Source organism: Danio rerio, chromosome 16 (assembly GCF_049306965.1).
Source record: "Danio rerio strain Tuebingen ecotype United States chromosome 16, GRCz12tu, whole genome shotgun sequence".
NCBI lineage: Eukaryota > Metazoa > Chordata > Actinopteri > Cypriniformes > Danionidae > Danio > Danio rerio.
This window is the reverse complement of record NC_133191.1, coordinates 40,494,082-41,070,797: the sequence shown is the minus strand read 5'-3', so window position 1 is coordinate 41,070,797 and position 576,716 is coordinate 40,494,082. Positions and strand designations below refer to the sequence as shown.

The window sequence follows — 576,716 nt, the reverse complement described above, 5'->3', positions numbered from 1 at the left end:
AATAAATGATAAAAGTCACTGTTTTTTAACTGAGTAAATGAATATTCTATTCTACTATATATCTTAATTCATAATCCTTCAAAATCACTTCTAAATTGTTTTTTTATTATTATTATTAATGCTAAAAAAAGATTAAATTAAATTAAATTAGTTTAATATTTTTTCAAAAAGTGACTGATTTTTGTTCTTGATATATAAACTAAAACACTTTTGATGTGTTTTGGCCTTACATCTAAACAGCAGTGATTCCAGTTGTATTTCCATTTGAACAAATAGCATGCACATTGAAGTAATTAAACCATGAAGAAAGAGGTGACAAACTATTTTCCGCAGAGAATGGCTGCCAGCCTCTCTGTAGCTTGCTGAGTGAAAGCGTGCTATTCATTCATTCATTCATTTATTTTCCTTCGGCTTGGTCCCTTTATTCATCAGGGGTCGCCACAGTGGAATGATCCACCAACTTATCCAGCATATGTTTTATCCAGCGAATGACCTTCCAGCTGCAACCCAGTACTGGGAAACACCCATACATTCACACAAAAGCTATGGCTAGGTCCATATGGAATCTGCATGCACTGAATTCAGCAGATTTCCACAGATTTTCGCCTATTTTAAGCCCAAAATTGATTCTTTTTATTTACTTGTGGAAATATGTAAATTTATATTTATTCATTTTTAAAATTAATTTCAGCATAATTATTGACTAATATGAAATGTTTATATGATTCATTTACAATTTAGTTTAAGACTTGCTTTGTTTACCCAATAAAGTGGATCTAATTGGATTTGCATTGTAAACATTAAAAGTTAAAAAGGTATTACTTTTTAATTCATTTATTAAGGTTTTAGTTATGATACTCCCAAAATCTTTCCGCATAAATCCACAGATTTTTACCAAAATTCTGTGCAAAAATAGCAAAAAAATCTCCGCAGATTCCATCTGGCCCTAGCTATGGCTAATTTAGTAAATCTAAGTCACCTATACTGCATGTCTTGGGGTAAACCGGAGCACTCAGAGGAAACCCACACAAACAGGCAGAGTCCACGAACATGGACTCAAACAAGCGACATTCTTGCTGTGAGCATCAGTGCTAACCACTGAGCTACACAAAGTAAACTATATATGTTTTTTTTTTTTTTTTTTTTTTTTTTAATCAGGGCAGTAAATATTAGAAACGGGCAACAACTGACACATTTGTATAACATTCCAGCAAGACCCATTATCACCACCGCAGTAGAAAATTAAACAGCATCCATGCTGACTAGGCACGGGACGATAATCGTTTTCATGGTATACTAGAAAAGTCAAGGATTTAAAACCACCAAAACTTTCTGATATACCATTCCTAAGGTACGTTAATCAAAGAGAACAGTTTGATCCAATAGTGCCATCACCTCTACATTAACTACAAAACAATATATTGTGAAAACAACGATGCCATGTGCATGCATAATATGCCTTCATTATATATGCATGTACTTGACAACCAAACTAAAGTCAGAATACAGGTCAAAACTATGTTTGTACTGCTCAAGATTTAGTTTAAAAAAGCAAAGGAAAAACATTTCAGTTTTTAGTGTGCTGCTATTGTGTAAACAAACCCTACTTTTTCAATATTAGATTACTTTTATTACCTGTAGAAGATTAGAATTGCTTAAATTAAAGCAAACTATGATTATGTTTACATCAGTAATCGAATTATTTGCCTTAATCTAAATAGGACAAAAATATGATTTAAGGTGCTTATATGAGTTGCTTTTTAAAAGTTTCTTTCATGAACCTGTTTTACATGATATAGCACATAATTTTTCACTGCACTTTGGCACTTTCACTTTCATTTAGGAACATTGCATGCATGCCCCCATGACAAACGAGATATTGGATGCGAGTATGAACTGCTGGACGAGTGTAGTTTTAATGGATTTTGATACCCCACAGCATACAGGAAAAAAAATCCTCCACATTAAACTATCCTGGCACAAAATGTGCCGAAAATCCTACATGACGGTAATAGTTTGATACAGTGTTTACATGTCTGTACAGCACTTCAATAATGCGACTGAAATCTGCATACTCCACATGTCTTAATTTAATTTCTGTTTAGTTCGATTATGACCTTAATCGGATTAAATTAATCAAAAATTGCTGTTTACATGGTAGACTCTTAATCAGAGTATTGTCTAAATAATATTAAAATCAGATTATTGGTATCCATGTAAACGTACTTTGTGGTATCGAGGTCTAAACTTTCACACTAAACCACCCCCATAGTATATGCCAAAGTATATACTGTATGACACAAGGACTAAAAAAAAGATAGTTGCCCTCTTTATGAGTCCATTATGTCCACATCTGGACAGACTAAACAATCAATACTTTCAAAAGAGAGATCAAACTCCCATAAAGAGCAAGAACAAACACTGAGTGAGAAACCTGTTGTGTGTCCCATATGTTAAAGAGTAAAAGGAAAGGGGGATCAAATAGCATGCACACTGAAGTAATTAAACCGTGAAGAGAGTTGACAAAATGAGAAAATCAAAGGCATGCAGAGGCCATGACATATCACCAAAACAAACCTTCAACTTCACGTTTATTTCATGCTAGTGTCCCGCGTTATGCTCTCAGAAGTCACGATTGACACAAATATTAGAAGGACATCATATCATATCTTATTTTAGCACTCCATTGATCTGAGGAACTGGATAAATGAGACAAAACTATTTAGGGTAATGTTTGTTTAAACAGCGTAGGATGTTACAAGCATAATGTCAGAATGTATTATTACATGGCTCTCTGCAATTGTTGTTTGGTTAATTACAACATTCTAATTAATTAATTATGTAATGTAATGTTTACCATCTAGTATATCTATGATGTGAATTGGGCTGTTATATAAGAATGAAGAGCTTTATTATGTGAAAACAACCACCTAAAAGTAATTATACTGCTTATTAAAGGACTGATTGTCACAAAAATAAACAATTATTAAATGACTACTAGTCACAAAAATAAACAATCAGATACTAACCATTGATCTGAGCAACAATAATTTATCAACTCTTTTTGATTTACGAACAGTTGGATGCAGCCTACATTAACCTATATACTGTTCAGTCACAAGATGGCGCCAAATAGTTAAGAATGGCTCAACAAAAGATAAGCCTTTAAATTTGCATTTAAATCCTGTTTTTTTATGATCCTGTGTTGTTATGTTCAATACTTGTTATCTCGGAATATCGTGAATGAATGAAGTACTGCAGGGAGTCGTGTATTATTGTCCAATAGCGACCACTGAAAGTAAAAACATAGGCTCATCTGGGTATTAGGAATCATCTTGACTGTTAGTAAATATATTTATATGCTTATCTATCATGCCACTGTACTTGAAATTGAGATGACATCTTGCTTCCACTTCGGGCTGTCGATATCAGGCTTCATTCTGCGAGAACAACCGGCTGGAGGTACATTATCCCTTACTTTTTGGCTTAAAGTCATATATTGATTTTGGATTCATCCACCATCAGAAATCACTGACACATGGCAAATAAACAATGGCACAAACATGCAATAAGGAAAGGTCATATCATGCTACAGTACTTTCATACTTATATAAACAACAAAGGCACAGTGAATACCCGGTAAAGGTGATGTCATAACATTAGCAAATCTCTGCTAACTAAGTCTGACTTTACAACCAGTTAACCTTCATTATGGTGCAATCTGAACCTTGACAAGGATTGTATTTCCCACTGGCAAACATTCAGATGCTGACAGACAACCATGTGGCAATGAGCAACACATTGTATATGGTAAACACATGGCTTTGAGGCTCTCTTCCAATTCCTTTGATTAATTTTACATACTGACCTTGTCTATGACACAGCTGCATATGTTCCATACCATGTAAACAATCCGCAGTGCCATGTTTTTTTTAATGATCAAACACAAAGAAAGCATACGAATATGATCACATCTAACTGGATCTCCAGATGTGTAATTTTGTTGGCTTATAAAAATCCCATATATGTTGGCCTACACACAACAACTAACACCTTACCATATGAACACCTTAGTAAGTAACCAATTAGGATTATTCTAGTCACCACAAAGAATATACCAAGTCTTCAACACACAGCATCAACCAATAGAAATAAAATTACCACAAATGGGATTTGGGTAAGAAAGTATGCACAATCATTCACAAGACTACATTTCATCAAATGTATAAAATAATTCACAAGGAAATATAATACGTAATGTCTTACTAGTAAATACAAACTGCTGTAGCATTTTAACTGGAATTGTTAGTAGAACTGAATCTACTCTATAATTGGAATATATTCATTTTAAGTAAAACAAGCTTGCCATACAACTTGAACCAGAAGTTAATAGTGCTGTCTAGTATTGTGATGTACACTCACCGGCCACTTTATTAGGTACACCTAATAAACTTTATTATGTCCAGCTGCTTGTTAACATAAATTTCTAATCAGAAACTGAGCATCTGAGCAACGTGTCAACGCCACAGCCTACCTGAGTAATGTTGCTGACCATGTCCATCCATTTATGACCAGTGTGCCCATCTTCTGATGGCTACTTCCAGTAGGATAATGCACCATGTCATAAAGCGCAAATCATCTCAGACTGGTTTCTTGAACATGACAATGAGTTCACTGTACTCAAATGGCTTCCCCAGTCACCAGATCTCAATCCAATAGAGCACCTTTGGCATGTGACATTCGCATCATGGATGTGTAGCTGACAAAATCTGCAGCAACTGCATGATGCGGTCATGTCAATATGGACCAAAATCTCTGAGGAATACTGGTAGTATCTTGTTGAATCTATGCCACGAAGGATTAAGGCAGATCTGAAGGCAAAAAGGGGGTACAACTCTGTACTAGTAAGGTGTACCTAATAAAGTGGCCGGAACTTGTTTTTAAAATTGAAGACAAACACCTTTTTTTCTCTAAATTAACTTAATTCAAATAGCACTTTTAGGTATGATAACAAAAAAACATAGTGTAGTTTTGATTCTGTGATTTTAAACTGTCTCCTTCCTTGATGATTTTCCCCCCAAATTCTAAATCTCTTTCAGAATTATTTTGCATACAGCTTAATCACTGTAACAAAGAACAACATGTCTTGTACAGTAAGTAAGAGCTTCAGTTCTGTGCTTTATGAACTGTTGCAGCAATGCTTAATTTCCCCTCATTTCCAGAGCAGTGCTCTATCTGATTGGCGACTGCATGCAAACCTTCAGGACTGAAGGAAATTCCTGCTAATGGAGTATCTTAGAACATTCCTCAACAAAGCAAACACATCATATTCAAGCCCCAAGAATAGATCAGGACAATAAGAACTTACAGTATAACTCAAAATTTGTATGCATACATAATCCTAAAATGATAAGAAAGTTTATCACACAGAGATTTTGCCTACTTTTTCAGCAGCTTCCAGTTGTATATTTCCAGTGAAATGTCTCCTTAAGGATTTCAAAAAATTCAGACTTTGAAAAGTTTGATTTGATGAACGTATGAAGGATGACTAACTTATTTTATGCTAGTTTGGTATTTCTTTAGGAGCATTCAAAATGTCCACATACAATAATATAATGAAATATCTGAATTTATATGTGACTTGAAAAAAACTAATTTACTACTAAATTAAATTATCTGCATCCAAAAGTTATTAATTAAAAAAAACAACCATTGCCAATTGACCTGTTAAAATCATTATTAAAAAGTAGTGGTTGTTTTTATCAACATAAACCATTACTCTTAAAAATTAATACAAACACATTGTGACTTTTTTACTAAACAATGAGCTGACCAAAAACCGTTTCCAAATAATTACTTTCCCCACAACTAATGACTCCTCTAAGCATCAAACACACACACACACCCACCCACGACATCAGGGTAACTGTTACATTTAGGCTATACAAATATATCTCCAAAACACAATAGGAATGCAGTGTAATGCCTCTCAGTGAAATAATGAAGCTGTGTACTTACTGCACATCTGCCGGAGCGCGAGCCCACAGACCCTCTGCAGAGTCTGCACGAGCGCATCTGTGCAATGATGTGACCGCTCCTCAGAACCCTTCCCCCCTCTTTAAAGATTGCAAGACTCGAAAACAAAACTGTGCAAAAATAAATAACGCTTTAATATTCACATCATTTATTGACCAAACATGTAATATAAGAAAATAAATATTTAAAAAAACACCATAATAAATATAGTCAAAGTAAAATATAATAATGATAATGACATGAAAATCCAATAAGTGTAACGACTGTTTATACAAAAAAATAATAAAAATTCCTTTATTTAGAATATTTAGAACACAAATCGTTGGATAGATTTACTTTAACACACTGCAGCTCTAAAATCGTTATTATTAATTATAATTTTGAATTTCTATCCTTAAAAAAAAACATTAGCCTTTAGCTGACTTCTGCGTCAAGCGCAAGCGTGTGGTCCTAGTGATTGGTTGGCTTGGTAGCTGTGACGAGTGTGTGGGCACTGGGCCGCGGGCGATGCTGAGAGCTGCAAGTCGATGGAGCGAGTGCTTACAAGTGTCGAGTCCCACGAAGGAACTCCAGGTGGAAACTTTGGTTTTGTGTTTACCTGGTGATTGAAGGTGTTGCACGTCCATCGGTTCCCGCATCTGAATAAGCACGTTTTACAGGAAGGTAGGATTTAGAAAAAACTAATAGGTTATATGCCGAAGCATGCTAATAGGACTTTTAATTTGCCAGTAATCTGAGTTAAGCACTTCCGGCGAACTGTATGCCAATGCGCGTTTGAGGGCTGTTTCTTTAAAAATCACCGACCTCCACTAGCTGAGTGATATCCGATATAAAGTGGGTCTTAGATTGTACAAGAAGCACTGCATTAAATTACATTTTCCCTTGTCATGTCTATATGTTGTTTATGATATGAGCATTTATTTTACCCCGGTATATTCAATGGAGCTTTTGCCCTAGCCTGCCAATTCTGACGGGCTCGTGCGAGTAAACGGCTTTTTGCCTCGTTTAACTTGAGCAACTAAATGAATGTCAAAGTTTATTTAACTGAATGTATTTTATAAAATACATTTTATAATGTAACTGAATGTATGTATTAAATGGTAAAAAGTACACAATGACTGGTCACCGAAAGTTTATCAGTATGGGAAAAACACTTGCTCGGCATATAAGTTACCCTATTACCTGCAAAGAAACTTGGCACTCTGGAAGATAAAAACCTTCTGCCAGCTAGCGTTTAGGAAGTGTTATTACAGAGGAACACAAACAACGCAAAAGTATAAATGCACGACGAACACTCGAAGCAGAAGTATAAACCAGTTTAAGGCTTAATCCATGTGTTCCAAAACAATTATGCATCTTTTGTGCATTTTATTCTGATTCTTCTCCATTTTTGACTCTTCTGTAAAATGATTTAATCTTTTTCAAGTTTTTCAAAATGATATTTTTACAGAGCACAGTGTTTCCTATTTTATTTTTTCTTCTGGAGAAAGAATTTTTTTATTTTAGTTTCACTGAAATAAATAAATAAATGTCAAAATTTATATGGTCAATATTATTAGCTCTGTTAAGAAATTATTTAGTTTGTGATTGGCTACAGAACAAACTGCCATTGTCCCTAATTAGCTTTACTTGTTCATTTAACATAATTAACTTGCACTTAAATTGCACTTTAAGCTAAATACTAATATCTTGCATAACAACTAGAAAAAACAAATTATATACTGTCATCTTGGCAAAACCAATGACTTGTAATGACTTTTTGAAAAAGTCATCACAAATTTTATTACTGCTTATTATTGGCAGCTGTTACAGTTGTTTGGTGACGAGATCTGTTCTCTAGGTTATCGTCTCATTTCAAAATGCTCAGTTCGGATTGTGTGGACTTCGAAGGACCTTTATAGTCTGCATCCTTTGGAGGATGCAGCCTCTGAAATGAGACAGCTAATCAGTCATTAAAACAATTATGTTTAAAAATGCATTCAAAATCTGTTGGGAAATATTTAGGAAAAAAATTGTAATTTCACTGAACGACAAAGGTTGTGTTTTCGTATATGAGCAATTCCAGCGTTATGGATGTAGCATTTGCAGTAAAATCTCAAAACATAAGTTCACAGAGAAGGTATACGTTAAAATTATATTAAACTATATGTTTATATTTTCCAAAACACCTAATCGTAGAGTTATGGGAGCAGAAAAATATCAGTCTGAAAGTGTTTTTTTTTTTTTAAATAAGGGAAATAAACATGCATTATGGATGTGACGAAAAAAGTCTATAAGTTTACAGTATACAACACACTTTGTACAAATTCTTTGAATTAAACTGCACAGCCCAAAAGAAACAATGCTAATCAAAAGAATAAGAGTTGCTCTCTATAGAACAAACATGATTGATTTTTTATTTTATTTCAGATTGTTACATTTATGAAGAAAATGCTTTGTTATGGATGTGCCAGATGTAAAATTGGCACTTGTGTGATTTTGGTAAATCAAATATAGTTTAAAAACATTAACAGATACATTTTTGAGTATTTTTAAAGCACTGTAAAATACTTGCTCACACAAAAAACCTAGAAACCGTTTTGATATTTTAGTGAAAACTTTATTTTTGTCATGGCAAGGTTAACCTTTGCATGGAATTGCTCATATTTACTAAAATATACTTGTTAGTATGGTGGCAAAATGTGGCAAAAGTCTTGCATGTTACATTTTCCCACAATATTAATCACACATAAGGATTTAATATAATGTCTGGTGACTCAATAATGAACTGGTGGTCTTGTCATCAGGGACCACATTTTAGTTAAATGAGAACACAGACTTTTCCTCTTAAACCCCTCCGACTTAAGCCATATATCTTGGGAAAATGCCAGACAGCAACACATGCCTTCACCTTAAGATGTGCTGGCTTTAGTCAAACCCTGCCCTGGAGGTTATCTTAGAGACTGTAGAGTCAAAACAGTCACATGCAAAGGTCAATAAAAAAGGATGGATTATCATGGAATAAATTATGGTTGTTGTATAAAGAAGCCCACTCATGTGAATATAGTACATTTTCACTGATTTTAAAGGGTAATTTAGGCTATTGCAGGAGCAGTTGAAGAAGTCATGCAAAGATAGTTGACAAACACAAAAATGTTTGCGTTTTACCATAACGCATCAATTCCCTGTGTTAAAAAAGGTTTCTTATGTCAGAACATGAGCTCTTTCTGTAAAATGAGAACAGGCATCTCCTACACATAGTCCAAATACCATAAGTGTTTGCTGTTTTAGACCGCAAATATTGGAAAGAACTAGCAAAAAAATAGAAATATGAGAAGTAATGTTATAAAATAAGTACACAATCTCACTGCATTTCATTTAAGGGGGGCTATTGTGCAAAAATCACTTTTATAAGGGTTCTAAACACTGTTGTGTGGCAAAATTCTGTGAATATAACCAGTACTACTTATGGTAAAAAAATTTATAAAATTTATTTTTCCTAATCACACCTCATTATAACAGTCTGCAGAAAGACTTTAATTGACATTCTCCCCTTGGACATGTCATCAGAAGGGGAAAGTCCCGCTCATTACTGACAATCTCTCCCTCATTAGCATAGGACATTAAAGTTGTTTTAAAAGTCTGCAACTATGCTGACATATAGGCATTTGTAGCTCCGCACTCTTTTGAAATAAGCACAATCTCATTTGAATTTAAAGCGACAGTCACCAAAATGGCACAATTAGAATAAAAGCCTAAAACCCCAAAAAGCCACATACATACTCTACGATCATCAGAGACTTTTTTAGACCTTGTAAAAAGGGGTATAATAGGTCCCCTTTAAATATTTTATGTTGGGGGCTATTCATATGAAAGTTATGTTTAGGGCCAGGGTTAGTGACAGGACTTCTTGCTTAATTGTCCTTTTTTTTGTATAATGTGATTTTAATACAAATTAGCCACAAATTAACCAAAACCTAAAACAATTATGCTTAAAGGGTCATGACACCCCCTACTTTCGGTTCAGGTCTACCTCAGAATTTTTTTTTCAAAAGATGCATCATAATGGGCGTGGAGCTCTGCGAGCAACGGGCATGAGTGGGCGTGGCCAGCAGGGTGAAGGAGGGGAGCGAACAACTGTTGTCAGTCGGCTCACAAAATGAGACTCAAACCGTGAGGAGACGCATGACTTTATAGTTTACAGAGTTAAAATGCAAAGAAATATACAGTAATTTAGTGCCCTGCTACGTTTGTTATTCGTAATTTCATATACAGATAACCACAATTTATATCATTATAAAGATAATCGTGTTTATATAAACACTATAAATCATAGGTCTGAATGCTGACTTAGTGCAGCAGGTCTCTTGCCCTGTCTATGTTAACCATGAGCCCTGTTGGTAATGTAGAGGATTTAGGCAAACACTGCAGCACAGTGATGTGTCTAAATGTGAATGAACTCCTGATAAAAGACAACGTCCACCATTCTCTAATTCTCGTACTGCTCTCCCGACAAAGTGCTTGCTGCACACAAACAGCTTTGCTGTATCGGCCCTGACAGCATCGCGGGCAAAAACATACACCGTGGATCATGGAAGCAAACACATACAACCCTTCATGAACATCTGCCGTGTTGCCGTGGGTTCGTGTCTCACAGGTCTGCCTTGGCTTTGGAAAGCACGTGCAGTCATGAATAATTAAGAAGCCGGCTCTTCTCATAGGATAAGAAAACTCCGCTATGAATATTAATGAGAAACTGACGCGTCATCTTTGCACTTACAGTTTTGCGTTATATCGCCAATTTTGATCCCGCCCCATAAATCATTCTAAACCCGGAAGCTAAAATTATCTGACAAAAGCTCAAACTGATCCAGTTTTTCCTACAATTAAAGGTGACAGGTGCTAACATTGTCTTAACTGATGCTGAACACACAAAAATGTTAAAATCTCAACAACAAAAAAAGTACTCGAGGGTTTCGTGAACCTTTAAGAAGCATGTTTTGTTGACAAAAACAAACTCAACTAATTAGGATTATTTGTATATGGTTTTGACCATTGACATTTTTAATGAAAGTGTTTGTGTTTAAATACACAAACACTTGTTGACTGACTTCTCAACATTTAGGTTCTGTAAAATATCACACTGTCAAGCAAAGCTAAACAAAATGGAGAAATCATGTAAATTGGCCAAAGCATATTGATCAGATCTGTTTCAGCTGATATTGTCTGAGGTTTAGAAGCTATGGTCATTTTGCCATTATAAAGGCATTATGAGGCCAAAGGCAAATATAGTGCAAACATTACTTGAAGGTAAAACCTAAAAGGGAACTGAAACATCTTATTACAACTTTAAAAAGAAAAGTGTAAAACAATACCATTAATCCTGGGAAAGTGATGTCATTTGCTGCATTTGTATTCAGTTATATACTTACATATTATATAAGTATAAAATTCCCAGGTGTTTATTGAAAGAACTGCTGTTCCAGGACCACAAAAGAATGTTTCTGGGATGTGTCTCCATATGAATCCATTCCAGTCAGAGGGTTGAGATGACAAGCACGTGTTTCTCCATGGGTTTTGAGGAAATTCGTAGGAATTCTAATTCGCCTAAAATTCTATGAAACTAGAAGAAAGAACTGTTTCATTGCAATGATTGAATAATCTTGGACAATAAATGTTAAGCCTGAAACATGTAGAAATCACAGTCACTTTTAAAAATGTATTTCTTTATTGACATGCATATAGTTTCCTTATGAACTATACAAGTGGAAAAACACTCTTATCAGTAATACTGTAACCACGGGGAGTGACACATACAACTGAGGTAAAATCCAAAAGCAGGTTTATTCATAGTCAGGTAAGCAGTGGTAAATACAGGGGCAAACAGATGTATGAGGGCAATCCAGAGTCGAAGTCAAAATAACAGATGGTCAGAGGCAGGCAGCAAACAAGGACAAAAGGATAAGCTAGGCTAAAGATCAAAAACACAGCAAAGGCAGACAAACGAATAGGCGTTGTAAGGTTGTGCTGTTTATGTAGTGCAGTAATCAGTCTAGAAGCGGCATCAGCTGTGGGAGTCTAATCAGTGGAGACTTGGAGCAGATGTGTGTGTGTGTGTGTGTGTGTGTGTGTGTGTGTGTGGCATGACTGAATATGTAGTCCATTTAGAAGCAGATTTGTAGTCCTATGTGTGTGTGAGTGTTTACCTCTGGTGGTTAGATCGCTGGTGATCGTAACAAATTCTCTAAAATTAAGAGGAGAAATGAAGCTTTGTGGAACCAAAAATGGTTGAAATGTTTGTGTAATGAGTTATTTGCAGTTGAATTAGTAAAACATGGTACTATAACTGCCCATAGTCTTTTTCTCAGTACAAACTATAAACAAAGTATACATTAAATGCACTTTAACGGGGTTGGTCCAGAGTGTATTTTTAATGCTTGGTTATGTTTATGGAGTGCAAAGCAATGTGTGCTCATGCTTCATTTGTAGAAAATCACGTTGTTTTTCATATTTGATTATATTCAGCTACTCTATTAAACATGAAAATGACTGTCATATATCCTAGTTCCTCTGAAGACCTGCCCTCAAGAGGCTCTGATTGGTCAGCTAACATAATGTTCTGGGATTTGCAGATCAGCTCCACATCACCAGAAAGCATCTCTGTTATAACATTATAGCCCCTTTGGCCACACCTCTTTGCTGTGTGGGGTGTATGTGCGTAACCTAAAGGGTTTATGACATCATTTACCCGGATGTATCTTTTTGCAGTCCCCAAACTTTTTTGTTTATGTTCACACATCTATTACACATCAACGGAAGTTTAAAATATGATATTGTAGTGGACCACCCCTTTAAATTGCATTTTGTAACATTTACACTCCTTCTCAGAGAAATTCATGGTTTATCAAACATTCAGGAGTCATGTTAGGATCAGCTGTAGGACATTTTTACAAAGTCAGTTATGTATAAATTCCTAGGAAAAAAAAAAAAAAAAAAAAAAAATATATATATATATATATATATATATATATATATATATATATATATATATCTATATATATATATATATATATATATATATATACTATATTTTTTCTGAGTCAGAAATAGACTTTGTTTCCACAGTAGAATCCTCACGTTTAGTTCACTTAACACTCACTCTGTATGTGAATAGATAAGACATACTGTTAAAAAAGTGGTGTATTAAAAGCATTAATTTTTGTGGTTTACCATGTATTTAAAATTGATTCCTAGTAAACATACATGTATTCATACGTTTGAATACATAATGCATTTCCTGAGATTCAAACTATAAGCTTGGAGTTGCAAAAATGCTACATTTATAAATGTATGCGCATCTAAATCCAATCTGGTAATCATGTGATTTACAATTTACCTGCATCATGTTGTTCCCTTTCCCTTTCTTAGCTTCATTTATTATTATTCAGAAACTCACACAAATCTTTTGGTTACTGGTTAATGTCCACTTAGGGGTCAAAAAGGCTTGCTTTACATTATGTATGCTGTCTGTGTATTATCTCTTCTCGTTAAAATGTATCCTTGTTCATGTGCAAGTCATACAACTTAAATTAAAATTGCAAAATCCTGTGGGTGTGCACCTGGCCCTTCCATACCACAATGTAAATTTACTGCAATATAAAAATGTTTGAAACAAATGCGAAATAAACAGCACCAAACCACTATCTAATCATTCCCATATGAACACTTATTTACATAGACCCCAACTTCATTGTAAAATGTGTGTTGCAAGTACGCTCTCTAATTAGTCTGATTAGTTTCAGACCAGTTAAACTCTCAGTTCAGTTCTCTCAGCAGTGCAAGTCTCATGTAAAGCCCAAAATCAAGCAATTTTTAGTCAGCTCTTGAAACATCTGTCAATCGGTCAAGACAAGCTATACATGAGGCTTCGATGTTCGTATTTATTTATCGTTAGTGTGTTTCTCTTATTATAGATTTGACTATTTCTAATTACTCTAATTTTAATGTAATTTGTGATACAAAAATGTAACATAATTACAATATATAATGGGCGACACGGTGGCCTGGTGGTTAGCACTGTCACCTCACAGCATGAAGGTTGTTGGTTCGAGTCCCGGCTGGGACAGTTAACATTTCTGTGTAGAGTTCGAATGTTCTCCCCGTGTTGGTGTGGGTTTACTCCGGGTGCTCCGGTTTCCCCCACAATTCAAAGACATGCGTTATAGGTGAGTTAAATAAACTAAACTGGCTGTAGTGTATGAATGAGTGTGTATGGGTGTTTCCCAGTGCTGTGTTGCATCAAAAAGGGCATCTGCTGTGTAAACATATTCTGAATGAATGAAATTTAATAAGATTTTTCCATAATTAATTTGGGTTTCTCCCAGTACTTTAGCTTTTCTTGCTTTTCAGGTCAGTGCAGTTCCATTTTTATTGTATTATGGGGAAAATCCAGAATTAATTAATTATTGCATAAAATGCATTTTACAATGACGTTGTTTCTTTAGCTATTATAGTTTCCATGTATTCGTTTATTTTTGCACCTCTAAAAAGATCAATAAATCATTGGCAAACCATACCCATTAACAGCCCCTTACCAATAGGGTCTGTCAAAATATAACTAAAATCTTTATAAACATGAACATAAAAAAACTGTTGTTTAAAGGTTTGCCAATTGGAAGAGTATTTTTTAGTCCTGAAAGGAACTGGAAGATGAATTAAAAAAAAAAAAGTACAAAAACTGCAAAAAAAAAATTCAGTCCTGAAAGCAACTGGAAGATGCATTAAAATAAAAAGACCAACAATTGGAAGGACCAAAATAAAAATAAATAAGTAGGTAGCTGTAATTTGAAGTGGGTCACTGACAAAGGAAGTGCGGGGCCAAACGCAGGTTTATTAAACAGAGATGGTCAGGCTAGCAATGGTCAACATAGGGGCAAACAGATATACACAGGAAATCAAGATTCATAAACAGGCGGATGGTCGAAAAGGTAGGCAGCAGACAACGTAAAACAAACAAAATAAAGCAAGATTCAAAAGACGGAAGGCAAAGCAAAGAAAATGCATCATAATGTCACTAAACTGTAAAACAAGACTCAGCAATGAGTGTCTCAAAGTGAGCAATATATTTGTATATTATCAGTACTTGAGCAGCATCAGCTATGTGAGTGTAATCAATGGAGACTTGGAGCAGGTGTGTGTGTTTGTTGCATAACTGGAACGTGTAGTCCATTCTTGTAGCAGATTTGTAGTCCGTTAGCTATCTTGCCTCAAAGCAAGAAGGTTGCTGGTTCGAGCCTCAGCTGGGTCAGTTGGCGTTTCTGTGTAGAGTTGGCATGTTCCCCCTGTAATCGCGTGGGTTTCCTCTGGGTGCTCTGGTTTCCCCCACAAATCCAAAGACATGCGGTATAGGTGAATTGGGTAGACTAAATTGCCGGTAGTGTATGTGTGTAAATGAGAGTGTATGGGTGTTTCCCAGTGATGAGTTGCAGCTGGAAGGGCATCCACTGCATAAAACACATGCTGGATAAGTTGGCCCATGATCAATAAAGGGACTAAGCTGAAAAGAAAACGAAAATAAAATAAAAATATTTTCCTCCACAGACCAAAAACATGCGGTATAGATTAATTAAATAAATGAAGTTGGCCGTAGTGTATGAATGAAGAGTGTGTGGGTGTTTCCCAGCACTGACGGTTATAGCATTATACCCCTGTACACAAATAACAACAAATATTTTTGCTGCTTGTTCAAACTACTTATCTAAAATGCATTGAAACAACACAATTTTTCAGTTTTTTTGGGGAACAACTTAACTGTTTTATGTTCAGTCCACTAAAACATGTAAAAACAACTAAGTTCACTTAATTGATTTGTGTTGGGACAACATAAAGGAATTGTATGGAACCCAGCATTTTTTACTCTTCTAAAGGGCGTACATTTATTAATGTAATTCATTTTGTATGGCTGTAACAGACTTGAAGTATAACAGGGGATTTCCTGTAATCTAAAAATAATAAAAAAACAAAACTTGTAGATCTCACAGAGACAAAAGCATTTGAGGAAGAAAGTCCTGGAAAAATGTTTCTAATTTAAAAGTAAATGCCTCTTAAGTTCCCACCATCAAAAACAACGACGTCTTGGACAAATGTGTTTAGTATCACTCTTTACACAGCTCATAAACACATCAATCAAATGAAATGGCTTGTGTCTTGTAGAGAAGAGTTTCTCGTTCAATCTTGCGGGCTGGAAAGAGCTATTAAGATGTCATTATAATTACATTTTATGTAGTGTTATACTCTGCACAGTGCTCATCTCTCCTACAGTGAGGATTTTATTTGTCTGTCCTCTCTATTTTATTTGTCTCTGTCCAACCCCTTGTCAGAGATGCTTTGTTGTTCATGATTTGTCTTTATTTCTCAGCCACCGCTTGCCTTGCAATTACTGGAAATGTAGTCCTGAACTCTCTTATCAAAATGAAACGTCCTCAACCCAGATGAGGCCCAAACTTTGGCTCAAATCTCATAAAAGTCAGCCCATAAAATGATAGATTATCCTCAAGCCCGTTTAACGACCACATTCTCCAAATGTGTGTGATTGGGGAACCGCGTTGTTAATCAGTGTATGTCTGGAATTGTGAGTCTGGCCAAATGTTTTTTGGCAGATGAAGGATAACTATTCTTTCATACATCCTTGGCCTAGAATGTGCTGTTATTTACAGTACAACACATATCACAGCAGCAATATTCATGTCCACTTGGCATAAAATAAAATAATACAGAGTGGGCTTTCCTTTTTGTATATAAGCTGGTCCTATAATACTATAAACAATTCTGTCATCATGGCCCATCTGTGAATGCTTTCTCCCAGATGTTATTAGCTGGGATGTTGTAATGCTAACATGGTGAATTTCTCGGTGGAAATAACACAAATAGAAATTTGATATATGGAAATATTCAAAGTACATATGACACAAGTTATATTTGTAAGTCACATAAATAAAATATGTCATATATGCAACACTGTTGTCAATTTTTGTAAATTGCACAGTATTTAACTGTGATATGAACTGTATTTTACTGTAGGACAGTTATTCAGTATGTCACGGTATTTTTGTAAAAAATACTGTATATTTTACAATAAAGATATACATACATTTTTGGAAATACACTGTAAAAAATATTATCAGTTAGTCATGACAGCATGTTTTAGTTCATTGTAACTTATTAACTAAGTTCATCGTGTTCTAACTTAATTTTATAAGTTACACAAGCTGTTTTAAGTCAGTTTAGCATAATATAATGTTATAATAATAATAATGTTAATTTGATTCAGCTTAAAAATTTAAGCCAGCCAGCATTTTTTACAGTGGACATAAACATCAAGATAGATGATGCTGTAAATGTAAATGCAGTATTTTTGCTGTAATTGTTATACAGTAAGTTGCTGGCAAGTCGCTGTATTCTACAGAAAACCGTTAGCAGTGTATATCTTTTTAAAAAAGTTAACAATGGTCATTTGCATATATGTTGTTGCAACTATTGGAATTACAAATATGTTTTTAAATATGTGGAGACGCAGTGGCGCAGTAAGTAGGGCTGTCGCCTCACAGGAAGAAGGTTGCTGGTTCGAGCCTCAGCAGGGTCAGTTGGCGTTTCTTTGTGGAGTTTGCATGTTCTCCCTGAGTTTGCGTGGGTTTCCTCCGGGTGCTCCGGTTTCCCCCACAATCCAAAGACCTGTGGTACAGGTGAATTGGGTAGGCTAAATTGTCTGTAGTGTACGAGTGTGTGTGAATGAGTGCTTGTGGATGTTTTCCAGAGATGGGTTGCGGCTGGAAGGGCATCCGCTGCGTAAAAACGTGCTGGATAAGTTGGCGGTTCATTCCACTGTGGCGACCCCAGATTAATAAAGGGACTAAGCCGACAAGAAAATGAATTAATGAATTAATAACTATTATAAGACAAATTTAGACAATAAATTTTTGCTCTTTTAAATGATTATTTCTGAAGCTTAGTTGAGTTTGATTCACATCACTGGTTGTCATTTGTTTTTGCTTTAAACCTGGATTGTATTCAATCCCAAAAAGATCTGTGCAAAAGTAAACAGTTATTTTATGTGGATGATTTCCACCAGGCTTTTTTTTATAGTCTGAATGTTTAGTTTATAACTTATGCTTCTGTATTTTATTTTCTCTTTTCAGTGGTCTAATTATTTTGGCTGCTAATAATTCACTACACAAAAGTATAGGCACTTACATAATAAGCAAAGTAAATAACATCTACTTTCACATTTACATTGCCATTTAGTATACACTTTTGTTCAAAGCTACTTACAAATAGGGGGAATCTCATCATAAAGAGGCAATAAACTCACACAAATTGCTGCTGATAAAGATTCTGACATAGTTAGAAAAATAAAAGCAATGGAAGGAATAAGGAAGAGGTAAGAAGCCCCCCCTTTTTAAACATTTTATTTTAAGACAAGCATATATATTAAACAGGGCCTGGATGTTAATATTTTTATGTTTTGAGTATGTGTATTTATGTGTGTGTGTTTTGCAACTGGATCCACTCACTCCTCTACAATGTGAAAAGTGCGTTCTCCTCCCTTTTTGAAGCATTCAAGCCTATTTATTTTGCTCTCCTGCACTTCAGTAATTCATATTGACTTTCCCACATAGCAAAACATCTCTGGCCCAGCTCTGGCCCACACAACCAACTTTTACTTGGCCCACATGCCGCAGTGAATTACGGTACATGACTGGACCAAGTCTGGCTTCCAGACAAATGCCAAACATGGACCATATCTGGGCCAAGTCTCACCCAAGTTAATAACCCAAAACTGGGCCAGATATGTTGGTGTGTCACGACTGCAATGAAATTGATAAACCCATCAATCGTTGCGCTTTAGGCATGCTATGGGTGTGCTTTTTCTCGTGACCTGATTATTTTATTATATAATTTTTTTTTTTTTAAATATGACTCAAGATAGGCCAAACTTACAGTAAATGGCCCACAAACACAATTATTAACATCTGGGCCACTACATTTTACATCTGCCCCAAGTATTGTGTTCTGCCTTAAAGACGTTGCCACCTTTTCCAAACCAGGGTCATGTTTTGCCCACATGCTGTGTGCCAGTTTTATGCCAAATCTGGGCCAGAATTCTTTGCTATACCTGGGTTACTTAATTTTTCACAGCAAGTTTTTCAAAGCAGTTTCACAGAAAATGCATGAGTGATACATTGTCTTTAAATCATTAGGATCTGAAAGGGATAGTTCACTCTAAAAATGTGAATTTAGTCACCGTATCCTCTCCCTCAAGTGGTTCTAAACCTTTATGAGTTTCTTTTGTCTTTAAACAAACAAAATATATATACACATATATACACATATACACACACACACACACACACACACACACACACACACACACACACACACACACACATATATATATATATATATATATATATATATATATATATATATATATATATATATTGTGAAGAAAGTTAAAAATGTGTAACCATTGCCTTCCATAAAGGAAAAACAAATAAAGAAATAAATAATTACAGGTTTCCAACATTTTTCAAAATATCTTCTTTGTGTTCAACCCATAAAGATTTGAAACAAGTAAAGGGTACGCAAATTATGACAGAATTTTCCTTTTTGGGTGAACTATCACTTTAAATCAGAAAATGAGAAGCCAATCAAAGCTATCAACAACACAGTTCTTGATAGTCGATGAAGCAGATACTCATCTGCAACATATAACAGTACAGTTTTATTATAAATTACTGTAAGTAAAGTAGCTTAAAAGATGATCTTAAGTAGGGAATGTATTTAATATTTATTTAGTTCCAAATGTAAATGGTTACAATACAAACATACTGCAAGTTTCATAAATCAGTAATTTTTCTTGACATAACCTATGCATGCATCATCATAATGTGTTCATCTATTTTTGAGTGCTTGCTATAAAGAAAGGAGTTGATATTGTTTGATGAATATCAAATCACACAAGTGCTATTTAGACACCTTGAAACTGAAAATGAAAATAGTATATTGTAAAATATTGGACATTTTGGAGGGGAAAAAAAACTATCAAAATATAAGGTAACGACTTATAGAGGAAACAATGCTTTGGTTTGTTGTGCTATAATTAGTCCCGAGTTCTTTCTGTATGCTTAGTTGTGTTTCATTATTTACATTTTGCATAGTTTTTTTTACCAGACTGTTAATCTGGCATTTTAGAAACCATGTTCTGGTGCTTTGAATGATGTTGGAAACTAATTAGGGTGTACGGTACATTCACAAACCACTACCGGTCAAGTCATAGACTGACCTGGATTATTGCCTTTAAACACAACAGTGGATGAATACCACTCTTAATGTAATAATAACAGCATATGTTCAATTCTTAGACAAAGCAAGAACTGAGAATTTATAAACTGAATATCAAAAACATCCACCAAATGGGGCGGCACGGTCAAGGTCACTGGTTCGAGTCTTGGCTGGGCCAGTTGACATTTCTGTGCGGAGTCATGGGCTTTAGGTGAATTGAATAAACTAAACTGGCCGTAGTGTACGAGTGTGTGTAAGAGTGTACTGTATGGGAGTTTCCCAGTACTGGGTTGCATCTGGAAGGACATCTGCAGTCTAAAACATATGCTGGAATAGTTGGCCATTCATTCTGCTGTGGCGACTCCTGAAATAGAGACTATGCCATAGGAAAATGAATAAATCTGCTATGTAAAAGAAGGAAAAATGTTTTCAAACTTGCCTGTTTCAAGATAAAGTCAGAAAGCACCATGCGGGAGACAATATAAATATTGAAATGAATGTTTCTAGTCAGTTGAGTCTTATTTCAGTTGCTTCTGGGTATGTGCCATCGTTCTTGTGCCCTTGGGAGGTCAAAGGAATTTGAACTGATTTACTTAATTCACAAAACTAAGACTCCTTGTTTAAAAACATATCTGAATAGAAAAGAAGTGAGCAGGTGTGCTTGCTGTGATTCTTTCGAATTCTGGTAAAGCAACACCTGGTCCTCCCAAAGTAAGTTTTAGTTAGATAAAGGTTAAATAAATGGCTTTAACACAGAACTGGCTTTAATAAGTTATTGAATATTATGCATTTGAAAATATGTTTCAAATAATGTTGGTGAAATAATTTTTTTTTTATGCTTCACAAAATACAAAAAATGCACTTCAGATGTCTCAATTTGTCAGAGTCAAACAAAAATGTAAAAAATAAAAGTTAAATTCTATAATTCTCGGTTAAACTTTACATTTTAAATTTTTGAGGCTGACGATTAATTTAAAACTAATTTGAAACTGACTTAATTTGCACTGATATGTTAACATTGTCCCCTCACAGCAAGAAGGTTGCTGATTCGAGCCCTGGCTGCGTCAGTTGGCGTGTCTGTGTGAAGATTGCATGTTCTTCTTGTGTTTACGTGGGTTTCCGTGCTCCTGTTTCCCTCAGTCCAAAGACATGCGCTATAGGTTACGGGTATTTCTCAGTACTGGGATCCAGCTGGAAGGGCATCAGCTGCATAAAACATATGCCAGATAAGTTGGTGGTTCATTACGCTGTGGCGACTCCTAACAAATAAAGGGACTAAGCCGAAGGAAAATGAATGAATGAATGTTATGAAATACAGTTGTACAATAACATGAGGGCCATTAAATGATGACCTAATTTGTTATCAGTTTTCACAGTTCCTCACTTAACGTTAAAAAAGATATTTTTTCCCAACAAGCTTTTTCTGCCACAAGCACTTGGCTACAGCTAAACATGTCCAAATGTCCCAATTTCCTCATTTAAACTCAACATGGAGGGACATGAAATGTGATGTTTTGATGGAGAGCTGCAATACAGAGTTAAAAGAATTAACTGTAAACATTTGCTTTTGGGAGCAAATGTTGCTTTGTATTTGTTACTAAACTTAAAGCCTTCTCCTAAACTTTTCCTTAAGGGCGAGGAAAAGTTTAAGCCTGTTAGATTACAATTACTTAATTACAGCAATCGCCCACTGCGGAAATGAAATTCCATTGTTTACAGTTCAGCCTTAAAGATAAACAGGGAGGAAACTCTGAGGACATTTGCATTTCTATTTTACAGTGAATAAACTAAAGACTTTTAGCAGGTTTTAATAAAAAGGATTATCTCAAAACCTTACTCACTTGCTCAAAATACTCCACACTTGAAACTTAAACTCATAATGAAATCGGAATAGCTTTAAAAGGAGTAATGAATGTTCTCTGATTGCAGGAGTTGTTGATGTTGGCTTCGGCTTTTGGATACTGCAGAGAGATTTGGTCAGTTTGGCTGATAAAATACCCAATCAAAACTGATGCCTGTGCCTTTTTTTAACTTGAACTTGAACTCAATGCATTTTTCTCACACAGTTTACTGAACCAGATTTCTGACATAAGAAAACATCTTTTTTTATTCTCTTTCTTCTTTCTCATGGAGCAGGGGTGCCCAAACTTTGTCATATGAAGGGCAAAAAACAAATATCATTGAGACCTGTGGGCTGAAGATAAATATACCAAACTATTTTACATTAAAGTTGCCGTGGCTAATTTCCTAATTACTTTCAGAATATTTATAAATAAATATTGCAAAAAAGACATAAACAATCACATTTATCACACAGTGCATACACCAAGCAGAATCTGCTTTTGCATTGGTTTGCTCACAAAAGTCTCTGCATTGTCCTTTATGGGTTGGATCACAGTGTGGACATTTTTTACTAAATTTGAATAATTTACACCATTTAAATTGAAACATTTAATTTCAGTCATTTTCAATTAAAACAATGTTGTACCTAACAATAAAATGAACAAATAAAAGGTTACATTAAATTTGAAAATGAAAATCTCTAAACCATCCCATCATTCTCCCTCTCTTCTCAGAGGGGATGGTGGGCCAAATCAAAGGTTACCATGGGCCGACTTATGCCCACGGGCCCTTGTTTGGGCACCTCTGGGATAAAATTATTAGCCCCTTTCGATAGTCTACAGAACAAACCATCGTTATACAATAACTCACCTAATTACCCTAACCTGCCTAGTTAACCTTATTATTAACCTAGCTAATCTGTACAAAAGTTCTTGAAAAATATCAAGTAAAATATTATTGACTGTCATCATGACAAAGATAAAATAAATCAGTTATTAGAAATAGGTTTCTAAAACTATTATGCTTAGAAATGTGCTGAAACAATATTCCCTCCATTAAACAGAAATTTGGGAAAAAAAATTAACAGGGGCGCTAATAAGTCAGGGGGGCTAATGATTCTTCAACTGTGTGTGTGTGTATATATATATATATATATATATACATAAATATATATATATATATATATACATATATATATATATATATATATATATATGTATATATATATGTATATATATATATATATATATATATATATATATATATATGTGTATGTATGTATGTATGTATGTGTGTGTGTGTGTGTGTGTGTGTATGTATGTATGTATCTATGTATGTATGTATGTATGTATGTATATATAAATATATATATATATATATATATATATATATATATATATATATATATATATATATATATATATATATATATATATATTTATATATATATATATATTAATATATATATATATATTCTAATTTCTTTTCTACAACTATCTTTGTCTGGAAGAAACCTCCCTCCTCCACTTCTTCCACTTTTATCCAGAATGGGCTGCACGGTGGCCCAGCGACTACTGTTGCCTCAGAGCAAGTATACCAATGGCGTTGGGTCCTCACTGAGCCATCTGGTATTTCTGTGCGAAGTTTCCATGTTCTCCCTGTGTCCGCGTGGGTTTCCCCCGGGTTCCCCGGTTTCCTCCCACCGTCCAAATATGCTCTGTATTATAGATATAATAAGACTAAATCTTTTTTCTAATGTCTTCTTACTCTCGGGAGGTTCACCTTTGCCTCAGCAGTGGAGGAGTTTGAGATCAACCTGAGCTCAATTTCCCCTTGCTCTGCGAAAGGGGGGAGCCCGGGGCTAGCACTGTGACTAAAATCAATGGGGGAGAGAACTTCTCTGTTGCTGCACCTAGGTTATGGAATGCTCTCCCTTATTCTGTAAAAAATGCTTCCACCTATAGCTACTTTTAAGAAGATGCTTAAAACTCAACTTTTTAAGACTGCATTTTTAGATTCTTGATTATTCTGTGTGTATATTTTAGAACTTTTTGTGTTTTATTGTATTTTATATATTGTATTTTATTGCATGTTTGATTTCTCTGTTGTAGCGCTTTGGGTCTTAGAAAAGTGCATTATAAATAAAATGTATTATTATTATCATTATTATTATTATTGAGGGGTTTGGTGTTGGCTGACAAGACTTCTAGAGAATCTTTTACAGTAATCATCATCATAAATGAGTTTTCCCTTTTGAACAACAGTTCTATTAATAAACAGTTCTATATAAACAGTTTTATTAAACAGTTAAAGATCATTTAAAATTAGGTTAGTTGCATAACTCCATTATAAACAGATTATACATTTCAGTTAAAAAATGTTATTGAAAAAGATATATATCCTACAAAGTTACAATCGAATGTTATATTTTTTAATGTTTGTCATGTTTTTTATTTTATATTTTTCTCTGTGTATATGCACAAATAAATTACCATGAAGCAGAGGATGGGGGGATAAGGGGTGTGCGTGGGTGTATCCTTCCCGATACCGGTAGAGTTGCTGGAGCATCATATGGAAAATATCCAGGATAGAGGGGAGGGGCGCACTGATGATTTGCAGCTGTGTTCACTATGGACTCTTGCAGGTGCAACACTGCAAAGAAGAGTAAGACAACTATTAGAGTGAAAGAATTAACAAACATCAGACCTTAGAAATGGTTTACACAGAAATGGTTTACACAGAAATGGCGGCACGTTTGAATCCGAGCTGGGCCAGTTGGCATTTCTGTGTAGAGTTTTCATGTTCTCCCCGTGTTCGCATGGGTTTTCTGTGGGTACTTCGAATTTGCCCACAGTCCAAAGACATGCAGTATAGGTGAATTGAATAAACAGAATTGTCCGTGGCGAGCCAGTGGCGCAGTAGGTAGTGCTGTCGCCTCACAGCAAGAAGGTCGCTGGGTTGCTGGTTCGAACCTCGGCTCAGTTGGCTTTTCTGTGTGGAGTTTGCATGTTCTCCCTGCCTTCACGTGGGTTTCCTCCGGGTGCTCCGGTTTCCCCCACAGTCCAAAGACATGCGGTACAGGTGAATTGGGTATTGGCTGTGTGTGTGTGTGTGTCTGGATGTTTCCCAGAGATGGGTTGCGGCTGGAAGGGCATCTGCTGCGTAAAAACTTGCTGGATAAGTTGGCAGTTCATTCCGCTGTGGGGACCCCGCCTTAATAAAGGGACTAAGCCGACAAGAAAATGAATGAATGAATTGTCTGTGGTGTGTGTGTGGATGCGAGAGTATATGGGTGTTTTCCAGTACTGTGTTGCAGCTGGAAGGGCAACATATGCCAAAATAGTTGGCGGTTCATTCCGCTGAGGTGACCTCTGAAATAGAGACTAAGCCAAAGGAAAATGAATAAAAAAAGAGGGTTAAGAGCAAAACTAAAAAGGCGATTGGTTGGCTATACTTTAAAAAGTGAGTAAATCCTTTGCTTATAAAGTGATCAGTGGACTTTAATTTAATTTTTCATTTACTTTACTTTGAAATAATTAACTATTTGCATAAATTAAAAAATTAAGTCAACTTAACAGTTCCAAGTTATACAACAGGTTTAACGTTTTGAGGCCACAGGTTTGCTTATTTTTTTTAAATGAAATAAGAAATAGAGAAGTAGAAATAAACATGTAAAAATATTTTGGTATTTTGTGATTCACATGGTTTTAATTACGCTTATGAAATGCATTACCATCAAGACCTTGATCTCTTGAAATAATATAATAAATAAGATATAAAAAAAAGCGATGTCGCCTCACAGCAGGTCGCTGGTTTGAGCCTCAGCTGGGTCAGTTGGCATTTTTGTGTAGAGTTTGCATGTTCTCCATGTGTTTGCATTGGTTTCCTCTGGTTTCCCCCACAAGTCCAAAGACATGCGCAGGGTGAATTGGTTAAGCTAAATAGTCTGTAGTGTATGTGCGTGAATGGGTGTGTATGGGTGTTTCCCAGTGATGGGTTGCAGACGGTAGGGCATCCGCTGCATAAAACATATGCTGGATTATTTGGTAGTTCATTCCACTGTGGCAACCCCTAATTTATTAAGCGACTAAGCCAAAAAGAAAATGAATGAATGATTGTACTCTCAGTTTATTACAAGGTTTTTGTACCGCAATATACAGTACAACACACACTCAGACAGTTTATAATTATAAACTATTAAAATTGTTCATAAACATTACTTTTTCAAACGCTTTAAGGTTAACAGTTGTTGAAATACAGATCAAGGTCCCGTAGTGCAATTCAAATACATAAAAAGAGGGAAAAATGAAAAATGTGAATCACAAAATATGAAAAACTGCTAATTTACCGATATTTTTACAGTGTAATTTATTCCTGTGCTGAATTTGATGCTCGAAAAACAGTTTTAAAATGATTGTTGTAAATGTTAAAAACTATTATTAATTTGGTAAAAACACACACACAAAAATACTAGCAATTACTGTAAAAAATACTTTCTTTTCCAAACGATGAATTTAAATAACTAAATAAAAGCATTCAATTTAAATTCATTTTATTTTTTTTACAACCATGTACAAATTTGTCACTTCTTATCACTTCCATGCTTCCTTGCCAAATCAGTGTTGATCTTATTCAGAAATAGACTCTGCCTATTCAGCTTTCCATTTTTGTGTTTGAACTGATTTCCACTTTTAAATGCATGATGTGTTCTGTGAGTGTTTTAGCCTGTTTGGAGGCCACCCAGACTGTGGATGCTAACAGAAATGATCCAAGATGTCCACCATATGGCTGTGACCTGTTCTAGATTAGAGCTCTCGCTGCAGATTTCCCATTTTCCCCAGTCTCTGCCGATAGCGCTTTTCTGTTTTTACTCAGTCAGTGTCACCAAAGGGATTTTCAACAAGCTAAAATTTATGTGGTGCTCAAAGGAACTCAAGTAATGTGATCACAAAATTAATTATAACTTCTTTTTTTGTGCACATTTTAAAAGCACATTCCTGGTTGGGTTGTAAAAAGCAAGTCAGATTTCATAAACCATCCATCTTTCGCCTAATTTTGTTTGCTTCTTTGAGTTTTTGTCGAGTTTACTTTGAGTTTACCAGAAAAAATAGAAAGGAACTGAATGTTTTGACGTATTTAAAACATGCCAAGTCATTGTTGTAACTTTTATGTCAAAGGAAAATGTACACAAACCATTTTTTCTCAGTGACATGTTTACAGTCTGAGGACAGACACTTTTTACTGTGTAGATTTAATGCACTGTAGAATTTAATGGCCAGTTGTAATGGTCCTCTGGTGTCTTATGCTAAACAGGATATCAGGAGATTAAAGATTAGCTTTGAAGTGTCTGTCTGGAAATGTAATATTGTTCCCTGAGAGAAAATCTCACTCACTCAAATCAGCATTTTGAGATAATCTTTTTTTTCCGTCTTAATAGTTATCTGGCAGAATATTTTGGATTACTTTAATGGTTAGTTTTCTCACCGGAGCAAAAAAAGTCTTGTTTTTTCTCCCTCGTATAATCATGAAAGACACATTTATAAACAGATGAATGAATACAGACTTGATTAACATCTTTGAAACACTAGGGGTCACAGTTTACCAGTCTAACACGACCTATAAAAGAGCGTTTTATAGTGAGCAGCAGGTTTATATCAAAAGCTCCAGGTTAAATTTATATGCTTCAGATGTGTTTGTTTATGTGCATACTAAGGATGTGGTCTCAGATGGAAAAGATCAACACAGTAAAGAACAGGTGTAAAAGGGACTTCTGAGGTTTTTTTTAACCCTTTAATGCTCCTTCAAGAAAACCCTTTTTGGATTGCATTTCTTAACTCTTAATGACACTAGTTAACACACTCAATGCATTTTTTTTTCAACACATCCCATCATTTCTAAAATATCAACCTCTACCCAAATCTACCAAAAAGCACCAGAATTAATACATATACCACACTGCAAAACCCAGTCAACTTTATCAAATGAAACGAGTGTAGTTAACTCAAAATTTACTGATAGTTAATTCTGCTAATTTAAAAAGAGTTTTAAACTCAGCGTTGAAGGTAATGGGTTAATTAAATTAATGGGTTAATTAAATTAAATCAACCTCATTACTTCAGCTTAAATGGAGTAAGTTTACAGTACTCATATAGATTAGTTTTTTTAACTTAAATGGTTTGTAGCAACTAGTTTTCTCAAACAGTTTGAGTTGACAACTCGTTTTACAGAACTCGGTTGGTTTGAGTTCTTGTCATTTATCGAGTTTTACTGTGCTCAAATTACTTTATTTATTAAAAATGGTTAATAAATAAATAAACCATTTATTAAATGGTTTGTTGCAATCGGTTTTCTCAAATGGTTTGAGTTAGCTTAAATTTTTGGGTTTTACAGTGTATAAAAAATCAGAAAATCAAAAATGTAAGACCAATTTATTTAAAACCATAATCACAATAAAACATTTTGAACAGTAAATCATTTTTATTTATTGAAGTAGGCCATAAAATATTTCAGATTCTTATTTAAAATGTTTTTGTGTGTTTTCTTTTTTCTTTTACAATAAAACCAAGCTCAAGTGCAACCGGGTTTTGTCTGTTTGATTATTTTATTATTATTATTATTATTATCATTATTATTTTGTATACCAACAATGATGTTGTGTAGTGTAAATCATTCTTTTAAATTACTTTAACAGTCAACCATTTTTAATCAACCATTTTTAGAGCAGGCAGTTAAAGGGTTAACAATATCATTTGCCCTTTTTTTTTAATGACATATTAACTAACTAATGACATCAACCCAAGACTAATTAATAGAGGTTTTCCTATTGTGTTTTATAATGGTGCACTCTAAAAACAAATGTTGCTGCCTTCATTTTTTATTTTTTTTAATCAAATTAAGTTTTCTAGTCATCTCTACTTATATTAATTAAACTGACTAAAAATACTAAGCTAAACTTTGCATGACTTGTTGAAAAAAATTATGAAATCTTATTAACTAATCTTATTAAATGAGTTGAAGCAAAATAAAAAAAAAGATTGTTGTCTTGACTTTCTGTCATTAATTGTTTACAGTGTGTTTGTAAAATAAATGAGTAAAGTCTGTGGTAAACATAGCTTGACTTGAACTGCACAGACTCACACCCTAAACTGACCATCTGACCACACACACATATGCATGCAGGCTGTAAAATTGTGTAGGCCTATATAATTAAAAAAAACATTATAAATATTATTATGATACAAATTACATTCAGTCAAAATAGTACTGCAGTCAACATTTCTAGTATTTTACAGAAATATTGTTCAAATAATATATTGTTAATAAATAGTAAAACAAATACCAGTAAAATACTATATGCACATGTGCATATTTGGAAGATTTCTTTATTTTAAACAGGCAGTTTTTTTAGTTTCAGACCAACTTTAGCTGAAACACATTAAATGGATTGAGGTAAAGTTGTTTTTTTACTCGCACATTCGTTCAGTGACAACTTGTGAAATGCTCCCTATATTGTTTACCATCATTTGATTTCAGACCGAACATTCAAAGTATTAAATAGAATTAAAACATTCAAACACTCAAGAATCATTTTAAGATAGCATGAGTTTTAGTTAGTAAAAAAGTCATTCATTCATTTTCTTTTCGGCTTAGTCTCTTTGTTAATCCGGGGTCGCCACAGCGGAATGAACCGTCAACTTATCCAGCGCGTTTTTTTACGCAACGGACGCAACCCATCCCTGGGAAACATCCACACACACTCATTCACACTCATACACTATGGACAATTTAGCCTACCCAATTTACCTGTATCGCATGTCTTTAGACTGTGGGGGAAACCAAAGCACCTGGAGAAAACCCACATGACTGCTGGGAGAACATGCAAACCCCGCACAGAAGCGCCAACTGACTCAGCTGAGGCTCGAACCAGTGACCTTCTTGCTGTTAGGCGACAGCACTACCTACTGCGCCACTGCGTCACCCTAGTAAAAGAAAAAAGTATTTATTTAAATATAACAATTTGTTTATTTTAAAAACAGAATTTCTTATAGATCAAACCCCATAATCATATTAAAATTATTTAGATTTCATGTAGATGATGTTCTAAACTTAGTTAAATAGTGTACATACAAAAGAGTAACTGATGACAAAGCTTTTAATTCCACAGTGATAGTAGCAATGGGCATAGCAGCAAAAAAATAAATAAATAAAAAAAATTAGATATACATGCCAGATGAGACAAAAGTGTTTACCTTAAGCGAAAGGCGGTAGCTTGCCACCAAGACAGTTTAGTGTGGGTCTGAATTAAAATCTGGAACAAAGACAAAATGGATTAAAACTTTATTTTTTATATCAATGCAAAAAAGGCATTCATACTCACAAGAGTTGAATAAACTCAGAATGCTAAAACTCAATTCTTGAGGAAATAGTTTACAAATTTCTTTTAGAAAGAAGTTTATTTTTTCATATTTATCTTAACTATGTTTAATATTAAATTTAAATAGATATCACTATTCTCCCACCATGAGTCCCACCAAAAACACAACTCAACAATTAACATAAACATTAACATAAATAATCATGCAGTTTAATAGTTTCTCCTGAAAATTGCTGCAGTCTATTAAAACAATAGAACAGTCTACGAATTGATTGAACAGGGTTTAATGACTAGCTAAATAAATAAACGTTTCCTTGAATGAATCTGAATTTAAATCCATTGTTTTTTTTTTTTACCTCGAATCACGTTGTAATTCATTCATAGTTAAAGCATCACACTCAAAAAGGTCATTTATTCTGTTGTGATCGTTTCTGTATGAAGCAGCAGTGATATCTAAACAATAAACATAGCTTTATGGTTCATTATTTTGAGTAGTTTGTGATGCGGTGACGATGGGCTCTCTCTAGCAGTTTGCTGACTTTTCTCTTTTGTCGCTGAGAAATGTTCACGTGTGCTTATCGGGATTCGGGACCATTGCAAGGTTACAGCTGCGTTGCAGTTCAGCGAGAAATTTGCAGCTTCTTCACCAACCAGTTCCGGACAAAGTACATTACCAGTTCAGCGTTCGGGTGGGGTAAGGTGCTCAAACTTCACGCAAAGCCCGCTCTGACGCACCTCTATAGCGGGCAATGGCCGGCGAAACTAACCGCGCTCGCCTCAGACGCAGCACGGGCACTCACGAACCGGGCAGCTGGCACATTACAGAGGGCCCTAGTGTGACTACACCCTGGATGACGCGACAATAACTTAGGGTTTACTCGAGTGATGTTGTGGACTAAAATCATGTACGGTTAACGTTAAATAGATCCACTTGTTAGACCTTGACAATAATGTAATAACGTAGGCTACATGCGGGTCACAGAATTGCCGAACGTGATTCGCGCGTGGGCCGCCTGTTGAATAAAGCTAACCTTGGATTATAAACTCTATGATTTATGAGATGATACTATGAAGACAAATGATACGAATACAAATGCAAACCTTTATTTCGCCTGAAATGCCGAAGACGGTCTGCTCGAAATGCGCCTTCCTCCTCCTGCCGTGATCCAAAAATGCCCGCGAAAGATGACCCAGCAGGTGGGTTGTTTTGACTCAGCTTCACTGAAGTACGGTGGGAGATGTGCAGCTTTGATTACTAGGGTTGGGCATCTAAGCTATAATGCCGATCCGATACGCATCTCGATACAAAGAATACGATCCGATTAGCGATACATTTATGACATATTGCGATGCAACACGATACGATTTACACCCATATCACGATACGATGCGATAATTCAGCACTAACTAATTAGATCAAGTTTAAGAGATGATGTAAGAAAGGATGCTGTGCCATTGAATGAGTTTGATTATTTATTAACCAAGTAAAACCAAGACTTTTTTACAAACTGGCTTTTCTCTCAGAGCCAGAGTGTCAGTTTACAGTAGAGGGCCATTTTAGAACCTATAGCACATATTTAAGTATTTTCAAGATAAACAGAATGTATAAGTGCAATATATATTATAAATGTATATATTTGCACTCTTTCAACATAAAGGTTTACCATTGCACAACAAGAATTGTGATTTAACTTTTCAACTATGAAAACAAGTTTTACAAAGATATTTTGTGCCACTGAATATTCAAAACTTAAGGTCCTGAACTAGCAGTGTTATGCTGCTTTGAAGCATCGCTGTCACTGTAAACAACACGCTAATAAAAATATAAATAAATAAAAATGAACAGGAGGTGTTTAAAACCTTCGTTCTCCGTGACACTAGGCTGAATATCTTTGCAGATGAACAATGCAATAGCATTCGTTATTGGCCTAGAGTGAGCAGAACTGTTGCGCATGGAGAAAACTTTCAATGCTTTTCTCACCACTTTTGGAGCTGGTAGCTACAGTTGAAGCAGAGCAGGAAGCCGGGGATGCAGGAACACTGGAAGATGCTTCCACAACACCGAGGCGCCGCTTCAAGTGAGATATCAGATTAGTCGTCGTACTGCCCGTGTATTTTACAGATGCGAGGCACATTTTGCAAATTGCATCTGTCCTGTCAAGTCGTCCATCCTTTTTGCAGAATCCATAATTTTGCCATACTTTAGATTTAAAACTCAGTGAGGAAAAAATGTTTGTTTTGCTTCTCGCGCTTTCTGAGGGCGCACCACTAGCTTCATCCGCACACCTGATACACTGAGTAGTAGTGTAAGTGTACACATCCGCAAGCCCTTTGCTAATGCATACTTTATGTAGGTCGATTAAATTATGCGCCAAAAACAGGTTGACAACACTTGTTAATAAAAAAAAAATACATTCTATATTAAAAATATAAGTTGTATCTTGGAAAAAACGATGCATCTCGCAAAAATCGATGCATCTCGATTTGCTTCCAAAATTTCATTCATCCTCTGCTGCTCTACCGATGCACTCGCATCGTGCACGCGCATGACCGCGTATCGATTCATATCGGTTAATCTTCCCATCCCTATTGATTACAGGTATACAAAAGGTGGTAGTAAGAAATTTTAAAATTCGGTCTGACCAAGGGCTGCTATGGGCATAAATCTCATTTTAATAATATGAAAATGCAAGGAATCTGCGTTTAAGTTACACTATTTTCATAGCTTTTAAACAAATTAGTATTATAGCTGTCAGTATTACGTTATGTCTATAAATGTTTGGAGAATTATATATATATATATATATATATATATATATATATATATATATATATATATATATATATATGTATATATATATATATATATATATATATATATACATATATATATATTATAAGAAGATTTGTAATATTCCCAAGGACAGACTGCGGAACATGTGTGAGGCTGGGGAAGGCTTGGCTTCCCCTGGTCAGAGACCACGGAGATAGCAGCAAAGGAAAAACTGCACTGAAAACAAGACAACTTCCGCATTGAAGAATAAAGTCACTACATGTATAAGTATACCGATACCCCAACACATAATTCAAAGCACAAAAAGCCGGAATATCAAGCAAGACAAAAAGTAACGGATCTAAGAAACTGTAAGAGGGTGGATTAATCGTTTGCATGCCTGGGTCTCTGTTCATGGTCCTCGGGGCGTGGTCAAAGCATACCGGCCGGATCGTCTGTCAATCAAACGGCCAACGGAGGTTGACTTTGGGCGAGTTGTATCAGTCCACGGCCCTTTATGTGTCCCCCAGGCCCGCCTTGCACTCCCACGTCCTAGTACAAGGTATTGTTTGGCGTTTTCGACATGATTTCCAAACAGAAGGCGGAAAAAGACAGGTCTACGCAGCAATCCCCTTGATTGGTCGTTCGTTGCCGCAATGCATTGTGGGAAGCACACTTCGCCCTTTAAAACGGCTACAAATGCAATAAAATTAAGATTTAAACAAGCAAAAATGACAGCACATTGCTCGAAGAGCTGGGTGGCGTCTACCTTTGCAGTCTAGGCGACGGTTGAAAATGTGGCCCACCGTTGATGAGAAACAGCGCTTCTACCGCAAGTATAAATGCAAGTAGGTGTGAGTGCTCGATTACGGACCCCGGGCTCGGCTGCGGCTGTTCAAATTCAAGCTCTTCCAAAGTGACCCAAAACACGTGATATCAATTGGCAATCAAGATTCGGCCCAAGTTTCGGACCCAAATGCAGCCGGTGGGGCTCGGGGCCACTTTTGATTTCTTTTAACATTTGTACCCAGGGCCGGCGCGTCCATAGAGGCGACCTAGGCGGCCGCCTAGGGCGGCAGAATAGAGAGGGCGGCGTCTATTACACCTTCCTTATGCCTAGTTCACACTAGAGGATTTTAAGCCTGATTTGAGCCCGATTTGGAAGTTAACGAGCTCGCCGACATATTGGGCTGTGATCGGGAAGAAATCTGCTGGTGCTCGACGCTCGCCGCTCTTTATGTGTGAACTAATGAACAGCGCATCAACGAGGCTCGCTGACGCGTCGCCGACACCTCGCAGATGGAAATCCAACATTCAGCAGTCGGATGGGGCCAAGATGGCGTCGTAGCAAGTTGCTTTTGCTGTAGCTCTTAAAGTTTGCTCAGACCCGGGAATAAGTTCATGTTCAGGAACTAACTCAAATATGTTGCAAAAGTTATGAGCTAAAAAGCTATGGTTCTATTAGTTTATTTTCTTTTTTAGTTTTATGTTTGCTGAGTTTGAAAGACGAGTGCTTTTGATAGCTATATTTGCTAACTTAAACGTGTTGCTAAAACTGCTGCAAAGACTGTGGACGAAGAAGAAACCGTAGTAGCAATACACAGCTATGCAAGGAGAAATCTAATTTCTGAAATGGATATACAGCCTGGGCAATTTGTGTCTTTACCTGAAACACCCGAACCAAATCCTGCCAAAAAAAGTAAACCAAGCTCTGACAGTCCTTCGGTGAGTGATGCAACGCTAATGAGATTCTTGCAGAGGATGGAAGCCATGCACTAAGAGACTTTGCGCCGAATTCATGGGGTTGAAAAAACGGTACTTGAAAACTCAAATTCTATTAAACAGATAATCAACTCCCTCGAGTTCCAAGGTGAAGAAGTAAAGTGCCTGAACGAAAAATCCAAAGTTCAAACTTCGTGAGAGGTGTAATTATTTGGACGCATACAAGAGAAGATGGAATTTACGTGTTGCTGGCGTTCCAGAAAAAACAGGGGAGAATGTAAAACAGATGATCATCGACCTCTTTAAGCAGGTTTCACCAAACATCGCAGCAGAGCTGCCCGTCGGAGTAGACATCGCGCACCGCTTGGGACTGAGATCTGCTTCAGAAAAATCCCCTCGCCGCATCATAGTCCTGTTTTCATCGCGATCACAACGGGACAGAGTTTGGAATGATGCCAAAACGTCAAACTATCTCAAGGAAAAGAAAATTAAGATCTTTGAGGATCTTTCACAGCAAGATAAGGATGCAAGATCTCTCCTGTGGCCGATGGTAGAGAAAGCAAGACAAGAGGGGAAGAGAGCTGGCTTTCACGGTCCTTTTGCTGTGATTGAGGGTAAAAGACTGACCGCTAAAGATGTAGCAGCTAACATTTAAAGCATGGTACTTGCTTAAAAAGCAACCTTTTCTGTTAGCAATTAGCCTCATAAATGTAAAGAGTGAATCTAAATCTAGTAATATTATTATTTTAATTATTATTTATTTTATTTTATTATATACATATGTTTATTAAGAAGTGTTAAACTTATTGCACAAAAATGAATCTAAACTATTGGATAACTTTTTGTTTTTTATTTTTTATAATTTTTTTATTTTTTATTTATTTTTTATTATTATTCAAATGTTTTGTTTTATTAATATTTTTATTATAATATATAATAATTCTTTACTAGACTTCTAGGAAATTTAACCACAATAACAATGTTAGTTATTTACTGAACTTGTACAGAAGTTATTTTTTTACTTGTAGATTATTCCCGGGTGGGTATTTGTCGTTGATTGCCTGTCTTTGATATAAGTAATATAAACAAGTACATTTTCTTTACTTCACAGGTTCTTTTTTATTTTAGTTAGTTTTCCTGGTGTTCCTGTTTAAATGTCATTGTCATTAATATCCTTTAACGCCAGGGGTCTCAGGGATAGTGTCAAAAGGAAAGCACTTTTTTTGTTCGCTAAAAAGCACAATTCAGATTTTTGTTTGATTCAAGAATGCCATTCTACTAATGATGATTACAGGTGGTGGAAATCTCAGTAATGATATTTGAAATGATATTTGGTGTTCACATGGCACAGAACACTCGGCTGGTGTAAGCATCTTCAGAAATAAATATGGAGGGGAGATATTAGGGTCAGATTCAGATAGCTTGGTTCACTTTCTTGTATTAGTGATTTCACTTAACCAACAAACTGTAATTCTTGGGAATATATATGGATACAATACTTCAACAGATAATAAAATTCTTTTTGATAAATTAGATGAAAAGCTTACATATTGGTCTGTGAGGGACCGAGCCAGCACATACAGTAAGGGGCATACAAAAAAGAAGATTTTCAAAAATAATTATTTTTAATAAAGTCAAAAAGGTTCACAAAAAGTTCAAAAATAAATTAATGAAATAATGAAATCAATTGAAAGAACAATAAATAGGGATGGCTGACGTGAAACTGATGTTTTGACACAGTGTCGAGATCCCGAAGCGCAAGTGTTTCGAATCACTGCACCGAAGCATGATCCGAAGCACCCAAGTCACGTGACTAAAGTGTTTCGAAACACCTAGTCACGTGACTAAAGCGATTCAAAGCATCGATCAGCTTAGAAACGTTTCGAGACCTGGTGAATCCTAATTTGACTGCCAAGGTCTCCAAATTATCTCTGTCTCAAATGGCTTAGAGCACTGTGGGTTTGCTTATTGATTCTATGCTTAGCATGATGTTTTGGGTTCGAATCCCGACTTCGAAATCATGGTTTTTTTGTGTAGCCTAAATAGGATACAGCTACAGTTACGCCATCAATTTAGCATCATTTTTGTAACACTGTAAAACAATAATAAATATTTTTACAGTATGGTTGGGTTTAGGGTTTGGGTAGACATTAATAAAATACAATAAATGGGAAATTTAATGAATAATATAAATAATTCTTGATAACTTCAGGCCACCGTTTTTGATCTAGCAACAACCCTGTTTTAAGACAAAAACAAGACATATTTATTCACAAATTGTTTATTCGGATATCAGACCAATGTTGAAACAAAAAGATACAAGAGCAAAGCATTACCAACTGGTATTAAAGCATTTTAAAACAACTGGCTTCGAAACCTAGTACTCCTGCATGGATGTCTAACACCTTAACCACTGTACTATGTCACTTGAAGAATTCCACTTTCACAAAGTGGGGTTTAATCCCTCAATTTGTTCAATCGTTCTTTGCTGAAGCTGTTTCAGTGCAATATATATAAAAAATGACCACTAGATGTCATTGTAGAGTGAGGTTTCGAAACGTTTCGAAGCTTCGACACATTTGCTTCGACTGTTTCAGTGTTTCACGAAGCCTCGCTTTGCCCACCACTAACAATAAACTAAACAAGGAAAACAAACTTGGGTTCAAACCAAACAAATCATGTCTAAACCAAAAACAGAACTCCCTGAAATGACAAGACAGACCACATTTATAGCACAGGGACTAGTCAACATTAAACAAGGGGGAGACAAAAACATACAATTTACAAATACAATAAACTAAGCCAAACATCTAAATACAAATCTAAATATAAGTTAAATAAATTATAAATAAGGCAAAACTAAATATAAATCTGAATAAACAAACATTGCAAATCATTATTAAACCTAAACTAAACATGAGCTCTCCCTCCAAGCCATTAAGCCAATGGTATCGGCAGGCGGAACCAAAAGACAGCATCTTGCGGCACGTCGGACCTTTACTTGGGCGGACCACACCAGGAAACTCTGTTCCTCGTCGGCACTGCAGCCCGGTAACTTAAACTCAAAAGAAAACCAAAATAACAAAACATACAGTACAGATAACTGATTTTGTGTGCACCCAAAATTGTAATAAATGTACTGTGAATAATAAAGAAAGGTAATGAGAAACTGAAAGTGTATGTGTCTTATTTAAATCAGATATGAATGAAACGAAATGTATAAACACAATAACTGAAATTGTGACCAATAAATAATCTTAAATGAATATGTATAACGTGTGTGTGTGTGTGTGTATGTTTGTGTATGTATGGTTGCGTGCATGCCTCACTCTCAATGTGTGGCCACCACACTGGCCATCACATGGTCAAACAAATTCCCTAAAGCATTTATCATTTTAGGTGGAGATTTTATTGTATTTATTAACAATTTATTAGACAGATATCCCTCAAAAAGCGCAGCTTGTTCAAGTCCAACTCTATTAGACCTACGAGACAAATTTGAGTTGGTAGACATTTGGCGAGAGAGATTTCCTAATAATGTGGAGTATACCTGGTCCAACAAAAGTGGCTCAAGTCAATCCCGAATTGATTTTTGGCTAATCTCAAAAGATATGGCTAAGTTTGATCTACATACTAGCATTCAATGTACACCTTTGACTGATCACAAAACTATCTTACTCAATACACCATTAATGGCAGATTACAAAATGGATCATAAGAGAGCCTCTTTGTGGAAATTGAACAGCTTGATATTAGAATCAGATGATGTAAAGGATAAAATTAAAGAGTTAATTGCTAAATATTGGAAAACAGCCACAACTCAAAATTCATTTTGTTCACATTGGGAGCTTCTTAAGTTTGAAATTGGTGTTTATTTAAGAAAAGTTGGAGCCGATTTAGCTAAAAAAAGAAAGATTCTTGAAGACAGCCTGATCAGTAGTTTATCTAAAACTTCTAATTTCGATGTCATGTCGTTAGAAGAAAAATCTGAAATGGTAGCTTTACAAACAAAATTAGATGATTTATACTTATCAAAGGCTAGGGGTGCTTATATAAGATCTAGAAAAAAATGGCTTGAAGAGGGAGAACTTAATTCTGCATATTTTTTTAAACTGGAAAAGCGAAATTATTCCCTTTCAACAATTGAACAACTACGTATTAATGGAAATATTGTTAAAGATCCTAAGGAAATAGCTGAATTTAGTGCTAGCTTTTATACAAATCTTTATAAATCAAGATGCTCAGAAGACCTTTTCCTCATTTATGGACTCAATTAACTATTTAAAGCTTATATCTGACTGTGAATTTTGTGATGGCAATATAACTTCGGAAGAAATACAAAGTGCAATTAAGAGTTTAAAAAATAATAAAGCCCCTGGGTGTGATGGATTTATAGCAGAGCTGTATAAATTGTTTGCTGATGATCTTACTCCATTTTTATCAAATGTTTTAAAAGAAAGTATTGAAAAAGAAACTTTATCTCCTACGTTGACACAAGGTGTCATCACACTAATTCCTAAACCTAAGAAAGATCTTAACAATTTGGACAATTGGCGACCCATCACACTCCTTAACAATGATTATAAGATTTTTGCCACAATATTTGCCAAAAGAATTAAAAATTGTTTAGATGCTATTATAGATGAGACTCAATCAGGATTTATGAGGGGGCGACACATAATGAATAACATCAGGCTAGTTTTAGATTTATTGGACTATAATGAGTTGGTGGAACATAATAGCTTTATTCTTTTCCTAGATTTTTATAAAGCTTTTGATACAATTGAACACAATTTTATTTTTAAATCAGCAGAAAAATTTGGTTTTGGTAATTTTTTTTTGTAAAGCAATAAAAACACTTTATTACAATTGTAGTAGTACAATTAAATTAAAATATGGCACTTCTCCCAGATTTTATTTATCACGAGGTATAAGACAAGGGTGTCCATTGTCTCCTTATTTATTTTTATTAGTTTCCCAAATATTCGCTTCCTTTATATCTAATAGTGGTCTTAATGGTATTCGTATAGCTGACAAACAAATTCTCATCAGTCAATTGGCTGATGATACCACGCTTTTTCTGCAAGATGTTAATCAAATTGCTGTAGCCCTTAAATATATCCAGATATTCTCTAAAGCATCAGGCCTATCCTTGAACCTTTCAAAATGCGAGTTAATGTCCATCAAAGAATGTAATCTATCTGAAATTTGTAATATTAAAATCAGAAATCAGATATCTTATTTAGGTATTATAATAACAAAAAATGAATTAGAAAGAGGCTCTTTAAATTTTAATCCAATAATTGAAACAACAAAGAAAAAACTTAATATGTGGCTCCAACGTGATCTGTCCTTAAAGGGTAGAATTTTACTATCTAAAGCTGAAGGTTTATCAAGGTTAACATACGCTGCTCTCTCCTTAAATGTTGATTCAGCCACTCTTAAAAAAATTGATACTATGCTCCTTAACTTTGTTTGGAAGAATAAAACTCATTTTATTAGGAAATCTGTACTCTGGAATACTGTAGAGAAAGGAGGCTTAAACTGTCTTGATTTCACAACATTAAACAATACCTTTAAAATAAATTATATAAAGAGCTGTCTCAATAACCCATTGTCTATATGGAATCTTATCCCTAATGTAATTTTTTCCAAATTAGGTGGATTCAAATTTTTATTAATCTGTAATTATAATATTTTGAAAATCCCCATAAAATTGTCTTATTTTCATAGGCAAATGTTATTAACTTGGTCCCTCATATTTAAACACAATTTTACACCTCATTCATATATAATTTGGAATAACAAGAACATCTTGTATAAAAACAACTCTATATTCTTCAATAACTGGTTTAAAAATGATATAATTTATGTGTCTCAACTTTTCAACGATAGGGGTTTACTTTGTAACTACTCTGAATTTTTAGTTAAGCACGGAATTCCCGTAAGCCCAAAAGACTTCACTATTGTTGCTGATGGTATTCCACAAGGTGTTTTTATGCTTTTTAAAGGACTTTCATTTCCAATTACTTTTCATTCAGCGGACCTTTGGAAAACATTTATTGGTAAAAACTGCCTTTCTTTATCTAAATCAAAATGCAATAAGAAAATAAGAGCCCTGTTTCAGGAAGATTTTGTTACTTTGCCTTATGTAATGTCATATTGGATTGGTTTTGTGAATGTTATTTCCTGGAAGAAAGTTTGGACATTACCCCACAAATTTTTTATAACAAACAAAATAAGAGAAGTTACCTTTAAACTGATTCATAGATGCTATCCAGACAAGTGTAATCATAAAAGACTTAAGAATGATATTAACACCAACTTTTCATTTTGCTTAGTGAATCCTGAGACGTCTGTTCATTTATTTTGGACTTGCCCTCATTTAATGACATTTTGGTGTGATGTTCTTGATTTTATAAAAGTTTATGTGAAGGCAGATTTTGAATTTACATATAAGAATGTTATATTTGGTTTTCATGATTGTGAAAAGGAAAATAATACCTATTTCATGAACCTTGTTTTTTTGTTGGCCAAATTTCATATTCACAAGAGCAAGTTTTGCAAGTGTAAACCTTTTTCCCTAAATTTAAAATTGAAATGAAAATGTATTTTGAGTGTATTGAAGGATCAACCAACTTAAAAGCAATACGAACGCGGACTTTGATTAAGGACTTGGCACTTATCTTGGACTAAATGACTAAAAACCCCTGGATTGTTGCTGTTTGATTCATGACATTTGTTGTTATTGTTTTTCAAGCATTCAATAAAAATAAATAAATAAATAAAAATAAAAGAAATCCAACATTCAGCACGCTAAATATTCCAGAGCAGTCGGCCGACTCGACCCCACGTGTGGTCAGATGTAGTAACGAGCTGCAGCCAATGAGAGAGCATATCAGCATGAGCTGAATGCCTGTGTGTTCAGGAGCTCAGCAGAAACATCTGTGATTGGTCAGAACGGACATCGGTGCACTCGCTTCATTCTGCGTTAGCACAGACATGAGAGTAGGCTATATTAACAGTGGAACTAGAATTCTGTAACTATTAGAATTACCATACTGCTCATTCTGACCGTTCTCATATAAAACGCCATATTGTCACAACATATTTACATTCAAAGCTATTATTGAGATATTAAAATTAAGCTTTGAATGTTTGGCATCATATTTAATGACACCATTACCCTAAAAGTATAATATTTTTTGGTAATACAGCCTATAAATATGTAGTTAAGATACTAAAACACTTAAAGGCTTGGCTTTCATTTTCACTTTCAAACAGGAGCTATTTAACAGCACAGAATATGCTGTTTTGAAAGATATCTGAAGTAAATTGATGTTTTTGCCATCAGAAAGTTTTATGTAAGCAGGAATTTGCCAGGCAAGAAAATGCACACACATTTAAAGTCACAGCGAAAAGTATCAGACATGCATGCAGTCATTTTGACCAATATGGTAATTTAAGGCAGAAATGCTCCGTACTATGACAGCGGGGCATTAAATAAATGCATATTTTCCGTGGAGCTGGCGATTTGAGAAAGTCTGCGATTTTATTTGACAGAAGAAAAAAAAAACATGATTGGCGAAAAAAAAACAGCTTATGCCGGTTATTAAAAAGAATCAGTCAGTGTTTTCGTTTTGTAATATAAATTAATTATTGAAGTGAAAATAATTTAGGGCAGTCCTATTTATTTTATTCATTTTATTTAGTTCTTCTCTTATTCTGTTCTTCTGTGCTAAACACTGCAAGTGCGTAAAGATGCTCTGTTGTTTTGTTCTATTATTAATATGCTAGCACAGTGGTTCTCAAACATTTTTCATCAAGTACCACCTCGGAAAAAAATTGTCTTTGCAAGTACCACCATAATGAGTTTTGAAATACAGTAGCGTATTAGGTCTAGTAAAGCAGCTTAAGCTCTGTACAGTTTAAAAAAGAAATAACTCCTGGTTTGTTAGCACCTGGATATGTTGCCTAGACCTCATAAATATAGGCTTTATGTCATCATATTCGTATATAAATAATTTTTGATAATTTCTTTAAATATATGTAGCATGTACATATTACATATTTGATTCATCCGCGTACCACTAGAAGGAAGCCTGCGTACCACTAGTGGTACACGTACCACAGTTTGAGCAACACTGTGCTAGCATATAAAAATAAATTAGTATTTTAAAATGCATTATTTAATGTGTCAGACACAAAATAGACACGTCAATTTGTTTAATATAAAATTAATTGTAATCTGACCAGTTAACCGTTAATAACCGATTAATGAGCGACGGTTGTCGGTTAGCAAAATTAACCGAAATGAGCATCCCTAATTAATACATTATAATTTTGGAACAAATACAGAAATACAAAATAACAGGGCATGGAACTTTAATCATACCTCTGAATGGGGGAAATTTTCTTGCACATTTAACTGCTGTCTTCCAAGTCCAGCCATAGTGAGATGTAATTCTGCCTCTCCTTTTGGTGTTTTTTCATGCTGTTTGTCCAGCAGGTAAAAATACATTAATAAGCTTTTACATTTCCACTTATATGGTGCAAAACAGCTTTTCCCTCTACGCTCCTCTCGGAAAAACCCAGGAAATGACCTACAAATATTTTCTCATTAGTGTAGGAACAATTTCTATTAGAGAAAAAAACACATTAGATTCTTCTACACATACAGTCATCCACTGAAACTCACACCTCATTTCTTGCTGAACTGACTGGCTCTGAAAACTTGATGTTGTCCTCTCTCTCTGTGTTGAACTAATCTCTCTTAGTTGGTTTGTGTTCTCTGGTGATCTTAGGGTGTTGGTGAGCCTCGACACCAGGCTTTGAGCAGCAGATATTATTTCACCAAATGGAACCTGATAAACATTAACATAAAATTAAGCTGTAAGTCATGCAGAATTATGATTGACAATGGTTAAAGAGGGTAGACAGACAGACAGACAGACAGACAGACAGATAGATAGATAGATAGATAGATAGATAGATAGATAGATAGAAAGATAGACAGACAGAACGATGGATGGATGGACAGATTTTATTTAGGTTTTAATGCCATATCAGCAGCATTGGCTATATTCATGGCAAAAAACATGTACAAAATATACAATTTATAATCATATCATATCAGTTAGCATATCAGTTAGCATGATGACGCTCATTGCAGTTAGTAAACAATCTTAGCAAACATACATTTTAAAATAACAACAAAAAACATACAAGTAGCAAGCAACAACACTGAAAACAGTCATATACAATCTTTTAGTTAGATTAAAGATAAATATTGTAAAACACCTTTTCAAACAGCTCACTTCAAATATTTCCAGAATAAAAACATTCTCCAATATCATTTAAAAACACAATGTGTATTTTTACATGATATTAGAGAACGTTTTTATTCGGGAAATATTTTAAACATATTAAAATGTTTTATCGGTAAAATATTTTTACACAAGTCACCAATAGGTATTTCTTCCCCTTTTCATAAATATGCGAGTGTAAGCCATGAGTGTCTGATGCTACATCTTGTATGAACAACCTGGTCATGTCTATTTTCAAAATGGTAATTATTCCTTTCATTAATTAATGGATTAACTTCATACCATGTGTTTTTCCTACATTCATCCCATTCCATCTGCCATTTCTCATTAACATACAGATTTAAAACAGGTTTAACATCAGACACAGGAAGTTTACGTTCTGTTATCTCCGACTTCTATCTTCCTTTATCATGCTTTATCTGCACGCTCATTTCCAACTAATCCCATATGACCAGCCTGGTATCCAGCAGAAAATAATATCAAAGTCTTTAGTCTTTAAAAGGTCCACTTTTTCTATTATGCTAAAAATCTTAGTATGATCAGTTTTCATAGATTCAAGTGCTTGTAAGCAGGACATAATCTGAGCTAATTAAAAACAGACAGACAGATAGATATTGGGCATTTTTCTAATACTAAGAAACGAGTCTTATGTTGAGCAGGTAGATTTGAGGAAATAGTCACTATATGAGACAAAATATACTTTTTTGGCTATTTGCTCAAATTATTTAAGTTAGGTTACTCTACTTTAGATATGAATTCTCTTCATAAAGACTTTGTAAATTGCTATAAATATATAAAAACGTCATTTCTGCTTAGTAATGTGGATTGCTTACTTAAAGATAATATAAAAACGTATATCTGAACATATAATCTTCTCTCATAAATCAATGAGGAGCTTAATTATTCAGCTTTCAGATGAAATACCAGTGTTTAAATGACTGCCCCTCATGATTTACGCCCATGGGTCCGGGTCACTTATTTAACCAATTGCTAATCTGCACAGACTTTATTACATTATTCAATATATTTTCCCACTCATTCGGTGATAATAAGATAAATTAACGTAGATCTCAAGTTTTTTAAACAATTGATGGATTTGATTCAGTGTCATAAAAATAAGCAAAAACCCTCAAATATTTAACTTGCCTTTTGCTGATATCTTCTTTATAATAGATCAATAATCTATCTGGCTTTCAAAAACACTTAATCAACAGATGCCATGTTATAGTTAAACACCGTTAAGTGATTCACTGAGAAGTTCTGCGCTCGCTGCCTGTCAAGTTCACTTACGTTATGCTAACTTAGCTTGCTATCCTCGGCCCGATCTTAATTTTGATTCTGTAAAATGTCTAAGAAACACAGCGAAAATGGACCTCATTAAGTCTCAACCTTTATTACAGCTCATGGAGGACATTTCTCAAAGAGGGATTAACAAAAGTCTTACCTGAGACGGTGTGTGGGAGCTGCCCAGACATTTTGTTCCGCGGGCTTCCTTCAGTCAGGATTCAGGATCTCATCACGCAAGCGCACTGTTGTGATCGATTACTCTGGCTCGTTTATTAATGCCTGCGACTGCGGTGATGTATTTTGACAGTGGACTGTCGCTGTTTGATTCGTACTCTTCGTGTCCGTGGTGAAACTATTTCGTGTCTGTAAAGTAACGTTACAAGTTATGTTTCGTTTTCCTTTGCGGTTTCATAATTGCAGATGCGTGAATTTTATAATTATAACAGAAATTTTATTCCATAGGTTAGCAACTTCACGTACTGCCGCCAAGACATCCTCGTTTCCATGACAACTAACATTAGACTCCGGAGCTTTCGATTTCTTAGCAGCAGACTTCTGGACAAGAGTCAAAGCATCGTGATTACGTATTGCATTGTAAATTCAGTGCAGAGCTAAAGGCCGATGCAGAGTCCTCAAATTAATCAGCCGTGTTGGACCCGTCAAATATCAATCATGCCAGGCCTTGCGTGATTAACTTTATTCTTCCCTCTTTTCCCCATGCAGAGATGGCAAAAGAGTTGTATAAGGTCCACGCGTATTTTATAATGTTATCACGAGCCCTAAACAGTAGGTTAATATGCCACTTCACCTTTTACACCCTGAAGAATAAACGCGAACACCTGTACCTACATGACCCCCATCCAGACGCATGTATTGAGGAACTCTTCATTTGATACTTAGACAAGGCAAAAACTCAGATAATTAACTGCAGTAAACTCATTTATACGCCCTAGAGAGCGTTATTTACTGCTAATAAATGGAAAAAAGTATGTTTCATGTTCCCGGTCCTTCCGGACAAAGAAGGCCGCCATGTAGACAGAGGATAGGGCCTTCTCCTGGTTCTGGTAGATTTGAATGTATTTTTAATGTTTGATTGATGTTGTTTAACCCTTGTGTTGCTGTTTCATACACACTGGGGTCATTTGGCCTCAACTTTCTCTCAGTTTCAGCGAATGGAGTGATTTTTTTAGTGACAAACTATTTTGACATATTTTGGAAAAAGGCTTTTGAATTAAAAAAAAGTTTCAAAAAACTTAATTCGGGGCAAATTGGCTTTGTTTATGTTGTTGGCTGTTACGGGTTAAATTGCTTTATTTTTATACTGTCTGTTCAGGCATAACTGGAAGCTGTCTCAAATGAACATGCTGTTTTTATCTTTCAGTGGAAGTAAAATATAACCTGAAAGAAAATATTGGAGCTGGCTGCTACGGCAATGTCTATCGTGGTATCAGAATAGTGGACGGCAAACAGGTAAGTCTATTCACCCTAGTCCAGTTTAGAGGACATCAACTTTGGAGAAATCATGTTTGATTGCTCACTCATGTTTAATTTTACTTTTCATCCACAGTTTATCATCAAGTCGACTTTTTCAGAAGTTGACAGCAATGTGGTAAGTCTGAAAACATCGTGCGTGATTCATATTTGAAGCATCACAAAATACATTTAATAGATGAGTCTGTCTGCGGCTGTGGTTATACAAATATCTACTGATCATTTTGTGATTCACTGCTGTTTTCTGTTTATTTATGGTTATGATGGGAATTAATATGTGCTCTGCCGAGTTTTGATGCAGAAAATTTAACTCTGCAGTTTAACAGTGACTTTATATACATATAACAGAAAAAAGTAGTCACATGCCAATATTCAATAATTCAGTATATCATAATAATGAACATGCACAATAATGAATAATTATTATTTACACTTTTAGAGTGTCTTTTAAGATTATTTTATTCTGCAACATGTTGAACCCTTATTAAGCCATTTATTTTCAAACATGATGCTTTTCTCATGTTAATCTGGGCTACGACTTTGGGAATTCAGAGACTGTTTGTCTTTTGTTCGTTAACTCTGTACAGTAAAGTCCTCTCGTTAACATCAGTTAATTTATCTAAAGTAGTTTAGTTTATACTTTATTATAGTGTTACCTATTATTGTACTTTATAATCTTTTTACATGTATTTAATAAGCAATACACTAGGTATTGTTGTAATCATACCTGATAAAGTAATCTGTTTCACAGCTCAGCTTAATATCTTGATAATATCAAAGCTTCCGCAATTCATCACATTAAAATCTAATACCGTCAGAAGCCGAATTACCAGATTTTTACATCACAATTGACAAAACCAGTACAGATAATAAACATCAAGCTCCCATAATGCATTTCAAAAGCATAAATAAACACACAGAAAAAAAACATGAATCACAAAATACGGAAAGCTGCTGATTTACAGATTTTCTTTTACAGTTATATTGAAAAACAGGATTACATGTTGTTGATATGCTAATGCTAATGTGCACTTTATCTTCAGCCTGGATATCCGTTACCCATACCAATCGAAGTGGCCATGATGACAATTGCGAGAGATCCCCCAAGCCCGCTGCTCATCAAGCTCCAGGAATGGTTTTTAGTTAAAGTGGAGAAATTGCCAAGAGGAGTAGGTGTATTTATACAGCACATTTCATGCACAATGCGCTGCAGGAGGGTTTGTCTCGTTTCTTATTGTCGTTTTAATTTTGTAAATTCAAATTCCTAAATCAAGAAGCATTTCTGGACATGTAAATAACTTTGTCTTGTTTTCAGAAAAGCTTGTGGGTTAATGATATGCCGGTGCGGTAAGCAAAATAAACTAATTTCTACTTTAAAATCTATCCTGAATGTAACTGGAAGCCAGTGTAAAGACTAGGCATGGGCCAATAACTGTTTTTAAGGTATGGAAAAGTCGAGGTTTTAAAACTGCCAAATTTTCTGTAATACTGTTGTGTGAGATATATTATTTACAGTTTTTTTAGGACAACGGTATCTCCAGCAGAATAAATATCCAAAAATGCTATTTTAAATAGTAAAGAAATCAGTGTTTTTGAAACAAATGAGGGCCGCAGAAGTCAATTAATCTTTTGAATTATTTAGCCTGACATGTTTACTGCCAAAAAAATATTATAAATCTATTACAAAATAAAATATATTGTTTTCAGAGGGGAACAAGTTTGTCTTTTACCCAGACATTCAAAAAGACTACATATTAGAGCAGTAATCACAATACCGTGAAATTTTGATCCAAGGTTATCATACCGCCACAATCTAATACCGGCCCATGCCTAGTAAAGACTGACCTGAGGACTGCTGTCGTGTGCTTTATTTTAACTCATTGCATCTGCTTACAGAAAGTGTGTAAGACAATAATGTTGGTGATGGAGTATCTCGGCCCGTGCAGAACACTGGAGGATTTCCTGCAGAAGCACCAACACCTGGAGGAGAGAGTCGCACATACGCTTATCCTGCAGATTGTCAAAGCAGCGCAGGAGTGCTTGAGGCGGAAAATTTGTCATCATGATATTCATGATTGTAATATCCTCGTCATCGACCCGCCTCTGCAAATCAAGCTAATTGATTTTGGCTGTGGGATGCACATCTGTCATGGTAAGTCAGATTATTTCAGGAGGAAGTCGAAAACATTCAATTAGTCTCTGAGACTCAGTTGAATGGGGCTTTACCTGAACTGCTTCCTCAACACTAAACCTCTCTTTCTGACAGATCCAAAGAAATACCCACCAGACACAAGGATATCTCCAAAGAAGGCGGTTAAAAACACAGTGAAGCAGCTGTTTGACATCATGCGGGAAATAGAAAAACAATGTTCCAGCATACCTGAAGGCAGGGCCGGATTAACCAATGGGCCTTATGGGCACAGGCCCAGGGGCCCGTGCGCACTTGGGGCCCCTGCGAGGGGGGAGAAAAAAAGACAATTTCGGAGTGTCTTTTTAGGCTAATTGCAAATAGCGCATCTAGTTGGACCAAGCTATTCAGGGTTTACGCCCATCAATGCCTGATTGATAGAGACAAGATGAGTAAAGAGCTGTGTGGTAATTCAGCAGCAGTGGCGCACCTTGTAAGGCGCACAGCATTATCTTTTGACGCGATTAATCATAACATCGGTTCGAATCCACCATCAGCTGAACTCGTGCTCCTTTTTTTCCCTCCCCATTACATATCAGATTGGAAATATATTTATTTTTAACAGGAAAGAAACATTTTTTTTAAATCATGCAAATGCGATATAAAGTCACAAGTGTCTCGTGGGTATTTAATAATGTTTAGCCTTATTATAGGCACCTGCCGCGCCTCCCTCTCTTCAAAAACTATATTGCTCAGACAACTGTATTTCCTCTGAGCAAAAAAAATCGCGATCACATATTAATATTAATATTATATTTAAATTGCCATTCTTTCTTTAACTAAACAGAATGCTGTAATTGGTTAAGCGCGGAAACGTCAGTTTTGTAATAACCCGCACTAAACTGAGCGGACTTTAGTGTAACGTTATATCTGTCATAGATCAAAAATGAGTGGACAAGTGGATTTAGCAAACGTGAGAGAAAGAGGACAGGAGGCATCTTTATTGAGGCATTTTCCATACACACCATCTTTAAACAGACCCGTGATCAGGAGAAAGAGGGTACAGAAGAAGACGGTATGGTAACTTTAAATGAGAAGCTAGCATTAACCAGGCGGAGGAGGCTAACGGCAGCGCAGCGCGGACTGGATTCATCGTGTGAGAGACAGACAGAAAAGGAGAGAGAGAGGGAGAGAGAGAGAAAGGCCCTGAAGAGGAGAGAGACGGGAGAGAAGAGGTATAGTGTCTGTGATTTCGGATACTTTTAGGTTTATAATCAAGTCTTCGTCACGAGAAGAGTAGAGAAAATACAGGGAGAGGAGGAGAGAGACAGTAAATCAGTGTTTGTATTATGAAAGACTCAGATTCATAGAACTCAGATTTATAAAACTGGATTGGAGAAGCATTGTGCGTTATATGCCATGGCAATAATATGCTTTATAAGTTTGTAAAAGCAATACATTAAAATACCCTTAAAAAAAAAATATATATATATATATATATATAGTTTTATTAGTATTTTTATTTAATGCTTTGAAAAATCATTTAAATCTTTGTAGACTATAAATGCATATGTACTATATATCATTTATTTAAATATGTGGGCAACAAATTATAGATTCATTTTATTAAAAAAATTATTATATTATTCTTATTTTTTTATTCAACTATAGGGGTGCGGCCAGGTAGGGGGCCTTACAAGATAATGTGCCCAGGGGCCCCTGAGTTCTTAATCCGGGCCTGCCTGAAGGTAAGAAGATGACTGGGACTGACACTGTTCATCCCTCCTGTTGACTTATGGGTCAGAATTGACCCTGGCCACATTTTACCAGCAGAAAAACCCAAAACAATGTTTTTCTTTATCTTGAGGTTTGGTGACGGTTTCTAAAATGAGGCCAACATTAGGAAAATATATATTATATTTTCATGAAGACTGAACATTAGGGCACAACAGGAGTCATTCATGTCAATATTGAGCTGTGTGTGTGTGTGTGTCCACCATTAACTAACTTTCTCTTTTAAAATGTTACAGAATTCATGGCATTTATGAATACCTGCATTACCCTTGGGGATGATGATCAGAGACTGCAAACAGTGCAGCAGATTCTGGATCAGCCATGGCTAAGAAACCAATAAAAATAAAGACTGTTCTAGATATGTGTAGTTTATGCTTTCCACCCTGAAAGAGGACCTGTTTTAGAGGAGATTTTGGAGCACAAGGGATTCAGCATGACACAGAGGCTTTCAGCAGCAGGAAATGGTTTCATTCTTCCATGTTTCATGTTTGTCATTTGTTGTTTTCCGCTTCTGCTTCCCAAATTCCTGCGAGGGTTGCAGTCAGAGCTGCATGTAAATGAGGGCCAGTTAAAGCCGCCATTAGAGTGACGTCAGCTTTCCTCCTCACCTGATTGGTTGGAGGGAGGAGGTGTCAATCTAGAGCTAATAGACCAATGGGGAGGCTTCAGCCGGCCCTCATTTGCATGCAGCTCTGACTGTGACACTTGCAGGAGGAAGTGCAGAATGTGGGAAGCAGAAGTTATGAATAGCTTTGAGAATGGGGGTCTTAATATGCTGGATTTCCGTACATTTAATAATACTGTCAAAATTAAATGGGACAAAAAAATATTCTCTAAAATCCAACATCAATCTGGAACTTTATTCCAAACTACATATTTTCTTAATTTGGATGGCTTAATTGTTATTACTCTGTAACTATAATGCTGATAAAATACCAGCTAAATTATCTCAATTTCATAAACAAAACTTCTTAATCGATTCAATACTCCCATCCCCCCTAAAGAATTTGCTGTCGTATTTGATGCCATACCATCTGGAGTTATTAGGTTAGTCCAAGGCATTCTCTATCCTTCTACTTCCCCCCTTGAGACGCTTCTACTACAAAGGTAGGAAAATATAGTTTCTCTGCAACTTCTTCGAACAAATCAGTACATTTACATTTAGCAGACTTACACATGAGGACGAAAAAAGAAATTTACACAGCTATAAGAGCAACAATGAATAAGTGCTTTAGGCAAGTTTCAGGTGTGTAAAGTGTACGAAGCAAAACATTAGTAAATTATTTATTTTTTTGTAATACAGTTAGCGGTGGAGCCACAGAGGCAATTGCAGATTAGGAAGAGAAGTGGAGACTAAATAGTTGAGTTTTTAGTGGTTTCTTGAAGACAGCGAGTGACTGTGCTGTTCTGATGCAGTTAGGGAGTTCATTCCACCAACTGGGCAGATTGAGCGCGAGAGTTCGGGAAAGTGATTTCTTCCCTCTTTGGGATGGAACCACGAGGCGACGTTCATTCACAGAACGCAAGTTTCTGGAGGGCACATAGATCTGCAGAAGTGAGAGCAGATAAGAAGGAGCGAAGCTAGAATTCGCTTTGTAAGCAAACATCAGAGCTTTGAATTTGATGCGAGCAGCAACTGGCAGCCAGTGCAAACGGATGAGCAGCGGAGTGACATGTGCTCTTTTAGGTTCATTAAAGACCACTCGTGCTGCTGCGTTCTGAAGCAGCTGAAGAGGCTTGATAGAGTTAGCTGGAAGCCCGGCTAGTAGAGAGTTGCAGTAGTCCAGTCTGGAGAGAACAAGAGCTTGAACAAGGAGTTGAGCTGCATGTTCAGATAGGAAGGGTCGGACCTTTCTGATGTTGTAGAGTGCGAATCTGCAAGATCGAGCAGTTCTAGAGATGTGGTCAGAGAAGTTTAGTTGGTCATCAATCGTTACTCCAAGGCTTTTCACTGTTTTGGAAACAGTAATGGTTGCCCCATCCACCTGCATTGAAAAGTTCTGATGTTATTTCCTAATGGAACTGTATCAGTTCCAAATGTGACTTTTTTTATTTTACTGGAATTCTTTTGTTTCAGATATTGATTGAAGAAATCAAATATGGCTCATCCCAAATAGCTACTTAATTACAAATAAGATAATAGAAGTTTCATTTAGAACTATTCACCATACACACTCGGTCAATACTCTCTTAGTAAGATATAAAAAAAGATATTGATATTAATTGTTAATTTTGTAAGCAACACAAAAAAATAAGTGCCTAGTTCACTTATTTTGGCAATGCAGTTTTTCTAATTTGCTTTGAAACGATTTTTCTTTTTCTTATTAAGAATGTTGATAAAGATTTTTCCTTACTATGGGAAAATGTTTTGTTAATAATAAAACGGATGCTATACATAAAAAAATATTTTTTTTTCTTAATCTTCTTATGTTATTAACAAAATTGTATATACATAAATGTACATTTTCAAACCAAAAACCCTTTTTTATATCTTGCTCACTGAAATGCAGCATTACTTTAAAACAATTTCTAACTCTTTTACAAAAAAAATGCTTTAAAAACAACTGAAATGTGTCAATTATATAATCTTTTTCTTTAATATGTGATGTATATACCCCTACTGTTAATTTTTTTTGTTGTTTTCTTTTTTAAAAATGTTTTCTTTTTGTCTTTCCATTTTCTTTTTAATGTACTGTGATTGTATATTTTTACTTTTCTCATAATTTAAAAAAAAAAATGTGGAAGCGGAAAACAGCATCATGTCAGAAAACAATGGAAGTATGAATTCCTGATGATCTGATTTGGTCACTGACCACATGTGTGCTGCTCTTCTATCATTTCTGTGAAACTGAGACTGTACGCAGAGCGGCCTGCGAACCCCATGGAGTGTGTTGAAGCTGTTTTCTGCTGATCAAACTGTAAACTATTGTCTTCAATAAACTGTATCTCTGACTCCTGCTCTTTGTTCATCACACCGGCTCCTTGCATTAACACAAGTCAAATCCTTCAGCGTAGTGATACGGCACTGTAATGCACTCAAAACATGCCTGAACTACTTTATCTGTGTGTTGATCTGACAATAAGTGTGAACACAACACAAAACAACACAGAGATCTGTTTTACAGACTGCAGACTCAATTTAGCCTTTATAGAACAATATTGATGTGTCATGTAATGTTTAAAGCACATTGCCCTGCCATTTGTGTGACTATAATGTGAAATATAAGAGTGTGTTCACTGATATGAGTAATCCTACTATAATATCTACTGAACTAGCACCAGGGCTCTTTCAGTGTCTGACCAGCAAATGTTGAGCTTTAGCCAAAGAACAATGGTTAGAATGAAAAAGTCTTCATTTCACAACAGTTTTTAACAACACTCAGAAAAGTTTTGTGGAAAACTAATGGAAACACACTTACGCCCTATTCACACGGGGCGTCAGCGTCAACGCTTCCCATTCACTTTGAATAGGTGACGTCAGGCGTTGCCGAACTGCATTGTGGACCCGTCGGCGCCGCTTCAGAAGCGTTCCTCGCTGCAGAAGTTGGGACCAGCTCAACTTTTCAAGCGCCAACGGAAGCGTCAGCCAATCAGATCGCTGTATGCAAATACACCAGCTCAGACAGTGGCCTATTGCTGACTGAATTTCATTGGCTGACGCTTCTATGACTATCGTTTCAGCTCCAACTTCAGACACGCCCTCTGTCAAGCGTTGACGCTGAAGCCCCGTGTGAATAGGGCGTTATGCTTCAGTTTGTGCTAGTGTTACATCTACACAGCACAGTACACTCAAATATAAGCTAATAAGTAAAGTGAGCCAGCTAGTGTTCACTGAGTTAAAGAGACCCCTGGTGAAAATAAGTACATTGCAAGTATACTAACCAAAAGTTAACTTAATTTAAATATATTAAAAGTATTATTACCATACTTTTATATATGAAGAGTTCAGATGCAAAAACCTCTAAGCGCCATCTGAAATGTTCTTCTAAAACGACCATTTTTGTCAGCCTCCTATGTTTATGTTCAGTTATTTCACTTAAAAGGCAATGTAAAAAATTATTCGTCACTATAAAAGTCAACTTACTGAGCCTACACACAGGAGTCGGAGAAAAATGTATTTATTTAGCATTTGATGTTAATATATTTAAGTATTATTTTAACTATGCATTGAACAATGAACTTATGTAAGAATGTGTCAAAGCACACTTTTAAAGCACAGTGTTAAATAAACAGTGTAAGTTTTAATTCATGCAATTCAGTTCATTACTGCCTTTAAAAAGTAATAAATGCATTAAAAGCCCATTTAAAGCATTTGTTACTGTATAAGAGATGTTGTTGATGCTGACAATAAATATCTATATTTAATATAAATATATATATATACTCAATTCTTCTTTATTTCTCTAGCGCTTTTACAATTTAAATTGTGTCAAAGCAGCTTCACATAGAAGATTATAGTGTTTGAAACAGTGTCAGTTCAATTTTCAGAGTTTAAGTTCAGTTCAGTGTGGTTTAATAATCATTACTGAGAGTCCAAACACTGAAGAGCAAATCCATCGATGCGCAGCTCTACAGATCCTGAACCATGCAAGCCAGTGGCGACAGCGGCAGGGAAAACCCTTCACCAATTGGGGAAAGGTCAGAATAAAAAAAACCTTAAGAGAAACGTGGCTCAGTTGGGCACAACCATTTCTCCACTGGCCAAACGTCTTGTGCAGAGCTGCAGTCAAGGCTCTGGAGAAGCTGGACCTCAGCGAAGACTCGTCTGTCCCTGGAGCGTCGCAGAAATCAGTCTCATGCTCTCCACTTCTCCATGATCACCACAGCAGTTGCTCAGGAAACGGCCTGGTCCAGGATTATGGAAACCTTGGGATCATCTTGTCGCTGGTCTTGGATCGAATCAGTGGCGCTTCATGGTCTAAGGGTCTCGGGATGAGTATACCCAGGTGGAAATAGAGAATAAAGAGAATAATTAGCGTAGCTGCTGTTCATAGTGTTTATAAACGCGATGCAGAAACCTGTGTGGAAACCTACTAAGTGATGCATTGAGTGTATGCTTTGCTAAACAGATAGGTATTTAATCTAGTTTTGAACTGAGAGAGTGTGTCTGAGCCTCAGACATTATCAGGAAGGCTATTCCAGAGTTTAGGAGCCATAAAGGAGAAGGCTCGACCTCCTTTACTCGACTTTGCTATTCTAGGTACTACCAGAAGCCCTGACTTTTGAGATCTTAAAGAGCGAGTTGGATTGTAGCGAGACAGAAGGTTGTTTAGATAAAAAGGAGCTAGATTATTTAGAGCTTTATAGGTGAGAAGTAATAGTTTAAATTCAATATGAAACTTAACAGGTAGCCAGGGTAAGGAGGATAACCTTGAGGTGATAGGGGATCATATATTCTAGACCTGGTAAGAACTCTAGCTGCTGCATTTTGTACTAGCTGAAGTTTATTAATAGAGGATGCTGGGCAGCCAGCAAACAGAGCATTACAGTAATCCAGCCTAAAATTATATATATATTTATATGGTTAATTTAGTTTTTTTAATCTGGAAATTAAACTTTGCAACATAAAGGGCGTATATTTATGCCCATCTGACATATTTTTGACTCAAACTATAACAGGAGCAAATAATTTAATTGGTTTTAAATCCAATAAAACATCACAAACTGGAACAAAAATAATTCATTCATAAAAACAAAGACTGCTATTGAAAAAAAAACTGCTTAAACCAGCCTAGGCTGGTTGGCTAGTTTTAGCTAGTCAACAAGGCTGGTTTTAGAGGGGTTTTGGTTGTGTTGGGGTACTCGAGTCCAGTTTTGATTGGACTCGGACATAACCTGGCCAATCAGAGTCGTCAGAAAAGAATCGCCGTTTCAGAAAAGAAGCCGATGGGCAGATTTTGATTAAAGATCCACAAAACAAACTTTTCAGTGGATTCATTTGCACAGATTAACTTGTTTATTTTAGGACTAGCCATATGCTAGCAACATAAACATTGAACATTTTGATTTAATGCAGACTTTAAACGAAATATTCACCCAGATATGATACTTCTGTCGTCATTTACTCAATCTTCACTTGCTTCAAAACATGTTAGAGTTTCTTTTTTCTGTTAAACACATTAAGGCTAAACATTGCTAGACAGACTGCTAGACAATGACTTCCATAGTATTTTTTCCTGCCGATTTCTAGCATTATTCAGAATACATATTTTTGTTTAACAGAGGTAATAAATGTATAAATGTTCAATAAATAAATGGTGACAAAAGTTTTCTCTTGCTAGGAACTATCCCTTTAAGTGTCGTGCGCGCGGGACTTTTATTGTGAAGGCGCAGCGCTGCTGTGTTTCCGTGTTTAGTCAGCGTCGATCATCTGACGGCTTTAGTTCCTTTAAACGGAGTTTTGGAGTATTTTTTGGGAGTATTTAATCTGTTGAAGGGAGAGTTTAGGGTCCAGACATAAAGTCAACAGTGTTCTGCTGTTTAAAGCGTACAATTCTTCACATTATGGGGCAGTTTCTTGTGTTTTGGTCGACCTTCCTGCTGATGTGCGTCGCGTTCAGTTTTTCTGAATCAGAATCAACAACAACACAACAACCTACAACTGCTCCACCTGTGCGCAAACGTACGTTTTTATCTGCATCTGCTTCCTTTATTTTCATCCCATATTTCTATTTCATTGAGGTAAAGTTGGTGTTATAGCCGCAAATTCGTTCATTGCCAACTTGTGACTCGCTCCCTATGTTGTTTACCATGATACGTTACTTTGAATATTCGATCAAAATCACATACAAGTATGACTTGAAAACAACATTAGCTCTGTTTATTTGACTGTGAACAATGTTGTACTTTGATAGTCATTGACTGATAATATGATTTCTCTATTTAGAATTAGCAAAGAATACTTTTCTGAAATTAAATTAAGGAGAAAATCTGAATGTGTTAATATAAAACTAACAATCTGCAATCTAAAAGTGCTCGTAATGCACATACATATTAATAAATAGAGTATTATACATGTTTCTATTATTGTTCTTATTGTATGTGTATTTCTGTTATAACTTACATAATGTAAATATGTTCTTAATGTTAATGTTCTAATTTAACTTTTACATATTAAAATATATCTAACTTTCAAAGTCAAATTTGAGGGGCAGTAGTGTTTAGTCTTCAATATAAAATGCAAAAACTGTGTGTCTGTCTGTGTGTGTTTAAGTAATGTCACAGAAATATAAGCTCCATATTTTGGGAATTTTGGAAATTAAATTGTTTTGAAGGCCCTTGTTTTGTATTTTTAATTATATATTTCATTCTATCGTATATTTCTTCATCATATTTTCATTTTAAACTCATATAATCATATACAGTACGCCCTATTTGAAAATTAATATTTTTCAGGGAGTAAAGGTCATATTTTGATTGATATAAAGTTGGTTTTATATTCACACATTCAGACTTTCTGCTTAATATAATTTCAGAAAAGTATTATTTACATGTCCTTAATAGTAAAATCATATTAGCAGCCAATGACTATCAAAATAAAGCATTATTTACAGTGAATTAAATAGTGCTAATGTTGTTTAAAGTCATGCTTGCATGCGATTTCATATCCAGTATTTAAAATATAGCGCAGTAAACAATATCTAGACTGTCTCACAAATTGTCACTGAATGAATGTGCCAATAAAAGACTATTTCACCTCAATTTCTTACTGTATGTTTGTATTTCTTTAATATATTTTTTAGTTTTTTAAATATATCTAACTTTTAAAGTTGTCATATATTTGAATGCCAGTATTGTTAGTCTTCACTATAAAAACACTAAAATGATGTGTGTGTTGAAATAATATCACAGAAATATAAGTTGCATATTTTGGGAACTTTGAAAATTTGTTTTTTTGAAGGCCAATTTTTACTATTTGGGGTAAAGTTGGTTTTTATATTTGCACATTCAGACATTTATCCTTCTTAATAAGATTACAGAAAAGTAATGTTTGCAAATTGTAAGTAGTGAAATCATATTAGCAGCCAATGACTATTAAAATACAGTGCTAATGTTGCTTTCAAGTCATACATACATGTGATTTCAGATCCAATATTCAGTATAGCGCTGTCAACAATATTTGGACCGTCTCACAAGTTATCACTGAAAGAATGTGAGAATATAAAAGCAATGCCCTCAATATATACTTGGTTATTTTAATGAACACCCCAGTTTGAAAATGAATATTTTTATCCATTTCTCAGTGAATATAGGTCTTATAATTTTGTGCATTTGAACAAAACCGATTTATTATTTATTAAAATATTTTTGTAGTCATCAAACATCTTTAGAAATGTTTACATCTTTAGTTTTTTTGTCAGATTAGCTCTAGTTTTAGCTTCATTACTGCCTGATCTAATGTATGTGCACACAAATAATATTATAAAGCATTCATTTTCTTTTTGGCCCAGTCTCTTCATTAATCAGGGGTCGCCAGAGTGGAATGAATCACCAACTTATCCAGCATATGTTTTATGCAGCGCATACCGTTCACTGAATGCGTGTTTGTGTCTCTTTCTTAATGTTTTATGTATTGTGAGCATCAGGGTTATTAAAGTAAACTGAAACCATTTTGTTACTTGAAATAAATTAAACATTAACTGAAAAGTGTATATCAATATATAAACCTTTAACTTGCTTTATTGCCAAGGAATTTTTCCATTTGACAAGCTCTTAGTGAGTGCGCGTAACCGTCGTAAACTATTGATTTTCAAGACAGCCTCGCTGCAGTCAATCACCAGCATTTGATCCGGTCACGTTAAGGATGCCGCAGATTTTCTAGCTCACTGATGTTGACAAGATTATACCCTTGAGTATCGAAATTTGGTACCGAACGAAAAATAATTTTTCGATACTCGATAGTAGCAAGACGATTCGGTCGGTGCTTAAAAAGTATGAAATTCGATACCTGTTATGTAGGTGATATTGCCATTGTCCCCAGTGCCATTAGGTGGCACCCACATGTTACTGCTTATGTTTGTGTGCTCTTGTAAATAAAATAGTGAAGAAGTTAAGTACTCCCGTTGTAGCTGTGTTATTTAGCATAGTGCATTCAAGAGTGTATTTTAAATGTTATGATAGTGAGAACATAACATATTTGGCGACGAGGTGGATTAATTTATCCATGGACCTACCACAGTGAATCGTGAGTAGATAGGCGCACCTGAACTTTATTTTCTCTGCGTAGCAAAAGTGAGCTAGATTAGCTAGAATGGCTGCTACTACAGGCCATATGGAAGCTTTTGAGGAAAGCGTGGAACCATGGACCACCTATATTGAGCGATTTGAGCACTTTGTAGTAGCAAACAGCATTAATGCTGACAAAAAAGTGCCTGTGCTGCTCAGCGTGATCGGAGGGAAAACATACGGATTGCTCCGAAGTCTGATCGCGCCGGACAAGCAGGGAGAGAAAAGTTTTAAAGAGATCACAGACACGCTACAGCAGCATTTTTCTCCGAAGCCCCTGATCATCGCGGAGCGCTTTCGATTTCACAGGCGGAATCAGGAGGAGAGCGAGACGGTGACACAGTATGTTGCAGTGCTGAGAGGATTGTCTGAGCACTGTGAATTCGGGGGTCATCTGGATGATGCACTATGTGACAGATTCGTGTGTGGTTTGAAGAGTGAAGCCACGCAAAAGCGCTTGTTGACTGAAACTACACTGACGTTTCATAGAGCGGTAGAACTGGCGGTGTCCATGGAAACAGCGTCACGCGAAGCGCATCAACTCAGTGGATCACTGACGGTAAACGCACTGTCTTTTACAAAGATTAAGACTGTAAACAAATGTAAACGATGTGGAAAGAATAACCATAGTGATGAAGATTGTTGGTTTAAGGACAAAACTTGTAACACGTGTGGGAAAAAAAGGCCATATCAGTCACGTTTGTAGAAAGAGTAGCGATGATAGAAAAACAACCAAACTACAACTAAGCAAGAACGTCCTCTGCAGCGCCTGCAATGGTCAGGGTGGAAAAACGGGCGCTGTGCAGAAGTGCAGCACATGTCGGGGCCGTGGCATGAGGATCATGATCAGACAGCTGGCTCCTGGCATGGTCCAGCAGATGCAGTCCGTCTGCACCGACTGCAATGGAGAGGGTAAGGTGATTCACGAGAAAGACCGCTGTAAAGAGTGTGACGGTCGTAAAGTGTGTAAAGAGGTGAAGGTCTTGGAGGTGCACGTGGATAAAAGAATGAAACATGGACAGAAGATCACGTTCAGCGGAGAAGCAGACCAGTCGCCCAATACAGAGCCTGGAGACATTATATTGATGCTGATGCAGTATCTAGCGGTGATGATACAGACAATGATTTAGCTCTGTATAAACTGTCGCAGCCAGGAGAAAAGTCCAGTATCATGGTGAAACCAGAAGTTGAAGGACTGCCACTTGAAATGGAACTGGACACAGGCGCAGCAGTCTCTTTAATTTCAACAGAGACTTATAATAAAATATAAAATACTGAAACATCTGCCCTTATGCTCAACTGACATTGTTCTTCGAACATACACAGGACAAGCATTACGCCCTGAAGGTGTAATTGACGTTCATGTAAAAATGGGGAAACAGACAGCTGTTCTTCCATTGTATGTGGTGCAGGGAGATTATCCACCACTTTATGGCAGAGAATGGCTGCATCGGATTAAACTTAACTGGAAAGAAATAAGAACAGTCAAACTTAAGACACTAGATGGTGTTCTGCAAAAACATACCGCTGTTTTCTCCAAACAATTAGGGGAAATGAAGAAAATAAAAGCTAAAATATCACTGAAACCTGAACATAAACCAAAGTTTTGTCAGCCCAGAGTAGTCCCATATGCCCTGCGTCCAAAAGTTGAAAAGGAGTTGAACCGTCTCACTGAAATGGGAGTTTTGACACCGGTGCAGTATAGTGAATGGGCTACTCCAATAGTTCCAGTGGTGAAGAAAAATGGAGCAGTGCGCATCTGTGGGGATTTTAAAGTGACAATAAACCCTGTACTTCACACTGAACACTATCCGTTACCACGCATCGAGGACCTTTTTGCTTCATTAGCAGGAGGACAATGTTTCAGTAAACTAGACTTGTCCCATGCTTACCTCCAAATGAAGGTGGAGGAGGAGTCCTCAAAGTTCCTCACAATTTCCACACAGAAAGGGCTATTCCAATATTCTCGTCTTCCTTTTGGGATTGCCTCCGCGCCAGCAATATTCCAAAGAGCTATGGATCAAGTATTATTAGGCCTTCCTAATGTCCATTGCTATCTGGATGACATTCTTGTTACTGGGCGTACGGAAGCTGAACACTTGGAAAACTTGGATGGAGTTCTTGGACGCCTGGAGGAGTTTGGCTTGCATGTGGAAAAAGGAAAATGTGACTTTTTCAAGGACTCACTGGAATATTTGGGTCACATAATTGACGCTGAAGGTTTGCACAAGTCGCCTGAAAAAGTGAGCGCAATTGTCAATGCCCCACCCCCATCAAACGTCACACAGCTGAGGTCATTCCTTGGTTTGTTAAATTATTATGGGAGGTTCATACCCAATTTGGCGACTATAGCGAATCCTTTGAATTCTCTGCTGTGCAAGGGAAAGCGCTGGCTGTGGTCGGCTGAGTGCAATGCTGCATTCAAAATGGCAAAGGAACAATTAGTATCACAAAATGTCTTGACACACTACGACCCACAGAACCCAATTCGACTTGCGTGTGATGCATCACCATATGGCATTGGTGCTGTCATCTCACACATGTTACCCAGTGGTGAGGAAAAGCCTATAGCTTTTGCATCGCGCACGCTTAGCAAGGCAGAACAGAATTACGCGCAGATCGAGCGCGAGGCTCTGGCAATTGTGTTTGGAGTTCGGAAATTCCATTAGTATCTCTACGGACGAAAATTCACACTCTTCACAGATCACCGCCCCCTTACTACAATCTTAGGGCCACAAAATGGAATTCCATCAATGGCGGCGGCACGTATGCAAAGGTGGGCATTGCTTTTGTCTGCACACAACTACACTATTGAGTACAAAAGAGCCGAACATCACGGAAATGCTGATGGTCTTTCCCGTCTGCCATTGCACGTAGAACATAGAGAAAAGAACGATGCTGTAGAGCTGTTCTACCTCGGACAGATGGAAAAACTCCCTGTTAGTGCCACTGATATTAGAAGAGAGACTATGAGCGACTTTATTTTGGCTACAGTGGTCGAAATGGTTCTACAAGGAACTCAAGCTATCAGCCTGACAGATAATAATGAACTCTCACCTTTCATCTCCAAACGCAGTGAGCTGTCTGTTCAACATGGATGTTTGATGAGGGGTATGAGAGTTGTGGTTCCACACAAACTACAGAAAAGAGTGCTGGAAGAACTGCACACTGGACATCCAGGAATTGTCAGAATGAAAGCCATTGCTTGTAGCTATGTGTGGTGGCCGCGTCTGGATGCTGACATTGAGTTGCAAGTGAAAATGTGTCAGTCATGCCAACAAATACAGAAAATGCCATCACAAGCACCTTTCCATCCATGGGAATGGCCAAGTAAACCATGGGAGCGCATACATGTAGATTTTGCTGGGCCATGTGAGGGTCACATGTATCTAGTCGTGGTCGATGCGCATTCAAAGTGGCCTGAGGTGCAAGTCATGACATCAATGACAGCAGAGAAAACCATTGATGTTTTGAGGAACATGTTCAGTCATTATGGTCTGCCTGAAGTCATTGTGAGTGATAATGGACCACAATTTGTCTCTCAGGAGTTTGCGAGTTTCCTGAAAACCAATCACGTGAAGCATATTCGTTCCGCTCCTTATCACCCATCAACAAATGGGCAGGCTGAGAGGTTTGTTCAGTCACTAAAACAAGCACTGAAAGTTTCTAAGGGATCTTCTACTCTACAAAAAAGGCTGGAAACATTCCTGCTGACATACCGCAACACACCACACCCAACGACAAAAGAGTCCCCTTCCTAGTTGTTTATGGGACGCCAGTTGCGCACACGTCTTGATGCCCTAAAACCCAGTGTGACAGCAGCAGTGCGGCTCTCCCAAGTATCTCAAATTCTCCGCAGAGAAGGTCGTTTGAGACCAAGACAGTTTGGAGTAGGTGATGCTGTGCTTGCTCGTGATTACAGGGGAAGAGAGAAATGGACATCAGGAGTGGTGACGGCTCAAAGTGGTCCAGTATCCTATACTGTGGATGTGGGTACTTCTGAGGAATGGAGGCGTCAAGCTGATCAACTTTTGTCCATTCCAAAATAAACAGCTGAAAAGCTTTCAACAGACTTGCCTGATAACAAGAATGTGTCTGCCCCTGTACAGACCTCTGCAGATGCCACTTCTTCTGCATCACTAACAAGGGAACAAGATGTTAACAATGACATATCAGAAGAGTGTCAGACACAACATGACATTACACCAACACAGATTAGACGTTATCCAGCAAGAGTGATTAAACCACCCAACCGTCTGACATTATAAGAAAACAGAAGCTGCTGAATTAAGCTATAATTAGTTATGTTAGTGAGCCTGTTCTGATCTGGGGCAGAATAATCCCCGAACTGGCTCGAGGCAAGAGGCAGTCTACCCTCTACCTCTAGAGTAAAATAGATAAAGGTATTATAGTTGTGTTTTTGAAAAATGTTTTTGAGTTGTTTCTGTTTAAGAGGGGAGGAAATGTTATGTAGGTGATATTGCCATTGTCCCCAGTGCCATTAGGTGGCACCCACACGTTACTGCTTATGTTTGTGTGCTCTTGTAAATAAAATAGTGAAGAAGATAAGTACTCCCGTTGTAGCTGTGTTATTTAGCAACATAGTGCATTCAAGAGTGTATTTTAAATGTTATGATAGTGAGAACATAACAATACCCAGCCCTTATTGCAAGGTATTCACACACAAAGTAGGCCTACCTAAAACTTTGAATTAGAAAAAGCTTAATAATACATTGGACAGATCCTCAACGCACTGATTTCTCCTCTTTGTGCTGCTCAGTTTTGAAAGTGTCCGATTGAGTTTCTTCTTCTGAGGGGAATACTTTAAGTGCTGCCAATAGTTAGTAAAGCCTGGCTTATTGTGGTCAAAGTAGTTGATTATATTAATAAAAGTGAAACTGACAGGCGCAGTATGGATTGTCATTCACTGAACTTGTCATTAACTAAACATGATGTAGCCTAATATAGGCTATTCTGAAACTGTGAATATTTTGCTGTCATTTTAATTATATTAAGACTTTATTCAACAGACCAGTTTGTGTTTTGGCGCTAAAGCATATAAGTGGACCTTGTTTTAAACTTTCTCCGTCTCACTCAAAAAAGGAAACATAAGCTGGACCACAACATATATCAATGTCATAATGAATGCTCAAATAATGTAGCCTATAGTTTATAGCAAGCATCATGTTTAGTTAGATTGTGTGTTTGTCAAAAACAGTCAGCCTATAGGTCTGTTATTTTTACTAAAGAAGATTTATCATTTGAGTTTATCACCAGAGCTATAGAAACTGTATTATGCTTAGAAAAAAAAACAGCACAGTATCAGGTCTGTATTAATCAATGCTCAGAATTTTTGGTATCGAGATCGGATCGGTTCCAAAAAAAATGGTATCGGTGCATCCCTAAAAAAAAATAAAGGTACACAAACTGCCATGATGTTTCAAGGGGTTAAAAGAGAACATGGTTGTATTTTTGAGTGCAATATGTGCACTTTAGGTTTTGGTTTTAAGATACTAATGTGGAGCTTTACATACAACGGAAGGGCGCATGCGCACGCACCGACCAGCAGTGAGAGTTTGGCATGGGACTAGTGCTTGTGTTTTGTTTTTTAACACTTTGTTTTTAACAATTTAGACTTTATGTGTCCGCTCTTCTCTTTTTAATTGTTTATGGGATAGTATTTTAATATATTCGTGTGCAATCTATCTACAATGGAGATTTTATTTCTCACGTTGTTATGGGAACCGGTTTATCTTCTGCTTGCTGGTGAATATGCTCACGGAGTTGTTAATCATGGAAGGATACAGTATACCAGGAGCACGCTGTTGCAATTAAACCCTTTAAGGGTAGAGACAATTTCAGACATTTATTTACCAAATGTGGTACGGAAAGTGTCCGATGGAACGCGGGAAACAAAGCCGAAGGCCAAGATGAGGAAGCGAGGTAAGCGAGGGGGCGTTAGGCAACGCTTAAGAAAACAACAGGTGACTCGCACCCCGCTCCCCTCCGTGATCATGGGAAATGTTCGGTCCTTAAGGAATAAGTTGGATGAGCTTGCAGGTAACGTTCGGTTCCAAAAAGACTTTAAGGATTGTTGTGTTCTGGCCTTTACTGAGACGTGGTTAACAGAGAATGACCAGGATTTTGACCTATCCATCGATGGCTTCGGAACACCGTTTCGCTTGGATCAACAGACCGAGGTAACACGGAAATCTCAGGGCGGCGGTGTATGCCTTTATGTCAACAAAAGATACTGCATGGCTGTAACGGTAAGGGAACGCATCTGCACACCAGACGTTGAACTTTTATCCGTGTCGCTACGGCCTATCTATGTCCCTCGTGAATTCCCACAACTCTTCGTTACCATAGTGTATATTCATCCAAAAGCAAATGCGATGTCTGCCTGTGGCACTATTTTTAATGTAGTGCAGAGACTGCAGATGATATCACCTGACGCACCAAACTTTGTTTTGGGTGATTTTAATCATGTCTCTTTAAATAAGACACTTACAACTTTTTATCAATACGTGTCCTGTCCGACCAGGCGGGACAGGTGTTTGGACCTTTGTTATGGATCTGTAAAGGACGCATATAAATCACTGCCACTACCACCACTCGGCTCAGCCGATCATAATTGTGTTCATCTAATCCCCACATATAAAACTGTTTTAAAAAGGCAGAAAACACAGACAATGGATGTCATGGACTGGTCTGATGAATCCGCGCTCTGTTTGCAGGAGTGCTATGACTGTACAGATTGGGAGATGTTTAAACAGTCCTGTGGTGATAATTTTGATATGTTTGTCGATACTGTATGCTCCTATGTGGCTTTTTGCAGAGACATGATTATTCCATGTGGGCGGGTAAAAATTTACTCTAACAACAAACCGTGGGTTACAAAATCAGTCAAATCCTGCATACAGAAAAAGAAATTGTTTTTTAAACAAGGATCTAATTCTGATTTGTATTTGGCAAATAAAGAGCTTAAAAGAGAGATTCTCCTAGCTAAACAAAATTAGAAAACTGAACTAGAAAACAAGATGGCAACAAATAAGCTTGGTTCAGCCTGGGATAGTTTGAAAACTATAACAGGCCTCCATAATCTAAAGAGTAGTAACCAGATTAATTTAGTGGGCTATAGCACTGATTTTGAGTTAGCCAATGCTCTTAACCATTTTTATAATCGTTTAAATCATTTGGATTTTACTAGTGAAATTGAGGAATTAAATAGTAAACTTACAGGTGGACAGCAATTTAATATAAAACAAACAGCTGTGCATAAGGCTTTCCTCTCAGTAAGAGTGAACAAGAGCTGTGGACCAGACAATATTTGTGGTCGCACACTTAAAATCTGTGCAAGAGAATTGAGTCCAATTTTTGAATACATTTTTAATAGATCTTTACTAGAACAGCAGGTACCTAAGGTTTGGAAGGATGCTGTGGTAGTCCCTGTACCCAAATCCAAATCACCCCAAACTTTTAATGAATTCAGACCTATAGCTTTAACATCAATTGTGATGAAAATTTTTGAGAAGTTTGTGAGGTCTGAAATGCTGAGAAGAACAGAGTACGCACTTGATCCAATGCAGTTTGCTTATAGGCCTCATCGGGGAGTAGAGGACGCCACAGTTACTTTGTTTAACCTACTTTTTAAACATTTAGAAAAAAATGGTTCCCATGCCAGACTTCTGTTTGTCGACTTTTCTTCTGCTTTTAACACAATTCAACCTCACATTTTAACTAGATTCTTAAAGTTTGAGAACAAACTTTGAGGCTGGCTTGTGAAAGCCTGACGGTAATAGTTTATTTAGTTTAAACAGTTTTAAAAAGTATGAAAAGATAGATAGATAGATAGATAGATAGATAGATAGATAGATAGATAGATAGATAGATAGATAGATAGATAGATAGATAGATAGATAGATTAGCATGTTATTAGCATGATTTTAACGTGAAATAGCATGTTGTCAGCATGATTCTAGCATGAATTAGCATGTTACTAGCATGATTTTAGCATGAATTAGCATGTTGTTAGCATGATTTTAGCATGAATTAGCATGTTAGCATGATTCTAGCGAGAATTAGCATGTTGTTAGCATGATTCTAACATGAATTAGCATGTTACTAGCATGATTCTAGCATGAATTAGCATGTTGTTAGCATGATTCTAACATGAGTTAGCATGTTACTAGCATGATTCTAGCATGAATTAGCATGTTGTTCCCATGATTCTAGCATGAATTAGCATGTGACTAGCATGATTCTAGCATGAATTAGCATGTTGTTAGCATAATTCTAGTATGAATTAGCATGTGACTGGCATGATTCTATCATGGATTAGCATGTGACTAGCATGATTCTAGCATGAATTAGCATGTAACTAGCATGATTCTAGCATGAATTAGCATGTGACTAGCATGATTCCAGCATGAATTAGCGTGTTGTTAGCATGATTTATAGATAGATAGAGGTAGATAGATAGATAGATAGATAGATAGATAGATAGATAGATAGATAGATAGATAGATAGATAGATAGATAGATTGATAGATAGATAGAGGTAGGTAGATAGATAGATAGATAGATAGATAGATAGATAGATAGATAGATAGATAGATAGATAGATAGATAGATAGATAGATAGATAGATAGATAGATAGAAAGAGGTAGATAGATAGATAGATAGATAGATAGATAGATAGATAGATAGATAGATAGATAGATAGATAGATAGAGGTAGGTAGGTAGATAGATAGAGGTACGTAGATAGATAGATAGATAGATAGATAGATAGATAGATAGATAGATAGATAGATAGATAGATAGATAGATAGATAGATAGATAGATAGATAGATAGAGGTAGGTAGATAGATAGAGGTACGTAGATAGATAGATAGATAGATAGATAGATAGATAGATAGATAGATAGATAGATAGATAGATAGATAGATAGATAGATAGATAGATATAGACAGATGGTGTGCGAGCCTGATTCAAACAAGCCAACCCCCGCCTCTCTAAGATGTTCTGATGCTGAGATATAGCTGCTATTATATCGTTGCTAGGTTAGTCTGTTTTGTTGCTATGGAGTTGATTGACAGCTTAGACTGATGATGTATCAAAGCTTCTTGCCAGTATGAACAGTTAAAAACAACCCCCATGTCTCTATCACACTGCAGCATGACAATATCAGTCTGAACCTCTTTAATGGCAGTCTATGGGACAGTTGCTAGGGTGCAGTATCTGGTTGTTAGGGTGTGGCTAGAAAGTTAAAAGGACATCAGTGATTGGCTGCTGGCTAGACTGAGTTAAATGAGCTCAATCATTAGTCTGTAGGACAGTCTGATGCAGAGTTATGAGCTCACAAAGTTTGATCCCATGCAAAGTCAATGAGAGTATTTTGCAATGGAAGTCTATGGGACGGTTTCTAGGGTCCAAAAGTGGTTGCTAGGGCGTGGCCAGAAAGTTTAAAGGTGGTCAGTCATTGGCAGTTTGATAGTCTGAGTTAAATGAGCCCAGTTAGAAGTCTGTGTGACATTCTGATGCGGAGTTATGAGGTCACAAAGTTTGATCCAATGTTACGTCTATGGGATTTTTCCGACGGTCCCGGGACGTTTTTCGGAAAACCGAAAGTCGGATCAGTCGGAAAGGATATAGCAACTCGAGTCAGAATAGTTCGGAGGTCTGACCCGAGTTTGATGGTCATAGCTTGAAAGGCCTAGGACGAGATAGAGTTTAATTTTTAGTCTCAGAAGAAGAATAATAAAATTAATAATAAGTTTAATAGGATAACAGTAGTCTGGCTTGCTACACAAGCCAGCCTAATTAAGAGATTGCTGGAACAGTTTGACCTCAGTAATAACTTGGTGGGCTGGATCCTTAATTTTTTAACTAATCGAACACAAAGTGTTAGAGTGAATGGATGTCTATCTGATAAAGTTTGCTCTTCAACCGGGTCCCCACAAGGATGTGTTCTTTCACCTTTGTTATACATCCTTTACACCAGGGTTTTTCAAAGTCTAAGACAGTGGGCCTCCCTTTTGACACAACTTATCCATTGGCGCCCCCCTCCTCCCAAACACGCGCGCGCGCACACACACACACACACACACACATATACATATATATATATATATATATATATATATATATATATATATATATATATATATATATATATATAAAGACACAGACAGATGCCAGACTGTTAACTCACTTTTATCATCATTTGCATGAAAGTGCAATTATTTACAGAGTAATAAGTATTTTAATATAACGTTTTTAAAACTAGGATGATGGTTCAATATGAATAGAACAGATCCAAGAACTGTCCATCCCAGTCAAAACAGTCGAAGTTTAGTGGGTCTCATGCTGTCATTAGCCAAAATATTTTGACAAACCACACATAAAGGTCGTGGTTGATCAGCTGGTCCTGTCCACGTAAATCATAAACTCAAATACTGATCATCATATCGTTGTCTTTTGGGTTTAAGCCCTGAACTTGAAGGCTTTTGTGGCGAGGGGGCGTGGCCGAGCGCCGTGGAAACGGAGTGAGGCCACCGCGTAAGCACCTGCCTCAGATCCCACGGAAGGAGCTCTGGATCATAAAAGGAGGAACAAGGGCAGAGGAAGCCGAGAGAGGATCGGACCCGGACATATTTTACTTTTGCTTTCAGTTTGACGGCAGTCTCCGTGAGGATCTGCCGTCCGCTTGTTTTGGTTAAGACTGAGCTGCCGTCACTGTCATTAATAAATCACTTTAAAACTGCTTCGGTTCTCCGCCTCCTTCCCGGCGGCCAAAGGGCCGTGAACTTCATTACAGCTTTGAATCGGGGTGGGTCTCATAAACCGACCCATTGTATTAGCAGGCATATAATAAACGTTTAAATATAATAAAAAAATACATACAACAATTAAACTTTATTATTATATTTTTATTATATTATATTTTTTTCCGCGCCTCCCCTGACATGCTCTGGCGCCCCCCAGGGGAGGCGCGCCTCACACTTTGAAAACCCCTGCTTTACACAAACATGTGTCAGAGCAGGTGGGAAAATAGAACGATTATCAAGTATGCAGATGACACTGTCATTGTCAGTCAACTCCATGATGATGAAACAGGTCATGGTCCAGTACTCACTGACTTTGTCAGATGGTGTGAGGAGTCATATCTTCAGTTAAATGTTTTAAAGACAAAAGATATGATCGTGGATTTTAGGAAGGCTGCTCACTCACAGGTGAGCACTTCCATTAAAAATCAGACTGTGGAAAGTGTGCAATCATAAATACCTTGGCATAATTATTGACTCTAAACTTTCCTTTGATGAGAACTGTGCAGCAGTGTGTAAAAAAGGGCACCAGCGACTATTTTGCTTGAGAAAGTTAAATTATTTCCATATTGATAAACAGATGATGAATCTATTTTATCACGCCTTTCTTGAATCCGTTTTATCCTTTGCTCTGGTGTCATGGTTTGGAAATCTTTCTGGCAAGAATAAAAATTCACTAAATCAAATAGTTAAGTGGTCCAGTAAGCTGGCCGGGGTGTCACTAGCCAATCTAGAAGCTGTGTACACTAGGCAGCTAAAGAGAATTACAAATTCAATTTTAAATGACACTGCTCATCCCCTACATTCAGAGTTTCAGCTCCTTCCCTCCGGTCGTAGGTTTCTAGTATTAAGCTGTAAAACGAAACGTTACAAAAATAGTTTTATACCAGCAGCCATTAGACATTTAAATAAGACTTAAGCAGAGATGTTTCAGTGACCTGTATATTTTAAATCATTTTAAATATTTACTTTGGGGAGGGGGGTGGACACTTAAAGTGATTATTTATTTATTCTTTATGTTTATGTTTTATGTCCTAATGCGCATTTGTTGTTGTTACTGTGTGAGTTGCTTTGTGTGGCACTGTTGTAAGATGAGGACTCTTGACTGCAAATCAAATCTACCTTCGGGTATAAATAAAGTAACCTAACCTAACCTAAACACAAACTTTAAAAAGCCCCAGCTTTAGCACAATTACTAAGAGTGTATTAGCATTTCATCATCATCATCATCAAAAAAAGAAGAAAAAAGAACATACCTGAAGACTTGCGTAACAAACATCCACCACAGATGTTGGCCAGTTTTAGAAACAATTTCACAAGTATATCTGAAAGCTTGAACAGTTCAATTATATTAATACTAGGGATGCTCAATATAATCGATTAACCGTTAACCAAAAGGGTGCGTTTGTAACCGATTAATGCTATCAGTTAAACAATGAAACATATTATTTGATATATTTTTAGTTTGGCAGCATAAGGGGCCGATTGAATGCGCCTTTGCGTTAAGAGGGGCATCTTTTGCTCGCGGCTCATCCCAGAGCAGCAGTTTGTGTTGTCAAGACAACTACAGAGAACTTTTAAAGAGCATGGTTTCCGCTACATTCATTCTTCCATGGCGGGGACCAAAATGCATCCCGCCACGGCTACATTATCCATTCAAAACATTCAGTTATTGTTGTTGTTTTTAATAGCGGATTATAATCGCATCAAAATGTATTAAGAGGTAAGTGGATTATTACGCAAACTTTTCTGTAACCGTATAGTCTGTTTAACCCTTTGGCGTTACGTGCTGACTGAATGACAGGTGCGCGATGCGTGAGGCCAGAAAACACGACGAAGCTTTCAGTTAAGATGAACACAGTTTCTATAGTTATACTTTATTTAAAGATAAAGGAATATGGCTCTGCATATAATCACTCTATCTTGCTAGAGTTTATAGCCGTTTCGCTTTACTTCAGGACGCATTGTTGCCGCTCTGAAGGTCTAATCGCTGTTTTAAGTTATCCAGAGCTGGATGAATATACAAATCTTGAATATCAATTTATTATATATTATTAAATATTACAATTGTAACAACACAGACACAATCGATACCCAGCTGATTCAGTCGTTTCATGAGAAGAAGCGCGGTCCTCTCTTCTTTTTTCCTTGTCAACATAAAGGCAGTGAGGTGCGCCTCGTTTTCGGCCCCTTGTTTAACTGCAAGGCATACTTAACTTGCGGGACGACAACGTATAACCCGTGCCTACAGACACATTTGGCAAAGAAGCAAAATGGAAGAAGAATATTGCTGTTTAACAGACGTGTTGATGCCAAACTAGCGCTGATGTTGACCTGGATCTGCATCATAAACACAACAAATAGGCTTTACCTTTTATTTTACAGCTTATAAAGCATGTATGCACAATAATGTAACATCATATTTAAACAACAAAACTGTTTACAAAAAGTCAACCTATGCGCGCGTGTTGTTGTCTTTTCATCACGCAGCGCGCGCACTTAAACCGCGCGAGAGAGAGAGGAAACCATATCAGGACATATTCTTTAAAATAATGATTTCTATTAAAATGTAAAAAGGTTTTGTGATTATAATAATGACAGCGGGGCATTAAATAAATGCATATTTTCCGTGGAGCTGGCGATTTGAGAAAGTCTGCGATTTTATTTGACAGAAAAAAAAAACATGATTGGCGAAAAAAAAACAGCCTATGCCGGTTATTAAAAAGAATCAGTCAGTATTTTCGTTTTGTAATATAAATTAATTATTGAAGTGAAAATAATTTAGGGCAGTCCAATTTATTTTATTCATTTTATTTAGTTCTTCTCTTATTCTGTTCTTCTGTGCTAAACACTGCAAGTGCATAAAGATGCTCTGTTGTTTTGTTCTATTATTAATATGATAGCAGCTAGCATATAAAAATAAATTAGTATTTTAAAATGCATTATTTAATGTGTCAGACACAAAATAGACACGTCAATTTGTTTAATATAAAATTAATTGTAATCTGACCAGTTAACCGTTAACAACCTATTAATGAGCGACGGTTGTCGGTTAGCAAAATTAACCGAAATGAGCATCCCTAATTAATACATTATAATTTTGGAACAAATACAGAAATACAAAATAACAGGGCATGGAACTTTAATCATACCTCTGAATGGGGGAAATTTTCTTGCACATTTAACTGCTGTCTTTCAAGTCCAGCCATAGTGAGATGTACTTCTGCCTCTCCTTTTGGTGTTTTTTCATGCTGTTTGTCCAGCAGGTAAAAATACATTAATAAGCTTTTACATTTCCACTTATATGGTGCAAAACAGCTTTTCCCTCTACGCTCCTCTCGGAAAAACCCAGGAAATGACCTACAAATATTTTCTCATTAGTGTAGGAACAATTTCTATTAGAGAAAAAAACACATTAGATTCTTCTACACATACAGTCATCCACTGAATCTCACACCTCATTTCTTGCTGAACTGACTGGCTCTGAAAACTTGATGTTGTCCTCTCTCTCTGTGTTGAACTAATCTCTCTTAGTTGGTTTGTGTTCTCTGGTGATCTTAGGGTGTTGGTGAGCCTCGACACCAGGCTTTGAGCAGCAGATATTATTTCACCAAATGGAACCTGATAAACATTAACCTAAAATTAAGCTGTAAGTCATGCAGAATTATGATTGACAATGGTTAAAGAGGGTAGACAGACAGACAGACAGACAGACAGACAGACAGACAGATAGATAGATAGATAGATAGATAGATAGATAGATAGATAGATAGATAGATAGATAGATAGATAGATAGATAGATAGATAGATAGATAGATAGATAGATAGATAGATAGACAGACAGAACGATGGTTGGATGGATGGATGGATGGACAGATTTTATTTAGGTTTTAATGCCATATCAGCAGCATTGGCTATATTCATGGCAAAAAACATGTACTAAATATACAATTTATAATCATATCATATCAGTTAGCATATCAGTTAGCATGATGATGCTCATTTCAGTTAGTAAACAATCTTAGCAAACATACATTTTAAAATAACAACAAAAAACATACAAGTAGCAAGCAACAACACTGAAAACAGTCATATACAATCTTTTAGTTAGATTAAAGATAAATATTGTAAAACACCTTTTTAAACAGCTCACTTCAAATATTTCCAGAATAAAAACATTCTCCAATATAATTTAAAAACACAATGTGTATTTTTACATGATATTAGAGAACGTTTTTATTCGGGAAATATTTTAAACATATTAAAATGTTTTATCGGTAAAATATTTTTACACAAGTCACCAATAGGTATTTCTTCCCCTTTTCATAAATATGCGAGTGTAAGCCATGAGTGTCTGATGCTACATCTTGTATGAACAACCTGGTCATGTCTATTTTCAAAATGGTAATTATTCCTTTCATTAATTAATGGATTCACTTCATACCATGTGTTTTTCCTACATTCATCCCATTCCATCTGCCATTTCTCATTAACATACAGATTTAAAACAGGTTTAACATCAGACACAGGAAGTTTACGTTCTGTTATCTCCAACTTCTATCTTCCTTTATCATGCTTTATCTGCACGCACATTTCCAACTAATCCCATATGACCAGCCTGGTATCCAGCAGAAAATAATATCAAAGTCTTTAGTCTTTAAAAGGTCCACTTTTTCTATTATGCTAAAAATCTTAGTATGATCAGTTTTCATAGATTTAAGTGCTTGTAAGCAGGACATAATCTGAGCTAACTAAAAACAGACAGACAGATAGATATTGGGCATTTTTCTAATACTAAGAAACGAGTCTTATGTTGAGCAGGTAGATTTGAGGAAATAGTCACTATATGAGACAAAATATACTTTTTTGGCTATTTGCTCAAATTATTTAAGTTAGGTTACTCTACTTTAGATAAGAAATCTCTTTATAAAGACTTTGTAAATTGCTATAAATATATAAAAACGTCATTTCTGCTTAGTAATGTGGATTGCTAACTTAAAGATAATATAAAAACGTATATCTGAACATATAATCTTCTCTCATAAATCAATGAGGAGCTTAATTATTCAGCTTTCAGATGAAATACGAGTGTTTAAATGACTGCCCCTCATGATTTACGCCCATGGGTCCGGGTCACTTATTTAACCAATTGCTAATCTGCACAGACTTTATTACATTATTCAATATATTTTCCCACTCATTCGGTGATAATAAGATAAATTAACGTAGATCTCAAGTTTTTTAAACAATTGAAGGATTTGATTCAGTGTCATAAAAATAAGCAAAAACCCTCAAATATTTAACTTGCCTTTTGCTGATATCTTCTTTATAATAGATCAATAATCTATCTGGCTTTCAAAAACACTTAATCAACAGATGCCATGTTATAGTTAAACACCGTTAAGAGATTCACTGAGAAGTTCTGCGCTCGCTGCCTGTCAAGTTCACTTACGTTATGCTAACTTAGCTTGCTATCCTCGGCCCGATCTTAATTTTGATTCTGTAAAATGTCTAAGAAACACAGCGAAAATGGACCTCATTGAGTCTCAACCTTTATTACAGCTCATGGAGGACATTTCTCAAAGAGGGATTAACAAAAGTCTTACCTGAGACGGTGTGTGGGAGCTGCCCAGACATTTTGTTCGGCGGGCTTCCTTCAGTCAGGATTCAGGATCTCATCACGCAAGCGCACTGGTGTGATCGATGACTCTGGCTCGTTAATTAATGCCTGTGACCGCGGTGATGTATTTTGACAGTGGACTGTCGCTGTTTGATTCGTACTCTTCGTGTCCGTGGTGAAACTATTTTGTGTCTGTAAAGTAACGTTACAAGTTATGTTTCGTTTTCCTTTGCGGTTTCATAATTGCAGATGCGTGAATTTTATAATTATAACAGAAATTTTATTCCATAGGTTAGCAACTTCACGTACTGCCGCCAAGACATCCTCGTTTCCATGACAACTAACATTAGACTCCGGAGCTTTCGATTTCTTAGCAGCAGACTTCTGGACAAGAGTCAAAGCATCGTGATTCCGTATTACATTGTAAATTCAGTGCAGAGCTAAAGGCCGATACAGAGTCCTCAAATTAATCAGCCGTGTTGGACCAGTCAAATATCAATCATGCCAGGCCTTGCGTGATTAACTTTATTCTTCCCTCTTTTCCCCATGCAGAGATGGCAAAAGAGTTGTATAAGGTCCACGCGTATTTTATAATGTTATCACGAGCCCTAAACAGTAGGTTAATATGCCACTTCACCTTTTACACCCTGAAGAATAAACGCGAACACCTGTACCTACATGACCCCCATCCCATCTTTGGTCTGGCCCTACGCTACGTCATAAATCGAACGCGTTCTGCACCGCGAGTGTCAGAATCCACCAGACGCCTGACAGAACAGACGTGTATTGAGGAACTCTTCATTTGATACTCAGACAAGGCGAAAACTCAGATAATTAACTGCAGTAAACTCATTTATACACCCTAGAGAGCGTTATTTACTGCTAATAAATGGAAAAAAGTATGTTTCATGTTCCCGGTCCTTCCGGACAAAGAAGGCCGCCATGTAGACAGAGGATAGGGCCTTCTCCTGGTTCTGGTAGATTTGAATGTATTTTTAATGTTTGATTGATGTTGTTTAACCCTTGTGTTGCTGTTTCATACACACTGGGGTCATTTGGCCTCAACTTTCTCTCAGTTTCAGCAAATGGAGTGATTTTTTTAGTGACAAACTATTTTGACATATTTTGGGAAAAGGCTTTTGAATTAAAAAAAAGTTTCAAAAAACTTAATTCGGGGCAAATTGGCTTTGTTTATGTTGTTGGCTGTTACGGGTTAAATTGCTTTATGTTTATACTGTCTGTTCAGGCATAACTAGAAGCTGTCTCAAATGAACATGCTGTTTTTATCTTTCAGTGGAAGTAAAATATGACCTGAAAGAAAATATTGGAGCTGGCTGCTACGGCAATGTCTATCGTGGTATCAGAAAAGTGGACGGCAAACAGGTAAGTCTATTCACCCTAGTCCAGTTTAGAGGACATCAACTTTGGAGAAATCATGTTTGATTGCTCACTCATGTTTAATTCTGCTTTTCATCCACAGTTTATCATCAAGTCGACTTTTTCAGAAGTTGACAGCAATGTGGTAAGTCTGAAAACATCATGCGTGATTCATATTTGAAGCATCACAAAATACATTTAATAGATGAGTCTGTCTGCGGCTGTGGTTATACAAATATCTACTGATCATTTTGTGATTCACTGCTGTTTTCTGTTTATTTATGGTTATGATGGGAATTAAAATGTGCTCTGCCGAGTTTTGATGCAGAAAATTTAACTCTGCAGTTTAACAGTGACTTTATATACATATAACAGAAAAAGTAGTCACATGCCAATATTCAATAATTCAGTATATCATAATAATGAACATGTAAAATAATGAATAATTCTTATTTACACTTTTAGAGTGTCTTTTAAGATTATTTTATTCTGCAACATGTTGAACCCTTATTAAGCCATTTATTTTCAAACATGATGCTTTTCTCATGTTAATCTGGGCTACGACTTTGGGAATTCAGAGACTGTTTGTCTTTTGTTCGTTAACTCTGTACAGTAAAGTCCTCTCGTTAACATCAGTTAATTTATCTAAAGTAGTTTAGTTTATACTTTATTATAGTGTTACCTATTATTGTACTTTATAATCTTTTTACATGTATTTAATAAGGAATACACTAGGTATTGTTGTAATCATACCTGATAAAGTAATCTGTTTCACAGCTCAGCTTAATATCTTGATAATATCAAAGCTTCCGCAATTCATCACATTAAAATCTAATACCGTCAGAAGCCGAATTACCAGATTTTTACATCACAATTGACAAAACCAGTACAGATAATAAACATCAAGCTCCCATAATGCATTTCAAAAGCATAAATAAACACACAGAAAAAAACATGAATCACAAAATACGGAAAGCTGCTGATTTACAGATTTTCTTTTACAGTTATATTGAAAAACAGGATTACATGCTGTTGATATGCTAATGCTAATGTGCACTTTATCTTCAGCCTGGATATCCGTTACCCATACCAATCGAAGTGGCCATGATGACAATTGCGAGAGATCCCCCCAGCCCGCTGCTCATCAAGCTCCAGGAATGGTTTTTACTTAAAGTGGAGAAATTGCCAAGAGGAGTAGGTGTATTTATACAGCACATTTCATGCACAATGCGCTGCAGGAGGGTTTGTCTCGTTTCTAATTGTCGTTTTAATTTTGTAAATTCAAATTCCTAAATCAAGAAGCATTTCTGGACATGTAAATAACTTTGTCTTGTTTTCAGAAAAGCTTGTGGGTTAATGATATGCCGGTGCGGTAAGCAAAATAAACTCATTTCTACTTTAAAATCTATCCTGAATGTAACTGGAAGCCAGTGTAAAGACTAGGCATGGGCCAATAACTGTTTTTAAGGTATGGAAAAGTCGAGGTTTTAAAACTGCCAAATTTTCTGTAATACCGTTGTGTGAGATATATTATTTACAGTTTTTTTAGGACAACAGTATCTCCAGCAGAATAAATATCCAAAAATGCTGTTTTAAATAGTAAAGAAATCAGTGTTTTTGAAACAAATGAGGGCCGCAGAAGTCAATTAATCTTTTGAATTATTTAGCCTGACATGTTTACTGCCAAAAAAATATTATAAATCTATTACAAAATAAAATATATTGTTTTCAGAGGGGAACAAGTTTGTCTTTTACCCAGACATTCAAAAAGACTACATATTAGAGCAGTAATCACAATACCGTGAAATTTTGATCCAAGGTTATCATACCGCCACAATCTAATACCGGCCCATGCCTAGTAAAGACTGACCTGAGGACTGCTGTCGTGTGCTTTATTTTAACTCATTGCATCTGCTTACAGAAAGTGTGTAAGACAATAATGTTGGTGATGGAGTATCTTGGCCCGTGCAGAACACTGGAGGATTTCCTGCAGAAGCACCAACACCTGGAGGAGAGAGTCGCGCGTACGCTTATCCTGCAGATTGTCAAAGCAGCGCAGGAGTGCTTGAGGCGGAAAATTTGTCATCATGATATTCATGATTGTAATATCCTCGTCATCGACCCGCCTCTGCAAATCAAGCTAATTGATTTTGGCTGTGGGATGCACATCTGTCATGGTAAGTCAGATTATTTCAGGAGGAAGCCGAAAACATTCAATTAGTCTCTGAGACTCAGTTGAATGGGGCTTTAGCTGAACTGCTTGCTCAACACTAAACCTCTCTTTCTGACAGATCCAAAGAAATACCCACCAGACACAAGGATATCTCCAAAGAAGGCGGTTAAAAACACAGTGAAGCAGCTGTTTGACATCATGCGGGAAATAGAAAAACAATGTTCCAGCATACCTGAAGGTAAGAAGATGACTGGGACTGACACTGTTCATCCCTCCTGTTGACTTATGGGTCAGAATTGACCCTGGCCACATTTTACCAGCAGAAAAACCCAAAACAATGTTTTTCTTTATCTTGAGGTTTGGTGACGGTTTCTAAAATGAGGCCAACATTAGGAAAATAAATATTATATTTTCATGAAGACTGAACATTAGGGCACAACAGGAGTCATTCAGGTCAATATTGAGCTGTGTGTGTGTGTGTGTCCACCATTAACTAACTTTCTCTTTTAAAATGTTACAGAATTCATGGCATTTATGAATACCTGCATTACCCTTGGGGATGATGATCAGAGACTGCAAACAGTGCAGCAGATTCTGGATCAGCCATGGCTAAGAAACCAATAAAAATAAAGACTGTTCTAGATATGTGTAGTTTATGCTTTTCACCCTGAAAGAGGATCTGTTTTAGAGGAGATTTTGGAGCACAAGGGGTTCAGCATGACACAGAGGCTTTCAGCAGCAGGAAATGGTTTCATTCTTCCATGTTTGATGTTTGTCATTTGTTGTTTTCCGCTTCTGCTTCCCAAATTCCTGCGAGGGTTGCAGTCAGAGCTGCATGTAAATGAGGGCCAGTTGAAGCCGCCATTAGAGTGACGTCAGCTTTCCTCCTCACCTGATTGGTTGGAGGGAGGAGGTGTCAATCTAGAGCTAATAGACCAAAGGGGAGGCTTCAGCCGGCCCTCATTTGCATGCAGCTCTGACTGCGACACTTGCAGGAGGAAGTGCAGAATGTGGGAAGCAGAAGTTATGAAGAGCTTTGAGAATGGTGGTCTTAATATGCTGGATTTCCGTACATTTAATAATACTGTCAAAATTAAATGGGACAAAAAAATATTCTCTAAAATCCAACATCAATCTGGAACTTTATTCCAAATTACATATTTTCTTAATTTGGAGGGCTTAATTGTTATTACTCTGTAACTATAATGCTGATAAAATACCAGCTAAATTATCTCAATTTCATAAACAAAATTTCTTAATCGATTCAATACTCCCATCCCCCCTAAAGAATTTGCTGTCGTATTTGATGCCATACCATCTGGAGTTATTAGGTTAGTCCAAGGCATTCTCTATCCTTCTACTTCCCCCCTTGAGACGCTTCTACTACAAAGGTAGGAAAATATAGTTTCTCTGCAACTTCTTCAAACAAATCAGTACATTTACATTTAGCAGACTTACACATGAGGACGAAAAAAGAAATTTACACAACTATAAGAGCAACAATGAATAAGTGCTTTAAGCAAGTTTCAGGTGTGTAAAGTGTACGAAGCAAAACATTAGTAAATTATTTCTTTATTTTTTTGTAATACAGTTAGCGGTGGAGCCACAGAGGCAATTGCAGATTAGGAAGAGAAGTGGAGACTAAATAGTTGAGTTTTTAGTGGTTTCTTGAAGACAGCGAGTGAATCTGCTGTTCTGATGCAGTTAGGGAGTTCATTCCACCAACTGGGCAGATTGAGCGCGAGAGTTCGGGAAAGTGATTTCTTCCCTCTTTGGGATGGAACCACGAGGCGACGTTCATTCACAGAACGCAAGTTTCTGGAGGGCACATAGATCTGCAGAAGTGAGAGCAGATAAGAGGGAGCGAAGCTAGAATTCGCTTTGTAAGCAAACATCAGAGCTTTGAATTTGATGCGAGCAGCAACTGGCAGCCAGTGCAAACGGATGAGCAGCGGAGTGACATGTGCTCTTTTAGGTTCATTAAAGACCACTCGTGCTGCTGCGTTCTGAAGCAGCTGAAGAGGCTTGATAGAGTTAGCTGGAAGCCCGGCTAGTAGAGAGTTGCAGTAGTCCAGTCTGGAGAGAACAAGAGCTTGAACAAGGAGTTGAGCTGCATGTTCATATAGGAAGGGTCGGACCTTTCTGATGTTGTAGAGTGCGAATCTGCAAGATCGAGCAGTTCTAGAGATGTGGTCAGAGAAGTTTAGTTGGTCATCAATCGTTACTCCAAGGCTTTTCACTGTTTTGGAAACAGTAATGGTTGCCCCATCCATTTGCATTGAAAAGTTCTGATGTTATTTCCTAATGGAACTGTATCAGTTCCAAATGTGACTTTTTTTATTTTATTGGAATTCTTTTGTTTCAGATATTGATTGAAGAAATCGAATATGGCTCATCCCAAATAGCTACTTAATTACAAATAAGATAATAGAAGTTTCATTTAGAACTATTCACCATACACACTCGGTCAATACTCTCTTAGTAAGATATAAAAAAGATATTGATATTAATTGTTCATTTTGTAAGCAACACAAAAAAATAAGTGCCTAGTTCACTTATTTTGGCAATGCAGTTTTTCTAATTTGCTTTGAAACGATTTTTCTTTTTCTTATTAAGAATGTTGATAAAGATTTTTCCTTACTATGGGAAAATGTTTTGTTAATAATAAAACGGATGCTATACATAAAAAATATATTTTTTTCTTAATCTTCTTATGTTATTAACAAAATAGTATATACATAAATGTACATTTTCAAACCAAAAACCCTTTTTTATATCTTGCTCACTGAAATGCAGCATTACTTTAAAACAATTTCTAACTCTTTTACAAAAAAATGCTTTAAAAACAACTGAAATGTGTCAATTATATAATCTTTTTCTTTAATATGTGATGTATATACCCCTACTGTTAATTTTTTTTGTTGTTTTCTTTTTTTTAAATGTTTTCTTTTTGTCTTTCCATTTTCTTTATAATGTACTGTGATTGTATATTTTTACTCGTCTCATAATTTAAAAAAAAATGTGCAAGCCGAAAACAGCATCATGTCAGAAAACAATGTAAGTATGAATTCCTGATGATCTGATTTGGTCACTGACCACATGTGTGCTGCTCTTCTATCATTTCTGTGAAACTGAGACTGTACGCAGAGCGGCCTGCGAACCCCATGGAGTGTGTTGAAGCTGTTTTCTGCTGATCAAACTGTAAACTATTGTCTTCAATAAACTGTATCTCTGACTCCTGCTCTTTGTTCATCACACCGGCTCCTTGCATTAACACAAGTCAAATCCTTCAGCGTAGTGATACGGCACTGTAATGCACTCAAAACATGCCTGAACTACTTTATCTGTGTGTTGATCTGACAATAAGTGTGAACACAACACAAAACAACACAGAGAAGATCTGTTTTACAGACTGCAGACTCAATTTAGCCTTTATAGAACAATATTGATGTGTCATGTAATGTTTAAAGCACATTGCCCTGCCATTTGTGTGACTATAATGTGAAATATAAGAGTGTGTTCACTGATATGAGTAATCCTACTATAATATCTACTGAACTAGCACCAGGGCTCTTTCAGTGTCTGACCAGCAAATGTTGAGCTTTAGCCAAAGAACAATGGTTAGAATGGAAATGTCTTCATTTCACAACAGTTTTTAACAACACTCAGAAAAGTTTTGTGGAAAACTAATGGAAACACACTTATGCTTCAGTTTGTGCTAGTGTTACATCTACACAGCACAGTACACTCAAATATAAGCTAATAAGTAAAGTGAGCCAGCTAGTGTTCACTGAGTTAGAGACCCCTGGTGAAAATAAGTACATTGCAAGTATACTAACCAAAAGTTAACTTAATTTAAACATATTAAAAGTATTATTACCATACTTTTATATATGAAGAGTTCAGATGCAAAAACCTCTCAGCGCCATCTGAAATGTTCTTCTAAAACGACCATTTTTGTCAGCCTCCTATGTTTATGTTCAGTTATTTCACTTTAAAGGCAATGTAAAAAATTATTCGTCACTATAAAAGTCAACGTACTGAGCCTACACACAGGAGTCGGAGAAAAATGTATTTATTTAGCATTTGATGTTAATATATTTAAGTATTATTTTAACTATGCATTGAACAATGAACTTATGTAAGACTGTGTCAAAGCACACTTTTAAAGCACAGTGTTAAATAAACAGTGTAAGTTTTCATTCATGCAATTCAGTTCATTACTGCCTTTAAAAAGTAATAAATGCATTAAAAGCCCATTTAAAGCATTTGTTACTGTATAAGAGATGTTGTTGATGCTGACAATAAATATCTATATTTAATAGAAATATATATATATATATATATATATATATATATATATATATATATATATATATATATATATATATATATATAYATATATATATATATATATATATATATATATATACTCAATTCGTCTTTATTTCTCTAGCGCTTTTACAATTTAAATTGTGTCAAAGCAGCTTCACATAGAAGATTATAGTGTTTGAAACAGTGTCAGTTCAATTTTCAGAGTTTAAGTTCAGTTCAGTGTGGTTTAATAATCATTACTGAGAGTCCAAACACTGAAGAGCAAATCCATCGATGCGCAGCTCTACAGATCCTGAACCATGCAAGCCAGTGGCGACAGCGGCAGGGAAAACCCTTCACCAATTGGGGAAAGGTGAGAATAAGAAAAACGTGGCTCAGTTGGGCACAACCATTTCTCCACTGGCCAAACGTCTTGTGCAGAGCTGCAGCCAAGGCTCTGGAGAAGCTGGACCTCAGCGAAGACTCGTCTGTCCCTGGAGCGTCGCAGAAATCAGTCTCATGCTCTCCACTCCTCTATGATCACCACAGCAGCTGCTCAGGAAACGGCCTGGTCCAGGATTATGGAAACCTTGGGATCATCTTGTCGCTGGTCTTGGATCGAATCAGTGGCGCTTCATAGTCTAAGGGTCTCGGGATGAGTATACCCAGGTGGAAATAGAGAATAAAGAGAATAATTAGCGTAGCTGCTGTTCATAGTGTTTATAAACGAGATGCAGAAACCTGTGTGGAAACCTACTAAGTGATGCCTTGAGTGTATGCTTTGCTAAACAGATAGGTATTTAATCTAGTTTTGAACTGAGAGAGTGTGTCTGAGCCTCAGACATTATCAGGAAGGCTATTCCAGAGTTTAGGAGCCATAAAGGAGAAGGCTCGACCTCCTTTACTCGACTTTGCTGTTCTAGGTACTACCAGAAGCCCTGACTTTTGAGATCTTAAAGAGCGAGTTGGATTGTAGCGAGACAGAAGGTTGTTTAGATAAAAAGGAGCTAGATTATTTAGAGCTTTATAGGTAAGAAGTAATAGTTTAAATTCAATATGAAACTTAACAGGCAGCCAGGGTAAGGAGGATAACTTTGGGGTGATAGGGGATCATATTTTCTAGACCTGGTAAGAACTCTAGCTGCTGCATTTTGTACTAGCTGAAGTTTATTAATAGAGGATGCTGGGCAGCCAGCAAACAGAGCATTACAGTAATCCAGCCTAAAATTATATATATATATATATATATATATATATATATATATATATATATATATATATATATATATATATATATACATATATTATTGCATTACAGACATCCTGCAAAAATAACTTGAAAGAAAATCATCCAGATTTTTAAACTTTTATTTTTGGGTGCACCATTATTTTATGTATAAGGTTAACATGAATGTTTTTTTTTATTTTTGCTTAGCCAGGTCGTAAACCGCAATAAAGTTAGTTTGACGTTTGACATTCATTAGACATTCATTTATATGGTTAATTTAGTTTTTTAATCTGGAAATTAAACTTTGCAACATAAAGGGCGTATATTTATGCCCATCTGACATATTTTTGACTCAAACTATAACAGGAGCAAATAATTTAATTGGTTTTAAATCCAGTAAAACATCACAAACTGGAACAAAAATAATTCATTCATGAAAACAAAGACTGCTACTGAAAAAAAAAACTGCTTAAACCAGCCTAGGCTGGTTGGCTAGTTTTAGCTAGTCAACCAGGCTGGTTTTAGAGGGGTTTTGGTTGTGTTGGGGTACTCGAACTCGGACTCGAGTCCAGTTTTGATTGGACTCGGACATAACCTGGCCAATCAGAGTCGTCAGAAAAGAATCGCTGTTTCAGAAAAGAAGCCGATGGGCAGATTTTGATTAAAGATCCACAAAACAAACTTTTCAGTGGATTCATTTGCACAGATTAACTTGTTTATTTTAAGACTAGCCATATGCTAGCAACATAAACATTGAACATTTTGATTTAATGCAGACTTTAAACGAAATATTCACCCAGATATGATACTTCTGTCGTCATTTACTCAATCTTCACTTGCTTCAAAACATCTTTGAGTTTCTTTTTTCTGTTAAACACATTAAGGCTAAACATTGCTAGACAGACTGCTAGACAATGACTTCCATAGTATTTTTTCCTGCCGATTTCTAGCATTATTCAGAATACATATTTTTGTTTAACAGAGGTAATAAATGTATAAATGTTCAATAAATAAATGGTGACAAAAGTTTTCTCTTGCTAGGAACTATCCCTTTAAGTGTCGTGCGCACGGGACTTTTATTGTGAAGGCGCAGCGCTGCTGTGTTTCCGTGTTTAGTCAGCGTCGATCATCTGACGGCTTTAGTTCCTTTAAACGGAGTTTTGGAGTATTTTTTGGGAGTATTTAATCTGTTGAAGGGAGAGTTTAGGGTCCAGACATAAAGTCAACAGTGTTCTGCTGTTTAAAGCGTACAATTCTTCACATTATGGGGCAGTTTCTTGTGTTTTGGTCGACCTTCCTGCTGATGTGCGCGCGTTCAGTTTTTCTGAATCAGAATCAACAACAACACAACAACCTACAACTGCTCCACCTGTGTGCAAACGTACGTTTTCATCTGCATCTGCTTCCTTTATTTTCATCCCATATTTCTATTTCATTGAGGTAAAGTTGGTGTTATAGCCGCAAATTCGTTCATTGCCAACTTGTGACTCGCTCCCTATGTTGTTTACCATGATACGTTACTTTGAATATTCGGTCAAAATCACATACAAGTATGACTTGAAAACAACATTAGCTCTGTTTATTTGACTGTGAACAATGTTGTACTTTGATAGTCATTGACTGATAATATGATTTCTTGCTTTCTTTAATTATAAATTTCATTCTATCGTATATTTCTTTATCATATTTTCATTTTAAACTCATATAATCATATACAGTACGCCCCATTTGAAAATTAATATTTTTCAGGGAGTAAAGGTCATATTTTGATTGATATAAAGTTGGTTTTATATTCACACATTCAGACTTTCTGCTTAATATAATTTCAGAAAAGTATTATTTACATGTCCTTAATAGTGAAATCATATTAGCAGCCAATGACTATCAAAATATAGCATTATTTACAGTGAATTAAATAGTGCTAATGTTGTTTTAAGTCATGCTTGCATGCGATTTCATATCCAGTGTTTAAAATATAGCACAGTAAACAATATCTAGACTGTCTCACAAATTGTCACTGAATGAATGTGCCAATAAAAGACTATTTCACCTCAATTTCTTACTGTATGTTTGTATTTCTTTAATATATTTTTTAGTTTTTTAAATATATCTAACTTTTAAAGTTGTCATATATTTGAATGCCAGTATTGTTAGTCTTCACTATAAAAACACAAAAATTATGTGTGTGTTGAAATAATATCACAGAAATATAAGTTGCATATTTTGGGAACTTTGAAAATTTGTTTTTTTTGAAGGCCAATTTTTACTATTTGGGGTAAAGTTGGTTTTTATATTTGCACATTCAGACATTTATTCTTCTTAATAAGATTACAGAAAAGTAATGTTTGCAAATTGTAAGTAGTGAAATCATATTAGCAGCCAATGACTATTAAAATACAGTGCTAATGTTGCTTTCAAGTCATACATACATGTGATTTCAGATCCAATATTCAGTATAGCGCTGTCAACAATATTTGGACCGTCTCACAAGTTATCACTGAAAGAAGTAAAGTAAAGAACTTTATTGTCATTGTAGTTGTACAACGAAATTTGTTTGGTAACTCACAGAGACCAGCAGCAACATAAAAAGAGAGAAAAACAAACAATAGACATAATACTAAAATATAAGAGGCAAGATAAAGTATACTAAATGTAATAAGTCACATAAAAACCAACAATAGACATAATACTAAAAATATAAGATGTAAGATAAAAATATACTAAATGTAATAGTCACAGTATTTACATTATGGCAAATGAGTGCAAACATGAATATCCATAAAGTGTCTTTGTGCATTAGCAGCAGAACATCAGAAAGGTAGGGAGTGAGGGAGGGGGGGGTGATTGTTAATGTGTACAGAGAGGAGGGGTGGCACAGGCTACAGCTCTGGGGAAGAAGCTGCTCTTTAGCCTGTTTGTGCGAGTCTTAATTGCTTTATATCTTTTCCCTGATGGGAGTAGTGCAAAAAGTTTGTGTCCTGGATGAGTAGGGTCCTTAATGATGTTGCTAGCTCTCCTCTGTAGGCGGCTAGCGTGGACTGTATCGAGGGTTGGGAGTTTAATTCCTATGATCCTTTGTGCAGTCTTAACAGTCCGGGATAGAGCTCTCCGGTTTTCCGCAGTGCAGCTTGTGTACCACACTGTGATGCAGTGACAGAGGATGCTCTCTGAAAGAATGAAAGAATGTGAGAATATAAAAGCAATGCCCTCAATATATTTACTCGGTTATTTTAATGAACACCCCAGTTTGAAAATGAATATTTTTATCCATTTCTCAGTGAATATAGGTCTTATATTTTTGTGCATTTGAACAAAACCGATTTATTATTTATTAAAATATTTTTGTAGTCATCAAACATCTTTAGAAATGTTTACATCTTTAGTTTTTTTGTCAGATTAGCTCTAGTTTTAGCTTCATTACTGCCTGATCTAATGTATGTGCACACAAATAATATTATAAAGCATTCATTTTCTTTTTGGCCCAGTCTCTTCATTAATCAGGGGTCGCCAGAGTGGAATGAATCACCAACTTATCCAGCATATGTTTTATGCAGCGCATACCGTTCACTGAATGCGTGTTTGTGTCTCTTTCTTAATGTTTTATGTATTGTGAGCATCAGGGTTATTAAAGTAAACTGAAACCATTTTGTTACTTGAAATAAATTAAACATTAACTGAAAAGTGTATATCAATATATAAACCTTTAACTTGCTTTATTGCCAAGGAATTTTTTCATTTGACAAGCTCTTAGTGAGTGCGCGTAACCGTCGTAAACTATTGATTTTCAAGACAGCCTCGCTGCAGTCAATCACCAGCATTTGATCCAGTCACGTTAAGGATGCCGCAGATTTTCTAGCTCACTGACGTTGACAAGATTATACCCTTGAGTATCGAAATTTGTTACCGAACGAAAAAGAATTTTTCGATACTCGATAGTAGCAAGACGATTCGGTCGGTGCTTAAAAAGTATGAAATTCGATAACCAGCCCTAATTGCAAGGTATTCACACACAAAGTAGGCCTACCTGAAACTTTGAATTAGAAAAAGCTTAATAATACATTGGACAGATCCTCAACGCACTGATTTCTCCTCTTTGTGCTGCTCAGTTTTGAAAGTGTCCGATTGAGTTTCTTCTTCTGAGGGGAATACTTTAAGTGCTGCCAATAGTTAGTAAAGCCTGGCTTATTGTGGTCAAAGTAGTTGATTATATTAATAAAAGTGAAACTGACAGGCGCAGTATGGATTGTCATTCACTGAACTTGTCATTAACTAAACATGATGTAGCCTAATATAGGCTATTCTGAAACTGTGAATATTTTGCTGTCATTTTAATTATAGTAAGACTTTATTCAACAGACCAGTTTGTGTTTTGGCGCTGATGCATATAAGTGGACCTTGTTTTAAACTTTCTCCGTCTCACTCAAAAAAGGAAACATAAGCTGGACCACAACATATATCAATGTCATAATGAATGCTCAAATAATGTAGCCTATAGTTTATAGCAAGCATCATGTTTAGTTAGATTGTGTTTGTCATATACAGTCAGCCTATAGGTCTGTTATTTTTACTAAAGAAGATTTATTATTTGAGTTTATCACCAGAGCTATAGAAACAATAGGTTACTGTCGTAACCCCGGTTCTCTGAAACATCGAGTGGAGAGATCCACCTATGGGAAGGCATCCGTGCCTGACCTCTGCAGAAGCATCCAATTGCACCAAGTCTGGCTTGACAGACAGAAGCGCGTGCCCAATGGCAGGTAAAGAACCGCCCCTTTACCTGTGCGCATAAATCATTCTGCACGCACTGCTATTCCTCAGTGAGCATATTCGCTTCTCGTGTAGCAAGCGGGGCAAACTTGGTGGATCTCTCCACTCAATGTTTCAGAGAACCGGGGTTACGACAGTAACCTATTGTTCTCTTTCATCATCTCGTGTTCGAGATCCACCTATGGGAGATATGGACAGCTCCCCGGTTGCCCAATACACTCACAGCGAGGCCCACCAAGCCAGCGGACGGTCTCCTGAAAGGCGGTGCATGACACGTCACAAAGCATGTGGTAACATGCGTTTAAGGACACCTGAAAACACAATATGCTAGAGCATATATATATATATATATATATATATATATATATATATATATTTACAATATATGTATTTGTACATATAAAATGTATATAATTTGTGTCAGGTGAGGGTATGATAACACTAGGGACAAATATAAGCCAAGTGAGACCAACTAGGCTCAAAAAGTTGTAGAAAGCATACGGCACAGGGCTACGAAGAGCCCACACCTAAGACAGAATGAGCTACCGGAGTCTGAGTAACATCAAGACGGTAGTATCTGACAAATGTATGTGGAGAGGCCCAGCTTGCAGCGGCACAAATGTCCTGCAAGGAAACCCCTCTAAATAGAGCCCAAGAAGCAGCCATGCCTCTAGTGGAATGTGCTCTGAGGCCCCCTGGAGGCCGCACTCCCTTAGATTCATATGCCAGAGAGATGGCTTCCACAAGCCAATGAGAGAGGCGTTGTTTAGAAATGGGATTCCCCCTGTTTGGGGGGGCCCAAGAAATGAAGAGTTGATCACTTCTTCTAAAAGAGCTGGTCCTGTTGATATAGACCCGCAGAGCTCAAACAGGACATAAAGCATTAAGCCTCTGATCCTCCGTGGAGGAGAATGGAGGAGGGTGAAAAGCGGAAAGCTCTACCCCCTCACAAGAAAAATTAGGGAAGCATTTTGGCATAAAGGCCGGGTTAGGCCTGAGAGAAACTTTTTCTCCACTGAGGGAGAATTTAATGCACGAGGGGTGAACAGAGAGTGCATGTAGATCACTGACACGTTTAGCTGAAGCCAAGGCCAGCAGCAGAGCTGTCTTGAAAGACAGATGCTTCAGAGAAATAGCCTCTAGGGTCTCAAAAGGATGGTGAGTCAAAGCATCCAGCACCATGGAGAGGTCCCACTCAGGAACAACTCTTCTAGTGACTGGAAGGGAACGACGGGCACCCTTCATAAATCTACGAATAAGAGGGTGTTGCCCAGCCGTGCTGCCATCAAACCCTACATGACATGCAGTGATGGCTGCTAGATAGACCTTGATTGTAGAAAATGATTTTCCACAGTCCATAAGGCCTTGCAGAAAGCCCAAAATATCAGCGACTGAGCACTGATATGAAATCAGTCTGCGCTCCCCACACCATTCCTCAAACACGCGCCACTTGCAGTCATAAAGGGACCGTGTGGAGGAGGCACTAGCGTTCTGAATAGTTGCAATAACACGTGGAGAAAGCCCCAGTGTATTTAGGTTTGCCCTTTCACGGGCCAAGCCCAGAGAGCCACCCTGTCTGGACGAGGGTGGTAGATTTCCCCATTCGCTTGGGACAGGAGGTCCGTACGTAATGGGAGGGGCCATGGCTGTGCATGTAGAAGAGGGATTATCTCTGCCAGCCATGGAGCCCTGGGCCACCTCGGTGCTATCAGGATCAGTCTCAAGCCTTGTTCCTTCACCCTGAATAGGGTTGGGGTTATTAGGCAAAGAGGAGGGAACGCATAGAGCAGCACATTGGGCCATGGATGAGCCAGTGCGTCCACGCCGAGGGGGGCATCCATGTCCTGTAGCGAGAAGAACATAGGACAATGGGCGTTTTCGCGCGAGGCGAAGAGATCGACGTCTGTCTGGCCGAATCTCTTCCAAAGCAGGCCCACTATTTGAGGATGGAGACGCCACTCCCCGTAGAGTGGGTTCCCCCTTGACAAAAGGTCTGCACCCCTGTTCAGAACGCCTGGGACATGGGTCGCCCGTAACGACAGAAAATGTTGCCTGCTCCATACTAAAAGCTGGTGAGCTAAGGCGTGGAGCTTGGAGGATCGCATCCCCCCTTGGCGGTTGATATGTGCTACAGCTGTAGTGTTGTCGCACCGCACTAGCACATGATGCCCCTGCAGGCGGGGCAGAAAATGTTTTAGAGCTTTCCACACAGTGGGAAGCTCCAAATAATTTATGTGGGCTGAGTGAAGTGTGTGGGACCACACGCCGTTCACTATCCTGCCCTCCTGTGTGGCACCCCACCCTGTCAGCGAGGCATCTGTCGTTACCACTTTGCGCATCATGACAGCCCCGAGGGGGCTCCCATGAGCATAAAACTCTGCGTTCCTCCAGTGGCGCAGCGCTGTTGTGCACGAGCGCGAGACTGTGACATACAGGGAGAGATCGCATAACGGGCTGAGATGAAGAGATAAAACCCACTTCATGAACGCCCTCATTCTCAAAAGGCCTAGTGGCAGGACATGAATAGCCGAGGCCATGAGACCTTGTAGTCTGAGACATGTACGATACTGTACCCTTGCTCCTTCCCTGAATTGTGAGAGACAATTCAGAAGAGAGAGAATGCGCTCTTGCGACAGGCGCGCGCGCATCGTAATTGAATTCAGCTCCAGTCCCAGAAAAGTCACATTTTGGGATGGAGTGAAACTGCTTTTGCTCACATTCACCCGGAAACCGAGTGCTTTGATGTGAGTGAGCACACGGAAAGTATTTTGAATTACTTTCTCTCGCGAATCGGCTATGATCAGCCAATCGTCTATGTATGTCAGGATCTTGAGATCAGCTGTTCTCAGCGGCGCAAACCCTGCCTCCGCACACAGACAGAACGTCCTACGGAAGACGAACGGAAGAACTGTGAACTCGTAGCAAACGCCCTGGTAAGCGAAACAGAGAAATTTCATGTGCGGAGGATAGATGCTTATGTGGAAGAAAGCATCTTTCAGATCGATCGATGTGAACCAATCGTTCTGATTTACTGAGCATAAGAGAGAACCGTGTGTTAACATTCTGAAGCTGTATTTCCTCAAATGTTTGTTCAACACTCTGAGATCCAAAATAGGACGAAGAGAGCCGTCTTTCTTTGGAACTAGGAAATAACGAGAGTAAAACCCCTGCCCGATCAGGTGCGGGGGTACCACTCGAACCGCCCCCTTCTGCAGGAGAGAGGAGATTTCGTCTTTCAGAATGTGAGCAGAGCTCTCTTCTGTTTGAGAAGAGAGAACTCCGTTGAAACGCGGGGGTCTTTTGGCAAACTGAAGCCTGTATCCCCTGGTTATTGTGTGAATTACCCATTCGGGTGCTGACACAGACTGCCAGGCTGTTACCTGATTCGCAAGTGACCCCACACACACCGGAGAAGTGCTTACCGCAAATTCGGCCGGTTTGTTCATTTCTGGTGCAAGTGGACAAACTAGGGGTGACATGCAGGGGTTCACAGAAATGTGTTCTTTTGGGAACGATTTCATTTGATTCGTTTGTTTTGAGGTGTATTTTGTGTTTGGGAACACATGTGCCGAAGCCTTTATTTGAGTGAGGGGAACAAAGTTTGAACGGTGTGGTGACACTGCTTGAACACTTTTCCTCACAACAGACCCCTTGAACCTGGGGCGAGAACACACAACGTCCACTGAACACATGGGGTGGACGACCTCCTTTTGAGCTATTCTCCGTCTTTTGGACAGAAGCTCTGGGGCAGGAAAATAGTCTGTAGGGCTTGTGGCCCGTGAACACAGACTCGGCGCCCCCATTGGCTGAACATCAGGCCGGCCGCTTGCGTTTCGGATCCGAGGGGGTTTGGGCAGGGGGTTTTCCCGCGGCAGCGGGCGTTGTTCTTCCCCAAGGTTTTGCGGAAGGATGGTTGCCCTGTCGCGGAGGGGGTCTGGTGCGAGGTTTATCCTTGCCCTGATGGAAATTCCGCACTGTGGCAGGGGAAATAGGGGCGCGCGCTGGGGGCACCTGGCGTGGAGCCGCTTTCCTAGGAAGACATAATTTGAAGGCTTCATCCTCCTTTTTGTCGTCGCAGCGTTGTTGCATTAATGCAACAGCGGGGCCAAAGAGAGCCTGTCCGGGCTCAACCGGGGCGCCCGCAATCCGCCTCTTTTCACTGTCAGGGAGGCCCGACAGATTCAACCAGAGCGCCCGCTCTCCTACCACCGAAAGCGCCATGGAACGCCCGCAGGCTTAGACGGTCTGACGTGCGTTACGGAGAACGAGGTCGTTAACTGTGAGAATCTCCTTCCACAGTGATGGGGAAGGGGTTCCCTTGTCCAGTTGCTGTCCCAAGTCATCCAACAGCTCCGCCTGGTAAGCGGAGAGGAGCGAGGAGACATTAAGAGCCCTCACAGTTACGGCTGAGGACCTATAGGCAGCCTGGTGAACAGAGGCAGAAAAGCGGTCCATTTTGTTTGGCAGGACCGGTTTCGGGGGGGCGAGTAGCCCGCCCTGAATGGGGCTGAGGTGTCGAGCGATTGATGGCTCGATAACGGGTGGGTCACCCATGCCGATCGATGCCATATCCTTTACCTCCAGACCCGCGAGACCTTGTTTAAGGTTGAGCGGGTCGCCCCAGTAGTGCTTCATGTGCTTCGCACACGCTGGGAGGACGGGAAAAAGTTGTTTCCTCGGGCCTGGTGGAAGCCCCAGCAACTTTCCATCATAAATGTCCCTCTCCTGGTCGGTGGCACTCTGTGGAGCTGGCCATTCGATGTTGAGGCGAGCGGCCGCTCGCTCACACACATCTAGGAGGATGGACTGGGGTACGGTCGCGGGAGTGTGAATCTGGGGAGCGCCAGAGGGCGGGATGGCCTCCTCGTCCTCTGAAACACCCAGAAGACCCGCGTCGTCATCGTCGCCAGAACCGGCCGGTTCATCAGCGAATGGCGGAACACCCGCGAAGATGTCCTCTTTGGGGAACGCAGGATTGGGCTGGTCAGCCCAGTCGAGAGACATAGCGCCCCGGGAGTCCCCTGGCTGCGCGCTGTCGTCACCATGTCCCCCATCCGAATCGGAAAATTCAACACATTGAGTCGCTACAACTTTCATACGACCCCGCAGAAGCTTTTTCGGTAATTTAAGACAATGGCTGCAATTCTCCGGGGTTTCCAACGCCTCTTGAGCGTGCTTGAGGCCCAAGCAGACAACACAGAAGGGGTGTGGGTCCTTTGCAGCAATAAGCGCGCCACACGCGGCCGGGCAGGCCCGTGATGAGTGCTCGGGAGATGCGGCAGATTTAGAAAGTGACATATCCGAGGCGGGCATATGTGCACTTTAGGTTTTGGTTTTAAGATACTAATGTGGAGCTTTACATACAACGGAAGGGCGCATGCGCACACAGCGACCAGCAGTGAGAGTTTGGCATGGGACTAGTGCTTGTGTTTTGTTTTTTAACACTTTGTTTTTAACAATTTAGACTATGTGTCCGCTCTTCTCTTTTTAATTGTTTATGGGATAGTATTTTAATATATTCGTGTGCAATCTATCTACAATGGAGATTTTATTTCTCACGTTGTTATGGGTACCGGTTTATCTTCTGCTTGCTGGTGAATATGCTCACGGAGTTGTTAATCATGGAAGGATACAGTATACCAGGAGCACGCTGTTGCAATTAAACCCTTTAAGGGTAGAGACAATTTCAGACATTTATTTACCAAATGTGGTACGGAAAGTGTCCGATGGAACGCGGGAAACAAAGCCGAAGGCCAAGATGAGGAAGCGAGGTAAGCGAGGGGGCGTTAGGCAACGCTTAAGGATACAACAGGTGACTCGCACCCTGCTCCCCTCTGTGATCATGGGAAATGTTCGGTCCTTAGGGAATAAGTTGGATGAGCTTGCAGGTAACGTTCGAGGTTACTAAAGTAACCCTTCGTTCCCCGAGGAGGGGAACGGAAGCACTATAAGTGGATTTGATTGTTAAAATCCACGCATTGGGAGGTTCGTTTCAGAAGCTACTCGTCTGAAAGAGTATTGAACGGGCCAATTAAGAATGAATTGGCAGCGCAAGCCTGCGCAGGTGAGCGGCATAAGCAATCAACTGAGTATATAAGCTCACCTGGCGCCAGCAGACGCTATCCTTTTTAAGCTGAAGAGACTTTTAACAGCTAAGGGACAGTCATTATGGCGACGGAGTATAGTGCTTCCGTTCCCCTCCTCGGGGAACGAAGGGTTACTTTAGTAACCTCGAACGTTCCCCTTCGGGGGGAACTCCAGCACTATAAGTGGATTTGATTGTTAAAATCCACGCATTGGGAGCCCATTGAAAGCGCCATAATGACTGCACCTTACCAACACCCACCATGAGAGAGCGGTCAGGCAAGCGTGACGCACCCAGATCATGAGAGGCGTGGTCCTCCAATGTGCCCTTGGCCCTAACTTATCCCACTTCAAAAAGAAGTTTTACGGAATAGGTATCTTTTTCGGGAGTCGCTAGCGTCTAGATAATTCTAGGAATATACGACAGTACGTTGGGAAGCGTGCCATCCCAGTAGGGAGGACGCTGCGGAGACCATCCGCACCCAATAGGGGGAACAAATGGAATACATATGGACTAACCCTGAAAGGGGGAGTGCACATAAAAGGTGGTTAGCAGATAGGGAAAGCACGGGTCCGCCCAGGGGGGGAACTTAACCGTGGCGGAAAAAGCATATGGGGATCACCAGCGGGGATCGGCCACAGCAGGCACCTATACCCAAAACGCGGGCTGACCAGCGGGCAGACCTACTACGTAATGGGCCAGCAAGTGATTCCTCCGCTGAGTCAGTGCTGGGGGCCTCGGAGGAATCTGCAGGGCTCACCAAATGGGGAACTTTACTGACAGACAGGAGGGTGCACATCTCTCCGTGTTAGGGAAAAAAGGCACCGCAAGCGTGTACAACACCTACCGAGTTGTTTCCTCAATCACCAAAGTTACCTAACACCCTTGAGGAAACCGGCTCCACTCGCAGATTATAAATCTTGCAAATGTGTTGGGTGTCGCCCAGCCCGCAGCTCTACAAATGTCTGTTAAAGAAGCGCCACGCGCACACGCCCAAGAGGATGCAACGCTCCGAGTGGAGTGCGCATGCACCCCTGGGGGGCGCGGCTGGCCTCTGCTCAAATAAGCACATGAAATGGCCTCCACAATCCAGTGGGATAAACGTTGTTTAGACACGGCACTTCCCTGCTGCCGTCCGCCATAACAGACAAAGAGCTGCTCAGAAGATCTAAAGTTCTGAGTACGGTCCACATTAATGCGCAGAGCGCGAACTGGACAAAGTAAGGACAGGGCTGGGTCTGCCTCCTCCGGGGGCAGCGCTTGAAGGGTTACTACCTGATCTCTAAAAGGAGTGGTAGGAACTTTGGGCACATAACCCGGGCGGGGTCTCAGAATAACGTGAGAAAATCCCGGCCCGAATTCCAGGCACGAGTCACTGACCGAAAATGCCTCCAGGTCCCCGACCCTCTTAATGGAGGCCAACGCGACCAGCAGAGCTGTCTTCAGGGACAGAAATCTTAAAGATACTGTATCGAGTGGCTCGAAGGGATCAAATCGCAGGCTCGTGAGAACGAGGGCAAGATCCCAAGAGGGCGTGAGAGGGGGGCGAGTTGGATTAATTCGCCTAGCGCCTCTGAGGAACCGGATGATGAGGTTATGCTTTCCCATGGTGCCGCCAGCCACCACGTCATGGTGAGCGGAGATGGCAGCAACGTAAACCTTGAGAGTGGAGGGCGACAGCCTGCTGTCCAGCTTCTCTTGAAGGAAAGAGAGCACAACACTGATCTGGCAAGATCGGGGGTCTTCTCTGCGAGAGACACACCACTCAGTGAATAGACTCCACTTCAGGGCGTAGGCGCGCCTCGTGGAGGGGGCTCTCTCAAAGGGATCTGCCAAGGGAGGGCCGTCGCGAGGAGGGAGAGCTCTGATATCCAGGTTCGGTTGGGCCAGAGGGGCGCAACTAACAAAACCTGCTCCTCGTCCTCCCTGACCTTGCACATTAACTGCGCGATCAGGCTCACTGGGGGAAACGCATACTTGCGTACGCCCCGAGGCCAGCTGTGGGCCAGTGCATCCGTGCCGAGAGAGCCCTCGGTCAGGGAATAAAACAACTGGCAATGAGCGTTCTCGGGGGAAGCAAACAGATCGATCTGGGCCTCCCCGAATCGCGCCCATATCAGCTGAACAGACTCGGGGTGGAGTCTCCATTCTCCAGAGTGAATCTGCTGCCGTGAGAGCACATCGGCTGCACGGTTGAGCATACCTGGGATGTGAATGGCGCGCAGCGACTTCAGCCGCGGGTGACTCCAGAGGAGCAGACGGCGGGCGAGCTGAGACATGCGGCGAGAGCGCATACCCCCCATGCGGTTGAAATACGCTGCCGCCGCCGTACTGTCCGTCCTGACCAGCACGTGTTGCTGCCCCAGCGCCGGAGAAAAACGCCGGAGAGCAAGGAACACTGCCAACAGCTCTAGGCGATTGATGTGCTAATGCAGCTGGGCACCTACCCACAGGCCCGCAGCTGCATGCCCGCGACACACGGCTCCCCAAATTGTGCTGGAAGCATCTGTCGAAACAACAACATGACTGGACGCCTGTCCCAGAGGCACACCGGCCTGCAGGAACGAGGGGTCGTTCCAACGGCTGAGGGTGCGGCGACACAGCGCAGTAACAGAGACTCGGTGTGTGCCCTGTTGGAGTTTTTTGATGTCATTAACCATTTCCCTGCGTGTTCAATGAGAGTCAGGAGAGGTTTTCTTCAATGCAAAAGTATTAGCCATTTAATGAATACAATTGAATAATTCAATAGATACAGAGCTCCGGGTTGGAGGTGTCCCTCACGTATGTTCAGGCCATCTTCAACAACAACTCTTTCCTTCCAACCACTTTTATATACATGTGTAAACAACTGGTGTTCTAGGAATTGGCTGGGTGTGGTCCTTTACGTTCTGTATTATCTGGCCTTGGCACCACAGACCCTGGCCCCTCTTGACGTACATACATGAACATGACACAGCTAAATTACATACATAAACATGACACAACTATATAACATACATTGGCATAACACAGCTACATTCATAGAAAGAAATGAAAGAGCTACAATTAATAAGTAATAAATTTCCAAAATTACAAAATCCCTCTTTTGAGCTCCTCTAAAGGAGCTCACAACCACAGATAACCAAAATCTAAACGTAAAGAAAAAAAATAAAAATCAATTAACATTATTACAAATATTTGCCGAATACAATCCTTTACCCATTTTTCCAAAATGGTTGCTTACACCTTGTTGTTTACATTGTACTCTTTCATTATATTAGAAAATGCCCATAAACCCTTTTAACTCAATTCCCTATCTGTTGGATTCACTCAACAATCTGTTCACCCCTAGTTCTCTTCTTGAGTGGTGGAGTCTCTCTACTCCATGGCTTCATTCTAATCATTTCTTATCATAAAAATTATGCCCACTATATTCAGGCTTGTTTTGCCAAACACTTCCATTAACTTCCAATTATTTCACAATTTCATTTTCCTACCTTCTGCACTTTATCATAAGAGGTATGATTATTTATTTATATTATTCAGTTATTATTAGTTATCAATATAATTCAAATTAAAATTTTCAAACTTTAGAAATTTGATTACAATCAAAAAGGGAATCCAAACCCGTAAAAAATATGCTCCAATGAAAAATTCAAAAGTACCATTATATCATTGAGATCTAAGGTCCAAACTTTTAACAATGAAATTAAAAACTGTAGCATTATGGTTAGAATCAAGACATTGATTAACATGAAAATCAAAACCTCAAACGTTCTGGTCAAATTGTCATCTGTTGGTAAATCAGTGACTATTTCTTTAGTGATCAAACAGAACACTGTTCTTTGTCCCTCTTTTGTGATAGCACACTTCCTCGTTGTCATCCGTAGGCCTGCACTACTATCAGGTTGCTCCCATGTATTGAGGTTACTGCGTGTTTAGCTCCTACCCTAATACATGCTTGCACTCCCTATTTAGTCAGACGTCCCCTCTTGGCATGAGGGCAGCGGGTCAATCATTTGTTTATGTTGTTCTTTGCTACGCACTCCCCCTCTCGGCCTTGATTTTACTCATGGCCGCCATTTGTACTCCTCAGCTGCCAGTTTGGTGAATCTGTTTAAAACATAAACACTCCATTACTATCATGTATCACCTTTAACCTGTAACCTCAGTCTGTGTGATGTTCTCTGTCACTCTTTATAGACCAAACCACCTTGGCTCCTCCCACTTTCACTTGAATACCTTCAGCAACACCTATTCAGATGTAGGGACCACTTTTTCTTAGGCCCCCTCCAGGCATTTCACAAAAATCTGTTCAGAAAAATCTGAGAGTAAAGCTGTTAATTTGTCATAATATGGCTTGTTCATCAGCGGTGCACTGTCAGTGCACGTCAAGGCTGCTCCTGGTTCTGGATACTGATGACCTGTCAACAATGCAAAAGGAGTAAAACCCATTGTTCTATTCAGTGATGATTTAATATCCATACATTCAATTCTAAGGCCTACCTAATTTAATTTGGTCTTCGCAGGTTTTTGTTTTCAAATTTTAAATAAGTCTCTCAACTTTTCCCTGAGATTGTGGGTGGTACACAGTCCCAAATAAATGTTTTAGGCCTAATGCTTGCTCCACTGATTTCAGATGTGTGCTAACTGTCCTGACTCCATTTTCTCAGCTATTACCACCTCAAAGTATTTCTCTGTCTTCTTATCGACTGCATAGACTACTTTCAATTCTACTTCAGAATCCCTATAACAATACTCATCCGTTTGCAAGTTTCTACCTCACCTGTCAATGCTACTGCTCTTAAATCTGGTCTCAGCTTACTATCCCCCAAGATTAACTCTTCGCAATTGTGTGTCTCTCTCTCTCAACCATATAGTCAGCCATGTTGATGCCTTCATGTGTGAAAATTAGGTTTGTTGGTGCACTCAACCTTTTTAACAATCTATTCTGTCTTAGCGATTACATTGTTACTGCAAAAGAATTTACGTATGCCATCTCTGAGTGTGATGTCTATATTTTGACTTCATGTCCCATGATCAGATGTGCTGTTTTCTGAATTATCTTTTCTAACTTTGCTGCAAATCTTGTAGATGGAAGCTGGCATTGTTCTGCCTTGTGCATTAAAAAGCTAAGATGCATCAAAACCATCTTTTCCCTTTTTTTACTGAAACAATACTTTTCCACTGTCTTTTCTGTTTCTGACACATCTTAATAGAAAGGAAGCCTATAATCAAGATTAGCCAAATCAACTGCACTGGCTGCTGAACTGCTTCTCTGTTTCTGTTGTCCAATCTAGTGTAGCATTCAACTGTCCAGCTCCCTTTTCCTACACTAGTTGTCTTAATGGTGTTGTTCTATCAATGAATTGTGGTATGAGGTGTCTACTGAACCCAGCCAGGCCCAAAAATGACAGCATATCTTTTATAGTCATCATTTTTTGTTCTTCAAAATAACTGATCGGTGGTTTGGCGATATTCCCATGCTCAGTCCAGACACTACTCGTCCCATCAATGTGACCTGTGGCCTACACAATTGTAATTTTGATTTACTTACTTTGAAATATTTATAATTACTCCTGCTTAGTCACATTCAAACTGGTATCATCTGTTTTTGCAGCTAGTAAATTGTCATCCAAATATTGGATCAACACCACTCTCTCTGGCAAAGGTCAATCGCTCAGTAGAGCTCTCAGGGTGTGATTGAACTACCCTGGAGACAATATGAAACTTAGAGGTACCCTTGTGTACCTGTATTGCTGCCCCCTAAAGGTAAATGAAAATATGTCCCTCAATTTTGGTGCCAGTGGTAAACAGAAAAATGAATTAGCTAAATCTATACAGGTGAACCACTCATGTTCTGGACTCAATGCTTATAGTGCAGTGTATGGATTTCGGCATTGGCAATGTGGCTGTCTGCACTATAGTGTTAACCTTTTTTTCCATGAGCCATCCTGTAGTTTCCTGTATTTTGTTTTTCTACAGATAAATTTGGAGTAAAATTCTGTCGTGAGTTTGATGGCTCTAACACACCTACTGTTATCAATTCTTCTATTGTGTCTGCAATGACTGTCTCACCTTGTGGCTTGTAAGAATAGTGTGGCTGTCCAATCAGCCTATTTTCAGTCAATTCAATTGTCTGACGCCAAGGAACAAAAATCCACATCTGTTGGTCCCGTGGACCATAATTGGCTTGGTAAACGGTTTAACATTGGTACTGTCAGCTCATGATCTGTTCTGTCCCTTTCCATGCCACCTCGTGACCAATACGTGTTTCATGATCATGCTATCTACTGTAGACGTATCAATTAGATATGTTTTATCTGATGGTGGAAAAAATACGTTTGGTAATTTGGTGGCAACCTAATCTGTCAATTTAGACAATCCTTTTATCATTGGCCCTAAATCCTTAGCTTGGTGCTCTGGATGTATGGTCAATTTGACATGTGGTTCTGCTTCTGGACCCATCATATACTACTATCTATGTTCTTTAGCCAAGTAAATTGCCCCTACTACTCCTTTTTTTTTTTTTTTAACCCAAATTCCCTTTCACCCAATTTGCCAATCATAGTCTTCCAGTTTGGTTTCTGTCATAGAATAAAGTCATGTGTGTTAGGTCGCTGAAAGGCATGTATGGTGCAATAAGGGTTACCCAAGATTTCCATAAGGCATAGAGCGAGAGCTGGCCCTCTCCTTGTGGGGTATCTGGTTACAGTTTGCTCCAGTATTTGTCAGCTTCCTCAGGTTCTTATGCAGATGACAGTAGCCACTGTCCTTCCATGCCAGGTGTGTTTAATGAACAGTTCTTGGTGAGGCCTGTGGGAAATCTTACAATGACACCATCAGCACAGCACAGAATTGATGCACCCACTTTTATCCACAAGTCTCTGCCCGATAAGTCCATAGGGCTCTGTCTGATAACAGAAATCTGTGTTTCAGTTGTTGTCCAGCCACAGACACTGATATAGACTCAGTTAAAGGCAGTCTTTCACATTCACATTTCTCAGAGAAAACCATCACCTCCACAGTTTTTTTTTTTTTTTTTTTTTTTTGTGAAATTAAGTCCTGGTCGACTTTGGTGACCAACATTGAGTATGTGGCCCGAGTGTCAACCAAAAAGTTCAGATGGTGTTCGTTAAAATCCATCGATAGCAGTGGCTCCTCCCTAGCCCTGCTTCTGTCTCTGTGTGTGATGCCATGAAGCCTCGGCCTCCTTGCATACCCCCTCTGTGGGCTTGTTGGTTCTGGCTTTGGGGACAGTTAGTTGAAATGTGTTCCCCTTGATTGCACGTGTAGCATCTTTGACAGTCACATGCTTGATGGTTGGGTAACCCACACAAGAAGTAACCCTCTCAACGCTCCCGCCCCCTGTCAGCCCTGGGACCCCATTGAACTCTCATGTCTCCCCTACTCTGTCCTCTAAATTAATGTTGGCATTAAGGTATTGGGTTGTACACGGGTGCCATGTAGGGTTGTTCAGGCTTAAGTGACAGAACCAATTGTTGACTTTTTTTAGTTCTGACCATTGACATCCTATCTAGCTTTGTTCATAATTTTAATAATAGTTTTTTCTTCCTTGATTTCAGACTCTCGTCAGCTTTGTCTTTAGCCCTGTTCATACGATGTGTCAAATGTCTCTCCCAGGTGGCAGGAGCACTTCCTGGTATATCTGGCTTTTCTTTAAGAGCTGCTTTGACGCAGCTTTCCGTACTCTCAGCCATGACTGCTCTAAACACCCCTTTATGTATGGGGTTAGCAAGAGGATGTGTCCCAGTTTGGGCTTCCCACTCCTGTTTGCACTACATCACATAAGCTGCCGGTATTTCATTTGCCTTAGGGGTAAATTTTATATTACGTATGGCCTCAGCTGGTGCTGAAAACTTTCTTCTAATCACTGCTCCTCAAGCAGTTGGTACGTTTGCCAAAAGGAGTGCTTGATGAAAATCTATTAGTGTCAGCTTGCTGTTCAATTTGTCTCAGTTCCCCATTAGAAATTATTTGCCCCAATATATATCTTAAGTCCCTCACTGCCAATCTGTGGTAGGCATGGGCAGGGCCGGAGTGGGACTCTTTTTCAGCCCTGGAGTTTCAAGCCTCATACCGGCCCACCTCAGTTCACCACTGACTATATTAAAATAAGGTTATTTCCAATTCAGTTTCTAATTACACTATCACGTCTTTTTTTGAGAAAACAGCTCTTTTAGAACTTCAAATGTTCAACAACCCTTACAGTATTATGTCTTAACAATAAAAATGAAAAAAAAAAAAATTGTTACTCAGACAAGGACCGAACCCAGGTTGGCCGCGTTATTATCTAATCGTACTAACCACTGTACCACAACAGCTGTACGGTGAACGGTGACTTATCTAGTTATATGATCATTAACCTGCAGGCTGCATCCTGCTCACGAGGCTACGAGGAAATAGATAAAAAAAAGAGCAGAGCTGCGGTAAAATAATGAATAAGAAGGCTGTGGTCAAGTAAATAAATAAATTATTTTTAAAAAGTGTGACTGCTGAGAGCAACAGATTCTGGAACTAGGGACACCGGCCCTCGCGGCCAAAAAACGGACCGGCCCACCGGGAATTCTCCCGGTCCTCCCGATTAGCCAATCCGGGCCTGGGCATGGGCCAGTATGAGATTCTGACGGTATGATAACCTTGGACAAAAATATCACAGTTTCACAGTATTGTGCTCACTGCCCCAAAATATATTCCCCTTGTCTGGGTAAAAAAACAAAAGATTTATGCTATTTTGGAGCAGTAAACATGTCAGGCTATGTAATTTAAATGCATCATTGACTTTGCTGTCTTCATTAGTTTCAAAAACACTAATTTATTTTAAATTTAAAACAGTATCTTTGGATATATTTTCTGCAGGAGGTACTAAAAATGAAAAAAAAATGTAAATAAAAAGATCTTACTCGTACCTGAGAAACGATATTACCAAAATTTTTGGCGGTGTTTAAAACCTTGACTTTTCCAAACCGTGGTATACCTTGAAAAAGCCTAATCTGTGGCCTTGGGTTAGCGAGATTACTCTAGCAAGCCAATTGTCTCCCCCTTTGGTATCATGTGGTAATTATTTCCATAATAGCATGCATATCAGTGAAGCACCATGGCTGGTATTTGTCTCTACTATTTTTCACTATTAGAGCATATAGGGAAATTCTAGTGTCGTTCAGTGACCCCTCTTCCTGTTTGTCTTCCTCTGTTACTCCATCAATGTCTTCTACTTTAAGCCTTAGTTTCTTCACATTAGATCTTGTATTATCACTTACTAATTCTTGTGTTAATGCTTCCCTTACTTTCTGCATTGATTCTTGTGCTGAACCCAACTTCTGATTCATCCACTGTTTCTGACTGTCTGTCACCCTATAGTCTTGTATAGGAGCAGAAGGAGTGGCTTTTATCATAGGGTACACACCCCCCACACTGCCTTCAGTGCCTTTCTTTTTCTTCTCACTCTTGCTCTGACTGTCTAAGTGCTCACTTCTCTTTTTCTGCTCTTTTCTTGGGCGTGACCCTCATCTGCTAAAGCAAGATTGTGGCACAATGAGAAGTTTTTAGTCATTCTTTCTTCAGTTTTATTTATTTATTTATTTCAAATTATTTTAATTAATTTATTAATTTATTTATATATTTTTTCTGGCACCCCAATAGCCCTGAAGTTATTTTGCATATGTTCTTTAAGTTGTTTATGAGACTGGACTTTATTTCTCAGAACTTTAGCCAATTTCACTCTTGGATCACCTTCCCAGCCATTTGCACATTTTACATTATACTGACTTTCTCTAATTTCTTTTTAGTTCATGCTTTTTATTTATCTCTGTCCCACTCATTAATTGATTAATTACATTATCTCACTGCACTTTTAATTTTGTTCAAAACAAAGTCTCATCCTCCTCAAACACTTTGTCAAATTCTCTCTTCCAAGTTTACTTGCAATAATTTATACATACACTAATAAGTTATTTATCTATTTAAACTCTTTGCTGTTTAATGGCTTATTTTTCTTTAGCTCCAAGTTATTTTCTTCATTCTTTCCCCATTTCTTTTCATCTATTCTAAAAGTTATTTACTAACTGGTCTTTACATTGTAATGTAATTTTTTCTATATCATTTTCTATTATACATGTATATTTTAATCAATGTACTAACTTATCTATTGTTTAATCATATTTATTTATTTGGTTAATTTATTTCTTTATTAGTATCTTCATTTATATGGCTTCACATTCCATTTCAACTAATATTACTAGATTGAGTATATCTTACTCTCACTTTTGGCATTTCTTTATTTCACTTATCTTATTACAATGCTTTACAATATTTATTTATTTATTTAATAACCTATATTGTACCCATTATTATTATTATTATTATTATCTGATCTAATAGTTTGATATTCTCTTTTATGCTATTCTGCCTCTGTTTGCCATTGCACAGACTCTATTCTGTAAATAGAAAGATTCTTACCCCCACCTTAGGCAGACTTTTTTATTTTATTTTTTATTTTTATGTTTTTTTTTTTTTTAGTCAATAATTGATTCACTTTGCCCCACTGTAATTATAAATTTGTTTCTTTCTCTTTTTTTTTCATACTCCGCACAATCTTGATCAAATTCACCCACCATTTTAGTCTTATTAGGCTTTCAAAAATACTGAAATCTCAGTTTTAAATGGCATTTAATCCAATATAAAAATGTGATTTTATAACCTACTAAATATGCATATGATTACTTATTTAAGCTGTTACTTACAAAAATGATCGACCAAACATTCAGCATTCACACAAAATAAAAATGCGCGCCCTCCAGACTTCTCAGTTCTCGTTCCTCTATTTACATTCGCCTTCACGCAATTGACTTATTCCATGTATTTTCATACACAGTCACAATCTCATCAGCGAACTAACTTTCCCCTACTTTTTTTACAATCTTTCCCTAATCCTATCTTCGACACTTGGACCTACTAAAATGTCGGGATCTGCCCCCAGAAAAGTTCGAAAACCACCTCTTCCTGGTTTTTCGGGATTCCACTCCTTTTTATAGTCCAATATTAACCGGCCAGTCGTCACTTTTACCGGGGCACAGTCAACACAAGTTTCCGCTCATATAACTATTTACTTAAATATTATTCCATCATGTTTCATCCCTCTTAACTTAGTGAATTTCATGGCGGGCCTACTATATGTTCTTTTCCATGCCGTAGTTACTGTCTGCTCTACACAAAGTCTTCCTCTTACACAAAAGCTGCGTCCCAAATGGCACACTATACACTATGCACTCATGCACTATGTACTTATGCACTTACACACTCAACAGGATAGTATATGTATGTAGTGTTGTCCCAAATGGCACACTAATGTTTTTTTACTAAGCGGAAATTCAAACCGTTTCCCTGATGACGTTTGACTGTTGCCAAATCAGTGAAATAAACGACTGAATTATCAAGTAATACCTGCCGTGAGTATTGCCGCATTTACCATCGGGAGGCGCTATAATCACTCTCATAGGAGAATTTTGCTTTCACCATCCAAAATAAATAAAGTTATTCAACATGTGCGTCCGATAGCTCCGCCTCTTCCGCTACGTAAGCAAACCTGCGGTCGTTGAGTGCGTGAAGTGTCCATCATTACACACTTCATTTTAGCGGCTGAATGAGTGCATCATCCGGGTAATTAAAGTGCACTGATTATTTTGAGAGTTTTCAATGTGAACACACTACTTACACTATTTATACTACGAAATGGCGTAAAATAGTGCATAAGTATGCGATTTGGGACGCAGCTAAAGTCTTCCTCTCTACACAAAGTCTTCCTCTTTCAACAGTCTGACAACAATAATTCTGCTCAACACTTAATACATTTATACATTTAAAAATCATCGAATTATTCAAATGTTGGATATTTTAACTACATCAATCCTACATATCACATGACATCAATCAATTTAGTTGTAGCCAATAGCAGAAATTCGAATAAAAACAGGTTTTCTGCTTACCTTATGCTTTGGCATGCCTTGATGTCAATGCAACACGACAGATCAATGTTCTCTCCCACTCCACGTCGGAGGTCACCAATTGTTGGAGTTTTTTGATGTCATTAACCATTTCCCTGCGTGTTCAATGAGAGTCAGGAGAGGTTTTCTTCAATGCAAAAGTATTAGCCATTTAATGAATACAATTGAATAATTCAATAGATACAGAGCTCCGGGTTGGAGGTGTCCCTCACGTATGTTCAGGCCATCTTCAACAACAACTCTTTCCTTCCAACCACTTTTATATACATGTGTAAACAACTGGTGTTCTAGGAATTGGCCGGGTGTGGTCCTTTACGTTCTGTATTATCTGGCCTTGGCACCACAGACCCTGGCCCCTCTTGACGTACATACATGAACATGACACAGCTAAATTACATACATAAACATGACACAACTATATAACATACATTGGCATAACACAGCTACATTCATAGAAAGAAATGAAAGAGCTACAATTAATAAGTAATAAATTTCTAACAGCCCGCATGCCATGCGCGTCTCGGAACTCGATCTTGAAGCCAGTGCTGAAGTGGTCTCATATGGAGCAATCCGAGCGGCGTGACAGCCGCAGCGGAAGCCATATGCCCCAGGAGCCACTGAAAATATTTCAGTGGGACCACTAACTTGCTGTCGAGCTCCCTCAGACAGCAGCAGCAGCAGGCGAGCGCGCTCTCCGGAGAGGCGCGCTACCAGGGTGACCGAGTCCAGCTCCATCCCGAGAAAAGAGATCCTCTGCACCGGGGCGAGTTTGCTCTTTTCCCAGTTGACCTGCAACCCCAATAGGCGGTGATGCCAGAGCACCTCGTCTCTGTGTGCAGTCAATTGCTCCCGAGAGTGGGCTAAAATCAGCCAGTCGTCGAGATAATTGAGTACGCGGATGCCCGCAAGCCGCAGAGGCGCTAGGGCACCCTCCGCGAGTTTGGTGAAGACCCACGGAGACAGAGAGAGCCCGAAGGGGAGGACCTTGTACTGCCATGCTCGACCTTCGAACGCAAACCGCAGAAACTGACGGTGGCGTGGAAGAATGGAGACATGAAAATACACGTCCTTCAGGTCTATGGCTGCAAACCAATCCTGAGGACGAACGCATCGGAGGATGCGCCTCTGCGTAAGCATTCTGAACGACAGCTTGTGAAGGCAGCGATTCAAAACGCGCAGATCTAGGATTGGCCGTGACCCACCACTCTTTTTGGGTACGATGAAGTACGGGCAGTAAAACCCGCTCTCCATCTCGGCTGGAGGTACCGGCTCGATTGCACCCTTCGCCATGAGGGCAGCAATCTCCTCTCGCAAGACAGGGGCGGACAGGGGATTGACCCTGGTGAAATACACGCACGTAAACCTGGGAGGCCGTTTGGAGAACTGTAGTTCGTAGCCGAGTCTGATCGTGCGTATGAGCCACCGTGAGGGGCTGGCCCGCGCTAACCAGGCAGGCAGAGCCCTCGCTAATGACGTCATCGCAGCAATCGTTGACGTACCCGCGGAGGGGCAGCGAGGAGCAGGTGTGCTGATCCGGGGAGCGCGAGGGTCCCACAGAAGAGCTGGAGGAGAGCGTTTCGCTCTGGCTCCGCACCCTGACTCCTGAGAGGGGGCTTGGGGGCTGGGAGAAGGGACCGTTCCCCCAGCGCCCGAGAGCCGCTGGCGGAGCATGCAAGCCCTGCGAGCTGAGAGGCAGCGCGTCCCAGACTGGCGGGGCTTGAGCTGTCACATCCGGGGAAGGGAGAAAATGCTCTTTGATCGAAACTTTGGTGGCACTGAAAAGTACCGTTGGATTTTGGGCCCCGCCCTCCAGCGGGGAAAGAGCAAGTCTCCTCTTCTCCGGATGGCCTGTCTCAGGGACGCTTCGCGGTCCGTTTACCGGACTTAGCGGCGCCCTGGGCAGGAGGGGCTACCGGCTTTCGGCGTGCTCGACGCGCTCGCTTCCCCGGAGGCGGGGGCGGGGCATCGGCCGTTGGCGGGCGCCCTCGGCGAGGAGCAGCGGAGGTGGATGGCTCGGCCGGGGATGGAGCGGGCTTACGGCCCCGCCGATAGAAGACTTTGCCCATCGCATCCGACTGCTCGCTCACCGCCTTGAACTCCTGGGTGAATTCACCGACGGTGTCGCCGAACAGGCCAGCCTGGGATATGGGCGCGTCAAGAAAGCGAACTTTGTCGACATCGCGCATATCTGCCAGGTTTAGCCAGAGGTGGCGTTCCTGGACCACAAGTGTGGACATCGTCCTCCCCAGTGCGCAGGCAGCGGACTTAGTGGTCCGGAGAGCATAGTCGGTCGCCGTACGCAGCTCGTGTAACAAGCCTGGGTTAGACCCACCCTCGTGCAGCTCGGCCAGCGCCTGCGCTTGGTAGCGCTGGTAGGTGGCAATCGCATGCAAGGCGGAAGCTGCCTGGCCCGCAGCCTTGTAAGCTCTAGCTCTGAAGGAGGAAGAAAACTTACAGGCTTTGGACGGGAGACGGGGCGGACCACGCAAAGCGGGGGCGCCACGCGGTAAAAGATTGACCGCAAGGCAGAGAAAGGTGCCCTCCAGGACTGCGTGAGCCTACTGTGCACTTCCGGGAAGAAGGGGACGAGAGGCTTCGAAGGCTTCGCCTTCTGATCCTCTACGTAACACCCATCTAGTCGGTCCGGCCGCGGGGCTGGGGGATAAACCATCTCCAACCCGACGGCCGAAGCAGCCCGGGAAAGCACGGCCAACATGTCCGCTTCAGGATCCGTTTTGACGGCGCTCGCTTGCCCAGAGGGGGCGAGCGAGTCCGGATCATCGTCGGACAATGAAAGCCCACCCTCCGATGCCGCGGAGGACATCTGATCTCCGGTGTCAGCGAGCGTGAGAGCTACCATCTGATTAGACGGATCACTCCCAGTACCCGAAGCTTGGATGGAGCGATTGGAGGAGCGAGAGGTCCGCGAGCCCGTGGGCGGCGGATTGTCTCTCGCTGAAGCCCTCAGATCTGCCCGAGCGCCCGCTGCAGAGCAGGAGGCAACTGGGGTGGCTCGCTCTCTTACGAAAGCTAACCGCGATCTCAACTGCGCAACGGTCATGGCATCGCAGTGACGACATGAACCGCCCCTGAGCACCACATTAACATGCTGGACCCCCAAACATGTAATGCAGTGATCGTGTCCATCATCCGGAGCCAGGAAACCCCCGCAACCAGAAACGCACAGTCGGAGCGCCATCCTGAAAAGGACGTGCTGCACGACTGTGTTGCTCTTTTAGGATTTGCAACAATACGCACCGCTCTTGGAGGACCGGACCCAAAGGGACGCCAGGCAAGGGAGATACCCAGCTCGACCGTCTGCCGCTGCGTGGACTCGCTCTGGACCGGGATGCAATCGTTCTCTCGAAATGGCTGTAGATCAGCAGGAGGAACCCTCATAAGCTCGATCAGAAAAGGCTCTGAAGCGAAAAGGATAGCGTCTGCTGGCGCCAGGTGAGCTTATATACTCAGTTGATTGCTTATGCCGCTCACCTGCGCAGGCTTGCGCTGCCAATTCATTCTTAATTGGCCCGTTCAATACTCTTTCAGACGAGTAGCTTCTGAACCGAACCTCCCAATGCGTGGATTTTAACAATCAAATCCACTTATAGTGCTGGAGTTCCCCCCGAAGGGGAACGTTCGGTTCCAGAAAGACTTTAAGGATTGTTGTGTTCTGGCCTTTACTGAGACGTGGTTAACAGAGAATGACCAGGATTTTGACCTGTCCATCGATGGCTTCGGAACACCGTTTCGCTTGGATCGACAGACCGAGGTAACACGGAAATCTCAGGGCGGCGGTGTATGCCTTTATGTCAACAAAAGATACTGCACGGCTGTAATGGTAAGGGAACGCATCTGCACACCAGACGTTGAACTTTTATCCGTGTCGCTACGGCCTTTCTATCTCCCTCGTGAATTCCCACAACTCTTCGTTACCATAGTGTATATTCATCCAAAAGCAAATGCGATGTCTGCCTGTGGCACTATTTTTAATGTAGTGCAGAGACTGCAGATGATATCACCTGACGCACCAAACTTTTTTTTGGGTAATTTTAATCATGTCTCTTTAAATAAGACACTTACAACTTTTTATCAATACGTGTCCTGTCCGACCAGGCGGGACAGGTGTTTGGACCTTTGTTATGGATCTTTAAAGGACGCATATAAATCACTGCCACTACCACCACTCGGCTCAGCCGATCATAATTGTGTTCATCTAATCCCCACATATAAAACTGTTTTAAAAAGGCAGAAAACACAGACAATGGATGTCATGGACTGGTCTGATGAATCCGCGCTCTGTTTGCAGGAGTGCTATGACTGTACAGATTGGGAGATGTTTAAACAGTCCAGTGGTGATAATTTTGATATGTTTGTCGATACTGTATGCTCCTATGTGGCTTTTTGCAGAGACATGATTATTCCATGTAGGCGGGTAAAAATTTACTCTAACAACAAACCGTGGGTTACAAAATCAGTCAAATCCTGCATACAGAAAAAGAAATTGTTTTTTAAACAAGGATCTAATTCTGATTTGTATTTGGCAAATAAAGAGCTTAAAAGAGAGATTCTCCTAGCTAAACAAAATTAGAAAACTGAATTAGAAAACAAGATGGCAACAAATAAGCTTGGTTCAGCCTGGGATAGTTTGAAAACTATAACAGGCCTCCATAATCTAAAGAGTAGTAACCAGATTAATTTAGTGGGCTATAGCACTGATTTTGAGTTAGCCAATGCTCTTAACCATTTTTATAATCGTTTTAATCATTTGGATTTTACTAGTGAAATTGAGGAATTAAATAGTAAACTTACAGGTGGACAGCATTTTATTATACAACAAACAGCTTTGCATAAGGCTTTCCTCTCAGTAAGAGTGAACAAGAGCTGTGGACCAGACAATATTTGTGGTCGCACACTTAAAATCTGTGCAAGAGAATTGAGTCCAATTTTTGAATACATTTTCAATAGATCTTTAGTAGAACAGCAGGTACCTAAGGTTTGGAAGGATGCTGTGGTAGTCCCTGTACCCAAATCCAAATCACCCCAAACTTTTAATGAATTCAGACCTATAGCTTTAACATCAATTGTGATGAAAATTTTTGAGAAGTTTGTGAGGTCTGAAATGCTGAGAAGAACAGAGTACGCACTTGATCCAATGCAGTTTGCCTATAGGCCTCATCGGGGAGTAGAGGACGCCACAGTTACTTTGTTTAACCTACTTTTTAAACATTTAGAAAAAAATGGTTCCCATGCCAGACTTCTGTTTGTCGACTTTTCTTCTGCCTTTAACACAATTCAACCTCACATTTTATTTAAGAGATTGCTGGAACAGTTTGACCTCAGTAATAACTTGGTGGGCTGGATCCTTAATTTTTTAACTAATCGAACACAAAGTGTTAGAGTGAATGGATGTCTATCTGATAAAGTTTGCTCTTCAACCGGGTCCCCACAAGGATGTGTTCTTTCACCTTTGTTATACATCCTTTACACAAACATGTGTCAGAGCAGGTGGGAAAATTGAACGATTATCAAGTATGCAGATGACACTGTCATTGTCAGTCAACTCCATGATGATGAAACAGGTCATGGTCCAGTACTCACTGACTATGTCAGATGGTGTGAGGAGTCATATCTCTTTAGTTAAATGTTTTAAAGACAAAAGATATGATCGTGGATTTTAGGAAGGCTGCTCACTCACAGGTGAGCACTTCCATTAAAAATCAGACTGTGGAAAGTGTGCAATCATATAAATACCTTGGCACAATTATTGACTCTAAACTTTCCTTTGATGAGAACTGTGCAGCAGTGTGTAAAAAGGGGCACCAGCGACTATTTTGCTTGAGAAAGTTTAATTATTTCCATATTGATAAACAGATGATGAATCTATTTTATCACGCCTTTCTTGAATCCGTTTTATCCTTTGCTCTGGTGTCATGGTTTGGAAATCTTTCAGTCAAGAATAAAGATTCACTAAATCAAATAGTTAAGTGGTCCAGTAAGCTGGCCGGGGTGTCACTAGCCAATCTAGAAGCTGTGTACACTAGGCAGCTAAAAAGAATTACAAATTCAATTTTAAATGACACTGCTCATCCCCTACATTCAGAGTTTCAGCTCCTTCCCTCCGGTCGTATGTTTCTAGTATTAGGCTGTAAAACGAAACGTTACAAAAATAGTTTTATACCAGCAGCCATTAGACATTTTAATAAGACTTAAGCAGAGATGTTTCAGTGACCTGTATATTTTAAATCATTTAAAAAATTTACTTGGGGGAAGACACTTAAAGTGATTATTTATTTATTCTTTATGTTTATGTTTTATGTCCTAATGCGCATTTGTTGTTGTTACTGTGTGAGTTGCTTTGTGTGGCACTGTTGTAAGATGAGGACTCTTGACTGCAAATCAAATCTACCTTCGGGTATAAATAAAGTAACCTAACCTAACCTAAACACAAACTTTGAAAAGCCCCAGCTTTAGCACAATTACTAAGAGTGTATTAGCATTTCATCATCATCATCATCAAAAAAAGAAGAAAAAAGAACATACCTGAAGACTTGCGTAACAAACATCCACCACAGATGTTGGCCAGTTTTAGAAACAATTTCACAAGTATATCTGAAAGCTTGAACAGTTCAATTATATTAATACTAGGGATGCTCAATATAATCGATTAACCGTTAACCAAAAGGGTGCGTTTGTAACCGATTAATGCTATCAGTTAAACAATGAAACATATTATTTGATATATTTTTAGTTTGGCTGCATAAGGGGCCGATTGAATGCGCCTTTGCGTTAAGAGGGGCATCTTTTGCTCGCGGCTCATCCCAGAGCAGCAGTTTGTGTTGTCAAGACAACTACAGAGAACTTTTAAAGAGCATGGTTTCCGCTACATTCATTCTTCCATGGCGGGGACCAAAATGCATCCCGCCACGGCTACATTAACCATTCAAAACATTCAGTTATTGTTGTTGTTTTTAATAGCGGATTATAATCGCATCAAAATGTATTAAAAGGTAAGTGGATTATAACGCAAACTTTTCTGTAACCGTATAGTCTGTTCAACCCTTTGGCGTTATGTGCTGACTGAATGACAGGTGCGCGATGCGTGAGGCCAGAAAACACGACGAAGCTTTCAGTTAAGATGAACACAGTTTCTATAGTTATACTTTATTTAAAGATAAAGGAATATGGCTCTGCATATAATCACTCTATCTTGCTAGAGTTTATAGCCGTTTCGCTTTACTTCAGGACGCATTATTGCCGCTCTGAAGGTCTAATCGCTGTTTTAAGTTATCCAGAGCTGGATGAATATACAAATCTCGAATATCAATTTATTATGTATTATTAAATATTACAATTGTAACAACACAGACACAACCGATACCCAGCTGATTCAGTCGTTTCATGAGAAGAAGCGCGGTCCTCTCTTCTTTTTTCCTTGTCAACATAAAGGCAGTGAGGTGCGCCTCGTTTTCGGCCCCTTGTTTAACTGCAAGGCATACTTAACTTGCGGGACGACAACGTATAACCCGTGCCTACAGACACATTTGCCAAAGAAGCAAAATGGAAGAAGAAAATTGCTGTTTAACAGACGTGTTGATGCCAAACTAGCGCTGATGTTGACCTGGATCTGCATCATAAACACAACAAATAGGCTTTACCTTTTATTTTACAGCTTATAAAGCATGTATGCACAATAATGTAACATCATATTTAAACAACAAAACTGTTTACCAAAAGTCAACCTATGCGCGCGTGTTGTTGTCTTTTCATCACGCAGCGCGCGCACTTGAACCGCGCGAGAGAGAGAGGAAACCATATCAGGACATATTCTTTAAAATAATGATTTCTATTAAAATGTAAAAAGGTTTTGTGATTATAATAATGACAGCGGGGCATTAAATAAATGCATATTTTCCGTGGAGCTGGCGATTTGAGAAAGTCTGCGATTTTATTTGACAGGAAAAAAAAAAAACATGATTGGCGAAAAAAAAACAGCCTATGCCGGTTATTAAAAAGAATCAGTCAGTGTTTTCGTTTTGTAATATAAATTAATTATTGAAGTGAAAATAATTTAGGGCAGTCCTATTTATTTTATTCATTTTATTTAGTTCTTCTCTTATTCTGTTCTTCTGTGCTAAACACTGCAAGTGCGTAAAGATGCTCTGTTGTTTTGTTCTATTATTAATATGCTAGCACAGTGGTTCTCAAACATTTTTCATCAAGTACCACCTCGAAAAAAATTTGTCTTTGCAAGTACCACCATAATGAGCAGTTTTGAAATACAGTAGCGTATTAGGTCTAGTAAAAACAGCTTAAGCTCTGTACAGTTTAAAAAAGAAATAACTCCTGGTTTGTTGGCACCTGGAAATGTTGCCTAGACCTCATAAATATAGGCTTTATGTCATCATATTCGTATATAAATCATTTTTGATAATTTCTTTAAATATATGTATCATGTACATATTACATATTTGATTAATCTGCGTACCACTAGAAGGAAGCCTGCGTACCACTAGTGGTACACGTACCACAGTTTGAGAACCACTGTGCTAGTGTAACAGGTTACACTATCAAATCAATCTGGACATCAGAAGCCTAGGATTCGACTACTGGAGGTAATGAGCAATTGCTGAAAAATGACAGAAACCACTATATAGGTAAGTATTTGAAATGTTTATAGATATATTTTTCTGCAGATCTTTCCCCAAAATAAAATTAACAAAATACAATAAAACAATTAAAACACAATAAAACAAAATAAACTTCAATTGAAATTACATTGAAAATGTAAAGAAAACCACTTGTTCAGAATCAACAAACTCAGTATTTCTCATTGCACTTCAAAAGGGAAATAGTTTGATTTCCAAGTGTCCGTGCGCTGGTATTAGTCTTTTTTCTTAATCAGTTCTCAGGGAAAAAAACACGAAGTCTCTATCCTGAAACGGAAAAAAACAGTCTTTTACCTTGAGCTGGAAAAATAAAAAAGTATTAAAGTACTCTCCTGGTACAGTAAGGTGAATTTCCAATTTCCTTTTCTAGTGTCCGAATAGGTTGGCTCGCCATCAATGTGAATCAAAACCACCAAAGAAAAAAACCTGACCTGTACAAAAGGCCAAAAGCATGACTATATTTAGTCAATGATATCATTATATTAGGTAAGTATTTCCACATACAAGCAAATAACATAATAATCATTACAATTAATCTGTATCTCTTTTTTTTAGGCATGTATACAAGGCGATATGCATGTGAACATACACGTGAAGGGAAATAATAACACGTGGAGACAACTAAATACAGTATATATCACACAACAGCAAAATAAACTCTTGTTTTTCTACAAACTGTGTTTGTTCGTCATTTAACATTAAATTCAGAGTGTTTACAAAGTAATTAAACTCACCATGTCCATATATTCACTCCTCAACAACACAATGATGCAATTTTCCCATCAATCGTCACAGGAACAATTTAACGACTGAATCCTCTTCAAATACTTCTCTGTGAAAGCTTTTTGTAAGTTTCTCAAACTAGTTTCAAAGTTATAATCTGATTTCACAGTTTAAATCATCAAATCTAGCGATCCCACGCTCTCTTCCTCCACAGTCTGGCGGTCTCTTCCCACCGCGTCAGCAAGCGCAAATCCCTCCCACACATCACTGATTGGCTAAACCAATAACATGTGAATATTTCACATTATTATTTTTAAACAATTTATTTCTTATTAAGAATATTTTAGAATAATGAATCCACAGTTATATGTTGTTTTATCCCCTGATCATTTATATTATTTTATAAATGTACAAATATAACCCTTCAGTAATCTGGGTTACATCCTCCCTAACTCAACTGTGCACCTCTCGTGACAGTTTAGAATAACTTAACATATTATACATCCTGTATGTTGGATTTCCCAGGTAAATCATTCAGACTTTCACTATTATCCAATGCATTAAGCAAAACAGTGTTTAAGCCTTGGAAAAAGGAATGCACTACGTGCATTAAAGGGTTTCCAAGCTGTGGATAGGTAAGCATTTTAGGACCCTTTCTTTGTCTAGTTGATCGTCTGGGAAGGTCTTCTAAAAGATCATTCCCCTCCTCGTCAGAGGTCTGGGTCTGTCCACTACATTCCTCTTGAGAATTTTCTTGATCATTAACTGACTTTGCATCAGGAATTGGACTTGACTCAGTGATCTCCGAGACATCAGGTAAGGAGTCTGTTGGAACACCAACAGGTAAGTGTTCTCTTATATTTTCAGTAGGTGGAGCTTGCTCTGGAACATCCGCAGGTAAGTCACTACTTTGATCACTCTGAGCTACTTTGTCCGCTGAACGTGAATGAATAACCTCAGGGTTATGAGGGACCTCATCAGAGACATTCGGCCCAAGCACTTGGTGAACCGTAGTAAATCTTGTCTCATCAATTGGATAAGCTCCACACATTATTTCAGGAATGTCATTATCCATCTTAAGAACAGAAACTGAACTGTCAAGGATCTGTGAATCAGGATTCTTCTGAGTATTATGTCTTAGATTAGGTTTACTCACAACTGGATCTGGGATCTTGGAAGCAGGTAAGAATCCACAGGGAAGCAAAAGATCTCTATGGAGAGTACGAAGTGGACCATCTTTTGTTTCTGGCCGGACAGTGTAAACTGGTAAGTTAGCAGCTTGTTTCACAACAACATAGATTTCAGATTCCCATCGGTCAGCTAGCTTATGCTTTCCACGGATGCGTACATTCCTTACTAGAACACGATCTCCGACTTCCAAAGAAGAATTAGTTACATGTTTATCATACCGGATTTTGTTCTTTTCAGCAATCCTCCTTGCATTTTGTGAAGCAACCTCATAACTTTCCTTTAGATGAGATTTAAGACTTTGAACATACTGTGAATGAGACACTTGTTTACAGTCTTTACATGGCAATCCAAAAGCAAGATCAAGCGGCAACCGTGGTTGACGGCCAAACATCAACTCATATGGAGAAAATCCTGTAGACTCGTGTTTAGTACAATTATATGCATGTACCAAGGGTTTGACAAAATCCTTCCAATGACTTTTGTTCTTTTCTTCCAACGTTCCGAGCATATTTAACAAAGTCCAGTTAAACCGTTCCACAGGATTTCCTCGAGGATGATATGGTGTTGTTCTAATCTTTTGGATTCCCGCAATTGCACAAAGTTCCTTGATGGTATGAGATTCGAAATCTGGTCCTTGGTCACTATGTAACCGCTCAGGGAAACCATAATGCACAATGAACTGATCCCATAGGCACTTTGCAACAGTTCTTGCTTTCTGATTCGGCGTTGGTATGGCCACTGCATACTTCGTAAAGAAATCGGTAATAACCAAGATATCACGAGTATTGCTCTTATCTGGTTCAAGAGAAAGAAAATCCATGCAAACAAGTTGTAAGGGTCTTGTGGCTTGAATGTTTACTAAGGGCGCACTTTTCTGCGGCAAGGATTTCCTACGTACGCAACGACTACAAGTCTTAATTTTGTGCTCCACTTCAGTTCCCATCCTTGGCCAATAGAACCTAGAACGGACCAAATCTAGCGTCCTTTCTGTTCCCATATGACCCATTTGATCATGTAGTCTGTTCAAAGCAAAACTTCTAAGATCCTCTGGCAAAACCAGTTGGAAATTGACAGAGTCTCCTTCTCGTCGCCGTCTGTACAGAACTCCATCTATCAACTCAAGACGGTCCCATTCTCGTAAGTAAAATGGAAGATCTGGATATTCTAGTCGTAATGCAGGAGGTTTTTCACCAGATTCCATGCACATCACTACTTCACGGATGACAGGATCACATCTCTGCCGTTCAGCCAAGTCTTCCTTCATAAGGAGAGGTAAAGCAGCTAATCCGTTTAGACTATCCTCTTGTTCGAAACATTCTGGCACAGCATCAGGATGGATTGCCAAAGATTCAACTAGAGTGACACCAGAATAATCACTTTGTTGGACAGAATGCTTCTCACAAATAGCTCGGATTATATCTCTATCAGTATTCTGTGGATTCTCAGTATCCATGGTATGATACTCCACGAACTTATTGATCCTTTCAATAAGTTGATTGCCGATAACTGGTCTTCTGGCAATGATTCATGTGGTCGCCTAGACAAACTGTCTGCATCAACATTTTGTTTACCAGCCCGGTACTGCAGCCGAAACGAGAATGTTGAAAGTGCAGCAAGCCACCGGTAGCTGGTAGCATCCAATTTAGCTGTCGTCAGAAGGTATGTCAATGGATTGCTATCTGTTATGACAGTAAATGTGCCGCCATAAAGATAATCATGAAATTTCTCAGTTACAGCCCATTTAAGGGCAAGGAACTCGAGTTTATGGGCCGGGTATCGGGCCTCGCTATACGACAAGCCTCTACTAGCAAATGCAATAACACGTTGCTTCCCATTTTGCTCTTGATATAATGCAGCTCCCAATCCTGTGGTGCTAGCATCGGTGTGAACAACATAAGGAAGTTTGGGGTCCGCAAATCCCAAGACGGGAGCAGTAGAAAGCTTTTCAATTAGGATTTCAAATGCTCTCTGGCCAGTAGCTGTCCAACGTCCGCAAAAGCCTCTTTTGGATCATGGTATTGATATTCCTTTTCAGCTTTCTTACAACTCTTCCTTAAGGGTGGATAACCAGAAGTCGGTTCATTTAAGGGCTTTGCTATTTGTGAGTAGTCTTTAATAAACCTACGGTAGTATCCTGAAAAGCCTAAAAATGACCTTTACTCCTGGTCTTTATAGCCTCAATCTTTTCAGGGTCTGTTGCCACGCCTTGCTTGGATACTACATGACCCAAGTATCTAACAGAGGTCTGGAAAAAACTGCACTTTTCTGGTGAAAGTTTTAGCCCATACTCCTTCAGACGAGCAAGAACTTGTAGCAAACGTCTCTCATGTTCCTCAAGGGATGCAGAAAAGACAATCAAATCATCCAAAAACACTAGCACTTCTTTCAGGTTAATGTCACCCATACACTTTTCCATTAGCCTTTGGAAAGTGCTTGGGGCGTTGGTTACCCCCTGGGGCATACGATTAAATTCCCAAAACCCCAGGGGACACACAAAGGCCGTTTTCGGTTTGTCTTCCTCTGCAACTTCAATCTGATAGTAGCCAGATTTTAAGTCTAGTACAGTGAACCACTTGGATCCATTTAAAGCTGAAAATGTCTCATCAAGGTTCGGCAAAGCATATGCGTCCTTGATTGTTTGAAGATTTAACTTCCGATAATCGATGCAGTGTTGTTCATCTCCATTTTTCTTTCTGACTACAACAATTGGCGAAGAAAAAGGGGATTCTGACTCGCGTATGACTCCACTTAAAAGAAGTTCCTGAAGGTGTTTTCTTACAGCCCCAATATCACGTGGATGAATTGGTCTAGTGTGGTGTTTGAACGGGGATTCATCATGTAATTTGATGCAATGTTTCATTTTTTGTGTATGTCCAAAATCCAGATCATGTTGAGCAAAGACTTCTGGCATCTCACGAAGTTTCTTTGTGATTCGATCCTTCCATTCCTGTGATAATGGAGAATCACCAAAATTTAAAATGAACTTTTCTTCTTTGATTACTTTGGGCTCATCACTTTGGAATCCCTGTTTAGGTATAGCGTTGTCAGAAGAAAGCACTGACTCCAAAGCATGGATCTCTGCAATGACACACCTCTGTGGGATAGTGATATTGTGATCAGTCTCATTTGTGAGAACCACAGGAAGATGGCTATATCGTCTAGAAGGGAGAGTAAGTAAGCAATTTTTCACCACAATTCCACCGGGTAAGAAAGATATGGAGGGGTGTTCCACAACAATCCATTTATCAGTTGGAAAGCCATGCATATGGGCAATGCCCTCTAAAACGACAGTTTGGCCAGCCGCCATGACTTCTGGTACCTTACTCCTCAATCTTATTTGACCAAGAGCACCAGCATTATGTTTGTGCCGCAATCTGATGGTATTCAGGACAGTTCTGTAGCCAAACAAGGAAGGCTGGAAGGTCATAGAACTCGTTTTCAAGTGTTCGTCATAAAGGGTGTCCAAAGTATTTGTCCCTATAATAATTAAAGGCATGGTGCAAGACTCTGGCTCTGGAACCACCAAAGCGACAGTAGGTAATTCAACACTTGTCCCAATAAACTCTGCAGGAAAAGTTATATTCAGTTCTATGTACCCAATGTAGGGCACAGAAAGGCCATTCGCACCTTCAACATCCAACAAATCAGAAATGGAGTTGATGGGGGTTTCTGAAAGGTGTTGGTCATAAAAGGATAAGGGAATAGTTGTAACTTAGGAGCCTGTGTCGATCAAACAGTTACATTTCTGCCCTAAAATAGTGACTTGTGCGATGCATCTTTCACCAACCAACCCTCTGGGTAATTTGCCATCTTTTATTTTCGAACTATGGCTTTGCATAGAAGCTTTAGTTTTAGGGGGACACTTTAATGTTTCAGTCCCTGGCTGTCCCGCAACAGGAACTGGCTCTGGTTTAAAGCAGCCTTTGCCATTTTGTTTTGAGATTCCCACTGGGACTGTTTCTCCCTCAGAAGTTTACGCTTTTCAGCCACAAGTGCTGGGTTGGGCTCTAAATCACAGGAGGAGGCAATGTGGCCATCTTCCCCACATTGAAAACAGTACCATGGCCTGGGTTTGTCAGTTTGTTTATAATGCATAGGCATTGTAGATTCAACACTTGGCTTGGTTGATTTTTTGTCTTTGAAAGAAGCTTTCCGATCTACGGTTTGTGATGCCAGTTTCTTTGGGGCCTCAGATTTAGTAGCGAGTTTAGCTAATTGGCTCTGTAGAGTGGCTATCTGTTTTTTAAGCTCTTTAGCTTCTGTTGCTAATGACAACACATTGCAATCTGTACTTTGCTTAGGTTCATCGCATACCCAGATCCTTTGGGTGTTCATCAGTGCACGCTGCTTGGAACTACCTAGATGTTGCTTCATACGAATGGTTTTTGCAGTATGTTTATCTTCCTCGGTTCGTAACATCAATAATAGCTGCGCAAAAGTAGGAGGATCATCTCGTTTTTGTGCCAATCGCAGGTCAGCTATTAAACCATCATCCCAGCAGCCCCGACAAAATTGTTTCAAAAGGTGTCGGTCTGCTTCACTGGCCAACACACCACCACGCTTGATGGCTATGTTCAAGGCTGCCTGAAGCCTATACAGGTAGGCCGAAGGTTTTTCTCCTGCATCCTGCAATGTATTCATGAATTTAGCGAAAAGTTCATCACCATCTTCGACTGTACCAAAGGCAGAATCTAGCAACTGCAGGTAAGCTGATGGAGCAGCGTCAGCGCTCAGTTGTTTAATGACATCAGCAGCTGGGGGCAAAAGGCTATCTAGAATCTTTCTTGAACCATGAAGATCAGATATTGCAGGATCCTTCAAAACGAGATCGACACTAGAACGCCATGTGTCATAATCTGTCTCATTAGCAGGGCGAGGTTTCCTACCAGAAAACAGTCTGAGTCGCATGGGTATGTGTGCCTGGGCAACACCTTCTCCACTCCTCACCACATGTTCAACAACCAACCTCTGTACTTCTGGTGGGTTAAGTATTGTGGGGGAAGTAAGAACTGAGGAATCAGCGACATGAGCAGCAGTTTGATGCATTTCCTGGTTTCCTTCGTTGCTAGGCTGAGCCATAACTGGAGATGTTTTGCCACTAATTTGCTCTTGACCAGATGGTGTAATAGGGGGTTTGTCAGGAGCTTCAGATACAGAGCTTGCAGGAAGAACTACAGCACTCATTTCTGTTAGCATTTCACTCAACATTGCTTCAAAATTTGCCCCACTAAGTTTTGCGATTTCTTTCAATCCCTTTAGGTATGATTTGGTAGCACTACCCCCTAACTGTTGAGTGTACACACTGGATAAGGATCTCACTAAGTAAGTGATATTTGGATCACTAGTCAACTGGTAAGTATACGGCAACAGGGGCTCTAAAGACTGTAAAGCACTGCCACTTTCAAATTCAATAATCACATCCTGATTAAACTCAGATTCAGGGTCTTGAATTTTAACCGATCTAACAATAGAACCGTGTTTTTGCAAGATTTTCAGAAATTCTTCATCATCTGCTGTCTCAGTTTCCCCACTAATTATAATAGCATTTGGGATTTTGATACCTTCTTGCATAACTACATCCATTTTAACAGTGAAATGATTATTCCAAACACCAATAGTATTTTAATCACCTGTCAGTTCTCAGCAATACAGCACCACCTCCTGGCTGGCTCGCCAATTTTATGTAACAGGTTACACTATCAAATCAATCTGGACATCAGAAGCCTCGGATTCGACTACTGGAGGTAATGAGCAATTGCTGAAAAATGACAGAAACTACGATATAGGTAAGTATTTGAAATGTTTATAGATATATTTTTCTGCAGATCTTTCCCCAAAATAAAATTAACAAAATACAATAAAACAATTAAAACACAATAAAACAAACGTTCGAGGTTACTAAAGTAACCCTTCGTTCCCCGAGGAGGGGAACGGAAGCACTATAAGTGGATTTGATTGTAAAATCCACGCATTGGGGAGGTTCGGTTCAGAAGCTACTCGTCTGAAAGAGTATTGAACGGGCCAATTAAGAATGAATTGGCAGCGCAAGCCTGCGCAGGTGAGCGGCATAAGCAATCAACTGAGTATATAAGCTCACCTGGCGCCAGCAGACGCTATCCTTTTTAAGCTGAAGAGACTTTCAACAGCTAAGGGACAGTCATTATGGCGACGGAGTATAGTGCTTCCGTTCCCCTCCTCGGGGAACGAAGGGTTACTTTAGTAACCTCGAACGTTCCCCTTCGGGGGGAACTTCAGCACTATAAGTGGATTTGATTGTAAAATCCACGCATTGGGAGCCCATTGAAAGCGCCATAATGACTGCACCTTACCAACACCCCCGATGAGGAGATAGTCAAGCAAGCGTGACGCACCCACATCATGGGGGGCGCGGTCCTCCAACGTGTCCCTGGCCCTAATTTACCTACTTCAACAGAAGTTTTACGGATTTATATATATTTTTTGGGAAGTCGTGAACATCTAGATAATTCTAGGAAAATACGACAGTACGTTGGGAAGCGTGCAATCCCGATAGGGAGGACGCTGCGGAGGCCATCCGTTACCCAAGGGGGGATAGATGGCAGAATTTACATATGGACTAGCCCTAAAAAGGGGGAGTACGCATAGCAAAAGAGTGGTTAGCGGGGAGGGAAGACACGGGTCCGCCCAGGGGGGGGACTTAACCGTGGCGGGATAAGCATATGGGATCGCCTAGTGGGGATCGCGCATAGCAGGCACCTTTACCCAAAACGCGGGCTGACCAGCGGGCAGACCTACAACGTAGTGGGGCAGCAAGTGACTCCTCCGCTGAGTCAGTGCTGGGGGCCACGGAGGAATCTGCAGGGCTCACCTGACGGGGAACTTTACTGACAGATAAAAAGGCGCACGTATCTCCGTGTTAGGGAAAATGGCGCAGCAAGCGTGTTTCAACACCCTACCGAATTGTTTCCTCAATCACCAAGGGTTACCTAATACCCTTGAGGAAACCGGCTCCACTCGCAGATTGTAAAACCTTGCAAATGTGTTGGGTGTCACCCAGCCCGCAGCTCTACAGAAGTCTGTTAGAGGGGCGCCGCGTGCGCGCGCTCGAGAGGATGCGAAGCTCCGAGTGGAGTGCGCACGCGCTCTCGGGGGACGCGGCTCATCTCGGCTCTGATAGTGAAAGAAAGGCATCCACAATCTAGTGGGAACTTATTTCGGTACGGCACTTCCCTGCTGCCGACCGCTATAACAGACGAAGAGCTGCTCAGATGATCTAAACTCTGAGTGCGGTCCGGATAATACGCAAAACGCGAACTGGACAATAAGAAGGGCTGGGTCTGCCTCCTCCGAGGGCAGCGCTTGCAGGCTCACTACCTCGTATTAAAACGGAGTGGTAGGAACCTTGGGCACATATCGCGGGCGGGGTCTCAGGACGTGAGAGAAGCCAGCCCAATTACAGGCACTAGTCACTGACCGAAAAATGCCTCCGGGTCCCCGACCCTCTAATCGATATCAACGCGACCAGCAGAGCTGTCTTCAGGGACAGAAAGATACTGAGTCGAGGATCGAAGGGATCTGACGCGGCTTGTGTAGCGAGGGCGAGATCCTAAGAGGGCATGAGAGGGGGCGGGGTGGATTAATTCGCTTAGCGCCCCTGAGGAACCGGATGATGAGGTTATGCGTTCCCACGGTGCTGCCAGCCACCGCGTTATGAGAGCGGAGATGGCAGCCACGTAACCTTGAGTGTGGAGGGCGACAGCCTGCTCTCCAACTTCTCTCGGCGTAAAGAAAGCACAACGCTGATCTGGCAAATTACGGGGGTCTTCTCAGCGAGAGACACACCATTCAGTGAATAGACTCCACGTCAGGGCATAGGTGCACTCGGGGAGGGGGCTCTAGCCCGAGTGACGGTATTAGCCACCGCAATCGGAGGTTACCTAAGTCTTCCTCGCGTCTAAAATCTCTTCAAAGATCGGCGAGGGTGCCAGGTGGTGCCCTGTCCCTGAGAGAGTAGGTGCTCTCTCGAAGGGACTGCCAGGGGAGGGCTATCGCGAGGGAGAGCTCTAACATCCAGGTCCGGTTGAGCCAGAGGGGCGCAACCAGCAACCTGTTTCTCGTCCTCCCTGACCTTGCACAGTAACTGCGCGAGCAGGCTCACTGGGGGAAACGCGTATTTGCGCGTGCCCCGAGGCCAGCTGTAAGCCAGTGCATCCGTGCCGAGAGCACTCGGTCAGGGAAAGAACAACTGGCAATGAGCGATCTCGGGGGAAGCAACAGATCGATCTGGGCTTCCCCGAATCGCGCCCATATCAGCTGAACAGACTCGGGGTGGAGTCTCCATTCTCCAGGACGCAAGGCTGCCGTGAGAGCGCATCGGCTGCACGGTTGAGCTTGCCTGAATATGAATGGCGTGCAGCGATTTCAGCCGCGGATGACTCCAGAGGAGCAGACGGCGGGCGAGCTGAGACATGCGGCGAGAGCGCATACCCCCTATACGGCTGATATACGCCACCGCCGCCGTACTGTCCGTCCTGACCAGCACGTGTTGCCGCTCCAGCACCGGAAAAAAACGGTGGAGGGCGAGGAACACTGCCAACAGCTCCAGGCGATATGCCAATGCAACTGGGTACCTTTCCACAGGTCCGCAGCCGCATGCCCGCAACGCACAGCCCCCCAGCCCGTGTTGGAAGTGTCTGCTGAAACGACAACAAGACTGGACGCCTGTTCTAGAGACACCCAGGCCTGTAGGAACGAGGGGTCGCTCCAAGGGCTGAGGGCGCGGCGACACAGCGCAGTAACAGAGACTCGGTGTGCGCGCGCATGCCATGCGCGTCTGGGGACTCGATCGTGAAGCCAGTGCTGAAGTGGTAGAATAATCCGAGCGGCATGAAGCGGCTGCGGATGCCATATGCCCCAGGAGCCTCTGAAATAGTTTCAGTGGGACCACTATTTTACTGTCGAGCTCTCTCAGACAGTACAGCATCAGCTGAGCGCGCTCTCCGGAGAGGCGCGCTGCCATGGTGACCGAGTCCAGCTCCAGCCCGAGAGAAGAGATCCTCTGCACGGGGGCGAGTTTGCTCTTTTCTCGGTTGACCTGAAACCCCCACAGGTGGAAGTGCCAGAGCACTTTGTCTCTGTGCATAATCAACTGCTCCGAGAGAGGGCAAAAATCAGCCAGTCGTAAAGAATTGAGCATGCAGATGCCCGCGAGCCGAAGGGGCGCTGAGGCACCCTCCGCGGGCTTGGTGAGGACCCGCGGAGACAGAGAGAGCCCGAAGGGGAGGGATTTGTATTGCCAAGCTCGACCTTCAAACGCAACCGCAGAAACTGTCGGTGGCGAGGAAGAGTGGAGACATGGAAATACGCGTCCATCAGGTCTAATGCTGCAGACCAACCCAGAGGACGAACGCACCGGAGGATGCGCTTCTGCGTGAGCATTCCGAACGGCAGCTTGTGCAGGCAGCGGTTCAAAACGCGCAGATCTAGGATTGGCCGTGACCCACCGCTCTTTTTGGGCACGATGAAGCGTGGGCTGTAAAACCCGCTCTCCATCTCGGCTGGAGGGAGCGGCTCGATTGCATCCTTCGCCAGGAGGACAGCAATCTCCTCTCGCAAGACAGGGGCGGACAGGGGGCTGACCCTGGTGAATACACACCCGTGACTTGGGGGGCCGTTTCGCGAACTGAATCGCATAGCCGAGTCTGATTGTGCGTATAAGCCACCGCGAAGAGCTGGCCCGCGCTAACCAGGCAGGCAGAGCTCTCGCTAATGGACTCATCGCTACAATCGCTGACGTACCAGCAGTGGGGCAGCGCGGAGTGGGTGTGCTGATCCGGGAAGCTCGCGGGTCCCACGGAAAAGCTGGAGGTGAGATATTTGCTCTCACTCCAAACCCGAGCTCCGGAGGGGAGGCTCGAGGGGTGGGAGAAAGGAGACCGTCCTCCCAGCGCTCGTGAGCCACTGGCGAAACGCACCGAATCTGCAAGCTAGAAAGCATAGCGTCCCAGACTGGCAGATTTCGGGCTGTCACATCTGGGGAAGTGAAAAGTGCCCTTTCATAATGTTTTCATGGCAGTAAAAAGTGCCGTTGGAAATAGGGCCCCGCCCTCCAGCGGGGAAAGAGCAAGTTCCCTCTTCTCCAGATGGCCTGTCCCAGGGGCGCTTCGCGGTCCGTTGCCGGACTTAGCGGCGTTCTGGGCAGGGGGGCTGCCTGCTTCCGAGGTGCCCGACGCGCTCGCTTCGCCGGAGGCGTGTGCGGGGGCGGAGCAGCTCTCGTAGGCGGGCGCCTTCGGCGAGGAGCAGGTATGAATGGCACGGCGGGCGGAGCGGGCTACGGACCGCCGATAAGACATCACCCACCAACTGCTCTCTCACCGCCTTGAATTCCTGGGTGAATTCACAGACAGTGTCGCCGAACCTGGCTGGGGATATGGGGAAGTCAAGAAAGCGGACTTTGTCAACTTTGCGCATATCAGCCAGGGGTGGCGCTCCTGGACCACTAATGTGGACATCGTCCTCCCCAACGCACACGCAGCGGACTCAGTAGTCCGAAGAGCTAAGTCGGCGGCGGTGCGAAGCTCGTAAGCCTGGGTTGGACCCACCCTCGTGCAGCTCGGCCAGCGCCTGCGCTTGGTAGCGCTGGTAGGTGGCTATCGCATGCAAGGCGGAAGCAGCCTGGCCCGCAGCTATGTAAGCTCTAGCTCCGAGGGAGGTAGATAACTTACAGGCTTTGGATGGGAGACGAGGCGGACCCCGCCAAGAAGAGGCGCCGCGCGGATTTACCGCCATCGCGCACTCAACCTGAGGAATCGCCACATACTCCCTGGCTGTTTCACCGTCAAGAGTGGTTAGGGTGGAGGAACACGCAGCACGAGCAGAAAAAAGTGCTTTACAAGACCGCGTGAGCCTACTGTGCACCTCCGGGAAGAAGGGAACGCCCCTCTAGTCGGTCCGGCCGCGGAGCTGGGGGATAAACCATCTCCAACCCACGGCCGAAGCAGCCCGGGAAAGCACGGCTAACATGTCCGTTTCAGGATCCGTAGTGACAGCGCTCACCAGCCCGAAGGGGGCGAGTGGGTCTGGATCATCATCGGACAATGAAAGCCCACCCTCCGATGCCGCGGTGGACATCTGGTCTCCGGTGTCATCGGGCGTAAGGGCTACCATCTGCTTCCCCCGCCCGAAGCTTGGATGGAGCGCTTAGAGGAGCGGGAGGTCCGCGGGCCCGTGGGTGACGGATTATCTCTCGCTGAAACCCTCAGATCTGCCCGAGTGCCCGCTGCAGAGCAGGGGACAACTGGGGTGGTTCGCCGTTTTGCAAAGGCTAACCGCGATCTTGCGCAACAGTCATGGCATCGCAATGACGACATGAACTGCCCGCAAGCAGCGCATTAACATGCTGGACCCCCAGACATGTAACGCAGTGCCCGCGCCCATCATCCGAGGACAGGAAACCACCGCATCCAGAAACGCACAGTCGGAGCGCCGTCCTGAAAAGGACGTGCTGCACGACTATGTTGCTCTTTCTGTGAAGTTTGCAACTTTATACGCACCGCTCTGGAGGACCGGACCCAAAGAACGCCAGGCAAGGGAGAAACCCAGCTCGACTGTCTGCCACTGCGTGTACACACTCTGGACCGGGAGAATGCTCTCGTTCGCTCAGAATCGCTGGTCACAGCAGGAGGAACCCTCATCGACTCGATCAGAAAGTCTCTGAAGCAAAAAGGATAGCGTCTGCTGGCGCCAGGTGAGCTTATATACTCAGTTGATTGCTTATGCCGCTCACCTGCGCAGGCTTGCGCTGCCAATTCATTCTTAATTGGCCCGTTCAATACTCTTTCAGACGAGTAGCTTCTGAACCGAACCTCCCCAATGCGTGGATTTTACAATCAAATCCACTTATAGTGCTGAAGTTCCCCCCGAAGGGGAAATAAAGTTCAATTGAAATTACATTGAAAATGTAAAGAAAACCACTTGTTCAGAATCAACAAACTCAGTATTTCTCATTGCACTTCAAAAGGGAAATAGTTTGATTTCCAAGTGTCCGTGCGCTGGTATTAGTCTTTTTTCTTAATCAGTTCTCAGGGAAAAAAACACGAACAGTCTCTATTCAGAAACGGAAAAAAACACTCTTTTACCTTGAGCTGGAAAAATAAAAAAGTATTAAAGTACTCTCCTGGTTCAGTAGGGTGAATTTCCAATTTTCTTTTCTAGTGTCCGAATAGGTTGGCTCGCCATCAATGTGAATCAGTCTTCAATCAAAACCACCAAAGAAAAAAACCTGACCTGTACAAAAGGCCAAAAGCATGACTACATTTAGTCAATGATATCATTATATCAGGTAAGTATTTCCACATACAAGCAAATAACATAATAATCATTACAATTAACCTGTATCTCTTTTTTTTAGGCATGTATACAAGGCGATATGCATGTGAACATACACGTGAAGGGAAATAATAACACGTGGAGACAACTAAATACAGTATATATCACACAACAGCAAAATAAACTCTTGTTTTTTCTACAAACTGTGTTTGTTCGTCATTTAACATTAAATTCAGAGTGTTTACAAAGTAATTAAACTCACCATGTCCATATAGTCACTCCTCAACAACACAATGATGCAATTTTCCCATCGATCGTCACAGGAACAATTTAACGACTGAATCCTCTTCAAATACTTCTCTATGAAAGCTTTTTGTAAGTTTCTCAAACTAGTTTCAAAGTTATAATCTGATTTCACAGTTTAAATCATCAAATCTAGCGATCTCACTCTCTCTTCCTCCACAGTCTGGCGGTCTCTTCCCACTGCGTCAGCAAGCGCAAATCCCTCCCACACATCACTGATTGGCTAAACCAATAACATGTGAATATTTCACATTATTATTTTTAAACAATTTATTTCTTATTAAGAACATTTTAGAACAATAAATCCACAGTTATATGTTGTTTTATCCCCTGATCATTTATATTATTTTATAAATGTACAAATATAACCCTTCAGTAATCTGGGTTACACTAGCATATAAAAATAAATTAGTATTTTAAAATGCATTATTTAATGTGTCAGACACAAAATAGACACGTCAATTTGTTTAATATAAAATTAATTGTAATCTGACCAGTTAACCGTTAATAACCGATTAATGAGCGACGGTTGTCGGTTAGCAAAATTAACCGAAACGAGCATCCCTAATTAATACATTAAAATTTTGGAACAAATACAGAAATACAAAATAACAGGGCATGGAACTTTAATCATACCTCTGAATGGGGGAAATTTTCTTGCACATTTAACTGCTGTCTTTCAAGTCCAGCCATAGTGAGATGTACTTCTGCCTCTCCTTTTGGTGTTTTTTCATGCTGTTTGTCCAGCAGGTAAAAATACATTAATAAGCTTTTACATTGCCCCTTATATGGTGCAAAACAGCTTTTCCCTCTACGCTCCTCTCGGAAAAACCCAGGAAATGACCTACAAATATTTCTCATTAGTGTAGGAACAATTTCTGTTAGAGAAAAAAACACATTAGATTCTTCTACACATACAGTCATCCACTGAATCTCACACCTCATTTCTTGCTGAACTGACTGGCTCTGAAAACTTGATGTTGTCCTCTCTCTCTGTGTTGAACTAATCTCTCTTAGTTGGTTTGTGTTCTCTGGTGATCTTAGGGTGTTGGTGAGCCTCGACACCAGGCTTTGAGCAGCAGATATTATTTCACCAAATGGAACCTGATAAACATTAACATAAAATTAAGCTGTAAGTCATGCAGAATTATGATTGACAATGGTTAAAGAGGGTAGACAGACAGACAGACAGACAGACAGACAGATAGATAGATAGATAGATAGATAGATAGATAGATAGATAGACAGACAGAACGATGGATGGATGGATGGACAGATTTTATTTAGGTTTTAATGCCATATCAGCAGCATTGGCTATATTCATGGCAAAAAAACATGTACTAAATATACAATTTATAATCATATCATATCAGTTAGCATGATGATGCTCATTTCAGTTAGTAAACAATCTTAGCAAACATACATTTTAAAATAACAACAAAAAACATACAAGTAGCAAACAACAACACTGAAAACAGTCATATACAATCTTTTAGTTAGATTAAAGATAAATATTGTAAAACACCTTTTCAAACAGCTCACTTCAAATATTTCCAGAATAAAAACATTCTCCAATATAATTTAAAAACACAATGTGTATTTTTACATGATATTAGAGAACGTTTTTATTCGGGAAATATTTTAAACATATTAAAATGTTTTATCGGTAAAATATTTTTACACAAGTCACCAATAGGTATTTCTTCCCCTTTTCATAAATATGCGAGTGTAAGCCATGAGTGTCTGATGCTACATCTTGTATGAACAACCTGGTCATGTCTATTTTCAAAATGGTAATTATTCCTTTCATTAATTAATGGATTCACTTCATACCATGTGTTTTTCCTACATTCATCCCATTCCATCTGCCATTTCTCATTAACATACAGATTTAAAACAGGTTTAACATCAGACACAGGAAGTTTACGTTCTGTTATCTCCGACTTCTATCTTCCTTTATCATGCTTTATCTGCACGCTCATTTCCAACTAATCCCATATGACCAGCCTGGTATCCAGCAGAAAATAATATCAAAGTCTTTAGTCTTTAAAAGGTCCACTTTTTCTATTATGCTAAAAATCTTGGTATGTTCAGTTTTCATAGATTCAAGTGCTTGTAAGCAGGACATAATCTGAGCTAATTAAAAACAGACAGACAGATAGATATTGGGCATTTTTCTAATACTAAGAAACGAGTCTTATGTTGAGCAGGTAGATTTGAGGAAATAGTCACTATATGAGACAAAATATACTTTTTTGGCTATTTGCTTAAATTATTTAAGTTAGGTTAGTCTACTTTAGATAAGAAATCTCTTTATAAAGACTTTGTAAATTGCTATAAATATATAAAAACGTCATTTCTGCTTAGTAATGTGGATTGCTAACTTAAAGATAATATAAAAACGTATATCTGAACATATAATCTTCTCTCATAAATCAATGAGGAGCTTAATTATTCAGCTTTCAGATGAAATACCAGTGTTTAAATGACTGCCCCTCATGATTTACGCCCATGGGTCCGGGTCACTTATTTAACCAATTGCTAATCTGCACAGACTCTATTACATTATTCAATATATTTTCCCACTCATTCGGTGATAATAAGATTAATTAACGTAGATCTCAAGTTTTTTAAACAATTGATGGATTTGATTCAGTGTCATAAAAATAAGCAAAAACCCTCAAATATTTAACTTGCCTTTTGCTGATATCTTCTTTATAATAGATCAATAATCTATCTGGCTTTCAAAAACACTTAATCAACAGATGCCATGTTATAGTTAAACACCGTTAAGTGATTCACTGAGAAGTTCTGCGCTCGCTGCCTGTCAAGTTCACTTACGTTATGCTAACTTAGCTTGCTATCCTCGGCCCGATCTTAATTTTGATTCTGTAAAATGTCTAAGAAACACAGCGAAAATGGACCTCATTAAGTCTCAACCTTTATTACAGCTCATGGAGGACATTTCTCAAAGAGGGATTAACAAAAGTCTTACCTGAGACGGTGTGTTGGAGCTGCCCAGACATTTTGTTCGGCGGGCTTCCTTCAGTCAGGATTCAGGATCTCATCACGCAAGCGCACTGGTGTGTTCGATGACTCTGGCTCGTTTATTAATGCCTGTGACCGCGGTGATGTATTTTGACAGTGGACTGTCGCTGTTTGATTCGTACTCTTCGTGTCCGTGGTGAAACTATTTTGTGTCTGTAAAGTAACGTTACAAGTTATGTTTCGTTTTCCTTTGCTGTTTCATAATTGCAGATGCGTGAATTTTATAATTATAACAGAAATTTTATTCCATAGGTTAGCAACTTCACGTACTGCCGCCAAGACATCCTCGTTTCCATGACAACTAACATTAGACTCCGGAGCTTTCGATTTCCTAGCAGCAGACTTCTGGACAAAAGCCAAAGCATCGTGATTCCGTATTACATTGTAAATTCAGTGCAGAGCTAAAGGCCGATGCAGAGTCCTCAAATTAATCAGCCGTGTTGGACCAGTCAAATATCAATCATGCCAGGCCTTGCGTGATTAACTTTATTCTTCCCTCTTTTCCCCATGCAGAGATGGCAAAAGAGTTGTATAAGGTCCACGCGTATTTTATAATGTTATCACGAGCCCTAAACAGTAGGTTAATATGCCACTTCACCTTTTACACCCTGAAGAATAAACGCGAACACCTGTACCTACAGGACCCCCATCCCATCTTTGGTCTGGCCCTACGCTACGTCATAAATCGAACGCGTTCTGCACCGCGAGTGTCAGAATCCACCAGACGCCTGACAGAACAGACGTGTATTGAGGAACTCTTCATTTGATACTCAGACAAGGCGAAAACTCAGATAATTAACTGCAGTAAACTCATTTATACGCCCTAGAGAGCGTTATTTACTGCTAATAAATGGAATAAAGTATGTTTCATGTTCCCGGTCCTTCCGGACAAAGAAGGCCGCCATGTAGACAGAGGATAGGGCCTTCTCCTGGTTCTGGTAGATTTGAATGTATTTTTAATGTTTGATTGATGTTGTTTAACCCTTGTGTTGCTGTTTCATACACACTGGGGTCATTTGGCCTCAACTTTCTCTCAGTTTCAGCAAATGGAGTGATTTTTTTAGTGACAAACTATTTTGACATATTTTGGGAAAAGGCTTTTGAATTAAAAAAAAAGTTTCAAAAAACTTAATTCGGGGCAAATTGGCTTTGTTTATGTTGTTGGCTGTTACGGGTTAAATTGCTTTATTTTTATACTGTCTGTTCAGGCATAACTGGAAGCTGTCTCAAATGAACATGCTGTTTTCATCTTTCAGTGGAAGTAAAATATGACCTGAAAGAAAATATTGGAGCTGGCTGCTACGGCAATGTCTATCGTGGTATCAGAAAAGTGGACGGCAAACAGGTAAGTCTATTCACCCTAGTCCAGTTTAGAGGACATCAACTTTGGAGAAATCATGTTTGATTGCTCACTCATGTTTAATTCTACTTTTCATCCACAGTTTATCATCAAGTCGACTTTTTCAGAAGTTGACAGCAATGTGGTAAGTCTGAAAACATCATGCGTGATTCATATTTGAAGCATCACAAAATACATTTAATAGATGAGTCTGTCTGCGGCTGTGGTTATACAAATATCTACTGATCATTTTGTGATTCACTGCTGTTTTCTGTTTATTTATGGCTATGATGGGAATTAATATGTGCTCTGCCGAGTTTTGATGCAGAAAATTTAACTCTGCAGTTTAACAGTGACTTTATATACATATAACAGAAAAAAGTAGTCACATGCCAATATTCAATAATTCAGTATATCATAATAATGAACATGCACAATAATGAATAATTATTATTTACACTTTTAGAGTGTCTTTTAAGGTTATTTTATTCTGCAACATGTTGAACCCTTATTAAGCCATTTATTTTCAAACATGATGCTTTTCTCATGTTAATCTGGGCTACGACTTTGGGAATTCAGAGACTGTTTGTCTTTTGTTCGTAAACTCTGTACAGTAAAGTCCTCTCGTTAACATCCGTTAATTTATCTAAAGTAGTTTAGTTTATACTTTATTATAGTGTTACCTATTATTGTACTTTATAATCTTTTTACATGTATTTAATAAGGAATACACTAGGTATTGTTGTAATCATACCTGATAAAGTAATCTGTTTCACAGCTCAGCTTAATATCTTGATAATATCAAAGCTTCCGCAATTCACCACATTAAAATCTAATACCGTCAGAAGCCGAATTACCAGATTTTTACATCACAATTGACAAAACCAGTACAGATAATAAACATCAAGCTCCCATAATGCATTTCAAAAGCATAAATAAACACACAGAAAAAAACATGAATCACAAAATACGGAAAGCTGCTGATTTACAGATTTTCTTTTACAGTTATATTGAAAAACAGGATTACATGTTGTTGATATGCTAATGCTAATGTGCACTTTATCTTCAGCCTGGATATCCGTTACCCATACCAATCGAAGTGGCCATGATGACAATTGCGAGAGATCCCCCCAGCCCGCTGCTCATCAAGCTCCAGGAATGGTTTTTAGTTAAAGTGGAGAAATTGCCAAGAGGAGTAGGTGTATTTATACAGCACATTTCATGCACAATGCGCTGCAGGAGGGTTTGTCTCGTTTCTTATTGTCGTTTTAATTTTGTAAATTCAAATTCCTAAATCAAGAAGCATTTCTGGACATGTAAATAACTTTGTCTTGTTTTCAGAAAAGCTTGTGGGTTAATGATATGCCGGTGCGGTAAGCAAAATAAACTCATTTCTACTTTAAAATCTATCCTGAATGTAACTGGAAGCCAGTGTAAAGACTAGGCATGGGCCAATAACTGTTTTTAAGGTATGGAAAAGTCGAGGTTTTAAAACTGCCAACGTTTCTGTAATACCGTTGTGTGAGATATATTATTTACAGTTTTTTTTTTAGGACAATGGTATCTCCAGCAGAATAAATATCCAAAAATGCTGTTTTAAATAGTAAAGAAATCAGTGTTTTTGAAACAAACGAGGGCCGCAGAAGTCAATTAATCTTTTGAATTATTTAGCCTGACATGTTTACTGCCAAAAAAATATTATAAATCTATTACAAAATAAAATATATTGTTTTCAGAGGGGAACAAGTTTGTCTTTTACCCAGACATTCAAAAAGACTACATATTAGAGCAGTAATCACAATACCGTGAAATTTTGATCCAAGGTTATCATACCGCCACAATCTAATACCGGCCCATGCCTAGTAAAGACTGACCTGAGGACTGCTGTCGTGTGCTTTATTTTAACTCATTGCATCTGCTTACAGAAAGTGTGTAAGACAATAATGTTGGTGATGGAGTATCTCGGCCCGTGCAGAACACTGGAGGATTTCCTGCAGAAGCACCAACACCTGGAGGAGAAAGTCGCGCGTACGCTTATCCTGCAGATTGTCAAAGCAGCGCAGGAGTGCTTGAGGCGGAAAATTTGTCATCATGATATTCATAACTAAATAACATAATAATCATTACAATTAACCTGTATCTCTTTTTTTTAGGCATGTATACAAGGCGATATGCATGTGAACATACACGTGAAGGGAAATAATAACACGTGGAGACAACTAAATACAGTATATATCACACAACAGCAAAATAAACTCTTGTTTTTTCTACAAACTGTGTTTGTTCGTCATTTAACATTAAATTCAGAGTGTTTACAAAGTAATTAAACTCACCATGTCCATATAGTCACTCCTCAACAACACAATGATGCAATTTTCCCATCGATCGTCACAGGAACAATTTAACGACTGAATCCTCTTCAAATACTTCTCTATGAAAGCTTTTTGTAAGTTTCTCAAACTAGTTTCAAAGTTATAATCTGATTTCACAGTTTAAATCATCAAATCTAGCGATCTCACTCTCTCTTCCTCCACAGTCTGGCGGTCTCTTCCCACTGCGTCAGCAAGCGCAAATCCCTCCCACACATCACCGATTGGCTAAACCAATAACATGTGAATATTTCACATTATTATTTTTAAACAATTTATTTCTTATTAAGAACATTTTAGAACAATGAATCCACAGTTATATGTTGTTTTATCCCCTGATCATTTATATTATTTTATAAATGTACAAATATAACCCTTCAGTAATCTGGGTTACACTAGCATATAAAAATAAATTAGTATTTTAAAATGCATTATTTAATGTGTCAGACACAAAATAGACACGTCAATTTGTTTAATATAAAATTAATTGTAATCTGACCAGTTAACCGTTAATAACCGATTAATGAGCGACGGTTGTCGGTTAGCAAAATTAACCGAAACGAGCATCCCTAATTAATACATTAAAATTTTGGAACAAATACAGAAATACAAAATAACAGGGCATGGAACTTTAATCATACCTCTGAATGGGGGAAATTTTCTTGCACATTTAACTGCTGTCTTTCAAGTCCAGCCATAGTGAGATGTACTTCTGCCTCTCCTTTTGGTGTTTTTTCATGCTGTTTGTCCAGCAGGTAAAAATACATTAATAAGCTTTTACATTTCCACTTATATGGTGCAAAACAGCTTTTCCCTCTACGCTCCTCTCGGAAAAACCCAGGAAATGACCTACAAATATTTTCTCATTAGTGTAGGAACAATTTCTATTAGAGAAAAAAACACATTAGATTCTTCTACACATACAGTCATCCACTGAATCTCACACCTCATTTCTTGCTGAACTGACTGGCTCTGAAAACTTGATGTTGTCCTCTCTCTCTGTGTTGAACTAATCTCTCTTAGTTGGTTTGTGTTCTCTGGTGATCTTAGGGTGTTGGTGAGCCTCGACACCAGGCTTTGAGCAGCAGATATTATTTCACCAAATGGAACCTGATAAACATTAACATAAAATTAAGCTGTAAGTCATGCAGAATTATGATTGACAATGGTTAAAGAGGGTAGACCAATGACTGTAAAAAATATGGACGACGCGACAGCCCTTTTTCCCATTGAACGCCTTGAGGGCAAAACGCTTGCTTGACGGGCACCAACTGTCGCAAAAGACTGCTGAAATTGGAGCCAGACATGCGCAGAAGGACTGTCTGATGGAGCCAGAGGAGGAGCCGCGAAAATGAGCAGAGTCGAGCTTCCAATCAAACGCTTTATGTAAAATCAACTACGCCCCCCGAACTTCTCAGCATGCGTTTGCTGTCATATCAACACAAATGGATGTAATAACGTTAACAAATATGAGGGTTTTATATATTCAATCGCGCCAGCTCCAGGCCGCAGCGCATAACTTACTCGCGGCGTCGCGGGCTGATTCCGGCTCGCATGCGGCAGCGCCTGCTCGCTCGGCCGCCGCATCTGGCTCGAATGACTCGGGCTGGAATTGGGTAGTGAGTCCAGGCATCCGGAGTAGGTCCAGCAGAGGTAACATTAGTCAGTCTGAGCTCTAAGAGATAAGTCTCCGGCAGGCGAGAATCTAGCCGGAACTGTGTTTTGCTATCTGGGTGGCTAGGCGTGTATCAGCAAACTAATAAAGCCCGAAAAAAGCCCTGAACTTAGCGAATAAACAGTATTCCACCAGGATCATGTATGTCAGAAACTATAGTTTACTGCTGAACTCATTTTGTCATGGTAAAATAACACAGAAATCGAATAATAACATTTCAGTCTACTTCAGTCTCCTGCCGAAGCTCAGACGCCGCGCTTTGAGAAACTGTCAATCACAGCTGTCAATCACGATGACACGCCCAGCATTAAATTACTGCTAAAAACAAACTGTTTACAAAAATGAAGATCTGCACCTATTTCAGCACAATAACCAGTGCCTTAATCGACCAGAACTATCTTTCGGGACATTTTATTGCAAGTGTAATATTTTTTTTTTATTTGGGCTCAAGTCTCCTTCATTAACACGGAGGAGGCGGGCTTTATGACTTGTACTGCAGCCAGCCCCCAGGGGGCGATCTAACGGCCGAAACCTTCACTCAAACGTAGGCTTGCGGCACACTTGGGGTAGACAGACAGACAGACAGACAGACAGATAGATAGATAGATAGATAGATAGATAGATAGATAGATAGATAGACAGACAGAACGATGGTTGGATGGATGGACAGATTTTATTTAGGTTTTAATGCCATATCAGCAGCATTGGCTATATTCATGGCAAAAAACATGTACTAAATATACAATTTATAATCATATCATATCAGTTAGCATATCAGTTAGCATGATGATGCTCATTTCAGTTAGTAAACAATCTTAGCAAACATACATTTTAAAATAACAACAAAAAACATACAAGTAGCAAGCAACAACACTGAAAACAGTCATATACAATCTTTTAGTTAGATTAAAGATAAATATTGTAAAACACCTTTTCAAACAGCTCACTTCAAATATTTCCAGAATAAAAACATTCTCCAATATCATTTAAAAACACAATGTGTATTTTTACATGATATTAGAGAACGTTTTTATTCGGGAAATATTTTAAACATATTAAAATGTTTTATCGGTAAAATATTTTTACACAAGTCACCAATAGGTATTTCTTCCCCTTTTCATAAATATGCGAGTGTAAGCCATGAGTGTCTGATGCTACATCTTGTATGAACAACCTGGTCATGTCTATTTTCAAAATGGCAATTATTCCTTTCATTAATTAATGGATTCACTTCATACCATGTGTTTTTCCTACATTCATCCCATTCCATCTGCCATTTCTCATTAACATACAGATTTAAAACAGGTTTAACATCAGACACAGGAAGTTTACGTTCTGTTATCTCCGACTTCTATCTTCCTTTATCATGCTTTATCTGCACGCTCATTTCCAACTAATCCCATATGACCAGCCTGGTAATCCAGCAGAAAATAATATCAAAGTCTTTAGTCTTTAAAAGGTCCACTTTTTCTATTATGCTAAAAATCTTAGTATGTTCAGTTTTCATAGATTCAAGTGCTTGTAAGCAGGACATAATCTGAGCTAATTAAAAACAGACAGACAGATAGATATTGGGCATTTTTCTAATACTAAGAAACGAGTCTTATGTTGAGCAGGTAGATTTGAGGAAATAGTCACTATATGAGACAAAATATACTTTTTTGGCTATTTGCTTAAATTATTTAAGTTAGGTTAGTCTACTTTAGATAAGAAATCTCTTTATAAAGACTTTGTAAATTGCTATAAATATATAAAAACGTCATTTCTGCTTAGTAATGTGGATTGCTAACTTAAAGATAATATAAAAACGTATATCTGAACATATAATCTTCTCTCATAAATCAATGAGGAGCTTAATTATTCAGCTTTCAGATGAAATACCAGTGTTTAAATGACTGCCCCTCATGATTTACGCCCATGGGTCCGGGTCACTTATTTAACCAATTGCTAATCTGCACAGACTCTATTACATTATTCAATATATTTTCCCACTCATTCGGTGATAATAAGATTAATTAACGTAGATCTCAAGTTTTTTAAACAATTGATGGATTTGATTCAGTGTCATAAAAATAAGCAAAAACCCTCAAATATTTAACTTGCCTTTTGCTGATATCTTCTTTATAATAGATCAATAATCTATCTGGCTTTCAAAAACACTTAATCAACAGATGCCATGTTATAGTTAAACACCGTTAAGTGATTCACTGAGAAGTTCTGCGCTCGCTGCCTGTCAAGTTCACTTACGTTATGCTAACTTAGCTTGCTATCCTCGGCCCGATCTTAATTTTGATTCTGTAAAATGTCTAAGAAACACAGCGAAAATGGACCTCATTAAGTCTCAACCTTTATTACAGCTCATGGAGGACATTTCTCAAAGAGGGATTAACAAAAGTCTTACCTGAGACGGTGTGTTGGAGCTGCCCAGACATTTTGTTCGGCGGGCTTCCTTCAGTCAGGATTCAGGATCTCATCACGCAAGCGCACTGGTGTGTTCGATGACTCTGGCTCGTTTATTAATGCCTGTGACCGCGGTGATGTATTTTGACAGTGGACTGTCGCTGTTTGATTCGTACTCTTCGTGTCCGTGGTGAAACTATTTTGTGTCTGTAAAGTAACGTTACAAGTTATGTTTCGTTTTCCTTTGCTGTTTCATAATTGCAGATGCGTGAATTTTATAATTATAACAGAAATTTTATTCCATAGGTTAGCAACTTCACGTACTGCCGCCAAGACATCCTCGTTTCCATGACAACTAACATTAGACTCCGGAGCTTTCGATTTCCTAGCAGCAGACTTCTGGACAAAAGCCAAAGCATCGTGATTCCGTATTACATTGTAAATTCAGTGCAGAGCTAAAGGCCGATGCAGAGTCCTCAAATTAATCAGCCGTGTTGGACCAGTCAAATATCAATCATGCCAGGCCTTGCGTGATTAACTTTATTCTTCCCTCTTTTCCCCATGCAGAGATGGCAAAAGAGTTGTATAAGGTCCACGCGTATTTTATAATGTTATCACGAGCCCTAAACAGTAGGTTAATATGCCACTTCACCTTTTACACCCTGAAGAATAAACGCGAACACCTGTACCTACAGGACCCCCATCCCATCTTTGGTCTGGCCCTACGCTACGTCATAAATCGAACGCGTTCTGCACCGCGAGTGTCAGAATCCACCAGACGCCTGACAGAACAGACGTGTATTGAGGAACTCTTCATTTGATACTCAGACAAGGCGAAAACTCAGATAATTAACTGCAGTAAACTCATTTATACGCCCTAGAGAGCGTTATTTACTGCTAATAAATGGAATAAAGTATGTTTCATGTTCCCGGTCCTTCCGGACAAAGAAGGCCGCCATGTAGACAGAGGATAGGGCCTTCTCCTGGTTCTGGTAGATTTGAATGTATTTTTAATGTTTGATTGATGTTGTTTAACCCTTGTGTTGCTGTTTCATACACACTGGGGTCATTTGGCCTCAACTTTCTCTCAGTTTCAGCAAATGGAGTGATTTTTTTAGTGACAAACTATTTTGACATATTTTGGGAAAAGGCTTTTGAATTAAAAAAAAAGTTTCAAAAAACTTAATTCGGGGCAAATTGGCTTTGTTTATGTTGTTGGCTGTTACGGGTTAAATTGCTTTATTTTTATACTGTCTGTTCAGGCATAACTGGAAGCTGTCTCAAATGAACATGCTGTTTTCATCTTTCAGTGGAAGTAAAATATGACCTGAAAGAAAATATTGGAGCTGGCTGCTACGGCAATGTCTATCGTGGTATCAGAAAAGTGGACGGCAAACAGGTAAGTCTATTCACCCTAGTCCAGTTTAGAGGACATCAACTTTGGAGAAATCATGTTTGATTGCTCACTCATGTTTAATTCTACTTTTCATCCACAGTTTATCATCAAGTCGACTTTTTCAGAAGTTGACAGCAATGTGGTAAGTCTGAAAACATCATGCGTGATTCATATTTGAAGCATCACAAAATACATTTAATAGATGAGTCTGTCTGCGGCTGTGGTTATACAAATATCTACTGATCATTTTGTGATTCACTGCTGTTTTCTGTTTATTTATGGCTATGATGGGAATTAATATGTGCTCTGCCGAGTTTTGATGCAGAAAATTTAACTCTGCCGTTTAACAGTGACTTTATATACATATAACAGAAAAAAGTAGTCACATGCCAATATTCAATAATTCAGTATATCATAATAATGAACATGCACAATAATGAATAATTATTATTTACACTTTTAGAGTGTCTTTTAAGGTTATTTTATTCTGCAACATGTTGAACCCTTATTAAGCCATTTATTTTCAAACATGATGCTTTTCTCATGTTAATCTGGGCTACGACTTTGGGAATTCAGAGACTGTTTGTCTTTTGTTCGTTAACTCTGTACAGTAAAGTCCTCTCGTTAACATCCGTTAATTTATCTAAAGTAGTTTAGTTTATACTTTATTATAGTGTTACCTATTATTGTACTTTATAATCTTTTTACATGTATTTAATAAGGAATACACTAGGTATTGTTGTAATCATACCTGATAAAGTAATCTGTTTCACAGCTCAGCTTAATATCTTGATAATATCAAAGCTTCCGCAATTCACCACATTAAAATCTAATACCGTCAGAAGCCGAATTACCAGATTTTTACATCACAATTGACAAAACCAGTACAGATAATAAACATCAAGCTCCCATAATGCATTTCAAAAGCATAAATAAACACACAGAAAAAAACATGAATCACAAAATACGGAAAGCTGCTGATTTACAGATTTTCTTTTACAGTTATATTGAAAAACAGGATTACATGTTGTTGATATGCTAATGCTAATGTGCACTTTATCTTCAGCCTGGATATCCGTTACCCATACCAATCGAAGTGGCCATGATGACAATTGCGAGAGATCCCCCCAGCCCGCTGCTCATCAAGCTCCAGGAATGGTTTTTAGTTAAAGTGGAGAAATTGCCAAGAGGAGTAGGTGTATTTATACAGCACATTTCATGCACAATGCGCTGCAGGAGGGTTTGTCTCGTTTCTTATTGTCGTTTTAATTTTGTAAATTCAAATTCCTAAATCAAGAAGCATTTCTGGACATGTAAATAACTTTGTCTTGTTTTCAGAAAAGCTTGTGGGTTAATGATATGCCGGTGCGGTAAGCAAAATAAACTCATTTCTACTTTAAAATCTATCCTGAATGTAACTGGAAGCCAGTGTAAAGACTAGGCAAGGGCCAATAACTGTTTTTAAGGTATGGAAAAGTCGAGGTTTTAAAACTGCCAACGTTTCTGTAATACCGTTGTGTGAGATATATTATTTACAGTTTTTTTTTTAGGACAATGGTATCTCCAGCAGAATAAATATCCAAAAATGCTGTTTTAAATAGTAAAGAAATCAGTGTTTTTGAAACAAACGAGGGCCGCAGAAGTCAATTAATCTTTTGAATTATTTAGCCTGACATGTTTACTGCCAAAAAAATATTATAAATCTATTACAAAATAAAATATATTGTTTTCAGAGGGGAACAAGTTTGTCTTTTACCCAGACATTCAAAAAGACTACATATTAGAGCAGTAATCACAATACCGTGAAATTTTGATCCAAGGTTATCATACCGCCACAATCTAATACCGGCCCATGCCTAGTAAAGACTGACCTGAGGACTGCTGTCGTGTGCTTTATTTTAACTCATTGCATCTGCTTACAGAAAGTGTGTAAGACAATAATGTTGGTGATGGAGTATCTCGGCCCGTGCAGAACACTGGAGGATTTCCTGCAGAAGCACCAACACCTGGAGGAGAAAGTCGCGCGTACGCTTATCCTGCAGATTGTCAAAGCAGCGCAGGAGTGCTTGAGGCGGAAAATTTGTCATCATGATATTCATAACTAAATAACATAATAATCATTACAATTAACCTGTATCTCTTTTTTTTAGGCATGTATACAAGGCGATATGCATGTGAACATACACGTGAAGGGAAATAATAACACGTGGAGACAACTAAATACAGTATATATCACACAACAGCAAAATAAACTCTTGTTTTTTCTACAAACTGTGTTTGTTCGTCATTTAACATTAAATTCAGAGTGTTTACAAAGTAATTAAACTCACCATGTCCATATAGTCACTCCTCAACAACACAATGATGCAATTTTCCCATCGATCGTCACAGGAACAATTTAACGACTGAATCCTCTTCAAATACTTCTCTATGAAAGCTTTTTGTAAGTTTCTCAAACTAGTTTCAAAGTTATAATCTGATTTCACAGTTTAAATCATCAAATCTAGCGATCTCACTCTCTCTTCCTCCACAGTCTGGCGGTCTCTTCCCACTGCGTCAGCAAGCGCAAATCCCTCCCACACATCACCGATTGGCTAAACCAATAACATGTGAATATTTCACATTATTATTTTTAAACAATTTATTTCTTATTAAGAACATTTTAGAACAATGAATCCACAGTTATATGTTGTTTTATCCCCTGATCATTTATATTATTTTATAAATGTACAAATATAACCCTTCAGTAATCTGGGTTACACTAGCATATAAAAATAAATTAGTATTTTAAAATGCATTATTTAATGTGTCAGACACAAAATAGACACGTCAATTTGTTTAATATAAAATTAATTGTAATCTGACCAGTTAACCGTTAATAACCGATTAATGAGCGACGGTTGTCGGTTAGCAAAATTAACCGAAACGAGCATCCCTAATTAATACATTAAAATTTTGGAACAAATACAGAAATACAAAATAACAGGGCATGGAACTTTAATCATACCTCTGAATGGGGGAAATTTTCTTGCACATTTAACTGCTGTCTTTCAAGTCCAGCCATAGTGAGATGTACTTCTGCCTCTCCTTTTGGTGTTTTTTCATGCTGTTTGTCCAGCAGGTAAAAATACATTAATAAGCTTTTACATTTCCACTTATATGGTGCAAAACAGCTTTTCCCTCTACGCTCCTCTCGGAAAAACCCAGGAAATGACCTACAAATATTTTCTCATTAGTGTAGGAACAATTTCTATTAGAGAAAAAAACACATTAGATTCTTCTACACATACAGTCATCCACTGAATCTCACACCTCATTTCTTGCTGAACTGACTGGCTCTGAAAACTTGATGTTGTCCTCTCTCTCTGTGTTGAACTAATCTCTCTTAGTTGGTTTGTGTTCTCTGGTGATCTTAGGGTGTTGGTGAGCCTCGACACCAGGCTTTGAGCAGCAGATATTATTTCACCAAATGGAACCTGATAAACATTAACATAAAATTAAGCTGTAAGTCATGCAGAATTATGATTGACAATGGTTAAAGAGGGTAGACCAATGACTGTAAAAAATATGGACGACGCGACAGCCCTTTTTCCCATTGAACGCCTTGAGGGCAAAACGCTTGCTTGACAGGCACCAACTGTCGCAAAAGACTGCTGAAATTGGAGCCAGACATGCGCAGAAGGACTGTCTGATGGAGCCAGAGGAGGAGCCGCGAAAATGAGCAGAGTCGAGCTTCCAATCAAACGCTTTATGTAAAATCAACTACGCCCCCCGAACTTCTCAGCATGCGTTTGCTGTCATATCAACACAAATGGATGTAATAACGTTAACAAATATGAGGGTTTTATATATTCAATCGCGCCAGCTCCAGGCCGCAGCGCATAACTTACTCGCGGCGTCGCGGGCTGATTCCGGCTCGCATGCGGCAGCGCCTGCTCGCTCGGCCGCCGCATCTGGCTCGAATGACTCGGGCTGGAATTGGGTAGTGAGTCCAGGCATCCGGAGTAGGTCCAGCAGAGGTAACATTAGTCAGTCTGAGCTCTAAGAGATAAGTCTCCGGCAGGCGAGAATCTAGCCGGAACTGTGTTTTGCTATCTGGGTGGCTAGGCGTGTATCAGCAAACTAATAAAGCCCGAAAAAAGCCCTGAACTTAGCGAATAAACAGTATTCCACCAGGATCATGTATGTCAGAAACTATAGTTTACTGCTGAACTCATTTTGTCATGGTAAAATAACACAGAAATCGAATAATAACATTTCAGTCTACTTCAGTCTCCTGCCGAAGCTCAGACGCCGCGCTTTGAGAAACTGTCAATCACAGCTGTCAATCACGATGACACGCCCAGCATTAAATTACTGCTAAAAACAAACTGTTTACAAAAATGAAGATCTGCACCTATTTCAGCACAATAACCAGTGCCTTAATCGACCAGAACTATCTTTCGGGACATTTTATTGCAAGTGTAATATTTTTTTTTTATTTGGGCTCAAGTCTCCTTCATTAACACGGAGGAGGCGGGCTTTATGACTTGTACTGCAGCCAGCCCCCAGGGGGCGATCTAACGGCCGAAACCTTCACTCAAACGTAGGCTTGCGGCACACTTGGGGTAGACAGACAGACAGACAGACAGACAGACAGACAGATAGATAGATAGATAGATAGATAGATAGATAGACAGACAGAACGATGGTTGGATGGATGGATGGATGGACAGATTTTATTTAGGTTTTAATGCCATATCAGCAGCATTGGCTATATTCATGGCAAAAAACATGTACTAAATATACAATTTATAATCATATCATATCAGTTAGCATATCAGTTAGCATGATGATGCTCATTTCAGTTAGTAAACAATCTTAGCAAACATACATTTTAAAATAACAACAAAAAACATACAAGTAGCAAGCAACAACACTGAAAACAGTCATATACAATCTTTTAGTTAGATTAAAGATAAATATTGTAAAACACCTTTTCAAACAGCTCACTTCAAATATTTCCAGAATAAAAACATTCTCCAATATCATTTAAAAACACAATGTGTATTTTTACATGATATTAGAGAACGTTTTTATTCGGGAAATATTTTAAACATATTAAAATGTTTTATCGGTAAAATATTTTTACACAAGTCACCAATAGGTATTTCTTCCCCTTTTCATAAATATGCGAGTGTAAGCCATGAGTGTCTGATGCTACATCTTGTATGAACAACCTGGTCATGTCTATTTTCAAAATGGCAATTATTCCTTTCATTAATTAATGGATTCACTTCATACCATGTGTTTTTCCTACATTCATCCCATTCCATCTGCCATTTCTCATTAACATACAGATTTAAAACAGGTTTAACATCAGACACAGGAAGTTTACGTTCTGTTATCTCCGACTTCTATCTTCCTTTATCATGCTTTATCTGCACGCTCATTTCCAACTAATCCCATATGACCAGCCTGGTATCCAGCAGAAAATAATATCAAAGTCTTTAGTCTTTAAAAGGTCCACTTTTTCTATTATGCTAAAAATCTTAGTATGTTCAGTTTTCATAGATTCAAGTGCTTGTAAGCAGGACATAATCTGAGCTAATTAAAAACAGACAGACAGATAGATATTGGGCATTTTTCTAATACTAAGAAACGAGTCTTATGTTGAGCAGGTAGATTTGAGGAAATAGTCACTATATGAGACAAAATATACTTTTTTGGCTATTTGCTTAAATTATTTAAGTTAGGTTACTCTACTTTAGATAAGAAATCTCTTTATAAAGACTTTGTAAATTGCTATAAATATATAAAAACGTCATTTCTGCTTAGTAATGTGGATTGCTAACTTAAAGATAATATAAAAACGTATATCTGAACATATAATCTTCTCTCATAAATCAATGAGGAGCTTAATTATTCAGCTTTCAGATGAAATACCAGTGTTTAAATGACTGCCCCTCATGATTTACGCCCATGGGTCCGGGTCACTTATTTAACCAATTGCTAATCTGCACAGACTCTATTACATTATTCAATATATTTTCCCACTCATTCGGTGATAATAAGATTAATTAACGTAGATCTCAAGTTTTTTAAACAATTGATGGATTTGATTCAGTGTCATAAAAATAAGCAAAAACCCTCAAATATTTAACTTGCCTTTTGCTGATATCTTCTTTATAATAGATCAATAATCTATCTGGCTTTCAAAAACACTTAATCAACAGATGCCATGTTATAGTTAAACACCGTTAAGTGATTCACTGAGAAGTTCTGCGCTCGCTGCCTGTCAAGTTCACTTACGTTATGCTAACTTAGCTTGCTATCCTCGGCCCGATCTTAATTTTGATTCTGTAAAATGTCTAAGAAACACAGCGAAAATGGACCTCATTAAGTCTCAACCTTTATTACAGCTCATGGAGGACATTTCTCAAAGAGGGATTAACAAAAGTCTTACCTGAGACGGTGTGTTGGAGCTGCCCAGACATTTTGTTCGGCGGGCTTCCTTCAGTCAGGATTCAGGATCTCATCACGCAAGCGCACTGGTGTGTTCGATGACTCTGGCTCGTTTATTAATGCCTGTGACCGCGGTGATGTATTTTGACAGTGGACTGTCGCTGTTTGATTCGTACTCTTCGTGTCCGTGGTGAAACTATTTTGTGTCTGTAAAGTAACGTTACAAGTTATGTTTCGTTTTCCTTTGCTGTTTCATAATTGCAGATGCGTGAATTTTATAATTATAACAGAAATTTTATTCCATAGGTTAGCAACTTCACGTACTGCCGCCAAGACATCCTCGTTTCCATGACAACTAACATTAGACTCCGGAGCTTTCGATTTCCTAGCAGCAGACTTCTGGACAAAAGCCAAAGCATCGTGATTCCGTATTACATTGTAAATTCAGTGCAGAGCTAAAGGCCGATGCAGAGTCCTCAAATTAATCAGCCGTGTTGGACCAGTCAAATATCAATCATGCCAGGCCTTGCGTGATTAACTTTATTCTTCCCTCTTTTCCCCATGCAGAGATGGCAAAAGAGTTGTATAAGGTCCACGCGTATTTTATAATGTTATCACGAGCCCTAAACAGTAGGTTAATATGCCACTTCACCTTTTACACCCTGAAGAATAAACGCGAACACCTGTACCTACAGGACCCCCATCCCATCTTTGGTCTGGCCCTACGCTACGTCATAAATCGAACGCGTTCTGCACCGCGAGTGTCAGAATCCACCAGACGCCTGACAGAACAGACGTGTATTGAGGAACTCTTCATTTGATACTCAGACAAGGCGAAAACTCAGATAATTAACTGCAGTAAACTCATTTATACGCCCTAGAGAGCGTTATTTACTGCTAATAAATGGAATAAAGTATGTTTCATGTTCCCGGTCCTTCCGGACAAAGAAGGCCGCCATGTAGACAGAGGATAGGGCCTTCTCCTGGTTCTGGTAGATTTGAATGTATTTTTAATGTTTGATTGATGTTGTTTAACCCTTGTGTTGCTGTTTCATACACACTGGGGTCATTTGGCCTCAACTTTCTCTCAGTTTCAGCAAATGGAGTGATTTTTTTAGTGACAAACTATTTTGACATATTTTGGGAAAAGGCTTTTGAATTAAAAAAAAAGTTTCAAAAAACTTAATTCGGGGCAAATTGGCTTTGTTTATGTTGTTGGCTGTTACGGGTTAAATTGCTTTATTTTTATACTGTCTGTTCAGGCATAACTGGAAGCTGTCTCAAATGAACATGCTGTTTTCATCTTTCAGTGGAAGTAAAATATGACCTGAAAGAAAATATTGGAGCTGGCTGCTACGGCAATGTCTATCGTGGTATCAGAAAAGTGGACGGCAAACAGGTAAGTCTATTCACCCTAGTCCAGTTTAGAGGACATCAACTTTGGAGAAATCATGTTTGATTGCTCACTCATGTTTAATTCTACTTTTCATCCACAGTTTATCATCAAGTCGACTTTTTCAGAAGTTGACAGCAATGTGGTAAGTCTGAAAACATCATGCGTGATTCATATTTGAAGCATCACAAAATACATTTAATAGATGAGTCTGTCTGCGGCTGTGGTTATACAAATATCTACTGATCATTTTGTGATTCACTGCTGTTTTCTGTTTATTTATGGCTATGATGGGAATTAATATGTGCTCTGCCGAGTTTTGATGCAGAAAATTTAACTCTGCAGTTTAACAGTGACTTTATATACATATAACAGAAAAAAGTAGTCACATGCCAATATTCAATAATTCAGTATATCATAATAATGAACATGCACAATAATGAATAATTATTATTTACACTTTTAGAGTGTCTTTTAAGATTATTTTATTCTGCAACATGTTGAACCCTTATTAAGCCATTTATTTTCAAACATGATGCTTTTCTCATGTTAATCTGGGCTACGACTTTGGGAATTCAGAGACTGTTTGTCTTTTGTTCGTTAACTCTGTACAGTAAAGTCCTCTCGTTAACATCCGTTAATTTATCTAAAGTAGTTTAGTTTATACTTTATTATAGTGTTACCTATTATTGTACTTTATAATCTTTTTACATGTATTTAATAAGGAATACACTAGGTATTGTTGTAATCATACCTGATAAAGTAATCTGTTTCACAGCTCAGCTTAATATCTTGATAATATCAAAGCTTCCGCAATTCACCACATTAAAATCTAATACCGTCAGAAGCCGAATTACCAGATTTTTACATCACAATTGACAAAACCAGTACAGATAATAAACATCAAGCTCCCATAATGCATTTCAAAAGCATAAATAAACACACAGAAAAAAACATGAATCACAAAATACGGAAAGCTGCTGATTTACAGATTTTCTTTTACAGTTATATTGAAAAACAGGATTACATGTTGTTGATATGCTAATGCTAATGTGCACTTTATCTTCAGCCTGGATATCCGTTACCCATACCAATCGAAGTGGCCATGATGACAATTGCGAGAGATCCCCCCAGCCCGCTGCTCATCAAGCTCCAGGAATGGTTTTTAGTTAAAGTGGAGAAATTGCCAAGAGGAGTAGGTGTATTTATACAGCACATTTCATGCACAATGCGCTGCAGGAGGGTTTGTCTCGTTTCTTATTGTCGTTTTAATTTTGTAAATTCAAATTCCTAAATCAAGAAGCATTTCTGGACATGTAAATAACTTTGTCTTGTTTTCAGAAAAGCTTGTGGGTTAATGATATGCCGGTGCGGTAAGCAAAATAAACTCATTTCTACTTTAAAATCTATCCTGAATGTAACTGGAAGCCAGTGTAAAGACTAGGCATGGGCCAATAACTGTTTTTAAGGTATGGAAAAGTCGAGGTTTTAAAACTGCCAACGTTTCTGTAATACCGTTGTGTGAGATATATTATTTACAGTTTTTTTTTTAGGACAATGGTATCTCCAGCAGAATAAATATCCAAAAATGCTGTTTTAAATAGTAAAGAAATCAGTGTTTTTGAAACAAACGAGGGCCGCAGAAGTCAATTAATCTTTTGAATTATTTAGCCTGACATGTTTACTGCCAAAAAAATATTATAAATCTATTACAAAATAAAATATATTGTTTTCAGAGGGGAACAAGTTTGTCTTTTACCCAGACATTCAAAAAGACTACATATTAGAGCAGTAATCACAATACCGTGAAATTTTGATCCAAGGTTATCATACCGCCACAATCTAATACCGGCCCATGCCTAGTAAAGACTGACCTGAGGACTGCTGTCGTGTGCTTTATTTTAACTCATTGCATCTGCTTACAGAAAGTGTGTAAGACAATAATGTTGGTGATGGAGTATCTCGGCCCGTGCAGAACACTGGAGGATTTCCTGCAGAAGCACCAACACCTGGAGGAGAAAGTCGCGCGTACGCTTATCCTGCAGATTGTCAAAGCAGCGCAGGAGTGCTTGAGGCGGAAAATTTGTCATCATGATATTCATAACTAAATAACATAATAATCATTACAATTAACCTGTATCTCTTTTTTTAGGCATGTATACAAGGCGATATGCATGTGAACATACACGTGAAGGGAAATAATAACACGTGGAGACAACTAAATACAGTATATATCACACAACAGCAAAATAAACTCTTGTTTTTTCTACAAACTGTGTTTGTTCGTCATTTAACATTAAATTCAGAGTGTTTACAAAGTAATTAAACTCACCATGTCCATATAGTCACTCCTCAACAACACAATGATGCAATTTTCCCATCGATCGTCACAGGAACAATTTAACGACTGAATCCTCTTCAAATACTTCTCTATGAAAGCTTTTTGTAAGTTTCTCAAACTAGTTTCAAAGTTATAATCTGATTTCACAGTTTAAATCATCAAATCTAGCGATCTCACTCTCTCTTCCTCCACAGTCTGGCGGTCTCTTCCCACTGCGTCAGCAAGCGCAAATCCCTCCCACACATCACTGATTGGCTAAACCAATAACATGTGAATATTTCACATTATTATTTTTAAACAATTTATTTCTTATTAAGAACATTTTAGAACAATAAATCCACAGTTATATGTTGTTTTATCCCCTGATCATTTATATTATTTTATAAATGTACAAATATAACCCTTCAGTAATCTGGGTTACACTAGCATATAAAAATAAATTAGTATTTTAAAATGCATTATTTAATGTGTCAGACACAAAATAGACACGTCAATTTGTTTAATATAAAATTAATTGTAATCTGACCAGTTAACCGTTAATAACCGATTAATGAGCGACGGTTGTCGGTTAGCAAAATTAACCGAAACGAGCATCCCTAATTAATACATTAAAATTTTGGAACAAATACAGAAATACAAAATAACAGGGCATGGAACTTTAATCATACCTCTGAATGGGGGAAATTTTCTTGCACATTTAACTGCTGTCTTTCAAGTCCAGCCATAGTGAGATGTACTTCTGCCTCTCCTTTTGGTGTTTTTTCATGCTGTTTGTCCAGCAGGTAAAAATACATTAATAAGCTTTTACATTGCCCCTTATATGGTGCAAAACAGCTTTTCCCTCTACGCTCCTCTCGGAAAAACCCAGGAAATGACCTACAAATATTTCTCATTAGTGTAGGAACAATTTCTGTTAGAGAAAAAAACACATTAGATTCTTCTACACATACAGTCATCCACTGAATCTCACACCTCATTTCTTGCTGAACTGACTGGCTCTGAAAACTTGATGTTGTCCTCTCTCTCTGTGTTGAACTAATCTCTCTTAGTTGGTTTGTGTTCTCTGGTGATCTTAGGGTGTTGGTGAGCCTCGACACCAGGCTTTGAGCAGCAGATATTATTTCACCAAATGGAACCTGATAAACATTAACATAAAATTAAGCTGTAAGTCATGCAGAATTATGATTGACAATGGTTAAAGAGGGTAGACAGACAGACAGACAGACAGACAGACAGACAGATAGATAGATAGATAGATAGATAGATAGATAGATAGACAGACAGAACGATGGATGGATGGATGGACAGATTTTATTTAGGTTTTAATGCCATATCAGCAGCATTGGCTATATTCATGGCAAAAAACATGTACTAAATATACAATTTATAATCATATCATATCAGTTAGCATGATGATGCTCATTTCAGTTAGTAAACAATCTTAGCAAACATACATTTTAAAATAACAACAAAAAACATACAAGTAGCAAACAACAACACTGAAAACAGTCATATACAATCTTTTAGTTAGATTAAAGATAAATATTGTAAAACACCTTTTCAAACAGCTCACTTCAAATATTTCCAGAATAAAAACATTCTCCAATATCATTTAAAAACACAATGTGTATTTTTACATGATATTAGAGAACGTTTTTATTCGGGAAATATTTTAAACATATTAAAATGTTTTATCGGTAAAATATTTTTACACAAGTCACCAATAGGTATTTCTTCCCCTTTTCATAAATATGCGAGTGTAAGCCATGAGTGTCTGATGCTACATCTTGTATGAACAACCTGGTCATGTCTATTTTCAAAATGGCAATTATTCCTTTCATTAATTAATGGATTCACTTCATACCATGTGTTTTTCCTACATTCATCCCATTCCATCTGCCATTTCTCATTAACATACAGATTTAAAACAGGTTTAACATCAGACACAGGAAGTTTACGTTCTGTTATCTCCGACTTCTATCTTCCTTTATCATGCTTTATCTGCACGCTCATTTCCAACTAATCCCATATGACCAGCCTGGTAATCCAGCAGAAAATAATATCAAAGTCTTTAGTCTTTAAAAGGTCCACTTTTTCTATTATGCTAAAAATCTTAGTATGTTCAGTTTTCATAGATTCAAGTGCTTGTAAGCAGGACATAATCTGAGCTAATTAAAAACAGACAGACAGATAGATATTGGGCATTTTTCTAATACTAAGAAACGAGTCTTATGTTGAGCAGGTAGATTTGAGGAAATAGTCACTATATGAGACAAAATATACTTTTTTGGCTATTTGCTTAAATTATTTAAGTTAGGTTAGTCTACTTTAGATAAGAAATCTCTTTATAAAGACTTTGTAAATTGCTATAAATATATAAAAACGTCATTTCTGCTTAGTAATGTGGATTGCTAACTTAAAGATAATATAAAAACGTATATCTGAACATATAATCTTCTCTCATAAATCAATGAGGAGCTTAATTATTCAGCTTTCAGATGAAATACCAGTGTTTAAATGACTGCCCCTCATGATTTACGCCCATGGGTCCGGGTCACTTATTTAACCAATTGCTAATCTGCACAGACTCTATTACATTATTCAATATATTTTCCCACTCATTCGGTGATAATAAGATTAATTAACGTAGATCTCAAGTTTTTTAAACAATTGATGGATTTGATTCAGTGTCATAAAAATAAGCAAAAACCCTCAAATATTTAACTTGCCTTTTGCTGATATCTTCTTTATAATAGATCAATAATCTATCTGGCTTTCAAAAACACTTAATCAACAGATGCCATGTTATAGTTAAACACCGTTAAGTGATTCACTGAGAAGTTCTGCGCTCGCTGCCTGTCAAGTTCACTTACGTTATGCTAACTTAGCTTGCTATCCTCGGCCCGATCTTAATTTTGATTCTGTAAAATGTCTAAGAAACACAGCGAAAATGGACCTCATTAAGTCTCAACCTTTATTACAGCTCATGGAGGACATTTCTCAAAGAGGGATTAACAAAAGTCTTACCTGAGACGGTGTGTTGGAGCTGCCCAGACATTTTGTTCGGCGGGCTTCCTTCAGTCAGGATTCAGGATCTCATCACGCAAGCGCACTGGTGTGTTCGATGACTCTGGCTCGTTTATTAATGCCTGTGACCGCGGTGATGTATTTTGACAGTGGACTGTCGCTGTTTGATTCGTACTCTTCGTGTCCGTGGTGAAACTATTTTGTGTCTGTAAAGTAACGTTACAAGTTATGTTTCGTTTTCCTTTGCTGTTTCATAATTGCAGATGCGTGAATTTTATAATTATAACAGAAATTTTATTCCATAGGTTAGCAACTTCACGTACTGCCGCCAAGACATCCTCGTTTCCATGACAACTAACATTAGACTCCGGAGCTTTCGATTTCCTAGCAGCAGACTTCTGGACAAAAGCCAAAGCATCGTGATTCCGTATTACATTGTAAATTCAGTGCAGAGCTAAAGGCCGATGCAGAGTCCTCAAATTAATCAGCCGTGTTGGACCAGTCAAATATCAATCATGCCAGGCCTTGCGTGATTAACTTTATTCTTCCCTCTTTTCCCCATGCAGAGATGGCAAAAGAGTTGTATAAGGTCCACGCGTATTTTATAATGTTATCACGAGCCCTAAACAGTAGGTTAATATGCCACTTCACCTTTTACACCCTGAAGAATAAACGCGAACACCTGTACCTACATGACCCCCATCCCATCTTTGGTCTGGCCCTACGCTACGTCATAAATCGAACGCGTTCTGCACCGCGAGTGTCAGAATCCACCAGACGCCTGACAGAACAGACGTGTATTGAGGAACTCTTCATTTGATACTCAGACAAGGCGAAAACTCAGATAATTAACTGCAGTAAACTCATTTATACGCCCTAGAGAGCGTTATTTACTGCTAATAAATGGAATAAAGTATGTTTCATGTTCCCGGTCCTTCCGGACAAAGAAGGCCGCCATGTAGACAGAGGATAGGGCCTTCTCCTGGTTCTGGTAGATTTGAATGTATTTTTAATGTTTGATTGATGTTGTTTAACCCTTGTGTTGCTGTTTCATACACACTGGGGTCATTTGGCCTCAACTTTCTCTCAGTTTCAGCAAATGGAGTGATTTTTTTAGTGACAAACTATTTTGACATATTTTGGGAAAAGGCTTTTGAATTAAAAAAAAAGTTTCAAAAAACTTAATTCGGGGCAAATTGGCTTTGTTTATGTTGTTGGCTGTTACGGGTTAAATTGCTTTATTTTTATACTGTCTGTTCAGGCATAACTGGAAGCTGTCTCAAATGAACATGCTGTTTTCATCTTTCAGTGGAAGTAAAATATGACCTGAAAGAAAATATTGGAGCTGGCTGCTACGGCAATGTCTATCGTGGTATCAGAAAAGTGGACGGCAAACAGGTAAGTCTATTCACCCTAGTCCAGTTTAGAGGACATCAACTTTGGAGAAATCATGTTTGATTGCTCACTCATGTTTAATTCTACTTTTCATCCACAGTTTATCATCAAGTCGACTTTTTCAGAAGTTGACAGCAATGTGGTAAGTCTGAAAACATCATGCGTGATTCATATTTGAAGCATCACAAAATACATTTAATAGATGAGTCTGTCTGCGGCTGTGGTTATACAAATATCTACTGATCATTTTGTGATTCACTGCTGTTTTCTGTTTATTTATGGCTATGATGGGAATTAATATGTGCTCTGCCGAGTTTTGATGCAGAAAATTTAACTCTGCCGTTTAACAGTGACTTTATATACATATAACAGAAAAAAGTAGTCACATGCCAATATTCAATAATTCAGTATATCATAATAATGAACATGCACAATAATGAATAATTATTATTTACACTTTTAGAGTGTCTTTTAAGATTATTTTATTCTGCAACATGTTGAACCCTTATTAAGCCATTTATTTTCAAACATGATGCTTTTCTCATGTTAATCTGGGCTACGACTTTGGGAATTCAGAGACTGTTTGTCTTTTGTTCGTTAACTCTGTACAGTAAAGTCCTCTCGTTAACATCCGTTAATTTATCTAAAGTAGTTTAGTTTATACTTTATTATAGTGTTACCTATTATTGTACTTTATAATCTTTTTACATGTATTTAATAAGGAATACACTAGGTATTGTTGTAATCATACCTGATAAAGTAATCTGTTTCACAGCTCAGCTTAATATCTTGATAATATCAAAGCTTCCGCAATTCACCACATTAAAATCTAATACCGTCAGAAGCCGAATTACCAGATTTTTACATCACAATTGACAAAACCAGTACAGATAATAAACATCAAGCTCCCATAATGCATTTCAAAAGCATAAATAAACACACAGAAAAAAACATGAATCACAAAATACGGAAAGCTGCTGATTTACAGATTTTCTTTTACAGTTATATTGAAAAACAGGATTACATGTTGTTGATATGCTAATGCTAATGTGCACTTTATCTTCAGCCTGGATATCCGTTACCCATACCAATCGAAGTGGCCATGATGACAATTGCGAGAGATCCCCCCAGCCCGCTGCTCATCAAGCTCCAGGAATGGTTTTTAGTTAAAGTGGAGAAATTGCCAAGAGGAGTAGGTGTATTTATACAGCACATTTCATGCACAATGCGCTGCAGGAGGGTTTGTCTCGTTTCTTATTGTCGTTTTAATTTTGTAAATTCAAATTCCTAAATCAAGAAGCATTTCTGGACATGTAAATAACTTTGTCTTGTTTTCAGAAAAGCTTGTGGGTTAATGATATGCCGGTGCGGTAAGCAAAATAAACTCATTTCTACTTTAAAATCTATCCTGAATGTAACTGGAAGCCAGTGTAAAGACTAGGCATGGGCCAATAACTGTTTTTAAGGTATGGAAAAGTCGAGGTTTTAAAACTGCCAACGTTTCTGTAATACCGTTGTGTGAGATATATTATTTACAGTTTTTTTTTTAGGACAATGGTATCTCCAGCAGAATAAATATCCAAAAATGCTGTTTTAAATAGTAAAGAAATCAGTGTTTTTGAAACAAACGAGGGCCGCAGAAGTCAATTAATCTTTTGAATTATTTAGCCTGACATGTTTACTGCCAAAAAAATATTATAAATCTATTACAAAATAAAATATATTGTTTTCAGAGGGGAACAAGTTTGTCTTTTACCCAGACATTCAAAAAGACTACATATTAGAGCAGTAATCACAATACCGTGAAATTTTGATCCAAGGTTATCATACCGCCACAATCTAATACCGGCCCATGCCTAGTAAAGACTGACCTGAGGACTGCTGTCGTGTGCTTTATTTTAACTCATTGCATCTGCTTACAGAAAGTGTGTAAGACAATAATGTTGGTGATGGAGTATCTCGGCCCGTGCAGAACACTGGAGGATTTCCTGCAGAAGCACCAACACCTGGAGGAGAAAGTCGCGCGTACGCTTATCCTGCAGATTGTCAAAGCAGCGCAGGAGTGCTTGAGGCGGAAAATTTGTCATCATGATATTCATAACTAAATAACATAATAATCATTACAATTAACCTGTATCTCTTTTTTTTAGGCATGTATACAAGGCGATATGCATGTGAACATACACGTGAAGGGAAATAATAACACGTGGAGACAACTAAATACAGTATATATCACACAACAGCAAAATAAACTCTTGTTTTTTCTACAAACTGTGTTTGTTCGTCATTTAACATTAAATTCAGAGTGTTTACAAAGTAATTAAACTCACCATGTCCATATAGTCACTCCTCAACAACACAATGATGCAATTTTCCCATCGATCGTCACAGGAACAATTTAACGACTGAATCCTCTTCAAATACTTCTCTATGAAAGCTTTTTGTAAGTTTCTCAAACTAGTTTCAAAGTTATAATCTGATTTCACAGTTTAAATCATCAAATCTAGCGATCTCACTCTCTCTTCCTCCACAGTCTGGCGGTCTCTTCCCACTGCGTCAGCAAGCGCAAATCCCTCCCACACATCACCGATTGGCTAAACCAATAACATGTGAATATTTCACATTATTATTTTTAAACAATTTATTTCTTATTAAGAACATTTTAGAACAATGAATCCACAGTTATATGTTGTTTTATCCCCTGATCATTTATATTATTTTATAAATGTACAAATATAACCCTTCAGTAATCTGGGTTACACTAGCATATAAAAATAAATTAGTATTTTAAAATGCATTATTTAATGTGTCAGACACAAAATAGACACGTCAATTTGTTTAATATAAAATTAATTGTAATCTGACCAGTTAACCGTTAATAACCGATTAATGAGCGACGGTTGTCGGTTAGCAAAATTAACCGAAACGAGCATCCCTAATTAATACATTAAAATTTTGGAACAAATACAGAAATACAAAATAACAGGGCATGGAACTTTAATCATACCTCTGAATGGGGGAAATTTTCTTGCACATTTAACTGCTGTCTTTCAAGTCCAGCCATAGTGAGATGTACTTCTGCCTCTCCTTTTGGTGTTTTTTCATGCTGTTTGTCCAGCAGGTAAAAATACATTAATAAGCTTTTACATTTCCACTTATATGGTGCAAAACAGCTTTTCCCTCTACGCTCCTCTCGGAAAAACCCAGGAAATGACCTACAAATATTTTCTCATTAGTGTAGGAACAATTTCTATTAGAGAAAAAAACACATTAGATTCTTCTACACATACAGTCATCCACTGAATCTCACACCTCATTTCTTGCTGAACTGACTGGCTCTGAAAACTTGATGTTGTCCTCTCTCTCTGTGTTGAACTAATCTCTCTTAGTTGGTTTGTGTTCTCTGGTGATCTTAGGGTGTTGGTGAGCCTCGACACCAGGCTTTGAGCAGCAGATATTATTTCACCAAATGGAACCTGATAAACATTAACATAAAATTAAGCTGTAAGTCATGCAGAATTATGATTGACAATGGTTAAAGAGGGTAGACCAATGACTGTAAAAAATATGGACGACGCGACAGCCCTTTTTCCCATTGAACGCCTTGAGGGCAAAACGCTTGCTTGACGGGCACCAACTGTCGCAAAAGACTGCTGAAATTGGAGCCAGACATGCGCAGAAGGACTGTCTGATGGAGCCAGAGGAGGAGCCGCGAAAATGAGCAGAGTCGAGCTTCCAATCAAACGCTTTATGTAAAATCAACTACGCCCCCCGAACTTCTCAGCATGCGTTTGCTGTCATATCAACACAAATGGATGTAATAACGTTAACAAATATGAGGGTTTTATATATTCAATCGCGCCAGCTCCAGGCCGCAGCGCATAACTTACTCGCGGCGTCGCGGGCTGATTCCGGCTCGCATGCGGCAGCGCCTGCTCGCTCGGCCGCCGCATCTGGCTCGAATGACTCGGGCTGGAATTGGGTAGTGAGTCCAGGCATCCGGAGTAGGTCCAGCAGAGGTAACATTAGTCAGTCTGAGCTCTAAGAGATAAGTCTCCGGCAGGCGAGAATCTAGCCGGAACTGTGTTTTGCTATCTGGGTGGCTAGGCGTGTATCAGCAAACTAATAAAGCCCGAAAAAAGCCCTGAACTTAGCGAATAAACAGTATTCCACCAGGATCATGTATGTCAGAAACTATAGTTTACTGCTGAACTCATTTTGTCATGGTAAAATAACACAGAAATCGAATAATAACATTTCAGTCTACTTCAGTCTCCTGCCGAAGCTCAGACGCCGCGCTTTGAGAAACTGTCAATCACAGCTGTCAATCACGATGACACGCCCAGCATTAAATTACTGCTAAAAACAAACTGTTTACAAAAATGAAGATCTGCACCTATTTCAGCACAATAACCAGTGCCTTAATCGACCAGAACTATCTTTCGGGACATTTTATTGCAAGTGTAATATTTTTTTTTTATTTGGGCTCAAGTCTCCTTCATTAACACGGAGGAGGCGGGCTTTATGACTTGTACTGCAGCCAGCCCCCAGGGGGCGATCTAACGGCCGAAACCTTCACTCAAACGTAGGCTTGCGGCACACTTGGGGTAGACAGACAGACAGACAGACAGACAGACAGACAGATAGATAGATAGATAGATAGATAGATAGATAGATAGATAGATAGACAGACAGAACGATGGTTGGATGGATGGATGGATGGACAGATTTTATTTAGGTTTTAATGCCATATCAGCAGCATTGGCTATATTCATGGCAAAAAACATGTACTAAATATACAATTTATAATCATATCATATCAGTTAGCATATCAGTTAGCATGATGATGCTCATTTCAGTTAGTAAACAATCTTAGCAAACATACATTTTAAAATAACAACAAAAAACATACAAGTAGCAAGCAACAACACTGAAAACAGTCATATACAATCTTTTAGTTAGATTAAAGATAAATATTGTAAAACACCTTTTCAAACAGCTCACTTCAAATATTTCCAGAATAAAAACATTCTCCAATATCATTTAAAAACACAATGTGTATTTTTACATGATATTAGAGAACGTTTTTATTCGGGAAATATTTTAAACATATTAAAATGTTTTATCGGTAAAATATTTTTACACAAGTCACCAATAGGTATTTCTTCCCCTTTTCATAAATATGCGAGTGTAAGCCATGAGTGTCTGATGCTACATCTTGTATGAACAACCTGGTCATGTCTATTTTCAAAATGGCAATTATTCCTTTCATTAATTAATGGATTCACTTCATACCATGTGTTTTTCCTACATTCATCCCATTCCATCTGCCATTTCTCATTAACATACAGATTTAAAACAGGTTTAACATCAGACACAGGAAGTTTACGTTCTGTTATCTCCGACTTCTATCTTCCTTTATCATGCTTTATCTGCACGCTCATTTCCAACTAATCCCATATGACCAGCCTGGTATCCAGCAGAAAATAATATCAAAGTCTTTAGTCTTTAAAAGGTCCACTTTTTCTATTATGCTAAAAATCTTAGTATGTTCAGTTTTCATAGATTCAAGTGCTTGTAAGCAGGACATAATCTGAGCTAATTAAAAACAGACAGACAGATAGATATTGGGCATTTTTCTAATACTAAGAAACGAGTCTTATGTTGAGCAGGTAGATTTGAGGAAATAGTCACTATATGAGACAAAATATACTTTTTTGGCTATTTGCTTAAATTATTTAAGTTAGGTTACTCTACTTTAGATAAGAAATCTCTTTATAAAGACTTTGTAAATTGCTATAAATATATAAAAACGTCATTTCTGCTTAGTAATGTGGATTGCTAACTTAAAGATAATATAAAAACGTATATCTGAACATATAATCTTCTCTCATAAATCAATGAGGAGCTTAATTATTCAGCTTTCAGATGAAATACCAGTGTTTAAATGACTGCCCCTCATGATTTACGCCCATGGGTCCGGGTCACTTATTTAACCAATTGCTAATCTGCACAGACTCTATTACATTATTCAATATATTTTCCCACTCATTCGGTGATAATAAGATTAATTAACGTAGATCTCAAGTTTTTTAAACAATTGATGGATTTGATTCAGTGTCATAAAAATAAGCAAAAACCCTCAAATATTTAACTTGCCTTTTGCTGATATCTTCTTTATAATAGATCAATAATCTATCTGGCTTTCAAAAACACTTAATCAACAGATGCCATGTTATAGTTAAACACCGTTAAGTGATTCACTGAGAAGTTCTGCGCTCGCTGCCTGTCAAGTTCACTTACGTTATGCTAACTTAGCTTGCTATCCTCGGCCCGATCTTAATTTTGATTCTGTAAAATGTCTAAGAAACACAGCGAAAATGGACCTCATTAAGTCTCAACCTTTATTACAGCTCATGGAGGACATTTCTCAAAGAGGGATTAACAAAAGTCTTACCTGAGACGGTGTGTTGGAGCTGCCCAGACATTTTGTTCGGCGGGCTTCCTTCAGTCAGGATTCAGGATCTCATCACGCAAGCGCACTGGTGTGTTCGATGACTCTGGCTCGTTTATTAATGCCTGTGACCGCGGTGATGTATTTTGACAGTGGACTGTCGCTGTTTGATTCGTACTCTTCGTGTCCGTGGTGAAACTATTTTGTGTCTGTAAAGTAACGTTACAAGTTATGTTTCGTTTTCCTTTGCTGTTTCATAATTGCAGATGCGTGAATTTTATAATTATAACAGAAATTTTATTCCATAGGTTAGCAACTTCACGTACTGCCGCCAAGACATCCTCGTTTCCATGACAACTAACATTAGACTCCGGAGCTTTCGATTTCCTAGCAGCAGACTTCTGGACAAAAGCCAAAGCATCGTGATTCCGTATTACATTGTAAATTCAGTGCAGAGCTAAAGGCCGATGCAGAGTCCTCAAATTAATCAGCCGTGTTGGACCAGTCAAATATCAATCATGCCAGGCCTTGCGTGATTAACTTTATTCTTCCCTCTTTTCCCCATGCAGAGATGGCAAAAGAGTTGTATAAGGTCCACGCGTATTTTATAATGTTATCACGAGCCCTAAACAGTAGGTTAATATGCCACTTCACCTTTTACACCCTGAAGAATAAACGCGAACACCTGTACCTACAGGACCCCCATCCCATCTTTGGTCTGGCCCTACGCTACGTCATAAATCGAACGCGTTCTGCACCGCGAGTGTCAGAATCCACCAGACGCCTGACAGAACAGACGTGTATTGAGGAACTCTTCATTTGATACTCAGACAAGGCGAAAACTCAGATAATTAACTGCAGTAAACTCATTTATACGCCCTAGAGAGCGTTATTTACTGCTAATAAATGGAATAAAGTATGTTTCATGTTCCCGGTCCTTCCGGACAAAGAAGGCCGCCATGTAGACAGAGGATAGGGCCTTCTCCTGGTTCTGGTAGATTTGAATGTATTTTTAATGTTTGATTGATGTTGTTTAACCCTTGTGTTGCTGTTTCATACACACTGGGGTCATTTGGCCTCAACTTTCTCTCAGTTTCAGCAAATGGAGTGATTTTTTTAGTGACAAACTATTTTGACATATTTTGGGAAAAGGCTTTTGAATTAAAAAAAAAGTTTCAAAAAACTTAATTCGGGGCAAATTGGCTTTGTTTATGTTGTTGGCTGTTACGGGTTAAATTGCTTTATTTTTATACTGTCTGTTCAGGCATAACTGGAAGCTGTCTCAAATGAACATGCTGTTTTCATCTTTCAGTGGAAGTAAAATATGACCTGAAAGAAAATATTGGAGCTGGCTGCTACGGCAATGTCTATCGTGGTATCAGAAAAGTGGACGGCAAACAGGTAAGTCTATTCACCCTAGTCCAGTTTAGAGGACATCAACTTTGGAGAAATCATGTTTGATTGCTCACTCATGTTTAATTCTACTTTTCATCCACAGTTTATCATCAAGTCGACTTTTTCAGAAGTTGACAGCAATGTGGTAAGTCTGAAAACATCATGCGTGATTCATATTTGAAGCATCACAAAATACATTTAATAGATGAGTCTGTCTGCGGCTGTGGTTATACAAATATCTACTGATCATTTTGTGATTCACTGCTGTTTTCTGTTTATTTATGGCTATGATGGGAATTAATATGTGCTCTGCCGAGTTTTGATGCAGAAAATTTAACTCTGCCGTTTAACAGTGACTTTATATACATATAACAGAAAAAAGTAGTCACATGCCAATATTCAATAATTCAGTATATCATAATAATGAACATGCACAATAATGAATAATTATTATTTACACTTTTAGAGTGTCTTTTAAGATTATTTTATTCTGCAACATGTTGAACCCTTATTAAGCCATTTATTTTCAAACATGATGCTTTTCTCATGTTAATCTGGGCTACGACTTTGGGAATTCAGAGACTGTTTGTCTTTTGTTCGTTAACTCTGTACAGTAAAGTCCTCTCGTTAACATCCGTTAATTTATCTAAAGTAGTTTAGTTTATACTTTATTATAGTGTTACCTATTATTGTACTTTATAATCTTTTTACATGTATTTAATAAGGAATACACTAGGTATTGTTGTAATCATACCTGATAAAGTAATCTGTTTCACAGCTCAGCTTAATATCTTGATAATATCAAAGCTTCCGCAATTCACCACATTAAAATCTAATACCGTCAGAAGCCGAATTACCAGATTTTTACATCACAATTGACAAAACCAGTACAGATAATAAACATCAAGCTCCCATAATGCATTTCAAAAGCATAAATAAACACACAGAAAAAAACATGAATCACAAAATACGGAAAGCTGCTGATTTACAGATTTTCTTTTACAGTTATATTGAAAAACAGGATTACATGTTGTTGATATGCTAATGCTAATGTGCACTTTATCTTCAGCCTGGATATCCGTTACCCATACCAATCGAAGTGGCCATGATGACAATTGCGAGAGATCCCCCCAGCCCGCTGCTCATCAAGCTCCAGGAATGGTTTTTAGTTAAAGTGGAGAAATTGCCAAGAGGAGTAGGTGTATTTATACAGCACATTTCATGCACAATGCGCTGCAGGAGGGTTTGTCTCGTTTCTTATTGTCGTTTTAATTTTGTAAATTCAAATTCCTAAATCAAGAAGCATTTCTGGACATGTAAATAACTTTGTCTTGTTTTCAGAAAAGCTTGTGGGTTAATGATATGCCGGTGCGGTAAGCAAAATAAACTCATTTCTACTTTAAAATCTATCCTGAATGTAACTGGAAGCCAGTGTAAAGACTAGGCAAGGGCCAATAACTGTTTTTAAGGTATGGAAAAGTCGAGGTTTTAAAACTGCCAACGTTTCTGTAATACCGTTGTGTGAGATATATTATTTACAGTTTTTTTTTTAGGACAATGGTATCTCCAGCAGAATAAATATCCAAAAATGCTGTTTTAAATAGTAAAGAAATCAGTGTTTTTGAAACAAACGAGGGCCGCAGAAGTCAATTAATCTTTTGAATTATTTAGCCTGACATGTTTACTGCCAAAAAAATATTATAAATCTATTACAAAATAAAATATATTGTTTTCAGAGGGGAACAAGTTTGTCTTTTACCCAGACATTCAAAAAGACTACATATTAGAGCAGTAATCACAATACCGTGAAATTTTGATCCAAGGTTATCATACCGCCACAATCTAATACCGGCCCATGCCTAGTAAAGACTGACCTGAGGACTGCTGTCGTGTGCTTTATTTTAACTCATTGCATCTGCTTACAGAAAGTGTGTAAGACAATAATGTTGGTGATGGAGTATCTCGGCCCGTGCAGAACACTGGAGGATTTCCTGCAGAAGCACCAACACCTGGAGGAGAAAGTCGCGCGTACGCTTATCCTGCAGATTGTCAAAGCAGCGCAGGAGTGCTTGAGGCGGAAAATTTGTCATCATGATATTCATAACTAAATAACATAATAATCATTACAATTAACCTGTATCTCTTTTTTTTAGGCATGTATACAAGGCGATATGCATGTGAACATACACGTGAAGGGAAATAATAACACGTGGAGACAACTAAATACAGTATATATCACACAACAGCAAAATAAACTCTTGTTTTTTCTACAAACTGTGTTTGTTCGTCATTTAACATTAAATTCAGAGTGTTTACAAAGTAATTAAACTCACCATGTCCATATAGTCACTCCTCAACAACACAATGATGCAATTTTCCCATCGATCGTCACAGGAACAATTTAACGACTGAATCCTCTTCAAATACTTCTCTATGAAAGCTTTTTGTAAGTTTCTCAAACTAGTTTCAAAGTTATAATCTGATTTCACAGTTTAAATCATCAAATCTAGCGATCTCACTCTCTCTTCCTCCACAGTCTGGCGGTCTCTTCCCACTGCGTCAGCAAGCGCAAATCCCTCCCACACATCACCGATTGGCTAAACCAATAACATGTGAATATTTCACATTATTATTTTTAAACAATTTATTTCTTATTAAGAACATTTTAGAACAATGAATCCACAGTTATATGTTGTTTTATCCCCTGATCATTTATATTATTTTATAAATGTACAAATATAACCCTTCAGTAATCTGGGTTACACTAGCATATAAAAATAAATTAGTATTTTAAAATGCATTATTTAATGTGTCAGACACAAAATAGACACGTCAATTTGTTTAATATAAAATTAATTGTAATCTGACCAGTTAACCGTTAATAACCGATTAATGAGCGACGGTTGTCGGTTAGCAAAATTAACCGAAACGAGCATCCCTAATTAATACATTAAAATTTTGGAACAAATACAGAAATACAAAATAACAGGGCATGGAACTTTAATCATACCTCTGAATGGGGGAAATTTTCTTGCACATTTAACTGCTGTCTTTCAAGTCCAGCCATAGTGAGATGTACTTCTGCCTCTCCTTTTGGTGTTTTTTCATGCTGTTTGTCCAGCAGGTAAAAATACATTAATAAGCTTTTACATTTCCACTTATATGGTGCAAAACAGCTTTTCCCTCTACGCTCCTCTCGGAAAAACCCAGGAAATGACCTACAAATATTTTCTCATTAGTGTAGGAACAATTTCTATTAGAGAAAAAAACACATTAGATTCTTCTACACATACAGTCATCCACTGAATCTCACACCTCATTTCTTGCTGAACTGACTGGCTCTGAAAACTTGATGTTGTCCTCTCTCTCTGTGTTGAACTAATCTCTCTTAGTTGGTTTGTGTTCTCTGGTGATCTTAGGGTGTTGGTGAGCCTCGACACCAGGCTTTGAGCAGCAGATATTATTTCACCAAATGGAACCTGATAAACATTAACATAAAATTAAGCTGTAAGTCATGCAGAATTATGATTGACAATGGTTAAAGAGGGTAGACCAATGACTGTAAAAAATATGGACGACGCGACAGCCCTTTTTCCCATTGAACGGCTTGAGGGCAAAACGCTTGCTTGACGGGCACCAACTGTCGCAAAAGACTGCTGAAATTGGAGCCAGACATGCGCAGAAGGACTGTCTGATGGAGCCAGAGGAGGAGCCGCGAGGAGGAGCTTCCAATCAAACGCTTTATGTAAAATCAACTACGCCCCCCGAACTTCTCAGCATGCGTTTGCTGTCATATCAACACAAATGGATGTAATAACGTTAACAAATATGAGGGTTTTATATATTCAATCGCGCCAGCTCCAGGCCGCAGCGCATAACTTACTCGCGGCGTCGCGGGCTGATTCCGGCTCGCATGCGGCAGCGCCTGCTCGCTCGGCCGCCGCATCTGGCTCGAATGACTCGGGCTGGAATTGGGTAGTGAGTCCAGGCATCCGGAGTAGGTCCAGCAGAGGTAACATTAGTCAGTCTGAGCTCTAAGAGATAAGTCTCCGGCAGGCGAGAATCTAGCCGGAACTGTGTTTTGCTATCTGGGTGGCTAGGCGTGTATCAGCAAACTAATAAAGCCCGAAAAAAGCCCTGAACTTAGCGAATAAACAGTATTCCACCAGGATCATGTATGTCAGAAACTATAGTTTACTGCTGAACTCATTTTGTCATGGTAAAATAACACAGAAATCGAATAATAACATTTCAGTCTACTTCAGTCTCCTGCCGAAGCTCAGACGCCGCGCTTTGAGAAACTGTCAATCACAGCTGTCAATCACGATGACACGCCCAGCATTAAATTACTGCTAAAAACAAACTGTTTACAAAAATGAAGATCTGCACCTATTTCAGCACAATAACCAGTGCCTTAATCGACCAGAACTATCTTTCGGGACATTTTATTGCAAGTGTATTATTTTTTTTTTATTTGGGCTCAAGTCTCCTTCATTAACACGGAGGAGGCGGGCTTTATGACTTGTACTGCAGCCAGCCCCCAGGGGGCGATCTAACGGCCGAAACCTTCACTCAAACGTAGGCTTGCGGCACACTTGGGGTAGACAGACAGACAGACAGACAGATAGATAGATAGATAGATAGATAGATAGATAGATAGACAGACAGAACGATGGTTGGATGGATGGATGGATGGACAGATTTTATTTAGGTTTTAATGCCATATCAGCAGCATTGGCTATATTCATGGCAAAAAACATGTACTAAATATACAATTTATAATCATATCATATCAGTTAGCATATCAGTTAGCATGATGATGCTCATTTCAGTTAGTAAACAATCTTAGCAAACATACATTTTAAAATAACAACAAAAAACATACAAGTAGCAAGCAACAACACTGAAAACAGTCATATACAATCTTTTAGTTAGATTAAAGATAAATATTGTAAAACACCTTTTCAAACAGCTCACTTCAAATATTTCCAGAATAAAAACATTCTCCAATATCATTTAAAAACACAATGTGTATTTTTACATGATATTAGAGAACGTTTTTATTCGGGAAATATTTTAAACATATTAAAATGTTTTATCGGTAAAATATTTTTACACAAGTCACCAATAGGTATTTCTTCCCCTTTTCATAAATATGCGAGTGTAAGCCATGAGTGTCTGATGCTACATCTTGTATGAACAACCTGGTCATGTCTATTTTCAAAATGGCAATTATTCCTTTCATTAATTAATGGATTCACTTCATACCATGTGTTTTTCCTACATTCATCCCATTCCATCTGCCATTTCTCATTAACATACAGATTTAAAACAGGTTTAACATCAGACACAGGAAGTTTACGTTCTGTTATCTCCGACTTCTATCTTCCTTTATCATGCTTTATCTGCACGCTCATTTCCAACTAATCCCATATGACCAGCCTGGTATCCAGCAGAAAATAATATCAAAGTCTTTAGTCTTTAAAAGGTCCACTTTTTCTATTATGCTAAAAATCTTAGTATGTTCAGTTTTCATAGATTCAAGTGCTTGTAAGCAGGACATAATCTGAGCTAATTAAAAACAGACAGACAGATAGATATTGGGCATTTTTCTAATACTAAGAAACGAGTCTTATGTTGAGCAGGTAGATTTGAGGAAATAGTCACTATATGAGACAAAATATACTTTTTTGGCTATTTGCTTAAATTATTTAAGTTAGGTTACTCTACTTTAGATAAGAAATCTCTTTATAAAGACTTTGTAAATTGCTATAAATATATAAAAACGTCATTTCTGCTTAGTAATGTGGATTGCTAACTTAAAGATAATATAAAAACGTATATCTGAACATATAATCTTCTCTCATAAATCAATGAGGAGCTTAATTATTCAGCTTTCAGATGAAATACCAGTGTTTAAATGACTGCCCCTCATGATTTACGCCCATGGGTCCGGGTCACTTATTTAACCAATTGCTAATCTGCACAGACTCTATTACATTATTCAATATATTTTCCCACTCATTCGGTGATAATAAGATTAATTAACGTAGATCTCAAGTTTTTTAAACAATTGATGGATTTGATTCAGTGTCATAAAAATAAGCAAAAACCCTCAAATATTTAACTTGCCTTTTGCTGATATCTTCTTTATAATAGATCAATAATCTATCTGGCTTTCAAAAACACTTAATCAACAGATGCCATGTTATAGTTAAACACCGTTAAGTGATTCACTGAGAAGTTCTGCGCTCGCTGCCTGTCAAGTTCACTTACGTTATGCTAACTTAGCTTGCTATCCTCGGCCCGATCTTAATTTTGATTCTGTAAAATGTCTAAGAAACACAGCGAAAATGGACCTCATTAAGTCTCAACCTTTATTACAGCTCATGGAGGACATTTCTCAAAGAGGGATTAACAAAAGTCTTACCTGAGACGGTGTGTTGGAGCTGCCCAGACATTTTGTTCGGCGGGCTTCCTTCAGTCAGGATTCAGGATCTCATCACGCAAGCGCACTGGTGTGTTCGATGACTCTGGCTCGTTTATTAATGCCTGTGACCGCGGTGATGTATTTTGACAGTGGACTGTCGCTGTTTGATTCGTACTCTTCGTGTCCGTGGTGAAACTATTTTGTGTCTGTAAAGTAACGTTACAAGTTATGTTTCGTTTTCCTTTGCTGTTTCATAATTGCAGATGCGTGAATTTTATAATTATAACAGAAATTTTATTCCATAGGTTAGCAACTTCACGTACTGCCGCCAAGACATCCTCGTTTCCATGACAACTAACATTAGACTCCGGAGCTTTCGATTTCCTAGCAGCAGACTTCTGGACAAAAGCCAAAGCATCGTGATTCCGTATTACATTGTAAATTCAGTGCAGAGCTAAAGGCCGATGCAGAGTCCTCAAATTAATCAGCCGTGTTGGACCAGTCAAATATCAATCATGCCAGGCCTTGCGTGATTAACTTTATTCTTCCCTCTTTTCCCCATGCAGAGATGGCAAAAGAGTTGTATAAGGTCCACGCGTATTTTATAATGTTATCACGAGCCCTAAACAGTAGGTTAATATGCCACTTCACCTTTTACACCCTGAAGAATAAACGCGAACACCTGTACCTACATGACCCCCATCCCATCTTTGGTCTGGCCCTACGCTACGTCATAAATCGAACGCGTTCTGCACCGCGAGTGTCAGAATCCACCAGACGCCTGACAGAACAGACGTGTATTGAGGAACTCTTCATTTGATACTCAGACAAGGCGAAAACTCAGATAATTAACTGCAGTAAACTCATTTATACACCCTAGAGAGCGTTATTTACTGCTAATAAATGGAAAAAAGTATGTTACATGTTCCCGGTCCTTCCGGACAAAGAAGGCCGCCATGTAGACAGAGGATAGGGCCTTCTCCTGGTTCTGGTACATTTGAATGTATTTTTAATGTTTGATTGATGTTGTTTAACCCTTGTGTTGCTGTTTCATACACACTGGGGTCATTTGGCCTCAACTTTCTCTCAGTTTCAGCAAATGGAGTGATTTTTTTAGTGACAAACTATTTTGACATATTTTGGGAAAAGGCTTTTGAATTAAAAAAAGTTTCAAAAAACTTAATTCGGGGCAAATTGGCTTTGTTTATGTTGTTGGCTGTTACGGGTTAAATGGCTTTATTTTTATACTGTCTGTTCAGGCATAACTAGAAGCTGTCTCAAATGAACATGCTGTTTTTATCTTTCAGTGGAAGCAAAATATGACCTGAAAGAAAATATTGGAGCTGGCTGCTACGGCAATGTCTATCGTGGTATCAGAAAAGTGGACGGCAAAATTTAACTCTGCAGTTTAACAGTGACTTTATATACATATAACAGAAAAAGTAGTCACATGCCAATATTCAGTAATTCAGTATATCATAATAATGAACATGCACAATAATGAATAATTATTATTTACACTTTTAGAGTGTCTTTTAAGATTATTTTATTCTGCAACATGTTGAACCCTTATTAAGCCATTTATTTTCAAACATGATGCTTTTCTCATGTTAATCTGGGCTACGACTTTGGGAATTCAGAGACTGTTTGTCTTTTGTTCGTTAACTCTGTGCAGTAAAGTCCTCTCGTTAACATCAGTTAATTTATCTAAAGTAGTTTAGTTTATACTTTATTATAGTGTTACCTATTATTGTACTTTATAATCTTTTTTTACATGTATTTAATAAGCAATACACTAGGTATTGTTGTAATCATACCTGATAAAGTAATCTGTTTCACAGCTCAGCTTAATATCTTGATAATATCAAAGCTTCCGCAATTCATCACATTAAAATCTAATACCGTCAGAAGCCGAATTACCAGATTTTTACATCACAATTGACAAAACCAGTGCAGATAATAAACATCAAGCTCCCATAATGCATTTCAAAAGCATAAATAAACACACAGAAAAAAAACATGAATCACAAAATACGTAAAGCTGCTGATTTACAGATTTTCTTTTACAGTTATATTGAAAAACAGGATTACATGTTGTTGATATGCAGCTAATGTGCACTTTATCTTCAGCCTGGATATCCGTTACCCATACCAATCGAAGTGGCCATGATGACAATTGTGAGAGATCCCCCCAGCCCGCTGCTCATCAAGCTCCAGGAATGGTTTTTAGTTAAAGTGGAGAAATTGCCAAGAGGAGTAAGTGTATTTATACAGCACATTTCATGCACAATGCGCTGCAGGAGGGTTTGTCTCGTTTCTTATTGTCGTTTTAATTTTGTAAATTCAAATTCCTAAATCAAGAAGCATTTCTGGACATGTAAATAACTTTGTCTTGTTTTCAGAAAAGCTTGTGGGTTAATGATATGCCGGTGCGGTAAGCAAAATAAACTCATTTCTACTTTAAAATCTATCCTGAATGTAACTGGAAGCCAGTGTAAAGACTAGGCATGGGCCAATAACTGTTTTTAAGGTATGGAAAAGTCGAGGTTTTAAAACTGCCAAATTTTCTGTAATACCGTTGTGTGAGATATATTATTTACAGTTTTTTTAGGACAACGGTATCTCCAGCTGAATAAATATCCAAAAATGCTGTTTTAAATAGTAAAGAAATCAGTGTTTTTGAAACAAATGAGGGCCGCAGAAGTCAATTCATCTTTTGAATTATTTAGCCTGACATGTTTACTGCCAAAAAAATATTATAAATCTATTACAAAACAAAATATATTGTTTTCAGAGGGGAACAAGTTTGTCTTTTACCCAGACATTCAAAAAGACTACATATTAGAGCAGTAATCACAATACCGTGAAACCGTGATATTTTGATCCAAGGTTATCATACCGCCACAATCTAATACCGGCCCATGCCTAGTAAAGACTGACCTGAGGACTGCTGTCGTGTGCTTTATTTTAACTCATTGCATCTGCTTACAGAAAGTGTGTAAGACAATAATGTTGGTGATGGAGTATCTCGGCCCGTGCAGAACACTGGAGGATTTCCTGCAGAAGCACCAACACCTGGAGGAGAGAGTCGCGCGTACGCTTATCCTGCAGATTGTCAAAGCAGCGCAGGAGTGCTTGAGGCGGAAAATTTGTCATCATGATATTCATGATTGTAATATCCTCGTCATCGACCGGCCTCTGCAAATCAAGCTAATTGATTTTGGCTGTGGGATGCACATCTGTCATGGTAAGTCAGATTATTTCAGGAGGAAGCCGAAAAACATTCATTAGTCTCTGAGACTCAGTTGAATGGGGCTTTAGCTGAACTGCTTGCTCAACACTAAACCTCTCTTTCTGACAGATCCAAAGAAATACCCACCAGACACAAGGATATCTCCAAAGAAGGCGGTTAAAAACACAGTGAAGCAGCTGTTTGGCATCATGCGGGAAATAGAAAAACAATGTTCCAGCATACCTGAAGGTAAGAAGATGACTGGGACTGACACTGTTCATCCCTCCTGTTGACTTATGGGTCAGAATTGACCCTGGCCACATTTTACCAGCAGAAAAACCCAAAACAATATTTTTCTTTATCTTGAGGTTTGGTGACGGTTTCTAAAATGAGGCCAACATTAGGAAAATATATATTATATTTTCATGAAGACTGAACATTAGGGCACAACAGGAGTCATTCAGGTCAATATTGAGCTGTGTGTGTGTGTGTCCACCATTAACTAACTTTCTCTTTTAAAATGTTACAGAATTCATGGCATTTATGAATACCTGCATTACCCTTGGGGATGATGATCAGAGACTGCAAACAGTGCAGCAGATTCTGGATCAGCCATGGCTAAAAAACCAATAAAAATAAAGACTGTTCTAGATATGTGTAGTTTATGCTTTCCACCCTGAAAGAGGACCTGTTTTAGAGGAGATTTTGGAGCACGAGGGGTTCAGCATGACGCAGAGGCTTTCAGCAGCAGGAAATGGTTTCATTCTTCCATGTTTGATGTTTGTCATTTGTTGTTTTCCGCTTCTGCTTCCCAAATTCCTGCGAGGGTTGCAGTCAGAGCTGCATGTAAATGAGGGCCAGTTGAAGCCGCCATTAGAGTGACGTCAGCTTTCCTCCTCACCAGATTGGTTGGAGGGAGAAGGTGTCAATCTAGAGCTAATAGACCAATGGGGAGGCTTCAGCCGGCCCTCATTTGCATGCAGCTCTGACTGAGACACTTGCAGGAGGAAGTGCAGAATGTGGGAAGCAGAAGTTATGAAGAGCTTTGAGAATGGTGGTCTTAATATGCTGGATTTCCGTACATTTAATAATACTGTCAAAATTAAATGGGACAAAAAATATTCTCTAAAATCCAACATCAATCTGGAACTTTATTCCAAATTACATATTTTCTTAATTTGGATGGCTTAATTGTTATTACTCTGTAACTATAATGCTGATAAAATACCAGCTAAATTATCTCAATTTCATAAACAAAATTTCTTAATCGATTCAATACTCCCATCCCCCCTAAAGAATTTGCTGTCGTATTTGATGCCATACCATCTGGAGTTATTAGGTTAGTCCAAGGCATTCTCTATCCTTCTACTTCCCCCCTTGAGACGCTTCTACTACAAAGGTAGGAAAATATAGTTTCTCTGCAACTTCTTCAAACAAATCAGTACATTTACATTTAGCAGACTTACACATGAGGACGAAAAAAGAAATTTACACAACTATAAGAGCAACAATGAATAAGTGCTTTAGGCAAGTTTCAGGTGTGTAAAGTGTACGAAGCAAAACATTAGTAAATTATTTATTTTTTTTTTTGTAATAAAGTTAGCGGTGGAGCCAGAGAGGCAATTGCAGATTAGGAAGAGAAGTGGAGACTAAATAGTTGAGTTTTTAGTGGTTTCTTGAAGACAGCGAGTGACTCTGCTGTTCTGAGGCAGTTAGGGAGTTCATTCCACCAACTGGGCAGATTGAGCGCGAGAGTTCGGGAAAGTGATTTCTTCCCTCTTTGGGATGGAACCACGAGGCGACATTTATTCACAGAACGCAAGTTTCTGGAGGGCATGTAGATCTGCAGAAGTGAGAGCAGATAAGAAGGAGCGAAGCTAGAATTCGCTTTGTAAGCAAACATCAGAGCTTTGAATTTGATGCGAGCAGCAACTGGCAGCCAGTGCAAACGGATGAGCAGCGGAGTGACATGTGCTCTTTTAGGTTCATTAAAGACCACTCGTGCTGCTGCGTTCTGAAGCAGCTGAAGAGGCTTGATAGAGTTAGCTGGAAGCCCGGCTAGTAGAGAGTTGCAGTAGTCCAGTCTGGAGAGAACAAGAGCTTGAACAAGGAGTTGAGCTGCATGTTCAGATAGGAAGGGTCGGACCTTTCTGATGTTGTAGAGTGCGAATCTGCAAGATCGAGCAGTTCTAGAGATGTGGTCAGAGAAGTTTAGTTGGTCATCAATCGTTACTCCAAGGCTTTTCACTGTTTTGGAAACAGTAATGGTTGCCCCATCCATCTGCATTGAAAAGTTCTGATGTTATTTCCTAATGGAACTGTATCAGTTCCAAATGTGACTTTTTTTATTTTATTGGAATTCTTTTGTTTCAGATATTGATTGAAGAAATCAAATATGGCTCATCCCAAATAGCTACTTAATTACAAATAAGATAATAGAAGTTTCATTTAGAACTATTCCCCATACACACTCGGTCAATACTCTCTTAGTAAGATATAAAAAAGATATTGATATTAATTGTTCATTTTGTAAGCAACACAAAAAAATAAGTGCCTAGTTCACTTATTTTGGCAATGCAGTTTTTCTAATTTGCTTTGAAACGATTTTTCTTTTTCTTATTAAGAATGTTGATAAAGATTTTTCCTTACTATGGGAAAATGTTTTGTTAATAATAAAACTGATGCTATACATAAAAAAATATTTTTTTTTCTTAATCTTCTTATGTTATTAACAAAATTGTATAAACATAAATGTACATTTTCAAACCAAAAACCCTTTTTAATATCTTGCTCACTGAAATGCAGCATTACTTTAAAACAATTTCTAACTCTTTTACAAAAAAATGCTTTAAAAACAACTGAAATGTGTCAATTATATAATCTTTTTCTTTAATATATGATGTATATACCCCTACTGTTAATTTTTTTTGTTGTTTTCTTTTTTAAAAAGGTTTTCTTTTTGTCTTTCCATTTTCTTTATAATGTACTGTGATTGTATATTTTTACTTGTCTCATAATTTTAAAAAAATGTGGAAGCGGAAAACAGCATCATGTCAGAAAACAATGGAAGTATGAATTCCTGATGATCTGATTTGGTCACTGACCACATGTGTGCTGCTCTTCTATCATTTCTGTGAAACTGAGACTGTACGCAGAGCGGCCTGCGAACCCCATGGAGTGTGTTGAAGCTGTTTTCTGCTGATCAAACTGTAAACTATTGTCTTCAATAAACTGTATCTCTGACTCCTGCTCTTTGTTCATCACACCGGCTCCTTGCATTAACACAAGTCAAATCCTTCAGCGTAGTGATACGGCACTGTAATGCACTCAAAACATGCCTGAACTACTTTATCTGTGTGTTGATCTGACAATAAGTGTGAACACAACACAAAACAACACAGAGAAGATCTGTTTTACAGACTGCAGACTCAATTTAGCCTTTATAGAACAATATTGATGCGTCATGTAATGTTTAAAGCACATTGCCCTGCCATTTGTGTGACTATAATGTGAAATATAAGAGTGTGTTCACTGATATGAGTAATCCTACTATAATATCTACTGAACTAGCACCAGGGCTCTTTCAGTGTCTGACCAGCAAATGTTGAGCTTTAGCCAAAGAACAATGGTTAGAATGGAAATGTCTTCATTTCACAACAGTTTTTAACAACACTCAGAAAAGTTTTGTGGAAAACTGATGGAAACACACTTATGCTTCAGTTTGTGCTAGTGTTACATCTACACAGCACAGTACACTCAAATATAAGCTAATAAGTAAAGTGAGCCAGCTAGTGTTCACTGAGTTAAAGAGACCCCTGGTGAAAATAAGTACATTGCAAGTATACTAACCAAAAGTTAACTTAATTTAAATATATTAAAAGTATTATTACCATACTTTTATATATGAAGAGTTCAGATGCAAAAACCTCTAAGCGCCATCTGAAATGTTCTTCTAAAACGACCATTTTTGTCAGCCTCCTATGTTTATGTTCAGTTATTTCACTTTAAAGGCAATGTAAAAAATTATTCGTCACTATAAAAGTCAACTTACTGAGCCTACAAACAGGAGTCGGAGAAAAGTTTATTTATTTAGCATTTGATGTTAATATATTTAAGTATTATTTTAACTATGCATTGAACAATGAACTTATGTAAGAATGTGTCAAAGCACACTTTTAAAGCACAGTGTTAAATAAACAGTGTAAGTTTTCATTCATGCAATACAGTTCATTACTGCCTTTAAAAAGTAATAAATGCATTAAAAGCCCATTTAAAGCATTTGTTACTGTATAAGAGATGTTGTTGATGCTGACTAAATATCTATATTTAACATAAATATATATATATATATATATATATATATATATATATATATATATATATATATATATATATATATATATATATATACTCAATTCGTCTTTATTTCTCTAGCGGTTTTACAATTTAAATTGTGTCAAAGCAGCTTCACATAGAAGATTATAGTGTTTGAAACAGTGTCAGTTCAATTTTCAGAGTTTAAGTTCAGTTCAGTGTGGTCTAATAATTATTACTGAGAGTCCAAACACTGAAGAGCAAATCCATCGATGCGCAGCTCTACAGATCCTGAACCATGCAAGCCAGTGGCGACAGCGGCAGGGAAAACCCTTCACCAATTGGGGAAAGGTCAGAATAAAAAAAACCTTAAGAGAAACGTGGCTCAGTTGGGCACAACCATTTGTCCACTGGCCAAACGTCTTGTGCAGAGCTGCAGTCAAGGCTCTGGAGAAGCTGGACCTCAGCGAAGGCTCGTCTGTCCCTGGAGCGTCGCAGAAATCAGTCTCATGCTCTCCACTCCTCCATGATCACCACAGCAGCTGCTCAGGAAACGGCCTGGTCCAGGATTAAGGAAACCTTGGGATCATCTTGTCGCTGGTCTTGGATCGAATCAGTGGCGCTTCATAGTCTAAGGGTCTCGGGATGAGTATACCCAGGTGGAAATAGAGAATAAAGAGAATAATTAGCGTAGCTGCTGTTCATAGTGTTTATAAACGAGATGCAGAAACCTGTGTGGAAACCTACTAAGTGATGCCCTGAGTGTATGCTTTGCTAAACAGATAGGTATTTAATCTAGTTTTGAACTGAGAGATTGTGTCTGAGCCTCAGACATTATCAGGAAGGCTATTCCAGAGTTTAGGAGCCATAAAGGAGAAGGCTCGACCTCCTTTACTCGACTTTGCTATTCTAGGTACTACCAGAAGCCCTGACTTTTGAGATCTTAAAGAGCGAGTTGGATTGTAGCGAGACAGAAGGTTGTTTAGATAAAAAGGAGCTAGATTATTTAGAGCTTTATAGGTGAGAAGTAATAGTTTAAATTCAATATGAAACTTAACAGGCAGCCAGGGTAAGGAGGATAACTTTGGGGTGATAGGGGATCATATTTTCTAGACCTGGTAAGAACTTTAGCTGCTGCATTTTGTACTAGCTGAAGTTTATTAATATAGGATGCTGGGCAGCCAGCAAACAGAGCATTACAGTAATCCAGCCTAAAATTATATATATATATATATATATATATATATATATATATATATATATATATATATATATATATATATATATATATACATACATATATTATTGCATTACAGACATCCTGCAAAAATAACTTGAAAGAAAATCATCCAGATTTGAAATGACATGAATGTTAATTTTTTATTTTTGGGTGCACCATTATTTTATGTATAAGGTTAACATGAATGTTTTTTTTTTATTTGTGCTTAGCCAGGTCGTAAACCGCAATAAAGTTCTCTTTCATCATCTCGTGTTCGAGATCCACCTATGGGAAGGCATCCGTGCCTGACCTCTGCAGAAGCATCCAATTGCACCAAGTCTGGCTTGACAGACAGAAGCGCGTGCCCAATGGCAGGTAAAGAACCGCCCCTTTACCTGTGCGCATAAATCATTCTGCACGCGCTGCTATTCCTCAGTTAACATTCGCTTCTCGCTGACTCTGCAACTCTACAGCTCGGTTGGATTACTGCTGCTCATTTACGTGTCTTCAGGAGGACATATCTTTCGATCAGCCTCCACCAGACGTGACAGTCTGTTATCCGACCAGGTTAGTTGTGGTTTTCGCATCCCGAGCTGCCCACGCTCCTCTTACACCTGTCCCTGTCCACGGCTGCCCGCCTCGGATATGTCACTTTCTAAATCTGCCGCTTCTCCCGAGCACTCATCACGGGCCTGCCCGGCCGCGTGTGGCGCGCTTATTGCTGCAAAGGACCCACACCCCTTCTGTGTTGTCTGCTTGGGCCTCAAGCATGCTCAAGAAGCGTTGGAAACCCCGGAGAATTGCAGCCATTGTCTGACATTACCGAAGAAGCTTCTGCGGCGTCGTATGAAAGTTGCAGCGACTCAATGTGTTGAATTTTCCGATTCGGATGGGGGACATGGTGACGACAGCGCGCAGCCGGGGGACTCCCGGGGCGCTATGTCTCTCGACTGGGCTGACCAGCCCAATCCTGCGTTCCCCGAAGAGGACATCTTCGCGGGTGTTCCGCCGTTCGCTGATGAACCGGCCGGTTCTGGCGACGATGACGACGCGGGTCTTCTGGGCGTTTCAGAGGACGAGGAGGCCATCCCGCCCTCTGGCGCTCCCCAGATTCACACTCCCGCGACCGTACCCCAGTCCATCCTCCTAGATGTGTGTGAGCGAGCGGCCGCTCGCCTCAACATCGAATGGCCAGCTCCACAGAGTGCCACCGACCAGGAGAGGGACATTTATGATGGGAAGTTGCTGGGGCCTCCACCAGGCCCGAGGAAACAACTTTTTCCCGTCCTCCCAGCGTGTGCGAAGCACATGAAGCACTACTGGGGCGACCCGCTCAACCTTAAACAAGGTCTCGCGGGTCTGGAGGTAAAGGATATGGCATCGATCGGCATGGGTGACCCACCCGTTATCGAGCCATCAATCGCTCGACACCTCAGCCCCATTCAGGGCGGGCTACTCGCCCCCCCGAAACCGGTCCTGCCAAACAAAATGGACCGCTTTTCTGCCTCTGTTCACCAGGCCGCCTATAGGTCCTCAGCCATAACTGTGAGGGCTCTTAATGTCTCCTCGCTCCTCTCCGCTTACCAGGCGGAGCTGTTGGATGACTTGGGACAGCAACTGGACAAGGGAACCCCTTCCCCATCACTGTGGAAGGAGATTCTCACAGTTAACGACCTCGTTCTCCGTAACGCACGTCAGGCCGTCCAAGCCTGCGGGCGTTCCATGGCGCTTTCGGTGGTAGGAGAGCGCGCGCTCTGGTTGAATCTGTCGGGCCTCCCTGACAGTGAAAAGAGGCGGATTGCGGGCGCCCCAGTAGAGCCCGGACAGGCTCTCTTTGGCCCCGCTGTTGCATTAATGCAACAACGCTGCGACGACAAAAAGAAGGAGGATGAAGCCTTCAAATTATGTCTTCCTAGGAAAGCGGCTCCACGCCAGGTGCCCCCAGCGCGCGCCCCTATTCCCCCTGCCACAGGGCGGAATTTTCATCAGGGCAAGGATAAACCTCGCACCAGACCCCCTCCGCGACAGGGCAACCATCCTTCCGCAAAACCTTGGGGAAGAACAACGCCCGCTGCCGCGGGAAAACCCCCTGCCCAAACCCCCTCGGATCCGAAACGCAAGCGGCCGGCCTGATGTTCAGCCAATGGGGGCGCCGAGTCTGTGTTCACGGGCCACAAGCCCTACAGACTATTTTCCTGCCCCAGAGCTTCTGTCCAAAAGACGGAGAATAGCTCAAAAGGAGGTCGTCCACCCCATGTGTTCAGTGGACGTTGTGTGTTCTCGCCCCAGGTTCAAGGGGTCTGTTGTGAGGAAAAGTGTTCAAGCAGTGTCACCACACCGTTCAAACTTTGTTCCCCTCACTCAAATAAAGGCTTCGGCCCATGTGTTCCCAAACACAAAACACACAAAATACACCTCAAAACAAACGAATCAAATGAATTCGTTCCCAAAAGAACACATTTCTGTGAACCCCTGCATGTCACCCCTAGTTTGTCCACTAGAGGGCGCCATTGCACCAGAAATGAACAAACCGGCCGAATTTGCAGTAAGCAGTTCTCCAGTGTGTGGGGGGTCACTTGCGAATCAGGTAACAGCCTGGCAGTCTGTGTCAGCACCCGAATGGGTAATTCACACAATAACCAGGGGATACAGGCTTCAGTTTGCCAAAAGACCCCCGCGTTTCAACGGAGTTCTCTCTTCTCAAACAGAAGAGAGCTCTGCTCACATTCTGAAAGACGAAATCTCCTCTCTTCTGCAGAAGGGGGCGGTTCGAGTGGTACCCCCGCACCTGATCGGGCAGGGGTTTTACTCTCGTTATTTCCTAGTTCCAAAGAAAGACGGCTCTCTTCGTCCTATTTTGGATCTCAGAGTGTTGAACAAACATTTGAGGAAATACAGCTTCAGAATGTTAACACACGGTTCTCTCTTACGCTCAGTAAATCAGAACGATTGGTTCACATCGATCGATCTGAAAGATGCTTTCTTCCACATAAGCATCTATCCTCCGCACATGAAATTTCTCCGTTTCGCTTACCAGGGCGTTTGCTACGAGTTCACAGTTCTTCCGTTCGGGCTCTCACTAAGCCCGAGGACGTTCTGTCTGTGTGCGGAGGCAGGGCTTGCGCCGCTGAGAACAGCTGGTCTCAAGATCCTGACATACATAGACGATTGGCTGATCATAGCCGATTCGCGAGAGAAAGTAATTCAAAATACGTTCCGTGTGCTCACTCACATCAAAGCACTCGGTTTCCAGGTGAATGTGAGCAAAAGCAGTTTCACTCCATCCCAAAATGTGACTTTTCTGGGACTGGAGCTGAATTCAATTACGATGCGCGTGCCTGTCGCAAGAGCGCATTCTCTCTCTTCTGAATTGTCTCTCACAATTCAGGGAAGGAGCAAGGGTACAGTATCGTACATGTCTCAGACTACAAGGTCTCATGGCCTCGGCTATTCATGTCCTGCCACTAGGCCTTTTGAGAATGAGGGCGTTCATGAAGTGGGTTTTATCTCTTCATCTCAGCCCGTTATGCGATCTCTCCCTGTATGTCACAGTCTCGCGCTCGTGCACAACAGCGCTGCGCCACTGGAGGAACGCAGAGTTTTACGCTCATGGGAGCCCCCTCGGGGCTGTCATGATGCGCAAAGTGGTAACGACAGATGCCTCGCTGACAGGGTGGGGCGCCACACAGGAGGGCAGGATAGTGAACGGCGTGTGGTCCCACACACTTCACTCAGCCCACATAAATTATTTGGAGCTTCTCACTGTGTGGAAAGCTCTAAAACATTTTCTGCCCCGCCTGCAGGGGCATCATGTGCTAGTGCGGTGCGACAACACTACAGCTGTAGCACATATCAACCGCCAAGGGGGGATGCGATCCTCCAAGCTCCACGCCTTAGCTCACCAGCTTTTAGTATGGAGCAGGCAACATTTTCTGTCGTTACGGGCAACCCATGTCCCAGGCGTTCTGAACAGGGGTGCAGACCTTTTGTCAAGGGGGAACCCACTCTACGGGGAGTGGCGTCTCCATCCTCAAATAGTGGGCCTGCTTTGGAAGAGATTCGGCCAGGCAGACGTCGATCTCTTCGCCTCGCGCGAAAACGCCCATTGTCCTATGTTCTTCTCGCTACAGGACGAGGATGCCCCCCTCGGCGTGGACGCACTGGCGCATCCATGGCCCAATGTGCTGCTCTATGCGTTCCCTCCTCTTTGCCTAATAACCCCAACCCTATTCAGGGTGAAGGAACAAGGCTTGAGACTGATCCTGATAGCACCGAGGTGGCCCAGGGCTCCATGGCTGGCAGAGATAATCCCTCTTCTGCATGCACAGCCATGGCCCCTCCCATTACGTACGGACCTTCTGTCCCAAGCGAATGGGGAAATCTACCACCCTCGTCCAGACAGGGTGGCTCTCTGGGCTTGGCCCGTGAAAGGGCAAACCTAAATACACTGGGGCTTTCTCCACGTGTTATTGCAACTATTCAGAACGCTAGAGCCTCCTCCACACGGTCCCTTTATGACTGCAAGTGGCGCGTGTTTGAGGAATGGTGTGAGGAGCGCAGACTGATTTCATATCAGTGCTCAGTCGCTGATATTTTGGGCTTTCTGCAAGGCCTTATGGACTGTGGAAAATCATTTTCTACAATCAAGGTCTATCTAGCAGCCATCACTGCATGTCATGTAGGGTTTGATGGCAGCACGGCTGGGCAACACCCTCTTATTCGTAGATTTATGAAGGGTGCCCGTCGTTCCCTTCCAGTCACTAGAAGAGTTGTTCCTGAGTGGGACCTCTCCATGGTGCTGGATGCTTTGACTCACCATCCTTTTGAGACCCTAGAGGCTATTTCTCTGAAGCATCTGTCTTTCAAGACAGCTCTGCTGCTGGCCTTGGCTTCAGCTAAACGTGTCAGTGATCTACATGCACTCTCTGTTCACCCCTCGTGCATTAAATTCTCCCTCAGTGGAGAAAAAGTTTCTCTCAGGCCTAACCCGGCCTTTATGCCAAAATGCTTCCCTAATTTTTCTTGTGAGGGGGTAGAGCTTTCCGCTTTTCACCCTCCTCCATTCTCCTCCACGGAGGATCAGAGGCTTAATGCTTTATGTCCTGTTCGAGCTCTGCGGGCCTATATCAACAGGACCAGCTCTTTTAGAAGAAGTGACCAACTCTTCATTTCTTGGGCCCCCCCAAACAGGGGGAATCCCATTTCTAAACAACGCCTCTCTCATTGGCTTGTGGAAGCCATCTCTCTGGCATATGAATCTAAGGGAGTGCGGCCTCCAGGGGGCCTCAGAGCACATTCCACTAGAGGCATGGCTGCTTCTTGGGCTCTATTTAGAGGGGTTTCCTTGCAGGACATTTGTGCCGCTGCAAGCTGGGCCTCTCCACATACATTTGTCAGATACTACCGTCTTGATGTTACTCAGACTCCGGTAGCTCATTCTGTCTTAGGTGTGGGCTCTTCGTAGCCCTGTGCCGTATGCTTTTTACAACTTTTTGAGCCTAGTTGGTCTAACTTGGCTTAAATTTGTCCCCAGTGTTATCATACCCTCACCTGACACAAATTATATACATTTTATATGTACAAATACATATATTGTATATATATATACATATATATATATATATATATCCTTATATATATATATCCTTAAACGCATGTTACCACATGCTTTGTGACGTGTCATGCACCGCCTTTCAGGAGACCGTCCGCTGGCTTGGTGGGCCTCGCTGTGAGTGTATTGGGCAACCGGGGAGCTGTCCATATCTCCCATAGGTGGATCTCGAACACGAGATGATGAAAGAGAACAATAGGTTACTGTCGTAACCCCGGTTCTCTGAAACATCGAGTGGAGAGATCCACCAAGTTTGCCCCGCTTGCTGCACGAGAAGCGAATATGCTCACTGAGGAATAGCAGCGCGTGCAGAATGATTTATGCGCACAGGTAAAGGGGCGGTTCTTTACCTGCCATTGGGCACGCGCTTCTGTCTGTCAAGCCAGACTTGGTGCAATTGGATGCTTCTGCAGAGGTCAGGCACGGATGCCTTCCCATAGGTGGATCTCTCCACTCGATGTTTCAGAGAACCGGGGTTACGACAGTAACCTATTGTTAGTTTGACGTTTGACATTCATTAGACATTCATTTATATGGTTAATTTAGTTTTTTAATCTGGAAATTAAACTTTGCAACATAAAGGGCGTATATTTATGCCCATCTGACATATTTTTGGCTCAAACTATAACAGGAGCAAATAATTTAATTGGTTTTAAATCGAATAAAACATCACAAACTGGAACAAAAATAATTCATTCATGAAAACAAAGACTGCTACTGAAAAAAAAAACTGCTTAAACCAGCCTAGGCTGGTTGGCTAGTTTTAGCTAGTCAACCAGGCTGGTTTTAGAGGGGTTTTGGTTGTATTGGGGTACTTGAACTAGGACTCGAGTCCAGTTTTGATTGGACTCGGACATAACCTGGCCAGTCAGAGTCGTCAGAAAAGAATCGCCGTTTCAGAAAAGAAGCCGATGGGCAGATTTTGATTAAAGATCCACAAAACAAACTTTTAAGTGGATTCATTTGCACAGATTAACTTGTTTATTTTAAGACTAGCCATATGCTAGCAACATAAACATTGAACATTTTGATTTAATGCAGACTTTAAACGAAATATTCACCCAGATATGATAATTCTGTCGTCATTTACTCAATCTTCACTTGCTTCAAAACATGTTTGAGTTTCTTTTTTCTGTTAAACACATTTAGGCTAAACATTGCTAGACAGACTGCTAGACAATGACTTCCATAGTATTTTTTCCTGCCGATTTCTAGCATTATTCAGAATACATATTTTTGTTTAACAGAGGTAATAAATGTTCAGTAAATAAATGGTGACAAAAGTTTTCTCTTGCTAGGAACTATCCCTTTAAGTGTCGTGCGCGCGGGACTTTTATTGTGAAGGCGCAGCGCTGCTGTGTTTCCGTGTTTAGTCAGCGTCGATCATCTGACGGCTTTAGTTACACACCCAGTAAAAGCAATAATCAAAAACTGTTGGGAACATGAATATAGCAAGAACAGGAGTTTCGGGTGGAATGCAGAATTGGAGGCCAGGAAATTAGGATTGGATCAAATAAAAATAGGACCTACATTAACTATACCAGATACACCTCACTGGATGTTTCAAGTGCCACAAGTTGATTTACAGATACACAGTATAATTAAGGATAAGAACAGGAGTCTGTCTAAAGATAATCTAGTAAGACGATATCTAAAACAAAAATATTTAAATTATACACAAATATATACAGATGGGTCTAAAAATCCAGACAATGGTTATACAGCAGCAGCTCTATATATTCCTAACAATAAACAAAATGTTTCAGTGAGGTTAAGTAATCATATATCAGTTTTCTCAACAGAATTAATGGCAATATCAATGGCAATACAGTGGGTGGAACAAAATCAGCTATCAAGAGTAGTGGTGTGCTCTGATTCATACTCAGCACTACATTGTTTGAATATGGGGACCTCAGAAACACGACAGGATCTACTAAATGAAATATTTCAAAACATAAATAAAATAAACCAAATAGGAGTAACAGTAAAATTTTTATGGATCCCTGCTCATGTAGGAGTAGAAGGAAATGAAATAGTAGATAAGATGGCAAAAACAGCATTGGGGAAAGATGAGGTGGATATTGAGATCCCGCTATCTAAAACAGAAATAAAATATATTATAAATAAATTAGTAAATAATCTTTGGCAAGAGGACTGGGATTCAGAATCAAAAGGAAGACATCTGTATAATATACAAAATAAAGTGGGGAAAGAAAGGAAAGTATATGGGAACAGGAAGGAAGACACAGTCATATCCAGACTTCGTATAGGTCATTCCAATTTAAACAGTTCACTATTCAAGATAGGGAAAAGGGAAACAGAATGCTGCAGACATTGTGGACAGATCGAAACCATAGAACATGTATTAATCAAGTGCACAAAATATAGAAGAGAGAGGGACCAGTTTAAAATAAAACTAAGAGATTTGGACATGACAGACATTACAATCACTAACATTTTTAAAAATGCTCAGAAAGAAACTAAGGTATATGATTATCTGCTATAATTCTTGAGGAGTACAGGGTTGTTTTACAGGATTTAATCGGAAAGAATTATATTTTGGTTATTTAGTTAGTTTTATTTAGATTTTTATTATGAATATTGTTTATTATTATTAATATACTATGAAAGGGTTTAAAAAAGGTGTTTTAAAAAAAGTTTTTTTTTTTTTTTTTTTTTCTTCTTAGAGAATGTAGTAAGCCTTCCACTCATTGAAGTCTCACACTCCAACACAGTAGGTGGCGGTAATGCACCTCAAGCTGGTTTGCCACCCGCCATTAAACGAAAAAGAAGAAGAAGAAGAAGAAGACGGCTTTAGTTCCTTTAAACGGAGTTTTGGAGTATTTTTTGGGAGTATTTAATCTGTTGAAGGGAGAGTTTAGGGTCCAGACATAAAGTCAACAGTGTTCTGCTGTTTAAAGCGTACAATTCTTCACATTATGGGGCAGTTTCTTGTGTTTTGGTCGACCTTCCTGCTGATGTGCGTCGCGTTCAGTTTTTCTGAATCAGAATCAACAACAACACAACAACCTACAACTGCTCCACCTGTGCGCAAACGTACGTTTTCATCTGCATCTGCTTCCTTTATTTTTATCCCATATTTCTATTCCATTGAGGTAAAGTTGGTGTTATAGCCGCAAATTCGTTCATTGCCAACTTGTGACTCGCTCCCTATGTTGTTTACCATGATACGTTACTTTGAATATTCGGTCAAAATCACATACAAGTAACTTATGACTTGAAAACAACATTAGCTCTGTTTATTTGACTGTGAACAATGTTGTACTTTGATAGTCATTGACTGATAATAGGATTTCTCTATTTAGAATTAGCAAAGAATACTTTTCTGAAATTAAATTAAGGAGAAAATCTGAATGTGTTAATATAAAACGAACAATCTGCAGTCTAAAAGTGCTCGTAATGCACATACATATTAATAAATAGAGTATTATACATGTTTCTATTATTGTTCTTATTGTATGTGTATTTCTGTTATAACTTACATAATGTAAATATGTTCTTAATGTTAATGTTCTAATTTAACTTTTACATATTAAAATATATCTAACTTTCAAAGTCAAATTTGAGGGGCAGTAGTGTTTAGTCTTCAATATAAAATGCAAAAACTGTGTGTCTGTCTGTGTGTGTTTAAGTAATGTCACAGAAATATAAGCTCCATATTTTGGGAATTTTGGAAATTAAATTGTTTTGAAGGCCCTTGTTTTGTATTTTTAATTATATATTTCATTCTATCGTATATTTCTTCATCATATTTTCATTTTAAACTCATATAATCATATACAGTACGCCCTATTTGAAAATTAATATTTTTCAGGGAGTAAAGGTCATATTTTTATTGATATAAAGTTGGTTTTATATTCACACATTCAGACTTTCTGCTTAATATAATTTCAGAAAAGTATTATTTTCATGTCCTTAATAGTGAAATCATATTAGCAGCCAATGACTATCAAAATATAGCATTATTTACAGTGAATTGAATAGTGCTAATGTTGTTTAAGTCATGCTTGCATGCGATTTCATATCCAGTATTTAAAATATAGCGCAGTAAACAATATCTAGACTGTCTCACAAATTGTCACTGAATGAATGTGCCAATAAAAGACTATTTCACCTCAATTTCTTACTGTATGTTTGTATTTCTTTAATATATTTTTTAGTTTTTTAAATATATCTAACTTTTAAAGTTGTCATATATTTGAATGCCAGTATTGTTAGTCTTCACTATAAAAACACTAAAATTATGTGTGTGTTGAAATAATATCACAGAAATATAAGTTGCATATTTTGGGAACTTTGAAAATTAGTTTTTTTGAAGGCCAATTTTTAGTATTTGGGGTAAAGTTGGTTTTTATATTTGCACATTCAGACATTTATTCTTCTTAATAAGATTACAGAAAAGTAATGTTTGCAAATTGTAAGTAGTGAAATCATATTAGCAGCCAATGACTATTAAAATACAGTGCTAATGTTGCTTTCAAGTCATACATACATGTGATTTCAGATCCAATATTCAGTATAGCGCAGTCAACAATATTTGGACCGTCTCACAAGTTATCACTGAAAGAATGTGAGAATATAAAAGCAATGCCCTCAATATATTTACTCGGTTATTTTAATGAACACCCCAGTTTGAAAATGAATATTTTTATCCATTTCTCAGTGAATATAGGTCTTATATTTTTGTGCATTTGAACAAAACCGATTTAATATTTATTAAAATATTTTTGTAGTCATCAAACATCTTTAGAAATGTTTACATCTTTAGTTTTTTTGTCAGATTAGCTCTAGTTTTAGCTTCATTACTGTCTGATCTAATGTATGTGCACACAAATAATATTATAAAGCATTCATTTTCTTTTTGGCCCAGTCTCTTCATTAATCAGGGGTCGCCAGAGTGGAATGAATCACCAACTTATCCAGCATATGTTTTATGCAGCGCATACCGTTCACTGAATGCGTGTTTGTGTCTCTTTCTTAATGTTTTATGTATTGTGAGCATCAGGGTTATTAAAGTAAACTGAAACCATTTTGTTACTTGAAATAAATTAAACATTAACTGAAAAGTGTATATCAATATATAAACCTTTAACTTGCTTTATTGCCAAGGAATTTTAATTTAGTTTAACTTGATGCATTAACAAAATTAAAATAAGAAGCATAAAAACTATGTAGACATATAAAAATAATACTATAAATTCGAAACAAATAAACTTGACTAAACTAAAATAACACAGAAATCCAAAATTAAAAGCCATTTACCAAAATAAATAACATTGAAGTGTTTTAGCATTTATGTGAAGATCTTATAAACATTAAAATACTTTGGAGTAGTTTAATAATGCAGAAGATTTAAAAATAAACACAGAAACAAAAACATTTGAATATAAATTTTCTTCCTGGCTTTAGTATTAAATACATTTGTTTTCAGAACATCAAAACATGTTTCTGAACACACAGATCTCTTTATTGTCAGAGTGTTTTTATTGTTTGTGTTTTGTCTCTTCTCTTCATATACTTTATTTTTAACCCCAGCATGCAACACTCTGACTTCCTGTGAGACCTGCCTCGCCAACGTCTCGGTAAGAGTGCAAAAAACCACTCATTTACTGGTTATTAGCTGTTGTTGATGTTGACCAGTGTTTGTGTTTCTGTGCAGTGTTTGTGTGTGTGTCTGTGTGTCTGTGTGTGTGTTTCTCTGCTGTGAGTGTGTGTGTGTTTGTGTGTTTTTTACTCTGCTGTGAGTGTGTGTGTGTGTGTGTGTGTGTGTGTGTGTGTTTGTTTCTGTGATTGTGTGTATTATTATTATTGTTTAGTGTGTCTTTCTCCGCAGTTTCTGTGTGTGTATCATTGTTGATGATAATCAGTGTGTGTGTGTGTGTGTGTGTTTCTCTGCAGTATATGTGTGTATTATTATTATTGTTGATGATGATCAGTGTGTGTGTGTGTGTGTGTGTGTGTGTGTGTGTGTGTGTGAGTGAGAGAGAGAGTGTGTTTGTGTGTGTTTCTCTGCTGTATATGTGTGTATTATTATTATTGTTGATGATGATGATCAGTGTGTGTGTGTGTGTGTGTGTGTGTGTGAGAGAGAGTGTGTTTGTGTGTGTGTGTGTGTGTGTGTGTGTATTTCTCTGCTGTATATGTGTGTATTATTATTATTGTTGATGATGATCAGTGTGTGTGTGTGTGTGTTTCTCTGCAGTATATGTGTGTATTATTGTTGATGATGATCAGTGTGTGTGTGTGTGTGTGTGTGTGTGTTTCTCTGCAGTATATGTGTGTATTATTATTATTGTTGATGATGATCTCTGTGTGTGTGTGTGTGTGTGTGTGTTTGTGTGTGTGTGTTTCTCTGCAGTATATGTGTGTATTATTATTATTGTTGATGATGATCAGTGTGTTAGTGTGTATAGGGAGTTGATGAATTAAATTGGCTGTAGTGTGTGTGTGTGTGTGTGTGTGTGTGTGTGTGTGTGTTTGTGTGTGTGAGAATGAGTATGTATGGGCGTTTACCAATGATGGGTTGCAGCTGGAAGAGCATCCGCTGCGTAAAACATTTGCTGGAATAGTTGGCAGTTCATTCCGCAGTGGGGATCCCTGATTAATTAATGCACTAAGCCGAAAAGAAAATGAATGAATAAATGAACATCTCCCGTCTCCTTTTGTGACAGCTTACAGGCTTTCAGCTTTGAGTAGTGTTGTCATAATCAGGGTAAACCATGGTACATTTTCTGATGGTTAGTAATATCTTTTTAAATATCATTATCATTAAAAGCATAATTGCTTACCATGACTTTTTTAAAACTCACAGTAAATCCTGTAACATCGCGATTCGCTAATTGTGAAAGGCTGCACTGTAAATGCATATTTTTATATAGACGGTTACTGTAATATACTGTATATTCATATATACAGTGCAGTTAAAGGGACAGTTCACCAAAACTCAAAATTCCGTCATCATATACTCAATTTCTTTCTTCTGTTAAAAACAAATAAGATATTTTGAAGAATGTTGGAAACCTGTAACCGTTGCTTAACTCTAAAAAATCATCTGTGTAAATATTATTATTTTTTTCTGAAGAAAATGCATCTTTATTTACAATGCACAGTTATGTTACGTAAAGTGGGATGCACTTTGTCTTCCTTTTTTTAAAGAATACTTTGTAATTGAATAAATACATATACAGTTGCAATCAGAATTATTAACCCACCTGAATTATAAGTCCCCTGGTTTATTTTTCCCAAGTTTCAAAATTCGGAGAGCAAATATTTATCAACATTTCTAATCATAATAATTGTAATAACTCATCTCTAATAACTGATCTATTTTCTCTTTGTCATGATGACAGTAAATAATATTAGACTAGATATTCTTCAAGACTCTTCTATACAGCTTAAAGTGACATTTAAAGGCTTCTCTAGGGTAATTAGGGTTAACTAGGCAGGTTAGGGTAATTAGGCAAGTTATTGTATAACGAGGGTTTGTTCTGTAGACTATCGAAAACAAATATAGCTTAAAGGGGCTAATAATATTGACCTTAAAATGTTTTTTTAAAAATTAAAAACTGCTTTTATTCTCGCCGAAATAAAACAAATAAGACTTTCTCCAGAAGAACAAATATTATCAGATATACAGTGAAAATTTCCTTGCTCTGTTAAACATTATTTGGGAAATATTTAAAAAAATGAAAAAATCAAATAATAATTGTAATTATTAATATTAAAAGTTGAATAATTCTGATCACAACTGTATATATATTTTAGAGTTGTTATATGATGTTTCATCATGTCTATCTGCTAAACCACACATGCACGCAATGATAATTTCCCATCTGTCATGCTGCATTACATATACGTATGCGTATAGTTTCCATATAAAAACAAGCAATTATAACGATGGATTTTTAGCTTATTTGATGACATCATTGCTCTGTTTTACATGCATGACCTTCTGATAGTTGCACTGATTTTACTGATCTTAAATTTGTTTATTAATGTTTGAATAATCTTGAGGCGTCACGGTGGCGCAGTAAGTAGTGCTGTCGCCTCACAGCAAGAAGGTCACTGGTTCGAGCCTCGGCTGGGTCAGTTGGCATTTCTGTGTGGAGTTTGCATGTTCTCCCCGTGTTGCCGTGGGTTCCCTCCGGGTGTTCCGGTTTCCAGGTACAGGTGAATTGGGAAAGCTAAAATTGCAATAGTATCTGGATGCAGCCTTTATGATGCGAGCTGAGATTGCATCACTCAGTGATGCAACGTCAGACACAATGCACTCAAATGGAACTAGTGATGTCACTGTGAGGGGTAGGGTAAAGGGTGAGGTTAGGTGAACCAATTAAAAGCATTGGATGCAGCTCAGATTGCACTGCACCAGGTCTGCATCCAGACCCCTCTTTAAAATTGTCCTTATACAAGTGTGAATGAGAGTGTATGTGTGTTCCCCAGAGATGGGTTGCAGCTGGAAGGGAATCCGCTGCGTAAAACATATGCTAGATAGGTTGGCGTTCCGCTGTGGCAACCCCTGATTAATAAAGGCGCTAAGCCAAAAAGAAAATGAATGAATGAATAATCATGTAGTATTGCTGTTTTCTGAGCTGATAAAATGATTAAGCATTCTTCACTGTGAAGGGAAAAAATTCTGAAATTTGCACGTCTACAATGAGAAAATAATGTAAATGTTTTATTAGAGTTACAAACAAAACAGCAGTGCCTAAATTAAAGTTTAAAGTTCAAATTAAAGTCTTCCTGGAGGTTTCCACACACTTATTCACACAAAACAGGATCTTTTTTGATTGTTTGTTTGATTGATTGTTTTCTTTTCAATTATCAGTCTTTTTTCTTGCTACCTCGTAATGTTTTCTTTCAAGGTTTCCACAGAATTATGCACAAAAAACAAGGAAGTCTATATTGGGTTGATAGATGTTTTTCAATAAAGGATCTAAAGATATATTTGACACTTTTAACATGTTTTCTAATGCATCTAAATTTTTGTTTAAATTTAGATTTTTGTTTACATAATTTTACATGGGCAGCACAATCGCTTGACTGCAAGAAGGTCGCTGGTTCAAGCCCCTGCTGGGTCAGTTGGCATTTCTGAGTGGAGTTAGCATGTTCTCTCTGTGTTGGCGTGGGTTTCCTCTGGTTCCTCTAGTTTCCCCCACAAGTCCAAAAAAACATACGGAATAGGTGAATTGGGTAGGCTAAATTGTTTATTATAAGCTAATATTTATTATATTAATAATGTATCATTATATAAAATATCATATTATATGGGCATCACAGTGGCACAGTGGGTAGCACAATCGCCTCAGAACAAGAAGGTCGCTGGTTCGAGCCTCGTTTGGGTCAGTGGGGATTTCTGTGTGGACTTTGCATGTTCTCCCCTCGTTGCCGTGGGTTTCCTCCAGGTACTCTATAGGTGAATTGAGTTAGTTAAATTGTCCGTAGTGTGTGTGTGTGTGTGTGTGTGTGTGTGTGTGTGTGTGTGTGTGTGTGTGTGTGTGTGTGTGTGTGTGAATAAGTGTGTAAATAAGTGTTTCCAAGTGATGGGTTGAAGCTGGAAGGGCATCCGCTGTGTAAAACATATGCTGAATAAGTTGACGGTTCATTCCGCTGTGGCGACCCCGGATTATTAAAGGGACTAAGCCGAAAAGAAAATGAATGAATGAATGAATGAATTAATGATTTTACATTTAAATTTCATCAGTACAGAACTGAAGCCACGGCCTCTGCATTGCAAGCCCAGTAATCTATTGTTGATCATAAAAACTGAGCACTTTAATGTATTTTTGTATTATTCAGCTCAGCATCTTAAGTTAAATGCAAAGTTCAGCATGTGCTCAGGGAACGTCTGACTCACGCTCACATTTTAACCCATTTCCTCTCCAAACGCTTCCTCATCCTCAAGTTTTTTGCTCGTCTGAACATCCACACTGTCCTTCTGTTCAGACAAATAAACACAACAGTGCAAAAAAATCCACATGACATGATAGAAAACACTGCAGAGCTGTCTTTTTTTATGCAAAAAATAAATTACAAAGCAAAATAATATTAAAAAACACCAGAATTATATAATTAAATATGCTGCTTTCTATTCTGACTGGAAGAAAATGAATTGACTGCCTCATTTCTCCATTGAAAATCACTTAGAATGAGCTTAATATTCTAATTGTTATTTCTGTGCAACCTAAACATAACTTACATAACCTGAACAGAACCAATATATGAAAGCCTGAACATACTCTTAACATAACCAAATACATAAACTAGACATAACCTTAAACATAACCAATAGATAACCTAGGGTTACCACTTTTGATAGAAAAAAAAATAAGGGACGCATACTGCTTGGGGGCTAGATCGCTTGGGGGCCTAGACCAGGGGTTTTCAAACTTTTTCAGCTGAGGGCCCCTTTGTGTAGGGCGAATTCTTTCGGGGACCCCCAAAAAATAAATATCACGCCACCCCTTCAAATTAACAACTGTACTTAATTTTCTAAAATTGTATTATTCAATACATTTATATTATTATATATTATTCAATAAATGTATATTATTCACTATCTGGATTAATTTTTGTAAGATGTCAGTTGAGTTGACATGGTTTCAGTGCTTCAGTCTATTGATCAAATCTTCATGCGCAGTGTTCATTGTGGTCTGCTCTCACTGGATTCCATCAAGCCATATTTTGTGTACGAGTCGTCACTTTACAGTTTTTTATGCCATTTTTATGCTTTTTTTCTGCCTATGCACAGCTAGACTCTTCTGTATTTACCCTTACAGCTGAGAGTCTAAATGTATCTAAAGATTTAAAGCTTTGAAGGTGTAAAGAGTTTTGTCATTCATCAGCCTGTTAACAGTTAACTGTACTGTTGTAACCAGCAATACTACAATGGAGGCTGTAGTGGTTCAGTGTGTTTTGTTTATTTTTATTCCTTTTATTTGTGCACATCATAATTTACTCAGGTCGACAATCCTGACTTACACTGATAAAAAATAATTTCCTAAATGCAATCTAGAATTGGGTATTCAAGTTCAAAGAGCCACAAGTTTTACTTTGCTTAATTTTAGAAGCTTTGCTGACTTTAAAATGTTCATACCAGTTTGTTCTATTAATAATAATACTGAACATTACATTTAAATTACTCAAATGAATATGGGAAAAAGTGGAACAGCTTGAAAAAAATGCATTTATATTCAGAGTATTAAAATTTGATCAGATATGTTGAGCTCCATTAAATACAGAGATCACTAATACATTTTAATATTTAATAATTAATTAGCCCTATAACATAACACAAACAGATACATTATAATTTTTATAGGCTATAGTGGTTTTATTCAGGGTGTATACAATTTAGTTTTTTTTTAATCATCCAGTTATGAACCAATGTGAGTAAGAGGTTCACTGCAGAGCTCATCCAGCTGTCATTAGTGTAACAGGAGTGAAACTCTTAGAACTCGCTGATGTGATGACAGCTCCATTCATTGTTATTGCAGCACTTTTTGCTTTACAATTTTAATGTTTGTTTGCCATGCTGCAAAGAGGACCGTCTGATATTTGTACAATGCAAAGTGTAAAGCCTGTGGCACTGTGGACGAGGTGCAATGTTGTGCCGTGTCTTTAAAATGATATTTGTTCCCCATGAGTGAAGCCTGCGCAGAGAGGCGCTTGCTCCGCAGCACCCAGCTGATCGATTACTTAGGAACGCAAGCCATAAACAGGGTAGTGCTTTCAGCCTCCGATAATGTTCTTATTGATCATGTATTTTAACTGAAATATTGTCAGTAAATAGACCTGAGCATTCATTTAGTTGTTTAGCGTAAAAGAGGTAAGCGTAAGTGAAAGGTAAACGCTGTCAGGTGCAGCAGACAAGCGCCAAAAATAACAGGAAGTGCCCGGCCAGAAGCGCTTATTCAATAAAAGTCCCCGTGCGCAGAGGCGGGCCGCTGTGCTTTTTTTCCTGTTTCACGAAAGTGTCAACTGCATTTAAATGACATAAGCATAAAGCTTAATTTTTGCAGTACTTTTGAGCTCAAATTATTATAAAAAATATATTAACCTTCAGGATGATGCGGGACACAAAATTCAACCATGTGGGCCCATTGATTACCCCTTATCTAAAATTTTTGCGGCCCCCCTAGCGCCATCTGGTGGCCCCCCAGGGGACCGCGGCCCCCAGTTTGAAGACCCCTGGCCTAGACCACAGTGATCACAGGCCCAATAGCATGTCAGTGGTGGTAAATCACAATTTAAAATATGTTTTCAGGAAAGTATGAACACTTGAACATTAAAAAAGCTGTCTTTTATTGAAATCTGTGTAAACAGACGCAGTCAGTCTTTCTCTTTTACAGCTCTGCAGCACTGATATAGCTGATGTTATGCTTAATAGTGATAACTAGCGATAACTCAGCTGCTGTAACTGTATGCCAATGCAAAACCCGGCACGTTTAAGGTTTGTTTTCTTGCAGAGTGATATCCGATATAAAGTGGGTCCCAGATTGTAAAAGAAGCACTGCATTAAATGACATTTTCCCGCCATTTATGAGCGTTTATTTTACCCCAGTATATACAATGGAGCTTCTGCGCTAGCCAGCCGATTCTGACGGGCGCGTGCGAGTAAACGACTTTTTATCTCGTTTTACGCTTGAGCAACTAATGAATGCCAACGTTTATTTAACTGAATGTATTTTAATTACATTACAACATTGATGCTGTAAAAAAAAAACTTAAAAAATGGACCCGGAAGCCGCTCCGCGTGACGTCACACTTAACAAGCGGATAAGAGTGTAGTAGAAAAGCGTCAGTAAAGATTTGAATACTGGAAAACTATTTAAACAACATTTTCCACGTTATATTTTATCAGGAACAACAATGTGAACTTTATTAAAGATGTGTTTGGCCATTAATTTCTGAATGAAAAATTATCCCGCTGCCGAGGATGACGTGAGAAGATGATTGACAGGTCTCGTAACTAGGCAACATAACGGTCCGTTAAAGAGGAATAACGGTAGTTTGTCCTAAAGCTTGCGTTACACACTCAAAAGTACGGTTTCTTTAAGTAAGTTCATACTGTTGGATGTCGTATAATAACGTTTGGTTTTACCTTATCTGGGACGTGTTTTTCTCTCACTTCTTGACCGGAATAATCACGATGATCCTCGGTGACGGTAGCTGTTCAGAGCCGAGTACTCGCGAGAGTCTCAACGGCGGCCAATAACGGAATATTGGATAAATCTAGCGAACAAAGCAGTGATTTGATACTCCAAGAGGACATTTCTGCGATTATTGACACAGTTCTCTTGTCTACTGACAGTGAAATGTCTGCTTACTCAAAGATGCACATCTTCCTTCCACCTTTGGAACTTCCGGTCACCAATCTCCATCTCGACAACAGGTAAGCACTTTTTAATTAACACAGGTTAAGAGCACAGAATCTATGGTTAAATATGTTATATTAGATTCTATGCTCTTTGGCAAATCGGTGATGATTTATGTCAAGAGGGAAGTTGTTACATCACTTGTTTCTAGAAACCCATATTAGAAATTGGTTATGTCACCACATACTTTTGAAGAGCCTCCATTTTACCCATCCATCTGAAAATGAGTATGTTCCTCCATTTCTCAGTGTATATTGGCTGTGTAATTAGGTGCATTTTAAGAAAATAGATTTATTAAACAGATATATGTTACAATAATATTTTAGTCACTGAACATTTAGACAATGAAAAGATAATACAATTAAATTCAAGCAAACTATTGCAAAAATATGCAAATATTCGCTTGATTTTTCCTCTTTTTAAAATTAGTATTAAATATTTTTATCCAAAGAAGAAAGACACATATTGTTGAATCTAAGTTATTATAGGCAAGTTAGAGAATATTTCATATATGTTGTAGTAAGTTACTTTAGTCAGGCCCGTAGCCAGCCTGGTGAAAGAGGTGGTTGCTTTTCCCAAAAAAGTGAACCTTTTTGCAGTTATTCGCCTCATTTTCTATTTATTTATTAGGCTTAAATACTGCATTTTGAGACATTTTCAGCACTGTTTATTGCTGGATTAGCTTGTCGGATGGTCGTTATACCACACTCTTTGATGTGTAAAAATATTTCCAAAAGATTTAAATAACGAAATATAAATAAAAAAGAAAAGATTTTTAAAATACAAATTTATTACATTTTATGTCATTAGCAAAAAAAGATCTGTTAAAGTTTTAAATTATTGGCCTAATGTCATTTATTAGGCAAATATCCTGAGCAGCACATTCAACTTTTCTCAGTCAGAGTTTGAGAGGGGTCTGGATGCAGACCTGGTGCTGTGCAATCTGAGCTGCATCCAATGCTATTTAATGTGCTCACCTAACCCCACCCGTCACTGTGACGTCACTCACTCCATTTAGTGCACTCACTGTGTCTGACATTGCATCGCTGATTGATGCAATCTCAGCTTGCATCATAAAGGCTGCATCCAGATAACATTGCAGAATTTGGCCATTTGAATATTGAATAATTAAAACATCATTAATTTATTTTCTTTTCAGCTTAGTCCCTTTATTAACCTTCCAGGTGCAACCCATCACTGGGAAACACCCATCACACTAATACACTACGGCCAATTTAGCTTACCAAATTCACCTGTACCGCATGTGTTTGGACTTGTGGGGGAAACCAGAGCACTTGGAGGAAACCCACTCGAACACAGGGAGAACATGCAAACTCCACACAGAAACGCCATCTGACCCACCCGAGGCTCAAACCGGCGACCGTCTTGAGGCAAGACATGTGGTACAGCTGAATTGGGTAAGCTAAAATTGTCCATAGTGTACGAGTGTGAATGAGAGTATATGGGTGCTTTCCAGTGATGGGTTGCAGCTGGGAGGGCATCTGCCGCGTAAAACGTGCTTGATAAGTTGGGGGTTCATTCCACTGCGGCGACCCAGATCAACAAATCTCGAAAATAAAATAAATGAATGAATAAAGTAGAGCAGGGGTGTCCAAACTCGGCCCTGGAGGGCCAGTGTCCAGAAGAGTTTAGCTCCAACCCTATTCAGACACACCTGAACAGCTAATTAAGCTCTTACTAGATATACTAGAAACTTCCTGGCAAGTTTGTTGAAGCAAGTTGGAGATAAACTCTCCAGGACACCGGCCCTCCAGGACCGAGCTTTTGTAAAATATTGTACATTTGAAAATGCATGAATAACAACAATAGCCAAATTATTATAATTAACTTTAATATGGGCCACTTTTGCTGCTTCACACTTTTTTCTATCGTTCATTTTTTTTCTTTCTAGAATAAGGTCCAAGACTTCTAAAAGTTACTTGTGAAATGTTTTCTCTATTTAACAACAGTACAGGTCAGTGGTGAAAGATGACTTCACTTATGTCAGATTCCGCTTGGACTTAAAGCCTTTGATAGGTTAAACGTTACATGACGCATCAGTATTGTTCTATAAAGGCTAAACTAAGTCTGCAGTCTGTAAAACAGATCTTCTCTGTGTTGTTTTGTGTTGTGTTCACACTTATTGTCAGATCAACACACAGATAAAGTAGTTCAGGCATGTTTTGAGAGCATTACAGTCCAAATCAAATCAAATCACTTTTATTGTCACATCATCAGCAGCAGTGTGCTATGATGAGTGGAAAGCTTAGGTGCTGGCTCCAGACTGTACAAAATACAGATAGTGCAAATAAAATGACAGTGCAAAACACAAACAGTGCAAATACAACAGCATACTAAATAAAACAAAAAACAAAAAAAAAAAACAGCATAATGTGAAATTGACAGCGATATGTACAATAAACATGCCGTATCATACGGTGAAGGATTTGACTTGTGTTAATGCAAGGAGCCGGTGTGATGAACAAAGAGCAGGAGTCAGAGATACAGTTTATTGAAGACAATAGTTTACAGTTTGATCAGCAGAAAACAGCTTCAACACACTCCATGGGGTTCGCAGGCCGCTCTGCGTACAGTCTCAATTTCACAGAAATGATAGAAGAGCAGCACACATGTGGTCAGTGACCAAATCAGATCATCAGGAATTCATACTTCCATTGTTTTTTGACATGATGCTGTTTTCCGCTTCTGCTTTCCACATTGTGCACTTCCTCCTGCGAGTGTCGCAGTCAGAGCTGCATGCAAATGAGGGCCGGCTGAAGCCTCCCCATTGGCCCATTAGCTCTAGATTGACAGCTTCCTTCTCCAGCCAATCAGGCGAGGAGAAAAGCTGACGTCACTCTAATGATGGTCGATACGCACAGGCGAGGACAGAGAAGTGTATAATAATTACCAATCGCTCTTAAATAACAATCTGCAGTGATCACACAACAGTGACAGAGAAGAAGAAAGAGGAGAGACTAAAACTAAACATAAAGCAAAAAATAATTAACCCATAACCCAACCATAAACCAACCCTAACCAAAACCTAACCCAACCATAACCCTAACCCAACCATAACCCTAACAAACATCCTAACCATAACCTAACCCTAACCTAACTCTAAAAACAAAAAATCAGGTGTTTAGAGGGAACTGGGAAAGAAAGAAAGAAAGAAAGAAAACAGAAAGAAAGAGGTGAGGTCTGTCCTCATTAGTAAAGATGATTACTCCTCTATGTTGAGTATGTCTAACCCTAAACCCTAACCCTGACTGATTATCCTTCATTAATGAACACGTTTAACTATCAAACCTTTAACTATCACTAACTTCCTCCAATATTTACTGATGTTTCATCAATGAGGACCAAAGATTTTCTCCAAACAAGCACAGGATTTCCAGCACATAATCTAAAGAACACGAGCAGAAATAAACTAAACATCATCAATAATAAGCTGATTAATATCAATAAACATCTATTAAAGTCATACTCTAAACTACACTTGTGTCCGTAACTAATCTCTAAATGTCCCAGTCTTGACTAAAGCGCTGTTATTTAGCAAACCCTGCTGTTCAAAATGTCTCCATTAAACCCCTTCAGCTACTGGTTTATGTTAAAGCTCATTTGCAGAAATCCAGCGCTCGCTTGGAGAACAAGTGAGAAGAAGAAGAAAGCAGAAAGGTGTGAGCAGCAGCACTAGAAATAATCCTCATCAGATCTGACAAATCCACAGCTGGGCTAAAATCTGTCTGTGGCAGGAGGCTCTTATATCTAGCGTATCGGCCCATATAATCCTGCCCCGTCAGCGCCATCTACACCACCCTAGCCTATCTCTGTTAAAGAGAAAACGCCTTCAAAACCGGCCCGCGACGCCCCTGTTATATGCGCTTATCTCACTTAAACCTGCCTAAAGTCCCGTTAGAGCTACGAGCACTGTCTAATCTAGGCTTCCTGTCTTTATAAAGTATTGACACACTACAGTAATGATATGCAGACTTTATCTTTCACTATTACTCCTACAGCTAGAGAAATAAAGCACACCAGTATGCTAATAAATCCAGCAGTTTGATTGATTCATCTGTGACTATTTCCCTTAATATGACTATTTACTCTACAGTCGGTGCTAACCCAGTTCATATAAAACACGACGTCCTGTCTAAACGTCAATCAACCTGCTTTCCTTATTTCAACTATTAATGCTGTCCTGCCGCAGACACATTCTACCCCAGCTGAGGATTAGCGCTAACACTCAATCTCCCTCGTCGCCTGTGCGCATCGGCCGCCATTAGACTGACATCAGCTTCCTTCCTCACCTGATTGGCTGGAGGAGGAGCTGTCGGTCTAGAGCTGGTGGACCAATAGGGATGCTTCAACCGGCCCTCATTTACATGCAACTCAGACTACAACCCTCGCAGGAGGAAGTGCAGCATTTGGGAAGCAGAAGCGGAAAACAACAAATGACAAACATCAAACATGGAAGAATGAAACCGTTTCCTGCTGATGATGGCCTCTACGTCATGCTGAACCACTTGTGCTCCAAAATCTCCTCTAAAACAGGTCCAGTTTCAGGACGGAAACCGATCACCCACTTAAACAGATCCCGGCAATCTGTGGAAATATTAAAAAGAGATTATGTTAGTCATGGATGCTCTTGATGATGATACAGCACAGAGATTTATTCAGTGTTCTGGTGAAATTCTTGATTCTGATTGGCTGGAATGAAATCATTAAATCCAGTTTCAGTCAGTCATAATCAGTTCTAGATGAATGCGCCACACGCAAACATTAGCCTTAACCATAGCAACTCGGTAACCATCGCTGAAGCTTTCATTGGATGTGTGCTTTATCTGGAGCCAACGAGGATCAACCAAGTCGCAAATACGGTCAGAAATGGATGAGGTAGCTAACACATGTTACTATGAGCTATAATATCAAATACATGACAGAGTCAGAGATTCAGTCAAATCTGCTGCAATAGTACTTTAACTTGTCTTAAGCCCCTTTCACACAGTAATACCAGTAAATATCCAGAAAATTACTGGAACGACTTTGCCGGTAAATAAAAAAGAAAAACACTGTTGACAAAGGCAATGATGTTCTGGAATTTTTCCCATAAAGAATATTCACACATCAATTCCAAAATACCGGTAAATTCTGACATCATTCACCGGAAATAAGCTCTAAACGGCAGCGCTTGTGTTTGTACACAGAGAAGCGGTCGGGCTTTTGTTGATGGCTTCACATTTATTTAAAGCTTTAGCATTCATGCAGCTGCTTTGTCCCAGAGACATCCAAAGCAGAAGCACGAACAGCAGCTTCGTGTTTACACATTTGACGACATTACAAATTCTGTGGATGGACGAGTATTGTGAACAACTTTGATGAAAACATATAGAGGAACACTTTTGTATGTTGAGATGTACATAATATGTGTGCTGGCGCTCACCAGCTGCTTTACATGCACACATCACGCAACTTAAGCGGAGCTTGAAGGTAAACAAACAGCGGCTAATATAAGCATTTTATCAATAATTATTTACACAGTTCAGGGCTTGACAATAAGGACTGCCCAATGGCCTGCAATGGCCTGGAGCCAGCCTGCGATACGCTCGGGCCAGTGAACAGAATGGTTACTGGCCGATCAAGCCAGTGCTGCCTTGTCATAAAAGTTTGGCTGTGACCGTCTGTCAAGTGCATGCAAGTACAATCTTAGGGTGCTTTCACACATAAACGTTTGTTACGGAATCTGTCTCGTTTCCCTCGTTTGTGCGGTTTGTTTGGCATAAGTGAATCCAGCAATCGCACTCGGAACCGCGCCTAATCAATCGGTCCAAGATTGCCTGAATGAGGTGTTCTCTGTTCGATTGAGTGGATCGATTGTAGTGAGAAAACAAAGCGATCCAACAAGCTAACGAACCACGCTATATCACAGTGTCTTATGATTGTGTAATAGCCATACATTCGGTTTAACGAAGAATGATGAGCGGGATGAGATGTCATTCCTACCGGCAAATGTGCGTTTCATGTCTAATATGAAAGTAAAAACATGCTGAAATATTACCGAGAGCAGTTTATCCAGTAGGAAAAGTTACCATCTGATAAATTTTCCATATTTTAATCTTATAATATGTTCTATTAGGCCTGTTGTTTTGTTCATTTCCGCATTGACAGCTCGAAAGAAAGATCAACACTGATCTACCTCATGATCTGATGCAGTCTCGGTTCATCTGTTATCTCTCTCTATAATTTAAGCCTATAATGCAGAATTCTAGTCAACGTTTCTTTAATAGATTGATTAATTTAATAGATGGATAGATTTTTTTTGGCAATAAAACTAATTCTGATGTCACTCGATATTAAAGTGAGAGCATTCACTGAGAGCTTCTGTCACTGTGTAGTGTTGTTTTCTCACCTGCTGACAAACTGGGGTGACATCGTGGACGTCCATATCTGGAGAAACAGCGATATCCATTGACCATATGTGACAGCACTCGTACAACATCACTGACATACGAATGGATAGCACAAAAAAGATATGTGAAGTGTTCCCCCTCCTTTTTACGGTATCTCGTTACTCCTGCAAAAGAGAGATTTTCATGTTAGTAATTCACAATATGTTTGCCCTCCTGACATCAGCATACATGCACAGGAGGTTACAGATGAAGGGTCAGTTCACCCAAAAATGTCATTCTCTTATTAATAACTCAGCCTCATGTCGTCCTAAACCCCTGAGACTTTCATTCAGCTTCTGAACACAAATGAAGATGTTTTAGAAGAAACGCGAGAGCTCTCTAACCATATATGCCTTCAGTGGTTCAACTGGAAATCATGACTTTATTGAACAGTTTCTTGTCCTCAGTGTCAGTATATTGCGCGCACTCAGAAGAGCTCTGTGCGGTGGCGTACACCGCTGATGACCTCCTCTAATTTGAAGAAAGCACAGGCGCATCCGAGATGATACATCAGCAGTGCAACTGAGAGCAACATGCGTGAAAGCCTCAGAGCTGTCCTGAACGTGCGCAATATACTGACACTGAGGGTGAGAACCTGTTCACTGAAGTCTTTATTTAAAAGTATTCTCAGAGTCTGATAATGCTCTGATTGATCTACTGAAGGCATACGGTCTGTTTTGAGGATGCTTTGGGTCCTTTTATAGACCCTTGCTGTCTATGGAGCTCTCAGATTTCATCTAAAATATCTTCATTTGTGTTCAGGGCTCTCAGGGGTTCAGGTCGACATGAGAGTTATTCATTACTAAAACTATCTTCATTTTTGTGTGAACTTTCCCTTTAATAAGCAGCACTAAAAAGCCAACTCACCCAGATAGGGGGATCTCCAGTAGGTTTTTGGAATAAAAAAACTGTAGCCAAAATCAATCAGCTTGAGCTGCAGGGTCTTTGGATTGACCAGGATGTTTTCTAGATGTATGTCATCATGGTGTATGCCATGTTCAAGGCAGCGCTGTGCAGCAATAATGAGCTGCATGATCAGCTGCCGGGCAACACTCTCGCTCAAGCGGCCATTGTTCTTCCTGATGAACTTCCCCAAGGTTATGTACGAGGACGCGTACTCCATGACCAGGTAGTGTTTCCTTCCCTCCACGGCGTACTCGTACAGCTCTATGACGTGCGGGCAGAGCGGAGGTTCCTTGAGAAACATCATATGACGTGCTTCTGGGATCACATATATAGTAGATGTATTTGTCCACTAGAGAAAAAACAAGTCAGGAAAAGGTTAGATGTGAATGTCTTATATATAAATGACATTGTTATGTGTCTATAGCTGTGTTTCCATCCAAAGATGCAGATTAAATGTGCAAAACTGGCAGATCATATAAAAGAATAAAGCAGCGTTTCCATCAATGAGTCCAAGAGAACTAAATCATCACTGAATTATAAACTGGCGGCAAATATCAGTCAGAGAAATGAGTTTCGCCTCAGAAGACCAAGACTAAACACAATGAGCGCGGTGAATGCGGTGGCTTTTAGAGACAGATGCTCAAGACAGTTCTGGAGGGAATAATAATAGAAGAAAAAGAATACTGAAGCACTGTGATGACAGACTGACGGAGGACTGAGGCTTGAGATGGGTACCAGAACTCTGTACTTTATGGGTATCGGTGCTAAATTATAAAAGACCGAAGTATAGGAAAAACTCTGACGTTAACGGTTCTGCTTTCGGTTCTGGAGAATTATTGCTGAATAAACATTACTAACATTAGAATAATTAACTGACCAACCTTTTCTAATTTGCGAAATTAGTCTGCACAGTAGGAAATCTGACATTAGGAATGCTCATGTTTCTGCCCAATAGTACAACGGCGAGTGCGTCAAGTATAAAAGCCTTCGCAGTTCTCGGCTGAGCATGCCCGTTCAGTAGAGGCTCGCGCTGAGCGCACACACACAGCTCACAATACAGACTCAGGCGCACACACAGCTCGTAAGCTTGCGGAGTGGCGGAGAGAACCTAACGGGTTGTATTTCCTAAGTGGACAGCGACAATGCCCATCGCAACAAACACAACAAGTTGTTTACTTGTATGAGCAGAAACGCAAGCTTAGTGAAAGCATCGTTCAACGGAATCCTAAATGTGCATGAAACAGGTGGATGGAAACAGAGCTATGTTCACATATGAACTCAAACTCAACACTACATGTGCCCCTGGACCACTACACCAGTCTTTTGTCATGCGGTTTTATTTTTAGGAAAACTCTCAATTCTGACTTTAATTAAAGATTTAGTTTCAGTATATGTTTGTGCATTTCTTATCGATGTGGTATTATTATCATATGTAGTTTACATGGAAATATGCGGGACTTAGTTGAAGTTATTCACTTTAAAGCTGATTTTCTCAATACTCAGATGTTTTTCACCTTCCAGATGGTCAAACAGCCGCATCTCTCATCAAATATTGTTCTAACAAAGCAAACATTATTGACAAGCTTCTTTATTGATCTTTCAGACGATCCACAAATATCAGTTTCAGACATTATGACTGGTGTTGTGCTCCACAGTTCATCTACTAAAGCTGATAACCCCCAATATTAGAAATGTCCAGAAACTCTTTAATATTCAGTCAAAACAGGATTTCTGGAAATGACTAAACACGTCCAGTTTCAGTCTTTTCCATAAAGCGTGTTGTTTACACGTGTACCTTTCAATACACAACATGAAAACATGACTAAACTTGGAGTTCATCACTTCTCTTCAGATATTTTCAGTAGAGTATGCAAACTTACCATCGGGTACCGCGTTCCCAGAAGCTTTTTAGTCACAATTTTTATGGCAACCTGCAAAGAAAGCATAAAGTCAAAACTTATTCAACCAGAGAGATGTCTGATCACACACACACACACACACACACACACACACACACACACACACACAAAGGAAAATTGAATGTTACCTTCTGGCCGTCAGATTTCCGTGTAGCCAGATAGACAGTGCCATGGTATCCCTCTCCCAGCTTCTTCCCAAGCACATATCTGTCAAGTAAAGATCCTGGAGAAAAACACATCACATTTATGACATTTGCTCACTCCTGTTACTCTTCTGCTCAATCTAATCATGAGAAAATTCTGTAAAACTCTGAAAAATAAAACAAAACCCTGCAGATTAGACAGAAAACATTACGGCAGAAGACGAACCTGAGCTGCTGTCTTCAGCTGAGCTGCTGTCTTCAGCTGAGCTGCTGTCTTTAGCTGAGCTGCTGTCTTTAGCTGAGCTGCTGTCTTCAGCTGAGCTGCTGTCTTCAGCTGAGCTGCTGTCTTTAGCTGAGCTGCTGTCTTTAGCTGAGCTGCTGTCTTTAGCTGAGCTGCTGTCTTTAGCTGAGCTGCTGTCTTTAGCTGAGCTGCTGTCTTTAGCTGAGCTGCTGTCTTTAGCTGAGCTTCTGTCTTCTGCTGCAGTTTTGCTGCTGCCGCCATGTTGGATCTGGGCTGTTTTCACTCGTTTTGCAGCAACTGTGTCCTGATCCAGACATCCAGCCTTCCTCTTCAGTGCTCTTGGAGCTTCTGTGGATTCCAGTCAACAATGCATTATTAATGATCAGTTCTTTCATTAATTGGCATTTATTGTATTTGGGGATCTGTTTAAATGGCAGCAGTGCTACTACTTTCCAGATGTTTTGTCATGAAGCTCTACTGAGAAATACTTTGCACAATACTGCATCATTCACAGGTTTAAAGGCACATTATGTGAGACTTTTATTATCAAAATCTCCAAAATCCACTAGAGGAGTGATTCATGAATGATCTCGCAGTGCATTATGGGACAGTGTAGTGTCCACTGGATGCACACTTCAGAATCTCTCCAGTAGTAGTAGGTCATCCGGGTACTTCTCACATGCTGTTTGTCAAATACTGTGAGGTCAGACATACTACTCGGCTCACATACTGTCTTAATGTACTATTTAGTATGGAAGCGTGTGATTTTAGACACAGCCAGTGTGTGTGTTCATGTTAATGACGTCACACATCCTCTATTTCTGCTCTGTTTGTTTAGCGAGGTTTTAATATGTTTGTGTTTTATTTGACAGCACAGAGCAGCAACTGTAGAAGAGTGACGGGACACTGACCTGAGCGGCTGTTCTCATCGCTGGACGTCTCTGCTGCTTTGATGCGTTTGCGCAGAGCGTATGGTTTGACTCCATCAGAATCACTCTGCAAATCATCATCCGCTTTCCTCTTCACTCCTCTTCCTCCTGATGTGGATTACAGTCAATAATGAATTATTAATAATCGATTATTTCAATATTGCCATTTATTTTACTCTGGGATTCAACAAATGGCAGCAGTGCTCCAGTTTTCCAGTCATTAAGAGTGGACTGACCTGAGCTGGACGCCTCTGTGTCGGCGTCTACACTTGTTTTCTCCAGCTCAGCAACTCTGATGCGTTTCCGGTGGGCAGATGGTTTACCTCCACCAGAAACACTCTGAAAAGCATCATCTGCTTTCCGCTTCACTCCTCTTCCTCCTAATGTGGATGACAACACAATGAACAATACACTCCTAATCTTAAGAATCATTTATTTTTTATGCCAGTAATGAAGCTTTTTCACGTTTGTTTTCAACTCTGAAAACTGGACTGACACAGTTTCAATTTACTACAACTTCTATGTTAAGCTGCTTTGACACAATCTACATTGTAGAAAATAGTTTGGACTGTGGGGGAACCCATGCCAACATGGGGAGAACATGCAAACTCCACACAGAAACACCAACTGACCCAGCCGAGGTTCAAACCAGCGACCTTCTATCTGTGAGGAGAACATGCTACCCACAGCACCACCGCGTCGCCCTATTTGAATGATTTTTTGGCACAAATAAAAGTGGATAATTTTCACACATACCGTGTATTTCTGCCATTGCTTTAGCAGCTAACTGATTAAAATACTTTGCAGCTTGCCTCTGTATTATGAATTTTAAGTGATGAAACTGTAGAAAATTGTGATTCTGTAACGGGAGACTGACCTGAGCTGCTGTTCTCATCGCTGGACGTCTCAGCAGCTCTGATGCGTTTCCGCAGTGCATAAGGTTTACCTTCACCTAAAACACTGTGAAAATCATCATCCGCTTTCCGCTTCACTCCTCTTCCTCCTGATGTGGATTACAGTCAATAATGAATTATTAATAATCGATTATTTCATTATTTGGCATTTATTTTACTCTGGGATTTAACGAATGGCAGCAGTGCTCCAGTTTTCCAGTATTTCTCCAGTCATAAAGAGTGGACTGACCTGAGCTGGACGCCTCTGTGTCGGCGTCCACTCTTGTGTTCTCCAGCTCAGCAACTTTGATGCGTTTGCGCAGTGCATAAGGTTTACCTTCACCTAAAACACTGTGAAAATCATCATCCGCTTTCCGCTTCACTCCTCTTCCTCCTAATGTGGATGACAACACAATGAACAATACACTCTTCAGAATATAAAGATTGAGAAAATCCCCTTTAAAGTGGCCGAATTAAGTTCAAATCAACATCTGAGTTCTGACATGTTTACAGTAGAAAGTGTTCAACTTGATGGAGCATGATCATAATATAATATTGTATTGATTTTGGCCATAATAGATAAATCAATCACTTTGATCCAGACACTGTATTGTTGCCTAGTGGCCAAAATCTCCGCATGCTCACTGGATTTAGCAGCTAACTGAGTGAAACACTTTGCACCCTGCTTCATGTTTCAGAATCTTCAGTGGTGATAAATGTATGGTGCTGAAGCTGTACAAGTTTTGATGGAGACACACCTGAGCTGGTTTTCTCTTGATAGCTGCTCATCTCTGTGTCTCTTGTGTTCTCCAGCTCTGCAACTCTGATGCGTTTCCGCAGAGCGTATGGTTTGCCTTCACCTAAAATACTGTGAAAATCATCATCCGCTTTCCTCTTCACTCCTCTTCCTCCTACTGTGGATTAAAACACAACGAACAATAAACTCTAAATCTCAATCTTGATTTTTATTGTCAATATTTCATTAAAAAATCCTAACATTGAGAAAAAATCCCCTTTTAAATAGTCAAATGAAGTTCTTAGCGGTGCAGATTATAAATATCAAACACTCAGATTTACAGCAGCAAGTTTGTAAATAATTTCATGCTTCTGTCATATTTCAGGCCCGTAGCCAGAGTGTGGGGGGAGGGGATAGTACAGAATTTGTCCTATACATAACCTCATTTGTCCTATTTTGGCTCCTACACCATCATAAATTGTGAAAATAACCTGTTGAAAAAAGCCGAATCATCTGTTGACGTCACATCAGTGTGACTTCAGCTAATCAGTATGCAAACTAATATTTTTCATGAGTCAAACATCCTCATCCAGCAAGACAACATACAATATGACAAAAGTGAAGTCATCTTTCACTACAAGTAGCCCAACGTTTATTCTGAATCTTGGACCTTATTCTTGAAGAAGAAAAAAAACACTATGAAGGTTTTGAAGCCAAAAGCGGCCCATGTTCAAGGTAATATTAATACTAATTGGGCTATTTTTGTTATCCATAAACCTTCAAAAAGTGAAGCTCTGCATTATTAATATTATTATGTTTTAGAAGGACGAATTCTGACTGAGGAAAGTTCAATGTGCTTGCCAGTTTATTTTCTCATTAAATGACAAAAGACCACAATTTTTTTCATTTAAAACTTTAACTCTTTTTTTTAAATTATATATGATATCCTCTTAAGGGCCAAGATGATTTTTACATGCATTTTTTTATTTCTATTTGCTATTTGGGCTTATTGGAACCTAAGTAGAATAAAAATCTAAGTATCATCTTTTGATATGATGTACTTTTAGAGAAACATGGTGTCCATATATGTGGACTCGTGGTCTGAATTTACATAAAACCCTTTCCTGAATGTTTTTGAATGCATATATAACATAGCAACATGACTACCAGAGGGTAAAAACAAATTTTACCCCAATTTCTGAAAGTTCAGAATAGGGTTTGGGACATTTCATATGCTGAAAACAGTTGCAGGATGACAATGTATGCCTGTAAGAAAATATAAAACATTCAAAGTATTTTAAATAGCCACTTAAGAGCTTAAATGTGCCGTCCACATATGTGGACACTCCAGCCCCAGGAGGTTATAATAATTTGTATTTTTAAAATAAGTTTTTTTTCATATTTCTTAATTCTTTATATTTAGCAAACAGTTTTTTTTTGGTATCTTAAAGTGCTATTATGATGACCATCCATCAAGCTAATCCAGCTAAAAGCAGTGCTTAAAATGTCACTAAAATGCAGTATTATAATATCATTATTAAGAGAAACATAAGGCGAATAAATACAAAAAGGTCCACATTTTTTTTTAGAAAAAGAAGCCCTATTTCCCCCCAGGCTGGCTACACGCCTGTATATCATTATATATTCGTTAGGAAGAGTTTGACTCTGACTCAAGTAAGAGTTAGTAGGTTATCTGCATTTTACTCTGGTGTTTATTGTATTAAATAGACTGATGTTGTTCACTAAAACACTGAATCTGCATTTATATTCACTATGCTCTGAAAACACCTCTGTGTACCGTCAGGTTATCGAGTTATGATCGCCATATTTCGGCTAAACAGCAGCGCCGGGATAACAGACACCTGAACGTACACACAAATGGGTTAAAGCTACTGTCAGACGGGCTTACGGCAGTGTATGATTGTATTTATTAATCCAAAATAAGTACACAAGTTATTTTACAGTGTAAAAGTAGAGTTTTAGTATCAAAAATTGACATATAAAACAGGCAAATACGAAACACATGTGTTCTTAGTGTCTGGACTTACCCGTCAAAGTCTTACAACTTTCCATTTCCGCTAGAATCTCGAAAGGTCTTGTAGACATCTTCTGAAATCGCTCAACTGTTTTGCTCGATGTGTTTATCGACCGAGACTCGGAACAACTTTTACAATCAACCTTCATTTCTTGTTCCAGCAGATTACTGAAGCTGAGTTTGCGCGCGCCTGCAGACCCTCTACAACCGTTAGAACGCGTTCTGCTGTTGCCAAGCAACGAGTCGTCTTTCGCGAGGGTCTGTGACCTTTACCCTATAAAGCAGCGCGTATTATCTTTAATACACAAGTTTATAAGATCTGTATATTATAAACCTGAGCATTCGTTTGATTGAAAGCCTGCTGTATATACTTTGATACGTGTATTTTGCCCTCTTGTGGATTTTAATGACACTGCAGGCAGTGGAAGAGCTTTTTTGACCTTTCCAAAATGTCCGCGCTCATTGAGTTGCTCGCATGCATTTTGGCTGGAAACTGTTCGCTAAATTCAAGATGTTATAGTAAGAATACAACTGTAAATGTTACTAATTGTATTAAATAAAGGTTTTCTTGATTGAAACTAAGCATAATTACTTAATAATTCATTCTTTATGTTACAAATAAATTATGTTGAAAATGCAGATTTGACCCAACAGGTGTAAAAGGTGCATTATTCAATCCCGAACAGTCATGTCAGATTCGTGTAATGTCATCTATACAATCCATACCTACTACAATGCAAACACAGAACATTTGAATGATTAAATGAATCTAATTAGTGACATTAAATGGCATCTTAAAATAGATTATGGGTATTTTTACAATAATTCCTAACCGGTGAACTATCAACAATGTCTGTGTATTTTTAGGTGTCAAAAACAAAAGAGGGGGGAAAAATAGAAAAAAAGTGTCGTTAAAATGTCATAAACATAATAATAGTCGGCAATTAAAGTGCCATAGCGCAGTTAAGGGAAGATGAGGAGGAGGAATGGACCCCTCGGGCCATGCATGTTTGTTCATGCACCACGAGTTTTATCTTCTCCCTTTAAGTAATCGTTACAGAACTCCTATTAGTAAAACAAATCAGTTTAAACTTTCATTCATCCCCTCAGCTGTAACGTTTTTGAATTTAGGCTAGAATTTTGTATTGTATTATGTGCTTTGAGTATTATGTGTGACATGCGTGTATGCTGCAACCAAATCGCCTTCGGGAAATGTATAAAGACTACTTGACTGACTGATGATGATGGACATTCAGACAGCAGTAACGTCACCCCTCAACTGCAAAACGTTTCTCTACAGACAGTGATAACCCAGATGAGAAATTCTACAACAGAAATCAGCTAAAGCTAATGAGTCCCTGTCATCTGAGTCACTTTGCTGATCTTCAAACTCCCGCTTTAATCAGCTGTGGTTTTCTTTCTGTCCAATGACAGTGCGCGTTTCATACAAGCGAAAGAGGGTTTCGCTCAACTTGAAGTGAAAGTTGATTTTGGTGCTTGACTGGTTGCAATTTGTTGATTGAATGAACAGCAGGCAGCAAAAGAAAAGAAAAGCAAGTGGCAAATAGAGAGAAAAGCATGTCAAACATACTTGACCGTTGTGATGGTACGAGACATTCTATAGCAGTTCCCCTGCTATTAAAAGGTCAGGGCACTATAAATAAAGACATTTTGCACCACACTGCTAATACGATTTTTGCCATACGCTTATTTCACGCAGTCACCATTTTGAAGAACCAAAGCGAGGCTGCAGTGGGAAGAAACCCAGAAGTATAAGACCAGAACTGTAAACATTGCATTGACAACACAAACCTCAAGCTGTTGCTGATATTTCAAAATGCAGAAATAGTGTGTAAACATCACTTTAATATCATTCAGTGAGTTTAATGTAACCCATTAAAAGCAGATTAGGCATCAAACAACATCACAGTCTCTTTAAGAGTAACACACTCAAGACCTCCTAGACTTCAGTTCATGGCAGCAGGTAAACACTGTGGGGGCTTGCCTGCTTCAGCCTATGTAACCCGGTGAGTTGACAGGTGGGCAAATCGAAGCTGGTTTTTAATAAAACAAATATAATCTGCATATAATAAATAATATTGGTAAAGATATTTGCGAATTGCTGCACATCCTGTGTGTATTAAGCAATGTTTAAGCAATACGCACAACTGACTCGCTCTGCGCTGGACTTTAGACCTCCTCTCAGCTGGTCTATTGAACAGTTTAGTTCCTCAAAATAGCAAAGTGCCAACAATGCGCCTCAGCACACCTCCTTTTTTAGAGCAGTACGCAAATGTATTTGCTATTTAAACAGCGTGCTGCAAAACGTCAAAATGTCCAGCTGAAACTAGCAAACAACAGTTGCATCACACCTTAAACCGGGTGTATGACAGGGCCCAGACACACGAACACTGAAGCGTGAAGCAGCCACGAAGATCATTCGAGTCATCAAGTGGATCCCTCATCTGTGTTTGCACTCAGTAAACAGCGGTGGGTGAACTGATGACCTTCACGGCCAGTCATTTCTGTTTTATTAACTCGAGTTTGATAAATGGCATCTAAAATGTGTTTGGGAAAGGTTAGCTAACTAGTGCCATTTTCCTTAACTTAGCTGAAAATGAGCTCTGACATCCCTTTTTATTTTCACTGTTCATTCAGAACGGACCTTTGGGTCACTCAGAAGGCAGTGAAATGATAAATTTGTGTCACGTTCTCTTCCCTGATAAGATATACAGCCAAGTGCACAACGTTCCTAGTAACTCCAAGCAATACTTCTGGATTTCTTCCCATTTTCTTCCTATTCGATTTTACTTTTAAAAATGGCGGTCGCGTCATATCACTCTACTCTTGCAGATTTTGAGATTAGGGAGCAATAAGAAAATTGTGTCTGAAACACTGCCTGAGTGATCCTACAGCTATGTTTTTGGGGGCTGATGCTCCTGGTAGGGTTTGCCATGGCAAAAACGTTTTAGGTGACAGGTCAGGCTACAGGTATGTGCCAAAAAAATTGGAATAATTTGTTTTAAAAAGTTTAACTTATGTGTTATTAGTTCACAACACACAAAATGAAGTATTTCAATCCTTTGTTTCAATTTAAATGATTATGGATAAACATGAAAAAACTCAAATCCAGTATTTCACAAAATTAGCATATTTCATTTGACCAATAAAACAGTTCTTAAACACACGCTGGCCTTCTGAAAAATGTGTTAATGTACTGTATTATGTCCTCAATATGGAGGCGATCGGCCTTCGACAAAGTTGAGGTACTATTGTAGCCCAAGTTGCTTTGATATCGGCCTTCAGCTCGTCTGCATTTCGGGGTCTGTTCCCTCACCTTCTTCTGTCATGTTCAAGGTCCCGAAAGGTAAATAAGAATATCTGTAAATTAGTGCATGTGACATCAATAGTTCAACAGTAATACATGTGATTCACAGCCTGTAATCAAAACTGCACACCTGAAGTAATTCTGACCTACGCTGTTAATGCTGTAGAGGGGACTCTTTCCTCTTTTGTCTGCACCACAGATGAACAATCGGTCTTCGATCTCTGCTAACATTACTGCACAACAGAAATGACGTTGTAATTAAAGAAATCTGATCTGAAATTCCTCTTCGAAATTATTATGACCTGTTAGCTACTGTCTTTGCGTAGGGCACCAGAGTCTGTGCCTGCTTCCCCAAAGAAAGTAACCTTTAGTCTCGATTTAGGGGAAGCTTTCTTTTGACGTTGCCACTGCTGCATGCCTCTGTGTAGTTAACACAATATATTAGTGCAAACAGTTTTAATAAAGTTCAAGCAGTTTTCAGTCAATTAATTTTACGTATTTGTGAGGCTTACAGCTGCTTAAAGGTTTAGTTCACCCAAAAACTGAAATTCTGTCATTAATTATCTACAAATGAAGATATTTTGCATTTAATCCAAGAGCTTTCTAATCCTCCCATAGATAAATTGTAGAATAAAGTTATTTTTGTTTAGCTTCATATAATTATAATTGAACAATTTATGTCACATGAACTTATTTTGACTATTGTGGCGAGTCAGAGGAAAAACACATACACAAAGCGTTGGTGTTACAAACAGGTCTCCGGAGGGTGATTTATTTATATAGTGAAGTACGTGAAATGAGATGAATATGGTGCTCTTCAGTGGATAGGTGCTCTGGTGCTCCAGGGAGAATGTGAGGTTGAGTGAGAGTTCTGGTGAAGGATCGGTCAACTGCTGGAGTCCGCTAGAGAGGAGAGACAGAGAGACACAGACATTAGCACAGGGAGTCATTAGCTGCGTTTCCACTATCGCGCCTAAAGCGAGCAAGTCAAGGCCAGTCGCGTTTCCACTGTCATTTCCGGGGCCTAATCGGGCCAAAGCGGGGCTTTCTTGAGGCCAGCGGCTGGCCTTATTAGGCCCGCCAAATACCTTGGGCCAAGGAGGGCCAGCTGGGGCTTCGGGCGGAGTGAAAGGAGAGGCGGGCAGTTTTCTGGTTGCACATGAGCACATGCGCCAAACAAATAAAGAAATAAGGGAAAGAAAACATCTAGCCTTATAGTCTGGGGTCTTTTTGCGTATGATCACCCTTATGTTTCCCTTTTAAATGTAAGGCTGCTGCATAAAATAATAAAGTAGTTTAAATTTATAGTGACGTTCTTTGCTGCGTTCTCCTTTATGTTTCAATAACGCATAATAATCTTTACACCATATTAAAGATACAGCAGACAGTAAAGGTTTTCCAGAGTTTTTGTCAAGGGTAAAATGTTTGTTTGTGCGCGTTTAAATGCCTGTATGTGTGTGTGAGACCGGGCAAGAGCGCTCCTTCACAGCTCTGTTATGCCGCGAGCGGCTTTTTTCTGTATTTATTTTGGAGATAATACACAATATAAATACAACAGAAAGACATAAAACTTAACAAATTACATGCCCACTTTCATAGACTTTAAACAATATAGTGTCATATCTAGATAAAATAGCCTAAGCTATATTGAAATATAATTTAAAGAATTACAAATATCGGATATATATATATATATATATATATATATATATATATATATATATATATATATATATATATATAAATCGCATTAAATAAATAAACCAATATAAAATAAACAAAAGCTAGCTATATGTAGGTAGCCTATATACAATACATAAATCAAACCGTTTTAAAGCCACTTATATCCTAACTTTCATTTTACAAAGACCTGTCTGAAAAAAAAGATTTTCGATATTTTCTAAAAACAATTAACACCGGAGAAGGTTTGAAATATTATTTATAAAGTATTTGGTTGCGATGATATTAATCAAATCGCGCAAACAGAGCATTATTTGGGTGAGTGAAAGCAGAATCTTTCCTACCTTTTTTTCTGTCACTCAGTCCTGCGCAGCGCTCGCTGCTTTAAACGCATCGGGGGAAAGTCCAAACACAAAATGTGTTCTTTATCCTCAAACAACTGTTTATGTTTTTATATGATGTGGTTAAATTTATAAATGAAACTTTAAATGAAGAGCTTTAGTGAATAGCTGCCGAGCGCAACAAATATGGCTATATTTTATTAGGCTACTCGCTCTTGTGCCGGAAACACTTAACACGATGTCTATCAAAACGAGGATGTTATAAAATACATGCCATATCGAGTTATAAACGAGAATTTCTGTGGCTTTATATTATGGATGTGTGCGCTCTCTGTGTTGGGTCCCTCCGTTAGTGGCGAGAGCACTCGATGCACAATGCCAACAGTCGGTCGGCGACTAAAATGTAATGAATGGAAATACACAGGTCTGTGCGTATAGACATTTCATGTAATGCTGTACAGTAACGTGTCATTTGTTTGTTTCGGTTGTCTTCATTTTAATGGTTTCGTTTCGGGATGATTCTATGGTGTGCTTTATCTGCCTGTCCTGATTCCCACTGAAGTGGGCGGGTTGTGTGACGTTTGATTCGGGGACGTTCTGTGGGCGGTGTTTGCGTGACGCGCTATGAGTGAAGAAGATTTTATTCTCTCTGTATGAAGTATTTTCTAAGTGTAAAGCAGTTAATTTTCTCTTCACAAAATGTATGTAGTGTTTGCAGCAAACATGCCAGCCTGTGTTAAAAATACAGTGATATGTCTGTGTAAGATGAGTATGCCTGCACAGGAGCAACACTAGGAGAAGGCTGAGTGACTGATTGTGTAGAATAACTGAATATGTAAAGCACTGATTATTTATGTTAAATACTTGTATGAAGCTATATGTGTCAGAAGTTAGAATGAGTAACATATTATCAAGTTATTATCCTATCATGACAATGTATGTAAACACTTAGTTCCTTTGCATAAGTTGCATCTATAATTTGCTGACATAGACCTGTAACATCTCTGTTGACATGAGCTAGTGGGCTGAGAGCCAAGAATAGCAGGACCCCTTAGACTAGAAAACCTATTCAAAAATGGTCAAAAGTTAAAAAGAGACACATAGGGGTGTGTCAAAAACATAAATAAAGGAGAAGTAGCAGGAGAGACTTTGGAAGGTGTCCAGGAGAGACTTCAGAATGCTCTGGGGTCTGCTCTGCTCTTTCTCGGCTTTATTATGGAGAATAAAGTCTATTTTCTGATATTCAAAACCTCTGGTCTGATAATTTGTAATTGATGAGAAGTCAATATTTACGACAAATGGCGCCCGCACGTGCGGCTGGAAAGAGATAGACGGGTGACACTGGACATGCTGAGGCTTGGAGGAAAAACACAAATATGTGGCCACGATAAAAAACGGTAAGCAATTTTCGCTAATACGTTTGTGTTTTTTCTACCAAGGACCTGCTTGTAACGGTAAAAAGTCACTTGAACTGTTTCTCCAGCTATAAAGAACTACAAGTAAAACTAAAAAAGTAAAAGTAAAGATATAAAAGGAAAACAATGGGGTTTTGAATACCAGAAGAAAATAACAATTTGCATGCAAATGATCTGTGTTTTCCTAAGAGGGCCTTGACGGATAGGATAAACGTTAACTAGTAACTGTTACTCATGTTTGGGAAATTTTTTAATGATGAAGATTATGCCTAGAGCATTTTTAAGTTTTAAAAGGAAGTTCTTAAAGTGTGGTGACAGTTAAGAGATTAAAGCAGATTAATAAAGTAGAGAGAAGCGCGCAAAGACCTCGGAGTACCCGTTCTGTTTTAATAATGATAAATATTATTATTCAGGAGGCTGGGGGAAAAAAGGCAAGAATCCTGTGAAATGCTATTTTTACTGAAGAACAGTAAAGACGGGAGCAGAAGTAACAGGTCACTCAAGAGGAGTGTAGTGGAGAATTCTGTGGTTATAGCTCTAAGGTTAGAGGCTGCTCGGACAGGTCACTCAAGAGGAGTGAGGTGTATTTATGTAATTGTAAGTAGTTGTGTATTTGTCTATGTTGCTGGGGTGCTTAGAAGCTATCACCTTTGATCTAGAGAGACTAGAATAGAGGTGAGGTTCAGGTTACACAGTGTAAGAGATGAGGTTAGGACGAGTGAGAAGTATGATTGTGTTTAGAAGTATGTTTGCAATAAGAGTGAGTTTAAAAGAATTATCGTTTTATATTATAATATAAAAGAAGGACTGCATATGTTGTGTGATTTTATGAACAATAAGATAGAGAGTGATGCAGTTGAGGGAAGATATTGTGATACAGAGGAGGTTTAAGCCTCATAAAATTAATTGAGATCATATTGCATTTGAAAGACACAGACTAAAAACAAGAATATACGAGTTAAACATTTTTCTGAATAATCTCTGTGTGTTTGAAGTGTTTTTAAGTATGAACTATAGGCAGAGAGGGGACTGAAATTCCTGACATGTCGACAGTCTGGAAGAAGGTCTGCTTCAGGAGTGGTAAGAATCTGTCTATTTTAAGAACAAAAGTTTCACAGGACAGATAGAAGCTAAAGAGTAAAGATATATTATAAGGTATTAAATAAATAGAAATATAAAGTAATGAATAAGATAAATGAAATAAGAAAATATACATGATAGAATAAGATTTAATAAATAAAAAGTGTTAATAAAAATGCAACTAGAAGCTATACTAATAAATATTAAGAAATAAAAAAATTGAAGCATGGAAATAACTACATATGGAGATTAATAGTTATATTGATCAGGAAAAAAATTAAGTTATATTGATAAAAAAAAGATATGTTAATAATTTGAGTAAATAAAGAATTAGAAGAAAAAACTTTAATGAATATTGATTAATTGAAGAGTTAATGATCAAATGTTTAAGGAAAATAAGCTTAAAAAAATGAATTAGGAAAATCTAAGAGACAAAAATGCTAATTTTTGAAAAGGAAAAGAAGCATAGGAAAATGGAGAAAAAAGAAGTCCAAACATTGTTTAATAGAATTAAAAGAGAAGATGTTTAAAAATATATATTATAAAGTAATATAAGATAAAAATTAGAAAAAACAGCAACATTTTGAAGAAAACAAGATTTGGCTTTAAAAGATAAAATTATGTTTAAGTGCAATAAAAAATTGTTGTGGAGTAAGTTGACTGTTGTCATCTGTTTTAAAGTCAGCTACAGGCTGTCATCTGAGCCAACAGCTATTTGTAGTAAAAGCAGTGAGTCAGATGTAAAGCATAGACACTGAGGAGAAATGAAAGAACATAATAGTGAGTTCAAAAATTATATAGTTAATATTTTATGTACTTAAAAGGTAATTGAGAATTAAAAATTGCATTTCAGATAGGAAAAATGCTTAAAGTAAACAAACATGGGGAGTTAAAATAGTACTATGAACTTGAAGCTATTGCAGTAAGGATTTTGAACAGGTATATTAGACATTAGGCCACCATATAGTACTGTTGAATTAAAACAGGTATGGAAATGTTAGAGAAATTAAAATAGTGTAAGATGTAATGTAACTAGTGAGGAAACACTAGAATAAGATTAGGAAAAATAAGTGAAGCACAATCTGAAGCCAAAGAAATTAATTATAAGAACATTTAACAAATAGAAAATTAAGCATATTTACATTTGATAAAAATGATTGAGAATGAAAAATAATTAGAGAAAATAAGTTGTTAAACTACAAAAGGAGTCTTTATTTGATGAATGAAAAAATGGAAAAAAAAAAAATATATATATATATATTTTATTAAGTCATGAGCTAAATTCTATATATATAAATTAAGAGGACATAGGGATGAACTTTGGGGGACTGTAGTCTTGTACCTACCAGACATCTCTGAGTACACTGGCAAATGGAAAGGTGTTTGAAAAACACAATGAGCAAAATGGCTGTTGACACTTGTGACATGCTACAGCAGTGATGCAGGCACTGCATACTCAGGTTTTACTGAGGACTGAAAAAGCTACATTTTAAGATGAAACTTTAAATGTGTATTGTTAAATAATATATTATGATGAATGTTAAATAATTTAGGTTTAAATTTCAATTGGTTTAATCATAAAGTTCCTTAAACATAGAATGATAAATTACAATGCAGCAGACTAACTAAAGAAAAAGAAAAAGCTTTTGATAAGGCAATAATATCTAAGCATAATATTATTGTGAATGACCTAAATCAAGATTGGATATTGAAAACTGGAAAAATTCAAATCTAGAAAAATTATTTATAGTTAAAGAGAAGATTGAAACAACAATTTTAATGAATTCATAGGACATGATAAGGTCAAAAAGTAACAGTTCTAAATTACTATAAGAAAAATTGAAAGAGAAAAGTGTTTAAGAAAAAGATATTGTTTCACATGAAAACATATGTGAAAAATAATTTGAAAAAAAATATTAAGGAATAATAGTTAAAACAGAGCAAAGAGAAATTTACAAAACATACAGTAAGTTTTAGTCAGCTGATAAAAAAGTGCATCAAAATTGTATGAACAACTAGTTTAATGAGAATGCCTTAAGAAATAAATGTTAGCCAAAAGACAGTACCATAAATTAGGACGAAAAAGGAATTAATATATAGCTCTGAAAATTGATTAGTAAAAGAAAGAAGTGTCAAATTCCAACTAAATGATTGTCATTACAGGACTGAGATGCAGATAAAATCAGCCAGCATAGTCAGGGTTAAAATTAAATCAGATGTAGATTTGCCCATAAAGAAAACCACTAAATGCTGAAATAGGTATTAAACACTATTGAAAAGTTTGTGTAAAAATAGGAGCACTAATAGAAACATCTAGATAATGTAATATGCAATCTGTCCTAGACATTTCTATTTAAATTTAAAGTAGTAATAAATTATAAGTAACTAATAATATTTAATTGAAGTTAATTTGATAGTTAAAATAAATGGTTAATCAAGACAGATAAAAGAGGCTTAATGTTTAGGTTATGATTTAAGAAAATCAATAAGAAAAGATTTTCCAGCTGAAGTTAATATTGTATGTAAAGATATGTTCTTTTGGATGATAAATATTTCAAGTGGTTTGGTTTCTATTGAGTTTATTTTAGGTAACTACCAGAGGAGGGTAGAAACTTGTTTGTACTTGTGTAGCTTGGTGAATAGCATATACTGTATACACCAGAATGCATAAAGGGTTATAATAAGGGAGAAGATCATAGTATGGACACTGTCACAATATGTGGATGATTGAATTATCTACAGCTTCACAGAGCTCTAGTTCAATTAAAAGACTTGAGTGGAGACCATTGCTCCAAACAGTGAGATGATGACTGTTTTTGGTGTTGACTAGATAGAGAATTATTCTGTAAACAAGCACTGTTAAGAAACTATGATGAGTAGATGATTGGAGTAATACTAGAAGCAAATTATGAAGCAGGAACAGTTATTACATCTGTGACAAGAGAAGTCTTTCCTAAATTTCGAAATGCCTTCAGAAATAAGTTCATAATGGGTTTGCATTCATGAAGTTAATGAATGATCAATAAATAAAAACATCTAAAGAAGTATGAAAAATTATGAATAAAGCAAAAGAGAGAGTAATTGTATTATGCTCAATTACCAGAAATGGCTGAAAGAGATGAAGATGATCCATCAAGACCAACGCTCAATGAAATATTTGAAAATAATAAACTTAATGGGATTAATGTGTTTACAAGTGCATTGGTGAGTGATGGCATGGAAACTGACAGAAACAAGCATCTAACACCGCATCGCATGAACTGCTATTGGGTCGACCCTTGAAAGAAACCTTGCAAGAAACCGCATGACCCTTGCAAGAAACCACATGAAACTTTGCATAAAACCTGGCATATAATCTCACATATAACCATGCACATAACCTCTTGGAATGGTTTGCAAAGATGTCTAATATAGTAGGGACTTTTATGAAGAAACAAATAATTGCTATGTGCAAAGCGATATCTGTGCAGGAAACCAGAAAGGAGCCATGTGAGAGAGCAGAGATATAAGGTCCAATTGGTCCAGCTGATCGAGTCTATCTGTGGATGCTCTGGGGAGCTCAGGAGGAAAGGACCATATCTGGATGAGGGTTACTATATCTGGATTACTATATAAAGGACCATATCTGGATGAAATCCAACAGCTGCCAAAGGGGATGCCATTGATGAGGTACCAATGCCTCAAAGGAGCGAAAGGGAACAACTCCAGCAAAGGAAAGCTGACTGGAAACAGAGGAGCCTGAATATTCCAAAGCTCTTAACTACTAAGTGCCACGTGTGGAAGCAAGAGTTTATCAGAGCAAAGAAAAGAGTGATTCTAATAATGTGCCTGAATACCACATACAGAAGTGCCACAAATCAAGGGATGATGAATGCACAACTGCAGATTCCAGAACTCAGACTCTCAACCACACATCTCCATTAACATCTATTAAAGTCAAGTGAAGATGCTGATAGCTCAGAAGAAGAGAAACAAGGATGAGCAAAGATCAAGATCAACATTTGATGCTTTTTACATTTGCATATTGATTTTGTTTGCATATTGCTTTCATGGTACCTATATATAATATCACTTCAGTATATTCTACATGAGTGTGAAAACTAGCAGCTAGCACTGAACCAACTGAATACTTATGCTTAAAACATTGTTGTCTTTGATGTGTTAAGAGAAAAAGAGAGTAGTCTTTTACTTCCTTCAAATCAAAAAAGAAAGGGAAGATGTTTGGCTGGACTTCTGTCAAAGTACAGTGGTATAATCTAGTCAATTGATAACAGCTATGTGGCTAATATCAGACACTAGATAGAGGTAATTAAGAGAACTGGATTATGAAATTGCACTTTGGGGTTAAAAGACAATAATATTAAGACTAAAGTCTTAAGAGGAGGGATTGAAGAAGATTTTATTCTCTCTGTATGAAGTATTTTCAAAGTGTAAAGCAGTTAATTTTCTCTTCACAAAATGTATGTAGTGTTTGCAGCAAACATGCCAGCCTGTGTTAAAAATACAGTGATATGTCTGTGTAAGATGAGTATGCCTGCACAGGAGCAACACAGAGACTTCAGAATGCTCTGGGGTCTGCTCTGCTCTTTCTCGGCTTTATTATGGAGAATAAAGTCTATTTTCTGATATTCAAAACCTCTGGTCTGATAATTTGTAATTGATGAGAAGTCAATATTTACGACATGAGCTACTAGCCCGACAGTGGAAACGCGACATGATTTCGGTCTCATTTCTCAACCTCCCGGGCTATTGGCCCGGCCCGGCCCGATTAAAGCCCTGGCTCGCACTGGCCCGATAGTGGAAATGCGGCTATTGAGTGAAATGAAGCTCGTCTTCCTTGTGTTTGGGGATGGCTTATACGAGTGTCTGCTGATGAGCTCCAGCTGGGATCGATCCGTGCTGATTAAGTGACAGCTGGGGTTAATCCGGGACCAAGGCGACGTGGCATCAGCATACTCGCCACTAGGATTGGGTACCGAAACCTGCTAGGTAACCGATACGTACCATTATTAAATCAGCGTATGAATTTCAGTGCCTAATTTTGGTGCTGCAGCAAGGACGTTACGCCTGTTTCACACCACAAGCGAAAGTAGCGCATGAGCAGCGCGTATGGAGAGCAGAAGCAGCACACAGCCGTTTGCCTTTCACACCAGCTGCGTCTGCAGCGCGCAGCTCTCCGGCAGCTTCTGCAGAGATCAATCTATCTCTATGTCTATTCTATCTAGTTATGAACAGCTCTCGGGTGGAATAACTTGAGTGAACATAAAACAAAGCCGAGTAAAACTTTCTTCCTCAGTTTCAGCAGCACAGCACAGCACACAGCGAGCTCACATCATCCAGCATGCGTGTCGAACTACACTACCCACAATACACTTCGCTATGGACTACAACTCCCGTAAATAGCTAGTCTTAAACCGACCACTCCCCTCTCCTGCAACACTAGCGTGCAACTTAAGCAAAACTGATACTAAAATTGTTTTACATTTGGTTTTGTAGTTCGGGCCTAAATAAATGTTTGTTGCAGTTTTTTATCGTTTTAAGTTCATTTGAATGACTATATATAAATCAGTTGATATTTTTAACGCATTTATTGAGTAAAATTGCTACTTTTTACTGTCATTCAATGTGTTTAGGTCATTATTAATGCACGAAATAAACAATAAAAAATAGCACTTATTATTACTCCAGAATAATTATTTTTTAGGAAACAGTGTAAACACTTTCAGAAACATTATTGTAAATGAATGGGAGGGCAAAATAAATCGACTTCAGCTGTAGGCCTGTTAAAGTTTACAGGTGCAGCAATGTGCCTTGATGTACTTGAATGCTAGAAATGTGTTCTCCAACACCCGTATAACGTTACTTGTCAAATAAATAAACAAGGAAGATTATTTTGAGTTTAAGTTATTTAATTATCTTGTTTATGAAGACTGCAGAGTGATGCATGAACAAAAATGACTATGAATAATGTTAAGTATTTTGTGATATATATGTTAAAATGTGCTCCTAAAAGTACGTGGCCCCTGCCCGCCCCCACAGGTTAATAGTAAGCTAATGTAATTTCATAATGCAAATCTTAAATTCATGCTCACCAACAAATGATCAAAGGAAATGTATTAATGTAATACAGTATGAATTTATGTTTACTTTAAACTGTAATCATATTGTTCTGTTAAAATTATTTTTAAAAATATTTTGTCAAATAAAATTATTTTGTAGAGTCATCCACCATCATTTTGGGGCTAAAAAGTATCGATTCAGGCACCGTTTTGGCACCGGTATCGTTTTAAAAGTATCGATTAGGCACCGGTATCGAAAAAACCCAAACGATGCCCAACCCTACTCGCCACATTATGTTTTTGGTTCCTTTCGGGGCATTGATAAATGCTTATCCAGTAAATCTATGGGAGGATCAGAAAGCTCTTGGATTAAGTCCAAATGATCTTTATTTGTGTTCTGAAGATAAACAAAGATCTTATGGGTTTGGAACAACATTAGGGTAATTAATGACAGAATTTTCATTTTTTGGTGAACTAATGTTTTAGGATCAACTGAAATTACTCAACAGTTTTCTTCAGAAAAATGAGCATGTCTGCTTTTTCAGGAGACAGACAAGCCCGCTCCTGGCTGATAATGTCCCCAGCAGTGGAAAATGTACGCTCTGAGGTTGTGGATGATGCTTGCATGCAAAGATACCTTGATGCCAATTCTGAAAGCATTGGCAGAGTGTCATTTATGTCCCACCACCAGGTTACTGGACTTACTGAGGACAGTGTAGACGGAAGCAGTCTGTACTTATTTATTATCTCTATATCTCCTCTGTAGTGCTGCTGACGCTGGTCTGCATTCTTGCTTCAATTGCCATGTCCTCCACAGCAAACAGCTCCTCAAGGCAGAAAGCTTTGGAATCTTCTATTAACAAATGAGTAAAGAAATAAAGACAAATATAAAACTATATAAAAAATAAATTCAAACAAGTTAATTTTCTTCTGAATTAAATAAAATTAAATAGGAAAAAATAGGATTTCTTTATATTTTCTTACTAGTGCTGTTGTTGCAGATGCACTGTCTTCATCAGAGATGTCATTTCGGTTACCTGCTAAGTGCCTGTTCTATCTGCTCAGTCGGAGTCTATATTCAATAAAAAACTAGGTCACACTGAAGAAGATTTCTATTCTCTCTGTATGAAGTATTTTCTAAGTGTAAAGCAGTTAATTTTCTCTTCTCAAAATGTATGTAGTGTTTGCAGCAAACATGCCAGCCTGTGTTAAAAATACAGTGATATGTCTGTGTAAGATGAGTATGCCTGCACAGGAGCAACACTAGGAGAAGGCTGAGTGACTGATTGTGTAGAATAACTGAATATGTAAAGCACTGATTATTTATGTTAAATACTTCTATGAAGCTATATGTGTCAGAAGTTAGAATGAGTAACATATTATCAAGTTATTATCCTATCATGACAATGTATGTAAACACTTAGTTCCTTTGCATAAGTTGCATCTATACTTTGCTGACATAGACCTGTAACATCTCTGTTGACATGAGCTAGTGGGCTGAGAGCCAAGAATAGCAGGACCCCTTAGACTAAAAACCTATTCAAAAATGGTCAAGAGTTAAAAAGAGACTTAGGGGTGTGTCAAATAATCCTGTATAAAAATTGTAACAAACACACTGAAACTTTAGAAGGTGCAGGAGAGACTTTGGAAGGTGTCCAGGAGAGACTTCAGAATGCTCTGGGGTCTGCTCTGCTCTTTCTCGGCTTTATTATGGAGAAGAAAGTCTATTTTCTGATATTCAAAACCTCTGGTCTGATAATTTGTAATTAATGAGAAGTCAATATTTACCACAAATGGCGCCCAACGTGGGGCTGGACAGAGACGAACGGGTGACACTGGACATGCTGGGGCTTGGAGGAAAAACACAAATATGTGGCCACGATAAAAAACGGTAAGCAATTTTAAGCTTATACGTTTGTGTTTTTTCTACCAAGGACCTGCTTGTAACGGTAAAAAAGTCACTTGAACTGTTTCTCCAGCTATAACGAACTACAAGTAAAACTAAAAAAGTAAAAGTAAAGATATAAAAGGAAAACAAAGGGGTTTTGAATACCAGGAGAAAATAACAATTTGCATGCAAATGATCTGTGTTTTCCTAAGAGGGCCTTGACGGATAGGATAAACGTTAACTAGTAACTGTTACTCATGTTTGGGAAATTTTTTAATATTATGAAGAATATGCATAGAGCATTTTTAAGTTTTAAGAGGAAGTTCTTAAAGTGTGGTGACAGTTAATAAGTTAAAACAGATTAAGGTATAGAGAGAAGCGCGCAAAGACCTCGGAGTACCCGTTCTGTTTTAATAATGATAAATATTATTATTCAGGAGGCTGGGGGAAAAAAGGCACAAATCCTGTGAAATGCTATTTTTACTGAAGAACAGTAAAGACGGGAGCAGAAGTAACAGGTCACTCAAGAGGAGTGTAGTGGAGAATTCTGTGGTTATAGCTCTAAGGTTAGAGGCTGCTCGGACAAGTCACTCAAGAGGAGTGAGGTGTATTTATGTAATTGTAAGTAGTTGTGTATTTGTCTATGTTGCTGGGGTGCTTAGAAGCCTTCAACTTTGATCTAGAGAGACTAGAATAGAGGTGAGGTTCAGGTTACACAGTGTAAGAGATGAGTTAGACTGAGTGAGAAGTATGATTGTGCTTAAAAGTATGTTTGCAATAAGAGTGAGTTTAAAAGAATTATCGTTTTATATTATAATATAAAAGAAGGATTGCATATGTTGTGTGATTTAAGAACAATAAGATAGAGAGTGATGCAGTTTAGGGAAGAGATTGTGATACAGAGGAGGTTTAAGCCTAATAAAGTTAATTGAGATCATATTGCATTTGAAAGACACAGACTAAAAAGAAGAATATAGTTAAACATTTTTCTGAATAATCTCTGTGTGTTTGAAGTGTTTTTAAGTATGAACTATAGGCAGAGAGGGGACTGAAATTCCTGACATGTCGACAGTCTGGAAGAAGGTCTGCTTCAGGAGTGGTAAGAATCTGTCTATTTTAAAAACAAAAGTTTCACAGGACAGATAGAAGCTAAAGAGTAAAGATATATTATAAGGTATTAAATAAATAGAAATATTATAAAGTAATGAATAAGATAAATGAAATAAGAAAATATTAATGATAGAATAAGATTTAATAAATAAAAAGTGTTAATAAAAATGCAACTGGAAGTTAGACTAATAAATATTAAGAAATTCAAAAATTGAAGCATAGAAATATCTACATATGGAGATTAATAGTTATATTGATCAGGAAATAAATTTACTAAATCAGTATGAATAAAAATAGATAAGTTGATGATTTGAGTAAATAAAGAATTAGAAGAGAAAACTTTAATAAATATGGATTAATTGAAGAGTTAATGATCAAATGTTTAAGGAAAATAAGTTTAAAGAAAAATGAATTAGGAAAATCTAAGAGACAAAAATGCTAATTTTTAAAAAGGGAAAAGAAGCATAGGAAAATGGAGAAAAAAGAAGTCCAAACATTGTTTAATAGAATTAAAAGAGAAGATGTTTAATATATATATATATATATATATATATATATATATATATATATATATATATATATATATATATATATATTAAACAGATAAAATAAAAATTAGAAAAAAACAGTAACATTTAAAAGAAACTAAGATTTGGCTTTAAAAGATAAAATTATGTTTAAGTGCAATGAAAAATTGTTGTGGAGTAAGTTGACTGTTGTCATCTGTTTTAAAGTCAGCTACAGGCTGTCATCTGAGCCAACAGCTATTTGTAGTAAAAGCAGCGAGTCAGATGTAAAGCATAGACACTGAGGAGAAATGAAAGAACATAATAGTGAGTTCAAAAATTATATAGTTCATATTTTATGTACTTAAAAGGTAATTGAGAATTAAAAATTGCATTTCAGATAGGAAAAATGCTTAAAGTAAACAAACATGTAGAGGTAAAATAGTACTATGAACTTGAAGCTATTGCAGTAAGGATTTTGAACAGGTATATTAGACATTAGGCCACCATATAGTACTGTTGAATTAAAACAGGTATGGAAATGTTAGAGAAATTAAAATAGTGTAAGATGTAATGTAACTAGTGAGGAAAAACTAGAATAAGATTAGGAAAAATAAGTGAAGCACAATCTAAAGCCAAAGAAATTAATTATAAGAACATTTAACAAATAGAAAATTAAGCATATTTACATATGATAAAAATGATTGAGAATTAGAAAAAATAAGTTGTTAAACAGCAAACAAAAATAGATAAATAAATTAATTAATTAAAAAAAATTGGATAAAAGGAGTCTTTATTTGATGAAGGAAAAAAATGGGAAAAAAAATAATTTATTAAGTCATGAGCTAAATTCTATATATATTAATTAAGAGGACGTATGGATGAACTTTGGGGGACTGTAGTCTCGTACCTACCAGACATCTCTGAGTATACTGGCAAATGGAAAGGTGTGTGAAAAAACACAAAGCAAAATGGCTGTGGACACTTTTGACATGAACTTTTTGCCCAGGATTTACTGAGGACTGAAAAAGCTACATTTGTTCAGAGACATTCAAAAGAGACACTAACAAGAGACTGATGAACTGATCAAAAAGAAAAAACTCTCCACCAGAACTTTACATCAGCTGAGTCAAAGAAAGAAGCCAGCCCAAAGAGAGAGGGGGAAACACTGTGCCCTGATATGAAGGAAGTTCAGGACAACATAGAAAAGACTGTTGCACCAATCTGGAGCTAGTTGTCTCAGGTTGCGAGGGGGGATAGCCTGACAGTCCATCTCAAAGTAGCTCCTAGTCCAAATTACGTTCAAGCATTACAGAAGGAAAATTAAGAACAAAAGTTTAGCTACCCATTCTTGTATCAAATCAGACTCCTGTCAATTTTAGAGAAATTATTATCATGCAAATTTGTAAAAAAAAAAAAAAAAAAAAAAAAAGTGTTATAAGGTAATTTTAAGGTGAAACTTTAAATGATGAAATTATATATTATGATGAATGGTAAATAATTTGAGTTTAAGTTTCAGTAGGCTTAATAAAAGTTCCTTAAACATAGAAGGATAAATTACAATGCAGGGTGGTGACTAAAGAAAAAGCTTTTGATAAGGCAATACATAATTTGGAGAATAAATAAGAATGGAACTAAGTATTTAAGTTCAAATCAAGTAAAGGAAAATCTTAACATAATTGTATTGTGAATGGCCTAAATCAATATTGGATAGTGAAAACTGGAAAAATTCAAATCTAGAAAAATGATTTATAGTTAAAGGAAAGATTGAAATAACAATTTGAAATAAATTCATAGGACATAAGGTCAGAAAGTAACAGTTCTAAATTGCTATGAGAAAAATTGAAAGAGAACAGTGTTTAAGAAAAAGATAATATTTTACATGAAAACATATGTGAAAAATAATTAGAAAAAAAATTAAGGAATAATAATTAAAACAGAGAGAAATTTACAAAGCATACAGTAAGTTTTAGCCAGCTGATAAAAAAGTGCATCAAAATTGTATAAACAACTAGTTTAATGGGAGTGCCTTAGGAAATAATTATGAGCCAAAAGAAAATAACTCAAAGATAAAAAAGAAATTAATATATATATCAGAAAATAAATTAGTAAAGGAAAGAAGTGTCAAATTCCAACTAAATGATTGTCATTACAGGACTGAGATGCAGATGAAATCAGCCAGCACAGTGAGGGTTCAAATTAAATCAGATGTAGATCTGCCCAGAAAGAAAAAACACTAGATGCAGAAATAGGTATTAAACACTATTGAAAAGTTTGTGTAAAAATAGGAGCATTAATAGAAACATTGACTGTAATATACAATCTGTCCTAGACATTTCTATTTAAATTTAAAGTAGTAATAAATGTATAAATGACTAATAATTTTTGATGGAATCTAAAGGCAATAATTACATAGGAAGACAAAACAAGATTATGTTTAGGTTATGATTTAAGAAAATCAATAGGAGAAGATTTTCCAGCTGAAGTTTATATTGTATGTGAAGATACAGTAGGTGAGAGTTCAAAGTGGCTATTAACGCCGCGGCTTGTACCGCCGCCGTTTGAAATAGGTGCCGCTCTGTTTTTAGTGTATGACCGCAGTTTGTGAATGAGCCGCCAGGGGGCGCAAAGGGACGGGATGCGAACGGACAGAAATAGCCCATACAGCTACTGTGCTTGTAAATGATATTAAACAATAAGTCAAAGCATTATAATTCCTTCATTAATCATTTAAAATTTGTTAACACGCTTTATTGTAAACTTTTTAAGTGCAAAGAGGATTCGTTTTGGAAAATAGAATTGAAGAAGTAAAAGACAACTAAAATGAAAGCACAAACATTTAGTACAAATAAGTAGTCTTAAATAAATAAATAAATAAATAAATAAATAAATAAAGCAGCCTAAATATAGAAAGATGTTCAGTGTTTGCTATTTTGATAGGACTAAGACAAGACATTTTCATTTATGTTTTATTTCTGTTTTTATTTCCATTTTCGTTGTTGATTATATTTTACTATCTCATTTATGTCTCAACAATTGTACATAAACGAATAATAAACGAATAATGAAAATAAATGAATAATGAAAATAGGCCTAAATAAATTATTTATTTAAAGACATTGCCGTACAGTACGTGAAACACTGAGAAAAATAAATTGACCTACCTTAAGCAGATCACTAAAAGTATAATAAAAATATTTTTATATATTATATATATTTATATATTATTTTATTTTTAATAATTTAGTTTCAGTTCTGTTCAGTTTTTTTTTTTTGCTTTTTTTTTTCAAAACGTCAATGTTCTCCTGTAAAGTAGCTATAACTGTTGTTTTGGTTTTTTTTTTTTGTTTTTTTTACTTATGGCTCAGTATGTTTTGTATTTTAACTTCATATTCAGTCACCTTGCATATGTGTGTGAAATATAATGCCGCATAACCGCGGAAAAAGAAGAAAAAGCTGTCAAAGGTTAGAGCTAATTCATCAAAATTAGCTATATTAAAATACAGCATTTATGTTAATACTGGCAGAGTGTGAACAAACTCAAGGCTAAGATATGCGCTTGCCTTTTAATGCATTTGCGGCCTTTTTATAGGCTACAGGCAACTATGTATAATAATGTTTTTTTTTTCTTTTTTTTTGTATGGTAAAGGACAATGCACATTATGTTATTGATGTAAACTTAGGCTAAAACTTACCATTGATAAACGTGACCTACCTCAAGCAGATCACTTAAAGTATAAAAAAAATAAAGTAGGCTATATGTATATATATATATATTCTTAATAAACTTCACAGCCACAAATATAAAAAACACAACTTGTATTAAAACTGGGCGAGGATTAGAAAGAATACGATGCTTGTTATATAATTTAAATTTTGATTCCAATTTCTGCAAGCACATTTTTTCATTCGCTACTCTGCCAGAAACTTTGCCGCTGGAGAGCACCTCAATAATGTAAACATTTGTTTAAAGATGGAGCGCAAGATGTGCCGAGTGGCAACATGTGAAGAACGATGGCAAAGCTAAGTGTGATTATTGTAATAAACTAAGTTATAAAGCAGAGTCCCGACCAACAGGACTAAGCATATGCGGTTGGCTCATTCTTCACGAATATAGAATTAAAATAATGGCGCGTTAGGTTCACAAAGCAGCGCATTCTCTCCGCCTCATCGTTTAACCAGCGGGACACGCTGCTGAAGCAGGAGAGACACTCCGTCATTCATAATCTTAGCTGATGTATCGGAGTCGAATGAATATCAAAGAGGAATTTTCTTTTAACAGTCCCGATATGTTTAATCTTTTTATTTATTTTTTTTTCGTGTCATTTCTCTTCAGCAAATTATATATATTTTTAAAGCTGCTTGATTCTTTTAAAACCGAAAGCAGAGCCCGTGGTGTTTTTCCATAAGATACTCCTTTATGAATGTTTTAATTTTTTATTAAAGTCTTTAATGTGCTTTTTGATAGTTTTATTTTATTTCAAGCAGCATCTAAATGCGAATTTATCCTCAAAACTTGGCATGAGAGCGATGCAAGTCATGTGTGGCATAATTGCCTTTTTTCCCTGCGCGTGCGAGATCAATTTCTGATATTTTTGCAACTATAATGAAAGCATAAACATTCAGTACAAATAAGTAGTCTTAAATAAATAAATAAATAAATAAATAAATAAATGAATAAAGCTGTCTTTTAACCTAAATATAGAGAGATGTTCAGTGTTTGCTATTTTGACAGGACTAAGACAAGACTTTTTCATTTATGTTTTTATTTCTGTTTTACTTACATTTTCGTTGTTGTATATAGTTTACTATCTCATTTTATGTCTCAACAATTGTAGATAATAATAAACGAATAATGAAAATTAATGAATAATGAAAATAGGCCTAGATATATTATTTATTTAAAGACATTGCCGACATTGAGCTTAAGTTGAATGCAGCTTCATCAAAAGCAAAAAATAAATAAATAAATAAATTGACCTATTTTAAGCAGATTATAATAAAAATATTTTTTGCCGCAGGACATAAATTAAGTCTAGCAGGTTTATTTTTTAATAATTTAGTTTCAGTTCAGTTTTTTTTTTTTTTTCAAAACGTCAATGTTCTCCTTTAAAGTAGCTATAACTGTTGTTTTGTTTTGTTTTTTTACTTAATGGCTCAGTATGTTTTGTATTTGAATTTCAATTTCAGTCACCTTGCATATGCGTGTGAAATATAATGCAAGCATAACCGCTGAAAAAGAAGAAAAAGCTGTCAGTTAGAGCTAATTCATCGAAATAAGCTATATTAAAATACAGCATGCATGTTAATACAGGCAGAATGTGAACAAACTCAAGGTACGGCTAATATGCGCTTGCTTTTTAATGCATTTAAAAAGATTTGCGGCCATTTTATAGGCTACAGGCTATGGTGTATAACAATGTTTTTTTTTTTTTATTTGCATGGTAAAGGACAATGCACATTGATTTGAAACTTTTAATTGCATTTTTATGTCCTGTAAATAATAAAAGTTGAATCAGATTAATAAAATCGAATCTGAATACCTGCAAACGGGGCCACGGTTACTTTTTTTTCACTGACTGGCATGACTGGCAAACGCGTCAGAAAAAAAACTGCTGAATCTCTGCAAATATTTGGTTAACTTATAAAACAAATGTATGGTTTAGTGATGTTGGTAATGAATAAAAAATTGCAAAGCAGAATTATTAAAGTTATTATTTCATTGATCTGAACATAACCATTTATAGTATAATTACTAACCCGTCATCTAAAATATTAAAATTATAGTCTATTATTTTATTCGTGGCTAGAGCTTGATTAAATTGATTAACAAGTCATGTGCTTTTGTTTGTTTGTTCTCGGTACTGGGTATACGCAAAACATTTTCTAAAATGTCAAGCAGTATTTGTCTATAGCTTTAATTAATTCAAAATATTAAAAATAACAATAATAAAATTATAAAAATACAAAGATAAATAGAGCAGCATTTTGCTAATTATAATAGTCCTTTATATTTATATACATGTATTTTTGCATATTCGTTATTTCACTTGATGCATTCGTTATTTAATGTTTGAATACTGAAATAAAAAGCCATCGTTTAAAAGGTTATTTCACCATCAAAATGTAGCCTGTTATATGTATCATTAAGGTTTTATATAAAACTGCTGTGCAGTGTAAATGGGACCTTAATACAGTTTAAAGCGAAGTTGTCTGTAAGGATGATGGGCATGGCATGTCTATTGTTGTGGCTCGCGTTGTGAATATTAGAAAATAACTGTCGGGTGAAGGCTTTATGGTCGTGCGGAATTGTCTGCTGCTGTCATGGCTCAGCAGGCAACACCCTATTCAGCTAGGCTATGTTCGGTGTTTTTATGTACAAATTCGTTTTGGCGAATGCTAGAGCGTAATACAGATATTTTAAATAACAAGTAGTTCAGTCCAGAAGTTGCTGTGCATAGAAACATTCATTTTCATAAGGCCCCATATTTAATGCGGTTTGGTTTTAAAACGCATAGGTTTTGCTACGGTTACACCATCCGTCCTCGGGAGTTTTGGATTTTGTGTAACCATGTTTGTGGAAAACACTTGAGGGTGGAGACATACCCCTTCCCCCATCTCATAACCAAAAGCTTGTCTTTCAGGTGTTAATGGGCATCAGTGAGACCGAAATCATGTCGCATTTCCACTGTCGGTCTATAGCTCGCATCGCGTAACGCAAACCCAGCCCCCAGAACGTCCCCCGACTGTTGGAATCGTGCATCCGTTAATAACTCGGTAGAAAATGTATTTTATAACATCCTCATTTAGACACAGTCAAACATTCAGCCCAAATGCACTGGAGAGACCTGAAACGTGTTCCCAAAAATGTTCTGTTTGCACAATTTGATTATTATCATCATATCCAAATACTTTATAAATAATATTCTAAACCTTCTCTGGTGTTTATTGTTTTTAGAAAATATCTAAAATCTTTTAAAAGAAAATATCTTGTAAAATAAAAGTTTGATTTGGCTTTAACGGTTTTATTTATGTAGGCTATATAGGCCTACCTAAACTGTTATAGCTTGATTTTGCTTGTTTTATATTGGTTTATTTATTTAATGCGATTTTATTATATCCGATAATGTAATTCTTTAAATTATATTTCAATGTGGCTGAGGCTTATCAAGATATGACACTTGTTTTGAGTCTACAAAAGGTAATTTGTAAAGTTTTATGTCTTTCTGTTGTATTCATATGGTGTATTATCTGCAAAATAAATAACAAAAAGAAAGAAGCCGCTAGCAGCATCAACAGAGCTGTGAAGAGAGCGCTCTTTTGCTCGGTCTCTCACACACAACCTTTATGTCTGCCGTGTCTTTGTGTAGATTATTATGCGTTATTGAAACATCAAGGGAGACACAGCAAAATCACTTATACATTAAAATTGTATTATTCTATGCAACAGCCTTACATTTAAAACGGAAACATAAGGGCGATTATAAGCAAAAAGACCTCAGCCTATAAGTCTAGATGTTTTCTTTTCCTTTTTTATTTATTTGTTTATGTGTTTGGCACATGTGTGCGATAGAAAAACTAGTGTAATTACGGCAAGCCATCTTTCCCAGACTCAGGGCAAATTCCGCCTTTCCTTTTACTCCGTCCCGAAGCCCCAGCTGGCCCTCCTGCCATCCACTGCGTAAAACATATGCTGGATAAGTTGACGGTTCATTCCGCTGTGGCGATCACAGACTAATAAAGGGACTAAACCGAAAAAAAAATAATGAATGATGAATGAATGAATAAATTAATAATAATAAAATAAAAATATGGTAATAATAAACACAAATGCCGCGTAAGCGGTCTTTTTTATTTTTAGAGATGGTACATTTGAATTGCCTTCAAATGATGGATCTGCGACAGAGAAACTAGGGGTTTTGGGGGACATGCATCACTATATCCTTTTTTCCCCAAACTGTGCATAGTTCAGCTGCAAGTTACTGTACGTCTTTTTTTGAAAAAGCACCCCATGTCCGCTAGTGCCGCGCGCCTCTTTCTCTGGGCAAAAATGAGTTGATTTTTAAAATAATAAATATATAGATTAATTAAATTTTCAGCAAAAGAGACATTTATTTCATATTTCACTATGCATTTCATCTGATCTTTATAGCTTAATTAAACACATATTGTCAAAACCCACACATAGGCCTATTGTATGAAAATGAAAAGGGCATTTTTTGTTATTATTAGACTATTATTTGTTATTTGTTGCCTAGGCTATTTTCACATTTGAGGTGCTTTATTGGCATGACAAGTAACTGTACATTCGTTTTGCCAAAGCAGTGCGCGTCTCACAAACAAGACAGTGCAAAAAGGGCAGTAGTGAAAACAAATATGAAAATAACATATAATAAAAAAAGATTAATAAAAATAAAAATAGAATAAAAAAAAAAATAATAAAAATAGATTTTTGATAACATTAAACAGGATAAAGGTAATAATAGTAGCCTATTATCAAAAGTAAGTCCACATAAAGAGTTCCAGTATTTGTGTGTTGGAGACAGGAGCGGGTATTGTTGGGTGAACACACAGCAGCACACACACTCCCCCAGTAAGATGGGTTCTGTTCGACAGGGACTCAAAGTTGTTTTGTATGTGTTGGATTATCGGGTAGAATTTCTCCCGGATCTCGGAGTATTTAGTGCACTCAGTTAGGATATGCAGCTCCGTCTCAATCAGCTGCTGAGGGCACAGCCGCTTCTCCACCGGCAGCCATGTTTTTTTTGTGCCGGCCCGTCTTTACGGCTAGCTGATGTCCGCTGCCCGCTTCTAACATGTTAGAAAATACTGCAAATCAAGCTGTCGGTATCTCCCCGCGGTTGAAATTGTTCGTTATTCGGAAAAAAAGAAGAATAAATATCAGCGCGCAGTAGTTGCTTTCTAGATCATTTTAGGCCTATATTCAGCTGTTTTAATCTTGCAATTCTGATAATTAGAGATAATGTCTGTTTTTATCAACTTGTCTGTCATTTATTTCTCATTTGCTACTTATTTTATTAATTTGTTGATGTTATTAGTCGCTTTTTAGGTGCTGCTATGAATAAAATAAAACTATTAAAAAGCACATTAAAGACTACTCATAAATTAAAACATTCATAAAGGAGTATCTTATGAAAAAACACCAATTACCGGGGTCTGCTTTTGGTTTTAAAAGAATCAAGCAGCTTTAAAAATATAATTTGCTGAAGAGAAATGACAGGGAAAAAAAGATTGAACATATCGGGACTGTTAAAAGAACATTCCTCTTTGAATTATTCTTTCGAGTCCGACACATCAGCTAAGATTATGAACGACGGAGTGTCTCTCCTGCTTCAGTGGCGTGTCCCGCTGGTTATAAACGAGGAGGCGGAGAGAATGCGCTGCTTAGTTACGGCTCGATATATTTAAATAAAAACTAACAACGAGTTGCTTATAACGCTCAAAAAGTTAAACTCAAATGCACAACCCTTGTTGGTTGCACCTGCGGGATGCACAATGAACCTAACGCGCCATAATTTTAATTCTATATTCGTGAAGAATGAGCCAACCGCATATGCTTAGTCCTGTTGGTCGGGACTCTGCTTTATAACTTATTAGTTTATTACAATAATCACACTTAGCTTTGCCATCGTTCTTCACCACATAGCCACTCAACACATCTTGCGGTCCATCTTTAATGTTTAGATTATTGAAGGTGCTATTGACGTTTTGAGAAAAAAATTAATAGTACTGAAACTAAATTATTGAAAATAAACTTGCGGGAGTTCATTTATGTCCTGCGGCAACATTATTTTTATTACACTTTAAGTGATCTGCTTGAGGTAGGTCACGTTTATCAATGGTAAGTTTTAGCCTAAGTTTACATCAATAACATAATGTGCATTGTCCTTTACCATACAAAAAAAAAAAAAAAACCATTATTATACACCAGTTGCCTGTAGCCTATAAAAAGGCCGCAAATATTTTTAAATGCATTAAAAGGCAAGCACATAGCTTAGCCTTAGTTTGTTCACACTCTGCCTGTATTAACATAAATGCTGTATTTTAATATAGCTAATTTTGATTAATTAGCTTTAACTGACAGCCTTTTCTTCTTTTTCCGCGGTTATGCGGCATTATATTTCACACGCATATGCAAGGTGACTGAATATGAAATTAAAATACAAAACATACTGAGCCATTAAGTAAAAAAACAAAACAAAACAACAGTTATACTTTAAAGCAGAACATTGACGTTTTGAAACAAAAAACGGAACTGAAACTAAATTATTAAAAATAAACCTGCCAGACTTAATTTATGTCCTATTTTCATTATTCATTTATTTTCATGATTCGTTTATTATTATGTACCATAATTGAAACATAAAATGAGATCGTAATTATAATCAACAACGAAAATGTAAATAAAAACGTAAATTAAAAATATAAATGAACATGTCTAGTCTTAGTTCTATCAAAACAGCAAACACTACATCTCTCTATATTTAGACTAAAAGACTGCTTTATTTATTTATTTATTTATTTATTTATTTAAGACTAATTATTTGTACTGAATTTTTGTGCTTTCATTTTAGTTGTCTTTCATTTCTTCAATTCTATTTTCCAAAACGAATCCTCTTTGCACTTAATAAGTTTACAATAAACCAGGTAAACAAAATTTAAATGTAAGTTGAGGTGATCGCAAGTTCACAACTGTGAGGTGATGTGCTCTACCGGCAGGATAATCTATATTATTTTGCTGTTTTTTATATGCGCACGTTTAAGATTTGAGATTATAACATTGCCATGATAGTCAAAGAAATCAAAACATTATTTTCACCCCAACGCAATTTAATCGGGCACTGAAGGCTAATAACTTAATTCTTATATTTGCTTTTTGACTTCTCACCATGTATCTTTTCTACAGCATAGTATAGTGTAAGAGCATGTCTATTACCAGAAAAACTAAATTAAAATTATATTTTAATTGAACACATCACATCACATACAGTAAGCTACGCCTACAGAACAGTCTGTTTAGCATTGTGAAAAGGCAAAGCTGAATATCTGTGGTTAAAGTGCCACCCAGCGGTCAAATGCTGCTGGCGCATCAAGTACCGCCGTCGCCGCGGTATGAATGGCGGCACAAGGAACACATTGAAGTAGTAACATCTGTATGTCCTTTTGGATGGTAAATATTTTAAGTGGTTTGATTTCTATTGAGTTTATTTTAGGTAACTATCAGAGGAGGGTAGAAACTTATTTGTACTCGTGTAGCTTGATGACTAGCATATACTGTATACACCAGAATGCATAAAGGGTTATAATAAGGGAGAAGATCATTGTATGGACACTGTCACAATATGTGGATGATTGAATTATCTACAGCTTCACAGAGCTCTAGTTCAATTAAAAGACTTGAGTGGAGACCATTGCTCCAAACAGTGAGATGATGACTGTTTTTAGTGTTGACTGGATAGAGAATTATTCTGTAAACAAGCACAGTTGAGAAACTATGATGAGTAGATGATTAGAGGTAGCATCAGGAGCAGATTATGAAGCAGGGATATTTATTACATCTGTGACAAGAGAAGTATTTCCTAAATTTTAAAAAGCCTTCAGAAATAAGTTCATAATGGGTTTGCATTCATAAAGTAATCATGAAGTTAATGAGTGATAAATAAATAAAAACATCTAAAGGAGTATGAAAAATTATGAATAAAACAAAAGAGAGAGTAATTGTATTATGCTCAGTTACCAGAAATGGCTGAAAGAGATGAAGATGATCCATCAAGACCAACCCTCAATGAAATATGTGAAAATAATAAACTTAATGGGATTAATGTGTTTACAAGTGCATTGGTGAGTGATGGCATGGAAACTGACAGAAACAAGCATCTAACACCGCATCGCATGAACTGCTATTGGGTCGACCCTTGAAAGAAACCTTGAAAGAAACCTTGCAAGAAACAGCATGACCCTTGCAAGAAACCACATGAAACTTTGCATAAAACCTGGCATATAATCTCACCTATAACCTTGCACATAACCTCTTGGAATGGTTTGCAAAGATGTCTAATGCAGTAGGGACTTTAATAAAGAAACAATTAATTGCCATGTGCATAGCGATATCTGTGCAGGAAACCAGAAAGGAGCCATGTGAGAGAGCAGAGATATAAGGTCCAATTGGTCCAGCTGATCGAGTCTATCTGTGGATGCTCTGGAGAGCTCAGGAGGAAAGGACCATATCTGGATGAGGGCAAATCCAACAGCTGCCAAAGTGGATGCCATTGATGAGGTACCAATGCCTCAAAGGAGCGAAAGGGAACAACTCCAGCAAGGGAAAGCTGACTGGAAACAGAGGAGCCTGAATATTCCAAAGCTCTAAACTACTAAGTGCCACGTGTGGAAGCAAGAGTTTATCAGAACAAAGAAAAGAGTGATTCTGATAATGTGCCTGAATACCACATACAGAAGTGCCACAAGTCAAGGGATGATGAATGCACAACTGCAGATTTCAGAACTCAGACTCTCAACCACACATCTCCATTAACAACTTTTCAAAGTCTAATGAAGATGCTGATAGCTTGGAATAAGAGAAACAAGGATGAGCAAAGATCAAGATCAACATTTGATGCTTTTTACGTTTGCATATTGATTTTGTTTGCATATTGCTTTCATGGTACCTATATATAATATCACTTCAGTATATTCTACATGAGTGTGAAAACTAGCAGCTAGCACTGAACCAACTGAATACTTATGCTTAAAACATTGTTGTCTTTGATGTGTTAAGAGAAAAACAGAGTACAGTCTTTTACTTCCTTCAAATCAAAAGTAAAAGGGAAGATGTTTGGCTGGACTTCTGTCAAAGTACAGTGGCATAATCTAGTCAATTGATAACAGCTATGTGGCTAATATCAGTCACTAGATAGAGGTAATTAAGAGAACTGGATTATGAAATTGCACTTTGGGGTTAAAAGACAATAATATTAAGACTAAAGTCTTAAGAGGAGGGATTGAAGAAGATTTTATTCTCTCTGTATGAAGTATTTTCTAAGTGTAAAGCAGTTAATTTTCTCTTCTCAAAATGTATGTAGTGTTTGCAGCAAACATGCCGGCCTGTGTTAAAAATACAGTGATATGTCTGTGTAAGATGAGTATGCCTGCACAGGAGCAACACTAGGAGAAGGCTGAGTGACTGATTGTGTAGAATAACTGAATATGTAAAGCACTGATTATTTATGTTAAATACTTCTATGAAGCTATATGTGTCAGAAGTTAGAATGAGTAACATATTATCAAGTTATTATCCTATCATGACAATGTATGTAAACACTTAGTTCCTTTGCATAAGTTGCATCTATACTTTACTGACATATACCTGTAACATCTCTGTTGACATGAGCTAGTGGGCTGAGAGCCAAGAAAAGCAGGACCCCTTAGACTAAAAACCTATTCAAAAATGGTCAAGAGTTAAAAAGAGACTTAGGGGTGTGTCAAATAATCCTGTATAAAAATTGTAACAAACACACTGAAACTTTAGAAGGTGTCCAGGAGAGACTTCAGAAAGCTCTGGGGTCTGCTCTGCTCTTTCTCGGCTTTATTATGGAGAATAAAGTCTATTTTCTGATATTCAAAACCTCTGGTCTGATAATTTGTAATTAATGAGAAGTCAATATTTACCACAACACATATTGATCTACAATTCAAGTGAAGTAGAATATTACCAATATGAAGTAACACCTGTTCTAAGGTCCTTTTCATTAGCTCCTCCTTCAGTCTGGTCCACACTTCATTTGTCACTTTTGACTTGAATCTGGGATGCAAGGGTGTGCCCTCCTCCATCTGATATTCAAGACAAAAACACTGAGTCAATCACTGAATAATTCTAATGAAAACAAGAGCAAATTCAGCAGGATTACACTGCACCCCTGGTATCTTTTTGAGAGGTCATTCCAGATAGGGTCCTTGATGGTCTTTGTGAAGGAGGAGTCCTCTTTATTCACTGTGAAGTGGTGCTGGAGCTTATTTAAGATAGGCAGAATCTGACCCAAGTTTTGGCTCCTTTCAGCAGAGACGCAGAGGGTTGACGTGTAAAGTATCTTTGTAATTTTGACAAACTCTTCTGCTTTTCTAAAATCCTCATCAGAAATTCTCTGCAGTCTGTAAAATATGATCAGATTCATTAGCTGGACTATAGATTCATGAGCAAAATCGTTTACACTGAAAATTGAATAAGCATTTAAAATGAGAACAGAGTTTTTACCTGTCCTTGTCCATTAATTTCTTAAGACGATGGTCCATGGAGGTGGCCTGGAAGGCAGAGAACTGCTCTAGGAATCGCTCCACCATGAGGAATAAGCTATTCCACCTTGTTTTCACATCAAGGATGACAGCATGTTCTGGAAGACCTAAAATGGGAAAGAGAAATTTATGTTTGTGTTTGTGTGGTTATCAAAGTGGCTGTTTATTTGCAGAAATGTTTTACTGCATGATTTAGCAAAGGATTTTTATTAACTATTTGGCCAAAGAGTTTTGCACTAAGGTTCATCTATTCTGATTTCTACCTACCGAGAAGATGCTGCTTCTCTTTAAGGATAGGTTTAGCCAGGGTGGATCTTTTCAGCCACACCACCATTGCTCTGATCCTTCCTGCCCACTGTGAGACTGAGGTAATCGTGGAAAGCTTCTGAGCAGCAATATTGAGAGTGTGAGCAAAGCAGCCAATTTTTTTAATACTCATCTCTTTTTACTGCTACATCCATGTTTGCTGCATTGTCACAGCAACTACTCTATCCTTTATATTAAATTCATCAAGAATATCTCTTATCTCTTCTGCTAAAATGTCCCCTGTCTGGGATGTGTATACTGCCCTTGTATGTAGGACCCTCTCTTTCATGGAACCCTCTCTGACAAAGTGAAGTGACACTGTCAGGTAGTGGTCCTGTGCAATGCTGATCCAGCCATCAGCAGTCACAGCCACATCTCTCACATCTTGCAACTCTTTCTTGATATTTTCTTTTTCAACTGCAGGTATGAGGGTATTTGAGAGCATGTCTCGGCTGGGGGACTGATTTCTGGGGTTTAAAGTGCTTATCATCTCCCTATATTTGACATCATCAAACACAAAAAAGTAACATTAGCATTATTTTATCATTGTTGCTTACTATAAAAAGATTTAAAAATTATCTAGGTTAAGAGACTACCTACAAACATGGCCAACAGCCTAAATGGTAATAATATTACAACATCATTTACAGCTTACTGTTCTTAGCTCCACCATGAAGCCTCCACAGGAGAAAAAGGCAGCAAACTTTTAACAATAAAATTTGTAACGGCCCTGTGGCATTCATCTTTCCTTTCCTTGTTCATTTTTCTGCCAGTGCAATGGATTATCACTTGATGGTATCCTAATTCCAGGGTCAGCAGGAGCAGACTATAACATTAATGTGAAGAAAACTTGAAAGCTAAACTGTTAATGCAGCCAAGGATAAGGACATTTAAATAAGACAAGTTTAATGTGAGGTAAACTTTATCATTTACCGTTAACCTTAAAGCATTTTAGTATCAATTTAGCTAGGTATTTAAAGCCATCGGATCAGTACATAACGCTGCACAGCATACATTAGGTCCAAAAAAAGAATGAATACATTTTCCCCGCACAAACTTAGGCCCCGTTCACACTGTCAGGTCTTGATGCCCAATTCAGATTTTTTTGTCTGTCCGTTTACACGTTCTTTTAATTGTGACCCATATCGAATTCATGCGTTTACACTTGCCATACAACCTATGATGCATGCATGCATAAAGGCGGGTCCTAGCATCTGTGCCACACTAGCCACGATGGAATAAATTTTCTTTTTAGCTCTACGAAATATGTGGTGTAGTATAAGCAGCAAATGGTTCAGTCCAGATTTACCCCCACGCAGTTTATGTAATGGTACGGCCCTGATGTGTGTGTGTGTGTAAGATGTAGCCTGTGTGCGCACTGGTGTTAAAGGGAATAAAGTTGTTCTATGTGTAGCCCGCAGTGCGTGCATTGATAACGTTAATAGCGTAAAAATTACAACATGAATTTGCCCAACTTTAAAATGATTTTGAGGCGAAGGAGGTGGGGAAGGGCCTGCATCGCAGCTAGCGCTTATTGTTTATATGCTGTATGATGTCCTACACCACTGAGAGGAATTTGTGGTACGAGAGAGATCTCAGGTCTAGTGGGAGCAAATAATGGCGACTGACCACCGTCCTCCATGTTTCCTCTGTTGTTGTTGTTTTTTCCCACGTCGGAATATCCACACACGCTCTCTCTTCCACACCATTAAACCGCGGAGAAGCACCACATTGTCACAAGTTTAAGCAAAAAAAATCGGAATTGGGTCACATTTAACTGGTAGTGTAATCTGGGCCTTAGCTTTAACGGTACACAAGCAAGAAGTGCTAAAAACTGATTTTGTATGTCTGTTTGCCTTTCGGAGCCCCAACCATCGCGCAGTTATACTCATCAGTCATGGAAGACTACAGTTGTGGTGGGCACGTTGTTGGAGGCCCTGAGTCAGGAAAATACTAAGAGGATGAAGATAATGACTGCGTCGGAGCAACTTTCTGCTCGTAAATTAATTCTGTGTACTGTCATGGGGACTCTGCAGATATCATAATGTCAAATTTAAGACCTTTTACGACCTTTTTAGGACCATTAAGTATTACATTTAAGACCTATATCGCAATATCAAAAACACGCGAGAGAAAATGTAAAAGCATTAAATTAGGGGTAAAACAAAGTTATTTAAATTGAACAGTGGTAAAGTCAGATTAAATGCACCGTTGAACTACAGAAAAAACAAACATCTTATGCAGATTTATACTTTCACCTGGCACCGCATCGCACAACTCACAAAACAGATTAAGGCTTTTATACTTGACACGTTCACCATTGAGATATTTTTTTTTAATGACAGGCGGCGCTCCAAAAAAACAGAAAGTAAAATCAGACGAATAAAAAGATAATCATTATCATTGAAGATGTTTTTGGGGGCCTCTTTTTTTGTTGTTTTAACAAACTTATCCCTCAGGTTTTTCCAAAGTTTTACAAAAACTTTCCTACTTTCCGATGGCTGTTGCAAACACAGCGATGATGTCACATTTGCCGCGCGCACTGGGTTTAATATCAGAAAGCTGATTGGCTATTGAAAGTTGACCTTTTTGTAGTTGTAATGCAAATTACAATTGGACTAGTGAAATAAAGAACTACAACACCCCAAAGACCTAGCAATAAAAACAAAAATAAAGACCTGTGCAAAAATATTTAAGACCTAGAACAGCAAATTTAAGACTTTTTAAAGCCATAAATTTCGATTTTTTTATTTTAAGACTTTAACACTTTTTAAGACCCCGCGGGGAACCTGTGTCAGGTGTTTTATCATATTTGACGTGTTGCCAGTCTTGGTCGCGATAACTTTACAGATATTGCATCGTGCGCTGTTGCCGTCAATCTTTGCATAATGTAGCCATACTTTTGATTACTTAAACATCCTTTGCATTAAATGTATGCTATGCTTTAAAGTGTAGTAGTGTACGCATTACTGCCTCACATTTGACAAGCTCTGAGTGAGTGCGCGTAACCGTCGTAAACTACTGATTTTCAAGACAGCCTTGCTGCAGTCAATCACCAGCATTTGACCCGGTCACGTTAAGGATGGCTCAGATTTTCTAGCTCACTGACGTTGACAAGATTATACCCTTGAGTATCGAAATTTGGTACCGAACGCAAAAGAATTTTTCGATACTCGATAGTAGCAAGACGATTCGGTCGATACCCAGCCCTAATTGCAAGGTATTCACACACAAAGTAGGCCTACCTGAAACTTTGAATTAGAAAAAGCTTAATAATACATTGGACAGATCATCAACACACTGATTTCTCCTCTTTGTGCTGCTCAGTTTTTGAAAGTGTCCGATTGAGTTTCTTCTTCTGAGGGGAATACTTTAAGTGCTGCCAATAGTTAGTAAAGCCTGGCTTATTGTGGTCAAAGTAGTTGATTATATTAATAAAAGTGAAACTGACAGGAGCAGTATGGATTGTCATTCACTGAACTTGTCATTAACTAAACATGATGTAGCCTAATATAGGCTATTCTGAAACTGTGAATATTTTGCTGTCATTTTAATTATATTAAAACTTTATTCAACAGACCAGTTTGTGTTTTGGCGCTGAAGCATTTAAGTGGACCTTGTTTTAAACTTTCTCCATCTCACTCAAAAAAGGAAACATAAGCTGGACCACAACATATATCAATGTCATAATGAATGCTCAAATAATGTAGCCTATAGTTTATAGCAAGCATCATGTTTAGTTAGATTGTGTGTTTGTCATATACAGTCAGCCTATAGGTCTGTTATTTTTACAAAAGAAGATTTATCATTTGAGTTTATCACCAGAGCTATAGAAACTGTATTATGCTTAGAAAAAAAAACAGCACAGTATCAGATCTGTATTAATCAATGCTCAGAATTTTTTGTATCGAGATCGGATCGGTTCCAAAAAAAATGGTATCGGTGCATCCCTAGAAAAAAATAAAGGAACACAAACTGCCATGATGTTTCAAGGGGTTAAAAGAGAACATGGTTGTATTTTTGAGTGCAATATGTACACTTTAGGTTTTGGTTTTAAGATACTAATGTGGAGCTTTACATACAAACACAAACTTTGAAAAGCCCCAGCTTTAGCACAATTACTGAGAGTGTATTAGCATTTCATCATCATCATCATCAAAAAAAGAAGAAAAAAGAACATACCTGAAGACTTGCATAACAAACATCCACCACAGATGTTGGCCAGTTTTAGAAACAATTTCACAAGTATATCTGAAAGCTTGAACAGTTCAATTATATTAATACTAGGGATGCTCAATATCATCGATTAACCGTTAACCAAAAGGGTGCGTTTGTAACCGATTAATGCTATCAGTTAAACCATGAAACATATTATTTGATATATTTTTAGTTTGGCTGCATAAGGGGCCGATTGAATGCGCCTTTGCGTTAAGAGGGGCATCTTTTGCTCGCGGCTCATCCCAGAGCAGCAGTTTGTGTTGTCAAGACAACTACAGAGAACTTTTAAAGAGCATGGTTTCCGCTACATTCATTCTTCCATGGCGGGGACCAAAATGCATCCCGCCACGGCTACATTATCCATTCAAAACATTCAGTTATTGTTGTTGTTTTTAATAGCGGATTATAATCGCATCAAAATGTATTAAAAGGTAAGTGGATTATAACGCAAACTTTTCTGTAACCGTATAGTCTGTTTAACCCTTTGGCGTTACGTGCTGACTGACTGACAGGTGCGCGATGCGTGAGGCCAGAAAACACGACGAAGCTTTCAGTTAAGATGAACACAGTTTCTATAGTTATACTTTATTTAAAGATAAAGGAATATGGCTCTGCATATAATCACTCTATCTTGCTAGAGTTTATAGCCGTTTCGCTTTACTTCAGGACGCATTATTGCCGCTCTGAAGGTCTAATCGCTGTTTTAAGTTATCCAGAGCTGGATGAATATACAAATCTTGAATATCAATTTATTATATATTATTAAATATTACAATTGTAACAACACAGACACAATCGATACCCTGCTGATTCAGTCGTTTCATGAGAAGAAGCGCGGTCCTCTCTTCTTTTTTCCTTGTCAACATAAAGGCAGTGAGGTGCGCCTCGTTTTCGGCCCCTTGTTTAACTGCAAGGCATACTTAACTTGCGGGACGACAACGTATAACCCGTGCCTACAGACTAGGGATGTAACGGTATTGTAAATACCGTCATACCGCAATATTATTTTTTTTCGATATTACCGAAGTCGCATGACTCGGTAAAACTATAGGTCTTCTGAGAAAATTTGCTCAGGCGAATGAAGCGAACGGGAGATAGCAAAAACTACAATTGCCATCAGCCCATGCTTGACCATCATCCCTTGCGGTCTGTTGTCGCTACAGATCCAGTAATGCGGAAATGGAGTGTGCTGCTAGAAGCGGGGATGAAAAGAGCTGGAAAACTCTAAGGCCCTGTTTACACTAATGCGTTTTAGTTTGAAAACGCATAAGTTTTGCTACGGTTACGCCAACCGTCCACACTACGCCGGAGTTCTCGAGCGCCGAAAACTGCTGCTCCGTCTCAGTGTGGATGATGGAAAACGGAGACATCTGAAAACGGAAGCGGGGCTGCAGACATTCGCCTCTCTGATTGGGGCTTTTCCTGAATATTAAGTAGCCTAACACGCACAGTTCAGTCCTGCATTATCTCCGTGTAAGTTCAGACTTCGCAAGTTTGATCAAGGCTGCAGTCTCTTCTTCTCAGTTTGATATGGAAAAGCAGATTATACCGAGGACACGGGTAAATCTTCAAAGGGAACAGTGTACTTTATAACTTCATTCACATAACCCTGGCTTGTTTCACTTTCTCAACAATAAAATGTAAACATGATTTAAGGAACTGCCTATTTTCATTTTAATATTAGCAACTTAGACAGCAGACATGTTGAGGCGTCGTGCTGCATAAGATGAGCGTCATCTTCACTGTGTGGATATTGATAACAAAACGGAGCCGATAACAACTGCCTCCTTTCAATTTCAGTGAAAATACGAAACACAGCCTCTCTTTTGCTGAGTATCAGTTTTAAGAATCGATAATGGCCATTTTAAAAGTATAACATACAATAAGTTTATACATTATAGGAAATAAAGGCAAGCGATCAGTCAATATACAGAATGTACGTGGTTACATTAATCATTAACTTATCTTTGCGCTCAGCCAAAACACGTTACCTGAGAACAAGTAATAGATTCCAATGACCAAAGTCAGGGAATATGTCGTTAGATAAAGACAACAAGATAAATGAAATATCCCGTTTAATAAATATAGTGAGATTAGATCCAGCGGGAGATGCTTGATGAGAAGTCCGACTAGCAGAGCTCTCATCTGGGTAGATGGGCTGAGTGTGATTAAATGTTGAATGTGATGAGTTTTCAACACTACTAAATTGAAACTTTATTTTTTTACATGGTTTAATAATTTTTTGTTATTAAAATTGAAGTTCCTGTTTCAAAGCTTACAGATAGATGGCTAATTTGTATGTCATTGACACTTTTGGCACTTTTTTGGAGTATTTTCATAAGTTTTGTTTTTTCCTGTAAATGATTCAATAAATACCGTACCGTGACATTCATACCGAGGTATTACCGTACCGTGAAATTCTGATACCGTTACATCCCTACTACAGACACATTTGCCAAAGAAGCAAAATGGAAGAAGAATATTGCTGTTTAACAGACGTGTTGATGCCAAACTAGCGCTGATGTTGACCTGGATCTGCATCATAAACACAACAAATAGGCTTTACCTTTTATTTTACAGCTTATAAAGCATGTATGCACAATAATGTAACATCATATTTAAACAACAAAACTGTTTACAAAAAGTCAACCTATGCGCGCGTGTTGTTGTCTTTTCATCACGCAGCGCACGCACTTGAACCGCGAGAGAGAGAGAGAGGAAACCATATCAGGACATATTCTTTAAAATAATGATTTCTATTAAAATGTAAAAAGGTTTTGTGATTATAATAATGACAGCGGGGCATTAAATAAATGCATATTTTCCGTGGAGCTGGCGATTTGAGAAAGTCTGCGATTTTATTTGACAGAAGAAAAAAAAAACATGATTGGCGAAAAAAAAACAGCCTATGCCGGTTATTAAAAAGAATCAGTCAGTATTTTCGTTTTGTAATATAAATTAATTATTGAAGTGAAAATAATTTAGGGCAGTCCTATTTATTTTATTCATTTTATTTAGTTCTTCTCTTATTCTGTTCTTCTGTGCTAAACACTGCAAGTGCGTAAAGATGCTCTGTTGTTTTGTTCTATTATTAATATGCTAGCACAGTGGTTCTCAAACATTTTTCATCAAGTACCACCTCGGAAAAAATTTGTCTTTGCAAGTACCACCATAATGAGCAGTTTTGAAATACAGTAGCGTATTAGGTCTAGTAAAGCAGCTTAAGCTCTGTACAGTTTAAAAAAGAAATAACTCCTGGTTTGTTAGCGCCTGGAAATGTTGCCTAGACCTCGTAAATATAGGCTTTATGTCATCATATTCGTATATAAATCATTTTTGATAATTTCTTTAAATATATGTAGCATGTACATATTACATATTTGATTCATCCGCGTACCACTAGAAGGAAGCCTGCGTACCACTAGTGGTACACGTACCACAGTTTGAGAACCACTGTGCTAGCATATAAAAATAAATTATTATTTTAAAATGCATTATTTAATGTGTCAGACACAAAATAGACACGTCAATTTGTTTAATATAAAATTAATTGTAATCTGACCAGTTACCGTTAATAACCGATTAATGAGCGACGGTTGTCGGTTAGCAAAATTAACCGAAATGAGCATCCCTAATTAATACATTATAATTTTGGAACAAATACAGAAATACAAAATAACAGGGCATGGAACTTTAATCATACCTCTGAATGGGGGAAATTTTCTTGCACATTTAACTGCTGTCTTCCAAGTCCAGCCATAGTGAGATGTACTTCTGCCTCTCCTTTTGGTGTTTTTTCATGCTGTTTGTCCAGCAGGTAAAAATACATTAATAAGCTTTTACATTGCCCCTTATATGGTGCAAAACAGCTTTTCCCTCTACGCTCCTCTCAGAAAAACCCAGGAAATGACCTACAAATATTTTCTCATTAGTGTAGGAACAATTTGTATTAGAGAAAAAAACACATTAGATTCTTCTACACATACAGTCATCCACTGAATCTCACACCTCATTTCTTGCTGAACTGACTGGCTCTGGAAACTTGATGTTGTCCTCTCTCTCTGTGTTGAACTAATCTCTCTTAGTTGGTTTGTGTTCTCTGGTGATCTTAGGGTGTTGGTGAGCCTCGACACCAGGCTTTGAGCAGCAGATATTATTTCTCCAAATGGAACCTGATAAACATTAACATAAAATTAAGCTGTAAGTCATGCAGAATTATGATTGACAATGGTTAAAGAGGGTAGACAGACAGACAGACAGACAGACAGACAGACAGACAGACAGACAGACAGACAGACAGACAGATAGATAGATAGATAGATAGATAGATAGATAGATAGATAGATAGATAGATAGATAGATAGATAGATAGATAGACAGACAGAACGATGGTTGGATGGATGGATGGATGGACAGATTTTATTTAGGTTTTAATGCCATATCAGCAGCATTGGCTATATTCATGGCAAAAAACATGTACTAAATATACAATTTATAATCATATCATATCAGTTAGCATGATGACGCTCATTGCAGTTAGTAAACAATCTTAGCAAACATACATTTTAAAATAACAACAAAAAACATACAAGTAGCAAGCAACAACACTGAAAACAGTCATATACAATCTTTTAGTTAGATTAAAGATAAATATTGTAAAACACCTTTTCAAACAGCTCACTTCAAATATTTCCAGAATAAAAACATTCTCCAATATCATTTAAAAACACAATGTGTATTTTTACATGATATTAGAGAACGTTTTTATTCGGGAAATATTTTAAACATATTAAAATGTTTTATCGGTAAAACATTTTTACACAAGTCACCAATAGGTATTTCTTCCGCTTTTCATAAATATGCGAGTGTAAGCCATGAGTGTCTGATGCTACATCTTGTATGAACAACCTGGTCATGTCTATTTTCAAAATGGTAATTATTCCTTTCATTAATTAATGGATTCACTTCATACCATGTGTTTTTCCTACATTCATCCCATTCCATCTGCCATTTCTCATTAACATACAGATTTAAAACAGGTTTAACATCAGACACAGGAAGTTTACGTTCTGTTATCTCCAACTTCTATCTTCCTTTATCATGCTTTATCTGCACGCTCATTTCCAACTCATCCCATATGACCAGCCTGGTATCCAGCAGAAAATAATATCAAAGTCTTTAGTCTTTAAAAGGTCCACTTTTTCTATTATGCTAAAAATCTTAGTATGATCAGTTTTCATAGATTCAAGTGCTTGTAAGCAGGACATAATCTGAGCTAATTAAAAACAGACAGACAGATAGATATTGGGCATTTTTCTAATACTAAGAAACGAGTCTTATGTTGAGCAGGTAGATTTGAGGGAATAGTCACTATATGAGACAAAATATACTTTTTTGGCTATTTGCTCAAATTATTTAAGTTAGGTTACTCTACTTTAGATAAGAAATCTCTTTATAAAGACTTTGTAAATTGCTATAAATATATAAAAACGTCATTTCTGCTTAGTAATGTGGATTGCTAACTTAAAGATAATATAAAAACGTATATCTGAACATATAATCTTCTCTCATAAATCAATGAGGAGCTTATTTATTCAGCTTTCAGATGAAATACGAGTGTTTAAATGACTGCCCCTCATGATTTACGCCCATGGGTCCGGGTCACTTATTTAACCAATTGCTAATCTGCACAGACTTTATTACATTATTCAATATATTTTCCCACTCATTCGGTGATAATAAGATAAATTAACGTAGATCTCAAGTTTTTTAAACAATTGATGGATTTGATTCAGTGTCATAAAAATAAGCAAAAACCCTCAAATATTTAACTTGCCTTTTGCTGATATCTTCTTTATAATAGATCAATAGTCTATCTGGCTTTCAAAAACACTTAATCAACAGATGCCATGTTATAGTTAAACACCGTTAAGTGATTCACTGAGAAGTTCTGCGCTCGCTGCCTGTCAAGTTCACTTACGTTATGCTAACTTAGCTTGCTATCCTCGGCCCGATCTTAATTTTGATTCTGTAAAATGTCTAAGAAACACAGCGAAAATGGACCTCATTGAGTCTCAACCTTTATTACAGCTCATGGAGGACAGTTCTCAAAGAGGGATTAACAAAAGTCTTACCTGAGACGATGTGTGGGAGCTGCCCAGACATTTTGTTCGGGGGGCTTCCTTCAGTCAGGATTCAGGATCTCATCACGCAAGCGCACTGTTGTGATCGATGACTCTGGCTCGTTTATTAATGCCTGTGACCGCGGTGATGTATTTTGACAGTGGACTGTCGCTGTTTGATTCGTACTCTTCGTGTCCGTGGTGAAACTATTTCGTGTCTGTAAAGTAACGTCACAAGTTATGTTCCGTTTTCCTTTGCGGTTTCATAATTGCAGATGCGTGAATTTTATAATTATAACAGAAATTTTATTCCATAGGTTAGCAACTTCACGTACTGCCGCCAAGACATCCTCGTTTCCATGACAACTAACATTAGACTCCGGAGCTCTCGATTTCTTAGCAGCAGACTTCTGGACAAGAGTCAACGCATCGTGATTCCGTATTACATTGTAAATTCAGTGCAGAGCTAAAGGCCGATGCAGAGTCCTCAAATTAATCAGCCGTGTTGGACCCGTCAAACATCAATCATGCCAGGCCTTGCGTGATTAACATTATTCTTCCCTCTTTTCCCCATGCAGAGATGGCAAAAGAGTTGTATAAGGTCCACGCGTATTTTATAATGTTATCACGAGCCCTAAACAGTAGGTTAATATGCCACTTCACCTTTTACACCCTGAAGAATAAACGCGAACACCTGTACCTACAGGACCCCCATCCCATCTTTGGTCTGGCCCTACGCTACGTCATAAATCGAACGCGCTCTGCACCGCGAGTGTCAGAATCCACCAGACGCCTGACAGAACAGACGTGTATTGAGGAACTTTTCATTTGATACTCAGACAAGGCGAAAACTCAGATAATTAACTGCAGTAAACTCATTTATACACCCTAGAGAGCGTTATTTACTGCTAATAAATGGAAAAAAGTATGTTACATGTTCCCGGTCCTTCCGGACAAAGAAGACCGCCATGTAGACAGAGGATAGGGCCTTCTCCTGGTTCTGGTACATTTGAATGTATTTTTAATGTTTGATTGATGTTGTTTAACCCTTGTGTTGCTGTTTCATACACACTGGGGTCATTTGGCCTCAACTTTCTCTCAGTTTCAGCAAATGGAGTGATTTTTTTAGTGACAAACTATTTTGACATATTTTGGGAAAAGGCTTTTGAATTAAAAAAAGTTTCAAAAAACTTAATTCGGGGCAAATTGGCTTTGTTTATGTTGTTGGCTGTTACGGGTTAAATTGCTTTATTTTTATACTGTCTGTTCAGGCATAACTAGAAGCTGTCTCAAATGAACATGCTGTTTTTATCTTTCAGTGGAAGCAAAATATGACCTGAAAGAAAATATTGGAGCTGGCTGCTACGGCAATGTCTATCGTGGTATCAGAAAAATGGACGGCAAACAGGTAAGTCTATTCACCCTAGTCCAGTTTAGAGGACATCAACTTTAGAGAAATCATGTTTGATTGCTCACTCATGTTTAATTCTACTTTTCATCCACAGTTTATCATCAAGTCGACTACTTCAGAAGTTGACAGCAATGTGGTAAGTCTGAAAACATCATGCGTGATTCATATTTGAAGCATCACAAAATACATTTAATAGATGAGTCTGTCTGCGGCTGTGGTTATACAAATATCTACTGATCATTTTGTGATTCACTGCTGTTTTCTGTTTATTTATGGTTATGATGGGAATTAATATGTGCTCTGCCGAGTTTTGATGCTGAAAATTTAACTCTGCAGTTTAACAGTGACTTTATATACATATAACAGAAAAAAGTAGTCACATGCCAATATTCAATAATTCAGTATATCATAATAATGAACATGCACAATAATGAATAATTATTATTTACACTTTTAGAGTGTCTTTTAAGATTATTTTATTCTGCAACATGTTGAACCCTTATTAAGCCATTTATTTTCAAACATGATGCTTTTCTCATGTTAATCTGGGCTACGACTTTGGGAATTCAGAGACTGTTTGTCTTTGGTTCGTTAACTCTGTGCAGTAAAGTCCTCTCGTTAACATCAGTTAATTTATCTAAAGTAGTTTAGTTTATACTTTATTATAGTGTTACCTATTATTGTACTTTATAATCTTTTTTTACATGTATTTAATAAGCAATACACTAGGTATTGTTGTAATCATACCTGATAAAGTAATCTGTTTCACAGCTCAGCTTAATATCTTGATAAAATCAAAGCTTCCGCAATTCATCACATTAAAATCTAATAACGTCTGAAGCCGAATTACCAGATTTTTACATCACAATTGACAAAACCAGTGCAGATAATAAACATCAAGCTCCCATAATGCATTTCAAAAGCATAAATAAATACACAGAAAAAAAACATGAATCACAAAATACGGAAAGCTGCTGATTTACAGATTTTCTTTTACAGTTATATTGAAAAACAGGATTACATGTTGTTGATATGCAGCTAATGTGCACTTTATCTTCAGCCTGGATATCCGTTACCCATACCAATCGAAGTGGCCATGATGACAATTGTGAGAGATCCCCCCAGCACGCTGCTCATCAAGCTCCAGGAATGGTTTTTAGTTAAAGTGGAGAAATTGCCAAGAGGAGTAAGTGTATTTATACAGCACATTTCATGCACAATGCGCTGCAGGAGGGTTTGTCTCGTTTCTTATTGTCGTTTTAATTTTGTAAATTCAAATTCCTAAATCAAGAAGCATTTCTGGACATGTAAATAACTTTGTCTTGTTTTCAGAAAAGCTTGTGGGTTAATGATATGCCGGTGCGGTAAGCAAAATAAACTCATTTCTACTTTAAAATCTATCCTGAATGTAACTGGAAGCCAGTGTAAAGACTAGGCATGGGCCAATAACTGTTTTTAAGGTATGGAAAAGTCGAGGTTTTAAAACTGCCAAATTTTCTGTAATACCGTTGTGTGAGATATATTATTTACAGTTTTTTTAGGACAACGGTATCTCCAGCTGAATAAATATCCAAAAATGCTGTTTTAAATAGTAAAGAAATCAGTGTTTTTGAAACAAATGAGGGCCGCAGAAGTCAATTAATCTTTTGAATTATTTAGCCTGACATGTTTACTGCCAAAAAAATATTATAAATCTATTACAAAATAAAATATATTGTTTTCAGAGGGGAACAAGTTTGTCTTTTACCCAGACATTCAAAAAGACTACATATTAGAGCAGTAATCACAATACCGTGAAACCGTGATATTTTGATCCAAGGTTATCATACCGCCACAATCTAATACCGGCCCATGCCTAGTAAAGACTGACCTGAGGACTGCTGTCGTGTGCTTTATTTTAACTCATTGCATCTGCTTACAGAAAGTGTGTAAGACAATAATGTTGGTGATGGAGTATCTCGGCCCGTGCAGAACACTGGAGGATTTCCTGCAGAAGCACCAACACCTGGAGGAGAGAGTCGCGCGTACGCTTATCCTGCAGATTGTCAAAGCAGCGCAGGAGTGCTTGAGGCGGAAAATTTGTCATCATGATATTCATGATTGTAATATCCTCGTCATCGACCGGCCTCTGCAAATCAAGCTAATTGATTTTGGCTGTGGGATGCACATCTGTCATGGTAAGTCAGATTATTTCAGGAGGAAGCCGAAAAACATTCATTAGTCTCTGAGACTCAGTTGAATGGGGCTTTAGCTGAACTGCTTGCTCAACACTAAACCTCTCTTTCTGACAGATCCAAAGAAATACCCACCAGACACAAGGATATCTCCAAAGAAGGCGGTTAAAAACACAGTGAAGCAGCTGTTTGGCATCATGCGGGAAATAGAAAAACAATGTTCCAGCATACCTGAAGGTAAGAAGATGACTGGGACTGACACTGTTCATCCCTCCTGTTGACTTATGGGTCAGAATTGACCCTGGCCACATTTTACCAGCAGAAAAACCCAAAACAATGTTTTTCTTTATCTTGAGGTTTGGTGACGGTTTCTAAAATGAGGCCAACATTAGGAAAATATATATTATATTTTCATGAAGACTGAACATTAGGGCACAACAGGAGTCATTCAGGTCAATATTGAGCTGTGTGTGTGTGTGTCCACCATTAACTAACTTTCTCTTTTAAAATGTTACAGAATTCATGGCATTTATGAATACCTGCATTACCCTTGGGGATGATGATCAGAGACTGCAAACAGTGCAGCAGATTCTGGATCAGCCATGGCTAAAAAACCAATAAAAATAAAGACTGTTCTAGATATGTGTAGTTTATGCTTTCCACCCTGAAAGAGGACCTGTTTTAGAGGAGATTTTGGAGCACGAGGGGTTCAGCATGACGCAGAGGCTTTCAGCAGCAGGAAATGGTTTCATTCTTCCATGTTTGATGTTTGTCATTTGTTGTTTTCCGCTTCTGCTTCCCAAATTCCTGCGAGGGTTGCAGTCAGAGCTGCATGTAAATGAGGGCCAGTTGAAGCCGCCATTAGAGTGACGTCAGCTTTCCTCCTCACCTGATTGGTTGGAGGGAGGAGGTGTCAATCTAGAGCTAATAGACCAATGGGGAGGCTTCAGCCGGCCCTCATTTGCATGCAGCTCTGACTGCGACACTTGCGGGAGGAAGTGCAGAATGTGGGAAGCAGAAGTTATGAAGAGCTTTGAGAATGGTGGTCTTAATATGCTGGATTTCCGTACATTAAATAATACTGTCAAAATTAAATGGGACAAAAAATATTCTCTAAAATCCAACATCAATCTGGAACTTTATTCCAAATTACATATTTTCTTAATTTGGATGGCTTAATTGTTATTACTCTGTAACTATAATGCTGATAAAATACCAGCTAAATTATCTCAATTTCATAAACAAAATTTCTTAATCGATTCAATACTCCCATCCCCCCTAAAGAATTTGCTGTCGTATTTGATGCCATACCATCTGGAGTTATTAGGTTAGTCCAAGGCATTCTCTATCCTTCTACTTCCCCCCTTGAGACGCTTCTACTACAAAGGTAGGAAAATATAGTTTCTCTGCAACTTCTTCAAACAAATCAGTACATTTACATTTAGCAGACTTACACATGAGGACGAAAAAAGAAATTTACACAACTATAAGAGCAACAATGAATAAGTGCTTTAGGCAAGTTTCAGGTGTGTAAAGTGTACGAAGCAAAACATTAGTAAATTATTTATTTATTTTTTTGTAATACAGTTAGCGGTGGAGCCAGAGAGGCAATTGCAGATTAGGAAGAGAAGTGGAGACTAAATAGTTGAGTTTTTAGTGGTTTCTTGAAGACAGCGAGTGACTCTGCTGTTCTGATGCAGTTAGGGAGTTCATTCCACCAACTGGGCAGATTGAGCGCGAGAGTTCGGGAAAGTGATTTCTTCCCTCTTTGGGATGGAACCACGAGGCGACGTTTATTCACAGAACGCAAGTTTCTGGAGGGCACATAGATCTGCAGAAGTGAGAGCAGATAAGAAGGAGCGAAGCTAGAATTCGCTTTGTAAGCAAACATCAGAGCTTTGAATTTGATGCGAGCAGCAACTGGCAGCCAGTGCAAACGGATGAGCAGCGGAGTGACATGTGCTCTTTTAGGTTCATTAAAGACCACTCGTGCTGCTGCGTTCTGAAGCAGCTGAAGAGGCTTGATAGAGTTAGCTGGAAGCCCGGCTAGTAGAGAGTTGCAGTAGTCCAGTCTGGAGAGAACAAGAGCTTGAACAAGGAGTTGAGCTGCATGTTCAGATAGGAAGGGTCGGACCTTTCTGATGTTGTAGAGTGCGAATCTGCAAGATCGAGCAGTTCTAGAGATGTGGTCAGAGAAGTTTAGTTGGTCATCAATCGTTACTCCAAGGCTTTTCACTGTTTTGGAAACAGTAATGGTTGCCCCATCCATCTGCATTGAAAAGTTCTGATGTTATTTCCTAATGGAACTGTATCAGTTCCAAATGTGACTTTTTTTTATTTTATTGGAATTCTTTTGTTTCAGATATTGATTGAAGAAATCAAATATGGCTCATCCCAAATAGCTACTTAATTACAAATAAGATAATAGAAGTTTCATTTAGAACTATTCACCATACACACTCGGTCAATACTCTCTTAGTAAGATATAAAAAAGATATTGATATTAATTGTTCATTTTGTAAGCAACACAAAAAAAAAATGCCTAGTTCACTTATTTTGGCAATGCAGTTTTTCTAATTTGCTTTGAAACGATTTTTCTTTTTCTTATTAAGAATGTTGATAAAGATTTTTCCTTACTATGGGAAAATGTTTTGTTAATAATAAAACGGATGCTATACATAAAAAAATATATTTTTTTCTTAATCTTCTTATGTTATTAACAAAATTGTATATACATAAATGTACATTTTCAAACCAAAAACCCTTTTTAATATCTTGCTCACTGAAATGCAGCATTACTTTAAAACAATTTCTAACTCTTTTACAAAAAAATGCTTTAAAAACAACTGAAATGTGTCAATTATATAATCTTTTTCTTTAATATGTGATGTATATACCCCTACTGTTAATTTTTTTTGTTGTTTTCTTTTTTTAAAATGTTTTCTTTTTGTCTTTCCATTTTCTTTTTAATGTACTGTGATTGTATATTTTTACTTGTCTCATAATTTTTAAAAAATGTGGAAGCGGAAAACAGCATCATGTCAGAAAACAATGGAAGTATGAATTCCTGATGATCTGATTTGGTCACTGACCACATGTGTGCTGCTCTTCTATCATTTCTGTGAAACTGAGACTGTATGCAGAGCGGCCTGCGAACCCCATGGAGTGTGTTGAAGCTGTTTTCTGCTGATCAAACTGTAAACTATTGTCTTCAATAAACTGTATCTCTGACTCCTGCTCTTTGTTCATCACACCGGCTCCTTGCATTAACACAAGTCAAATCCTTCAGCGTAGTGATACGGCACTGTAATGCACTCAAAACATGCCTGAACTACTTTATCTGTGTGTTGATCTGACAATAAGTGTGAACACAACACAAAACAACACAGAGAAGATCTGTTTTACAGACTGCAGACTCAATTTAGCCTTTATAGAACAATATTGATGCGTCATGTAATGTTTAAAGCACATTGCCCTGCCATTTGTGTGACTATAATGTGAAATATAAGAGTGTGTTCACTGATATGAGTAATCCTACTATAATATCTACTGAACTAGCACCAGGGCTCTTTCAGTGTCTGACCAGCAAATGTTGAGCTTTAGCCAAAGAACAATGGTTAGAATGGAAATGTCTTCATTTCACAACAGTTTTTAACAACACTCAGAAAAGTTTTGTGGAAAACTAATGGAAACACACTTATGCTTCAGTTTGTGCTAGTGTTACATCTACACAGCACAGTACACTCAAATATAAGCTAATAAGTAAAATGAGCCAGCTAGTGTTCACTGAGTTAAAGAGACCCCTGGTGAAAATAAGTACATTGCAAGTATACTAACCAAAAGTTAACTTAATTTAAATATATTAAAAGTATTATTACCATACTTTTATATATGAAGAGTTCAGATGCAAAAACCTCTAAGCGCCATCTGAAATGTTCTTCTAAAACGACCATTTTTGTCAGCCTCCTATGTTTATGTTCAGTTATTTCCCTTTAAAGGCAATGTAAAAAATTATTCGTCACTATAAAAGTCAACTTACTGAGCCTACACACAGGAGTCGGAGAAAATTTTATTTATTTAGCATTTGATGTTAATATATTTAAGTATTATTTTAACTATGCATTGAACAATGAACTTATGTAAGAATGTGTCAAAGCACACTTTTAAAGCACAGTGTTAAATAAACAGTGTAAGTTTTCATTCATGCAATTCAGTTCATTACAGCCTTTAAAAAGTAATAAATGCATTAAAAGCCCATTTAAAGCATTTGTTACTGTATAAGAGATGTTGTTGATGCTGACAATAAATATCTATATTTAACATAAATATATATATATATATATATATATATATATATATATATATATATATATATATATATATATATATATATATATATATATATATATATATATACTCAATTCGTCTTTATTTCTCTAGCGCTTTTACAATTTAAATTGTGTCAAAGCAGCTTCACATAGAAGATTATAGTGTTTGAAACAGTGTCAGTTCAATTTTCAGAGTTTAAGTTCAGTTCAGTGTGGTCTAATAATTATTACTGAGAGTCCAAACACTGAAGAGCAAATCCATCGATGCGCAGCTCTACAGATCCTGAACCATGCAAGCCAGTGGCGACAGCGGCAGGGAAAACCCTTCACCAATTGGGGAAAGGTCAGAATAAAAAAAACCTTAAGAGAAACGTGGCTCAGTTGGGCACAACCATTTCTCCACTGGCCAAACGTCTTGTGCAGAGCTGCAGTCAAGGCTCTGGAGAAGCTGGACCTCAGCGAAGGCTCGTCTGTCCCTGGAGCGTCGCAGAAATCAGTCTCATGCTCTCCACTCCTCTATGATCACCACAGCAGCTGCTCAGGAAACGGCCTGGTCCAGGATTATGGAAACCTTGGGATCATCTTGTCGCTGGTCTTGGATCGAATCAGTGGCGCTTCATAGTCTAAGGGTCTCGGGATGAGTATACCCAGGTGGAAATAGAGAATAAAGAGAATAATTAGCGTAGCTGCTGTTCATAGTGTTTATAAACGAGATGCAGAAACCTGTGTGGAAACCTACTAAGTGATGCCCTGAGTGTATGCTTTGCTAAACAGATAGGTATTTAATCTAGTTTTGAACTGAGAGATTGTGTCTGAGCCTCAGACATTATCAGGAAGGCTATTCCAGAGTTTAGGAGCCATAAAGGAGAAGGCTCGACCTCCTTTACTCGACTTTGCTATTCTAGGTACTACCAGAAGCCCTGACTTTTGAGATCTTAAAGAGCGAGTTGGATTGTAGCGAGACAGAAGGTTGTTTAGATTAAAAGGAGCTAGATTATTTAGAGCTTTATAGGTGAGAAGTAATAGTTTAAATTCAATATGAAACTTAACAGGCAGCCAGGGTAAGGAGGATAACTTTGGGGTGATAGGGGATCATATTTTCTAGATCTGGTAAGAACTCTAGCTGCTGCATTTTGTACTAGCTGAAGTTTATTAATAGAGGATGCTGGGCAGCCAGCAAACAGAGCATTACAGTAATCCAGCCTAAAATTATATATATATATATATAATATATATATACATACATATATTATTGCATTACAGACATCCTGCAAAAATAACTTGAAAGAAAATCATCCAGATTTGAAATGACATGAATGTTAAATTTTTATTTTTAGGTGCACCATTATTTTATGTATAAGGTTAACATGAATGTTTTTTTTTTATTTGTGCTTAGCCAGGTCGTAAACCGCAATAAAGTTAGTTTGACGTTTGACATTAATTAGACATTCATTTATATGGTTAATTTAGTTTTTTAATCTGGAAATTAAACTTTGCAACATAAAGGGCGTATATTTATGCCCATCTGACATATTTTTGGCTCAAACTATAACAGGAGCAAATAATTTAATTGGTTTTAAATCGAATAAAACATCACAAACTGGAACAAAAATAATTCATTCATGAAAACAAAGACTGCTACTGAAAAAAAAAAACTGCTTAAACCAGCCTAGGCTGGTTGGCTAGTTTTAGCTAGTCAACCAGGCTGGTTTTAGAGGGGTTTTGGTTGTATTGGGGTAATCGAACTAGGACTCGAGTCCAGTTTTGATTGGACTCGGACATAACCTGGCCAGTCAGAGTCGTCAGAAAAGAATCGCCGTTTCAGAAAAGAAGCCGATGGGCAGATTTTGATTAAAGATCCACAAAACAAACTTTTCAGTGGATTCATTTGCACAGATTAACTTGTTTATTTTAAGACTAGCCATATGCTAGCAACATAAACATTGAACATTTTGATTTAATGCAGACTTTAAACGAAATATTCACCCAGATATGATAATTCTGTCGTCATTTACTCAATCTTCACTTGCTTCAAAACATGTTTGAGTTTCTTTTTTCTGTTAAACACATTTAGGCTAAACATTGCTAGACAGACTGCTAGACAATGACTTCCATAGTATTTTTTCCTGCCGATTTCTAGCATTATTCAGAATACATATTTTTGTTTAACAGAGGTAATAAATGTATAAATGTTCAATAAATAAATGGTGACAAAAGTTTTCTCTTGCTAGGAACTATCCCTTTAAGTGTCGTGCGCGCGGGACTTTTATTGTGAAGGCGCAGCGCTGCTGTGTTTCCGTGTTTAGTCAGCGTCGATCATCTGACGGCTTTAGTTCCTTTAAACGGAGTTTTGCAGTATTTTTTGGGAGTATTTAATCTGTTGAAGGGAGAGTTTAGGGTCCAGACATAAAGTCAACAGTGTTCTGCTGTTTAAAGCGTACAATTCTTCACATTATGGGGCAGTTTCTTGTGTTTTGGTCGACCTTCCTGCTGATGTGCGTCGCGTTCAGTTTTTCTGAATCAGAATCAACAACAACACAACAACCTACAACTGCTCCACCTGTGCGCAAACGTACGTTTTCATCTGCATCTTTCTTTATTTTCATCCCATATTTCTATTCCATTGAGGTAAAGTTGGTGTTATAGCCGCAAATTCGTTCATTGCCAACTTGTGACTCGCTCCCTATGTTGTTTACCATGATACGTTACTTTGAATATTCGGTCAAAATCACATACAAGTATGACTTGAAAACAACATTAGCTTTGTATTTCCTGAGTGGACAGCTACAATGCCCATCGCAACAAACACAACAAGTTGTTTACTTGCATGAGCAGAAACGCAAGCTTAGTGAAAGCATGACTAAACATGGAGTTCATCACTTCTCTTCAGATATTTTCAGTAGAGTATGCAAACTTACCATCGGGTACCGCGTTCCCAGAAGCTTTTTAGTCACAATTTTTTGGCAACCTGCAAAGAGAGCATAAAGTCAAAACTTATTCAACCAGAGAGATGTCTGATCACACACACACACACACACACGCACGCACGCACACACACACACACACACACACACACACACACACACACTCACACACACACACACGCACGCACGCACACACACACACACACACACACACACAAACACACGCAAACACACACAAACACACACACACACACACACACACTCACACTCACACACACACACACACACACACACACACACACACACACACACACACACACACACAAAGGAAAATTGAATGTTACCTTCTGGCCGTCAGATTTCCGTGTAGCCAGATAGACAGTGCCATGGTATCCCTCTCCCAGCTTCTTCCCAAGCACATATCTGTCAAGTAAAGATCCTGGAGAAAACATTTATGACATTTGCTCACTCCTGTTACTCTTCTGCTCAATCTAATCGTGAGAAAACTCTGTAAAACTCTGAAAAATAAAACAAAACCCTGCAGATTAGACAGAAAACATTACGGCAGAAGACAAACCTTAGCTGCTGTCTTTAGCTGAGCTGCTGTCTTTAGCTGAACTTCTGTCTTCTGCTGCAGTTTTGCTGCTGCCGCCATGTTGGATCTGGGCTGTTTTCACTCGTTTTGCAGCAACTGTGTCCTGATCCAGACATCCAGCCTTCCTCTTCAGTGCTCTTGGAGCTTCTGTGGATTCCAGTCAACAATGCATTATTAATGATCAGTTCTTTCATTAATTGGCATTTATTGTATTTGGGGATCTGTTCAAATGGCAGCAGTGCTACTAGTTTCCAGATGTTTTGTCATGAAGCTCTACTGAGAAATACTTTGCACAATACTGCATCATTCACAGGTTTAAAGGCACATTATGTGAGACTTTTATTATCAAAATCTCCAAAATCCACTAGAGGAGTGATTCATGAATGATCTCGCAGTGCATTATGGGACAGTGTAGTGTCCACTGGATGCACCCTTCAGAATCTCTCCAGTAGTAGTAGGTCATCTGGGTACTTCTCACATGCTGTTTGTCAAATACTGTGAGGTCAGACATACTACTCGGCTCACATACTGTCTTAATGTACTATTTAGTATGGAAGCGTGTGATTTTAGACACAGCCAGTGTGTGTGTTCATGCTAATGATCGTATTAGCAGTGTGGTGCAAAATGTCTTTATTTATAGTGCCCTGACCTTTTAATAGCAGGGAAACTGCTATAGAATGTCTCGTACCATCACAACGGTCAAGTATGTTTGACATGCTTTTCTCTTTATTTGCCACTTGCTTTTCTTTTCTTTTGCTGCCTGCTGTTCATTCATTCTATTTCTGCTCTGTTTGTTTAGCGAGGTTTTAATATGTTTGTGTTTTATTTGACAGCACAGAGCAGCATTATAACAGAAGCCCAACATTTATTTAGTCTGATAAAACAGCACACGTGATCACGAGCTGAAGAACCAGACTGTCACGGTTGTGGTGGGGAAAAGGAGCGAGGACTCAAGTGCAAAGAAACAATGGGTATTTATTAATAATAAAATAAAAATAAAAAGCAAAACAAAACTACCCCGAGGGGGAAAACATTAACAAAACACACAAACTTGGCTCAACAAGAACAAGGCAAGACTGGATCAGGAACACGGGGAGTGTAGACAACGAACTGGCAAAGGACTGAAAACATGAGGGGGATTATAAAGCAAAAAAGTAAATTGACACACAGGTGAACACAATTAACTAATAATGGGTTGACAAGGAGGGTGGGACTAGACAATAGACGGGAGAGCGCATGACACAGAGAGACAATACAAGCCATGCGCTCACATAACACAACACTGAAGCACACGACAAAAGCACGTGACCACAATGTAAACACCGAGCCACGTGCTTTGACAAAAGACGCAAGACACGAGCACACGATAGATAAACACCTTACCGTGCGCTCACACATAAGCAACGCGCATGCTTCATCTCAGCGCCAACCAAAACTGAAACCAACTAGACGGAGGCGCCGAGAATAAAGCAGTGCGCTGCTGACAGAACAAACGCAAACACTAGTACAAGAGCGCGCGCGTCTGAGGGACGCAGAGCGTGCGTGGCCACATCATGTGGCAGCGCGCACACTCTGCGTACACCCACGACGGCGCGCGCGCACACAGAGACAGGACCAGACATTGAGTAGTGTCAGAGCTCTGCCACCAAAACAAGAATTTACAAGACCAAAGTGGCAGAACCCTGACACTAGCCCCCCCCAAAAGGGACGCCACCTGGCGTCCCTAAAGGGAACATCCAACAAGGTACAAGACAGACAAGAAACACTACAAGACAACAAAACAGGCAACATCAACAGACACAAGACAGGGAGGTGAACAGGCAAGACGACATGAAGGGAGGGAGGGAAGCCAAGCCAGACCCAACAAGACAAACAAGGGAGGGATGGGAGGGCAAGACCAGGGAGGATCAGGAGGGACAGTCCAGGGTGGATTCAGTGGGTCGGGGGCCCCAGCAGGGAGCCAGGGTGGAGCCGGAGGGTCCGTCCAGGGTGCAGGGAGGGAACACCAGGGAGGAGCAGGAGGGACGACCCAGGGAGAGTCTATCAGGGGAGACAAGGCAGGAGGTCGGTGGGGAGCCGGCTGGGCTGGAGGCCTGTGGGGAGCCGGCTGGGCTGGAGACCAGAGGGGAGCCGGCAGGGCAGGGCGCCGGGCTGGGACCGGCAGGACGAGACGTCTGGATGGGGCCGGCAGGGCAGGGCGCCGAGCTGGGGCTAGCTGGGCGAGACGTCTGAGTGGCGCCGGCAGGGCGAGACGTCTGGGTGGCGCCGGCAGGGCGAGACGTCTGGGTGGCGCCGGCAGGGCGAGACGTCTGGGTGGCGCCGGCAGGGCGAGACGTCTGGGTGGCGCCGGCAGGGCGAGACGTCTGGGTGGCGCCGGCAGGGCGAGACGTCTGGGTGGCGCCGGCAGGGCGAGACGTCTGGGTGGCGCCGGCAGGGCGAGACGTCTGGGTGGCGCCGGCAGGGCGAGACATCTGGGTGGCGCCGGCAGGGCAAGGGGCCGGGCTGGGGCCGGCTGGGCAAGGCGTCTGGGTGGCGCCGGCAGGGCAAGGCGTCTGGGTGGTGTCGGCAGGGCAAGGAGCCGGGCTGGTGCCGGCAGGGCTAGACGTCTGGGTGGTGCCGGCAGGGAAAGACGTCTGGGTGGTGCCGGCAGGGCAAGGAGCCGGGCTGAAGCCGGCAGGGCAAGACGTCTGGATGGCGCCGGCAGGGCAAGGAGCCGGACTGGGACCGGCACTGAGCTGCGCTCTGGGGCTGGAGCCGACACTGGAGGGCGCTCTGGGGCTGGAGCCGACACTGGAGGGCGCTCTGGGGCTGGAGCCGACACTGGAGGGCGCTCTGGGGCTGGAGCCGACACTGGAGGGCGCTCTGGGGCTGGAGCCGACACTGGAGGGCGCTCTGGGGCTGGAGCCGACACTGGAGGGCGCTCTGGGGCTGGAGCCGACACTGGAGGGCGCTCTGGGGCTGGAGCCGACACTGGAGGGCGCTCTGGGGCTGGAGCCGACACTGGAGGGCGCTCAGGGGCTGGAGCCGACACTGGAGGGCGCTCAGGGGCTGGAGCCGACACTGGAGGGCGCTCAGGGGCTGGAGCCGACACTGGAGGGCGCTCAGGGGCTGGAGCCGACACTGGAGGGCGCTCAGGGGCTGGAGCAGACACTGGAGGGCGCTCAGGGGCTGGAGCAGACACTGGAGGGCGCTCAGGGGCTGGAGCAGACACTGGAGGGCGCTCAGGGGCTGGAGCAGACACTGGAGGGCGCTCAGGGGCTGGAGCCAGTATGGTGGAGGAGCCCTTTCTCCTCCTACGCTTCCTTATTTTTGGTGGCGGGAAGCTGGCCACCTCTTCAGACACTGCTGGGCACTCCACTACCTCTGAAAGTGTTGCAGTGTCTGTTTCGGGCACCTCGAGGGATGTTGCTGCCGCCAGGGTGGTTGCTGGATGGGCTGCAGTGGGTTCAGTCACCTCTAGGTGGGTGACAGGTGAGGAGGGCCCGTTCTTCCTCCTCCGTCTCCGTTGGTGGGTCATCGGAGGACTGGGGATTTGGCAGTCTGTGAGCGGGATTGGCGGTGGGCCAAGGGGAGGCAGGCCACCGTCTCCCTGGCTGTGGTACAAATAGCTCACAAACTGCCAGAATGACAGTATCCCCAGCATCCCCATCTCCCAGGCCTGAAGGGGGCTGTTGAGTCCAGCATTGAAAGCCTCCTTCAGTGCTGTGGTGGTAAACTCAAGCCCCTCTGCTGCGTAGACAAACTGGTAGGCAAACTCCTTGACTGAAGATTCCCCTTGATGAAGACCAAAGAGTTTGCCCAAACGTTCCTTCTGCTGGCATGCAGAGGGACGTGAACTGGGAGATGGGAAAAGGAAGATACCCATATTTCTGCTGAGTCCTCTGTTATGGCCAGTTCGTACTGTCACGGTTGTGGTGGGGAAAAGGAGCGAGGACTCAAGTGCAAAGAAACAATGGGTATTTATTAATAATAAAATAAAAATAAAAAGCAAAACAAAACTACCCCGAGGGGGAAAACATTAACAAAACACACAAACTTGGCTCAACAAGAACAAGGCAAGACTGGATCAGGAACACGGGGAGTGTAGACAACGAACTGGCAAAGGACTGAAAACATGAGGGGGATTATAAAGCAAAAAAGTAAATTGACACACAGGTGAACACAATTAACTAATAATGGGTTGACAAGGAGGGTGGGACTAGACAATAGACGGGAGAGCGCATGACACAGAGAGACAATACAAGCCATGCGCTCACATAACACAACACTGAAGCACACGACAAAAGCACGTGACCACAATGTAAACACCGAGCCACGTGCTTTGACAAAAGACGCAAGACACGAGCACACGATAGATAAACACCTTACCGTGCGCTCACACATAAGCAACGCGCATGCTTCATCTCAGCGCCAACCAAAACTGAAACCAACTAGACGGAGGCGCCGAGAATGAAGCAGTGCGCTGCTGACAGAACAAACACAAACACTAGTACAAGAGCGCGCGCGTCTGAGGGACGCAGAGCGTGCGTGGCCACATCATGTGGCAGCGCGCACACTCTGCGTACACCCACGACGGCGCGCGCGCACACAGAGACAGGACCAGACATTGAGTAGTGTCAGAGCTCTGCCACCAAAACAAGAATTTACAAGACCAAAGTGGCAGAACCCTGACACAGACGCGCTGGACTGTGGCATAATAAAAGCTCTGCTGCTTTGTGTCGTCGTGCACTGTGCCTTTAAGCTGACATATATATGCTCATACAACTGTAGAAGAGTAACGGTAGACTGACCTGAGCGGCTGTTCTCATCGCTGGACGTCTCTGCAGCTTTGATGCGTTTGCGCAGAGCGTATGGTTTGACTCCATCAGAATCACTCTGCAAATCATCATCCGCTTTCCTCTTCACTCCTCTTCCTCCTGATGTGGATTACAGTCAATAATGAATTATTAATAATCGATTATTTCAATATTGCCATTTATTTTACTCTGGGATTCAACAAATGGCAGCAGTGCTCCAGTTTTCCAGTCATTAAGAGTGGACTGACCTGAGCTGGACGCCTCTGTGTCGGCGTCTACACTTGTGTTCTCCAGCTCAGCAACTCTGATGCGTTTCCGGTGGGCAGATGGTTTACCTCCACCAGAAACACTCTGAAAAGCATCATCTGCTTTCCGCTTCACTCCTCTTCCTCCTAATGTGGATGACAACACAATGAACAATACACTCCTAATCTTAAGAATCATTTATTTTTTATGCCAGTAATGAAGCTTTTTCACGTTTGTTTTCAACTCTGAAAACTGGACTGACAGTTTCAATTTACTACAACTTCTATGTTAAGCTGCTTTGACACAATCTACATTGTAGAAAATAGTTTGGACTGTGGGGGAACCCATGCCAACATGGGGAGAACATGCAAACTCCACACAGAAACACCAACTGCCCCAGCCGAGGTTCAAACCAGCGACCTTCTATCTGTGAGGAGAACATGCTACCCACAGCACCACCGTGTCGCCCTATTTGAATGATTTTTTGGCACAAATAAAAGTGGATAATTTTCACACATACCGTGTATTTCTGCCAATTCAATTCAATTCAGCTTTATTTGTATAGCGCTTTTACAATGTAGATTGTGTCAAAGCAGCTTCACATAAATGGTCATAGTAACTGGAACAGTGTGGTTCAGTAACTGGAACAGTGTGGTTCAGGTTTTAGTGTTTAAGTTCAGTTCAGTTCAGTTTAGCTCAGTTCAGTGTGATATAATCATTACTGAGAGTTCAAACACTGAAGAGCAAATTCATCGATGCGTAGCTCTACCAATCCTGAACCATGCGAGGCAGTGGCGACAGCGGAGAGGGAAAAAAAACTTCACCTGATGGGAGTGAAGAAAAAAAACCTTGAGAGAACCAGACTCAGTTGGGCACGACCATTTTAATTTCTCCACTGGCCAAAAGTCTTGTGCAGAACTTCATTCGCCGTGGTTTATGCTGGAAGATGGCTTCAATGAAGACTCGTCTGTCCCTGGAGCGTCGCTGGAATCAGACACATGTTCTCCACTCCCTACGACCATCAGCGCACCAGCAGCTCAGGATATGGCCTGGTCCCAGATATGGAATCCTTGGGATCATCACGTCGCTGGTCTTGGATCCAATCAGTGACTCCGCCTAATCTGAGGACCTCGGGATGAGTATCCCCAGGTGAAAATAGAGAATAAAGAGAATAATTAGCGTAGCTGCTGTTCATAGTGTATTTAAGCAAGATGCAGAAGCCAGTGTGGAACCCGCTAGGTGATGCATTGAGTGTATGCTTTACTAAACAGATAGGTCTTTAATCTAGTTTTGAACTGGGAGAGTGTGTCTGAGCCTCGGACGTTATCAGGAAGGCTATTCCAGAGTGTAGGAGCCATGAAAGAGAAGGCTCGACCTCCTTTACTTGATTTTGCTATTCTAGGTACTACCAGAAGCCCTGAATTTTGAGATCTTAAAGAGCAAGTTGGTTCGTAGCGAGACAGAAGGTTGGTTAGATAAACAGGAGCTAGATTATTTAGAGCTTTATAGGTGAGAAGTAATATTTTAAATTCAATACGAAACTTAACAGGCAGCCAGTGTAAGGAGGATAAAATTGGGGTGATATGATCATATTTTCTAGACCTGGTCAGAACTCTGGCTGCTGCATTTTGTACTAATTGAAGTTTGTTAATAGAGGATGCTGGGCAGCCAGCAAATAGAGCATTACAGTAATCCAGTCACGAAGTCATAAAAGCATGGACTAGCTTTTCTGCATCTGAGATGGATAGCATATTTCGTAATTTAGCGATATTTCTCAGATGAAAGAAGGCAGTTTTTGTGACATGGGATATATGGTTTTTAAAAGTTAGATTGCTGTCTAATATGACACCCAAATCTTTTATAGTAGAGCTAAAGCTAACTTTGTATCCCTCTAATTGTAAATTGAGTTGCGAGATCTGCTGTGTGCAAGATTTAGGCCCAATAAGTAATAATTCTGTTTTGTCGGAGTTTAAGAGAAGAAAATTGTTGGTCATCCAGTCTTTGATACACTCAGTTAGTTTAGAAAGTTCAGACGTCTCGTCAGGTTTAGTTGAAATATATAATTGAGTATCATCTGCATAGCAGTGAAAGCTGATCCCATGTCTTCTAATAATGTCTCCCAGAGGTAGCATGTAAATTATAAACAGTAAAGGGCCTAAAACTGATCCTTGAGGCACCCCATACTTTACTGGGCAGATTTGTGAAGGCTGTCCATTAAGATTCACAAACTGGTAGCGGTCAGTTAAGTATGACTTAAACCATTGTAGAGGCAGTCCCTGGACACCTGTAGACTTTAAGCGATTTATGAGGATATTGTGGTCAATGGTATCAAATGCCGCACTAAGATCGAGTAAAACTAATAGCGAGACGCACCCTCGGTCAGCAGCTAAGAGTTGCAGCTTGCCTCTGTATTATGAATTTTAAGTGATGAAACTGTAGAAAAGTGTGATTCTGTAACGGGAGACTGACCTGAGCTGCTGTTCTCATCGCTGGACGTCTCAGCAGCTCTGATGCGTTTCCGCAGTGCATAAGGTTTACCTTCACCTAAAACACTGTGAAAATCATCATCCGCTTTCCTCTTCACTCCTCTTCCTCCTGATGTGGATTACAGTCAATAATGAATTATTAATAATCGATTATTTCATTATTTGGCATTTATTTTACTCTGGGATTTAACGAATGGCAGCAGTGCTCCAGTTTTCCAGTATTTCTCCAGTCATAAAGAGTGGACTGACCTGAGCTGGACGCCTCTGTGTCGGCGTCCACTCTTGTGTTCTCCAGCTCAGCAACTTTGATGCGTTTGCGCAGTGCATAAGGTTTACCTTCACCTAAAACACTGTGAAAATCATCATCCGCTTTCCGCTTCACTCCTCTTCCTCCTAATGTGGATGACAACACAATGAACAATACACTCTTCAGAATATAAAGATTGAGAAAATCCCCTTTAAAGTGCCCGAATTAAGTTCAAATCAACATTTGAGTTCTGACATGTTTACAGTAGAAAGTGTTCAACTTGATGGAGCATGATCATAATATAATATTGTATTGATTTTGGCCATAATAGATAAATCAATCACTTTGATCCAGACACTGTATTGTTGCCTAGTGGCCAAAATCTCCGCATGCTCACTGGATTTAGCAGCTAACTGAGTGAAACACTTTGCACCCTGCTTCATGTTTCAGAATCTTCAGTGGTGATAAATGTATGGTGCTGAAGCTGTACAAGTTTTGATGGAGACACACCTGAGCTGGTTTTCTCTTGATAGCTGCTCATCTCTGTGTCTCTTGTGTTCTCCAGCTCTGCAACTCTGATGCGTTTCCGCAGAGCGTATGGTTTGCCTTCACCTAAAATACTGTGAAAATCATCATCCGCTTTCCTCTTCACTCCTCTTCCTCCTACTGTGGATTAAAACACAACGAACAATAAACTCTAAATCTCAATCTTGATTTTTATTGTCAATATTTCATAAAAAAATCCTAACATTGAGAAAAAATCACCTTTTAAATAGTCAAATTAAGTTCTTAGCGGTGCAGATTATAAATATCAAACACTCAGATTTACAGCAGCAAGTTTGTAAATAATTTCATGCTTCTGTCATATTTCAGGCCCGTAGCCAGAGTGTGGGGGGAGGGGATAGTACAGAATTTGTCCTATACATAACCTCATTTGTCCTATTTTGGCTCCTACACCATCATAAATTGTGAAAATAACCTGTTGAAAAAAGCCGAATCATCTGTTGACGTCACATCAGTGTGACTTCAGCTAATCAGTATGCAAACTAATATTTTTCATGAGTCAAACATCCTCATCCAGCAAGACAACATACAATATGACAAAAGTGAAGTCATCTTTCACTACAAGTAGCCCAACGTTTATTCTGAATCTTGGACCTTATTCTTGAAGAAGAAAAAAAACACTATGAAGGTTTTGAAGCCAAAAGCGGCCCATGTTCAAGGTAATATTAATACTAATTGGGCTATTTTTGTTATCCATAAACCTTCAAAAAGTGAAGCTCTGCATTATTAATATTATTATGTTTTAGAAGGACAAATTTTGACTGAGGAAAGTTCAATGTGCTTGCCAGTTTATTTTCTCAATAAATGACAAAAGACCACATTTTTTTCATTTAAAACTTTAACTCTTTTTTTTAAATTATGTATGATATCCTCTTAAGGGCCAAGATGTTTTTTACATGCATTTTTTTATTTCTCTTTGCTATTTGGGCTTAATGGAACCTAATTAGAATAAAAATCTAAGTATCATCTTTTGATATGATGTACTTTTAGAGAAACATGGTGTCCATATATGTGGACTCGTGGTCTGAATTTACATAAAACCCTTTCCTGAATGTTTTTGAATGCATATATAACATAGCAACATGACTACCAGAGAGTAAAAACAAAATTTTCCCCCCATTTCTGAAAGTTCAGAATAGGGTTTGGGACATTTCATATGCTGAAAACAGTTGCAGGATGACACTGTATGTCTGTAACAAAATATAAAACATTCAAAATATTTTAAATAGCCACTTCTCCCTTTAAGTAATCGATACAGAACTCCTATTAGTAAAACAAATCAGTTTAAACTTTCATTCATCCCCTCAGCTGTAACGTTTTTGAATTTAGGGTAGAATTTTGTATTGTATTATGTGCTTTGAGTATTATGTGTGACATGCGTGTATGCTGCAACCAAATCGCCTTCGGGAAATGTATAAAGACTACTTGACTGACTGATGATGATGGACATTCAGACAGCAGTAACGTCACCCCTCAACTGCAAAACGTTTCTCTACAGACAGTGATAACCCAGATGAGAAATTCTACAACAGAAATCAGCTAAAGCTAATGAGTCCCTGTCATCTGAGTCGCTTTGCTGATCTTTAAACTCCCGCTTTAATCAGCTGTGGTTTTCTTTCTGTCCAATGACAGTGCGCGTTTCATACAAGCGAAAGAGGGTTTAGCTCAACTTGAAGTGAAAGTTGATTTTGGTGCTTGACTGGTTGCAATTTGTTGATTGAATGAACAGCAGGCAGCAAAAGAAAAGAAAAGCAAGTGGCAAATAGAGAGAAAAGCATGTCAAACATACTTGACCGTTGTGATGGTACGAGCCATTCTATAGCAGTTCCCCTGCTATTAAAAGGTCAGGGCACTATAAATAAAGACATTTTGCACCACACTGCTAATACGATTTTTGCCATACGCTTATTTCACGCAGTCACCATTTTGAAGAACCAAAGCGAGGCTGCAGTGGGAAGAAACCCAGAAGTATAAGACCAGAACTGTAAACATTGCATTGACAACACAAACCTCAAGCTGTTGCTGATATTTCAAAATGCAGAAATAGTGTGTAAACATCACTTTAATATCATTCAGTGAGTTTAATGTAACCCATTAAAAGCAGATTAGGCATCAAACAACATCACAGTCTCTTTAAGAGTAACACACTCAAGAACTCCTAGACTTCAGTTCATGGCAGCAGGTAAACACTGTGGGGGCTTGCCTGCTTCAGCCTATGTAACCCGGTGAGTTGACAGGTGGGCAAATCGAAGCTGGTTTTTAATAAAACAAATATAATCTGCATATAATAAATAATATTGGTAAAGATATTTGCGTATTGCTGCACATCCTGTGTGTATTAAGCAATGTTTAAGCAATACGCACAACTGACTCGCTCTGCGCTGGACTTTAGACCTCCTCTCAGCTGGTCTATTGAACAGTTTAGTTCCTCAAAATAGCAACGTGCCAACAATGCGCCTCAGCACACCTCCTTTTTTAGAGCAGTACGCAAATGTATTTGCTATTTAAACAGGGTGCTGCAAAACGTCAAAATGTCCAGCTGAAACTAGCAAACAACAGTTGCATCACACCTTAAACCGGGTGTATGACAGGGCCCAGACACACGAACACTGAAGCGTGAAGCAGCCACGAAGATCATTCGAGTCATCAAGTGGATCCCTCATCTGTGTTTGCACTCAGTAAACAGCGGTGGGTGAACTGATGACCTTCACGGCCAGTCATTTCTGTTTTATTAACTCAAGTTTGATAAATGGCATCTAAAATGTGTTTGGGAAAGGTTAGCTAACTAGTCCCATTTTCCTTAACTTAGCTGAAAATGAGCTCTGACATCCCTTTTTATTTTCACTGTTCATTCAGAACGGACCTTTGGGTCACTCAGAAGGCAGTGAAATGATAAATTTGTGTCACGTTCTCTTCCCTGATAAGATATACAGCCAAGTGCACAACGTTCCTAGTAACTCCAAGCAATACTTCTGGATTTCTTCCCATTTTCTTCCTATTCGATTTCACTTTTAAAAATGGCGGTCGCGTCAAATCCCTCTACTCTTGCAGATTTTGAGATTAGGGAGCAATAAGAAAATTGTGTCTGAAACACTGCCTGAGTGATCCTACAGCTATGTTTTTGGGGGCTGATGCTCCTGGTAGGGTTTGCCATGGCAAAAACGTTTTAGGTGACAGGTCAGACTACAGGTATGTGCCAAAAACATTGGAATAATTTGTTTTAAAAAGTTTAACTTATGTGTTATTAGTTCACAACACACAAAATGAAGTATTTCAATCCTTTGTTTCAATTTAAATGATTATGGATAAACATGAAAAAACTCAAATCCAGTATTTCACAAAATTAGCATATTTCATTTGACCAATAAAACGGATCTTAAACACACGCTGGCCTTCTGAAAAATGTGTTAATGTACTGTATTATGTCCTCAATATGGAGGCGATCGGCCTTCGACAAAGTTGAGGTACTATTGTAGCCCAAGTTGCTTTGATATCGGCCTTCAGCTCGTCTGCATTTCGGGGTCTGTTCCCTCACCTTCTTCTGTCATGTTCAAGGTCCCGAAAGGTAAATAAGAATATCTGTAAATTAGTGCATGTGACATCAATAGTTCAACAGTAATACATGTGATTCACAGCCTGTAATCAAAACTGCACACCTGAAGTAATTCTGACCTACGCTGTTAATGCTGTAGAGGGGACTCTTTCCTCTTTTGTCTGCACCACAGATGAACAATCGGTCTTCGATCTCTGCTAACATTACTGCACAACAGAAATGACGTTGTAATTAAAGAAATCTGATCTGAAATTCCTCTTCGAAATTATTATGACCTGTTAGCTACTGTCTTTGCGTAGGGCACCAGAGTCTGTGCCTGCTTCCCCAAAGAAAGTAACCTTTAGTCTCGATTTAGGGGAAGCTTTCTTTTGACGTTGCCACTGCTGCATGCCTCTGTGTAGTTAACACAATATATTAGTGCAAACAGTTTTAATAAAGTTCAAGCAGTTTTCAGTCAATTAATTTTACGTATTTGTGAGGCTTACAGCTGCTTAAAGGTTTAGTTCACCCAAAAATTGAAATTCTGTCATTAATTATCTACAAATGAAGATATTTTGCATTTAATCCAAGAGCTTTCTAATCCTCCCATAGATAAATCGTTGAATAAAGTTATTTTTGTTTAGCTTCATATAATTATAATTGAACAACTTATGTCACATGAACTTATTTTGACTATTGTGGCGAGTCAGAGGAAAAACACATACACAAAGCGTTGGTGTTACAAACAGGTCTCCGGAGGGTGATTTATTTATATAGTGAAGTACGTGAAATGAGATGAATATGGTGCTCTTCAGTGGATAGGTGCTCTGGTGCTCCAGGGAGAATGTGAGTTTGAGTGAGAGTTCTGGTGAAGGATCGGTCAACTGCTGGAGTCCGCTAGAGAGGAGAGACAGAGAGACACAGACATTAGCACAGGGAGTCATTAGCTGCGTTTCCACTATCGCGCCTAAAGCGAGCAAGTCAAGGCCAGTCGCGTTTCCACTGTCATTTCCGGGGCCTAATCGGGCCAAAGCGGGGCTTTCTTGGGGCCAGCGGCCGGCCTTATTAGGCCCGCCAAATACCTTGGGCCAGGCCCAGTTTGGCTAATCGGGAGGACCGGGAGAATTCCCGGTGGGCCGGTCCGTTTTTTGGCCGCGAGGGCCGGTGTCCCTAGCTCCAGAATCTGTTGCTCTCAGCAGTCACACTTTTTAAATTAATTTATTTACTTACTTGACTACAGTCTTCTTATTCATTATTTTACCGGAGCTCTGCTCTGCCTACAGGTTAATGATGATATTACTGATGAGTCAGTCCTTCATATACAACAGTTGTGGTCCAGTGGTTAGCACGTTAGATTACGACGCTGCCGATCCGGGTTTGATTCTTGTCTGAGTATGTTTTTTTTTTTTTTTAATTATAGTTTTATTGTTAAGACATATAATACTGTTAGGGTTTTTGAACATTTAAAGTTCTAAAGCAGCTGTTTTCTCAAAAAAAAAAAAAAAAAAAAAAAAAAGACGTGATAGTGTAATTAGAAACTGAATTGGAAATGACCTTATTTTAATATAGTCAGTCGTGAACTGCGGTGGGCCGGTCTAAGGCTTAAAACTCCAGGGCTGAAAAAGAGTCCCACTCCGGCCCTGCCTTGGGCCAAGGAGGGCCCGCTGGGGCTTCGGGCGGAGTGAAAGGAGAGGCGGGCAGTTTTCTGGTTGCACATGAGCACATGCGCCAAACAAATAAAGAAATAAGGGAAAGAAAACATCTAGCCTTATAGTCTGGGATCTTTTTGCGTATGATCACCCTTATGTTTCCCTTTTAAAATGTAAGGCTGCTGCATAAAATAATAAAGTAGTTTAAATTTATAGTGACGTTCTTTGCTGCGTCCCCCTTTATGTTTCAATAACGCATAATAATCTTTACACCATATTAAAGATACAGCAGACAGTAAAGGTTTTCCAGAGTTTTTGTCAAGGGTAAAATGTTTGTTTGTGCGCGTTTAAATGCCTGTATGTGTGTGTGAGACCGGGCAAGAGCGCTCCTTCACAGCTCTGTTATGCCGCGAGCGGCTTTTTTCTGTATTTATTTTGGAGATAATACACAATATAAATACAACAGAAAGACATAAAACTTAACAAATTACATGCCCACTTTCATAGACTTTAAACAATATAGTGTCATATCTAGATAAAATAGCCTAAGCTATATTGAAATATAATTTAAAGAATTACAAATATCGGATATATATATATATATATATATATATATATATATATATATATAAATCGCATTAAATAAATAAACCAATATAAAATAAACAAAAGCTAGCTATATGTAGGTAGCCTATATACAATACATAAATCAAACCGTTTTAAAGCCACTTATATCCTAACTTTCATTTTACAAAGACCTGTCTGGAAAAAAAAGATTTTCGATATTTTCTAAAAACAATTAACACCGGAGAAGGTTTGAAATATTATTTATAAAGTATTTGGTTGCGATGATATTAATCAAATCGCGCAAACAGAGCATCATTTGGGTGAGTGAAAGCAGAATCTTTCCTACCTTTTTTTCTGTCACTCAGTCCTGCGCAGCGCTCGCTGCTTTAAACGCATCGGGGGAAAGTCCAAACACAAAATGTGTTCTTTATCCTCAAACAACTGTTTATGTTTTTATATGATGTGGTTAAATTTATAAATGAAACTTTAAATGAAGAGCTTTAGTGAATAGCTGCCGAGCGCAACAAATATGGCTATATTTTATTAGGCTACTCGCTCTTGTGCCGGAAACACTTAACACGATGTCTATCAAAACGAGGATGTTATAAAATACATGCCATATCGAGTTATAAACGAGAATTTCTGTGGCTTTATATTATGGATGTGTGCGCTCTCTGTGTTGGGTCCCTCCGTTAGTGGCGAGAGCACTCGATGCACAATGCCAACAGTCGGTCGGCGACTAAAATGTAATGAATGGAAATACACAGGTCTGTGCGTATAGACATTTCATGTAATGCTGTACAGTAACGTGTCATTTGTTTGTTTCGGTTGTCTTCATTTTAATGGTTTCGTTTCGTGATAATTCTATGGTGTGCTTTATCTGCCTGTCCTGATTCCCACTGAAGTGGGCGGGTTGTGTGACGTTTGATTCGGGGACGTTCTGTGGGCGGTGTTTGCGTGACGCGCTGTGAGTGAAGAAGATTTTATTCTCTCTGTATGAAGTATTTTCTAAGTGTAAAGCAGTTAATTTTCTCTTCACAAAATGTATGTAGTGTTTGCAGCAAACATGCCAGCCTGTGTTAAAAATACAGTGATATGTCTGTGTAAGATGAGTATGCCTGCACAGGAGCAACACTAGGAGAAGGCTGAGTGACTGATTGTGTAGAATAACTGAATATGTAAAGCACTGATTATTTATGTTAAATACTTCTATGAAGCTATATGTGTCAGAAGTTAGAATGAGTAACATATTATCAAGTTATTATCCTATCATAACAATGTATGTAAACACTTAGTTCCTTTGCATAAGTTGCATCTATAATTTGCTGACATAGACCTGTAACATCTCTGTTGACATGAGCTAGTGGGCTGAGAGCCAAGAATAGCAGGACCCCTTAGACTAGAAAACCTATTCAAAAATGGTCAAAAGTTAAAAAGAGACACATAGGGGTGTGTCAAAAACATAAATAAAGGAGAAGGAGCAGGAGAGACTTTGGAAGGTGTCCAGGAGAGACTTCAGAATGCTCTGGGGTCTATTCTGCTCTTTCTCGGCTTTATTATGGAGAATAAAGTCTATTTTCTGATATTCAAAACCTCTGGTCTGATAATTTGTAATTGATGAGAAGTCAATATTTACGACAAATGGCGCCCGCACGTGCGGCTGGAAAGAGATAGACAGGTGACACTGGACATGCTGAGGCTTGGAGGAAAAACACAAATATGTGGCCACGATAAAAAACGGTAAGCAATTTTCGCTTATACGTTTGTGTTTTTTCTACCAAGGACCTGCTTGTAACGGTAAAAAGTCACTTGAACTGTTTCTCCAGCTATAAAGAACTACAAGTAAAACTAAAAAAGTAAAAGTAAAGATATAAAAGGAAAACAATGGGGTTTTGAATACCAGAAGAAAATAACAATTTGCATGCAAATGATCTGTGTTTTCCTAAGAGGGCCTTGACGGATAGGATAAACGTTAACTAGTAACTGTTACTCATGTTTGGGAAATTTTTTAATGATGAAGATTATGCCTAGAGCATTTTTAAGTTTTAAAAGGAAGTTCTTAAAGTGTGGTGACAGTTAAGAGATTAAAGCAGATTAATAAAGTAGAGAGAAGCGCGCAAAGACCTCGGAGTACCCGTTCTGTTTTAATAATGATAAATATTATTATTCAGGAGGCTGGGGGAAAAAAGGCAAGAATCCTGTGAAATGCTATTTTTACTGAAGAACAGTAAAGACGGGAGCAGAAGTAACAGGTCACTCAAGAGGAGTGTAGTGGAGAATTCTGTGGTTATAGCTCTAAGGTTAGAGGCTGCTCGGACAGGTCACTCAAGAGGAGTGAGGTGTATTTATGTAATTGTAAGTAGTTGTGTATTTGTCTATGTTGCTGGGGTGCTTAGAAGCTATCACCTTTGATCTAGAGAGACTAGAATAGAGGTGAGGTTCAGGTTACACAGTGTAAGAGATGAGGTTAGGACGAGTGAGAAGTATGATTGTGTTTAGAAGTATGTTTGCAATAAGAGTGAGTTAAAAAGAATTATCGTTTTATATTATAATATAAAAGAAGGACTGCATATGTTGTGTGATTTTATGAACAATAAGATAGAGAGTGATGCAGTTGAGGGAAGATATTGTGATACAGAGGAGGTTTAAGCCTCATAAAATTAATTGAGATCATATTGCATTTGAAAGACACAGACTAAAAACAAGAATATACGAGTTAAACATTTTTCTGAATAATCTCTGTGTGTTTGAAGTGTTTTTAAGTATGAACTATAGGCAGAGAGGGGACTGAAATTCCTGACATGTCGACAGTCTGGAAGAAGGTCTGCTTCAGGAGTGGTAAGAATCTGTCTATTTTAAGAACAAAAGTTTCACAGGACAGATAGAAGCTAAAGAGTAAAGATATATTATAAGGTATTAAATAAATAGAAATATAAAGTAATGTAATAAGATAAATGAAATAAGAAAATATACATGATAGAACAAGATTTAATAAATAAAAAGTGTTAATAAAAATGCAACTAGAAGCTATACTAATAAATATTAAGAAATAAAAAAATTGAAGCATGGAAATAACTACATATGGAGATTAATAGTTATATTGATCAGGAAATAAATTTACTAAATCAGTAAAAAAAAAGATAAGTTAATAATTTGAGTAAATAAAGAATTAGAAGAAAAAACTTTAATGAATATTGATTAATTGAAGAGTTAATGATCAAATGTTTAAGGAAAATAAGCTTAAAAAAATGAATTAGGAAAATCTAAGAGACAAAAATGCTAATTTTTGAAAAGGAAAAGAAGCATAGGAAAATGGAGAAAAAAGAAGTCCAAACATTGTTTAATAGAATTAAAAGAGAAGATGTTTAAAAATATATATTATAAAGTAATATAAGATAAAAATTAGAAAAAACAGCAACATTTTGAAGAAAACAAGATTTGGCTTTAAAAGATAAAATTATGTTTAAGTGCAATAAAAAATTGTTGTGGAGTAAGTTGACTGTTGTCATCTGTTTTAAAGTCAGCTACAGGCTGTCATCTGAGCCAACAGCTATTTGTAGTAAAAGCAGTGAGTCAGATGTAAAGCATAGACACTGAGGAGAAATGAAAGAACATAATAGTGAGTTCAAAAATTATATAGTTAATATTTTATGTACTTAAAAGGTAATTGAGAATTAAAAATTGCATTTCAGATAGGAAAAATGCTTAAAGTAAACAAACATGTAGAGGTAAAATAGTACTATGAACTTGAAGCTATTGCAGTAAGGATTTTGAACAGGTATATTAGACATTAGGCCACCATATAGTACTGTTGAATTAAAACAGGTATGGAAATGTTAGAGAAATTAAAATAGTGTAAGATGTAATGTAACTAGTGAGGAAACACTAGAATAAGATTAGGAAAAATAAGTGAAGCACAATCTGAAGCCAAAGAAATTAATTATAAGAACATTTAACAAATAGAAAATTAAGCATATTTACATATGATAAAAATGATTGAGAATGAAAAATAATTAGAGAAAATAAGTTGTTAAACTACAAAAGGAGTCTTTATTTGATGAATGAAAAAATGGAAAAAAAAAAAATATATATATATATTTTATTAAGTCATGAGCTAAATTCTATATATATTAATTAAGAAGACATAGGGATGAACTTTGGGGGACTGTAGTCTTGTACCTACCAGACATCTCTGAGTACACTGGCAAATGGAAAGGTGTTTGAAAAACACAATGAGCAAAATGGCTGTTGACACTTGTGACATGCTACAGCAGTGATGCAGGCACTGCATACTCAGGTTTTACTGAGGACTGAAAAAGCTACATTTTAAGATGAAACTTTAAATGTGTATTGTTAAATAATATATTATGATGAATGTTAAATAATTTAGGTTTAAGTTTCAATTGGTTTAATCAAAAAGTTCCTTAAACATAGAATGATAAATTACAATGCAGCAGACTAACTAAAGAAAAAGAAAAAGCTTTTGATAAGGCAATAATATCTAAGCATAATATTATTGTGAATGACCTAAATCAAGATTGGATATTGAAAACTGGAAAAATTCAAATCTAGAAAAATTATTTATAGTTAAAGAGAAGATTGAAACAACAATTTTAATGAATTCATAGGACATGATAAGGTCAAAAAGTAACAGTTCTAAATTACTATAAGAAAAATTGAAAGAGAAAAGTGTTTAAGAAAAAGATATTGTTTCACATGAAAACATATGTGAAAAATAATTTGAAAAAAAATATTAAGGAATAATAGTTAAAACAGAGCAAAGAGAAATTTACAAAACATACAGTAAGTTTTAGTCAGCTGATAAAAAAGTGCATCAAAATTGTATGAACAACTAGTTTAATGAGAATGCCTTAAGAAATAAATGTTAGCCAAAAGACAGTACCATAAATTAGGACGAAAAAGGAATTAATATATAGCTCTGAAAATTGATTAGTAAAAGAAAGAAGTGTCAAATTCCAACTAAATGATTGTCATTACAGGACTGAGATGCAGATAAAATCAGCCAGCATAGTCAGGGTTAAAATTAAATCAGATGTAGATTTGCCCATAAAGAAAACCACTAAATGCTGAAATAGGTATCAAACACTATTGAAAAGTTTGTGTAAAAATAGGAGCACTAATAGAAACATCTAGATAATGTAATATGCAATCTGTCCTAGACATTTCTATTTAAATTTAAAGTAGTAATAAATTATAAGTAACTAATAATATTTAATTGAAGTTAATTTGATAGTTAAAATAAATGGTTAATCAAGACAGATAAAAGACGCTTAATGTTTAGGTTATGATTTAAGAAAATCAATAAGAAAAGATTTTCCAGCTGAAGTTAATATTGTATGTAAAGATATGTTCTTTTGGATGGTAAATATTTTAAGTGGTTTGGTTTCTATTGAGTTTATTTTAGGTAACTACCAGAGGAGGGTAGAAACTTATTTGTACTCGTGTAGCTTGGTGAATAGCATATACTGTATACACCAGAATGCATAAAGGGTTATAATAAGGGAGAAGATCATAGTATGGACACTGTCACAATATGTGGATGATTGAATTATCTACAGCTTCACAGAGCTCTAGTTTAATTAAAAGACTTGAGTGGAGACCATTGCTCCAAACAGTGAGATGATGACTGTTTTTGGTGTTGACTAGATAGAGAATTATTCTGTAAACAAGCACTGTTAAGAAACTATGATGAGTAGATGATTGGAGTAATACTAGAAGCAAATTATGAAGCAGGAACAGTTATTACATCTGTGACAAGAGAAGTATTTCCTAAATTTCGAAATGCCTTCAGAAATAAGTTCATAATGGGTTTGCATTCATGAAGTTAATGAATGATCAATAAATAAAAACATCTAAAGAAGTATGAAAAATTATGAATAAAGCAAAAGAGAGAATAATTGTATTATGCTCAGTTACCAGAAATGGCTGAAAGAGGTGAAGATGATCCATCAAGACCAACGCTCAATGAAATATTTGAAAATAATAAACTTAATGGGATTAATGTGTTTACAAGTGCATTGGTGAGTGATGGCATGGAAACTGACAGAAACAAGCATCTAACACCGCATCGCATGAACTGCTATTGGGTCGACCCTTGAAAGAAACCTTGCAAGAAACCGCATGACCCTTGCAAGAAACCACATGAAACTTTGCATAAAACCTGGCATATAATCTCACATATAACCATGCACATAACCTCTTGGAATGGTTTGCAAAGATGTCTAATGCAGTAGGGACTTTTATGAAGAAACAAATAATTGCCATGTGCAAAGCGATATCTGTGCAGGAAACCAGAAAGGAGCCATGTGAGAGAGCAGAGATATAAGGTCCAATTGGTCCAGCTGATCGAGTCTATCTGTGGATGCTCTGGAGAGCTCAGGAGGAAAGGACCATATCTGGATGAGGGCAAATCCAACAGCTGCCAAAGGGGATGCCATTGATGAGTTACCAATGCCTCAAAGGAGCGAAAGGGAACAACTCCAGCAAAGGAAAGCTGACTGGAAACAGAGGAGCCTGAATATTCCAAAGCTCTTAACTACTAAGTGCCACGTGTGGAAGCAAGAGTTTATCAGAGCAAAGAAAAGAGTGATTCTAATAATGTGCCTGAATACCACATACAGAAGTGTCACAAATCAAGGGATGATGAATGCACAACTGCAGATTCCAGAACTCAGACTCTCAACCACACATCTCCATTAACATCTATTAAAGTCAAGTGAAGATGCTGATAGCTCAGAAGAAGAGAAACAAGGATGAGGAAAGATCAAGATCAACATTTGATGCTTTTTACGTTTGCATATTGATTTTGTTTGCATATTGCTTTCATGGTACCTATATATAATATCACTTCAGTATATTCTACATGAGTGTGAACACTAGCAGCTAGCACTGAACCAACTGAATACTTATGCTTAAAACATTGTTGTCTTTGATGTGTTAAGAGAAAAAGAGAGTACAGTCTTTTACTTCCTTCAAATCAAAAGAGAAAGGGGAGATGTTTGGCTGGACTTCTGTCAAAGTACAGTGGCATAATCTAGTCAATTGATAACAGCTATGTGGCTAATTTCAGACACTAGATAGAGGTAATTAAGAGAACTGGATTATGAAATTGCACTTTGGGGTTAAAAGACAATAATATTAAGACTAAAGTCTTAAGAGGAGGGATTGAAGAAGATTTTATTCTCTCTGTATGAAGTATTTTCTAAGTGTAAAGCAGTTAATTTTCTCTTCACAAAATGTATGTAGTGTTTGCAGCAAACATGCCAGCCTGTGTTAAAAATACAGTGATATGTCTGTGTAAGATGAGTATGCCTGCACAGGAGCAACACAGAGACTTCAGAATGCTCTGGGGTCTGCTCTGCTCTTTCTCGGCTTTATTATGGAGAATAAAGTCTATTTTCTGATATTCAAAACCTCTGGTCTGATAATTTGTAATTGATGAGAAGTCAATATTTACGACATGAGCTACTAGCCCGACAGTGGAAACGCGACATGATTTCGGTCTCATTTCTCAACCTCCCGGGCTATTGGCCCGGCCCGGCCCGGCCCGATTAAAGCCCTGGCTCGCACTGGCCCGATAGTGGAAATGCGGCTATTGAGTGAAATGAAGCTCGTCTTCCTTGTGTTTGGGGATGGCTTATACGAGTGTCTGCTGATGAGCTCCAGCTGGGATCGATCCGTGCTGATTAAGTGACAGCTGGGGTGAATCCGGGACCAAGGCGACGTGGCATCAGCATACTCGCCACTAGGATTGGGTACCGAAACCTGCTAGGTAACCGATACGTACCATTATTAAATCAGCGTATGAATTTCAGTGCCTAATTTTGGTGCTGCAGCAAGGACGTTACGCCTGTTTCACACCACAAGCGAAAGTAGCGCATGAGCAGCGCGTACGGAGAGCAGAAGCAGCACACAGCCGTTTGCCTTTCACACCAGCTGCGTCTGCAGCGCGCAGCTCTCCGGCAGCTGCTGCAGAGATCAATCTATCTCTATGTCTATTCTATCTAGTTATGAACAGCTCTCGGGTGGAATAACTTGAGTGAACATAAAACAAAGCCGAGTAAAACTTTCTTCCTCAGTTTCAGCAGCACAGCACAGCACACAGCGAGCTCACATCATCCAGCATGCGTGTCGAACTACACTACCCACAATACACTTCGCTATGGACTACAACTCCCGTAAATAGCTAGTCTTAAATCGACCACTCCCCTCTCCTGCAACACTAGCGTGCAACTTAAGCAAAACTGATACTAAAATTGTTTTACATTTGGTTTTGTAGTTCGGGCCTAAATAAATGTTTGTTGCAGTTTTTTATCGTTTTAAGTTCATTTGAATGACTATATATAAATCAGTTGATATTTTTAACGCATTTATTGAGTAAAATTGCTACTTTTTACTGTCATTCAATGTGTTTAGGTCATTATTAATGCACGAAATAAACAATAAAAAATAGCACTTATTATTACTCCAGAATAATTATTTTTTAGGAAACAGTGTAAACACTTTCAGAAACATTATTGTAAATGAATGGGAGGGCAAAATAAATCGACTTCAGCTGTAGGCCTGTTAAAGTTTACAGGTGCAGCAATGTGCCTTGATGTACTTGAATGCTAGAAATGTGTTCTCCAACACCCGTATAACGTTACTTGTCAAATAAATAAACAAGGAAGATTATTTTGAGTTTAAGTTATTTAATTATCTTGTTTATGAAGACTGCAGAGTGATGCATGAACAAAAATGACTATGAATAATGTTAAGTATTTTGTGATATATATGTTAAAATGTGCTCCTAAAAGTACGTGGCCCCTGCCCGCCCCCACAGGTTAATAGTAAGCTAATGTAATTTCATAATGCAAATCTTAAATTCATGCTCACCAACAAATGATCAAAGGAAATGTATTAATGTAATACAGTATGAATTTATGTTTACTTTAAACTGTAATCATATTGTTCTGTTAAAATTATTTTTAAAAATATTTTGTCAAATAAAATTATTTTGTAGAGTCATCCACCATCATTTTGGGGCTAAAAAGTATCGATTCAGGCACCGTTTTGGCACCGGTATCGTTTTAAAAGTATCGATTAGGCACCGGTATCGAAAAAACCCAAACGATGCCCAACCCTACTCGCCACATTATGTTTTTGGTTCCTTTCGGGGCATTGATAAATGCTTATCCAGTAAATCTATGGGAGGATCAGAAAGCTCTTGGATTAAGTCCAAATGATCTTTATTTGTGTTCTGAAGATAAACAAAGATCTTATGGGTTTGGAACAACATTAGGGTAATTAATGACAGAATTTTCATTTTTTGGTGAACTAATCTTTTAGGATCAACTGAAATTACTCAACAGTTTTCTTCAGAAAAATGAGCATGTCTGCTTTTTCAGGAGACAGACAAGCCCGCTCCTGGCTGATAATGTCCCCAGCAGTGGAAAATGTACGCTCTGAGGTTGTGGATGATGCTTGCATGCAAAGATACCTTGATGCCAATTCTGAAAGCATTGGCAGAGTGTCATTTATGTCCCACCACCAGGTTACTGGACTTACTGAGGACAGTGTAGACGGAAGCAGTCTGTACTTATTTATTATCTCTATATCTCCTCTGTAGTGCTGCTGACGCTGGTCTGCATTCTTGCTTCAATTGCCATGTCCTCCACAGCAAACAGCTCCTCAAGGCAGAAAGCTTTGGAATCTTCTATTAACAAATGAGTAAAGAAATAAAGACAAATATAAAACTATATAAAAAATAAATTCAAACAAGTTAATTTTCTTCTGAATTAAATAAAATTAAATAGGAAAAAATAGGATTTCTTTATATTTTCTTACTAGTGCTGTTGTTGCAGATGCACTGTCTTCATCAGAGATGTCATTTCGGTTACCTGCTAAGTGCCTGTTCTATCTGCTCAGTCGGAGTCTATATTCAATAAAAAACTAGGTCACACTGAAGAAGATTTCTATTCTCTCTGTATGAAGTATTTTCTAAGTGTAAAGCAGTTAATTTTCTCTTCTCAAAATGTATGTAGTGTTTGCAGCAAACATGCCAGCCTGTGTTAAAAATACAGTGATATGTCTGTGTAAGATGAGTATGCCTGCACAGGAGCAACACTAGGAGAAGGCTGAGTGACTGATTGTGTAGAATAACTGAATATGTAAAGCACTGATTATTTATGTTAAATACTTGTATGAAGCTATATGTGTCAGAAGTTAGAATGAGTAACATATTATCAAGTTATTATCCTATCATGACAATGTATGTAAACACTTAGTTCCTTTGCATAAGTTGCATCTATACTTTGCTGACATAGACCTGTAACATCTCTGTTGACATGAGCTAGTGGGCTGAGAGCCAAGAATAGCAGGACCCCTTAGACTAAAAACCTATTCAAAAATGGTCAAGAGTTAAAAAGAGACTTAGGGGTGTGTCAAATAATCCTGTATAAAAATTGTAACAAACACACTGAAACTTTAGAAGGTGCAGGAGAGACTTTGGAAGGTGTCCAGGAGAGACTTCAGAATGCTCTGGGGTCTGCTCTGCTCTTTCTCGGCTTTATTATGGAGAAGAAAGTCTATTTTCTGATATTCAAAACCTCTGGTCTGATAATTTGTAATTAATGAGAAGTCAATATTTACCACAAATGGCGCCCAACGTGGGGCTGGACAGAGACGAACGGGTGACACTGGACATGCTGGGGCTTGGAGGAAAAACACAAATATGTGGCCACGATAAAAAACGGTAAGCAATTTTAAGCTTATACGTTTGTGTTTTTTCTACCAAGGACCTGCTTGTAACGGTAAAAAAAGTCACTTGAACTGTTTCTCCAGCTATAACGAACTACAAGTAAAACTAAAAAAGTAAAAGTAAACATAAAAAAGTAAAGATATAAAAGGAAAACAAAGGGGTTTTGAATACCAGGAGAAAATAACAATTTGCATGCAAATGATCTGTGTTTTCCTAAGAGGGCCTTGACGGATAGGATAAACGTTAACTAGTAACTGTTACTCATGTTTGGGAAATTTTTTAATATTATGAAGAATATGCATAGAGCATTTTTAAGTTTTAAGAGGAAGTTCTTAAAGTGTGGTGACAATTAATAAGTTAAAACAGATTAAGGTATAGAGAGAAGCGCGCAAAGACCTCGGAGTACCCGTTCTGTTTTAATAATGATAAATATTATTATTCAGGAGGCTGGGGGAAAAAAGGCACAAATCCTGTGAAATGCTATTTTTACTGAAGAACAGTAAAGACGGGAGCAGAAGTAACAGGTCACTCAAGAGGAGTGTAGTGGAGAATTCTGTGGTTATAGCTCTAAGGTTAGAGGCTGCTCGGACAGGTCACTCAAGAGGAGTGAGGTGTATTTATGTAATTGTAAGTAGTTGTGTATTTGTCTATGTTGCTGGGGTGCTTAGAAGCCTTCAACTTTGATCTAGAGAGACTAGAATAGAGGTGAGGTTCAGGTTACACAGTGTAAGAGATGAGTTAGACTGAGTGAGAAGTATGATTGTGTTTAGAAGTATGTTTGCAATAAGAGTGAGTTTAAAAGAATTATCGTTTTATATTATAATATAAAAGGATTGCATATGTTGTGTGATTTAAGAACAATAAGATAGAGAGTGATGCAGTTTAGGGAAGAGATTGTGATACAGAGGAGGTTTAAGCCTCATAAAATTAATTGAGATCATATTGCATTTGAAAGACAAAAACTAAAAACAAGAATATACGAGTTAAACATTTTCCTGAATAATCTCTGTGTGTTTGAAGTGTTTTTAAGTATGAACTATAGGCAGAGAGGGGACTGAAATTCCTGACATGTCGACAGTCTGGAAGAAGGTCTGCTTCAGGAGTGGTAAGAATCTGTCTATTTTAAGAACAAAAGTTTCACAGGACAGATAGAAGCTAAAGAGTAAAGATATATTATAAGGTATTAAATAAATAGAAATATAAAGTAATGTAATAAGATAAATGAAATAAGAAAATATACATGATAGAATAAGATTTAATAAATAAAAAGTGTTAATAAAAATGCAACTAGAAGTTAGACTAATAAATATTAAGAAATTCAAAAATTGAAGCATAGAAATATCTACATATGGAGATTAATAGTTATATTGATCAGGAAATAAATTTACTAAATCAGTATGAATAAAAATAGATAAGTTGATGATTTGAGTAAATAAAGAATTAGAAGAGAAAACTTTAATAAATATGGATTAATTGAAGAGTTAATGATCAAATGTTTAAGGAAAATAAGTTTAAAGAAAAATGAATTAGGAAATCTAAGAGACAAAAATGCTAATTTTTAAAAAGGGAAAAGAAGCATAGGAAAATGGAGAAAAAAGAAGTCCAAACATTGTTTAATAGAATTAAAAGAGAAGATGTTTAATATATATATATATATATATATATATATATATATATATATATATATATATATATATATATATATATATATATATATATATATATATATATATTAAACAGATAAAATAAAAATTAGAAAAAAACAGTAACATTTAAAAGAAACTAAGATTTGGCTTTAAAAGATAAAATTATGTTTAAGTGCAATGAAAAATTGTTGTGGAGTAAGTTGACTGTTGTCATCTGTTTTAAAGTCAGCTACAGGCTGTCATCTGAGCCAACAGCTATTTGTAGTAAAAGCAGCGAGTCAGATGTAAAGCATAGACACTGAGGAGAAATGAAAGAACATAATAGTGAGTTCAAAAATTATATAGTTCATATTTTATGTACTTAAAAGGTAATTGAGAATTAAAAATTGCATTTCAGATAGGAAAAATGCTTAAAGTAAACAAACATGTAGAGGTAAAATAGTACTATGAACTTGAAGCTATTGCAGTAAGGATTTTGAACAGGTATATTAGACATTAGGCCACCATATAGTACTGTTGAATTAAAACAGGTATGGAAATGTTAGAGAAATTAAAATAGTGTAAGATGTAATGTAACTAGTGAGGAAACACTAGAATAAGATTAGGAAAAATAAGTGAAGCACAATCTAAAGCCAAAGAAATGAATTATAAGAACATTTAACAAATAGAAAATTAAGCATATTTACATATGATAAAAATGATTGAGAATTAGAAAAAATAAGTTGTTAAACAGCAAACAAAAATAGATAAATAAATTAATTAATTAAAAAAAATTGGATAAAAGGAGTCTTTATTTGATGAAGGAAAAAATGGGGAAAAAAATAATTTATTAAGTCATGAGCTAAATTCTATATATATTAATTAAGAGGACGTATGGATGAACTTTGGGGGACTGTAGTCTCGTACCTACCAGACATCTCTGAGTATACTGGCAAATGGAAAGGTGTGTGAAAAAACACAAAGCAAAATGGCTGTGGACACTTTTGACATGAACTTTTTGCCCAGGATTTACTGAGGACTGAAAAAGCTACATTTGTTCAGAGACATTCAAAAGAGACACTAACAAGAGACTGATGAACTGATCAAAAAGAAAAAACTCTCCACCAGAACTTTACATCAGCTGAGTCAAAGAAAGAAGCCAGCCCAAAGAGAGAGGGGGAAACACTGTGCCCTGATATGAAGGAAGTTCAGGACAACATAGAAAAGACTGTTGCACCAATCTGGAGCTAGTTGTCTCAGGTTGCGAGGGGGGATAGCCTGACAGTCCATCTCAAAGTAGCTCCTAGTCCAAATTACGTTCAAGCATTACAGAAGGAAAATTAAGAACAAAAGTTTAGCTACCCATTCTTGTATCAAATCAGACTCCTGTCAATTTTAGAGAAATTATTATCATGCAAATTTGTAAAAAAAAAAAAAAAAAAAAAAAAAAAGTGTTATAAGGTAATTTTAAGGTGAAACTTTAAATGATGAAATTATATATTATGATGAATGGTAAATAATTTGAGTTTAAGTTTCAGTAGGCTTAATAAAAGTTCCTTAAACATAGAAGGATAAATTACAATGCAGGGTGGTGACTAAAGAAAAAGCTTTTGCTAAGGCAATACATAATTTGGAGAATAAATAAGAATGGAACTAAGTATTTAAGTTCAAATCAAGTAAAGGAAAATCTTAACATAATTGTATTGTGAATGGCCTAAATCAATATTGGATAGTGAAAACTGGAAAAATTCAAATCTAGAAAAATGATTTATAGTTAAAGGAAAGATTGAAATAACAATTTGAAATAAATTCATAGGACATAAGGTCAGAAAGTAACAGTTCTAAATTGCTATGAGAAAAATTGAAAGAGAACAGTGTTTAAGAAAAAGATAATATTTTACATGAAAACATATGTGAAAAATAATTAGAAAAAAAATTAAGGAATAATAATTAAAACAGAGAGAAATTTACAAAGCATACAGTAAGTTTTAGCCAGCTGATAAAAAAGTGCATCAAAATTGTATAAACAACTAGTTTAATGGGAGTGCCTTAGGAAATAATTATGAGCCAAAAGAAAATAACTCAAAGATAAAAAAGAAATTAATATATATATCAGAAAATAAATTAGTAAAGGAAAGAAGTGTCAAATTCCAACTAAATGATTGTCATTACAGGACTGAGATGCAGATGAAATCAGCCAGCACAGTGAGGGTTCAAATTAAATCAGATGTAGATCTGCCCAGAAAGAAAAAACACTAGATGCAGAAATAGGGATTAAACACTATTGAAAAGTTTGTGTAAAAATAGGAGCATTAATAGAAACATTGACTGTAATATACAATCTGTCCTAGACATTTCTATTTAAATTTAAAGTAGTAATAAATGTATAAATGACTAATAATTTTTGATGGAATCTAAAGGCAATAATTACATATGAAGACAAAACAAGATTATGTTTAGGTTATGATTTAAGAAAATCAATAGGAGAAGATTTTCCAGCTGAAGTTTATATTGTATGTGAAGATACAGTAGGTGAGAGTTCAAAGTGGCTATTAACGCCGCGGCTTGTACCGCCGCCGTTTGAAATAGGTGCCGCTCTGTTTTTAGTGTATGACCGCAGTTTGTGAATGAGCCGCCAGGGGGCGCAAAGGGACGGGATGCGAACGGACAGAAATAGCCCATACAGCTACTGTGCTTGTAAATGATATTAAACAATAAGTCAAAGCATTATAATTCCTTCATTAATCATTTAAAATTTGTTAACACGCTTTATTGTAAACTTTTTAAGTGCAAAGAGGATTCGTTTTGGAAAATAGAATTGAAGAAGTAAAAGACAACTAAAATGAAAGCACAAACATTTAGTACAAATAAGTAGTCTTAAGTAAATAAATAAATAAATAAATAAATAAATAAATAAAGCAGCCCAAATATAGAAAGATGTTCAGTGTTTGCTATTTTGATAGGACTAAGACAAGACATTTTCATTTATGTTTTATTTCTGTTTTTATTTCCATTTTCGTTGTTGATTATATTTTACTATCTCATTTATGTCTCAACAATTGTACATAAACGAATAATAAACGAATAATGAAAATAAATGAATAATGAAAATAGGCCTAAATAAATTATTTATTTAAAGACATTGCCGTACAGTACGTGAAACACTGAGAAAAATAAATTGACCTACCTTAAGCAGATCACTAAAAGTATAATAAAAATATTTTTATATATTATATATATTTATATATTATTTTATTTTTAATAATTTAGTTTCAGTTCTGTTCAGTTTTTTTTTTTTGCTTTTTTTTTTCAAAACGTCAATGTTCTCCTGTAAAGTAGCTATAACTGTTGTTTTGGTTTTTTTTTTTTTTTTTTTACTTATGGCTCAGTATGTTTTGTATTTTAACTTCATATTCAGTCACCTTGCATATGTGTGTGAAATATAATGCCGCATAACCGCGGAAAAAGAAGAAAAAGCTGTCAAAGGTTAGAGCTAATTCATCAAAATTAGCTATATTAAAATACAGCATTTATGTTAATACTGGCAGAGTGTGAACAAACTCAAGGCTAAGATATGCGCTTGCCTTTTAATGCATTTGCGGCCTTTTTATAGGCTACAGGCAACTATGTATAATAATGTTTTTTTTTTCTTTTTTTTGTATGGTAAAGGACAATGCACATTATGTTATTGATGTAAACTTAGGCTAAAACTTACCATTGATAAACGTGACCTACCTCAAGCAGATCACTTAAAGTATAAAAAAAAATAAAGTAGGCTATATGTATATATATATATATATATTCTTAATAAACTTCACAGCCACAAATATAAAAAACACAACTTGTATTAAAACTGGGCGAGGATTAGAAAGAATACGATGCTTGTTATATAATTTAAATTTTGATTCCAATTTCTGCAAGCACATTTTTTCACTCGCTACTCTGCCAGAAACTTCGCCGCCGGAGAGCACCTCAATAATGTAAACATTTGTTTAAAGATGGAGCGCAAGATGTGCCGAGTGGCAACATGTGAAGAACGATGGCAAAGCTAAGTGTGATTATTGTAATAAACTAAGTTATAAAGCAGAGTCCCGACCAACAGGACTAAGCATATGCGGTTGGCTCATTCTTCACGAATATAGAATTAAAATAATGGCGCGTTAGGTTCACAAAGCAGCGCATTCTCTCCGCCTCATCGTTTAACCAGCGGGACACGCTGCTGAAGCAGGAGAGACACTCCGTCATTCATAATCTTAGCTGATGTATCGGAGTCGAATGAATATATCAAAGAGGAATTTTCTTTTAACAGTCCCGATATGTTTAATCTTTTTATTTATTTTTTTTTTCGTGTCATTTCTCTTCAGCAAATTATATATATTTTTAAAGCTGCTTGATTCTTTTAAAACCGAAAGCAGAGCCCGTGGTGTTTTTCCATAAGATACTCCTTTATGAATGTTTTAATTTTTTATTAAAGTCTTTAATGTGCATTTTGATAGTTTTATTTTATTTCAAGCAGCATCTAAATGCGAATTTATCCTCAAAACTTGGCATGAGAGCGATGCAAGTCATGTGTGGCATAATTGCCTTTTTTCCCTGCGCGTGCGAGATCAATTTCTGATATTTTTGCAACTATAATGAAAGCATAAACATTCAGTACAAATAAGTAGTCTTAAATAAATAAATAAATAAATAAATAAATAAATAAATAAATGAATAAAGCTGTCTTTTAACCTAAATATAGAGAGATGTTCAGTGTTTGCTATTTTGACAGGACTAAGACAAGACTTTTTCATTTATGTTTTTATTTCTGTTTTACTTACATTTTCATTGTTGTATATAGTTTACTATCTCATTTTATGTCTCAACAATTGTAGATAATAATAAACGAATAATGAAAATTAATGAATAATGAAAATAGGCCTAGATATATTATTTATTTAAAGACATTGCCGACATTGAGCTTAAGTTGAATGCAGCTTCATCAAAAGCAAAAAATAAATAAATAAATAAATTGACCTATTTTAAGCAGATTATAATAAAAATATTTTTTGCCGCAGGACATAAATTAAGTCTAGCAGGTTTATTTTTTAATAATTTAGTTTCAGTTCAGTTTTTTTTTTTTTTTCAAAACGTCAATGTTCTCCTTTAAAGTAGCTATAACTGTTGTTTTGTTTTGTTTTTTTACTTAATGGCTCAGTATGTTTTGTATTTGAATTTCAATTTCAGTCACCTTGCATATGCGTGTGAAATATAATGCAAGCATAACCGCTGAAAAAGAAGAAAAAGCTGTCAGTTAGAGCTAATTCATCGAAATAAGCTATATTAAAATACAGCATGCATGTTAATACAGGCAGAATGTGAACAAACTCAAGGTACGGCTAATATGCGCTTGCTTTTTAATGCATTTAAAAAGATTTGCGGCCATTTTATAGGCTACAGGCTATGGTGTATAACAATGTTTTTTTTTTTTTTATTTGTATGGTAAAGGACAATGCACATTGATTTGAAACTTTTAATTGCATTTTTATGTCCTGTAAATAATAAAAGTTGAATCAGATTAATAAAATCGAATCTGAATACCTGCAAACGGGGCCACGGTTACTTTTTTTTCACTGACTGGCATGACTGGCAAACGCGTCAGAAAAAAAACTGCTGAATCTCTGCAAATATTTGGTTAACTTATAAAACAAATGTATGGTTTAGTGATGTTGGTAATGAATAAAAAATTGCAAAGCAGAATTAGTTATTATTTATAAAGTTATTATTTCATTGATCTGAACATAACCATTTATAGTATAATTACTAACCCGTCGTCTAAAATATTAAAATAATAGTCTATTATTTTATTCGTGGCTAGAGCTTGATTAAATTGATTAACAAGCCATGTGCTTTTGTTTGTTTGTTCTCGGTACTGGGTATACGCAAAACATTTTCTAAAATGTCAAGCAGTATTTGTCTATAGCTTTAATTAATTCAAAATATTAAAAATAACAATAATAAAATTATAAAAATACAAAGATAAATAGAGCAGCATTTTGCTAATTATAATAGTCCTTTATATTTATATACATGTGTTTTTGCATATTCGTTATTTCACTTGATGCATTCGTTATTTAATGTTTGAATACTGAAATAAAAAGCCATCGTTTAAAAGGTTATTTCACCATCAAAATGTAGCCTGTTATATGTATCATTAAGGTTTTATATAAAACTGCTGTGCAGTGTAAATGGGACCTTAATACAGTTTAAAGCGAAGTTGTCTGTAAGGATGATGGGCATGGCATGTCTATTGTTGTGGCTCGCGTTGTGAATATTAGAAAATAACTGTCGGGTGAAGGCTTTATGGTCGTGCGGAATTGTCTGCTGCTGTCATGGCTGAGCAGGCAACACCCTATTCAGCTAGGCTATGTTCGGTGTTTTTATGTACAAATTCGTTTTGGCGAATGCTAGAGCGTAATACAGATATTTTAAATAACAAGTAGTTCAGTCCAGAAGTTGCTGTGCATAGAAACATTCATTTTCATAAGGCCCCATATTTAATGCGGTTTGGTTTTAAAACGCATAGGTTTTGCTACGGTTACACCATCCGTCCTCGGGAGTTTTGGATTTTGTGTAACCATGTTTGTGGAAAACACTTGAGGGTGGAGACATACCCCTTCCCCCATCTCATAACCAAAAGCTTGTCTTTCAGGTGTTAATGGGCATCAGTGAGACCGAAATCATGTCGCATTTCCACTGTCGGTCTATAGCTCGCATCGCGTAACGCAAACCCAGCCCCCAGAACGTCCCCCGACTGTTGGAATCGTGCATCCGTTAATAACTCGGTAGAAAATGTATTTTATAACATCCTCATTTAGACACAGTCAAACATTCAGCCCAAATGCACTGGAGAGACCTGAAACGTGTTCCCAAAAATGTTCTGTTTGCACAATTTGATTATTATCATCATATCCAAATACTTTATAAATAATATTCTAAACCTTCTCTGGTGTTTATTGTTTTTAGAAAATATCTAAAATCTTTTAAAAGAAAATATCTTGTAAAATAAAAGTTTGATTTGGCTTTAACGGTTTTATTTATGTAGGCTATATAGGCCTACCTAAACTGTTATAGCTTGATTTTGCTTGTTTTATATTGGTTTATTTATTTAATGCGATTTTATTATATCCGATAATGTAATTCTTTAAATTATATTTCAATGTGGCTGAGGCTTATCAAGATATGACACTTGTTTTGAGTCTACAAAAGGTAATTTGTAAAGTTTTATGTCTTTCTGTTGTATTCATATGGTGTATTATCTGCAAAATAAATAACAAAAAGAAAGAAGCCGCTAGCAGCATCAACAGAGCTGTGAAGAGAGCGCTCTTTTGCTCGGTCTCTCACACACAACCTTTATGTCTGCCGTGTCTTTGTGTAGATTATTATGCGTTATTGAAACATCAAGGGAGACACAGCAAAATCACTTATACATTAAAATTGTATTATTCTATGCAACAGCCTTACATTTAAAACGGAAACATAAGGGCGATTATAAGCAAAAAGACCTCAGCCTATAAGTCTAGATGTTTTCTTTTCCTTTTTTATTTATTTGTTTATGTGTTTGGCACATGTGTGCGATAGAAAAACTAGTGTAATTACGGCAAGCCATCTTTCCCAGACTCGGGGCAAATTCCGCCTTTCCTTTTACTCCGTCCCGAAGCCCCAGCTGGCCCTCCTGCCATCCACTGCGTAAAACATATGCTGGATAAGTTGACGGTTCATTCCGCTGTGGCGATCACAGACTAATAAAGGGACTAAACCGAAAAAAAAATAATGAATGATGAATGAATGAATAAATTAATAATAATAAAATAAAAATATGGTAATAATAAACACAAATGCCGCGTAAGCGGCCTTTTTTATTTTTAGAGATGGTACATTTGAATTGCCTTCAAATGATGGATCTGCGACAGAGAAACTAGGGGTTTTGGGGGACATGCATCACTATATCCTTTTTTCCCCAAACTGTGCATAGTTCAGCTGCAAGTTACTGTACGTCTTTTTTTGAAAAAGCACCCCATGTCCGCTAGTGCCGCGCGCCTCTTTCTCTGGGCAAAAATGAGTTGATTTTTAAAATAATAAATATATAGATTAATTAAATTTTCAGCAAAAGAGACATTTATTTCATATTTCACTATGCATTTCATCTGATCTTTATAGCTTAATTAAACACATATTGTCAAAACCCACACATAGGCCTATTGTATGAAAATGAAAAGGGCATTTTTTGTTATTATTAGACTATTATTTGTTATTTGTTGCCTAGGCTATTTTCACATTTGAGGTGCTTTATTGGCATGACAAGTAACTGTACATTCGTTTTGCCAAAGCAGTGCACGTCTCACAAACAAGAGAGTGCAAAAAGGGCAGTAGTGAAAACAAATATGAAAATAACATATAATAAAAAAAGATTAATAAAAATAAAAATAGAATAAAAAAAATAATAATAAAAATAGATTTTTGATAACATTAAACAGGATAAAGGTAATAATAGTAGCCTATTATCAAAAGTAAGTCCACATAAAGAGTTCCAGTATTTGTGTGTTGGAGACAGGAGCGGGTATTGTTGGGTGAACACACAGCAGCACACACACTCCCCCAGTAAGATGGGTTCTGTTCGACAGGGACTCAAAGTTGTTTTGTATGTGTTGGATTATCGGGTAGAATTTCTCCCGGATCTCAGAGTATTTAGTGCACTCAGTTAGGATATGCAGCTCCGTCTCAATCAGCTGCTGAGGGCACAGCCGCTTCTCCACCGGCAGCCATGTTTTTTTTGTGCCGGCCCGTCTTTACGGCTAGCTGATGTCCGCTGCCCGCTTCTAACATGTTAGAAAATACTGCAAATCAAGCTGTCGGTATCTCCCCGCGGTTGAAATTGTTCGTTATTCGGAAAAAAAGAAGAATAAATATCAGCGCGCAGTAGTTGCTTTCTAGATCATTTTAGGCCTATATTCAGCTGTTTTAATCTTGCAATTCTGATAATTAGAGATAATGTCTGTTTTTATCAACTTGTCTGTCATTTATTTCTCATTTGCTACTTATTTTATTAATTTGTTGATGTTATTAGTCGCTTTTTAGGTGCTGCTATGAATAAAATAAAACTATTAAAAAGCACATTAAAGACTACTCATAAATTAAAACATTCATAAAGGAGTATCTTATGAAAAAACACCAATTACCGGGGTCTGCTTTTGGTTTTAAAAGAATCAAGCAGCTTTAAAAATATAATTTGCTGAAGAGAAATGACAGGGAAAAAAAGATTGAACATATCGGGACTGTTAAAAGAACATTCCTCTTTGAATTATTCTTTCGAGTCCGACACATCAGCTAAGATTATGAACGACGGAGTGTCTCTCCTGCTTCAGTGGCGTGTCCAGCTGGTTATAAACGAGGAGGCGGAGAGAATGCGCTGCTTAGTTACGGCTCGATATATTTAAATAAAAACTAACAACGAGTTGCTTATAACGCTCAAAAAGTTAAACTCAAATGCACAACCCTTGTTGGTTGCACCTGCGGGATGCACAATGAACCTAACGCTCCATAATTTTAATTCTATATTCGTGAAGAATGAGCCAACCGCATATGCTTAGTCCTGTTGGTCGGGACTCTGCTTTATAACTTATTAGTTTATTACAATAATCACACTTAGCTTTGCCATCGTTCTTCACCACATAGCCACTCAACACATCTTGCGGTCCATCTTTAATGTTTAGATTATTGAAGGTGCTATTGACGTTTTGAGAAAAAAATTAATAGTACTGAAACTAAATTATTGAAAATAAACTTGCGGGAGTTCATTTATGTCCTGCGGCAACATTATTTTTATTACACTTTAAGTGATCTGCTTGAGGTAGGTCACGTTTATCAATGGTAAGTTTTAGCCTAAGTTTACATCAATAACATAATGTGCATTGTCCTTTACCATACAAAAAAAAAAAAAAAAAACATTATTATACACCAGTTGCCTGTAGCCTATAAAAAGGCCGCAAATATTTTTAAATGCATTAAAAGGCAAGCACATACCTTAGCCTTAGTTTGTTCACACTCTGCCTGTATTAACATAAATGCTGTATTTTAATATAGCTAATTTTGATTAATTAGCTTTAACTGACAGCCTTTTCTTCTTTTTCCGCGGTTATGCGGCATTATATTTCACACGCATATGCAAGGTGACTGAATATGAAATTAAAATACAAAACATACTGAGCCATTAAGTAAAAAAACAAAACAAAACAACAGTTATACTTTAAAGCAGAACATTGACGTTTTGAAACAAAAAACGGAACTGAAACTAAATTATTAAAAATAAACCTGCCAGACTTAATTTATGTCCTATTTTCATTATTCATTTATTTTCATTATTCGTTTATTATTATGTACCATAATTGAAACATAAAATGAGATCGTAACTATAATCAACAACGAAAATGTAAATAAAAACGTAAATTAAAAATATAAATGAACATGTCTAGTCTTAGTTCTATCAAAACAGCAAACACTACATCTCTCTATATTTAGACTAAAAGACTGCTTTATTTATTTATTTATTTATTTATTTAAGACTAATTATTTGTACTGAATGTTTGTGCTTTCATTTTAGTTGTCTTTCATTTCTTCAATTCTATTTTCCAAAACGAATCCTCTTTGCACTTAATAAGTTTACAATAAACCAGGTAAACAAAATTTAAATGTAAGTTGAGGTGATCGCAAGTTCACAACTGTGAGGTGATGTGCTCTTCCGGCAGGATAATCTATATTATTTTGCTGTTTTTTATATGCGCACGTTTAAGATTTGAGATTATAACATTGCCATGATAGTCAAAGAAATCAAAACATTATTTTCACCCCAACGCAATTTAATCGGGCACTGAAGGCTAATAACTTAATTCTTATATTTGCTTTTTGACTTCTCACCATGTATCTTTTCTACAGCATAGTATAGTGTAAGAGCATGTCTATTACCAGAAAAACTAAATTAAAATTATATTTTAATTGAACACATCACATCACATACAGTAAGCTACGCCTACAGAACAGTCTGTTTAGCATTGTGAAAAGGCAAAGCTGAATATCTGTGGTTAAAGTGCCACCCAGCGGTCAAATGCTGCTGGCGCATCAAGTACCGCCGTCGCCGCGGTATGAATGGCGGCACAAGGAACACATTGAAGTAGTAACATCTGTATGTCCTTTTGGATGGTAAATATTTTAAGTGGTTTGATTTCTATTGAGTTTATTTTAGGTAACTATCAGAGGAGGGTAGAAACTTATTTGTACTCGTGTAGCTTGATGACTAGCATATACTGTATACACCAGAATGCATAAAGGGTTATAATAAGGGAGAAGATCATTGTATGGACACTGTCACAATATGTGGATGATTGAATTATCTACAGCTTCACAGAGCTCTAGTTCAATTAAAAGACTTGAGTGGAGACCATTGCTCCAAACAGTGAGATGATGACTGTTTTTAGTGTTGACTGGATAGAGAATTATTCTGTAAACAAGCACAGTTGAGAAACTATGATGAGTAGATGATTAGAGGTAGCATCAGGAGCAGATTATGAAGCAGGGATATTTATTACATCTGTGACAAGAGAAGTATTTCCTAAATTTTGAAATGCCTTCAGAAATAAGTTCATAATGGGTTTGCATTCATAAAGTAATCATGAAGTTAATGAGTGATAAATAAATAAAAACATCTAAAGGAGTATGAAAAATTATGAATAAAACAAAAGAGAGAGTAATTGTATTATGCTCAGTTACCAGAAATGGCTGAAAGAGATGAAGATGATCCATCAAGACCAACCCTCAATGAAATATGTGAAAATAATAAACTTAATGGGATTAATGTGTTTACAAGTGCATTGGTGAGTGATGGCATGGAAACTGACAGAAACAAGCATCTAACACCGCATCGCATGAACTGCTATTGGGTCGACCCTTGAAAGAAACCTTGAAAGAAACCTTGCAAGAAACAGCATGACCCTTGCAAGAAACCACATGAAACTTTGCATAAAACCTGGCATATAATCTCACCTATAACCTTGCACATAACCTCTTGGAATGGTTTGCAAAGATGTCTAATGCAGTAGGGACTTTAATAAAGAAACAATTAATTGCCATGTGCATAGCGATATCTGTGCAGGAAACCAGAAAGGAGCCATGTGAGAGAGCAGAGATATAAGGTCCAATTGGTCCAGCTGATCGAGTCTATCTGTGGATGCTCTGGAGAGCTCAGGAGGAAAGGACCATATCTGGATGAGGGCAAATCCAACAGCTGCCAAAGTGGATGCCATTGATGAGGTACCAATGCCTCAAAGGAGCAAAAGGGAACAACTCCAGCAAGGGAAAGCTGACTGGAAACAGAGGAGCCTGAATATTCCAAAGCTCTAAACTACTAAGTGCCACGTGTGGAAGCAAGAGTTTATCAGAACAAAGAAAAGAGTGATTCTGATAATGTGCCTGAATACCACATACAGAAGTGCCACAAGTCAAGGGATGATGAATGCACAACTGCAGATTTCAGAACTCAGACTCTCAACCACACATCTCCATTAACAACTTTTCAAAGTCTAATGAAGATGCTGATAGCTTGGAATAAGAGAAACAAGGATGAGCAAAGATCAAGATCAACATTTGATGCTTTTTACGTTTGCATATTGATTTTGTTTGCATATTGCTTTCATGGTACCTATATATAATATCACTTCAGTATATTCTACATGAGTGTGAAAACTAGCAGCTAGCACTGAACCAACTGAATACTTATGCTTAAAACATTGTTGTCTTTGATGTGTTAAGAGAAAAACAGAGTACAGTCTTTTACTTCCTTCAAATCAAAAGTAAAAGGGAAGATGTTTGGCTGGACTTCTGTCAAAGTACAGTGGCATAATCTAGTCAATTGATAACAGCTATGTGGCTAATATCAGTCACTAGATAGAGGTAATTAAGAGAACTGGATTATGAAATTGCACTTTGGGGTTAAAAGACAATAATATTAAGACTAAAGTCTTAAGAGGAGGGATTGAAGAAGATTTTATTCTCTCTGTATGAAGTATTTTCTAAGTGTAAAGCAGTTAATTTTCTCTTCTCAAAATGTATGTAGTGTTTGCAGCAAACATGCCAGCCTGTGTTAAAAATACAGTGATATGTCTGTGTAAGATGAGTATGCCTGCACAGGAGCAACACTAGGAGAAGGCTGAGTGACTGATTGTGTAGAATAACTGAATATGTAAAGCACTGATTATTTATGTTAAATACTTGTATGAAGCTATATGTGTCAGAAGTTAGAATGAGTAACATATTATCAAGTTATTATCCTATCATGACAATGTATGTAAACACTTAGTTCCTTTGCATAAGTTGCATCTATACTTTACTAACATAGACCTGTAACATCTCTGTTGACATGAGCTAGTGGACTGAGAGCCAAGAATAGCAGGACCCCTTAGACTAAAAACCTATTCAAAAATGGTCAAGAGTTAAAAAGAGACTTAGGGGTGTGTCAAATAATCCTGTATAAAAATTGTAACAAACACACTGAAACTTTAGAAGGTGTCCAGGAGAGACTTCAGAAAGCTCTGGGGTCTGCTCTGCTCTTTCTCGGCTTTATTATGGAGAATAAAGTCTATTTTCTGATATTCAAAACCTCTGGTCTGATAATTTGTAATTAATGAGAAGTCAATATTTACCACAACACATATTGATCTACAATTCAAGTGAAGTAGAATATTACCAATATGAAGTAACACCTGTTCTAAGGTCCTTTTCATTAGCTCCTCCTTCAGTCTGGTCCACACTTCATTTGTCACTTTTGACTTGAATCTGGGATGCAAGGCTGTGCCCTCTCATCCATCTGATATTCAAGACAAAAACACTGAGTCAATCACTGAATAATTCTAATGAAAACAAGAGCAAATTCAGCAGGATTACACTGCACCCCTGGTATCTTTTTGAGAGGTCATTCCAGATAGGGTCCTTGATGGTCTTTGTGAAGGAGGAGTCCTCTTTATTCACTGTGAAGTGGTGCTGGAGCTTATTTAAGATAGGCAGAATCTGACCCAAGTTTTGGCTCCTTTCAGCAGAGACGCAGAGGGTTGAAGTGTAAAGTATCTTTGTAATTTTGACAAACTCTTCTGCTTTTCTAAAATCCTCATCAGAAATTCTCTGCAGTCTGTAAAATATGATCAGATTCATTAGCTGGACTATAGATTCATGAGCAAAATCGTTTACACTGAAAATTGAATAAGCATTTAAAATGAGAACAGAGTTTTTACCTGTCCTTGTCCATTAATTTCTTAAGACGATGGTCCATGGAGGTGGCCTGGAAGGCAGGGAACTGCTCTAGGAATCGCTCCACCATGAGGAATAAGCTATTCCACCTTGTTTTCACATCAAGGATGACAGCATGTTCTGGAAGACCTAAAATGGGAAAGAGAAATTTATGTTTGTGTTGGTTATCAAAGTGGCTGTTTATTTGCAGAAATGTTTTACTGCATGATTTAGCAAAGGATTTTTATTAACTATTTGGCCAAAGAGTTTTGCACTAAGGTTCAACTATTCTGATTTCTACCTACCGAGAAGATGCTGCTTCTCTTTAAGGATAGGTTTAGCCAGGGTGGATCTTTTCAGCCACACCACCATTGCTCTGATCCTTCCTGCCCACTGTGAGACTGAGGTAATTGTGGAAAGCTTCTGAGCAGCAATATTGAGAGTGTGAGCAAAGCAGCCAATTTTTTTAATACTCATCTCTTTTTACTGCTACATCCATGTTTGCTGCATTGTCACAGCAACTACTCTATCCTTTATATTAAATTCATCAAGAATATCTCTTATCTCTTCTGCTAAAATGTCCCCTGTCTGGGATGTGTATACTGCCCTTGTATGTCTCTCATGGAACCCTCTCTGACAAAGTGAAGTGACACTGTCAGGTAGTGGTCCTGTGCAATGCTGATCCAGCCATCAGCAGTCACAGCCACATCTCTCACATCTTGCAACTCTTTCTTGATATTTTCTTTTTCAACTGCAGGTATGAGGGTATTTGAGAGCATGTCTCGGCTGGGGGACTGATATCTGGGGTTTAAAGTGCTTATCATCTCCCTATATTTGACATCATCAAACACAAAAAAGTAACATTAGCATTATTTTATCATTGTTGCTTACTATAAAAAGATTTAAAAATTATCTAGGTTAAGAGACTACCTACAAACATGGCCAACAGCCTTAATGGTAATAATATTACAACATCATTTACAGCTTACTGTTCTTAGCTCCACCATGAAGCCTCCACAGGAGAAAAAGGCAGCAAACTTTTAACAATAAAATTTGTAACGGCCCTGTGGCATTCATCTTTCCTTTCCTTGTTCATTTTTCTGCCAGTGCAATGGATTATCACTTGATGGTATCCTAATTCCAGGGTCAGCAGGAGCAGACTATAACATTAATGTGAAGAAAACTTGAAAGCTAAACTGTTAATGCAGCCAAGGATAAGGACATTTAAATAAGACAAGTTTAATGTGAGGTAAACTTTATCATTTACCGTTAACCTTAAAGCATTTTAGTATCAATTTAGCTAGGTATTTAAAGCCATCGGATCAGTACATAACGCTGCACAGCATACATTAGGTCCAAAAAAAGAATGAATACATTTTCCCCGCACAAACTTAGGCCCCGTTCACACTGTCAGGTCTTGATGCCCAATTCAGATTTTTTTGTCTGTCCGTTTACACGTTCTTTTAATTGTGACCCATATCGAATTCATGCGTTTACACTTGCCATACAACCTATGATGCATGCATAAAGGCGGGTCCTAGCATCTGTGCCACACTAGCCACGATGGAAGAAATTTTCTTTTTAGCTCTACGAAATACGTGGTGTAGTATAAGCAGCAAATGGTTCAGTCCAGATTTACCCCCACGCAGTTTATGTAATGGTACGGCCCTGATGTGTGTGTGTGTGTAAGATGTAGCCTGTGTGCGCACTGGTGTTAAAGGGAATAAAGTTGTTCTATGTGTAGCCCGCAGTGCGTGCATTGATAACGTTAATAGCGTAAAAATTACAACACGAATTTGCCCAACTTGAAAATGATTTTGAGGCGAAGGAGGTGGGGAAGGGCCTGCATCGCAGCTAGCGCTTATTGTTTATATGCTGTATGATGTCCTACACCACTGAGAGGAATTTGTGGTACGAGAGAGATCTCAGGTCTAGTGGGAGCAAATAATGGCGACTGACCACCGTCCTCCATGTTTCCTTTGTTGTTGTTGTTTTTTCCCACGTCGGAATATCCACACACGCTCTCTCTTCCACATTGCACCACATTGTCACAAGTTTAAGCAAAAAAAATCGGAATTGGGTCACATTTAACTGGTAGTGTAATCTGGGCCTTAGCTTTAACGGTACACAAGCAAGAAGTGCTAAAAACTGATTTTGTATGTCTGTTTGCCTTTCGGAGCCCCAACCATCGCGCAGTTATCCTCATCAGTCATGGAAGACGACGCTTGTGGTGGGCACGTTGTTGGAGGCCCTGAGTCAGGAAAATACTAAGAGGATGAAGATAATGACTGCGTCGGAGCAACTTTCTGCTCGTAAATTAATTCTGTGTACTGTCACGGGGACTCTGCAGATATCATAATGTCAAATTTAAGACCTTTTACGACCTTTTTAGGACCATTAAGTATTACATTTAAGACCTATATCGCAATATCAAAAACACACGAGAGAAAATGTAAAAGCATTAAATTAGGGGTAAAACAAAGTTATTTAAATTGAACAGTGGTAAAGTCAGATTAAATGCACCGTTGAACTACAGAAAAAACAAACATCTTATGCAGATTTATACTTTCACCTGGCACCGCATCGCACAACTCACAAAACAGATTAAGGCTTTTATACTTGACACGTTCACCATTGAGATATTTTTTTTTAATGACAGGCGGCGCTCCAAAAAAACAGAAAGTAAAATCAGACGAATAAAAAGATAATCATTATCATTGAAGATGTTTTTGGGGGCCTCTTTTTTTGTTGTTTTAACAAACTTATCCCTCAGGTTTTTCCAAAGTTTTACAAAAACTTTCCTCCTTTCCGATGGCTGTTGCAATTTCTAGCCAATAATTATTGGTCATTCTGGCAAGCAGAAATGTAACCGTGATAGAAAATAGGTAATAATAGGTATAAATTAGGTATTTTAGGTATTATAGCTTACTGTACTATTCACTCTTTAAATAAATGCTACTATCAATCCCATTTTATCACTAAAATAAAGTGAACTAGTGTCTGCTGTAAAGTGTTTTGTAAAGTACTTCAATTACTCTGTTGTGGTAATTCTATAGTTGCTATTGTAACACAACTACAGTATGCTGAAGCTTCTTTGGAGAGCAAAAGCACGAAAGGAGTCTGACTGAGCGAGAGCAGATCATTCGCACGTGAGCAGCCAGTGTTTTGAGAGCTCGCAAGCAGTTTTGTCCATGAACAAAAGGAAACCGGCGCGCGAGCAGAGATTCGCTCTCTCGTATTACAGCACTTCTTACTTATAAAACTGCACTTGCGACGTTTGTCAGTGAAATCATGTTGCGTGCACTCAAAGCGAACTTCCGCAAACACAGCGATGATGTCACATTTGCCGCGCGCACTGGGTTTAATATCAGAAAGCTGATTGGCTATTGAAAGTTGACCTTTTTGTAGTTGTAATGCAAATTACAATTGGACTAGTGAAATAAAGAACTACAACACCCCAAAAACCTAGCAATAACAACAAAAATAAAGACCTGTGCAAAAATATTTAAGACCTAGAACAGCAAATTTAAGACTTTTTAAAGCCATAAATTTCGATTTTTTTATTTTAAGACTTTAACACTTTTTAAGACCCCGCGGGGACCCTGTGTCAGGTGTTTTATCATATTTGACGTGTTGCCAGTCTTGGTCGCGATAACTTTACAGATATTGCATCGTGCGCTGTTGCCGTCAATCTTTGCATAATGTAGCCATACTTTTGATCACTTAAACATCCTTTGCATTAAATGTATGCTATGCTCTAAAGTGTAGTAGTGTACGCATTACAGCCTCACATTTGACAAGCTCTGAGTGAGTGCGCGTGACCGTCGTAAACTACTGATTTTCAAGACAGCCTCGCTGCAGTCAATCACCAGCATTTGACCCGGTCACGTTAAGGATGGCTCAGATTTTCTAGCTCACTGACGTTGACAAGATTATACCCTTGAGTATCGAAATTTGGTACCGAACGCAAAAGAATTTTTCGATACTCGATAGTAGCAAGACGATTCGGTCGATACCCAGCCCTAATTGCAAGGTATTCACACACAAAGTAGGCCTACCTGAAACTTTGAATTAGAAAAAGCTTAATAATACATTGGACAGATCATCAACACACTGATTTCTCCTCTTTGTGCTGCTCAGTTTTTGAAAGTGTCCGATTGAGTTTCTTCTTCTGAGGGGAATACTTTAAGTGCTGCCAATAGTTAGTAAAGCCTGGCTTATTGTGGTCAAAGTAGTTGATTATATTAATAAAAGTGAAACTGACAGGAGCAGTATGGATTGTCATTCACTGAACTTGTCATTAACTAAACATGATGTAGCCTAATATAGGCTATTCTGAAACTGTGAATATTTTGCTGTCATTTTAATTATATTAAGACTTTATTCAACAGACCACTTTGTGTTTTGGCGCTGAAGCATATAAGTGGACCTTGTTTTAAACTTTCTCCGTCTCACTCAAAAAAGGAAACATAAGCTGGACCACAACATATATCAATGTCATAATGAATGCTCAAATAATGTAGCCTATAGTTTATAGCAAGCATCATGTTTAGTTAGATTGTGTGTTTGTCATATACAGTCAGCCTATAGGTCTGTTATTTTTACTAAAGAAGATTTACAGATGTTACTACTTCAATGTGTTCCTTGTGCCGCCATTCATACCGCGGCGATGGCGTTACTTGATGCGCCAGCAGCATTTGACCGCTGGGTGGCACTTTAACCACAGATATTCAGCTTTGCCTTTTCACAATGCTAAACAGACTGTTCTGTAGGCGTAGCTTACTGTGTGTGATGTGATGTGTTCAATTAAAATATAATTTTAATTGAGTTTTTCTGGTAATAGACATGCTCTTACACTATACTATGCTGTAGAAAAGATACATGGTGAGAAGTCAAAAAGCAAATATAAGAATTAAGTTATTAGCCTTCAGTGCCCGATTAAATTGCGTTGGGGTGAAAATAATGTTTTGATTTCTTTGACTATCATGGCAATGTTATTATCTCAAATCCTAAACATGCGCATATGAAAAACAGCAAAATAATATAGATTATCCTGCCGGTAGAGCACATCACCTCACAGTTGTGAACATGCGATCACCTCAACTTACATTTAAAATTTGTTTACCTGGTTTATTGTAAACTTTTTAAGTGCAAAGAGGATTCGTTTTGGAAAATACAATTGAAGAAATGAAAGACAACTAAAGTGAAAGCACAAACATTCAGTATAAATAAGTAGTCTTAAATAAATAAATAAATAAATATATATATAAATAAATAAATAAAGCAGTCTTTTAGTCTAAATATAGAGAGATGAAGTTTGCTATTTTGATAGGACTAAGACAAGATATTTTCATTTATGTTTTTAATTTACGTTTTTATTTACATTTTCGTTGTTGATTATATTTTACTATCTCATTTTATGTTTCAGTACATAATAATAAACGAATAATGAAAATAAATAAATAATGAAAATAGGACATAAATTAAGTCTGGCAGGTTTATTTTTAATAATTTAGTTTCAGTTCCGTTTTTTTGTTTCAAAACGTCAATGTTCTGCTTTAAAGTATAACTGTTTTGTTTTGTTTTTTTACTTAATGGCTCAGTAAGTTTTGTATTTTAATTTCATATTCAGTCACCTTGCATATGTGTGTGAAATATAATGCCGCATAACCGCGGAAAAAGAAGAAAAGGCTGTCAGTTAAAGCTAATCAAAATTAGCTATATTAAAATACAGCATTTATGTTAATACAGGCAGAGTGTGAACAAACTCAAGGCTAAGATATGCGCTTGCTTTTTAATGCATTTAAAATATAAATAAATGTTTTTTTTTTTCTTTTTTTGTATGGTAAAGGACAATGCACATTATGTTATTGATGTAAACTTAGGCTAAAACTTACCATTGATAAACGTGACCTACCTCAAGCAGATCACTTAAAGTGTAATAAAAATAATGTTGCCGCAGGACATAAACGAAGTCCCGCAAGTTTATTTTTAATAATTTAGTTTCAGTACTATTAATTTTTTTTTCTCAAAACATCAATAGCACCTTCAATAATCTAAACATTAAAGATGGACCGCAAGATGTGTTGAGTGGCTATATGTGGTGAAGAACGATGGCAAAGCTAAGTGTGATTATTGTAATAAACTAATAAGTTATAAAGCAGAGAGTCCCGACCAACAGGACTAAGCATATGCGGTTGGCTCATTCTTCACGAATATAGAATTAAAATAATGGCGCGTTAGGTTCATTGTGCATCCCGCAGGTGAAACCAACAAGGGTTGTGCATTTTAGTTTAACTTTTTTGAGCGTTATAAGCAGCTCGGTGTTAGTTTTTAATTTAATATATATTGAGCCGAAACTAAGCAGCGCATTCTCTCCGCCTCCTCGTTTATAACCAGCGGGACACGCCACTGAAGCAGGAGAGACACTCCGTCGTTCATAATCTTAGCTGATGTGTCGGAGTCGAAAGAATATATCAAAGAGGAATGTTCTTTTAACAGTCCCGATATGTTTAATCTTTTTTCCCCTGTCATTTCTCTTCAGCAAATTATATTTTTAAAGCTGCTTGATTCTTTTAAAACCGAAAGCAGAGCCCGTCAATTGGTGTTTTTTTCATAAGATACTCCTTTATTAATGTTTTATTTTATGAGTGTCTTTAATGTGCTTTTTAATAGTTTTATTTTATTCAAAGCAGCACCTAAAAGCGAATTTATCCTCAAATCGTGGCATGACAGCGATGTCATGTCGCATATATTGCCTTTTTTTCTGATCTTTTTGCATAAAGGTTTTAATCAAAAGACAGGTAATTTAATTACTTTCGATGTGCTAAAATATTTGTTAAATAAATGTTATTTTAAAAAAGGCATATGCAATGTGCTCTGACAGGTAAAATCAGATTCTTTCTCTCTTTTAAGTTCAAAGCAAATTTGAATGCCAAAGGATTTTAGATGCATATTCAAGACTATATGTAGTATATTAACATCAACAAATTAATAAAATAAGTAGCAAATGAGAAATAAATGACAGACAAGTTGGTAAAAACAGACATTATCTCTAAAAGTTATCAGAATTGCAAGATTAAAACAGCTGAATATAGGCCTAAAATAAATCTAGAAAGCTTGCGCACTGATATTTATTCTTTTTTTTTTCCGAATAACGAACAATTTCAACCGCGGGGAGATACCGACAGCTTGATTTGCAGTATTTTCTAACATGTTAGAAGCGGGCAGCGGACATCAGCCAGCCGTAGAGACGGGCCGGCACAAAAAAAACATGGCTGCCGGTGGGGAAGCGGCTGTGCCCTCAGCAGCTGATTGAGACGGAGCTGCATATCCTAACTAAGTGCACTAAATACTCCGAGACAGGCACGTGCACATAGGGCTCAACCTGTGCAGTGCACATGCCCTTTTTAGTGCCCTTCCAAAATGATCAAAAGTGCCCCCGCGACGCGGCACACCCTCGGTCCCGCTCTTCAAAAAATTTATCCTGCACATGCCACGGGCCTGCTCCGAGATCCAGGAGAAATTCTACCCGATAATCCAACACATACAAAACAATTTGAGTCCCTGTCGAACAGAACCCATCTTACTGGGGGAGTGTGTGTGCTGCTGTGTGTTCAACCACCCGCTCCTGTCTCCAACACACAAGCTGGAACTCTTTATGTGGACCTACTTTTAATAATAGGCTACTATTATTACCTTTATACTGTTTTATGTTATCAAAAATCTATTTTTATTTTTATTATTATATTTTTATTTTTTTATTCTATTTTTATTTTTATTAATCATTTTTTTTATTATATGTTATTTTCATATTTGTTTGCACTACTGCCCTTTTTGCACTGTCTTGTTTGTGAGACGCGACGCTGCACTGCTTTGGCAAAACGAATGTACAGTTACTTGTCATACCAATAAAGCACCTCAAATGTGAAAATGTGAAAATAGCCTAGGCAACAAATAACAAATAGTAGTCTAATAATAACAAAAAAGGCCCTTTTCATTTTCATACAATAGGCCTATGTGTGGGTTTTGACAATATGTGTTTAATTAAGCTATAAAGATTTGCCTATCAGATGAAATGCATAGTAAAATATGAAATAAATGTCTCTTTTGCTGAATATTTAATTAATCTATATATTTAATATTTAAAAAATCAACTCCTTTTTGCCCAGAGAAAGAGGCGCGCGGCACTAGCGGACATGGGGCGCTTTCCCAAAAAAAGACGTAGGCTACAGTAACTTGCGGCTGAACTATGCACAGTTTGGGAAAAAAAAGGATATAGTGATGCATGTTTCCCAAAACCCCTAGTTTCTCTGTCGCAGATCCATCATTTGAATCACGTTATAAGTAAAACGCACATAATGATAAAGCACACCATCATCACGAGGGCAATTAAATAAAGACAACCTAAACATATTTTTAATTGTTTATTTATGTAATGTGAGTTTTTATAACTTTGTTCTTTAAATTATTTCAATATAACTTAGGCTATTCTATCGTGATGACACCATAAAAGGCCTTCAATGCACTGATATAGGTAATAGGGATAAAATAAAAAGCCGATTTCACTATTGACCCTGTTTTTATTCATTGACGGCTTCCCAACGCCGCAATTCTGTTGCGCGAAAAAAAGCTGCTGCAAATAAGCAAATTTATGACAATACACATTTAATAGTTTCATGAAAGTAGTAGCTGGTGTGCTTCATCTGCGTGATTCTGATTTGACATTCTTCCGCTAAACTTGCTCTGTGTTGAGGTGTAAATGGGCTATGCTCTTTGCTATTGAGGCTAACACATCAAGGTGTAAATGAGCTATAGTTCTCTTTGCAACTTTCAATTTTGAGGTGGGGGAAGTGGGAAGAGGCAATTCAAATGTACCATCTCTAAAAATAAAAAGGCCGCTTACGCGGCATTTGTGTTTAAAGATTATTACCTTATTTTTATTTTATTATTATTAATTTATTCATTCATTCGTTCGTTCATTTTCTTTTCGGTTTAGTCCCTTTATTAGTCTGTGATCGCCACAGCGGAATGAACCGTCAACTTATCCAGCATATATTTTACGCAGTGGATGGCAGGAGGGCCAGCTGGGGCTTCGGAACGGAGTGAAAGGAAAGGCGGAATTTGCCCCGAGTCTGGGAAAGATGGCTTGCCTTATTACACTAGTTTTTCTATCGCACACATGCGCCAAAATAAAAAAATAAATAATAAAGGGAAAGAAAACATCTAGCCTTGAGGTCTTTTTGCTTATAATCGCCCTTATGTTTCCGTTTTAAATGTAAGGCTGTTGCATAAAATAATACAATTTTAATTTATAAGTTACTTTGCTGCGTCCCCCTTGATGTTTCAATAACGCATAATAATCTACACACCATATTAAAGACACAGCAGACATAAAGGTTGTGTGTGAGAGCCCGAGCAAAAAAGAATCAGAAATGGATCACGCACGCACAAGAAAAAAGGCAATTATGCAACACATGACATGCATCGCTCTCAATTGACGGGCTCTGCTTTCTGTTTTAACATAATCAAGCAGCTTAAAAAATAATTTGATGAAGAGAAATGACAGGAAAAAAAGTAAAAAAATAAAAATAAAAAGATTAAACGTATCGGGACTGTTAAAAGAACATTCCTCTTTAATATATTCTTTCGACTCGGATACATCAGCTAAGATTATGAATGACGGAGTAGGCTATCTCTCCTGCTTGCTTCAGTAGCGTGTCCAGCTGGTTATGAACGAGGAGGCGGAGAGAATGCGCTGTTTAGTTTCGGCTTGATATATTTATATAAAAACTAACACCGAACTGCTTATAACGCTCAAAAAGTTAAACTAAAATGCACAACCCTTGTTGGTTGCACCCGCGGCATAAAAAACCTAACGCGCCATTATTTTAATTCTATAATCGTGAAGAATGAGCCATAAGATTGAGATCGTTGACGGTGCTCTCCAGCGGCAAGTTCCTGGCGAGTGAAAAAATTTGTATGCAGAAATAGGACAAGAGGAAAAACATTTTAAATTATATAACAAGCATCGTATTCTTTCAAATCCTCGCCCAGTTTTAGTACAAGTTGTGTTATTTATATTTGTGGCTGTGAAGTTTATTAATATATATATATATATAGGCTATATATATATATATATATATATATATATATATATATATATATATATATATATATATATATATATATATACCTGACCAGCGCTGACAGCAAACGCATAAAGGACAGAGTGAAAGAATTTCTACGGTCCACACGAACCTCTGTTAGCGCCCACCGACGTCTTCAGTATTAGAGACAACTTAAAAGAAAACATTCAGCTATTTTTGTATTTCTATTTGCTTTTTTTCCTCAGAATAAATATATCCTCTTAACCAACTGTATGACTGTTTTTTCCCGATTATACGCAAAAGAAATAGTTTTTAACGTGTTTTTCATGCTTTATTTCTAACACGTTTATGAATTATAAGTTTTAGCCTAAGGTTACCAGACAAAACAACAATAACAACATTATTATACATCATAGTAGCATGTAGACAATAAAACATAAAACAGGCAACATATCGACTCATGCGCACACATGAGGCCCGTTGCCAGCCTGGTGAAAGGGATGGTTCTTTTTTTTCAAGTGGACCTTTTTGCAGTTATACGCCTCAGTTTCCATTTAACTATGAGATTTAAATACTACATTTTTGTGACTTTTTTGCTGGATTAGCCAGTCAGATGTCATTATAACCACACTTTTTGATGTACTAAAATATTTCCTAAAAAGTGCAGTTAAAAAATTCAAACAAGAGAAATTTTTAAAATACAAATTTATTAAATCATATGTCATTAGAAAAATAGCAATCTGTTTTAAAGTTTTAAAGTAAAAAAAAAAAATATATATATATATATATATATATATATCATTTATTAGACAAAAAACACACTGGCCAAACCTTTGACAGCTTTTTCTTCTTTTTTCGCGGTTATGCGCGCATTAGCCTATATTTCATATGCATATGTAAGGTGACTGAAATTAAAATTAAAATACAAAACATACTGATCCATTAAGTAAAAAAACAAAACAACAATTTTACTTTAAAAAGAAGAACATTGACGTTAACATTATTTTATTATACTTTAAGTGATCTGATTGAGGTAGGTCACGTTTATCAATAGTAAATTTTAACCTAAGTTTATATTAATAACATACAGTGCATTGTTCTTTACCATACAAAATAAAAAATAATAAAAGAAACATTATACACCATAGTCGCCTGTAGCCTAAAAAGGCCGCAAATCTTTTTAAATGCATTAAAAGGCAAGCGCATATCTAAGCCTTGAGTTTGTTCACACTCTGCCTGTATTAACTTACATGCTGTATTTTAATATAGCTAATTTTGATGAATTAGCTCTAACCTTTGACAGTTTTTTTTTCTTTCCGCGGTTATGCGCGCATTATATTTCAAATGCATATGCAAGGTGACTGAAATTGAAATTAAAATACGAAACATACTGGGCCATTAAGTAAAAAAACAAAACAACAGTTATACTTTAAAGAGAACTTTAAAGAGAACATTGTTGTTTTGAAACAAAAAAATAACTGAAAATTATTAAAAGTAAACCTGCTAGATATGTCCTGCGGCAAAATTATTTTATGAAGCAGTATTCAACTTAAGCTCTTTAGACCATGCGCCTGACCGTTTCTTAGTGTTTCACCACATGTCCTTAAATACATAAGGCCTATTTTTATTATTTTTCATTATTCGTTTATTATTATGTACAATAATTGTGACATAAAATTAAATAGTAAAATATAATCAACAACGAAAATGTAAATAAAAAGGTAAATTAAAACATAAATGAAAAGGTCTTGTGTTAGTCCTACCAAAATAGCAAACACTGAAAATCTCTTTACATTTAGGCTAAAAGACTGCTTTAATTTTTTAATTTAGGCATACTTAGAATATTTGTACTAAATGTTTGTGCTTTCATTTTAGTTGTCTTTTACTTCTTCAATTCTATTTTTCAAAAAGAATCCTCTTTGCACTTAAAAGTTTAGAATAACAATAAATCGTGTTAACAAATTTTAAATGATTAATAAAGGAATTATAAGGCTTTGACTTATTGTTTAATCTCATTTACAAGCACAAAAGCATATTTAAGGCTGCTGTGTGGGCTATTTCTGTCGGTTCGCATCCCATCCCTTTGCGCCCCCTGGCGGCTCATTCACAAACTGCGGTCATACACTAAAAACAAAGCGGCTCCTATTTCAAACGGCGGCGGTATATGACGCGGCGGTAATAGTCACTTTGAACTCTCACCTACTGTATCATTTGAGTTTATCACCAGAGCTATAGAAACTGTATTATGCTTAGAAAAAAAAACAGCACAGTATCAGATCTGTATTAATCAATGCTCAGAATTTTTGGTATCGAGATCGGATCGGTTCCAAAAAAAATGGTATCGGTGCATCCCTAGAAAAAAATAAAGGTACACAAACTGCCATGATGTTTCAAGGGGTTAAAAGAGAACATGGTTGTATTTTTGAGTGCAATATGTACACTTTAGGTTTTGGTTTTAAGATACTAATGTGGAGCTTTACATACAAACACAAACTTTGAAAAGCCCCAGCTTTAGCACAATTACTGAGAGTGTATTAGCATTTCATCATCATCATCATCAAAAAAAGAAGAAAAAAGAACATACCTGAAAACTTGCGTAACAAACATCCACCACAGATGTTGGCCAGTTTTAGAAACAATTTCACAAGTATATCTGAAAGCTTGAACAGTTCAATTATATTAATACTAGGGATGCTCAATATAATCGATTAACCGTTAACCAAAAGGGTGCGTTTGTAACCGATTAATGCTATCAGTTAAACCATGAAACATATTATTTGATATATTTTTAGTTTGGCTGCATAAGGGGCCGATTGAATGCGCCTTTGCGTTAAGAGGGGCATCTTTTGCTCGCGGCTCATCCCAGAGCAGCAGTTTGTGTTGTCAAGACAACTACAGAGAAGTTTTAAAGAGCATGGTTTCCGCTACATTCATTCTTCCATGGCGGGGACCAAAATGCATCCCGCCACGGCTACATTATCCATTCAAAACATTCAGTTATTGTTGTTGTTTTTAATAGCGGATTATAATCGCATCAAAATGTATTAAAAGGTAAGTGGATTATAACGCAAACTTTTCTGTAACCGTATAGTCTGTTTAACCCTTTGGCGTAACGTGCTGACTGACTGACAGGTGCGCGATGCGTGAGGCCAGAAAACACGAATAGCTTTCAGTTAAGATGAACACAGTTTCTATAGTTCTACTTTATTTAAAGATAAAGGAATATGGCTCTGCATATAATCACTCTATCTTGCTAGAGTTTATAGCCGTTTCGCTTTACTTCAGGACGCATTATTGCCGCTCTGAAGGTCTAATCGCTGTTTTAAGTTATCCAGAGCTGGATGAATATACAAATCTTGAATATCAATTTATTATATATTATTAAATATTACAATTGTAACAACACAGACACAATCGATACCCTGCTGATTCAGTCGTTTCATGAGAAGAAGCGCGGTCCTCTCTTCTTTTTTCCTTGTCAACATAAAGGCAGTGAGGTGCGCCTTGTTTTCGGCCCCTTGTTTAACTGCAAGGCATACTTAACTTGCGGGACGACAACGTATAACCCGTGCCTACAGACACATTTGCCAAAGAAGCAAAATGGAAGAAGAATATTGCTGTTTAACAGACGTGTTGATGCCAAACTAGCGCTGATGTTGACCTGGATCTGCATCATAAACACAACAAATAGGCTTTACCTTTTATTTTATAGCTTATAAAGCATGTATGCACAATAATGTAACATCATATTTAAACAACAAAACTGTTTACAAAAAGTCAACCTATGCGCACGTGTTGTTGTCTTTTCATCACGCAGCGCGCGCACTTGAACTGCCAGAAAGAGAGAGAGGAAACCATATCAGGACATATTCTTTAAAATAATGATTTCTATTAAAATGTAAAAAGGTTTTGTGATTATAATAATGACAGCGGGGCATTAAATAAATGCATATTTTCCGTGGAGCTGGCGATTTGAGAAAGTCTGCGATTTTATTTGACAGAAGAAAAAAAAAACATGATTGGCGAAAAAAAAACAGCCTATGCCGGTTATTAAAAAGAATCAGTCAGTATTTTTGTTTTGTAATATAAATTAATTATTGAAGTGAAAATAATTTAGGGCAGTCCTATTTATTTTATTCATTTTATTTAGTTCTTCTCTTATTCTGTTCTTCTGTGCTAAACACTGCAAGTGCGTAAAGATGCTCTGTTGTTTTGTTCTATTATTAATATGCTAGCACAGTGGTTCTCAAACATTTTTCATCAAGTACCACCTCGGAAAAAAATTGTCTTTGCAAGTACCACCATAATGAGCAGTTTTGAAATACAGTAGCGTATTAGGTCTAGTTAAGCAGCTTAAGCTCTGTACAGTTTAAAAAAGAAATAACTCCTGGTTTGTTAGCACCTGGAAATGTTGCCTAGACCTCATAAATATAGGCTTTATGTCATCATATTCGTATATAAATCATTTTTGATAATTTCTTTAAATATATGAAGCATGTACATATTACATATTTGATTCATCCGCGTACCACTAGAAAGAAGCCTGCGTACCACTAGTGGTACACGTACCACAGTTTGAGAACCACTGTGCTAGCATATAAAAATAAATTAGTATTTTAAAATGCATTATTTAATGTGTCAGACACAAAATAGACACGTCAATTTGTTTAATATAAAATTAATTGTAATCTGACCAGTTAACCGTTAATAACCGATTAATGAGCGACGGTTGTCGGTTAGCAAAATTAACCGAAATGAGCATCCCTAATTAATACATTATAATTTTGGAACAAATACAGAAATACAAAATAACAGGGCATGGAACTTTAATCATACCTCTGAATGGGGGAAATTTTCTTGCACATTTAACTGCTGTCTTCCAAGTCCAGCCATAGTGAGATGTACTTCTGCCTCTCCTTTTGGTGTTTTTTCATGCTGTTTGTCCAGCAGGTAAAAATACATTAATAAGCTTTTACATTGCCCCTTATATGGTGCAAAACAGCTTTTCCCTCTACGCTCCTCTCGGAAAAACCCAGGAAATGACCTACAAATATTTTCTCATTAGTGTAGGAACAATTTGTATTAGAGAAAAAAACACATTAGATTCTTCTACACACACAGTCATCCACTGAATCTCACACCTCATTTCTTGCTGAACTGACTGGCTCTGGAAACTTGATGTTGTCCTCTCTCTCTGTGTTGAACTAATCTCTCTTAGTTGGTTTGTGTTCTCTGGTGATCTTAGGGTGTTGGTGAGCCTCGACACCAGGCTTTGAGCAGCAGATATTATTTCTCCAAATGGAACCTGATAAACATTAACATAAAATTAAGCTGTAAGTCATGCAGAATTATGATTGACAATGGTTAAAGAGGGTAGACAGACAGACAGACAGACAGACAGACAGACAGACAGACAGACAGACAGACAGACAGACAGATAGATAGATAGATAGATAGATAGATAGATAGATAGATAGATAGATAGATAGATAGACAGAACGATGGATGGATGGATGGATGGACAGATTTTATTTAGGTTTTAATGCCATATCAGCAGCATTGGCTATATTCATGGCAAAAAACATGTACTAAATATACAATTTATAATCATATCATATCAGTTAGCATGATGACGCTCATTGCAGTTAGTAAACAATCTTAGCAAACATACATTTTAAAATAACAACAAAAAACATACAAGTAGCAAGCAACAACACTGAAAACAGTCATATACAATCTTTTAGTTAGATTAAAGATAAATATTGTAAAACACCTTTTCAAACAGCTCACTTCAAATATTTCCAGAATAAAAACATTCTCCAATATCATTTAAAAACACAATGTGTATTTTTACATGATATTAGAGAACGTTTTTATTCGGGAAATATTTTAAACATATTAAAATGTTTTATCGGTAAAATATTTTTACACAAGTCACCAATAGGTATTTCTTCCGCTTTTCATAAATATGCGAGTGTAAGCCATGAGTGTCTGATGCTACATCTTGTATGAACAACCTGGTCATGTCTATTTTCAAAATGGTAATTATTCCTTTCATTAATTAATGGATTCACTACATACCATGTGTTTTTCCTACATTCATCCCATTCCATCTGCCATTTCTCATTAACATACAGATTTAAAACAGGTTTAACATCAGACACAGGAAGTTTACGTTCTGTTATCTCCAACTTCTATCTTCCTTTATCATGCTTTATCTGCACGCTCATTTCCAACTCATCCCATATGACCAGCCTGGTATCCAGCAGAAAATAATATCAAAGTCTTTAGTCTTTAAAAGGTCCACTTTTTCTATTATGCTAAAAATCTTAGTATGATCAGTTTTCATAGATTCAAGTGCTTGTAAGCAGGACATAATCTGAGCTAATTAAAAACAGACAGACAGATAGATATTGGGCATTTTTCTAATTCTAAGAAACGAGTCTTATGTTGAGCAGGTAGATTTGAGGGAATAGTCACTATATGAGACAAAATATACTTTTTTGGCTATTTGCTCAAATTATTTAAGTTAGGTTACTCTACTTTAGATAAGAATTCTCTTCATAAAGACTTTGTAAATTGCTATAAATATATAAAAACGTCATTTCTGCTTAGTAATGTGGATTGCTAACTTAAAGATAATATAAAAACGTATATCTGAACATATAATCTTCTCTCATAAATCAATGAGGAGCTTATTTATTCAGCTTTCAGATGAAATACGAGTGTTTAAATGACTGCCCCTCATGATTTACGCCCATGGGTCCGGGTCACTTATTTAACCAATTGCTAATCTGCACAGACTTTATTACATTATTCAATATATTTTCCCACTCATTCGGTGATAATAAGATAAATTAACGTAGATCTCAAGTTTTTTAAACAATTGATGGATTTGATTCAGTGTCATAAAAATAAGCAAAAACCCTCAAATATTTAACTTGCCTTTTGCTGATATCTTCTTTATAATAGATCAATAGTCTATCTGGCTTTCAAAAACACTTAATCAACAGATGCCATGTTATAGTTAAACACCGTTAAGTGATTCACTGAGAAGTTCTGCGCTCGCTGCCTGTCAAGTTCACTTACGTTATGCTAACTTAGCTTGCTATCCTCGGCCCGATCTTAATTTTGATTCTGTAAAATGTCTAAGAAACACAGCGAAAATGGACCTCATTGAGTCTCAACCTTTATTACAGCTCATGGAGGACAGTTCTCAAAGAGGGATTAACAAAAGTCTTACCTGAGACGGTGTGTGGGAGCTGCCCAGACATTTTGTTCGGGGGGCTTCCTTCAGTCAGGATTCAGGATCTCATCACGCAAGCGCACTGTTGTGATCGATGACTCTGGCTCGTTTATTAATGCCTGTGACCGCGGTGATGTATTTTGACAGTGGACTGTCGCTGTTTGATTCGTACTCTTCGTGTCCGTGGTGAAACTATTTCGTGTCTGTAAAGTAACGTCACAAGTTATGTTCCGTTTTCCTTTGCGGTTTCATAATTGCAGATGCGTGAATTTTATAATTATAACAGAAATTTTATTCCATAGGTTAGCAACTTCACGTACTGCCGCCAAGACATCCTCGTTTCCATGACAACTAACATTAGACTCCGGAGCTCTCGATTTCTTAGCAGCAGACTTCTGGACAAGAGTCAACGCATCGTGATTCCGTATTACATTGTAAATTCAGTGCAGAGCTAAAGGCCGATGCAGAGTCCTCAAATTAATCAGCCGTGTTGGACCCGTCAAACATCAATCATGCCAGGCCTTGCGTGATTAACTTTATTCTTCCCTCTTTTCCCCATGCAGAGATGGCAAAAGAGTTGTATAAGGTCCACGCGTATTTTATAATGTTATCACGAGCCCTAAACAGTAGGTTAATATGCCACTTCACCTTTTACACCCTGAAGAATAAACGCGAACACCTGTACCTACAGGACCCCCATCCCATCTTTGGTCTGGCCCTACGCTACGTCATAAATCGAACGCGCTCTGCACCGCGAGTGTCAGAATCCACCAGACGCCTGACAGAACAGACGTGTATTGAGGAACTTTTCATTTGATACTCAGACAAGGCGAAAACTCAGATAATTAACTGCAGTAAACTCATTTATACACCCTAGAGAGCGTTATTTACTGCTAATAAATGGAAAAAAGTATGTTACATGTTCCCGGTCCTTCCGGACAAAGAAGACCGCCATGTAGACAGAGGATAGGGCCTTCTCCTGGTTCTGGTACATTTGAATGTATTTTTAATGTTTGATTGATGTTGTTTAACCCTTGTGTTGCTGTTTCATACACACTGGGGTCATTTGGCCTCAACTTTCTCTCAGTTTCAGCAAATGGAGTGATTTTTTTAGTGACAAACTATTTTGACATATTTTGGGAAAAGGCTTTTGAATTAAAAAAAGTTTCAAAAAACTTAATTCGGGGCAAATTGGCTTTGTTTATGTTGTTGGCTGTTACGGGTTAAATTGCTTTATTTTTATACTGTCTGTTCAGGCATAACTAGAAGCTGTCTCAAATGAACATGCTGTTTTTATCTTTCAGTGGAAGCAAAATATGACCTGAAAGAAAATATTGGAGCTGGCTGCTACGGCAATGTCTATCGTGGTATCAGAAAAATGGACGGCAAACAGGTAAGTCTATTCACCCTAGTCCAGTTTAGAGGACATCAACTTTAGAGAAATCATGTTTGATTGCTCACTCATGTTTAATTCTACTTTTCATCCACAGTTTATCATCAAGTCGACTACTTCAGAAGTTGACAGCAATGTGGTAAGTCTGAAAACATCATGCGTGATTCATATTTGAAGCATCACAAAATACATTTAATAGATGAGTCTGTCTGCGGCTGTGGTTATACAAATATCTACTGATCATTTTGTGATTCACTGCTGTTTTCTGTTTATTTATGGTTATGATGGGAATTAATATGTGCTCTGCCGAGTTTTGATGCTGAAAATTTAACTCTGCAGTTTAACAGTGACTTTATATACATATAACAGAAAAAAGTAGTCACATGCCAATATTCAATAATTCAGTATATCATAATAATGAACATGCACAATGATGAATAATTATTATTTACACTTTTAGAGTGTCTTTTAAGATTATTTTATTCTGCAACATGTTGAACCCTTATTAAGCCATTTATTTTCAAACATGATGCTTTTCTCATGTTAATCTGGGCTACGACTTTGGGAATTCAGAGACTGTTTGTCTTTGGTTCGTTAACTCTGTGCAGTAAAGTCCTCTCGTTAACATCAGTTAATTTATCTAAAGTAGTTTAGTTTATACTTTATTATAGTGTTACCTATTATTGTACTTTATAATCTTTTTTTACATGTATTTAATAAGCAATACACTAGGTATTGTTGTAATCATACCTGATAAAGTAATCTGTTTCACAGCTCAGCTTAATATCTTGATAAAATCAAAGCTTCCGCAATTCATCACATTAAAATCTAATACCGTCTGAAGCCGAATTACCAGATTTTTACATCACAATTGACAAAACCAGTGCAGATAATAAACATCAAGCTCCCATAATGCATTTCAAAAGCATAAATAAACACACAGAAAAAAAACATGAATCACAAAATACGGAAAGCTGCTGATTTACAGATTTTCTTTTACAGTTATATTGAAAAACAGGATTACATGTTGTTGATATGCAGCTAATGTGCACTTTATCTTCAGCCTGGATATCCGTTACCCATACCAATCGAAGTGGCCATGATGACAATTGTGAGAGATCCCCCCAGCCCGCTGCTCATCAAGCTCCAGGAATGGTTTTTAGTTAAAGTGGAGAAATTGCCAAGAGGAGTAAGTGTATTTATACAGCACATTTCATGCACAATGCGCTGCAGGAGGGTTTGTCTCGTTTCTTATTGTCGTTTTAATTTTGTAAATTCAAATTCCTAAATCAAGAAGCATTTCTGGACATGTAAATAACTTTGTCTTGTTTTCAGAAAAGCTTGTGGGTTAATGATATGCCGGTGCGGTAAGCAAAATAAACTCATTTCTACTTTAAAATCTATCCTGAATGTAACTGGAAGCCAGTGTAAAGACTAGGCATGGGCCAATAACTGTTTTTAAGGTATGGAAAAGTCGAGGTTTTAAAACTGCCAAATTTTCTGTAATACCGTTGTGTGAGATATATTATTTACAGTTTTTTTAGGACAACGGTATCTCCAGCTGAATAAATATCCAAAAATGCTGTTTTAAATAGTAAAGAAATCAGTGTTTTTGAAACAAATGAGGGCCGCAGAAGTCAATTAATCTTTTGAATTATTTAGCCTGACATGTTTACTGCCAAAAAAATATTATAAATCTATTACAAAATAAAATATATTGTTTTCAGAGGGGAACAAGTTTGTCTTTTACCCAGACATTCAAAAAGACTACATATTAGAGCAGTAATCACAATACCGTGAAACCGTGATATTTTGATCCAAGGTTATCATACCGCCACAATCTAATACCGGCCCATGCCTAGTAAAGACTGACCTGAGGACTGCTGTCGTGTGCTTTATTTTAACTCATTGCATCTGCTTACAGAAAGTGTGTAAGACAATAATGTTGGTGATGGAGTATCTCGGCCCGTGCAGAACACTGGAGGATTTCCTGCAGAAGCACCAACACCTGGAGGAGAGAGTCGCGCGTACGCTTATCCTGCAGATTGTCAAAGCAGCGCAGGAGTGCTTGAGGCGGAAAATTTGTCATCATGATATTCATGATTGTAATATCCTCGTCATCGACCGGCCTCTGCAAATCAAGCTAATTGATTTTGGCTGTGGGATGCACATCTGTCATGGTAAGTCAGATTATTTCAGGAGGAAGCCGAAAAACATTCATTAGTCTCTGAGACTCAGTTGAATGGGGCTTTAGCTGAACTGCTTGCTCAACACTAAACCTCTCTTTCTGACAGATCCAAAGAAATACCCACCAGACACAAGGATATCTCCAAAGAAGGCGGTTAAAAACACAGTGAAGCAGCTGTTTGGCATCATGCGGGAAATAGAAAAACAATGTTCCAGCATACCTGAAGGTAAGAAGATGACTGGGACTGACACTGTTCATCCCTCCTGTTGACTTATGGGTCAGAATTGACCCTGGCCACATTTTACCAGCAGAAAAACCCAAAACAATGTTTTTCTTTATCTTGAGGTTTGGTGACGGTTTCTAAAATGAGGCCAACATTAGAAAAATATATATTATATTTTCATGAAGACTGAACATTAGGGCACAACAGGAGTCATTCAGGTCAATATTGAGCTGTGTGTGTGTGTGTCCACCATTAACTAACTTTCTCTTTTAAAATGTTACAGAATTCATGGCATTTATGAATACCTGCATTACCCTTGGGGATGATGATCAGAGACTGCAAACAGTGCAGCAGATTCTGGATCAGCCATGGCTAAAAAACCAATAAAAATAAAGACTGTTCTAGATATGTGTAGTTTATGCTTTCCACCCTGAAAGAGGACCTGTTTTAGAGGAGATTTTGGAGCACGAGGGGTTCAGCATGACGCAGAGGCTTTCAGCAGCAGGAAATGGTTTCATTCTTCCATGTTTGATGTTTGTCATTTGTTGTTTTCCGCTTCTGCTTCCCAAATTCCTGCGAGGGTTGCAGTCAGAGCTGCATGTAAATGAGGGCCAGTTGAAGCCGCCATTAGAGTGACGTCAGCTTTCCTCCTCACCTGATTGGTTGGAGGGAGGAGGTGTCAATCTAGAGCTAATAGACCAATGGGGAGGCTTCAGCCGGCCCTCATTTGCATGCAGCTCTGACTGCGACACTTGCGGGAGGAAGTGCAGAATGTGGGAAGCAGAAGTTATGAAGAGCTTTGAGAATGGTGGTCTTAATATGCTGGATTTCCGTACATTAAATAATACTGTCAAAATTAAATGGGACAAAAAATATTCTCTAAAATCCAACATCAATCTGGAACTTTATTCCAAATTACATATTTTCTTAATTTGGATGGCTTAATTGTTATTACTCTGTAACTATAATGCTGATAAAATACCAGCTAAATTATCTCAATTTCATAAACAAAATTTCTTAATCGATTCAATACTCCCATCCCCCCTAAAGAATTTGCTGTCGTATTTGATGCCATACCATCTGGAGTTATTAGGTTAGTCCAAGGCATTCTCTATCCTTCTACTTCCCCCCTTGAGACGCTTCTACTACAAAGGTAGGAAAATATAGTTTCTCTGCAACTTCTTCAAACAAATCAGTACATTTACATTTAGCAGACTTACACATGAGGACGAAAAAAGAAATTTACACAACTATAAGAGCAACAATGAATAAGTGCTTTAGGCAAGTTTCAGGTGTGTAAAGTGTACGAAGCAAAACATTAGTAAATTATTTATTTATTTTTTTGTAATACAGTTAGCGGTGGAGCCAGAGAGGCAATTGCAGATTAGGAAGAGAAGTGGAGACTAAATAGTTGAGTTTTTAGTGGTTTCTTGAAGACAGCGAGTGACTCTGCTGTTCTGATGCAGTTAGGGAGTTCATTCCACCAACTGGGCAGATTGAGCGCGAGAGTTCGGGAAAGTGATTTCTTCCCTCTTTGGGATGGAACCACGAGGCGACGTTTATTCACAGAACGCAAGTTTCTGGAGGGCACATAGATCTGCAGAAGTGAGAGCAGATAAGAAGGAGCGAAGCTAGAATTCGCTTTGTAAGCAAACATCAGAGCTTTGAATTTGATGCGAGCAGCAACTGGCAGCCAGTGCAAACGGATGAGCAGCGGAGTGACATGTGCTCTTTTAGGTTCATTAAAGACCACTCGTGCTGCTGCGTTCTGAAGCAGCTGAAGAGGCTTGATAGAGTTAGCTGGAAGCCCGGCTAGTAGAGAGTTGCAGTAGTCCAGTCTGGAGAGAACAAGAGCTTGAACAAGGAGTTGAGCTGCATGTTCAGATAGGAAGGGTCGGACCTTTCTGATGTTGTAGAGTGCGAATCTGCAAGATCGAGCAGTTCTAGAGATGTGGTCAGAGAAGTTTAGTTGGTCATCAATCGTTACTCCAAGGCTTTTCACTGTTTTGGAAACAGTAATGGTTGCCCCATCCATCTGCATTGAAAAGTTCTGATGTTATTTCCTAATGGAACTGTATCAGTTCCAAATGTGACTTTTTTTTATTTTATTGGAATTCTTTTGTTTCAGATATTGATTGAAGAAATCAAATATGGCTCATCCCAAATAGCTACTTAATTACAAATAAGATAATAGAAGTTTCATTTAGAACTATTCACCATACACACTCGGTCAATACTCTCTTAGTAAGATATAAAAAAGATATTGATATTAATTGTTCATTTTGTAAGCAACACAAAAAAATAAGTGCCTAGTTCACTTATTTTGGCAATGCAGTTTTTCTAATTTGCTTTGAAATGATTTTTCTTTTTCTTATTAAGAATGTTGATAAAGATTTTTCCTTACTATGGGAAAATGTTTTGTTAATAATAAAACGGATGCTATACATAAAAAAATATTTTTTTTTCTTAATCTTCTTAATGTTATTTACAAAATTGTATATACATAAATGTACATTTTCAAACCAAAAACCCTTTTTAATATCTTGCTCACTGAAATGGAGCATTACTTTAAAACAATTTCTAACTCTTTTACAAAAAAATGCTTTAAAAACAACTGAAATGTGTCAATTATATAATCTTTTTCTTTAATATATGATGTATATACCCCTACTGTTAATTTTTTTTGTTGTTTTCTTTTTTAAAAATGTTTTCTTTTTGTCTTTCCATTTTCTTTATAATGTACTGTGATTGTATATTTTTACTTGTCTCATAATTTTTAAAAAATGTGGAAGCGGAAAACAGCATCATGTCAGAAAACAATGGAAGTATGAATTCCTGATGATCTGATTTCGTCACTGACCACATGTGTGCTGCTCTTCTATCATTTCTGTGAAACTGAGACTGTACGCAGAGCGGCCTGCGAACCCCATGGAGTGTGTTGAAGCTGTTTTCTGCTGATCAAACTGTAAACTATTGTCTTCAATAAACTGTATCTCTGACTCCTGCTCTTTGTTCATCACACCGGCTCCTTGCATTAACACAAGTCAAATCCTTCAGCGTAGTGATACGGCACTGTAATGCACTCAAAACATGCCTGAACTACTTTATCTGTGTGTTGATCTGACAATAAGTGTGAACACAACACAAAACAACACAGAGAAGATCTGTTTTACAGACTGCAGACTCAATTTAGCCTTTATAGAACAATATTGATGCGTCATGTAATGTCTAAAGCACATTGCCCTGCCATTTGTGTGACTATAATGTGAAATATAAGAGTGTGTTCACTGATATGAGTAATCCTACTATAATATCTACTGAACTAGCACCAGGGCTCTTTCAGTGTCTGACCAGCAAATGTTGAGCTTTAGCCAAAGAACAATGGTTAGAATGGAAATGTCTTCATTTCACAACAGTTTTTAACAACACTCAGAAAAGTTTTGTGGAAAACTAATGGAAACACACTTATGCTTCAGTTTGTGCTAGTGTTACATCTACACAGCACAGTACACTCAAATATAAGCTAATAAGTAAAGTGAGCCAGCTAGTGTTCACTGAGTTAAAGAGACCCCTGGTGAAAATAAGTACATTGCAAGTATACTAACCAAAAGTTAACTTAATTTAAATATATTAAAAGTATTATTACCATACTTTTATATATGAAGAGTTCAGATGCAAAAACCTCTAAGCGCCATCTGAAATGTTCTTCTAAAACGACCATTTTTGTCAGCCTCCTATGTTGAATATGTTTATGTTCAGTTATTTCCCTTTAAAGGCAATGTAAAAAATTATTCGTCACTATAAAAAGTCAACTTACTGAGAAAAAGTAAGGAGTCGGAGAAAAATTTATTTATTTAGCATTTGATGTTAATATATTTAAGTATTATTTTAACTATGCATTGAACAATGAACTTATGTAAGAATGTGTCAAAGCACACTTTTAAAGCACAGTGTTAAATAAACAGTGTAAGTTTTCATTCATGCAATTCAGTTCATTACTGCCTTTAAAAAGTAATAAATGCATTAAAAGCCCATTTAAAGCATTTGTTACTGTATAAGAGATGTTGTTGATGCTGACATACGGGATGAGTATACCCAGGTGGAAATAGAGAATAAAGAGAATAATTAGCGTAGCTGCTGTTCATAGTGTTTATAAACGAGATGCAGAAACCTGTGTGGAAACCTACTAAGTGATGCCCTGAGTGTATGCTTTGCTAAACAGATAGGTATTTAATCTAGTTTTGAACTGAGAGAGTGTGTCTGAGCCTCAGACATCATCAGGAAGGCTATTCCAGAGTTTAGGAGCCATAAAGGAGAAGGCTCGACCTCCTTTACTCGACTTTGCTATTCTAGGTACTACCAGAAGCCCTGACTTTTGAGATCTTAAAGAGCGAGTTGGATTGTAGCGAGACAGAAGGTTGTTTAGATAAAAAGGAGCTAGATTATTTAGAGCTTTATAGGTGAGAAGTAATAGTTTAAATTCAATATGAAACTTAACAGGCAGCCAGGGTAAGGAGGATAACTTTGGGGTGATAGGGGATCATATTTTCTAGACCTAGTAAGAACTCTAGCTGCTGCATTTTGTACTAGCTGAAGTTTATTAATAGAGGATGCTGGGCAGCCAGCAAACAGAGCATTACAGTAATCCAGCCTAAAATTATATATATATATATATATATATATATACATATATTATTGCATTACAGACATCCTGCAAAAATAACTTGAAAGAAAATCATCCAGATTTGAAATGACATGAATGTTAAATTTTTATTTTTGGGTGCACCATTATTTTATGTATAAGGTTAACATGAATGTTTTTTTTTTATTTGTGCTTAGCCAGGTCGTAAACCGCAATAAAGTTAGTTTGACGTTTGACATTCATTAGACATTCATTTATATGGTTCATTTAGTTTTTTAATCTGGAAATTAAACTTTGCAACATAAAGGGCGTATATTTATGCCCATCTGACATATTTTTGGCTCAAACTATAACAGGAGCAAATAATTTAACTGGTTTTAAATCGAATAAAACATCACAAACTGGAACAAAAATAATTCATTCATGAAAACAAAGACTGCTACTGAAAAAAAAAACTGCTTAAACCAGCCTAGGCTGGTTGGCTAGTTTTAGCTAGTCAACCAGGCTGGTTTTAGAGGGGTTTTGGTTGTGTTGGGGTAATCGAACTAGGACCCTAATAAATGTATAAATGTTCAATAAATAAATGGTGACAAAAGTTTTCTCTTGCTAGGAACTATCCCTTTAAGTGTCGTGCGCGCGGGACTTTTATTGTGAAGGCGCAGCGCTGCTGTGTTTCCGTGTTTAGTCAGCGTCGATCATCTGACGGCTTTAGTTCCTTTAAACGGAGTTTTGCAGTATTTTTTGGGAGTATTTAATCTGTTGAAGGGAGAGTTTAGGGTCCAGACATAAAGTCAACAGTGTTCTGCTGTTTAAAGCGTACAATTCTTCACATTATGGGGCAGTTTCTTGTGTTTTGGTCGACCTTCTTGCTGATGTGCATCGCGTTCAGTTTTTCTGAATCAGAATCAACAACAACACAACAACCTACAACTGCTCCACCTGTGCGCAAACGTACGTTTTCATCTGCATCTTTCTTTATTTTCATCCCATATTTCTATTCCATTGAGGTAAAGTTGGTGTTATAGCCGCAAATTCGTTCATTGCCAACTTGTGACTCGCTCCCTATGTTGTTTACCATGATATGTTACTTTGAATATTCGGTCAAAATCACATACAAGTATGACTTGAAAACAACATTAGCTTTGTATTTCCTGAGTGGACAGCTACAATGCCCATCGCAACAAACACAACAAGTTGTTTACTTGTATGAGCAGAAACGCAAGCTTAGTGAAAGCATGACTAAACATGGAGTTCATCACTTCTCTTCAGATATTTTCAGTAGAGTATGCAAACTTACCATCGGGTACCGCGTTCCCAGAAGCTTTTTAGTCACAATTTTTTGGCAACCTGCAAAGAGAGCATAAAGTCAAAACTTATTCAACCAGAGAGATGTCTGATCACACACACACACGCACGCACACACGCACGCACGCACGCACGCACACACACACACACACACACACACACACACACACTCACACACACACACACACTCACACACACACACACACTCACACACTCACACACACACACACACACACACACACAAAGGTAAATTGAATGTTACCTTCTGGCCGTCAGATTTCCGTGTAGCCAGATAGACAGTGCCATGGTATCCCTCTCCCAGCTTCTTCCCAAGCACATATCTGTCAAGTAAAGATCCTGGAGAAAACATTTATGACATTTGCTCACTCCTGTTACTCTTCTGCTCAATCTAATCGTGAGAAAACTCTGTAAAACTCTGAAAAATAAAACAAAACCCTGCAGATTAGACAGAAAACATTACGGCAGAAGACAAACCTTAGCTGCTGTCTTTAGCTGAGCTGCTGTCTTTAGCTGAGCTGCTGTCTTTACCTGAGCTTCTGTCTTCTGCTGCAGTTTTGCTGCTGCCGCCATGTTGGATCTGGGCTGTTTTCACTCGTTTTGCAGCAACTGTGTCCTGATCCAGACATCCAGCCTTCCTCTTCAGTGCTCTTGGAGCTTCTGTGGATTCCAGTCAACAATGCATTATTAATGATCAGTTCTTTCATTAATTGGCATTTATTGTATTTGGGGATCTGTTCAAATGGCAGCAGTGCTACTAGTTTCCAGATGTTTTGTCATGAAGCTCTACTGAGAAATACTTTGCACAATACTGCATCATTCACAGGTTTAAAGGCACATTATGTGAGACTTTTATTATCAAAATCTCCAAAATCCACTAGAGGAGTGATTCATGAATGATCTCGCAGTGCATTATGGGACAGTGTAGTGTCCACTGGATGCACACTTCAGAATCTCTCCAGTAGTAGTAGGTCATCTGGGTACTTCTCACATGCTGTTTGTCAAATACTGTGAGGTCAGACATACTACTCGGCTCACATACTGTCTTAATGTACTATTTAGTATGGAAGCGTGTGATTTTAGACACAGCCAGTGTGTGTGTTCATGCTAATGATCGTATTAGCAGTGTGGTGCAAAATGTCTTTATTTATAGTGCCCTGACCTTTTAATAGCAGGGAAACTGCTATAGAATGTCTCGTACCATCACAACGGTCAAGTATGTTTGACATGCTTTTCTCTTTATTTGCCACTTGCTTTTCTTTTCTTTTGCTGCCTGCTGTTCATTCATTCTATTTCTGTTTGTTTAGCGAGGTTTTAATATGTTTGTGTTTTATTTGACAGCACAGAGCAGCATTATAACAGAAGCCCAACATTTATTTAGTCTGATAAAACAGCACACGTGATCACGAGCTGAAGAACCAGACGCGCTGGACTGTGGCATAATAAAAGCTCTGCTGCTTTGTGTCGTCGTGCACTGTGCCTTTAAGCTGACATATATATGCTCATACAACTGTAGAAGAGTAACGGTAGACTGACCTGAGCGGCTGTTCTCATCGCTGGACGTCTCTGCAGCTTTGATGCGTTTCCGCAGAGCGTATGGTTTGACTCCATCAGAATCACTCTGCAAATCATCATCCGCTTTCCTCTTCACTCCTCTTCCTCCTGATGTGGATTACAGTCAATAATGAATTATTAATAATCGATTATTTCAATATTGCCATTTATTTTACTCTGGGATTCAACAAATGGCAGCAGTGCTCCAGTTTTCCAGTCATTAAGAGTGGACTGACCTGAGCTGGACGCCTCTGTGTCGGCGTCTACACTTGTGTTCTCCAGCTCAGCAACTCTGATGCGTTTCCGGTGGGCAGATGGTTTACCTCCACCAGAAACACTCTGAAAAGCATCATCTGCTTTCCGCTTCACTCCTCTTCCTCCTAATGTGGATGACAACACAATGAACAATACACTCCTAATCTTAAGAATCATTTATTTTTTATGCCAGTAATGAAGCTTTTTCACGTTTGTTTTCAACTCTGAAAACTGGACTGACACAGTTTCAATTTACTACAACTTCTATGTTAAGCTGCTTTGACACAATCTACATTGTAGAAAATAGTTTGGACTGTGGGGGAACCCATGCCAACATGGGGAGAACATGCAAACTCCACACAGAAACACCAACTGACCCAGCCGAGGTTCAAACCAGCGACCTTCTATCTGTGAGGAGAACATGCTACCCACAGCACCACCGTGTCGCCCTATTTGAATGATTTTTTGGCACAAATAAAAGTGGATAATTTTCACACATACCGTGTATTTCTGCCAATTCAATTCAATTCAGCTTTATTTGTATAGCGCTTTTACAATGTAGATTGTGTCAAAGCAGCTTCACATAAATGGTCATAGTAACTGGAACAGTGTGGTTCAGTAACTGGAACAGTGTGGTTCAGGTTTTAGTGTTTAAGTTCAGTTCAGTTCAGTTTAGCTCAGTTCAGTGTGATATAATCATTACTGAGAGTTCAAACACTGAAGAGCAAATTCATCGATGCGTAGCTCTACCAATCCTGAACCATGCGAGGCAGTGGCGACAGCGGAGAGGGAAAAAAAACTTCACCTGATGGGAGTGAAGAAAAAAAACCTTGAGAGAACCAGACTCAGTTGGGCACGACCATTTTAATTTCTCCGCTGGCCAAAAGTCTTGTGCAGAACTTCATTCGCCGTGGTTTATGCTGGAAGATGGCCTCAATGAAGACTCGTCTGTCCCTGGAGCGTCGCTGGAATCAGACACATGTTCTCCACTCCCCACGACCATCAGCGCAGCAGCAGCTCAGGATATGGCCTGGTCCCGGATATGGAATCCTTGGGATCATCACGTCGCTGGTCTTGGATCCAATCAGTGACTCCGCCTAATCTGAGGACCTCGGGATGAGTATCCCCAGGTGAAAATAGAGAATAAAGAGAATAATTAGCGTAGCTGCTGTTCATAGTGTATTTAAGCAAGATGCAGAAGCCAGTGTGGAACCCGCTAGGTGATGCATTGAGTGTATGCTTTACTAAACAGATAGGTCTTTAATCTAGTTTTGAACTGGGAGAGTGTGTCTGAGCCTCGGACGTTATCAGGAAGGCTATTCCAGAGTGTAGGAGCCATGAAAGAGAAGGCTCGACATCCTTTACTTGATTTTGCTATTCTAGGTACTACCAGAAGCCCTGAATTTTGAGATCTTAAAGAGCGAGTTGGTTCGTAGCGAGACAGAAGGTTGGTTAGATAAACAGGAGCTAGATTATTTAGAGCTTTATAGGTGAGAAGTAATATTTTAAATTCAATACGAAACTTAACAGGCAGCCAGTGTAAGGAGGATAAAATTGGGGTGATATGATCATATTTTCTAGACCTGGTCAGAACTCTGGCTGCTGCATTTTGTACTAATTGAAGTTTGTTAATAGAGGATGCTGGGCAGCCAGCAAATAGAGCATTACAGTAATCCAGTCACGAAGTCATAAAAGCATGGACTAGCTTTTCTGCATCTGAGATGGATAGCATATTTCGTAATTTAGCGATATTTCTCAGATGAAAGAAGGCAGTTTTTGTGACATGGGATATATGGTTTTTAAAAGTTAGATTGCTGTCTAATATGACACCCAAATCTTTTATAGTAGAGCTAAAGCTAACTTTGTATCCCTCTAATTGTAAATTGAGTTGCGAGATCTGCTGTGTGCAAGATTTAGGCCCAATAAGTAATAATTCTGTTTTGTCGGAGTTTAAGAGAAGAAAATTGTTGGTCATCCAGTCTTTGATGTCTTTGATACACTCAGTTAGTTTAGAAAGTTCAGACGTCTCGTCAGGTTTAGTTGAAATATATAATTGAGTATCATCTGCATATATAGCAGTGAAAGCTGATCCCATGTCTTCTAATAATGTCTCCCAGAGGTAGCATGTAAATTGTAAACAGTAAAGGGCCTAAAACTGATCCTTGAGGCACCCCATACTTTACTGGGCAGATTTGTGAAGGCTGTCCATTAAGATTCACAAACTGGTAGCGGTCAGTTAAGTATGACTTAAACCATTGTAGAGGCAGTCCCTGGACACCTGTAGACTTTAAGCGATTTATGAGGATTTTGTGGTCAATGGTATCAAATGCCGCACTAAGATCGAGTAAAACTAATAGCGAGACGCACCCTCGGTCAGCAACTAAGAGTTGCAGCTTGCCTCTGTATTATGAATTTTAAGTGATGAAACTGTAGAAAAGTGTGATTCTGTAACGGGAGACTGACCTGAGCTGCTGTTCTCATCGCTGGACGTCTCAGCAGCTCTGATGCGTTTCCGCAGTGCATAAGGTTTACCTTCACCTAAAACACTGTGAAAATCATCATCCGCTTTCCGCTTCACTCCTCTTCCTCCTGATGTGGATTACAGTCAATAATGAATTATTAATAATCGATTATTTCATTAATTGGCATTTATTTTACTCTGGGATTTAACGAATGGCAGCAGTGCTCCAGTTTTCCAGTATTTCTCCAGTCATAAAGAGTGGACTGACCTGAGCTGGACGCCTCTGTGTCGGCGTCCACTCTTGTGTTCTCCAGCTCAGCAACTTTGATGCGTTTGCGCAGTGCATAAGGTTTACCTTCACCTAAAACACTGTGAAAATCATCATCCGCTTTCCGCTTCACTCCTCTTCCTCCTAATGTGGATGACAACACAATGAACAATACACTCTTCAGAATATAAAGATTGAGAAAATCCCCTTTAAAGTGCCCGAATTAAGTTCAAATCAACATCTGAGTTCTGACATGTTTACAGTAGAAAGTGTTCAACTTGATTTTGGCCATAATAGATAAATCAATCACTTTGATCCAGACACTGTATTGTTGCCTAGTGGCCAAAATCTCCGCATGCTCACTGGATTTAGCAGCTAACTGAGTGAAACACTTTGCACCCTGCTTCATGTTTCAGAATCTTCAGTGGTGATAAATGTATGGTGCTGAAGCTGTACAAGTTTTGATGGAGACACACCTGAGCTGGTTTTCTCTTGATAGCTGCTCATCTCTGTGTCTCTTGTGTTCTCCAGCTCTGCAACTCTGATGCGTTTCCGCAGAGCGTATGGTTTGCCTTCACCTAAAATACTGTGAAAATCATCATCCGCTTTCCTCTTCACTCCTCTTCCTCCTACTGTGGATTAAAACACAACGAACAATAAACTCTAAATCTCAATCTTGATTTTTATTGTCAATATTTCATAAAAAAAATCCTAACATTGAGAAAAAATCACCTTTTAAATAGTCAAATTAAGTTCTTAGCGGTGCAGATTATAAATATCAAACACTCAGATTTACAGCAGCAAGTTTGTAAATAATTTCATGCTTCTGTCATATTTCAGGCCCGTAGCCAGAGTGTGGGGGGAGGGGATAGAACAGAATTTGTCCTATACATAACCTCATTTGTCCTATTTTGGCTGCTACACCATCATAAATTGTGAAAATAACCTGTTGAAAAAAGCCGAATCATCTGTTGACGTCACATCAGTGTGACTTCAGCTAATCAGTATGCAAACTCATATTTTTCATGAGTCAAACATCCTCATCCAGCAAGACAACATACAATATGACAAAAGTGAAGTCATCTTTCACTACAAGTAGCCCAACGTTTATTCTGAATCTTGGACCTTATTCTTGAAGAAGAAAAAAAACACTATGAAGGTTTTGAAGCCAAAAGCGGCCCATGTTCAAGGTAATATTAATACTAATTGGGCTATTTTTGTTATCCATAAACCTTCAAAAAGTGAAGCTCTGCATTATTAATATTATTATGTTTTAGAAGGACAAATTCTGACTGAGGAAAGTTCAATGTGCTTGCCAGTTTATTTTCTCAATAAATGACAAATTTTTTTCATTTAAAACTTTAACTCTTTTTTTAAAATTATATATGATATCCTCTTAAGGGCCAAGATGTTTTTTACATGCATTTTTTTATTTCTCTTTGCTATTTGGGCTTATTGGAACCTAATTAGAATAAAAATCTAAGTATCATCTTTTGATATGATGTACTTTTAGAGAAACATGGTGTCCATATATGTGGACTCGTGGTCTGAATTTACATAAAACTCTTTCCTGAATGTTTTTGAATGCATATATAACATAGCAACATGACTACCAGAGAGTAAAAACAAAATTTTTCCCCCATTTCTGAAAGTTCAGAATAGGGTTTGGGACATTTCATATGCTGAAAACAGTTGCAGGATGACACTGTATGTCTGTAACAAAATATAAAACATTCAAAGTATTTTAAATAGCCACTTCTCCCTTTAAGTAATCGTTACAGAACTCCTATTAGTAAACCAAATCAGTTTAAACTTTCATTCATCCCCTCAGCTGTAACGTTTTTGAATTTAGGGTAGAATTTTGTATTGTATTATGTGCTTTGAGTATTATGTGTGACATGCGTGTATGCTGCAACCAAATCGCCTTCGGGAAATGTATAAAGACTACTTGACTGACTGATGATGATGGACATTCAGACAGCAGTAACGTCACCCCTCAACTGCAAAACGTTTCTCTACAGACAGTGATAACCCAGATGAGAAATTCTACAACAGAAATCAACTAAAGCTAATGAGTCCCTGTCATCTGAGTCGCTTTGCTGATCTTTAAACTCCCGCTTTAATCAGCTGTGGTTTTCTTTCTGTCCAATGACAGTGCGCGTTTCATACAAGCGAAAGAGGGTTTAGCTCAACTTGAAGTGAAAGTTGATTTTGGTGCTTGACTGGTTGCAATTTGTTGATTGAATGAACAGCAGGCAGCAAAAGAAAAGAAAAGCAAGTGGCAAATAGAGAGAAAAGCATGTCAAACATACTTGACCGTTGTGATGGTACGAGCCATTCTATAGCAGTTCCCCTGCTATTAAAAGGTCAGGGCACTATAAATAAAGACATTTTGCACCACACTGCTAATACGATTTTTGCCATACGCTTATTTCACGCAGTCACCATTTTGAAGAACCAAAGCGAGGCTGCAGTGGGAAGAAACCCAGAAGTATAAGACCAGAACTGTAAACATTGCATTGACAACACAAACCTCAAGCTGTTGCTGATATTTCAAAATGCAGAAATAGTGTGTAAACATCATCATTCAGTGAGTTTAATGTAACCCATTAAAAGCAGATTAGGCATCAAACAACATCACAGTTTCTTTAAGAGTAACACACTCAAGAACTCCTAGACTTCAGTTCATGGCAGCAGGTAAACACTGTGGGGGCTTGCCTGCTTCAGCCTATGTAACACGGTGAGTTGACAGGTGGGCAAATCGAAGCTGGTTTTTAATAAAACAAATATAATCTGCATATAATAAATAATATTGGTAAAGATATTTGCGTATTGCTGCACATCCTGTGTGTATTAAGCAATGTTTAAGCAATACGCACAACTGACTCGCTCTGCGCTGAACTTTAGACCTCCTCTCAGCTGGTCTATTGAACAGTTTAGTTCCTCAAAATAGCAACGTGCCAACAATGCGCCTCAGCACACCTCCTTTTTTAGAGCAGTACGCAAATGTATTTGCTATTTAAACAGCGTGCTGCAAAACGTCAAAATGTCCAGCTGAAACTAGCAAACAACAGTTGCATCACACCTTAAACCGGGTGTATGACAGGGCCCAGACACACGAACACTGAAGCGTGAAGCAGCCACGAAGATCATTCGAGTCATCAAGTGGATCCCTCATCTGTGTTTGCACTCAGTAAACAGCGGTGGGTGAACTGATGACCTTCACGGCCAGTCATTTCTGTTTTATTAACTCGAGTTTGATAAATGGCATCTAAAATGTGTTTGGGAAAGGTTAGCTAACTAGTGCCATTTTCCTTAACTTAGCTGAAAATGAGCTCTGACATCCCTTTTTATTTTCACTGTTCATTCAGAACGGACCTTTGGGTCACTCAGAAGGCAGTGAAATGATAAATTTGTGTCACGTTCTCTTCCCTGATAAGATATACAGCCAAGTGCACAACGTTCCTAGTAACTCCAAGCAATACTTCTGGATTTCTTCCCATTTTCTTCCTATTCGATTTCACTTTTAAAAATGCCGGTCGCGTCAAATCCCTCTACTCTTGCAGATTTTGAGATTAGGGAGCAATAAGAAAATTGTGTCTGAAACACTGCCTGAGTGATCCTACAGCTATGTTTTTGGGGGCTGATGCTCCTGGTAGGGTTTGCCATGGCAAAAACGTTTTAGGTGACAGGTCAGGCTACAGGTATGTGCCAAAAAAATTGGAATAATTTGTTTTAAAAAGTTTAACTTATGTGTTATTAGTTCACAACACACAAAATGAAGTATTTCAATCCTTTGTTTCAATTTAAATGATTATGGATAAACATGAAAAAACTCAAATCCAGTATTTCACAAAATTAGCATATTTCATTTGACCAATAAAAAGGATCTTAAACACACGCTGGCCTTCTGAAAAATGTGTTAATGTACTGTATTATGTCCTCAATATGGAGGCGATCGGCCTTCAACAAGGTTGAGGTACTATTGTAGCCCAAGTTGCTTTGATATCGGCCTTCAGCTCGTCTGCATTTCGGGGTCTGTTCCCTCACCTTCTTCTGTCATGTTCAAGGTCCCGAAAGGTAAATAAGAATATCTGTAAATTAGTGCATGTGACATCAACAGTTCAACAGTAATACATTTGATTCACAACCTGTAATCAAAACTGCACACCTGAAGTAATTCTGACCTACACTGTTAATGCTGTAGAGGGGACTCTTTCCTCTTTTGTCTGCACCACAGATGAACAATCGGTCTTCGATCTCTGCTAACATTACTGCACAACAGAAATGACGTTGTAATTAAAGAAATCTGATCTGAAATTCCTCTTCGAAATTATTATGACCTGTTAGCTACTGTCTTTGCGTAGGGCACCAGAGTCTGTGCCTGCTTCCCCAAAGAAAGTAACCTTTAGTCTCGATTTAGGGGAAGCTTTCTTTTGACGTTGCCACTGCTGCATGCCTCTGTGTAGTTAACACAATATATTAGTGCAAACAGTTTTAATAAAGTTCAAGCAGTTTTCAGTCAATTAATTTTACGTATTTGTGAGGCTTACAGCTGCTTAAAGGTTTAGTTCACCCAAAAATTGAAATTCTGTCATTAATTATCTACAAATGAAGATATTTTGCATTTAATCCAAGAGCTTTCTAATCCTCCCATAGATAAATCGTTGAATAAAGTTATTTTTGTTTAGCTTCATATAATTATAATTGAACAACTTAAGTCACATGAACTTATTTTGACTATTGTGGCGAGTCAGAGGAAAAACACATACACAAAGCGTTGGTGTTACAAACAGGTCTCCGGAGGGTGATTTATTTATATAGTGAAGTACGTGAAATGAGATGAATATGGTGCTCTTCAGTGGATAGGTGCTCTAGTGCTCCAGGGAGAATGTGAGTTTGAGTGAGAGTTCTGGTGAAGGATCGGTCAACTGCTGGAGTCCGCTAGAGAGGAGAGACAGAGAGACACAGACATTAGCACAGGGAGTCATTAGCTGCGTTTCCACTATCGCGCCTAAAGCGAGCCAGTCAAGGCCAGTCGCGTTTCCACTGTCATTTCCGGGGCCTAATCGGGCCAAAGCAAACCTAATCGGGCTTTCTTGGGGCCAGCAGCCGGCCTTATTAGGCCCGCCAAATACCTTGGGCCAGGCCCAGTTTGGCTAATCGGGAGGACCGGGAGAATTCCCGGTGGGCCGGTCCGTTTTTTGGCCGCGAGGGCCGGTGTCCCTAGCTCCAGAATCTGTTGCTCTCAGCAGTCACACTTTTTAAATTAATTTATTTACTTACTTGACTACAGTCTTCTTATTCATTATTTTACCGCAGCTCTGCTCTGCCTACAGGTTAATGATGATATTACTGATGAGTCAGTCCTTCATATACAACAGTTGTGGTCCAGTGGTTAGCACGTTAGATTACGACGCTGCCGATCCGGGTTTGATTCTTGTCTGAGTATGTTTTTTTTTTTTTTTAATTATAGTTTTATTGTTAAGACATATAATACTGTTAGGGTTTTTGAACATTTAAAGTTCTAAAGCAGCTGTTTTCTCAAAAAAAAAAAAAATTTTTTTTAAAAAAGACGTGATAGTGTAATTAGAAACTGAATTGGAAATGACCTTATTTTAATATAGTCAGTCGTGAACTGCGGTGGGCCGGTCTAAGGCTTAAAACTCCAGGGCTGAAAAAGAGTCCCACTCCGGCCCTGCCTTGGGCCAAGGAGGGCCCGCTGGGGCTTCGGGCGGAGTGAAAGGAGAGGCGGGCAGTTTTCTGGTTGCACATGAGCACATGCGCCAAACAAATAAAGAAATAAGGGAAAGAAAACATCTAGCCTTATAGTCTGGGATCTTTTTGCGTATGATCACCCTTATGTTTCCCTTTTAAAATGTAAGGCTGCTGCATAAAATAATAAAGTAGTTTAAATTTATAGTGACGTTCTTTGCTGCGTTCTCCTTTATGTTTCAATAACGCATAATAATCTTTACACCATATTAAAGACACAGCAGACAGTAAAGGTTTTCCAGAGTTTTTGTCAAGGGTAAAATGTTTGTTTGTGCGCGTTTAAATGCCTGTATGTGTGTGTGAGACCGGGCAAGAGCGCTCCTTCACAGCTCTGTTATGCCGCGAGCGGCTTTTTTCTGTATTTATTTTGGAGATAATACACAATATAAATACAACAGAAAGACATAAAACTTAACAAATTACATGCCCACTTTCATAGACTTTAAACAATATAGTGTCATATCTAGATAAAATAGCCTAAGCTATATTGAAATATAATTTAAAGAATTACAAATATCGGATATATATATATATATAAATCGCATTAAATAAATAAACCAATATAAAATAAACAAAAGCTAGCTATATGTAGGTAGCCTATATACAATACTTAAATCAAACCGTTTTAAAGCCACTTATATCCTAACTTTCATTTTACAAAGACCTGTCTGAAAAAAAAGATTTTCGATATTTTCTAAAAACAATTAACACCGGAGAAGGTTTGAAATATTATTTATAAAGTATTTGGTTGCGATGATATTAATCAAATCGCGCAAACAGAGCATTATTTGGGTGAGTGAAAGCAGAATCTTTCCTACCTTTTTTTCTGTCACTCAGTCCTGCGCAGTGCTCGCTGCTTTAAACGCATCGGGGGAAAGTCCAAACACAAAATGTGTTCTTTATCCTCAAACAACTGTTTATGTTTTTATATGATGTGGTTAAATTTATAAATGAAACTTTAAATGAAGAGCTTTAGTGAATAGCTGCCGAGCGCAACAAATATGGCTATATTTTATTAGGCTACTCGCTCTTGTGCCGGAAACACTTAACACGATGTCTATCAAAACGAGGATGTTATAAAATACATGCCATATCGAGTTATAAACGAGAATTTCTGTGGCTTTATATTATGGATGTGTGCGCTCTCTGTGTTGGGTCCCTCCGTTAGTGGCGAGAGCACTCGATGCACAATGCCAACAGTCGGTCGGCGACTAAAATGTAATGAATGGAAATACACAGGTCTGTGCGTATAGACATTTCATGTAATGCTGTACAGTAACGTGTCATTTGTTTGTTTCGGTTGTCTTCATTTTAATGGTTTCGTTTCAGGATGATTCTATGGTGTGCTTTATCTGCCTGTCCTGATTCCCACTGAAGTGGGCGGGTTGTGTGACGTTTGATTCGGGGACGTTCTGTGGGCGGTGTTTGCGTGACGCGCTATGAGTGAAGAAGATTTTATTCTCTCTGTATGAAGTATTTTCTAAGTGTAAAGCAGTTAATTTTCTCTTCACAAAATGTATGTAGTGTTTGCAGCAAACATGCCAGCCTGTGTTAAAAATACAGTGATATGTCTGTGTAAGATGAGTATGCCTGCACAGGAGCAACACTAGGAGAAGGCTGAGTGACTGATTGTGTAGAATAACTGAATATGTAAAGCACTGATTATTTATGTTAAATACTTGTATGAAGCTATATGTGTCAGAAGTTAGAATGAGTAACATATTATCAAGTTATTATCCTATCATGACAATGTATGTAAACACTTAGTTCCTTTGCATAAGTTGCATCTATAATTTGCTGACATAGACCTGTAACATCTCTGTTGACATGAGCTAGTGGGCTGAGAGCCAAGAATAGCAGGACCCCTTAGACTAGAAAACCTATTCAAAAATGGTCAAAAGTTAAAAAGAGACACATAGGGGTGTGTCAAAAACATAAATAAAGGAGAAGTAGCAGGAGAGACTTTGGAAGGTGTCCAGGAGAGACTTCAGAATGCTCTGGGGTCTGCTCTGCTCTTTCTCGGCTTTATTATGGAGAATAAAGTCTATTTTCTGATATTCAAAACCTCTGGTCTGATAATTTGTAATTGATGAGAAGTCAATATTTACGACAAATGGCGCCCGCACGTGCGGCTGGAAAGAGATAGACGGGTGACACTGGACATGCTGAGGCTTGGAGGAAAAACACAAATATGTGGCCACGATAAAAAACGGTAAGCAATTTTCGCTAATACGTTTGTGTTTTTTCTACCAAGGACCTGCTTGTAACGGTAAAAAGTCACTTGAACTGTTTCTCCAGCTATAAAGAACTACAAGTAAAACTAAAAAAGTAAAAGTAAAGATATAAAAGGAAAACAATGGGGTTTTGAATACCAGAAGAAAATAACAATTTGCATGCAAATGATCTGTGTTTTCCTAAGAGGGCCTTGACGGATAGGATAAACGTTAACTAGTAACTGTTACTCATGTTTGGGAAATTTTTTAATGATGAAGATTATGCCTAGAGCATTTTTAAGTTTTAAAAGGAAGTTCTTAAAGTGTGGTGACAGTTAAGAGATTAAAGCAGATTAATAAAGTAGAGAGAAGCGCGCAAAGACCTCGGAGTACCCGTTCTGTTTTAATAATGATAAATATTATTATTCAGGAGGCTGGGGGAAAAAAGGCAAGAATCCTGTGAAATGCTATTTTTACTGAAGAACAGTAAAGACGGGAGCAGAAGTAACAGGTCACTCAAGAGGAGTGTAGTGGAGAATTCTGTGGTTATAGCTCTAAGGTTAGAGGCTGCTCGGACAGGTCACTCAAGAGGAGTGAGGTGTATTTATGTAATTGTAAGTAGTTGTGTATTTGTCTATGTTGCTGGGGTGCTTAGAAGCTATCACCTTTGATCTAGAGAGACTAGAATAGAGGTGAGGTTCAGGTTACACAGTGTAAGAGATGAGGTTAGGACGAGTGAGAAGTATGATTGTGTTTAGAAGTATGTTTGCAATAAGAGTGAGTTTAAAAGAATTATCGTTTTATATTATAATATAAAAGAAGGACTGCATATGTTGTGTGATTTTATGAACAATAAGATAGAGAGTGATGCAGTTGAGGGAAGATATTGTGATACAGAGGAGGTTTAAGCCTCATAAAATTTATTGAGATCATATTGCATTTGAAAGACACAGACTAAAAACAAGAATATACGAGTTAAACATTTTTCTGAATAATCTCTGTGTGTTTGAAGTGTTTTTAAGTATGAACTATAGGCAGAGAGGGGACTGAAATTCCTGACATGTCGACAGTCTGGAAGAAGGTCTGCTTCAGGAGTGGTAAGAATCTGTCTATTTTAAGAACAAAAGTTTCACAGGACAGATAGAAGCTAAAGAGTAAAGATATATTATAAGGTATTAAATAAATAGAAATATAAAGTAATGAATAAGATAAATGAAATAAGAAAATATACATGATAGAATAAGATTTAATAAATAAAAAGTGTTAATAAAAATGCAACTAGAAGCTATACTAATAAATATTAAGAAATAAAAAATTGAAGCATGGAAATAACTACATATGGAGATTAATAGTTATATTGATCAGGAAAAAAATTAAGTTATATTGATAAAAAAAAAGATATGTTAATAATTTGAGTAAATAAAGAATTAGAAGAAAAAACTTTAATGAATATTGATTAATTGAAGAGTTAATGATCAAATGTTTAAGGAAAATAAGCTTAAAAAAATGAATTAGGAAAATCTAAGAGACAAAAATGCTAATTTTTGAAAAGGAAAAGAAGCATAGGAAAATGGAGAAAAAAGAAGTCCAAACATTGTTTAATAGAATTAAAAGAGAAGATGTTTAAAAATATATATTATAAAGTAATATAAGATAAAAATTAGAAAAAACAGCAACATTTTGAAGAAAACAAGATTTGGCTTTAAAAGATAAAATTATGTTTAAGTGCAATAAAAAATTGTTGTGGAGTAAGTTGACTGTTGTCATCTGTTTTAAAGTCAGCTACAGGCTGTCATCTGAGCCAACAGCTATTTGTAGTAAAAGCAGTGAGTCAGATGTAAAGCATAGACACTGAGGAGAAATGAAAGAACATAATAGTGAGTTCAAAAATTATATAGTTAATATTTTATGTACTTAAAAGGTAATTGAGAATTAAAAATTGCATTTCAGATAGGAAAAATGCTTAAAGTAAACAAACATGGGGAGTTAAAATAGTACTATGAACTTGAAGCTATTGCAGTAAGGATTTTGAACAGGTATATTAGACATTAGGCCACCATATAGTACTGTTGAATTAAAACAGGTATGGAAATGTTAGAGAAATTAAAATAGTGTAAGATGTAATGTAACTAGTGAGGAAACACTAGAATAAGATTAGGAAAAATAAGTGAAGCACAATCTGAAGCCAAAGAAATTAATTATAAGAACATTTAACAAATAGAAAATTAAGCATATTTACATATGATAAAAATGATTGAGAATGAAAAATAATTAGAGAAAATAAGTTGTTAAACTACAAAAGGAGTCTTTATTTGATGAATGAAAAAATGGAAAAAAAAAAATATATATATATATTTTATTAAGTCATGAGCTAAATTCTATATATATTAATTAAGAAGACATAGGGATGAACTTTGGGGGACTGTAGTCTTGTACCTACCAGACATCTCTGAGTACACTGGCAAATGGAAAGGTGTTTGAAAAACACAATGAGCAAAATGGCTGTTGACACTTGTGACATGCTACAGCAGTGATGCAGGCACTGCATACTCAGGTTTTACTGAGGACTGAAAAAGCTACATTTTAAGATGAAACTTTAAATGTGTATTGTTAAATAATATATTATGATGAATGTTAAATAATTTAGGTTTAAGTTTCAATTGGTTTAATCAAAAAGTTCCTTAAACATAGAATGATAAATTACAATGCAGCAGACTAACTAAAGAAAAAGAAAAAGCTTTTGATAAGGCAATAATATCTAAGCATAATATTATTGTGAATGACCTAAATCAAGATTGGATATTGAAAACTGGAAAAATTCAAATCTAGAAAAATTATTTATAGTTAAAGAGAAGATTGAAACAACAATTTTAATGAATTCATAGGACATGATAAGGTCAAAAAGTAACAGTTCTAAATTACTATAAGAAAAATTGAAAGAGAAAAGTGTTTAAGAAAAAGATATTGTTTCACATGAAAACATATGTGAAAAATAATTTGAAAAAAAATATTAAGGAATAATAGTTAAAACAGAGCAAAGAGAAATTTACAAAACATACAGTAAGTTTTAGTCAGCTGATAAAAAAGTGCATCAAAATTGTATGAACAACTAGTTTAATGAGAATGCCTTAAGAAATAAATGTTAGCCAAAAGACAGTACCATAAATTAGGACGAAAAAGGAATTAATATATAGCTCTGAAAATTGATTAGTAAAAGAAAGAAGTGTCAAATTCCAACTAAATGATTGTCATTACAGGACTGAGATGCAGATAAAATCAGCCAGCATAGTCAGGGTTAAAATTAAATCAGATGTAGATTTGCCCATAAAGAAAACCACTAAATGCTGAAATAGGTATTAAACACTATTGAAAAGTTTGTGTAAAAATAGGAGCACTAATAGAAACATCTAGATAATGTAATATGCAATCTGTCCTAGACATTTCTATTTAAATTTAAAGTAGTAATAAATTATAAGTAACTAATAATATTTAATTGAAGTTAATTTGATAGTTAAAATAAATGGTTAATCAAGACAGATAAAAGACGCTTAATGTTTAGGTTATGATTTAAGAAAATCAATAAGAAAAGATTTTCCAGCTGAAGTTAATATTGTATGTAAAGATATGTTCTTTTGGATGGTAAATATTTTAAGTGGTTTGGTTTCTATTGAGTTTATTTTAGGTAACTACCAGAGGAGGGTAGAAACTTATTTGTACTCGTGTAGCTTGGTGAATAGCATATACTGTATACACCAGAATGCATAAAGGGTTATAATAAGGGAGAAGATCATAGTATGGACACTGTCACAATATGTGGATGATTGAATTATCTACAGCTTCACAGAGCTCTAGTTTAATTAAAAGACTTGAGTGGAGACCATTGCTCCAAACAGTGAGATGATGACTGTTTTTGGTGTTGACTAGATAGAGAATTATTCTGTAAACAAGCACTGTTAAGAAACTATGATGAGTAGATGATTGGAGTAATACTAGAAGCAAATTATGAAGCAGGAACAGTTATTACATCTGTGACAAGAGAAGTATTTCCTAAATTTCGAAATGCCTTCAGAAATAAGTTCATAATGGGTTTGCATTCATGAAGTTAATGAATGATCAATAAATAAAAACATCTAAAGAAGTATGAAAAATTATGAATAAAGCAAAAGAGAGAATAATTGTATTATGCTCAGTTACCAGAAATGGCTGAAAGAGGTGAAGATGATCCATCAAGACCAACGCTCAATGAAATATTTGAAAATAATAAACTTAATGGGATTAATGTGTTTACAAGTGCATTGGTGAGTGATGGCATGGAAACTGACAGAAACAAGCATCTAACACCGCATCGCATGAACTGCTATTGGGTCGACCCTTGAAAGAAACCTTGCAAGAAACCGCATGACCCTTGCAAGAAACCACATGAAACTTTGCATAAAACCTGGCATATAATCTCACATATAACCATGCACATAACCTCTTGGAATGGTTTGCAAAGATGTCTAATGCAGTAGGGACTTTTATGAAGAAACAAATAATTGCCATGTGCAAAGCGATATCTGTGCAGGAAACCAGAAAGGAGCCATGTGAGAGAGCAGAGATATAAGGTCCAATTGGTCCAGCTGATCGAGTCTATCTGTGGATGCTCTGGAGAGCTCAGGAGGAAAGGACCATATCTGGATGAGGGCAAATCCAACAGCTGCCAAAGTGGATGCCATTGATGAGGTACCAATGCCTCAAAGGAGCGAAAGGGAACAACTCCAGCAAGGGAAAGCTGACTGGAAACAGAGGAGCCTGAATATTCCAAAGCTCTAAACTACTAAGTGCCACGTGTGGAAGCAAGAGTTTATCAGAACAAAGAAAAGAGTGATTCTGATAATGTGCCTGAATACCACATACAGAAGTGTCACAAATCAAGGGATGATGAATGCACAACTGCAGATTCCAGAACTCAGACTCTCAACCACACATCTCCATTAACATCTATTAAAGTCAAGTGAAGATGCTGATAGCTCAGAAGAAGAGAAACAAGGATGAGGAAAGATCAAGATCAACATTTGATGCTTTTTACGTTTGCATATTGATTTTGTTTGCATATTGCTTTCATGGTACCTATATATAATATCACTTCAGTATATTCTACATGAGTGTGAACACTAGCAGCTAGCACTGAACCAACTGAATACTTATGCTTAAAACATTGTTGTCTTTGATGTGTTAAGAGAAAAAGAGAGTACAGTCTTTTACTTCCTTCAAATCAAAAGAGAAAGGGGAGATGTTTGGCTGGACTTCTGTCAAAGTACAGTGGCATAATCTAGTCAATTGATAACAGCTATGTGGCTAATTTCAGACACTAGATAGAGGTAATTAAGAGAACTGGATTATGAAATTGCACTTTGGGGTTAAAAGACAATAATATTAAGACTAAAGTCTTAAGAGGAGGGATTGAAGAAGATTTTATTCTCTCTGTATGAAGTATTTTCTAAGTGTAAAGCAGTTAATTTTCTCTTCACAAAATGTATGTAGTGTTTGCAGCAAACATGCCAGCCTGTGTTAAAAATACAGTGATATGTCTGTGTAAGATGAGTATGCCTGCACAGGAGCAACACAGAGACTTCAGAATGCTCTGGGGTCTGCTCTGCTCTTTCTCGGCTTTATTATGGAGAATAAAGTCTATTTTCTGATATTCAAAACCTCTGGTCTGATAATTTGTAATTGATGAGAAGTCAATATTTACGACATGAGCTACTAGCCCGACAGTGGAAACGCGACATGATTTCGGTCTCATTTCTCAACCTCCCGGGCTATTGGCCCGGCCCGGCCCGGCCCGATTAAAGCCCTGGCTCGCACTGGCCCGATAGTGGAAATGCGGCTATTGAGTGAAATGAAGCTCGTCTTCCTTGTGTTTGGGGATGGCTTATACGAGTGTCTGCTGATGAGCTCCAGCTGGGATCGATCCGTGCTGATTAAGTGACAGCTGGGGTGAATCCGGGACCAAGGCGACGTGGCATCAGCATACTCGCCACTAGGATTGGGTACCGAAACCTGCTAGGTAACCGATACGTACCATTATTAAATCAGCGTATGAATTTCAGTGCCTAATTTTGGTGCTGCAGCAAGGACGTTACGCCTGTTTCACACCACAAGCGAAAGTAGCGCATGAGCAGCGCGTACGGAGAGCAGAAGCAGCACACAGCCGTTTGCCTTTCACACCAGCTGCGTCTGCAGCGCGCAGCTCTCCGGCAGCTGCTGCAGAGATCAATCTATCTCTATGTCTATTCTATCTAGTTATGAACAGCTCTCGGGTGGAATAACTTGAGTGAACATAAAACAAAGCCGAGTAAAACTTTCTTCCTCAGTTTCAGCAGCACAGCACAGCACACAGCGAGCTCACATCATCCAGCATGCGTGTCGAACTACACTACCCACAATACACTTCGCTATGGACTACAACTCCCGTAAATAGCTAGTCTTAAATCGACCACTCCCCTCTCCTGCAACACTAGCGTGCAACTTAAGCAAAACTGATACTAAAATTGTTTTACATTTGGTTTTGTAGTTCGGGCCTAAATAAATGTTTGTTGCAGTTTTTTATCGTTTTAAGTTCATTTGAATGACTATATATAAATCAGTTGATATTTTTAACGCATTTATTGAGTAAAATTGCTACTTTTTACTGTCATTCAATGTGTTTAGGTCATTATTAATGCACGAAATAAACAATAAAAAATAGCACTTATTATTACTCCAGAATAATTATTTTTTAGGAAACAGTGTAAACACTTTCAGAAACATTATTGTAAATGAATGGGAGGGCAAAATAAATCGACTTCAGCTGTAGGCCTGTTAAAGTTTACAGGTGCAGCAATGTGCCTTGATGTACTTGAATGCTAGAAATGTGTTCTCCAACACCCGTATAACGTTACTTGTCAAATAAATAAACAAGGAAGATTATTTTGAGTTTAAGTTATTTAATTATCTTGTTTATGAAGACTGCAGAGTGATGCATGAACAAAAATGACTATGAATAATGTTAAGTATTTTGTGATATATATGTTAAAATGTGCTCCTAAAAGTACGTGGCCCCTGCCCGCCCCCACAGGTTAATAGTAAGCTAATGTAATTTCATAATGCAAATCTTAAATTCATGCTCACCAACAAATGATCAAAGGAAATGTATTAATGTAATACAGTATGAATTTATGTTTACTTTAAACTGTAATCATATTGTTCTGTTAAAATTATTTTTAAAAATATTTTGTCAAATAAAATTATTTTGTAGAGTCATCCACCATCATTTTGGGGCTAAAAAGTATCGATTCAGGCACCGTTTTGGCACCGGTATCGTTTTAAAAGTATCGATTAGGCACCGGTATCGAAAAAACCCAAACGATGCCCAACCCTACTCGCCACATTATGTTTTTGGTTCCTTTCGGGGCATTGATAAATGCTTATCCAGTAAATCTATGGGAGGATCAGAAAGCTCTTGGATTAAGTCCAAATGATCTTTATTTGTGTTCTGAAGATAAACAAAGATCTTATGGGTTTGGAACAACATTAGGGTAATTAATGACAGAATTTTCATTTTTTGGTGAACTAATCTTTTAGGATCAACTGAAATTACTCAACAGTTTTCTTCAGAAAAATGAGCATGTCTGCTTTTTCAGGAGACAGACAAGCCCGCTCCTGGCTGATAATGTCCCCAGCAGTGGAAAATGTACGCTCTGAGGTTGTGGATGATGCTTGCATGCAAAGATACCTTGATGCCAATTCTGAAAGCATTGGCAGAGTGTCATTTATGTCCCACCACCAGGTTACTGGACTTACTGAGGACAGTGTAGACGGAAGCAGTCTGTACTTATTTATTATCTCTATATCTCCTCTGTAGTGCTGCTGACGCTGGTCTGCATTCTTGCTTCAATTGCCATGTCCTCCACAGCAAACAGCTCCTCAAGGCAGAAAGCTTTGGAATCTTCTATTAACAAATGAGTAAAGAAATAAAGACAAATATAAAACTATATAAAAAATAAATTCAAACAAGTTAATTTTCTTCTGAATTAAATAAAATTAAATAGGAAAAAATAGGATTTCTTTATATTTTCTTACTAGTGCTGTTGTTGCAGATGCACTGTCTTCATCAGAGATGTCATTTCGGTTACCTGCTAAGTGCCTGTTCTATCTGCTCAGTCGGAGTCTATATTCAATAAAAAACTAGGTCACACTGAAGAAGATTTCTATTCTCTCTGTATGAAGTATTTTCTAAGTGTAAAGCAGTTAATTTTCTCTTCTCAAAATGTATGTAGTGTTTGCAGCAAACATGCCAGCCTGTGTTAAAAATACAGTGATATGTCTGTGTAAGATGAGTATGCCTGCACAGGAGCAACACTAGGAGAAGGCTGAGTGACTGATTGTGTAGAATAACTGAATATGTAAAGCACTGATTATTTATGTTAAATACTTGTATGAAGCTATATGTGTCAGAAGTTAGAATGAGTAACATATTATCAAGTTATTATCCTATCATGACAATGTATGTAAACACTTAGTTCCTTTGCATAAGTTGCATCTATACTTTGCTGACATAGACCTGTAACATCTCTGTTGACATGAGCTAGTGGGCTGAGAGCCAAGAATAGCAGGACCCCTTAGACTAAAAACCTATTCAAAAATGGTCAAGAGTTAAAAAGAGACTTAGGGGTGTGTCAAATAATCCTGTATAAAAATTGTAACAAACACACTGAAACTTTAGAAGGTGCAGGAGAGACTTTGGAAGGTGTCCAGGAGAGACTTCAGAATGCTCTGGGGTCTGCTCTGCTCTTTCTCGGCTTTATTATGGAGAAGAAAGTCTATTTTCTGATATTCAAAACCTCTGGTCTGATAATTTGTAATTAATGAGAAGTCAATATTTACCACAAATGGCGCCCAACGTGGGGCTGGACAGAGACGAACGGGTGACACTGGACATGCTGGGGCTTGGAGGAAAAACACAAATATGTGGCCACGATAAAAAACGGTAAGCAATTTTAAGCTTATACGTTTGTGTTTTTTCTACCAAGGACCTGCTTGTAACGGTAAAAAAGTCACTTGAACTGTTTCTCCAGCTATAACGAACTACAAGTAAAACTAAAAAAGTAAAAGTAAAGATAAAAGGAAAACAAAGGGGTTTTGAATACCAGGAGAAAATAACAATTTGCATGCAAATGATCTGTGTTTTCCTAAGAGGGCCTTGACGGATAGGATAAACGTTAACTAGTAACTGTTACTCATGTTTGGGAAATTTTTTAATATTATGAAGAATATGCATAGAGCATTTTTAAGGTTTAAGAGGAAGTTCTTAAAGTGTGGTGACAGTTAATAAGTTAAAACAGATTAAGGTATAGAGAGAAGCGCGCAAAGACCTCGGAGTACCCGTTCTGTTTTAATAATGATAAATATTATTATTCAGGAGGCTGGGGGAAAAAAGGCACAAATCCTGTGAAATGCTATTTTTACTGAAGAACAGTAAAGACGGGAGCAGAAGTAACAGGTCACTCAAGAGGAGTGTAGTGGAGAATTCTGTGGTTATAGCTCTAAGGTTAGAGGCTGCTCGGACAGGTCACTCAAGAGGAGTGAGGTGTATTTATGTAATTGTAAGTAGTTGTGTATTTGTCTATGTTGCTGGGGTGCTTAGAAGCCTTCAACTTTGATCTAGAGAGACTAGAATAGAGGTGAGGTTCAGGTTACACAGTGTAAGAGATGAGTTAGACTGAGTGAGAAGTATGATTGTGCTTAAAAGTATGTTTGCAATAAGAGTGAGTTTAAAAGAATTATCGTTTTATATTATAATATAAAAGAAGGATTGCATATGTTGTGTGATTTAAGAACAATAAGATAGAGAGTGATGCAGTTTAGGGAAGAGATTGTGATACAGAGGAGGTTTAAGCCTAATAAAGTTAATTGAGATCATATTGCATTTGAAAGACACAGACTAAAAAGAAGAATATAGTTAAACATTTTTCTGAATAATCTCTGTGTGTTTGAAGTGTTTTTAAGTATGAACTATAGGCAGAGAGGGGACTGAAATTCCTGACATGTCGACAGTCTGGAAGAAGGTCTGCTTCAGGAGTGGTAAGAATCTGTCTATTTTAAGAACAAAAGTTTCACAGGACAGATAGAAGCTAAAGAGTAAAGATATATTATAAGGTATTAAATAAATAGAAATATTATAAAGTAATGAATAAGATAAATGAAATAAGAAAATATTAATGATAGAATAAGATTTAATAAATAAAAAGTGTTAATAAAAATGCAACTGGAAGTTAGACTAATAAATATTAAGAAATTCAAAAATTGAAGCATGGAAATAACTACATATGGAGATTAATAGTTATATTGATCAGGAAATAAATTTACTAAATCAGTATGAATAAAAATAGATAAGTTGATGATTTGAGTAAATAAAGAATTAGAAGAGAAAACTTTAATAAATATGGATTAATTGAAGAGTTAATGATCAAATGTTTAAGGAAAATAAGTTTAAAGAAAAATGAATTAGGAAAATCTAAGAGACAAAAATGCTAATTTTTAAAAAGGGAAAAGAAGCATAGGAAAATGGAGAAAATAGAAGTCCAAACTTTGTTTAATAGAATAAAAAGAGAAGATGTTTAATATATATATATATATATATATATATATATATATATATATATATATATATATATATATATATATATATATATATATATATATATATATATTAAACAGATAAAATAAAAATTAGAAAAAAAAACAGTAACATTTAAAAGAAACTAAGATTTGGCTTTAAAAGATAAAATTATGTTTAAGTGCAATGAAAAAAATTGTTGTGGAGTAAGTTGACTGTTGTCATTTGTTTTAAAGTCAGCTACAGGCTGTCATCTGAGACAACAGCTATTTGTAGTAAAAGCAGCGAGTCAGATGTAAAGCATAGACACTGAGGAGAAATGAAAGAACATAATAGTGAGTTCAAAAATTATATAGTTCATATTTTATGTACTTAAAAGGTAATTGAGAATTAAAAATTGCATTTCAGATAGGAAAAATGCTTAAAGTAAACAAACATGTAGAGGTAAAATAGTACTATGAACTTGAAGCTATTGCAGTAAGGATTTTGAACAGGTATATTAGACATTAGGCCACCATATAGTACTGTTGAATTAAAACAGGTATGGAAATGTTAGAGAAATTAAAATAGTGTAAGATGTAATGTAACTAGTGAGGAAAAACTAGAATAAGATTAGGAAAAATAAGTGAAGCACAATCTAAAGCCAAAGAAATTAATTATAAGAACATTTAACAAATAGAAAATTAAGCATATTTACATATGATAAAAATGATTGAGAATTAGAAAAAATAAGTTGTTAAACAGCAAACAAAAATAGATAAATAAATTAATTAATTAAAAAAAATTGGATAAAAGGAGTCTTTATTTGATGAAGGAAAAAATGGGAAAAAAAATAATTTATTAAGTCATGAGCTAAATTCTATATATATTAATTAAGAGGACGTATGGATGAACTTTGGGGGACTGTAGTCTCGTACCTACCAGACATCTCTGAGTATACTGGCAAATGGAAAGGTGTGTGAAAAAACACAAAGCAAAATGGCTGTGGACACTTTTGACATGAACTTTTTGCCCAGGATTTACTGAGGACTGAAAAAGCTACATTTGTTCAGAGACATTCAAAAGAGACACTAACAAGAGACTGATGAACTGATCAAAAAGAAAAAACTCTCCACCAGAACTTTACATCAGCTGAGTCAAAGAAAGAAGCCAGCCCAAAGAGAGAGGGGGAAACACTGTGCCCTGATATGAAGGAAGTTCAGGACAACATAGAAAAGACTGTTGCACCAATCTGGAGCTAGTTGTCTCAGGTTGCGAGGGGGGATAGCCTGACAGTCCATCTCAAAGTAGCTCCTAGTCCAAATTACGTTCAAGCATTACAGAAGGAAAATTAAGAACAAAAGTTTAGCTACCCATTCTTGTATCAAATCAGACTCCTGTCAATTTTAGAGAAATTATTATCATGCAAATTTGTAAAAAAAAAAAAAAAAAAAAAAAGTGTTATAAGGTAATTTTAAGGTGAAACTTTAAATGATGAAATTATATATTATGATGAATGGTAAATAATTTGAGTTTAAGTTTCAGTAGGCTTAATAAAAGTTCCTTAAACATAGAAGGATAAATTACAATGCAGGGTGGTGACTAAAGAAAAAGCTTTTGCTAAGGCAATACATAATTTGGAGAATAAATAAGAATGGAACTAAGTATTTAAGTTCAAATCAAGTAAAGGAAAATCTTAACATAATTGTATTGTGAATGGCCTAAATCAATATTGGATAGTGAAAACTGGAAAAATTCAAATCTAGAAAAATGATTTATAGTTAAAGGAAAGATTGAAATAACAATTTGAAATAAATTCATAGGACATAAGGTCAGAAAGTAACAGTTCTAAATTGCTATGAGAAAAATTGAAAGAGAACAGTGTTTAAGAAAAAGATAATATTTTACATGAAAACATATGTGAAAAATAATTAGAAAAAAAATTAAGGAATAATAATTAAAACAGAGAGAAATTTACAAAGCATACAGTAAGTTTTAGCCAGCTGATAAAAAAGTGCATCAAAATTGTATAAACAACTAGTTTAATGGGAGTGCCTTAGGAAATAATTATGAGCCAAAAGAAAATAACTCAAAGATAAAAAAGAAATTAATATATATATATCAGAAAATAAATTAGTAAAGGAAAGAAGTGTCAAATTCCAACTAAATGATTGTCATTACAGGACTGAGATGCAGATGAAATCAGCCAGCACAGTGAGGGTTCAAATTAAATCAGATGTAGATCTGCCCAGAAAGAAAAAACACTAGATGCAGAAATAGGTATTAAACACTATTGAAAAGTTTGTGTAAAAATAGGAGCATTAATAGAAACATTGACTGTAATATACAATCTGTCCTAGACATTTCTATTTAAATTTAAAGTAGTAATAAATGTATAAATGACTAATAATTTTTGATGGAATCTAAAGGCAATAATTACATATGAAGACAAAACAAGATTATGTTTAGGTTATGATTTAAGAAAATCAATAGGAGAAGATTTTCCAGCTGAAGTTTATATTGTATGTGAAGATACAGTAGGTGAGAGTTCAAAGTGGCTATTAACGCCGCGGCTTGTACCGCCGCCGTTTGAAATAGGTGCCGCTCTGTTTTTAGTGTATGACCGCAGTTTGTGAATGAGCCGCCAGGGGGCGCAAAGGGACGGGATGCGAACGGACAGAAATAGCCCATACAGCTACTGTGCTTGTAAATGATATTAAACAATAAGTCAAAGCATTATAATTCCTTCATTAATCATTTAAAATTTGTTAACACGCTTTATTGTAAACTTTTTAAGTGCAAAGAGGATTCGTTTTGGAAAATAGAATTGAAGAAGTAAAAGACAACTAAAATGAAAGCACAAACATTTAGTACAAATAAGTAGTCTTAAATAAATAAATAAATAAATAAATAAATAAAGCAGCCTAAATATAGAAAGATGTTCAGTGTTTGCTATTTTGATAGGACTAAGACAAGACATTTTCATTTATGTTTTATTTCTGTTTTTATTTCCATTTTCGTTGTTGATTATATTTTACTATCTCATTTATGTCTCAACAATTGTACATAAACGAATAATAAACGAATAATGAAAATAAATGAATAATGAAAATAGGCCTAAATAAATTATTTATTTAAAGACATTGCCGTACAGTACGTGAAACACTGAGAAAAATAAATTGACCTACCTTAAGCAGATCACTAAAAGTATAATAAAAATATTTTTATATATTATATATATTTATATATTATTTTATTTTTAATAATTTAGTTTCAGTTCTGTTCAGTTTTTTTTTTTTGCTTTTTTTTTTCAAAACGTCAATGTTCTCCTGTAAAGTAGCTATAACTGTTGTTTTGGTTTTTTTTTTTTTTTTTTTTTTACTTATGGCTCAGTATGTTTTGTATTTTAACTTCATATTCAGTCACCTTGCATATGTGTGTGAAATATAATGCCGCATAACCGCGGAAAAAGAAGAAAAAGCTGTCAAAGGTTAGAGCTAATTCATCAAAATTAGCTATATTAAAATACAGCATTTATGTTAATACTGGCAGAGTGTGAACAAACTCAAGGCTAAGATATGCGCTTGCCTTTTAATGCATTTGCGGCCTTTTTATAGGCTACAGGCAACTATGTATAATAATGTTTTTTTTTTCTTTTTTTTTGTATGGTAAAGGACAATGCACATTATGTTATTGATGTAAACTTAGGCTAAAACTTACCATTGATAAACGTGACCTACCTCAAGCAGATCACTTAAAGTATAAAAAAAATAAAGTAGGCTATATGTATATATATATATATATATTCTTAATAAACTTCACAGCCACAAATATAAAAAACACAACTTGTATTAAAACTGGGCGAGGATTAGAAAGAATACGATGCTTGTTATATAATTTAAATTTTTAATCCAATTTCTGCAAGCACATTTTTTCATTCGCTACTCTGCCAGAAACTTTGCCGCCGGAGAGCACCTCAATAATGTAAACATTTGTTTAAAGATGGAGCGCAAGATGTGCCGAGTGGCAACATGTGAAGAACGATGGCAAAGCTAAGTGTGATTATTGTAATAAACTAAGTTATAAAGCAGAGTCCCGACCAACAGGACTAAGCATATGCGGTTGGCTCATTCTTCACGAATATAGAATTAAAATAATGGCGCGTTAGGTTCACAAAGCAGCGCATTCTCTCCGCCTCATCGTTTAACCAGCGGGACACGCTGCTGAAGCAGGAGAGACACTCCGTCATTCATAATCTTAGCTGATGTATCGGAGTCGAATGAATATCAAAGAGGAATTTTCTTTTAACAGTCCCGATATGTTTAATCTTTTTATTTATTTTTTTTTCGTGTCATTTCTCTTCAGCAAATTATATATATTTTTAAAGCTGCTTGATTCTTTTAAAACCGAAAGCAGAGCCCGTGGTGTTTTTCCATAAGATACTCCTTTATGAATGTTTTAATTTTTTATTAAAGTCTTTAATGTGCTTTTTGATAGTTTTATTTTATTTCAAGCAGCATCTAAATGCGAATTTATCCTCAAAACTTGGCATGAGAGCGATGCAAGTCATGTGTGGCATAATTGCCTTTTTTCCCTGCGCGTGCGAGATCAATTTCTGATATTTTTGCAACTATAATGAAAGCATAAACATTCAGTACAAATAAGTAGTCTTAAATAAATAAATAAATAAATAAATAAATAAATAAATAAATGAATAAAGCTGTCTTTTAACCTAAATATAGAGAGATGTTCAGTGTTTGCTATTTTGACAGGACTAAGACAAGACTTTTTCATTTATGTTTTTATTTCTGTTTTACTTACATTTTCGTTGTTGTATATAGTTTACTATCTCATTTTATGTCTCAACAATTGTAGATAATAATAAACGAATAATGAAAATTAATGAATAATGAAAATAGGCCTAGATATATTATTTATTTAAAGACATTGCCGACATTGAGCTTAAGTTGAATGCAGCTTCATCAAAAGCAAAAAATAAATAAATAAATAAATTGACCTATTTTAAGCAGATTATAATAAAAATATTTTTTGCCGCAGGACATAAATTAAGTCTAGCAGGTTTATTTTTTAATAATTTAGTTTCAGTTCAGTTTTTTTTTTTTTTTTCAAAACGTCAATGTTCTCCTTTAAAGTAGCTATAACTGTTGTTTTGTTTTGTTTTTTTACTTAATGGCTCAGTATGTTTTGTATTTGAATTTCAATTTCAGTCACCTTGCATATGCGTGTGAAATATAATGCAAGCATAACCGCTGAAAAAGAAGAAAAAGCTGTCAGTTAGAGCTAATTCATCGAAATAAGCTATATTAAAATACAGCATGCATGTTAATACAGGCAGAATGTGAACAAACTCAAGGTACGGCTAATATGCGCTTGCTTTTTAATGCATTTAAAAAGATTTGCGGCCATTTTATAGGCTACAGGCTATGGTGTATAACAATGTTTTTTTTTTTTATTTGCATGGTAAAGGACAATGCACATTGATTTGAAACTTTTAATTGCATTTTTATGTCCTGTAAATAATAAAAGTTGAATCAGATTAATAAAATCGAATCTGAATACCTGCAAACGGGGCCACGGTTACTTTTTTTTCACTGACTGGCATGACTGGCAAACGCGTCAGAAAAAAAACTGCTGAATCTCTGCAAATATTTGGTTAACTTATAAAACAAATGTATGGTTTAGTGATGTTGGTAATGAATAAAAAATTGCAAAGCAGAATTATTAAAGTTATTATTTCATTGATCTGAACATAACCATTTATAGTATAATTACTAACCCGTCGTCTAAAATATTAAAATAATAGTCTATTATTTTATTCGTGGCTAGAGCTTGATTAAATTGATTAACAAGCCATGTGCTTTTGTTTGTTTGTTCTCGGTACTGGGTATACGCAAAACATTTTCTAAAATGTCAAGCAGTATTTGTCTATAGCTTTAATTAATTCAAAATATTAAAAATAACAATAATAAAATTATAAAAATACAAAGATAAATAGAGCAGCATTTTGCTAATTATAATAGTCCTTTATATTTATATACATGTGTTTTTGCATATTCGTTATTTCACTTGATGCATTCGTTATTTAATGTTTGAATACTGAAATAAAAAGCCATCGTTTAAAAGGTTATTTCACCATCAAAATGTAGCCTGTTATATGTATCATTAAGGTTTTATATAAAACTGCTGTGCAGTGTAAATGGGACCTTAATACAGTTTAAAGCGAAGTTGTCTGTAAGGATGATGGGCATGGCATGTCTATTGTTGTGGCTCGCGTTGTGAATATTAGAAAATAACTGTCGGGTGAAGGCTTTATGGTCGTGCGGAATTGTCTGCTGCTGTCATGGCTCAGCAGGCAACACCCTATTCAGCTAGGCTATGTTCGGTGTTTTTATGTACAAATTCGTTTTGGCGAATGCTAGAGCGTAATACAGATATTTTAAATAACAAGTAGTTCAGTCCAGAAGTTGCTGTGCATAGAAACATTCATTTTCATAAGGCCCCATATTTAATGCGGTTTGGTTTTAAAACGCATAGGTTTTGCTACGGTTACACCATCCGTCCTCGGGAGTTTTGGATTTTGTGTAACCATGTTTGTGGAAAACACTTGAGGGTGGAGACATACCCCTTCCCCCATCTCATAACCAAAAGCTTGTCTTTCAGGTGTTAATGGGCATCAGTGAGACCGAAATCATGTCGCATTTCCACTGTCGGTCTATAGCTCGCATCGCGTAACGCAAACCCAGCCCCCAGAACGTCCCCCGACTGTTGGAATCGTGCATCCGTTAATAACTCGGTAGAAAATGTATTTTATAACATCCTCATTTAGACACAGTCAAACATTCAGCCCAAATGCACTGGAGAGACCTGAAACGTGTTCCCAAAAATGTTCTGTTTGCACAATTTGATTATTATCATCATATCCAAATACTTTATAAATAATATTCTAAACCTTCTCTGGTGTTTATTGTTTTTAGAAAATATCTAAAATCTTTTAAAAGAAAATATCTTGTAAAATAAAAGTTTGATTTGGCTTTAACGGTTTTATTTATGTAGGCTATATAGGCCTACCTAAACTGTTATAGCTTGATTTTGCTTGTTTTATATTGGTTTATTTATTTAATGCGATTTTATTATATCCGATAATGTAATTCTTTAAATTATATTTCAATGTGGCTGAGGCTTATCAAGATATGACACTTGTTTTGAGTCTACAAAAGGTAATTTGTAAAGTTTTATGTCTTTCTGTTGTATTCATATGGTGTATTATCTGCAAAATAAATAACAAAAAGAAAGAAGCCGCTAGCAGCATCAACAGAGCTGTGAAGAGAGCGCTCTTTTGCTCGGTCTCTCATACACAACCTTTATGTCTGCTGTGTCTTTGTGTAGATTATTATGCGTTATTGAAACATCAAGGGAGACGCAGCAAAATCACTTATACATTAAAATTGTATTATTCTATGCAACAGCCTTACATTTAAAACGGAAACATAAGGGCGATTATAAGCAAAAAGACCTCAGCCTATAAGTCTAGATGTTTTCTTTTCCTTTTTTATTTATTTGTTTATGTGTTTGGCACATGTGTGCGATAGAAAAACTAGTGTAATTACGGCAAGCCATCTTTCCCAGACTCGGGGCAAATTCCGCCTTTCCTTTTACTCCGTCCCGAAGCCCCAGCTGGCCCTCCTGCCATCCACTGCGTAAAACATATGCTGGATAAGTTGACGGTTCATTCCGCTGTGGCGATCACAGACTAATAAAGGGACTAAACCGAAAAAAAAATAATGAATGATGAATGAATGAATAAATTAATAATAATAAAATAAAAATATGGTAATAATAAACACAAATGCCGCGTAAGCGGCCTTTTTTATTTTTAGAGATGGTACATTTGAATTGCCTTCAAATGATGGATCTGCGACAGAGAAACTAGGGGTTTTGGGGGACATGCATCACTATATCCTTTTTTCCCCAAACTGTGCATAGTTCAGCTGCAAGTTACTGTACGTCTTTTTTTGAAAAAGCACCCCATGTCCGCTAGTGCCGCGCGCCTCTTTCTCTGGGCAAAAATGAGTTGATTTTTAAAATAATAAATATATAGATTAATTAAATTTTCAGCAAAAGAGACATTTATTTCATATTTCACTATGCATTTCATCTGATCTTTATAGCTTAATTAAACACATATTGTCAAAACCCACACATAGGCCTATTGTATGAAAATGAAAAGGGCATTTTTTGTTATTATTAGACTATTATTTGTTATTTGTTGCCTAGGCTATTTTCACATTTGAGGTGCTTTATTGGCATGACAAGTAACTGTACATTCGTTTTGCCAAAGCAGTGCGCGTCTCACAAACAAGACAGTGCAAAAAGGGCAGTAGTGAAAACAAATATGAAAATAACATATAATAAAAAAAGATTAATAAAAATAAAAATAGAATAAAAAAAATAATAATAAAAATAGATTTTTGATAACATTAAACAGGATAAAGGTAATAATAGTAGCCTATTATCAAAAGTAAGTCCACATAAAGAGTTCCAGTATTTGTGTGTTGGAGACAGGAGCGGGTATTGTTGGGTGAACACACAGCAGCACACACACTCCCCCAGTAAGATGGGTTCTGTTCGACAGGGACTCAAAGTTGTTTTGTATGTGTTGGATTATCGGGTAGAATTTCTCCCGGATCTCGGAGTATTTAGTGCACTCAGTTAGGATATGCAGCTCCGTCTCAATCAGCTGCTGAGGGCACAGCCGCTTCTCCACCGGCAGCCATGTTTTTTTTGTGCCGGCCCGTCTTTACGGCTAGCTGATGTCCGCTGCCCGCTTCTAACATGTTAGAAAATACTGCAAATCAAGCTGTCGGTATCTCCCCGCGGTTGAAATTGTTCGTTATTCGGAAAAAAAGAAGAATAAATATCAGCGCGCAGTAGTTGCTTTCTAGATCATTTTAGGCCTATATTCAGCTGTTTTAATCTTGCAATTCTGATAATTAGAGATAATGTCTGTTTTTATCAACTTGTCTGTCATTTATTTCTCATTTGCTACTTATTTTATTAATTTGTTGATGTTATTAGTCGCTTTTTAGGTGCTGCTATGAATAAAATAAAACTATTAAAAAGCACATTAAAGACTACTCATAAATTAAAACATTCATAAAGGAGTATCTTATGAAAAAACACCAATTACCGGGGTCTGCTTTTGGTTTTAAAAGAATCAAGCAGCTTTAAAAATATAATTTGCTGAAGAGAAATGACAGGGAAAAAAAGATTGAACATATCGGGACTGTTAAAAGAACATTCCTCTTTGAATTATTCTTTCGAGTCCGACACATCAGCTAAGATTATGAACGACGGAGTGTCTCTCCTGCTTCAGTGGCGTGTCCAGCTGGTTATAAACGAGGAGGCGGAGAGAATGCGCTGCTTAGTTACGGCTCGATATATTTAAATAAAAACTAACAACGAGTTGCTTATAACGCTCAAAAAGTTAAACTCAAATGCACAACCCTTGTTGGTTGCACCTGCGGGATGCACAATGAACCTAACGCGCCATAATTTTAATTCTATATTCGTGAAGAATGAGCCAACCGCATATGCTTAGTCCTGTTGGTCGGGACTCTGCTTTATAACTTATTAGTTTATTACAATAATCACACTTAGCTTTGCCATCGTTCTTCACCACATAGCCACTCAACACATCTTGCGGTCCATCTTTAATGTTTAGATTATTGAAGGTGCTATTGACGTTTTGAGAAAAAAATTAATAGTACTGAAACTAAATTATTGAAAATAAACTTGCGGGAGTTCATTTATGTCCTGCGGCAACATTATTTTTATTACACTTTAAGTGATCTGCTTGAGGTAGGTCACGTTTATCAATGGTAAGTTTTAGCCTAAGTTTACATCAATAACATAATGTGCATTGTCCTTTACCATACAAAAAAAAAAAAAAAAACCATTATTATACACCAGTTGCCTGTAGCCTATAAAAAGGCTGCAAATATTTTTAAATGCATTAAAAGGCAAGCACATAGCTTAGCCTTAGTTTGTTCACACTCTGCCTGTATTAACATAAATGCTGTATTTTAATATAGCTAATTTTGATTAATTAGCTTTAACTGACAGCCTTTTCTTCTTTTTCCGCGGTTATGCGGCATTATATTTCACACGCATATGCAAGGTGACTGAATATGAAATTAAAATACAAAACATACTGAGCCATTAAGTAAAAAAACAAAACAAAACAACAGTTATACTTTAAAGCAGAACATTGACGTTTTGAAACAAAAAACGGAACTGAAACTAAATTATTAAAAATAAACCTGCCAGACTTAATTTATGTCCTATTTTCATTATTCATTTATTTTCATTATTCGTTTATTATTATTATGTACTATAATTGAAACATAAAATGAGATCGTAATTATAATCAACAACGAAAATGTAAATAAAAACGTAAATTAAAAATATAAATGAACATGTCTAGTCTTAGTTCTATCAAAACAGCAAACACTACATCTCTCTATATTTAGACTAAAAGACTGCTTTATTTATTTATTTATTTATTTATTTATTTAAGACTAATTATTTGTACTGAATTTTTGTGCTTTCATTTTAGTTGTCTTTCATTTCTTCAATTCTATTTTCCAAAACGAATCCTCTTTGCACTTAATAAGTTTACAATAAACCAGGTAAACAAAATTTAAATGTAAGTTGAGGTGATCGCAAGTTCACAACTGTGAGGTGATGTGCTCTACCGGCAGGATAATCTATATTATTTTGCTGTTTTTTATATGCGCACGTTTAAGATTTGAGATTATAACATTGCCATGATAGTCAAAGAAATCAAAACATTATTTTCACCCCAACGCAATTTAATCGGGCACTGAAGGCTAATAACTTAATTCTTATATTTGCTTTTTGACTTCTCACCATGTATCTTTTCTACAGCATAGTATAGTGTAAGAGCATGTCTATTACCAGAAAAACTAAATTAAAATTATATTTTAATTGAACACATCACATCACATACAGTAAGCTACGCCTACAGAACAGTCTGTTTAGCATTGTGAAAAGGCAAAGCTGAATATCTGTGGTTAAAGTGCCACCCAGCGGTCAAATGCTGCTGGCGCATCAAGTACCGCCGTCGCCGCGGTATGAATGGCGGCACAAGGAACACATTGAAGTAGTAACATCTGTATGTCCTTTTGGATGGTAAATATTTTAAGTGGTTTGATTTCTATTGAGTTTATTTTAGGTAACTATCAGAGGAGGGTAGAAACTTATTTGTACTCGTGTAGCTTGATGACTAGCATATACTGTATACACCAGAATGCATAAAGGGTTATAATAAGGGAGAAGATCATTGTATGGACACTGTCACAATATGTGGATGATTGAATTATCTACAGCTTCACAGAGCTCTAGTTCAATTAAAAGACTTGAGTGGAGACCATTGCTCCAAACAGTGAGATGATGACTGTTTTTAGTGTTGACTGGATAGAGAATTATTCTGTAAACAAGCACAGTTGAGAAACTATGATGAGTAGATGATTAGAGGTAGCATCAGGAGCAGATTATGAAGCAGGGATATTTATTACATCTGTGACAAGAGAAGTATTTCCTAAATTTTGAAATGCCTTCAGAAATAAGTTCATAATGGGTTTGCATTCATAAAGTAATCATGAAGTTAATGAGTGATAAATAAATAAAAACATCTAAAGGAGTATGAAAAATTATGAATAAAACAAAAGAGAGAGTAATTGTATTATGCTCAGTTACCAGAAATGGCTGAAAGAGATGAAGATGATCCATCAAGACCAACCCTCAATGAAATATGTGAAAATAATAAACTTAATGGGATTAATGTGTTTACAAGTGCATTGGTGAGTGATGGCATGGAAACTGACAGAAACAAGCATCTAACACCACATCGCATGAACTGCTATTGGGTCGACCCTTGAAAGAAACCTTGAAAGAAACCTTGCAAGAAACAGCATGACCCTTGCAAGAAACCACATGAAACTTTGCATAAAACCTGGCATATAATCTCACCTATAACCTTGCACATAACCTCTTGGAATGGTTTGCAAAGATGTCTAATGCAGTAGGGACTTTAATAAAGAAACAATTAATTGCCATGTGCATAGCGATATCTGTGCAGGAAACCAGAAAGGAGCCATGTGAGAGAGCAGAGATATAAGGTCCAATTGGTCCAGCTGATCGAGTCTATCTGTGGATGCTCTGGAGAGCTCAGGAGGAAAGGACCATATCTGGATGAGGGCAAATCCAACAGCTGCCAAAGTGGATGCCATTGATGAGGTACCAATGCCTCAAAGGAGCGAAAGGGAACAACTCCAGCAAGGGAAAGCTGACTGGAAACAGAGGAGCCTGAATATTCCAAAGCTCTAAACTACTAAGTGCCACGTGTGGAAGCAAGAGTTTATCAGAACAAAGAAAAAAACAAAGAAACAAAGAAAATTATCATGATTCTGATAATGTGCCTGAATACCACATACAGAAGTGCCACAAGTCAAGGGATGATGAATGCACAACTGCAGATTTCAAAACTCAGACTCTCAACCACACATCTCCATTAACAACTTTTCAAAGTCTAATGAAGATGCTGATAGCTTGGAATAAGAGAAACAAGGATGAGCAAAGATCAAGATCAACATTTGATGCTTTTTACGTTTGCATATTGATTTTGTTTGCATATTGCTTTCATGGTACCTATATATAATATCACTTCAGTATATTCTACATGAGTGTGAAAACTAGCAGCTAGCACTGAACCAACTGAATACTTATGCTTAAAACATTGTTGTCTTTGATGTGTTAAGAGAAAAACAGAGTACAGTCTTTTACTTCCTTCAAATCAAAAGTAAAAGGGAAGATGTTTGGCTGGACTTCTGTCAAAGTACAGTGGCATAATCTAGTCAATTGATAACAGCTATGTGGCTAATATCAGTCACTAGATAGAGGTAATTAAGAGAACTGGATTATGAAATTGCACTTTGGGGTTAAAAGACAATAATATTAAGACTAAAGTCTTAAGAGGAGGGATTGAAGAAGATTTTATTCTCTCTGTATGAAGTATTTTCTAAGTGTAAAGCAGTTAATTTTCTCTTCTCAAAATGTATGTAGTGTTTGCAGCAAACATGCCGGCCTGTGTTAAAAATACAGTGATATGTCTGTGTAAGATGAGTATGCCTGCACAGGAGCAACACTAGGAGAAGGCTGAGTGACTGATTGTGTAGAATAACTGAATATGTAAAGCACTGATTATTTATGTTAAATACTTGTATGAAGCTATATGTGTCAGAAGTTAGAATGAGTAACATATTATCAAGTTATTATCCTATCATGACAATGTATGTAAACACTTAGTTCCTTTGCATAAGTTGCATCTATACTTTACTGACATAGACCTGTAACATCTCTGTTGACATGAGCTAGTGGGCTGAGAGCCAAGAAAAGCAGGACCCCTTAGACTAAAAACCTATTCAAAAATGGTCAAGAGTTAAAAAGAGACTTAGGGGTGTGTCAAATAATCCTGTATAAAAATTGTAACAAACACACTGAAACTTTAGAAGGTGTCCAGGAGAGACTTCAGAAAGCTCTGGGGTCTGCTCTGCTCTTTCTCGGCTTTATTATGGAGAATAAAGTCTATTTTCTGATATTCAAAACCTCTGGTCTGATAATTTGTAATTAATGAGAAGTCAATATTTACCACAACACATATTGATCTACAATTCAAGTGAAGTAGAATATTACCAATATGAAGTAACACCTGTTCTAAGGTCCTTTTCATTAGCTCCTCCTTCAGTCTGGTCCACACTTCATTTGTCACTTTTGACTTGAATCTGGGATGCAAGGCTGTGCCCTCCTCCATCTGATATTCAAGACAAAAACACTGAGTCAATCACTGAATAATTCTAATGAAAACAAGAGCAAATTCAGCAGGATTACACTGCACCCCTGGTATCTTTTTGAGAGGTCATTCCAGATAGGGTCCTTGATGGTCTTTGTGAAGGAGGAGTCCTCTTTATTCACTGTGAAGTGGTGCTGGAGCTTATTTAAGATAGGCAGAATCTGACCCAAGTTTTGGCTCCTTTCAGCAGAGACGCAGAGGGTTGACGTGTAAAGTATCTTTGTAATTTTGACAAACTCTTCTGCTTTTCTAAAATCCTCATCAGAAATTCTCTGCAGTCTGTAAAATATGATCAGATTCATTAGCTGGACTATAGATTCATGAGCAAAATCGTTTACACTGAAAATTGAATAAGCATTTAAAATGAGAACAGAGTTTTTACCTGTCCTTGTCCATTAATTTCTTAAGACGATGGTCCATGGAGGTGGCCTGGAAGGCAGAGAACTGCTCTAGGAATCGCTCCACCATGAGGAATAAGCTATTCCACCTTGTTTTCACATCAAGGATGACAGCATGTTCTGGAAGACCTAAAATGGGAAAGAGAAATTTATGTTTGTGTTTGTGTGGTTATCAAAGTGGCTGTTTATTTGCAGAAATGTTTTACTGCATGATTTAGCAAAGGATTTTTATTAACTATTTGGCCAAAGAGTTTTGCACTAAGGTTCATCTATTCTGATTTCTACCTACCGAGAAGATGCTGCTTCTCTTTAAGGATAGGTTTAGCCAGGGTGGATCTTTTCAGCCACACCACCATTGCTCTGATCCTTCCTGCCCACTGTGAGACTGAGGTAATTGTGGAAAGCTTCTGAGCAGCAATATTGAGAGTGTGAGCAAAGCAGCCAATTTTTTTAATACTCATCTCTTTTTACTGCTACATCCATGTTTGCTGCATTGTCACAGCAACTACTCTATCCTTTATATTAAATTCATCAAGAATATCTCTTATCTCTTCTGCTAAAATGTCCCCTGTCTGGGATGTGTATACTGCCCTTGTATGTAGGACCCTCTCTTTCATGGAACCCTCTCTGACAAAGTGAAGTGACACTGTCAGGTAGTGGTCCTGTGCAATGCTGATCCAGCCATCAGCAGTCACAGCCACATCTCTCACATCTTGCAACTCTTTCTTGATATTTTCTTTTTCAACTGCAGGTATGAGGGTATTTGAGAGCATGTCTCGGCTGGGGGACTGATTTCTGGGGTTTAAAGTGCTTATCATCTCCCTATATTTGACATCATCAAACACAAAAAAGTAACATTAGCATTATTTTATCATTGTTGCTTACTATAAAAAGATTTAAAAATTATCTAGGTTAAGAGACTACCTACAAACATGGCCAACAGCCTAAATGGTAATAATATTACAACATCATTTACAGCTTACTGTTCTTAGCTCCACCATGAAGCCTCCACAGGAGAAAAAGGCAGCAAACTTTTAACAATAAAATTTGTAACGGCCCTGTGGCATTCATCTTTCCTTTCCTTGTTCATTTTTCTGCCAGTGCAATGGATTATCACTTGATGGTATCCTAATTCCAGGGTCAGCAGGAGCAGACTATAACATTAATGTGAAGAAAACTTGAAAGCTAAACTGTTAATGCAGCCAAGGATAAGGACATTTAAATAAGACAAGTTTAATGTGAGGTAAACTTTATCATTTACCGTTAACCTTAAAGCATTTTAGTATCAATTTAGCTAGGTATTTAAAGCCATCGGATCAGTACATAACGCTGCACAGCATACATTAGGTCCAAAAAAAGAATGAATACATTTTCCCCGCACAAACTTAGGCCCCGTTCACACTGTCAGGTCTTGATGCCCAATTCAGATTTTTTTGTCTGTCCGTTTACACGTTCTTTTAATTGTGACCCATATCGAATTCATGCGTTTACACTTGCCATACAACCTATGATGCATGCATAAAGGCGGGTCCTAGCATCTGTGCCACACTAGCCACGATGGAATAAATTTTCTTTTTAGCTCTACGAAATATGTGGTGTAGTATAAGCAGCAAATGGTTCAGTCCAGATTTACCCCCACGCAGTTTATGTAATGGTACGGCCCTGATGTGTGTGTGTGTGTAAGATGTAGCCTGTGTGCGCACTGGTGTTAAAGGGAATAAAGTTGTTCTATGTGTAGCCCGCAGTGCGTGCATTGATAACGTTAATAGCGTAAAAATTACAACATGAATTTGCCCAACTTTAAAATGATTTTGAGGCGAAGGAGGTGGGGAAGGGCCTGCATCGCAGCTAGCGCTTATTGTTTATATGCTGTATGATGTCCTACACCACTGAGAGGAATTTGTGGTACGAGAGAGATCTCAGGTCTAGTGGGAGCAAATAATGGCGACTGACCACCGTCCTCCATGTTTCCTCTGTTGTTGTTGTTTTTTCCCACGTCGGAATATCCACACACGCTCTCTCTTCCACACCATTAAACCGCGGAGAAGCACCACATTGTCACAAGTTTAAGCAAAAAAAATCGGAATTGGGTCACATTTAACTGGTAGTGTAATCTGGGCCTTAGCTTTAACGGTACACAAGCAAGAAGTGCTAAAAACTGATTTTGTATGTCTGTTTGCCTTTCGGAGCCCCAACCATCGCGCAGTTATACTCATCAGTCATGGAAGACTACAGTTGTGGTGGGCACGTTGTTGGAGGCCCTGAGTCAGGAAAATACTAAGAGGATGAAGATAATGACTGCGTCGGAGCAACTTTCTGCTCGTAAATTAATTCTGTGTACTGTCATGGGGACTCTGCAGATATCATAATGTCAAATTTAAGACCTTTTACGACCTTTTTAGGACCATTAAGTATTACATTTAAGACCTATATCGCAATATCAAAAACACGCGAGAGAAAATGTAAAAGCATTAAATTAGGGGTAAAACAAAGTTATTTAAATTGAACAGTGGTAAAGTCAGATTAAATGCACCGTTGAACTACAGAAAAAACAAACATCTTATGCAGATTTATACTTTCACCTGGCACCGCATCGCACAACTCACAAAACAGATTAAGGCTTTTATACTTGACACGTTCACCATTGAGATATTTTTTTTTAATGACAGGCGGCGCTCCAAAAAAACAGAAAGTAAAATCAGACGAATAAAAAGATAATCATTATCATTGAAGATGTTTTTGGGGGCCTCTTTTTTTGTTGTTTTAACAAACTTATCCCTCAGGTTTTTCCAAAGTTTTACAAAAACTTTCCTACTTTCCGATGGCTGTTGCAATTTCTAGCCAATAATTATTGGTCATTCTGGCAAGCAGAAATGTAACCGTGATAGAAAATAGGTAATAATAGGTATAAATTAGGTATTTTAGGTATTATAGCTTACTGTACTATTCACTCTTTAAATAAATGCTACTATCAATCCCATTTTATCACTAAAATAAAGTGAACTAGTGTCTGCTGTAAAGTGTTTTGTAAAGTACTTCAATTACTCTGTTGTGGTAATTCTATAGTTGCTATTGTAACACAACTACAGTATGCTGAAGCTTCTTTGGAGAGCAAAAGCACGAAAGGAGTCTGACTGAGCGAGAGCAGATCATTCGCACGTGAGCAGCCAGTGTTTTGAGAGCTCGCAAGCAGTTTTGTCCATGAACAAAAGGAAACCGGCGCGCGAGCAGAGATTCGCTCTCTCGTATTACAGCACTTCTTACTTATAAAACTGTACTTGCGACATTTGTCAGTGAAATCATGTTGCGTGCACTCAAAGCGAACTTCCGCAAACACAGCGATGATGTCACATTTGCCGCGCGCACTGGGTTTAATATCAGAAAGCTGATTGGCTATTGAAAGTTGACCTTTTTGTAGTTGTAATGCAAATTACAATTGGACTAGTGAAATAAAGAACTACAACACCCCAAAGACCTAGCAATAAAAACAAAAATAAAGACCTGTGCAAAAATATTTAAGACCTAGAACAGCAAATTTAAGACTTTTTAAAGCCATAAATTTCGATTTTTTTATTTTAAGACTTTAACACTTTTTAAGACCCCGCGGGGACCCTGTGTCAGGTGTTTTATCATATTTGACGTGTTGCCAGTCTTGGTCGCGATAACTTTACAGATATTGCATCGTGCGCTGTTGCCGTCAATCTTTGCATAATGTAGCCATACTTTTGATTACTTAAACATCCTTTGCATTAAATGTATGCTATGCTTTAAAGAGTAGTAGTGTACGCATTACAGCCTCACATTTGACAAGCTCTGAGTGAGTGCGCGTAACCGTCGTAAACTACTGATTTTCAAGACAGCCTTGCTGCAGTCAATCACCAGCATTTGACCCGGTCACGTTAAGGATGGCTCAGATTTTCTAGCTCACTGACGTTGACAAGATTATACCCTTGAGTATCGAAATTTGGTACCGAACGCAAAAGAATTTTTCGATACTCGATAGTAGCAAGACGATTCGGTCGATACCCAGCCCTAATTGCAAGGTATTCACACACAAAGTAGGCCTACCTGAAACTTTGAATTAGAAAAAGCTTAATAATACATTGGACAGATCATCAACACACTGATTTATCCTCTTTGTGCTGCTCAGTTTTTGAAAGTGTCCGATTGAGTTTCTTCTTCTGACGGGAATACTTTAAGTGCTGCCAATAGTTAGTAAAGCCTGGCTTATTGTGGTCAAAGTAGTTGATTATATTAATAAAAGTGAAACTGACAGGAGCAGTATGGATTGTCATTCACTGAACTTGTCATTAACTAAACATGATGTAGCCTAATATAGGCTATTCTGAAACTGTGAATATTTTGCTGTCATTTTAATTATATTAAAACTTTATTCAACAGACCAGTTTGTGTTTTGGCGCTGAAGCATTTAAGTGGACCTTGTTTTAAACTTTCTCCATCTCACTCAAAAAAGGAAACATAAGCTGGACCACAACATATATCAATGTCATAATGAATGCTCAAATAATGTAGCCTATAGTTTATAGCAAGCATCATGTTTAGTTAGATTGTGTGTTTGTCATATACAGTCAGCCTATAGGTCTGTTATTTTTACAAAAGAAGATTTATCATTTGAGTTTATCACCAGAGCTATAGAAACTGTATTATGCTTAGAAAAAAAAACAGCACAGTATCAGATCTGTATTAATCAATGCTCAGAATTTTTTGTATCGAGATCGGATCGGTTCCAAAAAAAATGGTATCGGTGCATCCCTAGAAAAAAATAAAGGAACACAAACTGCCATGATGTTTCAAGGGGTTAAAAGAGAACATGGTTGTATTTTTGAGTGCAATATGTACACTTTAGGTTTTGGTTTTAAGATACTAATGTGGAGCTTTACATACAAACACAAACTTTGAAAAGCCCCAGCTTTAGCACAATTACTGAGAGTGTATTAGCATTTCATCATCATCATCATCAAAAAAAGAAGAAAAAAGAACATACCTGAAGACTTGCATAACAAACATCCACCACAGATGTTGGCCAGTTTTAGAAACAATTTCACAAGTATATCTGAAAGCTTGAACAGTTCAATTATATTAATACTAGGGATGCTCAATATCATCGATTAACCGTTAACCAAAAGGGTGCGTTTGTAACCGATTAATGCTATCAGTTAAACCATGAAACATATTATTTGATATATTTTTAGTTTGGCTGCATAAGGGGCCGATTGAATGCGCCTTTGCGTTAAGAGGGGCATCTTTTGCTCGCGGCTCATCCCAGAGCAGCAGTTTGTGTTGTCAAGACAACTACAGAGAAGTTTTAAAGAGCATGGTTTCCGCTACATTCATTCTTCCATGGCGGGGACCAAAATGCATCCCGCCACGGCTACATTATCCATTCAAAACATTCAGTTATTGTTGTTGTTTTTAATAGCGGATTATAATCGCATCAAAATGTATTAAAAGGTAAGTGGATTATAACGCAAACTTTTCTGTAACCGTATAGTCTGTTTAACCCTTTGGCGTTACGTGCTGACTGACTGACAGGTGCGCGATGCGTGAGGCCAGAAAACACGACGAAGCTTTCAGTTAAGATGAACACAGTTTCTATAGTTATACTTTATTTAAAGATAAAGGAATATGGCTCTGCATATAATCACTCTATCTTGCTAGAGTTTATAGCCGTTTCGCTTTACTTCAGGACGCATTATTGCCGCTCTGAAGGTCTAATCGCTGTTTTAAGTTATCCAGAGCTGGATGAATATACAAATCTTGAATATCAATTTATTATATATTATTAAATATTACAATTGTAACAACACAGACACAATCGATACCCTGCTGATTCAGTCGTTTCATGAGAAGAAGCGCGGTCCTCTCTTCTTTTTTCCTTGTCAACATAAAGGCAGTGAGGTGCGCCTCGTTTTCGGCCCCTTGTTTAACTGCAAGGCATACTTAACTTGCGGGACGACAACGTATAACCCGTGCCTACAGACTAGGGATGTAACGGTATTGTAAATACCGTCATACCGCAATATTATTTTTTTTCGATATTACCGAAGTCGCATGACTCGGTAAAACTATAGGTCTTCTGAGAAAATTTGCTCAGGCGAATGAAGCGAACGGGAGATAGCGAAAACTACAATTGCCATCAGCCCATGCTTGACCATCATCCCTTGCGGTCTGTTGTCGCTACAGATCCAGTAATGCGGAAATGGAGTGTGCTGCTAGAAGCGGGGATGAAAAGAGCTGGAAAACTCTAAGGCCTTGTTTACACTAATGCGTTTTAGTTTGAAAACGCATAAGTTTTGCTACGGTTACGCCAACCGTCCACACTACGCCGGAGTTCTCGAGCGCCGAAAACTGCTGCTCCGTCTCAGTGTGGATGATGGAAAACGGAGACATCTGAAAACGGAAGCGGGGCTGCAGACATTCGCCTCTCTGATTGGGGCTTTTCCTGAATATTAAGTAGCCTAACACGCACAGTTCAGTCCTGCATTATCTCTGTGTAAGTTCAGACTTCGCAAGTTTGATCAAGGCTGCAGTCTCTTCTTCTCAGTTTGATATGGAAAAGCAGATTATACCGAGGACACGGGTAAATCTTCAAAGGGAACAGTGTACTTTATAACTTCATTCACATCACCCTGGCTTGTTTCACTTTCTCAACAATAAAATGTAAACATGATTTAAGGAACTGCCTATTTTCATTTTAATATTAGCAACTTAGACAGCAGACATGTTGAGGCGTCGTGCTGCATAAGATGAGCGTCATCTTCACTGTGTGGATATTGATAACAAAACGGAGCCGATAACAACTGCCTCCTTTCAATTTCAGTGAAAATACGAAACACAGCCTCTCTTTTGCTGAGTATCAGTTTTAAGAATCGATAATGGCCATTTTAAAAGTATAACATACAATAAGTTTATACATTATAGGAAATAAAGGCAAGCGATCAGTCAATATACAGAATGTACGTGGTTACATTAATCATTAACTTATCTTTGCGCTCAGCCAAAACACGTTACCTGAGAACAAGTAATAGATTCCAATGACCAAAGTCAGGGAATATGTCGTTAGATAAAGACAACAAGATAAATGAAATATCCCGTTTAATAAATATAGTGAGATTAGATCCAGCGGGAGATGCTTGATGAGAAGTCCGACTAGCAGAGCTCTCATCTGTGTAGATGGGCTGAGTGTGATTAAATGTTGAATGTGATGAGTTTTCAACACTACTAAATTGAAACTTTATTTTTTTACATGGTTTAATAATTTTTTGTTATTAAAATTGAAGTTCCTGTTTCAAAGCTTACAGATAGATGGCTAATTTGTATGTCATTGACACTTTTGGCACTTTTTTGGAGTATTTTCATAAGTTTTGTTTTTTCCTGTAAATGATTCAATAAATACCGTACCGTGACATTCATACCGAGGTATTACCGTACCATGAAATTCTGATACCGTTACATCCCTACTACAGACACATTTGCCAAAGAAGCAAAATGGAAGAAGAATATTGCTGTTTAACAGACGTGTTGATGCCAAACTAGCGCTGATGCTGACCTGGATCTGCATCATAAACACAACAAATAGGCTTTACCTTTTATTTTACAGCTTATAAAGCATGTATGCACAATAATGTAACATCATATTTAAACAACAAAACTGTTTACAAAAAGTCAACCTATGCGCGCGTGTTGTTGTCTTTTCATCACGCAGCGCACGCACTTGAACCGCGAGAGAGAGAGAGAGGAAACCATATCAGGACATATTCTTTAAAATAATGATTTCTATTAAAATGTAAAAAGGTTTTGTGATTATAATAATGACAGCGGGGCATTAAATAAATGCATATTTTCCGTGGAGCTGGCGATTTGAGAAAGTCTGCGATTTTATTTGACAGAAGAAAAAAAAAACATGATTGGCGAAAAAAAAACAGCCTATGCCGGTTATTAAAAAGAATCAGTCAGTATTTTCGTTTTGTAATATAAATTAATTATTGAAGTGAAAATAATTTAGGGCAGTCCTATTTATTTTATTCATTTTATTTAGTTCTTCTCTTATTCTGTTCTTCTGTGCTAAACACTGCAAGTGCGTAAAGATGCTCTGTTGTTTTGTTCTATTATTAATATGCTAGCACAGTGGTTCTCAAACATTTTTCATCAAGTACCACCTCGGAAAAAATTTGTCTTTGCAAGTACCACCATAATGAGCAGTTTTGAAATACAGTAGCGTATTAGGTCTAGTTAAGCAGCTTAAGCTCTGTACAGTTTAAAAAAGAAATAACTCCTGGTTTGTTAGCACCTGGAAATGTTGCCTAGACCTCATAAATATAGGCTTTATGTCATCATATTCGTATATAAATCATTTTTGATAATTTCTTTAAATATATGAAGCATGTACATATTACATATTTGATTCATCCGCGTACCACTAGAAAGAAGCCTGCGTACCACTAGTAGTACACGTACCACAGTTTGAGAACCACTGTGCTAGCATATAAAAATAAATTAGTATTTTAAAATGCATTATTTAATGTGTCAGACACAAAATAGACACGTCAATTTGTTTAATATAAAATTAATTGTAATCTGACCAGTTAACCGTTAATAACCGATTAATGAGCGACGGTTGTCGGTTAGCAAAATTAACCGAAATGAGCATCCCTAATTAATACATTATAATTTTGGAACAAATACAGAAATACAAAATAACAGGGCATGGAACTTTAATCATACCTCTGAATGGGGGAAATTTTCTTGCACATTTAACTGCTGTCTTCCAAGTCCAGCCATAGTGAGATGTACTTCTGCCTCTCCTTTTGGTGTTTTTTCATGCTGTTTGTCCAGCAGGTAAAAATACATTAATAAGCTTTTACATTGCCCCTTATATGGTGCAAAACAGCTTTTCCCTCTACGCTCCTCTCGGAAAAACCCAGGAAATGACCTACAAATATTTTCTCATTAGTGTAGGAACAATTTGTATTAGAGAAAAAAACACATTAGATTCTTCTACACATACAGTCATCCACTGAATCTCACACCTCATTTCTTGCTGAACTGACTGGCTCTGGAAACTTGATGTTGTCCTCTCTCTCTGTGTTGAACTAATCTCTCTTAGTTGGTTTGTGTTCTCTGGTGATCTTAGGGTGTTGGTGAGCCTCGACACCAGGCTTTGAGCAGCAGATATTATTTCTCCAAATGGAACCTGATAAACATTAACATAAAATTAAGCTGTAAGTCATGCAGAATTATGATTGACAATGGTTAAAGAGGGTAGACAGACAGACAGACAGACAGACAGACAGACAGACAGACAGACAGACAGACAGACAGACAAACAGATAGATAGATAGATAGATAGATAGATAGACAGAACGATGGATGGATGGATGGATGGACAGATTTTATTTAGGTTTTAATGCCATATCAGCAGCATTGGCTATATTCATGGCAAAAAACATGTACTAAATATACAATTTATAATCATATCATATCAGTTAGCATGATGACGCTCATTGCAGTTAGTAAACAATCTTAGCAAACATACATTTTAAAATAACAACAAAAAACATACAAGTAGCAAGCAACAACACTGAAAACAGTCATATACAATCTTTTAGTTAGATTAAAGATAAATATTGTAAAACACCTTTTCAAACAGCTCACTTCAAATATTTCCAGAATAAAAACATTCTCCAATATCATTTAAAAACACAATGTGTATTTTTACATGATATTAGAGAACGTTTTTATTCGGGAAATATTTTAAACATATTAAAATGTTTTATCGGTAAAATATTTTTACACAAGTCACCAATAGGTATTTCTTCCGCTTTTCATAAATATGCGAGTGTAAGCCATGAGTGTCTGATGCTACATCTTGTATGAACAACCTGGTCATGTCTATTTTCAAAATGGTAATTATTCCTTTCATTAATTAATGGATTCACTTCATACCATGTGTTTTTCCTACATTCATCCCATTCCATCTGCCATTTCTCATTAACATACAGATTTAAAACAGGTTTAACATCAGACACAGGAAGTTTACGTTCTGTTATCTCCAACTTCTATCTTCCTTTATCATGCTTTATCTGCACGCTCATTTCCAACTCATCCCATATGACCAGCCCGGTATCCAGCAGAAAATAATATCAAAGTCTTTAGTCTTTAAAAGGTCCACTTTTTCTATTATGCTAAAAATCTTAGTATGATCAGTTTTCATAGATTCAAGTGCTTGTAAGCAGGACATAATCTGAGCTAATTAAAAACAGACAGACAGATAGATATTGGGCATTTTTCTAATTCTAAGAAACGAGTCTTATGTTGAGCAGGTAGATTTGAGGGAATAGTCACTATATGAGACAAAATATACTTTTTTGGCTATTTGCTCAAATTATTTAAGTTAGGTTACTCTACTTTAGATAAGAATTCTCTTCATAAAGACTTTGTAAATTGCTATAAATATATAAAAACGTCATTTCTGCTTAGTAATGTGGATTGCTAACTTAAAGATAATATAAAAACGTATATCTGAACATATAATCTTCTCTCATAAATCAATGAGGAGCTTATTTATTCAGCTTTCAGATGAAATACGAGTGTTTAAATGACTGCCCCTCATGATTTACGCCCATGGGTCCGGGTCACTTATTTAACCAATTGCTAATCTGCACAGACTTTATTACATTATTCAATATATTTTCCCACTCATTCGGTGATAATAAGATAAATTAACGTAGATCTCAAGTTTTTTAAACAATTGATGGATTTGATTCAGTGTCATAAAAATAAGCAAAAACCCTCAAATATTTAACTTGCCTTTTGCTGATATCTTCTTTATAATAGATCAATAGTCTATCTGGCTTTCAAAAACACTTAATCAACAGATGCCATGTTATAGTTAAACACCGTTAAGTGATTCACTGAGAAGTTCTGCGCTCGCTGCCTGTCAAGTTCACTTACGTTATGCTAACTTAGCTTGCTATCCTCGGCCCGATCTTAATTTTGATTCTGTAAAATGTCTAAGAAACACAGCGAAAATGGACCTCATTGAGTCTCAACCTTTATTACAGCTCATGGAGGACAGTTCTCAAAGAGGGATTAACAAAAGTCTTACCTGAGACGGTGTGTGGGAGCTGCCCAGACATTTTGTTCGGGGGGCTTCCTTCAGTCAGGATTCAGGATCTCATCACGCAAGCGCACTGTTGTGATCGATGACTCTGGCTCGTTTATTAATGCCTGTGACCGCGGTGATGTATTTTGACAGTGGACTGTCGCTGTTTGATTCGTACTCTTCGTGTCCGTGGTGAAACTATTTCGTGTCTGTAAAGTAACGTCACAAGTTATGTTCCGTTTTCCTTTGCGGTTTCATAATTGCAGATGCGTGAATTTTATAATTATAACAGAAATTTTATTCCATAGGTTAGCAACTTCACGTACTGCCGCCAAGACATCCTCGTTTCCATGACAACTAACATTAGACTCCGGAGCTCTCGATTTCTTAGCAGCAGACTTCTGGACAAGAGTCAACGCATCGTGATTCCGTATTACATTGTAATTTCAGTGCAGAGCTAAAGGCCGATGCAGAGTCCTCAAATTAATCAGCCGTGTTGGACCCGTCAAACATCAATCATGCCAGGCCTTGCGTGATTAACTTTATTCTTCCCTCTTTTCCCCATGCAGAGATGGCAAAAGAGTTGTATAAGGTCCACGCGTATTTTATAATGTTATCACGAGCCCTAAACAGTAGGTTAATATGCCACTTCACCTTTTACACCCTGAAGAATAAACGCGAACACCTGTACCTACAGGACCCCCATCCCATCTTTGGTCTGGCCCTACGCTACGTCATAAATCGAACGCGCTCTGCACCGCGAGTGTCAGAATCCACCAGACGCCTGACAGAACAGACGTGTATTGAGGAACTTTTCATTTGATACTCAGACAAGGCGAAAACTCAGATAATTAACTGCAGTAAACTCATTTATACACCCTAGAGAGCGTTATTTACTGCTAATAAATGGAAAAAAGTATGTTACATGTTCCCGGTCCTTCCGGACAAAGAAGACCGCCATGTAGACAGAGGATAGGGCCTTCTCCTGGTTCTGGTACATTTGAATGTATTTTTAATGTTTGATTGATGTTGTTTAACCCTTGTGTTGCTGTTTCATACACACTGGGGTCATTTGGCCTCAACTTTCTCTCAGTTTCAGCAAATGGAGTGATTTTTTTAGTGACAAACTATTTTGACATATTTTGGGAAAAGGCTTTTGAATTAAAAAAAGTTTCAAAAAACTTAATTCGGGGCAAATTGGCTTTGTTTATGTTGTTGGCTGTTACGGGTTAAATTGCTTTATTTTTATACTGTCTGTTCAGGCATAACTAGAAGCTGTCTCAAATGAACATGCTGTTTTTATCTTTCAGTGGAAGCAAAATATGACCTGAAAGAAAATATTGGAGCTGGCTGCTACGGCAATGTCTATCGTGGTATCAGAAAAATGGACGGCAAACAGGTAAGTCTATTCACCCTAGTCCAGTTTAGAGGACATCAACTTTAGAGAAATCATGTTTGATTGCTCACTCATGTTTAATTCTACTTTTCATCCACAGTTTATCATCAAGTCGACTACTTCAGAAGTTGACAGCAATGTGGTAAGTCTGAAAACATCATGCGTGATTCATATTTGAAGCATCACAAAATACATTTAATAGATGAGTCTGTCTGCGGCTGTGGTTATACAAATATCTACTGATCATTTTGTGATTCACTGCTGTTTTCTGTTTATTTATGGTTATGATGGGAATTAATATGTGCTCTGCCGAGTTTTGATGCTGAAAATTTAACTCTGCAGTTTAACAGTGACTTTATATACATATAACAGAAAAAAGTAGTCACATGCCAATATTCAATAATTCAGTATATCATAATAATGAACATGCACAATAATGAATAATTATTATTTACACTTTTAGAGTGTCTTTTAAGATTATTTTATTCTGCAACATGTTGAACCCTTATTAAGCCATTTATTTTCAAACATGATGCTTTTCTCATGTTAATCTGGGCTACGACTTTGGGAATTCAGAGACTGTTTGTCTTTGGTTCGTTAACTCTGTGCAGTAAAGTCCTCTCGTTAACATCAGTTAATTTATCTAAAGTAGTTTAGTTTATACTTTATTATAGTGTTACCTATTATTGTACTTTATAATCTTTTTTTACATGTATTTAATAAGCAATACACTAGGTATTGTTGTAATCATACCTGATAAAGTAATCTGTTTCACAGCTCAGCTTAATATCTTGATAAAATCAAAGCTTCCGCAATTCATCACATTAAAATCTAATACCGTCTGAAGCCGAATTACCAGATTTTTACATCACAATTGACAAAACCAGTGCAGATAATAAACATCAAGCTCCCATAATGCATTTCAAAAGCATAAATAAACACACAGAAAAAAAACATGAATCACAAAATACGGAAAGCTGCTGATTTACAGATTTTCTTTTACAGTTATATTGAAAAACAGGATTACATGTTGTTGATATGCTAATGCTAATGTGCACTTTATCTTCAGCCTGGATATCCGTTACCCATACCAATCGAAGTGGCCATGATGACAATTGTGAGAGATCCCCCCAGCCCGCTGCTCATCAAGCTCCAGGAATGGTTTTTAGTTAAAGTGGAGAAATTGCCAAGAGGAGTAAGTGTATTTATACAGCACATTTCATGCACAATGCGCTGCAGGAGGGTTTGTCTCGTTTCTTATTGTCGTTTTAATTTTGTAAATTCAAATTCCTAAATCAAGAAGCATTTCTGGACATGTAAATAACTTTGTCTTGTTTTCAGAAAAGCTTGTGGGTTAATGATATGCCGGTGCGGTAAGCAAAATAAACTCATTTCTACTTTAAAATCTATCCTGAATGTAACTGGAAGCCAGTGTAAAGACTAGGCATGGGCCAATAACTGTTTTTAAGGTATGGAAAAGTCGAGGTTTTAAAACTGCCAAATTTTCTGTAATACCGTTGTGTGAGATATATTATTTACAGTTTTTTTAGGACAACGGTATCTCCAGCTGAATAAATATCCAAAAATGCTGTTTTAAATAGTAAAGAAATCAGTGTTTTTGAAACAAATGAGGGCCGCAGAAGTCAATTAATCTTTTGAATTATTTAGCCTGACATGTTTACTGCCAAAAAAATATTATAAATCTATTACAAAATAAAATATATTGTTTTCAGAGGGGAACAAGTTTGTCTTTTACCCAGACATTCAAAAAGACTACATATTAGAGCAGTAATCACAATACCGTGAAACCGTGATATTTTGATCCAAGGTTATCATACCGCCACAATCTAATACCGGCCCATGCCTAGTAAAGACTGACCTGAGGACTGCTGTCGTGTGCTTTATTTTAACTCATTGCATCTGCTTACAGAAAGTGTGTAAGACAATAATGTTGGTGATGGAGTATCTCGGCCCGTGCAGAACACTGGAGGATTTCCTGCAGAAGCACCAACACCTGGAGGAGAGAGTCGCGCGTACGCTTATCCTGCAGATTGTCAAAGCAGCGCAGGAGTGCTTGAGGCGGAAAATTTGTCATCATGATATTCATGATTGTAATATCCTCGTCATCGACCGGCCTCTGCAAATCAAGCTAATTGATTTTGGCTGTGGGATGCACATCTGTCATGGTAAGTCAGATTATTTCAGGAGGAAGCCGAAAAACATTCATTAGTCTCTGAGACTCAGTTGAATGGGGCTTTAGCTGAACTGCTTGCTCAACACTAAACCTCTCTTTCTGACAGATCCAAAGAAATACCCACCAGACACAAGGATATCTCCAAAGAAGGCGGTTAAAAACACAGTGAAGCAGCTGTTTGGCATCATGCGGGAAATAGAAAAACAATGTTCCAGCATACCTGAAGGTAAGAAGATGACTGGGACTGACACTGTTCATCCCTCCTGTTGACTTATGGGTCAGAATTGACCCTGGCCACATTTTACCAGCAGAAAAACCCAAAACAATGTTTTTCTTTATCTTGAGGTTTGGTGACGGTTTCTAAAATGAGGCCAACATTAGGAAAATATATATTATATTTTCATGAAGACTGAACATTAGGGCACAACAGGAGTCATTCAGGTCAATATTGAGCTGTGTGTGTGTGTGTCCACCATTAACTAACTTTCTCTTTTAAAATGTTACAGAATTCATGGCATTTATGAATACCTGCATTACCCTTGGGGATGATGATCAGAGACTGCAAACAGTGCAGCAGATTCTGGATCAGCCATGGCTAAAAAACCAATAAAAATAAAGACTGTTCTAGATATGTGTAGTTTATGCTTTCCACCCTGAAAGAGGACCTGTTTTAGAGGAGATTTTGGAGCACGAGGGGTTCAGCATGACGCAGAGGCTTTCAGCAGCAGGAAATGGTTTCATTCTTCCATGTTTGATGTTTGTCATTTGTTGTTTTCCGCTTCTGCTTCCCAAATTCCTGCGAGGGTTGCAGTCAGAGCTGCATGTAAATGAGGGCCAGTTGAAGCCGCCATTAGAGTGACGTCAGCTTTCCTCCTCACCTGATTGGTTGGAGGGAGGAGGTGTCAATCTAGAGCTAATAGACCAATGGGGAGGCTTCAGCCGGCCCTCATTTGCATGCAGCTCTGACTGCGACACTTGCGGGAGGAAGTGCAGAATGTGGGAAGCAGAAGTTATGAAGAGCTTTGAGAATGGTGGTCTTAATATGCTGGATTTCCGTACATTAAATAATACTGTCAAAATTAAATGGGACAAAAAATATTCTCTAAAATCCAACATCAATCTGGAACTTTATTCCAAATTACATATTTTCTTAATTTGGATGGCTTAATTGTTATTACTCTGTAACTATAATGCTGATAAAATACCAGCTAAATTATCTCAATTTCATAAACAAAATTTCTTAATCGATTCAATACTCCCATCCCCCCTAAAGAATTTGCTGTCGTATTTGATGCCATACCATCTGGAGTTATTAGGTTAGTCCAAGGCATTCTCTATCCTTCTACTTCCCCCCTTGAGACGCTTCTACTACAAAGGTAGGAAAATATAGTTTCTCTGCAACTTCTTCAAACAAATCAGTACATTTACATTTAGCAGACTTACACATGAGGACGAAAAAAGAAATTTACACAACTATAAGAGCAACAATGAATAAGTGCTTTAGGCAAGTTTCAGGTGTGTAAAGTGTACGAAGCAAAACATTAGTAAATTATTTATTTATTTTTTTGTAATACAGTTAGCGGTGGAGCCAGAGAGGCAATTGCAGATTAGGAAGAGAAGTGGAGACTAAATAGTTGAGTTTTTAGTGGTTTCTTGAAGACAGCGAGTGACTCTGCTGTTCTGATGCAGTTAGGGAGTTCATTCCACCAACTGGGCAGATTGAGCGCGAGAGTTCGGGAAAGTGATTTCTTCCCTCTTTGGGATGGAACCACGAGGCGACGTTTATTCACAGAACGCAAGTTTCTGGAGGGCACATAGATCTGCAGAAGTGAGAGCAGATAAGAAGGAGCGAAGCTAGAATTCGCTTTGTAAGCAAACATCAGAGCTTTGAATTTGATGCGAGCAGCAACTGGCAGCCAGTGCAAACGGATGAGCAGCGGAGTGACATGTGCTCTTTTAGGTTCATTAAAGACCACTCGTGCTGCTGCGTTCTGAAGCAGCTGAAGAGGCTTGATAGAGTTAGCTGGAAGCCCGGCTAGTAGAGAGTTGCAGTAGTCCAGTCTGGAGAGAACAAGAGCTTGAACAAGGAGTTGAGCTGCATGTTCAGATAGGAAGGGTCGGACCTTTCTGATGTTGTAGAGTGCGAATCTGCAAGATCGAGCAGTTCTAGAGATGTGGTCAGAGAAGTTTAGTTGGTCATCAATCGTTACTCCAAGGCTTTTCACTGTTTTGGAAACAGTAATGGTTGCCCCATCCATCTGCATTGAAAAGTTCTGATGTTATTTCCTAATGGAACTGTATCAGTTCCAAATGTGACTTTTTTTTATTTTATTGGAATTCTTTTGTTTCAGATATTGATTGAAGAAATCAAATATGGCTCATCCCAAATAGCTACTTAATTACAAATAAGATAATAGAAGTTTCATTTAGAACTATTCCCCATACACACTCGGTCAATACTCTCTTAGTAAGATATAAAAAAGATATTGATATTAATTGTTCATTTTGTAAGCAACACAAAAAAAAAATGCCTAGTTCACTTATTTTGGCAATGCAGTTTTTCTAATTTGCTTTGAAATGATTTTTCTTTTTCTTATTAAGAATGTTGATAAAGATTTTTCCTTACTATGGGAAAATGTTTTGTTAATAATAAAACGGATGCTATACATAAAAAAATATATTTTTTTCTTAATCTTCTTATGTTATTAACAAAATTGTATATACATAAATGTACATTTTCAAACCAAAAACCCTTTTTAATATCTTGCTCACTGAAATGCAGCATTACTTTAAAACAATTTCTAACTCTTTTACAAAAAAATGCTTTAAAAACAACTGAAATGTGTCAATTATATAATCTTTTTCTTTAATATGTGATGTATATACCCCTACTGTTAATTTTTTTTGTTGTTTTCTTTTTTTAAAATGTTTTCTTTTTGTCTTTCCATTTTCTTTATAATGTACTGTGATTGTATATTTTTACTTGTCTCATAATTTTTAAAAAATGTGGAAGCGGAAAACAGCATCATGTCAGAAAACAATGGAAGTATGAATTCCTGATGATCTGATTTGGTCACTGACCACATGTGTGCTGCTCTTCTATCATTTCTGTGAAACTGAGACTGTATGCAGAGCGGCCTGCGAACCCCATGGAGTGTGTTGAAGCTGTTTTCTGCTGATCAAACTGTAAACTATTGTCTTCAATAAACTGTATCTCTGACTCCTGCTCTTTGTTCATCACACCGGCTCCTTGCATTAACACAAGTCAAATCCTTCAGCGTAGTGATACGGCACTGTAATGCACTCAAAACATGCCTGAACTACTTTATCTGTGTGTTGATCTGACAATAAGTGTGAACACAACACAAAACAACACAGAGAAGATCTGTTTTACAGACTGCAGACTCAATTTAGCCTTTATAGAACAATATTGATGCGTCATGTAATGTTTAAAGCACATTGCCCTGCCATTTGTGTGACTATAATGTGAAATATAAGAGTGTGTTCACTGATATGAGTAATCCTACTATAATATCTACTGAACTAGCACCAGGGCTCTTTCAGTGTCTGACCAGCAAATGTTGAGCTTTAGCCAAAGAACAATGGTTAGAATGGAAATGTCTTCATTTCACAACAGTTTTTAACAACACTCAGAAAAGTTTTGTGGAAAACTAATGGAAACACACTTATGCTTCAGTTTGTGCTAGTGTTACATCTACACAGCACAGTACACTCAAATATAAGCTAATAAGTAAAATGAGCCAGCTAGTGTTCACTGAGTTAAAGAGACCCCTGGTGAAAATAAGTACATTGCAAGTATACTAACCAAAAGTTAACTTAATTTAAATATATTAAAAGTATTATTACCATACTTTTATATATGAAGAGTTCAGATGCAAAAACCTCTAAGCGCCATCTGAAATGTTCTTCTAAAACGACCATTTTTGTCAGCCTCCTATGTTTATGTTCAGTTATTTCCCTTTAAAGGCAATGTAAAAAATTATTCGTCACTATAAAAGTCAACTTACTGAGCCTACACACAGGAGTCGGAGAAAATTTTATTTATTTAGCATTTGATGTTAATATATTTAAGTATTATTTTAACTATGCATTGAACAATGAACTTATGTAAGAATGTGTCAAAGCACACTTTTAAAGCACAGTGTTAAATAAACAGTGTAAGTTTTCATTCATGCAATTCAGTTCATTACAGCCTTTAAAAAGTAATAAATGCATTAAAGCCCATTTAAAGCATTTGTTACTGTATAAGAGATGTTGTTGATGCTGACAATAAATATCTATATTTAACATAAATATATATATATATATATATATATATATATATATATATATATATATATATATATATATATATATATATATACTCAATTCGTCTTTATTTCTCTAGCGCTTTTACAATTTAAATTGTGTCAAAGCAGCTTCACATAGAAGATTATAGTGTTTGAAACAGTGTCAGTTCAATTTTCAGAGTTTAAGTTCAGTTCAGTGTGGTCTAATAATTATTACTGAGAGTCCAAACACTGAAGAGCAAATCCATCGATGCGCAGCTCTACAGATCCTGAACCATGCAAGCCAGTGGCGACAGCGGCAGGGAAAACCCTTCACCAATTGGGGAAAGGTCAGAATAAAAAAAACCTTAAGAGAAACGTGGCTCAGTTGGGCACAACCATTTCTCCACTGGCCAAACGTCTTGTGCAGAGCTGCAGTCAAGGCTCTGGAGAAGCTGGACCTCAGCGAAGGCTCGTCTGTCCCTGGAGCGTCGCAGAAATCAGTCTCATGCTCTCCACTCCTCTATGATCACCACAGCAGCTGCTCAGGAAACGGCCTGGTCCAGGATTATGGAAACCTTGGGATCATCTTGTCGCTGGTCTTGGATCGAATCAGTGGCGCTTCATAGTCTAAGGGTCTCGGGATGAGTATACCCAGGTGGAAATAGAGAATAAAGAGAATAATTAGCGTAGCTGCTGTTCATAGTGTTTATAAACGAGATGCAGAAACCTGTGTGGAAACCTACTAAGTGATGCCCTGAGTGTATGCTATGCTAAACAGATAGGTATTTAATCTAGTTTTGAACTGAGAGAGTGTGTCTGAGCCTCAGACATTATCAGGAAGGCTATTCCAGAGTTTAGGAGCCATAAAGGAGAAGGCTCGACCTCCTTTACTCGACTTTGCTATTCTTGGTACTACCAGAAGCCCTGACTTTTGAGATCTTAAAGAGCGAGTTGGATTGTAGCGAGACAGAAGGTTGTTTAGATAAAAAGGAGCTAGATTATTTAGAGCTTTATAGGTGAGAAGTAATAGTTTAAATTCAATATGAAACTTAACAGGCAGCCAGTGTAAGGAGGATAACTTTGGGGTGATAGGGGATCATATTTTCTAGATCTGGTAAGAACTCTAGCTGCTGCATTTTGTACTAGCTGAAGTTTATTAATAGAGGATGCTGGGCAGCCAGCAAACAGAGCATTACAGTAATCCAGCCTAAAATTATATATATATATATATACATATATTATTGCATTACAGACATCCTGCAAAAATAACTTGAAAGAAAATCATCCAGATTTGAAATGACATGAATGTTAAATTTTTATTTTTAGGTGCACCATTATTTTATGTATAAGGTTAACATGAATGTTTTTTTTTTATTTGTGCTTAGCCAGGTCGTAAACCGCAATAAAGTTAGTTTGACGTTTGACATTAATTAGACATTCATTTATATGGTTAATTTAGTTTTTTAATCTGGAAATTAAACTTTGCAACATAAAGGGCGTATATTTATGCCCATCTGACATATTTTTGGCTCAAACTATAACAGGAGCAAATAATTTAATTGGTTTTAAATCGAATAAAACATCACAAACTGGAACAAAAATAATTCATTCATGAAAACAAAGACTGCTACTGAAAAAAAAAAACTGCTTAAACCAGCCTAGGCTGGTTGGCTAGTTTTAGCTAGTCAACCAGGCTGGTTTTAGAGGGGTTTTGGTTGTATTGGGGTAATCGAACTAGGACTCGAGTCCAGTTTTGATTGGACTCGGACATAACCTGGCCAGTCAGAGTCGTCAGAAAAGAATCGCCGTTTCAGAAAAGAAGCCGATGGGCAGATTTTGATTAAAGATCCACAAAACAAACTTTTCAGTGGATTCATTTGCACAGATTAACTTGTTTATTTTAAGACTAGCCATATGCTAGCAACATAAACATTGAACATTTTGATTTAATGCAGACTTTAAACGAAATATTCACCCAGATATGATAATTCTGTCGTCATTTACTCAATCTTCACTTGCTTCAAAACATGTTTGAGTTTCTTTTTTCTGTTAAACACATTTAGGCTAAACATTGCTAGACAGACTGCTAGACAATGACTTCCATAGTATTTTTTCCTGCCGATTTCTAGCATTATTCAGAATACATATTTTTGTTTAACAGAGGTAATAAATGTATAAATGTTCAATAAATAAATGGTGACAAAAGTTTTCTCTTGCTAGGAACTATCCCTTTAAGTGTCGTGCGCGCGGGACTTTTATTGTGAAGGCGCAGCGCTGCTGTGTTTCCGTGTTTAGTCAGCGTCGATCATCTGACGGCTTTAGTTCCTTTAAACGGAGTTTTGCAGTATTTTTTGGGAGTATTTAATCTGTTGAAGGGAGAGTTTAGGGTCCAGACATAAAGTCAACAGTGTTCTGCTGTTTAAAGCGTACAATTCTTCACATTATGGGGCAGTTTCTTGTGTTTTGGTCGACCTTCCTGCTGATGTGCGTCGCGTTCAGTTTTTCTGAATCAGAATCAACAACAACACAACAACCTACAACTGCTCCACCTGTGCGTAAACGTACATTTTCATCTGCATCTGCTTCCTTTATTTTCATCCCATATTTCTATTCCATTGAGGTAAAGTTGGTGTTATAGCCGCAAATTCGTTCATTGCCAACTTGTGACTCGCTCCCTATGTTGTTTACCATGATACGTTACTTTGAATATTCGGTCAAAATCACATACAAGTATGACTTGAAAACAACATTAGCTTTGTATTTCCTGAGTGGACAGCTACAATGCCCATCGCAACAAACACAACAAGTTGTTTACTTGTATGAGCAGAAACGCAAGCTTAGTGAAAGCATGACTAAACATGGAGTTCATCACTTCTCTTCAGATATTTTCAGTAGAGTATGCAAACTTACCATCGGGTACCGCGTTCCCAGAAGCTTTTTAGTCACAATTTTTTGGCAACCTGCAAAGAGAGCATAAAGTCAAAACTTATTCAACCAGAGAGATGTCTGATCACACACACACACACACACACGCACGCACGCACACACACACACACACACACACACACACACTCACACACACACACACGCACGCATGCACGCACACACACACACACACACACACACACACACACACACACAAACACACACAAACACACACACACACACACACTCACACTCACACACACACACACACACACACACACACACACACACACACACACACACACACACACACAAAGGAAAATTGAATGTTACCTTCTGGCCGTCAGATTTCCGTGTAGCCAGATAGACAGTGCCATGGTATCCCTCTCCCAGCTTCTTCCCAAGCACATATCTGTCAAGTAAAGATCCTGGAGAAAACATTTATGACATTTGCTCACTCCTGTTACTCTTCTGCTCAATCTAATCGTGAGAAAACTCTGTAAAACTCTGAAAAATAAAACAAAACCCTGCAGATTAGACAGAAAACATTACGGCAGAAGACAAACCTTAGCTGCTGTCTTTAGCTGAGCTGCTGTCTTTAGCTGAGCTGCTGTCTTTAGCTGAACTTCTGTCTTCTGCTGCAGTTTTGCTGCTGCCGCCATGTTGGATCTGGGCTGTTTTCACTCGTTTTGCAGCAACTGTGTCCTGATCCAGACATCCAGCCTTCCTCTTCAGTGCTCTTGGAGCTTCTGTGGATTCCAGTCAACAATGCATTATTAATGATCAGTTCTTTCATTAATTGGCATTTATTGTATTTGGGGATCTGTTCAAATGGCAGCAGTGCTACTAGTTTCCAGATGTTTTGTCATGAAGCTCTACTGAGAAATACTTTGCACAATACTGCATCATTCACAGGTTTAAAGGCACATTATGTGAGACTTTTATTATCAAAATCTCCAAAATCCACTAGAGGAGTGATTCATGAATGATCTCGCAGTGCATTATGGGACAGTGTAGTGTCCACTGGATGCACCCTTCAGAATCTCTCCAGTAGTAGTAGGTCATCTGGGTACTTCTCACATGCTGTTTGTCAAATACTGTGAGGTCAGACATACTACTCGGCTCACATACTGTCTTAATGTACTATTTAGTATGGAAGCGTGTGATTTTAGACACAGCCAGTGTGTGTGTTCATGCTAATGATCGTATTAGCAGTGTGGTGCAAAATGTCTTTATTTATAGTGCCCTGACCTTTTAATAGCAGGGAAACTGCTATAGAATGTCTCGTACCATCACAACGGTCAAGTATGTTTGACATGCTTTTCTCTTTATTTGCCACTTGCTTTTCTTTTCTTTTGCTGCCTGCTGTTCATTCATTCTATTTCTGTTTGTTTAGCGAGGTTTTAATATGTTTGTGTTTTATTTGACAGCACAGAGCAGCATTATAACAGAAGCCCAACATTTATTTAGTCTGATAAAACAGCACACGTGATCACGAGCTGAAGAACCAGACGCGCTGGACTGTGGCATAATAAAAGCTCTGCTGCTTTGTGTCGTCGTGCACTGTGCCTTTAAGCTGACATATATATGCTCATACAACTGTAGAAGAGTAACGGTAGACTGACCTGAGCGGCTGTTCTCATCGCTGGACGTCTCTGCAGCTTTGATGCGTTTCCGCAGAGCGTATGGTTTGACTCCATCAGAATCACTCTGCAAATCATCATCCGCTTTCCTCTTCACTCCTCTTCCTCCTGATGTGGATTACAGTCAATAATGAATTATTAATAATCGATTATTTCAATATTGCCATTTATTTTACTCTGGGATTCAACAAATGGCAGCAGTGCTCCAGTTTTCCAGTCATTAAGAGTGGACTGACCTGAGCTGGACGCCTCTGTGTCGGCGTCTACACTTGTGTTCTCCAGCTCAGCAACTCTGATGCGTTTCCGGTGGGCAGATGGTTTACCTCCACCAGAAACACTCTGAAAAGCATCATCTGCTTTCCGCTTCACTCCTCTTCCTCCTAATGTGGATGACAACACAATGAACAATACACTCCTAATCTTAAGAATCATTTATTTTTTATGCCAGTAATGAAGCTTTTTCACGTTTGTTTTCAACTCTGAAAACTGGACTGACACAGTTTCAATTTACTACAACTTCTATGTTAAGCTGCTTTGACACAATCTACATTGTAGAAAATAGTTTGGACTGTGGGGGAACCCATGCCAACATGGGGAGAACATGCAAACTCCACACAGAAACACCAACTGACCCAGCCGAGGTTCAAACCAGCGACCTTCTATCTGTGAGGAGAACATGCTACCCACAGCACCACCGTGTCGCCCTATTTGAATGATTTTTTGGCACAAATAAAAGTGGATAATTTTCACACATACCGTGTATTTCTGCCAATTCAATTCAATTCAGCTTTATTTGTATAGCGCTTTTACAATGTAGATTGTGTCAAAGCAGCTTCACATAAATGGTCATAGTAACTGGAACAGTGTGGTTCAGTAACTGGAACAGTGTGGTTCAGGTTTTAGTGTTTAAGTTCAGTTCAGTTCAGTTTAGCTCAGTTCAGTGTGATATAATCATTACTGAGAGTTCAAACACTGAAGAGCAAATTCATCGATGCGTAGCTCTACCAATCCTGAACCATGCGAGGCAGTGGCGACAGCGGAGAGGGAAAAAAAACTTCACCTGATGGGAGTGAAGAAAAAAAACCTTGAGAGAACCAGACTCAGTTGGGCACGACCATTTTAATTTCTCCGCTGGCCAAAAGTCTTGTGCAGAACTTCATTCGCCGTGGTTTATGCTGGAAGATGGCCTCAATGAAGACTCGTCTGTCCCTGGAGCGTCGCTGGAATCAGACACATGTTCTCCACTCCCCACGACCATCAGCGCAGCAGCAGCTCAGGATATGGCCTGGTCCCGGATATGGAATCCTTGGGATCATCACGTCGCTGGTCTTGGATCCAATCAGTGACTCCGCCTAATCTGAGGACCTCGGGATGAGTATCCCCAGGTGAAAATAGAGAATAAAGAGAATAATTAGCGTAGCTGCTGTTCATAGTGTATTTAAGCAAGATGCAGAAGCCAGTGTGGAACCCGCTAGGTGATGCATTGAGTGTATGCTTTACTAAACAGATAGGTCTTTAATCTAGTTTTGAACTGGGAGAGTGTGTCTGAGCCTCGGACGTTATCAGGAAGGCTATTCCAGAGTGTAGGAGCCATGAAAGAGAAGGCTCGACATCCTTTACTTGATTTTGCTATTCTAGGTACTACCAGAAGCCCTGAATTTTGAGATCTTAAAGAGCGAGTTGGTTCGTAGCGAGACAGAAGGTTGGTTAGATAAACAGGAGCTAGATTATTTAGAGCTTTATAGGTGAGAAGTAATATTTTAAATTCAATACGAAACTTAACAGGCAGCCAGTGTAAGGAGGATAAAATTGGGGTGATATGATCATATTTTCTAGACCTGGTCAGAACTCTGGCTGCTGCATTTTGTACTAATTGAAGTTTGTTAATAGAGGATGCTGGGCAGCCAGCAAATAGAGCATTACAGTAATCCAGTCACGAAGTCATAAAAGCATGGACTAGCTTTTCTGCATCTGAGATGGATAGCATATTTCGTAATTTAGCGATATTTCTCAGATGAAAGAAGGCAGTTTTTGTGACATGGGATATATGGTTTTTAAAAGTTAGATTGCTGTCTAATATGACACCCAAATCTTTTATAGTAGAGCTAAAGCTAACTTTGTATCCCTCTAATTGTAAATTGAGTTGCGAGATCTGCTGTGTGCAAGATTTAGGCCCAATAAGTAATAATTCTGTTTTGTCGGAGTTTAAGAGAAGAAAATTGTTGGTCATCCAGTCTTTGATGTCTTTGATACACTCAGTTAGTTTAGAAAGTTCAGACGTCTCGTCAGGTTTAGTTGAAATATATAATTGAGTATCATCTGCATATATAGCAGTGAAAGCTGATCCCATGTCTTCTAATAATGTCTCCCAGAGGTAGCATGTAAATTATAAACAGTAAAGGGCCTAAAACTGATCCTTGAGGCACCCCATACTTTACTGGGCAGATTTGTGAAGGCTGTCCATTAAGATTCACAAACTGGTAGCGGTCAGTTAAGTATGACTTAAACCATTGTAGAGCCTGTCCCTGGACACCTGTAGACTTTAAGCGATTTATGAGGATTTTGTGGTCAATGGTATCAAATGCCGCACTAAGATCGAGTAAAACTAATAGCGAGACGCACCCTCGGTCAGCAACTAAGAGTTGCAGCTTGCCTCTGTATTATGAATTTTAAGTGATGAAACTGTAGAAAAGTGTGATTCTGTAACGGGAGACTGACCTGAGCTGCTGTTCTCATCGCTGGACGTCTCAGCAGCTCTGATGCGTTTCCGCAGTGCATAAGGTTTACCTTCACCTAAAACACTGTGAAAATCATCATCCGCTTTCCGCTTCACTCCTCTTCCTCCTGATGTGGATTACAGTCAATAATGAATTATTAATAATCGATTATTTCATTAATTGGCATTTATTTTACTCTGGGATTTAACGAATGGCAGCAGTGCTCCAGTTTTCCAGTATTTCTCCAGTCATAAAGAGTGGACTGACCTGAGCTGGACGCCTCTGTGTCGGCGTCCACTCTTGTGTTCTCCAGCTCAGCAACTTTGATGCGTTTGCGCAGTGCATAAGGTTTACCTTCACCTAAAACACTGTGAAAATCATCATCCGCTTTCCGCTTCACTCCTCTTCCTCCTAATGTGGATGACAACACAATGAACAATACACTCTTCAGAATATAAAGATTGAGAAAATCCCCTTTAAAGTGCCCGAATTAAGTTCAAATCAACATCTGAGTTCTGACATGTTTACAGTAGAAAGTGTTCAACTTGATTTTGGCCATAATAGATAAATCAATCACTTTGATCCAGACACTGTATTGTTGCCTAGTGGCCAAAATCTCCGCATGCTCACTGGATTTAGCAGCTAACTGAGTGAAACACTTTGCACCCTGCTTCATGTTTCAGAATCTTCAGTGGTGATAAATGTATGGTGCTGAAGCTGTACAAGTTTTGATGGAGACACACCTGAGCTGGTTTTCTCTTGATAGCTGCTCATCTCTGTGTCTCTTGTGTTCTCCAGCTCTGCAACTCTGATGCGTTTCCGCAGACCGTATGGTTTGCCTTCACCTAAAATACTGTGAAAATCATCATCCGCTTTCCTCTTCACTCCTCTTCCTCCTACTGTGGATTAAAACACAACGAACAATAAACTCTAAATCTCAATCTTGATTTTTATTGTCAATATTTCATAAAAAATCCTAACATTGAGAAAAAATCACCTTTTAAATAGTCAAATTAAGTTCTTAGCGGTGCAGATTATAAATATCAAACACTCAGATTTACAGCAGCAAGTTTGTAAATAATTTCATGCTTCTGTCATATTTCAGGCCCGTAGCCAGAGTGTGGGGGGAGGGGATAGAACAGAATTTGTCCTATACATAACCTCATTTGTCCTATTTTGGCTGCTACACCATCATAAATTGTGAAAATAACCTGTTGAAAAAAGCCGAATCATCTGTTGACGTCACATCAGTGTGACTTCAGCTAATCAGTATGCAAACTCATATTTTTCATGAGTCAAACATCCTCATCCAGCAAGACAACATACAATATGACAAAAGTGAAGTCATCTTTCACTACAAGTAGCCCAACGTTTATTCTGAATCTTGGACCTTATTCTTGAAGAAGAAAAAAAACACTATGAAGGTTTTGAAGCCAAAAGCGGCCCATGTTCAAGGTAATATTAATACTAATTGGGCTATTTTTGTTATCCATAAACCTTCAAAAAGTGAAGCTCTGCATTATTAATATTATTATGTTTTAGAAGGACAAATTCTGACTGAGGAAAGTTCAATGTGCTTGCCAGTTTATTTTCTCAATAAATGACAAATTTTTTTCATTTAAAACTTTAACTCTTTTTTTAAAATTATATATGATATCCTCTTAAGGGCCAAGATGTTTTTTACATGCATTTTTTTATTTCTCTTTGCTATTTGGGCTTATTGGAACCTAATTAGAATAAAAATCTAAGTATCATCTTTTGATATGATGTACTTTTAGAGAAACATGGTGTCCATATATGTGGACTCGTGGTCTGAATTTACATAAAACTCTTTCCTGAATGTTTTTGAATGCATATATAACATAGCAACATGACTACCAGAGAGTAAAAACAAAATTTTTCCCCCATTTCTGAAAGTTCAGAATAGGGTTTGGGACATTTCATATGCTGAAAACAGTTGCAGGATGACACTGTATGTCTGTAACAAAATATAAAACATTCAAAGTATTTTAAATAGCCACTTCTCCCTTTAAGTAATCGTTACAGAACTCCTATTAGTAAACCAAATCAGTTTAAACTTTCATTCATCCCCTCAGCTGTAACGTTTTTGAATTTAGGGTAGAATTTTGTATTGTATTATGTGCTTTGAGTATTATGTGTGACATGCGTGTATGCTGCAACCAAATCGCCTTCGGGAAATGTATAAAGACTACTTGACTGACTGATGATGATGGACATTCAGACAGCAGTAACGTCACCCCTCAACTGCAAAACGTTTCTCTACAGACAGTGATAACCCAGATGAGAAATTCTACAACAGAAATCAGCTAAAGCTAATGAGTCCCTGTCATCTGAGTCGCTTTGCTGATCTTTAAACTCCCGCTTTAATCAGCTGTGGTTTTCTTTCTGTCCAATGACAGTGCGCGTTTCATACAAGCGAAAGAGGGTTTAGCTCAACTTGAAGTGAAAGTTGATTTTGGTGCTTGACTGGTTGCAATTTGTTGATTGAATGAACAGCAGGCAGCCAAAGAAAAGAAAAGAAAAGCAAGTGGCAAATAGAGAGAAAAGCATGTCAAACATACTTGACCGTTGTGATGGTACGAGCCATTCTATAGCAGTTCCCCTGCTATTAAAAGGTCAGGGCACTATAAATAAAGACATTTTGCACCACACTGCTAATACGATTTTTGCCATACGCTTATTTCACGCAGTCACCATTTTGAAGAACCAAAGCGAGGCTGCAGTGGGAAGAAACCCAGAAGTATAAGACCAGAACTGTAAACATTGCATTGACAACACAAACCTCAAGCTGTTGCTGATATTTCAAAATGCAGAAATAGTGTGTAAACATCATCATTCAGTGAGTTTAATGTAACCCATTAAAAGCAGATTAGGCATCAAACAACATCACAGTCTCTTTAAGAGTAACACACTCAAGAACTCCTAGACTTCAGTTCATGGCAGCAGGTAAACACTGTGGGGGCTTGCCTGCTTCAGCCTATGTAACACGGTGAGTTGACAGGTGGGCAAATCGAAGCTGGTTTTTAATAAAACAAATATAATCTGCATATAATAAATAATATTGGTAAAGATATTTGCGTATTGCTGCACATCCTGTGTGTATTAAGCAATGTTTAAGCAATACGCACAACTGACTCGCTCTGCGCTGAACTTTAGACCTCCTCTCAGCTGGTCTATTGAACAGTTTAGTTCCTCAAAATAGCAACGTGCCAACAATGCGCCTCAGCACACCTCCTTTTTTAGAGCAGTACGCAAATGTATTTGCTATTTAAACAGCGTGCTGCAAAACGTCAAAATGTCCAGCTGAAACTAGCAAACAACAGTTGCATCACACCTTAAACCGGGTGTATGACAGGGCCCAGACACACGAACACTGAAGCGTGAAGCAGCCACGAAGATCATTCGAGTCATCAAGTGGATCCCTCATCTGTGTTTGCACTCAGTAAACAGCGGTGGGTGAACTGATGACCTTCACGGCCAGTCATTTCTGTTTTATTAACTCGAGTTTGATAAATGGCATCTAAAATGTGTTTGGGAAAGGTTAGCTAACTAGTGCCATTTTCCTTAACTTAGCTGAAAATGAGCTCTGACATCCCTTTTTATTTTCACTGTTCATTCAGAACGGACCTTTGGGTCACTCAGAAGGCAGTGAAATGATAAATTTGTGTCACGTTCTCTTCCCTGATAAGATATACAGCCAAGTGCACAACGTTCCTAGTAACTCCAAGCAATACTTCTGGATTTCTTCCCATTTTCTTCCTATTCGATTTCACTTTTAAAAATGCCGGTCGCGTCAAATCCCTCTACTCTTGCAGATTTTGAGATTAGGGAGCAATAAGAAAATTGTGTCTGAAACACTGCCTGAGTGATCCTACAGCTATGTTTTTGGGGGCTGATGCTCCTGGTAGGGTTTGCCATGGCAAAAACGTTTTAGGTGACAGGTCAGGCTACAGGTATGTGCCAAAAAAATTGGAATAATTTGTTTTAAAAAGTTTAACTTATGTGTTATTAGTTCACAACACACAAAATGAAGTATTTCAATCCTTTGTTTCAATTTAAATGATTATGGATAAACATGAAAAAACTCAAATCCAGTATTTCACAAAATTAGCATATTTCATTTGACCAATAAAAAGGATCTTAAACACACGCTGGCCTTCTGAAAAATGTGTTAATGTACTGTATTATGTCCTCAATATGGAGGCGATCGGCCTTCAACAAGGTTGAGGTACTATTGTAGCCCAAGTTGCTTTGATATCGGCCTTCAGCTCGTCTGCATTTCGGGGTCTGTTCCCTCACCTTCTTCTGTCATGTTCAAGGTCCCGAAAGGTAAATAAGAATATCTGTAAATTAGTGCATGTGACATCAATAGTTCAACAGTAATACATTTGATTCACAACCTGTAATCAAAACTGCACACCTGAAGTAATTCTGACCTACGCTGTTAATGCTGTAGAGGGGACTCTTTCCTCTTTTGTCTGCACCACAGATGAACAATCGGTCTTCGATCTCTGCTAACATTACTGCACAACAGAAATGACGTTGTAATTAAAGAAATCTGATCTGAAATTCCTCTTCGAAATTATTATGACCTGTTAGCTACTGTCTTTGCGTAGGGCACCAGAGTCTGTGCCTGCTTCCCCAAAGAAAGTAACCTTTAGTCTCGATTTAGGGGAAGCTTTCTTTTGACGTTGCCACTGCTGCATGCCTCTGTGTAGTTAACACAATATATTAGTGCAAACAGTTTTAATAAAGTTCAAGCAGTTTTCAGTCAATTAATTTTACGTATTTGTGAGGCTTACAGCTGCTTAAAGGTTTAGTTCACCCAAAAATTGAAATTCTGTCATTAATTATCTACAAATGAAGATATTTTGCATTTAATCCAAGAGCTTTCTAATCCTCCCATAGATAAATCGTTGAATAAAGTTATTTTTGTTTAGCTTCATATAATTATAATTGAACAACTTAAGTCACATGAACTTATTTTGACTATTGTGGCGAGTCAGAGGAAAAACACATACACAAAGCGTTGGTGTTACAAACAGGTCTCCGGAGGGTGATTTATTTATATAGTGAAGTACGTGAAATGAGATGAATATGGTGCTCTTCAGTGGATAGGTGCTCTGGTGCTCCAGGGAGAATGTGAGTTTGAGTGAGAGTTCTGGTGAAGGATCGGTCAACTGCTGGAGTCCGCTAGAGAGGAGAGACAGAGAGACACAGACATTAGCACAGGGAGTCATTAGCTGCGTTTCCACTATCGCGCCTAAAGCGAGCCAGTCAAGGCCAGTCGCGTTTCCACTGTCATTTCCGGGGCCTAATCGGGCCAAAGCAAACCTAATCGGGCTTTCTTGGGGCCAGCGGCCGGCCTTATTAGGCCCGCCAAATACCTTGGGCCAGGCCCAGTTTGGCTAATCGGGAGGACCGGGAGAATTCCCGGTGGGCCGGTCCGTTTTTTGGCCGCGAGGGCCGGTGTCCCTAGCTCCAGAATCTGTTGCTCTCAGCAGTCACACTTTTTAAATTAATTTATTTACTTACTTGACTACAGTCTTCTTATTCATTATTTTACCGCAGCTCTGCTCTGCCTACAGGTTAATGATGATATTACTGATGAGTCAGTCCTTCATATACAACAGTTGTGGTCCAGTGGTTAGCACGTTAGATTACGACGCTGCCGATCCGGGTTTGATTCTTGTCTGAGTATGTTTTTTTTTTTTTTTAATTATAGTTTTATTGTTAAGACATATAATACTGTTAGGGTTTTTGAACATTTAAAGTTCTAAAGCAGCTGTTTTCTCAAAAAAAAAAAAAATTTTTTTAAAAAAGACGTGATAGTGTAATTAGAAACTGAATTGGAAATGACCTTATTTTAATATAGTCAGTCGTGAACTGCGGTGGGCCGGTCTAAGGCTTAAAACTCCAGGGCTGAAAAAGAGTCCCACTCCGGCCCTGCCTTGGGCCAAGGAGGGCCCGCTGGGGCTTCGGGCGGAGTGAAAGGAGAGGCGGGCAGTTTTCTGGTTGCACATGAGCACATGCGCCAAACAAATAAAGAAATAAGGGAAAGAAAACATCTAGCCTTATAGTCTGGGATCTTTTTGCGTATGATCACCCTTATGTTTCCCTTTTAAAATGTAAGGCTGCTGCATAAAATAATAAAGTAGTTTAAATTTATAGTGACGTTCTTTGCTGCGTTCTCCTTTATGTTTCAATAACGCATAATAATCTTTACACCATATTAAAGACACAGCAGACAGTAAAGGTTTTCCAGAGTTTTTGTCAAGGGTAAAATGTTTGTTTGTGCGCGTTTAAATGCCTGTATGTGTGTGTGAGACCGGGCAAGAGCGCTCCTTCACAGCTCTGTTATGCCGCGAGCGGCTTTTTTCTGTATTTATTTTGGAGATAATACACAATATAAATACAACAGAAAGACATAAAACTTAACAAATTACATGCCCACTTTCATAGACTTTAAACAATATAGTGTCATATCTAGATAAAATAGCCTAAGCTATATTGAAATATAATTTAAAGAATTACAAATATCGGATATATATATATATATAAATCGCATTAAATAAATAAACCAATATAAAATAAACAAAAGCTAGCTATATGTAGGTAGCCTATATACAATACTTAAATCAAACCGTTTTAAAGCCACTTATATCCTAACTTTCATTTTACAAAGACCTGTCTGAAAAAAAAGATTTTCGATATTTTCTAAAAACAATTAACACCGGAGAAGGTTTGAAATATTATTTATAAAGTATTTGGTTGCGATGATATTAATCAAATCGCGCAAACAGAGCATTATTTGGGTGAGTGAAAGCAGAATCTTTCCTACCTTTTTTTCTGTCACTCAGTCCTGCGCAGTGCTCGCTGCTTTAAACGCATCGGGGGAAAGTCCAAACACAAAATGTGTTCTTTATCCTCAAACAACTGTTTATGTTTTTATATGATGTGGTTAAATTTATAAATGAAACTTTAAATGAAGAGCTTTAGTGAATAGCTGCCGAGCGCAACAAATATGGCTATATTTTATTAGGCTACTCGCTCTTGTGCCGGAAACACTTAACACGATGTCTATCAAAACGAGGATGTTATAAAATACATGCCATATCGAGTTATAAACGAGAATTTCTGTGGCTTTATATTATGGATGTGTGCGCTCTCTGTGTTGGGTCCCTCCGTTAGTGGCGAGAGCACTCGATGCACAATGCCAACAGTCGGTCGGCGACTAAAATGTAATGAATGGAAATACACAGGTCTGTGCGTATAGACATTTCATGTAATGCTGTACAGTAACGTGTCATTTGTTTGTTTCGGTTGTCTTCATTTTAATGGTTTCGTTTCGGGATGATTCTATGGTGTGCTTTATCTGCCTGTCCTGATTCCCACTGAAGTGGGCGGGTTGTGTGACGTTTGATTCGGGGACGTTCTGTGGGCGGTGTTTGCGTGACGCGCTATGAGTGAAGAAGATTTTATTCTCTCTGTATGAAGTATTTTCTAAGTGTAAAGCAGTTAATTTTCTCTTCACAAAATGTATGTAGTGTTTGCAGCAAACATGCCAGCCTGTGTTAAAAATACAGTGATATGTCTGTGTAAGATGAGTATGCCTGCACAGGAGCAACACTAGGAGAAGGCTGAGTGACTGATTGTGTAGAATAACTGAATATGTAAAGCACTGATTATTTATGTTAAATACTTCTATGAAGCTATATGTGTCAGAAGTTAGAATGAGTAACATATTATCAAGTTATTATCCTATCATGACAATGTATGTAAACACTTAGTTCCTTTGCATAAGTTGCATCTATAATTTGCTGACATAGACCTGTAACATCTCTGTTGACATGAGCTAGTGGGCTGAGAGCCAAGAATAGCAGGACCCCTTAGACTAGAAAACCTATTCAAAAATGGTCAAAAGTTAAAAAGAGACACATAGGGGTGTGTCAAAAACATAAATAAAGGAGAAGTAGCAGGAGAGACTTTGGAAGGTGTCCAGGAGAGACTTCAGAATGCTCTGGGGTCTATTCTGCTCTTTCTCGGCTTTATTATGGAGAATAAAGTCTATTTTCTGATATTCAAAACCTCTGGTCTGATAATTTGTAATTGATGAGAAGTCAATATTTACGACAAATGGCGCCCGCACGTGCGGCTGGAAAGAGATAGACGGGTGACACTGGACATGCTGAGGCTTGGAGGAAAAACACAAATATGTGGCCACGATAAAAAACGGTAAGCAATTTTCGCTAATACGTTTGTGTTTTTTCTACCAAGGACCTGCTTGTAACGGTAAAAAGTCACTTGAACTGTTTCTCCAGCTATAAAGAACTACAAGTAAAACTAAAAAAGTAAAAGTAAAGATATAAAAGGAAAACAATGGGGTTTTGAATACCAGAAGAAAATAACAATTTGCATGCAAATGATCTGTGTTTTCCTAAGAGGGCCTTGACGGATAGGATAAACGTTAACTAGTAACTGTTACTCATGTTTGGGAAATTTTTTAATGATGAAGATTATGCCTAGAGCATTTTTAAGTTTTAAAAGGAAGTTCTTAAAGTGTGGTGACAGTTAAGAGATTAAAGCAGATTAATAAAGTAGAGAGAAGCGCGCAAAGACCTCGGAGTACCCGTTCTGTTTTAATAATAATAAATATTATTATTCAGGAGGCTGGGGGAAAAAAGGCAAGAATCCTGTGAAATGCTATTTTTACTGAAGAACAGTAAAGACGGGAGCAGAAGTAACAGGTCACTCAAGAGGAGTGTAGTGGAGAATTCTGTGGTTATAGCTCTAAGGTTAGAGGCTGCTCGGACAGGTCACTCAAGAGGAGTGAGGTGTATTTATGTAATTGTAAGTAGTTGTGTATTTGTCTATGTTGCTGGGGTGCTTAGAAGCTATCACCTTTGATCTAGAGAGACTAGAATAGAGGTGAGGTTCAGGTTACACAGTGTAAGAGATGAGGTTAGGACGAGTGAGAAGTATGATTGTGTTTAGAAGTATGTTTGCAATAAGAGTGAGTTTAAAAGAATTATCGTTTTATATTATAATATAAAAGAAGGACTGCATATGTTGTGTGATTTTATGAACAATAAGATAGAGAGTGATGCAGTTGAGGGAAGATATTGTGATACAGAGGAGGTTTAAGCCTCATAAAATTAATTGAGATCATATTGCATTTGAAAGACACAGACTAAAAACAAGAATATACGAGTTAAACATTTTTCTGAATAATCTCTGTGTGTTTGAAGTGTTTTTAAGTATGAACTATAGGCAGAGAGGGGACTGAAATTCCTGACATGTCGACAGTCTGGAAGAAGGTCTGCTTCAGGAGTGGTAAGAATCTGTCTATTTTAAGAACAAAAGTTTCACAGGACAGATAGAAGCTAAAGAGTAAAGATATATTATAAGGTATTAAATAAATAGAAATATAAAGTAATGTAATAAGATAAATGAAATAAGAAAATATACATGATAGAACAAGATTTAATAAATAAAAAGTGTTAATAAAAATGCAACTAGAAGCTATACTAATAAATATTAAGAAATAAAAAAATTGAAGCATGGAAATAACTACATATGGAGATTAATAGTTATATTGATCAGGAAAAAAATTAAGTTATATTGATAAAAAAAAGATATGTTAATAATTTGAGTAAATAAAGAATTAGAAGAAAAAACTTTAATGAATATTGATTAATTGAAGAGTTAATGATCAAATGTTTAAGGAAAATAAGCTTAAAAAAATGAATTAGGAAAATCTAAGAGACAAAAATGCTAATTTTTGAAAAGGAAAAGAAGCATAGGAAAATGGAGAAAAAAGAAGTCCAAACATTGTTTAATAGAATTAAAAGAGAAGATGTTTAAAAATATATATTATAAAGTAATATAAGATAAAAATTAGAAAAAACAGCAACATTTTGAAGAAAACAAGATTTGGCTTTAAAAGATAAAATTATGTTTAAGTGCAATAAAAAATTGTTGTGGAGTAAGTTGACTGTTGTCATCTGTTTTAAAGTCAGCTACAGGCTGTCATCTGAGCCAACAGCTATTTGTAGTAAAAGCAGTGAGTCAGATGTAAAGCATAGACACTGAGGAGAAATGAAAGAACATAATAGTGAGTTCAAAAATTATATAGTTAATATTTTATGTACTTAAAAGGTAATTGAGAATTAAAAATTGCATTTCAGATAGGAAAAATGCTTAAAGTAAACAAACATGGGGAGTTAAAATAGTACTATGAACTTGAAGCTATTGCAGTAAGGATTTTGAACAGGTATATTAGACATTAGGCCACCATATAGTACTGTTGAATTAAAACAGGTATGGAAATGTTAGAGAAATTAAAATAGTGTAAGATGTAATGTAACTAGTGAGGAAACACTAGAATAAGATTAGGAAAAATAAGTGAAGCACAATCTGAAGCCAAAGAAATTAATTATAAGAACATTTAACAAATAGAAAATTAAGCATATTTACATTTGATAAAAATGATTGAGAATGAAAAATAATTAGAGAAAATAAGTTGTTAAACTACAAAAGGAGTCTTTATTTGATGAATGAAAAAAATGAAAAAAAAAAAAATATATATATATATATATATTTTATTAAGTCATGAGCTAAATTCTATATATATAAATTAAGAGGACATAGGGATGAACTTTGGGGGACTGTAGTCTTGTACCTACCAGACATCTCTGAGTACACTGGCAAATGGAAAGGTGTTTGAAAAACACAATGAGCAAAATGGCTGTTGACACTTGTGACATGCTACAGCAGTGATGCAGGCACTGCATACTCAGGTTTTACTGAGGACTGAAAAAGCTACATTTTAAGATGAAACTTTAAATGTGTATTGTTAAATAATATAGTATGATGAATGTTAAATAATTTAGGTTTAAGTTTCAATTGGTTTAATCATAAAGTTCCTTAAACATAGAATGATAAATTACAATGCAGCAGACTAACTAAAGAAAAAGAAAAAGCTTTTGATAAGGCAATAATATCTAAGCATAATATTATTGTGAATGACCTAAATCAAGATTGGATATTGAAAACTGGAAAAATTCAAATCTAGAAAAATTATTTATAGTTAAAGAGAAGATTGAAACAACAATTTTAATGAATTCATAGGACATGATAAGGTCAAAAAGTAACAGTTCTAAATTACTATAAGAAAAATTGAAAGAGAAAAGTGTTTAAGAAAAAGATATTGTTTCACATGAAAACATATGTGAAAAATATATTGAAAAAAAATATTAAGGAATAATAGTTAAAACAGAGCAAAGAGAAATTTACAAAACATACAGTAAGTTTTAGTCAGCTGATAAAAAAGTGCATCAAAATTGTATGAACAACTAGTTTAATGAGAATGCCTTAAGAAATAAATGTTAGCCAAAAGACAGTACCATAAATTAGGACGAAAAAGGAATTAATATATAGCTCTGAAAATTGATTAGTAAAAGAAAGAAGTGTCAAATTCCAACTAAATGATTGTCATTACAGGACTGAGATGCAGATAAAATCAGCCAGCATAGTCAGGGTTAAAATTAAATCAGATGTGGATTTGCCCATAAAGAAAACCACTAAATGCAGAAATAGGTATTAAACACTATTGAAAAGTTTGTGTAAAAATAGGAGCACTAATAGAAACATCTAGATAATGTAATATGCAATCTGTCCTAGACATTTCTATTTAAATTTAAAGTAGTAATAAATTATAAGTAACTAATAATATTTAATTGAAGTTAATTTGATAGTTAAAATAAATGGTTAATCAAGACAGATAAAAGAGGCTTAATGTTTAGGTTATGATTTAAGAAAATCAATAAGAAAAGATTTTCCAGCTGAAGTTAATATTGTATGTAAAGATATGTTCTTTTGGATGATAAATATTTCAAGTGGTTTGGTTTCTATTGAGTTTATTTTAGGTAACTACCAGAGGAGGGTAGAAACTTGTTTGTACTTGTGTAGCTTGGTGAATAGCATATACTGTATACACCAGAATGCATAAAGGGTTATAATAAGGGAGAAGATCATAGTATGGACACTGTCACAATATGTGGATGATTGAATTATCTACAGCTTCACAGAGCTCTAGTTCAATTAAAAGACTTGAGTGGAGACCATTGCTCCAAACAGTGAGATGATGACTGTTTTTGGTGTTGACTAGATAGAGAATTATTCTGTAAACAAGCACTGTTAAGAAACTATGATGAGTAGATGATTGGAGTAATACTAGAAGCAAATTATGAAGCAGGAACAGTTATTACATCTGTGACAAGAGAAGTCTTTCCTAAATTTTGAAATGCCTTCAGAAATAAGTTCATAATGGGTTTGCATTCATGAAGTTAATGAATGATCAATAAATAAAAACATCTAAAGAAGTATGAAAAATTATGAATAAAGCAAAAGAGAGAATAATTGTATTATGCTCAATTACCAGAAATGGCTGAAAGAGATGAAGATGATCCATCAAGACCAACGCTCAATGAAATATTTGAAAATAATAAACTTAATGAGATTAATGTGTTTACAAGTGCATTGGTGAGTGATGGCATGGAAACTGACAGAAACAAGCATCTAACACCGCATTGCATGAACTGCTATTGGGTCGACCCTTGAAAGAAACCTTGCAAGAAACCGCATGACCCTTGCAAGAAACCACATGAAACTTTGCATAAAACCTGGCATATAATCTCACATATAACCATGCACATAACCTCTTGGAATGGTTTGCAAAGATGTCTAATATAGTAGGGACTTTTATGAAGAAACAAATAATTGCTATGTGCAAAGCGATATCTGTGCAGGAAACCAGAAAGGAGCCATGTGAGAGAGCAGAGATATAAGGTCCAATTGGTCCAGCTGATCGAGTCTATCTGTGGATGCTCTGGGGAGCTCAGGAGGAAAGGACCATATCTGGATGAGGGTTACTATATCTGGATTACTATATAAAGGACCATATCTGGATGAAATCCAACAGCTGCCAAAGGGGATGCCATTGATGAGGTACCAATGCCTCAAAGGAGCGAAAGGGAACAACTCCAGCAAAGGAAAGCTGACTGGAAACAGAGGAGCCTGAATATTCCAAAGCTCTTAACTACTAAGTGCCACGTGTGGAAGCAAGAGTTTATCAGAGCAAAGAAAAGAGTGATTCTAATAATGTGCCTGAATACCACATACAGAAGTGCCACAAATCAAGGGATGATGAATGCACAACTGCAGATTCCAGAACTCAGACTCTCAACCACACATCTCCATTAACATCTATTAAAGTCAAGTGAAGATGCTGATAGCTCAGAAGAAGAGAAACAAGGATGAGCAAAGATCAAGATCAACATTTGATGCTTTTTACATTTGCATATTGATTTTGTTTGCATATTGCTTTCATGGTACCTATATATAATATCACTTCAGTATATTCTACATGAGTGTGAAAACTAGCAGCTAGCACTGAACCAACTGAATACTTATGCTTAAAACATTGTTGTCTTTGATGTGTTAAGAGAAAAAGAGAGTACAGTCTTTTACTTCCTTCAAATCAAAAGAGAAAGGGGAGATGTTTGGCTGGACTTCTGTCAAAGTACAGTGGTATAATCTAGTCAATTGATAACAGCTATGTGGCTAATATCAGACACTAGATAGAGGTAATTAAGAGAACTGGATTATGAAATTGCACTTTGGGGTTAAAAGACAATAATATTAAGACTAAAGTCTTAAGAGGAGGGATTGAAGAAGATTTTATTCTCTCTGTATGAAGTATTTTCTAAGTGTAAAGCAGTTAATTTTCTCTTCACAAAATGTATGTAGTGTTTGCAGCAAACATGCCAGCCTGTGTTAAAAATACAGTGATATGTCTGTGTAAGATGAGTATGCCTGCACAGGAGCAACACAGAGACTTCAGAATGCTCTGGGGTCTGCTCTGCTCTTTCTCGGCTTTATTATGGAGAATAAAGTCTATTTTCTGATATTCAAAACCTCTGGTCTGATAATTTGTAATTGATGAGAAGTCAATATTTACGACATGAGCTACTAGCCCGACAGTGGAAACGCGACATGATTTCGGTCTCATTTCTCAACCTCCCGGGCTATTGGCCCGGCCCGGCCCGATTAAAGCCCTGGCTCGCACTGGCCCGATAGTGGAAATGCGGCTATTGAGTGAAATGAAGCTCGTCTTCCTTGTGTTTGGGGATGGCTTATACGAGTGTCTGCTGATGAGCTCCAGCTGGGATCGATCCGTGCTGATTAAGTGACAGCTGGGGTTAATCCGGGACCAAGGCGACGTGGCATCAGCATACTCGCCACTAGGATTGGGTACCGAAACCTGCTAGGTAACCGATACGTACCATTATTAAATCAGCGTATGAATTTCAGTGCCTAATTTTGGTGCTGCAGCAAGGACGTTACGCCTGTTTCACACCACAAGCGAAAGTAGCGCATGAGCAGCGCGTATGGAGAGCAGAAGCAGCACACAGCCGTTTGCCTTTCACACCAGCTGCGTCTGCAGCGCGCAGCTCTCCGGCAGCTGCTGCAGAGATCAATCTATCTCTATGTCTATTCTATCTAGTTATGAACAGCTCTCGGGTGGAATAACTTGAGTGAACATAAAACAAAGCCGAGTAAAACTTTCTTCCTCAGTTTCAGCAGCACAGCACAGCACACAGCGAGCTCACATCATCCAGCATGCGTGTCGAACTACACTACCCACAATACACTTCGCTATGGACTACAACTCCCGTAAATAGCTAGTCTTAAACCGACCACTCCCCTCTCCTGCAACACTAGCGTGCAACTTAAGCAAAACTGATACTAAAATTGTTTTACATTTGGTTTTGTAGTTCGGGCCTAAATAAATGTTTGTTGCAGTTTTTTATCGTTTTAAGTTCATTTGAATGACTATATATAAATCAGTTGATATTTTTAACGCATTTATTGAGTAAAATTGCTACTTTTTACTGTCATTCAATGTGTTTAGGTCATTATTAATGCACGAAATAAACAATAAAAAATAGCACTTATTATTACTCCAGAATAATTATTTTTTAGGAAACAGTGTAAACACTTTCAGAAACATTATTGTAAATGAATGGGAGGGCAAAATAAATCGACTTCAGCTGTAGGCCTGTTAAAGTTTACAGGTGCAGCAATGTGCCTTGATGTACTTGAATGCTAGAAATGTGTTCTCCAACACCCGTATAACGTTACTTGTCAAATAAATAAACAAGGAAGATTATTTTGAGTTTAAGTTATTTAATTATCTTGTTTATGAAGACTGCAGAGTGATGCATGAACAAAAATGACTATGAATAATGTTAAGTATTTTGTGATATATATGTTAAAATGTGCTCCTAAAAGTACGTGGCCCCTGCCCGCCCCCACAGGTTAATAGTAAGCTAATGTAATTTCATAATGCAAATCTTAAATTCATGCTCACCAACAAATGATCAAAGGAAATGTATTAATGTAATACAGTATGAATTTATGTTTACTTTAAACTGTAATCATATTGTTCTGTTAAAATTATTTTTAAAAATATTTTGTCAAATAAAATTATTTTGTAGAGTCATCCACCATCATTTTGGGGCTAAAAAGTATCGATTCAGGCACCGTTTTGGCACCGGTATCGTTTTAAAAGTATCGATTAGGCACCGGTATCGAAAAAACCCAAACGATGCCCAACCCTACTCGCCACATTATGTTTTTGGTTCCTTTCGGGGCATTGATAAATGCTTATCCAGTAAATCTATGGGAGGATCAGAAAGCTCTTGGATTAAGTCCAAATGATCTTTATTTGTGTTCTGAAGATAAACAAAGATCTTATGGGTTTGGAACAACATTAGGGTAATTAATGACAGAATTTTCATTTTTTGGTGAACTAATGTTTTAGGATCAACTGAAATTACTCAACAGTTTTCTTCAGAAAAATGAGCATGTCTGCTTTTTCAGGAGACAGACAAGCCCGCTCCTGGCTGATAATGTCCCCAGCAGTGGAAAATGTACGCTCTGAGGTTGTGGATGATGCTTGCATGCAAAGATACCTTGATGCCAATTCTGAAAGCATTGGCAGAGTGTCATTTATGTCCCACCACCAGGTTACTGGACTTACTGAGGACAGTGTAGACGGAAGCAGTCTGTACTTATTTATTATCTCTATATCTCCTCTGTAGTGCTGCTGACGCTGGTCTGCATTCTTGCTTCAATTGCCATGTCCTCCACAGCAAACAGCTCCTCAAGGCAGAAAGCTTTGGAATCTTCTATTAACAAATGAGTAAAGAAATAAAGACAAATATAAAACTATATAAAAAATAAATTCAAACAAGTTAATTTTCTTCTGAATTAAATAAAATTAAATAGGAAAAAATAGGATTTCTTTATATTTTCTTACTAGTGCTGTTGTTGCAGATGCACTGTCTTCATCAGAGATGTCATTTCGGTTACCTGCTAAGTGCCTGTTCTATCTGCTCAGTCGGAGTCTATATTCAATAAAAAACTAGGTCACACTGAAGAAGATTTCTATTCTCTCTGTATGAAGTATTTTCTAAGTGTAAAGCAGTTAATTTTCTCTTCTCAAAATGTATGTAGTGTTTGCAGCAAACATGCCAGCCTGTGTTAAAAATACAGTGATATGTCTGTGTAAGATGAGTATGCCTGCACAGGAGCAACACTAGGAGAAGGCTGAGTGACTGATTGTGTAGAATAACTGAATATGTAAAGCACTGATTATTTATGTTAAATACTTCTATGAAGCTATATGTGTCAGAAGTTAGAATGAGTAACATATTATCAAGTTATTATCCTATCATGACAATGTATGTAAACACTTAGTTCCTTTGCATAAGTTGCATCTATACTTTGCTGACATAGACCTGTAACATCTCTGTTGACATGAGCTAGTGGGCTGAGAGCAAAGAATAGCAGGACCCCTTAGACTAAAAACCTATTCAAAAATGGTCAAGAGTTAAAAAGAGACTTAGGGGTGTGTCAAATAATCCTGTATAAAAATTGTAAAAAACACACTGAAACTTTAGAAGGTGCAGGAGAGACTTTGGAAGGTGTCCAGGAGAGACTTCAGAATGCTCTGGGGTCTGCTCTGCTCTTTCTCGGCTTTATTATGGAGAAGAAAGTCTATTTTCTGATATTCAAAACCTCTGGTCTGATAATTTGTAATTAATGAGAAGTCAATATTTACCACAAATGGCGCCCAACGTGGGGCTGGACAGAGACGACACTGGACATGCTGGGGCTTGGAGGAAAAACACAAATATGTGGCCACGATAAAAAACGGTAAGCAATTTTAAGCTTATACGTTTGTGTTTTTTCTACCAAGGACCTGCTTGTAACGGTAAAAAAGTCACTTGAACTGTTTCTCCAGCTATAACGAACTACAAGTAAAACTAAAAAAGTAAAAGTAAAGATATAAAAGGAAAACAAAGGGGTTTTGAATACCAGGAGAAAATAACAATTTGCATGCAAATGATCTGTGTTTTCCTAAGAGGGCCTTGACGGATAGGATAAACGTTAACTAGTAACTGTTACTCATGTTTGGGAAATTTTTTAATATTATGAAGAATATGCATAGAGCATTTTTAAGTTTTAAGAGGAAGTTCTTAAAGTGTGGTGACAGTTAATAAGTTAAAACAGATTAAGGTATAGAGAGAAGCGCGCAAAGACCTCGGAGTACCCGTTCTGTTTTAATAATGATAAATATTATTATTCAGGAGGCTGGGGGAAAAAAGTCACAAATCCTGTGAAATGCTATTTTTACTGAAGAACAGTAAAGACGGGAGCAGAAGTAACAGGTCACTCAAGAGGAGTGTAGTGGAGAATTCTGTGGTTATAGCTCTAAGGTTAGAGGCTGCTCGGACAGGTCACTCAAGAGGAGTGAGGTGTATTTATGTAATTGTAAGTAGTTGTGTATTTGTCTATGTTGCTGGGGTGCTTAGAAGCCTTCAACTTTGATCTAGAGAGACTAGAATAGAGGTGAGGTTCAGGTTACACAGTGTAAGAGATGAGTTAGACTGAGTGAGAAGTATGATTGTGCTTAAAAGTATGTTTGCAATAAGAGTGAGTTTAAAAGAATTATCGTTTTATATTATAATATAAAAGAAGGATTGCATATGTTGTGTGATTTAAGAACAATAAGATAGAGAGTGATGCAGTTTAGGGAAGAGATTGTGATACAGAGGAGGTTTAAGCCTAATAAAGTTAATTGAGATCATATTGCATTTGAAAGACAAAGACTAAAAACAAGAATATACGAGTTAAACATTTTTCTGAATAATCTCTGTGTGTTTGAAGTGTTTTTAAGTATGAACTATAGGCAGAGAGGGGACTGAAATTCCTGACATGTCGACAGTCTGGAAGAAGGTCTGCTTCAGGAGTGGTAAGAATCTGTCTATTTTAAGAACAAAAGTTTCACAGGACAGATAGAAGCTAAAGAGTAAAGATATATTATAAGGTATTAAATAAATAGAAATATTATAAAGTAATGAATAAGATAAATGAAATAAGAAAATATTAATGATAGAATAAGATTTAATAAATAAAAAGTGTTAATAAAAATGCAACTGGAAGTTAGACTAATAAATATTAAGAAATTCAAAAATTGAAGCATAGAAATAACTACATATGGAGATTAATAGTTATATTGATCAGGAAATAAATTTACTAAATCAGTATGAATAAAAATAGATAAGTTGATGATTTGAGTAAATAAAGAATTAGAAGAGAAAACTTTAATAAATATGGATTAATTGAAGAGTTAATGATCAAATGTTTAAGGAAAATAAGTTTAAAGAAAAATGAATTAGGAAAATCTAAGAGACAAAAATGCTAATTTTTAAAAAGGGAAAAGAAGCATAGGAAAATGGAGAAAAAAGAAGTCCAAACTTTGTTTAATAGAATAAAAAGAGAAGATGTTTAATATATATATATATATATATATATATATATATATATATATATATATATATATATATATATATATATATATATATATATATATATATATATATATTAAACAGATAAAATAAAAATTAGAAAAAAAAACAGTAACATTTAAAAGAAACTAAGATTTGGCTTTAAAAGATAAAATTATGTTTAAGTGCAATGAAAAAAATTGTTGTGGAGTAAGTTGACTGTTGTCATTTGTTTTAAAGTCAGCTACAGGCTGTCATCTGAGACAACAGCTATTTGTAGTAAAAGCAGCGAGTCAGATGTAAAGCATAGACACTGAGGAGAAATGAAAGAACATAATAGTGAGTTCAAAAATTATATAGTTCATATTTTATGTACTTAAAAGGTAATTGAGAATTAAAAATTGCATTTCAGATAGGAAAAATGCTTAAAGTAAACAAACATGTAGAGGTAAAATAGTACTATGAACTTGAAGCTATTGCAGTAAGGATTTTGAACAGGTATATTAGACATTAGGCCACCATATAGTACTGTTGAATTAAAACAGGTATGGAAATGTTAGAGAAATTAAAATAGTGTAAGATGTAATGTAACTAGTGAGGAAAAACTAGAATAAGATTAGGAAAAATAAGTGAAGCACAATCTAAAGCCAAAGAAATTAATTATAAGAACATTTAACAAATAGAAAATTAAGCATATTTACATATGATAAAAATGATTGAGAATTAGAAAAAATAAGTTGTTAAACAGCAAACAAAAATAGATAAATAAATTAATTAATTAAAAAAAATTGGATAAAAGGAGTCTTTATTTGATGAAGGAAAAAATGGGAAAAAAAATAATTTATTAAGTCATGAGCTAAATTCTATATATATTAATTAAGAGGACGTATGGATGAACTTTGGGGGACTGTAGTCTCGTACCTACCAGACATCTCTGAGTATACTGGCAAATGGAAAGGTGTGTGAAAAAACACAAAGCAAAATGGCTGTGGACACTTTTGACATGAACTTTTTGCCCAGGATTTACTGAGGACTGAAAAAGCTACATTTGTTCAGAGACATTCAAAAGAGACACTAACAAGAGACTGATGAACTGATCAAAAAGAAAAAACTCTCCACCAGAACTTTACATCAGCTGAGTCAAAGAAAGAAGCCAGCCCAAAGAGAGAGGGGGAAACACTGTGCCCTGATATGAAGGAAGTTCAGGACAACATAGAAAAGACTGTTGCACCAATCTGGAGCTAGTTGTCTCAGGTTGCGAGGGGGGATAGCCTGACAGTCCATCTCAAAGTAGCTCCTAGTCCAAATTACGTTCAAGCATTACAGAAGGAAAATTAAGAACAAAAGTTTAGCTACCCATTCTTGTATCAAATCAGACTCCTGTCAATTTTAGAGAAATTATTATCATGCAAATTTGTAAAAAAAAAAAAAAAAAAAAAAAAGTGTTATAAGGTAATTTTAAGGTGAAACTTTAAATGATGAAATTATATATTATGATGAATGGTAAATAATTTGAGTTTAAGTTTCAGTAGGCTTAATAAAAGTTCCTTAAACATAGAAGGATAAATTACAATGCAGGGTGGTGACTAAAGAAAAAGCTTTTGATAAGGCAATACATAATTTGGAGAATAAATAAGAATGGAACTAAGTATTTAAGTTCAAATCAAGTAAAGGAAAATCTTAACATAATTGTATTGTGAATGGCCTAAATCAATATTGGATAGTGAAAACTGGAAAAATTCAAATCTAGAAAAATGATTTATAGTTAAAGGAAAGATTGAAATAACAATTTGAAATAAATTCATAGGACATAAGGTCAGAAAGTAACAGTTCTAAATTGCTATGAGAAAAATTGAAAGAGAACAGTGTTTAAGAAAAAGATAATATTTTACATGAAAACATATGTGAAAAATAATTAGAAAAAAAATTAAGGAATAATAATTAAAACAGAGAGAAATTTACAAAGCATACAGTAAGTTTTAGCCAGCTGATAAAAAAGTGCATCAAAATTGTATAAACAACTAGTTTAATGGGAGTGCCTTAGGAAATAATTATGAGCCAAAAGAAAATAACTCAAAGATAAAAAAGAAATTAATATATATATCAGAAAATAAATTAGTAAAGGAAAGAAGTGTCAAATTCCAACTAAATGATTGTCATTACAGGACTGAGATGCAGATGAAATCAGCCAGCACAGTGAGGGTTCAAATTAAATCAGATGTAGATCTGCCCAGAAAGAAAAAACACTAGATGCAGAAATAGGGATTAAACACTATTGAAAAGTTTGTGTAAAAATAGGAGCATTAATAGAAACATTGACTGTAATATACAATCTGTCCTAGACATTTCTATTTAAATTTAAAGTAGTAATAAATGTATAAATGACTAATAATTTTTGATGGAATCTAAAGGCAATAATTACATATGAAGACAAAACAAGATTATGTTTAGGTTATGATTTAAGAAAATCAATAGGAGAAGATTTTCCAGCTGAAGTTTATATTGTATGTGAAGATACAGTAGGTGAGAGTTCAAAGTGGCTATTAACGCCGCGGCTTGTACCGCCGCCGTTTGAAATAGGTGCCGCTCTGTTTTTAGTGTATGACCGCAGTTTGTGAATGAGCCGCCAGGGGGCGCAAAGGGACGGGATGCGAACGGACAGAAATAGCCCATACAGCTACTGTGCTTGTAAATGATATTAAACAATAAGTCAAAGCATTATAATTCCTTCATTAATCATTTAAAATTTGTTAACACGCTTTATTGTAAACTTTTTAAGTGCAAAGAGGATTCGTTTTGGAAAATAGAATTGAAGAAGTAAAAGACAACTAAAATGAAAGCACAAACATTTAGTACAAATAAGTAGTCTTAAATAAATAAATAAATAAATAAATAAATAAATAAATAAATAAATAAAGCAGCCTAAATATAGAAAGATGTTCAGTGTTTGCTATTTTGATAGGACTAAGACAAGACATTTTCATTTATGTTTTATTTCTGTTTTTATTTCCATTTTCGTTGTTGATTATATTTTACTATCTCATTTATGTCTCAACAATTGTACATAAACGAATAATAAACGAATAATGAAAATAAATGAATAATGAAAATAGGCCTAAATAAATTATTTATTTAAAGACATTGCCGTACAGTACGTGAAACACTGAGAAAAATAAATTGACCTACCTTAAGCAGATCACTAAAAGTATAATAAAAATATTTTTATATATTATATATATTTATATATTATTTTATTTTTAATAATTTAGTTTCAGTTCTGTTCAGTTTTTTTTTTTTTGCTTTTTTTTTTCAAAACGTCAATGTTCTCCTGTAAAGTAGCTATAACTGTTGTTTTGGTTTTTTTTTTTTTTTTTTTTTACTTATGGCTCAGTATGTTTTGTATTTTAACTTCATATTCAGTCACCTTGCATATGTGTGTGAAATATAATGCCGCATAACCGCGGAAAAAGAAGAAAAAGCTGTCAAAGGTTAGAGCTAATTCATCAAAATTAGCTATATTAAAATACAGCATTTATGTTAATACTGGCAGAGTGTGAACAAACTCAAGGCTAAGATATGCGCTTGCCTTTTAATGCATTTGCGGCCTTTTTATAGGCTACAGGCAACTATGTATAATAATGTTTTTTTTTTCTTTTTTTTTGTATGGTAAAGGACAATGCACATTATGTTATTGATGTAAACTTAGGCTAAAACTTACCATTGATAAACGTGACCTACCTCAAGCAGATCACTTAAAGTATAAAAAAAATAAAGTAGGCTATATGTATATATATATATATATTCTTAATAAACTTCACAGCCACAAATATAAAAAACACAACTTGTATTAAAACTGGGCGAGGATTAGAAAGAATACGATGCTTGTTATATAATTTAAATTTTTAATCCAATTTCTGCAAGCACATTTTTTCATTCGCTACTCTGCCAGAAACTTTGCCGCCGGAGAGCACCTCAATAATGTAAACATTTGTTTAAAGATGGAGCGCAAGATGTGCCGAGTGGCAACATGTGAAGAACGATGGCAAAGCTAAGTGTGATTATTGTAATAAACTAAGTTATAAAGCAGAGTCCCGACCAACAGGACTAAGCATATGCGGTTGGCTCATTCTTCACGAATATAGAATTAAAATAATGGCGCGTTAGGTTCACAAAGCAGCGCATTCTCTCCGCCTCATCGTTTAACCAGCGGGACACGCTGCTGAAGCAGGAGAGACACTCCGTCATTCATAATCTTAGCTGATGTATCGGAGTCGAATGAATATCAAAGAGGAATTTTCTTTTAACAGTCCCGATATGTTTAATCTTTTTATTTATTTTTTTTTCGTGTCATTTCTCTTCAGCAAATTATATATATTTTTAAAGCTGCTTGATTCTTTTAAAACCGAAAGCAGAGCCCGTGGTGTTTTTCCATAAGATACTCCTTTATGAATGTTTTAATTTTTTATTAAAGTCTTTAATGTGCTTTTTGATAGTTTTATTTTATTTCAAGCAGCATCTAAATGCGAATTTATCCTCAAAACTTGGCATGAGAGCGATGCAAGTCATGTGTGGCATAATTGCCTTTTTTCCCTGCGCGTGCGAGATCAATTTCTGATATTTTTGCAACTATAATGAAAGCATAAACATTCAGTACAAATAAGTAGTCTTAAATAAATAAATAAATAAATAAATGAATAAAGCTGTCTTTTAACCTAAATATAGAGAGATGTTCAGTGTTTGCTATTTTGACAGGACTAAGACAAGACTTTTTCATTTATGTTTTTATTTCTGTTTTACTTACATTTTCGTTGTTGTATATAGTTTACTATCTCATTTTATGTCTCAACAATTGTAGATAATAATAAACGAATAATGAAAATTAATGAATAATGAAAATAGGCCTAGATATATTATTTATTTAAAGACATTGCCGACATTGAGCTTAAGTTGAATGCAGCTTCATCAAAAGCAAAAAATAAATAAATAAATAAATTGACCTATTTTAAGCAGATTATAATAAAAATATTTTTTGCCGCAGGACATAAATTAAGTCTAGCAGGTTTATTTTTTAATAATTTAGTTTCAGTTCAGTTTTTTTTTTTTTTCCAAAACGTCAATGTTCTCCTTTAAAGTAGCTATAACTGTTGTTTTGTTTTGTTTTTTTACTTAATGGCTCAGTATGTTTTGTATTTGAATTTCAATTTCAGTCACCTTGCATATGCGTGTGAAATATAATGCAAGCATAACCGCTGAAAAAGAAGAAAAAGCTGTCAGTTAGAGCTAATTCATCGAAATAAGCTATATTAAAATACAGCATGCATGTTAATACAGGCAGAATGTGAACAAACTCAAGGTACGGCTAATATGCGCTTGCTTTTTAATGCATTTAAAAAGATTTGCGGCCATTTTATAGGCTACAGGCTATGGTGTATAACAATGTTTTTTTTTTTTTATTTGCATGGTAAAGGACAATGCACATTGATTTGAAACTTTTAATTGCATTTTTATGTCCTGTAAATAATAAAAGTTGAATCAGATTAATAAAATCGAATCTGAATACCTGCAAACGGGGCCACGGTTACTTTTTTTTCACTGACTGGCATGACTGGCAAACGCGTCAGAAAAAAAACTGCTGAATCTCTGCAAATATTTGGTTAACTTATAAAACAAATGTATGGTTTAGTGATGTTGGTAATGAATAAAAAATTGCAAAGCAGAATTATTAAAGTTATTATTTCATTGATCTGAACATAACCATTTATAGTATAATTACTAACCCGTCGTCTAAAATATTAAAATAATAGTCTATTATTTTATTCGTGGCTAGAGCTTGATTAAATTGATTAACAAGCCATGTGCTTTTGTTTGTTTGTTCTCGGTACTGGGTATACGCAAAACATTTTCTAAAATGTCAAGCAGTATTTGTCTATAGCTTTAATTAATTCAAAATATTAAAAATAACAATAATAAAATTATAAAAATACAAAGATAAATAGAGCAGCATTTTGCTAATTATAATAGTCCTTTATATTTATATACATGTGTTTTTGCATATTCGTTATTTCACTTGATGCATTCGTTATTTAATGTTTGAATACTGAAATAAAAAGCCATCGTTTAAAAGGTTATTTCACCATCAAAATGTAGCCTGTTATATGTATCATTAAGGTTTTATATAAAACTGCTGTGCAGTGTAAATGGGACCTTAATACAGTTTAAAGCGAAGTTGTCTGTAAGGATGATGGGCATGGCATGTCTATTGTTGTGGCTCGCGTTGTGAATATTAGAAAATAACTGTCGGGTGAAGGCTTTATGGTCGTGCGGAATTGTCTGCTGCTGTCATGGCTCAGCAGGCAACACCCTATTCAGCTAGGCTATGTTCGGTGTTTTTATGTACAAATTCGTTTTGGCGAATGCTAGAGCGTAATACAGATATTTTAAATAACAAGTAGTTCAGTCCAGAAGTTGCTGTGCATAGAAACATTCATTTTCATAAGGCCCCATATTTAATGCGGTTTGGTTTTAAAACGCATAGGTTTTGCTACGGTTACACCATCCGTCCTCGGGAGTTTTGGATTTTGTGTAACCATGTTTGTGGAAAACACTTGAGGGTGGAGACATACCCCTTCCCCCATCTCATAACCAAAAGCTTGTCTTTCAGGTGTTAATGGGCATCAGTGAGACCGAAATCATGTCGCATTTCCACTGTCGGTCTATAGCTCGCATCGCGTAACGCAAACCCAGCCCCCAGAACGTCCCCCGACTGTTGGAATCGTGCATCCGTTAATAACTCGGTAGAAAATGTATTTTATAACATCCTCATTTAGACACAGTCAAACATTCAGCCCAAATGCACTGGAGAGACCTGAAACGTGTTCCCAAAAATGTTCTGTTTGCACAATTTGATTATTATCATCATATCCAAATACTTTATAAATAATATTCTAAACCTTCTCTGGTGTTTATTGTTTTTAGAAAATATCTAAAATCTTTTAAAAGAAAATATCTTGTAAAATAAAAGTTTGATTTGGCTTTAACGGTTTTATTTATGTAGGCTATATAGGCCTACCTAAACTGTTATAGCTTGATTTTGCTTGTTTTATATTGGTTTATTTATTTAATGCGATTTTATTATATCCGATAATGTAATTCTTTAAATTATATTTCAATGTGGCTGAGGCTTATCAAGATATGACACTTGTTTTGAGTCTACAAAAGGTAATTTGTAAAGTTTTATGTCTTTCTGTTGTATTCATATGGTGTATTATCTGCAAAATAAATAACAAAAAGAAAGAAGCCGCTAGCAGCATCAACAGAGCTGTGAAGAGAGCGCTCTTTTGCTCGGTCTCTCACACACAACCTTTATGTCTGCCGTGTCTTTGTGTAGATTATTATGCGTTATTGAAACATCAAGGGAGACACAGCAAAATCACTTATACATTAAAATTGTATTATTCTATGCAACAGCCTTACATTTAAAACGGAAACATAAGGGCGATTATAAGCAAAAAGACCTCAGCCTATAAGTCTAGATGTTTTCTTTTCCTTTTTTATTTATTTGTTTATGTGTTTGGCACATGTGTGCGATAGAAAAACTAGTGTAATTACGGCAAGCCATCTTTCCCAGACTCGGGGCAAATTCCGCCTTTCCTTTTACTCCGTCCCGAAGCCCCAGCTGGCCCTCCTGCCATCCACTGCGTAAAACATATGCTGGATAAGTTGACGGTTCATTCCGCTGTGGCGATCACAGACTAATAAAGGGACTAAACCGAAAAAAAAATAATGAATGATGAATGAATGAATAAATTAATAATAATAAAATAAAAATATGGTAATAATAAACACAAATGCCGCGTAAGCGGCCTTTTTTATTTTTAGAGATGGTACATTTGAATTGCCTTCAAATGATGGATCTGCGACAGAGAAACTAGGGGTTTTGGGGGACATGCATCACTATATCCTTTTTTCCCCAAACTGTGCATAGTTCAGCTGCAAGTTACTGTACGTCTTTTTTTGAAAAAGCACCCCATGTCCGCTAGTGCCGCGCGCCTCTTTCTCTGGGCAAAAATGAGTTGATTTTTAAAATAATAAATATATAGATTAATTAAATTTTCAGCAAAAGAGACATTTATTTCATATTTCACTATGCATTTCATCTGATCTTTATAGCTTAATTAAACACATATTGTCAAAACCCACACATAGGCCTATTGTATGAAAATGAAAAGGGCATTTTTTGTTATTATTAGACTATTATTTGTTATTTGTTGCCTAGGCTATTTTCACATTTGAGGTGCTTTATTGGCATGACAAGTAACTGTACATTCGTTTTGCCAAAGCAGTGCGCGTCTCACAAACAAGACAGTGCAAAAAGGGCAGTAGTGAAAACAAATATGAAAATAACATATAATAAAAAAAGATTAATAAAAATAAAAATAGAATAAAAAAAATAATAATAAAAATAGATTTTTGATAACATTAAACAGGATAAAGGTAATAATAGTAGCCTATTATCAAAAGTAAGTCCACATAAAGAGTTCCAGTATTTGTGTGTTGGAGACAGGAGCGGGTATTGTTGGGTGAACACACAGCAGCACACACACTCCCCCAGTAAGATGGGTTCTGTTCGACAGGGACTCAAAGTTGTTTTGTATGTGTTGGATTATCGGGTAGAATTTCTCCCGGATCTCGGAGTATTTAGTGCACTCAGTTAGGATATGCAGCTCCGTCTCAATCAGCTGCTGAGGGCACAGCCGCTTCTCCACCGGCAGCCATGTTTTTTTTGTGCCGGCCCGTCTTTACGGCTAGCTGATGTCCGCTGCCCGCTTCTAACATGTTAGAAAATACTGCAAATCAAGCTGTCGGTATCTCCCCGCGGTTGAAATTGTTCGTTATTCGGAAAAAAAGAAGAATAAATATCAGCGCGCAGTAGTTGCTTTCTAGATCATTTTAGGCCTATATTCAGCTGTTTTAATCTTGCAATTCTGATAATTAGAGATAATGTCTGTTTTTATCAACTTGTCTGTCATTTATTTCTCATTTGCTACTTATTTTATTAATTTGTTGATGTTATTAGTCGCTTTTTAGGTGCTGCTATGAATAAAATAAAACTATTAAAAAGCACATTAAAGACTACTCATAAATTAAAACATTCATAAAGGAGTATCTTATGAAAAAACACCAATTACCGGGGTCTGCTTTTGGTTTTAAAAGAATCAAGCAGCTTTAAAAATATAATTTGCTGAAGAGAAATGACAGGGAAAAAAAGATTGAACATATCGGGACTGTTAAAAGAACATTCCTCTTTGAATTATTCTTTCGAGTCCGACACATCAGCTAAGATTATGAACGACGGAGTGTCTCTCCTGCTTCAGTGGCGTGTCCAGCTGGTTATAAACGAGGAGGCGGAGAGAATGCGCTGCTTAGTTACGGCTCGATATATTTAAATAAAAACTAACAACGAGTTGCTTATAACGCTCAAAAAGTTAAACTCAAATGCACAACCCTTGTTGGTTGCACCTGCGGGATGCACAATGAACCTAACGCGCCATAATTTTAATTCTATATTCGTGAAGAATGAGCCAACCGCATATGCTTAGTCCTGTTGGTCGGGACTCTGCTTTATAACTTATTAGTTTATTACAATAATCACACTTAGCTTTGCCATCGTTCTTCACCACATAGCCACTCAACACATCTTGCGGTCCATCTTTAATGTTTAGATTATTGAAGGTGCTATTGACGTTTTGAGAAAAAAATTAATAGTACTGAAACTAAATTATTGAAAATAAACTTGCGGGAGTTCATTTATGTCCTGCGGCAACATTATTTTTATTACACTTTAAGTGATCTGCTTGAGGTAGGTCACGTTTATCAATGGTAAGTTTTAGCCTAAGTTTACATCAATAACATAATGTGCATTGTCCTTTACCATACAAAAAAAAAAAAAAAAACATTATTATACACCAGTTGCCTGTAGCCTATAAAAAGGCCGCAAATATTTTTAAATGCATTAAAAGGCAAGCACATAGCTTAGCCTTAGTTTGTTCACACTCTGCCTGTATTAACATAAATGCTGTATTTTAATATAGCTAATTTTGATTAATTAGCTTTAACTGACAGCCTTTTCTTCTTTTTCCGCGGTTATGCGGCATTATATTTCACACGCATATGCAAGGTGACTGAATATGAAATTAAAATACAAAACATACTGAGCCATTAAGTAAAAAAACAAAACAAAACAACAGTTATACTTTAAAGCAGAACATTGACGTTTTGAAACAAAAAACGGAACTGAAACTAAATTATTAAAAATAAACCTGCCAGACTTAATTTATGTCCTATTTTCATTATTCATTTATTTTCATTATTCGTTTATTATTATGTACCATAATTGAAACATAAAATGAGATCGTAATTATAATCAACAACGAAAATGTAAATAAAAACGTAAATTAAAAATATAAATGAACATGTCTAGTCTTAGTTCTATCAAAACAGCAAACACTACATCTCTCTATATTTAGACTAAAAGACTGCTTTATTTATTTATTTATTTATTTATTTATTTATTTATTTATTTAAGACTAATTATTTGTACTGAATGTTTGTGCTTTCATTTTAGTTGTCTTTCATTTCTTCAATTCTATTTTCCAAAACGAATCCTCTTTGCACTTAATAAGTTTACAATAAACCAGGTAAACAAAATTTAAATGTAAGTTGAGGTGATCGCAAGTTCACAACTGTGAGGTGATGTGCTCTACCGGCAGGATAATCTATATTATTTTGCTGTTTTTTATATGCGCACGTTTAAGATTTGAGATTATAACATTGCCATGATAGTCAAAGAAATCAAAACATTATTTTCACCCCAACGCAATTTAATCGGGCACTGAAGGCTAATAACTTAATTCTTATATTTGCTTTTTGACTTCTCACCATGTATCTTTTCTACAGCATAGTATAGTGTAAGAGCATGTCTATTACCAGAAAAACTAAATTAAAATTATATTTTAATTGAACACATCACATCACATACAGTAAGCTACGCCTACAGAACAGTCTGTTTAGCATTGTGAAAAGGCAAAGCTGAATATCTGTGGTTAAAGTGCCACCCAGCGGTCAAATGCTGCTGGCGCATCAAGTACCGCCGTCGCCGCGGTATGAATGGCGGCACAAGGAACACATTGAAGTAGTAACATCTGTATGTCCTTTTGGATGGTAAATATTTTAAGTGGTTTGATTTCTATTGAGTTTATTTTAGGTAACTATCAGAGGAGGGTAGAAACTTATTTGTACTCGTGTAGCTTGATGACTAGCATATACTGTATACACCAGAATGCATAAAGGGTTATAATAAGGGAGAAGATCATTGTATGGACACTGTCACAATATGTGGATGATTGAATTATCTACAGCTTCACAGAGCTCTAGTTCAATTAAAAGACTTGAGTGGAGACCATTGCTCCAAACAGTGAGATGATGACTGTTTTTAGTGTTGACTGGATAGAGAATTATTCTGTAAACAAGCACAGTTGAGAAACTATGATGAGTAGATGATTAGAGGTAGCATCAGGAGCAGATTATGAAGCAGGGATATTTATTACATCTGTGACAAGAGAAGTATTTCCTAAATTTTGAAATGCCTTCAGAAATAAGTTCATAATGGGTTTGCATTCATAAAGTAATCATGAAGTTAATGAGTGATAAATAAATAAAAACATCTAAAGGAGTATGAAAAATTATGAATAAAACAAAAGAGAGAGTAATTGTATTATGCTCAGTTACCAGAAATGGCTGAAAGAGATGAAGATGATCCATCAAGACCAACCCTCAATGAAATATGTGAAAATAATAAACTTAATGGGATTAATGTGTTAACAAGTGCATTGGTGAGTGATGGCATGGAAACTGACAGAAACAAGCATCTAACACCGCATCGCATGAACTGCTATTGGGTCGACCCTTGAAAGAAACCTTGAAAGAAACCTTGCAAGAAACAGCATGACCCTTGCAAGAAACCACATAAAACTTTGCATAAAACCTGGCATATAATCTCACCTATAACCTTGCACATAACCTCTTGGAATGGTTTGCAAAGATGTCTAATGCAGTAGGGACTTTAATAAAGAAACAATTAATTGCCATGTGCATAGCGATATCTGTGCAGGAAACCAGAAAGGAGCCATGTGAGAGAGCAGAGATATAAGGTCCAATTGGTCCAGCTGATCGAGTCTATCTGTGGATGCTCTGGAGAGCTCAGGAGGAAAGGACCATATCTGGATGAGGGCAAATCCAACAGCTGCCAAAGTGGATGCCATTGATGAGGTACCAATGCCTCAAAGGAGCGAAAGGGAACAACTCCAGCAAGGGAAAGCTGACTGGAAACAGAGGAGCCTGAATATTCCAAAGCTCTAAACTACTAAGTGCCACGTGTGGAAGCAAGAGTTTATCAGAACAAAGAAAAGAGTGATTCTGATAATGTGCCTGAATACCACATACAGAAGTGCCACAAGTCAAGGGATGATGAATGCACAACTGCAGATTTCAAAACTCAGACTCTCAACCACACATCTCCATTAACAACTTTTCAAAGTCTAATGAAGATGCTGATAGCTTGGAATAAGAGAAACAAGGATGAGCAAAGATCAAGATCAACATTTGATGCTTTTTACGTTTGCATATTGCTTTCATGGTACCTATATATAATATCACTTCAGTATATTCTACATGAGTGTGAAAACTAGCAGCTAGCACTGAACCAACTGAATACTTATGCTTAAAACATTGTTGTCTTTGATGTGTTAAGAGAAAAACAGAGTACAGTCTTTTACTTCCTTCAAATCAAAAGTAAAAGGGAAGATGTTTGGCTGGACTTCTGTCAAAGTACAGTGGCATAATCTAGTCAATTGATAACAGCTATGTGGCTAATATCAGTCACTAGATAGAGGTAATTAAGAGAACTGGATTATGAAATTGCACTTTGGGGTTAAAAGACAATAATATTAAGACTAAAGTCTTAAGAGGAGGGATTGAAGAAGATTTTATTCTCTCTGTATGAAGTATTTTCTAAGTGTAAAGCAGTTAATTTTCTCTTCTCAAAATGTATGTAGTGTTTGCAGCAAACATGCCGGCCTGTGTTAAAAATACAGTGATATGTCTGTGTAAGATGAGTATGCCTGCACAGGAGCAACACTAGGAGAAGGCTGAGTGACTGATTGTGTAGAATAACTGAATATGTAAAGCACTGATTATTTATGTTAAATACTTCTATGAAGCTATATGTGTCAGAAGTTAGAATGAGTAACATATTATCAAGTTATTATCCTATCATGACAATGTATGTAAACACTTAGTTCCTTTGCATAAGTTGCATCTATACTTTACTGACATATACCTGTAACATCTCTGTTGACATGAGCTAGTGGGCTGAGAGCCAAGAAAAGCAGGACCCCTTAGACTAAAAACCTATTCAAAAATGGTCAAGAGTTAAAAAGAGACTTAGGGGTGTGTCAAATAATCCTTTATAAAAATTGTAACAAACACACTGAAACTTTAGAAGGTGTCCAGGAGAGACTTCAGAAAGCTCTGGGGTCTGCTCTGCTCTTTCTCGGCTTTATTATGGAGAATAAAGTCTATTTTCTGATATTCAAAACCTCTGGTCTGATAATTTGTAATTAATGAGAAGTCAATATTTACCACAACACATATTGATCTACAATTCAAGTGAAGTAGAATATTACCAATATGAAGTAACACCTGTTCTAAGGTCCTTTTCATTAGCTCCTCCTTCAGTCTGGTCCACACTTCATTTGTCACTTTTGACTTGAATCTGGGATGCAAGGCTGTGCCCTCCTCCATCTGATATTCAAGACAAAAACACTGAGTCAATCACTGAATAATTCTAATGAAAACAAGAGCAAATTCAGCAGGATTACACTGCACCCCTGGTATCTTTTTGAGAGGTCATTCCAGATAGGGTCCTTGATGGTCTTTGTGAAGGAGGAGTCCTCTTTATTCACTGTGAAGTGGTGCTGGAGCTTATTTAAGATAGGCAGAATCTGACCCAAGTTTTGGCTCCTTTCAGCAGAGACGCAGAGGGTTGACGTGTAAAGTATCTTTGTAATTTTGACAAACTCTTCTGCTTTTCTAAAATCCTCATCAGAAATTCTCTGCAGTCTGTAAAATATGATCAGATTCATTAGCTGGACTATAGATTCATGAGCAAAATCGTTTACACTGAAAATTGAATAAGCATTTAAAATGAGAACAGAGTTTTTACCTGTCCTTGTCCATTAATTTCTTAAGACGATGGTCCATGGAGGTGGCCTGGAAGGCAGAGAACTGCTCTAGGAATCGCTCCACCATGAGGAATAAGCTATTCCACCTTGTTTTCACATCAAGGATGACAGCATGTTCTGGAAGACCTAAAATGGGAAAGAGAAATTTATGTTTGTGTTTGTGTGGTTATCAAAGTGGCTGTTTATTTGCAGAAATGTTTTACTGCATGATTTAGCAAAGGATTTTTATTAACTATTTGGCCAAAGAGTTTTGCACTAAGGTTCATCTATTCTGATTTCTACCTACCGAGAAGATGCTGCTTCTCTTTAAGGATAGGTTTAGCCAGGGTGGATCTTTTCAGCCACACCACCATTGCTCTGATCCTTCCTGCCCACTGTGAGACTGAGGTAATTGTGGAAAGCTTCTGAGCAGCAATATTGAGAGTGTGAGCAAAGCAGCCAATTTTTTTAATACTCATCTCTTTTTACTGCTACATCCATGTTTGCTGCATTGTCACAGCAACTACTCTATCCTTTATATTAAATTCATCAAGAATATCTCTTATCTCTTCTGCTAAAATGTCCCCTGTCTGGGATGTGTATACTGCCCTTGTATGTAGGACCCTCTCTTTCATGGAACCCTCTCTGACAAAGTGAAGTGACACTGTCAGGTAGTGGTCCTGTGCAATGCTGATCCAGCCATCAGCAGTCACAGCCACATCTCTCACATCTTGCAACTCTTTCTTGATATTTTCTTTTTCAACTGCAGGTATGAGGGTATTTGAGAGCATGTCTCGGCTGGGGGACTGATTTCTGGGGTTTAAAGTGCTTATCATCTCCCTATATTTGACATCATCAAACACAAAAAAGTAACATTAGCATTATTTTATCATTGTTGCTTACTATAAAAAGATTTAAAAATTATCTAGGTTAAGAGACTACCTACAAACATGGCCAACAGCCTAAATGGTAATAATATTACAACATCATTTACAGCTTACTGTTCTTAGCTCCACCATGAAGCCTCCACAGGAGAAAAAGGCAGCAAACTTTTAACAATAAAATTTGTAACGGCCCTGTGGCATTCATCTTTCCTTTCCTTGTTCATTTTTCTGCCAGTGCAATGGATTATCACTTGATGGTATCCTAATTCCAGGGTCAGCAGGAGCAGACTATAACATTAATGTGAAGAAAACTTGAAAGCTAAACTGTTAATGCAGCCAAGGATAAGGACATTTAAATAAGACAAGTTTAATGTGAGGTAAACTTTATCATTTACCGTTAACCTTAAAGCATTTTAGTATCAATTTAGCTAGGTATTTAAAGCCATCGGATCAGTACATAACGCTGCACAGCATACATTAGGTCCAAAAAAAGAATGAATACATTTTCCCCGCACAAACTTAGGCCCCGTTCACACTGTCAGGTCTTGATGCCCAATTCAGATTTTTTTGTCTGTCCGTTTACACGTTCTTTTAATTGTGACCCATATCGAATTCATGCGTTTACACTTGCCATACAACCTATGATGCATGCATAAAGGCGGGTCCTAGCATCTGTGCCACACTAGCCACGATGGAATAAATTTTCTTTTTAGCTCTACGAAATATGTGGTGTAGTATAAGCAGCAAATGGTTCAGTCCAGATTTACCCCCACGCAGTTTATGTAATGGTACGGCCCTGATGTGTGTGTGTGTGTAAGATGTAGCCTGTGTGCGCACTGGTGTTAAAGGGAATAAAGTTGTTCTATGTGTAGCCCGCAGTGCGTGCATTGATAACGTTAATAGCGTAAAAATTACAACATGAATTTGCCCAACTTTAAAATGATTTTGAGGCGAAGGAGGTGGGGAAGGGCCTGCATCGCAGCTAGCGCTTATTGTTTATATGCTGTATGATGTCCTACACCACTGAGAGGAATTTGTGGTACGAGAGAGATCTCAGGTCTAGTGGGAGCAAATAATGGCGACTGACCACCGTCCTCCATGTTTCCTCTGTTGTTGTTGTTTTTTCCCACGTCGGAATATCCACACACGCTCTCTCTTCCACACCATTAAACCGCGGAGAAGCACCACATTGTCACAAGTTTAAGCAAAAAAAATCGGAATTGGGTCACATTTAACTGGTAGTGTAATCTGGGCCTTAGCTTTAACGGTACACAAGCAAGAAGTGCTAAAAACTGATTTTGTATGTCTGTTTGCCTTTCGGAGCCCCAACCATCGCGCAGTTATACTCATCAGTCATGGAAGACTACAGTTGTGGTGGGCACGTTGTTGGAGGCCCTGAGTCAGGAAAATACTAAGAGGATGAAGATAATGACTGCGTCGGAGCAACTTTCTGCTCGTAAATTAATTCTGTGTACTGTCATGGGGACTCTGCAGATATCATAATGTCAAATTTAAGACCTTTTACGACCTTTTTAGGACCATTAAGTATTACATTTAAGACCTATATCGCAATATCAAAAACACGCGAGAGAAAATGTAAAAGCATTAAATTAGGGGTAAAACAAAGTTATTTAAATTGAACAGTGGTAAAGTCAGATTAAATGCACCGTTGAACTACAGAAAAAACAAACATCTTATGCAGATTTATACTTTCACCTGGCACCGCATCGCACAACTCACAAAACAGATTAAGGCTTTTATACTTGACACGTTCACCATTGAGATATTTTTTTTTAATGACAGGCGGCGCTCCAAAAAAACAGAAAGTAAAATCAGACGAATAAAAAGATAATCATTATCATTGAAGATGTTTTTGGGGGCCTCTTTTTTTGTTGTTTTAACAAACTTATCCCTCAGGTTTTTCCAAAGTTTTACAAAAACTTTCCTACTTTCCGATGGCTGTTGCAATTTCTAGCCAATAATTATTGGTCATTCTGGCAAGCAGAAATGTAACCGTGATAGAAAATAGGTAATAATAGGTATAAATTAGGTATTTTAGGTATTATAGCTTACTGTACTATTCACTCTTTAAATAAATGCTACTATCAATCCCATTTTATCACTAAAATAAAGTGAACTAGTGTCTGCTGTAAAGTGTTTTGTAAAGTACTTCAATTACTCTGTTGTGGTAATTCTATAGTTGCTATTGTAACACAACTACAGTATGCTGAAGCTTCTTTGGAGAGCAAAAGCACGAAAGGAGTCTGACTGAGCGAGAGCAGATCATTCGCACGTGAGCAGCCAGTGTTTTGAGAGCTCGCAAGCAGTTTTGTCCATGAACAAAAGGAAACCGGCGCGCGAGCAGAGATTCGCTCTCTCGTATTACAGCACTTCTTACTTATAAAACTGTACTTGCGACATTTGTCAGTGAAATCATGTTGCGTGCACTCAAAGCGAACTTCCGCAAACACAGCGATGATGTCACATTTGCCGCGCGCACTGGGTTTAATATCAGAAAGCTGATTGGCTATTGAAAGTTGACCTTTTTGTAGTTGTAATGCAAATTACAATTGGACTAGTGAAATAAAGAACTACAACACCCCAAAGACCTAGCAATAAAAACAAAAATAAAGACCTGTGCAAAAATATTTAAGACCTAGAACAGCAAATTTAAGACTTTTTAAAGCCATAAATTTCGATTTTTTTATTTTAAGACTTTAACACTTTTTAAGACCCCGCGGGGACCCTGTGTCAGGTGTTTTATCATATTTGACGTGTTGCCAGTCTTGGTCGCGATAACTTTACAGATATTGCATCGTGCGCTGTTGCCGTCAATCTTTGCATAATGTAGCCATACTTTTGATTACTTAAACATCCTTTGCATTAAATGTATGCTATGCTTTAAAGAGTAGTAGTGTACGCATTACAGCCTCACATTTGACAAGCTCTGAGTGAGTGCGCGTAACCGTCGTAAACTACTGATTTTCAAGACAGCCTTGCTGCAGTCAATCACCAGCATTTGACCCGGTCACGTTAAGGATGGCTCAGATTTTCTAGCTCACTGACGTTGACAAGATTATACCCTTGAGTATCGAAATTTGGTACCGAACGCAAAAGAATTTTTCGATACTCGATAGTAGCAAGACGATTCGGTCGATACCCAGCCCTAATTGCAAGGTATTCACACACAAAGTAGGCCTACCTGAAACTTTGAATTAGAAAAAGCTTAATAATACATTGGACAGATCATCAACACACTGATTTATCCTCTTTGTGCTGCTCAGTTTTTGAAAGTGTCCGATTGAGTTTCTTCTTCTGACGGGAATACTTTAAGTGCTGCCAATAGTTAGTAAAGCCTGGCTTATTGTGGTCAAAGTAGTTGATTATATTAATAAAAGTGAAACTGACAGGAGCAGTATGGATTGTCATTCACTGAACTTGTCATTAACTAAACATGATGTAGCCTAATATAGGCTATTCTGAAACTGTGAATATTTTGCTGTCATTTTAATTATATTAAAACTTTATTCAACAGACCAGTTTGTGTTTTGGCGCTGAAGCATTTAAGTGGACCTTGTTTTAAACTTTCTCCATCTCACTCAAAAAAGGAAACATAAGCTGGACCACAACATATATCAATGTCATAATGAATGCTCAAATAATGTAGCCTATAGTTTATAGCAAGCATCATGTTTAGTTAGATTGTGTGTTTGTCATATACAGTCAGCCTATAGGTCTGTTATTTTTACAAAAGAAGATTTATCATTTGAGTTTATCACCAGAGCTATAGAAACTGTATTATGCTTAGAAAAAAAAACAGCACAGTATCAGATCTGTATTAATCAATGCTCAGAATTTTTTGTATCGAGATCGGATCGGTTCCAAAAAAAATGGTATCGGTGCATCCCTAGAAAAAAATAAAGGAACACAAACTGCCATGATGTTTCAAGGGGTTAAAAGAGAACATGGTTGTATTTTTGAGTGCAATATGTACATTTTAGGTTTTGGTTTTAAGATACTAATGTGGAGCTTTACATACAAACACAAACTTTGAAAAGCCCCAGCTTTAGCACAATTACTGAGAGTGTATTAGCATTTCATCATCATCATCATCAAAAAAAGAAGAAAAAAGAACATACCTGAAGACTTGCATAACAAACATCCACCACAGATGTTGGCCAGTTTTAGAAACAATTTCACAAGTATATCTGAAAGCTTGAACAGTTCAATTATATTAATACTAGGGATGCTCAATATCATCGATTAACCGTTAACCAAAAGGGTGCGTTTGTAACCGATTAATGCTATCAGTTAAACCATGAAACATATTATTTGATATATTTTTAGTTTGGCTGCATAAGGGGCCGATTGAATGCGCCTTTGCGTTAAGAGGGGCATCTTTTGCTCGCGGCTCATCCCAGAGCAGCAGTTTGTGTTGTCAAGACAACTACAGAGAACTTTTAAAGAGCATGGTTTCCGCTACATTCATTCTTCCATGGCGGGGACCAAAATGCATCCCGCCACGGCTACATTATCCATTCAAAACATTCAGTTATTGTTGTTGTTTTTAATAGCGGATTATAATCGCATCAAAATGTATTAAAAGGTAAGTGGATTATAACGCAAACTTTTCTGTAACCGTATAGTCTGTTTAACCCTTTGGCGTTACGTGCTGACTGACTGACAGGTGCGCGATGCGTGAGGCCAGAAAACACGACGAAGCTTTCAGTTAAGATGAACACAGTTTCTATAGTTCTACTTTATTTAAAGATAAAGGAATATGGCTCTGCATATAATCACTCTATCTTGCTAGAGTTTATAGCCGTTTCGCTTTACTTCAGGACGCATTATTGCCGCTCTGAAGGTCTAATCGCTGTTTTAAGTTATCCAGAGCTGGATGAATATACAAATCTTGAATATCAATTTATTATATATTATTAAATATTACAATTGTAACAACACAGACACAATCGATACCCAGCTGATTCAGTCGTTTCATGAGAAGAAGCGCGGTCCTCTCTTCTTTTTTCCTTGTCAACATAAAGGCAGTGAGGTGCGCCTCGTTTTCGGCCCCTTGTTTAACTGCAAGGCATACTTAACTTGCGGGACGACAACGTATAACCCGTGCCTACAGACTAGGGATGTAACGGTATTGTAAATACCGTCATACCGCAATATTATTTTTTTTCGATATTACCGAAGTCGCATGACTCGGTAAAACTATAGGTCTTCTGAGAAAATTTGCTCAGGCGAATGAAGCGAACGGGAGATAGCGAAAACTACAATTGCCATCAGCCCATGCTTGACCATCATCCCTTGCGGTCTGTTGTCGCTACAGATCCAGTAATGCGGAAATGGAGTGTGCTGCTAGAAGCGGGGATGAAAAGAGCTGGAAAACTCTAAGGCCCTGTTTACACTAATGCGTTTTAGTTTGAAAACGCATAAGTTTTGCTACGGTTACGCCAACCGTCCACACTACGCCGGAGTTCTCGAGCGCCGAAAACTGCTGCTCCGTCTCAGTGTGGATGATGGAAAACGGAGACATCTGAAAACGGAAGCGGGGCTGCAGACATTCGCCTCTCTGATTGGGGCTTTTCCTGAATATTAAGTAGCCTAACACGCACAGTTCAGTCCTGCATTATCTCCGTGTAAGTTCAGACTTCGCAAGTTTGATCAAGGCTGCAGTCTCTTCTTCTCAGTTTGATATGGAAAAGCAGATTATACCGAGGACACGGGTAAATCTTCAAAGGGAACAGTGTACTTTATAACTTCATTCACATCACCCTGGCTTGTTTCACTTTCTCAACAATAAAATGTAAACATGATTTAAGGAACTGCCTATTTTCATTTTAATATTAGCAACTTAGACAGCAGACATGTTGAGGCGTCGTGCTGCATAAGATGAGCGTCATCTTCACTGTGTGGATATTGATAACAAAACGGAGCCGATAACAACTGCCTCCTTTCAATTTCAGTGAAAATACGAAACACACCCTCTCTTTTGCTGAGTATCAGTTTTAATAATCGATAATGGCCATTTTAAAAGTATAACATACAATAAGTTTATACATTATAGGAAATAAAGGCAAGCGATCAGTCAATATACAGAATGTACGTGGTTACATTAATCATTAACTTATCTTTGCGCTCAGCCAAAACACGTTACCTGAGAACAAGTAATAGATTCCAATGACCAAAGTCAGGGAATATGTCGTTAGATAAAGACAACAAGATAAATGAAATATCCCGTTTAATAAATATAGTGAGATTAGATCCAGCGGGAGATGCTTGATGAGAAGTCCGACTAGCAGAGCTCTCATCTGTGTAGATGGGCTGAGTGTGATTAAATGTTGAATGTGATGAGTTTTCAACACTACTAAATTGAAACTTTATTTTTTTACATGGTTTAATAATTTTTTGTTATTAAAATTGAAGTTCCTGTTTCAAAGCTTACAGATAGATGGCTAATTTGTATGTCATTGACACTTTTGGCACTTTTTTGGAGTATTTTCATAAGTTTTGTTTTTTCCTGTAAATGATTCAATAAATACCGTACCGTGACATTCATACCGAGGTATTACCGTACCGTGAAATTCTGATACCGTTACATCCCTACTACAGACACATTTGCCAAAGAAGCAAAATGGAAGAAGAATATTGCTGTTTAACAGACGTGTTGATGCCAAACTAGCGCTGATGTTGACCTGGATCTGCATCATAAACACAACAAATAGGCTTTACCTTTTATTTTACAGCTTATAAAGCATGTATGCACAATAATGTAACATCATATTTAAACAACAAAACTGTTTACAAAAAGTCAACCTATGCGCGCGTGTTGTTGTCTTTTCATCACGCAGCGCACGCACTTGAACCGCGAGAGAGAGAGAGAGGAAACCATATCAGGACATATTCTTTAAAATAATGATTTCTATTAAAATGTAAAAAGGTTTTGTGATTATAATAATGACAGCGGGGCATTAAATAAATGCATATTTTCCGTGGAGCTGGCGATTTGAGAAAGTCTGCGATTTTATTTGACAGAAGAAAAAAAAAACATGATTGGCGAAAAAAAAACAGCCTATGCCGGTTATTAAAAAGAATCAGTCAGTATTTTCGTTTTGTAATATAAATTAATTATTGAAGTGAAAATAATTTAGGGCAGTCCTATTTATTTTATTCATTTTATTTAGTTCTTCTCTTATTCTGTTCTTCTGTGCTAAACACTGCAAGTGCGTAAAGATGCTCTGTTGTTTTGTTCTATTATTAATATGCTAGCACAGTGGTTCTCAAACATTTTTCATCAAGTACCACCTCGGAAAAAATTTGTCTTTGCAAGTACCACCATAATGAGCAGTTTTGAAATACAGTAGCGTATTAGGTCTAGTAAAGCAGCTTAAGCTCTGTACAGTTTAAAAAAGAAATAACTCCTGGTTTGTTAGCACCTGGATATGTTGCCTAGACCTCATAAATATAGGCTTTATGTCATCATATTCGTATATAAATCATTTTTGATAATTTCTTTAAATATATGTAGCATGTACATATTACATATTTGATTCATCCGCGTACCACTAGAAGGAAGCCTGCGTACCACTAGTGGTACACGTACCACAGTTTGAGAACCACTGTGCTAGCATATAAAAATAAATTAGTATTTTAAAATGCATTATTTAATGTGTCAGACACAAAATAGACACGTCAATTTGTTTAATATAAAATTAATTGTAATCTGACCAGTTAACCGTTAATAACCGATTAATGAGCGACGGTTGTCGGTTAGCAAAATTAACCGAAATGAGCATCCCTAATTAATACATTATAATTTTGGAACAAATACAGAAATACAAAATAACAGGGCATGGAACTTTAATCATACCTCTGAATGGGGGAAATTTTCTTGCACATTTAACTGCTGTCTTCCAAGTCCAGCCATAGTGAGATGTACTTCTGCCTCTCCTTTTGGTGTTTTTTCATGCTGTTTGTCCAGCAGGTAAAAATACATTAATAAGCTTTTACATTGCCCCTTATATGGTGCAAAACAGCTTTTCCCTCTACGCTCCTCTCAGAAAAACCCAGGAAATGACCTACAAATATTTTCTCATTAGTGTAGGAACAATTTGTATTAGAGAAAAAAACACATTAGATTCTTCTACACATACAGTCATCCACTGAATCTCACACCTCATTTCTTGCTGAACTGACTGGCTCTGGAAACGTGATGTTGTCCTCTCTCTCTGTGTTGAACTAATCTCTCTTAGTTGGTTTGTGTTCTCTGGTGATCTTAGGGTGTTGGTGAGCCTCGACACCAGGCTTTGAGCAGCAGATATTATTTCTCCAAATGGAACCTGATAAACATTAACATAAAATTAAGCTGTAAGTCATGCAGAATTATGATTGACAATGGTTAAAGAGGGTAGACAGACAGACAGACAGACAGACAGACAGACAGACAGACAGATAGATAGATAGATAGATAGATAGATAGATAGATAGATAGATAGATAGATAGATAGACAGACAGACAGACAGAACGATGGATGGATGGATGGATGGATGGATGGATGGATGGATGGATGGACAGATTTTATTTAGGTTTTAATGCCATATCAGCAGCATTGGCTAAATTCATGGCAAAAAACATGTACTAAATATACAATTTATAATCATATCATATCAGTTAGCATGATGACGCTCATTGCAGTTAGTAAACAATCTTAGCAAACATACATTTTAAAATAACAACAAAAAACATACAAGTAGCAAGCAACAACACTGAAAACAGTCATATACAATCTTTTAGTTAGATTAAAGATAAATATTGTAAAACACCTTTTCAAACAGCTCACTTCAAATATTTCCAGAATAAAAACATTCTCCAATATCATTTAAAAACACAATGTGTATTTTTACATGATATTAGAGAACGTTTTTATTCGGGAAATATTTTAAACATATTAAAATGTTTTATCGGTAAAATATTTTTACACAAGTCACCAATAGGTATTTCTTCCGCTTTTCATAAATATGCGAGTGTAAGCCATGAGTGTCTGATGCTACATCTTGTATGAACAACCTGGTCATGTCTATTTTCAAAATGGTAATTATTCCTTTCATTAATTAATGGATTCACTTCATACCATGTGTTTTTCCTACATTCATCCCATTCCATCTGCCATTTCTCATTAACATACAGATTTAAAACAGGTTTAACATCAGACACAGGAAGTTTACGTTCTGTTATCTCCAACTTCTATCTTCCTTTATCATGCTTTATCTGCACGCTCATTTCCAACTCATCCCATATGACCAGCCCGGTATCCAGCAGAAAATAATATCAAAGTCTTTAGTCTTTAAAAGGTCCACTTTTTCTATTATGCTAAAAATCTTAGTATGATCAGTTTTCATAGATTCAAGTGCTTGTAAGCAGGACATAATCTGAGCTAATTAAAAACAGACAGACAGATAGATATTGGGCATTTTTCTAATACTAAGAAACGAGTCTTATGTTGAGCAGGTAGATTTGAGGGAATAGTCACTATATGAGACAAAATATACTTTTTTGGCTATTTGCTCAAATTATTTAAGTTAGGTTACTCTACTTTAGATAAGAATTCTCTTCATAAAGACTTTGTAAATTGCTATAAATATATAAAAACGTCATTTCTGCTTAGTAATGTGGATTGCTAACTTAAAGATAATATAAAAACGTATATCTGAACATGTAATCTTCTCTCATAAATCAATGAGGAGCTTATTTATTCAGCTTTCAGATGAAATACGAGTGTTTAAATGACTGCCCCTCATGATTTACGCCCATGGGTCCGGGTCACTTATTTAACCAATTGCTAATCTGCACAGACTTTATTACATTATTCAATATATTTTCCCACTCATTCGGTGATAATAAGATAAATTAACGTAGATCTCAAGTTTTTTAAACAATTGATGGATTTGATTCAGTGTCATAAAAATAAGCAAAAACCCTCAAATATTTAACTTGCCTTTTGCTGATATCTTCTTTATAATAGATCAATAGTCTATCTGGCTTTCAAAAACACTTAATCAACAGATGCCATGTTATAGTTAAACACCGTTAAGTGATTCACTGAGAAGTTCTGCGCTCGCTGCCTGTCAAGTTCACTTACGTTATGCTAACTTAGCTTGCTATCCTCGGCCCGATCTTAATTTTGATTCTGTAAAATGTCTAAGAAACACAGCGAAAATGGACCTCATTGAGTCTCAACCTTTATTACAGCTCATGGAGGACAGTTCTCAAAGAGGGATTAACAAAAGTCTTACCTGAGACGGTGTGTGGGAGCTGCCCAGACATTTTGTTCGGGGGGCTTCCTTCAGTCAGGATTCAGGATCTCATCACGCAAGCGCACTGTTGTGATCGATGACTCTGGCTCGTTTATTAATGCCTGTGACCGCGGTGATGTATTTTGACAGTGGACTGTCGCTGTTTGATTCGTACTCTTCGTGTCCGTGGTGAAACTATTTCGTGTCTGTAAAGTAACGTCACAAGTTATGTTCCGTTTTCCTTTGCGGTTTCATAATTGCAGATGCGTGAATTTTATAATTATAACAGAAATTTTATTCCATAGGTTAGCAACTTCACGTACTGCCGCCAAGACATCCTCGTTTCCATGACAACTAACATTAGACTCCGGAGCTCTCGATTTCTTAGCAGCAGACTTCTGGACAAGAGTCAACGCATCGTGATTCCGTATTACATTGTAAATTCAGTGCAGAGCTAAAGGCCGATGCAGAGTCCTCAAATTAATCAGCCGTGTTGGACCCGTCAAACATCAATCATGCCAGGCCTTGCGTGATTAACTTTATTCTTCCCTCTTTTCCCCATGCAGAGATGGCAAAAGAGTTGTATAAGGTCCACGCGTATTTTATAATGTTATCACGAGCCCTAAACAGTAGGTTAATATGCCACTTCACCTTTTACACCCTGAAGAATAAACGCGAACACCTGTACCTACAGGACCCCCATCCCATCTTTGGTCTGGCCCTACGCTACGTCATAAATCGAACGCGCTCTGCACCGCGAGTGTCAGAATCCACCAGACGCCTGACAGAACAGACGTGTATTGAGGAACTTTTCATTTGATACTCAGACAAGGCGAAAACTCAGATAATTAACTGCAGTAAACTCATTTATACACCCTAGAGAGCGTTATTTACTGCTAATAAATGGAAAAAAGTATGTTACATGTTCCTGGTCCTTCCGGACAAAGAAGACCGCCATGTAGACAGAGGATAGGGCCTTCTCCTGGTTCTGGTACATTTGAATGTATTTTTAATGTTTGATTGATGTTGTTTAACCCTTGTGTTGCTGTTTCATACACACTGGGGTCATTTGGCCTCAACTTTCTCTCAGTTTCAGCAAATGGAGTGATTTTTTTAGTGACAAACTATTTTGACATATTTTGGGAAAAGGCTTTTGAATTAAAAAAAGTTTCAAAAAACTTAATTCGGGGCAAATTGGCTTTGTTTATGTTGTTGGCTGTTACGGGTTAAATGGCTTTATTTTTATACTGTCTGTTCAGGCATAACTAGAAGCTGTCTCAAATGAACATGCTGTTTTTATCTTTCAGTGGAAGCAAAATATGACCTGAAAGAAAATATTGGAGCTGGCTGCTACGGCAATGTCTATCGTGGTATCAGAAAAATGGACGGCAAACAGGTAAGTCTATTCACCCTAGTCCAGTTTAGAGGACATCAACTTTAGAGAAATCATGTTTGATTGCTCACTCATGTTTAATTCTACTTTTCATCCACAGTTTATCATCAAGTCGACTACTTCAGAAGTTGACAGCAATGTGGTAAGTCTGAAAACATCATGCGTGATTCATATTTGAAGCATCACAAAATACATTTAATAGATGAGTCTGTCTGCGGCTGTGGTTATACAAATATCTACTGATCATTTTGTGATTCACTGCTGTTTTCTGTTTATTTATGGTTATGATGGGAATTAATATGTGCTCTGCCGAGTTTTGATGCTGAAAATTTAACTCTGCAGTTTAACAGTGACTTTATATACATATAACAGAAAAAAGTAGTCACATGCCAATATTCAATAATTCAGTATATCATAATAATGAACATGCACAATAATGAATAATTATTATTTACACTTTTAGAGTGTCTTTTAAGATTATTTTATTCTGCAACATGTTGAACCCTTATTAAGCCATTTATTTTCAAACATGATGCTTTTCTCATGTTAATCTGGGCTACGACTTTGGGAATTCAGAGACTGTTTGTCTTTGGTTCGTTAACTCTGTGCAGTAAAGTCCTCTCGTTAACATCAGTTAATTTATCTAAAGTAGTTTAGTTTATACTTTATTATAGTGTTACCTATTATTGTACTTTATAATCTTTTTTTACATGTATTTAATAAGCAATACACTAGGTATTGTTGTAATCATACCTGATAAAGTAATCTGTTTCACAGCTCAGCTTAATATCTTGATAAAATCAAAGCTTCCGCAATTCATCACATTAAAATCTAATAACGTCTGAAGCCGAATTACCAGATTTTTACATCACAATTGACAAAACCAGTGCAGATAATAAACATCAAGCTCCCATAATGCATTTCAAAAGCATAAATAAACACACAGAAAAAAAAACATGAATCACAAAATACGGAAAGCTGCTGATTTACAGATTTTCTTTTACAGTTATATTGAAAAACAGGATTACATGTTGTTGATATGCTAATGCTAATGTGCACTTTATCTTCAGCCTGGATATCCGTTACCCATACCAATCGAAGTGGCCATGATGACAATTGTGAGAGATCCCCCCAGCCCGCTGCTCATCAAGCTCCAGGAATGGTTTTTAGTTAAAGTGGAGAAATTGCCAAGAGGAGTAAGTGTATTTATACAGCACATTTCATGCACAATGCGCTGCAGGAGGGTTTGTCTCGTTTCTTATTGTCGTTTTAATTTTGTAAATTCAAATTCCTAAATCAAGAAGCATTTCTGGACATGTAAATAACTTTGTCTTGTTTTCAGAAAAGCTTGTGGGTTAATGATATGCCGGTGCGGTAAGCAAAATAAACTCATTTCTACTTTAAAATCTATCCTGAATGTAACTGGAAGCCAGTGTAAAGACTAGGCATGGGCCAATAACTGTTTTTAAGGTATGGAAAAGTCGAGGTTTTAAAACTGCCAAATTTTCTGTAATACCGTTGTGTGAGATATATTATTTACAGTTTTTTTAGGACAACGGTATCTCCAGCTGAATAAATATCCAAAAATGCTGTTTTAAATAGTAAAGAAATCAGTGTTTTTGAAACAAATGAGGGCCGCAGAAGTCAATTAATCTTTTGAATTATTTAGCCTGACATGTTTACTGCCAAAAAAATATTATAAATCTATTACAAAATAAAATATATTGTTTTCAGAGGGGAACAAGTTTGTCTTTTACCCAGACATTCAAAAAGACTACATATTAGAGCAGTAATCACAATACCGTGAAACCGTGATATTTTGATCCAAGGTTATCATACCGCCACAATCTAATACCGGCCCATGCCTAGTAAAGACTGACCTGAGGACTGCTGTCGTGTGCTTTATTTTAACTCATTGCATCTGCTTACAGAAAGTGTGTAAGACAATAATGTTGGTGATGGAGTATCTCGGCCCGTGCAGAACACTGGAGGATTTCCTGCAGAAGCACCAACACCTGGAGGAGAGAGTCGCGCGTACGCTTATCCTGCAGATTGTCAAAGCAGCGCAGGAGTGCTTGAGGCGGAAAATTTGTCATCATGATATTCATGATTGTAATATCCTCGTCATCGACCGGCCTCTGCAAATCAAGCTAATTGATTTTGGCTGTGGGATGCACATCTGTCATGGTAAGTCAGATTATTTCAGGAGGAAGCCGAAAAACATTCATTAGTCTCTGAGACTCAGTTGAATGGGGCTTTAGCTGAACTGCTTGCTCAACACTAAACCTCTCTTTCTGACAGATCCAAAGAAATACCCACCAGACACAAGGATATCTCCAAAGAAGGCGGTTAAAAACACAGTGAAGCAGCTGTTTGGCATCATGCGGGAAATAGAAAAACAATGTTCCAGCATACCTGAAGGTAAGAAGATGACTGGGACTGACACTGTTCATCCCTCCTGTTGACTTATGGGTCAGAATTGACCCTGGCCACATTTTACCAGCAGAAAAACCCAAAACAATGTTTTTCTTTATCTTGAGGTTTGGTGACGGTTTCTAAAATGAGGCCAACATTAGGAAAATATATATTATATTTTCATGAAGACTGAACATTAGGGCACAACAGGAGTCATTCAGGTCAATATTGAGCTGTGTGTGTGTGTGTCCACCATTAACTAACTTTCTCTTTTAAAATGTTACAGAATTCATGGCATTTATGAATACCTGCATTACCCTTGGGGATGATGATCAGAGACTGCAAACAGTGCAGCAGATTCTGGATCAGCCATGGCTAAAAAACCAATAAAAATAAAGACTGTTCTAGATATGTGTAGTTTATGCTTTCCACCCTGAAAGAGGACCTGTTTTAGAGGAGATTTTGGAGCACGAGGGGTTCAGCATGACGCAGAGGCTTTCAGCAGCAGGAAATGGTTTCATTCTTCCATGTTTGATGTTTGTCATTTGTTGTTTTCCGCTTCTGCTTCCCAAATTCCTGCGAGGGTTGCAGTCAGAGCTGCATGTAAATGAGGGCCAGTTGAAGCCGCCATTAGAGTGACGTCAGCTTTCCTCCTCACCTGATTGGTTGGAGGGAGGAGGTGTCAATCTAGAGCTAATAGACCAATGGGGAGGCTTCAGCCGGCCCTCATTTGCATGCAGCTCTGACTGCGACACTTGCGGGAGGAAGTGCAGAATGTGGGAAGCAGAAGTTATGAAGAGCTTTGAGAATGGTGGTCTTAATATGCTGGATTTCCGTACATTAAATAATACTGTCAAAATTAAATGGGACAAAAAATATTCTCTAAAATCCAACATCAATCTGGAACTTTATTCCAAATTACATATTTTCTTAATTTGGATGGCTTAATTGTTATTACTCTGTAACTATAATGCTGATAAAATACCAGCTAAATTATCTCAATTTCATAAACAAAATTTCTTAATCGATTCAATACTCCCATCCCCCCTAAAGAATTTGCTGTCGTATTTGATGCCATACCATCTGGAGTTATTAGGTTAGTCCAAGGCATTCTCTATCCTTCTACTTCCCCCCCTTGAGACGCTTCTACTACAAAGGTAGGAAAATATAGTTTCTCTGCAACTTCTTCAAACAAATCAGTACATTTACATTTAGCAGACTTACACATGAGGACGAAAAAAGAAATTTACACAACTATAAGAGCAACAATGAATAAGTGCTTTAGGCAAGTTTCAGGTGTGTAAAGTGTACGAAGCAAAACATTAGTAAATTATTTATTTATTTTTTTGTAATACAGTTAGCGGTGGAGCCAGAGAGGCAATTGCAGATTAGGAAGAGAAGTGGAGACTAAATAGTTGAGTTTTTAGTGGTTTCTTGAAGACAGCGAGTGACTCTGCTGTTCTGATGCAGTTAGGGAGTTCATTCCACCAACTGGGCAGATTGAGCGCGAGAGTTCGGGAAAGTGATTTCTTCCCTCTTTGGGATGGAACCACGAGGCGACGTTTATTCACAGAACGCAAGTTTCTGGAGGGCACATAGATCTGCAGAAGTGAGAGCAGATAAGAAGGAGCGAAGCTAGAATTCGCTTTGTAAGCAAACATCAGAGCTTTGAATTTGATGCGAGCAGCAACTGGCAGCCAGTGCAAACGGATGAGCAGCGGAGTGACATGTGCTCTTTTAGGTTCATTAAAGACCACTCGTGCTGCTGCGTTCTGAAGCAGCTGAAGAGGCTTGATAGAGTTAGCTGGAAGCCCGGCTAGTAGAGAGTTGCAGTAGTCCAGTCTGGAGAGAACAAGAGCTTGAACAAGGAGTTGAGCTGCATGTTCAGATAGGAAGGGTCGGACCTTTCTGATGTTGTAGAGTGCGAATCTGCAAGATCGAGCAGTTCTAGAGATGTGGTCAGAGAAGTTTAGTTGGTCATCAATCGTTACTCCAAGGCTTTTCACTGTTTTGGAAACAGTAATGGTTGCCCCATCCATCTGCATTGAAAAGTTCTGATGTTATTTCCTAATGGAACTGTATCAGTTCCAAATGTGACTTTTTTTTTATTTTATTGGAATTCTTTTGTTTCAGATATTGATTGAAGAAATCAAATATGGCTCATCCCAAATAGCTACTTAATTACAAATAAGATAATAGAAGTTTCATTTAGAACTATTCACCATACACACTCGGTCAATACTCTCTTAGTAAGATATAAAAAAGATATTGATATTAATTGTTCATTTTGTAAGCAACACAAAAAAATAAGTGCCTAGTTCACTTATTTTGGCAATGCAGTTTTTCTAATTTGCTTTGAAATGATTTTTCTTTTTCTTATTAAGAATGTTGATAAAGATTTTTCCTTACTATGGGAAAATGTTTTGTTAATAATAAAACGGATGCTATACATAAAAAAATATTTTTTTTTTCTTAATCTTCTTAATGTTATTTACAAAATTGTATATACATAAATGTACATTTTCAAACCAAAAACCCTTTTTAATATCTTGCTCACTGAAATGGAGCATTACTTTAAAACAATTTCTAACTCTTTTACAAAAAAATGCTTTAAAAACAACTGAAATGTGTCAATTATATAATCTTTTTCTTTAATATGTGATGTATATACCCCTACTGTTAATTTTTTTTGTTGTTTTCTTTTTTAAAAATGTTTTCTTTTTGTCTTTCCATTTTCTTTATAATGTACTGTGATTGTATATTTTTACTTGTCTCATAATTTTAAAAAAATGTGGAAGCGGAAAACAGCATCATGTCAGAAAACAATGGAAGTATGAATTCCTGATGATCTGATTTCGTCACTGACCACATGTGTGCTGCTCTTCTATCATTTCTGTGAAACTGAGACTGTACGCAGAGCGGCCTGCGAACCCCATGGAGTGTGTTGAAGCTGTTTTCTGCTGATCAAACTGTAAACTATTGTCTTCAATAAACTGTATCTCTGACTCCTGCTCTTTGTTCATCACACCGGCTCCTTGCATTAACACAAGTCAAATCCTTCAGCGTAGTGATACGGCACTGTAATGCACTCAAAACATGCCTGAACTACTTTATCTGTGTGTTGATCTGACAATAAGTGTGAACACAACACAAAACAACACAGAGAAGATCTGTTTTACAGACTGCAGACTCAATTTAGCCTTTATAGAACAATATTGATGCGTCATGTAATGTTTAAAGCACATTGCCCTGCCATTTGTGTGACTATAATGTGAAATATAAGAGTGTGTTCACTGATATGAGTAATCCTACTATAATATCTACTGAACTAGCACCAGGGCTCTTTCAGTGTCTGACCAGCAAATGTTGAGCTTTAGCCAAAGAACAATGGTTAGAATGGAAATGTCTTCATTTCACAACAGTTTTTAACAACACTCAGAAAAGTTTTGTGGAAAACTAATGGAAACACACTTATGCTTCAGTTTGTGCTAGTGTTACATCTACACAGCACAGTACACTCAAATATAAGCTAATAAGTAAAATGAGCCAGCTAGTGTTCACTGAGTTAAAGAGACCCCTGGTGAAAATAAGTACATTGCAAGTATACTAACCAAAAGTTAACTTAATTTAAATATATTAAAAGTATTATTACCATACTTTTATATATGAAGAGTTCAGATGCAAAAACCTCTAAGCGCCATCTGAAATGTTCTTCTAAAACGACCATTTTTGTCAGCCTCCTATGTTTATGTTCAGTTATTTCCCTTTAAAGGCAATGTAAAAAATTATTCGTCACTATAAAAGTCAACTTACTGAGCCTACACACAGGAGTCGGAGAAAATTTTATTTATTTAGCATTTGATGTTAATATATTTAAGTATTATTTTAACTATGCATTGAACAATGAACTTATGTAAGAATGTGTCAAAGCACACTTTTAAAGCACAGTGTTAAATAAACAGTGTAAGTTTTCATTCATGCAATTCAGTTCATTACTGCCTTTAAAAAGTAATAAATGCATTAAAAGCCCATTTAAAGCATTTGTTACTGTATAAGAGATGTTGTTGATGCTGACAATAAATATCTATATTTAACATAAATATATATATATATATACATATATATATATATATATATATATATATATATATATATATATACTCAATTCGTCTTTATTTCTCTAGCGCTTTTACAATTTAAATTGTGTCAAAGCAGCTTCACATAGAAGATTATAGTGTTTGAAACAGTGTCAGTTCAATTTTCAGAGTTTAAGTTCAGTTCAGTGTGGTCTAATAATTATTACTGAGAGTCCAAACACTGAAGAGCAAATCCATCGATGCGCAGCTCTACAGATCCTGAACCATGCAAGCCAGTGGCGACAGCGGCAGGGAAAACCCTTCACCAATTGGGGAAAGGTCAGAATAAAAAAAACCTTAAGAGAAACGTGGCTCAGTTGGGCACAACCATTTCTCCACTGGCCAAACGTCTTGTGCAGAGCTGCAGTCAAGGCTCTGGAGAAGCTGGACCTCAGCGAAGGCTCGTCTGTCCCTGGAGCGTCGCAGAAATCAGTCTCATGCTCTCCACTCCTCTATGATCACCACAGCAGCTGCTCAGGAAACGGCCTGGTCCAGGATTATGGAAACCTTGGGATCATCTTGTCGCTGGTCTTGGATCGAATCAGTGGCGCTTCATAGTCTAAGGGTCTCGGGATGAGTATACCCAGGTGGAAATAGAGAATAAAGAGAATAATTAGCGTAGCTGCTGTTCATAGTGTTTATAAACGAGATGCAGAAACCTGTGTGGAAACCTACTAAGTGATGCCCTGAGTGTATGCTTTGCTAAACAGATAGGTATTTAATCTAGTTTTGAACTGAGAGATTGTGTCTGAGCCTCAGACATTATCAGGAAGGCTATTCCAGAGTTTAGGAGCCATAAAGGAGAAGGCTCGACCTCCTTTACTCGACTTTGCTATTCTAGGTACTACCAGAAGCCCTGACTTTTGAGATCTTAAAGAGCGAGTTGGATTGTAGCGAGACAGAAGGTTGTTTAGATAAAAAGGAGCTAGATTATTTAGAGCTTTATAGGTGAGAAGTAATAGTTTAAATTCAATATGAAACTTAACAGGCAGCCAGGGTAAGGAGGATAACTTTGGGGTGATAGGGGATCATATTTTCTAGATCTGGTAAGAACTCTAGCTGCTGCATTTTGTACTAGCTGAAGTTTATTAATAGAGGATGCTGGGCAGCCAGCAAACAGAGCATTACAGTAATCCAGCCTAAAATTATATATATATATATATATATATATATATATATATATATATATATATATATATATATATATATATATACATATATTATTGCATTACAGACATCCTGCAAAAATAACTTGAAAGAAAATCATCCAGATTTGAAATGACATGAATGTTAAATTTTTATTTTTAGGTGCACCATTATTTTATGTATAAGGTTAACATGAATGTTTTTTTTTTATTTGTGCTTAGCCAGGTCGTAAACCGCAATAAAGTTAGTTTGACGTTTGACATTAATTAGACATTCATTTATATGGTTAATTTAGTTTTTTAATCTGGAAATTAAACTTTGCAACATAAAGGGCGTATATTTATGCCCATCTGACATATTTTTGGCTCAAACTATAACAGGAGCAAATAATTTAATTGGTTTTAAATCGAATAAAACATCACAAACTGGAACAAAAATAATTCATTCATGAAAACAAAGACTGCTACTGAAAAAAAAAAACTGCTTAAACCAGCCTAGGCTGGTTGGCTAGTTTTAGCTAGTCAACCAGGCTGGTTTTAGAGGGGTTTTGGTTGTATTGGGGTAATCGAACTAGGACTCGAGTCCAGTTTTGATTGGACTCGGACATAACCTGGCCAGTCAGAGTCGTCAGAAAAGAATCGCCGTTTCAGAAAAGAAGCCGATGGGCAGATTTTGATTAAAGATCCACAAAACAAACTTTTCAGTGGATTCATTTGCACAGATTAACTTGTTTATTTTAAGACTAGCCATATGCTAGCAACATAAACATTGAACATTTTGATTTAATGCAGACTTTAAACGAAATATTCACCCAGATATGATAATTCTGTCGTCATTTACTCAATCTTCACTTGCTTCAAAACATGTTTGAGTTTCTTTTTTCTGTTAAACACATTTAGGCTAAACATTGCTAGACAGACTGCTAGACAATGACTTCCATAGTATTTTTTCCTGCCGATTTCTAGCATTATTCAGAATACATATTTTTGTTTAACAGAGGTAATAAATGTATAAATGTTCAATAAATAAATGGTGACAAAAGTTTTCTCTTGCTAGGAACTATCCCTTTAAGTGTCGTGCGCGCGGGACTTTTATTGTGAAGGCGCAGCGCTGCTGTGTTTCCGTGTTTAGTCAGCGTCGATCATCTGACGGCTTTAGTTCCTTTAAACGGAGTTTTGCAGTATTTTTTGGGAGTATTTAATCTGTTGAAGGGAGAGTTTAGGGTCCAGACATAAAGTCAACAGTGTTCTGCTGTTTAAAGCGTACAATTCTTCACATTATGGGGCAGTTTCTTGTGTTTTGGTCGACCTTCCTGCTGATGTGCGTCGCGTTCAGTTTTTCTGAATCAGAATCAACAACAACACAACAACCTACAACTGCTCCACCTGTGCGCAAACGTACGTTTTCATCTGCATCTTTCTTTATTTTCATCCCATATTTCTATTCCATTGAGGTAAAGTTGGTGTTATAGCCGCAAATTCGTTCATTGCCAACTTGTGACTCGCTCCCTATGTTGTTTACCATGATACGTTACTTTGAATATTCGGTCAAAATCACATACAAGTATGACTTGAAAACAACATTAGCTTTGTATTTCCTGAGTGGACAGCTACAATGCCCATCGCAACAAACACAACAAGTTGTTTACTTGTATGAGCAGAAACGCAAGCTTAGTGAAAGCATGACTAAACATGGAGTTCATCACTTCTCTTCAGATATTTTCAGTAGAGTATGCAAACTTACCATCGGGTACCGCGTTCCCAGAAGCTTTTTAGTCACAATTTTTTGGCAACCTGCAAAGAGAGCATAAAGTCAAAACTTATTCAACCAGAGAGATGTCTGATCACACACACACACACACGCACGCACGCACACACACACACACACACACACACACACACACACACACTCACACACACACACACGCACGCACGCACGCACACACACACACACACACACACACACACACAAACACACACAAACACACACAAACACACACACACACACACACTCACACTCACACACACACACACACACACACACACACACACACACACACACACACACACACACACAAAGGAAAATTGAATGTTACCTTCTGGCCGTCAGATTTCCGTGTAGCCAGATAGACAGTGCCATGGTATCCCTCTCCCAGCTTCTTCCCAAGCACATATCTGTCAAGTAAAGATCCTGGAGAAAACATTTATGACATTTGCTCACTCCTGTTACTCTTCTGCTCAATCTAATCGTGAGAAAAATCTGTAAAACTCTGAAAAATAAAACAAAACCCTGCAGATTAGACAGAAAACATTACGGCAGAAGACAAACCTTAGCTGCTGTCTTTAGCTGAGCTGCTGTCTTTAGCTGAGCTGCTGTCTTTAGCTGAACTTCTGTCTTCTGCTGCAGTTTTGCTGCTGCCGCCATGTTGGATCTGGGCTGTTTTCACTCGTTTTGCAGCAACTGTGTCCTGATCCAGACATCCAGCCTTCCTCTTCAGTGCTCTTGGAGCTTCTGTGGATTCCAGTCAACAATGCATTATTAATGATCAGTTCTTTCATTAATTGGCATTTATTGTATTTGGGGATCTGTTCAAATGGCAGCAGTGCTACTAGTTTCCAGATGTTTTGTCATGAAGCTCTACTGAGAAATACTTTGCACAATACTGCATCATTCACAGGTTTAAAGGCACATTATGTGAGACTTTTATTATCAAAATCTCCAAAATCCACTAGAGGAGTGATTCATGAATGATCTCGCAGTGCATTATGGGACAGTGTAGTGTCCACTGGATGCACCCTTCAGAATCTCTCCAGTAGTAGTAGGTCATCTGGGTACTTCTCACATGCTGTTTGTCAAATACTGTGAGGTCAGACATACTACTCGGCTCACATACTGTCTTAATGTACTATTTAGTATGGAAGCGTGTGATTTTAGACACAGCCAGTGTGTGTGTTCATGCTAATGATCGTATTAGCAGTGTGGTGCAAAATGTCTTTATTTATAGTGCCCTGACCTTTTAATAGCAGGGAAACTGCTATAGAATGTCTCGTACCATCACAACGGTCAAGTATGTTTGACATGCTTTTCTCTTTATTTGCCACTTGCTTTTCTTTTCTTTTGCTGCCTGCTGTTCATTCATTCTATTTCTGCTCTGTTTGTTTAGCGAGGTTTTAATATGTTTGTGTTTTATTTGACAGCACAGAGCAGCATTATAACAGAAGCCCAACATTTATTTAGTCTGATAAAACAGCACACGTGATCACGAGCTGAAGAACCAGACTGTCACGGTTGTGGTGGGGAAAAGGAGCGAGGACTCAAGTGCAAAGAAACAATGGGTATTTATTAATAATAAAATAAAAATAAAAAGCAAAACAAAACTACCCCGAGGGGGAAAACATTAACAAAACACACAAACTTGGCTCAACAAGAACAAGGCAAGACTGGATCAGGAACACGGGGAGTGTAGACAACGAACTGGCAAAGGACTGAAAACATGAGGGGGATTATAAAGCAAAAAAGTAAATTGACACACAGGTGAACACAATTAACTAATAATGGGTTGACAAGGAGGGTGGGACTAGACAATAGACGGGAGAGCGCATGACACAGAGAGACAATACAAGCCATGCGCTCACATAACACAACACTGAAGCACACGACAAAAGCACGTGACCACAATGTAAACACCGAGCCACGTGCTTTGACAAAAGACGCAAGACACGAGCACACGATAGATAAACACCTTACCGTGCGCTCACACATAAGCAACGCGCATGCTTCATCTCAGCGCCAACCAAAACTGAAACCAACTAGACGGAGGCGCCGAGAATAAAGCAGTGCGCTGCTGACAGAACAAACACAAACACTAGTACAAGAGCGCGCGCGTCTGAGGGACGCAGAGCGTGCGTGGCCACATCATGTGGCAGCGCGCACACTCTGCGTACACCCACGACGGCGCGCGCGCACACAGAGACAGGACCAGACATTGAGTAGTGTCAGAGCTCTGCCACCAAAACAAGAATTTACAAGACCAAAGTGGCAGAACCCTGACACTAGCCCCCCCCAAAAGGGACGCCACCTGGCGTCCCTAAAGGGAACATCCAACAAGGTACAAGACAGACAAGAAACACTACAAGACAACAAAACAGGCAACATCAACAGACACAAGACAGGGAGGTGAACAGGCAAGACGACATGAAGGAAGGGAGGGAAGCCAAGCCAGACCCAACAAGACAAACAAGGGAGGGATGGGAGGGCAAGACCAGGGAGGATCAGGAGGGACAGTCCAGGGTGGATTCAGTGGGTCGGGGGCCCCAGCAGGGAGCCAGGGTGGAGCCGGAGGGTCCGTCCAGGGTGCAGGGAGGGAACACCAGGGAGGAGCAGGAGGGACGACCCAGGGAGAGTCTATCAGGGGAGACAAGGCAGGAGGTCGGTGGGGAGCCGGCTGGGCTGGAGGCCTGTGGGGAGCCGGCTGGGCTGGAGACCAGAGGGGAGCCGGCAGGGCAGGGCGCCGGGCTGGGACCGGCAGGACGAGACGTCTGGATGGGGCCGGCAGGGCAGGGCGCCGAGCTGGGGCTAGCTGGGCGAGACGTCTGAGTGGCGCCGGCAGGGCGAGACGTCTGGGTGGCGCCGGCAGGGCGAGACGTCTGGGTGGCGCCGGCAGGGCGAGACGTCTGGGTGGCGCCGGCAGGGCGAGACGTCTGGGTGGCGCCGGCAGGGCGAGACGTCTGGGTGGCGCCGGCAGGGCGAGACGTCTGGGTGGCGCCGGCAGGGCGAGACATCTGGGTGGCGCCGGCAGGGCAAGGGGCCGGGCTGGGGCCGGCTGGGCAAGGCGTCTGGGTGGCGCCGGCAGGGCAAGGCGTCTGGGTGGTGTCGGCAGGGCAAGGAGCCGGGCTGGTGCCGGCAGGGCTAGACGTCTGGGTGGTGCCGGCAGGGAAAGACGTCTGGGTGGTGCCGGCAGGGCAAGGAGCCGGGCTGAAGCCGGCAGGGCAAGACGTCTGGATGGCGCCGGCAGGGCAAGGAGCCGGACTGGGACCGGCACTGAGCTGCGCTCTGGGGCTGGAGCCGACACTGGAGGGCGCTCTGGGGCTGGAGCCGACACTGGAGGGCGCTCTGGGGCTGGAGCCGACACTGGAGGGCGCTCTGGGGCTGGAGCCGACACTGGAGGGCGCTCTGGGGCTGGAGCCGACACTGGAGGGCGCTCTGGGGCTGGAGCCGACACTGGAGGGCGCTCTGGGGCTGGAGCCGACACTGGAGGGCGCTCTGGGGCTGGAGCCGACACTGGAGGGCGCTCTGGGGCTGGAGCCGACACTGGAGGGCGCTCAGGGGCTGGAGCCGACACTGGAGGGCGCTCAGGGGCTGGAGCCGACACTGGAGGGCGCTCAGGGGCTGGAGCCGACACTGGAGGGCGCTCAGGGGCTGGAGCCGACACTGGAGGGCGCTCAGGGGCTGGAGCAGACACTGGAGGGCGCTCAGGGGCTGGAGCAGACACTGGAGGGCGCTCAGGGGCTGGAGCAGACACTGGAGGGCGCTCAGGGGCTGGAGCCAGTATGGTGGAGGAGCCCTTTCTCCTCCTACGCTTCCTTATTTTTGGTGGCGGGAAGCTGGCCACCTCTTCAGACACTGCTGGGCACTCCACTACCTCTGAAAGTGTTGCAGTGTCTGTTTCGGGCACCTCGAGGGATGTTGCTGCCGCCAGGGTGGTTGCTGGATGGGCTGCAGTGGGTTCAGTCACCTCTAGGTGGGTGACAGGTGAGGAGGGCCCGTTCTTCCTCCTCCGTCTCCGTTGGTGGGTCATCGGAGGACTGGGGATTTGGCAGTCTGTGAGCGGGATTGGCGGTGGGCCAAGGGGAGGCAGGCCACCGTCTCCCTGGCTGTGGTACAAATAGCTCACAAACTGCCAGAATGACAGTATCCCCAGCATCCCCATCTCCCAGGCCTGAAGGGGGCTGTTGAGTCCAGCATTGAAAGCCTCCTTCAGTGCTGTGGTGGTAAACTCAAGCCCCTCTGCTGCGTAGACAAACTGGTAGGCAAACTCCTTGACTGAAGATTCCCCTTGATGAAGACCAAAGAGTTTGCCCAAACGTTCCTTCTGCTGGCATGCAGAGGGACGTGAACTGGGAGATGGGAAAAGGAAGATACCCATATTTCTGCTGAGTCCTCTGTTATGGCCAGTTCGTACTGTCACGGTTGTGGTGGGGAAAAGGAGCGAGGACTCAAGTGCAAAGAAACAATGGGTATTTATTAATAATAAAATAAAAATAAAAAGCAAAACAAAACTACCCCGAGGGGGAAAACATTAACAAAACACACAAACTTGGCTCAACAAGAACAAGGCAAGACTGGATCAGGAACACGGGGAGTGTAGACAACGAACTGGCAAAGGACTGAAAACATGAGGGGGATTATAAAGCAAAAAAGTAAATTGACACACAGGTGAACACAATTAACTAATAATGGGTTGACAAGGAGGGTGGGACTAGACAATAGACGGGAGAGCGCATGACACAGAGAGACAATACAAGCCATGCGCTCACATAACACAACACTGAAGCACACGACAAAAGCACGTGACCACAATGTAAACACCGAGCCACGTGCTTTGACAAAAGACGCAAGACACGAGCACACGATAGATAAACACCTTACCGTGCGCTCACACATAAGCAACGCGCATGCTTCATCTCAGCGCCAACCAAAACTGAAACCAACTAGACGGAGGCGCCGAGAATGAAGCAGTGCGCTGCTGACAGAACAAACACAAACACTAGTACAAGAGCGCGCGCGTCTGAGGGACGCAGAGCGTGCGTGGCCACATCATGTGGCAGCGCGCACACTCTGCGTACACCCACGACGGCGCGCGCGCACACAGAGACAGGACCAGACATTGAGTAGTGTCAGAGCTCTGCCACCAAAACAAGAATTTACAAGACCAAAGTGGCAGAACCCTGACACAGACGCGCTGGACTGTGGCATAATAAAAGCTCTGCTGCTTTGTGTCGTCGTGCACTGTGCCTTTAAGCTGACATATATATGCTCATACAACTGTAGAAGAGTAACGGTAGACTGACCTGAGCGGCTGTTCTCATCGCTGGACGTCTCTGCAGCTTTGATGCGTTTGCGCAGAGCGTATGGTTTGACTCCATCAGAATCACTCTGCAAATCATCATCCGCTTTCCTCTTCACTCCTCTTCCTCCTGATGTGGATTACAGTCAATAATGAATTATTAATAATCGATTATTTCAATATTGCCATTTATTTTACTCTGGGATTCAACAAATGGCAGCAGTGCTCCAGTTTTCCAGTCATTAAGAGTGGACTGACCTGAGCTGGACGCCTCTGTGTCGGCGTCTACACTTGTGTTCTCCAGCTCAGCAACTCTGATGCGTTTCCGGTGGGCAGATGGTTTACCTCCACCAGAAACACTCTGAAAAGCATCATCTGCTTTCCGCTTCACTCCTCTTCCTCCTAATGTGGATGACAACACAATGAACAATACACTCCTAATCTTAAGAATCATTTATTTTTTATGCCAGTAATGAAGCTTTTTCACGTTTGTTTTCAACTCTGAAAACTGGACTGACAGTTTCAATTTACTACAACTTCTATGTTAAGCTGCTTTGACACAATCTACATTGTAGAAAATAGTTTGGACTGTGGGGGAACCCATGCCAACATGGGGAGAACATGCAAACTCCACACAGAAACACCAACTGCCCCAGCCGAGGTTCAAACCAGCGACCTTCTATCTGTGAGGAGAACATGCTACCCACAGCACCACCGTGTCGCCCTATTTGAATGATTTTTTGGCACAAATAAAAGTGGATAATTTTCACACATACCGTGTATTTCTGCCAATTCAATTCAATTCAGCTTTATTTGTATAGCGCTTTTACAATGTAGATTGTGTCAAAGCAGCTTCACATAAATGGTCATAGTAACTGGAACAGTGTGGTTCAGTAACTGGAACAGTGTGGTTCAGGTTTTAGTGTTTAAGTTCAGTTCAGTTCAGTTTAGCTCAGTTCAGTGTGATATAATCATTACTGAGAGTTCAAACACTGAAGAGCAAATTCATCGATGCGTAGCTCTACCAATCCTGAACCATGCGAGGCAGTGGCGACAGCGGAGAGGGAAAAAAAACTTCACCTGATGGGAGTGAAGAAAAAAAACCTTGAGAGAACCAGACTCAGTTGGGCACGACCATTTTAATTTCTCCACTGGCCAAAAGTCTTGTGCAGAACTTCATTCGCCGTGGTTTATGCTGGAAGATGGCTTCAATGAAGACTCGTCTGTCCCTGGAGCGTCGCTGGAATCAGACACATGTTCTCCACTCCCTACGACCATCAGCGCACCAGCAGCTCAGGATATGGCCTGGTCCCAGATATGGAATCCTTGGGATCATCACGTCGCTGGTCTTGGATCCAATCAGTGACTCCGCCTAATCTGAGGACCTCGGGATGAGTATCCCCAGGTGAAAATAGAGAATAAAGAGAATAATTAGCGTAGCTGCTGTTCATAGTGTATTTAAGCAAGATGCAGAAGCCAGTGTGGAACCCGCTAGGTGATGCATTGAGTGTATGCTTTACTAAACAGATAGGTCTTTAATCTAGTTTTGAACTGGGAGAGTGTGTCTGAGCCTCGGACGTTATCAGGAAGGCTATTCCAGAGTGTAGGAGCCATGAAAGAGAAGGCTCGACCTCCTTTACTTGATTTTGCTATTCTAGGTACTACCAGAAGCCCTGAATTTTGAGATCTTAAAGAGCAAGTTGGTTCGTAGCGAGACAGAAGGTTGGTTAGATAAACAGGAGCTAGATTATTTAGAGCTTTATAGGTGAGAAGTAATATTTTAAATTCAATACGAAACTTAACAGGCAGCCAGTGTAAGGAGGATAAAATTGGGGTGATATGATCATATTTTCTAGACCTGGTCAGAACTCTGGCTGCTGCATTTTGTACTAATTGAAGTTTGTTAATAGAGGATGCTGGGCAGCCAGCAAATAGAGCATTACAGTAATCCAGTCACGAAGTCATAAAAGCATGGACTAGCTTTTCTGCATCTGAGATGGATAGCATATTTCGTAATTTAGCGATATTTCTCAGATGAAAGAAGGCAGTTTTTGTGACATGGGATATATGGTTTTTAAAAGTTAGATTGCTGTCTAATATGACACCCAAATCTTTTATAGTAGAGCTAAAGCTAACTTTGTATCCCTCTAATTGTAAATTGAGTTGCGAGATCTGCTGTGTGCAAGATTTAGGCCCAATAAGTAATAATTCTGTTTTGTCGGAGTTTAAGAGAAGAAAATTGTTGGTCATCCAGTCTTTGATGTCTTTGATACACTCAGTTAGTTTAGAAAGTTCAGACGTCTCGTCAGGTTTAGTTGAAATATATAATTGAGTATCATCTGCATAGCAGTGAAAGCTGATCCCATGTCTTCTAATAATGTCTCCCAGAGGTAGCATGTAAATTATAAACAGTAAAGGGCCTAAAACTGATCCTTGAGGCACCCCATACTTTACTGGGCAGATTTGTGAAGGCTGTCCATTAAGATTCACAAACTGGTAGCGGTCAGTTAAGTATGACTTAAACCATTGTAGAGCCTGTCCCTGGACACCTGTAGACTTTAAGCGATTTATGAGGATATTGTGGTCAATGGTATCAAATCCCGCACTAAGATCGAGTAAAACTAATAGCGAGACGCACCCTCGGTCAGCAGCTAAGAGTTGCAGCTTGCCTCTGTATTATGAATTTTAAGTGATGAAACTGTAGAAAAGTGTGATTCTGTAACGGGAGACTGACCTGAGCTGCTGTTCTCATCGCTGGACGTCTCAGCAGCTCTGATGCGTTTCCGCAGTGCATAAGGTTTACCTTCACCTAAAACACTGTGAAAATCATCATCCGCTTTCCTCTTCACTCCTCTTCCTCCTGATGTGGATTACAGTCAATAATGAATTATTAATAATCGATTATTTCATTAATTGGCATTTATTTTACTCTGGGATTTAACGAATGGCAGCAGTGCTCCAGTTTTCCAGTATTTCTCCAGTCATAAAGAGTGGACTGACCTGAGCTGGACGCCTCTGTGTCGGCGTCCACTCTTGTGTTCTCCAGCTCAGCAACTTTGATGCGTTTGCGCAGTGCATAAGGTTTACCTTCACCTAAAACACTGTGAAAATCATCATCCGCTTTCCGCTTCACTCCTCTTCCTCCTAATGTGGATGACAACACAATGAACAATACACTCTTCAGAATATAAAGATTGAGAAAATCCCCTTTAAAGTGCCCGAATTAAGTTCAAATCAACATTTGAGTTCTGACATGTTTACAGTAGAAAGTGTTCAACTTGATGGAGCATGATCATAATATAATATTGTATTGATTTTGGCCATAATAGATAAATCAATCACTTTGATCCAGACACTGTATTGTTGCCTAGTGGCCAAAATCTCCGCATGCTCACTGGATTTAGCAGCTAACTGAGTGAAACACTTTGCACCCTGCTTCATGTTTCAGAATCTTCAGTGGTGATAAATGTATGGTGCTGAAGCTGTACAAGTTTTGATGGAGACACACCTGAGCTGGTTTTCTCTTGATAGCTGCTCATCTCTGTGTCTCTTGTGTTCTCCAGCTCTGCAACTCTGATGCGTTTCCGCAGAGCGTATGGTTTGCCTTCACCTAAAATACTGTGAAAATCATCATCCGCTTTCCTCTTCACTCCTCTTCCTCCTACTGTGGATTAAAACACAACGAACAATAAACTCTAAATCTCAATCTTGATTTTTATTGTCAATATTTCATAAAAAAATCCTAACATTGAGAAAAAATCACCTTTTAAATAGTCAAATTAAGTTCTTAGCGGTGCAGATTATAAATATCAAACACTCAGATTTACAGCAGCAAGTTTGTAAATAATTTCATGCTTCTGTCATATTTCAGGCCCGTAGCCAGAGTGTGGGGGGAGGGGATAGTACAGAATTTGTCCTATACATAACCTCATTTGTCCTATTTTGGCTCCTACACCATCATAAATTGTGAAAATAACCTGTTGAAAAAAGCCGAATCATCTGTTGACGTCACATCAGTGTGACTTCAGCTAATCAGTATGCAAACTAATATTTTTCATGAGTCAAACATCCTCATCCAGCAAGACAACATACAATATGACAAAAGTGAAGTCATCTTTCACTACAAGTAGCCCAACGTTTATTCTGAATCTTGGACCTTATTCTTGAAGAAGAAAAAAAACACTATGAAGGTTTTGAAGCCAAAAGCGGCCCATGTTCAAGGTAATATTAATACTAATTGGGCTATTTTTGTTATCCATAAACCTTCAAAAAGTGAAGCTCTGCATTATTAATATTATTATGTTTTAGAAGGACAAATTTTGACTGAGGAAAGTTCAATGTGCTTGCCAGTTTATTTTCTCAATAAATGACAAAAGACCACATTTTTTTCATTTAAAACTTTAACTCTTTTTTTTAAATTATATATGATATCCTCTTAAGGGCCAAGATGTTTTTTACATGCATTTTTTTATTTCTCTTTGCTATTTGGGCTTAATGGAACCTAATTAGAATAAAAATCTAAGTATCATCTTTTGATATGATGTACTTTTAGAGAAACATGGTGTCCATATATGTGGACTCGTGGTCTGAATTTACATAAAACCCTTTCCTGAATGTTTTTGAATGCATATATAACATAGCAACATGACTACCAGAGAGTAAAAACAAAATTTTCCCCCCATTTCTGAAAGTTCAGAATAGGGTTTGGGACATTTCATATGCTGAAAACAGTTGCAGGATGACACTGTATGTCTGTAACAAAATATAAAACATTCAAAATATTTTAAATAGCCACTTCTCCCTTTAAGTAATCGATACAGAACTCCTATTAGTAAAACAAATCAGTTTAAACTTTCATTCATCCCCTCAGCTGTAACGTTTTTGAATTTAGGGTAGAATTTTGTATTGTATTATGTGCTTTGAGTATTATGTGTGACATGCGTGTATGCTGCAACCAAATCGCCTTCGGGAAATGTATAAAGACTACTTGACTGACTGATGATGATGGACATTCAGACAGCAGTAACGTCACCCCTCAACTGCAAAACGTTTCTCTACAGACAGTGATAACCCAGATGAGAAATTCTACAACTGAAATCAGCTAAAGCTAATGAGTCCCTGTCATCTGAGTCGCTTTGCTGATCTTTAAACTCCCGCTTTAATCAGCTGTGGTTTTCTTTCTGTCCAATGACAGTGCGCGTTTCATACAAGCGAAAGAGGGTTTAGCTCAACTTGAAGTGAAAGTTGATTTTGGTGCTTGACTGGTTGCAATTTGTTGATTGAATGAACAGCAGGCAGCAAAAGAAAAGAAAAGCAAGTGGCAAATAGAGAGAAAAGCATGTCAAACATACTTGACCGTTGTGATGGTACGAGCCATTCTATAGCAGTTCCCCTGCTATTAAAAGGTCAGGGCACTATAAATAAAGACATTTTGCACCACACTGCTAATACGATTTTTGCCATACGCTTATTTCACGCAGTCACCATTTTGAAGAACCAAAGCGAGGCTGCAGTGGGAAGAAACCCAGAAGTATAAGACCAGAACTGTAAACATTGCATTGACAACACAAACCTCAAGCTGTTGCTGATATTTCAAAATGCAGAAATAGTGTGTAAACATCACTTTAATATCATTCAGTGAGTTTAATGTAACCCATTAAAAGCAGATTAGGCATCAAACAACATCACAGTCTCTTTAGGCAAGGCAAGGCAAGGCAAGTTTATTTATATAGCACATTTCATACACAATGGCAATTCAAAGTGCTTTACATAAACAAGAATAAAAGAAACAAGTAAAATAAAAATAAAAACAATAATAAAAATGCATAAAAACAAAACATAAAAACAGGTAAAATGTGATATAAAAGAATGAAGAAGAAGAGAAAAACATAATAGTGCAATTTGTCGGACGCAGCACAGTGCTCATTCAGTAAATGCACAGCTAAACAGATGTGTTTTCAGTCTTGATCTGAATGTGCCTAATGTTGGAGCACATCTGATCATTTCTGGAAGCTGATTCCAGCAGCGAGGGGCATAGTGGCTAAAAGCCGATTCACCCTGCTTTGACTGAACTCTTGGAACTTCTAGTTTATATGATCCTAATGATCTGAGTGATCTGTTAGGTTTGTATTGAGTGAGCATATCTGTGATGTATTTAGGTCCTAGGCCATTTAGTGATTTATAGACCAGTAGTAATACTTTAAAATCTATTCTGAATGTAACTGGCAGCCAGTGTAGAGACCTGAGGACAGGTGTGATGTGCTCTGATTTTCTGGTTCTGGTCAGAATTCTGGCTGCAGCGTTCTGGATGAGCTGCAACTGTCTGACTGTCTTTTTAGGAAGACCAGTGAGGAGTCCATTACAGTAATCCACCCTGCTGCTGATAAAAGCATGAACAAGTTTTTCTAAATCTTCACTAGAAACAAAGCATCTGATTCTTGCTATGTTTTTGAGATGATAGTATGCTGATTTACTGACTGCTTTGACATGACTGTTGAAACTCAGATCTGACTCCAGAGTCACACCAAGATTCTTGACCTTATTTTTTGTTGTTTGACCTTTAGTGCCAAGGTACGCATTTACCTTGAGAACCTCATCTTTGTTTCCAAACACAATCATCTCAGTTTTCTCTTTGTTTAACTGAAGAAAGTTTTGGCACATCCAATTGCTCATTTCATCAATGCATTGGCAGAGGGTGTCAATGGGGCTGTAGTCATTAGGCTGTAAGGCTAGGTAGATCTGAGTGTCATCAGCATAGCTGTGGTAGGAGATTTGGTTCTTTCTTATTATTTGGCTTAGAGGGAGCATGTAAAGGTTGAACAGCAGAGGTGCCAGAATCGAGCCTTGTGGGACTCCACATGTCATGGGTGTCCACCTCGACTTGTGGTCACCTATACTGACATGGTAACCTCTCCCTTCAAGGTAAGATCTAAACCATTTGAGGACTGTGCCAGACAGCCCAACCCAGTTTTCCAGCCTATCCAGAAGTATGCTGTGATCGACAGTGTCAAATGCAGCACTGAGATCCAACAATACCAGCACTGTTATTTTACCTGAATCTGTATTTAGGCGTATATCATTGATTATCTTTATAAGAGCGCTCTCTGTACTGTGATGTGCTCTGAAACCAGATTGAAAATTGTCTAAACACCCCCTGAAGTTTAAGAACTTGTTAACCTGGTTAAAAACAACTTTTTCAATGATTTTGCCAATGAAAGGGGGATTTGAGATTGGCCTGTAATTGCTCAATAGGGTGTTATCCAGGTTGCTCTTCTTCAAGAGGGGTTTAACAACTGCAGTTTTAAGTGAGGTTGGAAAAATCCCTGATAGAAGTGAAGCATTTACCACTTTTAGAAGATCCATGTCTAAACAGGAAAACACCGTTTTGAAGAATGATATGGGGAGCGTGTCAAGACTGCAGGTTGATGTTTTCATAACTTGCACAATTTCTTCTAAGATTTTGCCGTTAATTGCCATGAAATCAGACATAATGTCTGACTTCTCAAGTTGTGGTTGAGCTTGTTTGATATCGACACAACTTGACTGATTGGATGAGCTGATTGCCTTTCTGATATTATTGATCTTATCAGTGAAGAAATGAGCAAACTCATTACATTTGCTTTCAGAGAGGAGCTCACTTGGAATCTGACTGGGGGGGTTTGTGAGTCTCTCTATCGTTGCAAAGAGTGTGCGAGCATTATTTAAGTTGCTGTTTATAAGGCTTGAAAAGAAAGTCTGTCTAGCAGTGTTTAGTTCCATATTAAAGGCATGAAGACTGTCTTTATAGATGTTATAATGGACTACTAGTTTCGTCTTTCTCCACATACGCTCAGCTTTTCTGCACTGTCTTTTCATCATTTGTACTCTCGGTGACCTTGTCCAAGATCCCTTTTGCCTGCCAGTCATCTTCTTGACTTTAACAGGAGCGATGTCATTTATGACATTCTCAATTTTAGAATTAAACAAATCAAGGAGAGAATCAACAGAATCTGCAGATATACTTGGTGCTAGTGATATGGCCTTCATAAACTGCTCACTGGTGTTCTCATTTATGCATCTCTTTCTGACAGAGACAGATCTGTCTTTAATAGCTGGAGTGATCAATATATCAAAAAAGATACAGAAATGATCAGATAGTGCCACATCCTTAACAACAGTCGATGAAATGTGTAAACCCTTAGTTATAAGTAGATCAAGGGTGTGTCCACGATTGTGTGTGGGTCCTTGAACATGCTGAGTCAGATCAAAAGTGTTAAAAACAGTCATCAGTTCTTTTACAGCATTGATTTCTGGATTATCAGTGTGAATATTAAAATCCCCAGCAATACTAAAATAATCATATTCAGATGTTACTATTGATAACAGCTCTGTAAAATCATCAATAAAAGCTGGAGAATATTTTGGAGGTCTGTAGATAATGATCAGTAAGATGCGTGGAGACCCTTTTAGTGCTATACTCAGATATTCAAAAGAAAAATAGTCACCAAATGACACTTGTTTACATTCATACACATCTTTAAACAGGGCAGCGATGCCTCCACCTCTCCTATTAGCTCTGCAAACACTCAAAAAGTCAAAGTTTAAAGGAGCTGCTTCATTTAGAACTGCTGCGCTACAACTGTCATCTAGCCAAGTTTCAGTTAAAAGCATAAAATCAAGGCTATTTGTGTTGATAAAATCATTGACTAAAAGTGACTTATTATTGAGTGATCTGACGTTTAAAAGCGCTAACTTAACAGTTTTAGCTGTTTTTTCTATAGTAGTCTCAGATCTACATTTAATAGACACCAGATTTGAATGATTTGCTAAACGGCCTGATGAAGTCTTTGGTTTTCTGTCACTTAACACAACACATATCTGCTTAGAGAAAGCTGCAGACACACTGGGTTCCTGCTTGTTCTGAAAACATTTGATAAAGACACTGTTATCTAAGCAGGCCCCCGACACACATCACAGAGAGCTCTTGTGTTCACCAGCTGAAGATGGGGCGTTGTTGTTTGGGCCCTGGCGGTGTGATCGGAGGGCTCTTCCAGGTGGGCTCATAGGTGGTTGTGGAGCAGGCCGCTTTTTGGTTGGTAACTGGGGGCTTGCGGCAATGGAGTGTGAAAGTTTAGTTCCAGCATACACCAGTTCCTCCATCTTTTTTGAAAAACCCAAGAGTGGTGAACATTGTGACAATGAGAACGTGTCCGGTGACAGAGGCTGTGCATCTGGAGATTCTGTCTGCAGAAATATGTTTTCCTGAGGATCATTTTTGAGTGACGAGACTTGATGCTGTTCTGATGCGTCACAGTCTGCCTGTGTTGAGCAGAGGGCAACTGATAGTGTCCCTATCAACATTGGGTGTGTTGGCTGTGTGGCATTATCACTGTCCTTGGGTGATTCGTCAGCCACAAGTCCACTCAGGAGCTGATTTGAAGTCCTGTGGTCATCTGGACATTTGCTAGGTGTGTGTGTACAATTCAGTTCAGTGGCACACACAGCTGATGGATGATTGAGGGAGAAAAAAATATTGTCCTTTAGCACTTTTGCACCAAGTTTGTTTGGATGAAGGCCGTCTGATGTAAACAGCTGTCTTTGGTTCCAGAAGAGATTGAAGTTGTCGATGAAATTCAGTCCTTTCTTGTTACATGTTTTCTGTAGCCATACATTTAGACCAAGAAGCCGTGAAAACATATTTGTCCCTCTTGCAGGGAGTGGTCCACTTATGAACGCCTGAACCTTCAATCTTTCAGCTGTTTAAGAGTAACATACTCAAGAACTCCTAGACTTCAGTTCATGGCAGCAGGTAAACACTGTGGGGGCTTGCCTGCTTCAGCCTATGTAACCCGGTGAGTTGACAGGTGGGCAAATCGAAGCTGGTTTTTAATAAAACAAATATAATCTGCATATAATAAATAATATTGGTAAAGATATTTGCGTATTGCTGCACATCCTGTGTGTATTAAGCAATGTTTAAGCAATATGCACAACTGACTCGCTCTGCGCTGGACTTTAGACCTCCTCTCAGCTGGTCTATTGAACAGTTTAGTTCCTCAAAATAGCAACGTGCCAACAATGCGCCTCAGCACACCTCCTTTTTTAGAGCAGTACGCAAATGTATTTGCTATTTAAACAGCGTGCTGCAAAACGTCAAAATGTCCAGCTGAAACTAGCAAACAACAGTTGCATCACACCTTAAACCGGGTGTATGACAGGGCCCAGACACACGAACACTGAAGCGTGAAGCAGCCACGAAGATCATTCGAGTCATCAAGTGGATCCCTCATCTGTGTTTGCACTCAGTAAACAGCGGTGGGTGAACTGATGACCTTCACGGCCAGTCATTTCTGTTTTATTAACTCGAGTTTGATAAATGGCATCTAAAATGTGTTTGGGAAAGGTTAGCTAACTAGTGGCATTTTCCTTAACTTAGCTGAAAATGAGCTCTGACATCCCTTTTTATTTTCACTGTTCATTCAGAACGGACCTTTGGGTCACTCAGAAGGCAGTGAAATGATAAATTTGTGTCACGTTCTCTTCCCTGATAAGATATACAGCCAAGTGCACAACGTTCCTAGTAACTCCAAGCAATACTTCTGGATTTCTTCCCATTTTCTTCCTATTCGATTTCACTTTTAAAAATGGCGGTCGCGTCAAATCCCTCTACTCTTGCAGATTTTGAGATTAGGGAGCAATAAGAAAATTGTGTCTGAAACACTGCCTGAGTGATCCTACAGCTATGTTTTTGGGGGCTGATGCTCCTGGTAGGGTTTGCCATGGCAAAAACGTTTTAGGTGACAGGTCAGACTACAGGTATGTGCCAAAAAAATTGGAATAATTTGTTTTAAAAAGTTTAACTTATGTGTTATTAGTTCACAACACACAAAATGAAGTATTTCAATCCTTTGTTTCAATTTAAATGATTATGGATAAACATGAAAAAACTCAAATCCAGTATTTCACAAAATTAGCATATTTCATTTGACCAATAAAACGGATCTTAAACACACGCTGGCCTTCTGAAAAATGTGTTAATGTACTGTATTATGTCCTCAATATGGAGGCGATCGGCCTTCGACAAAGTTGAGGTACTATTGTAGCCCAAGTTGCTTTGATATCGGCCTTTAGCTCGTCTGCATTTCGGGGTCTGTTCCCTCACCTTCTTCTGTCATGTTCAAGGTCCCGAAAGGTAAATAAGAATATCTGTAAATTAGTGCATGTGACATCAACAGTTCAACAGTAATACATGTGATTCACAACCTGTAATCAAAACTGCACACCTGAAGTAATTCTGACCTACGCTGTTAATGCTGTAGAGGGGACTCTTTCCTCTTTTGTCTGCACCACAGATGAACAATCGGTCTTCGATCTCTGCTAACATTACTGCACAACAGAAATGACGTTGTAATTAAAGAAATCTGATCTGAAATTCCTCTTCGAAATTATTATGACCTGTTAGCTACTGTCTTTGCGTAGGGCACCAGAGTCTGTGCCTGCTTCCCCAAAGAAAGTAACCTTTAGTCTCGATTTAGGGGAAGCTTTCTTTTGACGTTGCCACTGCTGCATGCCTCTGTGTAGTTAACACAATATATTAGTGCAAACAGTTTTAATAAAGTTCAAGCAGTTTTCAGTCAATTAATTTTACGTATTTGTGAGGCTTACAGCTGCTTAAAGGTTTAGTTCACCCAAAAATTGAAATTCTGTCATTAATTATCTACAAATGAAGATATTTTGCATTTAATCCAAGAGCTTTCTAATCCTCCCATAGATAAATTGTAAAATAAAGTTATTTTTGTTTAGCTTCATATAATTATAATTGAACAACTTATGCCACATGAACTTATTTTGACTATTGTGGCGAGTCAGAGGAAAAACACATACACAAAGCGTTGGTGTTACAAACAGGTCTCCGGAGGGTGATTTATTTATATAGTGAAGTACGTAAAATGAGATGAATATGGTGCTCTTCAGTGGATAGGTGCTCTGGTGCTCCAGGGAGAATGTGAGTTTGAGTGAGAGTTCTGGTGAAGGATCGGTCAACTGCTGGAGTCCGCTAGAGAGGAGAGACAGAGAGACACAGACATTAGCACAGGGAGTCATTAGCTGCGTTTCCACTATCGCGCCTAAAGCGAGCAAGTCAAGGCCAGTCGCGTTTCCACTGTCATTTCCGGGGCCTAATCGGGCCAAAGCGGGGCTTTCTTGGGGCCAGCGGCCGGCCTTATTAGGCCCGCCAAATACCTTGGGCCAGGCCCAGTTTGGCTAATCGGGAGGACCGGGAGAATTCCCGGTGGGCCGGTCCGTTTTTTGGCCGCGAGGGCCGGTGTCCCTAGCTCCAGAATCTGTTGCTCTCAGCAGTCACACTTTTTAAATTAATTTATTTACTTACTTGACTACAGTCTTCTTATTGATTATTTTACCGCAGCTCTGCTCTGCCTACAGGTTAATGATGATATTACTGATGAGTCAGTCCTTCATATACAACAGTTGTGGTCCAGTGGTTAGCACGTTAGATTACGACGCTGCCGATCCGGGTTTGATTCTTGTCTGAGTATGTTTTTTTTTTTTTTTAATTATAGTTTTATTGTTAAGACATATAATACTGTTAGGGTTTTTGAACATTTAAAGTTCTAAAGCAGCTGTTTTCTCAAAAAAAAAAAAAAAAAAAAAAAAGACGTGATAGTGTAATTAGAAACTGAATTGGAAATGACCTTATTTTAATATAGTCAGTCGTGAACTGCGGTGGGCCGGTCTAAGGCTTAAAACTCCAGGGCTGAAAAAGAGTCCCACTCCGGCCCTGCCTTGGGCCAAGGAGGGCCCGCTGGGGCTTCGGGCGGAGTGAAAGGAGAGGCGGGCAGTTTTCTGGTTGCACATGAGCACATGCGCCAAACAAATAAAGAAATAAGGGAAAGAAAACATCTAGCCTTATAGTCTGGGATCTTTTTGCGTATGATCACCCTTATGTTTCCCTTTTAAAATGTAAGGCTGCTGCATAAAATAATAAAGTAGTTTAAATTTATAGTGACGTTCTTTGCTGCGTTCTCCTTTATGTTTCAATAACGCATAATAATCTTTACACCATATTAAAGATACAGCAGACAGTAAAGGTTTTCCAGAGTTTTTGTCAAGGGTAAAATGTTTGTTTGTGCGCGTTTAAATGCCTGTATGTGTGTGTGAGACCGGGCAAGAGCGCTCCTTCACAGCTCTGTTATGCCGCGAGCGGCTTTTTTCTGTATTTATTTTGGAGATAATACACAATATAAATACAACAGAAAGACATAAAACTTAACAAATTACATGCCCACTTTCATAGACTTTAAACAATATAGTGTCATATCTAGATAAAATAGCCTAAGCTATATTGAAATATAATTTAAAGAATTACAAATATCGGATATATATATATATATATATATATATATATATATATATATATATATATATATATATATATAAATCGCATTAAATAAATAAACCAATATAAAATAAACAAAAGCTAGCTATATGTAGGTAGCCTATATACAATACATAAATCAAACCGTTTTAAAGCCACTTATATCCTAACTTTCATTTTACAAAGACCTGTCTGGAAAAAAAAGATTTTCGATATTTTCTAAAAACAATTAACACCGGAGAAGGTTTGAAATATTATTTATAAAGTATTTGGTTGCGATGATATTAATCAAATCGCGCAAACAGAGCATCATTTGGGTGAGTGAAAGCAGAATCTTTCCTACCTTTTTTTCTGTCACTCAGTCCTGCGCAGCGCTCGCTGCTTTAAACGCATCGGGGGAAAGTCCAAACACAAAATGTGTTCTTTATCCTCAAACAACTGTTTATGTTTTTATATGATGTGGTTAAATTTATAAATGAAACTTTAAATGAAGAGCTTTAGTGAATAGCTGCCGAGCGCAACAAATATGGCTATATTTTATTAGGCTACTCGCTCTTGTGCCGGAAACACTTAACACGATGTCTATCAAAACGAGGATGTTATAAAATACATGCCATATCGAGTTATAAACGAGAATTTCTGTGGCTTTATATTATGGATGTGTGCGCTCTCTGTGTTGGGTCCCTCCGTTAATGGCGAGAGCACTCGATGCACAATGCCAACAGTCGGTCGGCGACTAAAATGTAATGAATGGAAATACACAGGTCTGTGCGTATAGACATTTCATGTAATGCTGTACAGTAACGTGTCATTTGTTTGTTTCGGTTGTCTTCATTTTAATGGTTTCGTTTCGTGATAATTCTATGGTGTGCTTTATCTGCCTGTCCTGATTCCCACTGAAGTGGGCGGGTTGTGTGACGTTTGATTCGGGGACGTTCTGTGGGCGGTGTTTGCGTGACGCGCTGTGAGTGAAGAAGATTTTATTCTCTCTGTATGAAGTATTTTCTAAGTGTAAAGCAGTTAATTTTCTCTTCACAAAATGTATGTAGTGTTTGCAGCAAACATGCCAGCCTGTGTTAAAAATACAGTGATATGTCTGTGTAAGATGAGTATGCCTGCACAGGAGCAACACTAGGAGAAGGCTGAGTGACTGATTGTGTAGAATAACTGAATATGTAAAGCACTGATTATTTATGTTAAATACTTCTATGAAGCTATATGTGTCAGAAGTTAGAATGAGTAACATATTATCAAGTTATTATCCTATCATAACAATGTATGTAAACACTTAGTTCCTTTGCATAAGTTGCATCTATAATTTGCTGACATAGACCTGTAACATCTCTGTTGACATGAGCTAGTGGGCTGAGAGCCAAGAATAGCAGGACCCCTTAGACTAGAAAACCTATTCAAAAATGGTCAAAAGTTAAAAAGAGACACATAGGGGTGTGTCAAAAACATAAATAAAGGAGAAGGAGCAGGAGAGACTTTGGAAGGTGTCCAGGAGAGACTTCAGAATGCTCTGGGGTCTGCTCTGCTCTTTCTCGGCTTTATTATGGAGAATAAAGTCTATTTTCTGATATTCAAAACCTCTGGTCTGATAATTTGTAATTGATGAGAAGTCAATATTTACGACAAATGGCGCCCGCACGTGCGGCTGGAAAGAGATAGACAGGTGACACTGGACATGCTGAGGCTTGGAGGAAAAACACAAATATGTGGCCACGATAAAAAACGGTAAGCAATTTTCGCTTATACGTTTGTGTTTTTTCTACCAAGGACCTGCTTGTAACGGTAAAAAGTCACTTGAACTGTTTCTCCAGCTATAAAGAACTACAAGTAAAACTAAAAAAGTAAAAGTAAAGATATAAAAGGAAAACAATGGGGTTTTGAATACCAGAAGAAAATAACAATTTGCATGCAAATGATCTGTGTTTTCCTAAGAGGGCCTTGACGGATAGGATAAACGTTAACTAGTAACTGTTACTCATGTTTGGGAAATTTTTTAATGATGAAGATTATGCCTAGAGCATTTTTAAGTTTTAAAAGGAAGTTCTTAAAGTGTGGTGACAGTTAAGAGATTAAAGCAGATTAATAAAGTAGAGAGAAGCGCGCAAAGACCTCGGAGTACCCGTTCTGTTTTAATAATGATAAATATTAGTATTCAGGAGGCTGGGGGAAAAAAGGCAAGAATCCTGTGAAATGCTATTTTTACTGAAGAACAGTAAAGACGGGAGCAGAAGTAACAGGTCACTCAAGAGGAGTGTAGTGGAGAATTCTGTGGTTATAGCTCTAAGGTTAGAGGCTGCTCGGACAGGTCACTCAAGAGGAGTGAGGTGTATTTATGTAATTGTAAGTATTTGTGTATTTGTCTGTGTTGCTGGGGTGCTTAGAAGCTATCACCTTTGATCTAGAGAGACTAGAATAGAGGTGAGGTTCAGGTTACACAGTGTAAGAGATGAGGTTAGGACGAGTGAGAAGTATGATTGTGTTTAGAAGTATGTTTGCAATAAGAGTGAGTTTAAAAGAATTATCGTTTTATATTATAATATAAAAGAAGGACTGCATATGTTGTGTGATTTTATGAACAATAAGATAGAGAGTGATGCAGTTGAGGGAAGATATTGTGATACAGAGGAGGTTTAAGCCTCATAAAATTAATTGAGATCATATTGCATTTGAAAGACACAGACTAAAAACAAGAATATACGAGTTAAACATTTTTCTGAATAATCTCTGTGTGTTTGAAGTGTTTTTAAGTATGAACTATAGGCAGAGAGGGGACTGAAATTCCTGACATGTCGACAGTCTGGAAGAAGGTCTGCTTCAGGAGTGGTAAGAATCTGTCTATTTTAAGAACAAAAGTTTCACAGGACAGATAGAAGCTAAAGAGTAAAGATATATTATAAGGTATTAAATAAATAGAAATATAAAGTAATGTAATAAGATAAATGAAATAAGAAAATATACATGATAGAATAAGATTTAATAAATAAAAAGTGTTAATAAAAATGCAACTAGAAGCTATACTAATAAATATTAAGAAATAAAAAAATTGAAGCATGGAAATAATTACATATGGAGATTAATAGTTATATTGATCAGGAAATAAATTTACTAAATCAGTAAAAAAAAAGATAAGTTAATAATTTGAGTAAATAAAGAATTAGAAGAAAAAACTTTAATGAATATTGATTAATTGAAGAGTTAATGATCAAATGTTTAAGGAAAATAAGCTTAAAAAAATGAATTAGGAAAATCTAAGAGACAAAAATGCTAATTTTTGAAAAGGAAAAGAAGCATAGGAAAATGGAGAAAAAAGAAGTCCAAACATTGTTTAATAGAATTAAAAGAGAAGATGTTTAAAAATATATATTATAAAGTAATATAAGATAAAAATTAGAAAAAACAGCAACATTTTGAAGAAAACAAGATTTGGCTTTAAAAGATAAAATTATGTTTAAGTGCAATAAAAAATTGTTGTGGAGTAAGTTGACTGTTGTCATCTGTTTTAAAGTCAGCTACAGGCTGTCATCTGAGCCAACAGCTATTTGTAGTAAAAGCAGTGAGTCAGATGTAAAGCATAGACACTGAGGAGAAATGAAAGAACATAATAGTGAGTTCAAAAATTATATAGTTAATATTTTATGTACTTAAAAGGTAATTGAGAATTAAAAATTGCATTTCAGATAGGAAAAATGCTTAAAGTAAACAAACATGGGGAGTTAAAATAGTACTATGAACTTGAAGCTATTGCAGTAAGGATTTTGAACAGGTATATTAGACATTAGGCCACCATATAGTACTGTTGAATTAAAACAGGTATGGAAATGTTAGAGAAATTAAAATAGTGTAAGATGTAATGTAACTAGTGAGGAAACACTAGAATAAGATTAGGAAAAATAAGTGAAGCACAATCTGAAGCCAAAGAAATTAATTATAAGAACATTTAACAAATAGAAAATTAAGCATATTTACATATGATAAAAATGATTGAGAATGAAAAATAATTAGAGAAAATAAGTTGTTAAACTACAAAAGGAGTCTTTATTTGATGAATGAAAAAATGGAAAAAAAAATATATATATATATATATATTTTATTAAGTCATGAGCTAAATTCTATATATATTAATTAAGAAGACATAGGGATGAACTTTGGGGGACTGTAGTCTTGTACCTACCAGACATCTCTGAGTACACTGGCAAATGGAAAGGTGTTTGAAAAACACAATGAGCAAAATGGCTGTTGACACTTGTGACATGCTACAGCAGTGATGCAGGCACTGCATACTCAGGTTTTACTGAGGACTGAAAAAGCTACATTTTAAGATGAAACTTTAAATGTGTATTGTTAAATAATATATTATGATGAATGTTAAATAATTTAGGTTTAAGTTTCAATTGGTTTAATCATAAAGTTCCTTAAACATAGAATGATAAATTACAATGCAGCAGACTAACTAAAGAAAAAGAAAAAGCTTTTGATAAGGCAATAATATCTAAGCATAATATTATTGTGAATGACCTAAATCAAGATTGGATATTGAAAACTGGAAAAATTCAAATCTAGAAAAATTATTTATAGTTAAAGAGAAGATTGAAACAACAATTTTAATGAATTCATAGGACATGATAAGGTCAAAAAGTAACAGTTCTAAATTACTATAAGAAAAATTGAAAGAGAAAAGTGTTTAAGAAAAAGATATTGTTTCACATGAAAACATATGTGAAAAATAATTTGAAAAAAAATATTAAGGAATAATAGTTAAACAGAGCAAAGAGAAATTTACAAAACATACAGTAAGTTTTAGTCGGCTGATAAAAAAGTGCATCAAAATTGTATGAACAACTAGTTTAATGAGAATGCCTTAAGAAATAAATGTTAGCCAAAAGACAGTACCATAAATTAGGACGAAAAAGGAATTAATATATAGCTCTGAAAATTGATTAGTAAAAGAAAGAAGTGTCAAATTCCAACTAAATGATTGTCATTACAGGACTGAGATGCAGATAAAATCAGCCAGCATAGTCAGGGTTAAAATTAAATCAGATGTAGATTTGCCCATAAAGAAAACCACTAAATGCTGAAATAGGTATTAAACACTATTGAAAAGTTTGTGTAAAAATAGGAGCACTAATAGAAACATCTAGATAATGTAATATGCAATCTGTCCTAGACATTTCTATTTAAATTTAAAGTAGTAATAAATTATAAGTAACTAATAATATTTAATTGAAGTTAATTTGATAGTTAAAATAAATGGTTAATCAAGACAGATAAAAGACGCTTAATGTTTAGGTTATGATTTAAGAAAATCAATAAGAAAAGATTTTCCAGCTGAAGTTAATATTGTATGTAAAGATATGTTCTTTTGGATGGTAAATATTTTAAGTGGTTTGGTTTCTATTGAGTTTATTTTAGGTAACTACCAGAGGAGGGTATAAACTTATTTGTACTCGTGTAGCTTGGTGAATAGCATATACTGTATACACCAGAATGCATAAAGGGTTATAATAAGGGAGAAGATCATAGTATGGACACTGTCACAATATGTGGATGATTGAATTATCTACAGCTTCACAGAGCTCTAGTTCAATTAAAAGACTTGAGTGGAGACCATTGCTCCAAACAGTGAGATGATGACTGTTTTTGGTGTTGACTAGATAGAGAATTATTCTGTAAACAAGCACTGTTAAGAAACTATGATGAGTAGATGATTGGAGTAATACTAGAAGCAAATTATGAAGCAGGAACAGTTATTACATCTGTGACAAGAGAAGTATTTCCTAAATTTCGAAATGCCTTCAGAAATAAGTTCATAATGGGTTTGCATTCATGAAGTTAATGAATGATCAATAAATAAAAACATCTAAAGAAGTATGAAAAATTATGAATAAAGCAAAAGAGAGAATAATTGTATTATGCTCAGTTACCAGAAATGGCTGAAAGAGGTGAAGATGATCCATCAAGACCAACGCTCAATTAAATATTTGAAAATAATAAACTTAATGGGATTAATGTGTTTACAAGTGCATTGGTAAGTGATGGCATGGAAACTGACAGAAACAAGCATCTAACACCGCATCGCATGAACTGCTATTGGGTCGACCCTTGAAAGAAACCTTGCAAGAAACCGCATGACCCTTGCAAGAAACCACATGAAACTTTGCATAAAACCTGGCATATAATCTCACCTATAACCATGCACATAACCTCTTGGAATGGTTTGCAAAGATGTCTAATGCAGTAGGGACTTTTATGAAGAAACAAATAATTGCTATGTGCAAAGCGATATCTGTGCAGGAAACCAGAAAGGAGCCATGTGAGAGAGCAGAGATATAAGGTCCAATTGGTCCAGCTGATCGAGTCTATCTGTGGATGCTCTGGAGAGCTCAGGAGGAAAGGACCATATCTGGATGAGGGCAAATCCAACAGCTGCCAAAGGGGATGCCATTGATGAGTTACCAATGCCTCAAAGGAGCGAAAGGCAACAACTCCAGCAAAGGAAAGCTGACTGGAAACAGAGGAGCCTGAATATTCCAAAGCTCTTAACTACTAAGTGCCACGTGTGGAAGCAAGAGTTTATCAGAGCAAAGAAAAGAGTGATTCTAATAATGTGCCTGAATACCACATACAGAAGTGTCACAAATCAAGGGATGATGAATGCACAACTGCAGATTCCAGAACTCAGACTCTCAACCACACATCTCCATTAACATCTATTAAAGTCAAGTGAAGATGCTGATAGCTCAGAAGAAGAGAAACAAGGATGAGGAAAGATCAAGATCAACATTTGATGCTTTTTACGTTTGCATATTGATTTTGTTTGCATATTGCTTTCATGGTACCTATATATAATATCACTTCAGTATATTCTACATGAGTGTGAACACTAGCAGCTAGCACTGAACCAACTGAATACTTATGCTTAAAACATTGTTGTCTTTGATGTGTTAAGAGAAAAAGAGAGTACAGTCTTTTACTTCCTTCAAATCAAAAGAGAAAGGGGAGATGTTTGGCTGGACTTCTGTCAAAGTACAGTGGCATAATCTAGTCAATTGATAACAGCTATGTGGCTAATTTCAGACACTAGATAGAGGTAATTAAGAGAACTGGATTATGAAATTGCACTTTGGGGTTAAAAGACAATAATATTAAGACTAAAGTCTTAAGAGGAGGGATTGAAGAAGATTTTATTCTCTCTGTATGAAGTATTTTCTAAGTGTAAAGCAGTTAATTTTCTCTTCACAAAATGTATGTAGTGTTTGCAGCAAACATGCCAGCCTGTGTTAAAAATACAGTGATATGTCTGTGTAAGATGAGTATGCCTGCACAGGAGCAACACAGAGACTTCAGAATGCTCTGGGGTCTGCTCTGCTCTTTCTCGGCTTTATTATGGAGAATAAAGTCTATTTTCTGATATTCAAAACCTCTGGTCTGATAATTTGTAATTGATGAGAAGTCAATATTTACGACATGAGCTACTAGCCCGACAGTGGAAACGCGACATGATTTCGGTCTCATTTCTCAACCTCCCGGGCTATTGGCCCGGCCCGGCCCGGCCCGATTAAAGCCCTGGCTCGCACTGGCCCGATAGTGGAAATGCGGCTATTGAGTGAAATGAAGCTCGTCTTCCTTGTGTTTGGGGATGGCTTATACGAGTGTCTGCTGATGAGCTCCAGCTGGGATCGATCCGTGCTGATTAAGTGACAGCTGGGGTGAATCCGGGACCAAGGCGACGTGGCATCAGCATACTCGCCACTAGGATTGGGTACCGAAACCTGCTAGGTAACCGATACGTACCATTATTAAATCAGCGTATGAATTTCAGTGCCTAATTTTGGTGCTGCAGCAAGGACGTTACGCCTGTTTCACACCACAAGCGAAAGTAGCGCATGAGCAGCGCGTATGGAGAGCAGAAGCAGCACACAGCCGTTTGCCTTTCACACCAGCTGCGTCTGCAGCGCGCAGCTCTCCGGCAGCTGCTGCAGAGATCAATCTATCTCTATGTCTATTCTATCTAGTTATGAACAGCTCTCGGGTGGAATAACTTGAGTGAACATAAAACAAAGCCGAGTAAAACTTTCTTCCTCAGTTTCAGCAGCACAGCACAGCACACAGCGAGCTCACATCATCCAGCATGCGTGTCGAACTACACTACCCACAATACACTTCGCTATGGACTACAACTCCCGTAAATAGCTAGTCTTAAATCGACCACTCCCCTCTCCTGCAACACTAGCGTGCAACTTAAGCAAAACTGATACTAAAATTGTTTTTCATTTGGTTTTGTAGTTCGGGCCTAAATAAATGTTTGTTGCAGTTTTTTATCGTTTTAAGTTCATTTGAATGACTATATATAAATCAGTTGATATTTTTAACGCATTTATTGAGTAAAATTGCTACTTTTTACTGTCATTCAATGTGTTTAGGTCATTATTAATGCACGAAATAAACAATAAAAAATAGCACTTATTATTACTCCAGAATAATTATTTTTTAGGAAACAGTGTAAACACTTTCAGAAACATTATTGTAAATGAATGGGAGGGCAAAATAAATCGACTTCAGCTGTAGGCCTGTTAAAGTTTACAGGTGCAGCAATGTGCCTTGATGTACTTGAATGCTAGAAATGTGTTCTCCAACACCCGTATAACGTTACTTGTCAAATAAATAAACAAGGAAGATTATTTTGAGTTTAAGTTATTTAATTATCTTGTTTATGAAGACTGCAGAGTGATGCATGAACAAAAATGACTATGAATAATGTTAAGTATTTTGTGATATATATGTTAAAATGTGCTCCTAAAAGTACGTGGCCCCTGCCCGCCCCCACAGGTTAATAGTAAGCTAATGTAATTTCATAATGCAAATCTTAAATTCATGCTCACCAACAAATGATCAAAGGAAATGTATTAATGTAATACAGTATGAATTTATGTTTACTTTAAACTGTAATCATATTGTTCTGTTAAAATTATTTTTAAAAATATTTTGTCAAATAAAATTATTTTGTAGAGTCATCCACCATCATTTTGGGGCTAAAAAGTATCGATTCAGGCACCGTTTTGGCACCGGTATCGTTTTAAAAGTATCGATTAGGCACCGGTATCGAAAAAACCCAAACGATGCCCAACCCTACTCGCCACATTATGTTTTTGGTTCCTTTCGGGGCATTGATAAATGCTTATCCAGTAAATCTATGGGAGGATCAGAAAGCTCTTGGATTAAGTCCAAATGATCTTTATTTGTGTTCTGAAGATAAACAAAGATCTTATGGGTTTGGAACAACATTAGGGTAATTAATGACAGAATTTTCATTTTTTGGTGAACTAATCTTTTAGGATCAACTGAAATTACTCAACAGTTTTCTTCAGAAAAATGAGCATGTCTGCTTTTTCAGGAGACAGACAAGCCCGCTCCTGGCTGATAATGTCCCCAGCAGTGGAAAATGTACGCTCTGAGGTTGTGGATGATGCTTGCATGCAAAGATACCTTGATGCCAATTCTGAAAGCATTGGCAGAGTGTCATTTATGTCCCACCACCAGGTTACTGGACTTACTGAGGACAGTGTAGACGGAAGCAGTCTGTACTTATTTATTATCTCTATATCTCCTCTGTAGTGCTGCTGACGCTGGTCTGCATTCTTGCTTCAATTGCCATGTCCTCCACAGCAAACAGCTCCTCAAGGCAGAAAGCTTTGGAATCTTCTATTAACAAATGAGTAAAGAAATAAAGACAAATATAAAACTATATAAAAAATAAATTCAAACAAGTTAATTTTCTTCTGAATTAAATAAAATTAAATAGGAAAAAATAGGATTTCTTTATATTTTCTTACTAGTGCTGTTGTTGCAGATGCACTGTCTTCATCAGAGATGTCATTTCGGTTACCTGCTAAGTGCCTGTTCTATCTGCTCAGTCGGAGTCTATATTCAATAAAAAACTAGGTCACACTGAAGAAGATTTCTATTCTCTCTGTATGAAGTATTTTCTAAGTGTAAAGCAGTTAATTTTCTCTTCTCAAAATGTATGTAGTGTTTGCAGCAAACATGCCAGCCTGTGTTAAAAATACAGTGATATGTCTGTGTAAGATGAGTATGCCTGCACAGGAGCAACACTAGGAGAAGGCTGAGTGACTGATTGTGTAGAATAACTGAATATGTAAAGCACTGATTATTTATGTTAAATACTTCTATGAAGCTATATGTGTCAGAAGTTAGAATGAGTAACATATTATCAAGTTATTATCCTATCATGACAATGTATGTAAACACTTAGTTCCTTTGCATAAGTTGCATCTATACTTTGCTGACATAGACCTGTAACATCTCTGTTGACATGAGCTAGTGGGCTGAGAGCCAAGAATAGCAGGACCCCTTAGACTAAAAACCTATTCAAAAATGGTCAAGAGTTAAAAAGAGACTTAGGGGTGTGTCAAATAATCCTGTATAAAAATTGTAACAAACACACTGAAACTTTAGAAGGTGCAGGAGAGACTTTGGAAGGTGTCCAGGAGAGACTTCAGAATGCTCTGGGGTCTGCTCTGCTCTTTCTCGGCTTTATTATGGAGAAGAAAGTCTATTTTCTGATATTCAAAACCTCTGGTCTGATAATTTGTAATTAATGAGAAGTCAATATTTACCACAAATGGCGCCCAACGTGGGGCTGGACAGAGACGAACGGGTGACACTGGACATGCTGGGGCTTGGAGGAAAAACACAAATATGTGGCCACGATAAAAAACGGTAAGCAATTTTAAGCTTATACGTTTGTGTTTTTTCTACCAAGGACCTGCTTGTAACGGTAAAAAAGTCACTTGAACTGTTTCTCCAGCTATAACGAACTACAAGTAAAACTAAAAAAGTAAAAGTAAAGATATAAAAGGAAAACAAAGGGGTTTTGAATACCAGGAGAAAATAACAATTTGCATGCAAATGATCTGTGTTTTCCTAAGAGGGCCTTGACGGATAGGATAAACGTTAACTAGTAACTGTTACTCATGTTTGGGAAATTTTTTTATATTATGAAGAATATGCATAGAGCATTTTTAAGTTTTAAGAGGAAGTTCTTAAAGTGTGGTGACAATTAATAAGTTAAAACAGATTAAGGTATAGAGAGAAGCGCGCAAAGACCTCAGAGTACCCGTTCTGTTTTAATAATGATAAATATTATTATTCAGGAGGCTGGGGGAAAAAAGGCACAAATCCTGTGAAATGCTATTTTTACTGAAGAACAGTAAAGACGGGAGCAGAAGTAACAGGTCACTCAAGAGGAGTGTAGTGGAGAATTCTGTGGTTATAGCTCTAAGGTTAGAGGCTGCTCGGACAGGTCACTCAAGAGGAGTGAGGTGTATTTATGTAATTGTAAGTAGTTGTGTATTTGTCTATGTTGCTGGGGTGCTTAGAAGCCTTCAACTTTGATCTAGAGAGACTAGAATAGAGGTGAGGTTCAGGTTACACAGTGTAAGAGATGAGTTAGACTGAGTGAGAAGTATGATTGTGTTTAGAAGTATGTTTGCAATAAGAGTGAGTTTAAAAGAATTATCGTTTTATATTATAATATAAAAGAAGGATTGCATATGTTGTGTGATTTAAGAACAATAAGATAGAGAGTGATGCAGTTTAGGGAAGAGATTGTGATACAGAGGAGGTTTAAGCCTAATAAAGTTAATTGAGATCATATTGCATTTGAAAGACAAAGACTAAAAACAAGAATATACGAGTTAAACATTTTTCTGAATAATCTCTGTGTGTTTGAAGTGTTTTTAAGTATGAACTATAGGCAGAGAGGGGACTGAAATTCCTGACATGTCGACAGTCTGGAAGAAGGTCTGCTTCAGGAGTGGTAAGAATCTGTCTATTTTAAGAACAAAAGTTTCACAGGACAGATAGAAGCTAAAGAGTAAAGATATATTATAAGGTATTAAATAAATAGAAATATTATAAAGTAATGAATAAGATAAATGAAATAAGAAAATATTAATGATAGAATAAGATTTAATAAATAAAAAGTGTTAATAAAAATGCAACTAGAAGTTAGACTAATAAATATTAAGAAATTCAAAAATTGAAGCATAGAAATATCTACATATGGAGATTAATAGTTATATTGATCAGGAAATAAATTTACTAAATCAGTATGAATAAAAATAGATAAGTTGATGATTTGAGTAAATAAAGAATTAGAAGAGAAAACTTTAATAAATATGGATTAATTGAAGAGTTAATGATCAAATGTTTAAGGAAAATAAGTTTAAAGAAAAATGAATTAGGAAAATCTAAGAGACAAAAATGCTAATTTTTAAAAAGGGAAAAGAAGCATAGGAAAATGGAGAAAAAAGAAGTCCAAACATTGTTTAATAGAATTAAAAGAGAAGATGTTTAATATATATATATATATATATATATATATATATATATATATATATATATATATATTAAACAGATAAAATAAAAATTAGAAAAAAACAGTAACATTTAAAAGAAACTAAGATTTGGCTTTAAAAGATAAAATTATGTTTAAGTGCAATAAAAAATTGTTGTGGAGTAAGTTGACTGTTGTCATCTGTTTTAAAGTCAGCTACAGGCTGTCATCTGAGCCAACAGCTATTTGTAGTAAAAGCAGCGAGTCAGATGTAAAGCATAGACACTGAGGAGAAATGAAAGAACATAATAGTGAGTTCAAAAATTATATAGTTCATATTTTATGTACTTAAAAGGTAATTGAGAATTAAAAATTGCATTTCAGATAGGAAAAATGCTTAAAGTAAACAAACATGTAGAGGTAAAATAGTACTATGAACTTGAAGCTATTGCAGTAAGGATTTTGAACAGGTATATTAGACATTTGGCCACCATATAGTACTGTTGAATTAAAACAGGTATGGAAATGTTAGAGAAATTAAAATAGTGTAAGATGTAATGTAACTAGTGAGGAAACACTAGAATAAGATTAGGAAAAATAAGTGAAGCACAATCTAAAGCCAAAGAAATGAATTATAAGAACATTTAACAAATAGAAAATTAAGCATATTTACATATGATAAAAATGATTGAGAATTAGAAAAAATAAGTTGTTAAACAGCAAACAAAAATAGATAAATAAATTAATTAATTAAAAAAAATTGGATAAAAGGAGTCTTTATTTGATGAAGGAAAAAATGGGGAAAAAAATAATTTATTAAGTCATGAGCTAAATTCTATATATATATTAATTAAGAGGACGTATGGATGAACTTTGGGGGACTGTAGTCTCGTACCTACCAGACATCTCTGAGTATACTGGCAAATGGAAAGGTGTGTGAAAAAACACAAAGCAAAATGGCTGTGGACACTTTTGACATGAACTTTTTGCCCAGGATTTACTGAGGACTGAAAAAGCTACATTTGTTCAGAGACATTCAAAAGAGACACTAACAAGAGACTGATGAACTGATCAAAAAGAAAAAACTCTCCACCAGAACTTTACATCAGCTGAGTCAAAGAAAGAAGCCAGCCCAAAGAGAGAGGGGGAAACACTGTGCCCTGATATGAAGGAAGTTCAGGACAACATAGAAAAGACTGTTGCACCAATCTGGAGCTAGTTGTCTCAGGTTGCGAGGGGGGATAGCCTGACAGTCCATCTCAAAGTAGCTCCTAGTCCAAATTACGTTCAAGCATTACAGAAGGAAAATTAAGAACAAAAGTTTAGCTACCCATTCTTGTATCAAATCAGACTCCTGTCAATTTTAGAGAAATTATTATCATGCAAATTTGTAAAAAAAAAAAAAAAAAAAAAAAAAGTGTTATAAGGTAATTTTAAGGTGAAACTTTAAATGATGAAATTATATATTATGATGAATGGTAAATAATTTGAGTTTAAGTTTCAGTAGGCTTAATAAAAGTTCCTTAAACATAGAAGGATAAATTACAATACAGGGTGGTGACTAAAGAAAAAGCTTTTGATAAGGCAATACATAATTTGGAGAATAAATAAGAATGGAACTAAGTATTTAAGTTCAAATCAAGTAAAGGAAAATCTTAACATAATTGTATTGTGAATGGCCTAAATCAATATTGGATAGTGAAAACTGGAAAAATTCAAATCTAGAAAAATGATTTATAGTTAAAGGAAAGATTGAAATAACAATTTGAAATAAATTCATAGGACATAAGGTCAGAAAGTAACAGTTCTAAATTGCTATGAGAAAAATTGAAAGAGAACAGTGTTTAAGAAAAAGATAATATTTTACATGAAAACATATGTGAAAAATAATTAGAAAAAAAATTAAGGAATAATAATTAAAACAGAGAGAAATTTACAAAGCATACAGTAAGTTTTAGCCAGCTGATAAAAAAGTGCATCAAAATTGTATAAACAACTAGTTTAATGGGAGTGCCTTAGGAAATAATTATGAGCCAAAAGAAAATAACTCAAAGATAAAAAAGAAATTAATATATATATCAGAAAATAAATTAGTAAAGGAAAGAAGTGTCAAATTCCAACTAAATGATTGTCATTACAGGACTGAGATGCAGATGAAATCAGCCAGCACAGTGAGGGTTCAAATTAAATCAGATGTAGATCTGCCCAGAAAGAAAAAACACTAGATGCAGAAATAGGTATTAAACACTATTGAAAAGTTTGTGTAAAAATAGGAGCATTAATAGAAACATTGACTGTAATATACAATCTGTCCTAGACATTTCTATTTAAATTTAAAGTAGTAATAAATGTATAAATGACTAATAATTTTTGATGGAATCTAAAGGCAATAATTACATATGAAGACAAAACAAGATTATGTTTAGGTTATGATTTAAGAAAATCAATAGGAGAAGATTTTCCAGCTGAAGTTTGTATATTGTATGTGAAGATACAGTAGGTGAGAGTTCAAAGTGGCTATTAACGCCGCGGCTTGTACCGCCGCCGTTTGAAATAGGTGCCGCTCTGTTTTTAGTGTATGACCGCAGTTTGTGAATGAGCCGCCAGGGGGCGCAAAGGGACGGGATGCGAACGGACAGAAATAGCCCATACAGCTACTGTGCTTGTAAATGATATTAAACAATAAGTCAAAGCATTATAATTCCTTCATTAATCATTTAAAATTTGTTAACACGCTTTATTGTAAACTTTTTAAGTGCAAAGAGGATTCGTTTTGGAAAATAGAATTGAAGAAGTAAAAGACAACTAAAATGAAAGCACAAACATTTAGTACAAATAAGTAGTCTTAAGTAAATAAATAAATAAATAAATAAATAAATAAATAAATAAATAAAGCAGCCTAAATATAGAAAGATGTTCAGTGTTTGCTATTTTGATAGGACTAAGACAAGACATTTTCATTTATGTTTTATTTCTGTTTTTATTTCCATTTTCGTTGTTGATTATATTTTACTATCTCATTTATGTCTCAACAATTGTACATAAACGAATAATAAACGAATAATGAAAATAAATGAATAATGAAAATAGGCCTAAATAAATTATTTATTTAAAGACATTGCCGTACAGTACGTGAAACACTGAGAAAAATAAATTGACCTACCTTAAGCAGATCACTAAAAGTATAATAAAAATATTTTTATATATTATATATATTTATATATTATTTTATTTTTAATAATTTAGTTTCAGTTCTGTTCAGTTTTTTTTTTGTTTTTTTTTTCAAAACGTCAATGTTCTCCTTTAAAGTAGCTATAACTGTTGTTTTTGTTTTTTTTTTGTTTTTTTTACTTATGGCTCAGTATGTTTTGTATTTTAACTTCATATTCAGTCACCTTGCATATGTGTGTGAAATATAATGCCGCATAACCGCGGAAAAAGAAGAAAAAGCTGTCAAAGGTTAGAGCTAATTCATCAAAATTAGCTATATTAAAATACAGCATTTATGTTAATTATGTTAATAACTCAAGGCTAAGATATGCGCTTGCCTTTTAATGCATTTGCGGCCTTTTTATAGGCTACAGGCAACTATGTATAATAATGTTTTTTTTTTCTTTTTTTTTGTATGGTAAAGGACAATGCACATTATGTTATTGATGTAAACTTAGGCTAAAACTTACCATTGATAAACGTGACCTACCTCAAGCAGATCACTTAAAGTATAAAAAAAATAAAGTAGGCTATATGTATATATATATATATTCTTAATAAACTTCACAGCCACAAATATAAAAAACACAACTTGTATTAAAACTGGGCGAGGATTAGAAAGAATACGATGCTTGTTATATAATTTAAATTTTGATTCCAATTTCTGCAAGCACATTTTTTCATTCGCTACTCTGCCAGAAACTTCGCCGCCGGAGAGCACCTCAATAATGTAAACATTTGTTTAAAGATGGAGCGCAAGATGTGCCGAGTGGCAACATGTGAAGAACGATGGCAAAGCTAAGTGTGATTATTGTAATAAACTAAGTTATAAAGCAGAGTCCCGACCAACAGGACTAAGCATATGCGGTTGGCTCATTCTTCACGAATATAGAATTAAAATAATGGCGCGTTAGGTTCACAAAGCAGCGCATTCTCTCCGCCTCATCGTTTAACCAGCGGGACACGCTGCTGAAGCAGGAGAGACACTCCGTCATTCATAATCTTAGCTGATGTATCGGAGTCGAATGAATATCAAAGAGGAATTTTCTTTTAACAGTCCTGATATGTTTAATCTTTTTATTTATTTTTTTTTCGTGTCATTTCTCTTCAGCAAATTATATATATTTTTAAAGCTGCTTGATTCTTTTAAAACCGAAAGCAGAGCCCGTGGTGTTTTTCCATAAGATACTCCTTTATGAATGTTTTAATTTTTTATTAAAGTCTTTAATGTGCTTTTTGATAGTTTTATTTTATTTCAAGCAGCATCTAAATGCGAATTTATCCTCAAAACTTGGCATGAGAGCGATGCAAGTCATGTGTGGCATAATTGCCTTTTTTCCCTGCGCGTGCGAGATCAATTTCTGATATTTTTGCAACTATAATGAAAGCATAAACATTCAGTACAAATAAGTAGTCTTAAATAAATAAATAAATAAATAAATAAATAAATAAATGAATAAAGCTGTCTTTTAACCTAAATATAGAGAGATGTTCAGTGTTTGCTATTTTGACAGGACTAAGACAAGACTTTTTCATTTATGTTTTTATTTCTGTTTTACTTACATTTTCGTTGTTGTATATAGTTTACTATCTCATTTTATGTCTCAACAATTGTAGATAATAATAAACGAATAATGAAAATTAATGAATAATGAAAATAGGCCTAGATATATTATTTATTTAAAGACATTGCCGACATTGAGCTTAAGTTGAATGCAGCTTCATCAAAAGCAAAAAATAAATAAATAAATAAATTGACCTATTTTAAGCAGATTATAATAAAAATATTTTTTGCCGCAGGACATAAATTAAGTCTAGCAGGTTTATTTTTTAATAATTTAGTTTCAGTTCAGTTGTTTTTTTTTTTCAAAACGTCAATGTTCTCCTTTAAAGTAGCTATAACTGTTGTTTTGTTTTGTTTTTTTACTTAATGGCTCAGTATGTTTTGTATTTGAATTTCAATTTCAGTCACCTTGCATATGCGTGTGAAATATAATGCAAGCATAACCGCTGAAAAAGAAGAAAAAGCTGTCAGTTAGAGCTAATTCATCGAAATAAGCTATATTAAAATACAGCATGCATGTTAATACAGGCAGAATGTGAACAAACTCAAGGTACGGCTAATATGCGCTTGCTTTTTAATGCATTTAAAAAGATTTGCGGCCATTTTATAGGCTACAGGCTATGGTGTATAACAATGTTTTTTTTTTTTTTATTTGTATGGTAAAGGACAATGCACATTGATTTGAAACTTTTAATTGCATTTTTATGTCCTGTAAATAATAAAAGTTGAATCAGATTAATAAAATCGAATCTGAATACCTGCAAACGGGGCCACGGTTACTTTTTTTTCACTGACTGGCATGACTGGCAAACGCGTCAGAAAAAAAACTGCTGAATCTCTGCAAATATTTGGTTAAGTTATAAAACAAATGTATGGTTTAGTGATGTTGGTAATGAATAAAAAATTGCAAAGCAGAATTATTAAAGTTATTATTTCATTGATCTGAACATAACCATTTATAGTATAATTACTAACCCGTCGTCTAAAATATTAAAATAATAGTCTATTATTTTATTCGTGGCTAGAGCTTGATTAAATTGATTAACAAGCCATGTGCTTTTGTTTGTTTGTTCTCGGCACTGGGTATACGCAAAACATTTTCTAAAATGTCAAGCAGTATTGTCTATAGCTTTAATTAATTCAAAATATTAAAAATAACAATAATAAAATGATAAAAATACAAAGATAAATAGAGCAGCATTTTGCTAATTATAATAGTCCTTTATATTTATATACATGTGTTTTTGCATATTCGTTATTTCACTTGATGCATTCGTTATTTAATGTTTGAATACTGAAATAAAAAGCCATCGTTTAAAAGGTTATTTCACCATCAAAATGTAGCCTGTTATATGTATCATTAAGGTTTTATATAAAACTGCTGTGCAGTGTAAATGGGACCTTAATACAGTTTAAAGCGAAGTTGTCTGTAAGGATGATGGGCATGGCATGTCTATTGTTGTGGCTCGCGTTGTGAATATTAGAAAATAACTGTCGGGTGAAGGCTTTATGGTCGTGCGGAATTGTCTGCTGCTGTCATGGCTCAGCAGGCAACACCCTATTCAGCTAGGCTATGTTCGGTGTTTTTATGTACAAATTCGTTTTGGCGAATGCTAGAGCGTAATACAGATATTTTAAATAACAAGTAGTTCAGTCCAGAAGTTGCTGTGCATAGAAACATTCATTTTCATAAGGCCCCATATTTAATGCGGTTTGGTTTTAAAACGCATAGGTTTTGCTACGGTTACACCATCCGTCCTCGGGAGTTTTGGATTTTGTGTAACCATGTTTGTGGAAAACACTTGAGGGTGGAGACATACCCCTTCCCCCATCTCATAACCAAAAGCTTGTCTTTCAGGTGTTAATGGGCATCAGTGAGACCGAAATCATGTCGCATTTCCACTGTCGGTCTATAGCTCGCATCGCGTAACGCAAACCCAGCCCCCAGAACGTCCCCCGACTGTTGGAATCGTGCATCCGTTAATAACTCGGTAGAAAATGTATTTTATAACATCCTCATTTAGACACAGTCAAACATTCAGCCCAAATGCACTGGAGAGACCTGAAACGTGTTCCCAAAAATGTTCTGTTTGCACAATTTGATTATTATCATCATATCCAAATACTTTATAAATAATATTCTAAACCTTCTCTGGTGTTTATTGTTTTTAGAAAATATCTAAAATCTTTTAAAAGAAAATATCTTGTAAAATAAAAGTTTGATTTGGCTTTAACGGTTTTATTTATGTAGGCTATATAGGCCTACCTAAACTGTTATAGCTTGATTTTGCTTGTTTTATATTGGTTTATTTATTTAATGCGATTTTATTATATCCGATAATGTAATTCTTTAAATTATATTTCAATGTGGCTGAGGCTTATCAAGATATGACACTTGTTTTGAGTCTACAAAAGGTAATTTGTAAAGTTTTATGTCTTTCTGTTGTATTCATATGGTGTATTATCTGCAAAATAAATAACAAAAAGAAAGAAGCCGCTAGCAGCATCAACAGAGCTGTGAAGAGAGCGCTCTTTTGCTCGGTCTCTCACACACAACCTTTATGTCTGCCGTGTCTTTGTGTAGATTATTATGCGTTATTGAAACATCAAGGGAGACACAGCAAAATCACTTATACATTAAAATTGTATTATTCTATGCAACAGCCTTACATTTAAAACGGAAACATAAGGGCGATTATAAGCAAAAAGACCTCAGCCTATAAGTCTAGATGTTTTCTTTTCCTTTTTTATTTATTTGTTTATGTGTTTGGCACATGTGTGCGATAGAAAAACTAGTGTAATTACGGCAAGCCATCTTTCCCAGACTCGGGGCAAATTCCGCCTTTCCTTTTACTCCGTCCCGAAGCCCCAGCTGGCCCTCCTGCCATCCACTGCGTAAAACATATGCTGGATAAGTTGACGGTTCATTCCGCTGTGGCGATCACAGACTAATAAAGGGACTAAACCGAAAAAAAAATAATGAATGATGAATGAATGAATAAATTAATAATAATAAAATAAAAATATGGTAATAATAAACACAAATGCCGCGTAAGCGGCCTTTTTTATTTTTAGAGATGGTACATTTGAATTGCCTTCAAATGATGGATCTGCGACAGAGAAACTAGGGGTTTTGGGGGACATGCATCACTATATCCTTTTTTCCCCAAACTGTGCATAGTTCAGCTGCAAGTTACTGTACGTCTTTTTTTGAAAAAGCACCCCATGTCCGCTAGTGCCGCGCGCCTCTTTCTCTGGGCAAAAATGAGTTGATTTTTAAAATAATAAATATATAGATTAATTAAATTTTCAGCAAAAGAGACATTTATTTCATATTTCACTATGCATTTCATCTGATCTTTATAGCTTAATTAAACACATATTGTCAAAACCCACACATAGGCCTATTGTATGAAAATGAAAAGGGCATTTTTTGTTATTATTAGACTATTATTTGTTATTTGTTGCCTAGGCTATTTTCACATTTGAGGTGCTTTATTGGCATGACAAGTAACTGTACATTCGTTTTGCCAAAGCAGTGCGCGTCTCACAAACAAGAGAGTGCAAAAAGGGCAGTAGTGAAAACAAATATGAAAATAACATATAATAAAAAAAGATTAATAAAAATAAAAATAGAATAAAAAAAATAATAATAAAAATAGATTTTTGATAACATTAAACAGGATAAAGGTAATAATAGTAGCCTATTATCAAAAGTAAGTCCACATAAAGAGTTCCAGTATTTGTGTGTTGGAGACAGGAGCGGGTATTGTTGGGTGAACACACAGCAGCACACACACTCCCCCAGTAAGATGGGTTCTGTTCGACAGGGACTCAAAGTTGTTTTGTATGTGTTGGATTATCGGGTAGAATTTCTCCCGGATCTCGGAGTATTTAGTGCACTCAGTTAGGATATGCAGCTCCGTCTCAATCAGCTGCTGAGGGCACAGCCGCTTCTCCACCGGCAGCCATGTTTTTTTTGTGCCGGCCCGTCTTTACGGCTAGCTGATGTCCGCTGCCCGCTTCTAACATGTTAGAAAATACTGCAAATCAAGCTGTCGGTATCTCCCCGCGGTTGAAATTGTTCGTTATTCGGAAAAAAAGAAGAATAAATATCAGCGCGCAGTAGTTGCTTTCTAGATCATTTTAGGCCTATATTCAGCTGTTTTAATCTTGCAATTCTGATAATTAGAGATAATGTCTGTTTTTATCAACTTGTCTGTCATTTATTTCTCATTTGCTACTTATTTTATTAATTTGTTGATGTTATTAGTCGCTTTTTAGGTGCTGCTATGAATAAAATAAAACTATTAAAAAGCACATTAAAGACTACTCATAAATTAAAACATTCATAAAGGAGTATCTTATGAAAAAACACCAATTACCGGGGTCTGCTTTTGGTTTTAAAAGAATCAAGCAGCTTTAAAAATATAATTTGCTGAAGAGAAATGACAGGGAAAAAAAGATTGAACATATCGGGACTGTTAAAAGAACATTCCTCTTTGAATTATTCTTTCGAGTCCGACACATCAGCTAAGATTATGAACGACGGAGTGTCTCTCCTGCTTCAGTGGCGTGTCCAGCTGGTTATAAACGAGGAGGCGGAGAGAATGCGCTGCTTAGTTACGGCTCGATATATTTAAATAAAAACTAACAACGAGTTGCTTATAACGCTCAAAAAGTTAAACTCAAATGCACAACCCTTGTTGGTTGCACCTGCGGGATGCACAATGAACCTAACGCGCCATAATTTTAATTCTATATTCGTGAAGAATGAGCCAACCGCATATGCTTAGTCCTGTTGGTCGGGACTCTGCTTTATAACTTATTAGTTTATTACAATAATCACACTTAGCTTTGCCATCGTTCTTCACCACATAGCCACTCAACACATCTTGCGGTCCATCTTTAATGTTTAGATTATTGAAGGTGCTATTGACGTTTTGAGAAAAAAATTAATAGTACTGAAACTAAATTATTGAAAATAAACTTGCGGGAGTTCATTTATGTCCTGCGGCAACATTATTTTTATTACACTTTAAGTGATCTGCTTGAGGTAGGTCACGTTTATCAATGGTAAGTTTTAGCCTAAGTTTACATCAATAACATAATGTGCATTGTCCTTTACCATACAAAAAAAGAAAAAAAAAAAAACATTATTATACACCAGTTGCCTGTAGCCTATAAAAAGGCCGCAAATATTTTTAAATGCATTAAAAGGCAAGCACATACCTTAGCCTTAGTTTGTTCACACTCTGCCTGTATTAACATAAATGCTGTATTTTAATATAGCTAATTTTGATTAATTAGCTTTAACTGACAGCCTTTTCTTCTTTTTCCGCGGTTATGCGGCATTATATTTCACACGCATATGCAAGGTGACTGAATATGAAATTAAAATACAAAACATACTGAGCCATTAAGTAAAAAAACAAAACAAAACAACAGTTATACTTTAAAGCAGAACATTGACGTTTTGAAACAAAAAACGGAACTGAAACTAAATTATTAAAAATAAACCTGCCAGACTTAATTTATGTCCTATTTTCATTATTCATTTATTTTCATTATTCGTTTATTATTATGTACCATAATTGAAACATAAAATGAGATCGTAATTATAATCAACAACGAAAATGTAAATAAAAACGTAAATTAAAAATATAAATGAACATGTCTAGTCTTAGTTCTATCAAAACAGCAAACACTACATCTCTCTATATTTAGACTAAAAGACTGCTTTATTTATTTATTTATTTATTCATTTATTTAAGACTAATTATTTGTACTGAATGTTTGTGCTTTCATTTTAGTTGTCTTTCATTTCTTCAATTCTATTTTCCAAAACGAATCCTCTTTGCACTTAATAAGTTTACAATAAACCAGGTAAACAAAATTTAAATGTAAGTTGAGGTGATCGCAAGTTCACAACTGTGAGGTGATGTGCTCTACCGGCAGGATAATCTATATTATTTTGCTGTTTTTTATATGCGCACGTTTAAGATTTGAGATTATAACATTGCCATGATAGTCAAAGAAATCAAAACATTATTTTCACCCCAACGCAATTTAATCGGGCACTGAAGGCTAATAACTTAATTCTTATATTTGCTTTTTGACTTCTCACCATGTATCTTTTCTACAGCATAGTATAGTGTAAGAGCATGTCTATTACCAGAAAAACTAAATTAAAATTATATTTTAATTGAACACATCACATCACATACAGTAAGCTACGCCTACAGAACAGTCTGTTTAGCATTGTGAAAAGGCAAAGCTGAATATCTGTGGTTAAAGTGCCACCCAGCGGTCAAATGCTGCTGGCGCATCAAGTACCGCCGTCGCCGCGGTATGAATGGCGGCACAAGGAACACATTGAAGTAGTAACATCTGTATGTCCTTTTGGATGGTAAATATTTTAAGTGGTTTGATTTCTATTGAGTTTATTTTAGGTAACTATCAGAGGAGGGTAGAAACTTATTTGTACTCGTGTAGCTTGATGACTAGCATATACTGTATACACCAGAATGCATAAAGGGTTATAATAAGGGAGAAGATCATTGTATGGACACTGTCACAATATGTGGATGATTGAATTATCTACAGCTTCACAGAGCTCTAGTTCAATTAAAAGACTTGAGTGGAGACCATTGCTCCAAACAGTGAGATGATGACTGTTTTTAGTGTTGACTGGATAGAGAATTATTCTGTAAACAAGCACAGTTGAGAAACTATGATGAGTAGATGATTAGAGGTAGCATCAGGAGCAGATTATGAAGCAGGGATATTTATTACATCTGTGACAAGAGAAGTATTTCCTAAATTTTGAAATGCCTTCAGAAATAAGTTCATAATGGGTTTGCATTCATAAAGTAATCATGAAGTTAATGAGTGATAAATAAATAAAAACATCTAAAGGAGTATGAAAAATTATGAATAAAACAAAAGAGAGAGTAATTGTATTATGCTCAGTTACCAGAAATGGCTGAAAGAGATGAAGATGATCCATCAAGACCAACCCTCAATGAAATATGTGAAAATAATAAACTTAATGGGATTAATGTGTTTACAAGTGCATTGGTGAGTGATGGCATGGAAACTGACAGAAACAAGCATCTAACACCGCATCGCATGAACTGCTATTGGGTCGACCCTTGAAAGAAACCTTGAAAGAAACCTTGCAAGAAACAGCATGACCCTTGCAAGAAACCACATGAAACTTTGCATAAAACCTGGCATATAATCTCACCTATAACCTTGCACATAACCTCTTGGAATGGTTTGCAAAGATGTCTAATGCAGTAGGGACTTTAATAAAGAAACAATTAATTGCCATGTGCAAAGCGATATCTGTGCAGGAAACCAGAAAGGAGCCATGTGAGAGAGCAGAGATATAAGGTCCAATTGGTCCAGCTGATCGAGTCTATCTGTGGATGCTCTGGAGAGCTCAGGAGGAAAGGACCATATCTGGATGAGGGCAAATCCAACAGCTGCCAAAGTGGATGCCATTGATGAGGTACCAATGCCTCAAAGGAGCGAAAGGGAACAACTCCAGCAAGGGAAAGCTGACTGGAAACAGAGGAGCCTGAATATTCCAAAGCTCTAAACTACTAAGTGCCACGTGTGGAAGCAAGAGTTTATCAGAACAAAGAAAAGAGTGATTCTGATAATGTGCCTGAATACCACATACAGAAGTGCCACAAGTCAAGGGATGATGAATGCACAACTGCAGATTTCAAAACTCAGACTCTCAACCACACATCTCCATTAACAACTTTTCAAAGTCTAATGAAGATGCTGATAGCTTGGAATAAGAGAAACAAGGATGAGCAAAGATCAAGATCAACATTTGATGCTTTTTACGTTTGCATATTGATTTTGTTTGCATATTGCTTTCATGGTACCTATATATAATATCACTTCAGTATATTCTACATGAGTGTGAAAACTAGCAGCTAGCACTGAACCAACTGAATACTTATGCTTAAAACATTGTTGTCTTTGATGTGTTAAGAGAAAAACAGAGTACAGTCTTTTACTTCCTTCAAATCAAAAGTAAAAGGGAAGATGTTTGGCTGGACTTCTGTCAAAGTACAGTGGCATAATCTAGTCAATTGATAACAGCTATGTGGCTAATATCAGTCACTAGATAGAGGTAATTAAGAGAACTGGATTATGAAATTGCACTTTGGGGTTAAAAGACAATAATATTAAGACTAAAGTCTTAAGAGGAGGGATTGAAGAAGATTTTATTCTCTCTGTATGAAGTATTTTCTAAGTGTAAAGCAGTTAATTTTCTCTTCTCAAAATGTATGTAGTGTTTGCAGCAAACATGCCGGCCTGTGTTAAAAATACAGTGATATGTCTGTGTAAGATGAGTATGCCTGCACAGGAGCAACACTAGGAGAAGGCTGAGTGACTGATTGTGTAGAATAACTGAATATGTAAAGCACTGATTATTTATGTTAAATACTTCTATGAAGCTATATGTGTCAGAAGTTAGAATGAGTAACATATTATCAAGTTATTATCCTATCATGACAATGTATGTAAACACTTAGTTCCTTTGCATAAGTTGCATCTATACTTTACTGACATATACCTGTAACATCTCTGTTGACATGAGCTAGTGGGCTGAGAGCCAAGAAAAGCAGGACCCCTTAGACTAAAAACCTATTCAAAAATGGTCAAGAGTTAAAAAGAGACTTAGGGGTGTGTCAAATAATCCTTTATAAAAATTGTAACAAACACACTGAAACTTTAGAAGGTGTCCAGGAGAGACTTCAGAAAGCTCTGGGGTCTGCTCTGCTCTTTCTCGGCTTTATTATGGAGAATAAAGTCTATTTTCTGATATTCAAAACCTCTGGTCTGATAATTTGTAATTAATGAGAAGTCAATATTTACCACAACACATATTGATCTACAATTCAAGTGAAGTAGAATATTACCAATATGAAGTAACACCTGTTCTAAGGTCCTTTTCATTAGCTCCTCCTTCAGTCTGGTCCACACTTCATTTGTCACTTTTGACTTGAATCTGGGATGCAAGGGTGTGCCCTCCTCCATCTGATATTCAAGACAAAAACACTGAGTCAATCACTGAATAATTCTAATGAAAACAAGAGCAAATTCAGCAGGATTACACTGCACCCCTGGTATCTTTTTGAGAGGTCATTCCAGATAGGGTCCTTGATGGTCTTTGTGAAGGAGGAGTCCTCTTTATTCACTGTGAAGTGGTGCTGGAGCTTATTTAAGATAGGCAGAATCTGACCCAAGTTTTGGCTCCTTTCAGCAGAGACGCAGAGGGTTGACGTGTAAAGTATCTTTGTAATTTTGACAAACTCTTCTGCTTTTCTAAAATCCTCATCAGAAATTCTCTGCAGTCTGTAAAATATGATCAGATTCATTAGCTGGACTATAGATTCATGAGCAAAATCGTTTACACTGAAAATTGAATAAGCATTTAAAATGAGAACAGAGTTTTTACCTGTCCTTGTCCATTAATTTCTTAAGACGATGGTCCATGGAGGTGGCCTGGAAGGCAGAGAACTGCTCTAGGAATCGCTCCACCATGAGGAATAAGCTATTCCACCTTGTTTTCACATCAAGGATGACAGCATGTTCTGGAAGACCTAAAATGGGAAAGAGAAATTTATGTTTGTGTTTGTGTGGTTATCAAAGTGGCTGTTTATTTGCAGAAATGTTTTACTGCATGATTTAGCAAAGGATTTTTATTAACTATTTGGCCAAAGAGTTTTGCACTAAGGTTCATCTATTCTGATTTCTACCTACCGAGAAGATGCTGCTTCTCTTTAAGGATAGGTTTAGCCAGGGTGGATCTTTTCAGCCACACCACCATTGCTCTGATCCTTCCTGCCCACTGTGAGACTGAGGTAATTGTGGAAAGCTTCTGAGCAGCAATATTGAGAGTGTGAGCAAAGCAGCCAATTTTTTTAATACTCATCTCTTTTTACTGCTACATCCATGTTTGCTGCATTGTCACAGCAACTACTCTATCCTTTATATTAAATTCATCAAGAATATCTCTTATCTCTTCTGCTAAAATGTCCCCTGTCTGGGATGTGTATACTGCCCTTGTATGTAGGACCCTCTCTTTCATGGAACCCTCTCTGACAAAGTGAAGTGACACTGTCAGGTAGTGGTCCTGTGCAATGCTGATCCAGCCATCAGCAGTCACAGCCACATCTCTCACATCTTGCAACTCTTTCTTGATATTTTCTTTTTCAACTGCAGGTATGAGGGTATTTGAGAGCATGTCTCGGCTGGGGGACTGATTTCTGGGGTTTAAAGTGCTTATCATCTCCCTATATTTGACATCATCAAACACAAAAAAGTAACATTAGCATTATTTTATCATTGTTGCTTACTATAAAAAGATTTAAAAATTATCTAGGTTAAGAGACTACCTACAAACATGGCCAACAGCCTAAATGGTAATAATATTACAACATCATTTACAGCTTACTGTTCTTAGCTCCACCATGAAGCCTCCACAGGAGAAAAAGGCAGCAAACTTTTAACAATAAAATTTGTAACGGCCCTGTGGCATTCATCTTTCCTTTCCTTGTTCATTTTTCTGCCAGTGCAATGGATTATCACTTGATGGTATCCTAATTCCAGGGTCAGCAGGAGCAGACTATAACATTAATGTGAAGAAAACTTGAAAGCTAAACTGTTAATGCAGCCAAGGATAAGGACATTTAAATAAGACAAGTTTAATGTGAGGTAAACTTTATCATTTACCGTTAACCTTAAAGCATTTTAGTATCAATTTAGCTAGGTATTTAAAGCCATCGGATCAGTACATAACGCTGCACAGCATACATTAGGTCCAAAAAAAGAATGAATACATTTTCCCCGCACAAACTTAGGCCCCGTTCACACTGTCAGGTCTTGATGCCCAATTCAGATTTTTTTGTCTGTCCGTTTACACGTTCTTTTAATTGTGACCCATATCGAATTCATGCGTTTACACTTGCCATACAACCTATGATGCATGCATGCATAAAGGCGGGTCCTAGCATCTGTGCCACACTAGCCACGATGGAATAAATTTTCTTTTTAGCTCTACGAAATATGTGGTGTAGTATAAGCAGCAAATGGTTCAGTCCAGATTTACCCCCACGCAGTTTATGTAATGGTACGGCCCTGATGTGTGTGTGTGTGTAAGATGTAGCCTGTGTGCGCACTGGTGTTAAAGGGAATAAAGTTGTTCTATGTGTAGCCCGCAGTGCGTGCATTGATAACGTTAATAGCGTAAAAATTACAACATGAATTTGCCCAACTTTAAAATGATTTTGAGGCGAAGGAGGTGGGGAAGGGCCTGCATCGCAGCTAGCGCTTATTGTTTATATGCTGTATGATGTCCTACACCACTGAGAGGAATTTGTGGTACGAGAGAGATCTCAGGTCTAGTGGGAGCAAATAATGGCGACTGACCACCGTCCTCCATGTTTCCTCTGTTGTTGTTGTTTTTTCCCACGTCGGAATATCCACACACGCTCTCTCTTCCACACCATTAAACCGCGGAGAAGCACCACATTGTCACAAGTTTAAGCAAAAAAAATCGGAATTGGGTCACATTTAACTGGTAGTGTAATCTGGGCCTTAGCTTTAACGGTACACAAGCAAGAAGTGCTAAAAACTGATTTTGTATGTCTGTTTGCCTTTCGGAGCCCCAACCATCGCGCAGTTATACTCATCAGTCATGGAAGACTACAGTTGTGGTGGGCACGTTGTTGGAGGCCCTGAGTCAGGAAAATACTAAGAGGATGAAGATAATGACTGCGTCGGAGCAACTTTCTGCTCGTAAATTAATTCTGTGTACTGTCATGGGGACTCTGCAGATATCATAATGTCAAATTTAAGACCTTTTACGACCTTTTTAGGACCATTAAGTATTACATTTAAGACCTATATCGCAATATCAAAAACACACGAGAGAAAATGTAAAAGCATTAAATTAGGGGTAAAACAAAGTTATTTAAATTGAACAGTGGTAAAGTCAGATTAAATGCACCGTTGAACTACAGAAAAAACAAACATCTTATGCAGATTTATACTTTCACCTGGCACCGCATCGCACAACTCACAAAACAGATTAAGGCTTTTATACTTGACACGTTCACCATTGAGATATTTTTTTTTAATGACAGGCGGCGCTCCAAAAAAACAGAAAGTAAAATCAGACGAATAAAAAGATAATCATTATCATTGAAGATGTTTTTGGGGGCCTCTTTTTTTGTTGTTTTAACAAACTTATCCCTCAGGTTTTTCCAAAGTTTTACAAAAACTTTCCTACTTTCCGATGGCTGTTGCAATTTCTAGCCAATAATTATTGGTCATTCTGGCAAGCAGAAATGTAACCGTGATAGAAAATAGGTAATAATAGGTATAAATTAGGTATTTTAGGTATTATAGCTTACTGTACTATTCACTCTTTAAATAAATGCTACTATCAATCCCATTTTATCACTAAAATAAAGTGAACTAGTGTCTGCTGTAAAGTGTTTTGTAAAGTACTTCAATTACTCTGTTGTGGTAATTCTATAGTTGCTATTGTAACACAACTACAGTATGCTGAAGCTTCTTTGGAGAGCAAAAGCACGAAAGGAGTCTGACTGAGCGAGAGCAGATCATTCGCACGTGAGCAGCCAGTGTTTTGAGAGCTCGCAAGCAGTTTTGTCCATGAACAAAAGGAAACCGGCGCGCGAGCAGAGATTCGCTCTCTCGTATTACAGCACTTCTTACTTATAAAACTGTACTTGCGACATTTGTCAGTGAAATCATGTTGCGTGCACTCAAAGCGAACTTCCGCAAACACAGCGATGATGTCACATTTGCCGCGCGCACTGGGTTTAATATCAGAAAGCTGATTGGCTATTGAAAGTTGACCTTTTTGTAGTTGTAATGCAAATTACAATTGGACTAGTGAAATAAAGAACTACAACACCCCAAAGACCTAGCAATAAAAACAAAAATAAAGACCTGTGCAAAAATATTTAAGACCTAGAACAGCAAATTTAAGACTTTTTAAAGCCATAAATTTCGATTTTTTTATTTTAAGACTTTAACACTTTTTAAGACCCCGCGGGGACCCTGTGTCAGGTGTTTTATCATATTTGACGTGTTGCCAGTCTTGGTCGCGATAACTTTACAGATATTGCATCGTGCGCTGTTGCCGTCAATCTTTGCATAATGTAGCCATACTTTTGATTACTTAAACATCCTTTGCATTAAATGTATGCTATGCTTTAAAGTGTAGTAGTGTACGCATTACAGCCTCACATTTGACAAGCTCTGAGTGAGTGCGCGTAACCGTCGTAAACTACTGATTTTCAAGACAGCCTTGCTGCAGTCAATCACCAGCATTTGACCCGGTCACGTTAAGGATGGCTCAGATTTTCTAGCTCACTGACGTTGACAAGATTATACCCTTGAGTATCGAAATTTGGTACCGAACGCAAAAGAATTTTTCGATACTCGATAGTAGCAAGACGATTCGGTCGATAAAAGCGTCTGCTAAATGCGTGGATAAAAGCGTCTGCTAAATGACTAAATGTAAATGTAAATGATACCCAGCCCTAATTGCAAGGTATTCACACACAAAGTAGGCCTACCTGAAACTTTGAATTAGAAAAAGCTTAATAATACATTGGACAGATCATCAACACACTGATTTATCCTCTTTGTGCTGCTCAGTTTTTGAAAGTGTCCGATTGAGTTTCTTCTTCTGACGGGAATACTTTAAGTGCTGCCAATAGTTAGTAAAGCCTGGCTTATTGTGGTCAAAGTAGTTGATTATATTAATAAAAGTGAAACTGACAGGAGCAGTATGGATTGTCATTCACTGAACTTGTCATTAACTAAACATGATGTAGCCTAATATAGGCTATTCTGAAACTGTGAATATTTTGCTGTCATTTTAATTATATTAAAACTTTATTCAACAGACCAGTTTGTGTTTTGGCGCTGAAGCATTTAAGTGGACCTTGTTTTAAACTTTCTCCATCTCACTCAAAAAAGGAAACATAAGCTGGACCACAACATATATCAATGTCATAATGAATGCTCAAATAATGTAGCCTATAGTTTATAGCAAGCATCATGTTTAGTTAGATTGTGTGTTTGTCATATACAGTCAGCCTATAGGTCTGTTATTTTTACAAAAGAAGATTTATCATTTGAGTTTATCACCAGAGCTATAGAAACTGTATTATGCTTAGAAAAAAAAACAGCACAGTATCAGATCTGTATTAATCAATGCTCAGAATTTTTTGTATCGAGATCGGATCGGTTCCAAAAAAAATGGTATCGGTGCATCCCTAGAAAAAAATAAAGGAACACAAACTGCCATGATGTTTCAAGGGGTTAAAAGAGAACATGGTTGTATTTTTGAGTGCAATATGTACACTTTAGGTTTTGGTTTTAAGATACTAATGTGGAGCTTTACATACAAACACAAACTTTGAAAAGCCCCAGCTTTAGCACAATTACTGAGAGTGTATTAGCATTTCATCATCATCATCATCAAAAAAAGAAGAAAAAAGAACATACCTGAAGACTTGCATAACAAACATCCACCACAGATGTTGGCCAGTTTTAGAAACAATTTCACAAGTATATCTGAAAGCTTGAACAGTTCAATTATATTAATACTAGGGATGCTCAATATCATCGATTAACCGTTAACCAAAAGGGTGCGTTTGTAACCGATTAATGCTATCAGTTAAACCATGAAACATATTATTTGATATATTTTTAGTTTGGCTGCATAAGGGGCCGATTGAATGCGCCTTTGCGTTAAGAGGGGCATCTTTTGCTCGCGGCTCATCCCAGAGCAGCAGTTTGTGTTGTCAAGACAACTACAGAGAACTTTTAAAGAGCATGGTTTCCGCTACATTCATTCTTCCATGGCGGGGACCAAAATGCATCCCGCCACGGCTACATTATCCATTCAAAACATTCAGTTATTGTTGTTGTTTTTAATAGCGGATTATAATCGCATCAAAATGTATTAAAAGGTAAGTGGATTATAACGCAAACTTTTCTGTAACCGTATAGTCTGTTTAACCCTTTGGCGTTACGTGCTGACTGACTGACAGGTGCGCGATGCGTGAGGCCAGAAAACACGACGAAGCTTTCAGTTAAGATGAACACAGTTTCTATAGTTCTACTTTATTTAAAGATAAAGGAATATGGCTCTGCATATAATCACTCTATCTTGCTAGAGTTTATAGCCGTTTCGCTTTACTTCAGGACGCATTATTGCCGCTCTGAAGGTCTAATCGCTGTTTTAAGTTATCCAGAGCTGGATGAATATACAAATCTTGAATATCAATTTATTATATATTATTAAATATTACAATTGTAACAACACAGACACAATCGATACCCAGCTGATTCAGTCGTTTCATGAGAAGAAGCGCGGTCCTCTCTTCTTTTTTCCTTGTCAACATAAAGGCAGTGAGGTGCGCCTCGTTTTCGGCCCCTTGTTTAACTGCAAGGCATACTTAACTTGCGGGACGACAACGTATAACCCGTGCCTACAGACTAGGGATGTAACGGTATTGTAAATACCGTCATACCGCAATATTATTTTTTTTCGATATTACCGAAGTCGCATGACTCGGTAAAACTATAGGTCTTCTGAGAAAATTTGCTCAGGCGAATGAAGCGAACGGGAGATAGCGAAAACTACAATTGCCATCAGCCCATGCTTGACCATCATCCCTTGCGGTCTGTTGTCGCTACAGATCCAGTAATGCGGAAATGGAGTGTGCTGCTAGAAGCGGGGATGAAAAGAGCTGGAAAACTCTAAGGCCCTGTTTACACTAATGCGTTTTAGTTTGAAAACGCATAAGTTTTGCTACGGTTACGCCAACCGTCCACACTACGCCGGAGTTCTCGAGCGCCGAAAACTGCTGCTCCGTCTCAGTGTGGATGATGGAAAACGGAGACATCTGAAAACGGAAGCGGGGCTGCAGACATTCGCCTCTCTGATTGGGGCTTTTCCTGAATATTAAGTAGCCTAACACGCACAGTTCAGTCCTGCATTATCTCCGTGTAAGTTCAGACTTCGCAAGTTTGATCAAGGCTGCAGTCTCTTCTTCTCAGTTTGATATGGAAAAGCAGATTATACCGAGGACACGGGTAAATCTTCAAAGGGAACAGTGTACTTTATAACTTCATTCACATCACCCTGGCTTGTTTCACTTTCTCAACAATAAAATGTAAACATGATTTAAGGAACTGCCTATTTTCATTTTAATATTAGCAACTTAGACAGCAGACATGTTGAGGCGTCGTGCTGCATAAGATGAGCGTCATCTTCACTGTGTGGATATTGATAACAAAACGGAGCCGATAACAACTGCCTCCTTTCAATTTCAGTGAAAATACGAAACACACCCTCTCTTTTGCTGAGTATCAGTTTTAATAATCGATAATGGCCATTTTAAAAGTATAACATACAATAAGTTTATACATTATAGGAAATAAAGGCAAGCGATCAGTCAATATACAGAATGTACGTGGTTACATTAATCATTAACTTATCTTTGCGCTCAGCCAAAACACGTTACCTGAGAACAAGTAATAGATTCCAATGACCAAAGTCAGGGAATATGTCGTTAGATAAAGACAACAAGATAAATGAAATATCCCGTTTAATAAATATAGTGAGATTAGATCCAGCGGGAGATGCTTGATGAGAAGTCCGACTAGCAGAGCTCTCATCTGTGTAGATGGGCTGAGTGTGATTAAATGTTGAATGTGATGAGTTTTCAACACTACTAAATTGAAACTTTATTTTTTTACATGGTTTAATAATTTTTTGTTATTAAAATTGAAGTTCCTGTTTCAAAGCTTACAGATAGATGGCTAATTTGTATGTCATTGACACTTTTGGCACTTTTTTGGAGTATTTTCATAAGTTTTGTTTTTTCCTGTAAATGATTCAATAAATACCGTACCGTGACATTCATACCGAGGTATTACCGTACCGTGAAATTCTGATACCGTTACATCCCTACTACAGACACATTTGCCAAAGAAGCAAAATGGAAGAAGAATATTGCTGTTTAACAGACGTGTTGATGCCAAACTAGCGCTGATGTTGACCTGGATCTGCATCATAAACACAACAAATAGGCTTTACCTTTTATTTTACAGCTTATAAAGCATGTATGCACAATAATGTAACATCATATTTAAACAACAAAACTGTTTACAAAAAGTCAACCTATGCGCGCGTGTTGTTGTCTTTTCATCACGCAGCGCACGCACTTGAACCGCGAGAGAGAGAGAGAGGAAACCATATCAGGACATATTCTTTAAAATAATGATTTCTATTAAAATGTAAAAAGGTTTTGTGATTATAATAATGACAGCGGGGCATTAAATAAATGCATATTTTCCGTGGAGCTGGCGATTTGAGAAAGTCTGCGATTTTATTTGACAGAAGAAAAAAAAAACATGATTGGCGAAAAAAAAACAGCCTATGCCGGTTATTAAAAAGAATCAGTCAGTATTTTCGTTTTGTAATATAAATTAATTATTGAAGTGAAAATAATTTAGGGCAGTCCTATTTATTTTATTCATTTTATTTAGTTCTTCTCTTATTCTGTTCTTCTGTGCTAAACACTGCAAGTGCGTAAAGATGCTCTGTTGTTTTGTTCTATTATTAATATGCTAGCACAGTGGTTCTCAAACATTTTTCATCAAGTACCACCTCGGAAAAAATTTGTCTTTGCAAGTACCACCATAATGAGCAGTTTTGAAATACAGTAGCGTATTAGGTCTAGTAAAGCAGCTTAAGCTCTGTACAGTTTAAAAAAGAAATAACTCCTGGTTTGTTAGCACCTGGATATGTTGCCTAGACCTCATAAATATAGGCTTTATGTCATCATATTCGTATATAAATCATTTTTGATAATTTCTTTAAATATATGTAGCATGTACATATTACATATTTGATTCATCCGCGTACCACTAGAAGGAAGCCTGCGTACCACTAGTGGTACACGTACCACAGTTTGAGAACCACTGTGCTAGCATATAAAAATAAATTAGTATTTTAAAATGCATTATTTAATGTGTCAGACACAAAATAGACACGTCAATTTGTTTAATATAAAATTAATTGTAATCTGACCAGTTAACCGTTAATAACCGATTAATGAGCGACGGTTGTCGGTTAGCAAAATTAACCGAAATGAGCATCCCTAATTAATACATTATAATTTTGGAACAAATACAGAAATACAAAATAACAGGGCATGGAACTTTAATCATACCTCTGAATGGGGGAAATTTTCTTGCACATTTAACTGCTGTCTTCCAAGTCCAGCCATAGTGAGATGTACTTCTGCCTCTCCTTTTGGTGTTTTTTCATGCTGTTTGTCCAGCAGGTAAAAATACATTAATAAGCTTTTACATTGCCCCTTATATGGTGCAAAACAGCTTTTCCCTCTACGCTCCTCTCAGAAAAACCCAGGAAATGACCTACAAATATTTTCTCATTAGTGTAGGAACAATTTGTATTAGAGAAAAAAACACATTAGATTCTTCTACACATACAGTCATCCACTGAATCTCACACCTCATTTCTTGCTGAACTGACTGGCTCTGGAAACGTGATGTTGTCCTCTCTCTCTGTGTTGAACTAATCTCTCTTAGTTGGTTTGTGTTCTCTGGTGATCTTAGGGTGTTGGTGAGCCTCGACACCAGGCTTTGAGCAGCAGATATTATTTCTCCAAATGGAACCTGATAAACATTAACATAAAATTAAGCTGTAAGTCATGCAGAATTATGATTGACAATGGTTAAAGAGGGTAGACAGACAGACAGACAGACAGACAGACAGACAGACAGACAGACAGATAGATAGATAGATAGATAGATAGATAGATAGATAGATAGATAGATAGATAGATAGACAGACAGACAGACAGAACGATGGATGGATGGATGGATGGATGGATGGATGGATGGATGGATGGACAGATTTTATTTAGGTTTTAATGCCATATCAGCAGCATTGGCTAAATTCATGGCAAAAAACATGTACTAAATATACAATTTATAATCATATCATATCAGTTAGCATGATGACGCTCATTGCAGTTAGTAAACAATCTTAGCAAACATACATTTTAAAATAACAACAAAAAACATACAAGTAGCAAGCAACAACACTGAAAACAGTCATATACAATCTTTTAGTTAGATTAAAGATAAATATTGTAAAACACCTTTTCAAACAGCTCACTTCAAATATTTCCAGAATAAAAACATTCTCCAATATCATTTAAAAACACAATGTGTATTTTTACATGATATTAGAGAACGTTTTTATTCGGGAAATATTTTAAACATATTAAAATGTTTTATCGGTAAAATATTTTTACACAAGTCACCAATAGGTATTTCTTCCGCTTTTCATAAATATGCGAGTGTAAGCCATGAGTGTCTGATGCTACATCTTGTATGAACAACCTGGTCATGTCTATTTTCAAAATGGTAATTATTCCTTTCATTAATTAATGGATTCACTTCATACCATGTGTTTTTCCTACATTCATCCCATTCCATCTGCCATTTCTCATTAACATACAGATTTAAAACAGGTTTAACATCAGACACAGGAAGTTTACGTTCTGTTATCTCCAACTTCTATCTTCCTTTATCATGCTTTATCTGCACGCTCATTTCCAATTCATCCCATATGACCAGCCCGGTATCCAGCAGAAAATAATATCAAAGTCTTTAGTCTTTAAAAGGTCCACTTTTTCTATTATGCTAAAAATCTTAGTATGATCAGTTTTCATAGATTCAAGTGCTTGTAAGCAGGACATAATCTGAGCTAATTAAAAACAGACAGACAGATAGATATTGGGCATTTTTCTAATACTAAGAAACGAGTCTTATGTTGAGCAGGTAGATTTGAGGGAATAGTCACTATATGAGACAAAATATACTTTTTTGGCTATTTGCTCAAATTATTTAAGTTAGGTTACTCTACTTTAGATAAGAATTCTCTTCATAAAGACTTTGTAAATTGCTATAAATATATAAAAACGTCATTTCTGCTTAGTAATGTGGATTGCTAACTTAAAGATAATATAAAAACGTATATCTGAACATGTAATCTTCTCTCATAAATCAATGAGGAGCTTATTTATTCAGCTTTCAGATGAAATACGAGTGTTTAAATGACTGCCCCTCATGATTTACGCCCATGGGTCCGGGTCACTTATTTAACCAATTGCTAATCTGCACAGACTTTATTACATTATTCAATATATTTTCCCACTCATTCGGTGATAATAAGATAAATTAACGTAGATCTCAAGTTTTTTAAACAATTGATGGATTTGATTCAGTGTCATAAAAATAAGCAAAAACCCTCAAATATTTAACTTGCCTTTTGCTGATATCTTCTTTATAATAGATCAATAGTCTATCTGGCTTTCAAAAACACTTAATCAACAGATGCCATGTTATAGTTAAACACCGTTAAGTGATTCACTGAGAAGTTCTGCGCTCGCTGCCTGTCAAGTTCACTTACGTTATGCTAACTTAGCTTGCTATCCTCGGCCCGATCTTAATTTTGATTCTGTAAAATGTCTAAGAAACACAGCGAAAATGGACCTCATTGAGTCTCAACCTTTATTACAGCTCATGGAGGACAGTTCTCAAAGAGGGATTAACAAAAGTCTTACCTGAGACGGTGTGTGGGAGCTGCCCAGACATTTTGTTCGGGGGGCTTCCTTCAGTCAGGATTCAGGATCTCATCACGCAAGCGCACTGTTGTGATCGATGACTCTGGCTCGTTTATTAATGCCTGTGACCGCGGTGATGTATTTTGACAGTGGACTGTCGCTGTTTGATTCGTACTCTTCGTGTCCGTGGTGAAACTATTTCGTGTCTGTAAAGTAACGTCACAAGTTATGTTCCGTTTTCCTTTGCGGTTTCATAATTGCAGATGCGTGAATTTTATAATTATAACAGAAATTTTATTCCATAGGTTAGCAACTTCACGTACTGCCGCCAAGACATCCTCGTTTCCATGACAACTAACATTAGACTCCGGAGCTCTCGATTTCTTAGCAGCAGACTTCTGGACAAGAGTCAACGCATCGTGATTCCGTATTACATTGTAAATTCAGTGCAGAGCTAAAGGCCGATGCAGAGTCCTCAAATTAATCAGCCGTGTTGGACCCGTCAAACATCAATCATGCCAGGCCTTGCGTGATTAACTTTATTCTTCCCTCTTTTCCCCATGCAGAGATGGCAAAAGAGTTGTATAAGGTCCACGCGTATTTTATAATGTTATCACGAGCCCTAAACAGTAGGTTAATATGCCACTTCACCTTTTACACCCTGAAGAATAAACGCGAACACCTGTACCTACAGGACCCCCATCCCATCTTTGGTCTGGCCCTACGCTACGTCATAAATCGAACGCGCTCTGCACCGCGAGTGTCAGAATCCACCAGACGCCTGACAGAACAGACGTGTATTGAGGAACTTTTCATTTGATACTCAGACAAGGCGAAAACTCAGATAATTAACTGCAGTAAACTCATTTATACACCCTAGAGAGCGTTATTTACTGCTAATAAATGGAAAAAAGTATGTTACATGTTCCCGGTCCTTCCGGACAAAGAAGACCGCCATGTAGACAGAGGATAGGGCCTTCTCCTGGTTCTGGTACATTTGAATGTATTTTTAATGTTTGATTGATGTTGTTTAACCCTTGTGTTGCTGTTTCATACACACTGGGGTCATTTGGCCTCAACTTTCTCTCAGTTTCAGCAAATGGAGTGATTTTTTTAGTGACAAACTATTTTGACATATTTTGGGAAAAGGCTTTTGAATTAAAAAAAGTTTCAAAAAACTTAATTCGGGGCAAATTGGCTTTGTTTATGTTGTTGGCTGTTACAGGTTAAATTGCTTTATTTTTATACTGTCTGTTCAGGCATAACTAGAAGCTGTCTCAAATGAACATGCTGTTTTTATCTTTCAGTGGAAGCAAAATATGACCTGAAAGAAAATATTGGAGCTGGCTGCTACGGCAATGTCTATCGTGGTATCAGAAAAATGGACGGCAAACAGGTAAGTCTATTCACCCTAGTCCAGTTTAGAGGACATCAACTTTAGAGAAATCATGTTTGATTGCTCACTCATGTTTAATTCTACTTTTCATCCACAGTTTATCATCAAGTCGACTACTTCAGAAGTTGACAGCAATGTGGTAAGTCTGAAAACATCATGCGTGATTCATATTTGAAGCATCACAAAATACATTTAATAGATGAGTCTGTCTGCGGCTGTGGTTATACAAATATCTACTGATCATTTTGTGATTCACTGCTGTTTTCTGTTTATTTATGGTTATGATGGGAATTAATATGTGCTCTGCCGAGTTTTGATGCTGAAAATTTAACTCTGCAGTTTAACAGTGACTTTATATACATATAACAGAAAAAAGTAGTCACATGCCAATATTCAATAATTCAGTATATCATAATAATGAACATGCACAATAATGAATAATTATTATTTACACTTTTAGAGTGTCTTTTAAGATTATTTTATTCTGCAACATGTTGAACCCTTATTAAGCCATTTATTTTCAAACATGATGCTTTTCTCAGGTTAATCTGGGCTACGACTTTGGGAATTCAGAGACTGTTTGTCTTTGGTTCGTTAACTCTGTGCAGTAAAGTCCTCTCGTTAACATCAGTTAATTTATCTAAAGTAGTTTAGTTTATACTTTATTATAGTGTTACCTATTATTGTACTTTATAATCTTTTTTTACATGTATTTAATAAGCAATACACTAGGTATTGTTGTAATCATACCTGATAAAGTAATCTGTTTCACAGCTCAGCTTAATATCTTGATAATATCAAAGCTTCCGCAATTCATCACATTAAAATCTAATACCGTCAGAAGCCGAATTACCAGATTTTTACATCACAATTGACAAAACCAGTGCAGATAATAAACATCAAGCTCCCATAATGCATTTCAAAAGCATAAATAAATACACAGAAAAAAAACATGAATCACAAAATACGGAAAGCTGCTGATTTACAGATTTTCTTTTACAGTTATATTGAAAAACAGGATTACATGTTGTTGATATGCAGCTAATGTGCACTTTATCTTCAGCCTGGATATCCGTTACCCATACCAATCGAAGTGGCCATGATGACAATTGTGAGAGATCCCCCCAGCCCGCTGCTCATCAAGCTCCAGGAATGGTTTTTAGTTAAAGTGGAGAAATTGCCAAGAGGAGTAAGTGTATTTATACAGCACATTTCATGCACAATGCGCTGCAGGAGGGTTTGTCTCGTTTCTTATTGTCGTTTTAATTTTGTAAATTCAAATTCCTAAATCAAGAAGCATTTCTGGACATGTAAATAACTTTGTCTTGTTTTCAGAAAAGCTTGTGGGTTAATGATATGCCGGTGCGGTAAGCAAAATAAACTCATTTCTACTTTAAAATCTATCCTGAATGTAACTGGAAGCCAGTGTAAAGACTAGGCATGGGCCAATAACTGTTTTTAAGGTATGGAAAAGTCGAGGTTTTAAAACTGCCAAATTTTCTGTAATACCGTTGTGTGAGATATATTATTTACAGTTTTTTTAGGACAACGGTATCTCCAGCTGAATAAATATCCAAAAATGCTGTTTTAAATAGTAAAGAAATCAGTGTTTTTGAAACAAATGAGGGCCGCAGAAGTCAATTAATCTTTTGAATTATTTAGCCTGACATGTTTACTGCCAAAAAAATATTATAAATCTATTACAAAATAAAATATATTGTTTTCAGAGGGGAACAAGTTTGTCTTTTACCCAGACATTCAAAAAGACTACATATTAGAGCAGTAATCACAATACCGTGAAACCGTGATATTTTGATCCAAGGTTATCATACCGCCACAATCTAATACCGGCCCATGCCTAGTAAAGACTGACCTGAGGACTGCTGTCGTGTGCTTTATTTTAACTCATTGCATCTGCTTACAGAAAGTGTGTAAGACAATAATGTTGGTGATGGAGTATCTCGGCCCGTGCAGAACACTGGAGGATTTCCTGCAGAAGCACCAACACCTGGAGGAGAGAGTCGCGCGTACGCTTATCCTGCAGATTGTCAAAGCAGCGCAGGAGTGCTTGAGGCGGAAAATTTGTCATCATGATATTCATGATTGTAATATCCTCGTCATCGACCGGCCTCTGCAAATCAAGCTAATTGATTTTGGCTGTGGGATGCACATCTGTCATGGTAAGTCAGATTATTTCAGGAGGAAGCCGAAAAACATTCATTAGTCTCTGAGACTCAGTTGAATGGGGCTTTAGCTGAACTGCTTGCTCAACACTAAACCTCTCTTTCTGACAGATCCAAAGAAATACCCACCAGACACAAGGATATCTCCAAAGAAGGCGGTTAAAAACACAGTGAAGCAGCTGTTTGGCATCATGCGGGAAATAGAAAAACAATGTTCCAGCATACCTGAAGGTAAGAAGATGACTGGGACTGACACTGTTCATCCCTCCTGTTGACTTATGGGTCAGAATTGACCCTGGCCACATTTTACCAGCAGAAAAACCCAAAACAATGTTTTTCTTTATCTTGAGGTTTGGTGACGGTTTCTAAAATGAGGCCAACATTAGGAAAATATATATTATATTTTCATGAAGACTGAACATTAGGGCACAACAGGAGTCATTCAGGTCAATATTGAGCTGTGTGTGTGTGTGTCCACCATTAACTAACTTTCTCTTTTAAAATGTTACAGAATTCATGGCATTTATGAATACCTGCATTACCCTTGGGGATGATGATCAGAGACTGCAAACAGTGCAGCAGATTCTGGATCAGCCATGGCTAAAAAACCAATAAAAATAAAGACTGTTCTAGATATGTGTAGTTTATGCTTTCCACCCTGAAAGAGGACCTGTTTTAGAGGAGATTTTGGAGCACGAGGGGTTCAGCATGACGCAGAGGCTTTCAGCAGCAGGAAATGGTTTCATTCTTCCATGTTTGATGTTTGTCATTTGTTGTTTTCCGCTTCTGCTTCCCAAATTCCTGCGAGGGTTGCAGTCAGAGCTGCATGTAAATGAGGGCCAGTTGAAGCCGCCATTAGAGTGACGTCAGCTTTCCTCCTCACCTGATTGGTTGGAGGGAGGAGGTGTCAATCTAGAGCTAATAGACCAATGGGGAGGCTTCAGCCGGCCCTCATTTGCATGCAGCTCTGACTGCGACACTTGCGGGAGGAAGTGCAGAATGTGGGAAGCAGAAGTTATGAAGAGCTTTGAGAATGGTGGTCTTAATATGCTGGATTTCCGTACATTAAATAATACTGTCAAAATTAAATGGGACAAAAAATATTCTCTAAAATCCAACATCAATCTGGAACTTTATTCCAAATTACATATTTTCTTAATTTGGATGGCTTAATTGTTATTACTCTGTAACTATAATGCTGATAAAATACCAGCTAAATTATCTCAATTTCATAAACAAAATTTCTTAATCGATTCAATACTCCCATCCCCCCTAAAGAATTTGCTGTCGTATTTGATGCCATACCATCTGGAGTTATTAGGTTAGTCCAAGGCATTCTCTATCCTTCTACTTCCCCCCTTGAGACGCTTCTACTACAAAGGTAGGAAAATATAGTTTCTCTGCAACTTCTTCAAACAAATCAGTACATTTACATTTAGCAGACTTACACATGAGGACGAAAAAAGAAATTTACACAACTATAAGAGCAACAATGAATAAGTGCTTTAGGCAAGTTTCAGGTGTGTAAAGTGTACGAAGCAAAACATTAGTAAATTATTTATTTATTTTTTTGTAATACAGTTAGCGGTGGAGCCAGAGAGGCAATTGCAGATTAGGAAGAGAAGTGGAGACTAAATAGTTGAGTTTTTAGTGGTTTCTTGAAGACAGCGAGTGACTCTGCTGTTCTGATGCAGTTAGGGAGTTCATTCCACCAACTGGGCAGATTGAGCGCGAGAGTTCGGGAAAGTGATTTCTTCCCTCTTTGGGATGGAACCACGAGGCGACGTTTATTCACAGAACGCAAGTTTCTGGAGGGCACATAGATCTGCAGAAGTGAGAGCAGATAAGAAGGAGCGAAGCTAGAATTCGCTTTGTAAGCAAACATCAGAGCTTTGAATTTGATGCGAGCAGCAACTGGCAGCCAGTGCAAACGGATGAGCAGCGGAGTGACATGTGCTCTTTTAGGTTCATTAAAGACCACTCGTGCTGCTGCGTTCTGAAGCAGCTGAAGAGGCTTGATAGAGTTAGCTGGAAGCCCGGCTAGTAGAGAGTTGCAGTAGTCCAGTCTGGAGAGAACAAGAGCTTGAACAAGGAGTTGAGCTGCATGTTCAGATAGGAAGGGTCGGACCTTTCTGATGTTGTAGAGTGCGAATCTGCAAGATCGAGCAGTTCTAGAGATGTGGTCAGAGAAGTTTAGTTGGTCATCAATCGTTACTCCAAGGCTTTTCACTGTTTTGGAAACAGTAATGGTTGCCCCATCCATCTGCATTGAAAAGTTCTGATGTTATTTCCTAATGGAACTGTATCAGTTCCAAATGTGACTTTTTTTTTATTTTATTGGAATTCTTTTGTTTCAGATATTGATTGAAGAAATCAAATATGGCTCATCCCAAATAGCTACTTAATTACAAATAAGATAATAGAAGTTTCATTTAGAACTATTCACCATACACACTCGGTCAATACTCTCTTAGTAAGATATAAAAAAGATATTGATATTAATTGTTCATTTTGTAAGCAACACAAAAAAAAATGCCTAGTTCACTTATTTTGGCAATGCAGTTTTTCTAATTTGCTTTGAAATGATTTTTCTTTTTCTTATTAAGAATGTTGATAAAGATTTTTCCTTACTATGGGAAAATGTTTTGTTAATAATAAAACGGATGCTATACATAAAAAAATATTTTTTTTTCTTAATCTTCTTAATGTTATTTACAAAATTGTATATACATAAATGTACATTTTCAAACCAAAAACCCTTTTTAATATCTTGCTCACTGAAATGGAGCATTACTTTAAAACAATTTCTAACTCTTTTACAAAAAAATGCTTTAAAAACAACTGAAATGTGTCAATTATATAATCTTTTTCTTTAATATATGATGTATATACCCCTACTGTTAATTTTTTTTGTTGTTTTCTTTTTTAAAAATGTTTTCTTTTTGTCTTTCCATTTTCTTTATAATGTACTGTGATTGTATATTTTTACTTGTCTCATAATTTTAAAAAAATGTGGAAGCGGAAAACAGCATCATGTCAGAAAACAATGGAAGTATGAATTCCTGATGATCTGATTTGGTCACTGACCACATGTGTGCTGCTCTTCTATCATTTCTGTGAAACTGAGACTGTATGCAGAGCGGCCTGCGAACCCCATGGAGTGTGTTGAAGCTGTTTTCTGCTGATCAAACTGTAAACTATTGTCTTCAATAAACTGTATCTCTGACTCCTGCTCTTTGTTCATCACACCGGCTCCTTGCATTAACACAAGTCAAATCCTTCAGCGTAGTGATACGGCACTGTAATGCACTCAAAACATGCCTGAACTACTTTATCTGTGTGTTGATCTGACAATAAGTGTGAACACAACACAAAACAACACAGAGAAGATCTGTTTTACAGACTGCAGACTCAATTTAGCCTTTATAGAACAATATTGATGCGTCATGTAATGTTTAAAGCACATTGCCCTGCCATTTGTGTGACTATAATGTGAAATATAAGAGTGTGTTCACTGATATGAGTAATCCTACTATAATATCTACTGAACTAGCACCAGGGCTCTTTCAGTGTCTGACCAGCAAATGTTGAGCTTTAGCCAAAGAACAATGGTTAGAATGGAAATGTCTTCATTTCACAACAGTTTTTAACAACACTCAGAAAAGTTTTGTGGAAAACTAATGGAAACACACTTATGCTTCAGTTTGTGCTAGTGTTACATCTACACAGCACAGTACACTCAAATATAAGCTAATAAGTAAAGTGAGCCAGCTAGTGTTCACTGAGTTAAAGAGACCCCTGGTGAAAATAAGTACATTGCAAGTATACTAACCAAAAGTTAACTTAATTTAAATATATTAAAAGTATTATTACCATACTTTTATATATGAAGAGTTCAGATGCAAAAACCTCTAAGCGCCATCTGAAATGTTCTTCTAAAACGACCATTTTTGTCAGCCTCCTATGTTTATGTTCAGTTATTTCCCTTTAAAGGCAATGTAAAAAATTATTCGTCACTATAAAAGTCAACTTACTGAGCCTACACACAGGAGTCGGAGAAAATTTTATTTATTTAGCATTTGATGTTAATATATTTAAGTATTATTTTACCTATGCATTGAACAATGAACTTATGTAAGAATGTGTCAAAGCACACTTTTAAAGCACAGTGTTAAATAAACAGTGTAAGTTTTCATTCATGCAATTCAGTTCATTACTGCCTTTAAAAAGTAATAAATGCATTAAAAGCCCATTTAAAGCATTTGTTACTGTATAAGAGATGTTGTTGATGCTGACATACGGGATGAGTATACCCAGGTGGAAATAGAGAATAAAGAGAATAATTAGCGTAGCTGCTGTTCATAGTGTTTATAAACGAGATGCAGAAACCTGTGTGGAAACCTACTAAGTGATGCCCTGAGTGTATGCTTTGCTAAACAGATAGGTATTTAATCTAGTTTTGAACTGAGAGAGTGTGTCTGAGCCTCAGACATCATCAGGAAGGCTATTCCAGAGTTTAGGAGCCATAAAGGAGAAGGCTCGACCTCCTTTACTCGACTTTGCTATTCTAGGTACTACCAGAAGCCCTGACTTTTGAGATCTTAAAGAGCGAGTTGGATTGTAGCGAGACAGAAGGTTGTTTAGATAAAAAGGAGCTAGATTATTTAGAGCTTTATAGGTGAGAAGTAATAGTTTAAATTCAATATGAAACTTAACAGGCAGCCAGGGTAAGGAGGATAACTTTGGGGTGATAGGGGATCATATTTTCTAGACCTAGTAAGAACTCTAGCTGCTGCATTTTGTACTAGCTGAAGTTTATTAATAGAGGATGCTGGGCAGCCAGCAAACAGAGCATTACAGTAATCCAGCCTAAAATTATATATATATATATATATATATACATATATTATTGCATTACAGACATCCTGCAAAAATAACTTGAAAGAAAATCATCCAGATTTGAAATGACATGAATGTTAAATTTTTATTTTTGGGTGCACCATTATTTTATGTATAAGGTTAACATGAATGTTTTTTTTTTATTTGTGCTTAGCCAGGTCGTAAACCGCAATAAAGTTAGTTTGACGTTTGACATTCATTAGACATTCATTTATATGGTTCATTTAGTTTTTTAATCTGGAAATTAAACTTTGCAACATAAAGGGCGTATATTTATGCCCATCTGACATATTTTTGGCTCAAACTATAACAGGAGCAAATAATTTAACTGGTTTTAAATCGAATAAAACATCACAAACTGGAACAAAAATAATTCATTCATGAAAACAAAGACTGCTACTGAAAAAAAAAACTGCTTAAACCAGCCTAGGCTGGTTGGCTAGTTTTAGCTAGTCAACCAGGCTGGTTTTAGAGGGGTTTTGGTTGTGTTGGGGTAATCGAACTAGGACCCTAATAAATGTATAAATGTTCAATAAATAAATGGTGACAAAAGTTTTCTCTTGCTAGGAACTATCCCTTTAAGTGTCGTGCGCGCGGGACTTTTATTGTGAAGGCGCAGCGCTGCTGTGTTTCCGTGTTTAGTCAGCGTCGATCATCTGACGGCTTTAGTTCCTTTAAACGGAGTTTTGCAGTATTTTTTGGGAGTATTTAATCTGTTGAAGGGAGAGTTTAGGGTCCAGACATAAAGTCAACAGTGTTCTGCTGTTTAAAGCGTACAATTCTTCACATTATGGGGCAGTTTCTTGTGTTTTGGTCGACCTTCTTGCTGATGTGCATCGCGTTCAGTTTTTCTGAATCAGAATCAACAACAACACAACAACCTACAACTGCTCCACCTGTGCGCAAACGTACGTTTTCATCTGCATCTTTCTTTATTTTCATCCCATATTTCTATTCCATTGAGGTAAAGTTGGTGTTATAGCCGCAAATTCGTTCATTGCCAACTTGTGACTCGCTCCCTATGTTGTTTACCATGATGTGTTACTTTGAATATTCAGTCAAAATCACATACAAGTATGACTTGAAAACAACATTAGCTTTGTATTTCCTGAGTGGACAGCTACAATGCCCATCGCAACAAACACAACAAGTTGTTTACTTGCATGAGCAGAAACGCAAGCTTAGTGAAAGCATGACTAAACATGGAGTTCATCACTTCTCTTCAGATATTTTCAGTAGAGTATGCAAACTTACCATCGGGTACCGCGTTCCCAGAAGCTTTTTAGTCACAATTTTTTGGCAACCTGCAAAGAGAGCATAAAGTCAAAACTTATTCAACCAGAGAGATGTCTGATCACACACACACACGCACGCACACACGCACGCACGCACGCACGCACACACACACACACACACACACACACTCACACACACACACACACTCACACACACACACACACTCACACACTCACACACACACACACACACACACACACAAAGGAAAATTGAATGTTACCTTCTGGCCGTCAGATTTCCGTGTAGCCAGATAGACAGTGCCATGGTATCCCTCTCCCAGCTTCTTCCCAAGCACATATCTGTCAAGTAAAGATCCTGGAGAAAACATTTATGACATTTGCTCACTCCTGTTACTCTTCTGCTCAATCTAATCGTGAGAAAATTCTGTAAAACTCTGAAAAATAAAACAAAACCCTGCAGATTAGACAGAAAACATTACGGCAGAAGACAAACCTTAGCTGCTGTCTTTAGCTGAGCTGCTGTCTTTAGCTGAGCTGCTGTCTTTACCTGAGCTTCTGTCTTCTGCTGCAGTTTTGCTGCTGCCGCCATGTTGGATCTGGGCTGTTTTCACTCGTTTTGCAGCAACTGTGTCCTGATCCAGACATCCAGCCTTCCTCTTCAGTGCTCTTGGAGCTTCTGTGGATTCCAGTCAACAATGCATTATTAATGATCAGTTCTTTCATTAATTGGCATTTATTGTATTTGGGGATCTGTTCAAATGGCAGCAGTGCTACTAGTTTCCAGATGTTTTGTCATGAAGCTCTACTGAGAAATACTTTGCACAATACTGCATCATTCACAGGTTTAAAGGCACATTATGTGAGACTTTTATTATCAAAATCTCCAAAATCCACTAGAGGAGTGATTCATGAATGATCTCGCAGTGCATTATGGGACAGTGTAGTGTCCACTGGATGCACACTTCAGAATCTCTCCAGTAGTAGTAGGTCATCTGGGTACTTCTCACATGCTGTTTGTCAAATACTGTGAGGTCAGACATACTACTCGGCTCACATACTGTCTTAATGTACTATTTAGTATGGAAGCGTGTGATTTTAGACACAGCCAGTGTGTGTGTTCATGCTAATGATCGTATTAGCAGTGTGGTGCAAAATGTCTTTATTTATAGTGCCCTGACCTTTTAATAGCAGGGAAACTGCTATAGAATGTCTCGTACCATCACAACGGTCAAGTATGTTTGACATGCTTTTCTCTTTATTTGCCACTTGCTTTTCTTTTCTTTTGCTGCCTGCTGTTCATTCATTCTATTTCTGTTTGTTTAGCGAGGTTTTAATATGTTTGTGTTTTATTTGACAGCACAGAGCAGCATTATAACAGAAGCCCAACATTTATTTAGTCTGATAAAACAGCACACGTGATCACGAGCTGAAGAACCAGACGCGCTGGACTGTGGCATAATAAAAGCTCTGCTGCTTTGTGTCGTCGTGCACTGTGCCTTTAAGCTGACATATATATGCTCATACAACTGTAGAAGAGTAACGGTAGACTGACCTGAGCGGCTGTTCTCATCGCTGGACGTCTCTGCAGCTTTGATGCGTTTCCGCAGAGCGTATGGTTTGACTCCATCAGAATCACTCTGCAAATCATCATCCGCTTTCCTCTTCACTCCTCTTCCTCCTGATGTGGATTACAGTCAATAATGAATTATTAATAATCGATTATTTCAATATTGCCATTTATTTTACTCTGGGATTCAACAAATGGCAGCAGTGCTCCAGTTTTCCAGTCATTAAGAGTGGACTGACCTGAGCTGGACGCCTCTGTGTCGGCGTCTACACTTGTGTTCTCCAGCTCAGCAACTCTGATGCGTTTCCGGTGGGCAGATGGTTTACCTCCACCAGAAACACTCTGAAAAGCATCATCTGCTTTCCGCTTCACTCCTCTTCCTCCTAATGTGGATGACAACACAATGAACAATACACTCCTAATCTTAAGAATCATTTATTTTTTATGCCAGTAATGAAGCTTTTTCACGTTTGTTTTCAACTCTGAAAACTGGACTGACACAGTTTCAATTTACTACAACTTCTATGTTAAGCTGCTTTGACACAATCTACATTGTAGAAAATAGTTTGGACTGTGGGGGAACCCATGCCAACATGGGGAGAACATGCAAACTCCACACAGAAACACCAACTGACCCAGCCGAGGTTCAAACCAGCGACCTTCTATCTGTGAGGAGAACATGCTACCCACAGCACCACCGTGTCGCCCTATTTGAATGATTTTTTGGCACAAATAAAAGTGGATAATTTTCACACATACCGTGTATTTCTGCCAATTCAATTCAATTCAGCTTTATTTGTATAGCGCTTTTACAATGTAGATTGTGTCAAAGCAGCTTCACATAAATGGTCATAGTAACTGGAACAGTGTGGTTCAGTAACTGGAACAGTGTGGTTCAGGTTTTAGTGTTTAAGTTCAGTTCAGTTCAGTTTAGCTCAGTTCAGTGTGATATAATCATTACTGAGAGTTCAAACACTGAAGAGCAAATTCATCGATGCGTAGCTCTACCAATCCTGAACCATGCGAGGCAGTGGCGACAGCGGAGAGGGAAAAAAAACTTCACCTGATGGGAGTGAAGAAAAAAAACCTTGAGAGAACCAGACTCAGTTGGGCACGACCATTTTAATTTCTCCGCTGGCCAAAAGTCTTGTGCAGAACTTCATTCGCCGTGGTTTATGCTGGAAGATGGCCTCAATGAAGACTCGTCTGTCCCTGGAGCGTCGCTGGAATCAGACACATGTTCTCCACTCCCCACGACCATCAGCGCAGCAGCGGCTCAGGATATGGCCTGGTCCCGGATATGGAATCCTTGGGATCATCACGTCGCTGGTCTTGGATCCAATCAGTGACTCCGCCTAATCTGAGGACCTCGGGATGAGTATCCCCAGGTGAAAATAGAGAATAAAGAGAATAATTAGCGTAGCTGCTGTTCATAGTGTATTTAAGCAAGATGCAGAAGCCAGTGTGGAACCCGCTAGGTGATGCATTGAGTGTATGCTTTACTAAACAGATAGGTCTTTAATCTAGTTTTGAACTGGGAGAGTGTGTCTGAGCCTCGGACGTTATCAGGAAGGCTATTCCAGAGTGTAGGAGCCATGAAAGAGAAGGCTCGACCTCCTTTACTTGATTTTGCTATTCTAGGTACTACCAGAAGCCCTGAATTTTGAGATCTTAAAGAGCGAGTTGGTTCGTAGCGAGACTGAAGGTTGGTTAGATAAACAGGAGCTAGATTATTTAGAGCTTTATAGGTGAGAAGTAATATTTTAAATTCAATACGAAACTTAACAGGCAGCCAGTGTAAGGAGGATAAAATTGGGGTGATATGATCATATTTTCTAGACCTGGTCAGAACTCTGGCTGCTGCATTTTGTACTAATTGAAGTTTGTTAATAGAGGATGCTGGGCAGCCAGCAAATAGAGCATTACAGTAATCCAGTCACGAAGTCATAAAAGCATGGACTAGCTTTTCTGCATCTGAGATGGATAGCATATTTCGTAATTTAGCGATATTTCTCAGATGAAAGAAGGCAGTTTTTGTGACATGGGATATATGGTTTTTAAAAGTTAGATTGCTGTCTAATATGACACCCAAATCTTTTATAGTAGAGCTAAAGCTAACTTTGTATCCCTCTAATTGTAAATTGAGTTGCGAGATCTGCTGTGTGCAAGATTTAGGCCCAATAAGTAATAATTCTGTTTTGTCGGAGTTTAAGAGAAGAAAATTGTTGGTCATCCAGTCTTTGATGTCTTTGATACACTCAGTTAGTTTAGAAAGTTCAGACGTCTCGTCAGGTTTAGTTGAAATATATAATTGAGTATCATCTGCATAGCAGTGAAAGCTGATCCCATGTCTTCTAATAATGTCTCCCAGAGGTAGCATGTAAATTATAAACAGTAAAGGGCCTAAAACTGATCCTTGAGGCACCCCATACTTTACTGGGCAGATTTGTGAAGGCTGTCCATTAAGATTCACAAACTGGTAGTGGTCAGTTAAGTATGACTTAAACCATTGTAGAGCCTGTCCCTGGACACCTGTAGACTTTAAGCGATTTATGAGGATATTGTGGTCAATGGTATCAAATGCCGCACTAAGATCGAGTAAAACTAATAGCGAGACGCACCCTCGGTCAGCAGCTAAGAGTTGCAGCTTGCCTCTGTATTATGAATTTTAAGTGATGAAACTGTAGAAAAGTGTGATTCTGTAACGGGAGACTGACCTGAGCTGCTGTTCTCATCGCTGGACGTCTCAGCAGCTCTGATGCGTTTCCGCAGTGCATAAGGTTTACCTTCACCTAAAACACTGTGAAAATCATCATCCGCTTTCCTCTTCACTCCTCTTCCTCCTGATGTGGATTACAGTCAATAATGAATTATTAATAATCGATTATTTCATTAATTGGCATTTATTTTACTCTGGGATTTAACGAATGGCAGCAGTGCTCCAGTTTTCCAGTATTTCTCCAGTCATAAAGAGTGGACTGACCTGAGCTGGACGCCTCTGTGTCGGCGTCCACTCTTGTGTTCTCCAGCTCAGCAACTTTGATGCGTTTGCGCAGTGCATAAGGTTTACCTTCACCTAAAACACTGTGAAAATCATCATCCGCTTTCCGCTTCACTCCTCTTCCTCCTAATGTGGATGACAACACAATGAACAATACACTCTTCAGAATATAAAGATTGAGAAAATCCCCTTTAAAGTGCCCGAATTAAGTTCAAATCAACATCTGAGTTCTGACATGTTTACAGTAGAAAGTGTTCAACTTGATGGAGCATGATCATAATATAATATTGTATTGATTTTGGCCATAATAGATAAATCAATCACTTTGATCCAGACACTGTATTGTTGCCTAGTGGCCAAAATCTCCGCATGCTCACTGGATTTAGCAGCTAACTGAGTGAAACACTTTGCACCCTGCTTCATGTTTCAGAATCTTCAGTGGTGATAAATGTATGGTGCTGAAGCTGTACAAGTTTTGATGGAGACACACCTGAGCTGGTTTTCTCTTGATAGCTGCTCATCTCTGTGTCTCTTGTGTTCTCCAGCTCTGCAACTCTGATGCGTTTCCGCAGACCGTATGGTTTGCCTTCACCTAAAATACTGTGAAAATCATCATCCGCTTTCCTCTTCACTCCTCTTCCTCCTACTGTGGATTAAAACACAACGAACAATAAACTCTAAATCTCAATCTTGATTTTTATTGTCAATATTTCATAAAAAAATCCTAACATTGAGAAAAAATCACCTTTTAAATAGTCAAATTAAGTTCTTAGCGGTGCAGATTATAAATATCAAACACTCAGATTTACAGCAGCAAGTTTGTAAATAATTTCATGCTTCTGTCATATTTCAGGCCCGTAGCCAGAGTGTGGGGGGAGGGGATAGAACAGAATTTGTCCTATACATAACCTCATTTGTCCTATTTTGGCTGCTACACCATCATAAATTGTGAAAATAACCTGTTGAAAAAAGCCGAATCATCTGTTGACGTCACATCAGTGTGACTTCAGCTAATCAGTATGCAAACTCATATTTTTCATGAGTCAAACATCCTCATCCAGCAAGACAACATACAATATGACAAAAGTGAAGTCATCTTTCACTACAAGTAGCCCAACGTTTATTCTTGGACCTTATTCTTGAAGAAGAAAAAAAACACTATGAAGGTTTTGAAGCCAAAAGCGGCCCATGTTCAAGGTAATATTAATACTAATTGGGCTATTTTTGTTATCCATAAACCTTCAAAAAGTGAAGCTCTGCATTATTAATATTATTATGTTTTAGAAGGACAAATTCTGACTGAGGAAAGTTCAATGTGCTTGCCAGTTTATTTTCTCAATAAATGACAAATTTTTTTCATTTAAAACTTTAACTCTTTTTTTAAAATTATATATGATATCCTCTTAAGGGCCAAGATGTTTTTTACATGCATTTTTTTATTTCTCTTTGCTATTTGGGCTTATTGGAACCTAATTAGAATAAAAATCTAAGTATCATCTTTTGATATGATGTACTTTTAGAGAAACATGGTGTCCATATATGTGGACTCGTGGTCTGAATTTACATAAAACTCTTTCCTGAATGTTTTTGAATGCATATATAACATAGCAACATGACTACCAGAGAGTAAAAACAAAATTTTTCCCCCATTTCTGAAAGTTCAGAATAGGGTTTGGGACATTTCATATGCTGAAAACAGTTGCAGGATGACACTGTATGTCTGTAACAAAATATAAAACATTCAAAGTATTTTAAATAGCCACTTCTCCCTTTAAGTAATCGTTACAGAACTCCTATTAGTAAACCAAATCAGTTTAAACTTTCATTCATCCCCTCAGCTGTAACGTTTTTGAATTTAGGGTAGAATTTTGTATTGTATTATGTGCTTTGAGTATTATGTGTGACATGCGTGTATGCTGCAACCAAATCGCCTTCGGGAAATGTATAAAGACTACTTGACTGACTGATGATGATGGACATTCAGACAGCAGTAACGTCACCCCTCAACTGCAAAACGTTTCTCTACAGACAGTGATAACCCAGATGAGAAATTCTACAACAGAAATCAACTAAAGCTAATGAGTCCCTGTCATCTGAGTCGCTTTGCTGATCTTTAAACTCCCGCTTTAATCAGCTATGGTTTTCTTTCTGTCCAATGACAGTGCGCGTTTCATACAAGCGAAAGAGGGTTTAGCTCAACTTGAAGTGAAAGTTGATTTTGGTGCTTGACTGGTTGCAATTTGTTGATTGAATGAACAGCAGGCAGCCAAAGAAAAGAAAAGAAAAGCAAGTGGCAAATAGAGAGAAAAGCATGTCAAACATACTTGACCGTTGTGATGGTACGAGCCATTCTATAGCAGTTCCCCTGCTATTAAAAGGTCAGGGCACTATAAATAAAGACATTTTGCACCACACTGCTAATACGATTTTTGCCATACGCTTATTTCACGCAGTCACCATTTTGAAGAACCAAAGCGAGGCTGCAGTGGGAAGAAACCCAGAAGTATAAGACCAGAACTGTAAACATTGCATTGACAACACAAACCTCAAGCTGTTGCTGATATTTCAAAATGCAGAAATAGTGTGTAAACATCATCATTCAGTGAGTTTAATGTAACCCATTAAAAGCAGATTAGGCATCAAACAACATCACAGTCTCTTTAAGAGTAACACACTCAAGAACTCCTAGACTTCAGTTCATGGCAGCAGGTAAACACTGTGGGGGCTTGCCTGCTTCAGCCTATGTAACACGGTGAGTTGACAGGTGGGCAAATCGAAGCTGGTTTTTAATAAAACAAATATAATCTGCATATAATAAATAATATTGGTAAAGATATTTGCGTATTGCTGCACATCCTGTGTGTATTAAGCAATGTTTAAGCAATACGCACAACTGACTCGCTCTGCGCTGAACTTTAGACCTCCTCTCAGCTGGTCTATTGAACAGTTTAGTTCCTCAAAATAGCAACGTGCCAACAATGCGCCTCAGCACACCTCCTTTTTTAGAGCAGTACGCAAATGTATTTGCTATTTAAACAGCGTGCTGCAAAACGTCAAAATGTCCAGCTGAAACTAGCAAACAACAGTTGCATCACACCTTAAACCGGGTGTATGACAGGGCCCAGACACACGAACACTGAAGCGTGAAGCAGCCACGAAGATCATTCGAGTCATCAAGTGGATCCCTCATCTGTGTTTGCACTCAGTAAACAGCGGTGGGTGAACTGATGACCTTCACGGCCAGTCATTTCTGTTTTATTAACTCGAGTTTGATAAATGGCATCTAAAATGTGTTTGGGAAAGGTTAGCTAACTAGTGCCATTTTCCTTAACTTAGCTGAAAATGAGCTCTGACATCCCTTTTTATTTTCACTGTTCATTCAGAACGGACCTTTGGGTCACTCAGAAGGCAGTGAAATGATAAATTTGTGTCACGTTCTCTTCCCTGATAAGATATACAGCCAAGTGCACAACGTTCCTAGTAACTCCAAGCAATACTTCTGGATTTCTTCCCATTTTCTTCCTATTCGATTTCACTTTTAAAAATGCCGGTCGCGTCAAATCCCTCTACTCTTGCAGATTTTGAGATTAGGGAGCAATAAGAAAATTGTGTCTGAAACACTGCCTGAGTGATCCTACAGCTATGTTTTTGGGGGCTGATGCTCCTGGTAGGGTTTGCCATGGCAAAAACGTTTTAGGTGACAGGTCAGGCTACAGGTATGTGCCAAAAAAATTGGAATAATTTGTTTTAAAAAGTTTAACTTATGTGTTATTAGTTCACAACACACAAAATGAAGTATTTCAATCCTTTGTTTCAATTTAAATGATTATGGATAAACATGAAAAAACTCAAATCCAGTATTTCACAAAATTAGCATATTTCATTTGACCAATAAAAAGGATCTTAAACACACGCTGGCCTTCTGAAAAATGTGTTAATGTACTGTATTATGTCCTCAATATGGAGGCGATCGGCCTTCAACAAGGTTGAGGTACTATTGTAGCCCAAGTTGCTTTGATATCGGCCTTCAGCTCGTCTGCATTTCGGGGTCTGTTCCCTCACCTTCTTCTGTCATGTTCAAGGTCCCGAAAGGTAAATAAGAATATCTGTAAATTAGTGCATGTGACATCAACAGTTCAACAGTAATACATGTGATTCACAACCTGTAATCAAAACTGCACACCTGAAGTAATTCTGACCTACGCTGTTAATGCTGTAGAGGGGACTCTTTCCTCTTTTGTCTGCACCACAGATGAACAATCGGTCTTCGATCTCTGCTAACATTACTGCACAACAGAAATGACGTTGTAATTAAAGAAATCTGATCTGAAATTCCTCTTCGAAATTATTATGACCTGTTAGCTACTGTCTTTGCGTAGGGCACCAGAGTCTGTGCCTGCTTCCCCAAAGAAAGTAACCTTTAGTCTCGATTTAGGGGAAGCTTTCTTTTGACGTTGCCACTGCTGCATGCCTCTGTGTAGTTAACACAATATATTAGTGCAAACAGTTTTAATAAAGTTCAAGCAGTTTTCAGTCAATTAATTTTACGTATTTGTGAGGCTTACAGCTGCTTAAAGGTTTAGTTCACCCAAAAATTGAAATTCTGTCATTAATTATCTACAAATGAAGATATTTTGCATTTAATCCAAGAGCTTTCTAATCCTCCCATAGATAAATCGTTGAATAAAGTTATTTTTGTTTAGCTTCATATAATTATAATTGAACAACTTAAGTCACATGAACTTATTTTGACTATTGTGGCGAGTCAGAGGAAAAACACATACACAAAGCGTTGGTGTTACAAACAGGTCTCCGGAGGGTGATTTATTTATATAGTGAAGTACGTGAAATGAGATGAATATGGTGCTCTTCAGTGGATAGGTGCTCTGGTGCTCCAGGGAGAATGTGAGTTTGAGTGAGAGTTCTGGTGAAGGATCGGTCAACTGCTGGAGTCCGCTAGAGAGGAGAGACAGAGAGACACAGACATTAGCACAGGGAGTCATTAGCTGCGTTTCCACTATCGCGCCTAAAGCGAGCCAGTCAAGGCCAGTCGCGTTTCCACTGTCATTTCCGGGGCCTAATCGGGCCAAAGCAAACCTAATCGGGCTTTCTTGGGGCCAGCGGCCGGCCTTATTAGGCCCGCCAAATACCTTGGGCCAGGCCCAGTTTGGCTAATCGGGAGGACCGGGAGAATTCCCGGTGGGCCGGTCCGTTTTTTGGCCGCGAGGGCCGGTGTCCCTAGCTCCAGAATCTGTTGCTCTCAGCAGTCACACTTTTTAAATTAATTTATTTACTTACTTGACTACAGTCTTCTTATTCATTATTTTACCGCAGCTCTGCTCTGCCTACAGGTTAATGATGATATTACTGATGAGTCAGTCCTTCATATACAACAGTTGTGGTCCAGTGGTTAGCACGTTAGATTACGACGCTGCCGATCCGGGTTTGATTCTTGTCTGAGTATGTTTTTTTTTTTTTTTAATTATAGTTTTATTGTTAAGACATATAATACTGTTAGGGTTTTTGAACATTTAAAGTTCTAAAGCAGCTGTTTTCTCAAAAAAAAAAAAATTTTTTTAAAAAAGACGTGATAGTGTAATTAGAAACTGAATTGGAAATGACCTTATTTTAATATAGTCAGTCGTGAACTGCGGTGGGCCGGTCTAAGGCTTAAAACTCCAGGGCTGAAAAAGAGTCCCACTCCGGCCCTGCCTTGGGCCAAGGAGGGCCCGCTGGGGCTTCGGGCGGAGTGAAAGGAGAGGCGGGCAGTTTTCTGGTTGCACATGAGCACATGCGCCAAACAAATAAAGAAATAAGGGAAAGAAAACATCTAGCCTTATAGTCTGGGATCTTTTTGCGTATGATCACCCTTATGTTTCCCTTTTAAAATGTAAGGCTGCTGCATAAAATAATAAAGTAGTTTAAATTTATAGTGACGTTCTTTGCTGCGTTCTCCTTTATGTTTCAATAACGCATAATAATCTTTACACCATATTAAAGACACAGCAGACAGTAAAGGTTTTCCAGAGTTTTTGTCAAGGGTAAAATGTTTGTTTGTGCGCGTTTAAATGCCTGTATGTGTGTGTGAGACCGGGCAAGAGCGCTCCTTCACAGCTCTGTTATGCCGCGAGCGGCTTTTTTCTGTATTTATTTTGGAGATAATACACAATATAAATACAACAGAAAGACATAAAACTTAACAAATTACATGCCCACTTTCATAGACTTTAAACAATATAGTGTCATATCTAGATAAAATAGCCTAAGCTATATTGAAATATAATTTAAAGAATTACAAATATCGGATATATATATATATATAAATCGCATTAAATAAATAAACCAATATAAAATAAACAAAAGCTAGCTATATGTAGGTAGCCTATATACAATACTTAAATCAAACCGTTTTAAAGCCACTTATATCCTAACTTTCATTTTACAAAGACCTGTCTGAAAAAAAAGATTTTCGATATTTTCTAAAAACAATTAACACCGGAGAAGGTTTGAAATATTATTTATAAAGTATTTGGTTGCGATGATATTAATCAAATCGCGCAAACAGAGCATTATTTGGGTGAGTGAAAGCAGAATCTTTCCTACCTTTTTTTCTGTCACTCAGTCCTGCGCAGTGCTCGCTGCTTTAAACGCATCGGGGGAAAGTCCAAACACAAAATGTGTTCTTTATCCTCAAACAACTGTTTATGTTTTTATATGATGTGGTTAAATTTATAAATGAAACTTTAAATGAAGAGCTTTAGTGAATAGCTGCCGAGCGCAACAAATATGGCTATATTTTATTAGGCTACTCGCTCTTGTGCCGGAAACACTTAACACGATGTCTATCAAAACGAGGATGTTATAAAATACATGCCATATCGAGTTATAAACGAGAATTTCTGTGGCTTTATATTATGGATGTGTGCGCTCTCTGTGTTGGGTCCCTCCGTTAGTGGCGAGAGCACTCGATGCACAATGCCAACAGTCGGTCGGCGACTAAAATGTAATGAATGGAAATACACAGGTCTGTGCGTATAGACATTTCATGTAATGCTGTACAGTAACGTGTCATTTGTTTGTTTCGGTTGTCTTCATTTTAATGGTTTCGTTTCGGGATGATTCTATGGTGTGCTTTATCTGCCTGTCCTGATTCCCACTGAAGTGGGCGGGTTGTGTGACGTTTGATTCGGGGACGTTCTGTGGGCGGTGTTTGCGTGACGCGCTATGAGTGAAGAAGATTTTATTCTCTCTGTATGAAGTATTTTCTAAGTGTAAAGCAGTTAATTTTCTCTTCACAAAATGTATGTAGTGTTTGCAGCAAACATGCCAGCCTGTGTTAAAAATACAGTGATATGTCTGTGTAAGATGAGTATGCCTGCACAGGAGCAACACTAGGAGAAGGCTGAGTGACTGATTGTGTAGAATAACTGAATATGTAAAGCACTGATTATTTATGTTAAATACTTCTATGAAGCTATATGTGTCAGAAGTTAGAATGAGTAACATATTATCAAGTTATTATCCTATCATGACAATGTATGTAAACACTTAGTTCCTTTGCATAAGTTGCATCTATAATTTGCTGACATAGACCTGTAACATCTCTGTTGACATGAGCTAGTGGGCTGAGAGCCAAGAATAGCAGGACCCCTTAGACTAGAAAACCTATTCAAAAATGGTCAAAAGTTAAAAAGAGACACATAGGGGTGTGTCAAAAACATAAATAAAGGAGAAGTAGCAGGAGAGACTTTGGAAGGTGTCCAGGAGAGACTTCAGAATGCTCTGGGGTCTGCTCTGCTCTTTCTCGGCTTTATTATGGAGAATAAAGTCTATTTTCTGATATTCAAAACCTCTGGTCTGATAATTTGTAATTGATGAGAAGTCAATATTTACGACAAATGGCGCCCGCACGTGCGGCTGGAAAGAGATAGACGGGTGACACTGGACATGCTGAGGCTTGGAGGAAAAACACAAATATGTGGCCACGATAAAAAACGGTAAGCAATTTTCGCTAATACGTTTGTGTTTTTTCTACCAAGGACCTGCTTGTAACGGTAAAAAGTCACTTGAACTGTTTCTCCAGCTATAAAGAACTACAAGTAAAACTAAAAAAGTAAAAGTAAAGATATAAAAGGAAAACAATGGGGTTTTGAATACCAGAAGAAAATAACAATTTGCATGCAAATGATCTGTGTTTTCCTAAGAGGGCCTTGACGGATAGGATAAACGTTAACTAGTAACTGTTACTCATGTTTGGGAAATTTTTTAATGATGAAGATTATGCCTAGAGCATTTTTAAGTTTTAAAAGGAAGTTCTTAAAGTGTGGTGACAGTTAAGAGATTAAAGCAGATTAATAAAGTAGAGAGAAGCGCGCAAAGACCTCGGAGTACCCGTTCTGTTTTAATAATAATAAATATTATTATTCAGGAGGCTGGGGGAAAAAAGGCAAGAATCCTGTGAAATGCTATTTTTACTGAAGAACAGTAAAGACGGGAGCAGAAGTAACAGGTCACTCAAGAGGAGTGTAGTGGAGAATTCTGTGGTTATAGCTCTAAGGTTAGAGGCTGCTCGGACAGGTCACTCAAGAGGAGTGAGGTGTATTTATGTAATTGTAAGTAGTTGTGTATTTGTCTATGTTGCTGGGGTGCTTAGAAGCTATCACCTTTGATCTAGAGAGACTAGAATAGAGGTGAGGTTCAGGTTACACAGTGTAAGAGATGAGGTTAGGACGAGTGAGAAGTATGATTGTGTTTAGAAGTATGTTTGCAATAAGAGTGAGTTTAAAAGAATTATCGTTTTATATTATAATATAAAAGAAGGACTGCATATGTTGTGTGATTTTATGAACAATAAGATAGAGAGTGATGCAGTTGAGGGAAGATATTGTGATACAGAGGAGGTTTAAGCCTCATAAAATTAATTGAGATCATATTGCATTTGAAAGACACAGACTAAAAACAAGAATATACGAGTTAAACATTTTTCTGAATAATCTCTGTGTGTTTGAAGTGTTTTTAAGTATGAACTATAGGCAGAGAGGGGACTGAAATTCCTGACATGTCGACAGTCTGGAAGAAGGTCTGCTTCAGGAGTGGTAAGAATCTGTCTATTTTAAGAACAAAAGTTTCACAGGACAGATAGAAGCTAAAGAGTAAAGATATATTATAAGGTATTAAATAAATAGAAATATAAAGTAATGTAATAAGATAAATGAAATAAGAAAATATACATGATAGAACAAGATTTAATAAATAAAAAGTGTTAATAAAAATGCAACTAGAAGCTATACTAATAAATATTAAGAAATAAAAAAATTGAAGCATGGAAATAACTACATATGGAGATTAATAGTTATATTGATCAGGAAAAAAATTAAGTTATATTGATAAAAAAAAGATATGTTAATAATTTGAGTAAATAAAGAATTAGAAGAAAAAACTTTAATGAATATTGATTAATTGAAGAGTTAATGATCAAATGTTTAAGGAAAATAAGCTTAAAAAAATGAATTAGGAAAATCTAAGAGACAAAAATGCTAATTTTTGAAAAGGAAAAGAAGCATAGGAAAATGGAGAAAAAAGAAGTCCAAACATTGTTTAATAGAATTAAAAGAGAAGATGTTTAAAAATATATATTATAAAGTAATATAAGATAAAAATTAGAAAAAACAGCAACATTTTGAAGAAAACAAGATTTGGCTTTAAAAGATAAAATTATGTTTAAGTGCAATAAAAAATTGTTGTGGAGTAAGTTGACTGTTGTCATCTGTTTTAAAGTCAGCTACAGGCTGTCATCTGAGCCAACAGCTATTTGTAGTAAAAGCAGTGAGTCAGATGTAAAGCATAGACACTGAGGAGAAATGAAAGAACATAATAGTGAGTTCAAAAATTATATAGTTAATATTTTATGTACTTAAAAGGTAATTGAGAATTAAAAATTGCATTTCAGATAGGAAAAATGCTTAAAGTAAACAAACATGGGGAGTTAAAATAGTACTATGAACTTGAAGCTATTGCAGTAAGGATTTTGAACAGGTATATTAGACATTAGGCCACCATATAGTACTGTTGAATTAAAACAGGTATGGAAATGTTAGAGAAATTAAAATAGTGTAAGATGTAATGTAACTAGTGAGGAAACACTAGAATAAGATTAGGAAAAATAAGTGAAGCACAATCTGAAGCCAAAGAAATTAATTATAAGAACATTTAACAAATAGAAAATTAAGCATATTTACATTTGATAAAAATGATTGAGAATGAAAAATAATTAGAGAAAATAAGTTGTTAAACTACAAAAGGAGTCTTTATTTGATGAATGAAAAAAATGGAAAAAAAAAAAATATATATATATATATATTTTATTAAGTCATGAGCTAAATTCTATATATATAAATTAAGAGGACATAGGGATGAACTTTGGGGGACTGTAGTCTTGTACCTACCAGACATCTCTGAGTACACTGGCAAATGGAAAGGTGTTTGAAAAACACAATGAGCAAAATGGCTGTTGACACTTGTGACATGCTACAGCAGTGATGCAGGCACTGCATACTCAGGTTTTACTGAGGACTGAAAAAGCTACATTTTAAGATGAAACTTTAAATGTGTATTGTTAAATAATATAGTATGATGAATGTTAAATAATTTAGGTTTAAGTTTCAATTGGTTTAATCATAAAGTTCCTTAAACATAGAATGATAAATTACAATGCAGCAGACTAACTAAAGAAAAAGAAAAAGCTTTTGATAAGGCAATAATATCTAAGCATAATATTATTGTGAATGACCTAAATCAAGATTGGATATTGAAAACTGGAAAAATTCAAATCTAGAAAAATTATTTATAGTTAAAGAGAAGATTGAAACAACAATTTTAATGAATTCATAGGACATGATAAGGTCAAAAAGTAACAGTTCTAAATTACTATAAGAAAAATTGAAAGAGAAAAGTGTTTAAGAAAAAGATATTGTTTCACATGAAAACATATGTGAAAAATATATTGAAAAAAAATATTAAGGAATAATAGTTAAAACAGAGCAAAGAGAAATTTACAAAACATACAGTAAGTTTTAGTCAGCTGATAAAAAAGTGCATCAAAATTGTATGAACAACTAGTTTAATGAGAATGCCTTAAGAAATAAATGTTAGCCAAAAGACAGTACCATAAATTAGGACGAAAAAGGAATTAATATATAGCTCTGAAAATTGATTAGTAAAAGAAAGAAGTGTCAAATTCCAACTAAATGATTGTCATTACAGGACTGAGATGCAGATAAAATCAGCCAGCATAGTCAGGGTTAAAATTAAATCAGATGTGGATTTGCCCATAAAGAAAACCACTAAATGCAGAAATAGGTATTAAACACTATTGAAAAGTTTGTGTAAAAATAGGAGCACTAATAGAAACATCTAGATAATGTAATATGCAATCTGTCCTAGACATTTCTATTTAAATTTAAAGTAGTAATAAATTATAAGTAACTAATAATATTTAATTGAAGTTAATTTGATAGTTAAAATAAATGGTTAATCAAGACAGATAAAAGAGGCTTAATGTTTAGGTTATGATTTAAGAAAATCAATAAGAAAAGATTTTCCAGCTGAAGTTAATATTGTATGTAAAGATATGTTCTTTTGGATGATAAATATTTCAAGTGGTTTGGTTTCTATTGAGTTTATTTTAGGTAACTACCAGAGGAGGGTAGAAACTTGTTTGTACTTGTGTAGCTTGGTGAATAGCATATACTGTATACACCAGAATGCATAAAGGGTTATAATAAGGGAGAAGATCATAGTATGGACACTGTCACAATATGTGGATGATTGAATTATCTACAGCTTCACAGAGCTCTAGTTCAATTAAAAGACTTGAGTGGAGACCATTGCTCCAAACAGTGAGATGATGACTGTTTTTGGTGTTGACTAGATAGAGAATTATTCTGTAAACAAGCACTGTTAAGAAACTATGATGAGTAGATGATTGGAGTAATACTAGAAGCAAATTATGAAGCAGGAACAGTTATTACATCTGTGACAAGAGAAGTCTTTCCTAAATTTTGAAATGCCTTCAGAAATAAGTTCATAATGGGTTTGCATTCATGAAGTTAATGAATGATCAATAAATAAAAACATCTAAAGAAGTATGAAAAATTATGAATAAAGCAAAAGAGAGAATAATTGTATTATGCTCAATTACCAGAAATGGCTGAAAGAGATGAAGATGATCCATCAAGACCAACGCTCAATGAAATATTTGAAAATAATAAACTTAATGGGATTAATGTGTTTACAAGTGCATTGGTGAGTGATGGCATGGAAACTGACAGAAACAAGCATCTAACACCGCATCGCATGAACTGCTATTGGGTCGACCCTTGAAAGAAACCTTGCAAGAAACCGCATGACCCTTGCAAGAAACCACATGAAACTTTGCATAAAACCTGGCATATAATCTCACATATAACCATGCACATAACCTCTTGGAATGGTTTGCAAAGATGTCTAATATAGTAGGGACTTTTATGAAGAAACAAATAATTGCTATGTGCAAAGCGATATCTGTGCAGGAAACCAGAAAGGAGCCATGTGAGAGAGCAGAGATATAAGGTCCAATTGGTCCAGCTGATCGAGTCTATCTGTGGATGCTCTGGGGAGCTCAGGAGGAAAGGACCATATCTGGATGAGGGTTACTATATCTGGATTACTATATAAAGGACCATATCTGGATGAAATCCAACAGCTGCCAAAGGGGATGCCATTGATGAGGTACCAATGCCTCAAAGGAGCGAAAGGGAACAACTCCAGCAAAGGAAAGCTGACTGGAAACAGAGGAGCCTGAATATTCCAAAGCTCTTAACTACTAAGTGCCACGTGTGGAAGCAAGAGTTTATCAGAGCAAAGAAAAGAGTGATTCTAATAATGTGCCTGAATACCACATACAGAAGTGCCACAAATCAAGGGATGATGAATGCACAACTGCAGATTCCAGAACTCAGACTCTCAACCACACATCTCCATTAACATCTATTAAAGTCAAGTGAAGATGCTGATAGCTCAGAAGAAGAGAAACAAGGATGAGCAAAGATCAAGATCAACATTTGATGCTTTTTACATTTGCATATTGATTTTGTTTGCATATTGCTTTCATGGTACCTATATATAATATCACTTCAGTATATTCTACATGAGTGTGAAAACTAGCAGCTAGCACTGAACCAACTGAATACTTATGCTTAAAACATTGTTGTCTTTGATGTGTTAAGAGAAAAAGAGAGTACAGTCTTTTACTTCCTTCAAATCAAAAAAGAAAGGGAAGATGTTTGGCTGGACTTCTGTCAAAGTACAGTGGTATAATCTAGTCAATTGATAACAGCTATGTGGCTAATATCAGACACTAGATAGAGGTAATTAAGAGAACTGGATTATGAAATTGCACTTTGGGGTTAAAAGACAATAATATTAAGACTAAAGTCTTAAGAGGAGGGATTGAAGAAGATTTTATTCTCTCTGTATGAAGTATTTTCTAAGTGTAAAGCAGTTAATTTTCTCTTCACAAAATGTATGTAGTGTTTGCAGCAAACATGCCAGCCTGTGTTAAAAATACAGTGATATGTCTGTGTAAGATGAGTATGCCTGCACAGGAGCAACACAGAGACTTCAGAATGCTCTGGGGTCTGCTCTGCTCTTTCTCGGCTTTATTATGGAGAATAAAGTCTATTTTCTGATATTCAAAACCTCTGGTCTGATAATTTGTAATTGATGAGAAGTCAATATTTACGACATGAGCTACTAGCCCGACAGTGGAAACGCGACATGATTTCGGTCTCATTTCTCAACCTCCCGGGCTATTGGCCCGGCCCGGCCCGATTAAAGCCCTGGCTCGCACTGGCCCGATAGTGGAAATGCGGCTATTGAGTGAAATGAAGCTCGTCTTCCTTGTGTTTGGGGATGGCTTATACGAGTGTCTGCTGATGAGCTCCAGCTGGGATCGATCCGTGCTGATTAAGTGACAGCTGGGGTTAATCCGGGACCAAGGCGACGTGGCATCAGCATACTCGCCACTAGGATTGGGGACCGAAACCTGCTAGGTAACCGATACGTACCATTATTAAATCAGCGTATGAATTTCAGTGCCTAATTTTGGTGCTGCAGCAAGGACGTTACGCCTGTTTCACACCACAAGCGAAAGTAGCGCATGAGCAGCGCGTATGGAGAGCAGAAGCAGCACACAGCCGTTTGCCTTTCACACCAGCTGCGTCTGCAGCGCGCAGCTCTCCGGCAGCTTCTGCAGAGATCAATCTATCTCTATGTCTATTCTATCTAGTTATGAACAGCTCTCGGGTGGAATAACTTGAGTGAACATAAAACAAAGCCGAGTAAAACTTTCTTCCTCAGTTTCAGCAGCACAGCACAGCACACAGCGAGCTCACATCATCCAGCATGCGTGTCGAACTACACTACCCACAATACACTTCGCTATGGACTACAACTCCCGTAAATAGCTAGTCTTAAATCGACCACTCCCCTCTCCTGCAACACTAGCGTGCAACTTAAGCAAAACTGATACTAAAATTGTTTTACATTTGGTTTTGTAGTTCGGGCCTAAATAAATGTTTGTTGCAGTTTTTTATCGTTTTAAGTTCATTTGAATGACTATATATAAATCAGTTGATATTTTTAACGCATTTATTGAGTAAAATTTTTACTGTCATTCAATGTGTTTAGGTCATTATTAATGCACGAAATAAACAATAAAAAATAGCACTTATTATTACTCCAGAATAATTATTTTTTAGGAAACAGTGTAAACACTTTCAGAAACATTATTGTAAATGAATGGGAGGGCAAAATAAATCGACTTCAGCTGTAGGCCTGTTAAAGTTTACAGGTGCAGCAATGTGCCTTGATGTACTTGAATGCTAGAAATGTGTTCTCCAACACCCGTATAACGTTACTTGTCAAATAAATAAACAAGGAAGATTATTTTGAGTTTAAGTTATTTAATTATCTTGTTTATGAAGACTGCAGAGTGATGCATGAACAAAAATGACTATGAATAATGTTAAGTATTTTGTGATATATATGTTAAAATGTGCTCCTAAAAGTACGTGGCCCCTGCCCGCCCCCACAGGTTAATAGTAAGCTAATGTAATTTCATAATGCAAATCTTAAATTCATGCTCACCAACAAATGATCAAAGGAAATGTATTAATGTAATACAGTATGAATTTATGTTTACTTTAAACTGTAATCATATTGTTCTGTTAAAATTATTTTTAAAAATATTTTGTCAAATAAAATTATTTTGTAGAGTCATCCACCATCATTTTGGGGCTAAAAAGTATCGATTCAGGCACCGTTTTGGCACCGGTATCGTTTTAAAAGTATCGATTAGGCACCGGTATCGAAAAAACCCAAACGATGCCCAACCCTACTCGCCACATTATGTTTTTGGTTCCTTTCGGGGCATTGATAAATGCTTATCCAGTAAATCTATGGGAGGATCAGAAAGCTCTTGGATTAAGTCCAAATGATCTTTATTTGTGTTCTGAAGATAAACAAAGATCTTATGGGTTTGGAACAACATTAGGGTAATTAATGACAGAATTTTCATTTTTTGGTGAACTAATCTTTTAGGATCAACTGAAATTAGTTTTCTTCAGAAAAATGAGCATGTCTGCTTTTTCAGGAGACAGACAAGCCCGCTCCTGGCTGATAATGTCCCCAGCAGTGGAAAATGTACGCTCTGAGGTTGTGGATGATGCTTGCATGCAAAGATACCTTGATGCCAATTCTGAAAGCATTGGCAGAGTGTCATTTATGTCCCACCACCAGGTTACTGGACTTACTGAGGACAGTGTAGACGGAAGCAGTCTGTACTTATTTATTATCTCTATATCTCCTCTGTAGTGCTGCTGACGCTGGTCTGCATTCTTGCTTCAATTGCCATGTCCTCCACAGCAAACAGCTCCTCAAGGCAGAAAGCTTTGGAATCTTCTATTAACAAATGAGTAAAGAAATAAAGACAAATATAAAACTATATAAAAAATAAATTCAAACAAGTTAATTTTCTTCTGAATTAAATAAAATTAAATAGGAAAAAATAGGATTTCTTTATATTTTCTTACTAGTGCTGTTGTTGCAGATGCACTGTCTTCATCAGAGATGTCATTTCGGTTACCTGCTAAGTGCCTGTTCTATCTGCTCAGTCGGAGTCTATATTCAATAAAAAACTAGGTCACACTGAAGAAGATTTCTATTCTCTCTGTATGAAGTATTTTCTAAGTGTAAAGCAGTTAATTTTCTCTTCTCAAAATGTATGTAGTGTTTGCAGCAAACATGCCAGCCTGTGTTAAAAATACAGTGATATGTCTGTGTAAGATGAGTATGCCTGCACAGGAGCAACACTAGGAGAAGGCTGAGTGACTGATTGTGTAGAATAACTGAATATGTAAAGCACTGATTATTTATGTTAAATACTTCTATGAAGCTATATGTGTCAGAAGTTAGAATGAGTAACATATTATCAAGTTATTATCCTATCATGACAATGTATGTAAACACTTAGTTCCTTTGCATAAGTTGCATCTATACTTTGCTGACATAGACCTGTAACATCTCTGTTGACATGAGCTAGTGGGCTGAGAGCCAAGAATAGCAGGACCCCTTAGACTAAAAACCTATTCAAAAATGGTCAAGAGTTAAAAAGAGACTTAGGGGTGTGTCAAATAATCCTGTATAAAAATTGTAACAAACACACTGAAACTTTAGAAGGTGCAGGAGAGACTTTGGAAGGTGTCCAGGAGAGACTTCAGAATGCTCTGGGGTCTGCTCTGCTCTTTCTCGGCTTTATTATGGAGAAGAAAGTCTATTTTCTGATATTCAAAACCTCTGGTCTGATAATTTGTAATTAATGAGAAGTCAATATTTACCACAAATGGCGCCCAACGTGGGGCTGGACAGAGACGAACGGGTGACACTGGACATGCTGGGGCTTGGAGGAAAAACACAAATATGTGGCCACGATAAAAAACGGTAAGCAATTTTAAGCTTATACGTTTGTGTTTTTTCTACCAAGGACCTGCTTGTAACGGTAAAAAAGTCACTTGAACTGTTTCTCCAGCTATAACGAACTACAAGTAAAACTAAAAAAGTAAAAGTAAAGATATAAAAGGAAAACAAAGGGGTTTTGAATACCAGGAGAAAATAACAATTTGCATGCAAATGATCTGTGTTTTCCTAAGAGGGCCTTGACGGATAGGATAAACGTTAACTAGTAACTGTTACTCATGTTTGGGAAATTTTTTAATATTATGAAGAATATGCATAGAGCATTTTTAAGTTTTAAGAGGAAGTTCTTAAAGTGTGGTGACAGTTAATAAGTTAAAACAGATTAAGGTATAGAGAGAAGCGCGCAAAGACCTCGGAGTACCCGTTCTGTTTTAATAATGATAAATATTATTATTCAGGAGGCTGGGGGAAAAAAGGCACAAATCCTGTGAAATGCTATTTTTACTGAAGAACAGTAAAGACGGGAGCAGAAGTAACAGGTCACTCAAGAGGAGTGTAGTGGAGAATTCTGTGGTTATAGCTCTAAGGTTAGAGGCTGCTCGGACAGGTCACTCAAGAGGAGTGAGGTGTATTTATGTAATTGTAAGTAGTTGTGTATTTGTCTATGTTGCTGGGGTGCTTAGAAGCCTTCAACTTTGATCTAGAGAGACTAGAATAGAGGTGAGGTTCAGGTTACACAGTGTAAGAGATGAGTTAGACTGAGTGAGAAGTATGATTGTGCTTAAAAGTATGTTTGCAATAAGAGTGAGTTTAAAAGAATTATCGTTTTATATTATAATATAAAAGAAGGATTGCATATGTTGTGTGATTTAAGAACAATAAGATAGAGAGTGATGCAGTTTAGGGAAGAGATTGTGATACAGAGGAGGTTTAAGCCTAATAAAGTTAATTGAGATCATATTGCATTTGAAAGACACAGACTAAAAAGAAGAATATAGTTAAACATTTTTCTGAATAATCTCTGTGTGTTTGAAGTGTTTTTAAGTATGAACTATAGGCAGAGAGGGGACTGAAATTCCTGACATGTCGACAGTCTGGAAGAAGGTCTGCTTCAGGAGTGGTAAGAATCTGTCTATTTTAAGAACAAAAGTTTCACAGGACAGAAAGAAGCTAAAGAGTAAAGATATATTATAAGGTATTAAATAAATAGAAATATTATAAAGTAATGAATAAGATAAATGAAATAAGAAAATATTAATGATAGAATAAGATTTAATAAATAAAAAGTGTTAATAAAAATGCAACTGGAAGTTAGACTAATAAATATTAAGAAATTCAAAAATTGAAGCATAGAAATAACTACATATGGAGATTAATAGTTATATTGATCAGGAAATAAATTTACTAAATCAGTATGAATAAAAATAGATAAGTTGATGATTTGAGTAAATAAAGAATTAGAAGAGAAAACTTTAATAAATATGGATTAATTGAAGAGTTAATGATCAAATGTTTAAGGAAAATAAGTTTAAAGAAAAATGAATTAGGAAAATCTAAGAGACAAAAATGCTAATTTTTAAAAAGGGAAAAGAAGCATAGGAAAATGGAGAAAAAAGAATTCCAAACTTTGTTTAATAGAATAAAAAGAGAAGATGTTTAATATATATATATATATATATATATATATATATATATATATATATATATATATATATATATATATATATATATATATATATATATATATATTAAACAGATAAAATAAAAATTAGAAAAAAAAACAGTAACATTTAAAAGAAACTAAGATTTGGCTTTAAAAGATAAAATTATGTTTAAGTGCAATGAAAAAAATTGTTGTGGAGTAAGTTGACTGTTGTCATCTGTTTTAAAGTCAGCTACAGGCTGTCATCTGAGACAACAGCTATTTGTAGTAAAAGCAGCGAGTCAGATGTAAAGCATAGACACTGAGGAGAAATGAAAGAACATAATAGTGAGTTCAAAAATTATATAGTTCATATTTTATGTACTTAAAAGGTAATTGAGAATTAAAAATTGCATTTCAGATAGGAAAAATGCTTAAAGTAAACAAACATGTAGAGGTAAAATAGTACTATGAACTTGAAGCTATTGCAGTAAGGATTTTGAACAGGTATATTAGACATTAGGCCACCATATAGTACTGTTGAATTAAAACAGGTATGGAAATGTTAGAGAAATTAAAATAGTGTAAGATGTAATGTAACTAGTGAGGAAAAACTAGAATAAGATTAGGAAAAATAAGTGAAGCACAATCTAAAGCCAAAGAAATTAATTATAAGAACATTTAACAAATAGAAAATTAAGCATATTTACATATGATAAAAATGATTGAGAATTAGAAAAAATAAGTTGTTAAACAGCAAACAAAAATAGATAAATAAATTAATTAATTAAAAAAAATTGGATAAAAGGAGTCTTTATTTGATGAAGGAAAAAATGGGAAAAAAAATAATTTATTAAGTCATGAGCTAAATTCTATATATATTAATTAAGAGGACGTATGGATGAACTTTGGGGGACTGTAGTCTCGTACCTACCAGACATCTCTGAGTATACTGGCAAATGGAAAGGTGTGTGAAAAAACACAAAGCAAAATGGCTGTGGACACTTTTGACATGAACTTTTTGCCCAGGATTTACTGAGGACTGAAAAAGCTACATTTGTTCAGAGACATTCAAAAGAGACACTAACAAGAGACTGATGAACTGATCAAAAAGAAAAAACTCTCCACCAGAACTTTACATCAGCTGAGTCAAATAAAGAAGCCAGCCCAAAGAGAGAGGGGGAAACACTGTGCCCTGATATGAAGGAAGTTCAGGACAACATAGAAAAGACTGTTGCACCAATCTGGAGCTAGTTGTCTCAGGTTGCGAGGGGGGATAGCCTGACAGTCCATCTCAAAGTAGCTCCTAGTCCAAATTACGTTCAAGCATTACAGAAGGAAAATTAAGAACAAAAGTTTAGCTACCCATTCTTGTATCAAATATCAAATCAGACTCCTGTCAATTTTAGAGAAATTATTATCATGCAAATTTGTAAAAAAAAAAAAAAAAAAAAAAAAGTGTTATAAGGTAATTTTAAGGTGAAACTTTAAATGATGAAATTATATATTATGATGAATGGTAAATAATTTGAGTTTAAGTTTCAGTAGGCTTAATAAAAGTTCCTTAAACATAGAAGGATAAATTACAATGCAGGGTGGTGACTAAAGAAAAAGCTTTTGCTAAGGCAATACATAATTTGGAGAATAAATAAGAATGGAACTAAGTATTTAAGTTCAAATCAAGTAAAGGAAAATCTTAACATAATTGTATTGTGAATGGCCTAAATCAATATTGGATAGTGAAAACTGGAAAAATTCAAATCTAGAAAAATGATTTATAGTTAAAGGAAAGATTGAAATAACAATTTGAAATAAATTCATAGGACATAAGGTCAGAAAGTAACAGTTCTAAATTGCTATGAGAAAAATTGAAAGAGAACAGTGTTTAAGAAAAAGATAATATTTTACATGAAAACATATGTGAAAAATAATTAGAAAAAAAATTAAGGAATAATAATTAAAACAGAGAGAAATTTACAAAGCATACAGTAAGTTTTAGCCAGCTGATAAAAAAGTGCATCAAAATTGTATAAACAACTAGTTTAATGGGAGTGCCTTAGGAAATAATTATGAGCCAAAAGAAAATAACTCAAAGATAAAAAAGAAATTAATATATATATCAGAAAATAAATTAGTAAAGGAAAGAAGTGTCAAATTCCAACTAAATGATTGTCATTACAGGACTGAGATGCAGATGAAATCAGCCAGCACAGTGAGGGTTCAAATTAAATCAGATGTAGATCTGCCCAGAAAGAAAAAACACTCGATGCAGAAATAGGTATTAAACACTATTGAAAAGTTTGTGTAAAAATAGGAGCATTAATAGAAACATTGACTGTAATATACAATCTGTCCTAGACATTTCTATTTAAATTTAAAGTAGTAATAAATGTATAAATGACTAATAATTTTTGATGGAATCTAAAGGCAATAATTACATATGAAGACAAAACAAGATTATGTTTAGGTTATGATTTAAGAAAATCAATAGGAGAAGATTTTCCAGCTGAAGTTTATATTGTATGTGAAGATACAGTAGGTGAGAGTTCAAAGTGGCTATTAACGCCGCGGCTTGTACCGCCGCCGTTTGAAATAGGTGCCGCTCTGTTTTTAGTGTATGACCGCAGTTTGTGAATGAGCCGCCAGGGGGCGCAAAGGGACGGGATGCGAACGGACAGAAATAGCCCATACAGCTACTGTGCTTGTAAATGATATTAAACAATAAGTCAAAGCATTATAATTCCTTCATTAATCATTTAAAATTTGTTAACACGCTTTATTGTAAACTTTTTAAGTGCAAAGAGGATTCGTTTTGGAAAATAGAATTGAAGAAGTAAAAGACAACTAAAATGAAAGCACAAACATTTAGTACAAATAAGTAGTCTTAAATAAATAAATAAATAAATAAATAAATAAATAAATAAATAAATAAAGCAGCCTAAATATAGAAAGATGTTCAGTGTTTGCTATTTTGATAGGACTAAGACAAGACATTTTCATTTATGTTTTATTTCTGTTTTTATTTCCATTTTCGTTGTTGATTATATTTTACTATCTCATTTATGTCTCAACAATTGTACATAAACGAATAATAAACGAATAATGAAAATAAATGAATAATGAAAATAGGCCTAAATAAATTATTTATTTAAAGACATTGCCGTACAGTACGTGAAACACTGAGAAAAATAAATTGACCTACCTTAAGCAGATCACTAAAAGTATAATAAAAATATTTTTATATATTATATATATTTATATATTATTTTATTTTTAATAATTTAGTTTCAGTTCTGTTCAGTTTTTTTTTTTTGCTTTTTTTTTTCAAAACGTCAATGTTCTCCTGTAAAGTAGCTATAACTGTTGTTTTGGTTTTTTTTTTTTTTTTTTTTTACTTATGGCTCAGTATGTTTTGTATTTTAACTTCATATTCAGTCACCTTGCATATGTGTGTGAAATATAATGCCGCATAACCGCGGAAAAAGAAGAAAAAGCTGTCAAAGGTTAGAGCTAATTCATCAAAATTAGCTATATTAAAATACAGCATTTATGTTAATACTGGCAGAGTGTGAACAAACTCAAGGCTAAGATATGCGCTTGCCTTTTAATGCATTTGCGGCCTTTTTATAGGCTACAGGCAACTATGTATAATAATGTTTTTTTTTTCTTTTTTTTTGTATGGTAAAGGACAATGCACATTATGTTATTGATGTAAACTTAGGCTAAAACTTACCATTGATAAACGTGACCTACCTCAAGCAGATCACTTAAAGTATAAAAAAAATAAAGTAGGCTATATGTATATATATATATATATTCTTAATAAACTTCACAGCCACAAATATAAAAAACACAACTTGTATTAAAACTGGGCGAGGATTAGAAAGAATACGATGCTTGTTATATAATTTAAATTTTGATTCCAATTTCTGCAAGCACATTTTTTCACTCGCTACTCTGCCAGAAACTTTGCCGCCGGAGAGCACCTCAATAATGTAAACATTTGTTTAAAGATGGAGCGCAAGATGTGCCGAGTGGCAACATGTGAAGAACGATGGCAAAGCTAAGTGTGATTATTGTAATAAACTAAGTTATAAAGCAGAGTCCCGACCAACAGGACTAAGCATATGCGGTTGGCTCATTCTTCACGAATATAGAATTAAAATAATGGCGCGTTAGGTTCACAAAGCAGCGCATTCTCTCCGCCTCATCGTTTAACCAGCGGGACACGCTGCTGAAGCAGGAGAGACACTCCGTCATTCATAATCTTAGCTGATGTATCGGAGTCGAATGAATATCAAAGAGGAATTTTCTTTTAACAGTCCCGATATGTTTAATCTTTTTATTTATTTTTTTTTCGTGTCATTTCTCTTCAGCAAATTATATATATTTTTAAAGCTGCTTGATTCTTTTAAAACCGAAAGCAGAGCCCGTGGTGTTTTTCCATAAGATACTCCTTTATGAATGTTTTAATTTTTTATTAAAGTCTTTAATGTGCTTTTTGATAGTTTTATTTTATTTCAAGCAGCATCTAAATGCGAATTTATCCTCAAAACTTGGCATGAGAGCGATGCAAGTCATGTGTGGCATAATTGCCTTTTTTCCCTGCGCGTGCGAGATCAATTTCTGATATTTTTGCAACTATAATGAAAGCATAAACATTCAGTACAAATAAGTAGTCTTAAATAAATAAATAAATAAATAAATAAATAAATGAATAAAGCTGTCTTTTAACCTAAATATAGAGAGATGTTCAGTGTTTGCTATTTTGACAGGACTAAGACAAGACTTTTTCATTTATGTTTTTATTTCTGTTTTACTTACATTTTCGTTGTTGTATATAGTTTACTATCTCATTTTATGTCTCAACAATTGTAGATAATAATAAACGAATAATGAAAATTAATGAATAATGAAAATAGGCCTAGATATATTATTTATTTAAAGACATTGCCGACATTGAGCTTAAGTTGAATGCAGCTTCATCAAAAGCAAAAAATAAATAAATAAATAAATTGACCTATTTTAAGCAGATTATAATAAAAATATTTTTTGCCGCAGGACATAAATTAAGTCTAGCAGGTTTATTTTTTAATAATTTAGTTTCAGTTCAGTTTTTTTTTTTTTTCCAAAACGTCAATGTTCTCCTTTAAAGTAGCTATAACTGTTGTTTTGTTTTGTTTTTTTACTTAATGGCTCAGTATGTTTTGTATTTGAATTTCAATTTCAGTCACCTTGCATATGCGTGTGAAATATAATGCAAGCATAACCGCTGAAAAAGAAGAAAAAGCTGTCAGTTAGAGCTAATTCATCGAAATAAGCTATATTAAAATACAGCATGCATGTTAATACAGGCAGAATGTGAACAAACTCAAGGTACGGCTAATATGCGCTTGCTTTTTAATGCATTTAAAAAGATTTGCGGCCATTTTATAGGCTACAGGCTATGGTGTATAACAATGTTTTTTTTTTTTTATTTGCATGGTAAAGGACAATGCACATTGATTTGAAACTTTTAATTGCATTTTTATGTCCTGTAAATAATAAAAGTTGAATCAGATTAATAAAATCGAATCTGAATACCTGCAAACGGGGCCACGGTTACTTTTTTTTCACTGACTGGCATGACTGGCAAACGCGTCAGAAAAAAAACTGCTGAATCTCTGCAAATATTTGGTTAACTTATAAAACAAATGTATGGTTTAGTGATGTTGGTAATGAATAAAAAATTGCAAAGCAGAATTATTAAAGTTATTATTTCATTGATCTGAACATAACCATTTATAGTATAATTACTAACCCGTCGTCTAAAATATTAAAATAATAGTCTATTATTTTATTCGTGGCTAGAGCTTGATTAAATTGATTAACAAGCCATGTGCTTTTGTTTGTTTGTTCTCGGTACTGGGTATACGCAAAACATTTTCTAAAATGTCAAGCAGTATTTGTCTATAGCTTTAATTAATTCAAAATATTAAAAATAACAATAATAAAATTATAAAAATACAAAGATAAATAGAGCAGCATTTTGCTAATTATAATAGTCCTTTATATTTATATACATGTGTTTTTGCATATTCGTTATTTCACTTGATGCATTCGTTATTTAATGTTTGAATACTGAAATAAAAAGCCATCGTTTAAAAGGTTATTTCACCATCAAAATGTAGCCTGTTATATGTATCATTAAGGTTTTATATAAAACTGCTGTGCAGTGTAAATGGGACCTTAATACAGTTTAAAGCGAAGTTGTCTGTAAGGATGATGGGCATGGCATGTCTATTGTTGTGGCTCGCGTTGTGAATATTAGAAAATAACTGTCGGGTGAAGGCTTTATGGTCGTGCGGAATTGTCTGCTGCTGTCATGGCTCAGCAGGCAACACCCTATTCAGCTAGGCTATGTTCGGTGTTTTTATGTACAAATTCGTTTTGGCGAATGCTAGAGCGTAATACAGATATTTTAAATAACAAGTAGTTCAGTCCAGAAGTTGCTGTGCATAGAAACATTCATTTTCATAAGGCCCCATATTTAATGCGGTTTGGTTTTAAAACGCATAGGTTTTGCTACGGTTACACCATCCGTCCTCGGGAGTTTTGGATTTTGTGTAACCATGTTTGTGGAAAACACTTGAGGGTGGAGACATACCCCTTCCCCCATCTCATAACCAAAAGCTTGTCTTTCAGGTGTTAATGGGCATCAGTGAGACCGAAATCATGTCGCATTTCCACTGTCGGTCTATAGCTCGCATCGCGTAACGCAAACCCAGCCCCCAGAACGTCCCCCGACTGTTGGAATCGTGCATCCGTTAATAACTCGGTAGAAAATGTATTTTATAACATCCTCATTTAGACACAGTCAAACATTCAGCCCAAATGCACTGGAGAGACCTGAAACGTGTTCCCAAAAATGTTCTGTTTGCACAATTTGATTATTATCATCATATCCAAATACTTTATAAATAATATTCTAAACCTTCTCTGGTGTTTATTGTTTTTAGAAAATATCTAAAATCTTTTAAAAGAAAATATCTTGTAAAATAAAAGTTTGATTTGGCTTTAACGGTTTTATTTATGTAGGCTATATAGGCCTACCTAAACTGTTATAGCTTGATTTTGCTTGTTTTATATTGGTTTATTTATTTAATGCGATTTTATTATATCCGATAATGTAATTCTTTAAATTATATTTCAATGTGGCTGAGGCTTATCAAGATATGACACTTGTTTTGAGTCTACAAAAGGTAATTTGTAAAGTTTTATGTCTTTCTGTTGTATTCATATGGTGTATTATCTGCAAAATAAATAACAAAAAGAAAGAAGCCGCTAGCAGCATCAACAGAGCTGTGAAGAGAGCGCTCTTTTGCTCGGTCTCTCACACACAACCTTTATGTCTGCCGTGTCTTTGTGTAGATTATTATGCGTTATTGAAACATCAAGGGAGACACAGCAAAATCACTTATACATTAAAATTGTATTATTCTATGCAACAGCCTTACATTTAAAACGGAAACATAAGGGCGATTATAAGCAAAAAGACCTCAGCCTATAAGTCTAGATGTTTTCTTTTCCTTTTTTATTTATTTGTTTATGTGTTTGGCACATGTGTGCGATAGAAAAACTAGTGTAATTACGGCAAGCCATCTTTCCCAGACTCGGGGCAAATTCCGCCTTTCCTTTTACTCCGTCCCGAAGCCCCAGCTGGCCCTCCTGCCATCCACTGCGTAAAACATATGCTGGATAAGTTGACGGTTCATTCCGCTGTGGCGATCACAGACTAATAAAGGGACTAAACCGAAAAAAAAATAATGAATGATGAATGAATGAATAAATTAATAATAATAAAATAAAAATATGGTAATAATAAACACAAATGCCGCGTAAGCGGCCTTTTTTATTTTTAGAGATGGTACATTTGAATTGCCTTCAAATGATGGATCTGCGACAGAGAAACTAGGGGTTTTGGGGGACATGCATCACTATATCCTTTTTTCCCCAAACTGTGCATAGTTCAGCTGCAAGTTACTGTACGTCTTTTTTTGAAAAAGCACCCCATGTCCGCTAGTGCCGTGCGCCTCTTTCTCTGGGCAAAAATGAGTTGATTTTTAAAATAATAAATATATAGATTAATTAAATTTTCAGCAAAAGAGACATTTATTTCATATTTCACTATGCATTTCATCTGATCTTTATAGCTTAATTAAACACATATTGTCAAAACCCACACATAGGCCTATTGTATGAAAATGAAAAGGGCATTTTTTGTTATTATTAGACTATTATTTGTTATTTGTTGCCTAGGCTATTTTCACATTTGAGGTGCTTTATTGGCATGACAAGTAACTGTACATTCGTTTTGCCAAAGCAGTGCACGTCTCACAAACAAGAGAGTGCAAAAAGGGCAGTAGTGAAAACAAATATGAAAATAACATATAATAAAAAAAGATTAATAAAAATAAAAATAGAATAAAAAAAATAATAATAAAAATAGATTTTTGATAACATTAAACAGGATAAAGGTAATAATAGTAGCCTATTATCAAAAGTAAGTCCACATAAAGAGTTCCAGTATTTGTGTGTTGGAGACAGGAGCGGGTATTGTTGGGTGAACACACAGCAGCACACACACTCCCCCAGTAAGATGGGTTCTGTTCGACAGGGACTCAAAGTTGTTTTGTATGTGTTGGATTATCGGGTAGAATTTCTCCCGGATCTCAGAGTATTTAGTGCACTCAGTTAGGATATGCAGCTCCGTCTCAATCAGCTGCTGAGGGCACAGCCGCTTCTCCACCGGCAGCCATGTTTTTTTTGTGCCGGCCCGTCTTTACGGCTAGCTGATGTCCGCTGCCCGCTTCTAACATGTTAGAAAATACTGCAAATCAAGCTGTCGGTATCTCCCCGCGGTTGAAATTGTTCGTTATTCGGAAAAAAAGAAGAATAAATATCAGCGCGCAGTAGTTGCTTTCTAGATCATTTTAGGCCTATATTCAGCTGTTTTAATCTTGCAATTCTGATAATTAGAGATAATGTCTGTTTTTATCAACTTGTCTGTCATTTATTTCTCATTTGCTACTTATTTTATTAATTTGTTGATGTTATTAGTCGCTTTTTAGGTGCTGCTATGAATAAAATAAAACTATTAAAAAGCACATTAAAGACTACTCATAAATTAAAACATTCATAAAGGAGTATCTTATGAAAAAACACCAATTACCGGGGTCTGCTTTTGGTTTTAAAAGAATCAAGCAGCTTTAAAAATATAATTTGCTGAAGAGAAATGACAGGGAAAAAAAGATTGAACATATCGGGACTGTTAAAAGAACATTCCTCTTTGAATTATTCTTTCGAGTCCGACACATCAGCTAAGATTATGAACGACGGAGTGTCTCTCCTGCTTCAGTGGCGTGTCCAGCTGGTTATAAACGAGGAGGCGGAGAGAATGCGCTGCTTAGTTACGGCTCGATATATTTAAATAAAAACTAACAACGAGTTGCTTATAACGCTCAAAAAGTTAAACTCAAATGCACAACCCTTGTTGGTTGCACCTGCGGGATGCACAATGAACCTAACGCGCCATAATTTTAATTCTATATTCGTGAAGAATGAGCCAACCGCATATGCTTAGTCCTGTTGGTCGGGACTCTGCTTTATAACTTATTAGTTTATTACAATAATCACACTTAGCTTTGCCATCGTTCTTCACCACATAGCCACTCAACACATCTTGCGGTCCATCTTTAATGTTTAGATTATTGAAGGTGCTATTGACGTTTTGAGAAAAAAATTAATAGTACTGAAACTAAATTATTGAAAATAAACTTGCGGGAGTTCATTTATGTCCTGCGGCAACATTATTTTTATTACACTTTAAGTGATCTGCTTGAGGTAGGTCACGTTTATCAATGGTAAGTTTTAGCCTAAGTTTACATCAATAACATAATGTGCATTGTCCTTTACCATACAAAAAAAAAAAAAAAAACATTATTATACACCAGTTGCCTGTAGCCTATAAAAAGGCCGCAAATATTTTTAAATGCATTAAAAGGCAAGCACATAGCTTAGCCTTAGTTTGTTCACACTCTGCCTGTATTAACATAAATGCTGTATTTTAATATAGCTAATTTTGATTAATTAGCTTTAACTGACAGCCTTTTCTTCTTTTTCCGCGGTTATGCGGCATTATATTTCACACGCATATGCAAGGTGACTGAATATGAAATTAAAATACAAAACATACTGAGCCATTAAGTAAAAAAACAAAACAAAACAACAGTTATACTTTAAAGCAGAACATTGACGTTTTGAAACAAAAAACGGAACTGAAACTAAATTATTAAAAATAAACCTGCCAGACTTAATTTATGTCCTATTTTCATTATTCATTTATTTTCATTATTCGTTTATTATTATGTACCATAATTGAAACATAAAATGAGATCGTAATTATAATCAACAACGAAAATGTAAATAAAAACGTAAATTAAAAATATAAATGAACATGTCTAGTCTTAGTTCTATCAAAACAGCAAACACTACATCTCTCTATATTTAGACTAAAAGACTGCTTTATTTATTTATTTATTTATTTATTTATTTAAGACTAATTATTTGTACTGAATGTTTGTGCTTTCATTTTAGTTGTCTTTCATTTCTTCAATTCTATTTTCCAAAACGAATCCTCTTTGCACTTAATAAGTTTACAATAAACCAGGTAAACAAAATTTAAATGTAAGTTGAGGTGATCGCAAGTTCACAACTGTGAGGTGATGTGCTCTACCGGCAGGATAATCTATATTATTTTGCTGTTTTTTATATGCGCACGTTTAAGATTTGAGATTATAACATTGCCATGATAGTCAAAGAAATCAAAACATTATTTTCACCCCAACGCAATTTAATCGGGCACTGAAGGCTAATAACTTAATTCTTATATTTGCTTTTTGACTTCTCACCATGTATCTTTTCTACAGCATAGTATAGTGTAAGAGCATGTCTATTACCAGAAAAACTAAATTAAAATTATATTTTAATTGAACACATCACATCACATACAGTAAGCTACGCCTACAGAACAGTCTGTTTAGCATTGTGAAAAGGCAAAGCTGAATATCTGTGGTTAAAGTGCCACCCAGCGGTCAAATGCTGCTGGCGCATCAAGTACCGCCGTCGCCGCGGTATGAATGGCGGCACAAGGAACACATTGAAGTAGTAACATCTGTATGTCCTTTTGGATGGTAAATATTTTAAGTGGTTTGATTTCTATTGAGTTTATTTTAGGTAACTATCAGAGGAGGGTAGAAACTTATTTGTACTCGTGTAGCTTGATGACTAGCATATACTGTATACACCAGAATGCATAAAGGGTTATAATAAGGGAGAAGATCATTGTATGGACACTGTCACAATATGTGGATGATTGAATTATCTACAGCTTCACAGAGCTCTAGTTCAATTAAAAGACTTGAGTGGAGACCATTGCTCCAAACAGTGAGATGATGACTGTTTTTAGTGTTGACTGGATAGAGAATTATTCTGTAAACAAGCACAGTTGAGAAACAATATCAAAAACACGCGAGAGAAAATGTAAAAGCATTAAATTAGGGGTAAAACAAAGTTATTTAAATTGAACAGTGGTAAAGTCAGATTAAATGCACCGTTGAACTACAGAAAAAACAAACATCTTATGCAGATTTATACTTTCACCTGGCACCGCATCGCACAACTCACAAAACAGATTAAGGCTTTTATACTTGACACGTTCACCATTGAGATATTTTTTTTTAATGACAGGCGGCGCTCCAAAAAAACAGAAAGTAAAATCAGACGAATAAAAAGATAATCATTATCATTGAAGATGTTTTTGGGGGCCTCTTTTTTTGTTGTTTTAACAAACTTATCCCTCAGGTTTTTCCAAAGTTTTACAAAAACTTTCCTACTTTCCGATGGCTGTTGCAATTTCTAGCCAATAATTATTGGTCATTCTGGCAAGCAGAAATGTAACCGTGATAGAAAATAGGTAATAATAGGTATAAATTAGGTATTTTAGGTATTATAGCTTACTGTACTATTCACTCTTTAAATAAATGCTACTATCAATCCCATTTTATCACTAAAATAAAGTGAACTAGTGTCTGCTGTAAAGTGTTTTGTAAAGTACTTCAATTACTCTGTTGTGGTAATTCTATAGTTGCTATTGTAACACAACTACAGTATGCTGAAGCTTCTTTGGAGAGCAAAAGCACGAAAGGAGTCTGACTGAGCGAGAGCAGATCATTCGCACGTGAGCAGCCAGTGTTTTGAGAGCTCGCAAGCAGTTTTGTCCATGAACAAAAGGAAACCGGCGCGCGAGCAGAGATTCGCTCTCTCGTATTACGGCACTTCTTACTTATAAAACTGTACTTGCGACATTTGTCAGTGAAATCATGTTGCGTGCACTCAAAGCGAACTTCCGCAAACACAGCGATGATGTCACATTTGCCGCGCGCACTGGGTTTAATATCAGAAAGCTGATTGGCTATTGAAAGTTGACCTTTTTGTAGTTGTAATGCAAATTACAATTGGACTAGTGAAATAAAGAACTACAACACCCCAAAGACCTAGCAATAAAAACAAAAATAAAGACCTGTGCAAAAATATTTAAGACCTAGAACAGCAAATTTAAGACTTTTTAAAGCCATAAATTTCGATTTTTTTATTTTAAGACTTTAACACTTTTTAAGACCCCGCGGGGACCCTGTGTCAGGTGTTTTATCATATTTGACGTGTTGCCAGTCTTGGTCGCGATAACTTTACAGATATTGCATCGTGCGCTGTTGCCGTCAATCTTTGCATAATGTAGCCATACTTTTGATTACTTAAACATCCTTTGCATTAAATGTATGCTATGCTTTAAAGTGTAGTAGTGTACGCATTACAGCCTCACATTTGACAAGCTCTGAGTGAGTGCGCGTAACCGTCGTAAACTACTGATTTTCAAGACAGCCTTGCTGCAGTCAATCACCAGCATTTGACCCGGTCACGTTAAGGATGGCTCAGATTTTCTAGCTCACTGACGTTGACAAGATTATACCCTTGAGTATCGAAATTTGGTACCGAACGCAAAAGAATTTTTCGATACTCGATAGTAGCAAGACGATTCGGTCGATACCCAGCCCTAATTGCAAGGTATTCACACACAAAGTAGGCCTACCTGAAACTTTGAATTAGAAAAAGCTTAATAATACATTGGACAGATCATCAACACACTGATTTATCCTCTTTGTGCTGCTCAGTTTTTGAAAGTGTCCGATTGAGTTTCTTCTTCTGACGGGAATACTTTAAGTGCTGCCAATAGTTAGTAAAGCCTGGCTTATTGTGGTCAAAGTAGTTGATTATATTAATAAAAGTGAAACTGACAGGAGCAGTATGGATTGTCATTCACTGAACTTGTCATTAACTAAACATGATGTAGCCTAATATAGGCTATTCTGAAACTGTGAATATTTTGCTGTCATTTTAATTATATTAAAACTTTATTCAACAGACCAGTTTGTGTTTTGGCGCTGAAGCATTTAAGTGGACCTTGTTTTAAACTTTCTCCATCTCACTCAAAAAAGGAAACATAAGCTGGACCACAACATATATCAATGTCATAATGAATGCTCAAATAATGTAGCCTATAGTTTATAGCAAGCATCATGTTTAGTTAGATTGTGTGTTTGTCATATACAGTCAGCCTATAGGTCTGTTATTTTTACAAAAGAAGATTTATCATTTGAGTTTATCACCAGAGCTATAGAAACTGTATTATGCTTAGAAAAAAAAACAGCACAGTATCAGATCTGTATTAATCAATGCTCAGAATTTTTTGTATCGAGATCGGATCGGTTCCAAAAAAAATGGTATCGGTCCATCCCTAGAAAAAAATAAAGGAACACAAACTGCCATGATGTTTCAAGGGGTTAAAAGAGAACATGGTTGTATTTTTGAGTGCAATATGTACACTTTAGGTTTTGGTTTTAAGATACTAATGTGGAGCTTTACATACAAACACAAACTTTGAAAAGCCCCAGCTTTAGCACAATTACTGAGAGTGTATTAGCATTTCATCATCATCATCATCAAAAAAAGAAGAAAAAAGAACATACCTGAAGACTTGCATAACAAACATCCACCACAGATGTTGGCCAGTTTTAGAAACAATTTCACAAGTATATCTGAAAGCTTGAACAGTTCAATTATATTAATACTAGGGATGCTCAATATCATCGATTAACCGTTAACCAAAAGGGTGCGTTTGTAACCGATTAATGCTATCAGTTAAACCATGAAACATATTATTTGATATATTTTTAGTTTGGCTGCATAAGGGGCCGATTGAATGCGCCTTTGCGTTAAGAGGGGCATCTTTTGCTCGCGGCTCATCCCAGAGCAGCAGTTTGTGTTGTCAAGACAACTACAGAGAACTTTTAAAGAGCATGGTTTCCGCTACATTCATTCTTCCATGGCGGGGACCAAAATGCATCCCGCCACGGCTACATTATCCATTCAAAACATTCAGTTATTGTTGTTGTTTTTAATAGCGGATTATAATCGCATCAAAATGTATTAAAAGGTAAGTGGATTATAACGCAAACTTTTCTGTAACCGTATAGTCTGTTTAACCCTTTGGCGTTACGTGCTGACTGACTGACAGGTGCGCGATGCGTGAGGCCAGAAAACACGACGAAGCTTTCAGTTAAGATGAACACAGTTTCTATAGTTCTACTTTATTTAAAGATAAAGGAATATGGCTCTGCATATAATCACTCTATCTTGCTAGAGTTTATAGCCGTTTCGCTTTACTTCAGGACGCATTATTGCCGCTCTGAAGGTCTAATCGCTGTTTTAAGTTATCCAGAGCTGGATGAATATACAAATCTTGAATATCAATTTATTATATATTATTAAATATTACAATTGTAACAACACAGACACAATCGATACCCAGCTGATTCAGTCGTTTCATGAGAAGAAGCGCGGTCCTCTCTTCTTTTTTCCTTGTCAACATAAAGGCAGTGAGGTGCGCCTCGTTTTCGGCCCCTTGTTTAACTGCAAGGCATACTTAACTTGCGGGACGACAACGTATAACCCGTGCCTACAGACTAGGGATGTAACAGTATTGTAAATACCGTCATACCGCAATATTATTTTTTTTCGATATTACCGAAGTCGCATGACTCGGTAAAACTATAGGTCTTCTGAGAAAATTTGCTCAGGCGAATGAAGCGAACGGGAGATAGCGAAAACTACAATTGCCATCAGCCCATGCTTGACCATCATCCCTTGCGGTCTGTTGTCGCTACAGATCCAGTAATGCGGAAATGGAGTGTGCTGCTAGAAGCGGGGATGAAAAGAGCTGGAAAACTCTAAGGCCCTGTTTACACTAATGCGTTTTAGTTTGAAAACGCATAAGTTTTGCTACGGTTACGCCAACCGTCCACACTACGCCGGAGTTCTCGAGCGCCGAAAACTGCTGCTCCGTCTCAGTGTGGATGATGGAAAACGGAGACATCTGAAAACGGAAGCGGGGCTGCAGACATTCGCCTCTCTGATTGGGGCTTTTCCTGAATATTAAGTAGCCTAACACGCACAGTTCAGTCCTGCATTATCTCCGTGTAAGTTCAGACTTCGCAAGTTTGATCAAGGCTGCAGTCTCTTCTTCTCAGTTTGATATGGAAAAGCAGATTATACCGAGGACACGGGTAAATCTTCAAAGGGAACAGTGTACTTTATAACTTCATTCACATCACCCTGGCTTGTTTCACTTTCTCAACAATAAAATGTAAACATGATTTAAGGAACTGCCTATTTTCATTTTAATATTAGCAACTTAGACAGCAGACATGTTGAGGCGTCGTGCTGCATAAGATGAGCGTCATCTTCACTGTGTGGATATTGATAACAAAACGGAGCCGATAACAACTGCCTCCTTTCAATTTCAGTGAAAATACGAAACACACCCTCTCTTTTGCTGAGTATCAGTTTTAATAATCGATAATGGCCATTTTAAAAGTATAACATACAATAAGTTTATACATTATAGGAAATAAAGGCAAGCGATCAGTCAATATACAGAATGTACGTGGTTACATTAATCATTAACTTATCTTTGCGCTCAGCCAAAACACGTTACCTGAGAACAAGTAATAGATTCCAATGACCAAAGTCAGGAAATATGTCGTTAGATAAAGACAACAAGATAAATGAAATATCCCGTTTAATAAATATAGTGAGATTAGATCCAGCGGGAGATGCTTGATGAGAAGTCCGACTAGCAGAGCTCTCATCTGTGTAGATGGGCTGAGTGTGATTAAATGTTGAATGTGATGAGTTTTCAACACTACTAAATTGAAACTTTATTTTTTTACATGGTTTAATAATTTTTTGTTATTAAAATTGAAGTTCCTGTTTCAAAGCTTACAGATAGATGGCTAATTTGTATGTCATTGACACTTTTGGCACTTTTTTGGAGTATTTTCATAAGTTTTGTTTTTTCCTGTAAATGATTCAATAAATACCGTACCGTGACATTCATACCGAGGTATTACCGTACCGTGAAATTCTGATACCGTTACATCCCTACTACAGACACATTTGCCAAAGAAGCAAAATGGAAGAAGAATATTGCTGTTTAACAGACGTGTTGATGCCAAACTAGCGCTGATGTTGACCTGGATCTGCATCATAAACACAACAAATAGGCTTTACCTTTTATTTTACAGCTTATAAAGCATGTATGCACAATAATGTAACATCATATTTAAACAACAAAACTGTTTACAAAAAGTCAACCTATGCGCGCGTGTTGTTGTCTTTTCATCACGCAGCGCACGCACTTGAACCGCGAGAGAGAGAGAGAGGAAACCATATCAGGACATATTCTTTAAAATAATGATTTCTATTAAAATGTAAAAAGGTTTTGTGATTATAATAATGACAGCGGGGCATTAAATAAATGCATATTTTCCGTGGAGCTGGCGATTTGAGAAAGTCTGCGATTTTATTTGACAGAAGAAAAAAAAAACATGATTGGCGAAAAAAAAACAGCCTATGCCGGTTATTAAAAAGAATCAGTCAGTATTTTCGTTTTGTAATATAAATTAATTATTGAAGTGAAAATAATTTAGGGCAGTCCTATTTATTTTATTCATTTTATTTAGTTCTTCTCTTATTCTGTTCTTCTGTGCTAAACACTGCAAGTGCGTAAAGATGCTCTGTTGTTTTGTTCTATTATTAATATGCTAGCACAGTGGTTCTCAAACATTTTTCATCAAGTACCCCCTTGGAAAAAAATTGTCTTTGCAAGTACCACCATAATGAGCAGTTTTGAAATACAGTAGCGTATTAGGTCTAGTAAAGCAGCTTAAGCTCTGTACAGTTTAAAAAAGAAATAACTCCTGGTTTGTTAGCGCCTGGAAATGTTGCCTAGACCTCATAAATATAGGCTTTATGTCATCATATTCGTATATAAATCATTTTTGATAATTTCTTTAAATATATGTAGCATGTACATATTACATATTTGATTCATCCGCGTACCACTAGAAAGAAGCCTGCGTACCACTAGTGGTACACGTACCACAGTTTGAGAACCACTGTGCTAGCATATAAAAATAAATTAGTATTTTAAAATGCATTATTTAATGTGTCAGACACAAAATAGACACGTCAATTTGTTTAATATAAAATTAATTGTAATCTGACCAGTTAACCGTTAATAACCGATTAATGAGCGACGGTTGTCGGTTAGCAAAATTAACCGAAATGAGCATCCCTAATTAATACATTATAATTTTGGAACAAATACAGAAATACAAAATAACAGGGCATGGAACTTTAATCATACCTCTGAATGGGGGAAATTTTCTTGCACATTTAACTGCTGTCTTCCAAGTCCAGCCATAGTGAGATGTACTTCTGCCTCTCCTTTTGGTGTTTTTTCATGCTGTTTGTCCAGCAGGTAAAAATACATTAATAAGCTTTTACATTGCCCCTTATATGGTGCAAAACAGCTTTTCCCTCTACGCTCCTCTCGGAAAAACCCAGGAAATGACCTACAAATATTTTCTCATTAGTGTAGGAACAATTTGTATTAGAGAAAAAAACACATTAGATTCTTCTACACATACAGTCATCCACTGAATCTCACACCTCATTTCTTGCTGAACTGACTGGCTCTGGAAACGTGATGTTGTCCTCTCTCTCTGTGTTGAACTAATCTCTCTTAGTTGGTTTGTGTTCTCTGGTGATCTTAGGGTGTTGGTGAGCCTCGACACCAGGCTTTGAGCAGCAGATATTATTTCTCCAAATGGAACCTGATAAACATTAACATAAAATTAAGCTGTAAGTCATGCAGAATTATGATTGACAATGGTTAAAGAGGGTAGACAGACAGACAGACAGACAGACAGACAGACAGACAGACAGACAGACAGACAGACAAACAGATAGATAGATAGATAGATAGATAGATAGATAGATAGATAGATAGATAGATAGATAGATAGATAGATAGATAGATAGATAGATAGATAGATAGATAGACAGAACGATGGATGGATGGATGGATGGACAGATTTTATTTAGGTTTTAATGCCATATCAGCAGCATTGGCTATATTCATGGCAAAAAACATGTACTAAATATACAATTTATAATCATATCATATCAGTTAGCATGATGACGCTCATTGCAGTTAGTAAACAATCTTAGCAAACATACATTTTAAAATAACAACAAAAAACATACAAGTAGCAAGCAACAACACTGAAAACAGTCATATACAATCTTTTAGTTAGATTAAAGATAAATATTGTAAAACACCTTTTCAAACAGCTCACTTCAAATATTTCCAGAATAAAAACATTCTCCAATATCATTTAAAAACACAATGTGTATTTTTACATGATATTAGCAGGGCTCGAAATTAACCTTTTTGCTTGGTAGCACCGGTGCTCCTAACTTTAAAAATTTAGGCGCATCAGCCAAAATTTAGTCGCACCCACCAATTAAGAGCACCGTTACTACAAGTTTTATACAAACATATTTATTGTATTTGAAATCAACACTAAACAAACTAACAAGCAAAAAAAATTATATATATATATATATATAAATGCAAGCTTGAGGAAAATATGTCTCAACGAAATCCCGTTATCACAATAAAATATATTTTTATAACAGAACTGAGTGAGCAAAAGATACACGGAGCGCTCACCGGCCCTGCACGCACTGCTTAAATGAATCTGTTAACGGTATAACTCTGCTGTTCTCACAAGTGCTGTCTGATATTGCACTAATGCTTTTGACACATATTGTAGCTTATTATATGCATACATGTTAATAGCAATACCGGTTTATTTTTATGAGTAGCAATATTAGTTTACTCAATGCAAGCCCGTTCGCGATGGTTTACGTGGTGTTCAATTTGACATATAGCTGTCCCTTGCATGGCGGACAGCATTTGGCGATTATATGAAGACAGAAGCTCTCGTGCTAGATGTGGCAAACAGTTACCTGAAAACTCCACCCCACAGACTTTACATAGCGGACTTGAAGCCAATGGAAGTCTTCTACTCTTGGAAAAGTGTAGATAGTGGATTAACATTTAGCACATGATCACTACTAAGATGTTTCAGTATTTATAACTTTAGATGTCATGGTTTCTAAAACAAAATCTGTCAGTGTTATCTTCATTCTCCTCTTCAGCGCTTTACAATTTTTCGCGGTAGTAGCTCTCTCTGTCATCCCAAGCCAGAAGCGCTGACTGAGTGATTGACAGCTGATATTAACCAATCATTCGCGTTCAGTGCTAGAGCAGTGGGCCAATAAGAAGAGCGTGAAGGCGGGGCACGCATTACGGACTTGGATTTGTTTACTGCAGCAAGTTGACATGACAACAGTTTTAAACCATTCCTGAGCGCTGCGTTTCACGTTTCAAGTGCAGAGATGCATTCTGCGTGAATGTCTCCCGAATCCGCGCATGTGGTGAACATTTTACAGTAAAAACTGGTCGCACATAACAATTTTAAGCACTCGCAGAAATGCTCCCAAATATATTTTAAGGTCGCATAGATAAAATTTCGGGCGCATATGCGACCAAAATGGTCGCAATTTCGAGCCCTGTATTAGAGAACGTTTTTATTCGGGAAATATTTTAAACATATTAAAATGTTTTATCGGTAAAATATTTTTACACAAGTCACCAATAGGTATTTCTTCCGCTTTTCATAAATATGCGAGTGTAAGCCATGAGTGTCTGATGCTACATCTTGTATGAACAACCTGGTCATGTCTATTTTCAAAATGGTAATTATTCCTTTCATTAATTAATGGATTCACTTCATACCATGTGTTTTTCCTACATTCATCCCATTCCATCTGCCATTTCTCATTAACATACAGATTTAAAACAGGTTTAACATCAGACACAGGAAGTTTACGTTCTGTTATCTCCAACTTCTATCTTCCTTTATCATGCTTTATCTGCACGCTCATTTCCAACTCATCCCATATGACCAGCCTGGTATCCAGCAGAAAATAATATCAAAGTCTTTAGTCTTTAAAAGGTCCACTTTTTCTATTATGCTAAAAATCTTAGTATGATCAGTTTTCATAGATTCAAGTGCTTGTAAGCAGGACATAATCTGAGCTAATTAAAAACAGACAGACAGATAGATATTGGGCATTTTTCTAATACTAAGAAACGAGTCTTATGTTGAGCAGGTAGATTTGAGGGAATAGTCACTATATGAGACAAAATATACTTTTTTGGCTATTTGCTCAAATTATTTAAGTTAGGTTACTCTACTTTAGATAAGAATTCTCTTCATAAAGACTTTGTAAATTGCTATAAATATATAAAAACGTCATTTCTGCTTAGTAATGTGGATTGCTAACTTAAAGATAATATAAAAACGTATATCTGAACATGTAATCTTCTCTCATAAATCAATGAGGAGCTTATTTATTCAGCTTTCAGATGAAATACGAGTGTTTAAATGACTGCCCCTCATGATTTACGCCCATGGGTCCGGGTCACTTATTTAACCAATTGCTAATCTGCACAGACTTTATTACATTATTCAATATATTTTCCCACTCATTCGGTGATAATAAGATAAATTAACGTAGATCTCAAGTTTTTTAAACAATTGATGGATTTAATTCAGTGTCATAAAAATAAGCAAAAACCCTCAAATATTTAACTTGCCTTTTGCTGATATCTTCTTTATAATAGATCAATAGTCTATCTGGCTTTCAAAAACACTTAATCAACAGATGCCATGTTATAGTTAAACACCGTTAAGTGATTCACTGAGAAGTTCTGCGCTCGCTGCCTGTCAAGTTCACTTACGTTATGCTAACTTAGCTTGCTATCCTCGGCCCGATCTTAATTTTGATTCTGTAAAATGTCTAAGAAACACAGCGAAAATGGACCTCATTGAGTCTCAACCTTTATTACAGCTCATGGAGGACAGTTCTCAAAGAGGGATTAACAAAAGTCTTACCTGAGACGGTGTGTGGGAGCTGCCCAGACATTTTGTTCGGGGGGCTTCCTTCAGTCAGGATTCAGGATCTCATCACGCAAGCGCACTGTTGTGATCGATGACTCTGGCTCGTTTATTAATGCCTGTGACCGCGGTGATGTATTTTGACAGTGGACTGTCGCTGTTTGATTCGTACTCTTCGTGTCCGTGGTGAAACTATTTCGTGTCTGTAAAGTAACGTCACAAGTTATGTTCCGTTTTCCTTTGCGGTTTCATAATTGCAGATGCGTGAATTTTATAATTATAACAGAAATTTTATTCCATAGGTTAGCAACTTCACGTACTGCCGCCAAGACATCCTCGTTTCCATGACAACTAACATTAGACTCCGGAGCTCTCGATTTCTTAGCAGCAGACTTCTGGACAAGAGTCAACGCATCGTGATTCCGTATTACATTGTAAATTCAGTGCAGAGCTAAAGGCCGATGCAGAGTCCTCAAATTAATCAGCCGTGTTGGACCCGTCAAACATCAATCATGCCAGGCCTTGCGTGATTAACTTTATTCTTCCCTCTTTTCCCCATGCAGAGATGGCAAAAGAGTTGTATAAGGTCCACGCGTATTTTATAATGTTATCACGAGCCCTAAACAGTAGGTTAATATGCCACTTCACCTTTTACACCCTGAAGAATAAACGCGAACACCTGTACCTACAGGACCCCCATCCCATCTTTGGTCTGGCCCTACGCTACGTCATAAATCGAACGCGCTCTGCACCGCGAGTGTCAGAATCCACCAGACGCCTGACAGAACAGACGTGTATTGAGGAACTTTTCATTTGATACTCAGACAAGGCGAAAACTCAGATAATTAACTGCAGTAAACTCATTTATACACCCTAGAGAGCGTTATTTACTGCTAATAAATGGAAAAAAGTATGTTACATGTTCCCGGTCCTTCCGGACAAAGAAGACCGCCATGTAGACAGAGGATAGGGCCTTCTCCTGGTTCTGGTACATTTGAATGTATTTTTAATGTTTGATTGATGTTGTTTAACCCTTGTGTTGCTGTTTCATACACACTGGGGTCATTTGGCCTCAACTTTCTCTCAGTTTCAGCAAATGGAGTGATTTTTTTAGTGACAAACTATTTTGACATATTTTGGGAAAAGGCTTTTGAATTAAAAAAAGTTTCAAAAAACTTAATTCGGGGCAAATTGGCTTTGTTTATGTTGTTGGCTGTTACGGGTTAAATTGCTTTATTTTTATACTGTCTGTTCAGGCATAACTAGAAGCTGTCTCAAATGAACATGCTGTTTTTATCTTTCAGTGGAAGCAAAATATGACCTGAAAGAAAATATTGGAGCTGGCTGCTACGGCAATGTCTATCGTGGTATCAGAAAAATGGACGGCAAACAGGTAAGTCTATTCACCCTAGTCCAGTTTAGAGGACATCAACTTTAGAGAAATCATGTTTGATTGCTCACTCATGTTTAATTCTACTTTTCATCCACAGTTTATCATCAAGTCGACTACTTCAGAAGTTGACAGCAATGTGGTAAGTCTGAAAACATCATGCGTGATTCATATTTGAAGCATCACAAAATACATTTAATAGATGAGTCTGTCTGCGGCTGTGGTTATACAAATATCTACTGATCATTTTGTGATTCACTGCTGTTTTCTGTTTATTTATGGTTATGATGGGAATTAATATGTGCTCTGCCGAGTTTTGATGCTGAAAATTTAACTCTGCAGTTTAACAGTGACTTTATATACATATAACAGAAAAAGTAGTCACATGCCAATATTCAATAATTCAGTATATCATAATAATGAACATGCACAATAATGAATAATTATTATTTACACTTTTAGAGTGTCTTTTAAGATTATTTTATTCTGCAACATGTTGAACCCTTATTAAGCCATTTATTTTCAAACATGATGCTTTTCTCAGGTTAATCTGGGCTACGACTTTGGGAATTCAGAGACTGTTTGTCTTTGGTTCGTTAACTCTGTGCAGTAAAGTCCTCTCGTTAACATCAGTTAATTTATCTAAAGTAGTTTAGTTTATACTTTATTATAGTGTTACCTATTATTGTACTTTATAATCTTTTTTTACATGTATTTAATAAGCAATACACTAGGTATTGTTGTAATCATACCTGATAAAGTAATCTGTTTCACAGCTCAGCTTAATATCTTGATAATATCAAAGCTTCCGCAATTCATCACATTAAAATCTAATACCGTCAGAAGCCGAATTACCAGATTTTTACATCACAATTGACAAAACCAGTGCAGATAATAAACATCAAGCTCCCATAATGCATTTCAAAAGCATAAATAAATACACAGAAAAAAAACATGAATCACAAAATACGGAAAGCTGCTGATTTACAGATTTTCTTTTACAGTTATATTGAAAAACAGGATTACATGTTGTTGATATGCAGCTAATGTGCACTTTATCTTCAGCCTGGATATCCGTTACCCATACCAATCGAAGTGGCCATGATGACAATTGTGAGAGATCCCCCCAGCCCGCTGCTCATCAAGCTCCAGGAATGGTTTTTAGTTAAAGTGGAGAAATTGCCAAGAGGAGTAAGTGTATTTATACAGCACATTTCATGCACAATGCGCTGCAGGAGGGTTTGTCTCGTTTCTTATTGTCGTTTTAATTTTGTAAATTCAAATTCCTAAATCAAGAAGCATTTCTGGACATGTAAATAACTTTGTCTTGTTTTCAGAAAAGCTTGTGGGTTAATGATATGCCGGTGCGGTAAGCAAAATAAACTCATTTCTACTTTAAAATCTATCCTGAATGTAACTGGAAGCCAGTGTAAAGACTAGGCATGGGCCAATAACTGTTTTTAAGGTATGGAAAAGTCGAGGTTTTAAAACTGCCAAATTTTCTGTAATACCGTTGTGTGAGATATATTATTTACAGTTTTTTTAGGACAACGGTATCTCCAGCTGAATAAATATCCAAAAATGCTGTTTTAAATAGTAAAGAAATCAGTGTTTTTGAAACAAATGAGGGCCGCAGAAGTCAATTAATCTTTTGAATTATTTAGCCTGACATGTTTACTGCCAAAAAAATATTATAAATCTATTACAAAATAAAATATATTGTTTTCAGAGGGGAACAAGTTTGTCTTTTACCCAGACATTCAAAAAGACTACATATTAGAGCAGTAATCACAATACCGTGAAACCGTGATATTTTGATCCAAGGTTATCATACCGCCACAATCTAATACCGGCCCATGCCTAGTAAAGACTGACCTGAGGACTGCTGTCGTGTGCTTTATTTTAACTCATTGCATCTGCTTACAGAAAGTGTGTAAGACAATAATGTTGGTGATGGAGTATCTCGGCCCGTGCAGAACACTGGAGGATTTCCTGCAGAAGCACCAACACCTGGAGGAGAGAGTCGCGCGTACGCTTATCCTGCAGATTGTCAAAGCAGCGCAGGAGTGCTTGAGGCGGAAAATTTGTCATCATGATATTCATGATTGTAATATCCTCGTAATCGACCGGCCTCTGCAAATCAAGCTAATTGATTTTGGCTGTGGGATGCACATCTGTCATGGTAAGTCAGATTATTTCAGGAGGAAGCCGAAAAACATTCATTAGTCTCTGAGACTCAGTTGAATGGGGCTTTAGCTGAACTGCTTGCTCAACACTAAACCTCTCTTTCTGACAGATCCAAAGAAATACCCACCAGACACAAGGATATCTCCAAAGAAGGCGGTTAAAAACACAGTGAAGCAGCTGTTTGGCATCATGCGGGAAATAGAAAAACAATGTTCCAGCATACCTGAAGGTAAGAAGATGACTGGGACTGACACTGTTCATCCCTCCTGTTGACTTATGGGTCAGAATTGACCCTGGCCACATTTTACCAGCAGAAAAACCCAAAACAATGTTTTTCTTTATCTTGAGGTTTGGTGACGGTTTCTAAAATGAGGCCAACATTAGGAAAATATATATTATATTTTCATGAAGACTGAACATTAGGGCACAACAGGAGTCATTCAGGTCAATATTGAGCTGTGTGTGTGTGTGTCCACCATTAACTAACTTTCTCTTTTAAAATGTTACAGAATTCATGGCATTTATGAATACCTGCATTACCCTTGGGGATGATGATCAGAGACTGCAAACAGTGCAGCAGATTCTGGATCAGCCATGGCTAAAAAACCAATAAAAATAAAGACTGTTCTAGATATGTGTAGTTTATGCTTTCCACCCTGAAAGAGGACCTGTTTTAGAGGAGATTTTGGAGCACGAGGGGTTCAGCATGACGCAGAGGCTTTCAGCAGCAGGAAATGGTTTCATTCTTCCATGTTTGATGTTTGTCATTTGTTGTTTTCCGCTTCTGCTTCCCAAATTCCTGCGAGGGTTGCAGTCAGAGCTGCATGTAAATGAGGGCCAGTTGAAGCCGCCATTAGAGTGACGTCAGCTTTCCTCCTCACCTGATTGGTTGGAGGGAGGAGGTGTCAATCTAGAGCTAATAGACCAATGGGGAGGCTTCAGCCGGCCCTCATTTGCATGCAGCTCTGACTGCGACACTTGCGGGAGGAAGTGCAGAATGTGGGAAGCAGAAGTTATGAAGAGCTTTGAGAATGGTGGTCTTAATATGCTGGATTTCCGTACATTAAATAATACTGTCAAAATTAAATGGGACAAAAAATATTCTCTAAAATCCAACATCAATCTGGAACTTTATTCCAAATTACATATTTTCTTAATTTGGATGGCTTAATTGTTATTACTCTGTAACTATAATGCTGATAAAATACCAGCTAAATTATCTCAATTTCATAAACAAAATTTCTTAATCGATTCAATACTCCCATCCCCCCTAAAGAATTTGCTGTCGTATTTGATGCCATACCATCTGGAGTTATTAGGTTAGTCCAAGGCATTCTCTATCCTTCTACTTCCCCCCTTGAGACGCTTCTACTACAAAGGTAGGAAAATATAGTTTCTCTGCAACTTCTTCAAACAAATCAGTACATTTACATTTAGCAGACTTACACATGAGGACGAAAAAAGAAATTTACACAACTATAAGAGCAACAATGAATAAGTGCTTTAGGCAAGTTTCAGGTGTGTAAAGTGTACGAAGCAAAACATTAGTAAATTATTTATTTATTTTTTTGTAATACAGTTAGCGGTGGAGCCAGAGAGGCAATTGCAGATTAGGAAGAGAAGTGCAGACTAAATAGTTGAGTTTTTAGTGGTTTCTTGAAGACAGCGAGTGACTCTGCTGTTCTGATGCAGTTAGGGAGTTCATTCCACCAACTGGGCAGATTGAGCGCGAGAGTTCGGGAAAGTGATTTCTTCCCTCTTTGGGATGGAACCACGAGGCGACGTTTATTCACAGAACGCAAGTTTCTGGAGGGCACATAGATCTGCAGAAGTGAGAGCAGATAAGAAGGAGCGAAGCTAGAATTCGCTTTGTAAGCAAACATCAGAGCTTTGAATTTGATGCGAGCAGCAACTGGCAGCCAGTGCAAACGGATGAGCAGCGGAGTGACATGTGCTCTTTTAGGTTCATTAAAGACCACTCGTGCTGCTGCGTTCTGAAGCAGCTGAAGAGGCTTGATAGAGTTAGCTGGAAGCCCGGCTAGTAGAGAGTTGCAGTAGTCCAGTCTGGAGAGAACAAGAGCTTGAACAAGGAGTTGAGCTGCATGTTCAGATAGGAAGGGTCGGACCTTTCTGATGTTGTAGAGTGCGAATCTGCAAGATCGAGCAGTTCTAGAGATGTGGTCAGAGAAGTTTAGTTGGTCATCAATCGTTACTCCAAGGCTTTTCACTGTTTTGGAAACAGTAATGGTTGCCCCATCCATCTGCATTGAAAAGTTCTGATGTTATTTCCTAATGGAACTGTATCAGTTCCAAATGTGACTTTTTTTTATTTTATTGGAATTCTTTTGTTTCAGATATTGATTGAAGAAATCAAATATGGCTCATCCCAAATAGCTACTTAATTACAAATAAGATAATAGAAGTTTCATTTAGAACTATTCACCATACACACTCGGTCAATACTCTCTTAGTAAGATATAAAAAAGATATTGATATTAATTGTTCATTTTGTAAGCAACACAAAAAAATAAGTGCCTAGTTCACTTATTTTGGCAATGCAGTTTTTCTAATTTGCTTTGAAATGATTTTTCTTTTTCTTATTAAGAATGTTGATAAAGATTTTTCCTTACTATGGGAAAATGTTTTGTAAATAATAAAACGGATGCTATACATAAAAAAATATTTTTTTTTTCTTAATCTTCTTATGTTATTAACAAAATTGTATATACATAAATGTACATTTTCAAACCAAAAACCCTTTTTAATATCTTGCTCACTGAAATGCAGCATTACTTTAAAACAATTTCTAACTCTTTTACAAAAAAATGCTTTAAAAACAACTGAAATGTGTCAATTGTATAATCTTTTTCTTTAATATATGATGTATATACCCCTACTGTTAATTTTTTTTGTTTTCTTTTTTAAAAATGTTTTCTTTTTGTCTTTCCATTTTCTTTATAATGTACTGTGATTGTATATTTTTACTTGTCTCATAATTTAAAAAAAATGTGGAAGCGGAAAACAGCATCATGTCAGAAAACAATGGAAGTATGAATTCCTGATGATCTGATTTGGTCACTGACCACATGTGTGCTGCTCTTCTATCATTTCTGTGAAACTGAGACTGTATGCAGAGCGGCCTGCGAACCCCATGGAGTGTGTTGAAGCTGTTTTCTGCTGATCAAACTGTAAACTATTGTCTTCAATAAACTGTATCTCTGACTCCTGCTCTTTGTTCATCACACCGGCTCCTTGCATTAACACAAGTCAAATCCTTCAGCGTAGTGATACGGCACTGTAATGCACTCAAAACATGCCTGAACTACTTTATCTGTTTGTTGATCTGACAATAAGTGTGAACACAACACAAAACAACAAAGAGAAGATCTGTTTTACAGACTGCAGACTCAATTTAGCCTTTATAGAACAATATTGATGCGTCATGTAATGTTTAAAGCACATTGCCCTGCCATTTGTGTGACTATAATGTGAAATATAAGAGTGTGTTTACTGATATGAGTAATCCTACTATAATATCTACTGAACTAGCACCAGGGCTCTTTCAGTGTCTGACCAGCAAATGTTGAGCTTTAGCCAAAGAACAATGGTTAGAATGGAAATGTCTTCATTTCACAACAGTTTTTAACAACACTCAGAAAAGTTTTGTGGAAAACTAATGGAAACACACTTATGCTTCAGTTTGTGCTAGTGTTACATCTACACAGCACAGTACACTCAAATATAAGCTAATAAGTAAAGTGAGCCAGCTAGTGTTCACTGAGTTAAAGAGACCCCTGGTGAAAATAAGTACATTGCAAGTATACTAACCAAAAGTTAACTTAATTTAAATATATTAAAAGTATTATTACCATACTTTTATATATGAAGAGTTCAGATGCAAAAACCTCTAAGCGCCATCTGAAATGTTCTTCTAAAACGACCATTTTTGTCAGCCTCCTATGTTTATGTTCAGTTATTTCACTTTAAAGGCAATGTAAAAAATTATTCGTCACTATAAAAGTCAACTTACTGAGCCTACACACAGGAGTCGGAGAAAAATTTATTTATTTAGCATTTGATGTTAATATATTTAAGTATTATTTTACCTATGCATTGAACAATGAACTTATGTAAGAATGTGTCAAAGCACACTTTTAAAGCACAGTGTTAAATAAACAGTGTAAGTTTTCATTCATGCAATTCAGTTCATTACTGCCTTTAAAAAGTAATAAATGCATTAAAAGCCCATTTAAAGCATTTGTTACTGTATAAGAGATGTTGTTGATGCTGACTAAATATCTATATTTAACATAAATATATATATATATATATATGTATATATATATATATATATATATATATATATATATATATATATATATATATATATATATATATATATATATATATATATACTCAATTCGTCTTTATTTCTCTAGCGGTTTTACAATTTAAATTGTGTCAAAGCAGCTTCACATAGAAGATTATAGTGTTTGAAACAGTGTCAGTTCAATTTTCAGAGTTTAAGTTCAGTTCAGTGTGGTCTAATAATTATTACTGAGAGTCCAAACACTGAAGAGCAAATCCATCGATGCGCAGCTCTACAGATCCTGAACCATGCAAGCCAGTGGCGACAGCGGCAGGGAAAACCCTTCACCAATTGGGGAAAGGTCAGAATAAAAAAAACCTTAAGAGAAACGTGGCTCAGTTGGGCACAACCATTTCTCCACTGGCCAAACGTCTTGTGCAGAGCTGCAGTCAAGGCTCTGGAGAAGCTGGACCTCAGCGAAGGCTCATCTGTCCCTGGAGCGTCGCAGAAATCAGTCTCATGCTCTCCACTCCTCCATGATCACCACAGCAGCTGCTCAGGAAACGGCCTGGTCCAGGATTAAGGAAACCTTGGGATCATCTTGTCGCTGGTCTTGGATCGAATCAGTGGCGCTTCATAGTCTAAGGGTCTCGGGATGAGTATACCCAGGTGGAAATAGAGAATAAAGAGAATAATTAGCGTAGCTGCTGTTCATAGTGTTTATAAACGAGATGCAGAAACCTGTGTGGAAACCTACTAAGTGATGCCCTGAGTGTATGCTTTGCTAAACAGATAGGTATTTAATCTAGTTTTGAACTGAGAGATTGTGTCTGAGCCTCAGACATTATCAGGAAGGCTATTCCAGAGTTTAGGAGCCATAAAGGAGAAGGCTCGACCTCCTTTACTCGACTTTGCTATTCTAGGTACTACCAGAAGCCCTGACTTTTGAGATCTTAAAGAGCGAGTTGGATTGTAGCGAGACAGAAGGTTGTTTAGATAAAAAGGAGCTAGATTATTTAGAGCTTTATAGGTGAGAAGTAATAGTTTAAATTCAATATGAAACTTAACAGGCAGCCAGGGTAAGGAGGATAACTTTGGGGTGATAGGGGATCATATTTTCTAGACCTGGTAAGAACTTTAGCTGCTGCATTTTGTACTAGCTGAAGTTTATTAATAGAGGATGCTGGGCAGCCAGCAAACAGAGTATTACAGTAATCCAGCCTAAAATTATATATATATATATATATATAATATATATATACATACATATATTATTGCATTACAGACATCCTGCAAAAATAACTTGAAAGAAAATCATCCAGATTTGAAATGACATGAATGTTAATTTTTTATTTTTGGGTGCACCATTATTTTATGTATAAGGTTAACATGAATGTTTTTTTTTTATTTGTGCTTAGCCAGGTCGTAAACCGCAATAAAGTTAGTTTGACGTTTGACATTCATTAGACATTCATTTATATGGTTAATTTAGTTTTTTAATCTGGAAATTAAACTTTGCAACATAAAGGGCGTATATTTATGCCCATCTGACATATTTTTGGCTCAAACTATAACAGGAGCAAATAATTTAATTGGTTTTAAATCGAATAAAACATCACAAACTGGAACAAAAATAATTCATTCATGAAAACAAAGACTGCTACTGAAAAAAAACTGCTTAAACCAGCCTAGGCTGGTTGGCTAGTTTTAGCTAGTCAACCAGGCTGGTTTTAGAGGGGTTTTGGTTGTATTGGGGTACTTGAACTAGGACTCGAGTCCAGTTTTGATTGGACTCGGACATAACCTGGCCAGTCAGAGTCGTCAGAAAAGAATCGCCGTTTCAGAAAAGAAGCCGATGGGCAGATTTTGATTAAAGATCCACAAAACAAACTTTTCAGTGGATTCATTTGCACAGATTAACTTGTTTATTTTAAGACTAGCCATATGCTAGCAACATAAACATTGAACATTTTGATTTAATGCAGACTTTAAACGAAATATTCACC

The 576,716-nt window shown here is 37.3% G+C and overlaps 11 protein-coding genes, 7 long non-coding RNA genes and 1 pseudogene across 85 annotated transcripts in view; 11 read left to right on the top strand and 8 right to left on the bottom strand.

Moving 5' to 3' along the window:
- The window catches only part of col6a4a (collagen, type VI, alpha 4a), a 69,684-nt gene extending 63,628 nt beyond the window's left edge, over nt 1-6,056 (bottom strand). Inside the window, exon 1 of the mRNA XM_068214283.1 lies at nt 6,019-6,056. The gene's annotated coding sequence lies outside the window, so the exon portion shown is untranslated. The remainder of the gene's footprint in view (nt 1-6,018) is intronic.
- Nucleotides 6,057-57,434: 51,378 nt separating this feature from the next.
- LOC141378291 (dnaJ homolog subfamily A member 2 pseudogene) lies at nt 57,435-61,862 on the top strand (annotated as a pseudogene).
- A 30,233-nt stretch (nt 61,863-92,095) lies between these two features.
- Nucleotides 92,096-99,515, bottom strand: LOC141378290 (uncharacterized). Its single transcript, XM_073926462.1, has 2 exons — nt 96,858-99,515; nt 92,096-96,508 (listed from the first exon to the last, which is right to left on the bottom strand). The coding sequence occupies exon 2, from the start codon at nt 94,683-94,685 to the stop codon at nt 92,160-92,162; it is 2,526 nt and encodes an 841-aa protein (XP_073782563.1). The 5' UTR covers nt 94,686-96,508; nt 96,858-99,515; the 3' UTR covers nt 92,096-92,159.
- Nucleotides 99,516-137,844: 38,329 nt separating this feature from the next.
- Nucleotides 137,845-146,688, bottom strand: LOC137487944 (uncharacterized). Of its 2 annotated transcripts, none has more exons than XR_012392426.1 (4): nt 146,464-146,688; nt 142,739-142,944; nt 139,609-139,772; nt 137,845-139,511 (listed from the first exon to the last, which is right to left on the bottom strand). It is a non-coding gene; the product is annotated as an uncharacterized lncRNA (long non-coding RNA). The 2 variants fall into 2 exon arrangements; XR_012392427.1 differs by lacking the exon at nt 146,464-146,688 and adding an exon at nt 143,062-144,539.
- Nucleotides 146,689-160,281: 13,593 nt separating this feature from the next.
- Nucleotides 160,282-167,197, bottom strand: LOC108179630 (uncharacterized). The gene is made up of 4 exons (XR_012392425.1): nt 165,514-167,197; nt 165,191-165,396; nt 162,046-162,209; nt 160,282-161,948 (listed from the first exon to the last, which is right to left on the bottom strand). It is a non-coding gene; the product is annotated as an uncharacterized lncRNA (long non-coding RNA).
- A 936-nt stretch (nt 167,198-168,133) lies between these two features.
- Nucleotides 168,134-173,253, bottom strand: LOC141378292 (uncharacterized). Its single transcript, XR_012392424.1, has 3 exons — nt 173,013-173,253; nt 169,898-170,061; nt 168,134-169,800 (listed from the first exon to the last, which is right to left on the bottom strand). It is a non-coding gene; the product is annotated as an uncharacterized lncRNA (long non-coding RNA).
- A 518-nt stretch (nt 173,254-173,771) lies between these two features.
- LOC103908954 (serine/threonine-protein kinase pim-2-like) lies at nt 173,772-179,487 on the top strand. Of its 2 annotated transcripts, XM_073926476.1 has the most exons (4): nt 173,772-175,446; nt 176,004-176,259; nt 176,374-176,493; nt 176,774-179,487. In XM_073926476.1, exons 2-4 carry the CDS (start codon nt 176,022-176,024, stop codon nt 176,875-176,877), a joined length of 462 nt encoding a protein of 153 aa, XP_073782577.1. In that variant the 5' UTR covers nt 173,772-175,446; nt 176,004-176,021; the 3' UTR covers nt 176,878-179,487. The 2 variants fall into 2 exon arrangements, with proteins under 2 accessions (XP_073782577.1, XP_073782576.1); XM_073926475.1 differs by having other exon boundaries at nt 173,772-176,259.
- Nucleotides 179,488-190,167: 10,680 nt separating this feature from the next.
- Nucleotides 190,168-264,212, top strand: LOC141378260 (serine/threonine-protein kinase pim-2-like). 11 transcript variants are annotated; one of them, XR_012392317.1, is made up of 10 exons: nt 190,168-190,435; nt 192,945-192,991; nt 200,722-200,802; nt 258,716-258,804; nt 258,902-258,943; nt 259,868-259,993; nt 260,140-260,171; nt 260,729-260,984; nt 261,099-261,218; nt 261,499-264,212. XR_012392317.1 is itself a non-coding variant. In XM_073926355.1 (9 exons), exons 4-9 carry the CDS (start codon nt 258,790-258,792, stop codon nt 261,600-261,602), a joined length of 663 nt encoding a protein of 220 aa, XP_073782456.1. In that variant the 5' UTR covers nt 190,168-190,445; nt 192,945-192,991; nt 200,722-200,802; nt 258,716-258,789; the 3' UTR covers nt 261,603-264,212. The 11 variants fall into 11 exon arrangements, 3 of the variants coding, with proteins under 3 accessions (XP_073782456.1, XP_073782454.1, XP_073782455.1); XR_012392315.1 differs by having other exon boundaries at nt 190,168-190,445; XR_012392316.1 differs by having other exon boundaries at nt 190,334-190,504.
- Nucleotides 203,281-327,048, bottom strand: LOC101885829 (uncharacterized). Of its 11 annotated transcripts, XM_073926294.1 has the most exons (25): nt 326,962-327,048; nt 324,860-325,023; nt 324,555-324,762; nt 322,303-322,378; nt 310,599-310,769; nt 309,915-310,437; nt 309,615-309,759; nt 309,278-309,511; nt 309,090-309,193; nt 292,762-292,849; nt 292,483-292,630; nt 280,996-281,113; nt 280,840-280,926; nt 277,114-277,269; nt 276,606-276,749; nt 276,340-276,465; nt 212,250-212,375; nt 211,609-211,752; nt 211,355-211,480; nt 210,429-210,791; nt 210,188-210,282; nt 210,021-210,071; nt 208,102-208,489; nt 207,195-207,359; nt 203,281-205,390 (listed from the first exon to the last, which is right to left on the bottom strand). In XM_073926294.1, exons 13-25 carry the CDS (start codon nt 280,922-280,924, stop codon nt 205,293-205,295), a joined length of 2,067 nt encoding a protein of 688 aa, XP_073782395.1. In that variant the 5' UTR covers nt 280,925-280,926; nt 280,996-281,113; nt 292,483-292,630; nt 292,762-292,849; nt 309,090-309,193; nt 309,278-309,511; nt 309,615-309,759; nt 309,915-310,437; nt 310,599-310,769; nt 322,303-322,378; nt 324,555-324,762; nt 324,860-325,023; nt 326,962-327,048; the 3' UTR covers nt 203,281-205,292. The 11 variants fall into 11 exon arrangements, with proteins under 11 accessions (XP_073782395.1, XP_073782397.1, XP_073782396.1 ...); XM_073926296.1 differs by lacking the exons at nt 280,840-280,926; nt 280,996-281,113; nt 292,483-292,630; ... (3 more) ...; nt 324,860-325,023; nt 326,962-327,048 and having other exon boundaries at nt 309,074-309,193; nt 310,592-311,589; XM_073926295.1 differs by lacking the exons at nt 280,840-280,926; nt 280,996-281,113; nt 292,483-292,630; ... (3 more) ...; nt 324,860-325,023; nt 326,962-327,048 and having other exon boundaries at nt 309,074-309,193; nt 310,599-311,589.
- Nucleotides 266,645-269,281, bottom strand: LOC141378281 (uncharacterized). The gene is made up of 3 exons (XR_012392389.1): nt 268,811-269,281; nt 268,578-268,672; nt 266,645-268,277 (listed from the first exon to the last, which is right to left on the bottom strand). It is a non-coding gene; the product is annotated as an uncharacterized lncRNA (long non-coding RNA).
- LOC141378284 (uncharacterized) lies at nt 285,132-290,341 on the top strand. The gene is made up of 4 exons (XR_012392392.1): nt 285,132-285,270; nt 285,669-285,753; nt 288,849-288,956; nt 289,223-290,341. It is a non-coding gene; the product is annotated as an uncharacterized lncRNA (long non-coding RNA).
- Nucleotides 327,049-327,720: 672 nt separating the features above from the next.
- On the top strand, nt 327,721-333,768 carry LOC141378266 (serine/threonine-protein kinase pim-2-like). Of its 3 annotated transcripts, XR_012392365.1 has the most exons (8): nt 327,721-327,952; nt 328,269-328,357; nt 328,455-328,496; nt 329,421-329,546; nt 329,693-329,724; nt 330,282-330,537; nt 330,652-330,771; nt 331,052-333,768. XR_012392365.1 is itself a non-coding variant. In XM_073926394.1 (7 exons), exons 1-7 carry the CDS (start codon nt 327,865-327,867, stop codon nt 331,153-331,155), a joined length of 825 nt encoding a protein of 274 aa, XP_073782495.1. In that variant the 5' UTR covers nt 327,721-327,864; the 3' UTR covers nt 331,156-333,768. The 3 variants fall into 3 exon arrangements, 1 of the variants encoding a protein (XP_073782495.1); XR_012392364.1 differs by having other exon boundaries at nt 329,421-329,724; nt 331,052-331,174; XM_073926394.1 differs by lacking the exon at nt 329,693-329,724.
- Nucleotides 333,769-339,047: 5,279 nt separating this feature from the next.
- On the bottom strand, nt 339,048-512,424 carry LOC137487301 (uncharacterized). 36 transcript variants are annotated; one of them, XM_073926371.1, is made up of 12 exons: nt 444,922-445,008; nt 442,804-442,967; nt 442,499-442,706; nt 434,737-434,907; nt 434,043-434,575; nt 433,738-433,882; nt 433,401-433,634; nt 433,199-433,316; nt 401,262-401,417; nt 400,786-400,929; nt 400,520-400,645; nt 340,836-341,131 (listed from the first exon to the last, which is right to left on the bottom strand). In XM_073926371.1, exons 8-12 carry the CDS (start codon nt 433,314-433,316, stop codon nt 340,923-340,925), a joined length of 753 nt encoding a protein of 250 aa, XP_073782472.1. In that variant the 5' UTR covers nt 433,401-433,634; nt 433,738-433,882; nt 434,043-434,575; nt 434,737-434,907; nt 442,499-442,706; nt 442,804-442,967; nt 444,922-445,008; the 3' UTR covers nt 340,836-340,922. The 36 variants fall into 36 exon arrangements, 22 of the variants coding, with proteins under 22 accessions (XP_073782482.1, XP_073782481.1, XP_073782485.1 ...); XM_073926365.1 differs by lacking the exons at nt 400,786-400,929; nt 401,262-401,417; nt 433,199-433,316; ... (5 more) ...; nt 442,804-442,967; nt 444,922-445,008 and adding exons at nt 463,812-463,937; nt 464,078-464,221; nt 464,586-464,741; ... (4 more) ...; nt 502,080-502,250; nt 509,911-510,083; XM_073926364.1 differs by lacking the exons at nt 400,786-400,929; nt 401,262-401,417; nt 433,199-433,316; ... (5 more) ...; nt 442,804-442,967; nt 444,922-445,008 and adding exons at nt 463,812-463,937; nt 464,078-464,221; nt 464,586-464,741; ... (3 more) ...; nt 501,386-501,918; nt 502,080-503,093.
- Nucleotides 386,114-392,161, top strand: LOC141378269 (serine/threonine-protein kinase pim-2-like). Of its 3 annotated transcripts, XR_012392372.1 has the most exons (8): nt 386,114-386,345; nt 386,662-386,750; nt 386,848-386,889; nt 387,817-387,942; nt 388,089-388,120; nt 388,678-388,933; nt 389,048-389,167; nt 389,448-392,161. XR_012392372.1 is itself a non-coding variant. In XM_073926399.1 (7 exons), exons 1-7 carry the CDS (start codon nt 386,258-386,260, stop codon nt 389,549-389,551), a joined length of 825 nt encoding a protein of 274 aa, XP_073782500.1. In that variant the 5' UTR covers nt 386,114-386,257; the 3' UTR covers nt 389,552-392,161. The 3 variants fall into 3 exon arrangements, 2 of the variants coding, with proteins under 2 accessions (XP_073782500.1, XP_073782501.1); XM_073926399.1 differs by lacking the exon at nt 388,089-388,120; XM_073926400.1 differs by lacking the exons at nt 387,817-387,942; nt 388,089-388,120.
- On the top strand, nt 445,681-451,734 carry LOC141378272 (serine/threonine-protein kinase pim-2-like). Of its 2 annotated transcripts, XR_012392375.1 has the most exons (8): nt 445,681-445,912; nt 446,229-446,317; nt 446,415-446,456; nt 447,385-447,510; nt 447,657-447,688; nt 448,246-448,501; nt 448,616-448,735; nt 449,016-451,734. XR_012392375.1 is itself a non-coding variant. In XM_073926404.1 (7 exons), the coding sequence occupies exons 1-7, from the start codon at nt 445,825-445,827 to the stop codon at nt 449,117-449,119; spliced, it is 825 nt and encodes a 274-aa protein (XP_073782505.1). In that variant the 5' UTR covers nt 445,681-445,824; the 3' UTR covers nt 449,120-451,734. The 2 variants fall into 2 exon arrangements, 1 of the variants encoding a protein (XP_073782505.1); XM_073926404.1 differs by lacking the exon at nt 447,657-447,688.
- On the top strand, nt 476,837-481,877 carry LOC141378282 (uncharacterized). The gene is made up of 3 exons (XR_012392390.1): nt 476,837-477,284; nt 480,382-480,489; nt 480,756-481,877. It is a non-coding gene; the product is annotated as an uncharacterized lncRNA (long non-coding RNA).
- Nucleotides 512,425-513,096: 672 nt separating the features above from the next.
- Nucleotides 513,097-519,142, top strand: LOC141378267 (serine/threonine-protein kinase pim-2-like). 3 transcript variants are annotated; one of them, XR_012392368.1, is made up of 8 exons: nt 513,097-513,328; nt 513,645-513,733; nt 513,831-513,872; nt 514,797-514,922; nt 515,069-515,100; nt 515,658-515,913; nt 516,028-516,147; nt 516,428-519,142. XR_012392368.1 is itself a non-coding variant. In XM_073926395.1 (7 exons), exons 1-7 carry the CDS (start codon nt 513,241-513,243, stop codon nt 516,529-516,531), a joined length of 825 nt encoding a protein of 274 aa, XP_073782496.1. In that variant the 5' UTR covers nt 513,097-513,240; the 3' UTR covers nt 516,532-519,142. The 3 variants fall into 3 exon arrangements, 1 of the variants encoding a protein (XP_073782496.1); XR_012392366.1 differs by having other exon boundaries at nt 514,797-515,100; nt 516,428-516,550; XM_073926395.1 differs by lacking the exon at nt 515,069-515,100.
- Nucleotides 519,143-535,137: 15,995 nt separating this feature from the next.
- On the top strand, nt 535,138-540,371 carry LOC141378285 (uncharacterized). 3 transcript variants are annotated; one of them, XR_012392394.1, is made up of 4 exons: nt 535,287-535,414; nt 535,650-535,734; nt 538,842-538,942; nt 539,209-540,371. It is a non-coding gene; the product is annotated as an uncharacterized lncRNA (long non-coding RNA). The 3 variants fall into 3 exon arrangements; XR_012392395.1 differs by lacking the exons at nt 535,287-535,414; nt 538,842-538,942 and adding an exon at nt 535,138-535,251; XR_012392393.1 differs by lacking the exon at nt 538,842-538,942.
- Nucleotides 540,372-567,580: 27,209 nt separating this feature from the next.
- Nucleotides 567,581-573,623, top strand: LOC141378271 (serine/threonine-protein kinase pim-2-like). 2 transcript variants are annotated; one of them, XR_012392374.1, is made up of 8 exons: nt 567,581-567,812; nt 568,129-568,217; nt 568,315-568,356; nt 569,280-569,405; nt 569,552-569,583; nt 570,141-570,396; nt 570,511-570,630; nt 570,911-573,623. XR_012392374.1 is itself a non-coding variant. In XM_073926403.1 (7 exons), the coding sequence occupies exons 1-7, from the start codon at nt 567,725-567,727 to the stop codon at nt 571,012-571,014; spliced, it is 825 nt and encodes a 274-aa protein (XP_073782504.1). In that variant the 5' UTR covers nt 567,581-567,724; the 3' UTR covers nt 571,015-573,623. The 2 variants fall into 2 exon arrangements, 1 of the variants encoding a protein (XP_073782504.1); XM_073926403.1 differs by lacking the exon at nt 569,552-569,583.
- Nucleotides 573,624-576,716: the final 3,093 nt, after the last annotated feature.

Bases quoted from the DNA above. Each gene is read 5' to 3' on its own strand.
- LOC141378266 (XM_073926394.1), top strand. From the start codon at position 327,865: ATGGAAAAAAGTATGTTACATGTTCCCGGTCCTTCCGGACAAAGAAGA. The intron at 330,538-330,651 runs GTAAGTCAGATT...TCTTTCTGACAG, and splicing joins TGGGATGCACATCTGTCATG to ATCCAAAGAAATACCCACCA. The intron at 330,772-331,051 runs GTAAGAAGATGA...AAAATGTTACAG, and splicing joins ATGTTCCAGCATACCTGAAG to AATTCATGGCATTTATGAAT.
- LOC141378267 (XM_073926395.1), top strand. From the start codon at position 513,241: ATGGAAAAAAGTATGTTACATGTTCCCGGTCCTTCCGGACAAAGAAGA. The intron at 513,734-513,830 runs GTAAGTCTATTC...TTTCATCCACAG, and splicing joins GAAAAATGGACGGCAAACAG to TTTATCATCAAGTCGACTAC. The intron at 513,873-514,796 runs GTAAGTCTGAAA...CTTTATCTTCAG, and splicing joins CAGAAGTTGACAGCAATGTG to CCTGGATATCCGTTACCCAT.
- LOC103908954 (XM_073926476.1), top strand. From the start codon at position 176,022: ATGTTGGTGATGGAGTATCTCGGCCCGTGCAGAACACTGGAGGATTTC. The intron at 176,260-176,373 runs GTAAGTCAGATT...TCTTTCTGACAG, and splicing joins TGGGATGCACATCTGTCATG to ATCCAAAGAAATACCCACCA. The intron at 176,494-176,773 runs GTAAGAAGATGA...AAAATGTTACAG, and splicing joins ATGTTCCAGCATACCTGAAG to AATTCATGGCATTTATGAAT.
- LOC137487301 (XM_073926365.1), bottom strand. From the start codon at position 500,659: ATGGAGGAGGGCACACCCTTGCATCCCAGATTCAAGTCAAAAGTGACA. The intron at 464,742-500,541 runs GTAATATTCTAC...TTTAATCCACAG, and splicing joins ACAGGTGTTACTTCATATTG to TAGGAGGAAGAGGAGTGAAG. The intron at 464,222-464,585 runs GTGTGTCTCCAT...CATCCACATTAG, and splicing joins TCAAGAGAAAACCAGCTCAG to GAGGAAGAGGAGTGAAGCGG.
- LOC141378260 (XM_073926353.1), top strand. From the start codon at position 190,328: ATGGGGCAGTTTCTTGTGTTTTGGTCGACCTTCCTGCTGATGTGCGTC. The intron at 259,994-260,728 runs GTAAGTGTATTT...ATCTGCTTACAG, and splicing joins TGGAGAAATTGCCAAGAGGA to AAAGTGTGTAAGACAATAAT. The intron at 261,219-261,498 runs GTAAGAAGATGA...AAAATGTTACAG, and splicing joins ATGTTCCAGCATACCTGAAG to AATTCATGGCATTTATGAAT.
- LOC141378290 (XM_073926462.1), bottom strand. From the start codon at position 94,685: ATGAAGCCTTCAAATTATGTCTTCCTAGGAAAGCGGCTCCACGCCAGG.
- LOC141378271 (XM_073926403.1), top strand. From the start codon at position 567,725: ATGGAAAAAAGTATGTTACATGTTCCCGGTCCTTCCGGACAAAGAAGA. The intron at 567,813-568,128 runs GTACATTTGAAT...TTTATCTTTCAG, and splicing joins AGGGCCTTCTCCTGGTTCTG to TGGAAGCAAAATATGACCTG. The intron at 569,406-570,140 runs GTAAGTGTATTT...ATCTGCTTACAG, and splicing joins TGGAGAAATTGCCAAGAGGA to AAAGTGTGTAAGACAATAAT.
- LOC141378269 (XM_073926399.1), top strand. From the start codon at position 386,258: ATGGAAAAAAGTATGTTACATGTTCCCGGTCCTTCCGGACAAAGAAGA. The intron at 386,346-386,661 runs GTACATTTGAAT...TTTATCTTTCAG, and splicing joins AGGGCCTTCTCCTGGTTCTG to TGGAAGCAAAATATGACCTG. The intron at 389,168-389,447 runs GTAAGAAGATGA...AAAATGTTACAG, and splicing joins ATGTTCCAGCATACCTGAAG to AATTCATGGCATTTATGAAT.
- LOC101885829 (XM_073926294.1), bottom strand. From the start codon at position 280,924: ATGTTAGCAGAGATCGAAGACCGATTGTTCATCTGTGGTGCAGACAAA. The intron at 277,270-280,839 runs GTCAGAATTACT...TTTAATCCACAG, and splicing joins CTACAGCATTAACAGCGTAG to TAGGAGGAAGAGGAGTGAAG. The intron at 211,753-212,249 runs GTCAGTCTCCCG...CATCCACATTAG, and splicing joins CGATGAGAACAGCAGCTCAG to GAGGAAGAGGAGTGAAGCGG.
- LOC141378272 (XM_073926404.1), top strand. From the start codon at position 445,825: ATGGAAAAAAGTATGTTACATGTTCCTGGTCCTTCCGGACAAAGAAGA. The intron at 445,913-446,228 runs GTACATTTGAAT...TTTATCTTTCAG, and splicing joins AGGGCCTTCTCCTGGTTCTG to TGGAAGCAAAATATGACCTG. The intron at 447,511-448,245 runs GTAAGTGTATTT...ATCTGCTTACAG, and splicing joins TGGAGAAATTGCCAAGAGGA to AAAGTGTGTAAGACAATAAT.